The sequence below is a fragment of the Oncorhynchus mykiss genome, chromosome 13, assembly GCF_013265735.2.
Source record: "Oncorhynchus mykiss isolate Arlee chromosome 13, USDA_OmykA_1.1, whole genome shotgun sequence".
Lineage (NCBI taxonomy): Eukaryota > Metazoa > Chordata > Actinopteri > Salmoniformes > Salmonidae > Oncorhynchus > Oncorhynchus mykiss.
In genome coordinates, this window is record NC_048577.1 from 18,252,459 (window position 1) to 18,829,174 (window position 576,716).

The 576,716-nt window shown below is 44.0% G+C and overlaps 10 protein-coding genes across 27 annotated transcripts; 5 read left to right on the forward strand and 5 right to left on the reverse strand.

The window, feature by feature from the left end:
• Nucleotides 1–789: 789 nt before the first annotated feature.
• On the reverse strand, nucleotides 790–93,807 carry LOC110485800 (myosin-10). 14 transcript variants are annotated; one of them, XR_005035472.1, is made up of 45 exons: nucleotides 93,633–93,807; nucleotides 89,632–90,008; nucleotides 76,091–76,247; nucleotides 54,674–54,701; nucleotides 52,437–52,545; nucleotides 50,622–50,651; nucleotides 50,397–50,414; nucleotides 49,236–49,253; nucleotides 44,349–44,441; nucleotides 40,581–40,644; nucleotides 40,295–40,393; nucleotides 39,907–40,050; nucleotides 39,603–39,698; nucleotides 38,108–38,226; nucleotides 37,623–37,775; nucleotides 35,543–35,731; nucleotides 35,183–35,356; nucleotides 34,172–34,286; nucleotides 33,842–33,913; nucleotides 28,137–28,330; nucleotides 27,778–27,899; nucleotides 27,568–27,637; nucleotides 27,231–27,391; nucleotides 26,756–26,864; nucleotides 26,465–26,596; nucleotides 24,438–24,644; nucleotides 23,980–24,117; nucleotides 23,501–23,624; nucleotides 22,768–22,939; nucleotides 19,825–20,037; nucleotides 19,403–19,547; nucleotides 18,391–18,597; nucleotides 18,150–18,254; nucleotides 17,560–17,712; nucleotides 15,633–15,881; nucleotides 15,282–15,494; nucleotides 14,658–14,870; nucleotides 14,222–14,383; nucleotides 13,038–13,255; nucleotides 12,425–12,548; nucleotides 11,892–12,100; nucleotides 5,417–5,525; nucleotides 4,102–4,274; nucleotides 1,287–3,899; nucleotides 790–1,253 (listed from the first exon to the last, which is right to left on the reverse strand). XR_005035472.1 is itself a non-coding variant. In XM_036940455.1 (44 exons), exons 2-44 carry the CDS (start codon nucleotides 89,974–89,976, stop codon nucleotides 3,749–3,751), a joined length of 6,090 nt encoding a protein of 2,029 aa, XP_036796350.1. In that variant the 5' UTR covers nucleotides 89,977–90,008; nucleotides 93,633–93,807; the 3' UTR covers nucleotides 790–3,748. The 14 variants fall into 14 exon arrangements, 13 of the variants coding, with proteins under 13 accessions (XP_036796350.1, XP_036796351.1, XP_036796349.1 ...); XM_036940455.1 differs by having other exon boundaries at nucleotides 790–3,899; nucleotides 52,443–52,545; XM_036940456.1 differs by having other exon boundaries at nucleotides 790–3,899; nucleotides 35,558–35,731.
• Nucleotides 93,808–119,795: 25,988 nt separating this feature from the next.
• LOC110485803 (bMERB domain-containing protein 1) lies at nucleotides 119,796–158,921 on the reverse strand. The gene is made up of 6 exons (XM_036940468.1): nucleotides 158,035–158,921; nucleotides 146,824–146,944; nucleotides 126,908–126,981; nucleotides 121,843–121,957; nucleotides 121,472–121,542; nucleotides 119,796–120,948 (listed from the first exon to the last, which is right to left on the reverse strand). The coding sequence occupies exons 1-6, from the start codon at nucleotides 158,117–158,119 to the stop codon at nucleotides 120,833–120,835; spliced, it is 582 nt and encodes a 193-aa protein (XP_036796363.1). The 5' UTR covers nucleotides 158,120–158,921; the 3' UTR covers nucleotides 119,796–120,832.
• Nucleotides 158,922–159,060: 139 nt separating this feature from the next.
• On the reverse strand, nucleotides 159,061–176,911 carry LOC110485802 (phosphoinositide 3-kinase regulatory subunit 6). The gene is made up of 20 exons (XM_021556981.2): nucleotides 176,697–176,911; nucleotides 172,126–172,220; nucleotides 171,899–172,000; nucleotides 171,048–171,139; nucleotides 170,479–170,547; nucleotides 169,815–169,947; nucleotides 169,514–169,583; nucleotides 169,092–169,284; nucleotides 168,005–168,155; nucleotides 167,336–167,431; nucleotides 166,245–166,737; nucleotides 165,733–165,832; nucleotides 164,300–164,422; nucleotides 163,169–163,279; nucleotides 162,560–162,662; nucleotides 162,330–162,400; nucleotides 161,979–162,069; nucleotides 161,573–161,625; nucleotides 161,242–161,348; nucleotides 159,061–160,810 (listed from the first exon to the last, which is right to left on the reverse strand). Exons 2-20 carry the CDS (start codon nucleotides 172,136–172,138, stop codon nucleotides 160,651–160,653), a joined length of 2,331 nt encoding a protein of 776 aa, XP_021412656.2. The 5' UTR covers nucleotides 172,139–172,220; nucleotides 176,697–176,911; the 3' UTR covers nucleotides 159,061–160,650.
• A 10,118-nt stretch (nucleotides 176,912–187,029) lies between these two features.
• Nucleotides 187,030–215,625, reverse strand: LOC110485801 (phosphoinositide-3-kinase, regulatory subunit 5). 2 transcript variants are annotated; one of them, XM_036940469.1, is made up of 18 exons: nucleotides 215,594–215,625; nucleotides 202,331–202,443; nucleotides 200,923–201,038; nucleotides 200,612–200,680; nucleotides 200,380–200,518; nucleotides 196,677–196,746; nucleotides 194,606–194,780; nucleotides 194,241–194,409; nucleotides 194,040–194,108; nucleotides 192,944–193,839; nucleotides 191,506–191,631; nucleotides 191,275–191,406; nucleotides 191,036–191,129; nucleotides 190,575–190,651; nucleotides 190,352–190,445; nucleotides 190,087–190,172; nucleotides 189,448–189,563; nucleotides 187,030–189,064 (listed from the first exon to the last, which is right to left on the reverse strand). In XM_036940469.1, the coding sequence occupies exons 2-18, from the start codon at nucleotides 202,428–202,430 to the stop codon at nucleotides 188,917–188,919; spliced, it is 2,676 nt and encodes an 891-aa protein (XP_036796364.1). In that variant the 5' UTR covers nucleotides 202,431–202,443; nucleotides 215,594–215,625; the 3' UTR covers nucleotides 187,030–188,916. The 2 variants fall into 2 exon arrangements, with proteins under 2 accessions (XP_036796364.1, XP_021412654.2); XM_021556979.2 differs by lacking the exon at nucleotides 215,594–215,625 and adding an exon at nucleotides 213,677–213,950.
• A 3,773-nt stretch (nucleotides 215,626–219,398) lies between these two features.
• ntn1a (netrin 1a) lies at nucleotides 219,399–316,681 on the forward strand. Of its 2 annotated transcripts, XM_036940471.1 has the most exons (7): nucleotides 219,399–219,690; nucleotides 219,971–221,036; nucleotides 273,156–273,344; nucleotides 288,262–288,411; nucleotides 290,827–290,880; nucleotides 308,784–308,858; nucleotides 312,639–316,681. In XM_036940471.1, the coding sequence occupies exons 2-7, from the start codon at nucleotides 220,022–220,024 to the stop codon at nucleotides 312,965–312,967; spliced, it is 1,812 nt and encodes a 603-aa protein (XP_036796366.1). In that variant the 5' UTR covers nucleotides 219,399–219,690; nucleotides 219,971–220,021; the 3' UTR covers nucleotides 312,968–316,681. The 2 variants fall into 2 exon arrangements, with proteins under 2 accessions (XP_036796366.1, XP_036796367.1); XM_036940472.1 differs by lacking the exon at nucleotides 288,262–288,411.
• Nucleotides 316,682–317,041: 360 nt separating this feature from the next.
• Nucleotides 317,042–365,399, reverse strand: stx8 (syntaxin 8). Its single transcript, XM_021556986.2, has 8 exons — nucleotides 365,244–365,399; nucleotides 364,521–364,620; nucleotides 362,739–362,833; nucleotides 362,289–362,399; nucleotides 357,114–357,244; nucleotides 353,800–353,892; nucleotides 324,603–324,704; nucleotides 317,042–317,875 (listed from the first exon to the last, which is right to left on the reverse strand). The coding sequence occupies exons 1-8, from the start codon at nucleotides 365,258–365,260 to the stop codon at nucleotides 317,811–317,813; spliced, it is 714 nt and encodes a 237-aa protein (XP_021412661.1). The 5' UTR covers nucleotides 365,261–365,399; the 3' UTR covers nucleotides 317,042–317,810.
• Nucleotides 365,400–366,617: 1,218 nt separating this feature from the next.
• On the forward strand, nucleotides 366,618–371,464 carry LOC110485807 (TBC1 domain family member 24-like). 2 transcript variants are annotated; one of them, XM_036940475.1, is made up of 8 exons: nucleotides 366,618–367,139; nucleotides 367,382–367,757; nucleotides 367,926–368,582; nucleotides 368,916–369,071; nucleotides 370,133–370,196; nucleotides 370,291–370,389; nucleotides 370,600–370,921; nucleotides 371,046–371,464. In XM_036940475.1, the coding sequence occupies exons 1-8, from the start codon at nucleotides 366,710–366,712 to the stop codon at nucleotides 371,048–371,050; spliced, it is 2,109 nt and encodes a 702-aa protein (XP_036796370.1). In that variant the 5' UTR covers nucleotides 366,618–366,709; the 3' UTR covers nucleotides 371,051–371,464. The 2 variants fall into 2 exon arrangements, with proteins under 2 accessions (XP_036796370.1, XP_036796368.1); XM_036940473.1 differs by having other exon boundaries at nucleotides 370,600–371,464.
• An 8,129-nt stretch (nucleotides 371,465–379,593) lies between these two features.
• cfap52 (cilia and flagella associated protein 52) lies at nucleotides 379,594–392,970 on the forward strand. Its single transcript, XM_036940476.1, has 14 exons — nucleotides 379,594–379,802; nucleotides 380,230–380,429; nucleotides 380,619–380,755; nucleotides 380,981–381,109; nucleotides 381,276–381,375; nucleotides 381,847–381,963; nucleotides 382,069–382,169; nucleotides 383,266–383,436; nucleotides 383,813–383,961; nucleotides 386,240–386,385; nucleotides 386,660–386,811; nucleotides 387,205–387,307; nucleotides 392,179–392,290; nucleotides 392,564–392,970. Exons 1-14 carry the CDS (start codon nucleotides 379,742–379,744, stop codon nucleotides 392,743–392,745), a joined length of 1,860 nt encoding a protein of 619 aa, XP_036796371.1. The 5' UTR covers nucleotides 379,594–379,741; the 3' UTR covers nucleotides 392,746–392,970.
• Nucleotides 392,971–395,261: 2,291 nt separating this feature from the next.
• LOC110485810 (ubiquitin carboxyl-terminal hydrolase 43) lies at nucleotides 395,262–521,510 on the forward strand. The gene is made up of 16 exons (XM_036940477.1): nucleotides 395,262–396,297; nucleotides 415,003–415,155; nucleotides 456,255–456,361; nucleotides 470,280–470,372; nucleotides 471,715–471,850; nucleotides 478,708–478,852; nucleotides 493,461–493,623; nucleotides 496,603–496,714; nucleotides 502,711–502,814; nucleotides 509,485–509,562; nucleotides 509,763–509,892; nucleotides 510,710–510,829; nucleotides 510,986–511,244; nucleotides 513,134–513,292; nucleotides 513,686–513,892; nucleotides 518,374–521,510. Exons 1-16 carry the CDS (start codon nucleotides 395,662–395,664, stop codon nucleotides 519,594–519,596), a joined length of 3,825 nt encoding a protein of 1,274 aa, XP_036796372.1. The 5' UTR covers nucleotides 395,262–395,661; the 3' UTR covers nucleotides 519,597–521,510.
• A 17,895-nt stretch (nucleotides 521,511–539,405) lies between these two features.
• On the forward strand, nucleotides 539,406–570,830 carry grb2a (growth factor receptor-bound protein 2a). 2 transcript variants are annotated; one of them, XM_036940479.1, is made up of 6 exons: nucleotides 539,406–539,521; nucleotides 539,650–539,944; nucleotides 558,829–558,926; nucleotides 562,895–563,017; nucleotides 565,674–565,842; nucleotides 567,413–570,830. In XM_036940479.1, the coding sequence occupies exons 2-6, from the start codon at nucleotides 539,867–539,869 to the stop codon at nucleotides 567,596–567,598; spliced, it is 654 nt and encodes a 217-aa protein (XP_036796374.1). In that variant the 5' UTR covers nucleotides 539,406–539,521; nucleotides 539,650–539,866; the 3' UTR covers nucleotides 567,599–570,830. The 2 variants fall into 2 exon arrangements, with proteins under 2 accessions (XP_036796374.1, XP_021412668.1); XM_021556993.2 differs by lacking the exon at nucleotides 539,406–539,521 and having other exon boundaries at nucleotides 539,528–539,944.
• The last annotated feature ends 5,886 nt before the right edge of the window (nucleotides 570,831–576,716 follow it).

Below are 576,716 nucleotides of genomic sequence, written 5' to 3' on the forward strand. Positions count from 1 at the left end.
AAAAGAAATCTGCTCTTGTCAAATGTTCCAAACAGGACATAGTCTTTTTACCTAAATATGCAAATACCAACAGATAGAATTCATAGCAAGCAGTGCATTGGGTTAGTCAGATTTGATTAAATATAACAGAACAGATTACCTGGATTGACATTCACTCTCACTGGATGGGTTGCCAAAAAGAACTAACAAAGCCACACCCCAATAATCCATGAATATAACTGCATTGAGCCATTTGCCACTGTGCTTCTATTGCTATAATCACCATGCTACTGCCTATTTCATTTGTTCATTTAGCAAACAAGCCAACTCATAATCCAGTACCTTTATCAATCAACACCTATATTTTAGCTGTAATCCACTCTAAAAATGCAACATTTTCTCTCGGGCTCATGGCAAAATATGTACAATAGCATGAGATGAGCTATACAACAGCACATTTTCCTCTGCCCGATGGCAAAATTTCAGGAAGTTAGCTACCCAAATTGATGCAGGCCCACCTGACAAGTTTCTGGCTACGCCAATGATGTTGCCCCCCAGCTGGTGGCGAGTATAACATTTGGGTTGCCATCTGAAGCAGGTCCCTGGTTCAAATCACAGAGTAGCTTTTGTTTTCTAACTATTCTCAACCCCTTACTGAATTTAGATCACTTCCCTAAAACAACCCATCATATATGTCCATGCCCTTCAGGTGTAGCTACCCACTGTGCTCTCCAATTTGGGGAGAGAAACCTGCATGACTGAATTGAAAGTCTCTAGGGGCTCCTCCACTCAGAACAAACTGGAATCATATTATTTCTACAATGAATATGCTTTATTTTCTTTTACAAAAAAAATCACTGTAGTCTAGAAATACAGGAGGCAAACAAGAAATAAAATGGGGGTGGGGGTGTATTTGCAGTTGTAATGAAAGCCTGGTCGTCAACAGCCAGTCTGAGAATAATAATACAAACACAAGTAAAACTACATCATGGATGTTAAAGCTTTTAACCAAATGAAATCACATTCTGCTCTTGAAGGGGGAGCAAAAAGCTCCACATCTCACATAGTTAATAGTAACACTGATTTCTGACCCACACACACACACTACCTATGGAGACATTGCTACAGGTATATGAACGGGAGAGGAGGTGCACACTGGGTATGATATGAAACATCAGCAAAAATACACAAGACAAAGAAGAAGAAAAATAAGTGTTTGTTTTCCGTTCACCAGGTTTGCCTCGTTAGGTTTTTATGTAACACGTACAGCACACCTACACGTCTTTCTGTTTAATACAGGTGCACACCTACACGTCTTTCTGTTTAATACAGGTGTACACCTACACGTCTTTCTGTTTAATACAGGTGTACACCTACACGTCTTTCTGTTTAATACAGGTGCACACCTACACGTCTTTCTGTTTAATACAGGTGTACACCTACACGTCTTTCTGTTTAATACAGGTGTACACCTACACGTCTTTCTGTTTAATACAGGTGTACACCTACACGTCTTTCTGTTTAATACAGGTGTACACCTACACGTCTTTCTGTTTAATACAGGTGTACACCTACACGTCTTTCTGTTTAATACAGGTGTACACCTACACGTCTTTCTGTTTAATACAGGTGCACACCTACACGTCTTTCTGTTTAATACAGGTGTACACCTACACGTCTTTCTGTTTAATACAGGTGCACACCTACACGTCTTTCTGTTTAATACAGGTGCACACCTACACGTCTTTCTGTTTAATACAGGTGTACACCTACACGTCTTTCTGTTTAATACAGGTGCACACCTACACGTCTTTCTGTTTAATACAGGTGTACACCTACACGTCTTTCTGTTTAATACAGGTGCACACCTACACGTCTTTCTGTTTAATACAGGTGCACACCCACACGTCTTTCTGTTTAATACAGGTGTACACCTACACGTCTTTCTGTTTAATACAGGTGTACACCTACACGTCTTTCTGTTTAATACAGGTGCACACCCACACGTCTTTCTGTTTAATACAGGTGTACACCTACACGTCCTTCTGTTTAATACAGGTGTACACCTACACATCTTTCTGTTTAATACAGGTGCTCACCGTGCATTACCCACTAATGTTCTTATCTAGTGTCTAAGGCACTTTAAAGAAACATGTCATTACAGCTGAGCTAACATTGGCGTAAAAGTCAAATGAAAGTGGCAGTTTCCATACATTACCCTCTTTTATACTGAACAGAGATGCCAAAGGAACAATAGAGAGCGCTGATGGATATGGACCTTCTGGGACGCTAAGAGTGGCTTAATAGTTTTAGAGCTTTGAGATGCTATCCCCAATAGAAGGCTGTTATATCTAGGAATACTAAGTGCTTGGTAGTTGGTGTGTCAACGTATTATAAGAGAGAGTTGGGGGTCCTACTTTGCTACCAAACCATGGCACAAACAAAGTGAGATGGCAGTCTCCCTTGCTCTGAGAAGTAGGCTTTAGCTAGCCAAACACGTTCAATCGAAGCTCTCATCATTCGTGTTGGACTAAGAGGCTGTATTGTACATCTTGTGACCACTCATGAGAGAAGCTTGGGGTTTCCTGGCTCCAGTTACAGGGGCATATGAACACTCATTGTGCAGTTATGTGCAGTTTCCAGCGATTCTCTGTGATACTTACGCCAGCGACCATCTATCTAAGCATACCACACTTCACTGCCTTCAACCCTTCTTCCTGAACAACAGGAAAAATAGTGTTCCAATTAGTCAAAATACAACAACAAAAAACGTCAATCATGACCTATGCGATTCCTATAAGAAGTCAGTTACCAATTGTTTTTAAAGTGTTGTGACGAGATGCTGTGGCAAGTGGAGAAAAGCTGTTCACAGTTAAAACTTCCACTTTTTTCTTCCAGAACAGGTCAGACTGTGTGAATCCACCATCTGGTTTCATTGTAGTGTTTAGAAGCGGAACAATAGTCTGTACATCAGGAAGAGACTCATGCAATGAGGGAAGCGGAGGCAGTCCATTGACCTCTGACCTATTGTTGAATAGGACTATCATCGGAGAGGACAGAGTTTTGTTAGGCCTGCTTTAAGCCAGGGGAGAGATGATGGCTTTACATTTGGTGACACACTTGTATTACAAGACAATATTTTGTTTAATGTGGAAGGAGGATGACAAAAGTGAACGTTTCCTAGTTTCGCTCCTTTCCTTGCAGTTTGGCGTTCAGGGGCATACACATACCTTACATACTCACATGTGCACACACGCATAGTTCATAAGTAAAAATCACTTGTACATAAGTTTACATATTCATTTAAGTGGAACACATAATTCCACGCCTAGGGAGGACTATATTAAGATCGTTGGGACACTCGCCGGGCCGAGCAGCTAGCCAGAGTAGAGTAGGAATATTGTTAGAGTAACATTAGAGTAAGGCAGAGTAAGCCGCTCAAGTGGGAGTAATTGTTTCGTCATCCCTAGGAAGGGAGCATTTCTGGGGGGTGGGGTGGTCTAGGTCGTATTCATTACAACACACCGTAGCAAAACGTTTGAAAGCATCTTTCAACGGAAAATGAAAACGAGCTGTTCTTATTAGTCAAATCCAGGTAGTCCTTCCCTGTTTCGGACTGTTTTCTTCTGTTTTGGTTCCTAATGAACAAGACCCTGGTTCTCCCTGCTGTTGACTCGTGGACAGGGACAGATGGAGAGGCTGAGGTGTTGTAGTCACCATGCTGCCAGGCTGGCTAATCGATAGGGTTGGTAGGATTAGCAGGGAGCGTCTATTCGGTCTGGTTGGAGGCTTGCGTGTCGTTGTGGTCGCTGGCGCGGCTGTCGGCGTCATCGTCAGAATTGTCCACGGAGGTTCCGTCGATCTGGAGCTGCCGGCTGCGGCCTGAACGGCTAGACGAGAAGCTGATGGGGCCTCCACGCCTGAGGAGAACAGGCAAATACATACATGGTCATTTATCACACCCACAGATCTATGATAGCGTGTGTCCTGTTGCATCTATATGAGTGTTGATGAACATGTACGGGAAATGATAACAATGAATGTCTTCTTTGTTTTAAAGAAACTGGCAGAGGGAACGCTGATGGGCATAAATAACTATGTGAAGTGTATGAGAGGCTGTACCTGAGGCGGTTCTTGAGTGTGTTGACTTCGCGGGTCAGGCCCTCGCTGGCCTCGGTGGCGTCGTCCAGCTCCCTCTGTAGTTTCCTACGGGAGGCGTTGGCTCTGGTAGCCTCCTCCTCAGCCTCCTCCAGCTGACGCTTCAGCTGCTTCATACGAGAGTTGGCCTTCTCCATCTGACAGGGGGAGAATTTGAATTTCAACGCACAATTCAACGTATTTACATAGCAAATTCAAGGGCCAATTCAATATTAAAACACAGAGAGCGAGAGAGCAAGAAAGAGAGACAAAAGGTGGGATAGAAATTGGAAAAACAAGGATGGAAATTAAAGTTTGAAGACAAAGGTTTGGGACAGACAGAAGAATTGAGAGAGAACCAAAGCTACTGAAGAGAGTGGGTGGGAATAGGAGAGAGAGAACCAAAGCTACTGAATAGCGTGGGTGGGAATAGGGGAGAGAGAGAGAGAACCAAAGCTACAGAAGAGCGTGGGTGGGAATAGGGGAGAGAGAGAGAGAACCAAAGCTACAGAAGAGCGTGGGTGGGAATAGGAGAGAGAGAGAACCAAAGCTACAGAAGAGCGTGGGTGGGAATAGGAGAGAGAGAGAACCAAAGCTACTGAATAGCGTGGGTGGGAATAGGGGAGAGAGAGAGAGAACCAAAGCTACTGAATAGCGTGGATGGGAATAGGGGAGAGAGAGAGAGAACCAAAGCTACAGAAGAGCGTGGGTGGGAATAGGGGAGAGAGAGAGAGAACCAAAGCTACAGAAGAGGGTGGGTGGGAATAGGAGAGAGAGAGAACCAAAGCTACAGAAGAGCGTGGGTGGGAATAGGAGAGAGAGAGAGAGAGATCCAAAGCTACAGAAGAGCGTGGGTGGGAATAGGAGAGAGAGAGAGATCCAAAGCTACAGAAGAGCGTGGGTGGGAATAGGAGAGAGAGAGAGAACCAAAGCTACAGAAGAGCGTGGGTGGGAATAGGAGAGAGAGAGAACCAAAGCTACAGAAGAGCGTGGGTGGGAATAGGAGAGAGAGAGAGAGAACCAAAGCTACAGAAGAGCGTGGGTGGGAATAGGAGAGAGAGAGAACCAAAGCTACAGAAGAGAGTGGGTGGGAATAGGAGAGAGAGAAAGAACCAAAGCTACAGAAGAGCGTGGGTGGGAATAGGAGAGAAAGAGAGAGAGAGCTTCAGCACAGATGACACAGAGACACTGATTATAGTGAATTAGTAGCTAACCTGGCATCCATGGCCTTTAACTCACCCTTTCTAAATGTCAGAACAGACTGTTTCAAGTTCACTGTGGACCCAAAACGACCACTCACCTGTTCCTTGTACTGGTCGGCATGGCGACGCTCGTCCTCCACCTGAATCACCACCTCTTTCAGCTTCTTCTCTGTGCGTCGGACGATCTTATTGGCTGCTGCCCTCTCCCTGAGAGGAAAAAGAGTGATAACAGGAAAGTGTGTAAATAGTGTACTACTGACTCATATCTAATGGGGACATACATTTGCATCAGGATGTAGTAAAAGACTCCACATTAGGCAACCTCATACACTACCATTCAAAAGTTTGGGGATCACTTAGACATTTCCTTGTTTTAAAAAAAAAAAATTTGTCCATTAAATAACCTCAAATTGATCAGAAATACAGTGTAGACATTGTTCATGTTGTAAATGACTATTGTAGATGGAAACGGCAGATGTTTTATGGAATATCTACATAGGCGTACAGAGACCCATTATCAGCAACCATCACTCCTGTGTTCCAATGGCACGTTGTGTGAGCTAATCCAAGTTTATAATTTGAAAAGGCTAATTGATCATTAGAAAACCCTTTTGCAATTATGTTAGCACAGCTGAAAACTGTTGTGCTGATTAAAGAAGCAATAAAACTGGCCTTCTTTAATTGAGTACCTGGAGCATCAGTATTTGTGGGTTTGATTACAGCCTCAAAATGGCCAGAAACAAAGAACTTTCTTCTGAAACTCGCCAGTCTATTCTTGTTCTGAGAAACGAAGGCTGTTCCATGCAAGAAATTGCCAAGAAACTGAAGATCTCATACAATGCTGTGTACTATTCCCTTCACAGAACAGTGCAAACAGGCTCTAACCAAAATAGAAAGAGGAGTGGGAGGCCCTGGTGCACAACAGAGCAAGAGGACAAGTACATTAGAGTGTCTAGTTTGAGAAACAGATGACTCCCAAGTCCTCAACTGGCAGCTTCATTAAATAGTACCCACAAAACACCCATCTCAACGTCAACAGTGAAGAGTTGCAAAAAAAAAGCCATATCTCAGACTGGCCAATGAAAATAAAATATTAAGATGGGAAAAAGAAAACAGACACTGGACAGAGGAAGAGTGGAAAAAAGTGTTATGGACAGACAAATCTAAGTTTGAGAGGGAACAGTTTATGACTGGGGTGGCTGGGGTCTTTGACAATTTTTAGTGCCTTCCTCTGGCACCGCCTGGTGTAGAGGTCTTGGATGGCAGGCAGTTTAGCCCCAGTGATGTATTGGGCCGTACGCACCACCCTCTAGTGCAGGGGTGTCAAAGTCAAATGGACGGAGGGCCAAATAAAAAAATCAGCTACAAGACGAGGGCCGGACTGTTCGAATGTTCATTGAAAAATTTTTAAATGACGCATATAGTCTAGTGAACCTAATTGAACCTACTGAAAACCTAACAAATATATTACAATATGATCAGATAAATAAAGCAATATTTTCTTATGGCTCTGTCAGTAATCTTTAATTTTCAACAGACACAAAAGACAAATTTCCTTTATATAAATATCCCCATAACATGAACATTAAATGAAAGAAACCGGTATTCAAGGCACCATCAGTAGACTATATTTTCTATTTTAGCAAAAGTGGGCTAAATTTACTTCAAAGAAAAAACAATAATAGCAATTTTCTATCATCCACTCAACTGAAATATTTTTAAAATATAATTGGATTGAAATACAAAAAAATAAAGTGCAAAAATCTATTAATCAAAAACAACACTTTGTTTAAGGAGAAGTAACATGCAGTGAAAACAAATATAAAATTTTAACTTTTAAACTTGAACTGAGTAAAAACTCTAAATATGTGATTGCACAGTAATGTTCACTTGTTTGAGGTTGAGGGTGATACTTGGTGGTGTCCCATCTTTTCCACAAGTTCATCAATGTTCGGGGTAAGGCTCTGAGCTGAAGAAATCCTCAGAATTGAGTGGAGGTGTTCAGCAGTAAGTCGACTTCTGTGTGATGTTTTGTTCAGGTTCATCAAAGAAAACAGTTGTTCACACAGGTATGTGCTGCCAAACATAGACAACGTTTGAGCAGCCTGGATGCGCAGCTGGGGCATTGTGCCGGGGAGGAAACGGGCGAACTCCGCAGCACCCACTGCCGCATATTTTGCCCTCAGTGCATCATTGCATTGGAGGTCAATCAACTCCATTTGGAGGTTTGGTGGTGAGCTTTCCACGTCAACAGCAAATGGGTTACCGAGCAGTTCCAACCTGCTTTTTTGTGCTTCAAAGTCAGCAAATCGGCGTCGAAAGTCAGCGGCAAGCATACCTATTTTATCAGCCAACTGTGTGCTCGGGAACGCACTGGTAGAGAGCTTCTCTTTCATGGTCTGGCAGCTGGGAATGTGGCTCAAATTTTCTTTCCGCATCTGCGTCTCCCACAGAGTCAGTTTGGTTTTAAATGCCTTCACTGTACTGTACATATCAGAGATGACACGATCCCGACCCTGCAGCTGCAAGTTTATTGCATTCAGATGACTCGTAATGTCACACAGAAAAGCCATTTCACACAGAAACATTTCGTCTCGGAGTTGTGTTGTGTCTTTCCCTTTGCTGTCCAAGAACAGACAAATCTCCTCACGAAGCTCGAAACATCTTTGAAGCACCTTTCCCTGGCTTAGCCATCGCACCTCTGTGTGATAAGGCAAATCACCATGCTCCGTTTCTAACTCCGTCAGAAATGCCTTGAACTGGCGGTGATTCAAACCTTTGGCTCTGATAAAGTTAACTGTGCGCGTGATGATGCTCATTACATGCTCAATTTTCAAGGCTTTACCGCACAACGCTTCCTGGTGTATGATACAATGATAAGCTGTCAGCTCACCTGTCGCGTTTTCCTCTTGCATCTTTTCCCGTATCTTCGCCACCAGTCCGCTCCTGTGTCCACACATCGCAGGTGCTCCGTCGGTTGTCAAACCCACGAGTTTTTCCCAAGGCAGCTCCATCTCATTTACACATCTTGACACCTCTTCATACAAATCATGCCCCGTAGTTGTGCCATGCATAGGACGTAAAGCCAAAAACTCCTCTGTCACGCTTAGGTTGGAGTCCACTCCGCGGATGAAAATTGACAACTGGGCAATGTCAGAAATGTCGGTGCTCTCATCCACAGCCAAGGAATATGCAATAAAATCTTTTCCCTTTTTCACAAGCTGCTCTTTTAGATTGATGGACAACTGGTCTACTCTCTCGGCAATGGTGTTTCTGCTCAGACTCACATTTAAAAAGAGTTGCCTTTTTTCTGGGCAAACTTCGTCACAAACTTTAATCATGCAGTTTTTGATGAAATCCCCCTCCGTAAATGGCCGGGCTGATTTAGCGATCTCTTCTGCCAAAATAAAACTGGCCTTTTGTAGCCTTTGTTCCATGTCCATATTCTTGTTTTTGTCCGCGTGTTTCGTTTCATAATGTCGTCTCAGATTATACTCTTTCAGTACCGCCACACTTTCTCCACACAGAAGACACACAGGTTTTCCAGCTACCTTCGTGAACATATACTCCGACTCCCACCTTGTTTGAAACCCCCGGTTCTCAGTATCCACCTTCCGTTTTGCCATTTTTGATGGGTATCTGAAAGTTAATTTTACTGTGATGCTGACGACTGCTGTGCCAATAAATATTGAAATGAAGCAGCCTACTGCTCGGTGCGTCACCTTTGCATTGTGGGAAATGTAGTATTGGTGCGTGTAAAAGATCTGCGGGCTGCCGGCTTGCTGCGGGCCGGTTCTAATAATAAATCAAGATCATCCCAGGGGCCGTAAAAAACCTTCTTGCGGGCCGGATGTGGCCCGCGGGCCTTGACTCTGACATATGTGCTCTAGTGCCTAGCGGTAAGAGACCGAGCAATTGCCGTACAGGCAGTGATGCAACCGGTCAGGATGCTCTCGATGTTGCAGCTGTAGAACCTTTTGAGGATCTCAGGACCCATGCCAAATCTTTTTAGTTTCCTGAGGGGGAATAGGCTTTGTCGTGCCCTCTTCACGACTGTCTTGGTGTGTTTAGACCATTTTAGTTTGTTGTTGATGTGGACACCAAGGAACTTGACGCTCTCAACCTGCTCCACTATAGCCCCGTTGATGAGAATGGGGGCGTGCCCGGTCCTCCTTTTCCTGTAGTCCACAATCATCTCCTTAGTCTTGGTTACGATGAGGGATAGGTTGTTATTCTGGCACCACCCGGCCAGGTCTCTGACCTTGTCGCTATAGGCTGTCTCATCATTGTCGGTGATCACGCCACTGTGTTGTGTCGTCTGCAAACTTAATGATGGTGTTGGAGTTGTGCCTGGCCATGCAGTCGTGGGTGAACAGGGAGTACAGGAGGGGACTGAGCACGCACCCCTGGGGAGCTCCAGTGTTGAGGATCAGCGTGGCAGATGTGTTGCTATCTACCCTCACCACCTGGGGGCGGCCCGTCAGGAAGTCCAGGATCCAGTTGTAGAGGGAGGTGTTTAGTCCCAGGATCCTTAGCTTAATGATGAGCTTTGAGGGTACTATGGTGTTGAACGCTGAGCATTCTCACATAAGCGTTCCTTTTGTCCAGGTGGGAAAGGGCAGTGTGGAATGCAATAGAGATTGTATCATCTGTGGATCTGTTGGGGCGGTATGCAAATTGGAGTGGGTCTAGGGTTTCTGGGATAATGGTGTTGATGTGAGCCATTACCAGCCTTTCAAATTGTGAGTGAGTGCTACGGGTCTGTAGTCATTTAGGCAGGTTTCCTTTGTGTTCTTAGGCACAGAGACTATGGTGGTCTGCTTGAAACATGTTGGTATTACAGACTCAATCAGGGACATGTTGAAAATGTCAGTGAAGACACTTGCCAGTTGGTCAGCACATGCCCGGAGCACACGTCCTGGTAATCCGTCTGGCCCCGCAGCCTTTTGTATGTCAACCTGTTTAAAGGTCTTACTCACGTCGGCGTGATCACACAGTCGTCCGGAACAGCTGATGCTCTCATGCATGCCTCAGTGTTGCTTGCCTCAAAGCGAGCATAGAAGTGATTTAGCTCGTCTGGTAGGTCGTGTCACTGGGCAGCTCGCGGCTGTGCTTCCCTTTGTAGTCTGTAATAGTTTGCAAGCCCTGCCACATAAGACGAGCGTCGGAGCCGGTGTAGTATGATTCAATCTTAGCCCCGTATTTACGCTTTGCCTGTTTGATGGTTCGTCGCAGGACTTCTTGTAAGCTTCCGGGTTAGAGTCCCGCACCTTGGAAGCGGCAGCTCTACCCTTTAGCTCAGTGCGAATGTTGCCTGTAATCCATGGCTTCTGGTTGGGGTATGTACGTACAGTCACTGTGGGGACGATATCCTCGATGCACTTATTGATAAAGCCAGTGACTGATGTGGTGTACTCCTCAATGCCATCGGAAGAATCCTGGAACATGTTCCAGTCTGTGCTAGCAAAACAGTCCTGTAGTTTAACATCTGCTTCATCTGACCACATTTTTACAGACTGAGTCACTGGTACTTCCTGCTTTAATTTTTGCTTATAAGCAGGAATCAGGAGGATAGAGTTGTGGTCAGATTTACCAAATGGAGGGCTAGGGAGAGCTTTGTACGTGTCTCTGTGGAGTACAGGTGATCTTTATTTTTTTTCCCTCTGGTTGCACATTTAACATGTTGATAGAAATTTGGTAGAACTGATTTAAGTTTCACTGCATTAAAGTCTCCGGCCACTAGGAACGTCGCCTTTGGGTAAGTGGTTTTCTGTTTGCTTATTTCCTTATACAGCTGACTGAGTGCGGTCTTAGTGCCAGCATCTGTCTGTTGTGGTAAATAAACAGCCACCAAAAGTATAGCTGAAAACTCTCTAGGCAAGTAGTGTGTTTGAACGGTACTGTATGTTTTCAACCCCCTAATGTTAAAGGTCCAATGAAGTCATATATATCTCAATATCAGATCATTTCTGGGTAACAATGAAGTACCTTACTGTGATTATTTTCAATTAAAATGGTCAAAACAAAAACAAAATAGCTTCTTAGCAAAGAGCAATTTCTCAAGCAAGAATTTTGCTAGGACTGTCAGGGGAAAACTTTTTGTTGTTGTTGTTATTGGCAGAAAAGTTTGGTACTCTTTCTTATTGGTCTATTAACTAATTTACCATATGGTGATGACACTAGGCAGGCAAAAATCCATCCCACCAAAATGGGCTGAAACTTCAAGCTGTCTTTATACTAAAAGGGCATTATCATAATTTTCACAATTTCACAGTATTATTCCAACCTCCTAGTGTGGAAATATATATACACAACACAGGAAGATCACATTTTTGACTGCACTGGGCCTTTAAAGGTCCAGATTTGGAGTAGTTTGTAATCTGATTATAGAACTGTGGTTAGGTGAAACTCCTACCTCTAGCGGTCTATTGAGTATGGGTAAATCATTAGAATGAGTATATGAGCTAGAGTCCACCTATTGAAGCCTACATTGAATTCTAGGTAACCTCCCATCTTTAAACTCTGACCCCCATTATGATGTCTATTTAGTACAGTATATAGAAGGCTTCTTACTTGGCCTCCTGCTCCAGTTGCTCCTCCAGCTGCAGTATCTTGGCCTCCAGGGCGGTGATGGCAGCCTTGAACTTGGACTTGACTGCCCCCTCTAGCTCTCCCAGCTTGGCCTTCAGCTCCTTGTTCTGCCTCTCCATTCCTTGACGGGCGTTCTCACTCTTCTGGGCCGCACTGCGCTCCCCAGCCAGCTCAGTGTTCAGGATGTCCACCTTGGGATAGAAATGGGAATAAAGGGAGAGAGGGTCACTCTTTGTCTATCTCTATATAAAACCGTTAGTTGTGGGTCCCAGGAAGTAGTCTGGTGTGCTACTTGTTAGTGCAGTTTATTATAGGCTACTCTCCAGACCATAGAGAGACTACATTCTATGGTCCAAGAATCGTCTCTGTGTATGAATGAATTTCAAAAGTACTTTCCTCTTGTCCGATCTCCTCCTCAAAACATCAAGAGACAATGGTGGTTTAAGGAGAGTTTTACCTGTTCTGTACCTTCATGAGCTGTGTACGTGTTTGACAATGTCAGAGTTGTACTGTACCTGCATGGTGGTCTTGCGGAAGCGGTCATTAAGCAGCTCCATGTTGCTCTGTTCCTCCTCTAGTTCCTCCTCCAGCTGTGAGATGCGGGCCTCCAGCCTCCTCTTCTCATCTAGCAGGGTCGACCTGACACAAACAAATTCATGATTCGGTGATGTGGTCGGTACAGAACAGAGCATAGAAATCAGGGGGGGAAGGCTGCTGGTTCACTTAAAGCAGCAGTATGTAACTGTTTGGGTGACCTGACCAAATTCAGATAGGAATGCGAGTTATAGATCTGTCATTCTCATTGAAAGCAAGTCTAAGAAGCAGTAGATCTGTTCTATGTGTGCTATTTCTATGCTTCCCGTTCTTAAGTTTCGTTTTTACGTCTTTTACTTTCAGTTTTGTACACCAGCTTCAAACAGCTGAAAATACAATATTTTGGGTTATTGAAAATATATTTCATAGCGGTTTGGATGGTACAATGATACATTGCTTGTTTTGTTACAGAAACTGAAATTAGGTGAACTGTTACAATGTTAGCAACCAGCGATTTCTGAATATTGCACCATTAAATCTGTAAAAATATCATGCTTGAATTTGATCATTAATCAGCGAAATGTAGCTACTCACTTTCCAGAGGCGCTATTTGAGATCTCGTCGGCCAGCTCGTCTCTCTCCTGCTCAGCGTGTCTACGGGCCCTCTCTGAAGCCGCCAGGTCCTCCTGCAGCTGTAGGATCTCAGCTTCCAGGCCCTTTAGTTTCTTCTCGTTCTCTTTAGACTGTGCAAAGATCTCATCACGGGATGCTCTGGCCTCCTCCAGCTCCCTCTGGTAGTCCTTCATCTGGGCCTGCAGGGGGCAGCAGCAAGGCAAAGAGTAAGACTGGTCTGGGGCAACAGTACAGGGTTAGGGGTCAACTCCATTTCAAATGAGATTTTCCTCAATACTCCTCTATGGCAGCATTTACACAGGCAGCCCAATTCTGATATTGTTTGCCACTAATTGGTCTTTTGACCAATCAGATCAATCTGTTGCCCATAATTGGGCTGCCTGTGTAAATGCAGCCTATGAGAAAATGTTTGAAATTCAGTTTTTCTTCCCGAATTGAAATAGAACCGACCCCAACCCCGTAGCTATACTGAATATAATAGTGTAAGGCCAGCGGGGAAGCTACAAATGAGTTTAGAGCATCAGGGATGTCATCTAAATACAGACGTTGGTAGTCCTGGACATATTCTAATCTAGGATACATTAAAGCTGACTATACAGTGGACAGACAAGCACAGATACCATACCTGAAGAGGCTGCCAGTCCATTTTATTGATAAAAGGATACAGGTGTAAAAAATAATATTGCTGATTATCAGAGATCAGACAACCAGGAGTTCCTAATTAATCAGGCAAAAAATATTGACTTTGTAGGGTTGCAAAATTCTGCTAACTTTCCCAAAATTCCCAGAATTCCTGGTTGGAAGATTCTTGGAATTTTGGAAAAGTTACCAGAATTTTGCAACAATATTTATAATCTACAGTTGAAATTGGAAGTTTACATACACTTAGGTTGGAGTCATTAAAACTAGTTTTTCAACCACTCCACAAATGTCTTGTTAACAAACTATATTTTTGGCAAGTCGGTTAGGACATCTACTTTGTGAATTTTTACTCTGATTAAATGTCAGGAATTGTGAAAAACCGAGTTTAAATGTAGTTGGCTAAGGTGTATGTAAACTTCCGACTTCAACTGCATAATACTACATAATAGCTCAGCACAACTTGAGAATGAACAAGCAAACACAAATCCTGTATGAAGTCTAACCTGTAGTTTTCTGAGCTGTTTGATGGCTTCATCTCTGGCCTTGTTGGATGCTTCTATTTGCCCCTCCAGGTCCTTGAGGTCCATCTCCAGCTTCTTCTTAGCTGCCACAGCCAGGGCTCTCTGCTTCCTCTCATCCTCCAGCTCTGCCTCCATCTCACGAACCTTGGGTCAGACAACAAGATATTACAGAGGGTTGAAAACACCAAGTAAGTGATGAAACCTAGTGAAGTTTGGGTTCTAGCTTGCTCGGATGTAATAACAGTTAGGGTGAAGATGGATGGGAAGTACACAATGAGTCCATAAGTTAAAGTTTTTGACCATATAATAATATGGTGATTATTTTCTCCGAACTGTTGGCCTAGCTAAATCAGCTGAGTTTCTATTAGAGGTCTGACTGTTACTCCCTAAACAGGGTCCTCTCTGCTCGTCTCTGTACCTGTTTGACCAGTGTCCTCTTCTTCTCCTCGTTCTGTTCGTCTCTGGCCTGCAGGTCCCTGTCGAACTGGGCCTTCATGGCCTGCATGTTGACCTCCAGACGCAGCTTGCCGTCCTCCGTGGCCTGCAGCTCGTCCTCCAGCTCCTCCAGCTGTGTCCTCATCTCCTCCACCTGCTGCTCCAGGGTGCGCTTCGACTTCTCCAGCTCATGGACCTACACACAGGGGGACGTGGAGAGACTGTTAGCAGCAACATCTCTTTTCTGGGTCTTCCTATGGGAAGCCATCCCATAGGATTAGTCAAACAAATTCTCACTCAAAGCAAAAATCTGAGGTGGGTGGACAGCGTTATTTTAAAATTAAGTAATTTACAGAAGGCTTCTGGTAAGGTGTGTAAGGTCTCCAACAACATTTAGGAAACACTACCAGCTCCTGTAACACAGTCATTCTCACTCATTCTGTGGTGGGTGGATTGGTGGCCATATTGGAAGAAACATACGAAAACCTGTACATTTTGGTTCTATCAATCCTCATTGGATGAGCCTAGCCAAGTCAAGGCTTAGGACTGGGTTGTATAAGGTATTTGAGAACCTTCAGCTCCTGTACGGGGGGTTTAAACTACGTACGCTCTTGCCCACGTCGTCCTTGGAGCTCATCAGGTCCTCCATCTCAGTCCTCAGCTGCTTGTTGAGCCTCTCAAACTCCTCCTTGGCCTCCAGGGCCTCGTCCAGAGCCCGGGCCATAGACAGAGCCTTAGTCTCCTTCTCCCTGGCCTCAGCCTCGGCCTTGTCACGCTCCTCAGCATAGCGGGCAGAAATGGTCTTCTCCTCAGCCAGGAGCTAATATAGAGGGAGAAGATAGTGATTAAGATGGCAGATCTACTTTTATTTTGCAAAGAGGGAAGAAGGAGATAAGCAAAGGTGAGAGGAGGGAGAAAAGGAAGTGAGATAGAGGAAAAGATGGAGATGATATGATACCTGGTCAAACTTCTTCTGCTTCTTCTCCAGGTTGGAGACAATGGTCCTCTGGTGGTCCAGGTCCACCATGAGGTCGTCCAGCTCCTGCTGCAGGCGGGTCTTGGTTTTCTCCATCTTGTCAAAGGCGGAGGCTTTCTCCTCCAGCCGCTGGCTGGTCAGCTCCATGTCCTTCTGCAGCTTCCTCTTCACCTCCTCCAGAGACTCCAGGGTCCCCACGTCCTCATCCAGCTTCTTCCTAGACTCAAACAGCTAGATAGAGAAGACAATGGTGTTCATATTATATACTTTTTCTGTGGTTCTTACATGAGGAAATGAGGGTCACAGCTTTGTGAGTGAGCATTTGATATACAGAAAATGACAGTGGTCTTTAAAAAAAACACACATTACTGATCTTAGTGTTGGGGAAGCTACTATGAAAATATATTTTACCAAGCTACCAATTACTTCACATTGAAAGAAGCTAAGCTACGTTAAAGCTACCCTTAAGACAAATATAGTTTCCTTAACTAAAGTGACTTTAAAAAAGTACAGTGCCTTGCAAAAGTATTCACCCCCTCGGCGTTTTTCCTAATTTGTTGCATTACAACCTGTAATTCAAATGGATTTTTATTTGGAATTCATGTAATGGACATACACAAAATAGTCCAAATTGGTGAAGTGAAATATATATATATATTTTTTTTTTTAAACAACAGAAAAGTGGTGCTTGCATACTGTATGTATTCCCCCCTTCTGCTAAATTAGATCTGGTGCAACCAATTACCTTCAGAAGTCACATATTTAGTTAAATAAAGTCCAAACCTCAATCCAATTGAGAATCTGTGGTATGACTTAAAGATTGCTGTACACCAGCAGGAACCCATCCAACTTGAAGGAGCTGGAGCAGTTTTGCCTTGAAGAATGGGCAAAAATCCCAGTGGCTAGATGTGCCAAGCTTATAGAGACATATCCCAAGAGACTTGCAGCTGTAATTGCTGCAAAAGGTGGCTCTACAAAGTATTGACTTTGGGGGGGTTCTTAGTTATGCACGCTCAAGTTTTGTGTTTTTTGTCTTATTTCTTGTTTGTTTCACAATAAAAAATATGTTGCAACTTCAAAGTGGTAGGCATGTTGTGTTAATCAAATGATACAAACCCCCAAAATATATATTTTAATTCCAGGTTGTAAGGCAACAAAATAGGAAAAATGCCAAGGGGGTGAATACTTTCGCAAGGCACTGTAGTTCACTATGTGAAGGAACATTTTATGTTTGTGCTTTTCTAATAACCAATTTGACTGGGTTCATGCAAGTGACTGATTCATTGTGCCTGGGAGGAACCCTCACTATCAGTATATGCAATTTAGCAGTACGCCCAGAACATTGTTTTGAGAACGGAAAGGGATATCTCAGTTTCAAGGTCTCAGCTTGGAGAGAAGAAGCCTCGTGAGGTATTGGTCTGTCACATGCATAAATGATGAATTCATTATGAATAATCTAAATCATAACTTGTCTGTGTAAGCAGTATATAAGAGATCTAACGGGACTGCCCTGATAGAGCTCACTTCAGACCGGTAATTTAGTTTGACTGTGACCTATCCAGCTTGCTGTTAATATGATTCATTTAAGATTGAATTCAGGTGTCCCTGGTGGTAATTTCCATGACAACTACATCCAAACTACTTTTTGCAAGAATAGATCACTTTGGGGTCATATGCTAACAGAATGTGTTATTTAGCCTATTAAACAAATGATGTTCCAAGAGAGAATTAGGCAGGTCTGATGCTGAAAAATAAAACATTTATTACCTAACTACTGACAACACTACCTAGATGTGAATTTAGTTCAACTACCACCAAGCTACTACAAAATGTAGTTAAATTACTAGCAGAACTACATGTAGTTTACTTCCCCCCAACACTGTATTCAACTTATACCTGAGGTACATACCTGAGCCTGCAGCGTGGCCAGTTGTTTCTCCAGGTTCCTGCGGGCCTCCTCGTCCTCCTCCTGCTGCTCCTGCAGGGTACTCTTGTCCTCCTCCAGCTGACGGATACGAGAGCTCAGGTTCAGCTTCTGACGAGTCTCCTCCTGGAGCAGCTCCTACACACACACACACACACACACACACACACACACACACACACACACACACACACACACACACACACACACACACACACACACACACACACACACACACACACACACACACACACACACACAAGGTGGTAAAAAATAAAAAAAAGTTGTTTTTACAGTAGATTAGCATTATCAAAAAAAAAAAAAAAAAAAAATATATTTATATAGCCCTTCGTACATCAGCTGATATCTCAAAGTGCTGTACAGAAACCCAGCCTAAAACCCCAAACAGCAAGCAATGCAGGCAATTATCTACAAGTCTACAAGCAAAGCAAGCAATTATCTACAAGTGTCTCCAATAATGAATTGCTTCCAAAGCATATTACAATACCTCCAACTTCGATTTCAACTATTAGAGCATGTAATGGCTTGGTGACGTATAAGGAGTCTCTGCTCACCTGTGTGTCCTGTAACGCACTCTCCAGGCCTGCTGAATCCTTCGCCAACTTGATTCCCTTCTTCTCAGCATCCTCCAGCAGGGCGGAGACAGTGTCCAGTTCCGTCTACAGACAAAGGTCAATAAATATCTCTTCATATTCACATTAAAACATTTTCACTCCCATTTTGATAAACCAATGGACTTCAACACATAGTGATGACGACAGACAGACAGCGTGGTCCATTGACTTGCCCTCTAACCTGCAGTTTGTGTGTGCGGTCGGCCAGTTCTACTTTAGCCCTCTCTCCCTCGGTGGCTCGGGCCATGAACTCCTGCAGCTGAGCCTCCATCTTCTTCCTCTTGTGTTCTGACTCTGTCTTGGCCTGCTGAAGCCCCTTCACCTCGCTCACCAGCTCCTTGTTGTCACTCTCCAGAGTACACTTGTTCTTCTCCAGGTTGGACTTGAACTGCAGCGGAAAGAGGGGGGAGAGGGGTTGTGGTATACATTGGGGACATGAGAGAATTTTACAGAGGGTATGTTGGATAGGCCTGTCCTCTTGGCTTGCTTAGCAAATAAGTGATAGTGTAGTGCTAATACTGTATGAGATTACGTTATGTAGACAGATCTATTTTCTCAGGTGGCGACCAATGATTTATATGTACATTAGATGACTGATAGGGGTCGCTGTGTTGAAGCCACTGTGCCTCCATCTTGGGAGTGTAAAAAATATATTTTAGAAGCTATAGAAATGCATTTATTAATGTCTACATTCATTTTTTCCATGTGTATTATATTAGAAACACCTTAATGCATACAATTATATTATATTAAAAGATAAACATACGTTTTTTAATTAAAATAAAATATAAAAATACAGTTTACTTTTTAGAGAGTACTAATGTTACTGTCCCCATGACAACACTTAAATACATGTCAATTTGTCCTTGTCCCATTTCATTTAAATACTGTAGAATTCCACTCATTCCTATGGAGGACTGCTCCTACTGGGGAGTCCCAATATGGCCGACCAGTGGCTTCAAAGCCTCTCAATGGCCAATACATAGCATCAGCAATCTAGGGTTTATATACATCGTTGGAGGAGATCCACTCTCTTGACCTGCTAAACATGTGTGTTGCTACTACTGTCTAACGACGTTATGGTTGGCAGGTGCCATGTCTGATGGTGGACCTAGCCTCTAGGCCTGCTAAACATGTAATGAGACATGTTACTAGATGATTGACAGGTGTATTGTCTTTGATTATAGACCCACCCTCTTGGCCTGCTCCAAATTCTCAGACAGCTCCTCCAGGGCAGTGGAGTGTCTCTGTCTCATCTCCTGGACCTGAGACTCGTGGTTCTTGGTCTCCTCGTCGATGGCCTTCTTCAGCTCAGCCACCTCCTGCTCTCGCTTGGTCCTGAGAGGAAAGAAAGGAGAAGAGAGAGGGGTTAGAAAGGAAGGTAGACTCATAAAAGACACCTCACTGAGATGCTGTGTCTCTCCATAGCCCTCATGCAGTTACACACGCAGGTACTTTGCCAAACTATGACAGTGCCACTTTTTCAGTGCGACTCTACACCGGTTCTTTATCCATTTCTAAAAGCACCAAAAATAAACATATTGGGACTACAGTAAACATATAAGCGTATCAGCGCAGCAGAGAGCAGTACATCTGACAAGCAGTGTCCCAGTACCTGAGCTCCTGCTGGGCAGCGGTGGTATCCAGAGTGTCCTCCAGCTCAGTCTTCAGAGCCTCCAGCTCCTCACTGAGGTCCCTCTTGACTTTCTCCGCCTTGTTCCTGGACACCTTCTCTGACTCCAGGTCCTCCTGCAGCTCTGACAGCTGGGCCTGCAGCTCCCGCACAGCTTTTAGAGCGTTGTTCTTCTGGGCCGCCTCGTCATCACCCCTGGTACACACGCACACACAACAAACCAATCAATTCCAAAATCAATTCCAAACAGCAACATAGAAATCGTTAGATTAGCTGGCTAATGCCAGGATACATTCCATTTAAATTAAGAGGTGAGAAATCATGTTAACTGTGGGGAGTTCATCTGAGCAGTGCTTTTATAGTACCAGAGATGTCCAAATGTTAGGATCATTTTGGGTAAAACTATGGTACACAAAACTGGTACATGAAATCACTGCAGATTCTCTAAAATCCCCCAAAATTGCTGATCATTTCAAAATCATACAGGCCCTAGCAAGTGAGACTGCAGCGTGGTGACAAAATCCCAGTGAACACAGGGTGGCAGTGTGATCGACCTTACAGCGGGTGAGCTCATGGAGGACCTGTGGGTGTTAGTCAGCCTGCCGTGTTTGTTGTGTGTGTCTGAGCAGTGAGTTTCTTGACCGTGTCTGTCTGTGCCTTTCTCTGTCAGTAAAAATACCATTGCGAGCGAGGCCATAGTGAGATTGAATATGTGTTGTTGCTGGCAGTTAGGCTAGATTAAACTATTATTATTATTATGGATTCTGACACATACTCACTCTAACATATCCAACCCTGGATTGTTAATTAGACTCATTCTGTCATTTCTTGTTTTGATTATTCATTATTTGTGTATGTGTATTGTATTTGAGAGACATTCTACTGTACTGTTGGAGCTAGTAACAAAAGCATTTCACTGCACCTGCTATAACACCTGCAAATCTGTGTACCGACCAATAGACTTTGATTTGACTCCTGAGCCCTGCCTGCATTCCTTAAGACATTCCTGCTTTAGAGCTTCTGAAGAGGCCTGTCCCATTGCCAGGACCAAATAATGACTCCATGTTCAATTAGGTATTACACTGATGAAGCCATGGATAGCAATATAGCTACTAATGAGTCATTATAGTCAAATAGCAACTGTCTAGACTATGGTAATTCAATAGCCCTACAATTATAAACAGTCATAAAATTCCAACTGAAATACTGTAGCCTAAGTAACGGTTTAATCAACTAGCCTATGACCATGTGATGATTTCAGAAGGTCATTTAGGGGATACTGTTTTCACTACAGTCTACACCTGAATTCACTACAGTCTACACCTGAATTCACTACAGTCTACACCTGAATTCACTACAGTCTACACCTGAATTCACTACAGTCACCACCTGAATTAGCTACAGTCACCACCTGAATTCGCCACATCTAAATGATTGGACTTCCCCTTCATGCCAATGACATCTGTTGCACCCAGAGGAGGAGCTCATTAGTATGTGGTCTCAGTTTCCCTAATCAAAAGGGACTTAATTGAACGTGACACCAAATGCGTTGCTCATGAATATTCTCCACTAAATTAGGTCTGAATTGGCTTTGGATTACAAAGAATGTTAAATGAACAATCAAGCTAAATTGAGGTAATGCTTGGATGCAAGTTGACACTCATCTTCCAAGAGACAGGTCTTTTTCGAGACATATCTGGTAATGTTTTCCTTGAGTCCAGCAGCCCTATTCAGAAGCTATTAAAAATAAACGTCTGTGAAGTACAAACAGATTCCGTGACCAATTCCCTTTGAGGTGTGAGACGATCCGTCATGGCTGCCATGCCCAAGCTGAGATTCCTTTTCCTTTCCGTTGGAAAATGCAGTGAGAGACTTGGATGGAGCACATCATCAATCTCTATCAATCTGCCTCAGAGTGTGCGTGTATGTTAAATGACTCTAGTGAGGGTGATAGCCAGCATACCAGCACGCACTGCACTAAGGAAGGCATTAGTTTAGTTTAAAGTGAACCGATGCCACTGAACAACTAAGCAGCTGGACTGTGTGGCTGCTTTTAATATTTAGGTCAAAGCCAACATGAGGGTATGTGCCCATATGAAAAAATACTATAGTATACTATGGTTAAATAATATTGTATTCACTGTAGTTTTTTGCAGACTTTACTGTAGTGGAACTAGTAACATAAAAATGTTGCTGCACCTGCTATAACACCTGCAAATCTGTGTATATACCATAGTCATTACTGTAGGTTTTTTGTGGAGTGTAGTACTTTTGTGAACATGACTATAGTGTTTTTGTGGTCTGTAGTATACTGTAGTATTTACTATAGTATTCTATAGTATGCTATAACATTCTATAGTAAGTACTAAACATGATTGAGGTATACTACTGTGTAATATAGTATTCTACAGTATACTACACAATTCTATACTAAGTTCTACACACAATCGAGGGATTCTACAGTGTGTAATATAGTATTCTATAATATACTACACAATTCTATAGTAAACTGTGGTATTTTTTTAATGTATGTGTGTGTGTGTGTGTGTGTGCGCGCCCGCTGGGTCTCAACTGCTTGGGCCCTGTAGAGTGGACTGTTGCTATGGGGACAGGCGATGGAAGTGGGAGTATATGTGTGGGTGCACATTTAGCCGGTATGGTTTACTGGACCACAGTGGTGGCCGGGCAGGTTGGGCCGGTTGCCATAGGAACTGGCAACATGCACGGTACAGGCTTGCATGGTGGGCAAAGCTTATCTAGTCATCATCTATTCCCCTTATTGATCCAGGTAGCGTTCACATGGTACATCCTCCATTTCATTCGATTTCACCGTTTCAAAACATATTCTCTTGTATGGTGCAAACTGAACACAACCCATGAACGTTCCTGAGAATCCATTTTGGGGCTGGAGGGGGAGTATCTCACCTGGACAGAGCGGCCTGTAGCTCCTCCTCCTTCTTGGCCAGCTGGGTCTTGAGCTCCTCTATCTGGGCCTGCAGCTCAGCTATCTGGTCCTGGAGGTCCGTGGTCTCAGCGTCTAGCTTCCTCTTGGCCTTCTCCAGCTCCTGGCGAGTCTTCTCCTCCTTCTTCAGGCGCTCTGTTGACACACACACACACACACACACACACACACACACACACACACACACACACACACACACACACACACACACACACACACACACACACACACACACACACACACACACACACACACACACACACAAGGTGGTGGAAAATAGATGTAGGCCCAGTACTCAAAAGTTTCCACTCCAACATTCCACTTAAGCAGTAGTAACCAGATTCTTCCGCTTGGTAAACCATTAAGTCATTGTGGTGTCCGAACTGAAATGGAATTCCTATGCATACACAGAATCACACTACCAGAGAAGTCTTAATCTTATCCAGTCTGTAGTCTTATCTTAATGTTATTATATGCAGTTGAACGTCTGCCATGTTGAGGGAGTTCCACAACTAGTCTTTCCTGGATTTCTTGCATCATCAAAAGGCTTTGGAGAAGAATGCCTGACAGGAAGGACCTTGGACCTTCTCCTCCAATGAAGGCAGAGAAAGAGAGCAAGGAAGAAAGAGAGCAAGGAAGAAAGAGAGCAAGGAATCGAGGAGACCAATCGAGGAAAAGCCACAGTGAAGCCTTTACCTTCCAGGTCGACCATCATCACCTCCTGCTTGTTCTTGACCTTGCCCAGGTTCTTGGCCTTCTCCTCCTCCTCCGTCAGCTGGGAGGTCATCTCGGCCACACGGTCGTCCAGCAACTTCTTCTCCTGTTGGGTGGAGAGAGGAGAGGAGAGATGTTTTCTACAACAGGGATCTGCAATGTGTGGCTTCAGAGCCGCATGTGGTTCTTTAGCGTCCCTTTCATGGCATCTTCTAATAAATAATTTGTATCAGATTAAGATAATCTTAAACATCTCTACCAGGGCTCTATACAAGTCTAATCCCTAATTTATGTTTTCCGCTTCAATCAAACGCACAGGGTTCCGCATTCAGTGTTGGTGCAGACAGGAGGGGACATTCTATAATGCCTATTCTGGTTTTATTTGAGAGGACCTAGCAGATGGTTGGACGATGTGGAAGTAGAATGTATAAATTAGTCTTAAGTGAGCCCTCTTCTCTGACCTTGAGGAACTTGGAGTTCTGGTCCTCCAGCAGTAGAATGTCCTCCTCCATCTTCTTGATCTTGGCCTCGGCTGTCACCTTCTCCAGCTGAAGCTTCTGCCTGGCTGCCTCCTCTTCATCTAACTGCTCCTCTAGATCCTATGGATAGACAATGGACATACGTTCAACCAACAGAGACACTCAGTATCTTCAGCGCAAGGATATGTATTGCAATGCTGAAGTTACCAATAGTTTTAGTCAGAATGAATTCCATCTAAACCAACATTAACTCATCAACTGATTTTTTTTGTGTGTGTGTGTGTGTGTGTGTGTGTGTGTGTGTGTGTGTGTGTGTGTGTGTGTGTGTGTGTGTGTGTGTGTGTGTGTGTGTGTGTGTGTGTGTGTGTGTGTGTGTGTGTGTGTGTGCGTGCGTGTCCATGCTGCATCCATATGTGCATATATGGGTCTCTCTCTCTGACCTGGATGTGGGACTGCATCTTCTTCTTCTCGTTCTGCATGCTCTGGTTCCTCTCCTCTTCCTCCTCCACTCTGGACTCCAGGTCGTGGAGGATCTCCTCCAGCTCCTGCTTCTTAGCGGCCAGGCGGGCCCTCATCTCCTCTGCCTCGGCAAACAGCTCCGTCTCCGCCTGCAACTGCTCTGCAAGGATATTCTTCTCCTCTAAGAGCTGTGGGGGACACAGAAGATAGAGAGCAAAGTTTACCTACGCTTCTTTTCTAGATGTTATTCGATTAGAATGTCGAAAGGTCAAATCTCCTCAAGTCTACAAAAAAGGTGCTCTCTAGAACCAAAAAGGGTTCTTTGGCTGTCCCCATAGGAGAACCCTTTGAAGAACCCCTTTTGGTACAAGGTAAAAAGAACCCTTTTGGGTTCCATGTAGAACCCTTTCCACTAGAGGTCGACTGATTTTTCAACGCCGATTATTGGAGGACCAAAAACCGCCGATACCAATTAACCGGACGATTTTTATATATATATTTGGAATAATGACAATTACAACAATACTGACTGAACACTTTTATTTTAATTTAATATAATACATCAATAAAAATCTATTTAGTCTCAAATAAATAATGAAACATGTTCAATTTGGTTAAATAGTGCAAAAACACAGTGTTGGAGAAGAAAGTAAAAGTGCAATATGTGCCATGTAAAAAAGCTAACGTTTAAGTTCCTTGCTCAGAACATGAGAACATATGAAAGAAAGCTGGTGGTTCCTTTTAACATGAGTCTTCAATATTCCCAGTTAAGAAGTTTTAGGTTTTAGTTATTATTATAGGAATTATAGGACTATTTTTCTCTATACCATTTGTATTTCATATACCTTATAGGCACTATAGTATTGCCAGCCTAATCTTGGAAGTTGATAGGCTTGAAGTCATAAACAGCGCTGTGCTTCAAGCATTGCGAAGAACTGCTGGAATATGCAGGAAAGTGCTGTTTGAATGAATGCTTACGAGCCTGCTGCTGCCTACCACCGCTCAGTCAGACTGCTCTATCAAATATCAAATCATAGACTTAATTATAATATAATAAACACACAGAAATACGAGCCTTAGGTCATTAATATGGTCAAATCCGGAAACTATAATTTCGAAAACAAAATGTTTATTCTTTCAGTGAAATACGGAACCGTTCGGTATTTTATCTAACGGGTGGCATCCTTAAGTCTAAATATTCCTGTTACATTGCACAACCTTGAATGTTATGTCATAATAATGTAAAATTCTGGCAAATTAATTACAGTCTTTGTTAGGAAGAAATGGTCTTCACACAGTTCGCAACGAGCCAGGCGGCCCAAACTGCTGCATATACCCTGACTCTGCTTGCACAGAACGCAAGAGAAGTGACATAATTTCCCTAGTTAATAATGCCTGCTAACATTAATTTATTTTAACTTGCAGGTTTAAAAATATATACTTGTGTATTGATTTTAAGAAAGGCATTGATGTTTATGGTTAGGTACATGACAATGCTTTTTTGATTGATTGTTTTTTATAAAATAAGATTAATGCTAGCTAGCAACTTACCTTGGCTCCTTGCTGCACTAGCGTAACAGGTAGTCAGCCTGCCACGCAGTCTCCTCGTGGAGTGCAATGTAATCGGCGCCGACACAATGCCGATTACCGATTGTTATGAAAACTTGAAATCGGCCCCAATTAATCGGCCATGCCGATTAATCGGTCACCCTCTCCTTTCCACAGAGGGTTCTACATGGAACCCAAAATAGTTATACTTGGAACCAAAAATGGTTCTCCTATGGGGACAACAGCAGAACCCTTTTAAGAGTGTACTACTCAACTTTCAAACCCAGTGGCCGAACTAGTACTACACAGCATGAACTATGGAAGCCAACTACATTAACAATGACTGGAGTAAGTTCACATGTTGTTTTATCTTCGGCAGTGCATACTTCAGAAGAATAGCTAAATTGAGATGTAGAACCATGGTAAGGGGATCAGGTAGTAACTCCAGGTAGTAACTCACCTGTTGGTGTTTCCTCTCCATCTCCACCAGCTCTCCCTCCACCTTGCTCTGTCTCTCCTTCACCTTGACCAGCTCATCGTCTTTGGCCTGCATCTCCTCCTCCTGCCGGGTCACCTGGAGCAGAGGTTTCACCTGGAAGGGAAAAAGGAGGAGGGTCTCATCAAGGTCAGGGGAGGGAGGAAAGGAAGAAGGGAATAGGATAAGGTGTAGAGAAATGGTCATATGCATCCTGTTAACAGAGTGTGTAGATGTGGTCTCGCGGCACGCTCCATCAGTAAAACCCCCACTCACCTTGGTGAAGAGTCTCCACCACTGCCAGTGGCGCAGCTTGAGGTAAGCAGCACAGTTCCTCTGGAGGACCTTCAGAGCACTCAGCTGCTGCTGCTTCTTAGCAAACGCCCTGAGGAGAGACATAATTAAGAGACTGATATCACATACAGTTTTACTTTAGCTACTTAACTTGGCCACAACTGTATCCCAAAACATAACACATATCATTTTGACTTTATACAGTTTTAGCAACTTCATAACTTATCTGTACTTATGCCCCATTTTTGTGAGTTGCATTGAAATCAAAGGGCATGAACATGCCTCAGTAATGAGGTGGACATTTAAACCTACTTGACTGAGTGATAGGGGAGAGACAGTGGGGCTGCTGAGTCATGGTACTTACTATGTAAAGTGATTTGAAGTCTGGAAGTCTGGAAAGTCTGGCTATATAAATATGAATTAAGTTATGAATCAATAATTAATCCTAATGACTCACTTGCGTGCCAGGTAGCCGCGGCAGACAGACTGGAAGTAGATGATGATGTCAGTGATCTTCAGGTCTCTCTCCTCCTCCAGGTGGGCCAGGACTCCGGTCCTGAAGAAGATCTTACTCTGGCCGATACGGAACAGGTTGGGGTCCAGTTCCAACGCTCGGATCTGTTACCATACACAGGAGAAAATGAGAAAAGTCAGCATGCAAGTCAGATATTTTTTGTTTGTTATTTGTATAATTTTAAACAGGCTGGTGCATTGACACAACTCATATTTTCATGAGTTTCAACACTTTTGCTCATTGTGTTAGTTAATTAATAGATAACTTTGGAAGCCCTTACCATCCTCTCGCAGGCCTGTTTCCCGTCCATGAAGCCCTTGGGTATGGCATTAGGGGTCAGGATCTCGTACCTCAGATAAATAGAGAGGTTTTAGGAGTTAACACATGGGCATATACCCAGAGATCACTGTAAGTGAGGGCAGTCTAGTCTGCTCACAGTGAAGACAAAGAACACAAGCACAATAGTTACGTGTTCTGTTTCCGTGGTTACCTCTGTCTGAACTCCTGGAAGACGATGCGGTTGGGGAAGCCCTGTCTGCAGATACGGATTCCCTCCAGAACTCCATTACACCTCAGCTGGTCCAGAACCAGATGGGGCTCCAGCTTACCAGCCTGACAGTGATGAAGTGAAGTGTTATAAATAAATAATAAAAACTGGTACAGGTGTACAAGCAAAGACTATTACCTATTAACCTTGTGTCTACAGAAGGTCTAGCAATATATACTCAGAGAAAACCCTGAAGTTAAGAGATCAATTCAAGTCTCGCCCCTTCTGTGGGCTTTAGTATAGAACAGGTGGCCTGGTATAGTTAGACTGACATGTAAAGTATGACAGGATATACTACTCACCTTCTTCTCGTGGTTGGGGATAATACAGCGGACAAAGTTGGGGTTGGTGTTCCTCAAGGTGGCCATGAGCTTGGTGAGGGACTCCTTGTAGAGCTGGCCCACCGTGCGGAACATGCCCTTCTTGGTCTTGTAGGTGGCTCCGAACGTAGTCTCCGCCATGCCCGCCACCTGGTCCAAGCCCACGATGCGGTCCACTGGCGAGGAGAGAGAGTGAAGGAAAGGGGTTAGAAGAGGGGGGGGTCGGACTTGGAGACAGACAGACAGACAGACAGACAGACAGACAGACAGACAGGCAGACAGACAGGCAGGCATGCAGACAGACAGACAGGCATGCAGACAGACAGAGGAAGCTGGGAGTAGCAGCAGCCAGCAGCAATGTGTGTCAGCTGAAGGTGTAGACAGATGAGGACCTCAACACGCCAAGTAATCATCAAGCCCTCGATGAGTTGAATCAGGCATTTTTATCCGGGGCTACAACAACGATGTGTGCTGTTGGGGGTACTGGAAGACCGGAGTTGGGAACCACTGCTATACAGTATACATGCTTGGTTCCAGGGTCTGTATTCATAAACGTTCTTCAGGTACAGCTGATGAAGGGTGGGATGGTTGCTAGCGGTAAAAACAGGTATTCTTCAGCACTATGTTCCCACACTACTCCTTTCAGCAGTCATTCAAAGTGACAACCTTCTAGGATAACTACAAATTAAAGGCCTATTCTTTGGAATGAAACTAAAGGCATTTCACAGCCTGGGACCTTTCCTACACATTGTCTTTTTTTCATCATATTAGCATAATCTGACAGTCAGTCACACAGGGCCATTTCATACCCGTAACTTCAGATTCACAACATGCCTCGTTTCATTTTGGTGTGTCATTATTTCTGGGCTGGCGTGTTGACAAGTGTCATATTTCCAACACGTGGCATAAAATAGTTTTGATACGAGGCATGCTGATGAATTAACAATTGTTTATCCAAGTGTCCATACAGGTAATTCATCAAAATCAAACCTCCAACTGTGTTATTAGGCTTCTAGGGTTTTCAGGCAAACAGAACTCCAGGAATGTCCTACAAAGTTCCAGACTTTCCATTTTTAGTCTGTAGATATTGTACCACTGTCACACCTGCTGTGTATCAACGTCTATAGTACTGTAGAATCGGGCCAAGAGAAATGCCAAATACTACATGTGGTTCCAATTCTCTACTACTTTGAAAAAATAAAAGGGGGAAATGAATGCCATTAATCTTTCGTCAGTCAAGCCTCAATTCTTTAATTCCCTTTACGCTTAAATATATGCCTTGGAAAGGGAATAAAACTCAGAAAGGAGAATAGGCTTTGGTTTGGAATACTGAATAACCAGTGCTCTTAACCTTTCCACCATACTGTAAGGAAGCGGTCAAAATGTACACTATTGTTACCCTGAGGAAAATGGGGGAGGGGCATGCTTTTTCAATTTCAGTCAGGGGGCGGGTTTACAATTTAGTTTTATTTAGTCCAGGGGAGGGTCATGTCATTTGGAATTGATTCAACGTCATACACTCATAGAAAAAAAGTTGCTATCTAACCCTTTGAAGAACCCTTTTTGGTTCCAGGCAGAACCCTTTTGAGTTCAATGTAGAACCCTTTACACAGAGGGTTCTACAAGGAACCCAAAAGAGTTCTACCTGGAACCAAAAAGGGTTCTACCTGGAACCAAAAAGGTTTATTCTATGGGGACAGTCGAAGAACACTTTTTTCTAAGAGTGTATTGCTCAATGTTCGAGAATGAGTTTCTTATTATATCTGGATGTGTGCCTGATGATGCCCCTCATCCCTGATTCTCTGCTGGGCGCGCAATATCAAGTGCCACTACTGTAGTCTCAATAAAATGATCCATAGACTATAGGCCTAGGCTACATGAAGAGCACGCTTGGAAAAGCACAGGGCAACATCATATTTCGAAGAAAATGTACTTCCTTCCTAAGTTTATGCGCTGCTGGGATGGTGTAAAAATAGGCTACACTCTCAATCAATCAATCAATCAAATTGATTTATAAAGCCCTTTTTACGTCAGCAGATGTCACAAAATGCTTATACAGACACCCAGCATAAAACCCCAAAACAGCAAGCAATGCAGATGTAGAAGTACGATGGCTAGGAAAAAATCCCTAGAAAGGCAGGAACCGAGGAAGAAACCTAGAAAGGAACCAGGGGTGGCCAGTCCTCTTCTAGCTATGCTGTGTAGAGATTATAAAAGTACATGGCCATTAAGGCCAGATTGTTCTTCAAAATGTTCAAATGTTCATAGATGACCAGCAGGGTCATATAATAATAGTGGTTATAGAGGGTGCAACAGGTCAGCACCTCAGGTGTAAATGTCAGTTGGCTTTTCATAGCCGAGCATTCTTAGGTCGTGACAGCAGGTGCGATAGAGTGAGAGAGAGCGAGGGAGAGTTGAATTACACATTGCAATTGATAGGCTGTCCCAATCATGAGCCCTGCTCTTGTTGATGTAGGCCTATAGTATTTTGTGCAGCCTAACCAATGGTTGTGCTGTGTAAGGTGGCACTTCAGGAAGCAAGTCAAAGGCTTCGTCCCCAAAATGCTATATTTGTGTGTGCGCTGACCAGCCCTACTGATGTCCTGTTCAGTTTGAGAAGAAGAGCGTGAAGATGAGAATGAGGACCGGAGGTAAGCTTGCTACTGCTATAATTGATTTTAATAAAAAACAATGTTTCGTTGCCCATAATGAAGCTATTTATCAGAGTTACTAACCTCACAATAAGCCTTTTTCAAGTAATTTACATAGCTTACATTACAAAGAAGTGTCAGCTGTGGAGATTGACAGCGCATGGGTGCTGAAATGCTAATTCAAGAAGGCCTAATTACTTTAAACGATCTTCATTTTAATTTGACTTTAGGCTACTAACAACAAGAGGGCTTTGTGTTGGAGCCTTTTTCTTCCTATTCAAGATATAAGAAGTAGGCCTACCTGTTTGACAGATAAAATTATAGTCTATTATCCACAGACTGTCAGCCAAGTCCTTCAGTCACCATGCACTCCTTAAATATCTGTGTCAGTGAAGAGCTTAGTGTATTAAGTTAAAACCAGGGCTCGAATTGATGTGGCTTTTGTTAAAGAAAATGGCTAAAAGCATACGCCTACCCCTTGCTAGCTTAATATTTTCCTTTAAAAAAACACAACAAAAAAAACAGATTATATAAAGTGATCAATAACGCAATGTTTGTGCTAGAAACAAGTTGTAAAACGCGGGGGAAAGACGTGAGTACGATGCATATGGGATATCTTTGGTTTGTCTCTATGACATTCAGAGGCTATGCTACAACCACCTATAGGAGATTTAAAAAATGGACTTCGCTTGGGAAGTAATGTGTGATTCTGTCACTATTGTTGGATTCTAGCTTGAAATATACTTAGTCATGTTACCAGACTAGAACTTCTTGATTACTGTATATGTACAAAAAAATGTATATGTTGGGGTCAATGGAGGGTGGACAGGAACTAAGTTTATGGAAAGTTACTGACTGAGACAAGAGTGCAGAAAGTGTACATTCTGTCAAACATGTTATTGTTACATCTCATGGCTCCTAAGGAGGGAGGCAAAGGGCAACTGGTTTCAGTCACTGATGGTAGGATAGTCGTTAGGGAGGAGCGAGGAATTCGGCCAGAGATCAGGTCAGATGAAGTGAGAAGGAACAGTCCAATCCCACACACATATACTGCCATGCCCACAAAGATTCCAGCATCAGGCAGGGCCATGACTACACCAGTGAGAGGAGCCAATTCAGTTCCTGACTAGCAACAGAGGTGTAGTGGCTGTCAATATGTGCAAGGAGTTCACTCTGCTTCGTAGGAGGGTATAAATATATGTGCTTATATAAACATGTCTTTGTCTTTGCAGCTGTATGACCCAGTGGGTGAATAAACTTGGTTTGAGCTTCTGATGGTTCAGAACCTAACAGTTGGCGTTGTCGGCAGGATTCACCACGATTTACAGTCGAACTAAAGAGTCCGAATCAGTGAAAAAGGAGCCGGCACCAAAAACAAGGTAGACACAGTTCCTACACCTGTTACAACTCATTCTGACATCTTGGGGAGATGAGAGTCGTAGGCTGAATGAATTATTGGACACGGACCTAGAAAGCCTAAGTTTATTCAGTAGTCCCATCGTGTTACAACCAGTCGGAAAATATTGGGGGAGGGTAGGTTCCGTATGGATAGGTCCCAAGTGGGGGTGTTCCTCTGCAAGATCCATAAAAATATAGGGTTACGGGTAGGTTCCGTACGAATAGGTCCCGAGTAGGTCCCGAATTAGTTCCCTGCAAGTTCCATGCGTGACACTACAGTGTAGGGTAGGTTCCATGTAGGATAAGTCTCTAGTGGGGGGTGTTCCCCTGCAAGATCCGTAAGTGGGAAGAAAGTCCCAGCCGCAGTGGCCGTAGAGTGTGTGTATGGATAACGTGTCATACTTGAGTACTAGTACGGTATGGTTGGTTGTAGAGAAGTAGTCCATGGAGAAGGACAAAGGAGGAATGTGGATGGTGATAGAAGGTTGCCTATAAGTTCTGGAGTAGAGCCTCATTCACGGTTAGAAAAGCAAAAAGATATTCAAATGTTTTTTAACATGATTTGTGTGTATAAGCAATAGCAATAAGGAGAATGTTTGGTTTATGCCCTATTGGGGCGGGGAACCGTGACAGATTGTGCGGAAATAGGAAGATAACTGTGAATACTTTTGGTTGTGTGTGTTGTCAACAACAAGGATATATGAAGCGTGACACCTGTCTGTATAAGACATTAGGTCTCCCCTATTCTCAAGTAGTAAATTGGCAGACACTTCAGTAATAGATCTAATACAAAGTAGGTTCCGTGACCAAATGATTAGGTACCTATACCGTAATTACTCTCCGGAAAGTGGACTAAATTGCTCTGAAAAGCCCGTATTATTGTTTGTTGTATTTTCTTCATGGTATAATCATTACATAATTTGAATTGAACAAAACAATAATAAAGGCTTTTCAGACCAATTCAGTCTAAGTAGGCAGTATCTTATGCTAGCAGGAGTAGAGCATTACTGAAAGGTATTGCCATCCATTAGCCTAATGACTACTATACTAGTACTGAGACATTGGAGACGACCAACAATGACATGCAGCCTAGAAGCGACGGGAGCCTCTGTATGGAGGTAGTCTACACCATGCTACACTGCTAAGCCATGGATCTACATCAGTATGTCATAACATAAAACGTTATCTATCTATATGAGCAACACGATGCTGCGCTGGTAAGCCATGGATCTACATCAGCATGTACCAACATAAAACGTCATCTATCTCTATGGACAACACGATGCTGCGCTGGTAAGCCATGGATCTACATCAGCATGTACCAACATAAAACGTCATCTATCTCTATGGACAACACGATGCTGCGCTGGTAAGCCATGGATCTACATCAGCATGTACCAACATAAAACGTCATCTATCTCTATGGACAACACGATGCTGCGCTGGTAAGCCATGGATCTACATCAGCATGTACCAACATAAAACGTCATCTATCTCTATGGACAACACGATGCTGCGCTGGTAAGCCATGGATCTACATCAGCATGTACCAACATAAAACGTCATCTATCTCTATGGACAACACGATGCTGCGCTGGTAAGCATGGAACCTGCTACAGCTACAGTCATTACATTCACCTGGAGGCTCATCAAGACTAGTGACATTGTTCTGTATCTCTACGATACAGAGAGACAGGGGGATAAAAACACCTGACAGAAGAGAAAATAAAAACAGAAAAAGGTTGAAAACATAAACAGAGGTTAGAAGGCTGAAGTCCGACTGATTACTATTGGTACCATGTTAGCTAAATAAGCAGCAAACATTGTACATTGACAATCTCTAAAACAAATAGGCCTAAATTATGATGGATTAACCAATCTAACGAATAATAACTGTTAATCATCAAGCCAGTGCTAACACATTCCTTGTCTGTTAACCATGTGGACAGGACAGGGGCCATAACTTACCATCTTTCCAGAGCTCGGCCACAAACTTGTCAGTGGACTGGTTGAGCAGCGAGGCCACGTTGTCATTCAGGGGGTCCATGTTCTTCATCAGCCACTCATCTGCCTTGTAGTCCACCTGGGGAGGGGGGAGAAGGTCAGAACCATCCAGGCCTAGAGAGATATAAGCAATAATAGCCCTTCAGGGATGAATAAAGTTTATTGAATTGAACTGTCGGAGAGTGGTGATATACAACAAAATGACCGTTGAGGTTCCAAATTCATTTCACTAGGGGTGACATAAGACTCCAAATCATTCCAGGAAAGTGTGTTTAAAGACGACGTCGACATAATATTGAACAGATGTGGTTACGGTGTACCGCAGGACTGCCTGTATTGGAAAGGGCCCGGGTCTCTATTGCGCAACACTGACTGGACGCTAGAGCTACTAGCCAAACCTCCTCCCACGTATCTGATACATAAAACCAGGATGATACTCCTGCGGAATTTCAATACCACAGAGGAGAAGTTGTGCGTCAAGAGCGATACAGCAGCCAGAGGTTGATGGGAACAGGATAGGGGCTAGTGACGGAACAGACAATGCCTTATACATTATAACGGTGGCTTTCCAAAAGGACCTGGTGTGCCTCCAAGACCACTACAGGGGAAAGCCTCTGAGAAATCAGAAGATCTGGAAGTAAATCCCGCAGCTTGAAAGGACCTGGTGTGCCTCCAAGAACACAACAAACCAAAGGCTCTGGGGTCTACAAGTAGTGCAGATGACGTAAACCAAAGTAACTTGTAAGTGGATACATAAAAATAGCCCCAAACATTGCCTCAGCGGAAAAATCGGTCTATAATACATCCCAGTGCATTGTAAATGTTTAATCTTTGACTCGAGGAATGCGGCAGAGCCATACGTTTTTAAAGGGATAGTTTTCTGGATTTTTACACCAATCTTTGTCTTACAAATAAAAACCAAGCTATCCCTTAAACTATCCTCCACCACCTATATGTAATCTCACCGGTCCGTACCTTGCCAGCGTAGTGGATGATGCAGAAGTCAGCCTTGTCCTTTAGCTGTCTGGGCTTCTGGAACTTGGAGTGGGTGCCCTGCTCCTGGACCAGCTTGTCGATGAACGTCTTGTCTGTGGCCTTGGGGAACCAGCACTCCTCATCCAACAGAGCCAGCACACCAGGAGGGTTCGCCTGCAGGATGACAGCACATAGGGCCATGTTCAATAGCACACCAGGAAAAAAAGTGAATCAACGGAAAACAAATTGTTTTAGTTTACTTTGTTCCTTACTGATTCACTCTGTTTCAAAATGTTAGCTGCTCATTGAACATGACCCAAGTATTGACAACAGCACAGGAGGACACACACACACACTCACTAAACGGATACTGACCGGCCTCTCGATGAGGTCGATACAGGGCTGCAGATCCAGGCCGAAGTCGATGAAACTCCACTCGATGCCCTCTCTCTGGTACTCTTCCTGCTCCAGGACGAACATGGTGTGGTTGAACAGCTGCTGAAGCTTCTCGTTGGTGTAGTTGATGCACAGCTGCTCAAACGAGTTCAGCTACAGGAGAAAGGCATATAAATTGATTTGATCTTTTCAGAACTCAGAAACTCAAGGAACTTTGTCTCAAAAGTAAAGAAAGCAGTAAGATGGATTATTTCTTAATTCATCCCTAGGGGGAAATTGATTCGTAAGGAGTTTCAGATATGTAAAATCAACAAGACTACATTATTTTGTTTATGAAACACCAATGAATACCACTTCTAAGATGTCTTCAGCTCAAACTGGCACCTACTGCTTTTTACAGTTTACAAAACAATAACTGCAGCTGATTGAGTTTTGTTTGCTATGATTAAATTGATCCCAGGGATCGTGATTTATTTTCCTGTTCTTTTGGCTCAACATTACAACGCTGCAGCCAAGGCTCTTAGTGGGGGAATAAACAGCTGCCACAAACCAGAAGGGAAACAGACAGGTTGGAATTTCAGCACAAGATTTAGTGATCTTGAGATATTGAGTGTTCTAATCGACGACAAGGTTCATGTCAGCAATGTCTGAACCGTCTGAACTCGCCTCTTGTTGAACAAGCCTCGCATGATAACTATCGTCTATCAAGTGATAGATCAATTAATGACCCTGGTGTGAATGATATAAAACTAAATGAGGACGACACCAAAGTGCAATTGGTACACAGGATAAATGATCAGCTGTTTCCCAAAAATGTCAATCAGACCATTTCCCCACATAAAAATGTCCTTAGATCATTCATATGACCAGTTCCATAGACAGGATGAACTAAACCAAGTCCCCTCTCTCTTCTCTAGCTGTTTTCTCTGTATCTGGAAGAGATGGAGGGACCTAGTGGAAGCCTTATTTGCCATGTATTTACAGTTTTTCTCAATTGCTAAAACACAATTTCTGAAACCTTGCTCCATTTCCTGAAAACAGTAAACACAAAACCTCATCTTCAAGCACTATTTACATAACCTCTGACTCCTCTCGCAAAATGAAACATTCGCCTCAAAACAGTTTTACCTGTGTTCAAAATCAAACACTGCTCTCATAAACAAAGTGATCAAAATGATATACACTCTCAAGCAGTCAGTAAACAATCCCCCGAAAAATAGATAACACATTGTTCAAAACATACAATTCTCAGGAAGAAGTACATTTTTAATCTAAAAAAATATTCATATTTTTCCGGCATTGTCTTTTGATGAACGAAAACATGTTCTATCATAGTAGCTCAAAATTGATCAGAAATTACTACTCCGCTTTGCTCTTTGCAATTTTGTTTTTTGTTCTTCCTCCTCCTTGTACCCCTATTTTTACAGTACTGTACCCTACATCTCACAAACTTGTCCTTTGTCTCTGTGATACTGTAATTCTTGTTCTTTGTTGATATGAACCTACAACCAGTCAAAATCTATTGAGCAGTCAGTACTGTTAATAAATGGAAAGCTCAATGTTCAGGGCCATACAATTTGTCCATTGTACAGTATACAGCCTACAATGCACAGTACTACAGTATCCATTCTCAGACTTTCTCCTTCCCACCTTCAACAACCTGTTTGCTCTCTGAACTGGCTTATATTGGTTGTGTCACATCATTTGAAACAGGTTAAATCAATTTCGAGTGGTTGTGTTCAATCAATGACATGTGTTCTCTATTTGTATTTGATTGTTGCCACTTGTGTTTACCAGTATGGATGACATGTGCATTAGAATGCAGAATGTGTTTTGAGAATGAGAATGTGTTTAGAGTTTTGCTGAAAAGTGAGATCTGCAAATTGTGTTTTACCATGTGAAATGGTTTAAGGTATTGACAACAGACTGCATAATTAGCTAAATGAGTCCAGGCAACTGAGAACTTTGTTCAGCCAATGGGTTTTAGTGTTTTAGCAATTGAGAAAAACTGTAAGTACCTGTTGAGGACTACGCATTTAAGTACCTGGAAGATCTCAAAGCCAGCGATGTCCAGGATGCCGATGAAGGAGGCCCCCTGGCGTTTGGTACGGTCCAGGGCCTTGTTGATGCGGTGGACCAGCCAGCGGAACAGACGCTCGTATGTGGCCTTGGCCAGAGCCTCCACTGCAAAGTCAGCCTAGAGAGAGAGGTGGGGGAGAGGTAGAGAGGTAGAGAGAGAGAGAGAGAGAGAGAGAGAGAGAGAGAGAGAGAGAGAGAGAGAGAGAGAAATATGCATTACTTATTAGATTGTCTTTCAGTGGTATGACTTGGCAAGTAAGTCTGCCATTCTCAGCCTTGGGGTCTCACGGCTAGACCTCTCTGTTGTTATAAATCTAACACAGAGGTGGACAGGAACCACACCCCACAGTACTAACATTATCCTGATGCAGAGTCAGCAGTACAGTGAGTCCATAGAGGGGTGATGAGTGAAGCAAGGAAAGCTTCTGTGGCGTAGCATTTGTGTTTTACCTGTTCTTTGGTCTGGGCCTTCTGGACGTAGTCTCGTCCCACCTTGATCCTTGGAGACAGGATGGCCCGGGTGAACTCCATCACGTTCAGCCCCAACAGGTGGCACAACTTCTGGGCCGCTGGTAGAGGAGAGGAGGAAGAGGGAGATAAAGGAGTGAGTGAAAAAAGGGAAAACAGTAATAACATTAAACGTTCGTTCTCAAGATGTGATTACAGGCAACACAAATAACTTTACAATACTCAAATATCCCTTACATAGACTCAAAGCAGTAGCAGGGAATGAAGTAGCAACATTTGAGGAGTTAAACGTTATTGGGATATGATTTTATATATATATATATATATATATAGACCCGATGGATAATCCTATAATCCTCCAATTCCCATAAACCCCAGTGAGTGGGAAAACACAGTAAAAACCATATACTTTCCATCAGTGGGACCACCGCTTGAGACCACCAGAAAATACATACCACTGGCAGCAGGCCACAGCTCCCCATGGTCGGTAGCTAAGAATTACATTCTCCCCCTTCTGCCAGAAGTTGCTCACATTTGACCGTTAATGGTAAAGAATAACAAGTAAGAACTGAACTGAGTGACTGCCTCCCCATGCCAGTCCAGTAACTCTAAGGTATGCCTGGAGCAGACCTGGATCCAAATACTATTTGAAATATTTCAATTACTTTGAGCAGTTGCTCTAGTCTGTCTGGAGTGTCAGGTGAATGGGGTTTGCACTTTTGGGACTTTTGTATTGGTTCCATTGCAAAAGACAAGCTCAACCAACCACAGGTTAAGTATTTGAAATAACTTAAAATAGTACTTGAACCCAGGTCTGGACTAGAGCTCAGGGTAGGGGGTAGTTAAACACACAGCTGTTTAGAACACCCGTGGGTTAACACAGACTCGATTTAAGACGTGTCAAAGCGGCTTTTATGATATTTGTCTTTTGGAACTGGGAAGATGTTTGAATTTTAAATATTTGTCAAGGCGGGAGCTTCTGGAGAGGTAAGAATGATAAATCTGTATCATTTCCAGGGGTAGAGTTGCCAGCGCAGAGCCTGCTAAAAACATCTGCTTCTGCCCTAGATCTGTTTTCCACATTTGGTAATAAGTGTCTGGGCCACGGCATTGACACTCACTGATACCCTCTCCTCTTGAAATGCCAAGAATGCAGCAGTAACACACGGGGTTGAGGCAAAGTCTTCATTTGTTTTTCCTTCTAAGTAAAGTAGGGGAGTAAATCTGAATAATTCTGTTGTTTGAAGGTGGGTGACAGGGCCAGGAGAGATGGGAAGGTTAAATCGTTAGAGCTCTGACGTCTGACTCAGGCTGGTTAGCACAGGTCTGGGAGGAAGATGAGGAAGAGGAAGATAAGGTCTGAACGTGAGAATGTGAGGAGCTTCCTTGACATCAATACATGTGACAACAGACAGGTGTAACGGGGGTGTGAATGTTGCTATGTGTGCCGGGGGCACAGCGGGTCAATGTCGGCTACCTGTGTTCTCAGGCATAGAGGCCTGGTCTGAGTTCCTCTCCTTCTTGAAGACGATGTTCCCAAACTGAAGCACGGAGGAGACCACCTTCAGCATGGCTGCAAGAACAGAGAACGTTATCATAAACTTATCATGAAAGCCACACACTGCTCTGTGTTTGTTGGAATACATGGAACTGTTATGAACACGTAAAGTTATAATAATTACTGTAAAGCTGTAAAGTGTTGATGTAAAAAGGGCTTTAAAAAGTTGACAGACAGACAGACAGTCAGTCAGTCAGACAGATGAGAGTGAGGATGGTGGTACCCAGGATCTCGTCGTGGGAGAAGCTCATGATGTGCATGGCCTCCATGGTCTCCTGGAAGTTGTCTTTGTCCTGCTGACCAGGGACGGTAATGTTGCCGTTGGACAGGAAGCGGTAGCTGTTGAAGCCCTCCAGGAGCAGGTCCGCTACACAGAGGAACAGGAAATGATGTTGAGATAGCTGCTCCGAGGTCACAAAGGACAAAAGGCAAACATGCATTTTTGACAGTCTAGGTAGGTAGTGAACGACACAGAGTCTGAGTGTGTTTCAAGACACCTCTGGCCAACGGCTAGAGAAACAATGTTCTGCATGAGGGTGACTATTCTTTACAGAGGCCATATGGGTCCGGGTTGTTGACGTTATGCTGATGATACATATCAGACTACTTACACCTGAGATGTTCTCCCGCCCCACACAGCAGCTGGTAGAAGATGTGGAAGGTGCGCTCGTCTTTGGCTTGGCGAACAGCTCTTGATTTCTCCAGTAGATCTGTCCCATCACAGTCAAGGAAGGGCAGCCTTTATACAGTAAAGAAAGATATTAACCCCCTAGAGTAGATTTATGCGGATCTAATTAGCATAATACAACAATCCCCATCAAAATTTGTCAGTTTATGTAAATGATTAATATATCATAGCTTGCATGGAACATTTAAGCTAGCTGTTTGGAAGGATACAAGTTTCGATGTTGGCCCCAACGATGTATCCGGTGACATCAAAGTTGATCCGGATGAACTTTCCCTTGAGGGAGAGAGAAACGGAGGGTGAAAAAAGCAGACAAACCATTTCACTGCATCCACGTCTCCCTCAACCAGGTCTCACACTGTGCTGCAAGGCCTTCCCTTTTCTCCCTCTGAGTCACATCACAATAAGGCTACATTTGATTAGTTTGGTCCCAGAACTGTATGTGCTTTAGTCAACTACTATAGTCAGATGAGTTGGCACATACACAGATCTGAGACCAGTTTAGGCCATTGTATTTTATCCTCATTTGGCCACATTCCTATTGGTCTCTACTGTCCTGTGGTCTGGATTAGACTACATTCATCTTGGTCTCTACATTCCTGGGGTCTGGATTAGACTACATTCATCTTGGTCTCTACTGTCCTGGGGTCTGGATTAGACTACATTCATCTTGGTCTCTACTGTCCTGTGGTCTGGATTAGACTACATTCATCTTGGTCTCTACTGTCCTGTGGTCTGGATTAGACTACATTCATCTTGGTCTCTAATGTCATGGGGTCTGGATTAGACTACATTCATCTTGGTCTCTACTGTCCTGTGGTCTGGATTAGACTACATTCATCTTGGTCTCTACTGTCCTGGGGTCTGGATTAGACTACATTCATCTTGGTCTCTACTGTCATGGGGTCTGGATTAGACTACATTCATCTTGGTCTCTACTGTCCTGTGGTCTGGATTAGACTACATTAATCTTGGTCTCTACTGTCCTGTGGTCTGGATTAGACTACATTCATCTTGGTCTCTAATGTCCTGGGGGTCTGGATTAGACTACATTCATCTTGGTCTCTACTGTCCTGTGGTCTGGATTAGACTACATTCATCTTGGTCTCTACTGTCCTGGGGTCTGGATTAGACTACATTCATCTTGGTCTCTACATTCCTGGGGTCTGGATTAGACTACATTCATCTTGGTCTCTACATTCCTGGGGTATGGATTAGACTACATTCATCTTGGTCTCTACTGTCCTGTGGTCTGGATTAGACTACATTCATCTTGGTCTCTACTGTCATGGGGTCTGGATTAGACTACATTCATCTTGGTCTCTACTGTCCTGGGGTCTGGATTAGACTACATTCATCTTGGTCTCTACTGTCCTGTGGTCTGGATTAGACTACATTCATCTTGGTCTCTACTGTCCTGGGGTCTGGATTAGACTACATTCATCTTGGTCTCTACATTCCTGGGGTCTGGATTAGACTACATTCATCTTGGTCTCTACATTCCTGGGGTATGGATTAGACTACATTCATCTTGGTCTCTACTGTCCTGTGGTCTGGATTAGACTACATTCATCTTGGTCTCTACTGTCATGGGGTCTGGATTAGACTACATTCATCTTGGTCTCTACTGTCCTGTGGTCTGGATTAGACTACATTCATTTTGGTCTCTACTGTCCTGGGGTCTGGATTAGACTACATTCATATTGGTCTCTAATGTCCTGGGGGTCTGGATTAGACTACATTCATCTTGGTCTCTACATTCCTGGGGTATGGATTAGACTACATTCATCTTGGTCTCTACTGTCCTGTGGTCTGGATTAGACTACATTCATCTTGGTCTCTACTGTCCTGGGGTCTGGATTAGACTACATTCATCTTGGTATCTACTGTCCTGGGGTCTGGATTAGACTACATTCATCTTGGTCTCTACACTCCTGGGGTATGGATTAGACTACATTCATCTTGGTCTCTACTGTCCTGTGGTCTGGATTAGACTACATTCATCTTGGTCTCTACTGTCCTGGGGTCTGGATTAGACTACATTCATCTTGGTCTCTACTGTCCTGGGGTCTGGATTAGACTACATTCATCTTGGTCTCTACTGTCCTGGGGTCTGGATTAGACTACAGTCATCTTGGTCTCTACATTCCTGGGGTCTGGATTAGACTACATTCATCTTGGTCTCTACTGTCCTGGGGTCTGGATTAGACTACATTCATCTTGGTCTCTACATTCCTGGGGTCTGGATTACACTACATTCATCTTGGTCTCTACATTCCTGGGGTCTGGATTAGACTACATTCATCTTGGTCTCTACTGTCCTGTGGTCTGGATTAGACTACATTCATCTTGGTCTCCCCTGTGCATGAGGCAGTGATTTGACTGTGCTGAACAGAACAACCCTCTCTAATCTTAACTGGATCCAGAATCAAAGCAGTCATTAATGATTAGCAGAAATGTTTCTTGTCCTGCTGGAATGTTCCTGTGTAATAATAGGAAGACAATCAATTCCTCTCCATTGATTTATCTTCCTTATCATCAAAATATTCCAGGAAGTTTTGGAAAACTCCATCGGGTTAATACTATATAATAATATATAATAATAATAATTCTGTATACTTCTGGCCCTTCTTTGGACACTGTGTCAACCTCCAATTGCTCTTAAATACAAGTAAAACTAAATGCATGCTCTTCAACCGATCGCTACCTGCACCTGCCCGCCTGTCCAACATCACTACTCTGGATGGCTCTGACTTAGAATACGTGGACAACTACAAATACTTAGGTGTCTGGTTAGACTGTAAACTCTCCTTCCTGGCCCATATCAAACATCTCCAATCCAAAGTTAAATCTAGAATTGGCTTCCTATTTCACAACAAAGCATCCTTCACTCATGCTGCCAAACATACCCTTGTAAAACTGACCATCCTACCAATCCTCGACTTCGGCGATGTCATTTACAAAATAGCCTCCAATACCCTACTCAACAAATTGGATGCAGTCTATCATAGTGCAATCCGTTTTGTCACCAAAGCCCCATATACTACCCACCATTGCGACCTGTACGCTCTCGTTGGCTGGCCCTCGCTTCATACTCGTCACCAAACCCACTGGCTCCATGTCATCTACAAGACCCTGCTAGGTAAAGTCCCCCCTTATCTCAGCTCGCTGGTCACCATAGCATCTCCCACCTGTAGCACACGCTCCAGCAGGTATATCTCTCTAGTCACCCCCAAAACCAATTATTTCTTTGGCCGCCTCTCCTTCCAGTTCTCTGCTGCCAATGTCTGGAACGAACTACAAAAATCTCTGAAACTGGAAACACTTATCTCCCTCACTAGCTTTAAGCACCAACTGTCAGAGCAGCTCACAGATTACTGCACCTGTACATAGCCCACCTATAATTTAGCCCAAACAACTACCTCTTTCCCTACTGTATTTATTTTATTTATTTATTTGTTTTGCTCCTCTGCACCCCATTATTTTTATTTCTACTTTGCACATTATTCCACTGCAAATCTACCATTCCAGTGTTTTACTTGCTATACTGTATTTACTTTGCCACCATGGCCTTTTTTTGCCTTTACCTCCCTTATCTCACCTCATTTGCTCACATCGTATATAGACTTTTTTATACTGTATTATTGACTGTATGTTTGTTTTACTCCATGTGTAACTCTGTGTCGAACTGCTTTGCTTTATCTTGGCCAGGTCGCAATTGTAAATGAGAACTTGTTCTCAACTAGCCTACCTGGTTAAATAAAGGTGAAATAAAAAAATAAAAATAAAAAATACAACAAACACACATGCCAGCTAAATCTGTCTCAAGTGCCAGTTGTTAGAGCAAGAGATAGTGAGTGAGATGGCATGAGTGGCTTGAGGAACATACATTATAAACATAGGGAAGACTTCAAATGACGCTCGATACTGTCTCGCAAAAGGCATTCTTTTGGGGAAATATGTATACATTCTTTACTTACGAATCGTGACGAGTTGTCATTCTTCACTGTCTTGGCGTTGCCGAAGGACTCGAGGATGGGGTTGGCCTGTAAGAGTTGACGTTCCAATTCACCCTGAAAAAGAGGAGAGATGTTACAGCAAAGCACTGGGTCCAAGCACATATGCCCCCTTCCCCCAACTAAACCTTTCACAATTAACAAGCACATATGCCCCCTTCCCCCAACTAAACCTTTTACAAATAACTAGAACATATGCCCCCTTCCCCCAACTAAACATTTTACAAATAACAAGCACATATGCTCCCTTCCCCCAACTAAACCTTTGACAAATAACAAGCACATATGCCCCCTTCCCCCAACTAAACCTTTTACAAATAACAAGCACATATGCTCCCTTCCCCCAACTAAACCTTTGACAAATAACAAGCACATATGCCCCCTTCCCCCAACTAAACCTTTTACAAATAACAAGAACATATGCCCCCTTCCCCCAACTAAACCTTTTACAAATAACAAGTACATATGCCCCCTTCCCCCAACTAAACCTTTGACAAATAACAAGCACATATGCTCCCTTCCCCCAACTAAACCTTTTACAAATAACTAGAACATATGCCCCCTTCCCCCAACTAAACCTTTTACAAATAACAAGCACATATGCCCCCTTCCCCCAACTAAACCTTTTACAAATAACAAGCACAAAAACTTTTTGGCCCAGGAGAAACATTTTTCCAATACATACAATGACTGATCACCCTTCTAATGTTCGTCAATGTCAATCTAACAATCACATAGTATCACACAGACTATTGATCATGAAACATATGTAGGCGGACGGACACTGTTTCCCCAGTAATGTTCATGACCATAAAAACTAGTAGAAAAGAGAGTGAAACGACAGGTATTGCAACGCTGTAAAAGACAGATGTGATCAATGGAGCATGTTCAGGAAACCACTTTACAGTCTCTCTGCTCAATATCCTACAACAGTACGTCCAACTAAAACTAAAGAGATGGTAGGATAGGGAGAGAGAGGAGAGAATCTCATGTCTTTGAATAAATTGGGCCTGTTCTGTGCGTTAACGACACGTGCTTCCTGTTCTCTGGTCACTCAGTGTAGAACCTCTGGGTTTGGAATGGAACGGATTAGAACCTCAGTGGTGGAACCTCAGTGGTGGAACACAACACAACAGAACTGCAACGACTCTCTCCACACTGCATATGGTTCAGTTGAAGTGCAGCACATCCACAAGAGAATGTTCAAACCCATCTGGACTCTGGGTTTGCATTTCCTCTTTCTATTGTGAGACCAACATCAAAGGCATCAAATCAAATCAAATGTTATTGGTCGCATACACATATTTAGCAGACGTTATTGTGGGTGTAGCGAAATGCTTGTCAAATCACACAAAAAAGAAACAAAATACTGCAAAGTTGCTTAGGAGCTAGAAGCAGAGCTGCCATATCTGTCGGCGCCATCTTGATGATTGAAGCCATTGTCTAACCACCAAGCCTGCAAAACAACCTAATCAAATCAATCCGTTTACACAGTACGATCATAAAAAAGTACCAGTATATTTGTGCAACAGACAAACCAATAAATCTAGCCACAGATGTCTCATATATTCCATAGTACACAGCTGTGTTCCAGCGTGGTAGTTTAGGATGTGTGGACAGATAGCTGCTGTGAGCCAGGTGGATGGGTGGGTGCTGGATGAGTTGAGGCTAATGAGGCGACTCATAGAGGAAGGCCATATCTCTCCAGTTAGTGATTGAGATAGAGATCCTGAGGAAAAGGACTCACTCGTTTAGCACAGTGACAGATACTGGGGAAACAGACCTGTTTAACACACTGACACAAGCCAGAGACACTATATCCTATTGGCCAGAGACACACTCAATCCTATAAGGAAGAATTAGTCATCATTAGAGATCCCGTTAAGGGAGGGAGGGAACTGTGCTCTGTTCACTTCTCACACCTATCGTAGACCCTATCTGGCTGACTGCCAGGGCAGAAAAGAACGTTCAATAAGTATGAAATGGAACGAAACGCTCCAAAATGTAAAGGTGGAATCCAAACTTGTCCAATAAGAAACACTGGTTTTCATCTTCCGTTGCTACAGTATACCCTAATGGACATGACCCTGTGCAGATGTTTAGACAGGTGGCCCATTACGATCCCATCCAGAACCTCATTCTAGGCTTGGTCAGGCCCGAGGAATCCAAAATGGCCCACCAAAAAAAGAACATGGCCCGTACTTTGAGCTTTTTTTTCTGCAGCTAGGTGGGAATGGAATTTTCCCATTACGTCAAGCCCACCAGACACATTTTGATTGCTTAAGACTGTGGCGTTTTTCCAGGGATGTCTGTGGGATGAGTTAGGGGTTAGGAAATCAGCCTTGCGTTCAGACGTGAGACGCGTAATGTGATCTTTGGCTGCCAGAGCTGGGCCAGAGAGCCCGGCTGCTGTTTTCATTGAATTTTCGTGCTGCTGAAAATGAGGCAGGAATGAATTGAATAAGCCCGTTGCTGCCAGTGGCAGATTGCACAGACTGTAAATTATAGCACGGTTTCAGATCTGTTAGTGCAGTCTTACCATTTCCTATAGTCATTGTCACACGCTGTCTCTATAACGCAGTGCTATATGGCACAACTTGACAACACCAAACGCTTTAGAACAAACTAGAACAGAGGACATAATGGAGACTGTTTAATGTCCACAAGCTGCAAATCTCTGCCAAACTCAGTCTACAGACTGGGACCAGACTGGGGAGAGGGTAGGAACAAAGGGGTGAATACAAAACACCAGCAGGGGTCCACTTTAGGAGCATTACAAGCTGACCCACATTCCAGCGTTCCGGAGTGTGTTACTCTTGTTCTGACAGATTCCAGAAACCATCATTGTCATGTAAGGAGGCTAATCACTAGCCGTGCCAACAACTGACAGGCCTGGAAGACCTCCGGGACATGTATTGTACCACATAATCAGGTTTATGTGAGCAAGAAGACCATAAAATGACTGTTGATGGAATGCGTTACACTTATTCTGATGAACAGTGTCTGGGAACCATCATAGCCACGTTAAGAGGCTAATCACTACAGTGACAACAACTGGTGGGGGCCTGGAAGAACACAGGGATATATAGTTGTTGATAACAGAGCTGTTGTTGTTAGTGTGACTGTGGACAATGCTATCGTTTACCACTTAATATCCCGTTAACATTGACACGACTACGAAATGAATGTAATCTGTTGTGAAATAACTCCTCTCTATTCTCAATCTTCCCTCTGTAACTTGGGAAACATCCTTTGTAGCGTGTTCAACCTCACTTGTTATCAGTGTCAGGGCCTTTGGCAGTGCTTTGGCCCAGGTTGTGGAGACTGGAAAGCCAGAGGAACAGTAAAAACTGTCCCATTAAATCTTCAAGGAAGAGGCCAGGTAGGGTTGTGGGGTCACATCTGCTCCACAGACTAGAATCACTGCTGGACAGACATTACAAATCTCTCCAAGTCCACAAACAGAATCACTGCTGGACAGACATTCAAATCTTTCCAAGTCCACAAGCAGAGTCACTGCTTGACAGACATTACAAATCTATCCAAGTCTACAAACAGAATCACTGCTGGACAGACATTACAAATCTATCCAAGTCCACAACCAGAATCACTGCTGGACAGACATTACAAATCTATCCAAGTCCACAACCAGAATCACTGCTGGACAGACATTACAAATCTATCCAAGTCCACAAACAGAGTCACTGCTGGACAGACATTACAAGTCGTTTCAAGAGTTGCTCCAAGTCCACAAGCGGAATACCACTTCAGTGACTGTTGGGTGAGTGCGAATGACGCAGGCAACTGGACTTTGTTTGTGGTTTGGGGAACAAACAGGAACAAACCCACACTCCTCAAGGGGAGGTCAGAATAACTTTTTATCTGTGTAAACTCCTCCCCCATGGCAAAGCAGGGAGCAGATGAAAGACTTGCAAAGACAAGAAGAAGCAGTTCTAAGGGGATTCATTAGTGATCTAAGTAGCACTGCCACTGAGACACAAACGGCAAAATCCACAGTCAACACCCCGTGGTGAATTTAATAAGGTACGAAGACTAAAATCCCCATTATCGTCCCTGCTGGGCATTCTGTGGCTGGGTCTGAGTAGACTAAGCAGAGGGGAGGGTGTTGTAGGTCTTGGACCATGTCATGGTCCTCTCTCCCTGGGGGAGTCCGTTCAGCTGAGCTCTGGGCAGTGATCCTCTTGGCTCTCCCTCCCTAGCTGCTCTCCTCCAGAGTCCTACTCCAGCTCCAGCTAGCTGGAAGCCAACTGACTATTTAGTAAAGCATGCTATGGCTATTTGGCAGCACCAGCACCTCGCGAGTGAAAAGTTCTCCAGCAGGCTCACCGGAGCCAAATTGGACACGGGAGAGAAGTTTGTGACGAGGTCCTGACAGGAATTTTGCTAAATGTCGGCCAGTATAACAGTGGAACATATTACAAATGCACTGTTTATGACTTGTGGTGTATGATTGTTTCAAATGGGATATGGCAGTTAGGAAGTGGGAAACGTGTTTATTAGTATGTATTAAACCAGGAAGTCATGTTTATTTTCCCGAATCTGAGATATTTGAAAGAAGCAGTGCCAACTATAGGTAAGAACAGGGACACCACACAGAGCATGGAGTGGATTAAAACGAAACTAGTTTAGTGTCCCAAAGGTGATAAAAACAGAAACTGCTATTGGGACCCCATTGACACCCATAAAAGGGACAGATATACAGAATAGTACACAGCGACAATATCAGCCCCTTTACAGGATATTCTGCCCATTGTGTTTTGAGCTTGTCTAGTGAGTGGAGTACGTTGGGTGAGAGAGAGAGAGGTGAGGAACGGACAACATGCTACTCACATAGAACAGGGCTCCACTCTGTAGTCAATGGGTAGATTGTCAAATGTTACCATGGAAATAAACCGGAAGTGTTAATGATCATGGATACTAAACACACATACAGGATATACATACAGTACATACACACCAAGGAAGACAATTACAGGTAGTACTCAAAGACAATTTGGACTAGACTAAATAATACATAAAGGCAAACGGTTTAAGTGAAATCTACAGTAGTACATTAAAACAGGAAGCAGGGGAATGGACATGTTATTCTGAAAGGTCCTTTCCAAGAAGCTATCTCACTGACGGGTGCAATTCCTTATGTTTCTCACATTAGCCTTGTATTAGGGCAGTGTGCCATAGTGAGCATCACATCTTTATTCAGAACACTGCTCATCTGCCCTCATGTGCCGTTTCCATTATCTTAACAGTATCAACTGACCTACAGCAGCTGGTTGAAAAGAGAATACCTTGAGAGTAATATTAAGCTACTGAACTAACTACTGTAATGACAACCACAGCCAGACAGTCTGTTTTTCAGTAATGTCCATTAACTGACCCCGTGTGTGTGTGTTTGGTCTTGTTCTTCTAATCCTCGTGGGGAACTGAAATGTCCAAATGTCCCTCACAAGGATAGTAAAACGAGGAAAATTCTCCCTTGTGGAGACATTTCCCACGTCTCCATGAGGACAAAGGCTACTTTAAGCTTAGGGGTTAGGTTTAGGGTTACAATTAGAGTTAGGGGTTAGGTTTAGGGTTAGGCGTTAAGGTTAGGTTTAGGGGTTAGGGAAAATAGGATTTTGAATGGAAATACATTTTAGGTCCCCACGAGGATAGAAGGTGTGTGTGTGTGTGTGTGTGTGTGTGTGTGTGTGTGTGTGTGTTTCTCAGTTCTATCTTCAGACTCATCTCTATTCATCTCTATGTCAACGTCTTACTGCTCAACTTCTACTCTGCATTGTACAAAAATAGCTCACATAGTACGGCATGTCTGCCAAACGTTGACTGGTGGCGACCAAACACAACAAAGGCATGCATATGATTGTGTTTCATCTAGTGTGGAATAACAAAATTTGCAAGCACATTTTACGGTACAGTACAGTGCATTGACCCTCAGGTATACATGGAAAAGCTGGATACACATCAATATTCATGCCAGATTTAAAGTTAACTTACGACATGATTATTTTCCGCCTGATAGAAAGAGAATCTGGGTCAATACCCAAACTTTGTTTGTCTAATTTTTACGCAGATGTCAACATTACACATACATGCTTCACAGTGTGCAAGAAAATAACCAACCATTTCACAAAACAGGCTGAAGCCACAAAGAAATATATTAAATGACCACTAGGTTTACATAACAGTAACAGGTGTTGAGAAGAAAGTGTAAAGACTTGCCTGTAGTTTTACTGGTTTAGGCGACTCTGGCTGTTTGTTGCAAATAAACAAACGCAAATATGTTAGAGGATTGTGCACGCCTGCACAATCTATAGAGCCCACTATAGGTACTACTGTAGGATGTGTTCACTTTGACAACACACATCATGGGACAAGAGCTCGTGTATATGGATTCTTAACACATTTACAGGCATGTTATGCAAAAAAAAAACACCTATATATTGGCACATTTTATCAATGGGTTCATTTTTATAAACTGGGTGGTTTGAGGCCTGAATGATGATTGGCGAAAGGGTATGACAAAACTTTTACTGTTCTAATTACGTTGGTAACCAGTTTATAATAGCTCCGCGTTGCGTCGTGCCGAAGAACAGCCCTTAGCTGTGATATATTGGTCATATACCCCACCAACTCGTGCCTTATTGCTTAATGAGCCTATTTTTGACTGCCGTGGTAATGTACCAGCATCATATAACTACAGAAGGCTCTGACCCTTTGGTGACCTCATCACACAGCCCATGTCCAATGTCAAGACACTGTTGTCCTCTAATCATTATGCCCCCATTATCATACGGATCTATCTGATATGGATTAACTAGGATTGGAGTTAATCCACTGTACTGTAAATACCAGTGGATCAGACTGGCCTGGTATTAGGGGGACATTATGGATCTGACTGGCCTGGTATTAGGGGAACATTGTGGATCTGACTGGCCTGGTATTAGGGGAACATTGTGGATCTGACTGGCCTGGTATTAGGGGGACATTGTGGATCTGACTGGCCTGGTATTAGGGGGACATTGTGGATCTGACTGGCCTGGTATTAGGGGAACATTGTGGATCTGACTGGCCTGGTATTAGGGGGACATTGTGGATCTGACTGGCCTGGTATTAGGGGGACATTGTGGATCTGACTGGCCTGGTATTAGGGGAACATTGTGGATCTGACTGGCCTGGTATTAGGGGGACATTGTGGATCTGACTGGCCTGGTATTAGGGGGACATTGTGGATCAAACTGGCCTGGTATTAGGGGGACATTATGGATCTGACTGGCCTGGTATTAGGGGGACATTGTGGATCAGACTGGCCTGGTATTAGGGGGACATTGTGGATCAGACTGGCCTGGTATTAGGCGGACATTGTGGATCAGACTGGCCTGGTATTATGGAGGCATTGTGGATCAAACTGGCCTGGTATTAGGGGGATATTCTGGATCAAACTGGCCTGGTATTAGGGGGACATTGTGGATCAACCTGTCCTGGTATTAGGGGGATATTCTGGATCAAACTGGCCTGGTATTAGGGGGACATTGTGGATCAACCTGTCCTGGTATTAGAGGGACATTGTGGATCAACCTGTCCTGGTATTAGAGGGACATTGTGGATCAACCTGTCCTGGTATTAGGGGGAGATTGTGGATCAAACTTGTCCTGGTATTAGGGGGACAATGTGGATCAGACTGGCCTGATATTAGGGGGACAATGTGGATCTGACTGGCCTGGTATTGGGGGACATTGTGGATCAGACTGGCCTGGTATTAGGGAGACAATGTGGATCAGACTGGCCTGGTATTAGGGGACATTGTGGATCAGACTGGCCTGGTATTAGGGAGACAATGTGGATCAGACTGGCCTGGTATTAGGGGGACAATGTGGGCTGTACAAGTTGTTAACTCCTCTTTCATCAGTTACCCCTCAATAGAAAGACATACTGTAACTGTGGCCTTCAGAACATGGTTTAGGGGGAGAGCTAGAGGTGTGGTAGGGAGATAAACATGTCAGGGGGAATATAGAGAAAGAAAAGACAAAAACTTACACTTACAGGAATGCTGTGGTCTTTTTTTCCTTTATGGGAGGAAGCCACATGTGCAAGGTACTGGATGACCTTTTTAGTGTTTTCTGTCTTGCCAGCACCAGATTCACCTCTGAGAAGATAGAAAACATACAAGACAGATCAGATCCCTGGGTTAGTTGATGGAGAAGAATGACGTGTGTGTGTGTGTGTGTGTGTGTGTGTGTGTGTGTGTGTGTGTGTGTGTGTGTGTGTGTGTGTGTGTGTGTGTGTGTGTGTCAGAAATGTCTTTCTGACTGGCAGATGTTTTTGTGAGGAGATTATGGCACTTGGGAAACTCCATAAACAGTCTTGAGCTGGGGGTGAGAGAGCTAGCCAGGCTCTGCTCCCTGCAACTCCGCTAAACAACAAATGAATGAAAATAAACCACATTTGAGAGGTTTATCGGATGAGGCGGTGTGTAGCTGGGCTTTTGTGTATCTATATGTGCTGTTTATTTTCTTTGCGCTAGTTTAGTTCAGCGGCTGTGGTTGAGGGCGGGACTCACGGACCCACAGCGATGACAGCTTTAGAGCAAGGAAGTATGTTTTTGCAAGCTCTTCAAGCCATGCAGACAGAATCCTATCCCCAAGTACCACTTACTGTACAGTAACGTCAACACACAATGCATACCAGTGGTTTTACAATAGGTACTCATTCTACGTAATCACTGGTGGTTAACATTGAACTTTCTCCCCGATCTCAAGCTCAACGCTAGGTTATATCTAGTTGAGCAAAATCATCTGCAAAATAAAACTAACGACATGATGGTCTTCAAATAAATGACAAGGCCCCTGAATACTCACTGAGTGTAAAACCAATTACTATAACAAAGTCATGTGTTGTTTTCTCCTTTCAGGTTCCCCTTACCTGGTCATGTGGTGAAGTCCTATGGTAGTCTAGTCTAGTACTATGAATATGCTGTATGGCTGATGAGTTGTGTGTTTAGTGCTAAGCTCAATATCCACCGGGAGCAGAGGGTATTTCTGGCTGCGTCTGAAATGACGGGCTCTGGCCAAAAGTAGTGCACTATTTAGGCATTAGGGTGCTATTTTGGACACAGCCCGTGAGTGAGTAATTGCGTAAAATGTCCATGAGGTTGGCATTAAACTGGAAGTGTTAGATTCCTTAGGTTGGTTCGCCTTGCTGCAGAGGAGACGGCTCATATTCTCAGGGACTGACTTATAATCACATGGCATCTCTGTGCAGCGTTTACATTGCAATGACCACCGTCTCATACAGTGTGTGTGTGTGTGTGTGTGTGTGTGTGTGTGTGTGTGTGTGTCACAGTTGGCATATAAATGCATCATAGCAGATGTGAGATTTTATGATAGTGTTCAAGCCACACTTCCGACATCCATCCAAATTCTTCCATGCTCCCCCAGACTTAGTCATGTATGGTGAGAGGCTAGGAAAATATTTATTGACTGGTGGCTTGTAGCCCTGGGGGTTCCAGGGAAATATTGGGTGGTGGAGGATCGGGTTCAGACCAGCGCAGGGAGAGGACGCACACACACACACTTGGAGAAACTTTACCCTGTATACTCTTTCACACATCATCGGTGTAGGCCTGTCACAGAGGCTTACGATGAGATGCCACGCTGACATGTTTCTTGGCAGCATTAATGTCATCTGTAGATATTGGGCGCTAGACTGGAATACAGCCAACTAGTAGGGGTTGTGTGTGTGTGTGTACCAGAAATACCAAACATTTCCCAGCTTCCCTGCCCCAAGCCTAAGTCTCTCGTCCCGTAAGTGTCTGTCTCACTGTTCTGTGTTACTGAGTTGCTCATTTTAAAATAGCTATTGGGGCCTCTGGCTCTGTTCTAGTTCAATTCAATTGATTCCTCTTTCGACCTATAATCAGTGCTAAGTACATTCATGTCGGCTTCAATAAGCTACACTTCATTCATAGTTGAATAGAGCTTCTGCAGGAATGCAATGCAGCAGGTCATTTCCCCATTTCATTTTCGGGACTACTAAGTGAGGAAGAGACGCGCATAACTAAGATAATTGAATTGTGAATGTTATGCAATTAAGCTGGTGCTGCATGGCCTTTCTAAACCACCTGGTTCAAACCAGTGACGTGTGGTATGATACTATGCAGGCTTAGTGCAAGGAATCAAACTGAGAAGACACTGTAAATCCAGCAACCCATGCAACACAGAACACGGAAAGAGAGAAGAAAAGGGCTGAGCAGACATGGCTCAGAGGTTACTCACGTGCAGAGAATTGATTGGTCCTCTCGGTCTGGGAGGGAGAGAGAGAAAGAGGGAGGGGGTGGGTAGTGGGAGAGGGGGGGGGTAGTGGGAGAGAGAGAGAAATGGGGGAGAGAGATAAATGGGGAGAGAGAGAGAAATGGGGAGAGAAATTATTCACAGTGTCAGCATTTAGCATACTCATCGGCAATAGCCCATTCCCCAAAATCCCTCTTTCAAACTGAAATTAGGTCTTGTACCAAATGTATCACTGGCTGACTGATGTACACCAAAGTCATTTTTACAGAACATAGCCAACTTTACTGAGCTTGGTGAGTTTGCCATTAAATGAGATACTCCCTTCAAACAGGTTGAAGGTCATTGTCTGCACCAGGAGTGAAATGTAATTTCACTAAACATTTCAAAAGCCTCAGGATCCAGACATTTCACAGGCACACAAAATGGAGGAGGAATCGAGGAGTCTTTCAAATGAAAGCTTTGTAGTGCCAAACCTCTGCATTACAGAGATAAGGGCCGATAGTGTACCTTGTCGCTGAAAGCTACACTCTTAGAAAAAAAAGAGTTCCAAAAGGGTTCTTCTGCTGTTCCCATAGGATAACCCTTTTTGGTTCCAGGTAGAACTATTTTTTAAATTCCATGTAGAACCTTCTGTGGAAAGGGTTATGCATGGAACCCAAAAGGGTTCTACGTGGAACCAACAGGGTTTCCTTTTAAGGTCTAAATAACACCTTTTTTTCTAAGACTGTATGTCGGCTATGTCCATCATGTGCATGTGAAAACAGTTTACATGAAGTCATCAGACTCAGTCAGACCACGGTAGGCGTAATACTGCAACCAAAGGCCATCTTTCTCTGTATTTACAGTCTTGTTATTTTAGAGCCCTGTATCACTGAACTGGTGGGCTGATGACAGAAACACAGCTCTCTCGGAAGAAGGCAAAGCATCAATGTGATTTACAGTCAGCAGGAAAGAGAGGAGAGAGAGAAGAGAAAGAGAGAGAGAGAGAGATACTCTGGTTTAACAGCTAGAGAATTAGGAATAAGAAGGAGGGACCCATTTGAAGTGACAGCGAGGTTGGGACAGTTTGCAGACAACAAGCCAATCACTGAGCTCCTTCTCATCTAATTGACTGAGGTGAACGGGGGCACCAATGGGTTAACAGACAAGTTGCGTTTCGATCAAACAGTGATCCAGTGATTTAATTTTCTTAACTCGATTGGATTTGATTAATTGTAACCAGATTTGACATCGGGTTGCATAACTTCTTCAGATTACAGTAAATTACTGGAGAATCAAAACACCTCAACACGAAACTATTTAATTGATTTTTTTATTTTGCTCCTTTGCGCCCCATTATTTTTATTTCTACTTTGCACATTCTTCCATTGCAAAACTACCATTCCAGTGTTTTACTTGCTATATTGTATTTACTATGCCACCATGGGCTTTTTTGCCTTTACCTGCCTTCTCACCTCATTTGCTCACATTGTATATAGACTTGTTTATACTGTATTATTGACTGTATGTTTGTTTTACTCCATGTGTAACTCTGTGTCGTTGTATCTGTCGAACTGCTTTGCTTTATCTTGGCCAGGTCGCAATCGTAAATGAGAACTTGTTCTCAACTTGCCTACCTGGTTAAATAAAGGTAAAATAAAATAAAATAAATAAAAACACACACTGGTGGTTGATGCTACTGTACATGACTTAACATCTGTCACGGTTGCCTTGTACTCCAGTTAATAGGCTGTGATGGAAATATAAATATAAAACACACACACACGTCATTCTTCTCCATAAATATATGTAATCACATTTTTTTTAATTTTGTAATTTTTTCATTGGGGGGTACAGGTACAATATACAAATTGATATAATTTAATATTCAGTTCATATCATATTTACCTGTGGACTGCCACTCAAAAAAGAAAAATCATTATGATCATTTTACAGATTTGTAAAGTTATAATACATTTAGTATGTAAAGAATGATTGCTTGTAGTCATTACCACCAGAACATGTTTCTAAGACTTCATTCCTCACACTCGTATAACACCACATAAAGCACTCTCTACAGAACACCACTGTCTGCCACCAGACCAAGCTGTCTGCCTCCAGACCAAACTGTCTGCCTCCAGACCAAACTGTCTGCCACCAGACTAAACTGTCTGCCTCCAGACCAAACTGTCTGCCTCCAGACCAAACTGTCTGCCGCCAGACAGTTTAGTCTGCCGCCAGACCAAACTGTCTGCCGCCAGACCAAACTGTCTGCCGCCAGAACAAACTGTCTGCCGCCAGACCAAACTGTCTGCAGCCAGACCAAACTGTCTGCCGCCAGACCAAACTGATACAATGAGAGGCATCCGATCAGTCCCCGGAAGCAGTGGGCTCCAAATGAACCCAAGGTCGTGGCTGCCGGCCAGGCTAGCACCAGAGAGTGGCAGTAGAGGAGCGTAAGGGAGGTGGTGAGGTGTGAGGTCATGGGAACTAACTGTGGTTCGGCTGCCAGCATCAGCGCCTCCTCAGGCCTCTCAGCTGTGTCACATGCCTGGCAGAACTGGAGTACCACAGATAAGACAAAGGCCATCAGCTCCCTTCCCTTCTGCAGTGAGTCCCTTCCTCTGGGCTCCGGTGGCTCGCCACTGACGCCAGATAGACCTTTGTGGTCAGTTCTGGCTGTGAGTCTGACCAGGGCTGGGCTCTTGTCACCAAGGCAGAGCAAGGGGCTGATCCACAGTAAGAGGCAGAGCATGGGGCTGACCCACAGAGGCAGAGCATGGGGCTGACTCACAGTAAGAGGCAGAGCATGGGGTTGACCCACAGTAAGAGGCAGAGCATGGGGCTGACCCACAGTAAGATGGGGCTGACCCACAGTAAGAGGCAGAGCATGGGGCTGACCCACAGTAACAGGCAGAGCATGGGGCTGACCCACAGTAAGATGGGGCTGACCCACAGTAAGAGGCAGAGCATGGGGCTGACCCACAGTAAGAGGCAGAGAATGGGGCTGACACAGTAAGAGGTAGTGAATGGGGCTGACTCGCAGTAAGAGGCAGAGCATGGGGCTGACCCACAGTAAGAGACAGTGAATGGGGCTGACCCACAGTAAGAGGCAGTGAATGGGGCTGACTCGCAGTAAGAGGCAGAGCATGGGGCTGACCCACAGTAAGAGGCAGAGCATGGGGCTGACCCACAGTAAGAGGCAGAGCATGGGGCTGACTCACAGTAAGAGGCAGAGCATGGGGCTGACCCACAGTAAGAGGCAGAGCATGGGGCTGACCCACAGTAAGATGGGGCTGACCCACAGTAAGAGGCAGAGCATGGGGCTGACCCACAGTAAGAGGCAGAGCATGGGGCTGACCCACAGTAAGAGGCAGAGCATGAGGCTGACTCACAGTAAGAGGCAGAGCATGGGGCTGACCCACAGTAAGAGGCAGAGCATGGGGCTGACCCACAGTAAGACGCAGAGCATGGGGCTGACCCACAGTAAGAGACAGTGAATGGGCCTGACCCACAGTAAGAGGCAGTGAATGGGGCTGACACAGTAAGAGGTAGTGAATGGGGCTGACTCGCAGTAAGAGGCAGAGAATGGGGTTGACCCACAGAGGCAGAGCATGGGGCTGACCCACAGTAAGAGGCAGAGCATGGGGCTGACCCACAGTAAGAGGCAGAGCATGAAGCTGACCCACAGTAAGAGGCAGAGCATGGGGCTGACCCACAGAGGCAGAGCATGGGGCTGACCCACAGTAAGAGGCAGTGAATGGGGCTGACTCACAGTAAGAGGCAGTGAATGGGGCTGACCCACAGTAAGAGGCAGTGAATGGGGCTGACTCACAGTAAGAGGCAGTGAATGGGGCTGACTCACAGTTAGAGGCAGGAGAAAGAGAGAGAAAGACAGAGATAGAGATGCTCTGGTTAACAGCTAGAGAATCAGGAAGAAGCAGGCGGGAGCCATCTGAAGTGACAGCGAGGTTGAAAGAGGAATCAATTGAATTGAACTAGAACAGAGCCAGAGGCCTCTATAGCTATTTTAAAAGGAGCAACTCACAGTAAGAGGCAGAGCATGGGACTGACTTACAGTAAGAGGCAGGAGAAAGAGAGAGAGAGATGCTCTGGTTTAATGGCTAGAGAATCAGGAAGAAGAAGGAGGGACCCATTTGAAGTGACAGCAAGTTTGGGACAGTTTGCAGACAACAAGCCAATCACTGAGCTCCTTCTCATGTAATTGGCTGAGGTGAACGGGGGCAGAGTCCCAAGGCATGGGGCTGACCCACAGTAAGAGGCAGAGCATGGGGCTGACCCAAAGTAAAGGCCCAGAAGCACAGTTTGGGACTGTACCCATCGCATCTACTAGCAGTGAGCTAGTTTATAGAGGGAAAGGTGGGAACATAATTTACCAGATTTCCCATGTGAAGTTTCATAGCCTAAGTGCCATGTGCCGAGTTCTCAGACTGGACTATAATAGACCATGACCAATATAGCATAAGAGAGAGAGAGCTGCTCACACCGGCAATGACTCATCAGGAGCAGAACTCCATCGTAGCCCTGAAGACAGCCTTCAGTCCAATCTGTATCTCTACCGAGGAGGAGCACTTCTATGTTAGATGAGCTTTACCCCTGAAGACATCAATAACCCAATCGTTTCTGGGAATACACACCATAATAGGTTTAAAGAGTTTCCATTCAATCTGGGAGAGTCATGATGCGCAGTGGAAAGGTGGACGGAAAGGATTGTGATGCATTATTAGATTGACATGCATCAAAGCTGGGACCGAGAGACTGAAACAGCTATCTCAAGGCCATATGACTGCTAAACAGGCATCACTAACTCAGAGAGGCTGCTGCCTACATAGAGACTCAAATCATTGGCCACTTTAATAATTAGATCACTAGTCAGTTTAATAATGCCACTTTAATAATGTTTACATATCTTACATTACTCATCTCACATGTCTGCACCTTATACTATACCTTATACCATCTATTGCACCTTGCCTATGCCACTCGGCCATCGCTCATCCATATATTTATATGTACTTATTTGTGTGTATAAGGTAGTTGGTGGGGAATTGTTAGATTACTTGTTAGATATTACTTCACTGTCGGAACTAGAAGCACAAGCATTTCGCTACACTCGCATTAACATCTGCTAAACATGTGTATGTGACCAATAACATTTGATTTGAGCTAGTAACCAAAGTATTTAGCTGCACCTGCTTTAACATCAACTGTACGGGACCAATAAACATTGATTTGATTAGATTTCCTAATTATCTCCGGAATTTCACCCCGAGCTACGAGATGGCGAGATGGGTGCACTACAAAGCAATCCGATGAATTCATGTGAAATGTGGAATTGTTGCTGTGATGTAACAAGTGACGAATGTAACGTGTCGTGTTCAAATCTAGCTGGTCCTTCACCATTTCTTAGGAACAGAGAGAGAGGTGCTACTGGTTTCCATCTTTGTCTGACACTGAGTTTGGGTTGCTGCTGGGCATTCAAGTAGGTACTGTAAATCGCCTCTCCATTCATCCTCACTTAGCAGATGAAAAGGGTTGTGGAGAAAAGTCTTGATGTGTAATAAAAGCAGTAGTAGTGCTACAACCAATGTAGCAAAACAGGAATCTGTTAGCATGATGTTGCCATTTGTTGTGGGCAGCCGGTCATATTAAATGTTTTGCGTCGCAAATATTAATTATTTGACGTAAAAAATAATCATGTTTTTGACCACATCTGAGAAACTACATTGGAAACCGTTTGATATTAAACCAGACTCAGAAGCGGGACATGTTTCATTTGGGTTTTCCCCCTCTTCTTTCTGAGCTGAGGCCAACAGCCTTTCACCGTCTCCGCTACAGATTCTACAGATGGTGGCTGGCCACTGACATTTCCCATGACCTCTTCCTGAGTCACTGGAAGTGGAACTCTCTCTCTCTGTCTCTCGGATATTAAGGTCTTTCACACCCCTGGACACGGTAACGACACATGCCTGTGCAATAGACTAAGACCCTTTAAAAGCCATCAGAGGAAGGGATGATACCTGAATAGTTGCTCAATGTCCCTGAAGGTGAGGCTTTGTCTGGACCTGGCCTCCTGGAGGGAATGTTCGGATTAAATTTCTGTCCTGTCCTGGATGAGCTCATTTGCGATTCCAGCCCAGCACAGCTAACATGATATACATCAATAAAATAATACTTGTGGTGGAAGGAGGGCAATCATTCACCCATGAGACGCTGCACGCACAAACTCTTACAAAATGCTAATGTCCTTCGCTACAGTAGCCGTAACTATTCTAATTTGGCTCAGTAATGTCACAGAGAGAGGCAGTCCTGGCCAGGTATTCTGATGGAGGAAGAGAGCTGGTTTGAAAGAGTGAACTGGAGAGAGGAGAGAGGTCAGAGCTAGATGGGTTGTTCTGTAGGAAGGGATGCCAGGGTGGGGGGAGACTCAGGCACAGCTGGATGGCTCATCAGGGACAGTGCAGCTTCCTTGATTTGAGCAGGTTCTTCCTGGCTTTGATGACGTGCGGGGGGCCTGGCTTGACATTCTCACTGATGCACAAGGATTTACAGGCATTTCATGGTATGATGTCATCATCCGCTGCTCTACGCACGGCCGTACTGAGAAGCACGCACACACACCATTGTCTCATCCTTCTTGTGTCTCCCTTTACATTCAAAACCCCTATCTCTTTCAGACGCAAACACAGCCCAGACAGCAAGGCTGCTGTGGAAACATCTCTCCCTTTATCTGGCCAGCTGCAGACGCGGGAAGGATATAATCGATTCAAGAGGACGTTCTCGAATGCCAATGTATCATGCCAATGTATCGACCTCAACAACATCTCCAAGATCGTAAAACTCTGTTGACTATTTGAGGGGTAGAAGCCATGTTGGGCATAGATGGGGAACCAAGCAGAGCTGTTATTTCTGTAACAGTGTTTTATAGCCTAGTCATGAGAACCATTGTATGGGATTCACATGATTGGTAGTGTTCTTTCCAGCTTCACATGACTTGATTATTTTGGATGGCTTCAAGAGGCTTCTCCACAGAATAGGATAGGATTGGTTGTTAAAATATTAAAAACCTATTCAGTTGTACGGTGTTTGGCCAATTCTTTAGTAATGGACTGTCTCATGGGAGGGAAAAAGGCAGTACCAAAGTTTTGTTATTAATGCTCAAAATAATAGAATAATGACTTAATAATTTACAGCCTAATTAACAAGTTCACCACCAGGCTTGGATGGATGGCTCCACTTGAACTCCTCCACAGACCATAGACAACAAAAACAAAACACGTCACCATCTTTCAAACCTGTGACAAAGTGAAAAATTGGAGGACATTTTGGGGACAGTGGCTCTGCGTGTGGCATTTGCGACGGAGAGGAGACAAGGGAGGATAGGATGAGCGAGAGAAGAGCAGAGGGGGGCAGAGGGAGCTGATCCTCAGCCCACAGACAGTGAGCTCATTGTGAGCCTGTGGCCCGCTGGGCCTGGGCCAGCCTCCGCTATTGAAGGCTAATGCCGGCATTAAAGAGAGGCAATGGAGTGGAAACTCTCGCCTCAGAAAGCCCAGCTCCAGAGGTCACTTTTGCTGTTAACAAAGTGGCTTTGAAGGAGGAAGACCTCAGAAACCAGTTTGATATAAATAGAGGTACAACACATCCACTGGGCTGTGGTGGATAATGAAGACAAACTGGTGGTCTGTAGCTTTAATTGAGCATAGTCTAGTTTTCATAAGTTTAAGAAAAAAGAGAGAGGAAATGTCTCAAAATGAACTCTGAGCACTGATAACTTATAGCAGATGTACTCTGCAACAAATAAAGGCATCATCCAAGTGTTGTGTGGTGAGCAGTAAGTGGTATGTCAGTCAGCAGATGCCAGAGTCCAAACCAGAGCAAAATGAAGATCATTGTTGGTTGGCCTGGCTCCTCCAGAGGAAGTTCCAACCGGCCACAAGACAGGGGGGATAGGTCCTATCTCACACTGTGGACTGTGGGCAGACTGCTTCCACATTACCCCCTCCCCTTCACATCCCCCCCCGGCTGGATTAATGCAGTGACCAGACTCATTCCACACATTCCAATTCACATCCCTGCCAGCCACAAGCCTCAAGCTCAAATGTAACAAAAAGTGTGCTCATGCTGGAAATAGAATGCATACGAGTGAGAGAAAACAGAAAACAGCGCGTCAAATTAGCAGGGCAAGTCTATTTTTCTTGAGTCTACGCGGAGCAATTCTGGTAAAACAAGCACATAGAATGCAGATAGAATGCATTTGTAGAAAAGGATTAGGGAAGATCATTACAATTCCTCTATGCTAAGTAGACTAAAGATGTAGTTTATAATGTATTGGGCAGTAAGCTAAGGTCGCAGCCTACCTGTGTTGATTTCATAGGCATATAGCTTAGGCAGGCTATGGCTGAAAAACTTGAGGACCGCTTACGTAGAAGAACAAGAAAGACTTGGTTGTTTATAAACAACTCGGGTTTAGCACAGGTACGGTGGCTCCCGTAGGACATCTAAGGAACTCACAACAATAACTCTCAGGGGCTTCGTAGGGAACATAGATAACTGTTTATTATGGATTTTCATTGGCATACGCTATACTGTGTATGTGAATTGACGCTCGGTACTCTCGCACGCAAATTTTCACGCCGTTAACAGGCGTCTGTGATTTCGGCTTCACTCTAGACTCTAAGGCAGAAGGCAAGCCTCTCGTTAACATCTACTATATGGATGGACAACACCTGTACTGACCAAATATGGACAAATACCTGGCCATATACGAAGAACACCTGTACTGACCATGTATGGACTGCTCTATCCATTTGGCTGACTGAGGAACACTGGGTGTTTACAGCCTTTCCACAATAAAATGAGATGTGGGTTTTGGTGCCCTGGCCTGTACAGTCAGAAGGACCAGGTCCAACATCCTAAAACTTTGTTGACAGTTTGACTGTAATTCAGCAAGCAGGGGAGCAAGGAATTTTGCAGTCTACAATGTGTGGAGAGGTATGGAAAAGCTATCCCATTAAAGCATTAGAGTGGTCAGTTTGTTAGTATAACACCTCAGGAGCAGTTATTAGCCTGTTAATCGGGCAGGACTCCAGCAGTGCTTAAGGGTCTCGTCAGATTATACTGTATTTACACTGAATGTACAAAATATGACACTTTCCATGACATAGACTGACCAGGTGAATCCAGGTGAAAGCTATAATCCCTTATTGATGTCACCTGTTAAATCCACTTTAATCAGTGTAGATGAAGGGGAGGAGACAGGTTAAAGAAGGATTTTTAAGCCTTGAGACATAGATTGTGAATGTGTGCCATTCAGAGGGTGAATGGGCAAGACAAAAGATTTACATGTCTTTGAACTGGGTATGGTCGTAGGTGCCAGGTGCTCCGGTTTGAGTGTGTCAAGAACTGCAACTTTTTCCTGTGTGTATCAAGAATGGTCCACCACCCAAAGGATATCCAGCCAACTTGACACAACTGTGGGAAGCATTGGAGTCAATATGGACCAGCATCCTTGTGGAACGCTATCGACACCTTGTAGAGCCCATGCCCCAACGAATTGAGGCTGTTCTGATGGCAAAAGGGGGTGCAACTCAATATTAGGAAGATGTTTCTAATGTTTTGTATACTGTGTATGTTCTCTCTGACATAGCCTGCATGCACCAATCCTCTCCCCCTTTCTGTTACCATCTCATTATAAAACAGTTAATTCCGGCAAGGCATTATGATTGCTGATGATTGATGGCGTTCACAAGCTGCAAAGCTGTCTTTGACAGCAAACAGCTGGCAGGCGGTCAATAGGGGGTTTTGGACTGTTCCTCTGTGTCTGGTCCCTGTTAGCCGTCATCTGTGCTTAAAGCAGTCAAGATAACACTCACAAAAACAAACACTGTGGAGTGCCTGCTTGTGAATGGGGTCTAAGAGGCAAAGCCCCTGGCGCCTGAAACAGCCATTAAACAGCAGTGGCAGGGCTTCTGCTATGGGGCCATTACACTGCAGTGGCAGGGCTTCTGCTATGGGGCCATTAAACAGCAGTGGCAGGCCTTCTGCTGTGGGGCCATTACACTGCAGTGGCAGGGCTTCTGCTATGGGGCCATTAAACAGCAGCGGCAGGGCTTCTGCTATGGGGCCATTAAACAGCAGCGGCAGGGCTTCTGCTATGGGGCCATTAAACAGCAGTGGCAGGGCTTCTGCTATGGGGTCATTAAACAGCAGTGGCAGGCCTTCTGCTATGGGGCCATTACACTGCAGTGGCAGGGCTTCAGCTATGGGGCCATTAAACAGCAGTGGCAGGGCTTCTGCTATGGGGCCATTAAACAGCAGCGGCAGGGCTTCTGCCATGGGGCCATTAAACAGCAGTGGCAGGGCTTCTGCTATGGGGTCATTAAACAGCAGTAGCAGGCCTTCTGCTATGGGGCCATTACACTGCAGTGGCAGGGCTTCTGCTATGGGGCCATTAAACAGCAGTGGCAGGGCTTCTGCTATGGGCCATTAAACAGCAGCAGCAGGGCTTCTGCTATGGGGCCATTAAACAGCAGTGGCAGGGCTTCTGCTATGGGGCCATTAAACAGCAGTGGCAGGGCTTCTGCTATGGGGCCATTAAACAGCAGTGGCAGGGCTTCTGCTATGGGGCCATTAAACAGCAGTGGCAGGGCTTCTGCTATGGGGCCATTACACTGCAGTGGCAGGGCTTCTGATACGGGCAGAACCAGGAGTTAGTCCTCAGCCACCAACATCAACTTACAGATTACAGATGGGAAATAAAAGAAATAGACAGACCCAGCAAATCTAGTTTCCATTTCCAACGTGGATCTTTCCTGAGAAATGGGTCCTTAGAAGGGAAATGTGATAGGCTAGGCTAGATAGGCGGATTCATCATTTTGAGAAGTTAGACAGCCCCGGACATCTGGACATTTATTCAGTGTGTGTTGTTTACGTGACCCAGACCAAGGCACCTGGTACAGTACACGTTTAGGAAATCTGTGTTTAATATTTACCTCAGGAGTGAGATAAATTACAGGAGACAGGTTGTGTACTACTGGACTATAGCTGCCACAGCAAGGACAGAGGGAGTGACGGGGAGTGACAGAAAGTAAGGGAAGGGAATCACAATTAAGCCAGAACCTGAGGCCTTGTCCTACTTCAATATTTAGAATACTTAGATCATGGAGTATAATGCAAGGTAACACACACCTGCCATTCTGGTAAAGTATTAGGGACATTCAATATCTTTTCCCCTATCGTGAGACTGACCTGAGGGAAAAACCCAGCAGTTGAAAGTCTGATGACAAAAAAGTAGCCCATTATTAAGAGCTTACCAAGGCCCTGAGGACTTTCAACAGGGCTCATTTACTGTATGTTAGCTCTGCCAAAAGCCAATCCATGCTGGGTGACAACACAGAGAGGAATTCTCACTGTGAGTACGGCACATTGTGTATTTTTTTCAGATGAGTGGACAGCCAATGTGGCTCCGTCCTGGCTGAGAAACAGAACCAGCTGTCCCGAGACGGGCGACCAACCGCACCGCGCAGGAATTTGGCGGGTAGTGGTTTGAAGTAATTTTTCATTAGTCACACAAACTGAGGGACTGATTGTGATCTCATCTACAGCTTCAGAGGCCAGAGGCCAGGTCCAAACCAAGGCCAAAACAAAGGGGGGAACGTGGACCTGGGGCTCCTGATCTGAAGCCATTGTATTCCTGAGCCAAGATGTTCTAATAAATTCAATTCAAGACGAAACATGAAAGGTGTTTCAAAGGGAGAAGCACATGTAGAATACTGAACACTTTGGACACCATGGAACGTTGAGAGGGCTCTTGTGAACGTCACTTAGACAGAGATTACATTTCCCATCCCTTGTATCGTTCAATCCAGACCTGACCGAGGCTGAATTCCACGGGTGAGATCAAACGCATTCCTCAATGTTCTAACGTCATTCCTCTCTCGCTGTCCTCGAACTGTCACTACAGAACCAAAAAACAAAAACACAACAGAAAAGGGATGACTTGGCTATAGCTGCAGTCAGTCTCAGCCTGCCCCGGACAGAAAAGAAAACGGGTAATCTGCAGGTCTTGCCCTCTCAGTGTCCTGTTTGACATTGTTCCTCCCAGGCCCAGGGTCATTAGGAGTCCTCTTAGCCTCCTCCCGCCTCTGCAGACAATAATTTATTCTTTATTCACCCAGAGGATATACAGCAGCCCAATGGCCACTCCTGCATTCCTTGCCATTGAACTGTAATGGCCAGCAGAGAGGTTTGGTCACTGCAAGAAACAAGGGTAATGGATATTCTCTAGCTTCTTCAATGTGGTACAAAGTAGCGTTGGTATAATGATGGTGGAGCGTTGGCATAGTGATGGTGGAGCGTTGGCATAGTGATGGTGGAGCATTTGGCTCCACCGGCTTAATGCCAGCTGTTTTACAAACCCTAGAGGGGAAGAGCCATAGAAATGGATCATTGTCAGCATAATCCAGAACTTTATAGGTTTATGACATCAACCACGCTCATATTATATCTCTAGGGAAAATGGCTGTGTGCTGCAGTATTGCTGGGCCTGCCATGGATCTCAGGGGAGGCTAAAGAAACAGCTAGACCTCTGCTCTGTCTGGAGGGCACAGTCGTTTAGGTGCTCAGACTGCAGAGTGTCTCCAGGGACATCATTCCCATGTTTGGCAGCTGGAAACATCAGAGGAGTGCTGAATCTGCTGATATTCAGGGTAAAAATTCCCTGCAGGTTGAATGAGTTTAGGGCCACAAAGACTTGGAAATTGGGGGGGGAAATGGGACAAATGTTATCTCAATTCCATAACATATGTGAAAAGCAACAGAGCAGGCTAACTCAATTAAAGCTGTTCCAACTATTAGGCTAAAAAAATCCCATGGTACCATGGTACAATCCCATGGTACACTATCTAGAACCTAAAAGGGTTCCTTAGCTGTCCCCATAAGAGAACCCATTGAAGAACCCTTGTTGGTTCCAGGTAGAACAGCTTTGGGTTCCATGAAGAACCCTTTCCACAGACGATTCTACATGGAACCATAAATGGTTCTACCTGGAACCAAAAAGGTTTCTCCTATGGGGACAGCTAAAGAATCCTTTTGGAACCCTTTTTTTCTAAGAGCGTAGAGGAAATGAGGGATGAGGGATTGAATTTGATTAAACACATTAATCAGTACCGTAATTCATCAAGTACTTTCAGCATCCATAACTGCATCTGGTCACTGTTCTTCTGAACCAGGTAAAAGCAAGAGAACACTCACCAAAACAACAGATTGTCATTTTCTTGTGTTACTTTTTGACATTTTGTTTTTACTTTAGTTTATTTAGTAAATATTTTCTTAACTCTATTTCTTGAACTACATTGTTGGTTAAGGGCTTGTAAGTAAGCATTTCACGGTAAGGTCTACTACACCTGTTGTATTCGGCGCAAGTGACAAATAACATTTGATTTGATTCAGAAAATTTGATCAAGCCTGTGTTTTCTTGGCTCTACTTGGAATTCCTTAAAAAATGTAGCAGGTCTCTTTTTCACTAGACTAACAACAATCTCTGTGTGTACTCAGTGTGTTCTAGTACTCAAAGGATGGACGAGGCAGGCTAGGCACAAAGCCTTGGATTCTTTTCAAAAGAACTTTGGCCATAAAAACCATTACAGGTCTTATTGGTACAAAGTGGGTCATGGGATGCAGCGGGTCCCAGAGTGTACACACTAGGCCTACATTGTAATAACACACCCACAATCGCTTTGAGTCTAGACCGTACATTGCACATGAGGTCTCCATCCACGGAAATTTTCCTCCACACCATTTACTTAACATTTCGTTATCTTTGAGACTATTATCAAAGACATGAGTGTATTTAGTGACGGAGAGGGTTCCCATGAGACAAATGTAGGCTTATTGCTCAAAGCTTATGAGGCCAATATAGATCTGCCTTGAGTGGACGTAATGGCTTATCCAAACACAAGGGAGAGTCCTTACAGAGGCCATTCTCTTCAATCTCACAAAACCTTGCTGTTGGACAACTATGTTGGTTAGGGACAGTGTTGCCGTTGATGCGAGTACAGTCCACTCTTGAAATCCCGTGCTGACATGGGTGTTTCTTCTCTCAACCAACACATGGTTTCATTCAAGAGAACATCAGCGCTTTGCATTTCTTAACGACACGTTCCAGAATTGTTCAAATTAGCCCCTTGTAACTGACTGGACGCCATCAGTCCAGAGCAACGAGGGAAATTATGGAAAGAATCTGGAGAAGTAATTCATGGCAGATGTGTGGGTCTAGTTGTGGTGGGGGAGGCCTAGTTACACAACCAGGACTTTGTAACTTTACACCTCATTTAACCCTCCATCTGGCCATTGGCTGGCATCTCAGAAATGCTGGGATAATGACTAGCCCCTGGAAAGGTTTAGACATCTTTTAGCCAATAACTTGATTTGACTGTCTGGAAGTTGACTTCCTTGGATGAAGATGTGAGGCCTACAAACTGTGAAGATAACAAACTGCCCAGGGACGACAGATGATTTATCCGTCTGGCTAAATCTGGCACAGTTGCAGAAATGTTGACCAATGTGCATTCTTCATGTTAATGAATACTTAACCTAATACATGACATGAAGCAAATGCCTGTTCCTCGTGGCTAAATTTGAACTTCAATGTCCAAAGGAACATGTGATACTATCATCAGTATCACAACCTTTAGGGTTGAAATCATGGCACTGAGATAATGCCATGATGATATCCATAACACTATGCAGTGATCCAGCGACATTTTCATACAATCAGTACAGGGTACCAGCGCATAATCACTGAACTGAATCAGGTTATAGACCTGCTCAGGGCCAGAGTAGCAGCTGGCATCTGCTAATCTCCAACCTACAAACCGTTGGTTGGCTGGTTAGCCATGATGACTATCCTGGCGATGACTACCACTGTGACAAGCCTGCATAAAAGTGCATGGGAACTTCAGGTCCTGAGAGGTATCCTTTAATTTCTAAATTGGTTATTGGCAGAAACCGATGCCTCATTTAAATGGGTGAAATGAACAGAAAACAAAGAAGTAATTTGGATTTGAAATGGCACTTACTCCGAGTCCAAGTCTCCAGTCCCTGCACCCCACCCCTGCATCCATGCAGATGCTCAGGGTGTGAGAAAGCTGGTAGGTATGAAGGGAGTAATGAGAATAACTCACTGGGTCATGGGACAAATAGGGCTCATAACAAAAGTATGATTGGGGAAGCACTATGTATTTGCATGCACATGCAATATCCGACAGTGGAATTACCACTACATTACCAGTACATCCAACCAGTGTCTTTGAAGAGATTCTTCACAGAGGACACTACTTGAGGTGTCAATGCACACATTCTCCACACTGAGAGAGAAATTCCTCCTTGTCTAAACTGACACCAGGCAGGGCCTGGATGACGGGACTGCCCAACTCGTCACAACCGACCCCCACTGGACGGACAAGCCCTTGCCACAGAGACAAAAGGTCCCAATGTGCTGCCAAATGCAGGTCACCCTCTCTGTTCTCACTGGTCTGGTCCCAGTCACCACTCCCAGCCTGGCGTGCCTCCCAGCTATATCAGGCAGAGGGAAAGAGAGACATCTCTCAGACATCTCTCTATGATGTCTGTTGTTGTGACAGTCATGGGATGGTGCTCCATAATGTGCATCCACACCAATAGCACAGCCCTATGGACATCCAGAGTTTGTCCTGTGATAGTATCGCTGGGGAGCTGCCCCTCGCCCCAAAATCCAGAAAAATAATTAAGAGGTCAAGAAGAGCTGTGCAAACTAGAGGTCGACCGATTATGATTTCTCAACGCCGATAGCGATACGGATTATTGGAGGACCAAAAAAGCCGATACCGATTAATCGGCCGATTTAAAAAATATATACAGTGGGGCAAATAAGTATTTAGTCAGCCACCAATTATGCAAGTTCTCCCTTTTCAAAAGATGAGAGAGGCCTGTAATTTTCATCATAGGTACACTTCAACTATGACAGACAAAATGAGAAAAAAATTCCAGAAAATTACATTGTAGGATTTTTAATGAATTTATTTACAAATTATGGTGGAAAATAAGTATTTGGTCACCTACAAACAAGCAAGATTTCTGGCTCTCACAGACCTGTAACTTCTTCTTTAAGAGGCTCCTCTGTCCTCCACTCGTTACCTGTATTAATGGCACCTGTTTGAACTTGTTATCAGAATAAAAGACACCTGCCCACAACCTCAAACAGTCACACTCCAAACTCCACTATGGCCAAGACCAAAGAGCTGTCAAAGGACACCAGAAACAAAATTGTAGACCTGCACCAGGCTGGGAAGACTGAATCTGCAATAGGTAAGCAGCATTGTTTGAAGAAATCAACTGTGGGAGCAATTATTAGGAAATGGAAGACATACAAGACCACTGATAATCTCCCTCGATCTGGGGCTCCACGCAAGATCTCACCCCGTGGGGACAAAATGATCACAAGAACGGTGGGCAAAACTCCCAGAACCACACGGGAGGGCCTAGTGAATGACCTGCAGAGAGCTGGGACCAAAGTAACAAAGCCTACCATCAGTAACACACTACGCCGCCAGGGATCCCAGATCCTGCAGTGCCAGACGTGTCCCCCTGCTTAAGCCAGTACATGTCCAAGCCCGTCTGAAGTTTGCTAGAGAGTATTTGGATGATCCAGAAGAAGATTGGGAGAATGTCATATGGTCAGATGAAACCAAAATATAACTTTTTGGTAAAAACTCAACTCGTCGTGTTTGGAGGACAAAGAATGCTGAGTTGCATCCAAAGAACACCATACCTACTGTGAAGCATGGGGGTGGAAACATCATGCTTTGGGGCTGTTTTTCTGAAAAGGGACCAGGACGACTGATCCGTGTAAAGGAAAGAATGAATGGGGCCATGTATCGTGAGATTTTGAGTGAAAACCTCCTTCCATCAGCAAGCGCATTGAAGATGAAACGTGGCTGGGTCTTTCAGCATGACAATGATCCCAAACACACCGCCCGGGCAATGAAGGAGTGGCTTCATAAGAAGCATTTCAAGGTCCTGGAGTGGCCTAGCCAGTCTCCAGATCTCAACCCCATAGAAAATCTTTGGAGGGAGTTGAAAGTCCGTGTTGCCCAGCAACAGCCCCAAAACATCACTGCTCTAGAGTAGCTCTGCATGGAGGAATGGGCCAAAATACCAGCAACAGTGTGTGAAAACCTTGTGAAGACTTACAGAAAACGTTTGACCTCTGTCATTGCCAACAAAGGGTATATAACAAAGTATAGAGATAAACTTTTGTTATTGACCAAATACTTATTTTCCACCATAATTTGCAAATAAATTCATTAAAAATCCTACAATGTGATTTTCTGGATTTTTTTTTCAAATTTTGTCTGTCATAGTTGAAGTGTACCTATGATGAAAATGACAGGCCTCTCTCATCTTTTTAAGTGGGAGAACTTGCACAATTGGTGGCTGACTAAATACTTTTTTGCCCCACTGTATATATTTGTAATAATGACAATTACAACAATACTGAATTAACACTTATTTTAACTTAATATAAAATATCAATAAAATCAATTTAGCCTCAAATAAATAATGAAACATGTTCAATTTGGTTTAAATAATGCAAAAACAAAGTGTTGGAGAAGAAAGTAATATGTGTCATGTAAAAAATGTGCCATGTAAAAAATGTGCCATGTAAAAAAGCTAAAGTTTAAGTTCCTTGCTCAGAACATGAGAACATATGAAAGTTGGTGGTTCCTTTTAACATGAGACTTCAATATTCCAAGGTAAGAGGTTTTAGGTTGTAGTTAATATAGTATTTATAGGACTATTTCTCTCTATACCATTTGTATTTCATATACCTTTGACTATTGGATTTTCTTATAGATACTATAGTATTGCCAGTGTAACAGTATAACTTCCGTCCCTCTCCTCGCCCCTACCTGGGCTCGAACCAGGAACACATCGACAACAGCCAGAATCGAAGCATCGTTACCCATCGCTACACAAAAGCCGCGGCCCTTGCAGCGCAAGGGGAATAACTACTCCAAATCTAAAAGCGAATGACGTTTGAAACAGTATTAGCGCACACCCAGCTAACTAGCTAGCCATTTCACATTGGTTACACCAGCCATTAGGCTGATAGGCTTGAAGTCATAAACAGCGCTGTGCTTGCGAAGAGCTGCTGGCAAAACGACAAAAGTGCTGTTTGAATGATTACGGGCCTGCTGCTGCTCAGACTGCTCTATCAAATCAGACTTAAATATAACATAATAACACACAGAAATACGAGCCTTTGGTCATTAATATGATCGAATCCGGAAACTATCATTTCGTAAACAAAACGTTTATTATTTCAGTGAAATACGGAACCGTTCGGTATTTTATCTAACGGGTGGCATCCCTAAGTCTAAATATTCTTGTTACATTGCACAATCTTCAATGTATGTCATAATTACGTAAAATTCTGGCAAATTAGTTCGCAATGAGCCAGGCACCCCAAACTGTTGCATATACCCTGACAATTTCACCTGGTTAATATTGCCTGCTAAACCGGATTAGTAGTTATAACTAGTGATTATGATTGATTGTTTTTTATAAGATAAGTTTAATGCTAGCTAGCAATTTACCTTGGCTTCTACTGCATTTGCGTAACAGGCAGGCTACTTGTGGAGTGCAATGGTTAGAGCGTTGGACTAGTTAACTGTGCGGTTGCAAGATTGAAACCCCTGAGCTGACACGGTGAAAATCTGTCGTTCTGGCCCTGAACAAGGCAGTTAACCTCCAGTTCCTAGGCAGTCATTGAAAATAAGAATGTGTTCTTAACTGACTTGCCTAGTTAAATAAAAAGGAATAAAAATCAAATGTAAAAAAAATTAATATAAAACATTTTAAAAAATTGGCGCCCAAAAATACAGATTTCCGATTGTTATGAAAACTTGAAATTGTCCCTAATTAATCGGCCATTCCGATTAATCGGTCGACATCTAGTGCAAACACAAACACACGCTGGTGTAAACACTCTGGATAAATTAGAGTGGGAGATAAAGGGGGACTGGGAAGGATTGTTTGCTGCCTAGAATGATGTTGGTTTAGTCAGGTGTCTGGGACAGGACAGATAACGGGTATCTGTGACAGAACAGATAACAGGTGTCTGGGACAGGACAGATAATGTTGCTATTTCTACTTGGGAGTATAAGATACAAAAGACATGAAATAAACCAAATGTCAACAGACAAAAATGTGATTAATAAATTCCAAGAAAAAACAGAGCTGTTCAGAGAAAGCCAAGAACCTTGGCAATTAGAGGGTAAGGCCATGGAAAAAGATGGAGCATGTGGTTTGAAAGAAGCGATTGGTTACTGGCACTAGAATGATGGAGAGAGACAGAGAAATGGGTGCTTTCTTTAAGCAGCTCCTTGTAAATCAATTCTGCCCTTCACTATTTTTCCACTGACGTGAGGAATAGAAGGTCATGCAGGCTTCTGCTGCTGGGCAGAACCTATAGGCTAGTAGACGCTGCAAGAGATAAGTTCTCCCTCATCACGAACCCCTGGAAGATTTATGGTTGAGTAAAAACCAACCCAAACGGGATGAAGTCTATTACAAACTGGATTTAACATCACATACAGGATTGTGAATCTACTTGAGTCACATAGATTCACCCTCCTTGTGTTATGGAATCAGATGCAATTCTAATAAAGTGGTGTATGTTTTTCTTCACCCAACACTTGCGGTGCGTCAACATACTTTGACCATGCCAGAGACAAAGTCAAAGCCTCTGGCAATCTGAAGAGGTCTGAAGTGGATTCTCTCTGCAGTGACTAAAGGCTTTGGGTTCTCAAGCTGAGATTTAGACCCATTGGTGCTTGTAACCCATAGTGGTCCTGAGAAGTGCATAGTTCTGAGGTATCAGCACTTCATGGAAAAAACCCAGTCATCCTTCACTTCCCCTTTCCACTGTGCTCCCCACATTCCAGACATTGCTGGCAAAATTCATTTCTCTCTGGAGGTGGAAATATGAACAGAGAAATAAGACCAGCTCCTTTGGACTGTTTCCACGAGCTCTTTTTCCTCAATGCGTGCCATTTGATACCATAATGCTGGAGATGCTTGCATGAATTTAGGGCAACTACTACATAATACAGAGCTGGCCAGTGCACTACATCAAAATAATTGGGGGTGACTTTAGTATGCAACAAACCATGGTTTAGCTGATGGTTTCAATTAAGCCTTCTAGTGAAATGAATGGCCCTAAAGTTGTTGAAATTGAGTAATAATCCCGTAAATCACAGGGCGACTGTTAAACAACTTTTATGAGCGTTGGCGATGGCAACACGTGGCTTGTATTGGTTTGGTAACTTGAGAGCGAAAGCCTTGAGTATTGTAACAGTAGAGCTAATGGAGATGCCCTGACAAATGCAACATGGGGAAAGGTAACATTTTTATTTATTTTTCCGCCCCTTTTCTCCCCAATTTTGTTGTATCCAATTGTTAGTAGTTACTATCTTGTCTCATCGCTATGACTCCCTCGGGCTCGGGAGAGACGAAGGTCGAGAGCCATGCGTCCTACGAAACACAACCCAACCAAGCCGCACTGCTTCTTAACACAGCGCGCATCCAACCCGGAAGCCAACCACACCAATGTGTCGGGGGAAAAACAGTGCACCTGGCGACCTGGCCAGCGTGCACTGCGCCAGGCCCGCCACAGGAGTCGCTAGTGCGCGATGAGACAAGGATATCCCTACCGGCCTAACCCTCCCTAACCCTCCCGTCTAACCCGGACGACGCTAGGCCAGTTATGCGTCGCCCCACGGACCTCCCGGTCGCGGCTGGCTGCGACAGAGCATGGGCGCGAACCCAGAGTCTCTGGTGGCACAGCTAGCACTGCGATGCAGTGCCCTAGACCACTGCGCCACCCGGGAGGTGAAAGGTAACATTTTGACAATTTACAGAAGCCCCCGCCCCCAAACAAAACAACAAAACTAAAATGATGACATAAAGGCCCAATATCTGTTCATCCCCTAGCAACATTTTAAATTGAAACACAACAACATATAGCCCTATGGGAACTGACATTGTACAATTAACATGACAAATTATCCAAACAGACTCCAATTAACATCACAGACCTAGGAGATAAGTGCACCTGCCACTGTAGAGACAAGCCTGTCCTAATATCAGTATGTACTGTACCTACCGGTTGACTGCCTCTCAACAACAGCCTTAATCCCAAAACAACCGGTTAAGTTGGCTTTGACTTTCTGGTTCCAGTAGACTGAATCAGATCATTCATACAATTTCCCTGTGTAGCAAACATATGCGCATATTTTGTGCAGTGACATTGATGGTTGCAGTAAAGGGAGGGATAAACCATAACCAATTAAGACTTACCTTGGAGCATGCATCTGTACGCGGACTCTGAGATGGCGTAGATGTGAGGGGGCATCTCGTGTCTCTTCTTCCCCCTGTACATCTCTATGATGTTTTCCGAGTAGATGGGCAGGTACTTGTAGGGGTTTATCACCACACAGAAGAGGCCAGAGTATGTCTGCAGGAGAAAGAAGATCATGTCATTCAGTGTGAAACACGGGAATCTGAAGACACCATGATTTGATATCACGTTTTTTGTTTTTACATTTAATAATACAGGTTTGCCAGGTAAAGAGAAACCATCTGAAACAATTGTGGACCAGTCAGTTGTCATGTAATGAGAAAGAGCTTACAAATCCCTTCAGTGCCCCACAGGGAATCACTACTATCACTATTATTAACTAATGATGTTGAAGCAATCAGAAAGCAATTTCCCCTCTCGCTTGTGGGGTTGAAAAGGAGTGTGAACTGCTTAGTGGACAGTGACTAAGCACAAACAGAGTAATGGCCTGACATTGGCTTGTATGGTGGTGGAAGGACAGTGAAGATGTGAAAGGATACATACAGGTAGAGGGAATGAGAGAACAAAGATCATTGCTGGTCCGTATCAAAGTAGCCTAATGATAAGGTTGACCTTCAGTTTGCTGCTACAGGGACTGAGATTAAAACACTACCATCATAATGATTAGGCATCATAAAAAGACCGGTTGCCTCTGGTTCCAAGCCGGGATTTATTTTCCCTTTTCTCTCACTCTCCCCCTGACCCCCAAAAACTGATCATACAGAAACAGTCCCTGTGATATAGATGCTGCTAGGTGGATGGCTGCCAAAGTGCTGCACCATTTGAGATTCCTCCCACACAGCTTTCTCCTCCTCCTCCTCCACCTCATCGCATCCGGCTGAGAGGACGGCTCTTTATTCAGTGCAGTCCAATGCACTCAAGCCAGGGAATGAGTTACGCTGTGTGTGATGCATTGTAATAACCCAAAACAGAGAGCAATAAATCCCATCTCTTAAACACTAATGCAGATCTCTAAATGGGGGTCGTTGAAGTTGCGTACAAAACTGCCATATCATCCCTGCAGTGTCAGACTGGGGGGAGGGCAGGCCAGGAGAGGGTTAATCCCTGTCTACAGTCTGCCGGCTGGGATATTCCATTAAACCAGTAAGAGAAGGGGGACGGGTGATTATGCAGAAGGGTCCTTTTCCGATTCTGCCTTTAAAGGGTGTCCATGCACCCTTTATCTCCATCTCTCAGTCCCTCTCTTGGTCCGTCCAAGCTTGGCTGTAATTATGTTGTCTGTGTGTTGGGGCAGGGGAGGCAGAAGACAGGTGGCTGCAGAGGGGCCCAAGGTCGGCTAACCAAGTTGCTGAGCTAGAACAATGGCGGTGTGGCCAAGGCATGCTGGTGTGGGGTGGGGGTAGCCGCAGGGTCCTAGTCTAAAGACTCTTGCGGAGCAAAGCTCACTGCCACGGTTGTCGCCTGGCTGGAGCGGGAAGAGCGATTGTGAGTCACACACACTCCTCCTCTGGGAGACAAAACAAACATGTCCTCTCAGCTAGCTGCTGAGCTCGCTAGCTGCTACGCCTCTTATCTCAGTCTTTGGAACACAGGGGACTTTTACTGTACTCTATTTGGCTGCAGCATGACTGGGGCTTGTGGCATTATGTTATGTGGTATAAATAAATAATAAATAAATAATGCCAATATATTGAAGTTTGTGCTGAATGGAAATGAGACAATCACCATCACCATGCAGAATGTGATGAACGGTCACTTTGAGACGACACGTGGTCAGTGATATTGGGGGATATCATGGTGTGCATTAGGGGAGGGGTGAGTGGGTCACCAGATGGCCAGTCTTTCATATGTACACATACAGATCCCTCTGAAGGGCAGAGATATGCTCTAGCCTGGTCATAGGCAAGCCACAGCAACAACAAGCTCGGGAGGAAGCAGATATTTGTTGTTCAAACCAAAATCAAATCGAAGTGTATTGGTCGTGTACACAGTTTAGCAGGTGTTATAGCGGTGTGGCGAAACGCTTACGTTAATAGCTCCTAACAATGCAGTCAAATGTCAAAATCAAAATGTCAAAACGCCACAAAAGGAAGAAATCGAGAGCGGCGGGACGAATGTTCATGAGTCACAGTGGGGGACTAGGTAGCTTTTTGGGGAGAAAAGGGGTCACTAGCAGGGGGTATGTGGCTACACAGGGGTAACCAACATTCTAGTGCGATTCATCTTGGTGCACTGGTCGATGAGTATGTATGGAGTTATGGAAGAGATTCCTGCGGAATCCACAGATCCCACATATTTGCAAGCCTCCCCTTTAGCTGACAGCAAAGTAGGGCCAGTGGACACACCACACCACCTGTCGCCCCCCCCCCACAGTGGGCGCAGAGCCAGGCAGACGGATTAGCGCTCTGGCCGGCGCAGCCCAGACCCAGAGGCAGCAGCAGGATCGGGGAGAGATATGACTCAGCTGCCCAGCCTGGATGGCAGCCCCTGGGGAGTACATGGGGGATTAGTGGGGCTCTGGGTCTGCAGGCGGGGATGAGACGTGTAGGAGGTATATGAAGGGAAGGAGGCCTTGGTGAAGAACCTGTCCCTATCTCTCAATACAGTAGAGATCGGGGTGAGACGCCGGCCAAGAAAATATATATCTCACACAGCACTGTGCCTTAGGTGGAGGGAGGCATGGGCCAAGAACCTGTCTCTCAGTACAACAAAGTAGTGTACCCAGATAGCCAGGCTGTGGTTAACAACGGAGAACTCCGACACAGTTGACTAGGTTCCCAGTTCTCCGGAAATGTCCAAGTGGTCCCCCTTGCCAAGCCCAAGCTGAGCGTAGCTGAGCAACGGCAAGAGTTGAGGGCCTCTCCATGGAGAGAGTGGATGTTTTCATTCTCATTCTCAACATTGTTCCGTCTGCGAAGCTTAGCTCAGTGCCACTCCGTTTTGATTGTCATAGCATATTGAAAAGAGGCGATGATTATGGAGAACAGAATTTTCAAAGGGTTTAGAGAAAGAATGGTCTAATATCGTTCACTATGAGCACTGCTTCATTTCCAGTGCTCCAATAGCATTGGGGTCTGAGCGTGGGAGGAGACCAATGGCACACTAGAGCAGAGCAAGCAGTTTTGCTCCATCTACACAGTGTGTGTGTTTGTGTGTGCTGTGCTTGCATACTGATCTCTGCCTCATACTCATCCCGGCGGGCATGTGACCAGGCTGCGAGTCTGAGGCATCAGGCAGGAAAGCAGTGGTTTGGGGTCCCGTCTGTCTGCTTATGTGGACTTATAGAAAATATTCTCTTGATATATTTTATGGAAAAAACATAACTGACGCACTGGTTTCTATTGAGAACAGAGACACCCATGTTCTAGCGAAAGCCAGGCTTAGGGGAGACTGAAGAGGGGATGTCTGCAGATGAAGGTAACCAAACATCAACTCAAAGCTCCAGGCCTTGGGCCGTCTTCCCAGTCTGCACTGTTTCAGTACAAAGGATACAGCAGATACTGTTACTTAAAAGGTTACAGAAACACATGCATTTAATAACACATCACACATTCAGCCCAAAAGCTAGCCGTTTCCTGGAGCCATTGAGGATGGCCACAGACCACAAGGGGAAACGAGAATGCTATGCAGCTGACCAAAAACGAGTGCTGAGCAATTAGTGCTTTTTGAGGTCGGTTCAGTTTCGGTTCGATTATAAAAAACATATCACTGTTTCTATTACTTTTTTTAAAACATTAAATGCACAATGCATTATGTGGGTAGAATGCTGCAACATAGAATAAAACAATTAATAAAAGTCCCATGATGGTAGTGACTGCCCATTAACTGCTTATGAACCTTCATTCACATTACTTTACTCAAATATATCACTTGTGTTAATTAAATTGGTTTTATTTGATGACAGTTATTTAATTCCAAGTGATCATCTCATCTCTATAGAGCTGCTGTCTATACTGTCTGACAAACCCACTATTTTAGTAGTAAATAAGGTATACTTTTATGACTCCTGAAAAGCAACTAACAATCACGTAGATCACACATTTTCAGGTAGAGATACCTCGAGATACCTCGAGAAGCAACAGCTGCTCTCTATATCCTATTTGATCTCTTCTGCAGCAGGCGTAAAAGAAGCACAGACCAGACAAGTACAGTTAAAGTCCGAAGTTTACATACACTTAGGTTGGAGTCATTAAAACACATTTTTCAACCACTCCACAAATGTCTTGTTAACAAACTATAGTTTTGGCAAGTCGGTTAGGACATCTACATTGTGCATGACACAAGCAATTTTTCCAACAATTGTTTCAAGACAGATTATTCCACTTATAATTCACAATTCCAGTGGGTCAGAAGTGTATATACCCTAAGTTGACTGCCATTAAACAGCTTGGAAAATTCCATAAAATGATGTAATGGCTTTAGAAGCTTCTGATAGACTAATTGACATCATTTGAGTCAATTGGAGGTGTACCTGTAGATGTATTTCAAGGCCTACCTTCAAACTCAGTGCCTCTACGTTTGAAGGTAGGGGAAATTAGTACTCATGGGAAATTAGTACTCAAGTATAAACACCCTGGGACCACGTAGCCGTCATACCGCTCAGGAAGGAGACGCATTCTGTCTCCTAGAGATGAATGTACTTTGGTGCGAAAAGTGCAAATTAAGCAACATCTCAAGACATCAGTCAGGAAGTTAAGAAGTTTGGTCGTAAATGGGTCTTCCAAATGGACAATGGCCCCAAGCATTCTTCCAAAGTTGTGGCAAAATGGCTTAAGGACAACAAAGTCAAGGTATTGGAGTGGCTATCACAAAGCCCTGACCTCAACCCTATAGAATATTTGTGAGCAGAACTGAAAAAGCGTGTGAGAGCAAGGAGACCTTCAAACCTGACTCAGTTACACCAGCACTGTCAGGAGGAATGGGCCAAAATTCACCCAACTTATTGTGGGAAGCTTGTGGAAGGCTACTCAAAACGTTTGACTCAAGTTAAACAATTTAAAGGCAATGTTACCAAATACTAATTGAGTGTATGTAAACTTCTGACCCACTGGGAATGTGATGAAAGAAATAAAAGCTGAAACAAATCATTCTCTCTACTATTATTCTGTCATTTCACATTCTTAAAATAAAGAGGTGATCCTAACTGACCTAATACAGGGAATCTTTACAATGATTAAATGTCAGGAATTGTGAAAAACTGAGTTTAAATGTATTTGGCTTAGGTGTAGGTAAACTTCCAACTTCAACTGTAGATGCGCAATGGATTATGGCCATTGTAGTTCATTACCACATATTATGCGCTAAACTATGTAGAATATTGGCCCTGTTGGAAACTATAACTTCCTACTACATTGCACAGTTCAGGCTGTATCTGATTCATTTCTAGAGAAACTGTGCAATGTGTGCATTGATCTCACAGGGGAAAAAACGGTTTATTGCTCAGCACTACCAAAAACAGACATTTGGAGGCAAGTGTCCTTCCTTACCCCTCAACAGCCTCTGTTCAATACGCACATCAGCATTGTTGAGGATTGAGTCAGTGGCAGTTTCGAAGTGGGAATGTTCCCTATGAAATGTCCCTGGCCTCTACTGTATTGGATTGAAAGGAGGGGACCTTGACCTGGTCGTCACACGTCATGCTTATTAACCATTTTTGGTTCTGAGAGTCCTACAGTTCTCAGCCTATGACATTCTATCTCATTAGCATAGGGGGGTCAAGAACCTGTGGCCCCAGGAGAGTTTAGGATAGGCAGAGCTCCCTGTAAAGCTCGGTGTTGTTCTTTTATGAATGGGAGTGCATACAAAACCTATTTTACAAGAAAGAAACTGCACCCCCAGAGAAACAGAGGAGACAGTTTTTTTTACACTGTGACCTGAGAGTCATTAAAGTCACATGATCAAACATCAACCAAAACCTACAGTACTGTGCAAAAGTTTTAGGCAGGTGTGGAGAAATGCTGTAAAGTAAGAATGCTTTCAAAAATAGACATGTTAATAGTTTATATTTATCAATTAACAAAATGCAAAGTGAATGAACAGAAGAAAAATCTACATGAAATCAATATTTGATGTGACCACCCTTTTGAAGGAACTCGGCAGGTAGGTTGGCCCAAACATCTTGGAGAACTAACCACAGGTCTTCTGTGGATTTAGGCAGCCTCAGATGCTTCTCTCTCTTCATGTAATCCCAAACAGACTTGATGATGTTGAGATCAGGACTCTGTGGGGGCCATACCATCACTTCCAGGACTCCTTGTTATCCTTTACGCTGAAGATAGTTCTTAATGAATTTCGCTGTATGTTTGGGGTCGTTGTCATGCTGCAGAATACATTTGGGGCCAATCAGATGCCTCGCTGATGGTATTTCTTGATGGATAAGTTGCCTGTACTTCTCAGCATTGAGGAGACCATTCATTCTGACCAAATCCCCAACTCCATTTGCAGAAATGCAGCACCAAACTTGCAAGAAATCTCCACCATGCATCACTGTTGCCTGCAGACACTCATTCATGTACCGCTCTCCAGCCCTTCAGTGAACAAACTGCCTTCTGCTACAGCCAAATATTTCAAATGTTGACTCATCAGTCCAGAGCACCTGCTGACATTTTTATGCCCCCAGTTCCTGTGTTTTCGTGCATAATTGAGTCACTTGGCCTTGTTTCCACGTCGGAGGTATGGCTTTTTGCCCGCAAATCTTCCATGAAGGCCACTTCTGACCAGACTTCTCCGGACAGTAGATGGGTGTACCAGGGTCGCACTGCAGAAGCCAATTCTGAGCTGTTGGCACTGCTGGACATCTTCTGATTGCGAAGGGAAGTAAGCATGATGTGTCTTTCATCTGCTACAGTAAGTTTCCTTGGCCGACCACTGTGTCTATAACGTTGCCCGTTTCTTTGTGCTTCTTCAAAAGAGCTTTGACAGCACATCTGGAAACCCCTGTTTGACTTGAAATTCAAGCAGCTTTGTTTGATGCCTGATTCTAGCCTTGCTGAAGCACACGCTGGCTTGTAGGCCTCTCCAGGTCTCGCACCCACTGTGAAATTTGGTGGAGGATCAGTGATGAGCTGGAGGTGCTTCAGCGAGGCTGGAATCGGGCAGATGTGTCGTTGTGGAGGACGCATGAATCAAACCACGTACAAGGATTGTTTTTTCCAGCAGGACAATGCTCCATGCCACGCAGCCAGGTCAATCAAGATGTGGATGGAGGACCACCAAATCAAAACCCTGTCATGGCCAGCCCAATCTCTAGACCTGAGCCCCAATGAAAAACTCTGGAATGTGATCAAGAAGAAGATCACAAGCCAAGGTCACAAGCCATCAAACAAAGCCAAGCTGCTATTTTTATTTGGAAATTGGGAGAAATGTTGTCAGTAGTTTATATAATAAAAACAAATGTTAATCTTACCAAAATACATATAAATAGTTAAACCAGAGAAACTGATCATTTTGCATTGGTCTCATAATTTTTTCCATATATCATGTCCTTTATATAATATCATCTGTATAATATCTATATATACAGTGCATTCAGAAAGTATTCAGACCCCTTCCTTTTTCCACATTTGGTTACATTACAGCCTTTTTCTAAACATTTCTTTAATCATCAATCTACACACAATACCCCATAATGAACAAGAGAAAACAAGTTTTTAGAATTTTTTGCAAATGTATAAAAAAATTAAAACAGAAATAACTTATTTACACAAGTATTCAGACCCTTTGCTGTGAGACTCAAAATTGAGCTCAGGTGCATCCTGTTTCCATTGATCATCCTTGAGATGTTTCTACAACTTGGTTGGAGTCCACCTGTGGTATATTAAATTAATTAGACATGATTTGGAAAGGCACACACCTGTCTATATAAGGTCCCACAGTTGACAGTGCATGTCAGAGCAAAAACCAAGCCATGAGGTTGAAGGAATTGTCCGTAGAACTCAGAAACAGGATTATGTCGAGGCACAGATCTGGGGAAGGGTACCACAAAATGTCTGCAGCATTGAAGGTCCCCAAGAACGCAGTTGCCTACATCATTCTTAAATGAAAGAAGTTTGGAACCACCAAGACTCTTCCTAGAGCTAACCGCCCAGCCAAACCGAGCAAACAAGGGAAAAGGGCCTTCATCAGGGAGGTGACCAAGAACCCGATGGTCACTCTGACAGAGCTCTAGAGTTCCTGTGTGGAGAAGGGAGAACCTTCCAGATCTCTGCAGCACTCCACTAATCAGGCCTTTCATAGTAGAGTGGCCAGACGGAAGCCACTCCTCAGTAAAAAGCCCATGACAGCCTGCTTGGAATTTGCCAAAAGGCACCTAAAGGACTCTCAGACCATGAGAAACAAGATTCTCTGGTCCGATGAAACCAAGATTCAACTATGTGGCCTGAATACCAAGCATCATGTCTGGAAAACGCCTGGCACTATCCCTACGGTGAAGCATGGTGGTGGCAGCATCATGCTGTGGGGATGTTTTTCAGCGGCAGGGACTGTGAGACTAGTTAGGATTGAGGGAAAGATGAACAGAGCAAAGTACAGAGAAATCCGTGATTAAAACCTGCTCCAGAGTGCTCAGGACCTCAGACTGGGGCGAAGGTTCACCTTCCAACAAGACAATGACCCTAAGCACACAGCCAAGACAATGCAGGCGTGGCTACGGGACAAGTCTCTGAATGTCCTTGAGTGGCCCAGGCAGAGCCTGGACTTGAACCCGATCTAACATCTCTGGAAACCTGAAAATAGCTGTGCAGTGACGCTCCTTATCCAACTTGACAGAGCTTGAGAAGATCTGGACAGATGAATGGGAGAAACTCTGCAAATACAGGTGCCAAGTTTGTAGCATCAATACCAAGAATCGAGGCTGTAATCACTGTCAAAGGTGTTTCAACAAAGTACTGCGTAAAGGGTCTGAATACTTACGTAAATATGGCATTTTTATTTTTAATAAAATTCACACAAATTTCTATAAACCTGTTTTTGTTTTGTCATTATGGAGTATTGTGTGTAGATTGATGAGGGAAAAAACTACTTAATCCATTTTTGAATCAGGCTGTAACGAGATGTGGAAAAAGTCAAGTCATACTTTCCGAATGCACTGTATATATAATATAAAGCTCTCAGAATAAAATGAATATCTCTCCCTCCAAACTGTGTCAGGGTGTGATTGTCTAGATGGGATTCGTTTCGCCCTTCCCCGAGGGTACGACGGGACGGCTGCACGCTGCCAGGGTTTTCTATTGCAGCTAGATCAACCCTCGTCTCGTGCCGCTCAGGGAAAGCCCTGGAGTGGGCAAACACCGTGTGGGGAGAAGGAGATGCAGTGCAGGACCATTTAGAGGATTTCACCCGCCGTTTCCGGGCAGTCTTCTTCCATCTGAGGCAGGGGACGAGGAGCGCCAAGGAGTTCACCATGGACTTTCGGACCCTGGCCACCAGCGCGGGATGAAGTGACAGGGCACTGATCGACCACTATCGCTGCAGTTTGCCCGAGGACGTCCGTCGGGAGTTGGCCTGCACGGACACCACCCTCACCTTCGACCAGCTGGTGGACCTGTCCATTCGGTTGGATAACCTGCTGGCTACCCGCGGACGTCCATAGCGGGGTCTGTTGGTTCCATCCCCAGCACCACCACTCGTGAGGGTTTATGTTTCCTCCTGCTCGGTGTGCGCCCAGTGTAATGCTCCTAGCCACCTGCCCAGAGGTAAGCTACACCCCTTACCTATTTCACAACGGCCTTGGTCGCACCTGTCGGTGGATTTCCTTACCGATCTTCCTCTCTCACAGGGTAACACCACGATCCTGGTTGTTGTGGACCGTTTTTCTAAGTCCTGCTGTCTCCTCCCTCTGCCCGGTCTCCTTACAGCCCTACAGACTGCGGAGGCCTTGTTTACACACGTCTTCCGGCACTACGGGGTGCCTGAGGACATAGTGTCTGACCGGGGTCCCCAGTTCACTTCGAGGGTCTGGAGGGCGTTCATGGAACGTCTGGGGGTCTCGATCAGCCTTACCTCGGGTTTTCACCCCAGAGTAACAGACAGGTGGAGAGAGTTAACCAGGATGTGGGTAGGTTTCTGAGGTCTTATTGCCGGGATCAGCCCGGGGGAGTGGGCGGCATTCGTGCCCTGGGCAGAGATGGCCCAGAACTCGCTCCGCCACTCCTCCACTAACCTCTCCCCCTTCCAGTGCGTACTGGGGTATCAGCCGGTTCTGGCTCCTTGGCATCAGAGTCAGACCGAGGCTCCTGCGGTCGACGACTGGTTCCGGCGCGCGGAGGAGACATTGGACGCCGCTCATGTTCACCTTCAGCGCGTCGTGCTGCGCCAGAAAGCCAGCGCAGACCTTCACCGCAGTGAGACCCCGGTGTTCGCACAGGGGGACCGGGTCTGGCTCTCGACCCAAAACCTGCCCCTCCGCCTACCCTGCCGGAAGCTGGGTCCGCGGTTTGTGGGGCCATTTAAAGTCCTGAGGAGACTGAACGAGGTGAGGTACAGGTTACAGCTTCCCCCCGATTACCGTATTAACCCCTTGTTCCATGTGTCTCTCCTCAGGCCGGGGGTGGCTGGCCCGCTCCAGGAGTCTGGTTCCTCCGCCCCCTCTGGACATAGAGGGGGCCCCGGCAATCCATACTGGATTCAAGGCGTCGGGCGAGGGGCCTTCAGTACCTCGTGGACTGGGAGGGGTACGGTCCGGAGAAGAGATGCTGGGTTCTGGTGGAGGACGTGTTGGACCCTTCAATGCTGCGGGAGTTCCACCGTCTCCGTCCAGATCGCCCTGCACCTCGCCCTCCAGGTCGTCCCCGAGGCCGGTGTCGGCGTGCTGCTAGAGCCGTGCGTCAAGGGGGGGGGGGGGGGTACAGTCACGACTTCCACCGAAGTCGGTTCCTCTCCTTGTTCGGGCGGAGTTCGGCGGTCGGCGTCTTCTAGCCATCGTCAATCCACTTTTCATTTTCCATTTGTTTTGTCTTGTTTTCCTACACCCCTGTTTTTATTTCCCTCATTAATTGTTGTGTATTTAACCCTCTGTTCCCCCCATGCCTTTGTGTGGAATTGTTTGTTGTAAGTGCTTGTGCACATGTTTACTGATGCGCGTCTGGTTTTGTACCCATGTTTGTTATTTCTTTATGCCATTGGTTTTGCAATTAAACTGCTCCAGCTATTACCTAGTTATGCTCTCCTGCGTCTGACTTCCCTGCCACCAGTTACGCACCCTTTACAATTTGGAACAGTGTAAGCAACACTCAATAAACTATAAATGTACCATAGTCTGTTCCAACGGATTTTTAAAAATATATAAATCCTTTAATTGAGGAGGTGAGGAGGATTGTTTAAGATACTGTTTGAAGAGGAAGAGTTTCAGATGATAATGACATTACTTATTATAATGGTGTTCTTAATAATAATTGTAATAATAAAAATAAGAACAAGAAGATCAAGAAAAAGGAGGCTATAGGAGCGAGAGCTGTGTGCACATTATGTGTGTCTAACAGGAACTGTTAGATTACCATATAATTTTTCTGGTCGTTTGGAACAGCGTAAACAACAGTAAATAAATGAAAAGTAATACCAGAGTCTGTTCTATCAAAAAAATTGTTGCAAAGACTTTATTACAGCAGAGCAAAGATTAAAAACAGCCTATTTTGTGAAATTGCTTTATTCTACATTTTAAGGTTGCATGAGGCTTGGTGCTCACGGAATCAGTAGGCTATTAAACAAACACTCATTCTGGCAACAGAAGCAGGATCTGTCTTATTGGTTATATAATGTAGATATATATGGATGATTAATAAAGCCAGGCAAGTTTAACATTTAGGCTATTGATTATAGACCTAATTAAGTTGGTGTTTCCTCTCTCCTCAATTTTCTTAGACAATTAAGGCAAGGGCTGTTTCCTCGTTTCCTCCGCCACATTGTTCTCAACACCAATATGTTTTCACCATTATGCACATAGCAACATATAGAGAAAGGCGCCAATTCAACAGCGCCCTGAATATTACGTTTCAGAACCACGGACAGCGACCGCTATCCCTCACGGGAGAAAGCGCATTTGTTATAAAATAATATATTTATTAGTGTTGCAGTATATAACCATTTACACTTTCAGTAGCACATGTCATAAGAGTGATGGACTGTGCCATCTCCGTGGCCTCCGCAATGGATTAGTCCACTGAGACAGGTGAAAAATAGACAGGTTGTCTTGTGCACCATGAAAAACAAAATCTATTTATGACCAAACAATCGACCAGTCGACTAAATGTTGTCAGCCCTACTTGACAGGGAGTTATTTTTTAATCAAGTAGTGAGTTAGGTACAGTACTACTGAAGGTTGAAAATATGCCAGTTATTAGGGGCAGCTGTTGCTTATCTGCAGGGAGACAAAGAGCCCTGTGAAGGCGGTACAGTTAGTCTGTGTGAATGACTCAGCACGAGCCTCTTTCCCTGGCTGGCTGATTACTGCAGATCAGGCCCATTGGCAGGGAGCCATTACATTAGCACTACTAGCCACATGGATGGATGGAGCACTGACAGGGCCTCACTAAAGCCTGGTGCTCACCTAGCAATCCAGCCCCTGCCGGGGAGTGTGTTGGACGTTGCATAGGGTTTGGGTCGAGAGGCCTTCTTGTTTTGTAGCAAAAAGCTCAAACCGATAAAATATTCGACTAAAACATAATAATTTCAAACCTTGCTTACATTTCTATACGATCCCATGTTTCTCTCTATTATGTGTGGGAATACTTGAACAGATTTCCAAAATTAAAATCCTGTTTTTTTAACAGTATTTTAGCTATGACCAACAATAAAACAAATTTAAAAATTAAATAACAAAAAAAATGTTTTAATCGGGCCATGGGTCGCCAGTTGGTGAACCCTGCCCTAGAGCTTTGGAGCGTGATAATGTTTGATAATTGAGAGGGGTCAGGGTTAGATAGCTGAAAATGCAACCCATGGGAACTAATTACATATTCCCACATCAGCCAACAAGCCATTAACTAGGACCACTCCATAAGCCATAGAAACCTTTTAAAAAAGCATTAAATCCCTCATAGATTCTCTCATAAAACCTCTGCTTCATTAACATTCCAAAATGACCTCATCCCCTGAGCTGTCTTCTGCCTCTTATTGCAGCCACCTGGGGAGAGAACCACAGGAATAGCTGGTGCTGTGGAACTGTGGAGGCAATCACAGTTGTCCTCCCTTCTCTCTGGGTCTCAGGCGGCTAACTGACATTCCATCTATTCCAGGAATGCATGTCATGTCACTAAGTGGGCCGTAATCACAGGGGAAACCCTGGTTATCTGGGACATTGCTAATGCTATTGCCAACGTATTAGAACCCTGGGGTATGGTGGTGTATCTAAAGACACATGGTTTTGGGGGTCTTAGTGGGTTTGGTATTGGACAATGCTGATTGATGTGATGGGTAGTTGGGTATAATATACCAAAAAGGGAGAGGAAAGGGCTACCAGTCCACTTCAATAAGATACCAATGTAAGGTAAAGAAGCCTACACCTGGTTTTCTCAAGTCAGAAAAGCAGGATTTCTATCCTACTTACGTAGATGAGGCCAGAATAGTAGCGGTCCTTGAGGTTGTGCAGCACTGAGGCCTCGTTCAAACACGTGAGCTCAGCCATGTCCTCCACCTTACTGAACTTGGGAGGGTTCATCTTCTGGATATCGTCCTTGTTCACCATGGCCTTCTTGCTGTTCTCAGCCAGCTCCACCACCACCTCGTCGCCGTGCTCCTCGCGGATGCTGGCTGCCTCGAAGCCGTGTCGCTCCGATGGGATCCATACGAGCTTCTTGGCCGTCCAGTCGGCCTGCGTGGCCGGGTTGCAGACCACGGCGCGGTCCACGAACAGGTACCGCTCCGGGTCCTCCTGCCCGCTCCGCTGTGCCATCTCTGGGGTACAACCAGAACACACTAGGACACCTGGACGGGAGACACAAACAGTAAACGCATTGGTTGAGTTAAAACCATTATTTAAAAACTCAGGTCGATCCCTAGCCCCTACCGAAGATCTCCTGTAGATCTAATGATGAATGTGATGCCCAGGGGTAGTTTAGGATACAGAGTAGAGGTCGACCGATTATGATGGAGGACCAAAAAAAGACGATACCGATTAATCGGCCGATTAAAAAAAAAAATGTTTATAATAATGACAACTACAACAATACTGAATGAACACTTATTTTAACTTAATATAATACATCAATAAAATCAATTTAGCCTCAAATAAATAATGAAACATGTTCAATTTGTTTTAAATAATGCAAAAACAAAGTGTTGGAGAAGAAAGTAAAAGTGCAATATGTGCCATGTAAGAAAGCTAACATTGAAGTTCCTTGCTCAGAACATGAGAACATATGAAAGAAAGCTGGTGGTTCCTTTTAACATGAGTCTTCAATATTCCCAGGTAAGAAGTTTTAGGTTGTAGTTGTTATAGGAATTATTTCTCTCTATATGATTTGTATTTCATATACAGTACCTTTGACTATTGGATGTTCTTATAGGCACTTTAGTATTGCCAGTGTAACAGTATAGCTTCCGTCCCTCTCCTCGCCCCTACCTGGTCTCGAACCAGGAACACATCGACAACAGCCACCCTAAAAGCAACGTTACCCATGCAGAGCAAGGGGAACAACCACTCCAAGTCTCAGAGCGAGTGACGTTTGAAACGCTATTAACGCGCACCCCGCTAACTCGCCATTTCACATCGGTTACACCAGCCTAATCTCGGGAGTTGATAGGCTTGAAGTCATAAACAGCTCAAAGCTTGAAGCACAACGAAGAGCTGTTGGCAAAACACGCGAAAGTGCTGTTTGAATGAATGCTTACGAGCCTGCTGGTGCCTACCACCGCTCAGTCAGACTGCTCTATCAAATCATAGACTTAATTATAATATAATAACACACAGAAATACGAGCCTTAGGTCATTAATATGGTCAAATCCGGAAACTATCATCTCGAAAACAAGATGTTTATTCTTTCAGTGAAATACGGAACCGTTCCATCCCTAAGTCTAAATACTCCTGTTACATTGCACAACCTTCAATGTTATGTCATAATTATGTAAAATTCTAGCAAATTAGGCGGCCCAAACTGTTGCATATACACGGACTCTGCGTGCAATGAACGCAAGAGAAGTGACACAATTTCACCTGGTTAATATTGCCTGCTAGCCTGGATTTCTTTTAGCTAAATATGCAGGTTTAAAAATATATACTTCTGTGTATTGATTTTAAGAAATGCATTGATGTTTATGGTTAGGTACAGTCGTGCAACGATTGTGCTTTTTTCGCAAATGCGCTTTTGTTAAATCATCCCCCGTTTGGCGAAGTTGGCTGTGTATGTTAGGAAGAAATAGTCTTCACAGTTCGCAACGAGTTATGTTAGCAGGCAATATTAACTAAATATGCAGGTTCAAAAATGTATACTTGTGCATTGATTTTAAGAAAGGCATTGATGTTTATGGTTAGGTACACATTGGAGCAAGACAGACCTTTTTCGCGAATACGCACCGCATTGATTATATGCAACGCAGGACACACTAGATAAACTAGTAATATCATCAACCATGTGTAGTTAACTAGTGATTATGATTGATTAATTGTTTTTTATAAGATAAGTTTAATGTTAGCTAGCAATTTACCTTGGCTCCTTACTGCATTCGCGTAACAGGCAGTCTCCTCGTGGAGTGCAATGTAATCAGGTGGTTAGAGCATTGGACTAGTTAACTGTAAGGTTGTAAGATTGAATCCCCGAGCTGACAAGGTAAAAATCTGTCATTCTGCTCCTGAACAAGGAAGTTAACCCACCGTTCCTAGGCCGTCATTGAAAATAAGAATGTTCTTAACTGACTTACCTAGTTAAATAACGGATAAATAAAGGTGTAAAAAAATATATTTAAAAAATCGGCCAAATCGGTGTCCAAAAATACAGATTACCGATTGTTATGAAAACTTGAAATCGGCCTTAATTAATCAGCCATTACAATTAATCGTTTGACCCCTAACACATAGTACCGGTAAATCTGGATCTTAAATATCAGAACAACAGACAGCTGAGCTCTGAGGTTAGTCTCCTTGTAAATCAGACACTCTCCAACAGTAACACACTCCCTGTCCAAGTACAGTACCCTCAGTGTGTCCCTCTCACCAACTCCCTCAAAAAGAGACTTTCCTCAGACAGCACACATGACAATTATCACCCTGATGATGTCTGAGCCAAGCTATGTGTGGGTAGACTAGAGACTCTCCCTCTACAGAGATAGATTCACGGTCTGTCTTTCATACACTGCATATGCATGACTTCTTCAGTTCAGCTAGGCTAGGGATTGGAAGAGAGAGCTAAGAGGAAAGCTGACCCTAGATCAGTGTTTGGAGAATACTTCGGCCTCCTTCGCACCATGACTGCAGAAAAACAACATAATATATCCTCGCCTGAAGCATCCAGGGAGGAGTGGAGGAATTACAGTCTTCCAAGTAGCCCAGCCCTGCTGAAATGCTTCACAGACCACCACCGCCACCACTGACTAGACCAGAGTAAAATAGGAAGAAGCAACCAAACACACTTCCTAATCCAGGTAGTAGACAAGTGTGCCATGTAATTTCTTACTGTGATAAGAATGATTGGGATATGATATGATGTCATATGGCTCGAGTAAATTAGGCTATACTTGAGAATATTGACAGATAATCAAGAGATGTGTTAACGCCGGTCACACAACTGGGCAAGCCAGCTTCAGCTGATGATGGCTAGCAGGGTGTTTACAAGGTGTTGTTTCAACCCGAAACTGGGCCAGATCACTGGATAGAGGGATCACGGTGCTGCCAAGCGTACTGTCGTGCCACTGCATCCCCTCTCTGCGTCTCATAAAACCGATATCATGCTATGATATCATGCTGACCGCATGCCAAAGCAAGTCATTCAGCCAAGGCATTGCCAGCCCTTGTTGAAAATACCAAGCCCTTCGCTGATAAACACGAGTAAACGTGGTTAGAATAATATGCATTGCGTGGTAAGAATAACATGCAAACTGATTCTTGCTGTAATGTAAGCTATGTAACGTTAGCTAACATTGTCCGGCAAGCTCTGTATATAGCTGCATTGATGAGCATAGTTTGTACAATATTGAATTTCTAAATAAAAGTGAAATGTCTATTATCATAACCGAGCAGTACATGAATGTGTTAAAATACCATATGTTTAGCACGAACTAAAGCAATGAACATCAAAAGGAGTCATGAGTTCTGATGCAGTTGAGGCTCCTCGCGCTGCATGCACCATCACTAAAATGAAATACATTTTTGAAATGTTCCTATAATGAGCATATCAATTAGTTTGTTATTATGAAAACGATAACTTAATTCAATTGATTATTTTTTTATCTAGAAAATGCCATTGAAACAACTGGGCATGTTAGCTAGCTAGCTAGTTAAACGTCAACTAGCCAGCAAGGTTGAGGTCCTCCATCGTTGAAAAGTCATGGCAAAATAATCCGTTAGCCAGCTAGCCACCCCGGCATCCCTCAGAAAACGACTCTAATAAACTCACCTGGTGCAGATGATAATGAAAGTCAGACACTTTTATGAATATACTGATAGTAAGTAGAACAATGTAATATTCCTCAGTATTCTTTGAAATGTCTGCAAATATTCGCTTTTTTCGGACGCTTCTCATCAGTGGTACCTTCCACCATCCAACTTCTTCTCAACCAAACTCGCCATGCAGCACTTTTCTATTCCCGCCTCTAGAACCAGCCGTGCGGCACACCCACTATCCAAAGATCAAATATGATTGGATTCCACCGCCTAAAGTCTACAGGCGATTGGTTGAAATTCCTCCCATTTGAAAACCTTGATATAAATGATTATCCGCCCGAGCCATGACGTTTCACCTGCAGACCGGTGGATGCTGCCCTGAGAAACTTGCAATGAATACGTCGGATAATAATTGGATAATATCAAACGAAAAAGGCACAATCTTTGACATGTCCATCACACATCACATCCTCTGAATATGAATTCTCCATCCCATCAATTTTGTTTGCACCAAGTTAAGCTCAAGTTATTGTGATGAAGTGGTCAAGCATCTCCCACAACAAAATGCCTTTCAATTGATTATTACACCCAAATTACGATATTTTTCCGTGAACGGCAAGGTACATGTTTTTGTGGGATTTGTAGCCTATCAACTAATGTGATATGGACCCACAACTATGTCCCCATTTATTGTGTATACTTTATAACCCACTATATTAGACTAGTCTGGTCTGGATTAGCTAATAATTTAGCTAATACATTTGTATAAAACGATGAGAAAGCAACATCCCAAATCAGAAGTATTTTGTCCACTATACTATACTGAACAAAAATATGAACGCAACATACAACAAATGTTACAATTGTACGGGTACAGTTCATAATAGGAAATCAGCAGGGTTGGGGAGTAACTGTTTACATGTAAAGGATTACAAAACACGGTAACAGTAATCGGTTACAATACCAGCAACAATATTGCAATCAGATTACAGATTATTATTATTTTTTTAAATAGATGATTACTTCGAGGATTACTTTTAAACTCAGAAAGGATGTTTGCGATTTTGTTGTTGTTGACACTTCTTTTTTCTCAATGACATTCAAATCACCTTTGAAAAATGCGCAAATGTACATTTTTTCCACCTGAGCGAGTCTGACCACATTTCAGAGGCCACTATGATGACACACCAAATGTGTTTGATGGATCGCGGGAAAAGAGCAGGAATATATATATTTTTAGGCTACAGTCCAAGCTATTGTGCGACTGCTGTGGGCATCCGAAAATGATCAAATTTGTGGTTGTTGTGGATGGCTGTTCACAAATCGTTTTGAAACCAGTGGACAACCAGTGAAAAATGCGCTCTTGCAACAGCTGCATAGCGCGGATCCAAGCCTATATATATATACAGTACCAGTCAAAAGACACACCTACTCATTCAAGGGTTTTCCTCTATTTTTTAGATTTTCAACATTTTAGAACAATAGTGAAGACATCAAAAATATGAAATAACACATGTAATCATGTAGTAACCAAAAACGTGTTAAAGAAATAAATAAATACAATTATATTTTAGATTCTTCAAAGTTTCCACCCTTTGCCTTGATGACAGCTTTACACACTCTTGGCATTCTCTCAACCAGCTTCATGAGGTAGTCACCTGGAAAGCATTTCAATTAACATGTGAACCTTGTTAATGTGTTTGAGCCAATCAGTTGTGTTGTGACAAGGTAGGGGTGGTATACAGAAGATAGCCCTATTTGGTAAAAGAACAAGTCCATATTATGGCAAGAACAGCTGAAATAAGCAAAGAGAAACGACAGTCCATCATTACTTTAAGACATCAGGTCAGTCAATCCGGAACATTTCAAGAACATTGAACGTTTCTTCAAGTGCAGTCACAAAAACAATCAAGCACTATGATGAAACTGGCTCTCATGAGGAACGCCACAGGAAAGAATGACCCAGAGTTACCTCTGCTGCAGAGGATATGTTCATTAGAGTTACCAGCCCAAATTTTATCCCAATTAAATGGTTCACAGAGTTCAAGTAGCAGACACATCTCAATATCAGCTGTTCAGAGGAGACTGAGTGAATCAAACCTTCATGGTAGAAATGCTGCAAGTGTAACGGATGTGAAACGGCTAGCTTAGTTAGCGTGGGCGCTAAATAGCGTTTCAATCAGTGACGTCACTTGCTCTGAGACCTTGAAGTAGTAGTTCCCCTTGCTCTGCAAGGGCCGCGGCTTTTGTGGAGCGATGGGTAACGATGCTTCGAGGGTGACTGTTGATGTGTGCAGAAGGTCCCTAGTTCGCGCCCGGGTATGGGCGAGGGGACGGTCTAAATTTGTACTGTTACACAAATAAACCACTACTATAGGACACCAATAAAAAGAAACACAAGCAATTGGGCCAAGAAACACGAGCAATGGGCATTAGACCAGTGGAAATCTATCCATTGGTCTGATGAGTCCAAATGTTAGATTTTTGGTTCTAACCACCATGTCTTTGTGAGGGTAGGTGAATGGTGTCCTTTGTGAGGGTAGGTAAATGGTGAACGGATAAGGTGAACGGATGATCTTCGCATGTGTGGTTCCCACCGTGAATTATGGAGGAGGAGATGTGATGGTGTGGGGGTGATTTGCTGGTGGCACTGTCAGTGATTTATTTAGAATTCAAGGCACACTTAACCAGCATGGCTACCACAGCATTCTGCAGCGATATGCCATCCCATGTGGTTTGCACTTAGTGGGACTATCATTTGTTTTTCAACATGACAATTACCCAACACATCTCCAGGTTGTGTAAGGGCTATGTGACCAAAAAGGAGAGTGATGGAGTGCTGCATCAGATGACCTGCCTTCCTCAACCCAATTGAGATGGTTTGGGATGAGTTGGACCGCAGAGTGAAGGAAAAGCTGTAACGACGTTCGTCTGTAGAAGGAGAAGCGGACCAAAAAGCAGCGTGGTGGTTACTCATGTTCTTTAATGGAAAATGAACGATACATTAAATAACTTAAATCTACAAAACAACAAACGGAACGTGAAAAACCTATACAGCCTATCCTGTGACAACAAACACAGTGACAGGAACAATCACCCACAAACACACAGTGAAACCCAGGCTACCTAAGTATGATTCTCAATCAGAGACAACTAATGACACCTGCCTCTGATTGAGAACCATACTAGGCCGAAAACATAGAAATGCCCCAAAACATAGAAAAATAGACTGCCCACCCAACTCACGCCCTGACCATACTAAATAAATACAAAACAACGGAACATCAAGGTCAGAACGTGACAGTACCCCCCCCCCAAAAGTGCGGACTCCGGCCGCAAAACCTTGACCTATAGGGGAGGGTCTGAGTGGGCGTCTGTCCGCGGTGGCGGGACGCGGACTCCACTTCATCATTGTCTTAGTCCGCCTTATTGTCCGCCTCCATGGCTTTCTCACCATGGCCACCCCTCTCAATGACCCCACTGGACAGAGGGGCTGCTTGGGACAGAGGGGCAGCTCGGGACAGAGGTGAAACAGCTGCTCGGGACAGAGGGGCAGCTGCTCGGGACAGAGGGGCGGCAGCAGCTTGGGACAGAGGGGCGATAGCAGCTCGGGACAGAGGGGCGGCAGCTGCTCTGGACAGGGGGGCAGCTGCTCGGGCGGCCCCTGGCTGACTGGCGGCACTGGCGGCCCCTGGCTTACTGGCGGCCCCTGGCTGACTGGCGGCACTGACGGCCCCTGGCTTACTGGTGGCCCCTGGCTGACTGGCGACACTGGCGGCCCCTGGTTGACTGGCGGCACTGGCGGCCCCTGGCTGACTGGCGGCACTGGCGGCCCCTGGCTTACTGGCGGCCCCTGGCTGACTGGCGGCCCCTGGCTGACTGGCGGCACTGGCGGCACTGGCGGCCCCTGGCTGACTGGCGGCACTGGCGGCCCCTGGCTGACTGCCGGCACTGGCGGCCCCTGGCTGACTGGCGGCACTGGCGGCCCCTGGCTGACTGGCGGCACTGGCGGCCCCTGGCTGACTGGCGGCACTGGCGGCCCCTGGTTGACTGGCGGCACTGGCGGCCCCTGGCTGACTGGCGGCACTGGCGGCCCCTGGCTGACTGGCGGCACTGGTGGCCCCTGGCTGACGGGCGGCACTGGGGCTCCTGGCAGACGGGCAGCACTGGCGGCTCCTGGCAGACGGGCGGCACTGGCGGCGCTGGGCAGACGGGCGGCACTGGTGGCGCTGGGCAGACTGGCGGCGCTGGGCAGACGGGCGGCACTGGCGGCTCCTGGCAGACGGGCAGCACTGGCGGCGCTGGGCAGACGGGCGGCACTGGCGGCGCTGGGCTGACGAACGGCACTAGCGGCGCTGGAGAGGAGGAAGGCTCTGGAAGCGCCGGACTGAGTAGCTCTCGTAGCGCCGAACAGGCGGGAGACTCCGGCAGCGCTGGAGAGGAGGAAGCCCCTGTAAGGATGGGCCGGAGAGACAGCCTGGTACGGGGGGCTGCCACCGGAGGGCTGGTGCGTGGAGGTGGTGACGGATAGACCGGGCCGTGCAGGCGCACTGGAGCTCTTGAGCACCGAGCCTGCCCAACCTTACCCGGTTGAATGGTCCCGGTCGCCCTGCCAGTGCGGCGAGGTGGAATAGCCCGCACTGGGCTATGCAGGCGAACCGGGGACACCGTGCGCAAGGCTGGTGCCATGTAAGCCGGCCCAAGGAGACGCACTGGAGACCAGATGCGTAGAGCCGGCTTCATGGCACTTGGCTCGATGCCCACTCTAGCCCGGCCGATACGCGGAGCTGGAATGTACCGCACCGGGCTGTGCACCCGCACTGGGGACACCGTGCGCTCCACCGCATAGCACGGTGCCTGCCCGGTCTCTCTAGCCCCCCGGTAACCACAGGAAGTTGGCTCAGGTCTCCTACCTGGCGTAGCCATACTCCCTGTTAACCCCCCCCCAATACATTTTTGGGGCTGACTCTCGGGCTTCCATCCGCTCTGCCGTGCTAGTTCCTCATAATGCCGCCTCTCTGCTTTTGCTGCCTCCAGCTCGGCCTTGGGGCGGCAATATTCTCCTGGCTCTGCCTAGGGTCCTTTCCCGTCTAGAATCTCCTCCCAAGTCCATCTCTCCAAGTAGTGCAGCCTCTCCCACTGCTGCTTTTGCTGCTGCTGCTGTTGCTCCTCCTGCTGCTGCTTTTGCTGCTGCTGCTGTTGCTCCTGCTGCACCAGTCGCTTCTCCTGCTGCTGCTGTTGCTGCTGCCTCTGTTTACCACGCCGCTTGGTCCTTGGTTGGTGGGTGATTCTGTCACGGCCGTCCTCCTCTTCATCTGAAGAGGAGAAGCGAGATGGATCTGAGGACCAATACGCGGCGTGGTTTTGTATAGTGTTCAGTGTTCACTACTTTCTTTATTAAAGATTGACCATGGACACTTACCACGCCGCGTATTGGTCCTCAGATCCATCTCGCCTCTCCTCTTCAGATGAAGAGGAGGACGGCCGTGACAAAAGCAGCCAGTGCTCAGCATATGTGGGAACTCCATCAAGACTGTTGGAAACGCATTCCTCATGAAGCTGGTTGAGAGAATGCCAAGAATGTACAAAGCTGTCAACAAGGCAAAGGGTGGCAACTTTGAAGAATCTCAAATATAAAATATATTTGGATTTGTTTAACACTTATTTAACACTTATTTTGGTTACTACATGATTCCATATGTGTTATTTCATTATTTCACTATTATTCTACACTGTAGAAACCCCTTGAATGAGTACAGTGGCAAGTATGTATGTGAACCCTTTGGAGTTACCTGGATTTCTGCATAAATTGGTCATAAAATTTGATCTGATCTTCATCTAAGTCACAACAATAGACAAACATAGTGTGCTTGAACTAATAACACACAAATTATTATATTTGTCTTGTCTATATTGAATACATAATTTAAACATTCACAGTGTAGGTTGGAAAAAGTACCCCTAGGCTAATAACTTCTCCAAAAGCTAATTGGGGTCAGGAGTCAGCTAACCTGGAGTCAAATCAATGAGAAGAGATTGGAGATGTTGGTTAGCGCTGCCTGGCCATATAAAAAACACTCACAAAATTTGAATTCGCTATTCACAAGAAGCATTGCCTGATGTGAACCATGCCTCGAACAAAAGAGATCTCAGAAGACTTGTTGACTTGCATAAAGCTGGAAAGGGTTACAAAAGTATCTCTAAAAGCCTTGATGTTCATCAGTCCACGGTAAGACATATTGTCTATAAATGGAGAAAGTTTAGCACTGTAGCCACTCTCCCTAGAAGTGGCCGTCTTGCAAAGATGACTGCAAGAGCACAGCGCAGAATGCTCAATAAGGTTAAGTAGAATCCTAGAGTGTCAGCTAAAGACTTACAGAAATCTCTGGAACATGCTAACATCTCTGTTGACGAGTCTACGATACGTAAAACACTAAACAAGAATGGTGTTCATGGGAGGACACCGTGGAAGAAGCCACTGCTGTCCAAAAAAAAACATTGCTGCACGTCTGAAGTTTGCAGAAGTGCACCTGGATGTTCCACAGCACTACTGGCAAAATATTCTGTGCTATCATCGAAGGAAAAATGAATTCCCAAGTTTATCAAGACATTTTGCAGGAGAATGTTAGGCTGTCTGTCCTCCAATTGAAGCTCAACAGAAGTTGGGTAATGCAACAGGACAACGACCCAAAACACAGAAGTAAATCAACAACAGAATGGCTTCAACAGAAGAAAATACGCCTTCTAGAGTGGCCCAGTCAGAGTCCTGACCTCAACCCGATTGAGATGCTGTGGCATGACCTCAAGAGAGCAGTTCACACGGCCTCCAGAGTTGCGCAGTGGTCTAAGGGACTGCATCGCAGTTCTAGCTGTGCCACTAGAGATTCTGGGTTCGAGTCCAGGCTCTGTCGGCAGCCAGGTGACCTGGGACCTAGATGAAGATCAGATCAAATTTTATGACCAATTTATGCCGAAATCCAGGAATTTCCAAAGGGTTCCCATACTTTTTATTGCCACTGTACGTTTGTCCAAACTTTTGACTGGTACTGTGTATATATATATATATATATATATATATATTGATTCTTAAAGAATATAATTTATAAATGCCTCATGAGCTTAGTTCAACTGTCACCCCCAAAATATAAGCTTGTATTACAAGCACTGTATAGCCTCATAACATGGTTAAAACAATCATTTTATATCATGGATGGTCAGTCCTTGCATCTATCAATCTGAGAGTGGTTACATTTTTCCAGGTCCATCCCTCAGTTTTTTACCAAAACAGAGGCGGGGCGAACTTTTTGTTATTGTTTCATCTGTGTATTTTCCCTTTAAACAGCTGCATATTATCAATATATCAAAGTGTCACCAAAAAAAAAGGTAAAGAATAGGCCTATAGCAAATTCAGCATATGGAATTCATTTTTCACATGTAAATAGCACTTGTCAGTAGTGCTCAAATCATGCCATTGGATGAGGGCAGCATTTATTTTTCAACTTCAATCAATGAACCCAATCAGTTCTCCATGACACCAAAATCATAAACAACAGATTAGGGCTGGCTAATAAATCCTTAGTTTTGGGGTCGTGCTCAGGTAAAACAATTTGGCTAATCTATACTTCCATATTTCCAGGTCCTATTCTTGAAGATCAAGGAGCATAACATTAATTGGAATCACTGGAATTCTGATTGACTTTGGTTTTAAATGTAAAGATACAATTTAACCATATTATTATATGTAGTAGAAAGCGATGAGTTAGAAGAAGCCTACATAACCAACCTATAAAGTAACATTTAACATCCATATATGGCCAGCTATGTAAACTTTAACATTGATTTATCCTGCAATAGATGTTGTTCAATTGGTATCATACATGTGTGTCTTCTTCTAATGCCTCTTATGGGGAAAGTAATCTAAAAGTAGCTGAATGTAATCAGATTACGTTACTGAGTTTGGGTTATCCAAAAGTTACATTACTGATTACAATTTTGGACAGGTAACTAGTAACTTTAATGGATCACATTTAGAAAATAACCTACCCACTACTGGAAATCAGTCAGTTGAAATAAATCAAGTAGGCCCTAATCTATGAATTTCACATGATTTAACAATAGGTGGGCCGGGGAGGGCATAGGCCCACCCACTTGGGAGCCAGGCCCACCCACTTGGGAGCCAGGCCCACCCACTTGGGAGCCAGGCCCACCCACTTGGGAGCCAGGCCCACCCACTGGGGAGCAAGGCCCAGCCAATATGAATACATTTTCCCCCACAAAAAGGCTTTATTACAGACAGAAATACTCCTCAAATGATCCCGCAGGTGAAGAATCCAGATGTGGAGGTCCTTGGCTGGCGTGGTTACGCGTAATCGGAGGTTGTAAGGCCGGTTGGACGTACTGCCAAATTCTCTAAAACGACGTTGGAGGCAGTTTATGGTAGAGAAATTCAATTTCAATTCCCTGGCAACAGCTCTGGTGGACATTCCTGCAGTCAGCATGCCAAAACTTGAGACGTCTGTGGCATTGTTTTGTGTGACAAAACTGTATATTTTAGAGTGGTCGTTTATTGTCTCCAGCACAAGGTGCACCTGTGTGATGATCATGCTGTTTAATCAGCTTCTTCATATGACACACCTGTCAGGTGGATGGATTATCTTGTCAAAGGAGAAATACTCACTAACAGCGATGTAAACAAATTTATTCACAGAATTTTAGAGAAATAAGCTTTTTGTGCATAAGGAACATTTCTGGGATATTTTATTTCATCTCATAAAACATGGGGCCAACACTTTACATGTTGCATTTATATTTTTGTTGAGCATATGTTACCAGCCCAAGGCATGCAGTGAATGAATGAATGTTTGCCACCCTCTAGCGGAAAAAAGCTAAAACATACAGAGTTCTGTAAATGTTGGAAATAACCTGAGAACTGACATGACTTTACACTTTACTGTCAGTAGAGGTCAGAGTAACTTTAGAAATGTAGAGAGAAACAGCTTGAGACTCAGCGAGTATGATATGCAGAGATGAAGTTCTGGGAGGATGTTTGCATGTAAGGAATGGGACGGTTGCTAGACTTGGTAGGCTACTATTGTTTCCTATAATAAGTGACGCACAGGTCTACAGTGTCATTAGTGTTTTGCAACAAATGTAGATTTACCGGAGTTTGGTCGAAACCTGAATGAAACTGAATGAAACCTGAATGAAACCTGAAGCTGTTGCAGTCAGTCACTTACACACCTGCAGGCGTCAGTCAGTCAGTTGCTCAGTCACTTACACACCTCCCTAAGCACGGGTGTCTGTGTCTTGTCCATCTACGACTGTCTAATGAATACTAATTGGCAGGTGTTCAGGACAGACCATGTTGTACTAGTTCACAGGAGCCGGAAAGCAACACATGTATTAAACGCAGATGTCCCTTTGATCATAGGTCATTTCATACATTGTAGGCTATCAACTGTGTACTTACCTGCCTACTGTTGTTTAAGTCTCTGTCTCTCTCTGTCTCTCTGTCTCTCTCACTCTCTCTCTCTTCCATTCAGATGACGCAGATGGGTGGATGACTCACCATGGTCTCCCAGGAACAGATATTTTCTCGCTGTTTGTTCTTCCGTCCTCCTCCCTGCGTCACTACGCTCAAGCCCCAGCACTCATTGACAAATGCCATCCGTTAAGGCCACCAAATCCCCATCCCATCTCTCTCTCTCTCTCTCTCTCTCTCTCTCTCTCTCTCTCTCTCTCTCTCTCTCTCTCTCTCTCTCTCTCTCTCTCTCTCTCTACTCAGCATATCTAACAAGGTTCTATTGAAGCATTTCTGCTGGATTTGATTGTGGAAGGTATGGGGTCGTTCTTGAGCGTTGTATCCCACTGTAGCTTTGCAACTTTCTGAACAGTTCATTCTCAAACTCCCTCCCCTGATGTGCTGCAGTCTTGCTGGACTTGTTCGGTGTAGCGTAAGTCTGGGCAAACTTTGTGAAGTGGTCTACCAAAACCACAATGTATTCAATACCACAACTGCTTCTCCCCAGATATTTAAATGTTTTAATTTAACCTTTATTTAACTAGGCAAGTCAGTTAAGAACAAATTCTTATTTAAGATGAAGGTAGTCGATTGAGATCGTCCCAAATGGAGCAGAGGATTCGATGCTCTGCAATGGTGTTCTTGTGGTTCTGTTTGGTTTGTTTTGCTTCAGACAGTGGCGGACTCTTGTCACACACTGTTCCATTTCTTCTCTCATCTTCGGCCAAAAGAAGCGTTCTCTGGCTAGAGAAACCAAACAAGTGGTGTGCCAGAGCTGGTGTTCCAGGGATCGCCTAATAGCACGCCATTTTGCAAGAACTCTCTGCTGCGCGTTCCTGTTCAGTCAAAAACTCCTCTGACTTGACTCCACCCGACCCCACTTGAAGATAGTTTGTCCCTGGCTGGGCTGCTATAGACACAAAACCATATAGGCCTTGTTAATGAACATTCTGAAGAAGTACGTTCAGATTTTAAAAAACGTTTTACTTTTGACTGTCTCTCTCCACACGTCTTCCTCCACATTCAGTGTAAAAACAAAGCATGTGACATAGGTGAGATGTGAGATCATCACACTCGCTGTGACGGCAGAGAAAATGGGACGTTCTTTATTTGTGTCCATGAATTGGGAGCTGTAACTGCCAGCTGGTAAAAATGGCTTCTACCCTTTACTATCGTGCTATCACTGTGAGATGGAATTATACTACTAGAACGCCGCTGTTTTGTAGTACTGTAGTAAAAACGTAGGGAGCCTATGAAGAGTTCAAGTTTGCGAGAAGCTAAATGTATTACCATTTTTTATATATGCCTGGTTTTATCAAGTACATATATCACTCATAAATGTCGATCTCCTCCGAAATGTTAAACGATAGACCAAGGCAGAGAAAATGCAGAAAAATACACTGCTCAAAAAAATAAAGGGAACACTAAAATAACACATCCTAGATCTGAATGAATGAAATATTCTTATTAAATACTTTTTTCTTTACATAGTTGAATGTGCTGACAACAAAATCACACAAAAATTATCAATGGAAATCAAATTTATCAACCCATGGAGGTCTGGATTTGGAGTCACACTCAAAATCAAAGTGGAAAACCACACTACAGGCAGATCCAACTTTGATGTCATGTCCTTAAAACAAGTCAAAATGAGGCTCAGTAGTGTGTGTGGCCTCCACGTGCCTGTATGACCTCCCTACAACACCTGGGCATGCTCCTGATGAGGTGGCAGATGGTCTCCTGAGGTATCTCCTCCCAGACCTGGACTAAAGCATCCGCCAACTCCTGGACAGTCTGTGGTGCTGTCCAGGAGATGGTGGTGGATGGAGCGAGACAGATGTGCTCAATTGGATTCAGGTCTGGGGAACGGGCGTCCATAGCATCAATGCCTTCCTCTTGCAGGAACTGCTGACTCTAGTCACACAAGGGGTCTGAGGATCTCATCTCGGTACCTAATGGCAGTCAGGCTACCTCTGACAAGCACATGGAGGGCTGTGCGGCACCCCAAAGAAATGCCACCCAAACCGGTCATGCTGGAGGATGTTGCAGGCAGCAGAACATTCTCCACGGCCTCTCCAGACTCTGCCACGTCTGCCACATACTCAGTGTGAACCTGCTTTCATCTGTTTATTTATTCACCTTTATTTAACCAGGCAAGTCAGTTAAGAACAAATTCTTATTTTCAATGACGGCCTAGGAACAGTGGGTCTTCTGGTCTTCTGGTAACTGCCTGTTCAGTGGCAGAACGACAGATTTGTACCTTGTCAGCTCGGGGATTTGAACTTGCAACCTTCCGGTTACCAGCCCAATGCTCTAACCACTAGGCTACCCTGCCGCCCCCTCATCTGTGAAGAGCACAGGGCGCCAGTGGCGAATTTGCCAATCTTGGTGTTCTCTGGCAAATGCCAAACGTCCTGCACGGTGTTGGGCTGTAAGCACAACCCCCACCTGTGGACGTCGGGCCCTCATACCACCCTCATGGAGTCTGTTTCTGACCGTTTGAGCAGACACATGCACATTTGTGGCCTGCTGGAGGTCATTTTGCAGGGCTCTGGCAGTGCTCCTCCTTGCACAAAGGCGGAGGTAGCGGTCCTGCTGCTGGGTTGTTTCCCTCCTACGGCCTCCTCCACGTCTCCTGATGTACTGGCTTGTCTTCTGGTAGCGCCTCCATGCTCTGGACACTACGCTGACAGACACAGCAAACCTTCTTGCCACAACTCGCATTGATGTGCCATCCTGGATGAGCTGCACTACCTGAGCCTCTTGTAGACTCCGTCTCATGCTACCACTAGAGTGAAAGCACCGCCAGCATTCAAAAGTGACCAAAACATCAGCCAGGAAGCATAGGAACTGAGAAGTGGTCTGTGGTCCCCACCTGCAGAACCACTCCTTTATTGGGGGTGTCTTGCTAATTGCCTATAATTTCCACCTGTTGTCTATTCCATTTGCACAACAGCATGTGAAATTTATTGTCAATCAGTGTTGCTTCCTAAGTGGACAGTTTGATTTCACAGAAGTGTGATTGACTTGGAGTTACATTGTGTTGTTTAAGTGTTCCCTTTATTTTTTTGAGCAGTGTACATTCAACAGTCTGACCCTATCCTGAAAGAACAACACAATTGCAGATTTCCCCATCAGATTAATATCAGTTCATGTTCAATTTACCCTGAGCCACAGCTACGACTTAGTTTCCTTTGTTGCCACCAGAATTCATGAAACTGAATCAGTTTAATTACTAAGCCACAATGAGCCACGACAGGACAACGCCACCTTGCATCCAAATCCTCTTTTGTGCATTAGGACTTAAAAAAAACAAAAAAAACACTTGCTTTACTTGAACTCCCTTATAAAATAGATGAAAGGAAAGGGAAAGGGGGAGACATAGTCCGTTGTACAACTGAATGCATTCAACTGAAATGTGTCTTGCGCATTTAACCCAACCCCTCTGACAGAATACATTCTTAGGATCTTGATGAGAATCTCAACCTTAGTGTGGAAAGGTTCAAGTATGAGTGCCTTTTAGTTTCCACAAGTGTGTGTGACCTTTGAAACAAATTGAAAAAGCAAAAGGCATTAACCATAAACATAAAATAATGATCATTTCGGACTCCCGAGTGGCGCAGCGGTCTAAGGCACTGAATCGCAGTGCTTGAGACGTCACTACAAACCCGGGTTCGATCCCAGGCTGTGTCAAAACCGTCCATGACCGGGAGTCCCGTAAGGGAGGCGCACAATTGGCCAAGTGTCATCTGGGTTAGGGGAGGGTTTGGCTGGGGGGCTTTGCTAGGCTCATCGCGCTCTAGCGACTCCTTGTGGCGGGCCAGGCACCTGCAGGCTGACCTCGGTAGTCAGTTGAGTGGTGTTTCCTCCGACACATTGGTGCAGCTGGCTTCCGGGTTAAGTGAGCGGTTGTTAAGAAGGGCGGTTTCGGGGGTCATGTTTCGGAGGACGCATGGCTCGACCGTCGCCTCTCCCGAGCCCGTTGGGGAGTTGCAGGGATGAGACAAGATCGTAATTGGATCGCATTTGGATATCACAAAATTGGTGAGAAAAAGGGGGTAAAGTACAAAAAAACAAAAAAGAACTAATACAATTAATTTCAAACATGTGATTGCATACAACCAGTTGTGTGTGCTGTGGGCACACACAATACCATTGGACAAACAAACGTACCTCAAATCTGACTGACAGCTAAGACATCTCCATCAACTAAACCATGAATGACATGCAGGCAAGCCTATACATAGCAGCATCTTGTTCACTGATGGAAAATAATGACTTTCCCATATACATGTTAATGCTGCAGCTTGTTGGCGTGTTGCTAAGGAACAGTGGGGTGTAGGAGCTGGGTGTGAAGGTAGCTAATTGCAGAATACACATAAAGTAAGTACATGTTCCTAGAAGGTTAATGCCCCCCCCCCCCCCCCCCCCCCCCCCACGCATGTGTGTGGGAGAGAGAGAGGTCTCTCTAACCTTCCTCTTTAATAGGGGAAAAAGGATGCACTATGGTGTGAAAGTCAGTAATGTTATCTAAGTCCATTTGCTCTACTGTATTTTAAGACATGTAGGACAGTAAGAGGTTTTCTCTTCTTCCCTAAATAAATCTCGAGAATGAATGTATAGAGAATGTATACTAATGGTAACCTACGTATCTTCTTTCGAAAGAAAAGTATTTATCCCAAAAATCGATTGGATGAAAAATGCATACATTTTTAATGTCAGCTGATCAGAATCTTCTAACAAGATTCTGACTGAGGCACACAGAACAGAAGTCAAGCCAGTACCAAGGTCGGTAGCTGGAGGGAGGGAGGGAGGGGAGAGAGAGAGAGAGAGAGAGAGAGAGAGAGAGAGAGAGAAAGAAAGACAGAGAGAGAGAGAGAGAGAAAGAAAGAAAGAAAGACAGAGAGAGAGAGAGAGAGAGAGAGAGAGAGAGAGGGAGGGAGGGAGGGAGACAGAGAGAGAGAGAGAGAGAGAGAGAGAGAGAGAGAGAGAGAGAGAGAGAGGGAGAAACAATCAGATAGCTGAATTACCTAGCATGGTACCGAGGTTTGCATCGCTTTTTTACTCATGCAGCATAGCCAGATCACATAAGATTAGCCCCCAACAAAAGGAATTCTAAGATAATGCATCTGTGGTGCAACACGTGGTCAATTATATGCTTTTATCAGATAATTAAATTACTTAAAGTAGTAGAGGTATTCAACAGTTAGGAAAACTAACTCCAAAAGGGACTACAGGAATCAATAGCTGAAACAAGTGACTAATATACATGACGTGACTAACGTACATGTACACAGCAAGGGCTTGTGGGTCCTGGTACCCATGGCGATGCAAAGTGTGTTTGCCTGAGACCTGAGGATGAGTCATCCACCGTCTCTGCAATGCAGCACACTTCAGGAGAGACGCGTTGAGGAGTGTGTGTGTTTGTGTGTTTTGTGTGTGTGTGTGTGCGTGTGTGTGTGTAAGACAGAGTAAGCAGCCTCTGTGTGTGTGTGTGTGTGTGTGTGTGTGTGTGTGTGTGTGTGTGTGTGTGTGTGTGTGTGTGTGTGTGTGTGTGTGTGTGTGAGTGTGTGTGTGTGTGTGTGTGTGTGTGGCATGCCTTAGCACACCATATACACTCTATTCTCACGCTTGTTGTCATGACAATCATAGACACGGTCAGGACCCCAGGATACTATAGAGGTTTGGTCAAGGGTCAGATGGTAACACTTGATGGCCAATCACCATCAAGACTGTTCCCTGTAATTTGTTGGCATCTCCATTAGGCCACCCACATTGACACTGGTAACACAGATACATAACACATCTACGACTATCGTCTGGCTATGCATGGCCTCGTAAGCCATGATCCACGTAATACACTGATCAGTTGATGAGTTGTAAGAGAAACCCAGCATAGTGAACACCAACACTAGTCTAAAGGATCTAACTAGCTACTCTGGCTATGGAGGATATAACAGACTGGACCACACACACACAATACACACACACACACACACACACAATACACACACACACACAACACTGAAATCGTATTATTCAAGACACTTCATTCACAAAGACTCATCGCCCAATACCCTCCTGATTATATAAACTAAATTAATCTATATTATTCAAGGTGATATCCAGTGCATATCAGAGAGCTCAAATCAAATGTTATTTGTCACATGCGCCAAATATAATAGGTGTAGACCTTACAGTGAAATGCTTACTTACAAGCCCTTAACCAACAATGCAGTTGCGAGTGGTCTAATGATGACACCACTCATTGAATGATAATAGCGTATTCAATGATTAGAGCAGCCAAATGGCTCATTATAATTGTTGACTTCAATAGAAGATTCCCATAAATGACAAGGGAATAATACAAATAGGGAGATGAATGTAGAGTTATATATTTGCAAAAAAAGCAACAGTAGAGAGGCAGGCACGCGGCACACACACAGCACACACACACACACTTACATTTTACTTTTTAGTCATTTAGCAGATGCTCTTATCCAGAGTGACTTACAGTTAGTGCATTCATCTCATGAAAGCTTGGTGGGACAACCACATATCACAGTCATAGTAAGTACACTTTTCCTCATTAAAGTTCCTATCAGTTGGGGGGGGGGGGGGGGCTCTGCTTTCCTAGCTTCAGGGGGAAGCTGGTTCCACCATTGGGGTGCCAGGACAGAGGAGAGCTTGGACTGGGCTGAGCTGATTAGGAGCACACACACAATACACACACAACACTGAAATCCTGTTATTCAAGACACTTCATTCATGTAGACTCATCACTCAATACCCTCCTGCCTATATCAACGGAATGAATCTATATTATTCAAGGGACTACCTTCCCCTATAAATGACAGTCACATCTCTTAATGATCCAAGGTGATATCCAATGTCTACCATAAGTATTTCCCCCCTTGGGTTTCTTAAAAGGTACAACGTGGGATTCAGATGGATTTCATTGTTATGTTTTGTCAACGATCAACAAAAAAACACACTGTAATGTGAAAGCGGAAGACAATTTTATAACATTTTATAAAGATGAATTAAAAATATAACACTAATATAGCTTGATTAGATAAGTATTCACCCCCCCTGAGTCAATACATGTAGTGGCAGCAATTACAGCTGTGAGTCTTCTTGGGTAAGTCTCATAAGAGCTCTGCACACATGTATTGTGCAATATTTGCCTATGATTATTTTCTAAATTCTTCAAGCAAAGTGTTGGGGATCATGACTAGACAGCAATTTTCAAGTCTTGCCATAGATTTCCAAGCAGATTTAAGTCACAACTTGATCACTTAGGAATATTCACTGTCTTGGTAAGCCACTCCAGTGTAGGTTTGGCCTTTTGTTGTAAGATATTGTTCTGCCGAAGGGGGAATTCCTCCCCCACTGTCTGGTGGAAAGCAGACTGAAGCAGGTTTTCCTCTAGGATTTTGCCTGTGCTTAGCTCCATCCCGTTTCTTTTTGTCCTGAAATACCCCAGTCTTTGCCGATGTCAAGCATACTAATACCATGATGCAGCCACCACTGAGCTTGAAAATAAGGAGGCAGTCACTCAGTGATGTATGGTGTGTCACACCCTGATCTGTTTCACCTGTCCTTGTGATTGTCTCCTCCCCCCCAGGTGTCGCCCATCTTCCCCGTTATCCCTGTGTATTTTTACCTCTGTTCACTGTTAGTCCGTTGCCAGTTCACCTTGTTTGTCGAGTCAACCAACGTTTTTCTCAGCTCCTGCTTTTCCCCCGGTCTCTCCTTTTCTCTATTACGTAACCCACCAGGTCTCTCCATCAGTCCGAGTAACTCTTTATAGACAAACCCATCAGGGCATAGACTCCGTAAATCATGAAACAGTAAAGCCCAAGGTACTAATGCTCCAGCAATTAGCATCCTGATAGCGGCAGATGCCACTGTGCCGCTAATTAGCAACGTTAGCCAATACTGGCCCTGCTGAGATAAAATAACTCTCTAGGGCAGTGGTGCAGGGCAGGTCGAACTCTGAAGCTGAAGCAAATGGACACACATACGGAGCACAAGTTAGTAGGAATAAACAATATCTTCTTACCATTTTATTCTCCATATTTATTTTTCAATATACAGTATTTAAATCCATAGCTTGTGTTATTATGCTACACAATTTCATACGATTCCCAAATATTTGGCACAGATTATACATACACAATCTTTTAATATATCATCTTAGAATTACGCTTTGTCCGGTTCCACTTAGGTTCTTTGGACATTTTATTATTTCCCTGTTACGACACATATTTCAGTGAAGCAAAGATGATGAATGACTGGACATTCAATATACATAAATATAGTAAGCTACACGATTCAATTCAACGTTGCTACAATATGCACGCAGCAACAAATACAGCCGCCGAAGCATTGACTTTACACACTATTCTCAGGATAGACACACATCTAATAAAAACATACTGTACAATCAATGAACACAGAATAATGAAACCTTTCCAACAACAACAGGTCTGTCAAATACAAAAATACTCGTTTTTACTGGATTCTCCACTCTATGGAATAGCCAATGTCCTGATAATACATCATTCACACATACAAATTCCCCAAAACAAGAAAAAACAAAGCACAACACTGTTTTGGTTGACAGGTTTCATGAGAGGCCGTATGACTGTGGACCATTGGAGCTAAACTGACAGCAACACAGCATTAGACACATCCTGCTCCCTAACACCCAGAAAGAGAGACAGGAGAGAGAGAGAGAGAGAGAGGGAGAGAGATGAAGCGAGTGAGACATCAGGCTCCAGAGACCTCGTCAAAAGAGGGAGAGAAAGAGGGAGGGGGGGGGGGATAAGAGAGGGAAGGAGAGAAAATGACAAAAGAGGGGTATGTGTGGAGGAGGAGTAATAAAAGAGAATTGAATTGTCTCCATCATATCGCACTTTAAAGTAGGACCCGAGCACAAACACACACACAGTATATGCAGCAATACAAAGGAGAGACGAACTAGAGTGCATTCTGGAATCTTCAAGTAAGATAAACCCTTTGGGCTACACTCATCCTCCCATCAACATCGACTTGCTTAAAGTTAAAGTGTGCAACATCCTCTCAAACAATTTCAATTTCATCCTATAAACAGATGATAATAAGGGGGCACATATGTCCCTCAGTTTCAATGGGCATGATGCCTCTGGAGGGCACTGTTATGTGACTATACTGGCTTGACAGATTCGGATTAGGTGGGAGAGCAATGCAGAAGTATTGAGTTGAGGTTGACAGATTCGGATTAGGTGGAAGAGCAATGCAGAAGTATTGAGTTGAGGTTGACAGATTCAGATTAGGTGGGAGAGCAATGCAGAAGTATTGAGTTGAGGTTGACAGATTCGGATTAGGTGGGAGAGCAATGCAGAAGTATTGAGTTGAGGTTGACAGATTCGGATTAGGTGGAAGAGCAATGCAGAAGTATTGAGTTGAGGTTGACAGATTCGGATTAGGTGGAAGAGCAATGCAGAAGTATTGAGTTGAGGTTGACAGATTCAGATTAGGTGGGAGAGCAATGCAGAAGTATTGAGTTGAGGTTTACAGATTCGGATTAGGTGGGAGAGCAATGCAGAAGTATTGAGTTGAGGTTGACAGATTCAGATTAGGTGGGAGAGCAATGCAGAAGTATTGAGTTGAGGTTGACAGATTCGGATTAGGTGGAAGAGCAATGCAGAAGTATTGAGGTTGACAGATTCAGATTAGGTGGAAGAGCAATGCAGAAGTATTGAGTTGAGGTTGACAGATTCGGATTAGGTGGAAGAGCAATGCAGAAGTATTGAGGTTGACAGATTCAGATTAGGTGGAAGAGCAATGCAGAAGTATTGAGTTGAGGTTGACAGATTCGGATTAGGTGGAAGAGCAATGCAGAAGTATTGAGTTGAGGTTGACAGATTCGGATTAGGTGGAAGAGCAATGCAGAAGTATTGAGTTGAGGTTGACAGATTCGGATTAGGTGGGAGAGCAATGCAGAAGTATTGAGTTGAGGTTGACAGATTCGGATTAGGTGGAAGAGCAATGCAGAAGTATTGAGTTGAGGTTGACAGATTCGGATTAGGTGGGAGAGCAATGCAGAAGTATTGAGTTGAGGTTGACAGATTCAGATTAGGTGGGAGAGCAATGCAGAAGTATTGAGTTGAGGTTGACAGATTCGGATTAGGTGGAAGAGCAATGCAGAAGTATTGAGGTTGACAGATTCAGATTAGGTGGAAGAGCAATGCAGAAGTATTGAGTTGAGGTTGACAGATTCGGATTAGGTGGAAGAGCAATGCAGAAGTATTGAGTTGAGGTTTACAGATTCGGATTAGGTGGGAGAGCAATGCAGAAGTATTGAGTTGAGGTTGACAGATTCGGATTAGGTGGAAGAGCAATGCAGAAGTATTGAGGTTGACAGATTCAGATTAGGTGGAAGAGCAATGCAGAAGTATTGAGTTGAGGTTGACAGATTCGGATTAGGTGGAAGAGCAATGCAGAAGTATTGAGTTGAGGTTGACAGATTCGGATTAGGTGGAAGAGCAATGCAGAAGTATTGAGGTTGACAGATTCGGATTAGGTGGGAGAGCAATGCAGAAGTATTGAGTTGAGGTTGACAGATTCGGATTAGGTGGAAGAGCAATGCAGAAGTATTGAGTTGAGGTTGACAGATTCGGATTAGGTGGAAGAGCAATGCAGAAGTATTGAGTTGAGGTTGACAGATTCGGATTAGGTGGGAGAGCAATGCAGAAGTATTGAGTTGAGGTTGACAGATTCGGATTAGGTGGGAGAGCAATGCAGAAGTATTGAGTTGAGGTTGACAGATTCAGATTAGGTGGAAGAGCAATGCAGAAGTATTGAGTTGAGGTTGACAGATTCGGATTAGGTGGAAGAGCAATGCAGAAGTATTGAGTTGAGGTTGACAGATTCGGATTAGGTGGAAGAGCAATGCAGAAGTATTGAGTTGAGGTTGACAGATTCGGATTAGGTGGGAGAGCAATGCAGAAGTATTGAGTTGAGGTTGACAGATTCGGATTAGGTGGAAGAGCAATGCAGAAGTATTGAGTTGAGGTTGACAGATTCGGATTAGGTGGAAGAGCAATGCAGAAGTATTGAGTTGAGGTTGACAGATTCGGATTAGGTGGGAGAGCAATGCAGAAGTATTGAGTTGAGGTTGACAGATTCGGATTAGGTGGGAGAGCAATGCAGAAGTATTGAGTTGAGGTTGACAGATTCAGATTAGGTGGAAGAGCAATGCAGAAGTATTGAGTTGAGGTTGACAGATTCGGATTAGGTGGAAGAGCAATGCAGAAGTATTGAGTTGAGGTTGACAGATTCGGATTAGGTGGAAGAGCAATGCAGAAGTATTGAGTTGAGGTTGACAGATTCGGATTAGGTGGGAGAGCAATGCAGAAGTATTGAGTTGAGGTTGACAGATTCGGATTAGGTGGAAGAGCAATGCAGAAGTATTGAGTTGAGGTTGACAGATTCGGATTAGGTGGAAGAGCAATGCAGAAGTATTGAGTTGAGGTTGACAGATTCGGATTAGGTGGGAGAGCAATGCAGAAGTATTGAGTTGAGGTTGACAGATTCGGATTAGGTGGAAGAGCAATGCAGAAGTATTGAGTTGAGGTTGACAGATTCGGATTAGGTGGGAGAGCAATGCAGAAGTATTGAGTTGAGGTTGACAGATTCGGATTAGGTGGGAGAGCAATGCAGAAGTATTGAGTTGAGGTTGACAGATTCGGATTAGGTGGAAGAGCAATGCAGAAGTATTGAGTTGAGGTTGACAGATTCAGATTAGGTGGGAGAGCAATGCAGAAGTATTGAGTTGAGGTTTACAGATTCGGATTAGGTGGGAGAGCAATGCAGAAGTATTGAGTTCTTGACAACTAACACTTGAATCCAGCATTGTTGCTGTGATACAAGGAGAGAGAACCAACTCAGGGTTAGGTATGCTGCCAAAACAAGGGTGGTCATAGCAACCTTGTGATGACAGTTACATGTCACCCGCGTGTCACTTCCCCTGTGTCCCCCGCTCAGAGGAAAGCGTTGTGAGGTGCAGAGATAGAGCGTGGGGGTCACCGGATTATGCTTGCTGCTTGTTTGATTGACAAAACTAACCGTTCTGGCAGCTCACCAAGGACACTCGCGACAACAACAGGAACTTTGTCAAAGCTCTCTCCTCTCTCTACTACTGATGACTCACACTAGCTTATCCTTCCTCTCCTCCATCTCTCTTGGTCTGGTTAACACCAGCTTTCGAAGTCCTCAAAGTGGGTCACAGCTCTTCACTGTATAGTCATGTGGGTCGTGTCAGCCAGACTACCCCTCTCCTTCCCTCCCCTCGCTAACACAAAATGACCACCTTGTTCTATATGGGAATAAGGGATGAGCGTGGCAAATGGTGCATGATGAAATTGTGTTTTATAATTGAGTTGTGGTGATGGTACCAACATTCAATAGCATGTCCTAGGGGCTGCCTAGGAAAGAAAAGACCCTTGATTTCAGAGGAGACTTCAGAGGAACCCTGATTTCAGAGGAGACTTCAGAGGGACCCTGATTTCAGAGGAGACTTCAGAGGGACCCTGATTTCAGAGGAGACTACAGAGGAACCCTGATTTCAGAGGAGACTTCAGAGGAACCCTGATTTCAGAGGAGACTTCAGAGGAACCCTGCTTTCAGAGGAGACTTCAGAGGAATCCTGATTTCAGAGGAGACTTCAGAGGGACCCTGATTTCAGAGGAACCCTGATTTCAGAGGAGACTTCAGAGGAACCCTGCTTTCAGAGGAGACTTCAGAGGAACCCTGATTACAGAGGAGACTTCAGAGGGACCCTGATTTCAGAGGAACCCTGATTTCAGAGGAGACTTCAGAGGAACCCTGCTTTCAGAGGAGACTTCAGAGGAACCCTGATTTCAGAGGAGACTTCAGAGGAACCCTGCTTTCAGAGGAGACTTCAGAGGAACCCTGATTTCAGAGGAGACTTCAGAGGGACCCTGATTTCAGAGGAACCCTGATTTCAGAGGAGACTTCAGAGGGACCCTGATTTCAGAGAATACATTTTTAAAAAACACACCCAACAGAAACCAGCGTGTGTGTAATGTAGCGCTTTTTTCTTATTGTATACAGTATGTTCGGACTTCCTACGCTGTGGTTGCTAGGGCGACCACTGAAAAGTTATCATCTCCATTTCCAATGAGTAGCCATGGAGAGGCTTGACACTGAACTGTGGTTCCGTGCTGACACGGACTGCCCAGTAATTACTGACAATTACCGACACAGTTTACAGTAGACCTATACAGTTTTACACGTTGTCAGTAATAACAAGCTGTCAGTAATACAGTGCAACAATGTTAGCTGCAGTGAGCTGCAGTTCCACTCAAAATGACTGTTGTTAAGGTGGAAACCTTTTCTGCTGATCGGTATACTGTACACTAACCTCTAGTGTGTGTAAAGTCAGCAATGTGGAAGGACGAGTCATTTTGTAGTCCCATAAAATATATACTTTGAGTGTAGGTACTAAATAACAACAACAACAGGAAAGGAAGCGAGTGATGAGTCATCTGCTAAGCTAAGTTGTTCAGTATGTTCAGTCACTCCTAAAGGCCTCTTCATTGGACGTAGTTGTCAAGTCTGTGACTAATGACCTCTTTTTTTAATGAGTTGCTTAAAGTCTGACTGTCACGTTCTGACCTCTATTTCCTTTGTTTTGTATGTAGTTAGTATGGTCAGGGCGTGAGTTGGGTGGGCAGTCTATGTTTGTTTTTCTATGATTTGGGTATTTCTATGTTTCGGCCTAGTATGGTTCTCAATCAGAGGCAGGTGTCATTAGTTGTCTCTGATTGAGAATCATACTTAGGTAGCCTGGGTGTCACTGTGTGTTTGTGGGTGATTGTTCCTGTCGCTGTGTTTGTTGTCACAGGATAGGCTGTATAGGTTTTCACGTTCCGTTTGTTGTTTTGTAGATTTGAGTTATTTCATGTATCGTTCAGTTTTCCATTAAAGAACATGAATAACCACCACGCTGCTTTTTGGTCCGCTTCTCCTCCTACAGACGAACGTCGTTACAGAATCACCCACCGCAACAGGACCAAGCGGCGTGGTAACGGGCAACAGCGGCACAAGGAGGAATGGACTTGGGATGATGTGTTGGACGGCAAGGGTTGCTACACATGGGAGGAGATCCTGGCGGGAAAGGATCGCCTTCCATGGGAACAGGTGGAGGCAGCGAGGAGAGCAGAGGCAGCCGGAGAGAGGAGCCGGCGATATGAGGGAACACGGTTGGCAAGGAAGCCCGGGAGTCAGCCCCAAAAATTTCTTGGGGGGGGGGGGCTAACAGGGAGTATGGCTACGCCAGGTAGGAGACCTGAGCCAACTTCCTGTGGTTACCGGGGGGCTAGCGAGACCGGGCAGGCACCGTGTTATGCTGTGGAGCGCACGGTGTCCCCAGTGCGGGTGCACAGCCCGGTGCGGTACATTCCAGCTCCGCGTATCGGCCGGGCTAGAGTGGGCATCGAGCCAAGTGCCATGAAGCCGGCTCTACGCATCTGGTCTCCAGTGCGTCTCCTTGGGCCGGCTTACATGGTACCAGCCTTGCGCACGGTGTCCCCGGTTCGCCTGCATAGCCCAGTGCGGGCTATTCCACCTCGCCGCACTGGCAGGGCGACCGGGACCATTCAACCGGGTAAGGTTGGGCAGGCTCGGTGCTCAAGAGCTCCAGTGCGCCTGCACGGCCCGGTCTATCCGTCACCACCTCCACGCACCAGCCCTCCGGTGGCAGCCCCCCGTACCAGGCTGTCTCTCCGGCCCATCCTTACAGGGGCTCCCTCCTCTCCAGCGCTGCCGGAGTCTCCCGCCTCTCCGGCGCTACCAGAGCCTTCCTCCTGTCCAGCGCTGCCGGAGTCTCCCGCCTGTTCGGCGCTACGAGAGCTACTCAGTCCGGCGCTTCCAGAGCCTTCCTCCTCTCCAGCGCCGCCAGTGCCGCCCGTCTGCCCAGCGCCGCCCGTCTGCCCAGCGCCGCCAGTGCCGCCCGTCTGCCCAGCGCCGCCAGTGCCGCCCGTCTGCCCAGCGCCGCCAGTGCCGCCCGTCTGCCCAGTGCCGCCCGTCTGCCCAGCGCCGCCAGTGCCGCCCGTCTGCCCGGAGCCGCCAGTGCCGCCCGGAGCCGCCAGTGCCGCCCGTCTGCCCGGAGCCGCCAGTGCCGCCCGTCTGCCAGGAGCCGCCAGTGCCGCCCGTCTGCCAGGTGCCGCCCGTCTGCCCGGAGCCTCCAGTGCCGCCCGTCTGCCAGGAGCCGCCAGTGCCGCCCGTCTGCCAGGGGCCGCCAGTGCCGCCCGTCAGCCAGGGGCTGCCAGTGCCGCCCGTCAGCCAGGGGCCGCCAGTGCCGCCAGTCAGCCAGGGGCCGCCAGTCAGCCAGGGGCCGCCGGTGCCGCCAGTCAGCCAGGGGCCGCCAGTCAGCCAGGGGCCGCCGGTGCCGCCAGTCAGCCAGGGGCCGCCAGTAAGCCAGGGGCCGCCAGTGCCGCCAGTCAGCCAGGGGCCGCCAGTGCCGCCAGTCAGCCAGGGGCCGCCAGTGCCGCCAGTCAGCCAGGGGCCGCCAGTGCCACCAGTCAGCCAGGGGCTGCCCGAGCAGCTGCCCCTCTGTCCCGAGCTGCTATCGCCCCTCTGTCCCGAGCTGCTGCCGCCCCTCTGTCCCGAGCAGCTGCCGCCCCTCTGTCCCGAGCAGCTGCCGCCCCTCTGTCCCGAGCAGCTGCCGCCCCTCTGTCCCGAGCAGCTGCCGCCCCTCTGTCCCGAGCAGCTGCCGCCCCTCTGTCCCGAGCAGCTGCCGCCCCTCTGTCCCGAGCAGCTGCCGCCCCTCTGTCCCGAGCTGCTGCCGCCCCTCTGTCCCGAGCTGCTGCCGCCCCTCTGTCCCGAGCTGCTGCCGCCCCTCTGTCCCGAGCTGCTGCCGCCCCTCTGTCCCGAGCTGCTGCCGCCCCTCTGTCCCGAGCTGCTGCCGCCCCTCTGTCCCGAGCTGCTGCCGCCCCTCTGTCCCGAGCTGCTGCCGCCCCTCTGTCCCGAGCTGCTGCCGTCCCTCTGTCCCGAGCTGCTATCGCCCCTCTGTCCCGAGCAGTTGTCCCTCTGTCCCGAGCAGCTGCTTCACCTCTGTCCCGAGCTGCCCCTCTGTCCCAAGCAGCCCCTCTGTCCAGTTGGGGTCATTGAGAGGGGTGGCTATGGTGAGAAAGCCACAGAGGCGGACAATAAGGCGGACTAAGACAATGGTGAAGTGGGGTCCGCGTCCCGCGCCAGAGCCGCCACCGCGGACAGACGCCCACCCAGACCCTCCCCTATAGGTCAAGGTTTTGCGGCCGGAGTCCGCACCTTTGGGGGGGGGTACTGTCACGTTCTGACCTCTATTTCCTTTGTTTTGTATGTAGTTAGTATGGTCAGGGCGTGAGTTGGGTGGGCAGTCTATGTTTGTTTTTCTATGATTTGGGTATTTCTATGTTTCGGCCTAGTATGGTTCTCAATCAGAGGCAGGTGTCATTAGTTGTCTCTGATTGAGAATCATACTTAGGTAGCCTGGGTGTCACTGTGTGTTTGTGGGTGATTGTTCCTGTCACTGTGTTTGTTGTCACAGGATAGGCTGTATAGGTTTTCACGTTCCGTTTGTTGTTTTGTAGATTTGAGTTATTTCATGTATCGTTCAGTTTTCCATTAAAGAACATGAATAACCACCACGCTGCTTTTTGGTCCGCTTCTCCTCCTACAGACGAACGTCGTTACACTGACGTTAGTGTCACGTTATCACGAAACCATACTCTTATCACGAAACATCAATTAGCCCATCAGTTGCATGTCTGGCTAACGTTGACCTGGCAGCATGATTAGGCTGCCGTCAATTAACGCTGACTATGAATTAGTGAGCCAGTGGGAAGTCTGTTCAAAGGCAACTACAGCAATTTGAAAGGTAAAAGAGTTAAGGAGGCTAAACAGGGCTTAAAGAGATGTATGTCTGATGTTCCAATGAGAAAATACTGTACAGTACATCTTCACTGTTGGGTTTAGTCTCAGGCATCATAAATAATCATCTACACCGGGGCAGCAATATTTAACATCTGCCACTGGTAGACAAGCAGAGCTTTGTACATCATTTGATAGCAATATCTGACTCAAGCAAATTACGTTTACATCTAATTTCGATGAAGGGACAGGTTCTAGGTATAAAGGTGCCAATGAGATAGTCCAGAATGAACTGCTCTGAGAGCATTGGTGACACCATTGAGAGGTGGGGAGAGGCAGTAGGAGGGACTCTGACAATGATGAATGAGAATAGTCTGATACAGACGACGGAAGATCATTGCACAGCCTCATGGGGGATGAGCCTGATGCGGAGAGGGGACACTGGGTATAGAACCCAACTAGAAGTGCAGATAGGACTCGAGCCCTAACGAGAGAGAGAGAGAGGGGGAGGGAGGGAGAGAGAGGGGGAGGGTTGGAAAGGGAGAGAGACAGGGAGAGAGAGAGAAACAAAGGAGTGAAAGAGAAACACAGCCCAGACGGGATGCAGCATAGACTGGGAGATAAAACACCACTAATCTCATCCTGGCGACATACCCAACCTACTCCTACTTGTCTGTCCGTACTTCAAGTGTTACTCGGGTTGGAAAGCTGAAACTGTGATGCAACAGGGTTCTATTTTGGCTCCATGGTAGAGCCCCCGAGGGCCCGGCCTACATGATGGAGCAGGTGAAGCCACAGCACTCCTTCAGTAGGGACAGGCCTGTCTTGGTGAAGGGGGACGAGGTCTGCTGGGCCCTGGACGTTAGCCGTCTGGCTGGAATTTGACCTGGGGAAGAAGAGGTGGAGTCAGTCAGAGGATATGGGGATGTACCAGGTGGAGCACTGGTGATGCAGTAGTAGATCAGACATAATGACACACACATTCAGACTCACCCAGACACAAGGGTACGCAGACACATGCATGCACACACACGCCTTCAGATGATCTGATATGAGCAGAATACACGCTGATGAAAACTAATTTTGCTCGGTGGGGAGCCAGTTCAAAGATGTATGCATTTTTGTGGGTGAAAAACATTGTTTCAAAAATAAATGCTTCAGTAGGGAAGAAAGAATTTAACAAGAAAGAGGCGCAAAACTGTCCAAAGAAATCGTCATCAAATCAAGGCCACTGACTCTTACTGCCTCAAAGTGAATACTTGAAAATGTTGAGAAATACAATTGAGCATTTGAATGGAAAATAATAACTCACTATGACTACACACACACACACACACACACACACACACACACACACACACACACACACACACACACACACACACACACACACACACACACACACACACCTTTCTTCTTGGAGTTTCTGGGGAACTTGGACTGGAGGAAATCAGCCATTTCTTTGTCCTCCTCCCTTTCCCTGTAGAGGAGAGAAAAATGGATGAGTGTCTTCACATGCCTCAAAAACAATCAATTATTACCTCGTATTGTATTTGTATTTCGGGGGGGGGGGGGGGGGGGGGGACAAGGCAGATGGAACAGAGTTCTGTAACATAGGTGGTTCAGAACCACGCTCCCGTGATGACCTGGTTTGAGACCTGACGACATACTGTATGTACGTTGGGACCCCAAGGTAAAATGCCTAGGCTTTAGCTCAGAGAGCTAACAGTGTTCTGGTGAGCATGACACCTGGTTTCGAACCCCAGTCGGTCACACTTGCCTTAGCCTCTCAAACTCCACATCGTCAACAAGGAAATCTCTGGTCTCCACCAGCTTGTGGATCTGCTGGAGAAGATCCTCCTCTTTCTGTCTGTCCTCGTTGGACTTGTCATTGTCTGTAACAGAAAAAAATTTATGAGTTTGATCACTTTGGTCATGATAATGTATGATTACACAGTGTCTCATTCCCCAAGTCGATATTAACACATTGTAATCATTACTGACACATGACATACATTTTGTGCTTGGCGAAGGATTTAATGATCTCACTTACGACTGGATTCAGTCTGTGGTGCTGTAGAGCTGCGCTACAGGGTGATAGAAATGTAAAGGTAGTGTTTCCGTGTTAGATGAGACTGCATTCCCGGTAAACGCTGCATATGTCGGCTCAATGGGAAATGACCTTTACCTTTAAATTGCTCTAGAGCGCTGAACTTCAGCGATATGGATTGAATACAGCCTTAATCATTATTTTACAGCACTTACAACTCATGAAAAATCAGAAATCAGAAAATCCACAACAATTTACAACAAAGGTTTTATGAAGCACAAATTGTGTTAGGTCCCACATGCAGTGGATGCATTTTGACAAAAGAAACAGATCACCAGATGCAATTTTCTGCTTACATTCTTATCAAACTTAATGTGTCAATGCCATTATCTTCACAGAACCCACTAAATCTACCCCAAACCCAGGATAGAGGTGCTGAGGGAATGTGGTCTGGACTCTATGGAGGAGGGTCATTGAGACGCCATAGAAGGACAGAGTTCCTTCCTTGTGGTCCAGGTACACTCCTACTCTGGAAGAGCAGGGTACAGGGATATCAGTCTGTTTATCGTTGTGGTAGAAGGTGCAGCTATAGTCAGAACAGATTAAACACCAGGATTGATCATTCTTCCCAAACAAACTGCCTCTGTCTTTTCTGCTGATCCCTTGATATGAGACGGCTATACAAACTGACCCATCCCCGTCCCAGTGTACCTCCCAGTAGCAGGCTCCAGACAGACCCTCCCTACACGGCACCTGGGGGTAGAAGGTAAATCTGTCTGGATGGTCAGGATATTCCAACAACTGACACTGGTCCCATTTAACATCTCTGTTCCCCACCGACAGATACAGTTTGTTACGTGCTGTGTTGGGATCCAATGTGAGCTGATCATTTCCAGATATCTTGGCCACTTCCTCCTCCAATACATCCTCCAGTCGTTCTTTTAGTCCGGAGACTGATTTCTTCACATCTTCAAAGGAGACATGTTGGTCGACAGTGCTAGGTAAGGCTTCAGATGCAGGAGTGACACAGAGAGACTAGACAGTCTGGAGGAAATGGATGTGGTCCTCAGTTTCCTCCAGCTCATTGCCTCTCCTCCTCAGCTCAACCACCTCCTGCTCCAGTCGCACCAATCGCTCTTCAACATGAATCCCTATGATCAGCTTCTTCACCTCAGAGTGCCTTTTCTCAATGGAACAGATCATGCTAGTAAAGATACTTCCACTGTTCTTCACCGCACCCTATGTAGATCGCTTGAGTGACTTTATAGCCTTTCTTACTTTATTCTTCTCCTTCTTTATCCCTTGGATTCTCTGCTGGAATGTCTCCCCCAAATCACTCTGTTTCGCAATCCTTTCTGCTGCAACTGAGACTGTTTCATGGCCTTTATGTTCATCTAACAAACACTGATAACAGATAAACTGCTGATCGGACCAGCAGTAAACCTCTAGTAGTTTATCATGATGAGAGTAGATCTTCTCCTGTAGCTGTGTGGTGGCTTGGACCAAGTGGTGCTTCTTAAAGGTAGGAGATTCATAGTGAGGCTTGAGGTGAGACTCACAGCAAGAGGCCAGACACCACCAGACAGGACTTGACAGCTTTGAGTTTTCTCCCAGAACAAAAATCACACTCCATTTCTCAAAAATCAGCATAACAGTGAGCTGGAGGAGCAGGTTGGAGTCCTGTCTTCAGATTCAGAAGTCAGCCAACAGAGTGTTTTTCTTCAGAACAGGCCTTTGGATAAATCTTTCCATACACAGAGGGCAACTGTAGAAACCCTTGTGGTCATCCTGATCCCAGCTGCCCTCAATACAGCCCATACAGTAGCTGTATCCACAGGAAGTAGTCACTGGGTCTTTTAGTAGATCCAGACAAATTGAACAACTGATCGAGTATACTATCCCCTCGTGTACCTTAACTGGCAATATTGATATTGTGGCAGATTATAACCAATGCCAGCCATAGTTAACCATATAGGCTATAAAGTTATGGCTAAAGGTTAAATAATTTAAAGCTCAGATTTTCTCCCCATCATAACCATCAAGGGGGGTAAATAACAGTGGTTTCTTGAAAAAGGGAGAATTTATGCTTTCCCAAAGTATTACTTTAATCCTAATATTTAAATAGCATTAGTTTTCCCCTAATATTCAACCATTTGCATTAGTTTTTCCCCATAGGAAAAAAGCAACCTCAACACGCATTTGCAGACCGCTGCGCGAGAGCAGCAACACAGACGGATGAATAACAGCTCTCATGGGAAAATAGAGCTTCTGATGTGATCAAAGCAAAAATATCCTACACGAAAGTAAGAAAGAGAGTAAAGAGTAAACATTATTGTTTCTAGTTGAGGTCAATTACAAGACAAGTGTGGCACCTGACCTTGCATCAGTTCAAAAGATTGACGAGTGACTGAAGTCACCGCCTGGGAGTTGTGTGGGAGAGCCCGGCAACTGAAATACATTTTAAGAGGATTGGAAAGCAGATGAAAATGATATTTTCATCTGTTTTGTCCAATCCTAAGAATATGAACGCATGCAGAATATTTAATGTAATCCTCTCAATGGCAGAATTGACATCTTTCAGTTGCGATGTCTGATGGAGCTGATCTGCCCGGCTCTCCCACACAGTTCCCAGGGGGTCACTTCAGTCATTTGTCAATATTTTGAACTGATGCGAAGCCAGGTGCCTCAAAGAGAAACAAAGTTTACTCCCTCTCTTACATGCTGACCAAACCGCACGCGTGCATGCGTCCGCGATCTCTGAACCAATTAGATTAATTTGGGGACAGGTTGAAAAGCATTAAACATTTATGGAAACTTAGTTAGCTTGCTGTTGCTAGCAAATTTGTCCTGGTATATAAACATTGGGTTGTTATTTTACCTGAAATGCACAAGGTCCTCTACTCTGACAATTAATCCACCGATAAAAGGGTAAACCGAATTTGTTTCTCGTCAAAAAAAATTGTTTGTTGATGAGTATTTTTCTTGATATTTATTGTTGACGAAATGAACACGGGATAGGAGTTTGTTCTACCACCAATTTGACCCGTTGACAGTGGATATATTTCGGTAGAGGATTCCATGTTAATAGGGAAACATTGTTTAAAGGGGGGTTTGAGTTTGATCACTTCTATAATGACAATGTATACAGTATCTCTTCACAGGATTCTGCTGTGCTGAAGAATCATTTCAAGAATTAAGTAAAAATTATACAGTTATTACATTTTGTGGATGGTGAAGGGACTACTGACCTCACTTATTAATTATTTGGTAACATGTCACTGTATTTTTATTTTTTTATTTTATTTTATTTAACCTTTATTTAACTAGGCAAGTCAGTTAAGAACAAATTCTTATTTACAATGATAGCCTACACCTGCCAAACCCGGATGAACCTGGGTCAATTGTGCGAAATATATCCACTGTCAACAGGGGTTAAATCAGTGGTAGAACAAACTCAATATATGACAACAGGATGAACAGTCATTTTTTAAAATAATTATATCTGGTTTTATAACATCTCATGCTGTGAATCATGATTAATTAAAACTACTTAAGACAGCTTATAACAAATGTTATAATGTGTTTTATAAACTAGGTAGTTTGGCTCCTGGATGATGCTTGGCTGAAAGCTGTGGTTTATCAGACATTATAAACTGGGTGGTTTGAGTCCTGAATGCTGATTGGCGGCAGGGTAGCCTAGTGGTTAGAGTGTTGGACTAGTAACCGGAAGGTTGCAAGTTCCAACCCCCGAGCTGACAAGGTACAAATCTGTCGTTCTGCCCCTGAACAGGCAGTTAACCCACTGTTCCTAGGCCGTCATTGAAAATAAGAATTTGTTCTTAATTAACTGACTTGCCTAGTCAAATAAAGGTAAAATAAAAATAAATAAAAAAATTGGTTGAAAGTCATGGTATTTCAGATCGTGTACCATGGGTAGGACAAAACATGTATTTTAACTTCTCTAATTATGTTGGTAACCAGTTTATAATAGCAATAAGGCACCTCTGGGGTTTGTGATATGTGGCCAACATACCAGAACAGCCCTTATCCAGTGGAATATTGGCCATATACCACACCCCCCCAGGCCTTATTGCTTAAATATACCATGGGTATGACACAAAACTACTTGTTTACTCTTCTAATTATGTTGGTAACCAGTTCATAGCAGCAATAAGGCACTCCATGTTGCGTCGTGCATAAGAACAGCCCTTAGCCATGGTATATTGGCCATATACCACAACCCCTCTGGCCTTAATATAGCTGTTATAAGGCTTTATGAATGCATGCATAAGGACACCTACAGTAAAGTGTTACCAACTATTTTACAGCACAACAATTTACACATATCACAGGATACAAAGACAATGTCAGTTTCATTAAGCACAAATGAATTTATCCATACTCAGCCCCACATGGTCCCAGCTGAGTATGAAAGATGGGTATTGTTTGTTGAGAAGTGTTTATGCTTATGACACAACACCACTTCCTGATTCTGTGTGTACTCTGAACCTGTAGAGGGTGTGGTGTTGGACAGAGGTCAGGAAGAGATTGTCTGTCCAATCAGAGGCAATCTTTCCTGCCATTGACGGCAAGTTTTACAGTATGTCTGGAATTTAACCCTCTACAATCCATTGTACCTTAGTCTGCAGTTCAAGACCTCTCAGTAGTTGACCTCTCCATCCAAAACACTATTCTCATACTCATTGCCCTAACTAAAGTGAAGAAAACAATATAAAAAAGAATAATAATAATAAATAAATAATAGTTGGGCACACAATGTAAACATAGATTATACCTGGTATGGACACCAGTTTCTGGAGCTCCTTCTTGAGGCGAGTGATTTCCTTACACAGCTGAATGTCATCCATCCTAAAGACATAAACATTGAATGATTTAAAACCCCTGCATTATTCACAATCATTCAGCAAATGGTCCAATCGAAGTTTACATGTATTTATTCAAATGTTTTGTCATTTAGCAGACGCTCTTATCCAGAGCGACTTACAGTAGTGAGTGTATACATTTTTGATACCAGTAACCCAGTATCACAGCATCACAGAGCCTAGAGACATCCATTACTGTCAGCTAACTGAGAGGCTCACCTCCTCGACCTTTCTACTTGTCAGGTAGGATGAACAGGGATGGCGGTGGGCAAGGTGCAGAATCCCTCCCATGTGGCATCCCAAGCTCCAGAGAACAGCCACTAGACTCAACAGGATTCATCACACTTGGACTGTAATGTTGAACTCTAAAATCATTCCATGAGTTAGAGTTCTTTCAGGTGTGACATAAGACTTCTCTGGTATTCTCTACAGCGCCACATCCAATACCATTACTGTCTCTGAGCAGCCAGCCTCACATCTCCGATGTTATTTAACGTCAATGGTAGAAAGCCCCCCCCCCCCCCCCCCCCCCGCTCAGCCTGTACTCAGCTGCCTTTCTCTCTCCCACCACATTGTACTGAACCCACTGGCACAGCTTTAAACAGAATGCCTGACTTATTAGATATTTCAGATTCTAAACAGTGTCATCAAAGGCTAAAAACAAGATCCAATTATTAAATAAACACTGCTGGGCTTCCATACATTGCCTGTGCCAAAACCTCCCTCCTCCAATGAATGAGGAAAGGATTCTCTCGCTCTCTCTCTCGCTCCCTCCCTCCATGTAACACTTTCCAAGCATTACAATACAGGGAGTAGGACTAGGCGCTCTGCTCCATGTGATTAGACCAGGGATTCTTCAACTTTTTCAGCCTGGGACCCACATGAGAAATTCTGTGATTTCCTGGGACCCAAGCTTATGAAAACCTGCAACTATAGGTACATATCGGTACATTTAATTGCCCTTATGTTTAAAACAAATGCAATATAGACAAAAACACATGACAATGAAATGAAATACCCATATAAATAGCGATTCATGTTTATTTTTCCCCATTAAAAACACTCTTACATATCTGTCTAGGTTGGAATGGTTGGTGTTAAAATACAATAAATCATTTTCATTCCGAACTGGAATAAATTGATCATATCACACAGACGTAGACCAGAAAACAAACACGCAAGCGCACACACACACACACTCCTAATGAAAGGTGTGTGGCTGATTGAAGTTTTCATCAAGAATGTCTATTCTGGGCTCAGTTTTTGACAGTGCAACCCTAAGGTCATGCTCAGCATTGAGTCTGTTTCTGTACTTGTCTTTAGTTTGCTCCTTGGTCATGAGACCTAGTGACTTCAAACAAGGTTCAGAATGTCCACTCAGTGGCCCTACACATTGCACACCCTTTAGTTTGTCAATTTTCCTCTCATATGGTTTTACATTAATTTCAACCTCTCTTTCGTATCGTCTGAGATCCCCAAAGATTGGAAATCTGCCGCGGTCATCCCCCTCTTCAAAGTGGGAGACACTCTAGACCCAAACTGTTACAGACCTATATCCATCCTACCCTGCCTTTCTAAGGTCTTCAAAGCCAAGTTAACAAACAGATCACCGACCATTTCGAATCCCACTGTACCTTCTCCGCTATGCAATCAATCTGGTTTCCGAGCTGGTCATGGGTGCACCTCAGCGACGCTCAAGGTCCTAAACGATATCATAATCACCATCGACAAAAGACAATACCGTGCAGCCGTATCCATCGACCTGGCCAAGGCTTTCGACTGTCAATCACCGCATTCTTATCGGCAGACTCAACAGCCTTGGTTTCTCAAATGACTGCCTCGCCTGGTTCATCAACTACTTCTCAGATAGAGTTCAGTGTGTCAAATGGGAGGGCCTGTTGTCCGGACCTTTGCCAGTCTCTATGGGGGTGCCAAAGGGTTCAATTCTCAGGCCGACTCTCTTCTCTGTATACAGCAATGATGTCGCTCTTGCGGCTGGTGATTCTCTGATCCACCTCTACGCAGACGACACCATTCTGTATACTTCTGGCCCTTCTTTGGACACTGCGTTAACTAACCTCCAGACGAGCTTCAATGCCAAACAACTCTCCTTCCGTGGCCTCCAACTGCTCTTAAATGCAAGTAAAACTAAATGAATGCTCTTCAACCGATCGCTGCCCTCATCTGCCCACCCGCCTAGCATCACGACTCTGGACGGTTCTGACTTAGAATATGTGGACAACTACAAATAAACTCTGTAAACTCTCCTTCCAGACTCATATTAAGCATCTCCAATCCAAAATTACATCTAGATTCGGCTTCCTATTTCGCAACAAAGCATCCTTCACTCATGCTGCCAAAAAACCCTCGTAAAACTGACTATCCTACCGATCCTTGACTTCGGCGATGCCATTTACAAAATAGCCACCAACACTCTACTCAGCAAATTGGATGCAGTCTATCACAGTGCCATACGTTTTGTCACTAAAGCCCCATATACTACCCACCACTGCGACCTGTATGCTCTCGTTGGCTGGCTCTCGCTTCATATTCGTCACCAAACCCACTGGCTCCAGGTCATCTATAAGTCCTTGCTAGGTAAAGACCCGCCTTATCTCAGCTCACTGGTCATCATAGCAGCACCCACACGTAGCACGCCCTCCAGCAGGTATATTTCACTGGTCACCGCCAAAGCCAATTCCTCCTTAGGCTGCCTTTCCTTCCAGTTCTCTGCTGCCAATTACTGGAACGAATGGCAAAAATCACTGAAGCTGGAGACTCATATCTCCCTCACTATCTTTAAGCATCAGCTATCAGAGCAGCTTACAAATCATTGCACCTGTACATAGCCTATCTGTAAATAGCCCATCCAACTACCTCATCCCCATATTGTTATTTATTTTATTTTTTGCTCCTTTGCTGCACCACAGTATCTCTACTTGCACATTCATCTTCTGCACATCTCACTCCAGTGTTTATTTGCGAAATTGTAAATATTTCGCCACTACGGCCTATTTATTGCCTTACCTCCCTAATCATACTTCATTTGCACACACTGCATATAGACTTTTGTATTGTGTTATTGACTGTTTGTTTGTTTATTCCATGTGTAACTCCGTGTTGTTGTTTGTGTCACACTGCTTTGCTTTATCTTGGCCAGGTCGCAGTTGTAAATGAGAACTTGTTCTCAACTGGCTTACCTGGTTGAATAAAGGTGAAATAAAACATTCAAAAAATACTGTATGTGGGAATGTCTTATGTCCGTCCTACATGTAGTGTTGGTACATGGAATATTCCTCAACTGCATAGATCATAAATTGCTATTGCAAATAGAAGTATTATGTTCAACAACTGACATTTTCAGATATTATTTTGACAAACACACTTTGGTGCTTACAATTCATTCTCTATTGTCATAGATTTGGTGGGCACTGTGATCAAAGATCTGTGATCTTTGTGATATGACTTTCTTTAAGCACGTACATACTGATGAAACTGTCACTTAATATTTTTTTCTTAAAGTCTACAAACGCTCTACATTTATTCACTCTGTGATAGGCTTGGATCATATACACTACCTTTATTATTGTCCTGTAAATCATTTAGTGCCTATAATTTAGGCTGTGTGTGTAGAATGGGGCATAAAGGAAATTATGCATTATGTTTACATAAAACAGAGAATAATTCAAAATGAGAAGCTCCTGCCATGGAAAAGACAACTGGGTGGACAGGAAGTGTAAAGGAGGGGAAATAACTCAGAACATGCAGCAGGACACCTGCGGGTCTTTGTAATGCAGGTTTGATAGTTATATTTTCAATAATGAATGGTTAGCTGTTATGTGACAATTAGGTCAAAAACTCTATTTTATTTGTTGGTGTAGATGGCCAAGGAAGGTGCACAGAACTTCCCCAACATCCCAAATTCATATGGAACCTTCAAAAACACATGGAGCAACTGCGGAAAGAAATGGCTGAGGATATACTAAAAATGTCTGGTATGTAATGACATTTAATTCAAAGTAAATGTAAATTCTTTATTTTTATGTAGTTGTGTGGGACATGTTCAGTTCATGCCTATGATTTCAGAGTTCAACAAAGCCAACAACTGCTTCATGTGTGCCACTGATAAAGAACCTGGATGTGGCCCAAAGACTGACTGGGTTAGTAACTTCATTTAACATGTTTATAATCTTTTGACAACAGTAAGACAATTTATGATATCACACAATGGATGGCTAATTCGTCATTCGTCATACTGCATTGATATTTGATATTATTTATAACGTGTTACGCTTGGTTTTGCTTTGATCAAATGTTTTGCATGCCAACGGTGGTTCCATGTGCTGTGCCTAGGAATGAAGACAAAAGAGTAAAGAGTAAAGAACACAAACTGGAAGTGCTGTCTTTGTTGTTGAAAATGTATGCTATACCCCATCCACACTGAAGAGGCTCTGAAATGTACATCAACCAGGAATAAAGAGAAAGTTAACACTGTGAAATGTTTCATACTTAATTGAAGTTAAGTGTCTGTTGACATGTTGGAAAAGATTAAAGGTCTACAATTTCTGTTTAATTTGTCAATATTACATTTTTATTCATTGGTTTACTGGCCACCATTGCTGTGGTTACATGGTCAGTATATGTATTGACCAGCAAACCCACTGCAGCCTACCTCACAAGCTCACTCTCCATCCCTGCTTTGGACAATTTATAGCATGACTCTCATACTTTGCCCTTTTCCTTTATGGTTGATATTAACGACGAAAGGAGATATTTTCTGTCTCTCTCCTATTGTGTACCGCTGTTAAATACTGTGGAAAAAGAAAGAAACATGGAAAATAAGTACTTAGAACTACCAATTATTGTAGATAAATACTAAAGAAAATAATAAACACAACACTGGACTGAACCCCCTTAATTGTCAAACTAATATTAATGTACAACAATATAGAAGATACATGACTAGAGGTTATGCAATATGGGTGTATATCCACTGCATGCTTCTTAGGTGTGTAATTGACATGACCAAGGAGCTGTTGCAACTTTGAAACTATGAAAAATGTACGTTACACCGCGTGATTTTACAGTACACAAACAAGAGTGTGCAATACAGAAGGGTAGTCAGCGGACATTCGGTCACATGACCAAGGAGCTATTGAAATGTTACATTTAGAAAAATTATTGTAAAATCATGTGAGATGAAAATAGACAAACTGACATGCTGACCAGACCGGACACGTCGCGTGCGCGAGCGTCGCAAAATAAATGTTGAAATCCATGTTATTAAATTATTGCACCCACACTGCTCGCGTGCGCCAACGATCGTCTGCGACGCCAAGAGCTAAAAGAGAACTCATTCCTATTTCTGACGCAGATCACGCTGCAAGTCCTGCCTCTCCCATCTCCTCATTGGTTTATAGAAGCAGGTACCCACGTGCCATCTCCTCAATGGTTATACCCACGTGGGTGACTGAAAGACGAACTGTTTTGCCGGTAGTCGTGGTAATACAATGAAAGTTTAGATGCGATAACCATGTAAGTTAAACGATGAAAAAGTCTGGAAGGAGGAGAGATGACTAGAAACGATTCGGTTGTCCGTTTTATGTGTGGATTAATTGCTGGAGTATAGGTCCTTGTGCATTTCAGGTAAAATAACAACTCAATGTTTATATCCCAGGACAAATTAGCTAGCAACAGCAAGCTAGCGAAATCGGACAAATGAACGTTAGCTAGCAAGTGCAAGCTAACTAGCCAAATTGCCATACATGTTTAATGATTTTCGACCTGTCCCCAAATTAATGTCATTGGTTCAGAGTTTGTTTTGATATTTTAAACTGCGTGTCATGATCGCGTTTGGTGTGGGGGGGCAAAATAAATGTATGCACGATAGGGCACGATGGCACACGCGCCCAGCCGGTTTGGGTTCCGTGTGAAGGGTTTGCAATGTGTAGGGCCACGGAGTGGACATTCTGAATCTTATTTGAAGTCACTAGGTCACATGACCAAGGAGCTATTAAAATGTTGAAAAATGCAGGTAAAACCATGTGAGATGAAAATGGACAAACTAAAGGGTGTGCAATATAGAAGGGTAGTCAGTGGACATTCTGAACCTTGTTTGAAGTCACCAGGTCACATGACCAAGGAGCTGAAAATGGACAAACTAAAGGATGTGCAATGTGTGTCTATGCCATCGGGTTAGCTACAACCAGTTTTGAAAGTGTTAGGAGTAATGGTTAAAGAGCTATTGAAATGTGAACATTTTGATTTGTCACTTTGTTGACGGTCCCTAACTGCTGTTGGTGGACCTAAGGAAAACTACAGGCGAATATCCGTCGAATATCCAACCTGAAACTCTCTTTACCTCGGTCAATGCTAGCTGACTTACTTTTCCACTGTCGAAGCACTGTTTTCTGAAGCATTATGGAGCCGTAACGTTATACCCTGTCAGCGATTGTAAATGGAGCTTCGTAGTATTCATTACCCTGAACAAAGGTGAAGTATGAACCCACCCACACCCGTGTACAACTACTTATCACCTTGCACCTTATTCCCATCATTCTCCTGATCCGTAAACCAGAGCTCATTTGAGACAGATGTTTCTGCAGATTTTTTTAACCACAAAATTAGATTGTGATTCCAAAGACAGAGGATAGAGTCCTCTTATCCACGAGAGAAGTCTGTTCAGTGAAATACTGTTTCTTCAGTCAGATCCCTCATCTCCTTTGTTGTTGTAATTATGTTCATATTTATCATTTGAGAAGCCTTTGCTGCCAAACGGGAGGTTGCGTCAATTGAACTGACTTCAACAAACGTGGAGTGACTGCACGGATGCCCTTTGATGATCATTTAAGTCCGGATAAACTTGCTAAGGCAATAATTAAACGTTGGGCAATTGATGTTGTTCATAACCACTTTGTAGGTGTTCTGAAATAACTCCCTGGGTTTACCGTCATGCTGTGGATGTTTTGTCAGGACGTGTCATTTTAATTTGTTCGTTTTGAGCGACTCATTACTAAGCACTTCCCTGCACAAAACACATTGTGGGCGCTTCTGGTTATTTCTCAAAGTTTGTATGGAGCGAGTGAGAATGACAAGGCAGTGGCTGACAGCGCATCATCTGCTGCTGAACCACAGCCCTGCAGCGTGTGGGTCGCGAAGTGATCTTCAATAAAACTGCAGAAAAAAAGATCTCGTAAACAGCAAAGCACAAGGCATCTCCCTCCCACTCGCGCAGCTGGCAAATTGAGCAGAGACACAGCTGCTAAGCAGAGAGCGCACTGAACAGAGAGTGCAGTTGCATTTGGCAAAATCAGTTCCAGTATTGAATGAAATAATTATACATTTACTCTGACACGTCGTGACCCACCATTAGTGGTGGGCCCTTTAAAAAAAGCTGGGTTAGACAAACATCCAGGTCTCGTCAGAAGAGGACAAATACATAGTGCCGCTGCAGGGAGGAAGACAGAAAAGAGGAAACCACCAGAGATATTCAGTTAACTGGCTGTTAACAGGGTATCAGTGTTTACACATGCACTTACATGCACACCCGTAGAATGATGCCGGAGAGGATGGCTGATATTTTAAGTGCTCCTAACCAACTGTGCTATTTTAATAATGTATAGCTAAGCTAAGGGTAGTTTTTTCAAGCAGAAATGTGCATCCTGTTGCACAAACTCAAAACAGTTCTGGGACACTGTAAAGTCCATGGAGAATAGGAGCACCTCCTCCCAGCTGCCCACTGCAATGAGGCTAGGAAATACTGTCACCACCGATAAATCTACTACGATTGAGAATTTAAATAAGCCTTTTTCAATGTCTGGCCATGCTTTCCACCTGGTTACCCCTACCCTGAACAACAGCCATCCACCCCCCACAGCAACTCGCCAAAGCCTCCCCCATTTCTCCTTCGCCCAAATCCAGATAGTTGATGTTCTGAAAGAGCTGCAAAATCTGGACTCCTACAAATCAGCCGGGCTAGACAATCTGGACCCTATCTTTCTAAAATGATCTGCCGAAATTGTTGCAACCCCTATTACTAGCCTGTTCAACCTCTCTTTTGTATCGTCTGAGATTCCCAAAGATTGGAAAGCTGCCGTGGTCATCCCCCTCTTCAAAGGGGGTGACACTCTAGACCCAAACTGCTACAGACCTATATCTATCCTACCCTGCCTTTCTAAGGTCTTCGAAAGCCAAGTTAACAAACAGATTACCGACCATTTCGAATCCCACCGTACCTTCTCCGCTATGCAATCTGGTTTCAGAGCTGGTCAAGGGTGCACCTCAGCCATGCTCAAGGTCCTAAACGATATCATAACCGCCATCAATAAGAGACATTACTGTGCAGCCGTATTCATTGACCTGGCCAAGGCTTTCGACTCTGTCAATCACCACATTCTTATCGGCCGACTCAACAGCCTTGGTTTCTCAAATGATTGCCTCGCCTGGTTCACCAATTACTTCTCTGATAGAGTTCAGTGTGTCAAATCGGAGGGCCTGTTGTCCGGACCTCTGGCAGTCTCTACGGGGGTGCCACAGGGTTTGATTCTCGGGTCGACTCTCTTCTCTGTATACATCGATGATGTCACCCTTGCTGCTGGTGATTCTCTTATCCACCTCTACGCAGACGACACCATTCTGTATACTTCCAGCCCTTCTTTGGAAACTGTGTTAACCTCCAGACGAGCTTCAATGCCATACAACTCTCCTTCCGTGGTCTCCAACTGCTCTTAAATGCAAGTAAAACTAAATGCATGCTCTTCAACCGATCGCTGCCCACACCTGCCTGCTGTCCAGCATCACTACTCTGGACGGTTTTGACCTAGAATATGTGGACAACTAAAAATACCTAGGTGTCTGGTTAGACTGTAAACTCTCCTTCCAGACTCACATTAAGCATCTCCAATCCAAAATTAAATCTAGAATCGGCTTCCTATTTCGCAACAAAGCATCCTTCACTCATGCTGCCAAACATACCATTGTAAAACTGACCATCCTACCGATCCTTGATTTCGGCGATGTCATTTACAAAATAGCCTCCAACACTCTACTCAACAAATTGGATGCAGTCTATCACAGTGCCATCCGTTTTGTAACCAAAGCCCCATATACTACCCACCACTGCGACCTGTACACTCTCGTTGGCTGGCCCTCGCTTCATACTCGTCACCAAACCCACTGGTTCCAGGTCATCTACAAGTCTCTGCTAAGTAAAGCCCCGCCTTATCTCAGCTCACTGGTCACCATAGCGGCACCCACCCGTAGCACACGCTCGAGCAGGTATATCTCACTGGTCACCCCCAAAGCCAATTCTTCCTTTGGCCGCCTTTCCTTCCAGTTCTCTGCTGCCAATGACTGGAACGAACTGCAAAAATCACTGAAGCTAGGCTGGCTTCCGGGTTGGATGCACGCTGTGTTAAGAAGCAGTGCGGCTAGGTTGGGTTGTGTATCCCATACGGGAGTTGTAGCGATGCTATTCATTGACTACAGCTCAGCGTTCAACACCATAGCGCCCTCAAAGCTCATCACTAAGCTCAGGACCCTGGGGCTAAACACCTCCCTCTGCAACTGGATCCTGGACTTCTTGACGGGGCAGCCGCTAGGTAGTTTGGGTAGGTAACAACACATCCGCCATGCTGATCCTCAACACATTGGCCCCTCAAGGGTGCGTGGTCAGTCCCCTCCTGTACTCCCTGTTCACTCATGACTGCATGGCCAGCCACGACTCCAACACCATCATCAAGTTTGCCGATGACACAACAGTGGTAGGTCTGATCACCAACAACGAGGGGAGGGGAGCCTACAGCCTATAGGGAGGAGGTCAGAGACCTGGCCGTGTGGTGCCAGGACAACAATCTCTCCCTCAACGTGATCAAGACAAAGGAGATGATTGTGGCCTACAGGAAAAGGAGGACCGAGTACGCCCCCATTCTCATCGACGGGGCTGTAGTGGAGCAGGTTGAGAGCTTCAAGTTCCTTGGTGTCCACATCACCAACAAACTATCATGGTCCAAACACACTAAGACATGAAGAGTCGTGAAGAGGGCACGACAAAACCTATTCCCCCTCAGGAGACTCAAAAGGTTCTACAGCTGCACCATTGAGAGCATTCTGACTGGTTCCATCACTGCCTGGTATGGCAACTGCTCGGCCTTCGAGAGTAGTGCATACGGCCCAGTACATCACTGGGGCCAAGCTTCCTTCCATCCAGGACCTCTATGCTAAGCTGGTGTCAGAGGAAGGCCCTAAAAAATGTCAAAGACTCCAGCCACACTAGTCATAGACTGTTCTCTCTGCTACTGGAGCGCCAAGTCTAGGTCCAAAAGGCTTCTTAACAGCTTTTACACCCAAGCCATAAGACACCCAAACCAAAAAGTTTATTTTCTTTTCTTTGAATTTACTACAGAGACCTACTTTGATCTTCACCAATACAGCCAAGAGACTGCTTCTTAATAAAATACTAAGTCTTAATAAAGAGAGATGTACAAGAAGCTAATATTTTAAGAATTGGCTGAAGAACTTGTAAAGGTAGATTGCAAGAAAAATGTCTCCTAGACAGTTACTTCTCTCCTTGTGAACACATCAACGTTGTTTTAGTACGATCCTGAACCTACGTAGGAACACACTAGGAAGTAAAGTGACCCTGGCCTGTATCCACAAAGCGTCTCAGAGTAGGAGTGCAAATCTAGGATCAGTTTAGTGTTTTAGCTCATAATGAGTAACATTACATGGACAGAGGGGACCTGATCCTAGATCAGCACTCTGAGACGCTTTGTGAATAAGGGCCCAGGCAAGTATATATGTGCTCTCAACCAGCAGCCAATGTATCCATTGACAGAGGGTCATAAATCCATAACAGTAACATGTAGGAGCCTTGCTGCCTGTCCCAGTCTAGTTTATACACCATATTCCAGTCATTAGGTCCCAATAAATGATGGAAGTGCTGATGCTGAAGCCTTGTTTTCAGATCACAGTGCAATCTGTCAATCACTGATCTAACACTCCTTCACAGGCCAATCATGACGTCATCCCAACGCTGAAACACACAGGATGGGGGGAAATCCCAGAAGTGTGAAACCATGGTAAACACGGATCTCAACGTGCCAATCACCATGGAAACCACGGGTCTCAAAGTGCCAATCACTGAGGATATATCAGGCTGACCTCTGACACCTATCCTGGGAGGTTAACTCAAAGCAGCCTGGGTAAAGGCTGAAGCAGACTGAATATAAACGCAGACACATAGTCATTTCCTTACATGCCACACGTTGTCAGTAAGTGGTGGTCAAAATACTAACATTCCTCTAGAGCAGGGGTAGGCAACTCCAATCCTTGTGGGCCTGATTGGTGTCACATGTTTTCTCCATCCCTAGCAAACACAGCTGATTAATCAAACTGCATTCTAAACTGAAGATCATGATTAGGTGATTATTGGAATCAGGTGTGTTAACTGGGGCTGGGGCAAAACTGTGACCCCAATCAGGCCCTCGAGGACTGGAATTGCCCATCCCTGCTCTAGAGGCTGGAGAGTGGTGTCAGACAGACAGGGTACATCATCCATGACTAGGAGGATGAGACATTAGACCATAGTGAGTTCTGGTCTCCTGCCACATGACACATTTCCCTTCTGAGGAAGTGATGACTCATAGGTCAGTGTAGTGACGTACTGTAGAGCAGAACATTATTCATTCTGTAGTGTAGATAGAGCAGAACACCACTGCTGAGTGAGGGGGTCAGCTACAGTGTCATCATTAGTATGCTACATCATTGTTAATTCAGGACTAAGTGGCAGCGGTATAATTAGAATGTTGTGGACATGACTACTGAGTGAGGGGTCAGCCAGGTGACATCATTAAGAAGGGTCAGCACTAGCTACTGAGTGAGGGGTCAGACTAGTGACGTCATTATGAATGGACAGCACTAGCTACTGAGTAACGGTGCTTTTAAGACAACTGGGAAAGATGAAAAAAAACTAGCTCAAATCATGGCGTCCGTGATCTTCAGGTCGGAAAGTTGGATCCAAGTCGGATCTCGTTTTTTCAAAGTTCCTGGTTGTCTTGAACCACTGAAGTCTGAAGTCAGACATTTCCGAGTTCCCAGCCTAGTGACATCACTAGCTCCTGAGGGAGAAGGTCAGTTTAGTAGCATTATCAATAGGGAAGATAATAGGGAAAGTTGTTTTTCACTCCAGCTGAGAGGGACAATGCCCTAAGGTTTATGCACTCACTCACTGTTGTAAGTTGCTTTGGATAAAAGCATCTGCTAAACGGCATATATTATTTATTGTTATATTACATGCAGTAAACAGTTCATTGTCGGTTTACAGGTTGCCTAGATGAAGCTGAATCGTGACTTGTACAGTTTATAGTTTGAACCCATGCTACTCTATTCTTTATCTAAAACAAAGAGAATGGCAGGGCACTGTTCTTATGGTTCCCCCTGTCTGTAGGACAACTGTAGCCCTCCAGTAACCCAGTTTCACAGCATTACAGTTGGGTAGCTGAGCCTAGACATCCATCACTGTCAGCTAACTGAGAGCCTCACCTCATCTACCTCTCTACCTGTCAGACGGGATGAAGAGGGACCTGCGGTGGGCAAGGTGTAGAATACAGAAGATGTATGACCTGAAAGGAACCCCACTGTTCTATTTAAACAGATTATACTCCCTTCTATTCTATTATAATGAAATCGTTGAAGCAACTTTGCTTCTATTCTTTGTTATTATTGTTATGAGTGGTGTGTTGAATGGGTTTTCTATAAACTTGATTTGATCAAGTCATGATTTACTCATGTTCCCGAATTGGCAACATACAGGGATTATTATACTAACTACTTACACTTTATATGCTCCGTCATACTCAAGAAAAATAAAATAATTTGTGTGTTATTAGTTTAAGCAGAATGTTTTTGTCTATTGTTGTGACTTAAAGGAAGATCAGATACATTTTTTGACCAATTTATGTAGAAATGCAGGTCATTCCAAAGGGTTCACATACTTTTTCTTGCCGCTGTAGTATTTGAACTTAGATCTGATTAAGTGACATACAGTTGAAGTCGGAAGATTACATACACCTTAGCCAAATACACTGCTCAAAAAAATAAAGGGAACACTTAAACAACACAATGTAACTCCAAGTCAATCACACTTCTGTGAAATCAAACTGTCCACTTAGGAAGCAACACTGATTGACAGTAAATTTCACCTGCTGTTGTGCAAATGGAATAGACAACAGGTGGAAATTATAGGCAATTGGCAAGACATCCCCAATAAAAGAGTGGTTCTGCAGGTGGTGACCACAGACCACTTCTCAGTTCCTATGCTTCCTGGCTGATGTTTTGGTCACTTTTGAATGCTGGCGGTGCTTTCACTGTAGTGGTAGCACGAGACAGAGTCTACAACCCACACAAGTGGCTCAGGTAGTGCAGCTCATCCAGGATGGCACATCAATGCGAGCTGTGGCAAGAAGGTTTGCTATGTCTGTCAGCGTAGTGTCCAGAGCATGGAGGCGCTACCAGGAGACAGGCCAGTACATCAGGAGGCGTGGAGGAGGCCGTAGGAGGGCAACAACCCAGCAGCAGGACCGCTACCTCCGCCTTTGTGCAAGGAGGAGCAGGAAGAGCACTGCCAGAGCCCTGCAAAATGACCTCCAGCAGGCCACAAATGTGCATGTGTCTGCTCAAACGGTCAGAAACAGACTCCATGAGGGTGGTATGAGGGCCCAACGTCCACAGGTGGGGGTTGTGCTTACAGCCCAACACCGTGCCGGACGTTTGGCATTTGCCAGAGAACACCAAGATTGGCAAATTCGCCACTGGCGCCCTGTGCTCTTCACAGATGAAAGCAGGTTCACACTGAGCACATGTGACAGTCGTGACAGTCTGGAGATGCCGTGGAGAACGTTCTGCTGCCTGCAACATCCTCCAGCATGACCGGTTTGGAGGTGGGTCAGTCATGGTGTGGGGTGGAATTTCTTTGGGGGGCCGCACAGCCCTCCATGTGCTCGCCAGAGGTAGCCTGACTGCCATTAGGTACCGAGATGAGATCCTCAGACCCCTTGTGAGACCATATGCTGGTGCGGTTGGCCCTGGGTTCCTCCTAATGCAAGATAATGCTAGGCCTTATGTGACTGGAGTGTGTCAGCAGTTCCTGCAAGAGGAAGACATTGATGCTATGGACTGGCCCGCCCGTTCCCCAGACCTGAATCCAATTGAGCACATCTGGGACATCATGTCTCGCTCCATCCACCAACGCCACGTTGCACCACAGACTGTCCAGGAGTTGGCGGATGCTTTAGTCCAGGTCTGGGAGGAGATCCCTCAGGAGACCATCCGCCACCTCATCAGGAGCATGCCCAGGTGTTGCAGGGAGGTCATACAGGCACGTGGAGGCCACACACACTACTGAGCCTCATTTTGACTTGTTTTAAGGACATTACATCAAAGTTGGATCAGCCTGTAGTGTGGTTTTCCACTTTAATTTTGAGTGTGACTCCAAATCCAGACCTCCATGGGTTGATACATTTGATTTCCATTGATAATCTTTGTGTGATTTTGTTGTCAGCACATTCAACTATGTAAAGAAAAAAGTATTTAATAAGAATATTTCATTCATTCAGATCTAGGATGTGATATTTTAGTGTTCCCTTTATTTTTTTGAGCAGTGTACATTTAAACTCAGTTTTTCACAATTTCTGACATTTAATCCTATTCCCTGTTTTAGGTCAGTTAGGATCACCACTTCATTTTAAGAATGTGAAATGTCAGAATATAGTAGAGAGAATTATTTATTTCAGCTTTTATTTCTTTCATCACATTCCCAGTGGGTCAGAAGTTTACATACACTTGGTAGCATTGCCTTTAAATTGTTTAACTTAGGTCAAACTTTTTGGGTAGCCTCCCACAGGCTTACCACAATAAGTTGGGTGAATTTTAGCTCATTCCTCCTGACAGAGCTGGTGTAACTGAGTCAGGTTTGTAGGCCTCCTTGCTCGCACACGCTTTTTCAGTTCTGCACACAAATTTTCTATAGGATTGAGGTCAGGGCTTTGTGATGGCCACTCCAATACCTTGACTTTGTTGTCCTTAAGTTATTTTGCCACAGCTTTGGAAGAATGCTTGGGGTCATTGTCCATTTTCTTTAATAGTAGCCTCTCTAATATCAAACATGTAGGGTGTGGTGTACCACAGGGTAGCTCTCTAGGCCCTTTACTCTTTTCTATTTTTACCAATGACTCGTCACTGGCATTAAACAAAGCCTGTGTGTCCATGTATGCTGGTGATTGAACCATATACAGTGCCTTGCGAAAGTATTCGGCCCCCTTGAACTTTGCGACCTTTTGCCACATTTCAGGCTTCAAACATAAATATACAAAACTGTATGTGGGACACAATCATGAAGTGGAACGACATTTATTGGATATTTCAATTTTTTTAACAAATCAAAAACGGAAAAATTGGGCGTGCAAAATTATTCAGCCCCCTTAAGTTAATACTTTGTAGCGCCACCTTTTGCTGCGATTACAGCTGTAAGTCGCTTGGGGTATGTCTCTATCAGTTTTGCACATCGAGAGACTGAAATTTTTTCCCATTCCTCCTTGCAAAACAGCTCGAGCTCAGTGAGGTTGGATGGAGAGCATTTGTGAACAGCAGTTTTCAGTTCTTTCCACAGATTCTCGATTGGATTCAGGTCTGGACTTTGACTTGGCCATTCTAACACCTGGATATGTTTATTTTTGAACCATTCCATTGTAGATTTTGCTTTATGTTTTGGATCATTGTCTTGTTGGAAGACAAATCTCCGTCCCAGTCTCAGGTCTTTTGCAGACTCCATCAGGTTTTCTTCCAGAATGGTCCTGTATTTGGCTCCATCCATCTTCCCATCAATTTTAACCATCTTCCCTGTCCCTGCTGATGAGCTGTGTTGCTTTTACGCCAAACATAACATTTTGCATTGTTGCCAAAAAGTTCAATTTTGGTTTCATCTGACCAGAGCACCTTCTTCCACATGTTTGGTGTGTCTCCCAGGTGGCTTGTGGCAAACTTTAAACGACACTTTTTATGGATATCTTTAAGAAATGGCTTTCTTCTTGCCACTCTTCCATAAAGGCCAGATTTGCGCAATATACGACTGATTGTTGTCCTATGGACAGAGTCTCCCACCTCAGCTGTAGATCTCTGCAGTTCATCCAGAGTGATCATGGGCCTCTTGGCTGCATCTCTGATCAGTCTTCTCCTTGTATGAGCTGAAAGTTTAGAGGGACGGCCAGGTCTTGGTAGATTTGCAGTGGTCTGATACTCCTTCCATTTCAATATTATCGCTTGCACAGTGCTCCTTGGGATGTTTAAAGCTTGGGAAATCTTTTTGTATCTAAAACCGGCTTTAAACTTCTTCACAACAGTATCTCGGACCTGCCTGGTGTGTTCCTTGTTCTTCATGATGCTCGCTGCACTTTTAACGGACCTCTGAGACTATCACAGTGCAGGTGCATTTATACGGAGACTTGATTACACACAGGTGGATTGTATTTATCATCATTAGTCATTTAGGTCAACATTTGATCATTCAGAGATCCTCACTGAACTTCTGGAGAGAGTTTGCTGCACTGAAAGTAAAGGGGCTGAATAATTTTACACGCCCAATTTTTCAGCTTTTGATTTGTTAAAAAAGTTTGAAATATCCAATAAATGTCGTTCCACTTCATGATTGTGTCCCACTTGTTGTTGATTCTTCACAAAAAAATACAGTTTTATATCTTTATGTTTGAAGCCTGAAATGTGGCATAAGGTCGCAAAGTTCAAGGGGGCCGAATACTTTCGCAAGGCACTGTACGTGTCAGAAACCACAGCTAATGACGTCTCTAAAACCCTTAACAAGTTATCAGTATAAAAGACACCTGTCCACAACCTCAAACAGTCACACTCAAAACTCCACTATGGCCAAGACCAAAGAGCTGTCAAAGGACACCAGAAACAAAATTGTAGACCTGCACCAGGCTGGGAAGTCTGAATCTGCAATAGGTAAGCAGCTTGATTTGAAGAAATCAACTGTGGGAGCAATTATTAGGAAATGGAAGACATACAAGACCACTGATAATCTCCCTCGATCTGGGGCTCCACGCAAGATCTCACCCGTGGGATCAAAAGGATCACAAGAACGATGAGCAAAAATCCCAGAACCACACGGGGGGGACCTAGTGAATGACCTGCAGAGAGCTGGGACCAAAGTAACAAAGCCTACCATCAGTAACACACTACGCCGCCAGGGACTCAAATCCTGCAGTGCCAGACGTGTCCCCCTGCTTAAGCCAGTACATGTCCAGGCCCATCTGAAGTTTCTTAGAGAGCATTTGGATGATCCAGAAGAAGATTGGGAGAATGTCATATGGTCAGATGAAACCAAAATATAACTTTTTGGTAAAAACTCAACTCGTCGTGTTTGGAGGACAAAGAATGCTGAGTTGCATCCAAAGAACACCATACCTACTGAGAAGCATGGGGGTGGAAACATCATGCTTTGGGGCTGTTTTTCTGCAAAGGGACCAGGACGACTGATCCGTGTAAAGGAAAGAATGAATGGGGCCATGTATTGTGAGATTTTGAGTGAAAACCTTCTTCCATCAGCAAGGGCATTGAAGATGAAACGTGGCTGGGTCTTTCAGCATGACAATGATCCCAAACATACCGCCCGGGCAACGAAGGAGTGGCTTCGTAAGAAGCATTTCAAGGTCCTGGAGTGGCCTAGCAAGTCTCCAGATCTCAACCCCATAGAAAATCTTTGGAGGGAGTTGAAAGTCCGTGTTGCCCAGCAACAGCCCCAAAACATCACTGCTCTAGAGTAGCTCTGCATGGAGGAATGGGCCAAAATACCAGCAACAGTGTGTGAAAACCTTGTGAAGGTATATAACGTATATAACAAAGTATTGAGATAAACTTTTGTTATTGACCAAATACTTATTTTCCACCATAATTTGCAAATAAATTCATAAAAAAATCCTACAATGTGATTTTCTGGATTTTTTTCTCATTTTGTCTGTCATAGTTGAAGTGTACCTATGATGAAAATTACAGGCCTCTCTCATCTTTTTAAGTGGGAGAACTTGCACAATTGGTGGCTGACTAAATATTTTTTTGCCCCACTGTATGTTGTTCTGTCCTTCAGCTATTCTTGTCTATTAATGTTCTGTATTATGTCATGTTTCATGTTTTGTGTGGACCCCTGGAAGAGTAGCTGCTGCTTTTGCAACAGCTAATGGGAATCCAGATAAAATACCAAAAAAACAATTGTATCTTCCTCCCACCCACACACAAAGGTCCCAGCACAGACCCCCAGCAACCTCCCTATTCCCTCTTCTTCAGTGTCCTCCTTCTTGGCTATTTCTTCCTCCCACACTTCCAGCAAAAAGGCTTCCCTCTCTTTAGGGCTGTAGCGGTCATGAAATTTAATCAGCCAGTGATTGTCAAGCAAATAACTGTCAGTCTCACTGTAACTGACCATCAATTAACATAAACACATTTAGCATCTTCTGGCTTCCACACATAGTCTACAAGCCACTGATGCAGACCTTTGGAACATCTATATTTTAAAAAGTAAAATAAATACATGTAATATAGCCTACACCTTCACAATAAGTCCATTATTTATTTTAGACAGGTCTAAAGAAGCATGATATGAAGATAATGTAGTCTAGTTCAGATGAACAGAATAGCATACTCTGAGTTGTCCTTATGTTAGGTCCTGATGTGGCTATGCCAAATGGCTGTAGGCTAAACTAGTTAATTTAGCAGACAAGATTTGCTTGGAATTCCGTGGCATTATATTTTATATTATTTTATAGTATGAAGAATACAAACGATTTGAGGGTGTGCACACATGCAACTATTCTGTTTCTTATGCTGGGCAGTGATAGGCTAATATTGTCACCCATCAGACTATTCTTGATTTAATCTTGTCTTTACATATAGTAAATAATATATGTATGACATTTGTTTTGATTAAGAATGGACCATTATCATGCACCTGTCTCGAAACAGGGGCAGTGGGGGAAAAATACATGTCTGCGCACTTAAAGAGTGAATGGAGGATACTTTTCCTGTGGTTCATTTCCAGCCAGGCAGCCTATACTCCTGTTGTAAAGATAAACAATGTGCTTAATATTAGGAAAGTTGAGGAATAAATATAGTAGGCCTAGTCTATAGAAAGCTTAGGGGAATCTCCTCTTTTTAGTAGAGGCCATCACTCTTTTTTCTCGTACAATTGCATAGCCTATAAAAATGTGGTGGTAAATGAGCTCATGGGCTCTCATGAAGTGTTTGATTAGATTTTTAGTTACATTTGCGTTGATGTCAGAGTGATTTGAGGGACAATAGAGGGCTGAGTACCAGGCAGTTAGAAGGTTGATAGGCTACTAATGACCATCAGCAGCATCAGAGCTTGGAGAAGCCTAATTACCGTGACTAACCGGTCACATGGAATATGATGGCCTTCATGACTCGTGACCGCCGCTGTGGCGGTACTAAAGTCACCGTAACAGCCCTACCTCTCTCTCCCCCTCCTTCATTCCTTCCTCTCTTTCCACTCTCCCTCCTGTGTGGCATCCCAAGCTTTAGAGAACCACCACTAGATTGAACAGGATTCACCACACTTGAACTGTATTGTTACACACACACACACACACACACACACACACACACACACACACACACACACACACACACACACACACACACACACAAGCACACCACCCTGCTATTCAGAATAATACATGACAACACAGTAGCGATATCTAGATTAGAGATATCCAGATTAGAGATAACAGACATACAACATACTCACATGTATCGGAGTTCTGACTCTCTTCTGACCAGCACATCTCGAATCCTGTCAATCTTGAACAGCTCTCCCTCGATGTCATCTATGGTGATGGTGGAGTCTGCCATGGAGACGATGTCCTCTTCTGATCAGAGAGAAGGACAGACAAACGTTCTGTTTTTTCTATTAAACTCCTTTCCAGTTCTACATTTTGGAATGATATGGATATGGTAGAATAGGTAGGCAAACGTGTGCTCACGTGCAAACATGCTCTCACACACACACACACACACACACACAGTCGCACATGCACACGCACGCACACACACACAGTTGGATTGGCATAGCAAAGTAACATTGTGACAAGATAAAGCTTGCATATGCATAAATATGGCTGTATCACACATGTCCTACTGTAGCATAATGGATAAGGTAGCTTGGGACAAGATCATCATCTTTGTATGCTGCCCAGCAAAACATTGATTTTGTCTGGTTCAATGCAGGCTAAGGAATTCAATTAGGGTTTGTTCCAGGATTAATCAAATACATACAGTTGAAGTCGGAAGTTTAAATACACCGTAGCCAAATACATTTAAACTCAGTTTTTCACAATTCCTGACATTTAATCCTAGTAAAAAATCCCTGTCTTAGGTCAGTTAGGCTCACCACTGTTTAAGAATGTGAAATGTCAGAATAATAGTAGAGAGAATGATTATTTCAGATTTGATTTCTTTCATCACATTCCCAGTGGGTCAGAAGTTTACATACACTCAATTAGTATTTGGTAGCATTGCCTTCAAATCATTTAACTTGGATCAAATGTTTCAGGTAGCCTTCCACAAGCTTCCCACAATAAGTTGGGTGAATTTTGGCCCATTCCCCCTGACAGAGCTGGTGTAACTGAGTCAGGTTTGTAGGCCTCCTTGCTTGCACACACTTTTTCAGTTCTGCCCACACATTTTATATAGGATTGAGATCAGGGCTTTGTGAAGGCCACTCCAATACCTTGACTTTGTTGTCCTTAAGCCATTTTTCCACAACTTTTGAAGTATGCTTGGGGTCATTGTCCATTTAAAATACCGATTTGCGACCAAGTTTTAATTACTGATGTCTTGAGATGTTGCTTCAATATATCCACATACTTTTCCTCCCTCATAATGCCATCTATTTTGTGAAGTGCACCAGTCCCTCCTGCAGCAAAGCATCCCCACAACATGATGCTGCCACCCCCATGCTTCACAGTTGGGATGGTGTTCTTCGGCTTGCAAGCCGCCCCCTTTTTCCTCCAAACATAACAATGGTCATTATGGCCAAACAGTTCTATTTTTGTTTCATCAGACCAGAGGACATTTCTCCAACAAGTACGATCTTTGTCTCTATGTGCAGTCGCAAACCGTAGTCTAGATTTTTAATGGCGGTTTTGGAGATGTGGCTTCTTCCTTGCTGAGCAGCCTTTCCGGTTATGTCGATATAGGACTGATTTTACTGTGGATATAGATACTTTTGTACCTGTTTCCTCCAGCATCTTTACAAGGTCCTTTGCTGTTGTTCTGGGATTGATTTGCACTTTTCGCACCAAAGTACGTTCATCTCAAGGAGCCAGAACGCATCTCCTTCCTGAGCGGTATGATGGCTGCTTGGTCTTATGGTGTGTATACTTGCGTACTATTGTTTGTACAGATAAACGTGGTACCTTCAGGCGTTTGGAAATTGCTCCCAAGGATGAACCAGACCTGTGGAGGTCTTGGCTGATTTCTTTTGATTTTCCCATGATGTCAAGCAAAGAGGCACTGAGTTTGGAGGTAGGCCTTGAAATACATCCATAGGTACACCTCCAATTGACTCAAATTATGTCAATTAGCCTATCAGAAGCTTCTAAAGCCATGACATAATGTTCTGGAATTTTCCAAGCTATTTAAAGGCACAGTCAACTTAGTGTATAAACTTCTGACTGACTGGAATTGTTTTGATAATCTATCTGTAAACAATTGTTGGAAAAATTACTTGTGTCATGCACAAAGTGTCCTAACCGACTTGCCAAAACTATAGTTTGTTAACAAGAAATGTGTGGAGTGGTTGAAAAACGAGTTTTAATGACTCCAACCTAAGTGTATGTAAACTGCTGACTTCAACTGTACACAGCAAAAACTGAAAAACAGAGAGATATGCTTCTTAAAAAAATAAATCTAGCCGGTGCCTAGCACTTTATCTCTGATGAAAACAATTCATTTAGTCACAAAATCCACGCTTTGGCAGCAAGTTGGAGGCTACTTCCTCAGTCATTGTTATGAGAAACGTTGAAGGTAAAAAACCTTTCAGTCTTTGAGTACAAAGACTTTTTACCAATTTCCCAGCGTGTGAGAAGCAGAGGTAGAAGAACTGTGTTCCTTATAATTACTGTTGATGGTCTGAACCCATGGAGACTCTGGGGAACCATTTGAAAAAAGAGTTGACTGTCCGAGTGCTCTGGTGCAGACTGGCTCACACAGTGAGTGAGTTAGTGAGTAAATGAGAGAGACACTGAGCGAGAGAAAGAGAAGGTTTGCGCACGAGTGAGTCTGCCTATGTGTGTCCTACCTCCCTCACTCCCTTTGAGCGGAATATAAATCACCAAGAAAAATAAGTCTAAGTATGAACAGCTACTTATGTGGTTTTACAACGGCGGCCAGACATCAGCACAAGGAAATACCTAACAGAATGACATTATAATAAATACTTATGTTTATGTCAATGTGCATTTCTTGAATTTATGCAGGGCACACCTTGCCAGGCCATTTCTTTAAGTTGCTTTATAACATTTACTTGGCTTTATACTACTTTGGTAACCAAAGTGTAATTGCTACTGGTAGTTTACCATCCTTTACCTCTATTCCATCTAACCTGCTGTTACATAATGTGATCATAGACAACCTTTATAAGCTTCGTCACATCTCAGCCGCTACATCTCACTCATTTATCTGTCTGCCCCAAGCTGTTAACATCAAGCTTCGTTTTCCCTCAGTCCCAATAACTAGTGTGAGATGGAGCAAGTTCAAAGCATTTCAGCTTCAGACCCGGTGCAGAATTTCAATTGAGCTAAACACTCTGCCATGACATCAAACATTCCACTGCGTCCACCGCCCCAACTCCCTATTGCTTTCACAGATTTATGCCTACTTGTCGCACAAAAGAGAATTATACATTTATTTACCATCTGATCCTAGATCAGTATTTCTTGATCAAACGTTCAACTGCATCCATTCTCCACAACTGCCTATTTCTTTCGCAGATTTACACCTCCAAGTCACAGAAAAAAACTGATTATACATGGATTTAACTTTATTTATTGATCCTAGACCTGTCAGAAAGACCAGTAATTCCTTGTTGAAGGCGTATTGAGGTATGCTGATGAGTGTCCTGTGTGCCAAAAGACTGTGTTAGCCTGCTGAGCTAAAGGAAGTCAGAGGTTCAACAGTTCGGTCAGTCTGCCTTCTCTTCCTCCGAGTCTCTTCTGAGTCTCGTCTGCTGGTGTCTTGGTTCCCTAGCGGCTCTGCTAACTAACTCTTCCCCGCTGTTGAGCAGCTCTGTGTTGAGCCCGACTAACTGAGACACTAGCTGGGCTGGGGATTGAGAAACCTCACACCACCACCCCTGACTTACAGAGAATCTGATAGTCTCCTTCTTCCTCCTGAGGGATGAGACTGTCTACTTTGATACTCTTTACCATGGCAAATACATACAAGATGTGTGTTTTGTCTGAAAGTCAATTGAAAATAAAGCGGAGAGAGAAGGGTGGGGGAGAGCGAGAGAGAGATATCCTTTTCTCCTCCTCACACAGGCTTGCCCCAGGGATGGCAGGCTAGACTGGGCTTGATGTGCAGAATCAGATATAACATCCTTTGAGGGAGCTGAAAGGAAGAGAAGAGGTGTATTCTAACTAGCACCAGCGGTGCGTTGTTACATCTGCTCCTGCCACGCCCTCTACTGCTCATCCTGTGTCTCCTTGACCTGCCGCCACTCCCCCAGTGCTCTCTCCCTCCCTCTGTGTGATTGTGTGGGTGGAGACAGGTGTGCTGGAGTCAGAGCAGATCCCCACCAGCTGCATCCTGTTCCATAATCAAGCCCTCTACAAATACTCGGCCTGCCACTTCCACGCTGCCAGATCATAATCTTTAATCAGTCAGTCTACGCTTCTAGCTGTTTGGTACTGATAGATCTTGTTATCCTGTTGTGCCTGTTTTCCTGGCCTGATGCTGTTTTCCTCTCCGCTACATTTCCACCCACTCTGACTCTGGTCCCTGTCTCCAGTCCCACGTCTCATCATCCTGCTACTCTGTCCTGGATTCCCCTCCAGACCCGCTTACCCTGTCCCAACCCCTTTCACTCCAGCCTCAGCCTCAGCACCTGGTTTCCTGCAACCCGCCCAAGCTTCCCCTGACCTGCACTCCATCTTCCCCCTGTGTTTCAATAAATACCTTGATTACTTCATCCCAGTCTCCTCATCTGAGTCTGCTCTTGGGTTCCCCTGTTCCACTAACATGCGTGGGTAAAATCACTGGGGAAGCCAAGCCCCTGTCCACAAGCCCCATCCACAAAAAAAGTCATAATACAACCTATATAGCATGTACAGTAACAGACAGTTACATGTAAGCTAGTTAATGTTTCTGACATTTTCGGTCCACTAACTATTGATGTAGCACCACGGAGAGTCACCGCAAGTCACAAAGAAAACAGGAGCTGCCTCCACTATTCCGGCACCATTTCAACTTCAACATTTCAACATCATCAAATCACCTCTGCTGAGTCTAATACAGTGACAACTCAAAGATACCAAAAACAATTTAGTCCAATCAATGTAAGCTAAATATGATGTGGTTGTCCATGGTTCTGATTTCTGTGTGTGTGTGTGTGCATGTTTGTAGAGAAAAGCCAATGCCATCCTCCTCTCTTTGATGTTGACAAAACGTTCTATCACTCTGTCATACAGTACATTCTTTTCATTTTTGTTGTCCTAGGCTACTTGGCTAAAATGCTTGCTCGCTAGCCTAACTTCCATTCATGGCAAACTTTGGCTAGTTAACATTATCCTTCTACATCTAGCTACATATTGAACTTGTATCAAATCAAATTGTATTAGTCACATGCACTGAATACAACAGGTGTAGTAGACCTTACCGTGAAATGCTTACTTACAAGACCTTAACCAACAATGCAGTTTTAAGAAAAATACCCCCCAAAAAGTAAGAGATAAGAAAAACCAATAATTAAACAGCAGCAGTAAATAACAATAGCGGGGCTATATACAGGGGTTACCGGTACAAAGTCAATGTGTCAATGTGTGGGGGCACCAGTGTCGAGGTAATTGAGGTCATTGTGTACATGCAGGTAGGGTTATAAAAGTGGCGATGCATAGATAATAAGAGAGTAGCAGCAGTGTATGGTGGGGTGCAAATAGTCTGGGTAGCCATTTGATTAGCTGTTCAGGATTCTTATGGCTTGGGGGTAGAAGCTGTTTAGAAGCCTCTTGGACCTAGACTTGGTGCTCCGATACCGCTTGCCGTGAGGTAGCAGAGAGAACAGTCTATGACTAGGGTGGCTGGAGCCTTTGACAATTTTTAGGGCCTTCCTCTGACACAGCCTGGTATAGAGGTCCTGGATGGCAGGAAGCTTGGCCCTGGTGATGTACTGCGCCGTACGCACTACCCTTTGTAGTGCCTTGCGGTCGGAGGCCGAGCAGTTGCCATACCAGGCAGTGATGCAACCCGTCTCAGGTCAGGGGCACAACAATGTATGAATTAATGGTTGGATCAGAATTGCTGGCCTCCTCCTAGCGACTCCTGTGGCGGGCCGGGCGCAGTGCACGCTAATCAGGTCGCCAGGTGCACAGTGTTTCCTCCGACACATTGGTGCGGCTGGCTTCCGGGTTGGATGAGCGTTGTGTTAAGAAGCAGTGTGGCTTGGTTGGGCTGTGTTTCGGAGGACGCATGGCTTTCGACCTTTGTCTCTCCCGAGCCCGTACGGGAGTCGTAGCGATGAGACAAGATAGTAACTACTAACAATTGGATACCACGAAATTGGGGAGAAAAGGGGGTAAAATTTAAAATAATAAAAAAAAAAAAAAAATTGCCATTATAATCATTGACCAGTACGGAGAAAAAAGTAAAAGCACAAGTACAAATCCCTATCTCTATCCATGGCTAATTTAGAAAAGGGACCATTTCAGCTAGCTGGCTAACTAGCCAAAGGAGGACAACAAGACAACAAGATGCAGCAATTCAAGTTTTTCTATCAATGACGTATCAATGGGATTTGAGAGCATACTTTTTTTTGGTGCGCCAGGACCATTCACAGTTGAGCTCGCTCAGTTTAGCTCAACACTGATTGGGAGACCAGATGCTCGCTGGCTTACTTTGCATTCAATGCTACGGGTGGCAACAATGTCCTACTCATTTGGACCAGACAGCATCAGATAGATGGCCTACACACAGAGAGACAGCGGGGCACGAGTTACATTCAGCCTTTTGCGAATTGAAGGAAAATGATGAAACACAGAGAGACTAAAGATAAATTATTGTATGTTTTTTTTGTCATTTTTGGGGGGAAGTCTGGCTTCCCTTGGCATCCAGTGTATATTCACTCTTATCCCTTTGGCATCTGTCAGCATTGTATTGTGTACAAGCCTGAGACTCCCAAAGAGCCAAAGCAGTCAGCGTTCTCAGCCAGGCACAAAGGACGCATACTTAGCTATATGAATCTTCACAGAGACGCTCAGCTGTGTTACTACAGTATGACACACTTCCTGATGTGACCAGCTACGACAGCGCTTACGTCAAGACAGCCATGGCACTTTCACTCCGGAGGGAGGGGTGGTCTCATCATAAAGACTGATTAGTGGACTCTGGATCGTAAAAACTTGCCAATGTTTCGAACTCCATTCAAGTAAACCTGACAACACTCCCAACATCTCCTGAAGTTCAAACCTCTCTTTAACTCTATTGTCTTTAGTGTCTATTCCCATCCATCCTCTGACCTACACTTCCTCCCTGTTAAGGACAACACCAGTGGCACGTTGGGATTTCAAAATGCCACAACAGGTTTCCCAAAAGCCATCAGTGAGAGGTTCACTGTGTACCCAGCCTCCGGCACCCATTACCTTGACAGCCATCATCACGTCTGGGGCTGAGAGGTTGGTCGGGTCTGGTGTAACTAGGCGGCATGTTCACAACCCTGCACTAAGGGAAAGAGATCGGAGTAGGGCTGGAGGGGGGTCATCCCTGGAGCTAGAGCTAGGGTCACTGTGAGAGTGCATAGCAGAAGTGTGTGTGTAATAGTGTGTGTGTGTGTGTGTGTGTGTGTGTGTAATAATGTGTGTGAGTGTGTGTAGAGAGAGAAATTCATAATAGAGACACTGGAAGAACAGTGATTCAATTCCTCTGCAGAGCTTCTCATGTTGAGACAACTTCTGTGTTCCAAACTCAATTAAAAAGTATACTACTACCTGGTTTTCAACCTCGCTCTGCGGAACTAACTTTAAAAGCTCTAAGTCCATGTCTCTCACCCTCCCTAAGAGAATGTCTAGCACACTGTCACTGCCAATTGGAGGACACTGCTGGATCTGTTAGCCAACCATTACACGTTAGCATTCAGCATCCACATAGCATATGTAATGTAGCATAGAACAATGGATGTGACTCCTCTGAAGTCTAATTATTTTATGCTTCGAAGAGAGCTGTCACATCGCGATTTAAACAAGGCCTCAATTTGCTGTCTTTCTTCTCCCCTCCCCCTATCCCTTATTTTTTCCCTCTCCATCAGCCTGGGTGGTTTTCTTCTTAAAGAGGTAGATATCACGCAGTGACGGACTAACGGACAGTCTAAAGGCAGGGCAGAAGGGAGGAGGAAGTGTAGAAGGAGGGAGGAGAGAGAGAGGAGCGAGTGAGGATGGGAAGACATGAGGGAGGGAGAGAGAGAGAGAGAGAGAGAGAGAGAGAGAAAGAAAAAGAAAGAAAGAAAGAGAAAAGGAAAGAAAGAGAAAGAAAGAAAGGAGAGATTCAGATTCCTCATTTTGAGGAAGTGCAGTAATGGCCTACAGGTACTTTGATTGAAGAGAAATAGAAGATAATGACTAAAACAATAAAGTGTTTAGTTACAAAAAAATATATAAATTATTCTCAACAAACAAACAATTTCCTATTCCTTTTGTTGTTGAAACATGAAAGCAAAAGGAGAATGACTCTGAGAGAATTGTTGATGTAATGATATCAATAGTGTGGGAACAGTGTGTCCTCAGCCTTGCAAAACTGACACTCACAGTGTTCCATTCTCAACGTCCTGTTAAGTCTCATCAGCAGGCCATCATCTATAATTTGGGGTGCAATTTACTGACTATAATGGCGTACACCCTGTGACTGTACACATTATTCTAAAATGGACACACACGTTATTGAAAAAACTCACTTATGGCATTACATCACCTGCCATCACATGGTTGGAGAGTTACTTATTCAATAGAACCCAGAGAGTGTCCTTCAATGGAAGCTTCTCTAACGTCAGATATGTACAGTGTGGTATCCCTCAGGGCAGTTGCCTTGGGCCATTACTCTTCTCAATTTTTAAAAACGATTTGCCACTTGTCTTACAAGAAGCTACAGTCAGTTATAGTCAGTGTCAGAATGGGTCATTAACAATAAACTGGCCTTAAATACATCTAAAACCAAAAGTATTGCATTTGGTTCAAAGCATTCTCCTATACCTAAACCTCAAATGGAGTTGTGCATTAAGGGTGTGACCATTGAACAAGTGGAAGAAGCTGAACTCATGGTCAAGTCATATTGACACAGCTGTTGTAAAGATGGGGAGAGGTATGTCTGTTATAAAAAGATGTTCTGCGTTTTTGACAAAACTGTACTACTTCAGGCGCGGATCTTGATTACTGTCTGGTAATATGGTCAGGTGGAGCAAAGAAAGACCCATTAAAGCTGCAGCAGGCTCAAAATAAAGCAGCACACCGTGTCCTTAACCGCACACACAGAACTAACGTCAACAACATGCATAATAGTATTTCATGTTTGAGGGTTTAGGAGAAATTGACAACTTCTCTTGTAGTCTTTTTAAGAAACATTTGTGTGTTGAAAATGCCTAAACATTTGAATAATCAATTTGAATACACTTCAAACAGACATACACTGTACATGCCGCACCAGACACACCACTATGGGTTTCTTCACTGTACCCAAACTAAAAACAGATGTAATGCGTCACTCAGTTACAGTGCCTTCGGAAAGTATTCAGACCCCTTGACTTTGTCCACATTGTTACCTTACAGCCTTATTCTAAATTTGATTAAATAAAAACAATATCAGAAATCTACACACAATACCCCATAATGACAAAGTGAAAACAGGTTTTGGGATTTTTTTGCAAATGCATTAATAATAAAAAACAGAACCTTATTTACATAAGTATTCAGACCCATTCTTATGAGACTTGAAATTGAGCTCAGGTGCATCCTGTTTCCATTGATCATCGTTGAGATGTTTCTACAACTTGATTGGAGTCCACCTGTGGTAAATTCAATTGATTGGACATGATTTGGAAAGGCACACACCTGTCTACATAAGGTCCCACAGTTGTCAGAGCAAAAACCAAGCCATGAGGTCGAAAGAATTGTCCGTAGAGCTCCGAGACAGGATTGTGTTGAGACACAGATCTGGGGAAGGGTACCAAAAAAATTCTGGAGCATTGAAGGTCCCTAAGAACACAGCGGCCTCCATCATTCTTAAATGGAAGAAGTTTGGAACCACCAAGACTCTTCCTAGAGCTGGCCACCCGGCCAAACTGAGCAATCGGGGGAGAAGGGCCCTCTAGAGTTTCTCTGTGGAGATGGGAGAAACTTCCAGAAGGACAACCATCTCTGCAGCACTCCACCAATCGGTTATTTATGGTAGAGTGGCCAGACGGAAGCCACTCCTCAGTAAAAGGCACAGTCTGCTTGCAGTTTGCCAAAAGGCACCTAAAGACTCTCAGACCATGAGAAACAAGATTCTCTGGTCTGATGAAACCAAGATTGAACTCTTTGGCCTGAATGCTAAGCGTCACGTCTGGAGGAAACCTGGCACCATCCCTACGGTGAAGCATGGTGGTGGCAGCATCATGCTGTGGGGATGTTTTTCAGCGATAGGGACTGTGAGACTAGTTAGGATCGAGGCAAAGATGAATGGAGCAAAGTACAGAGAGATCCTTGATGAAAACCTGCTTCAGAGTGCTCAGGACCTCTGACTGGGGCAAAGGTTCACCATCTAACAGGACAACGACCCTATAAGCACACAGCCAAGACAACGCAGGACTGGCTTCGGGACAAGTCTCTGAATGTCCTTGAGTGGCCCAGCCAACCCGACAGAGCTTGAGAGGATCTGCAGAGAAGAATGAGAGAGACTCCCCAAATACAGGTGTGCCAAGCTTGTAGTGTCATACCCAAGAAGACTCAAGGCTGTAATCGCTGCCAAAGGTTCTTCAGCAAAGTACTGAGTAAAGGTTCTGAATACTTATGTGAATTTGATATTTAATTTGTATTTATTTTTTATTAGCAAACATTTCTAAAAAACTGTTTTTGCTTTGTCATTATGGGGTATTTTGTGTAGATTGATGATGGGGAAAAAAACTATTTAATCAATTTTAGAATAAAGCTGTAACCTAACAAAATGAGGAACTAGTCAAGGGGTCTGAATACTTTCCGAAGGCAGTGTATGTTTAGAGCCATGTCATCATGGAATGCTCTGCCACCAGAGGTTATTCAGGCAAAAGCAAGTTTAACTATTAAAAACGGATTTAAAAAAAAACATATTCTATCACAGCACCTCTCCACTTTCTAAAGATCAAATGTAACTGTACTGTATATGAATAGTGTGTCAATATAATTCGTATTGTTTCTTGGTGTCTTTCCAATATAGAACTCGTATATTCTTTTTTATTTTGAATTGCATGTCCTTGTCTATAACTGTTCTGTACTTTGTCATGTATTTGTACGTTTTATGTGGACCACAGGAAGAGTTAGCTGCTGCATGTGCAGTAGTTGACGGGATCCTAATGAACTCAAATAAGCCCTCTAGTTACAGCTGTTGACTGCCACCTGTAGACGTGCATTATGAAACAAACATCAACGTCTGCATGCAACTGCAAGCATTTCCCCTGTAATAAATACTATTGTCTTCACTTTTCAGGTCAATTATGCACACACAAACAGTTCCATGTATTTACCTGTTTTGGAATTGTCTGTATTCCATTTAGTGCATTCCAGAGAGCCGTACTGATGTGATGATCCGTGTTTATTTTCCTTTTCCATCTCTCAAACGTGGGTTCGATTCCAAACTGGTCAAGGATGCGCTGTCAAACAAGTACAATGCTGTGTCTTGGAAACCGAAGGAAAACTAACAAGAAAAGGCAACTGGAGCAGTCTATGCGCACAGTCTTTCATTAAGTACCAAGCTGCATGGCAGAGAATTGTGTAAAAACGCTTCCAGAACGTGCTGGTGTTGTCACGCTCTTGCGGTTATTTGAGTTTGCGGTGTTCAAGCCAAGGCTGATGATGTTTTCAATACCAACTGTAAACTCGAATATATACTTTTATATTAGACCATGGCGCCACCTTACGTTAATCGGTGGTACTACATACATGTTCCCCACAGTATCCCTTTCATTCAACATCACTGTACTTAAAGGGATAGTTCACCCAAATTACAAAATTACACGTTGGTTTCCTTACACTGCAACGCTGCGTTCAAGAAAACGCAGAAATTGGAAACTCTAAAATGTCCAACTTGGAAATTCGTAGAAAGATGAGGTCATAGTTTCCCACTTGGAAAGTATTAAAATCAACCAATAGGAGGCTCTACACAAAAAACTTACACAAATTTGAACTCTGAGGTTCGGAGTTTACGAGTTGTCTTGCTTTGTTTTTAACATTTGTGGCACAAATCCCATGCAAGTCATGGTACAGTCCAAATAATCTAAAAGTATCTCAAATGTATTGTGAAGCTCAACAAAGTCCCTTCTAGATGATTTGAATATGATGTGGAAAAATGCTAATATCAGTATATATATATATATATATAATTTGTGCCATAAATGCAAAAAAATAGCGGTAGAACAGTACCAGGGAAACCTTGTCCATAGACTTATTGCTTATAGGGTAAAGAAATCAATGTCATTTTGTAATTTGGGTGAACTATCCCTTTAAGAATAGAATAATCAGCTCATTCATATTTCATTTCAGAAAAAGTCAACAGATTCAAATCTCTTTTTACATAAAATATACAGTAATTATATAAAAAAATACATGTATTTACACTACTATTAAACAAGTAATTGCAATGACACCATACTCCAATGATTAGTCTTACATACATAACATTTAAAAAATAGACAAGTGTGCAAAAAGGTCTGTTGATGATTGATGATGCATTACAAACATACTAGCTGGCGATCAGAGCTCTTTAAGACCCTCGTTTCTTTCAATGGTATTATGACAGTGGCTTTTATAGATGTGGCCACTCAGTCATTCAGTCAGTCAGTGTCTTTCTCTCTCTGTCTCTCTGTCTCTCTGTCTCTCTGTCTGTATGTCTTTCTGTCATCTACATACTTTTTATGGGTGCATATATGATAACTAGTCCCCATCACCTCATGATTTATTGTAAACCAGCCAATGTCTGACAGCGGTGACTGTGTTCCATCACCTTCAAGTTAGGCGTGATAAATTCATTTGAAACAAGCAAAGGGCTCAGAGTTTAACTTTCATTTTAGCATAGGCCTCCTAGCATGGTAATAGTCAACCACACTGGGCTTTGCACCACTTGTTAGTATAGCATACAGAACAGTCCCCCCCCGAGTCAGTTTCCTGTCATGCAACATGTTCTTTAGGGATCTTAAAATAGGTGCCTGTTCTTTTGTGTCATGTTTTTACTGAAGGCTTGTGCACAGTGCATTCAAACTCTCAAGAACTTAGAAGAGCTCAGAGCAGACGTGGCCTGTAATAGACTATATGCCCCTTTAAATGGAACCTGTTTCTTAAAGAACGGGTTAATCCAAGAGCCTCTGTTGTTAGCTCACCAAGACATCAAACTATCTTTAAGTTGTTCTTCTGCCAAGCTTAGTAATGAAAATGACCCTGCCAGGGTGATTCAGTGTCAGAACTCAAAGAGCAGCAGGTAGTGTGTTTACATGGCAAGCAGGGTTGGGGTCAATTCCATTTAAATTCAGTCAATCCCTATGGGAATTTCAGTTTACTCCGTAACTTTACTGAATTGAAATGGAATTTGCCCCAACCCTGACGTCAAGGGATGGATGAGTCTTCCCTTAGGTTAGATGATTGGGAGGGTGGGCTACTCTTCTGATGGACCAGATCTTGAACCCAGGTTGTTTAAGTTAAGCTTTAGCTCAGAGGACTAACTTATCTAGGAGCTAATACCACCTCAGCTTCACTCTCATGCCTCATACACTCTCATAAAATTGTCAATTTTAGAGGCAATATTGTTCTTTGACTATGCTGTCAGTCAGAGATATGCCTATGGGAACAGTATATGATAAAACTGTCACAAGCAGAAGCTGGAACGAGATCCAATACCCATGGCAAATTAATTTCTTTGTTGACAAATCTAACACTTGTCAAACTCAACTGGTTTTCTTGTCAAGGTTACACCAGGTACATAACTGTGGGTTACCCTTAGCTGCCACCCAGGTTCTCTTTCCACATCCCTTCAAGGTACACTGAGGCGCTGTTGTGAGTACTAAGCGCGTCCCTGATCCTCATGCAATGTAGATGGTCTCAACGTTTCAGTCTCTGTACAGTGGAGTCCATCCAGATGGTTGTGGGATCAGTCAGTTGATAATACCAGCGAAGGTATTGATTGGTAGAGGAAGTCCTTTGTTCATGTACTTGCTGAGGCCAGCGTCCCTCTCCTCTTCCCCCAAACTGAACTTGGACCGCATGGTTTTCTGGACACAGTATCCAGGGTCAAGACAGGGGGCGATCTCTATGCTGGAAATGAATTCATTGATAGAGGACATGTCAAATTATGAGAGTTAGGTAAGTATGTTTGCCAGCTTTTTGGGGCTTTAGTGACAATGAACATTGAATGAGGATTATAATAGTACACTTTTTAAAAGCATATATGTGCATTTAGTTATTTACATACAACATATATACTGTAACATGACACAATATACAGTATATCCTGTAACACGGCACAATATATATAACATGTGCATATGTAACTAAACCACACTCAGTATGACTAGGGCTAATCAAATGAGGTTAGACCAACACGCTTCAGAAGACATTTCAACCAGCAACCTTCTGGTAACAAGATCATGTGTCTATCCACCAAACCACTCTCTGACCTGTTTTCATCTATTTCAAGTTTCCATGGTAGGCCAACCGTAGACAACAGCTACAGCAACAGCTCTCACCTCTGTATGTCTCTGAAGGTCCTCCTAGAGTCTTTGTCCAGGGTCACAGTGAAGGTTTTCATCTCCAGGGTCCTGATCTTAACGTTACAGGTACGGATCTTGGCCTCCTGTGGAATTAAGTCTGTGTGTTAGGTTTGGGTTCTAGGTTCGTGAGATCATAAAGCGATGTGGGCACCATGGCTTGGTCCAGCGAACCAGGCCTTTGTGACGTTACGAACAAGGCAGAGACCCAAGAATATCAAAGAGGATGAAGTAAATATGTTTTATGTCTCTGAATTTTAGAACAACCTTCGCTAATAGACATTTGTGTGTTAAAACGGTGTAAACCCACCATGGTGTTCTTGGGTTTAGTTTCGATGAAAGCGACTGTAAGACAGTTCAGATCTGAAGACGACAACAACAAAAACAAGAACATAGGCCAGGCTTCAACAGATATACAGAATAATATGGGAAAAGTAGTAGACATTTCAGAACTTATTTTTACATTCTCACAATTGTATCAATATACGACAGCATGAACATGCACTAATGTTTTACATTGTGACTTTGCCCACTGGGCACCCACTGGTTGAATCAACGTTGTTGCCACGTCATTTCAATGAAATGACGTTGAACCGACGTGGAATAGACCCATAGGGTGACAACTCAGCGACTACTGATCACAATACAGATGAATCTAGCAATTAATTACATGAATATAGTAAATATCATTGTGTGTGATATGTAGTGTTGTATACCTTCAGTTTCATGGGAGGGAATGGCACTAATCTGAACACCTGAGGTCCTCAATGACATACCCTTGTCTACGTCTCTACCACTCAACGACACCTGGAGGGGAGGACAGAGACACAGGTCGGAGGTCATAGAGAGAAACTAACAGCTAAACGTCAAATGCAGGTTATATGATCTCTCGTCAGGTCAGGCCACTCTCATGGTGCAGTTCAAAACTCTAAACAGAGAAAAAACAGACTTTGCATCAACAGTATCAATCCCAAAAACGATGAAAATGTTTATAGCCAGATGCATGCACTTTTACGTTGATGTATATTGATGAGGTAATGTTAAAAACACGGTTGAACTTCGCTGACCTTTTTGTAGTTGACAGAGACGACGGCACCACATACGTCTCCTGTGTTCTTCTTCTGCTTGATGGTTGAGGCTGAGAGTGGGAGGCCAGACGTGATCAGACCGGACGAGTGACATATGCACGTGCACACACCAATGCACGCACACACGTACACACACACACTTCAAATCAGTTTGAAACAAAACATCAGATGCAGAGAACGTTGATCGGCGTACACAGGCTAAATGTTACCTTTCAAAGTAGTTGGGGACTGTTTGAACTCAGGGAAGTCCAGCCCCAAGTGGGAGAGAAACACGTCCTCCACTGGGTCCTTGGTCAGGTTGGAGAAGCAGATCTAGAACATAGGCAGGAGGATGACAATCGTGGGTCAGTTGGTAGAGCAAGGCTCTTGTAATGCCAAGGAGGTTTGTTTCCCGCTGAGGCCAACCGTACGTAAAAATGTATGCATTCATGACTGTAAGTCGCGTTGGATAAAAGCATCTGCTAAATGGCATATATTATTGTTATAATATATGACCATTCAGATAATGTGCACTCTGGAATTTGGTGTTTTTTGGTCTATGATTGAGGACTGATAATCATGAACATGCTAGAGTGCTAACGATAAGCTATGCTCAGTCCATCGCCGCAGACTTACTGTCATTATGTCACACAATCAACAACAGACAGTGGTAGAGAGATTCGACAGTGTTTAGGCGATAACTAGACCTGTTTGTGAAGCATATGGCTACGGCTGTGTCACAAATGGCCCCCTAATCCCTATATTGTGCACTGCTTTTAACCAGGGCCCACAGGGCTCTGACTAGGGTACCATTTCAGATGCATCCTATGTCTCCTCACCTTGACAGAATAGATGGTGAAGTAAACAGGCTGCAGTCCGGTCCGCACGTAGTAGGAAATGACATCAGACAGGAAGGGGTTAGGCTCTGCCTGCTTGCTGCTGTTGGACTGCTGGAGAGAGATGGGAACATGTTAGTATGGAGCCTGGGGTTGACCAAGACAGATAGGGGTACACATAAAAGTAGCTTTTTAATACACTGAATGTTCATGTTTAGGAAGGAACTCTATTTCATTCATGTAGAGACACAGGAGAGGAGCGCTTCTTTGGTTTATAGTTCATCCACAAGGTGCTCTTTGATCATGGGATGAAATACTATAGAAAAGCCTTTGTGCAAACAAACTTCCAGAAGTAATCAAGGCAGTATCATGTAGTGGAACATTTTTAAAAGCCTTGATTGATTTCTGGCTGATGCATGGCAAGAATTTAAAAAACCACCTACGTGTTGTAAAAAAGGCTTTTTCATTATGCCACTACATGAGTGCATTGATTACTTCCGGAAGTTTGTGTGGTGCACAAAGGCTTTTTTTTAACGATGCAGCATCAACCTGACCCTGTGTCCCTGCTACGTTTCACAATCTTTTACCCCCGATACTTCTCTGTCTTTCCCTATACTGTGTCAAACAGTTTCTCTTCCCTCTATCCAGCTAAATGCTAAGATGACCCATAACAGCAAAACTATTTGCATACAGTACTCATAGGTTCCTAGTTTCGGTAAGAGCCCACAGATGTTTTTTTTGTTGCTTCCTGTAAGCAGGCAACTACTGTACAGTACTGTGCAACTCCCTTTTGTTTGCTAATCATTCAAAACACCTAGAAACATGCAACAGGTAATTTGTTGACTTTTTTATATGGTACAGACCGGTTGCAGAGCATAAACCACATTCAACGTAACCACAACTTTATCTACTGTAAATCAGACCTACTGTAGATTAGACTAGTATTGCGTTTCCTCTTAAAATCCTGAAAGCGACACTTGATTGAGCTTGCCAGGCTAATGAAATAGTCCCGAAAGTGCAAACCCTGTCAATCTAGCATTCCAGGCAGGCTCAATCAAAAGTATCAAAAGAGAACAGAAAATACTATTTGATGCTGTCATTTCAACATAACGTAGAAACAGTAGGTTATTGTACCATTCTGGCCAGCTTGGGGATCATGGAACCCAGACTGTTGATGTTGCAGTTGTACCATGGATCCACCATTCCCAAGTAGGAACCCAGGGCACAGGGGTTTTCCCGGGATGGGGAGAGGTTTTCCTGATAGAGAAGGAAGTACAACATGGTTTATTAAAGATCCACTACTGTACTAAACTGTTAGGGTTACTCAACCACAGCCAAGTTCAGTGTAAAACCAGAGAACGACATTAAGCCAGTTCAACTGACGACTGAATCCAAAAGTTACACGGTTGATTTTATGTGCATTTTATATTTACTGTACTTTTCGTCGCATTTGTTGATAAAAAAACCATCATAAATCATAAATCACAATCTGGGTCAGGTGGGCATCATTTGAAAGCTTGTTCTATTGCCAACATGACTAGCTAAGTTATAAAATATGATCTTACAGTGTTACGCTTTCACAGGGCAATTCAGAGAACATATCGTAATTTTGGTGCTCATAGAAAGGACTATTCAGGTGCATTCAGGTGCATTCAGGTGCATTCAGGTGCATTCAGGTGCATTCAGGTACGTGTTTCGCTGCAGATTTTCTTCATAATACACAAACATCCCACGGGGCACAGACGTCATTTCAACGTCTAGTTTTGATTTACATTTGGCTGAGTTGTCAACGTGAAATCAACCAAAAATATCACTGTCATTGGATTTAGGTTCAAAGTTGGGTGAAAAAAAACCCCACATTTCCACACGTCGATGACTTTTTTCAAATCCAGTCCGTTTCCACGTTGATTCAACATCATCGAATAGATGTCTTGTTGTTGAAATGACATGGAAACAACATTGATTCAAGCAGTTTTTGCCAAGTGAGATTCTGTTCAGGACAAACCAGGATATGACACGTTAAGATTCTGTGTAGCATTTCGTGACATCTGCTGATCTAAAAAGAGCTTGCGAAATAAATGTGATCGATTGATTGATGTCATTCTTGTAACTGTACATCAAACATAGTCATCATAAACGTTGACTGTAGATTACAGGAGTTTTATGATATGGAAATGTGAAGTGCACATTTGGACATCTCATCTTTCAAAATACATCATTTACAGCATTCCCCTCAATCAGACAACAACAAAATTCCAAACGTTGTCCGATCAGTGGGAGGGATGTGGGCAACTTCTTGTCGCGTGCGTTGCTCAAGTTCAGAACGGCTGTCAGTCAAAACCCACACAGCGTATTACTGTACAGCCACTGCGTTCCAATGCAGGTACTTATCAGTGTCCAAATCTGCCATTTCAACCCGCATATCATTCTTTTAACGTGATCATTTCACATACTGTGTGTGTGTATGTGGGTGTGTGTTCCCAAACTGAAACACTGAAATGAGTCATATCGTTGTCTCTTGACAGGTTGTAAACTGATAGGAGTGAAGTGTTAGTTTGTGGTCTTACTCTGACAGGACAGGTGGGACTGGGATCCTCACAGACAGGGATGTAGTAAAACTGGAAGTTGACTTTCATGGTCAGAAAGAGACGACGCGCTTCCCTTTTCCTGCAGAGTGAAACCAATGATTAACTAACCCTCAAACCATGCTACACAGCATACCAAAATGGGTGTAACAACCAGTCTTGAGTTAGTTAGGAATAATCCCATTGTATATTTCTGACGGAATTAACTATTAATGTGTCATGGTTTCCATTCAACTTCCTTCTTCCTGACTAGACCACGGAAATGGACAGTTAGTTTCCGATTCCATTTTTTGGACATTAAGAAATAAACCATTTTCAACAGCATAGGGCTAACCAAATTCAGATGTTGTAGGTGGAACTGTCACCAAAAAGTATACTGTGATCATTTCTAACAGAAATCGATTATATCCAGTATCCATTCTAATATATCCAATATCCATTACAAACTACATGCAGTCTCCCAGACTACATTACCCATGATCCTGGTCCCTCACCTGAGAAAGTAGAAGGCCTTAGCCAGCTTCCCCAGCACCCTGTCGTCCCCCATCACCACGATCCGGGCTGTGAAGTGCCTCTGCTGCTTGGAGAATGAGGGGGTCCCGCTGCACCCCGCCTTCCTATGAAGTGTCCCCCCTCCCCCGCCTCCCCCTCCCCCGGCCACACTCCCGCTCTCCTCCAGAGCGTCCTGCATCAGGGCCATATTGTCCGTGACTGACGGCCTCATCTTGATGCCTCCTCGTCGGGTTAACCTGGCCTCCCCCTCCTCCAAACCACCAGAGGGTTCCACCACTGGAGGCTCAACCCCAGGGGGAAGGTCCCTCTCGATGCCGCTGTCGGTGGACATCACGGAGTGGCGGGGCATGGCGGAGGAGGAAGTGAGGTCGGCGGGGAGGTCGGCGAGGTCAAAGTCGGTCTCTTGGTCCTGGCTGAGGCAGAAGTGTTCCGACGACATGGAGCTGGAGCGCACGCACTTGGCCAGCTCGCGCCCTGGTGGTAGAGGTGACATCAGAGAAATAGGAGCCAGAAGACATATATACTGTATCTCTATAACATGAATGTCAATACAGGTCAATGGGAACAGGAAGCAGCGAGACAAGAAAGAGCTATAATATTGGATGTTTGCATCGGGTGAGAACACAGTGTGTTAGAATAACACTCCTCATTATTCACGATTCATTCAGGATTATCCATAACCATGGTAGCATCCACATGAATGTGGAAGTGTTCAGAAACATATTCTATTCTTATTTACAATAAATGTGACTCCGAAATGTTTACTATTATTTATTTACTATTCATCTCTATTGGGCACAAAATAATCTGAAATACAACCAAAAACTAATTGCAAATGCAATCAAAAAGTTTGTAGAGTAACAAGTTGATGTAGTCAATGCGTACTAGGAATATGGGATCAAATTCTAAACTTTTGACTGCTATAGTTATAGGAATTTATAGGGGTGTCAATCATTTTGACCCCTACCTTTTTGAGAGAGAAAAAAAGTATACTTTTATTAAACAGAGAAACAGAGTTCATGTAACAGAGTTCTCTCATTGGTGTGTATAAACAACAGATTTCACCACTCACAGATCTCCTCATCCTCCCTCCACAGGTGGAAGCTCATCTCCGGATTGGGAAGCGGCATGTCACACAGGCATCCCCCACCACCGGAGGACAATGTGTCTAAACCAGGAAGAGCCCAAACTGTCACAATGACACCAAAAACAACACCCGCTTACTTCCTGGTCCCCATCCCCTACACTAAGTATATGGTCTCACAGTGTAGTGTCCATTTGAAAGATAGTTGTTATGATGAGAAGAATAAATATGTATTAAAAGGGAATTACAGTGTACATCCGTCCTGGGGGGGGGGGGGGGGGGGGGGGTTCTGACTCGACAGATTTAGACATGGAGGAATTCAATGGGAAAGATCAGCTGACCAATCACTGAGTCAGTGACTGCTGCACTGTACGGTATGTGTCAGCTTGAAGACACACTAACACAAAAAAAGGACAGAGTTGGCAGTATTTCTCTGAATACGCCCTAAATGAAAAATGTATAACTACTTATATACAAGTACCAGCTGTAATACCTTGAAGTGTCGTCTACATTAATGTTACCCCTCCATTTTCACTTGTAAACAGAAACCAAATGCTAGTCTAAAAGAAATGGGAGATAATGTCTGGATGTTTTTTTAGATCAGTTGGTTTTGGTTTCAAACAGTCAAAAGATGACCCCTCTATGATGATCCTGTACCTGATGTGTCAGTATGGGTGAGGATCTCTCTGTAGAGTTGTCCCAGTCTCCCCCTCAGCACCACCCCTTCCCCCTTGGTGCCCTCCTCCACACTCTGCTCCAGACTGGCCACCACTTCCTGGAAGTACGGCTCCACGTCCTGGCCAATTTTCTGCCACACACACGCGCGCACAAACGTGCAAACAAACAGACACACAGACACACAGACACACACACACACACACACACACACACACACACACACACACACACACACACACACACACACACACACACACACACACACACACACACACACACCGTCTATGAATAGAATACAGGTGAAAGGCCACCAGCGACCAGACAAACACATCTGGAAGTCTGACTTTGACACATCCTGTTGAGATGAGTGTTATATTAGGACCAGTGTGTGTAAGTGTGTGTTTTAATGGGAATGGTGCCAACCTCTGCTAGATCATGGAACTGCACAACTAAACAACACACTATTGAGTCATTATAGATCATTTGTGGTTAAGTGTGTTGCTGAATATGACTGAGATGGCATGTATGAGGCACTAGTAGAGACCTTTAGCTTTCTGAGCTTTGCTTTGGTGCAAATTGAAACTACTCAAACCACAAAGGGGTTTGTGCAATACATTGAAATAGAAACTAGTGTCAAACACAAAGTGGTATTGATTTAGATAACTTTGAACAAAACACGGCAACATTTGCAAAATGACACGACAAAACCAAAGTCAAGCTGAGATTAAACATCAAAGTAAATATCAAGACCATAAAACAAGTTTCTTTGCCCCTCGAACAGAAGTCAAACCCAAAAGGTTTTTTCACTGTGTAAAATGTGGCTAGAATGTACATGTAACAAAAACAATGTGGTAATAACGAAGTTACTTTTGTTCTCCGAAGTGGGATGGATGGACAAATAAATAAAGCCAAAAAAAAAGAAATGAAGTAAATTAAGGGTTTTACCAATAACTTTGACCCTGAAACCCATCATCACATACGCATTCGGAAAGACCAGACTTTAATAGAAGAAGACACGTCATAGTGAAACTCAATGTTAACACAACCACAGTGCAACCACACTGACCTTCAGTGCCTGTGCCAGTTTAGGACCGTGGCACAGCTCCCCTCCGAGAGCAGCCTGGATGGAGTGTTGGACCACGCTCCGCATGTGGTCAAGGGGATTCAGATACCCCCCTGACCCCGAGGCCTCGATGTCCCCCCTCAGCGCCTCACCGCGGGGGCCGTAGAAGACCGCTGGATCGGCGAACACAAACACCCTAGGAGACCGTAGGAGAGATTGAGTTATTGCCTTTGGTTATCCTTGATCAACCAGTACCCTAATTGTTTGGTCGGGCAGTTCACACGCAACCTGCTGTTATTACAAGCTACTTTATCTACAAACAGCATGTCATTCTATACCACGAGGGAAAATGGCTTCTACACTGTACTGTGCTTCTCGCTGTGTCACCGTGTTGCATACAACTGCAAGTTAGGTTGATCTCTCACCTCTCCTGAAAGGAATGGTAGTCATTCTTCAGGCTCTGCTCTGCGACCACCATCCTCTGATACAGCACTCCTGTGGGTCAAAAAGATGTACTATCCAATGTAAAACACGTGACATTCTCGTACTACGGCCCTCGAATGTGTTGAAACAAAAACCATCCCTCTTCATTATAAAGTGTGTTACAGTAAAACGATGATCACCTTTCGACGACAGTAAAGTCTACCAATAAAGTCTTGTCTAGCACGTAATAGAAAAACACATAACTCGACAGGTTGGTCGAAGGATGTACGTTGGTTTCAGTACCTGGTGTGTAGCGTTCTGTCTTCATGCGTCTGGTGTAGCTGAGGCCTACAGTACAGTAGGGCTGGGGGAGGGTAAGCAGCCTCTTGCAGAAGTCGTACACCCGCTTGTACAGGTCGTCAGGAAGGTAGGCTGACTGGAACGTACACAGATATACGCACAGTTAGCACTGTCAGTCAGTCACAGCTGTCCTCGGACTTACCTGAACCACCAAACACAATTGGTATGGTACATACACACAACCCTCAAATACAGTATAGTACCATTTCCCTCCATAAATACCTGCACAAACTTCCCAAAACGTCAATATACAACATATACTGTTTTCTATTGTTTTCCATCCCATTCTATTATATTCTACTATAAAGAGCCTATGGCTCTGGTAACAACAAGAACTGTCTCTTTAAGGAGACGCTAACAGATAAAGAAGAGATAAAGGTCTACGACAGTACAGAATCCTGACCTCGCCTGACCAGGAAGTGTAGGAGACGATTTACAGGAAATAAGACTGCATCAAATCGGAGGAGATCATCAAAACAGTGGCGGGAAATGATCCAATCCCCCAAATGAAAGCTTCTCCCCAGCCAACCCTGAGACAGGTCTGTAAAGATGCTGTTGTCATGTCTGACAGGTGTTTCCTTGTGTAACGTAAGCTCCCGGAACCTACCTGGATGACAGCATAGATGAGTGTGTGGAGCAGGGGGATGATGTGTGTCCGACAGTCTACCCTCTCAGCCTGCAGACAACAAGAGACAAGCACACAAACTACTGTGTTAGTCAGTTACTCACTAATACAAAGTTTGTCTGTAAAAGATAGCTTATCTGTTACCATCAGGGGCGGACTGGGACCAGAAATCGGCCCTGGCATTTCTAACACATTGGACAATGATTTTCCTTGAGGCCTCCACACCGGCCAATTAATAGCAAGTTAATTATAATTTTGTGTAAAAAAAACAACAAGTTTGACAGACCCACTGGGCTAAAAATAAACCATTCCATCTAGTGTTTGCCAGATGGCCAATCCGCCCGTTTCCCACTAGACATAACATTCATGTTTCACATTGTCGCACAATGTCCTTGACAGTCTCAGTGTTCTTTTCAAATGTATTTGGGTAGCAATCGTTGATTGTCTTATCTCTTGACACGACAGTGTAAACTAATAATGAATGGCCCAGAGACTTATATTTCTCCATATAAGGCCCCGGAATGGCCTAACGGAGCACATTGATGACATACCCTTTCCAGCTCCTTGACGACGACTCTCACCAGAATGAGACTGTTGGCAGGATTGTTCCGAACCTTCTTGTGCAGTGTCCATCTTAGCATCCCTTCGAATAGAAACACACACTCAGCACTTGCAAACATTTCCACAGATGGCAATAAACAGCACTCACACTCTCTGTTGTTTCCATAGACAAAGCGCTACACAAATAGCTGGTGTGACTCAGTGCCAATGCTTTGTTCCATTGCACAACGAACCCAAACTGTGGATAAAACTAATAGCTGACTCAGTGCAATTTTCCGATTATTGCCAGGCAGCGGTTATGTGTCATTCTCATGTGGTTTGGGCAGATTAATATGGAACATTAAAGAGGATCAACTCCTTCCGGACGGTGGAGCAGAGTGGCAAGTCAGGGACCTTCATTCCATTTTAAACCTAGATGCTTTGTATGTAAGCCATAGGCGGCTGGTGGTATTTTAATTGGGGAGGACAGGCTCAAAGTAATGGCTGTAATTGAATAAATGGAACGGTATCAACCACATCGTTTCCATGTGCTTGAAACCATTCCATTCACTTCCTTCTAGCCATTATTATGAGCAGTCCTCCCCTCACCAGCCTCCTGTGATATAAGGTACCCATATGCATCGTTATTGAGCTTTGGGTCAGTAATGTGGGGGTTACTTGATGAAGCTTGCTATGCATTTAGATAGCACTAACAGTTGAAGCTAGCCAGTTAGCTTCAACTGACCAAACCAGACTGGAAATGTGCAACAAAATCAGCCTGACTTGAAACGGAGCCATGCTCACTGGAAAGCAAGCCGGTTCACTACCTCTCAGCTCTGCTCAACTCAACAGTGTGGTTTACCTTTATTCAGCACAGAGGAGGGGTGCTGGCTCTCCAGCTCCCTGAGCACGGCCTGAACACTGCGGTAGATGTCCGACTCTGAGGCCAAGGGGGCGCAACTGCCTGGAGAGTCAGGGGTCAGAGGTTAAGAGTCAATATTAATAAAAGTCGTACAGCAAATGTTCCATTTTGGATCAAATGTACATGCATTCCACTCTTCAAATGACACCCTATTCCCCATATATTACCTATAGGCTCCATGCTGCTCGGGGGGCTGCTCGAGCTATCTCAGGCTGCCTTGTTGGTCATGTCTCACATGCATGGCGGGGCCACGGCCTGGTGTCTATAGGGACGGAACAGGGAGAAAGTCTAAGCTGTTAGCGGTACCCACCGGAGGCATGACAGGGGCTGTTATTCTTTATTTAACCAGGAAAAAGGCTTAAATGATGTACTGGACATTTCTTGTGGCACAGAGGTGTTAGGACTTGTGAGTCCCCAAGAGTAGAGCCAGTGAATTGACCACGAAACATACACACACACACACACACACACACACACACACACACACACACACACACACACACACACACACACACACACACACACACACACACACACACACACACACACACACACACACACACACACACACACACACACACACACACACAACACCGAGCTATAAGACTGGACATAATGAGTTTCAGCAGCAGGTGCCGCGGTCACAGTCACACCACTGTTCCAATAGAACAAGGCTGATCATTCTCATTGCCTCATAAACAACCTCTTTCTCTGCTTCTCTTTCTCAGTCTAGTTTATCGCAGCGCGAATAGAATTATACCCCGTTCCAAAGTGTTTTGTTTTTTTGGCTTTAGTTAGAGATCAGTCATCTACCCACCTGTTTCACACCATCCCCCATAACAAAGACTGAAATGACTGGGGATGTACGGAGGTCTATGGGACAGCTTCACACGTCAAGTATAAAACGAACAACCATGTCAAAATGAAAGTTCCCAACAGTGAGAGACGATGACTTCTTGATATTCAGATCTGTGATGAGTACACTTACAGTATAAAGTTGAAGTTGGAACCTTAGCCAAATACATTTAAACTCAGTTTTTCACAATTCCTGACATTTAATCCTAGTAAAAAAAATCCCTGTATTAGGTCAGTTAGGATCACCACTTTATTTTAAGAATGTAAAATGTCAGAATAATAGTAGAGAGAATTATTTATTTCAGCTTTTATTTCTTTCATCACATTCCCAGTGGGTCAGAAATTTACATACACTCAATTAGTATTTGGTAGCATTGCCTTTAAATTGTTTAACTTGGGTCAAACGTTTCGGGTAGCCTTCCACAAGCTTCCCACAATAAGTTGTGATGGCCACTCCAAAACCTTGACTTTGTTGTCCATCAGCCATTTTGCCACAACTTTGGGAGTATGCTTGGGGTCAGCTTTAACTTCCTGGCTGATGTCTTGAGATGTTGCTTCAATATATCCACATAATTTTCCTTCCTCATGCCATCTATTTTGTGAAGTGCCCCAGCCCCTCCTGCAGCAAAGCACCCCCACAACATGATGCTGCCACCCCCGTGCTTCACAGTTGGGATGGTGTTCTTCGGCTTGCAAGCCTCCCCCTTTTTCCTCCAAACATAACGATGGTCATTATGGCCAAAGAGTTCTATTTTTGTTTCATTAGACCAGAGGACATTTCTCCAACAAGTACGATCTTTGTCCCCATGTGCAGTGTCAAACTGTAGTCTGGCATTTTTTTTGCGGTTTTGGAGATGTCGATTCCTCCTTGCTGAGCAGCCTTTCAGGTTATGTCGATATAGGACTTGTTTTACTGTGGATATAGATACTTTTGTACCTGCTTCCTCCAGCATCTTCACAAGGTCCTTTGCTGTTGTTCTGGGATTGATATGCACTTTTCACACCAAAGTACGTTCATCTCTAGGAGACAGAGCGCATCTCCTTCCTGAGCGGTATGACGACTGCGTGGTCCCAAGGTGTTTATACTTGCATACTATTGTTTGTACAGATCAACGTGGGACCTTCAGGCATTTGGAAATTGCTCCCAAGGATGAACCAGACCTGTGGAGGTCTACAAATGTTTTTCTGAGGTCTTGGCTGATTTCTTTTGATTTTCCCATGATGTCAAGCATAAGGCACTACGTTTAAAGGTAGGCCTTGAAATACATCCACAGGTACACCTCCAATTGACTCAAGTGATGTCAATTAGCCTATCAGAAGCTACTAAAGCCATGATATCATTTTCTGGAATTTTCCAAGCTGTTTAAAGGCACAGTCAACTTAGTGTATGTAAACTTCTGACCCACTGGAAATGTGATAAGTGAAATAATCTGTCTGTAAACAATTGTTGGAAAAATGACTTGTGTCATGCACAAAGTCGATGTCCTAACCGACTTGCCAAAACTATAGTTTGTTAACAAGAAATTTGTGGAGTGGTTGAAAAACTAGTTTTAATGACTCCAACCTAAGTGTATGTAAACTGCTGACTTCAACTGTACATGCAGGACGCATCATCACAAGACAAGATAGAATCCAATCAAATGTTATTTGTCACATGCGCCGCATACAACAGGTGTAGTAGACCTTACCGTGAAATGATGAATACAACAGGTGTAGTAGACCTTACCGTGAAATGATGAATACAACAGGTGTAGTAGACCTTACCGTGAAATGATGAATACAACAGGTGTAGTAGACCTTACCGTGAAATGATGAATACAACAGGTGTAGTAGACCTTACCGTGAAATGATGAATACAACAGGTGTAGTAGACCTTACCGTGAAATGATGAATACAACAGGTGTAGTAGACCTTACCGTGAAATGATGAATACAACAGGTGTAGTAGACCTTACCGTGAAATGATGAATACAACAGGTGTAGTAGACCTTACCGTGAAATGATGAATACAACAGGTGTAGTAGACCTTACCGTGAAATGATGAATACAACAGGTGTAGTAGACCTTACCGTGAAATGATGAATACAACAGGTGTAGTAGACCTTACCGTGAAATGATGAATACAACAGGTGTAGTAGACCTCACCGTGAAATGATGAATACAACAGGTGTAGTAGACCTTACCGTGAAATGATGAATACAACAGGTGTAGTAGACCTTACCGTGAAATGATGAATACAACAGGTGTAGTAGACCTTACCGTGAAATGATGAATACAACAGGTGTAGTAGACCTTACCGTGAAATGATGAATACAACAGGTGTAGTAGACCTTACCGTGAAATGATGAATACAACAGGTGTAGTAGACCTTACAGTGAAATGATGAATACAACAGGTGTAGTAGACCTTACCGTGAAATGATGAATACAACAGGTGTAGTAGACCTTACCGTGAAATGCTGAATACAACAGGTGTAGTAGACCTTACCGTGAAATGATGAATACAACAGGTGTAGTAGACCTCACCGTGAAATGATGAATACAACAGGTGTAGTAGACCTTACCGTGAAATGATGAATACAACAGGTGTAGTAGACCTTACCGTGAAATGATGAATACAACAGGTGTGGTAGACCTTACCATGAAATGATGAATACAACAGGTGTGGTAGACCTCACCGTGAAATGATGAATACAACAGGTGTAGTAGACCTTACCATGAAATGATGAATACAACAGGTGTAGTAGACCTTACCGTGAAATGATGAATACAACAGGTGTAGTAGACCTTACCGTGAAATGATGAATACAACAGGTGTAGTAGACCTTACCGTGAAATGATGAATACAACAGGTGTAGTAGACCTTACCGTGAAATGATGAATACAACAGGTGTAGTAGACCTTACCGTGAAATGATGAATACAACAGGTGTAGTAGACCTTACCGTGAAATGATGAATACAACAGGTGTAGTAGACCTTACCGTGAAATGATGAATCCAACAGGTGTAGTAGACCTTACCGTGAAATGATGAATACAACAGGTGTAGTAGACCTTACCGTGAAATGATGAATCCAACAGGTGTAGTAGACCTTACCGCAAAACGCTTACTTACTAGCCCTTAAACCAACAGTGCAGTTCAAGAAATAGAGTTTAGAAAATATTTACAAAATAACTAAAGTAAAAAATCAAATAAAAAGTAAAAAATAGAACAACAACAACGAGGCTATATACAGGGGGTTACTGGTACCGAGTCAATGGGTTAATAGAGGTAGACGGTACTGAGTCAATGTGCGGGTTAATGGAGGTAGACGAACAGTGAACTAGTGAAACTGCTGTGGAGTTCTAAACATTACTGAGCATAAAGGTGTATTACTGTAGAGATAGAGGATATGGGAGTAAAATAAATTACAAGTATATTTCCATTTGAATTAAATTACCAAATAGAATATACTGCATTGTTTCTGCAACAACTTGACTTTCACGACATGCCTCAGCTAACAGCATACTAAGATGTTTTAAAAAAAGTGAAACATTCTCAGCATAAATAACTGTATCACTTCCTGAGTTTTGGATAACCTGACCCAAAATAACACAGCTGAATTGAATTGTCACCTTACTAGTCTATAAAGTGGACCCAAATGTTCTGTTGAGACATTTCCGATCCAGTCGAAACATGGAAAGAAATCTGACAAACCATGTAACGGTTCCCTAAGCCAGAGGCAGAGTGCATGCCAAAATGCCTCTCTCTCTCCGTGTTAGTTCTCATACCGAAAGTTCACAATTAGTTTACTGCTTCCAGTTCTATCCCAGACACATCCACCATCCAGTACCTACCGACCAAAGCACCCGAAACAGGTGAACCGCCAAAAACAAATCCCCCTACCTTTTCCCTCCCAGGAAGGTTCCTCTTTTCAGCGATACACAAAAGGTCCCCTTAATTTCCGTCACACTGGCCCAGTGTTCAACGTGCTGCTGCAGGGTCTGACAGAGAGAACAGTGAAGTGGAGTGAACTTCCTCTAACTGGGAGGTGGTGACGAGGTGGTGACAGAGAGAGTGGCAGTGTTCTGAGAGAGGGGGAGAGAGAAATAAGTAGCAGTGTTCTGAGAGAGGGGGAGAGAGAAAGAAGTAGCAGTGTTCTGAGAGAGGGGGAGAGAGAGGTAGAGGGGGAGGAGGAAAGTGAGGTGGAGGTTTGGGGGCAAGCTAACAGCAGCAACCTGTTTGAACTGTGTTTAATGTTGTATTCTCTCTCTGTCTCTCTCTCTGTCGCTCTCTCTCTCTCTCTCTGTCTCTCTCTCTCTGTCTCTCTCTCTCTCTCTCTCTCTCTGTCTCTCTCTCTGTCTCTGTCTCTCTCTATCTGTCTCTCTCTATCTGTCTCTCTCTATCTGTCTCTCTGTGTCTCTCTCTCTCCTCTCTCTCTCTGTCTCTCTCTCTCTCCTCTCTCTCTCTCTCCTCTCTCTCTCTCGCTCTCTCGGACTCTATTTTTGTCTTTCTGTTTTCTTGTATCTTTTTCTCAACTTTTCCCCCTCTCTTTCTCCCTCTCCCTCAGGCTGAGGCTACAGTAGAAAAATGGAGGTTAAGTTGGAGGGGATTTAACCTTGATCCCTGCAATAAAGCACGGCGCAGGGAATGACAGCAACAAGGATAACAGTGCTGCCTCAGCAACCCAGCAACTGCCTGGGTGACCACACGTTTCCTGTTCCTGATGCACCCCTCACTCACTCTCTTCCTTTCTCGCTCTCTCTCTCTCTGACTTGGTCTGTCTGTCTCTCTCTCACTCTCTCGCTTTCTACACGCTGTCCTTCACTACCTCGCCTTTCTCTCCATCCTCCCTCACTCTCTTTCCCCCTCACTCTCTCCAACACCCGTCTCTCACAGACACACTAACATATTGTTTTTTTTTAACACCTTACGTGCGGAGGGAGGACAGGACCTGAGACATTTCCTCTCTGTGTGAATGCGTAGGGTTGCACCACACTCAACAGGCTATATTTAGGTTGGAGTGTGTGTGTGTGTGTGTGTGTGTGTGTGTGTGCGCACGCATTAATATGTGTGAGTGTGTGTGCCCCAGAGGTTTCATTCATGCATTGCCTAAAAATAGCCGGTCAATTCAAAAATGTCAGTTTCTGCACTAAGTATTCATGTCCTTGCAAGCTGAGAGAGGAAAGTGTACGTGTCGCAACAATGAGTAGTGATCTGCAGACAATTCTAGGTCTGTATATCGTCTAGATTTGATATGGGTGTTGCAAGTGGCACACAACTAGATCTCTGCCTGTGGATGAGATTTGGAGCTTTTGATAAGAGTCGCCAAAACCAATGGTAAAAGCTCGTACTTCAAGAAAGAAGTACAAGACTGAAGTCCAAGTTTGCAGAGGGGAGTGCTCTACCACCACAAAACCCCAGGCTTCAAGTGGACATGAACACTCACAAACAATGTGCTACAATACAATCAAACATACCCTTATCAGACTGTATAATTGTACATGGTACATGGCTAAAAACAAATGTGATCCTCAAGGAGGATTATAAATATTTGTATGCAGTAATTCACTCTTTAAGGGCACTGCACTCACAATGACTTCCCATAACAAAGACAAAAGTAAAGCAAGTTATATAAATCTGATAGATACTGCAGGAGTGGAGTCACTCAGGGCTCAGTAATCCGACCCATCCAGTTTGATAATCTCTCTGCCTGGTTACAACCCTTTCCCGTTACTTCAGTCACACCTGTGTTTACCCAGATAACCACACCCCTTTCACATGATCACATACCTATATACACCCTACAGTATATGCAGGGTTACTCAGGTGATTAAGGTTTCATACACACGCACGCATGCATGAACGCACATGCACAAACGCACCCCATAAAAACTACTGTGCAGGACTATACAGGTGTAGAGTCCTTGGCTGAGATTTAATTTATGATCTGGGCAACTTTAGTCTAATAGCCCTAGGCATTGTAATCCGTCTAAGGGCAAAACGTTATGCAAACATGCAGATTGTAGAAGTGTCTTTTCCTGCTCCTTAATTAAAATCAAATCAATCAAATCTAAGTTTAGCAAAAGTCTAGCAAAAAAATCGAATTAAAAAAAAAGATTCTAAAACAAGAAATCAATTAACAATACAAGCAGATAAATTAGAGTGAGCAGTTTCAGAACCCTGAATAAATATAAATGATGTGGTGTGTATAGACAGTGTAACATTTGGAAAAGCAAATGGTATGTACAGGGGAGCAAGCGATGAGTGTTGGCAGACACGCCGGCGACTCTGTTGCTTCCTCGCAGCTAACCACCGGCCTTCTAGTTAGCTACCTTTTGCCTGGTTTAGAAACACAAGCTGCTTTACAAAATTAGCGATGTCTAGTGATGATTTTCTCTCGTTTGAGTATAGAAAAGTAGGCTGTCTATATGAATTTGTCGTCTCGCTCAACCCTCCCACTGCATTTCATAGCCAGGTTCTATAGCCAGTCAACCTCTTTTCCTTTAGAGAAAATGGCTTGAGAGACCACCGTCCAAACGATACTACATGACCCATAATACCGGTGCTTTTTACATAGCGTATCGCTGGCCGTTCTAAAACAAGGCTACTTGCGGAGCAGACCGCTAACCATTTGTTTAGGCTACACCGCGTCATGTTACCTCATTAGCTAGCTAGAGCTAACAACCTGCGGCGCAGGTCCTTCAGCAGGATGCAACGTTTTTGGAACATTCAGATAGAAATATGCTATGCTAGAATTTCTATGACTAAGACTTAGACTATATAAATAAAAAAAAGAGTGGCAAAATGAACACGGGTACAGTGGTAAATATCTTAGGATGTGCTACGAGAATACAGTATGTACTATGTATACTATACTATGTATACACAGTGAGTGGACAACAGTATATAAACAGCATTTGAAGTGACCAGTGTTCAATGTCTCTCTGTTCAATGTCTCTCTATTCATGCACCTTGGTTGGGCTGCAAGGTAGCGATGGAAGGTGTCAAATATTTTCTGCTTTGACTATGTTGGTTGGTTACATTCCCAATCAGGCAGTGGCAGTACCCAGTAAAGGAATGAACAGGGTTGGCTGGTATGCTCCTGCGGACGACAACAAGGACGCAGACATACCACAGCCTGGCAGTGTAAAGTAAACTAACTTCTTCCAGCCCCTGGAAGAAGAGAGAGTATAGTAATTGGTGGGGGGTGGGGGATGAGGGGTGTGTGTGTGTGTGTGTGTGTGTGGCTTGAGGCTTGAAATCCCAACGTTAGGACAGTGAGCAGCAAAACAATATATATACACTGTAGGCTCACATGTACCTGTACACAAAACCTAGGGAGATACCTTGAGAACTAGTCTCGTGTAGAGTCGATATTATGTCACAGTTGAAAAACCAGACAAGCACAGTGTCAAAATAGTCCGGTAGAACATTCCTTTCATGACATAAGCAAAGAAATTTCCCAGCTAAAGTAACTCTTAAATTGTGTTGCTACAGTATGTCGTTGAGCAATGCCTCACGTCACAAGCAAGTTGACGTTTATTGTCAAGAGTTCTGTCCTGGAGGCAGAACTGAGTGATTTCCCCTTAGACAGGCCAGCTGCAAAGTCAAACTTTGATATCTGCTACAAATTAATGAGAAAAAAAATTGCTTTATGGCTAAGGTTAGGGTTAGCAGTGTGGTTAAGGTCAGGGTTAAGTTTAAAATCAGACTTTATGACTTTGTGGCTGTGCCACCTAGTGACCACTCTCCAGAGCTGCCTCCAGAACTAGATTCATGACGAAAAACGCTAAAACCACACGTCACAAACTAACACTACAAAGGTTTTTTTTGTGTTGGAAACCAGTCCAGTAACAAATGGTGCAAATGTTGTTCATCGATCATTTCCATAAAAAACAAGGCACCATGTACAGAAAAAATTATCTAAAAGTGACACCATTGAAAACCAACAGTATTTCTCTCCATCAAACTAAGCAGTAATCTACATCCAACCCCTCTCACCCAAAACACCTTATGTAACAATAACCCATACAAGATAAACTGGTCAATGATTCTCCTCCACCAGTGGCAGAAGTGCCTGTGAGAAAATAAACATAGGCTATGTCCTAAAAGTAGTGCATTCTACATATAGGGAATAGGGTGGCATTTCAGATGCACCCTCTATGCTGCTGGTGTGAGGGGGGATATCAATCAAGGATATTTCCTGCATTCACAGCAGGAACAATGTGAGGAAGTGTTTGAAGACCACTGGACTCTCGCAACCCTCTGGCCCTCTACCATAAGTTCCCCCATCACATTTGCGTCAGACCCACGCATGAGCATGCACACACACATTCAGGAGGCAGGCACACGCACACACACACACACACACACAATTCTGACTGGACACATCGGGGCTAAGGGGAAGATTTATACCCCATGTGCTAAAACCATCACGCTGGATGGAGGAAGACCAGAGGAAGAGGGTGGGTAAAGAGGGGGTCCCCAGGGGGGTCTGTTGGTGTGAATTGGGTCAGCCCCTGTACAGAGGGTCACCTGAGGATGTCGCTCCTGGGGTGGTTGTTGTTTGGGCACCAGCACTCAGTGGCCAACTGTATTGTACAGTACTGTACACACACATGCATGCACAAATACACACATGCACGCATGTTCACACAAGCACGCACAATAAATACTGTAAACCTAACCAAAATAAATATGACACTTTATAGCCATGGCAACTATTCCACTTTCACAAAGACCTACAGTACAGAACGTTTGATCCTGGTTTATCCCGACTATGCTTTTTACAGCCATTTACAAAACATACTGTTCGAGGTTTTGAAATGATATCATTTGCACGATATCAAAAGTGTATGGCCTCCCTCTTATCAAAGTGATAAGAACGTTGCACTTAACGGTTTCCCATTCATTCCTTAAAGGGAAATATAATGCTTATCAAGCAAAAATCCAGGTTTGAAAACAAGGTTGTTACCATAGCTACAGTGTTGTACATTGCCTAAGCATAAATGTCATTTTTCCATTGAATGTCTTAAGGAATGGTTCTGTAGATTCTAGTAGGGCTGGTTTTGACATACAATCCTGCTGTACGTGGTCATTATAAAGCCATGTTATAATGACCACGTAAACATTTATCGAGGGAGGTTGTTTGGTGTCATGCAATCTATCCGCCACTGGGGCAGGATGCACGCAGGGCGTCAGACTAGACGTGGTCGCAACACACACACACTTGGCAGGGAGCATGTCGAGCCATTGTGGAGACAACCTCCCAGGAGGCTTTGCACACGACGATGCCAAAAGTGTGGCCTTTGTTTTTATATTCTTCTTTAGGAAAACAAACGGGTGGTGTGTTGTTGAAATAAAACTGAAGTGCGTCTGAGCTGAAGTGTGTCGGTGGTTTGCCTGTGACCTCAATGTGCTCATAGTGTCGGGCTTAGACCGTGAGTAAGGTAGCATTTCAATTTACAATTCTTCAGTTAAACAAGGAGGCAAAATCTTCATTTCTAATGCCAGACTCTTAGCCTGGGTGCCAGTCTGTTACTGCTCTCCATAAGGAAACCAGGCACAGTGGAACAGACTGGCACCAAGGCTACCATATTCCCAAGAGGGCCACTCTTGATTTATGTCAACATAGGCATGCCATAAGCCTAGAGCAGGGGTGTCAAAGTCAAATGGACGGAGGGCCAAATAAAAAAATCAGCTACAAGACGAGGGCCGGACTGTTCGAATGTTCATTGAAAAAATTTTAAATGACGCATATAGTCTAGTGAACCTAATTGAACCTACTGAAAACCTAACAAATATATTACAATATGATCAGATAAATAAAGCAATATTTTCTTATGGCTCTGTCAGTAATCTTTAATTTTCAACAGACACAAAAGACAAATTTCCTTTATATAAATATCCCCATAACATGAACATTAAATGAAAGAAACCGGTATTCAAGGCACCATCAGTAGACTATATTTTCTATTTTAGCAAAAGTGGGCTAAATTTACTTCAAAGAAAAAACAATAATAGCAATTTTCTATCATCCACTCAACTGAAATATTTTTTAAATATAATTGGATTGAAATACAAAAAAATAAAGTGCAAAAATCTATTAATCAAAAACAACACTTTGTTTAAGGAGAAGTAACATGCAGTGAAAACAAATATTAAATTTTAACTTTTAAACTTGAACTGAGTAAAAACTCTAAATATGTGATTGCACAGTAATGTTCACTTGTTTGAGGTTGAGGGTGATACTTGGTGGTGTCCCATCTTTTCCACAAGTTCATCAATGTTCGGGGTAAGGCTCTGAGCTGAAGAAATCCTCAGAATTGAGTGGAGGTGTTCAGCAGTAAGTCGACTTCTGTGTGATGTTTTGTTCAGGTTCATCAAAGAAAACAGTTGTTCACACAGGTATGTGCTGCCAAACATAGACAACGTTTGAGCAGCCTGGATGCGCAGCTGGGGCATTGTGCCGGGGAGGAAACGGGCGAACTCCGCAGCACCCACTGCCGCATATTTTGCCCTCAGTGCATCATTGCATTGGAGGTCAATCAACTCCATTTGGAGGTTTGGTGGTGAGCTTTCCACGTCAACAGCAAATGGGTTACCGAGCAGTTCCAACCTGCTTTTTTGTGCTTCAAAGTCAGCAAATCGGCGTCGAAAGTCAGCGGCAAGCATACCTATTTTATCAGCCAACTGTGTGCTCGGGAACGCACTGGTAGAGAGCTTCTCTTTCATGGTCTGGCAGCTGGGAAAGTGGCTCAAATTTTCTTTCCGCATCTGCGTCTCCCACAGAGTCAGTTTGGTTTTAAATGCCTTCACTGTACTGTACATATCAGAGATGACACGATCCCGACCCTGCAGCTGCAAGTTTATTGCATTCAGATGACTCGTAATGTCACACAGAAAAGCCATTTCACACAGAAACATTTCGTCTCGGAGTTGTGTTGTGTCTTTCCCTTTGCTGTCCAAGAACAGACAAATCTCCTCACGAAGCTCGAAACATCTTTGAAGCACCTTTCCCTGGCTTAGCCATCGCACCTCTGTGTGATAAGGCAAATCACCATGCTCCGTTTCTAACTCCGTCAGAAATGCCTTGAACTGGCGGTGATTCAAACCTTTGGCTCTGATAAAGTTAACTGTGCGCGTGATGATGCTCATTACATGCTCCATTTTCAAGGCTTTACCGCACAACGCTTCCTGGTGTATGATACAATGATAAGCTGTCAGCTCACCTGTCGCGTTTTCCTCTTGCATCTTTTCCCGTATCTTCGCCACCAGTCCGCTCCTGTGTCCACACATCGCAGGTGCTCCGTCGGTTGTCAAACCCACGAGTTTTTCCCAAGGCAGCTCCATCTCATTTACACATCTTGACACCTCTTCATACAAATCATGCCCCGTAGTTGTGCCATGCATAGGACGTAAAGCCAAAAACTCCTCTGTCACGCTTAGGTTGGAGTCCACTCCGCGGATGAAAATTGACAACTGGGCAATGTCAGAAATGTCGGTGCTCTCATCCACAGCCAAGGAATATGCAATAAAATCTTTTCCCTTTTTCACAAGCTGCTCTTTTAGATTGATGGACAACTGGTCTACTCTCTCGGCAATGGTGTTTCTGCTCAGACTCACATTTAAAAAGAGTTGCCTTTTTTCTGGGCAAACTTCGTCACAAACTTTAATCATGCAGTTTTTGATGAAATCCCCCTCCGTAAATGGCCGGGCTGATTTAGCGATCTCTTCTGCCAAAATAAAACTGGCCTTTTGTAGCCTTTGTTCCATGTCCATATTCTTGTTTTTGTCCGCGTGTTTCGTTTCATAATGTCGTCTCAGATTATACTCTTTCAGTACCGCCACACTTTCTCCACACAGAAGACACACAGGTTTTCCAGCTACCTTCGTGAACATATACTCCGACTCCCACCTTGTTTGAAACCCCCGGTTCTCAGTATCCACCTTCCGTTTTGCCATTTTTGATGGGTATCTGAAAGTTAATTTTACTGTGATGCTGACGACTGCTGTGCCAATAAATATTGAAATGAAGCAGCCTACTGCTCGGTGCGTCACCTTTGCATTGTGGGAAATGTAGTATTGGTGCGTGTAAAAGATCTGCGGGCTGCCGGCTTGCTGCGGGCCGGTTCTAATAATAAATCAAGATCATCCCAGGGGCCGTAAAAAACCTTCTTGCGGGCCGGATGTGGCCCGCGGGCCTTGACTCTGACATATGTGGCCTAGAGTGTTTGGATCCAGTGACTCATGTGTTGCTACTTTATAACCCCATTGAGACAGAGGGCTTTACCTATAATTACATTGCCTAAGCTCTCCTCAGCTATGTACACTACCAGCATCCCATACAGAAGACCCAAGCCAATAGGTAATGTCATTGAGGGTCCATATTCAGGGGTGGCCAGGGTTTATGGGCACTCCCATAACAAATCAGAGCACCGCTATAAAGCACTTAAAATATAAACTTGAGAACCCACATAAGTTCACGAAATATGAACATTGATCCAGCAATTAACACTTTACCCATACATTAAATCTGCAATATGTAACCTTTTGGGTCGACCTAACAAAATGAACATAGAAATGTGAGTTATAGATCTGTCATTCGCATTGAAAGCAAGTCCAAGAAGCGGTAGATTTGTTCTGCGTGCACTATTTCTATACCCCCTGTTCTTAAGTTTCATTTTGGCTCTTTTACTTTAGGTTTTGTACACCAGCTTGGATATGGAAAATATATCTCACAGTGGTTTAGATGGTACAATGATTCACTACAATATACTTGCTTGTTTTGTCACATAAACTGAAATTAGGGGAACAATTCAATTTAATCCATGTTGGTGCATCCCACCCTTAGAATTTTAGCAACCAAGAAATGGCAGAGCGATTCCTGTATAGTGCATCTTTAAGTTGCTCTTAGTAACACAGTAATTAAATAGCTGGAAATGGGCACCAACACCCGATGAGTAATTCGAACCCTGCCCAAACAACATCACCAACAACCAATCACGCATCTAGCCTGGTCCCAGATCTGTTTGTGCTGTCTTGTTGACTGTTGACCATACGAGTTGGCAAGACAGCATAAAAAGATCTGGGACCAGACCACCACTCATCCCAAAGCTACCCAGAATGACCAGGAAACCTGAATCTAAAACAAGGACCCTGGACAGCTGTGTTTTAGACTCACCAATACAAAACGCCCTGGACAGCTGTGCTTTAGACTCACCAATACAAAACACACATCGCCCACAGAGCCAGAGCTTCAATCAGGCATTGTGTTATAAAACTGTTGTCATTATCTCAGGAGATAAAAAAAACTGTTGTTGTGCTTTGTGTATTCCAGTTGGGGCGTAGTGTGTTTGAAAAGGCATGATGGCAAAAATAGAACAACCTCTTCCCATGTCTACTCTGTTGATCTGGTTAGGTTACAGTGTGGCAGATTCTGAACACTCAGTTACCTTATCTAAGTGTAGTACCACACTACCACATAGATAAAGAATGAACCCGATTCTCATTCACTGGAAAACTTAAACAGCAACAGTAAAAGATTGGAACCAAACAAAATATGCAGTAATCTTGTAATGAGATAGGACGCTCTTGAAAAAAAGAGATTTCAAATCTCAATGAGCCCTTCCTGGTTAAATACAGGTTACAGAAAAATATCAGAAAAAGAGTTTAACAGTGTAACATTATTGCATTGTATTTAGGTTACAAAACTGTGCAACTTGAACATAAAACGTGAATCATGCAATGGTCCAAGAGCAATTATCTTACTATAAAACCATTCAAAATTAACAAAACAAAAACGCCATACATTTAATAAGAGAGCTTATTTCTGTTGATAAAATCACTATTTACCTGCTGTTCGGTTCAGCAAAGAAATCCATAAACTTTCTATGAGGGTGATTGAACTCTGCTCGGGAAGTACAACTTCACACGTTGCTACAGTTGCAGCTGTGACAGCAGCACGCGGGGCAGTACAGTATGACCACGCCCACCGAGGATTTATTCAACCAATACGATGTCTCAAATGTTTCCCTGGCGATCTAGATTGGCTAAATCCTATCAAATAGGCCTACAACATATACTTTACTTGTATGTCGTGCCAGTTGAGGTTTCTCATCTTCGAATCGATTTTTAACACAGTTGATATTCTGTTTAAGTCAGCCTACTGTTACTTACTTTATGTTCAAAGACACCCAGAGAAACAAGTTGTTTTTAAATGTAGCCTCTCATTTTATCTTCTTTCATCATTATTTATTTATTGTAGGATTTCTCATATAATACACACAATTTATAGAACATTTATAAGACAAAATAAAGACTAACGTTAAAATTGGTACCATATGGAGAGAACAGAAGTGCCAGACAACACTATTTTGTTATATGTTGTTACATGTACAGTACCTTTCATTTCTGTTTATTTTACATCTGTTTATTGAAGTTAGCTATATAGCAATATACACTGAATGTACAAAACATTAGAAATACCTGCTTTTTCCATGACATACTGTAGACTGCACTGTTGGTTAAGGGCTTGTAAGTAAGCGTTTCACGGTAAGGTCTACACTTGCTGCATTCAGCGCATGTGACAAATAAAGTTTGATTTGAATCCAGGTGAAAGCTATGATCAGTTATTGATGTCACATAAGGAGACATGTTAAAGAAGGATTTGTTGTGTGTGTGTGCCATTCAGGCGATGGGCAAGACAAAAGATTTAAGTGCCTTTGAACAGGGTAAGATAGAAGGTGCCGGTTTGCATGCAACGCTGCTGGGTTTTTCACACACAACAGTTTCCAGTGTGTATCAATAATGGTTCACCACCCAAAAGACATTCAGCCAACTTGACACAACTGTGGGAAGCATTGGAGTCAACATGGGCCAGTGTTCCTGTGGAAGTGCTTTCAACACTTTGTAGAGTCCATGCCCTAATGAACTGAGGCCGTTGTGAGGGCGAAAGAGGGTGTAACTCAATATTAGGAATGTGTTGTTAATGTTTTGAAGACTCGGTGTACTTGTGTAATCTATTAATCTGTTGTGTTTTCCTGACAACATAGGGTAACTGGTTAGGTCACAGTCAGGATAAACCCAGAGCCCTACCCATGTTTAACACAACGATTTCTAAAATACCAACCTCAACCTTTAAGCAATTTTACTGTGCATTTTATTCTGCTATATGATTGATCTTTTGATATTCGGTTATATATTTTCTGCAGTGCAAAGCTGTAGACAACAATACATTAGACAACTGATTAACAAAAGGACTGGATGAGTATATTCTGTAGCACCATAGACTGGTCTATGACACCATGTCAATCTACCCTGGAATATCGATGTTGTCTCTGCGTCCCTGCGGTCATCAGTATCAGCTAAATAAAAATATATATCTTATGTCAAATACAGTGTCAAGTAAACATTACAGGGTGCTACTTAGTATGATACATCTTATACTATGTACAATGGAATGTCAAAAATGGGATTATTTAATACAATGTCAAATATATACATTCAAATGTAAAAACGACATTGAACATAACTGGTATTGGATGAGTCTGTGGAGTCCTGAGAAAGGCTGTTTTTCCTACCTCATTATCCTGACATACGTGACTCTCGTGTGGGAAAGTGAACACAATAGACTCCCCTGCTGGTCTAAAGAAGTCACTGTGATATTTCAGAAATGTCCCCTTTCAGGAAACCGTTGCTCATTGCAGTGCCGGAAGAGAGGACTTGCACCAATGCTAGCGTAGCTACAGTGTAATGATGAAGTTATTTTGAGGGAAGAAATACATAGTATACAAATGTACATCATTTACATAATCCATAGTGTCCATTTCAGCAACTGGGTATTGAACCCGGGTCTCCTGAACGTCACAAGACTGTGTTAGCCCAACGGAAGTCTGTAGGTCTCAGGCAACGTTAGTCATCACAGGAGGATGGTTCGCTGAACCATCCAGCAGCCATAATGTCCCTTGGATCCAAAAAGAGTCTCATCCCTTCATTTTAGTCTGGTCCACAGACTCCAGGCTTTTCACCTACACTTTCTAGTCTTCCCCTCTGTTACCAGCTGTCTACAAAATAGTCAGAAATACATTCAAGTATATATATGTTTAAGGCTGGTCTTCCACTCTCAGGGCTGTGCCCCACTGAAGGTGGCTATGGGCAGGCAGAGGAGTGAGCAGAAGGTGGGGTGGAGAGGGTGGATCTGGGCGGACAGGCCCTGGCCTAACCTCCAGTCTGTAGAGCTGTCAGGCTTGTAGCATACAGACACCTCACACCTGGGAGAGGAAGAGGAAGGGAAATAGACACTGTGGTCAGATAGTGTGTGTCTGTACGTGTGCATGTTTAACTTTACTTGTGGGGACTGTGTGGATGTGTTTAACTAAGAATAGTAAACAAATAAAAATGTAACCAACTGGGGACATTTTGTTGGCCCCCAAAAGGTAAAATGCTATTTCTAGGGGGTTTAGGGTTAGGATTAGGTTAAGGGTTAGTTTTAAGATTTGGAGCTAGGGTTAGGTTTAGGGTACAGGTTAGGTTTAGGGGTTAGAGAAAATGGGACTGAATTGTGTGTCCCCACAAGGTTAGTTGTACAAGACTGACAAGACTGTGTGTGTGTGTGTGTGTGTGTGTGTGTGTGTGTGTGTGTGTATGCCTGTACCTGGTGACACCCTGGAAGATCTTCTTCTCATCCTGGTCCAGACACACAGCGAAGGTGGTGTTACCAGTCCCACTGACCTGCACCTTGTCCACCTTCACCTCAGTAACGCTCAGTTGCTGTCAAGTAGAAACTGACCATTAGAGGCATAACAAGTATATTTTGGGACTCCAAGGGTGGCTTTTCCACACACAGACTAAGCATAGTCCTGGATCAAAAACAAGAACAAAGGACAATCTCCACTGAAAGCGTTCAGGACTAGGCTTAATCTGTGTCTTGGAAACCAGCCCTAATGACATAGAGAAAATAATTATTAGTGGCATCAGTATTTGTCTGAGCTACAGGATGCAGTGTGTCACATTAACGTAAGATCAAGTGAACAGGAAAAGGGTTGGACAACAACCACAACAAAAAAAGTCAAGTGAGAGTCGTGCTCTGTTAAGGTAGAAACTGAGACGTGTCTGTGAAAGTGTACATCGGGTTTCCTATCGGGTTGATCTAGAAAGAAGCTCGTTCTCGGGATACGAGAGATGTTGCTCCACTTATAGAGTCCTTATAGAGCACTGTGGTTTACGTAAAGTTGTTGATGTACGCCGTCTAACCGCAAGTCGCACCGACTCGATCGGACAACATCCTGCTCACCTGATTGTAGCCTTTCTTAGATTTGTTTGAGTTCTGCCTTTTCAGTACTTCTGTCATTGTCAACTGCAAGCACTCCATCTTTGAATCTGAAACCGTGGGGGAAGGAAGGGATCAAAACAGGATGTCTGCGTTGACGAAACAAACTTTCAAACGTACAACTGATTTGGCTGCTCCCTAACATGCGTGAGCCCAAAAATGTCCAACTCATGAATGAACCCAGAACATTATATTACTGTAGTTCGTTGTATTGCTGTAGTTATATCACCTAGTTCCTCTGGATTCTTGCAGGCTTTGGTCAGGTTGATGGAGGTGCAAACTTTGTCTTTCTTCGTCCATTGACTTCTCCCACTGATGACCACCTGAGAGAGGAAAAAGAAGGAGAGAGAGAGCGATACATCAGAAATGCATCAGACAACGCTGATTCTTTATGCAGCTGACACGGTCAGTATGTTCCTAGTGGGATGAAGAGCTGCTGAACACCATCTTACCCTGTTGTAAACCACCTCTAACATCAGAGGGACTGCCTCCCGGTCGCCATCGATCCCAAACCTCTTGCTCGCGGCACCTACAAAAAGGACAAACACAGAGCTTCCCTATTAGGATACAGCCATAGAGCTGAACATGGTGCTGAAGATGAATAATCAATCATTGATGATGGTGAATACGAAGAATGATGATTTATACGTTTAGTGTCACTTCGTTTTTTAAGACACAAAAAGCGGTGGAAGAGATTGTCATGTAACATGGAAGAAACGACATGGAACAACGAGACAAACTGAGTTTCTGAATCATAGATTGAAACAGCAGATGTTCCCACAGCCATAATCCATCCAGACCTCGGACTCCCGGCTGAAGTCAAGACGCATATTTTCTGTTTGGAAAATCTTACCTGCCTGTTGTTTGTTATGGGGAGGTTGCTAAGAGACGGTGCTGAGGCAGATGTACGTACCCATAGCCTTGATGGCTCGTGTACCCGCGGTGTGGCCCAGCTCTAGGGAGTGAATGAAAACCTCTGTCCTCCTCTCGCCTCCAGCTAACGTCATCTACAACCCCAAGGACATCAAACACTCAACACACACATTTATAACATGGAGGTTGAGTATAGGAGATGTGCAGTGTGTGTGTGTGAGAGAGAGAAAGAGAGAGCAGGACAGAGAAAAAGGACAGAAAAGAGAATCCAGGCTTCACCTCAGCTTGGTAGAGCTGCATCAGTGCAGGCCTGGTGGCATGGCGACAGTAGTACAACACCAAGTCAGCCAGGATGGGCAGACGATCCTCATAGGAACTATCATACAAATCGGACTCAATCTTAGAGGTTTGCTGCAAGACACAGGGAACACCATTGACTGTGTGTGAGACAACACATCCATTTTTCAATCATGTTCATCATTTGATATGTCACACAAAGTGTGGTCTTACCTGACACACCACGCTGGCTGGTAGACTGAGCAGGCTCAAGGTGTTGCGTTCGTACCAGGGGTCCAGCATACCAATGAAACGGGCTATGTCGTTAGTGCTGTCTTCTGTGCCCAGATTGTTGAGCTCCTAAAAGAACAATACGTCAGTCTCTCTTCGTTTTAGCTGCAGAGTAGTAATAGTATTGTATGGCCACAGAAACATTGCCTGACGACTCATCCTGAATTTAATGCCGCTGCTCTATCGCAGGGTTTGCCAAACTCAGTCCTGAGGGAAACAGTCTCCTGAACAGCTATCAACCCATGATCTAGAATTGACGTTAAGCTTTAGAGATGATGTTTCTTATGGTGCACCAGAAACTGTAACATGGTTTGGGTCAACCTCATCAGGAAGTGAATGGAAGTTCAATTTATAAATTGAAAAAACAAATATTATAAATCCAATGTCAATTATCTCCCCAATTGACTTGAATTGAAATAGAATTGACCCAAACTCTGACAGGGCCACTTAAAAACAGCCACTATACTATTAACCTAACTAATGATGTCACTGAAGCCCTTGACAAAAAAACAGCACTGTGACTCACTTTTTATTGATCCCTCTAAGGCTTTTGATACAATTGATCATGCTATACTGAGACAGAGATTGTTGAGTGTAGGTCTTTCGGAGCATGCAGTTGCATGGTTTGCTAACTATCTGTCTGATAGTGCACTCAAGTTGATGCGCTCATGTCTGTTAAATTGTCTGTCTGTAATGGTGTGCCCCAGGGCTCTGTACTTGGTCCCCTCTTATTCACTATTTATATAAATAATTTAGACAAAATTGTGCAACTTCGCTTTTATGCTAATGATACTGTTACTTGTTGTGCCTCGTCTCTCACAAAAGCTTTCCAGAACTTGCAAACTGTTTTTTATACTGTTCAACATACCTTGTGTCAATTGAAGCTTATCCTCAATACTGACAAAACTAAACAGAAGGAGGCTAGTATCAGCTATATTTATGCCTTTACTAGACTATGGGGATATTTTATGTATGCTTCAGCTCAGTGTTTGAGATCAATCGACACCCTTTACCATGGCACTCTGCGCCATCGGCTTGGAACGCCTTACATAATACTTTTAAACTGTAAGAACTTGTCCCGATTGGTGTTTTTAAATCACTGATGAAGGATTTTGAGGCTGATTCCCTGACCTGTTAATGTTTTTAATTTGCTGTTTTATGATTTTGTTGAATTCTATGGCCTTTACTAGATTACTTGTGGTTTTTCATGTTGTCTGTCTGTAATTGTGTAATGACTTGGTGCTGCCTATCTTGACCAGGACGCTCTTGAAAAAGAGATTTCAAATCTCAATGAGCCCTTCCTGGTGAAATAAAGGTGAAATAAAACAAATCTGATAGGGCCACTTAATAAGAGCCACTACACTATAACAGTTGTACTCACTGTACTTCCTCTCCGTGGGCTAGCCGACTGGCCTCCGGGGCTAGGGCACCTCACAACACCATCCCTCTTCACGGGCACAAAGAAGAACTGCAGCCGGAAGGCTCTGCTGAGGCTCGGGCAAGCGTTCTCTCTCTGGCGTAGGTTACTATAGGCTCTCGCCACCTTGCCCGCCACGTGGTCAGCCCCGAATACTACCACCCTCAGGGTGGTGGAATTACCGTTACCCTCCTCGTCACTGCTCAGGATGGGCCTCCGGCGGAAGCACACGTGCTTGAGGGCCTGGGGGGTACAGGGGGTCTGGAACAAGGAGTCTGGGCTGACTAGGTGCACCTGCTGCGGGAGCGAGTTGGAGCGCTTTGAACGAACCGCGACCAAGTCCTTAGCATCTGGGCTGCCGAGGCTCTTGGCTCTGGTCAGGGACTGCGTCTTTGTCTTGAAGAAACGGGAGAAGTGCTGGCTCAGACGAGCCGAAGCTTTGGTTGACTTGCCGGATGATGGGCTCCGTTCCAAAGGGGAGGGGCTGGAGGTGGCGTCCTCAGGGTCTTCGTAGAAGTCGCTGTCGATGCCGGAAGTGACTGAGAGAACGGAGGGGGCGTAGGATCCGGAGGCCAAGGACAAGGTGGAGTACATGGAGTCTTTAGAGGCAGTGGAGAGTGAGGAGACGGTGGAGAAGGTAGAGGCTCGGTGGTCCACACTGCAGCAGTTGTACATAGACATGGCGGAGACAAACTCCTCCTCTCCTTCTTCCTTCTCTCCCTCTTCCTCCTCCAGGTCGAACTCTGCCCCTTCCTCCTCCTCCTCCTCCTCCTCCTCATCATCTTCGCCGTCACCCTGACCACTGGAGGTCTGGAAGCCGGTTAGGTCATGCTCGTTCTCCAGGATGGTGTTGAGGATATCTGAAAATCACAAAGACACAGTCCATCAGTTGCATGTACTGTAAAGCACAGTATACAAATGAATTTATCACAATCCAAGTCGAATCCATCAAACAGAAAGGAAAGTCAACCTAGGTAGGAGAAACTTAAAGAGGAACCAGACTCAAGGGGGATCCCATGACAAGTCATTTCATGAGAGAGTGAAGACCAAAGTCCTTTACCAAAGTTGTCCTTGTCCCAGTGAAACATGTAGCACTTGGCTGTGGGCAGTGGTAGAGTTTGCAACATTCCTAAAAACAGAATAAATACAACGAAACAACATTTACACATACTGTATGGAAATGTTTCGCATTAGCTTCATTTTGACAAATCAATAGAATAGGTAAGGATAGGTTAGAATAGGTTAGGCTCCTCCCTCTCACCGTCAGACTTCCTGCCATTGGACGCTGGGACGCCCATCCTCTCCCTCAGCCCCTCCAGGCCCTGGGTCACATGATCACGGCCTTTCGCCGGGTCGTCCATGGCAGCGGCCGTCTCCAGGACGTCGGTTACCATGGAGAAGATCTCCGCCAGCTCCTCTAGACTCTTGACCTGTGGAGAGAGTGTCATGTTGTGTTACTGTACAGAAGATGGGTACTAACAAACTACTAAACATTGATTTTGACTATGATGGAAAACTAAACAGATTACACAGCCATCAAGACTAACAAAATCTTAACTAAAAAAATATATATATTTCTATCGGTATCTGTACAGCGTTCCAGTGGTATATTGCGTCGTCCAGTACCTGCAGGGCTTTGTGGATGCTGGCCAGGGTGTACTTGGTGCCCAGGGTAGCCTGGTAGGCATGTTTGACCAGGTTGACGTATGTCTCTCTCTGGGACCGTTGGATACTACTCAGTTGGTCTGCTACAGACAGGAACTCAGGAGGCACCTCACTAGGGTTCATCAACAGAACCGTCCTATAGGGATCAGATGACATAGGGTTGACATGGTGGAAAACACAGGGGTGATAGAGGTCTGCACTCTAAAAACGAGTCAATATTATTATTCCTTGTTACATGAATTGTAGAACAAGAAGATACAAATGCCTTTGTCTCTCGGCACACATACAAAAACGTGTATATACAGTTGAAGTCGGAAGTTCACATACACCTCGGCCAAATACATTTAAACTCAGTTTTTCACAATTCCTGACATTTAATCCTAGTAAAAATTCCCTGTCTTAGGTCAGTTAGGATCACCGCTTTATTTTAAGAATGTGAAATTTAAGAATGTGCCTTTAAATTGTTTAATTTGGGTCAAACGTTTCAGGTAGCCTTACTCAAGCTTCCCACAATAAGTTGGGTGAATGTTGGCCCATTCCTCCTGACAAAGCTGGTGTAACTGAGTCAGTAGGCCTCCTTGCTCGCACACACGTTTTCAGTTCTGCCCACAACTTTTTTATAGGGTTGAGGTCAGGGCTTTGTGATGGCCACTCCAATACCTTGACTTTGTTGTCCTTAAGCCATTTTGCCACAACTTTGGAAGTGTGCTTGGGGTCATTGTCCATTTGGAAGACCCATTTGTGACCAAGCTTTAACTTCCTGGCTGATGTCTTGAGATGTTGCTTCAATATATCCACATCATTTTCCTTCCTCATGCCATCTATTTTGTGAAGTGCACCAGTCCCTCCTGCAGAAAAGCACCCCCACAACATGATGCTGCCACCCCCGTGCTTCAAGGTTGGGATGATGTTCTTCAGCTTGCAAGCTTTTCCTCCAAACATAACGGTGGTCATTATGGCCAAACACTTCTATTTTTGTTTCATCAAACCAGATGACATTTCTCCAACAAGTACGATCTTTGTCCCCATGTGCAGTGTCAAACCGTAGTCTGGCATTTTTATTGCAGTTTTGGAGATGTGGCTTCCTCCTTGCTGAGCAGCCTTTCAGGTTATGTCGATATAGGACTTGTTTTACTGTGGATATAGATACTTTTGCACCCGTTTCCTCCAGCATCTTCACAAGGTCCTTTGCTGTTGTTCTGGGATTGAGTTGCACTTTTCACACCAAAGTACATTAATCTCTAGGAAACAGAACACGTCTCCTTCCTGAGCGGTATGATGGCTGCTTGGTCCTATGGTGTGTATACTTGCGTACTATTGTTTATACAGATAAACGTGGTACCTTCAGGCATTTGGAAATTGCTCCCAAGGAAGAACCAGACCTGTGGAGGTCTACAATTTTTTTTCTGAGGTCTTGGCTGATTTCTTTTGATTTTCCCATGATGTCAAGCAAAGAGGCACTGAGTTTGAAGGTAGGCCTTGAAATACATCCACAGGTACACCTCCAATTGACTCAAATGATGTCAATTAGCCTATCAGAAGCTTCTAAAGCCATGACATAATGTTCTGGAATTTACCAAGCTATTTAAAGGCACAGTCAACTTAGTGTATGTAAACTTCTGACCCCCTGGAAATGTGATACAGTGACTTATATGTGAAATAAACAGTTTGTAAACAATTGTTGGAAAAATTACTTAACCAACTTGCCAAAACTATAGTTCGTTAACAATAAATTTGTGGAGTGGTTGAAAAACTAGTTTTGATGACTCCAACCTAAGTGTATGTAAACTTCCAACTTCAACTGTAAATACACATGCAGTTACACAGAAACAGAACAAGGGGAACGCTAACAGAAGAAAAACCAACACGAGACTGAAAAGGAAGGAGTGACATATTGGGCAGGGAAGGGGTGGGGAGAACCAATAACTGAAGAGGAGTTCCAGACGTGTGGTTTACGTGTGCATGACAAGATTGCACAATCATTCATAATAATAAGTAGTAAAATATAGCCGTTAAACTGTTGACAACCTACATTGTTTTTGAGCGATGTTTTGAAGTGGCCAGGCCTTGCTCTTCTCTCACCAGTCTGTGATAGGAAATGCCTGTGAAGTGAACACACGCTGAATAAGTTGATTGTTCTTGACTAAAGTATTGTACTGCACACAATTATATATTTTCACCTCACAACATCACAAAATAGTGATCCCCATTCACACCACTGCAAGCTCATTCATTCATTGGCCTGTACCTGACGTGACTTTCTCAGATTTCAGCAGTATTCTTTTATCTTATCTGTCATTATCCTCTTCCAGGTAGTTGACAGGTTGTTATAGTTCTGCTTTTTTTCCCTTTTGTGAATTGAAATATCACACATCCGCTTTCAAAGAACAGGCTACCACAGAACCGTCAAGCACTTCTCCATTATCACTGGCACATGTTTGCGCAGACAGGTTTACCTAACTTAAACAATGAGGTGATCAGGTTCATACAATCGTATGAATGTTATATCTGCAGTGCCTTCAAGTATTCCTACCCCTTGACTTATTCCACATATAGCAGTGCACCAGCCAAATTCAAAATTGATCTGAATTGTAAAAAAAAAAAAACTAACATATTGTTTTTGTAAATGTATGGAAATTGAAATACAGAAATATCTCATTTAAATAAGTATTCACACCTCTGAGTCAATAATTGTTGAAGCACCTTTGGCAGCAATAACAGCTGTAAGTCTTTCTGGGTAAGTCTCTAAGAGCTTTCCACAACTGGATTATACAACATTATTCTTCACAAATTTCTTCAAGCTATATCAAATTGGTTGTTGATCATTGCTAGACAACCATTTTCAGGACTTGCCATAGATTTTCAAGTAGATTTAAGTCATAACTGTAACTCAGCCATATTCACTGTCTTCTTGGTAAGTAACTCCAGTGTAGATTTGGCCTTGTGTTTTAGGTTATTGTCCTGCTGAAAGGTGAATTAATCTCCCAGTGACTGGTGGAAAGCAGACTGAACCATGTTTTCCTCTAGGAATTTGCCTGTTCTTAGCTCCATTCTGTTTATTTTTTTTATCCTGAAAAACTCCCCAGTCCTTAACGATTACAAGCATACCCATAACATGATGCAGCCACCACTATGCTTGAAAATATGGAGACTGGTACTCAGTAATGTGCAGGGTTGGGTAGATTACTTTCTAAATGTAATCAGTTACAGTTACCTGTCCAAAATTGTAATCAGTAACGTAAAGTATGTATTATCCAAACTCAGCAACATCATTTGATTACATTCCATTACTTTTAGATTACTTTCCCCGTAAGAGACATTAGAAGACAAAAATGTATGTTACCAATTGAACAACATCTATTGCAGCATAAATCCATGTTATAGTTTACATAGCTAGGCCTCCCGAGTGGCGCAGTAGTCTAGCTAGCTGTGCCACTAGAGATCCTAGTTCGAGTCCAGGCTCTGTCGCAGAGAAATATGGAAGTATAGATTAGCCAAATAGTTTTGGGGTCATGCTCAGCGCAAACTAAGGACTTATTAGCAAGCCCTAATCTGTTGTTAATGATTTTGTAGTCATGGAGGACTCATTTATTCGAGCTGAAAAATAAAATGTTGCGCTCATGGAATGGCATGCTTTGCCAAGAGTGTGCAAAGCTGTCATCAAGGCAAAGGGTGGCTACTTTGAAGAATCTAAAATATATTTTGTTTAACACTTTTTTGGTTACTACATGATTCCTTATGTGTTACATAGTTTTGATGCCTTCAGTATTATTCTACAATGTAGAAAATAATAAAAATGAGTAGGGGTGTCCAAAGTTTTATATATAATTTACAAGTCCAAAAATGGATATAGCAACTACAGATTGCCCCTTCAAGTCTATCAAAAGGGTGCAAGTTTGAGCATGTGTCCAACAGGCCTATGGATTTATTTTTATCAGCATTAATTAGATTGCGCATTAAAAGACCCACTTTTATTCCATAGACTTGGATCTGCACTATGCAGCTGCAAGAGCACATTTTTCACTGGCTGTCCACTGGTTTCAAAAACAATGATTGATAGGAAGTTTATATTTCTTGTATTCAACCATTATTGGGTTCAAATACACATTTAGACTTGTGAACAGTCATCCACAACAACCACAATCCGTATGGCGCAAATAGCTAAATGTCATGGCTTTAGAAGCCTCTGATAAAATTCACTTACTGTGGGACGATTGGGATTTTTACTAGGATTAAATGTCAGGAATGGTGAAAAACTGAGTTTAAATGTATTTAGCTAAGGTGTATGTAAACGTCCGACTTCAACTGTATGTAGATATCAATAATAAATGATATCCCCGTAGACTACACCACTGCTGTCATTCTTACCGCCAAGCGTTTATTCAAGTTGGATAATCTCTGGATGCCGACAGCAGTCGCACCATTGGAAGACATAGCTTGGACTGTGGCCTACAAAAGCCTATTCCTGCTCTTTTCCCACGATCCATCAAACACATTTGGTGTGTCATCATAGTGGTCTCGGACTTCTGGTCAGACTCTCTCAGGTGGAACAAACTTAAAATGTGCCCCTTTTTTCAAAGCCAATTCGAATGTCCTTGAAAAGTGTCAAATATTTTTTTACGCAAACATCCTTTCTGAATTTAAAAGTAGTCCTTGAAGGAACCATCTAGTTTTTCAAAAGTAATCTGTACTCTGATTACAATATTTTTGCTGGTAATGTAACGGTTTAGTTTTTTTTGTAATCCCTTACATGTAACTAACTACATGTAATCCGTTACTCCCCAACCCAGGTAATGTGTTGTATTGGATGTGCCCCAAACATAACAATTTATATTCATGACAAAAAGTGAATTGCTTTGCCACATTTTTTGTTGCAAACAGGATGCATGATTTTGAATATTTATATTCTGTACAGGCTTCATTTTTTCTCCCCACTCTGTCAACAATGTTGTCCATGTAACTTATTCTGTGATTTGCTAAGCACATGTTTACTCCTGAACTTATTTAGGCTTGCTATAAATAAGGGGTTGAATACTTAACGACTCAAGACATTTCAGCTTTTCATTTTTTATTAATTAGTAACATTTCTAAGAACATAATCCCACTTTGACGTTATGGGGTATTGTGTGTTGGCCAGTGATAAAATAAATCTCCATTTAATTCATTTTAAATTCAGACTAACACAACAAAATGTGGAAAAAGTCAAGGGGTGTGAATTCTTTCTGAAGGCACTGTATTTGTGCGTTTCATCTTACTGTTTTATCTGTTTGTGTCACTAGGGGGCAGTCACTGATCATGGGTGACTGAGCCACAGTACATGACATGGGGTGTATTCATTACGGAAAAAATGTTTACCGTTTAAGAATCAAACGGAATTAACCAGAGCAAACGGAACGAAACGGGGAGGGACCCACCTGAATTTGTTCAATAGAAACTCTTGTTTGCGTTTTCTGCGTTTGGAGTAAACAGTTTATTGCAAAACGTTTTGCAACAGAATCGGCGTAATGATTACACCCCTGAGCAACTATGGCTCGGACCATCGAGAGAGAAGTCAACCTAAGCAGTTGTTGCCTCGCAAAAAAAGGAAGGCTGTCTTACACACGTCTGTTTTTGACCTCGTATTAATTCACAGTCCACATCATGATCATCAATGAAGTAAATGAATAGTTCAAAACCCCCATAGAAGCATTGGGTAGATATAAAACCTAGAGTAGCCCACGTCTTTCCATGTTTACCTGGGGCCTTGAGCTCCTGGTGTAAGGTGGAGAGCAGTCCTTTACACACGCTGCAGTAAGGCTCTGGCCAAGTCAGGAAACAGCCAAACACCTCACAGGCCTCCTCCAGCAGCTCCGTGGCAGGGGGACAGAAGGGGGTCTGCAACCAGAAAAACACCTAGTTACAGGTAACTACGGTTGGGGTTCTTGTGTTTGGTTTATTCATTGATTGATTGATTGATTGATTGATTACCTGTAACAGAGTGGAGGAGAACATGATAGCGAGGGGAGCCACAAGCTCATACTGACACTGATCCTGGACCTGCACACACATACAGAGATCCAAAAGTTCATTCACATGTCCACACTTCACAGTTTCAGTTCTCAATTCCCACCACAAGGTGCCATACTGCTCCTAATCACATACTGTAGATCCCACCTACATTCTGTAGAGGCGTGGGGTCATCATGACATGTGACCATAAGAATCTAGGTCATAGCAGCATCCTAAGTAGAGGAGTTATGATGGCCTCTGCCCTTTCAGTAACGACCTGTGACCCCTCACCTCTCGGGTCTTCCTGAGGACCTGCTGCAGGAGGATGAGGAAGTTCTCTGGGTCTCTCTTCACCAATTCCTCCAGACTCCAGCGGTTCATCGACTGGCCCGCCGAGCACATCAGGACTGAAACCCACACACACACACGTCACATCAGAGGCCACATTGTGCAACATGTTATGAATATAGAACGTGCAGCTTCCCTGAAGGGTACACAGTGTACTTTGAACAAATTAATAACGTAATTTCAACACCGTATGTGGCAACAAGGTACCTCCTGAAAATGTGATGTATAAAACCACAGTGTGTATGTAGGTGTATGATATCTGACACAGTTGGTGTTGCTACGCTCTGCTACACAAACCGATCCTACCCCCCTCACACTACCTCATACTTCCAGGCACACTGTGGTCTATGTCACCACGGTCTCTCTCTCTGTGTGTGTGTGTGTGTACGCGCGCGCACACACCACTTCCGCCACAGCCATAGTGTCAACGTTGATACTTCCTCTAGCGCGTAATTACACTCCACTGACAGTTTTCAACAACAGACAGACTCACTAGGCCTACTGGGCTTCAGATATACCGGTCACCACGAACAGTTCTGGTGTTCAGAAGTTGAGAAAGAACAATTTACGGTCAGTGTGGTCTGACTGATGACGGAGGAAGATTTTCCAGCGGAGGTGTTAACATGTGGCTGGACACTTGAAATGTGAAACGTCTCAGGCTTTTTGATATCGTGTCGACTTTCTGTGACACCACACGTAGAAAATGTCCCAACAGTTTGGAACAATACTATGACATGAACTACATGCAACGGTGACAATGAACAGGCCTGCTGTCCATATCATGTGAACAACCATATTATGCCTTTCTTAAAGAAATAAAGCACTGTATGTCTCAAGTGAAATACACTGGGAATCAAATTCCCTGAGCATGAACACCAAGTCACCAGAGAAGAGATGAAATACACTGGGAATCAAATTCCCTGAGCATGAATACCAAGTCACCAGCGAAGAGATGAAATACACTGGGAATCAAATTCCCTGAGCATGAATACCAAGTCACCAGAGAAGAGATGAAATACACTGGGAATCAAATTCCCTGAGCATGAACACCAAGTCACCAGAGAAGAGATGAAATACACTGGGAATCAAATTCCCTGAGCATGAATACCAAGTCACCAGAGAAGAGATGAAATACACTGGGAATCAAATTCCCTGAGCATGAATACCAAGTCACCAGAGAAGAGATGAAATACACTGGGAATCAAATTCCCTGAGCATGAATACCAAGTCACCAGAGAAGAGATGAAATACACTGGGAATCAAATTCCCTGAGCATGAATACCAAGTCACCAGAGAAGAGATGAAATACACCCGCCCACGTCCGACCCTGCTCAGCCCAGATGAGGCTTACCGTTCCAGGGTTGTGGTGCCGTGGGGCTGGGTCTGAGCCCATCCAGACATCGGTCCAGAGCATGCTGGATCCGGTCCTCAGTACACGACGTGTGCTGCATGTCTTCTCACGGCCTGGAGTAGAAGAGAGGGATAAGAAGATAAACATCACACCTCTCTCCAGTCATCCCTCCCTTTCCGTGAATGCATATTAGACTGTCATCAGATCAAGGAAGTAAACACCGGTTCAGTTTTGCATCTTGGCATACATCGCAGGGGACATATGAAAATGCCCTCATGAGTTCCGTGGAAAAGCCACAGGACAGGAGGGAATTTCAGGGGGATGGAGAGATAAACAAACAGTTATTCTATTTTCTCTTCCTGCCCTTCTTATAGTTTATTACATTTCTATGGCCCTTCATAGGCATCGCCCTCATCTGTGTTCCTGGGAATCATATAGGACCTGGGGCTTCCTGATGTTAGGACGCACAACAGGGGCATGTTCAGTAGAAACCAAACGATTTGAACATGTTTTGAAACAGAGAACATGAACTGGTATATTTAAAAAAATCTCATTTTTCGGCTTAAAAATGTTTCTGTTTCACGCCTGTTTCGACCCAGGTGTTAGGATCTATGGTTGGGCTTTGTTTCAGTCGTGTTGTAATTGTGTTGAATCTCCTGTTATGCATGACAGGATGAGGGTGTTGATTTATAACAGGCAATTTCACTCTCAATCACAGGAGTTTCATGTTTCTGTAATCCAGTCTCTGCATCAACGTAATAATATTCAATAACAGTCACATTAATAAAATGTACATCATCTCCTCAAAACTACTGGAGGCGGATTCATTTTCTGTCTATTACCATAATAACTGGTAATCATTTGTTAATAATCATGTAATTGAACTAAAATGTCTAATCGTTTTTCACAACAATCTTCAAGTAACGTCGGTGACATGTGACTACCTCACCACTTGATAACGTACAGTGATAAGTACAGTAGCCTACTGTATGAACGTGTTGACCGCACATTGATCAACAGCCGGACGTTTTTTGGTCATGACACAATCTGCAGATGTCTCAAGAAAGGCCTGTGGAAATGACTGTCAAAGTCATCGGTGTGTTGTTGACCCGCTACAGTAATGTAGGATCCTGGACATTCACAATAGAAGCAGCTATTCTATTAGCCCGGGTGCCAATCTATTTGTGCCATCATGCCCAACTTCGTATCACCCATTGTCATACCTTTATCCTGACAATCACAGCAGTAGGAGTTGGCAAGAGCACGAACAGATCTGGGACCAGGCTAGGAGTGTATGAATTGACTGTACACATTCTAAGATTCCAATATAGAGACATATCCAAAAGGTACTGTCCTCGGCGGCAGCCGCACTACGTATTGTCCTTTCTTGCCCCACTGGGGAACTTCACCATGGGTTAGAGCCCAGGGTTGGGGTTTCCGACGTGGACAGTGGAGCTTCCTTTGTTGAGTGAAAACAAAAGTTTTTTTCCATAAGACAAGACACTTCAATCCCTCCCACCAACTACAAGTGTTTGTATCCAATAACAGGCTCAAAAACTCCCCATTGAGACAGAGAAATCCCCTATAACCCACTATAACCCACATGTGAGTGATAATGTGTGCCAGATAGCACCGCGCTGCATGTGAATCTGTGCCCATGAATGACTCACACAAATGCACAAAAGAAAAGGTCAGAGGTGTGATCGCCATGGTGATTAGGGATAATATCTCACCAAATTACGGTGAACGAAAAACCACCAGACACCTGCTCTGAGTGGAATTATGCTGATTCTGACCAACCGATGCGCATCTGGGAGTGTTCCTCAATGGCCTTACGGCGATACAGCGATACGAGTCTGTTTTTATGTTTCAGCTTTGAGTCAAAACAAGCACCACCTCATTTGAAGCCTTTCAAATCTAGGAGCAGGCTTCATTTGGGTCCTGGAAACTCAGCTTTTAAAGTAATGTTACAGGGGCCAGACCAAGCTTTCTCAACTGGGTCATGCAGCTGCTGTTGAGAGGCAATGATGTAAATGCTCACGGTGAGAAGTATCCCTATTTGTAGGTCTTGTGGGGGACTTTTCACAGTATTGACCACAGGACATGAAACTGGCATTGTGTACAGATGAGCCTGGGGGGGCCACACACACACACACACATACATACATACATACATACATACAAATACCACAGGAGGTTGGTGGCACCTTAATTGAGGAGGACGGGGCTCGTGGTAATGGCTGGAGCGGAATCAGTGGCACGGCATCAAATACACCAACACATGGTTTCCATGCCATTCCATTCACTCCGTTCTGGCCGTTAATATGATCTATCCTTCCCTCAGCAGCCTCCTGTGACACACACACACACACACACACAGCTGGGCCAGAGAGCGCGAGTCAGACGGATGGGGGAAAAGAAAAAGAAACGAGGGTTACCCCCCGGCTCCAGAAGCTAACCGGCGGGGCGCCCCCACCATATTATTAAGGCCCCTCCTAAGGAACCATGAGAGGAAGAGCATGTGACCAAAGGCCAGGGGGGGGTCAGAATAATTCAACCATGATTTTCCAGCACCACTACTGTTAACAACAATATGGTGAACCCTGACAATAACAATAGAAGTTACATAAACATAAACACTTTCCATACAGCCTAGTTCTCAGCCCCCCCGTCACCCACGCTAAAAGGTGTATTGTATCCCCAGACGTGTCATAGTCTGGTCCGAGATCTGTTTGGGCCGTCTTGCCATTGTTTGAGTTGACAGTGACCATAGGAGTTGGCAGGACAACACAAACAGGTCTGGGACCAGGCAAGACGTGTTACGAGCGGCACGGTCAGCAGGTGTAGGAAAGTTACTGTTTGATACTAACCGGTAAATGACCCACCCGGTCATTGTGGAACTATACTGTGTTGGACACCGGCCAGGTGGACTGGGAAGGAACTAATAAGTCACATAAGTTCTGATGGCTGTATCCAGTCTAGGGTCAGATGTTGACTCTGAGTATAATAAAGCAACTCTTATGATCTCATTTACACAGTAGGACATTCAAGAGTGAGTCATCCACTGCCATATAAGGGCTGAATGTCGATGATGAACTTATTTAAATGCTTATGTAGTGGTGTGAATGCATTAAGTATGGATTGTGAATGTGTAGTAGAGTCCTTCAAACAAAAGTGCTAAACATTTTCTAAACATCAGTGACAGTTGGATTTGTTCCACACTGTCGATGGAACACTAAGCATAGATTAAAAACGGGCTGTTCTACACTAAATTCTATTCAGGTATTGAATCATTCTGTTTACATGGCAACTACTGAAATTATATGAAACTGTGGGCTTTCATAAGAGGATGTATGAATGTCCTCTCAAACGTCAACAAGGTCACTTCCACATTTTCAGCTGTTGCAACAGAGGTTAAGGAAAGCTGACTAAAAGTCACATGTCTGTCTCTAGGTGCCATGTCCCCGGTCTCTCCTTTGTCCTACATTTTGGAGTACGTTACACTCTTAGGAAAAAAAAGAAAAAAGAAAGTTGAACCCCAAAAATTGTTTGTTGACAGTCCCCATGGGAGAGCACTTTGAAGAACCTTTTTTGGTTCCTGGTAGAACCCTTTTGGGTTCCATCTAGAACCCTTTCCACACAGGGTTCTACATAGGTTCTACCTGGATCCAAAAAGGGTTCAACCTGGATCCAAAAATGGTTCTCCTATGGGGACGGCCGGAGAACTCTTTGGGAACCCTTTTTTTCCTAAAAGTGTAGCGTCTGCAGGTTTTCCACTAATCTCAACCCAAGGTACTAGCATGACACAGCCGACCTCAACCAATTAGGTTCAGTTAGATCAACACAAACATTTGGGTCCCCGTATAAACCAAAATACTTGGGAGTGCCACGATCAAGCCAACAAGTGAGTCATATGAGCCTGACCGAACACAACCTTACTATTTAGTCTTATTGTCAGCAGATTTATAGGTCAAGCCTGAATGTGACTCAACCCTGGTGGAGCACCCTTGCACACAGCTGCAGCATGATGAAGGCCCTCAAGTAACCTCAAGTCAACAGTAACAAGATCTTCAGCTTGCCGCTAGCCGGGTTGCCAGATCTGTGTATGCTTTAGCCAACTCTCCAATACAATGAACAACAGAAGAGTCAGCACAAGCAGATCTGGCAACCAGAGTAGCTTCCCACTCTGCCTGTACCCCCCACAGAGATCCTATTAAATGACTATGTAATTCTATGGTACCCTTCCCTCAAAAACAGTGTTACGGCCATGACAACGAGCAACAGATCTGGCAACCAGGTTAGCCCTCAAATTTCTTCTCTGCCTCTATAATGCTCTACCCTCAGACACAGTGTGAGACTCTTCCTTCTTCCCAAGTCTTTCCTTTCCTCTGGCCCAGCCTGATCACATTTCCAACAGCTTCCAAACAGGAAGATAGCTCCCCAGCCCTGGAAGGGAAGCAGGTGCCTGTCCATTGTTGTGGTGTGATCAGCCTCTCAGATAGACTCCCACAGACCAGGGAGGCGGTGGTGGTGGTGGGGGGGGGGGGGGGGGGGGGGGGGGGGGGGGTCGTCTCATTGTACTTTAATTGATAGTCCCATATCCCCATCCAATCTTCCTCTGTTGGGTTTAAAACACTAAAGACCCCCTCCCTGTATCACCTTACCCTCCTTTCTCTCGCTCTCCACTGGACAACTGCATGAGAACCAGCCTCTTATGGTTTTAGGAAATAACAAAAGTTGAACAATAATACGATAATGCTCCGCTGTAAAATGCTTCCTCTTTTGTTCAATGCAACTACCGGCGAGCAGGCGTCTTTCGCACGTACAGGCCCAACCAGGTACAGTGGGATGCAGTGGCAGGGTATCGATGATGGTAAAGTTCATTAGACTCTATGGTGGAAGTATTGTAGCAGCCACATCTGCAGTTACTGAACACTTTCAAATCGGACCAAAAACATATTTTTCTCCCCGCATTAGAGTCCTTAGTGTACACCCTACACATATTTTATGATCAGATTCAGGACACATTCAGACAGGAGACAATAGATCCACAAGGTGTCATTATACACGGACTTTGATCCTCACGTCCCCAGTAAAAATACATTTTTAGAGGGAGTGGACAATTATGCAAATATGGTCTGAATTGCATGATGTTGTTGTTGTTGCACTGGATGTTATGGACTACGAGCCAGGCCTGATGTAAGACACGGCTACCAAACATCCACACTGTTTTATGTATATCCACATTTACAGCTAGACTGTCAGATAGAATATCTTGAGCACATGATATGTAAATAAGGAAAATCAGTAAGGTGTATAATATTTGACTGCTCTTAACCCAAGCATTTGTGTATAATGTGCAATGTAGATATAGTATATGCAATGTGGAAGACCTGGGGGCGTGTTCAGGTGACATTTGGATAGAAATATGTTTAACAAAATATGTAGAACCAAACATGCCTCTCCGACATGTGGAATAAGGAATCATGTCAGCTCTATTCACTACATTTCTATCTGCCGCGTTCCACGTTTGCCTCCTGAGCGTACCCCTGGGTGAGTGAGGTGTATATCATGTGGGAAAGTTCTGTGAAAACATAGATTCTGTAGATAAGACTGGTAAAGAGGTAAACAGGAAGATAGGTGGTGCAGACCGTACTGCATGGCGTTTTGATGTGAGTGCTAACCAAACGATCTTGTCTGCTAAAAATGGGTGTTGCCGCTTTCACTAGTGCTTGGAGATAGATATAGGGAGGTAGGTGACTTCCAATCATACGCTGAAGAGCGGCAGGTAGCCTAGCGGTTAGGAGCTTTGAGCCAGTAACCTTAAGGTGTATGGTTCGAATCCCCGAGCTGACTCCGTGAAAAAAAAAAAAAATCAGTCGATGTGCCCTTTAGCATGGTACTTAACCATAGTTGCTCTGGGTAATAATGTTTGAGAAATGACTTTGGTTAATAGTTTGCTAAGGTTACAAATATTCTCAGTGCTCTCAATAGACTGAAACCTAAAACAGAAACACACTTGCACATCAAGAGCAGGTTGTTAGAAAGTGCATTTGGAGATATGAAATAAAGTATTCTGTTTCATTCTGCCTTCGCCATAAACCAGTGGATCCACGCTGATGATTGGGATATGGATTAAATAGTTCCTTACTAGAATTATTTGATAAACTGCAACACCCAACTGCAGAGGCCATTTCCCAATCTTTGACTAATCTTTGAGCAAAACACCGAGCAGAAATATGTATGACTGTGACAGACTTCCACTTACCCATCTACAGTGCCCTCGGAAAGTATTCACTTACCCATCTACAGTGCACTCGGAAAGTATTCACTTACCCATCTACAGTGCACTCTGAAAGTATTCACTTACCCATCTACAGTGCACTCGGAATGTATTCACTTACCCATCTACAGTGCACTCTGAAAGTATTCACTTACCCATCTACAGTGCACTCGGAATGTATTCACTTACCCATCTACAGTGCACTCTGAAAGTATTCACTTACCCATCTACAGTGCACTCTGAAAGTATTCACTTACCCATCTACAGTGCACTCTGAAAGTATTCACTTATCCATCTACAGTGCACTCGGAAAGTATTCACTTACCCATCTACAGTGCACTCGGAAAGTATTCACTTACCCATCTACAGTGCACTCGGAAAGTATTCACTTACCCATCTACAGTGCACTCGGAAAGTATTCACTTACCCATCTACAGTGCACTCGGAAAGTATTCACTTACCCATCTACAGTGCACTCGGAAAGTATTCAGACCGTTACAGCCTTCATCTAAAATGGATTAAATGCCATTTTCCCCCCTCATCAATCTACACACAATACCACATAATGACAAGAGCAAAAACAGTTTTGACATTTTTGCAAATGTATTAAAAATACTTTATTGACATAAGTATTCAGACCCTTTGGCATAAGACTCCGGTGCATCCTGTTTCCATTGATCGTCCTTGAGATGTTCCTACAACTTGATTGGAGTCCACCTATGGTAAATTCAATTGATTGGACATGATTTGGAAAGACACACACCTGTGATATATATAAGGTTCCACTATTGACGATGCAAGTCAGAGCAAAAACCAAGCCATGAGGTCGAAGGAATTGTCAGTAGAACTCTGAAACAGGATTGTGTCGAGGCACAGATCTGGGGAAGGGTACAAAAGAAATGTCTGCAGCATTGAAGGTCCCCAAGAACACAATGGCCTGCATCATTCTCAAATGGAAGAAGTTTGGAACCATCAAGACTCTTCCCAGAGCTGGCCGCCCGGCCAAACTCAGCAATCATTGGGGGAGGAGGGCCTTGGTCAGAGAGGTGACCAAAAACCCGACACTCTGACCGAGTTCCAGTGTTCCTCTGTGGAGATGGGAGAACTTTTCAAAAGGACAACTTTCTCTGCAGCACTCCACCAATCAGGCCTTTATGTTAGAGTGGCCAGACAGAAGCCACTCCTCAGTAAAAGGTACATGACAGCCCGCTTGGAGTTTGCCAAAAGACACCTAAAGGACTCTCAGACCTTGAGAAACAAGGCCTGAATGCCTGAATGGCCTGAATGCCAAGTGTCACGTCTGGAGGAAACCTGGCACCATCTCTATGGTGAAGCATGGTGGTGGCAGCAAGTGGGGATGTTTTTCAGCGGCAGAGACTGGGACATTAGTCAGGATCGAGGAAAGATGAGCGGAGCAAAGTACAGAGAGATCCGTGATGAAAACCTGCTTTTCAGAGTGCTCAGGACCTCAGACTGGGGCAAAGGTTCACCTAACAGGACAACAACCCTAAGCATACAGCCAAGACAATGCAGGAGTGGCTTCGGGACAAGTCTCAATGTCCTTGAGTGGCCCAGCCAGAGCCCGGAATTGAACCGGATCCAACATCTCTGGAGAGACTTGAAAATAGCTGTGCACCAACTCTCCCCATCCAACCTGACAGAGCTTGAGAGGATCTGCAGAGAAGAATGGGAGAAACTCCCCAAATACAGGTATGCCAAGCTTATAGTGTCATACCCAAGAAGACTCAAGGCTGTTTCTGCTGCCAAAGGTGCTTCAACAAAGTACTGAGTAAAGGTTCTGAATACTTTCATATTTTTTATTTTTCATAAATTTGCACAAAAATCTATAAACCTGCTTTTGCTTTGTCATTATGGCGTGTTGGTGTGGAGATTGATGAGGGGGAAAAAACGATTTAATCAACTTTAGAATAAGCCTGTAAAGTAACAAAATGTGGAAAAAGTCAAGGGGTCTGAATACTTTGCAAATGCACTCTAAAACCTTTAGATTACTGTAAGTGGTGCATCAAATCAACACATAGTTATACTGTAGGTGACAGGTGGGGTATTAGAGTATTATAACTGTGGTCCTCTGTGGCTTGGTTGGTAGATCACGGCGTTTGCAATGCCAGGATTGAAGGTTTGATTCCTGTGAACACTCGTTTGAAGAATGTATGCATGCTAGACTAAGTCGATTTGGATAAAAGCATCTGCTTAATGATATACAGTGAGGAGAACAAGTATTTGATAACCTGCTAAATCGGCAGTGTTTCCTACTTACAAAGCATGTAGAGGTTTGTAATTTTTATCATAGGTACACTTCAACTGTGAGAGACAGAATCTAAAACAAAAATCCAGAAAATCACATTGTATGATTTTTAAGTAATTACTTTGCATTTTATTGTATGACATAAGTATTTGATCACCTACCAACCAGTAAGAATTCCAGCTCTCACAGACCTGTTAGTTTTTCTTTAAGAAGCCCTCCTGTTCTCCACTCATTACCTGTATTAACTGCACCTTGTTTGAACTCGTTATCTGTATAAAAGACACCTGTCCACACACTCAATCAAACAGACTCCAACCTCTCCACAATGGCCAAGACCAGAGAGCTGTATAAGGACATTGGGGATCAAATTGTAGACCTTCACAAGGCTGGGATGGGCTACTGGACAATAGGCAAGCAGCTTGGTGAGAAGGCAACAACTGTTGGCGCAATTATTTGAAAATGGAAGAAGTTCAAGATGACGGTCAATCACCCTTGGTCTGGGGCTCCATGCAAGATCTCACCTCGTGGGGCATCAATGATCATGAGGAAGGTGAGGGATCAGCCCAGAACTACACGGCAGGACCTAGTCAATGACCTGAAGAGAGCTGGGACCACAGTCTCAAAGAAAACCATTAGTAACACACTACGCCGTCATGGATTAAAATCCTGCAGCGCACGCAAGGTCCCCCTGCTCAAGCCAGCGCATGTCCAGGCCCATCTGAAGTTTGCCAATGACCATCTGGATGATCCAGAGGAGAAATGGGACAAGGTCATGTGGTCTGATGAGACAAAAATAGAGCTTTTTGGTCTAAACTCCACTCGCCGTGTTTGGAGGAAGAAGAATGATGAGTACAACCCCAAGAATACCATCCCAACTGTGAAGCATGGAGGTGGAAACATCATTTTTGGGGATGCTTTTCTGCAAAGGGGACAGGACGACTGCACCGTATTGAGGGGATGGATGGGGCCATGTATCGCGAGATCTTGGCCAACAACCTCCTTCCCTCAGTAAGAGCATTGAAGATGGGTCGTGGCTGGGTCTTCCAGCATGACAACGACCCGACACACACAGCCAGGCCAACTGAGGAGTGGCTCAGTAAAAAGCATCTCAAGGTCCTGGAGTGGCCTAGCCAGTCTCCTGACCTGAACCCAATAGAAAATCTTAGGGGGGAGCTGAAAGTCCGTATTGCCCAGCGACAGCCCCGAAACCTGAAGGATCTGGAGAAGGTCTGTATGGAGGAGTGGGCCAAAATCCCTGCTGCAGTGTGTGCAAACCTGGTCAAGAACTACAGGAAACGTATGATCTCTGTAATTGCAAACAAAGGTTTCTGTACCAAATATTAAGTTCTGCTTTTCTGATGTATCAAATACTTATGTCATGCAATAAAATGCAAATAAATTACTTACAAATCATACAATGTGATTTTCTGGACTTTTGTTTTAGATTCCGTCTCACAGTTGAAGTGTACCTATGATAAAAATTAGACATGCTTTGTAAGTAGGAAAACCTGCAAAATCCGCAGTGTATCAAATACGTGTTCTCCCCACTGTATATATAAAAATCGTTTGCATGCATACTGTATCCATGCAACCAACACATGCTTATTCATCAACTTCCTCATTGTGTATTAGAATAATGACAGTACAATCACAGGGTGTCTAAAAATAAGCCACCAAAATGCTGCTTGGTGGGGGTCTGCAAGTTTACTTCCTTGTGTGTCAGTGACATTATTTTGACAGCCCCTTAGCCTTTCCCATCACTTTAACATAATCTACCACAAACTCAAGCAGTTTAATAAGCCCAGTTGGGTTTATCTGTGTTGTTTCTGATAGTCAGTCACATTTTAATTGATCCATTTGTGGAATTTGCAAGTAAAATAACTATCAGTTTAATGGATAATGACCTCAACTATCCAGAATACCCCATCACCAGAAATTGTAACTATCCTTATTTCGATTTATTTATTTTGTTTAACTAGGCAAGTCAGTTAAGAACAAATTCTTATTTACAATGACGGCCTTCCCCGGCCAAACTAACCTGGATGGGCTAATTGTGCGCCGCCCTATCACGGCCGGTACAGTCTGGAATCAAACCAGGGTCTGTAGTGATGCCTCTGAGATGCAGTGCCTTAGACCGCTGCGCCACTCAGCAGACCCATAATACCCTTTTCTTACACCCCTGGACCAACCGCCAGCCACAAACTCAGAAACACAAGCATTGAGGAAATGATATGACACTTGGGCATTGGTTAGGTTTATTCGATTGGCGAGTCTACTCCCAGGATTAGTGCAAATACAAAATGTTCCCTTCTCAGATGTATGGAACCAGTATTTTCTCCATTTGCAGTTGTGGGCGCAATGGCAACAATAAGGCATCGTCCACAGATGAAGACAACTGACAATACTAACTCATATCCAAGGTCAAATGTCTTAATTTGAATATAATTTAATTTTTAATGTCTGAGTCTGGAGTCAGACACTTCAGTACTTTACAAATTGTCCAGACGTTACACTTCTGAAACTTTTCTATTGCCTATTATTCTGGATTTAGGCTCCAGTAATTTAGATGCCGCGTGTGAGTTCGGACCTCTTGGCAGTTGCTGGACCTGGGTTCGAGTCCCAGTCGGGGCTACCACGTCCCTTAACCGTCAACCTTCTGGCCCGAAGCCCAGCGCACCATCGACTGTGCAACAAAAGCATGCATTGTGAAAAGACAATAGCCTTGCAGGCTTACAACCACAGACAACGCACCAGATCCCCTTTAGGAGATAGCCCACTAGTCCTCCACACGGCTTACCTGCTGTTATCGTCCAGTAACATCCATAGCCTTTCGGCGTTAGTTTGTGCGAAAGCCCCTCAGGTCCAATGACACCAATCCCACTGCCATTCATTCACAAGAGAGAAGAGGGGGAGCGCAGATGAGCCACTAGTGCTGTGTAGGGCTCCAGAGAAACAACAGCTGTAGACTACCACCAGTCACAGTAGCCACAGTAGTAGTAGTAGTAGTAGTAGTGGAGATATAGTCCCTGTACACGCAGAGGGCTTGTGTCAAACAGGAAGTGAATGAGAGAGGTGCATGTAAGCACAATGAGGAAGGCAGAGTGTGGGTGTCTGTTGGCCTCCCTAAAGGAAGTAATTTGTCTCGTTTGTTTGTTTCCCTGCTATTTTCATGACTAAAAATGTGTTACATTGTTTTGAATGTTGGGCTTTGATGTTTCAATTTCTAGTTTTGACTGGCTGGGTCATTGATTTAATAGGATTGACCATATTTATTACTAATCCCAATAGCATTTTGCCCCGTCTTTGCAAAGGTAGGTTTCACATCTCTCTACCCGATACGCTTGAGAGAAAACACACCTGAGAGTTTGTCCAAGTTCAAGTTGATTCACATGTCAACTGAACTCTGAATTGTGTGATGAATAATAAATGGATACTAATAGAAACAAAACAACTACTTTTAGTTTTACACTGACTTTCTAAATGGTTAATATCTACATAACAACAAGCCTATTTTGAAATGAAAAAATGGATCTGGGCTCATTGGAACAGCCACTGTTCCAGGTCCAATTCAGCAGTTCTGTCATTTTCTCTGCCAACTGTTTTCTTCTCACTCAGGGCAGCACTATTGGTCTCCCTACTTCCCCTGATGCCACTTTGACTGTGATTTGCATTTCATGTGTTACGGTAAATCCCTCCCCCTCCCCTCTCTCTCCCCCTCTCTCTCCCCCTCTCTGAGAGGGAACAGGACGCGATGCATTAGCTAAAAACAATGGCAGTAAATAAACAGTAACTTCATGAGGTTCACAATGAAGGGGAATGTGAGTAGTTCCTGTATTACTCTGGGGTTGGGATGGATTACTTTATTCCTATCACTTTTTTTTATATAGGCCCTACTCTGGAAGTCTGAAGTCCATGATTACTATAATAGCTCTAGAAAGGTCAAAGGTGAAAATGATATCATTTAAACTGACTTTAAATGTGCATTTGAGTTATTGGGAGAAGAGGCTCAGTCTAATAATAAAGATGGTTCTCCACTTGCAGTTCAACCAGTGAAGGCCACTATTACACAGATGCCATCATGCCAATGAGATTGAATAGACCCCACAAAGTACAGTAGCCAGCCCAGTTAGCCAACCTACAACAACAGTGGTGAACTACTGCCACCTCCTGTTATGAAGTCATTAGACTACAGCAGTGGTGAGGACATGGACGTGGGTTATCACGAAACTTCCCTAGTTCTTTGACTACTGCACAGAATATCAAAAAGGTGCCAGATTAATATTGGTCAATGTTGGATAAACAGCACTACATTGTCTCAACGTTTGGAACAAACGTACCAAGTTCCATTCTGTTCCCATAAGATGGCGCTCTTTCCACAGCCTCGGGATATTAAACGTGCTACAGGTGCTTGACAAACAATGCAGAACATCAACTTCCCACTCCACAGCCATCTGAAGAGATAAATGGAATACGCAATAAAAATAAATGCTGCTGACATCATTGTTCTGACAACCTAGATATACGTTCCTGACAGCCACTCTAGCATAGGTGTTAGCAAATGTCCATTAACGCGTGCCAAACAAACCATTTTCCAGACGGGATCTTTGGTGGAGTCTCTTGCCCTTTTATTAGCAGCGAAGCAAATATAAAAAACCATACCATATGCGAAATCATCGTTCCAATGTATAAACGGTCAAATGTATGCTCTCCATACCTGTGCATTCCCACTTCCTGGTCAACTATGTGCCTACACACGTGACCCATGACCCAAGATATAGAGCCCCATAGAGATGTCATAATACCCATAAAACCTAGCAGTCAAACAGGGAAATGATTCCAATTGTTTTTCCATCACTCATTTTTCCCATATGAAATTTTAGAAACACTTAAAATAAGGACTGTGTTTCGTGTAGGCTCACCCTGGCGTGACGTTTTGATAACCATGTAATTGTCTCTTGGACAAGGTAACTTTTATCAATATATTCGGCTCTATTTACTCTCAGATTTGAAAATATAATTTGCATCTAAGTAGACATCATGCAAGACTACAAATCGCTGGAAGCTCCTGCACGTGGCTGCAACCTGGTCTCAGAGAATTTGTATTATTCTGTATGTAAATCTAAGACACTCCATTTAGTATGGTATGTATTAATGTGTGAATGTCCATCACCCATTTCATATGATGTGTTACAATTTACAATGTGTACTATATTTTACAAAGTTGCAAAGTGTACAATATGTTATGAATTACAATTCATATTATATGTTATGAATTTGCAAATGTATAATATGTTACGGAGTTGCAAAATGCACAATATGTTACATATTTGCAAAACGTATGATACAATATGTTACAAATTCTAGCTAGGTGGCTAACGTAAGCTAGCTTGCTAATGTTAGCTAGGCTAGGGGTTAGGTGTTAAGGTTAAGTTTAGCAGTTAGGTTAAAGGGTTAAAGTTAGGGGAAGGGTTAGCTAACATGCTAAGTAGTTGCAAATTAGCTAAAAAGGAGTAAGTAGTTTGTTTCTAATTAGCTAAAATGCTAAAGTTGCACATGATGAAACAACTTTGGGTTACTAGACATTCGCAGTATACACCTACCCATCCACCCTGACCAACCCACACTACTTTTGTTTTTGCCTTACGTAACTATCTGTCTTATGTAAACATACCAAACGTAACATATCATACTAATTTGAGTATCCCAGACTTACATTTACTATGTTACATCTAGCCTCTGAGACCAGGCTACTAGCTGACACATTTGCTAACAGGTATTGTGTCAATTTAAAACACAAGACCGTTCACAAAATGTTACATTTAAAGAAATGTAGGCCATTTATTCATTAATAAATTTAGCTAACATTAGTTTATCCAGAGATTCTTACCTTTTCCTCGATTCGGCAGTCTTTTCCAGATCATTATGGCATTTGTAGTTCTTTATGATAGCCATTAGCAGCTAATTGGCATTTCATTTTTTGGGGGTAAATACAGGCAAATATATTGGTAAAAGTCACCTTGTCCTAGAGAGATTTACATGGTTACCTAAACGTCACACCAGGATAAGCCTACACAAAACACAGGCCTTATTTTAAGTGTTTCTACAATCCCCTATGGGAAAAATGAATGGTGGAAAACCTAGAGTGTTGTTTGAACTGGTATAAAACCAAGATTTGTGATTTATTGCCACCTGCAGTTGTGGAATGTTTGCTAACAAGTATAATTCATTGGCTGATCCCTCCCGATGACCAGGATGGAATAATGTGATCCTTCCTTAACCCATAGGAAGTCCCAACAAGTAGACTACTTCAAAATGGTGAAAGTTCTTAATGGCGCTGCCCATGCTAAAACAGGATTTTGGGCCCTAAGGTCCACTATCTATCTCTATGGCCAAGTCTTATGGGAGAGCCACCCAGATGCTCCAAAGGTTTTACATAATTTCAGCCAGTAGTTTTGAAAGTCGTGCTCAGCAGCCAAAACGGGTCGTGGAAAATATAGTATGATATGAATTCCAATTCATACAATACATGTATGTTACAAATTTGTTACTGGTTATAATCCCTGACTGCATCTAAGTATACCGGAAATATGACATTATTTTCCAATGGTAAACGGCCTTGATGGGATATCTTCATTTATCCATCATCTTAGAGCCTAGTATAAGAAAATGAAGTATGTATGTGTGTGTATATATATATATATATTAGTAGGCCAAAATGGCTCCTAGGGTTATAACAGATTTATCAAGCTCTTGAACTCAATTTACAACAGAGAATTTGCTGATTTGAACACACTATTCTAGCAATAGAGCAGGCCTACACTGCAGGGCCTATTTGTAGTCCTTCCACACCGATCTCGACAAACCCTTTCTGTATGGACCTCACTTTGTGCACAGGGACATTGTCATGCTGAAAGAGGAAAGGGCCTTCCCCAAACTGTTGCCACAAAGGTGGAAGCACAGAATAGAATGTAATACATTCTAGAATGTAATTGTATGCTGTAGCCTTAAGATTTCCCTTTACTGGTACTAAGGGGCCTAGCCCGAACCATGAAAAACAGCCCCAGACCATTATTCCTCCTCCACCAAACTTCACAGTTGGTACTATGCATTTGGGCAGGTAGCATTCTTCTGACATCTGCCTAACCCAGATTCGTCTGTCAGACTGTCAGATGGTGAAGCGTGATTCATCATTCCAGAGAACAAGTTTACACTGCTCCAGAGTCCAAGGGCGGCAAGCTTTACACCACTCCAGCCGACACTTGGCATTGCGCATGGTGATCTTAGGCTTGTGTGCAGCTGCTTGGCCATGGAAACCCATTTCATGAAGCACCCAATGAACAGTTATCGTGCTGACGTTGCTTTCAGAGGCCGTTTGGATCTTGGTAGTGAGTGTTACAACCCAGGAAAGATGAATTTTTTTACGTGCTACGCGTTTCAGCACTTGGCGGTTTCATTACGTGAGTTTGTGTGGCCTACCTCTTCGCGGCTGAGCCGTTGTTGCTCCTAGAGGTTTCCACTTCACAATAACTGAACTTACAGATGACAGGCCAGCTCTAGCAGGGCAGACATTTGAGGAACTGACTTGTTGACAAGGTTGCATCCTATGACAGCCCCACATTGAAAGTCACTGAGCTCTTCTGTAAGTCCATTCTACTGCCAATGTTTGACTATGGAGATTGCATGGCTGTGTGCTCGATCGTATACACCTGGTACCAAGGGGTGTGGCTGAAATAGCCGAATTCATCATTTGAGGGCGTGTCCCCATACTTTTGTATATATAGTGTATTATAGGCGTAATCCCCAATGAAAAGGCTATGGAAGCATTACGAGAGATATAATAAGCATAGTATTCACTGCATTTATTTTCTTCAACAATTGTGAAGTCAGAAATATCGAAAAAGTCATATTTTTATAGTGGTCTTGAGCAGTTTATAATATATGCACAGAAGTCTTATCATATTATAGAATAGGACAAACTTTTTCGTTATTTGCACTTGGTTTCCATGAAGGTTTGATTATTTAAACTTTTGGAAAACTGATAGGCTTACCGAATGGGAAGAAAAAAACCATTAGGCATGCGTATAATATGCTTAATAACTCTTAACTGGCTCACAGTCTAAATTATGAAATACAAATGCACCATAATACCCTAGAAATAACAATAATAATAGTACTACTACTACTACTAATAATAAATAGATTAAAAAGCATATATTTTAACCTAATAAAAGGCTCATGTGACAAAGTCAATATTCATGATGAAATATAAACTTCAATTTCGTTTAGCAATATAGAAACGGTTTTATATGGAAGCCTTGGATTATGTAATCTACGTGATATAATCTACGTGATAATCAGATAAACTTGATCAGTTTGTTGTTCCTTCGCGTGGCACTTAATTACCCGTATCTATCTTGTTATCGATAAACTACCAGTGGATGTCGTTGTTCACTCTTTTTACGCGGGAGTGTCACTCCTCAAGATGACCTCAAACTCTGCAGACGCTCCAATCGTCCTTCACTTTCTCTACGGTCAGTGCGGCAGACAGAGATAGAGGGATAGAGGAAGGGAGTGAGTGAATGAGAAAGACGGGCACACAGGGAGTGAAACAGACAGAGCGAGAGTAGCGGCTCTTACATCTAGACGCGTGTAGATATTTTACTCCCGGAGATTCAAAATAAAACAAACAAGAACACAACAGATCGCGCTTGTGACAGGACAGGCACCCGACCGAAATATTTGAATGACTTTTCTGCCTAGCTGAATTATTATTCCGAGGAATAGTGTCATATGAGGAGATTTCTTAACCTCGTAAGCCCATTTATTTCACTTAATAGGTGCATTATGAAAGGCTAATGTTATAAGTACATTTCTTCTGACAGTGTGTTCATATTAATAACGGTTCAAATTTTATTTGATGTAGGCTTTTCATGTGATGGTAATCTATATGAAAATGTTATTCGATCTATGTGCATGGTAAATTCAAATATCTATTGAGGTGTTGCTTTTCTATTTTAAATCATAGCTTTACATCTGCCGTGCTCTTTTGGACATCTTGCAAAAGTGTCTTATTTATTATCTCTCTTTTCAGGGAACGGCTGGCGTTTTTCAGCGCACGAGACACTGAAGAACAAGGACTACAATGCTAAGGATTTTGGATACCGTGGTCACTGTCGTGACCATTTCCTTTGTGGTAGAGGGGGTGCTCGGTGGCTATGGGGCGAGCATGTTCGCCGCGCAAACATCCCCCCCGGACCCTTGCTACGACGAGAACGGTAACCCGAGGAGATGCATCCCCGATTTTGTGAACTCTGCTTTCGGAAAGGAAGTCCGCACTTCCAGCACCTGTGGTAAAACCCCGGGTAGGTACTGTTTGGTAACAGAGAAGGGCGATGAGAGAAATAGGAACTGCCATACTTGCGATGCCTCGGACCCCAAAAAGTATCACCCACCGACATATCTAACGGATCTCAACAACCCCCATAATCTCACATGTTGGCAATCGGAAAATTACATCCAATACCCCCAAAACGTCACCATAACACTGTCACTGGGCAAGAAATTCGAAGTCACCTACGTAAGCCTGCAGTTCTGCTCACCTCGACCCGAATCTATGGCTATCTTCAAGTCTATGGACTACGGCAAATCTTGGGTACCTTTCCAATACTATTCGGCCCAGTGCAGGAAAATGTACACCAAACCGAGCAAGGCCACCATTACCAAACAGAACGAACAAGAGGCGATATGCACGGACTCCCACACGGACATGCACCCTCTATCCGGCGGTCTCATTGCCTTCAGCACTCTGGACGGCAGACCGTCGGCGCACGACTTCGACAACTCGCCGGTGCTCCAGGACTGGGTCACCGCCACGGATATCAAGGTGACGTTCAGCCGATTGCACACTTTCGGTGATGAGAACGAGGATGACTCGGAGCTAGCCCGGGACTCTTATTTCTATGCGGTGTCCGATCTGCAAGTTGGCGGTCGATGCAAATGCAATGGCCACGCTTCGCGGTGCGTAAAAGACAGGGATGGAAACCTTGTTTGTGAGTGCAAACATAATACCGCGGGACCGGAGTGCGACAGGTGCAAGCCTTTCCATTATGATCGGCCGTGGCAACGCGCAACAGCTAGAGAAGCCAACGAATGTGTCGGTAAGTCAAAACAGTACAATCTCCAAAAACCATCCAAATTATCTTTAAAGCACTGCAGCAGTTTCCTTTCCACACAATGCCTGTATCACAAGCGAAAATACATTTGGCGTAAATTATATTATTGTTTGACTCTTGTTTGTACAGTCATGGGAGATTTGACTGTTTTTAAGTTTGGTAATGTTGGTATTGGTTGGTTGAGTTAATTGCTAAGGTGGGCACTGCGCATTTGTCAGTTCTGTTGAAAAACAAAGATTCAGATAGGCGTATTTTCTCTGGATGAAAGTTGTCGAAATACTACAAGAGTTATTTGTATTGTCATGAATTAAAAATGGGATTATAGCACATCATATTACGCACCAACAAGTACACACAAGTTTTACAAAACCTGTGTAATTTAGGTTTCCAACTCCAACTCTAAGGCTCGAGGAAAAATGGCCTATCCTTTGTTGTAGTTTATATAGTTCTGGAAAACAATTTAAAATCCTTATTAGTATTAAAATGTAATAATAATAATAATACATTTTTATTATTATTTTGTCTCTAAATTCATTTTTATAGTTTTAAGCATTTTATTAGGCTATGTCAATTTTAGTCTGATCAGCCCACGCTGTATTAATAGACCATGCCTTCATTAAAACATGATACTGATGTGATTTGAAAATGTAGGCCATCAAAAAGAAGGCTTGTATGGTTGTTAAAGAGGTCTGAATTAAGGATAAACCAAAATAACTGTTCGGCACGGCACAAAATGCACTCTTTCAATGAAATGATGTCGCGCGTCCATGCACATAAAAAGTCACATCTCAATTTGAAAACCTAAAAGCCCATTACCGCCATAGCTCAAATGGAGGTTTATAACAACCACCCACTTCAGAAAGACCGCCACATCACAATGTCTAATCATTCACCGCGTTGAAATGTTTCTCATGGGGAAAACTGATGTACAGTTCCAACTTTATCGCTACAATAAAGCGACGCACTGTCATTTATTTCAAGCGCATTTAAACTGCACCACCACAGTAATTGAACAGACTTCTCTGCCCGTTTAATTATCGTTTGAATCAAAGTGAATTATAGGTCTAAATTACGTTAATTTATGTATCATAAAACTATTATTTAAAAAAAAAAGTATATAAAAAAAATCATTATTTCATCCCGAAACTTTTATTATAATGGTTATTGTTGTTGTTATTATATCAAAAGAAATTGCCTTTTTTTTATTTATTTTTTAAACATTACAATATGATTTTTTCTTAATTGGAAACAATCTGCTAATTGTTAATCCACCTATTAAGCCTAATACTCAAATACATGTGATATTATTAGGCAATCATTATTAATTACAACCATAACACGTTATCATTACTATTGTAATCATTCTAAATATTATTAATAGGCTACTTATTAGTATTCATATGAGCCGCTTTGTATTATGTGCTGCTCTTCAACGATATCATCGGACATAGTTAATTCGTGTGAATTGCTTTAGGCCTACAAGAAGAAAAGGAACCGGAATCCATATCTACTCCGATCTTCAATGAACCGGCCCATTTAGATTTATGCTTCCCCGTCTGCCCCCATGAAGACTAATAAAGCACATAGAGGAAGTTATCACATCGTGCCTTTCAACACACTGTTTCCAACAGCGAGGCTCAATCAGCTGCTATAGAGATGGAGACAATGCCGCAGCAGAATCAAAGATATGGTAGTTGCTTTTATTGCCAGACATGCCTAAGACCCACTTAAAGATAGTATGTATTCATGCTTAGATGAGGAGAGAGAGGGAGCGTGCATGAGAATGTGAGTGCTACTGGTTTAGATAAAGGAGAATGAATTATTGGAAAATTGTAGTCGGATATTGACTTGGCTGTTGACTGTTGGTGTTGTATACGATTTTATCATGATGAGTGTGGTTAAAAGTTGTGATTATGGGTTGTTGATGTAAGCGAAGGGAATTGATTCCTTGTGAAATATCTCACCCTTTATAAGCCAAGTAACTGCCCGATACATGCATGCTATCAAGGTTAAGATGAGAGGTAGGCCTAGTGGGGTGTGGTTCCCTGACCGTAGTACCTAAACGACTTCATCAACCGCATTGCTGCATAATGTATGTGTCAGTACTCTATATCAACTCTGAAAATGTGCAGTATTTCATTGGCATTGTATACCAAACATTGATAATAATAGTTCAAGACTTATTAGGGCTGTGTGTCTCGAGACATTGCTGATGGAAAAGATGATGATGATGACGAAATTGGGGAGAAAAAGGGCTAAAAAAAAAAAGGAGACTCCTCGTTACCCAACAGTAAAGTGAACTGACTCAAACTCCAACTTTGTCTCGGTATTTCTATATTTTTTTTTATATATTTTTTTTCGCCCCCTTTTCTCCCCAATTTCGTGGTATCCAATTGTTTAGTAGCTACTATCTTGTCTCATTGCTACAACTCCCGTACGGGGCAAGAGACAAAGGTTGAAAGTCATGCGTCCTCCGATACACAACCCACAGCGCGCATCCAACCCGGAAGCCAGCCGCAACAATGTGTTGGAGGAAACACCAACCTTGGTTAGCGTGCACTGCGCCCGACCCGCCACAGGAGTCGCTGGTGCGCGATGAGTCAAGGATATCCCTACTGGCCAAGCCCTCCCTAACCCGGACGACGCTGGGCCAATTGTGCGTCGCCCCACGGACCTCCCGGTCGCGGCCGGTTGCGACAGAGCCTGGGCGTGAACCCAGAGTCTCTGGTGGCACAGCTGGCGCTGCAGTACAGCGCCCTTAACCCCTGTGACAAATGAATACAAATGAATAAGTGATTGTCAGTGGCGGTTTCTGTGAGGAGGAAAGGAAGGCTGTGCCTCCCTCCTTGGGTCGCCAGGGCTCCCATCCTGGAAAAGCAAACAGACTTGTTTAGACACAACCACTCCGCTATAGGAATGAAGAATGAATTGTTCCCCCCTATCCCCAGTATCCTTGACACTTTATTTTTTTACCGGAACAGCATGTGTGTGTGTGTGTCGTGTGTGTGTGTGGTGTGTCTCGCATGGGGCCACAAAGGAGCATCACTCATTGTATCAATCATGTTGTCAACACACACACACACACACACACACACACACACACACACCCTGTAGCAATACATTCCTCTGCGCTGTTTGTGCTGCGGGCCGCCTGCTCCGTTAGACAAGGCGTGCAGAGCGGGGTGCGGAGGGGTGCTGTGGTCGCACACCCTCTGCTAAAACAAACACCGCCTCAGGGAGAAGAATAGTCTGCCTGACACCTCTCTGGGTTTTTGAGAGGGTGAGGTGGAGTTGGGGTGGTAGTGTGTGGCATAGTGCTGTTGTCTGTTACCACCTGTAAAAGCAATTAGTCACAGGAGGTTGGTGGAACCTTAAATGTGGAGGACGGGCTTGTGTGAATGGCTGGAGCGGAATAAAGGGAATGGTATCAAATACATTGTTTCCATGTGTTTGATGCCATTCCATTAACTCCATTCCAGCCATTATTATGTGCCGTCCTCCCCTCAGCAGCCTCCACTGCAATCAGTAATTGTAGCATAAAGATATGGCTAGGACAGAACACTGTGTGTACTATAAGCTTCAGTAACAGAGAAGTGATGTCAGAACGAGATGTACTGTACTATACGATAAGCTTTGCTATGAGCTGCTTGGTTGGATGTGCTGAAATATTGAACGCTTCCAGCACTATTTGACAGTCAGTAAATTGAAAGACTCTCTCTGGATCCTCTGCAGTCATAACAGGTTCTCAGTTACAGAGTTTATCTAGTGTAGAATTCGAAAGTGATGCGGAGTGGGGACAGTCAGAGTAAATGAGAAAGGAAGCGCCAGGTGGGGAAAGGAAACGTCATCAAGACCAGCATCTTTTTCTACGGTGTGTGAAACACAACATAGGGATAGGTACTTCTATTTTATTATAGAGATAATGATAGGCACTTGTTTTTGTCATGGTCCAAAGAGCCAATCCAATGGCTGAGAATAAGAAATGTGTACAGCCTATTAGTCTGTCAGGATCTCTCTCCAGATGATGATCGTTGTCCAAGTCCTTGAATCTTGCTACTTGCTGTCATTGACTGAACCTGGATATTGGTTATCATATATATATATATATATATATATATATATATATATATATATATATATATATATATATATATATATATATATATATATATATATATATATATATATATATATATATACTGCTCAAAAAAAATAAAGGGAACACTTAAACAACACAATGCAACTCCAAGTCAATCACACTTCTGTGAAATCAAACTGTCCACTTAGGAAGCAACACTGATTGACAATACATTTCACATGCTGTTGTGCAAATGGAATAGACAACAGGTGGAAATTATAGACAATTAGCAAGACACCCCCAATAAAGGAATGGTTCTGCAGGTGATAACCACAGACCACTTCTCAGGTCCTATGCTTCCTGGCTGATGTTTTGGTCACTTTTGAATGCTGGCGGTGCTTTCACTCTAGTGGTAGCATGAGATGGAGTCTACAACCCACACAAGTGGCTCAGGTAGTGAAGCTCATCCAGGATGGCACATCAATGCGAGCTGTGGCAAGAAGGTTTGCTGTGTCTGTCAGCGTAGTGTCCAGAGCATGGAGGCGCTACCAGGAGACAGGCCAGTACATCAGGAGACGTGGAGGAGGCCGTAGGAGGGCAACAACCCAGCAGCAGGACCGCTACCCCCGCCTTTGTGCAAGGAGGAGCAGGAGGAGCACTGCCAGAGCCCTGCAAAATGACCTCCAGCAGGCCACAGATGTGCATGTGTCTGCTCAAACGGTCAGAAACAGACTCCATGAGGGTGGTATGAGGGACCGACGTCCACAGGTGGGGGTTGTGCTTACAGCCCAACACCGTGCAGGACGTTTGGCATTTGCCAGAGAACACCAAGATTGGCAAATTCGCCACTGGCGCCCTGTGCTCTTCACAGATGAAAGCAGGTTCACACTGAGCACATGTGACAGACGTGTGTTGCTGCCTGCAACATCCTCCAGCATGACCGGTTTGGCGGTGGGTCAGTCATGGTGTGGGGTGGCATTTCTTTGGGGGGCCGCACAGCCCTCCATGTGCTCGCCAGAGGTAGCCTGACTGCCATTAGCTACTGAGATGAGATCCTCAGACCCCTTGTGAGACCATATGCTGGTGCGGTTGGCCCTGGGTTCCTCCTAATGCAAGACAATGCTAGACCTCATGTGGCTGGAATGTGTCAGCAGTTCCTTCAAGAGGAAGGCATTGATGCTATGGACTGGCCCGCCCGTTCCCCAGACCTGAATCCAATTAAGCACATCTGGGACATCATGTCTCGCTCCATCCACCACAGACTGTTCAGGAGTTGGCGGATGCTTTAGTCCAGGTCTGGGAGGAGATCCCTCAGGAGACCTTCCGCCACCTCATCAGTAGCATGCCCAGGCATTGTAGGGAGGTCACACAGGCACGTGGAGGCCACACATACTACTGAGCCTCATTTTGACTTGTTTTAAGGACATTACATCAAAGTTGGATCAGCCTGTAGTGTGGTTTTCCACTTTAATTTTGAGTGTGACTCCAAATCCAGAGCTCCATGGATTGATACATTTGATTTCCATTGATTATTTTTGTGTGATTTTGTTGTCTGCACATTCAACTATGTAAAGAAAAAACTATTTAATAAGAATATTTCATTCATTCAGATCTAGGATGTGTTATTTTAGTGTTCCCTTTATTTTTTTGAGCAGTGTATATATATATATATATATATAAGGCCTAGACATTCCACTACAAATAGCTTTGCATTTGTGGAGTGATTTGAATGCAGTTGGTCTTACAAAACAAAACCCATTGAAACAGGTTGCAAGTCACCTTCCCTCCTTGATGTGCACTTTGCTGATTAGTTCGTCTGAATCTTAGAGGACCTTCATGCACTTCCAGGTCCATTTGGGATATTGATTCTCACAGGCCACGCGGGAGACCGTCTTTGTAATCTAATGCATTTAGGAATGGAGGCATGGAGGAGGAAGAATCGTGGGTTCAATATAAATTCAGGTGTGACCAGTCTCGGCCTGACAGACATGGCTGGATGGATAGACTCTCTCATCACGACTGTCTCGTCATGTTGAATTCGGTCGGCGTCAGCAAGGATGCTCAACTACCTGTAAGTAAGCACGCAAGTGTCTCAATTGAATCAACTAGATTCTCTTGCTTTAGAACTCTATCCACTCAGAGTGACACTACAGCATCTGAAGGAGAATGAAGGAGACGCCAATTCAGCTAATTGTGATGAGGAAGACAATCACTTTAGGAGGAAAGTCTTTCAGATACAGAAAATTAAATGCAATGCTGTTCCACTGCATTATCTGCCTGAGTTTGTCCTGTTTTATTAGCTTCAGGTTCCATAGCTTGAAAGTGTTGAGGGAAGGGGTCTTGAATAATTCAGAGAGATTAAGAAGAATGCTTGGAGGCATACACAATATGAGAGAGAGAGAGACTTTTTGGATGAAACAGGCTTTATCTTTTTTTGAGAACCACTTCACGGTAGTTTTTCTACTTGTTCATAGAGTGGGTGGAGAGGGCGGGGCAGAGGAGGGGGAGGGCCCTTCTCTCAGCTCTAGAACTTTGTCGGCGCATAGAAAGCATACAGTGCCTTGCGAAAGTATTCGGCCCCCTTGAACTTTGCGACCTTTTGAACTTTGCGACACAATCATGAAGTGGAACGACATTTATTGGATATTTCAAACTTTTTTAACAAATCAAAAACTGAAAAATTGGGCGTGCAAAATTATTCAGCCCCTTGACTTTCAGTGCAGCAAACTCTCTCCAGAAGTTCAGTGAGGATCTCTGAATGATCCAATGTTGACCTAAATGACTAATGATGATAAATACAATCCACCTGTGTGTAATCAAGTCTCCGTATAAATGCACCTGCACTGTGATAGTCTCAGAGGTCCGTTAAAAGCGCAGAGAGCATCATGAAGAACAAGGAACACACCAGGCAGGTCCGAGATACTGTTGTGAAGAAGTTTAAACCCGGATTTGGATACAAAAATATTTCCCAAGCTTCAAAAGTCCCAAGGAGCACTGTGCAAGCGATAATATTGAAATGGAAGGAGTATCAGACCACTGCAAATCTACCAAGACCTGGCCGTCCCTCTAAACTTTCAGCTCATACAAGGAGAAGACTGATCAGAGATGCAGCCAAGAGGCCCATGATCACTCTGGATGAACTACAGAGATCTACAGCTGAGGTGGGAGACTCTGTCCATAGGACAACAATCAGTCGTATATTGCACAAATCTGGCCTTTATGGAAGAGTGGCAAGAAGAAAGCCATTTCTTAAAGATATCCATAAAAAGTGTTGTTTAAAGTTTGCCACAAGCCACCTGGGAGACACACCAAACATGTGGAAGAAGGTGCTCTGGTCAGATGAAACCAAAATGGAACTTTTTGGCAACAATGCAAAACGTTATGTTTGGCGTAAAAGCAACACAGCTCATCACCCTGAACACACCATCCCCACTGTCAAACATGGTGGTGGCAGCATCATGGTTTGGGCCTGCTTTTCTTCAGCAGGGACATGGAAGATGGTTAAAATTGATGGGAAGATGGATGGAGCCAAATACAGGACCATTCTGGAAGAAAACCTGATGGAGTCTGCAAAAGACCTGAGACTGGGACGGAGATTTGTTTTCCAACAAGACAATGATCCAAAACATAAAGCAAAATCTACAATGGAATGGTTCAAAAATAAACATATCCAGGTGTTAGAATGGCCAAGTCAAAGTCCAGACCTGAATCCAATCGAGAATCTGTGGAAAGAGCTGAAAACTGCTGTTCACAAATGCTCTCCATCCGACCTCACTGAGCTCGAGCTGTTTTGCAAGGAGGAATGGGAAAAATGTTCAGTCTTTCGATGTGCAAAACTGATAGAGACATATCCCAAGCGACTTACAGCTGTAATCGCAGCAAAAGGTGGCGCTACAAAGTATTAACTTAAGGGGGCTGAATAATTTTGCACGCCCAATTTTTCAGTTTTTGATTTGTTAAAAAAGTTTGAAATATCCAATAAATGTCGTTCCACTTCATGATTGTGTCCCACTTGTTGTTGATTCTTCACAAAAAAATACAGTTTTATATCTTTATGTTTGAAGCCTGAAATGTGGCAAAAGGTCGCAAAGTTCAAGGGGGCCGAATACTTTCGCAAGGCACTCAATCAGTGACTTGGCACAGACATCGCTTCAAGCCCGTCCAAATCTCAATGGATCCCCCTCATCCTCCCGAGAAACACCCCCACCCCCCCCCCCCCCCCCCCCCCCCCCCCCCCCCCCGTAGATAACTTCACTTATCCAGCCTCAAACCGCAACATCATCTGGCCGATTTGAGCAGACCTGCTGGTTTTCTCGCCTGATTACATTAAATAAATACGCTCCCAGGTGTTATTTTCAATCAACAGTTTGATTGACATGGGGAAGATGACTTGTGGTGGTGGATTGACATTGAGATTTGGCTCCCCTTCAGATAATTGGGCTTAAATGCTCTAACCACTTGCTTAGAGGAAACAGTGTTTTGCTGAGATGTCTTTTTGATAGAATCTTCCCTAGTTCCATTGAAGGAAGAAAGATCAACATTGACATGATGATATGTCAGTAATTAAAACGTTCTCACCTGAAATAACTAATTCAAGTTTTTGGAAATGGAGAAGGGGGAACTACAATGAAGACAATCATTTTGAGAATGTCGGTTAGATTGTCAAAATGTAAAGACTAGTATTTACATTCATATGGTCTCCTGCAGATTTAATGAAAAAACAAAGCAACCCTTCACAAGAAAGTATACTGTATAGTGTTGTCCTTTCACACCTTTCATTTCATGTAGGATCCCCTACAACTGAATACAACAGCAATATTCATTAACAATGATACCATGATGAGGCATGATGACCGAGCTGTGGTTTGGTTAATGTTTGAGCTGCCACCAAGGATCACCATTCATTTATGAACCTCCGTATCCTTCATCTTCAAAGGGCGACCGCCGCCCGCCAAACGCATCGACCATCCTGACACTCACCTGCCCGACAACGCCTGGCAAACAAACGGAGTGAGAAACAGAGGTGTGAAAAGAGTGTCCGAGTAGTTTGCACTTTGCACTGTGGCGTATTCCCCCCCCCCCCCCCCCCCCCCCCCCCCGAAGAATCGCGACACCAGTGCCGGTAGTTCAAAGGGGTGAATGGCCTCCCTCACGCAAAGATGACCTCCTTCCTACAAAGTGTTATCACTGTTTTACGACTTGTTTTTTAAACCATTGCATAATGGTTTATTCAGAGTCTGGATTTGGACGCACTCTAAGGACTTCTACTTTTGGTTAACTGTGCTCTATACAGCCTTGCAACTTGCTCAGCCCCTGTTTAAGTTTAGCATATGCGTGCACTCACATACGGGCATGCATGCCTGCAACGTCACACACACCCACAGAGCCAGTCCAACTCACAGATACATAACTGTGACCGTAACTTTGATTCTGGGCTCACTGAAACCAGCCACAGAAGCAGACAGCCAAAACAGACAGCCAAACAGACAACTGTAATTTGTGAAACCTCCTCCACAGTGAGAAGCCACATGTTAGGTTTCTGAGGAGGCCCAGACCTCCCTCCTGCGTCTGTACTGGCCAGGGGCCACCAAGGATTCTGTTGCATTGGTGGCAGAGACGGGAAAAGAGGGGTGGGCCAGGCCTGTTTCCAGCATGCCTCCACGCCACAGTGCAAAGTGCAAACTACTCGGACACTCTTTTCACACCTCTGTTTCTCACTCCGTTTGTTTGCCAGGCGTTGTCGGGCAGGTGAGTGTCAGGATGGTCGATGCGTTTGGCGGGCGGCGGTCGCCCTTTGAAGATGAAGGATACGGAGGTTCATAAATGCTGTTTCCTGAAGTCCACGTTCATCTCCTTCATTTTGATGACGTTGAGGGAGAGGTATTTTTTCTGGCACTACTCCTCCAGGGCCCTCACCTCCTCCCTGTAGGCTCTCGTCATTTTTGGTAATCAGGCCTACAACTGTTATGTCGTCTGCAAACTTGATGATTAAGTTGGAGGCACGCGTGGCCACACAGTCATGGGTGAACAGGGAGTACAGGAGGGGGCTGAGCACGCACCCTTTTGGGGCCCCTGTGTTGAGGATCAGTGAAGTGGAGGTGTTGTTTCCTACCTTCCCCACCTGGGGGTGGCCTGTCAGGAATTCCAAGACGCAGTTGCACAGGGCCCCGGCTTAATGATGAGCTTGGAGGGTACTAGGGTGTTGAAGGCTGAGCTGTAGTCAATGAACAGCATTCTTGCATAGGTTTTCCTCTTGTCCAGATGGGATAGGGCAGTGTGCAGTGCGATGGCAATTGCATCATCTGTGGATCTATTGGGGCGGAATGCAAATAGAAGTGGGTCTAGTGTGTCAGATAAGGTGGAGGTGATATGATCCTTAACTAGCCTTTCAAAGCACTTCATGATGACAGAAGTGAGTGCTACAAGGGGATAGACATTTAGTTCAGTTACCTCTGCCTTCTTGGGTACAGGAACAATGGTGGCCATCTTGAAGCAAGTGGGAACAGCAGACTGGGATAGAGCGAGATTGAATATGTCCGTAAACACTCCAGCCAGCTGGTCTGTGCATGCCCTGAGGACGTGGCTAGTGATGCCATCTGGTCCAGCAGCCTTGTGAGGGTTAACACGTTTAAATGTCTTACCCACATCGGCCACGGAGAACGAGAGCCCACAGTCCTTGGGAGTGGGCCGTAGCATTGGCACTGTGTTATCCTCAAAGCGGGCGAAGAAGGTGTTTACCTTGTCATTGTCCGCAACGTGGCTGCTTTTCTCTTTGTAATCCGTGATTGTCTGTAGACCCTTCCACAAACGTCTCGTGTCTGAGCCGTTGAATAGTGACTCAACTATGTCTCTGTACTGACGTTTTGCCTGTTTGATTGCTTTACGTAGGGAATAACTACACTGTTTGTATTCAACCATATTCCCAGTCACCTTGCCATGGTTAAATGTGAGGGTTTGCGCTTTCAGTTTTGAAACAAATTCTGCAATCTATCCACGGTTTCTGATTTGGGTAGGTTTTAATAATCACGGTGGGAACAACATCCGCTATACACTTCCTGATGAACTCAGTCACCGTGTCAGTGTATACGTCAATGTTATTCTGAGGCTACCCGGAACATGTCTATGTCTGCATGATCAAAACCATCTTGAAGCATGGATTCCGATTGGTCAGACCAGCGTTGAATAGCCTTAGCACGGGTACTTCCTGTTTGAGTTTCTGTCTATAGGGAAGGGATGAGCAAAATGGAGTCATGTTCTGATTTGCCGAAAGGAGGGCGGGGGAGGGCCTTGAAGGCATCTGGAAGTTGGAGTAGCAGTGGTCGAGTGTTTCAGCAGCGCGAGTACTACAGTCAATGTGCTGATAGAACTTTGATAGCATTTTCCTCAAATGATATAGATTGCAAAGGGGGTTGCTACAGATTGTAAAGGGGGTTGCTACAGATTGCAATGGGGGTGGATACAGATTGCAAAGGGGGTGGATACAGATTGATTGCAGAGGGGGTGGATACAGATTGCAGAGGGGGTGGATACAGATTGCAGAGGGGGTGGATACAGATTGCAAAGGGGGTGGATACAGATTGCAAAGGGGGTGGATACAGATTGCAAAGGGGGTGGATACAGATTGCAAAGGGGGTGGATACAGATTGCAAAGGGGGTGGATACAGATTGCAAAGGGGGTTGATACAGATTGCGATACAGATTGCAAAGGGGGTTGATACAGATTGCTTTGAGTTTGAGGCATCTCTTTTGATCATCGTAGTCTTTAGACAAAATTAATTCCGTGGTCTGTGACAGTGTCAGTCCCAGATGAGTTACAGTAATCCACTAAATCAGTTTGACAATTCTCATAACTTTCCACCAGGACAGTGTTCCTCACAGAAAGATGCTGTGAGAGACAGCACGCTGTTGTTTTTTAGCATGTAAGGGATTCCGTACAGTAGCTAACTGTACCGCGTCAGTCACTTTGACAATAAGATCATAATGGCATTTTACATTGGTACCAAAGACAGACACATTGAAACTTAATGGTTTCTTGGACCTTTAGAGGATCCATACTTCACTGTATTGTAAGGGCCACATTTACAGCTGTCCAGGACGGTCATACTGTAGGACCTTGAATGCATGGACTGTACATACAAAAATAAATACATAGTAAAAATATCCCCAAAGACAGTGACCCCCCCTGGGCCATCTTCCCCCAGTAAGGTCAACACATGAGCAGGTCAATCTGTGCTAGTCAGAGCCCCCTGTGTTGGATCTCTCCGTCTCTTTCTCGCTTTCTTTGACAACAAGATGAGGAACTATCGTTTTTTGACGATTCACACAGAGACAATTCTGGTTAACTTCCCAAAGACTGCGCTCATATGAACTGCAGTGACTCTACTCACAAAACCTAGTGAAATTTAGACATATTAAGAATGATATTCTATTGTTATCTTGAAAAACTGAAAATCTTGAAGTCTATTTTGTCCGGACGTCTTTTAAAAGGGGAATTTTGAGCAGGATGATGTAAAGTGAAAGGGCTGTTTTAAGACCAATTTCGCTTTGACGGAATTCCAGCTTTACCCAGATAACAGATTTTGGAAGCGTATTTCAAATGGTAACACCTTATATATGGAGGAGAATGTCAAATGAGGAGAATAGATGCCGGGGCTGGCAACACAGAAAACAGTCATTTGAGCGGGAGGGTGTGTGTGTTTGTGCGTGAAAACACCATTTTAAACATGTACATGATACTGCAACAACATTTTCCCCCTCGGGGACAATAAAGTCAGTAAATTAAAGAGGGAGCGAATCTCTACATCACGTACTATGATTACAGTATGGGAAATCTATACCATCTCCTGTGGAAACACATTGTTGCTACAATACATTCCCTGACCTTCGGCAACGCTCACTCCATAACATTGAGGGCTTGTGGGACGTGTTTGATTGACAGAATAGCAAAAATGCATTCAGTCAAAGCTTTTTGTGGAATTTCAGGCTTCCTCTGGCTTTTGTTTTGTTTTGCGAGTTAGGGTTAAATGCATAATGCAACCCAGATACCACCGATGGTGTGTGTAGCTTGCTTGAGTACACGTTTCTGCTTTTACTCTCCTAGAGACTGAACCTTGAACCTGTTTAGAGAGGTGGTTTGGTGGGAAGCCATATCGTTGTGTGGAAGGAGAATATTGCATTACCACCTTGGCTCTGTGTTTGCTTCCACTCATCGGTAGTAAGTTCGTCCACTGTCACTGGTTTCTTACATGGTCCACCATCACCGTGTGTGATGTCATCCCCTCACGGCCTCCAGAACGGGTTGGCGGTTGGTCGGCATGGGACACGTGTTTCTGCTCTGATCATTTGGGTGCGTTAAAACAGCACCATCTTAATGTGAAGCAGACTCCCACGCTTTCTCATTCAGCACTCTCACAACAGCTGGAGCTAATTGGGTCGGAGGATGATGGGACTTTGCGTTAACCAGCAAGGCCTTCTCTTCTGTTTCTTCTTCTCTTCTCTCTCCCTATTGGCCTGAGTGTTGAGCGACTCAACAGTGAGTCTAAGTGAGTACGGCATACCAAAACACTGCAGGCGTAGACGCGGGAGACGAGGTGGGGTCCTGGTGAAAGTGAGGCGAAGAGAACACCGAACGGCGCTCCTGTTACGATCTACTAGGTGTGGTGGGTGGAATCAGGCGCAGAGAGCAGGGTTCAGTCGTTTTCCTCAGATTTATTCCCCAGCGCAACAAAAACAGTCACGCCAACACACAGGGCGTAAATACGTTGCTAGTCCAAAACAACAACAGGACTAAACAGTCCGGAGAATAAATACAATAATAAATCACACCAACAAAACACAGAGTAACAAAAACAAGCCCGCACAAATACCCAGCGGGCCTAGTGCCCTTAAATACCCTACAAACAAATCCTAATACAAAACAGGTGTACCCAATTAACCAATAACCCAAAACAAACGGAAAGGGAATCGATGGCAGCTAATAGGCCGGCGACGACGACCGCCGAGCACCGCCCGAACAGGAAGAGGCACCAACCTCGTCGAGGTTCGTGACAGTACCCCCCCCCTGACGCGCGGCTCCCGCAGCGCGCCGACCCCGGCCTCGAGGACGACCCGGAGGACGAGGCGCAGGGCGATCCGGGTGGAGGCGATGGAAATCCCTCAAGAGGGAAGGATCTAAAATGTCCCTCCCCGGTACCCAGCACCTCTCCTCCGGACCGTACCCCTCCCAGTCCACGAGGTACTGCAGGCCCCTCACCCGGCGTCTCGAGTCCAGAATAGCTCGTACTGTGTACGCCGGGGACCCCTCGATGTCCAGAGGGGGTGGAGGGACCTCCGGTACCTCACTGTCTTGTAGGGGACCAGCTACCACCGGCCTGAGGAGAGACACATGAAACGAGGGGTTAATACGATAATAAGAGGGAAGTTGCAATCTATAACACACCTCGTTTATCCTCCTCAGGACTTTAAATGGCCCCACACACTGCGGCCCCAGCTTCCGGCAGGGCAGGCGGAGGGACAGGTTTCGGGTCGAGAGCCAGACCCTGTCCCCTGGTGCGAACACCGGGGCCTCACTGCGGTGGCGGTCAGCGTCTCTCTTCTGCCGTTCACTGGCCTGCCTGAGAGAATCCTGGACTGCCCGCCAGGTCTCTCTAGAGCGCTGTACCCACTCCTCCACCGCAGGAGCCTCGGTCTGACTCTGATGCCACGGAGCCAGGACCGGCTGGTAACCCAGTACACATTCGAATGGCGACATATTCGTGGACGAATGCCGAAGAGAATTCTGGGCTAACTCTGCCCATGGGACGTACCTTGCCCATTCTCCTGGCCGGTCCTGGCAATACGACCTCAGAAACCTGCCCACTTCCTGGTTTACTCTCTCCACCTGCCCATTACTTTCGGGGTGATAACCAGAGGTAAGGCTGACCGAGATCCCCAGACGCTCCATAAACGCCTTCCAAACCCGAGATGTGAACTGGGGACCCCGATCGGAGACGATATCCTCTGGGACCCCATAGTGCCGGAAGACGTGGGTAAAAAGAGCCTCTGCAGTCTGTAGGGCCGTAGGGAGACCAGGCAATGGAAGGAGACGGCAGGACTTAGAGAACCGATCCACAACGACCAGAACGGTAGTGTTCCCCTGAGAAGGGGGGAGATCAGTAAGGAAATCTACCGAGAGATGGGACCATGGCCGTTGTGGAATCGGGAGGGGCTGTAACTTCCCTCTAGGAAGGTGCCTAGGAGCCTTACTCTGGGCGCATACCGAACAGGAAGAGACATAGAGCCTCACATCCCTAGCTAAGGTGGGCCACCAGTATTTCCCTCTAAGACCCCGCACTGTCCTATCGATCCCCGGATGACCCGCAGACGGTAGTGTGTGAGCCCACCGAATCAACTTATCACGAACACCAAGCGGTACGTAACTTCTGCCAGTCGGACACTGTGCAGGCGCAGGTTCAACCCTCAACGCCCGCTCGATGTCCGCGTCCACCTCCCATACCACTGGGGCCACCAGCCGAGAAGCAGGAAGGATGGGAGTGGGTTCGATAGACCGGTCCTCAGTGTCATAGAGACGGGACAGCGCGTCGGCCTTAGTGTTGAGGGAACCTGGTCTGTAAGAGATCGTAAATCTAAAACGTGTAAAGAACATGGCCCACCTAGCCTGGCGCGGATTCAGTCTCCTCGCTGCACGAATATACTCCAGATTACGGTGATCAGTCCAGATGAGAAAAGGGTGTTTAGCCCCCTCTAGCCAGTGTCTCCACACCTTCAGGGCCTTTACCATAGCTAGTAACTCCCGGTCCCCCACATCATAGTTCCGCTCTGCCGGACCCAGCTTCTTAGAAAAGAAAGCGCAGGGACGGAGCTTCGGTGGCGTACCCGAGCGCTGAGACAGCACGGCTCCAACCCCAGCCTCGGACGCATCCACCTCCACTATGAATGCTAACGAAGGGTCCGGATGCGCCAACACGGGAGCCCCAGTGAACAGTGCCTTCAACTGGTTGAAGGCTCCATCAGCCTCTGCTGACCACCGCAAACGCACCGGCCCTCCCTTCAGCAGTGAGGTAATGGGCGCCGCTACTTGGCCAAAACCCCGGATAAACCTCCGGTAGTAATTGGCAAACCCTAAAAACCGCTGCACCTCCTTTACCGTGGTCGGAGTCGGCCAATTACGCACGGCATTAACGCGGTCACACTCCATCATCATCCCCGAGCTGGAAATGCGATAACCCAGGAAGGAAACGGCTGGTTTGGAAAACACACATTTCTCAGCCTTGACGTATAGGTCATGCTCCAGCAGTCGCCCAAGAACCTTGCGCACCAGGGAAACATGCGCGGCGCGTGTGGCAGAATAAATCAAGATGTCATCAATATAGACTACCACACCCTGCCCGTGCAAGTCCCTGAGAATCTCATCTACAAAGGATTGAAAGACGGCTGGAGCATTTTTCAACCCATACGGCATGACGAGGTACTCATAGTGGCCTGATGTGGTACTAAACGCTGTTTTCCACTCGTCTCCTCCCCGAATACGCACCAGATTATACGCGCTCCTGAGGTCCAGTTTTGTGAAGAAACGCGCTCCGTGGAATGATTCCACCGCCGTAGCGATGAGAGGTAGCGGATAACTAAAACCCACTGTGATCGAATTGAGACCTCGATAATCAATGCACGGACGCAGACCTCCCTCCTTTTTCCTCACAAAAAAGAAACTCGAGGAGACGGGTGACATGGAGGGCCGAATGTACCCCTGTCTCAGAGCTTCCGTGACATATGTTTCCATAGCCAGCGTCTCCTCCTGTGACAGTGGGTACACATGACTCCGGGGAAGTGCAGCGTTCTCCAGGAGGTTTATCACGCAATCCCACCGTCGATGGGGTGGTAATTTGGTCGCTTTCCTCTTACTAAAAGCGATAGCCAAATCGGCATATTCTGGGGGAATGCGCACGGTGGAAACCTGGTCTGGACTCTCCACCGTCGTGGCACCGATGGAAACTCCTAAACACCTCTCTGAACACTCGTCTGACCACCCCTTAAGAGCCCCCTGTTTCCAGGAAATAAGGGGATTGTGAATAGCCAGCCAGGGAACCCCCAACACCACCGGAAACCCAGGTGAATCAATAAGGTAGAAACTGATCCTCTCCCTATGATTCCCCTGCGTTACCATGTCCAGCGGAATCGTGGCCTCCCTGACCAGCCCTGACCCTAGCGGTCGGCTATCTAAGGAGTGCACGGGGACAGGTGGGTCTATCTGCACTAACGGAATACCCAATTTACGGGCGAGTCCACGATCCATAAAGCTCACAGCTGCGCCTGAATCGACTAGAGCCTTATGCTGAAGAGAGGGGAAAAATGCAGGGAAAAAAATTAACAAAAACATGTGACCAACAGGGAGCTCTGGGTGAGTTTGGTGCTTACTCACCTGGGGTGGCCGAGGAGCGCTCTGCCGACCATCTCGACTCCCAGAGGGACTCCTCCAACACCGGTCCGAAGTGTGTCCTCTCCGTCCACAATAGGAGCAGGAGGAGCCCCCTCTGATCCCCCTAGATGCAGCTCCTCCCAACTCCATCGGAGTGGGAGTGGGAGAGCTGGACGGTGGAATTAACAGGACCCCTTCTGAACGCCCGCGGGCAGCTAGCAGGTTGTCCAATCGAATAGACATGTCTATTAGTTCATCCAGGGAGAGAGTTGTGTCCCTGCAAGCCAGCTCCCGGCGGACGTCCTCCCGGAGACTACACCGGTAATGGTCCATCAGGGCCCTGTCATTCCACCCAGCACCAGCAGCTAGGGTCCTAAACTCCAACGCGAAGTCCTGCGCGCTCCTCGTCTCCTGTCTGAGGTGGAACAGTCGCTCACCCGCCGCTTTACCCTCTGGTGGATGATCGAACACTGCTCGGAAACGGCGAGTGAATTCCAGGTAGTTGTCCCGAGCTGAGTCTGGACTGTTCCAGACTGCGTTAGCCCAGTCCAGGGCCCTGCCCGTTAAACAGGAGACGAGGAGGCTCACACTCTCCTCACCCGAGGGAGCCGGACGCACGGTAGCCAGGTAGAGCTCCAACTGGAGCAAAAATCCCTGGCACCCAGCAGCCGCTCCATCGTACTCCCTCGGGGGGGAGAGACGTAGTGCGCCGGACCCAGAGGACGATGTAGGTGGAGTAGGTGGTGTCGGGAGTGGGGGAGCTGGGGTAGATGTCGGGAGACCACTCCGCTCCCATCGTTCCATCCTCTCCATCATCTGGTCCATCGCGGTACCAATCCGATGGAGGACAGCTGTATGATGATGAACGCGCTCCTCCATAGTGGGGAGAGGAGTGGTCGCTGCTCCTGCTGACTCCATTTCAGGTGGTGCGGGCTTCTGTTACGATCTACTAGGTGTGGTGGGTGGAATCAGGCGCAGAGAGCAGGGTTCAGTCGTTTTCCTCAGATTTATTCCCCAGCGCAACAAAAACAGTCACGCCAACACACAGGGCGTAAATACGTTGCTAGTCCAAAACAACAACAGGACTAAACAGTCCGGAGAATAAATACAATAATAAATCACACCAACAAAACACAGAGTAACAAAAACAAGCCCGCACAAATACCCAGCGGGCCTAGTGCCCTTAAATACCCTACAAACAAATCCTAATACAAAACAGGTGTACCCAATTAACCAATAACCCAAAACAAACGGAAAGGGAATCGATGGCAGCTAATAGGCCGGCGACGACGACCGCCGAGCACCGCCCGAACAGGAAGAGGCACCAACCTCGTCGAGGTTCGTGACAGCTCCCCTCCGCTCTATTGGCAAACGTCCGGTCACTCGATAATAAGGTGGATGAGCTTCATTCGAGAGTCTCTTATCAGAGAGACTTGAAAAGCTGCAGTATTACACGTCTTACAGGAACGTGGCTGGATGATGACGCTGTGCACGTAGTACTCAGTGGATTCTCTATGCAGTGGCAGGATGATGGCACTGTGCACGTAGTGTGAAGTGTGAAGGACATATCAAGCTTTTGTTCACCTGCTATAGAATAACTCACGGTAAGCTGCAGACCATTGTATCTACCAAGAGAGTTCTCAGACGTAATTGTCATGGCTGCCTACATCCCTCCCCAAGCCAACACTACTCTGGCACTCAATGAACTGTATGGGGCCATAAACATAAACAAGCCAGAAAACGGTGGGCGGAGACTTTAACACGGGGAGACTTAAAACCGTCCTACCTCACTTCTACCAACACGTCTCCTGTGCCTCTAGGGGCGCGTAAATTCTAGACCACTTTTATTCTACCCACAGAAATGCATACAAGGCCCTCCCTCGTCCTCCCTTCTGCAAATCTGACCATGACTCCATTCTCCTGCTTTTTGTTTACAAACAAAAGCTCAAACAGGAAGTACCAGTGATACGCTCAATGTGAAAGTGGTCGGATGAAGCAGACTATTAGACTGTTTTGCTAGACCGGGATATGTTCCAGGATTCATCCGATAGCATTGAGTTTACCACAACAGTCACTGGCTTCATCAATAAGTGCATAGAGGATGTCATCCCCAAAGTGACTATAAGAATGTATCCAAACCATGGATAACAGGCAATATCCGCGCTGGGCTACAGGTTAGAGCTACCGCTTTCAAGGAACGGGACATGAACATGGATGCATACAAGAAGGCCCGCTGCGACCTCCGGCGAGACATCAAACATGCGAAAGGACAATATAGGAGGAAGGTGGAATCCTAATACACCAGCTCCGACACTCGACGTATGTGGCAGGGCTTGCAGGGGATAATGGATTACAAAAGTAAACCCAGCCATGAGTTGCCCAGTGATGCAGAACTCCTAAACTAGCTAAATGGTTTTTATTTTCACTTTGAGGAGTGTAACACTGTGCCGTTCATGAAAGCCCCTGTTTTTACAGATGACTGTGTGATCTCGCTCTCTGTGGCCGATGTGAGCAAAACGTTTAAATGGGTTGACAATCACAAGACGCGATACCAGAGCGCGTTCTCAAAGTATGCGCAGACCAGCTGCCAAGTGTCTTCACAGACATTTTCAATCTATACTAGTCCCAGTCTGTAATCCCAACATGTTTCAAGATGACCACCATTGTCCTTGTTCCCAAGAGCTCCAAGGTAACCTTCCTAAATGACTATCAGGGCAATAGATAGCACTTACATCTGTAATTATGACGTGCTTGAAAGGCTGGTATTGACACACATCAACACCATCATTCCAGACACCCTGGACCCATTCCAATTCGCATAAAGCCCCAGCAGATCCGCAGATGATGACAATCGCGATTGCACGTCACACTGTCCTCTCCCACCTGGACAAGAGGGGAAATAACTATGTAAGAATGGTGTTCATAGACTACAGCTCAGCGTTCAACACCATAGTCTCTCCTCATCACCTAGCTAGGGACCCTGGGACTAAACACCTCCTTCTACAACTGGATCCTGGACTTCCTGATGGGCCGGCCTCAGGTGGTGAGGGTAGGCAACAACACCTCCGCCATGCTGACCCTCAACACGTGTGTGTGCTTAGTCCCCTCCTATACTCCCTGTTCAAACACAACTGCGTGGCCACACACAACTCCAACACCATCATCAAATTTGCTGACGACACTACGGTGGTGGGCCTGATCATTAGACCGCTAAATAGCCAGAATGCTAAATAGTCAATTAATGGTACCCAAACTATATGCACTGACTCTATTTTGCACTGACTCTACGCAAACTCACTACACTTTGTAGACACACCATATACACACTCACTAGACTTTATATACACACCATATACACACTCACTAGACTTTATATACACATTCACTAGACTTTATATACACACTCACTAGACTTTATATACACACTCACTAGACACCATATACACACCATATACACACTCACTAGATTATATAAACCACATACAGTGCCTTGCGAAAGTATTCGGCCCCCTTGAACTTTGCGACCTTTTGCCACATTTCAGGCTTCAAACATAAAGATATAAAACTGTATTTTTTTTGTGAAGAATCAACAACAAGTGGGACACAATCATGAAGTGGAACGACATTTATTGGATATTTCAAACTTTTTTAACAAATCAAAAACTGAAAAATTGGGCGTGCAAAATTATTCAGCCTCCTTAAGTTAATACTTTGTAGCGCCACCTTTTGCTGCGATTACAGCTGTAAGTCGCTTGGGGTATGTCTCTATCAGTTTTGCACATCGAGAGACTGACATTTTTTCCCATTCCTCCTTGCAAAACAGCTCGAGCTCAGTGAGGTTGGATGGAGAGCATTTGTGAACAGCAGTTTTCAGTTCTTTCCACATATTCTTGATTGGATTCAGGTCTGGACTTTGACTTGGCCATTCTAACACCTGGATATGTTTATTTTTGAACCATTCCATTGTAGATTTTGCTTTATGTTTTGGATCATTGTCTTGCTGGAAGACAAATCTCCGTCCCAGTCTCAGGTCTTTTGCAGACTCCATCAGGTTTTCTTCCAGAATGGTCCTGTATTTGGCTCCATCCATCTTCCCATCAATTTTAACCATCTTCCCTGTCCCTGCTGAAAAAAAGCAGGCCCAAACCATGATGCTGCCACCACCATGTTTGACAGTGGGGATGGTGTGTTCAGCTGTGTTGCTTTTACGCCAAACATATCGTTTTGCATTGTTGCCAAAAAGTTCAATTTTGGTTTCATCTGACCAGATCAAAAAAATACAGTTTTATATCTTTATGTTTGAAGCCTGAAATGTGGCAAAAGGTCGCAAAGTTCAAGGGGGCCGAATACTTTCGCAAGGCACTGTATCTATCCTGATGCCTAGTCACTTTACCCTGCCTTCATGTACATATCTACCTCAAATACCTTATTATTATCTATCCTGATGCCTAGTCACTTTACCCTGCCTTCATGTACATATCTACCTCAAATACCTTATTATTATCTATCCTGATGCCTAGTCACTTTACCCTGCCTTCATGTACATATCTACCTCAAATACCTTATTATTATCTATCCTGATGCCTAGTCACTTTACCCTGCCTTCATGTACATATCTACCTCAAATACCTTATTATTATCTATCCTGATGCCTAGTCACTTTACCCTGCCTTCATGTACATATCTACCTCAAATACCTTATTATTATCTATCCTGATGTCTAGTCACTTTACCCTGCCTTCATGTACATATCTACCTCAAATACCTTATTATTATCTATCCTGATGCCTAGTCACTTTACCCTGCCTTCATGTACATATCTACCTCAAATACCTTATTATTATCTATCCTGATGTCTAGTCACTTTACCCTGCCTTCATGTACATATCTACCTCAAATACCTTATTATTATCTATCCTGATGTCTAGTCACTTTACCCTGCCTTCATGTACATATCTACCTCAAATACCTCGTACCTCTGCACAGTGATCTGGTACTCCCTGTATATAGCGCCATTCTTGTGTACTTTATTTTCTTCCACGTGTTCCTATTTTATTTTTCAACTCTGCCTTGTTGGTTAAGGGCTCATAAACGAGCGTTTCCGGGTAAAGTCTACACCTGTTGTATTCAGTGCGTTTGACAAATCACACTTGAATTGATTTGAGTGTCAGTGCTCAGTGCTCCTCAGGCTGTCTGTCTACCTGACTCAGACTGTCCATTCACACCCAACATCTCTTCACTCAACACCTCCCACCTTTGGCACTGAACACACAACCCGCTCCAGACAGCCGCGTTTAGCTGTTTGGATGAGTCCTTGTCGGTACCTGTCTCACTCATCTCATCTGCCAACAGCTGTTTACAGTACAGAGATGTATTGTAGGAGGGTTGTTTCTAGCAATTCCCTGGCCCTCGGGGCGAGTTCAGCTAATGAATTAATGGAGGGCCGTTGATGCCGTAGTGAAAGCTATGTGTCTCTGTGTCGGGCGGTGTTTCAGAGCAGTGGTTTTGGAGCGAGATGGAGGGATGAGGGAGGGAGGACCGAGTGAGAAGGTGTGGAGGGATGAGAGAGAGAGAGAGAGAGAGAGAGAACAAGAGGGAGATGAAACAGAGAGAGCTTGTCCTGATGGAGATTTTGGTTTTGGAGCAAGACGGGGTGGGATGAGAGAAAGAGGGATGGAGAGACGGAGGGAGAGAGATTTAATGGAAAGTTTGGGTGGTTTGGTAGACTGAGCAGCTAGCAGACGATTAGGAGCAATTAAAGCCAACGCCAGACGACATCGATGTGTTATTCCCACGTTAGACAGTGTAATGTTTCAGGACCCAGTCACACGGGTCTGAATCACTCTGTTTATCAATGACACTCTGACCACAGAATGAGCACACCGTCTGCACGATCAAACAGCAATTAAGTAGTACATTATATGCTCTTTGGTTTGATATTATGTTGTTGCGATTTACCCCAAAGAATGGCAACAATGTGCAGACTATTCCAAAAGAGCTGTATCTTAACAACCAATTAATTGGCTATAAATCACGATAGCCTACTTTCCATGTCCCAGGTTGTTGAAACACTGGCATTGATGTACGGCAGAGCCCGTGTGAGATGTACTTCAGAGCCCGTGTGAGATGTACTTCAGAGCCCGTGTGAGATGTACTTCAGAGCCCGTGTGAGATGTACTTCAGAGCCCGTGTGTTATGTACTTCAGAGCCCGTGTGTTATGTACTTCAGAGCCCGTGTGAGATGTACTTCAGAGCCCGTGTGAGATGTACTTCAGAGCCTGTGTGAGATGTACTTCAGAGCCCGTGTGAGATGTACTGCAGAGCCCGTGTGAGATGTACTACAGAGGCCCGGCTGTAGTGCCAGATACCATGCACCTCCAGGGAGTAGACAGACAAAACCCACAGACATCACAGTGCCTCAACAGTACCCAGACATGTTCCTTTAATGGCTCCAGAAAGAAGTATGTGGACTGGAGAGATCTGCTGCTGCTGTTCTACGGTCGTCCCATCCAGGATGAGCTTCCCCCTGCGGCATCGTCCCATCCAGGATGAGCTTCCCCCTGCGGCATCGCCCCGTTTCCCATCCCTATCACGTTCCATTACTTAGTAGTGTTTAACTGTATGTCTTTCCTTAACCCTCAACCTCCTCATAATTGTGTACTTTACCCGACCTTCAAGGGCTTATTTCGGGCATTTCTGTGAACTGTGAAGTCATCAGGTTTTCTCCCTGTGTGGCAACAGGTCCTTGTTGAACTGTTTCTGATTCATTACAGTAATAGACAGGGCTGAGTTGTCTAGCTCTTTAAAGTGTCACTGGATTTTTAACAGAAGTCGTAAAGAGAACAGTAAACAGGGTAGACAAATACATGGGGGTGTGTGTGTGTGTGGCGTAGTAGCTCCATTCAGCAGTGTGTGTGACCTGCTCCTGAGGCCAGGGGTACTGTGGAGGATCACACATGATGACCTCAGCACCTCTGTGTGGTGGTTACCAGGTGGTTACCGGGCTGTGGGCAAGTGTTAGGAGCCAAGGCAAATATACAACAATTAGAGAGGGGGGAGAGAGGACTAGAGAAAGAGAGAGAGGTATTGAGTCTTCACTGGTCAGCTAATTCAGTACCCTGTGGTTCATGCTGTGTATTATATGACAGTACATAAGGTAGAGGTCAGTAAAAGGCTTTAAGTGTATTGTTATTTCCCTGGGTCAGAGTCATAGTGTATCTGTATGTTCTAGCCTATTGGGGAAGGCAATGCACTGAGCACCAACAAGCACTAAAGCCCCGTGTTCTTCTAGCGACACTACAGTATCCAAGTCTGTGAAAATTGAAAACGGGAAACTTGGCAAGGCCAATTACAACTCACATCAACTCTTTTTATTCTAGAGCGTTGGGCTGTTACAGCAACAACAGCAGCAATAAAACGCAGACACAGAGCAAAATGTGTGTGTGTGTGTGTGTGCGCTTCGAGTGGTTCAAGGTGAGACCCTTGGTGTAGCAACGCAGCTGGCTCGAGTCCCCCTCCGCTCGTCGACAGGACCACCTAGAGTGAGAATGAGCACATTGGACCCAAAGCGGGGTCCAGTCTATAGTTATGTATGATTAATGTGTGCATGAAGTTATTACATGTACCAAATCCCCCTGCAGTGTAGGACATGTTGGACAGAGCGCCCCCCTCTGTCTCCCTCCGGTACTGCTGCTGATGTCTGAGGGGATTGCAAATATTGGAGCAGTTTAAAGTTGTCCCTAATGGATATATTTTTCATCCTTCTAAGTGTTCAAGTTAGCATTTGAGCCGGGGTAATCTGATCCTAGATCTGTGGTAAGCGAAAACGTCTGGGCACAGGCCGAGTAAAGCAGAACACCTGCGGTCAGATCAAACGAGACAGTCAAACAGTGACAGTTAGTCAAACATGCGATGGCTAAAAATAATGTATCCCTGGAATTGGTGTAGGATGAGTAAAGTGGGTGAAGGTGATTTATCTTTGTCTTTCCCATATATGTCAGGAACAGGGAGGTTGGACGGTGGGTGGCCACAAGCATTGGATTGAATCACTGTATCACCATGGACGCAGGTCACAAAGAGTGGTGTGTGTGTGTGTGTGTGTTTAGGCAGCAGAGGTCTCACGGTCAGGTTGTGATAGGACTAAAAATAATAAATGCATGACTGTCAGACTTCCAATTTCTATCCTTGTTTTCTAGAGACGTTACAAGTCTATTTGTTCTAGTTCTATGGTAAATAAAGCAGGTATGAAGATGGAGAGAGATTGACATCAATCACTGTGACTCTTATATAATAACATAGCAGCAGACTGGGTTTCACCTTGGGCATACTGTGCAACCGGACCATACTATTCAGTGTGTGTGTGTGTGTGTGTGTGTGTGTGTGTGTGCGTGTGTGTGTGCGCGAGAGATGAGAGAAAGAGAAGATGAACGTGTGTTTGCGGGAGTGTTTGCAAGTATGTGTATTTGCGGGAGTGCGTGTGTTTGGGTGTGTTGGAGACCAGTGTGCGTTGGAGACCAGTGTGTGTGGGATGGAATGCGTACTGCTGGGAAGGCTCCCGGGGAAAGTTTGCGAGGTCATCTCAATTTGCCAGGGGTGATCCATGGGTTAATCCATCACCCATTAGGTCTCACAAGACAGATAGGAGGTCGGGGAGAGGAGCCCATATCTCTCTCATCTCATCCCCCGCAAACACACACCATTATTAAGAAAGAGAGGGAGAGCAAGTCGAGAGAGAGAAATGGAGAGAGAACCAGCCGGTAAGAAGAAACGGAGAGAGAACCAGCCGGTAAGAATAAGCTCCACATCCTTGTCAGCCTGACACTCCCCCTTCCCCATTAACCCCTTCCCTCTCGTTGTTGCCTCCATCGATTTTAATTAGGCTTGGTTTCCAGCCTGCTTACTCAGCCCTGATGGTCTGTTATGGGCCCTTTATAGAGAGAGCTGCTGGGCTCTTGACTCAGCAAGTTACCAGTAAGAGCTTTAAATAGCTTCCTCTTCTCACATCGCCACTGCTGTCTGGGGGTCTGACAGAAATGTGTATGTGAGAAAGAGAGAGACTGTGTGTGTGTGTGTGTGCAGCGGTGTGAGTCATTCATATTCATCCCCATCTGAAAAGGCCATTAGGTTCCTGCATGGGTCCCTTCCTGCTTCTAATAACAAAGGTTCTATCTAGCACTGGAACATGGCAAAGCCAACAAATGGGCCCTAATTATGAGGGCGATAAGGAAATGGCGTCATTACTGCTAATATTAGTTTCATGAGAGGATACTGCGTCAAGTGGCCCAAGAGAGAAGGGTCTCTGGGTCTCTAGTGGAAATCTATTTCCAATGGGGGCCCCCGTTCCCTTCAGGAGGATTGGTTATTATCTTAGAACTATGAACCCCTGGACCTGGGGATGGAAAAAAAAAAGATGAAAAAGACCAAAAATGACAGACAGACAGAGAGAGTTGGGCCGGGATTCAAACCGACGCAGATTAACGGCCTACGCACGGCGATTGATTTGTAAAAGCAATTTTCCCAGACGTTCGAGACGGAGATCCCGTAAATGCTGCGGATGTCACATTTAAAAGTCAATCGGAGCGCACAGGTCTTTAATCCGTGTTGGTTTGAATCTTGGCCTTGGTCTCAATCATGGTCCTCCCCCTCTACATGAATCTCGATCAATGATCGATCAATCAATCAATCATGAATCTCTTAACAATCAAGAATCTCGATCAATCAACTCAAATCTTATTGGTCACATACACATGGTTAGCAGATGTTAATGCGAATGTAGCGAAATGCTTGTGCTTCTAGTTCCGACAGGGCAGTAATATCTAACAAGTAATCTTACAAATCCCTCCTTCCGCTACATATCCAGTGGATATCCAGAGGTAGGCTACATATCCAGTGGACATCCAGAGGTAGGCTACATATCCAGTGGATATCCAGAGGAAGGCTACATATCCAGTGGACATCCAGAGGTAGGCTACATATCCAGTGGATATCCAGAGGAAGGCTACATATCCAGTGGATATCCAGAGGAAGGCTACATATCCAGTGGACATCCAGAGGTAGGCCACATATCCAGTGGACATCCAGAGGTAGGCCACATATCCAGTGGACATCCAGAGGTAGGCCACATATCCAGTGGACATCCAGAGGTAGGCCACATATCCAGTGGACATCCAGAGGTAGGCCACATATCCAGTGGACATCCAGAGGTAGGCCACATATCCAGTGGACATCCAGAGGTAGGCCACATATCCAGTGGATATCCAGAGGTAGGCCACATATCCAGTGGATATCCAGAGGTAGGCCACATATCCAGTGGATATCCAGAGGTAGGCCACATATCCAGTGGATATCCAGAGGTAGGCCACATATCCAGTGGATATCCAGAGGTAGGCCACATATCCAGTGGATATCCAGAGGTAGGCCACATATCCAGTGGACATCCAGAGGTAGGCTACATATCCAGTGGACATCCAGAGGTAGGCCACAAATCCAGTGGATATCCAGAGGTAGGCCACATATCCAGTGGATATCCAGAGGTAGGCTACATATCCAGTGGACATCCAGAGGTAGGCTACATATCCAGTGGACATCCAGAGGTAGGCTACATATCCAGTGGATATCCAGAGGTAGGCTACATATCCAGTGGATATCCAGAGGTAGGCTACATATCCAGTGGATATCCAGAGGTAGGCTACATATCCAGTGGATATCCAGAGGTAGGCTACATATCCAGTGGTAGGCTACATATCCAGTGGATATCCAGAGGTAGGCTACATATCCAGTGGATATCCAGAGGTAGGCTACATATCCAGTGGATATCCAGAGGTAGGCTACATATCCAGTGGATATCCAGAGGTAGGCTACATATCCAGTGGACATCCAGAGGTAGGCTACATATCCAGTGGACATCCAGAGGTAGGCCACATATCCAGTGGATATCCAGAGGTAGGCCACATATCCAGTGGACATCCAGAGGTAGGTCACATATCCAGTGGACATCCAGAGGTAGGCCACATATCCAGTGGACATCCAGAGGTAGGCCACATATCCAGTGGACATCCAGAGGTAGGCTACATATCCAGTGGACATCCAGAGGTAGGCTACATATCCAGTGGACATCCAGAGGTAGGCTACATATCCAGTGGATATCCAGAGGTAGGTCACATATCCAGTGGACATCCAGAGGTAGGCCACATATCCAGTGGACATCCAGAGGTAGGCCACATATCCAGTGGACATCCAGAGGTAGGCTACATCTAAAGCAGCAGGAACAGGAGGAATAACCTCCCTTCTTTCCGCCTCTAAGATCCTTGGGATTCGGGAATGTTTCCCTCTCTTTTTTCATTTTTCCAAGGACTCCTCGTATTTTCTCCCGGAGGCTGCTAGGAGGACAGGGCGCTGGCCGGAGATAAAAGCCAGGGTAGGGATGAGAGATGATCCGTAAGAGCCTGTGTTCCTGTCTCCCGTCGTCTCTGAGGAGAGAGAGAGAGGGATGGAGCCGGGCCGGTCGTATAGCAGTGGGTGGGTGGATGGGCGGCTCACTCCCAACCCAGAACTCCTTTTTAAAATGTTTTAAAGCTCATGTGGTAGAGACATATAGGAGCTGCAACAGTAGCCATTCTGACCTTGACCGTGGCCCTGACAGTACAGGGGCCTTAACTCCCTCCCGTCTTGCCCTGCCCTCTTGGGGTGTTATATTGAGATATTGAAGTACAGGGTACATGTGGTCATTGTTAGGTGTCAAAGAGAGAGAGAGGGAGGGTGCTTGAGAAGGATTGTGACACCATCCCTTGATATTTCGGCCCTGTGGCATCAGGGGCTCCACGTTGACGACCGTTTATTTATCTGGGAAGGAAGCGAGACGCGTTTCCACGAGATACATTATCTGGTTTCCCGCGAAGTGGAGGTGTTGTCAAGGCGACGGGCGGGAAATTGAAGTGAGCTCAGAGCCCCAATAACAAACAGTGACAGAGACAGAATGGAGTTGGATTAAGAAATAGAATAACAGTGGAGGTAAGTGTTTGGGCTGCACCTCTGCACCGTGGCTCTTTGACCTTAGTCGGAAATTACACTTTTTTTCTGGCCTGTTCAGATTGGTCACTCTCCCTGTATGACAATAGACAAATGTTGACAGGAGACTGATCCTGGAACAGTGAAAATGATGAAAGTTGGTTGATGGCACACGCACAATGATGGCCAAGCGAAAAGACAACAGTGTGCTGGATTTTTTTGGGATTGACACGCATATCTAAAATGCATCTTTGTTTTTTTTATACCAAATAGCCTAGATGGGTTAATGCAGGCCTAGTTTTCAGTGCTCAGTATATCAGCTGCACATTTTTGAGACAAAAACACCTTTCCACCCCAGAATGTCAGAGAATTAATCCAAAGTCATTTTCAATAGATTATGTTTAAGTGGTCCATTGACAATAATTATGGTTCATTTTCCTGGCCCACCGAACACAATCGCTTTCAAACCGCGAGTCCCCTGCCAGAGCAAATAAAACCGCATATCTACAGAATCAATAGAACATTTAAGGTAATATTATTATTTTCATAAATTACACAACCACTTTCATTTTGTTGGATGGCTCTGAACTAGTGCTCAGCAGCCAAACAGGCCACAGGAGTGGTATCAGGGAGCCAATAGAAATCCTATAGGTAGAATCTGGGGCATGTCATAGGCTATCTGATAGGAACAGGAAGTTTTTGGAGTTCCGTTGTGTTTTCTGATACTGTTAATATTTTATCATTTGAGAGATTCTATCCACTCTGTCACTTCCTTGTTCTGTCCTGGTCAAAGAAGCACATTTCACCTCAGATCATTTCCTTCAGATACTCTGTATAAGAAAGGACAGAAACATACCGTTATGATCCGCACATCCATTGGCTTTGAGCAGGTGCCAAACATCAAATTTTCCCAATGATGACCTAAGAGTTGAATCACACCTGGGATCGCAGTGTGCGTACTGCAGAGACTTCCTGTTGATGAACCATTACTCAGTCGCCATTCCAACTTTCGACCAGATTCAATACAGTACTTCAGCACTCATTTTTTGTTGGGGAAAAACATTTGATCACAGTGTAGCCGCTCTGTGGCCTCTGTATCCTCTGTGGCCTCTGTAGCCTACATTGTTCATCAGCTCCCTTCGACAGGAAAAGCCTTCCACCACAAAGGTTGTCATCAGAGATGAACTTTTACCCCAGCCTTGTCTTTCATCTGAATAAATCAGACTTGGAAATGAGACATTAAAAATAACGAGATGTTTCCCCCACTCTTCTGATCTGGGGGACCAAAATCCTCAAATCATTACCTCCTGACTCCTCAGCATTTCCACTCAAACAATGCAGCAATTACTTCTAGAACCGTTTGCTTTTCTTTCCACAAAGTTGGACATTTTTTGGAAACTTGGGCCTTTTTTGTGTGTGCACAAGGCCACCTCAGGTTCCAAACGGTTCTGTTTCAGCAATTAGAGAACCTTGCTGAGCTTGTAATCATTATTTAGTGGTAATGTAGAACTTCCTACATTGTGACATTACCATTTGTGAATCTGGACCTTGTTGCGCAACACTTCGAAAAACAAACTCTCAGCGTCTCCGCAAACTCTGCTCTGCAAATCCCAGCCCAGGTTCCCTAATTGACCCACTCCTGATGAGTTAATTACAACAAGGTTTGGGGTTTCTGGGTTTCAGGATTTGAGGGGCTATTTATACCCCTCATCTCAACGCCCCCCTGTATCCTTCCTCCGCAAGTCAGAAGTGTCAGAATCGGTTACGGAGACCTGAAGCTGTAATTTCGTTTAAAATAACGTTTGGGGGGAAAAAACTCCAGGAACTTCTGTTCCATAGCGGCAATTAGAGTTAGAGGGATCCAATGGTTGGTGTGTGCTGTGGGTTTCCCAGAATTCCAGTGGGGCGAGGGGTAGGGGGTGGGTGCTGTGCAAGAGGCATTATGACATGGCAGTGTTCTGTGGTAACTGCGGTTCTGGGAGCCGGTTCAGAAACAACCTTTCAGCTCCATCAGTGTCAGAAGCAATCTGCCTGGACAGAACCAGCTGGTGTGGTTACACTTGAACAAAGAATATAACCATCCATTGTTGTCATTGGATATGGATATCTGCTGGTTTCCATTTTTAGCATAATAATAAGCAACCCCTCAGAAATATGTCTTAAGTCATTGTTCTTCTCGCTTTTTCATTCGGAGTGCTTGTGCAAATACTTGTAGAGTAACGAGGCATTGTGTTTCTCCTCCAGTGTTGCAGTAAGTGACTTGTTCTTCTATAGCTTGAGTGTTAGTCTACACAGGCCCTGGAAAGACCTCTTCCTGGTCCTAGCAAAGTATGATATGTTGTTTTTTTATCAGGCCCTGAAAAGACCTCTTCCTGGTCCTAGCAAAGTATGATATGTTGTTTTTTATCAGGCCCTGAAAAGACCTCTTCCTGGTCCTAGCAAGCTTTTTTTAAATCTGGGTTTTGGCAGATGTATTGATTGATGTACCATGATTTATTATAAGAATCATCCAGCAGACATATTCATGAAATATGTACTGTAGATGTTGTAAAGAACCCAAAATATGCTACTGTAATAAGGTCTGTGTATGCCCATTTGTGGAGGGGTCCAGGCCCATTTACAAAATCATTATGACCATCCCTTCTCCCTCTCACTTAAACAGTGGAACAGCAGCATCATCATCATCATCATTTCATCACTGTATTTGACTCTAGAACATTGCCGTTCCGTATTAGTGTCCTGATGTGAGTTTCTCTGGCTAGCTGGCCTAGACCTGGCAGAGTGTCTCAGTGTGAGCTCATCTTCCACACTGTGCTCTCTCTCTCCGCTGCCGCGTCCAAGAACAACGCCTGAGCCGGGGCAGAAGCGCTGGCTTCACACCCTATTAGCCGCCCGAAGCATCCACGCTGAGGCTTTGAAGGCTTCAAACAGGGATGGAGAAAGACGGGCCATGGTGGGAAGTGAATTCCTCCACACACACAGTCGTACTGTGGAGAGACACACACACGGTCGTACTGTGGAGAGACACACACACGGTCGTACTGTGGAGAGACACACACACGGTCGTACTGTGGAGAGACACACACACGGTCGTACTGTGGAGAGACACACACACGGTCGTACTGTGGAGAGACACACACACGGTCGTACTGTGGAGAGACACACACACGGTCGTACTGTGGAGAGACACACACACGGTCGTACTGTGGAGAGACACACACACGGTCGTACTGTGGAGAGACACACACGGTCGTACTGTGGAGACACACACACACGGTCGTACTGTGGAGAGACACACACGGTCGTACTGTGGAGAGACACACACGGTCGTACTGTGGAGAGAGACACACACGGTCGTACTGTGGAGAGACACACACACGGTCGTACTGTGGAGAGACACACACACGGTCGTACTGTGGAGAGACACACACGGTCGTACTGTGGAGAGACACACACACGGTCGTACTGTGGAGAGACACACACACGGTCGTACTGTGGAGAGACACACACACGGTCGTACTGTGGAGAGAGACACACACGGTCGTACTGTGGAGAGAGACACACACGGTCGTACTGTGGAGAGACACACACACGGTCGTACTGTGGAGACACACACGGTCGTACTGTGGAGACACACACGGTCGTACTGTGGAGAGACACACACACGGTCGTACTGTGGAGAGACACACACACGGTCGTACTGCGGAGAGACACACACACGGTCGTACTGTGGAGAGAGACACACACGGTCGTACTGTGGAGAGACACACACACGGTCGTACTGTGGAGAGAGACACACACGGTCGTACTGTGGAGAGACACACACACGGTCGTACTGTGGAGAGACACACACACGGTCGTACTGTGGAGAGACACACACACGGTCGTACTGTGGAGAGACACACACACGGTCGTACTGTGGAGAGACACACACACGGTCGTACTGTGGAGAGACACACACACGGTCGTACTGTGGAGAGACACACACACGGTCGTACTGTGGAGAGAGACACACACGGTCGTACTGTGGAGAGACACACACGGTCGTACTGTGGAGAGACACACACACGGTTGTACTGTGGAGACACACACGGTTGTACTGTGGAGAGACACACACACGGTCGTACTGTGGAGAGACACACACACGGTCGTACTGTGGAGAGACACACACACGGTCGTACTGTGGAGAGAGACACACACGGTCGTACTGTGGAGAGACACACACGGTCGTACTGTGGAGAGACACACACACGGTCGTACTGTGGAGAGACACACACACGGTCGTACTGTGGAGAGACACACACACAATTGAAAAAACACAAACCCGAAAAAAATGTACGACGTTGTGGAATTCGGGCGAGAGTGGCGTCATTCTACAAATGAGAGAGGAACGAGAGAGAGGTGGGGAGAAAAGAACAATAAACGTGTCCAAGGGAAGGCTGAGGAGCGCCGCAGGTTCCTAATTTATGGTTTCGCCGCTTCCTGCTAGGTCCCACTTCTCAATAGGAGAGACTGCACTAGATGTGTGGCAGGGAGTCAAATACGCTCCTCTCCTCCTGCAACCTTCTCCCCCCCCTCCCTCATCCCTCATTTCAATGAGCGAAGAAGTCGGCCCAGGAGAACAGGCTCACAGAACAGGCTCAATGTTTAGTAGCTACAGGTTGGGTTTTTATCTTACAAAGTATCTGAGCTGAGACAGTGCAAATGCCTCCCCGACCGCAGCTCTCTGACAGCCCCAGTCTCTCTATTTACACTGAGTCCAGACGCTCTGAGCACAGTTCTACACACACAGAACCTATAAATCATGAGGTGTGTGTGTGTGTGTGTGTGTGAGAGAAAGAGAGCTGGAGATGTATCTTTTGACAAATCTCATGTAGGCCAGTTTACAGAGGGATGTTGATGTAATATCAGTATATTGTTGTTATGAAAGTAGTTGTTCCTAACTCAATTAGGAATCTACAGTTTGTAGGCATTCGTGTGATTCAAATGACTGGAAAAACAGGCATGGTTTAACGGCTGAATCAGGGGGTTGAGAACTTTGGCACAAGTCATTTCAATGAAATCGAATTTCCTCCTAAACACATTTATGTTCATTGAATGCTTCCCAAGTTAGGTTACCATCGAGAGCCAGCCAATAATAAATACCTTAAATAAGTACCAAGCTGCGACTCTTCTGCTCACAGCCACCATCCAGGGTCATTGAGTTGTTTTAACCATGTACTTTCATTGCACCCTGTGCTGCGATCAGCCCCCCGAGACACTTTGCACTAATTGACTGATTGTTAAAAGAGCTAGAAAAGATCAGGCAAGTTAAATATCCCAGACCTGAATGCTCTGTGAAAGAGAGGTAACTTAACACACACTCAGTGGGAGAGGGAAAGGACAAGTGTTTAGTTTGCAGGGAGAGAGAAAGCAGTCAGCCTGCACAGCATAGCCTATAGCAGAGAATCTAGATTCTACACCCCTTCTCTCCACCTTTCCTCCCCCTCTTTATCTGGCACTTCTCTTCTTCTTCTCCACCACACCACCACCTCTCCTCTCTTCCCCTTTTGCCCAAACTAATGCCTTTTTATAAAAAAATAAAAAAATCAGTTGCGGTGGACTTGCGTTCTAATAAAGCAGCGTGAAAACTTGTTAAGGCCAGAGCGTGGACGGCGGTAAATCGTCGAGAGGTGACACATGCTAACGACATCTACAGCAGGCAGGGAAGGAAAGCCCCCGGTTCTCCTCGGTCCCCCGAGAAGTGTCACGCCACATTTCTGCGGTGGTAGAAGACCCAGCGGGTCGTGGTTGGGGGTAGCGCGAAAAGGTTCAAGTTCACGCACCTGGTGACAATGGGCCCTAGTGCTATAATCACTAATGAGGCTAGGAGAGAAGTGGAGCTGGTTTATTGAATAGAGCAGAGAGATTAGACTAGCGAGGGTTTTACCAGATTACTTTACTCCTACACTCTTAGAAAAAAGGGTTATTCGGCTGTCCCCATAGGAGAACCCTTTTTGGTTCCAGGTAGAACCCTTTTTGGTTCCAGGTCGAACCCTTTTGTGTTCCATGTAGAACCCACTGGGGAGAGGATTCTACATGGAACCCAATAGGCTTCTACCCGGAATCAAAAAGGGCTTTTCAAAGGGTTCCTATGGGGCCAGCCGAAAACCCCTTTTTAGGTTCTAGATAGAAAAAAAATATGCTAAGAGTGTATACATTCATTCATTCCCCCCCATTCACTTCCTCTTGGCCGTGATCATACAGTAATGATATTATCGTGCATGCTTGTTCTAGGTCCCTGATCGCTAAAGAAGTCCCTCATTGTCAATTAATCGTACATTCAAGTCAGGATTTACGATATACGTGACATCACTCTGGGCCAGATAGTGAGAAACAAGGCAATTATTTGACATGCTGTGTGTTATGATTAATGGATCTGAAAACTCCCAAGGAGGCCATTGGAAGGGGTTGCTTTACTTGATTAAACTGAACAGTCCTATAGTTATACATGCATTACCTCAAAAGAGGTGATTTGTAGACTCAAGACTTTGGGGACCTTCTGTTACTAACCTACAGTATTTGCATCACTTGTTAGTGATTTTGCATAACACTCCAAACCAGAGTGACTCACACAACAAGTGCGTTTTACGACCCCATAAAACCAAGCAAAACCCAATTAGCCAACCAAAAAGACATTACTAGCCGTCTCTCATCCATGGTTCGTCTGCTGACGAGGATTTTTTTTCTCTCCCAAAAGTCCAATATGCGAAGAGCCAGCCTCAGCGAATGACAAACCCCTCTCCACCGTTTTTCAACATATGAACAAATAATAACGTGTCACAGAGATGGTGTTAGAGGGGATATCCCCTCATGTCTGTCTCTTCCCGTCAGCATCAGAGGAGACAAGACAGGAAACGTACCCTACCTTTCCCTGCCTGAAGGGCCTTGCTAACACTAACCCCATTCATCTTCAAACACTGTTTTATTTGATCTTTTCCCTCCAAATCCAGCCAGTCATCTCTGTAACAGAAACTGCCTGTCACCTCTGTTTTGTGACTAATATGACAGGTTAATATCTTCATTTGGAGACGCAGGCCTTGTGTGTGTGTGTGTGTGTGTGTGTGTGTGTGTGTGTGTGTGTGTGTGTGTGTGTGTGTGTGTGTGTGTGTAGGCCCGCCTTAATTGCAGACTCGGCTGGATTAGTGTAAACCGCAGTTATGATAAGTGTTGGTTTAGTTAGCATAGAGCCGTACGCCCGCCGTCTCAGTGTCTTAGTCGACAACTTGGCCTTCTCAGCCAGGCCCTCAGGCAAGGGGAAAAGAGCCTGCCAAAATATGTGAGATCAGAAAATCCCTTTTTGAATCGGTCTCATAGAAACCAAAGCAACGCAGCCCAAATAGACAGCAGGTGATATTTGACAAGAGAAGGGAGATGGGAGGGAGCCGTTGTTTACAGAGATCCGTCTCACATCTTTCTGATCAGTGTTGGGTCAGTGTAGTCCAAGAGCCGTTTGTTGATGTCCATTGCTGGGCTAGTTGGAGAAGACACACTGTTAAGTAATACGGCTGGTTGTCCAGTGCTGGGCTAGTTGGAGAAGACACACTGTTAAGTAATACGGCTGGTTGTCCAGTGCTGGGCTAGGTGGAGAAGACACACTGTTAAGTAATATGGCTGGTTGTCCATTGCTGGGCTAGGTGGAGAAGACACACTGTTAAGTAATACGGCTGGTTGTCCAGTGCTGGGCTAGGTGGAGAAGACACACTGTTAAGTAATACGGCTGGTTGTCCAGTGCTGGGCTAGGTGGAGAAGACACACTGTTAAGTAATACGGCTGGTTGTTCAGTGCTGGGCTAGGTGGAGAAGACGCACTGTTAAGTAATATGGCTGGTTGTCCAGTGCTGGGCTAGGTGGAGAAGACACACAGTTAAGTAATATGGCTGGTTGTCCAGTGCTGGGCTAGGTGGAGAAGACACACTGTTAAGTAATACGGCTGGTTGTCCAGTGCTGGGCTAGTTGGAGAAGACACACTGTTAAGTAATACGGCTGGTTGTCCAGTGCTGGGCTAGGTGGAGAAGACACACTGTTAAGTAATACGGCTGGTTGTCCAGTGCTGGGCTAGGTGGAGAAGACACACTGTTAAGTAATACGGCTGGTTGTCCAGTGCTGGGCTAGGTGGAGAAGACACACTGTTAAGTAATACGGCTGGTTGTCCAGTGCTGGGCTAGGTGGAGAAGACACACTGTTAAGTAATACGGCTGGTTGTCCAGTGCTGGGCTAGGTGGAGAAGACACACTGTTAAGTAATACGGCTGGTTGTCCAGTGCTGGGCTAGGTGGAGAAGACACACTGTTAAGTAATACGGCTGGTTGTCCAACTGTGGAAAACAGAGTGGAACAGTATTATCATTGGTTTTGAAGGTCGTGTTGACGCCGGGACTTGCGCCGGGGTTTCGCGAAGGGTTGAGCAATTGTTTTACACAGTTTGGTTCCCGACTTCCCGTCGATGTGATGAGGTCTTGGTTCATTTTGATCAGGATCAGATAGAGGGCAGGATTTATCCAAAGATTTACCACAGTACCCATCGGATGAACTTTGGTCTGGCAAAAGGAAGCACGAAGCTCAGCACAACGATTCGGTCTGGAATTGACTGTGAAAAAGGAAACACTGCTCCAATGCTCCAACAGTTAAATAAAATCCATTTCTAGTCCCCAATGCTCCCCTCTCTTACCGTTCAATAAAATAAAACCCAACCGCTTCATAAGTGAAAGCAGAGATTTTGGTTTGCCCTCACTGAAAGCTATAAATCCAGACATCCTCAATCTGTATTGTGTTCAACACACTTCCCTGTGCCATTGACCAATCAGATTCATTTATTTGTGGAGCTCTCGGCTACAGTAACCGACCACTAGCCTGGTTACTCGTGGAGTTTTTGGCCACAATATCCCAAGTTTAACTCATGGTGAATACAGCGCTCAGTCTGGTTAAACCAGGCTTTGCGGATCCCACTGCTGACACCAGTGGGAGAGTTGAGGGCGATAGTGTCAGTGGATGCTCCAGCACTGTGTCCTCATGCTGTCTACCAATCAAATTCACCCATGGGAGTTCTTAGCTACAGGAACCTAATCGGATCCCACCCTTGACACAGTTGTCGGAGTTGTGACTGACAGTGCAAGTGGATGGATGCTCCTCCAGTCCAGCACTGCGTCCCCAATGGGTATCAGTCCCTCACGCTATTAAGACGGCTGGGTCTTTGTGGGTATTGTTTGGTGGGGGTCTATGGGAGGCCTGACAGCCCCTATTGTATTCTTTATTCACCCCTAAAGGGCTTTCACTGCCACGGCCTGAATGGGGCCTGTCCATGTCAGATTGCCCCCATGGCATTTTCAGGGCTTAGTTCACACACAACGCACCATCAGGATCAACAGCCTCAAGCCTTTAGTGTTCCCTGTGTGTTGGTATGTCGTTGTTTTACTGAAGAAGTGGAGGGAAGATCTTTTCCAGGCAACGGCGGCTTTATTTAGCAATTACTCATCCAAACACACGATTGAGAATAGACACAGAAACACTAACACTCACAGATGCTTAGATACTGTACACACACACACACACACACACACACACACACACACACACACACACACACAAAATCTCTCTCCACACACAACCAGACAATAGAAGCCTTGCTTACTCAGCAAATTGAAGCACCTCAGATCAGAAGCCGGGCCCTTTACAAACTAGCCCTATTACAGGCTCCCAGCGTGAGGTGGAAGTGCCAGAGTGGCCCCGGGCCCCTACACACCCTCCAGGCCCCCGGGGCCACACCAGGGCTCCCTAACGAGAGGGCAGGCCGGACGTTAAATGGGCGCTAATGCGGAGAAAGAGGAGGCCATTGGGGCCCCTTTGTTGTTGGCCCCTGAGTGTGGCAAGATCAACAGGCCTGATTAGTCCCCATGCTGTGGGACTATCTGCCCCCATGGAGGCTTCCTTATCTGGGCTGCTTTAGGGTGAGTGATTTCTGCTACTGCAGGTTGCTGACGATGAAATGGTGGTGGAAGTGTGACCCATGAGAAACATATAGGGACTGGTAAGAGTCATAAAGGGTGGAGAGGACACATATGGGAAACGTTGTTTACATCCTGGAGCATACAGTACACCCGTGGGATAAAGTTACTCCTGAACACTGACCGAAGGAAGATTTCACATCTGTAACTTCTACCCAGAGCTACAGTACAGTATACAGTATAGTACCATTAGATATTTCAAACTGTACTCTACAGTCACCATGGGCCCTCAGTCTTCAGAAAGAACATTGTTTGCAGTACAACTGTCAAATTGAAAGTTGGATTATCTTCATTTTGGACCCATAGGCAATCCACTAGACTAGACATTCCACCTGGTTGAAACAGTGATGGAGAATCCTGCTCTGCAGTTAATGTTCATTCTCCTCCAGTCCCAAATCCTCTCTGCTTAGCATTAACCTTAGCCTTAGAACCCCGGCTTCATTAGGATTCCCCCTGCAGCAGAGCACCCCGCTTTCTCACAGCTCTTAATTGCGGCGGAATATGTTTTATTAGCCAACTGACAGAACAGAACAGAAACACAGGAGCTCAGGCTATTCCTGTCTGTCTGCGAGGGGAATTGACTAATTTGAAGGAGGAAAATGAACGATATGAGAATGCAAATGTGTAAGAAACATCCAGAGCCAGCGGCTGCCAGAGTTAAATTCTGAAATTAGACACAAACCCATAACAGCTTGACTGATATAAAAAAGGTTACACAGTTGGGGAAAGCCTGTTTTGGTTCGTAAAAAATCCTGCCCATTTGAAAACAGTTAAATTCAGATTTCAGTCCCACAGCTAGACCAGTACATATTTCATCACAACCACAGGAGGCTTAAAACACTGATGAAAATACAGCCCAGAACTCAATTGCACAAGGCTACGTCCCAAATGGCACCCTGTTCCCCATATAGTGTACTACTTTTGACCAGAGCCCTATGGTCCTTGGTAAAAAGTAGTGCACTGAATAGGAAAAAGGGGGCCTTTTGCACACAACCCACATCTCTTTAATTAAGTGGAGCCTGAGATTTAACAAGCAACAGACTGATAAAAATCATATTTTATGTGCCAGAGACGAGTCATTAAAATGTGTGCATGTGAGACATGCCGAGAGAGAGAGAGAGAGAGAGAGAGAGAGAGAGAGAGAGCTAATTAGCAGTGATAAAGGAATTACATTTGCCTGATAGAATCTCAGCAGGCTGTCAGCACCTCTCCCTCTCTGTCCTCTCCCTCTCTGTCCTCTCCATCCCTGGGAAGTTTCAGGGAGGTCCTGCGCTGCCGCTCTGGCAGAGTGACCCCTCCACACCCACAAACTGACCCCCTCTTCCTCTGCCTCACACCTCCAGAAATCAGGCCCATGCCTCTCCCTTTCCTCCTACGCTCCCTGATTGTCTTTTATGCTTCTGGTTTAAATTTGTGGGCTTAAGTAGTTTCCTTGAGGTTGATATAAAGTATGGAAGTCACATAGATCTACAACCCTAGAAAGATCTACAACCCTAGACAGATCTACAACTCTAGACAGACCTACAACTCTAGACAGATCTACAACTCTAGACAGATCTACAACTCTAGACAGATCTACAACTCTAGACAGATCTACAACTCTAGACAGATCTACAACCCTAGACAGATCTACAACCCTAGAAAGACCTACAACTCTAGACAGATCTACAACTCTAGACAGATCTACAACTCTAGACAGATCTACAACCCTAGACAGACCTACAACTCTAGACAGATCTACAACTCTAGACAGATCTACAACTCTAGACAGATCTACAACTCTAGACAGATCTACAACTCTAGACAGATCTACAACTCTAGAATACACTTGGAGGATGGACCTGAAACAGGTCTGAAGGGGAAACTGTTACAAACTTGCCATGACGATCTTGTGCTGATGATTGCCAATTAAAGGAACATCAGGTACACATTTTTCAGTCAGATGGCTCTAAATGAATATTTCATGAAAATATGGAATAACATTGCCGGGACATGATTTCACATTGTGTCACACATGTAAGAATGGAACAACTTATGCAAAGCGCATTTGTTTGTTTTGACTGAGCCTCCACTGTAACCTCTGTAGAGAGAGTGGCCATGGAGTCGACGGGGTCCTGTTTGACAATACAGACAGTTGTCTTTAATTAAATACGGAGCGTTTACGTTCTTACACATCGATACAGATACAGGTGTTTGTCTGAACGGGAATGACCTAAATCCTTCTCTTCCGGGCCATGCATTCAGACAAACGAAGGCCGCCGCTATGTTAAATGTGTGTTTCATTAGCAGCATATCGCTGACTCCATTCCCTTCATTCCCCACCTGGAAACTGATCTGAAATCAGAGTTTGTTATTGTGGGGCCTTGTCCACTCTGGTTAAGATGATCAAAGAACCGTCATCTTAATACGTTCCTTCCTGGTACGCTTTCTCTCTCTAATCTTTTATTTGTTTGTGTCACGCCAAGGTGATACTGTAGTTTCACATCAGACCTTTTTTCTTTTTCCAATTAAAAAAAGTTTAGATTTCCGTCAAACCATCAAAGCAATCCTGGAACATTCCGGTAACTTGTAAAATGAATCATCACCGTCTCCGTGGCTCCAACCCAAGACGTTGTGTTCTCTTCCCTTCCCGTCCAAAATAACAGCTGGCTTTGTGCAAAATATTACAAAATGTTTGACGCACGCCGGATGATATTGAAACGGTCTGGACAGGAGAGGAAGGCAAAAGGAGAATAGCTGGAGTTTTCTTTAATGAGAGAGACATGAATTGAATGGACGACTTAAAAGGAATGCGTCTCCCTAACCGCTCCAGCTGTATATGTAAGGGGTGTACAGCTTTTAAATACAGGGGCACGGTTTGACACTTGACCTGTGATTTCATATTTCTATTTTATGTTGACACTGTTCACTAAGGGTCCGATTCCGACTTAGGAAATATACGCTTTTCCTAGGCACATCTTTCCTACACACGCCTTTCCTACGCCAAGGGCGAAAGTGTGGTGTCAGATGTAATTTTTAAAAAAAAATTAAAATGCATTTCCTGCAATTCTACAGAGTTTGACATGACTTATTATGCCTCTCTTGAGGGATATTTTGAGGGGTATTTTGAAAACACAGTATAAGTGGAAGGATAAGTAGAGCTGGCCAATCAGCGGTCTACTCATTACATTTTTTTTATGATTGGTATACGCCCACACCATTTTGTCATTGAGGTAAGCCCACACCATTCCAACACAGAAAATATGCTTTTTTAACATACCTAATTACAATTTTTTGGGAAGGAAAACAATTGAACTCATATTGTAATTAATTACAGGTAATATTGAATTGAATCCTGAAAACACTGGGCAGTTACTTTAAGCGTAAAAATAACGACTTTAAACTGTATAACTTTTCAATGCGCCGTCATACCAGATAATTTAATGCATAAAACTCCAAACACCAAAACACCTTTTAGGTTTGGGAAAGTATGTATAAATCATGAAAAAAAAAATGGTTTGGAGAGCCTTTACGCACCAAATATATTGATGAATAAAAAATACTGTGGTTTGATTCATCCTGAAAGTTGCCATATTCAAGTTCAATCTGTGAAATACAGGAAGGTTGACCATTCTTTTCAATAAGGGTTCAACAATAGTCCTATAAATCTACCCTAATCCTTACTAATCATGGAACTGTAATGACAACGGGTCCAGTCGTTGTGAACCGTGCTCCAGCTTTATCCTGTGTGGTCCATAATGACTCAAATAGGCTACATGTCCCCAAAAAATCATCTAAAACTATTGCTATGTGTAATTACAATCCCCTTCACCAAGCTGATTACTCATTTACTTAGCTCTTATCAATGTATAATTTACAGTGCATGGAGAATGATGTTATTTCTATCGGGGGAAAAGAAAGTAGATGCTTTTTCCACTCCGTCGGAGTTGTAACTACGTTGGAGCTGTCAAATTGGTGAGCGGCTGCTCTTGATCACTGTCAGGAAGCCACTAAACCGATCCGCTCGCGTAGAAGTTCAGAACAACAAAATGTAGTTGTAGAAATAATAAAGATCCAATTTAAACGAATTCAACGAAATAATGAGGATTTCTGTCAGCCTAATCGAGGTGTAGATTACATCTCACATTCCAGTGTTCGAACTTGTAAATAAGGCTGCATGGGATTTGTCCTAACGCGACTCCGTGCAGCCAATGGCAATGTCCGCTTTATGTATACAGCGCTAACGCAGTTCCACCTCCAACACCGCCAAAAACCACCGTTAATGCGGATGTTGGCTAAAGTGGATATGATTTGAATAGAGCATTTAATCTGATTCAATAAAGCTCCCTCATTCGATCGAAGGTAAAACAGAATGTCAGCTATGACATTTTTGTTGCTGTTGAATTGACTGGCAGTTATTAGATGTGTACTAAACAACACCAGACTGCTCTTTCATCTGTATATTATGGCATCATTTGAAGTTGTCAGGACCGTCTAATCATATTGACTTGATGCTATAACTTGTTCCAAAGGGACCGTCTCAAAACATGCATTGTCAGGCCTATAAGTGTGACGTCACCCATTAAACTCTCTGAATACATTTGATTTATTTGGGAATTCCCAGCTCCGGAATGACCTAATGCCCAGCTTTTACCATGGCAGTGTCTGAATCAACAAATAAACCAGACAACAAAAACTATATTGTTCCAATGTAAAAGGAAAAATAACACACCACGAATAAACCACTGCGGTAACATGAAGCAATTGATGTAATTGTTGTCATGAAGTTTAATGCGTCAGATTTATTAGTTGATATCTGAGTGAGTATGATACATACGACATAGCTGCAGCGCCAGCGTAAATATTTCCCCTCTCTCTCTCTCTCAGATCACTTGAGGCTTTGTGTGTGTGTGTGTGTGTGTGTGTGTGTGTGTTTGAGTGTTCCTGCTGTTTTTATGGGCTTTGAGAAAGTGAGATGCTGTCGGGTTGTTGAGCAAAAAAACAGTCATTTTGTTCGCGAGAAACTATTATTTCTTTATAAGGGAGAGTAGAATTCCAGGACATGTGAATTATACACATACTACAGCATCGGTGTGGTCCTCAGTCCTGATATATTCAATATTGTCCTGGCTACAAGAGCTGTGGGAAGTGGGCCTAGCTGACTGTCATAAACGCCACATTTAAAAAAAATAAAATAAATCATAGCCAAGGAAAGTGTCAACATTGAGTGAATCTGGCTGTCTGCCAATAGCCTAAGAGGCTGCTGTCAGTTGCGGATGTGTGAATCAAAATGATTGTTTGTGACTGGCGCACTTTAACTACAACGCAAGGCCTTACGGCTGAAGTCAGAGAAAGATGGGAAAGATTTAAAAATCACAGACGATATCATTATACCCCCTACGTAAGGCTTTAAATTGTGCAAGGAATCTAAAGCAGTAGTGTGTGTGTGTGTGTGTGCGAGCGTACATTAGAGTGTGTGTGCGTGCGTGTTGGTCTGGCACGGCTGAAGGTGTACCATAGAGTGCAGTCATATGTGTCCGTTTTTTCCAATCAGAATTTTATACCCACTTGTAGAGTGGATTAAAGTGGATTAGATCTCTAGCATGAATCTAGTCTGAGGTGGGATCTCCTGGCTGTACGTCAATTATGTGATCTTCTTACTTTCGGCTGTATGGAGCACAACTCCCTCTCAACTACTGCGGGTGCGTGTCTAATGTAATGTTTCCTTCAGTCTCCAGATATAGACCAGTCCTAAGCATGCTGTCTATAGGTTAGCAGGGTAGAGGGCATTGAACTGTTGACCCTAATAGTGCACTTCTTTGTGACCAGAGGGGCTCTGGTTAAAAGTCATACAATGTCATTTTGAGACACATTTGGTGCTCAGTGTTGCGTCATGCCTTGCATTCTAAAAATGTCTGTAATGTGCTGTAATACCGGGCCATTCTGCTGCTGATGTAACAAGCAGAATTCATCAACCCCTCCACACATGGACAACATAAACACACACACACCTCCCTTCTCCCCTTCGCCGCCGAAACCGCTCGAAAACCAAAACAATCGCCGAAGTAGAGACACACAATATTTTCTCATTTTGTCTTCAGGGGCTTTCTGGGTCTAATCTGATTACTTTCAGGGGCGCCCGTAGGATTAAAAGTAAACTGCGTGTCGGGGCTTCCCCGCCTGTCTGTTTTAAACCTAGGGGCAGAATAGCAAGAGCCTCCTGCTCCCTACCCCTGCTCCTTACCCCTGCTCGCTGCTCCCTACCCCTGCTCCCTACTCCTGCTCCCTACCCCTGCTCCCTGCTCCCTACCCCTGCTCCCTACCCCTGCTGCCTACCCCTGCTCCCTACTCCTGCTCCCTACCCCTGCTCCCTGCTCCCTACCCCTGCTGCCTACCCCTGCTCCCTGCTCCCTACGCCTGCTCCCTACCCCTGCTCCCTACTCCTGCTCCTTACCCCTGCTCCCTACTCCTGCTCCCTACCCCTGCTCCCTACTCCTGTTCCCTGCTCCCTACTCCTGCTCCCTACCCATGCTCCCTACCCCTGCTCCCTACTCCTGCTCCCTTTTCTCATCTCCTGCTCCCTGCTCCCTAATCCTGCTCCCTACCCCTACTCCCTACCCCTGCTCCCTAACCCTGCTCCCTACCCATGTTCCCTATCCCTGCTCCCTACTCCTGCTCCCTACCCCTGCTCCCTACTCATGCTCTCTACTCCTGCTTCCTACCCCTGCCTCCTGCTCCCTACCCCTGTTCCCTACTCCCGTTCCCTGCTCCCTACCCCCTGCTCCCTACCCCCTGCTCCCTGCTCCCTGCTCCCTACTCCTGCTCCCTACTCCTGCTCCCTAACCCTGCTCCCTACCCTTGCTCCCTACCCTTGCTCCCTAACCCTGCTCCCTAACCCTGCTCCTGCTCCCTACTCCTACTGCTGCTCCCTACCCCTGCTCCCTACTCCCTACCCCTGCTCCCTACCCCTGCTCCCTACACCTGCTCCCTACCCCTGCTCCCTATTCCTGCTCCCTACCCCTGCTCCCTACTCCTGCTCCCTACCCCTGCTCCCTACTCCTGCTCTGACACTCTGGTGTTGGGTGTTGCTATTGCGTCTGGTTTAGGGGGATAGTGAAGGGTTGAGGCGACTGGGAGACGGAATTCGTGGTGTTTGTGGAATAACGATGACAGGACTCAGGTCAGTCTGTGACCCCTGAATGTTACAACGGATGGACGGGCGGTTGGGCAGACGGACAGTGAGATGAACATTTTTGAAAATGTCTTGCAGAGTGGGTGGTCAGGCTCTAATGAAGGTTTTATATGGCTCCAATTAAGTTTAGACGTATATAAATGTATTCAGTAACGAAGTTCTTCATAGCAGTCAATTTCCTGAACAAATCCATCTCTATATGAAACTAGACCAACAGTTGTCGAGTGGAACATACCTCAACTTGAGCTTGACTCCAAGGGTCAAACTTTCTCGTTAATTAGGAAAATGAGGAAGCAGGGCTGTGTGTTAGTGATAGCAATGGGGTCAGTCCGAGAGCCTGGGGACCGTTCGGAGCGAACATCTGCCAATTTTGCAACACACACACAAACACACTCTCTTTAGATCCAACTCTCTCTGGTGGTCCAATGTGGGGTGTTTCTCAGGATGTGCGAGAAACAGTAACAACTGATAGATCTAGGCCTCATTTTATATTCCCCATAAATACCACAGTATTTTTCTTTCTATTTTTTCTTAGGCGTTATAATTCAAATAACTTAAAAAAATGTTTTTATTTTATTAATGAATTTTTTTAAGAAACGTATTTGGGGGATTGATTAATGGTCCTCTTTACAGTAGGTGTGAGTGTCATTAGGAGGACTCAGCTTAGCTTGATCCAGCGAACTCAATTATATGTGCTTAAAGGGATCAGTAAACACATTTTACTACCTGTGGGTCATTAACTAGTGGTGGGTTGCCGCGGTAACCCAACCTGAAGGGTTAGAGTTGATAGCCCCGTGAGGTTTGAAAATTACCACACTTTTTCTTCCTGGTCTAATTTTTTACTTCCAGATTCAATTTTACATGAAATGTACAGTATGTTCCAAACAAAACAAGTAGAAATTGCACTACAAATAACTGTGTCATGTCTCTTCGTTGAATATTTTCAGTTATCACCTTGCTTTCGTAATAGTAGATAATGTGTTCTCATGCCCTGAAGACAAAATGTGTATTTTATTCATTTATTTAACTAGGCAAGTCAGTTAAGAACAAATTCTTCATCTACAATGACGGGCTGTACAGTTGGTAAATGGGAGAGAGAGAATGCACTTCAAAACACACAGTACGTGCCAGGCATTCCTATGTGTGTGTGTTGAGGTGCATTGGAGTCTCATGGTCGTATAGGTAGGTGTGTGTGCTGAAAGGTCTGGCAGGAGCGAGGCGCCTGCAGCTTTTGTGTGTTTCTCTATTGAAGGGCAGTCACCCTGAATCCTGCCTGGCCCACGGAGCAGGTGTGACTAGCTTATTTCTGTTTGTGTGCGTCTGTGTTGAAAGTAGCGGAAAACACAATTGTTCTCTTTCTCTCATTTGGCTGGGGTCTCATCACAGGAATCCCACCGTAGAAGTGTGTGTTTGCATATGTTTGAGCGGTGTGTGTGTGTTTAACAGCACCAGCGGGGGTTGCTCTCCAGCCTCCTCTAGTTCCTCTGCGACTGTGAAGGTGTCTCAACTTCAGACGAGGCCTGTCAGGAAGAGCTGCGGCTGTGAAACCTCAGCACAGAGAATGTCCCAGGTCAATGCAGGTGTTAAAACAACATGGGCCTTGTCTTCAGAGCTCTGAAATATAGAAAAAACCCACAAGTATAACAGGTATTCAATGGCGAGCGGCTGTATCGCCATAGTTACCACCAAGACAAAGCAAGATGATTATTTGGTTGAACTCATGAAAGGGGGGGGGGGGCGGCTCCACATGAATGAATGGATAAGGGTTGAATGAAGCCTGAATGACATCACAACATTGCAGGAAACGCGATAAGCCAATACCAGACAAGCAAGCGGCACATCAGCTTTTATCTTCAATTGTTTTTCATTAAGTCTAGCAGAGAAGGAAACTACCAGAATGATGTAATCGTTAAAGCAGTTTGTACTCAAACACTTTGATATTCGTATGTTACTCAGTTAAATGTCATGTGGCATTTCTTTCTCAGTGCATTGAGAGCACGGTGCAATGCATTGCTGGAACCCCTCTCAAGCCCAGGAGGATTTGACTGAAGACAAGAGGTCTGACTCTGTACGGGCTACTGTGATGCAGGTCTATCACTTTTTAAGGTTCTAAGAACCAGAAGCTTAGATAAAGTGTGTTTTGCTCTTTCCTATTGGTCGCAATTGGAACCAGTTACTGTAGCTTGAAGCGTATTACACCTTTGCATCCCAGTTGCATACTGTATAATAGCCAACACGCCCTGTAGCATAGCTCTGTTCTTGTAAAGATGGAGAGAATGGATATTGCCCAGCTGTTGTAATCCCTGCTCCCACCATTAGACAGGAAGTGAAGGAGTCTGGGTAGTGTAACTATAGAGCTGCCTGGAGCAGTCTGAGCAGTGATCCGGCAGCCTGAGGGAGTGGACACACCACACTGAGTGTCCATCTGCCGTTCATTCGCGGTTCGTTCGGGTGCTTTTTTAACAAATCAAAAACTGAAAAATTGGGCGTGCAAAATTATTCAGCCCCTTAAGTTAATACTTTGTAGCGCCACCTTTTGCTGCGATTACAGCTGTAAGTCGCTTGGGGTATGTCTCTATCAGTTTTGCACATCGAGAGACTGAAATTTTTCCCCATTCCTCCTTACAAAACAGCTCGAGCTCAGTGAGGTTGGATGGAGAGCATTTGTGAACAGCAGTTTTCAGTTCTTTCCACAGATTCTCGATTGGATTCAGGTCTGGACTTTGACTTGGCCATTCTAACACCTGGATATGTTTATTTTTGAACCATTCCATTGTAGATTTTGCTTTATGTTTTGGATCATTGTCTTGTTGGAAGACAAATCTCCGTCCCAGTCTCAGGTCTTTTGCAGACTCCATCAGGTTTTCTTCCAGAATGGTCCTGTATTTGGCTCCATCCATCTTCCCATAAATTTTAACCATCTTCCCTGTCCCTGCTGAAGAAAAGCAGGCCCAAACTGCCTGATGCTGCCACCACCATGTTTGACAGTGGGGATGGTGTGTTCAGCTGTGTTGCTTTTACGCCAAACATAACGTTTTGCATTGTTGCCAAAAAGTTCAATTTTGGTTTCATCTGACCAGAGCACCTTCTTCCACATGTTTGGTGTGTCTCCCAGGTGGCTTGTGGCAAACTTTAAACAACACTTTTTATGGATATCCTTAAGAAATGGCTTTCTTCTTGCGACTCTTCCATAAAGGCCAGATTTGTGCAATATACATATATATATATATATATATATATATATATAGGATTGTTGTCCTATGGACAGAGTCTCCCACCTCAGCTGTAGATCTCTGCAGTTCATCCAGAGTGATCATGGGCCTCTTGGCTGCATCTGTGATCAGTCTTCTCCTTGTATGAGCTGAAAGTTTAGAGGGACAGCCAGGTCTTGGTAGATTTGCAGTGGTCTGATACTCCTTCCATTTCAATATTATCGCTTGCACAGTGCTCCTTGGGATGTTTAAAGCTTGGGAAATCTTTTTGTATCCAAATCTGGCTTTAAACTTCTTCACAACAGTATCTCGGACCTGCCTGGTGTGTTCCTTGTTCTTCATGATGCTCTCTGCGCTTTTAACGGACCTCTGAGACTATCACAGTGCAGGTGCATTTATACGGAGACTTGATTACACACAGGTGGATTGTATTTATCATCATTAGTCATTTAGGTCAACATTGGATCATTCAGAGATCCTCACTAAACTTCTGGAGAGAGTTTGCTGCACTGAAAGTAAAGGGGCTGAATAATTTTGCACGCCCAATTTTTCAGTTTTTGATTTGTTAAAAAAGTTTGAAATATCCAATAAATGTCGTTCCACTTCATGATTGTGTCCCACTTGTTGTTGATTCTTCACAAAAAAATACAGTTTTATATCTTTATGTTTGAAGCCTGAAATGTGGCAAAAGGTCGCAAAGTTCAAGGGGGCCGAATACTTTCGCAAGGCACTCTCTGCCGGTAAATGCTACCGGTGTGTCCGTTCCTTAACTCTCTCTGCCAGCAATCCCTAAACCTCCGGGCCACCAGGCAAGAGGGTTAAGGGAAGGATAGGTTTCCTATGCGATGCCCCCAAGGCAGATGGGTAGTTTTCCACCGTGATGCCTCTAAGGAAGTGAGAGGTGAGGGGGCTAAAGCCCAGTGTGAGCCCAGGCAACTAAAAATCAACAGTCCCAGAGCGGGAAGAAAACAAGCAAAAGAGGATAGCCCTAATTAAGGACCCCTGGTGTCCGGTAGAGAGCTGGGAAACCAGACCCTTCAGATAAGGGACTGAGCTGTGTGTGGACCCCCTGAGACTCCTCTCCAGTCTCTAACATAACTTGTGTGAAGGAGCTAATTACAGTGTCTGGACTAAAACACCACAGCCCTTCAATGGATCGTTGTTTTAACTGGTGCAAGCTAAGAAGCGACTCTATTCCATAGATTGTGATGGGCACATGGTAACAGGAAGTAGCCTACTTGAGTGTGTGTGTTTTGGGAGGGAGTGGGCTGAAAAACATGGGCAGATGTTACAGGGTGTAGCCCTATCCACATGTTCCCTCCCTCCCCCCTCCTGTGGCATTGTGATGCAGTATTTGGTGCTGTACATTGTAGTGGAACTATTGTATCCTGTGGTAAATCATTGACAAGGAAGGGAGACCCAGACGGGACATGTGTGTGTGTGTGTGTGTGTGTGTGTGTGTGTGTGTGTGTGTGTGTGTGTGTGTGTGTGTGTGTGTAGTCAGACGGGGGGTTTAATGAAGTTAAGCCAAACGACGAGTCATGAATAAACATCAGCTGGCTAATTAAACTTGGCCGTAGCAACTTTATTCATTAGTAAAACAGCAGCAAACACGACCGGGGATTTGGTGTGGAATGATAATACTGTACTGAAACCTTGTCTGCTAGGAGGAGAGAATAACCTTGAGAGAGAGGGGAGGGCAGAGTGTGAGAGAGAGAGAGAGAAATAGATAGAGAGAGAGAGAACAAGAGAGAGCGAAAACAACTCGACTCAGCTCAGTGCTTGACCTCATTATCAGGGAAGTTAACTCTCACAGTATCTTACCTTGGGGGAGGGGGGGCGGGGGGCGGCTGATCTGCTGAGGCCCAGGTGTCAAGTAGGATTTGTATATCTGGTAAACATACACATAGAGAATACTGTAATTATTCACAACGCTTTACCGGTTGTCAGGCACCAGACTGATAAGTGAGGTGTAGGCATCCAGAAGTGGTGTAGATACACTGCAGTAATCTATAGAGTTTGTAATTCAATTGAAGAATGTATATATATATATATATATATATATATATATATATATATATATATATATATATATATATATATATATATATATATATATATATATATATATATTGTTCCCCTTTGTTCTTCCCCTGATTCTCCCTTCCTTTCTGTCTCTGCAGCCTGTAACTGTAACCTGCATGCCAGGCGATGCCGTTTCAACATGGAGCTGTACAAGTTGTCTGGGAGGAAGAGCGGAGGAGTCTGTCTCAACTGTCGCCACAACACGGCCGGACGCCACTGTCACTACTGCAAGGAGGGTTACTACAGAGACCTGTCCAAAACCATCTCTCACAGGAAAGCCTGCAAAGGTACGAGGGGTCTGGTGAGGGCTTCTGTCCCGGTCTGACTGTTAACTCTGGGGCTCTCTTGTCGCTATAGTGACATGATATGATACACAACTGTTATCCAAAGTTACACTTTATGTCATAAATTGAGTACATTTAGAAATTCTCCTCATCTGAAAACATCATGTTGTAATATTTATTTATTTAATAACCCAGCTAGTCATGGTGACTGGTGAATAATTAACCACTAAGCTATGTGGGAGGGACATCTCCTATGTAAAAGTTAAGAGCAGAATCAGGAGAATTTGAAAAAAACAGGGATCCATACATTCCTGGCCTGTCTTACCCCCATCCAGCTCTGTCAGTGGAGATGGGTCAGTGGGAGTCTGTGGTGAGGTAGGGGTTTGGGGGGTCTCCTCACTGACACAGAGTTATTTGGCTTCATTTGGGGCGAGGGATGGGGGGGATGACAGGGCAAGCAAAACAAACAGGAGAGGTGTGAAGTGATCCCCGGGCGAGGCGCAGGTCAGATGAGTGAGAGGAATGGGTAGGAGGCGACAGGAGGGGGGGACGCACTTCTACACCACGTGTGCTCATCAGGGTTCATCAGGCAGTGGGAGGGTGTAAAGGGCGCCACAATTTCCTGACGTTTTTGACCTTCACCTCGGGAGAGAAGAGGGTAAAAAGAAAGAGAGGGAGAAGAAAGATTAAGTTTTCAAACCTCCTATAGCTGAAGGGGACGATAACAGGGAGCTAAAGTTCTGTTCAAACAAGGCCCCGGTAACACTGTGAACGTGCCCCGCATTTTCTCTCACACACACACACACACACTCTCTCTCTCTCTATAGAGTGCTTCCTTCCAAGGGCGGACTAAAGGGAAATATTACACCCCATGTTTTCCCACATTATTCATGGAGGAAGTAAATAAACAAACAAATCAATCAGTTTGACAGAGAGGCTTTATTGTCTGTCTGAGAAAAAAGTGCATCTGTTCACTCAACCCATAGACAAGCCATAGACAAGCCATAGACAAGCCATAGACACTATTCACAGGAGGAGGGATGCCTAAGTCGATGTATTTCAACTGTTATGTTGTTTTCTTCATTTATCCACACCTGACATCAACACTACAGTATGAATGGGGAATAAGTGTCTATTTCCTGTATTGTTTGTGATTATTTGTTTGTGTCTGTTCAATGTCATATTTTCACATAACTGCAAAACATGAATTTTCTATAAAGTTAAATTTCTAAAAGATTTGACAGAAAGAGAGAGAGAGATTGAGAGTAAACCATCCGATTTATCCAAACACCACATCCAGCATGATTCATTCTTCTGCATGAAAAAAAGTCCTAATAACAAGTCATGGAACAAGTCATGGAACCTAACCCAAACATCCATCCATCCCATTATTGCAGTGTTCCCAACTGACATGAACACTTCGGGAATGTCGATTCGGAATGCAAACAGACATCCATCACGAGAGGCTGTGTATCATTAACCCCCATACTATATACCCTCCCCATCTCTATGAGGCTGTGTATCATTAACCCCCATACTATATACCCTCCCCATCTCTATGAGGCTGTGTATCATTAACCCCCATACTATATACCCTCCCCATCTCTATGAGGCTGTGTATCATTAACCCCCATACTATATACCCTACCCATCTCTATGAGGCTGTGTCTCATTAACCCCCATACTATATACCCTCCCCATCTCTATGAGGCTGTGTATCATTAACCCCCATACTATATACCCTCCCCATCTCTATGAGGCTGTGTATCATTAACCCCCATACTATATACCCTCCCCATCTCTATGAGGCTGTGTATCATTAACCCCCATACTATATACCCTACCCATCTCTATGAGGCTGTGTCTCATTAACCCCCATACTATATACCCTCCCCATCTCTATGAGGCTGTGTATCATTAACCCCCATACTATATACCCTCCCCATCTCTATGAGGCTGTGTCTCATTAACCCCCATACTATATACCCTCCCCATCTCTATGAGGCTGTGTATCATTAACCCCCATACTATATACCCTCCCCATCTCTATGAGGCTGTGTATCATTAACCCCCATACTATATACCCTCCCCATCTCTATGAGGCTGTGTATCATTAACCCCCATACTATATACCCTACCCATCTCTATGAGGCTGTGTATCATTAACCCCCATACTATATACCCTCCCCATCTCTATGAGGCTGTGTATCATTAACCCCCATACTATATACCCTCCCCATCTCTATGAGGCTGTGTATCATTAACCCCCATACTATATACCCTCCCCATCTCTATGAGGCTGTGTATCATTAACCCCCATACTATATACCCTCCCCATCTCTATGAGGCTGTGTATCATTAACCCCCATACTATATACCCTCCCCATCTCTATGAGGCTGTGTATCATTAACCCCCATACTATATACCCTCCCCATCTCTATGAGGCTGTCTAATTGTTGGGGATTTAACCTCTGTTACTCAAATCCATCCCTTTTTCATGTGGACAAGACTTGATTGTTTCAGCACCATAACTCACCCTCACGGTGGACTTCCCTGTGATTCCTTAAAGTCTACTGATGCATTTTATCACCGTGTTGATTTTAGATAATCATATTTAATTCAATTAACATTTGAATTCAATGACATTTATTCATCAATTATATTTATTCATTTATATTTATGCCGCAGTGCTCCCCGATATGTGTGCGAAGCTCCACTATCAAAAGACTACTGCTCGTCTTTTACCCCTATTTTCAGAACCGTAGAAGATTTTAATAAGGACCAAAATGAATAATCCATCTTACTCCCAGGTGAACCCTTTTACTCTGGCTTTTTATTAAATATGATTTGCTTTACTTGGAGAGCTAATGAAGACCTCTGGTTCTGAGTCAGAGGCCACAGAGGATTTGTGTGTGTGTGTGTGTGTGTGTGTGTGTGTGTGTGTGTGTGTGTGTGTGTGTGTGTGTGTGTGTGTGTGTGTGTGTGTGTGTGTGTGTGTGTGTGTGTGTGTGTGTGTGTGTGTGTGTGTGTGTGTGTGTGTGTGTGTGTGTGTGTGTGTGTGTGTGTGTGTGTGTGTGTGTCAGAGGCCACGGAGGATTTCTCAGACGTAGCTGAATTAGGGTCAACAAACTAGCAGGAATTCGCTAATGGATTCACTGCAGCTTTGAGTAGTTAGTTAAGCCAAAGTTGAAATGCCACTCAAAACCCTCAATATGCACAATGAGTGTTTGGGTCTATAGCTACTGCAGAGCCTAGAGTACCAACTTTATTTCTGTTGAGACTTTGCAAGTCTAGTTTCCTAGTTAAAATTTTTTTTTTTAGGATTTACTGTAAATTATTAATTCAACATTATGTCCATTATTTAATGGCAGGAGACTGATGCCTTAAATATTATGTCATAACAACTTGTCAAAAAGCTGTGAAAAATGCATCAGTGTGGACCTCTAGGCATCAAATTCTGAACGTGTGTATCCGGGACATGTGGGGCTGGCTCTGAACGTCTCTTGACTCCTTTGATTGTACCAACTGCCAACACTACCGACATGGAAAACCGAGAACTCTCTGTGCCTCCTTCATCATCTCAATGTCTTCTTTTCTCCAGGCTGGTCTTCATCTTTTTGACTCATGCTCGTAACTGCATGATTCTCTCCCTCTTCGCTGCTGCCAACTTGATGGCCAAACTGTACACATCTCTCCTGTTACTTTATATGTGATGTTTTTAACATAGGTTGTGGAATATGACGTGGTTCCAGTTTTTAATTCTAGGAATGGAGTCTACATCTGTGTTTTTTTGGGGGGGGAATCTAGTGAGGATTGAGTCAAGCTTCTTGCTTATGTTCTCGAGAACTTTTACAAACCTTAGGGCTCAATAGCATTTGCTGGCCGAGAGTACTTAACACCTCTGAACGTAATTTGCGAACCGAGTGAAAGAGCGCACTGAACGATCTGCGGACGAATGCTAGATCGACATTCGGTGTGATGTGTGAGAGCTGGGCAGATACAGTATGTAGAGGCACACAGGCTCTGTCTCTCTGTCTCTCTGTCTCTGTGTCTCTCTGTCTCTCTGTCTCTGTGTTAATAAAGTTACCACATACAGTGCTTTACCTATTATATATCAACTCCTATGAACCATCTCGTGCTTAGCTTGTAAAATGATTTAAAGTCTGCCATATCATAACTCAAGATAATTCAATGAAAACTAAAACCGTGTAACTAATGTGTGTTCGCTCCAGCAGTGACATAAATACACACCATGCAGCTACACTAAAGTGACAGCAATTAAGGCCCTCGGTCATTTATTGTTCAACGGGAACCTTTGCTGGGTAGCTCTTGGGCAGAATAAGTCCTTTAGCAATACAAGAGGGTAGAAGAGTATAGAGTCTTGATTTTATATGAGAAACTCAATCACTTCAAATGACTCCCATGTGAGACCATTGCGAAGGAAACTGAGAGCAACCGGCCATTTTGGCCCCGAAAGAACAGTGCCCAGAGCCTAGATTTATGGCTTCACCCCTCATTGACTAGAGCGTAAACACAGAATGCATTTTGATTGAGGGCCTGGGCCCTAAGTGACTACTTTTGGAAGGTGCATCTTGTTCGTTTCTCCAACACCTTTGTTGGCAGAGCTATAATAATATCCCATTTTGGCACAGTGTTCGGGCGTGGCCCAAGGCCCACCATGCTTACAGTTTATTGGATAGGGAACCTATTGTTGATACCACACAGGAGGTTGGGCCTAAATCCCATGCAAGTATAGATAGTTAATTAACATGGTATGATAGCCAAGGTGGGCAAAAAGGTAGAAGCTCTCTGGGTGGTCTGGTTACGAATCGAACAAACTCCGCACTGCAAATATTAGTTGAGTTGATGAAGAGTTTGATACGCTGGCTACCATGGCACCCCTTTTAGGAGGTTTGTGGCCAAGTAATACTCAGATGCTTTGATAACGGTAAAGAAACTAAATCATTGACACCAGCCTTGGATCTTTGGTTATGATGCTTTAAAAATCTGACGATGAAAGGAGAGTGTCTGAAAGTTATTCTACTGAGAGAAATCCCAAGCTTAGTGCAGCGGGGCACCGTATTAGTGCCATTACTTTAATCGTAATTCACACCGTAACGTCAGCCAGTGTGTAATTACTTCAGTGAGCTGAACCATGAGGAACAAGTTTAACAAACAGAACAAAAATGTGTCTTTGTCAAAGGAAACTCTTACTTTCAGTTAGAATAACATGTAGAAGTTATTACGTTTCTCCTCTCCATATGTCTCGCACTGTAGAACTGTTTTAACCATAAATAACATTGTTAGAGATTTTTAAAAAAAAATAGTGTTTCTGGAAACTAAAAATAAATTACTTTATGTTGCTGTTGTCAATTATAATGACTTACATGTATTGTGTTGCATGTAAAATGGCAACTATATAGGAATAATATTGTCTGTATGCCCATAGGCTCTTGCCTTGGCCAAAAGTGTGACATCCCTAAGGTTTCCCCCCCAAAAATGTATCAATAAAATACCAAAACTTATGAAAAACCAAATTGAGATAGACATTCCCTGTATCAGATAAACATGTAATTGAAAAAAGGCCTGAGTCATGTAACACTATTTAATCTCTCCTCTCCACACATTTTTTTGCGGACCAGTAGAAACCTAATTATAATAGAACACAGACATGGCTCGGGTTGGGCCTTATCCAACAGCCAACAAATTATTCTTATAGGCACCGAACGCACAAACCCAAACTGAGGGGGAGCTTTGCAGTTCAAACTTCAAATGCTTTATGGTAAACGATTGGCAGAGTTAAAACATTCTCACATTGAGCAATGATCGTCTCCTATGAAGAGCGAGCTCCTTTGAAATGCCTTCCATCACCCTCCCTGTTAACCAAGAACATTTTTCACTCTTTTATGTGCAACTCCCTCCTCAAAGTGTGTGTGTGTGTTACACTAGTAGGGAACGCAATCATAGCTCCATCTGAGCCTCTTCAAGGTCTTCATATAGAGGAACGAAACATTTATAAACAGGACCAAGTCCCTCAACCTTCAGAGCCTAAAAAGGCCTATTCTCTCCAACTGCTCCTTTAACTAGCTCATCTTGAGGACCAAGAGAAGCACTTTCTCCCCACTTCAAGTGTGTGTCAGAGGTTGGAAGGAGCTAGCCTTTTGCTAGCCTAGCTAGCCCCTGTAACTAGCTCATCATGAGGGGCTCATTAGCACTTTCTCTGCCCTCTACAAGTGTGTGTGAATGAGGCCTGGAGGATGGAAGGAGTTAGCCTTTTTCGCTAGCTAGTGTCCCTATCTTGCCCAGCCATCTGGAGTAGCTGTGAGGAAGGATAGCAGGATAACGTAGCTACTTAAGTGCTAAGTGGACACACACTTAAAGCTTAAACTCTCACCAGGTGGGCCCCCAGCAGGCTGTTGCAGTCAGCAAGGGCAGGAGGAGAGAGACACCATTGTAAATACAACCCATATTTATGTTTATTTATTTTCCTTTTTGTACTTTAACTATATGCCCATCGTTGCAACACTGTATATAGCTATAATATGACATGAAATGTCTCTATTCCTTTGGAACTTTTGTGAGTAATGTTTACTGTTCATTTTATATTCTTTATTTCACTTTTGTTTATTATCTATTTCACTTGCTTTGGAAATGTAAACATGTGTTTCCCATGCTAATAAAGGCCTTTGAACTGAATTGAAATTGAGAGCGAGAGAGAGAGAGAGAGAGAGAGAGCATGAGCGAATGAGAGCGATAGAGTGAGAGAACAAGAGAGTCAGAATGAGAGAGAAAACGAGAGAACAAGCGAAAAAGAGCGGCCCACCTGCAGACCATGTGCGGAGCAACTTGATTTACTGGCAGGCTTAAGCTGTGGTTAGTGGGGCAGACGCTCTTAAAAACACAGTGCTAGCTCTCAGAAGCTCTGAAGAGGGCCGCACTTTGCCCTCCCTAACGCCCCCCCCCCCCCCATACCCCACTCCCCTCCGCCCCACTGACAGGCTCTTAAATTTACGTGCCTGAAGACCTGCCCGATTGGCCTCGACACTTGTTTATAGGTTGTGTAAGCCCCTCCTTTTTTTCTTTGTCTCTCTCTCTCTGTTTTCTAGCCCACCTCTCCCAGACAAAATGAGGCAATGAAACCTGGTGACAGATTGGCCTGAAAGTGGTAATCGTTACACTCGCTTTAAAGCCCGCCGGCCTGATAAGGGGAGAGGGCTACGGATTCCCCCTTCGTTGTCTGATTAAGATAAGCGAGAGTAGCAGCAACAGCTACTGACTCACATAATACAGACAAAGAGAGAGAGAGAGAGAGAGAGAGGTCATGATCAGATGAGCTCCTGCATTTTTCAGCATGTTCTTTAAAAAAAAGATAGATTTAGTGTTAGATAAACTTGGATTTTTTTGTCAGGAACATATACAGGATGCTACCCTCTACAACATAACCTTCACTCCAAATCAAAATGCAAAACCTACAACCTGAATTTGGACGCAATTACGGAATCACCTGGAAGGCTTACAACTACCAAAGATTATTATTCCAACACTATACAGCAAATTCTATGGAAAACAACAGAAACCTGAAAACACCATCCAACATGGAACTGAGTGAGTAATGTTTAGTCTGAAGCTATATTTTATTTCCAAAAACCAAGAAGAAAAATAGAAATACATGACATTACTTTATAAGGACTGAATGCTAAAGGAATGCTGCCAAGCTTGATAACACTTCAATTAGCACTGATGTGTCAAGTGAGAGGTGTCAAAGCCCTTTAGCCCAACAATGGCAGGAGAGTCGCACAGTCGACTCCAACCAAATTGAGAGGCCTTAGAAGCTGCATCCTGCTGTTCAGAGGTAATTAAAATGCAGAACTCTGTGTATGTAAAGAATGATAAGGCAAGAAAAGATCACCAAATGAAGCTCCTTATGGAAAATCAAGAGATACTTTTTGCTGACTATTATAAAAATGTGAACATCAGCAACCTCATCTTCCACACAAACCATCCCCTGGCATGGCACAGTGCTATATTAACATACTGTTAAGGGGGGGTGTGTTAACGAGGGGTGGAAACTCAGGATACTAGACAACAAGGACTCGGAGTCAGATAATATAAATCTCTATAAGTCTGGAACAGTATTGATACAGGGCAAACTGTTTCAGCTGGACGTCCACCTAATCAAAGAATTAGCCCAGCAGGAGAATCTCTCCCTTGAGAAAGATACCCCCACCCCGAGCGGGTCAGACCAGACCTCTTCATTATATAACCCCACAGACGAGCAACACCAAGTGGAAAGTCAACCTCCCAGCACAGAGTACAACCCCCTCTTTGAAATGAAGGATACATTTACCCAGCTGGATGTATGGCAGGTGGAGCTGGAACAGCAGGCGATTACACTCCAGTCAGCACAGACCCAGACAACAGTCCAGCACAACAACACCCCCTTAACCAGACCCGGAGAGCTGGAGGTGGAGAGAGACATCTGCACTCTGGACTGTGGTGAGACAACTTCAACGATATAAAAAGCAAGAGCAGGAGAAGAACAGAGCACTAGAGGAGAGGATCAGACTGCTGGAGGAGAGGGTGAGGGGGATGGCGTGTGACAGAGAACAACCCACTAGAGAGGTGGCCACCCCCGCAGAGAAGCCAGCAGCACAGCCCACCTCAGCTCCCAACAAAAGTCTTCGACACCACAGCAGAACAGTCCACACCAGACCCTGACCATAGAGTCGACATCACAGCAGAACAGACAAATGAAGAACCCCAAGCCCAGGGGCTCTCACCCCCCCCTGAGCCCCCCCCCCCCCCCCCCCCCCCCCCTCCTGACAACCCCCCCACACCCACTGAGGGCATACACAAGACACAGATTGTACTCCTTATGGACTCAAATGGGAAATATATACAAGAAAAAACTAACTTTTTCCCAAACACTCTGGTGTCCAAACACCCAGCGCGCCCTACACCTTCTGTCTGAGGACCAAGAGCTGGTAGTCCCACAAGAGCTGGTAGTCCCATTCACCAAACTATTAGGTGATAAACAGGTAAGGGACTCAGGGGTATATGCTAATTTGGTTAAGAGCAGACCTAACTCACTCCATTATATTAATCAAATCAGGAACATTTTACATTTGGCTAGAAAATCAATGATCTTAACAGAGAAACATGTCCACCTGTGTGCTACCTATCCCCCCACTAGAATCCCCATACTTTAATGAAGACAGCTTCTCCATCTTGGAGGGGGAAATCAATCATTTCCAGGCCCAGGGACATGTACTAGTCTGTGGCGACCTAAATGGCAGAACTGGACAAGAACCTGACACCCTCAGCACACAGGGGGACAAACACCTGCCTGGAGGTGACAGCATTCCCTCCTCCATATGCCCCCCTAGGCACAACATAACCAACAAAATTGGGTCACAACTCCTGCAGCTCTGTCGCAAGCTGGGTATGTACATAGTCAATGATAGGCTTCGAGGGGACTCCTATGGTAGGTACACCTATAGCTCATCGCTTGGCAGTAGTACTGTAGACTACTTTATCACTGACCTCAACCCAGAGTCTCTCAGAGCGTTCACAGTCAGCCCACTGACACCTCTATCAGACCACAGCAAAATCACACATCAAAGCCAAAGGAACTGAGTAATATTAAGAAATGCTATAGATAGAAGGAATGTAGTTTGGAAACCTACCAAAAAACAATTAGGCAACAACAAATTCAATCCATTTTAGACAACTTCCTGGACAAAACGTTCTACTGTAGTAGCGAAGGTGTAAACTTGGCAGTAGAAAATCTTAACTGTATATCTGACCTCTCAGCTTCCCTATTAAATCTAAAAATCTCAAATAGAAAACTGAAGAAAATGAACAACAATGACAAATGGTTTGATGAAGAATGCAAAAATCTAAGAAAGAAATTGAGAAACATGTCCAACCAAAAACATAGAGACCCGGAAAACCTGAGTCTACGCCTTCACTATGGTGAATCACTAAAACAATACAGAAATTCACTACGGAAAAAGAAGGAACAGCACGTCAGAAATCAGCTCAATGTAATTGAAGAATCCATAGACTCTAATCCCTTCTGGGAAAATTGGAAAACACTAAACAAACAACAACACAAATAATTATCCATCCAAAATTGAGATGTATGGGTAAACCACTTCTCCAATCTTTTTGGCTCTATAACAAAGAACAAACAGCAAAAACATATACATGATCAAATACAAATCTTAGAATCATCTATGAAAGACTACCAGAACCCACTGGATTCTCCAATTACCTTGAATGAACTACAGGACAAAATAAAAATCCTCCAACCCAAAAAGGCCTGTGGTGTTGATGGTATCCTCAATGAAATGATAAAAAATATAAACAACAAATTCCAATTGACTATACAAAACCTCTTTAACATCATCCTTAGCTTTGGCATCTTCCCCAATATTTGGACTGATCACCCCAATCCACAAAAGTGGAGACAAATTTGACCCCAATAAATATCGTGGGATATGCGTCAACAGCAACCTTGGGGAAATCCTCTGCATTATCATTAATAGCAGACTCCTACATTTCCTCAGTGAAAACAATGTACTGAGTAAATGTCAAATTGGCTTTTTACCAAATTATCGTACGACAGACCATGTATTGACCCTGCACACCCTAATTAACACACAAACAAACAAACCAAAACAAAGGCAAAGTCTTCTCATGCTTTGTTGATTTCAAAAAAGCCTTTGACTCAATTTGGCATGAGGGTCTGCTATACAAATTGATGGAAAGTGGTGTTGGGGGAAAAACATACATAAAGTGGTGTTGGGGGAAAAACATTATAAAATCCATGTACACAAACAACAAGTGTGTGGTTAAAATAGGCAGAAAACACACACAGTTCTTCCCACAGGGCCGTGGAGTGAGACAGGGATGCAGCTTAAGCCCCACCCTCTTCAACATATATATCAACGAAATGGCGAGGGCACTAGAAAAGTCTGCAGCACCCAGCCTCACCCTACTAGAATCTGAAGTCAAATGTCTACTTTTTGTTGATGATCTGGTGCTTCTGTCACCAACCAAGGAGGGCCTACAGCAGCACCTACAGTGCCTTGCGAAAGTATTCGGCCCCCTTGAACTTTGCGACCTTTTGCCACATTTCAGGCTTCAAACATAAAGATATAAAACTGTATTTTTTTGTGAAGAATCAACAACAAGTGGGACACAATCATGAAGTGGAACAACATTTATTGGATATTTCAAACGTTTTTAACAAATCAAAAACTGAAAAATTGGGCGTGCAAAATTATTCAGCCCCTTTACTTTCAGTGCAGCAAACTCTCTCCAGAAGTTCAGTGAGGATCTCTGAATGATCCAATGTTGACCTAAATGACTAATGAGGATAAATACAATCCACCTGTGTGTAATCAAGTCTCCGTATAAATGCACCTGCACTGTGATAGTCTCAGAGGTCCGTTAAAAGCGTAGAGAGCATCATGAAGAACAAGGAACACACCAGGCAGGTCCGAGATACTGTTGTGAAGAAGTTTAAAGCCGGATTTGGATACAAAAAGATTTCCCAAGCTTTAAACATCCCAAGGAGCACTGTGCAAGCGATAATATTGAAATGGAAGGAGTATCAGACCACTGCAAATCTACCAAGACCTGGCCGTCCCTCTAAACTTTCAGCTCATACAAGGAGAAGACTGATCAGAGATGCAGCCAAGAGGACCATGATCACTCTGGATGAACTGCAGAGATCTACAGCTGAGGTGGGAGACTCTGTCCATAGGACAACAATCAGTCGTATATTGCACAAATCTGGCCTTTATGGAAGAGTGGCAAGAAGAAAGCCATTGCTTAAAGATATCCATAAAAAGTGTTGTTTAAAGTTTGCCACAAGCCACCTGGGAGACACACCAAACATGTGGAAGAAGGTGCTCTGGTCAGATGAAACCAAAATTGAACTTTTTGGCAACAATGCAAAACGTTATGTTTGTCGTAAAAGCAACACAGCTGAACACTCCATCCCCACTGTCAAACATGGTGGTGGCAGCATCATGGTTTGGGCCTGCTTTTCTTCAGCAGGGACAGGAAGATGGTTAAAATTGATGGGAAGATGGATGGAGCCAAATACAGGACCATTTTGGAAGAAAACCTGATGGAGTCTGCAAAAGACCTGAGACTGGGACGGAGATTTGTCTTCCAACAAGACAATGATCCAAAACATAAAGCAAAATCTACAATGGAATGGTTCAAAAATAAACATATCCAGGTGTTAGAATGGCCAAGTCAAAGTCCAGACCTGAATCCAATCGAGAATCTGTGGAAAGAACTGAAAACTGCTGTTCACAAATGATCTCCATCCAACTCACTGAGCTCGAGCTGTTTTGCAAGGAGGAATGGGAAAAAATTTCAGTCTCTCGATGTGCAAAACTGATAGAGACATACCCCAAGCGACTTACAGCTGTAATCGCAGCAAAAGGTGGCGCTACAAAGTATTAACTTAAGGGGGCTGAATAATTTTGCACGCTCAATTTTTCAGTTTTTGATTTGTTAAAAAAGTTTGAAATATCCAATAAATGTCGTTCCACTTCATGATTGTGTCCCACTTGTTGTTGATTCTTCACAAAAAAATACAGTTTTATATCTTTATGTTTGAAGCCTGAAATGTGGCAAAAGGTCGCAAAGTTCAAGGGGGCCGAATACTTTCGCAAGGCACTGTAGATCTTCTGCACAGATTCTGCCAGACCTGGGCCCTGACAGTAAGTCTCAGTAAGACCAAAATAATGGTGTTTCAAAAAAGGTCCAGTCGCCAGGACCACAAATACAAATTCCATCTAGACACCATTGCCCTAGAGCACACAAAAAAACTATACATACCTTGACATAAACATCAGCACCACAGGTAACTTCCACAAAGCTGTGAACAATCTTAGAGACAAGGCAAGAATGGCCTTCTATGCCATCAAAAGTGACTGACCCAAACTTAAGGAAAGCTTTGACTATGTACAGACTCAGTGAGCATAGCCTTGCTATTGAGAAAGGCTGCGTGGCTCTTAAGAGAAGACAGGCTATGTGCACATTGCTCACAAAATGAGGTGGAAACTGAGCTGCACTTCCCATCCTCCTGCCCAATGTATGACCGTATTAGAGACACATTTCCCTCAGATTACACAGATCCACAAAGAATTCAAAAACGAACCCGATTTTGATAAACTCACAAATCTACTGGGTGAAACATCACAGTGTGCCATCACAGCAGCAATATTTGTGACCTGTTGCCACAAGAAGAGGTCGACCAGTGAAGAACAAACACCATTGCAAATACAACCCATATTTATTTTCCCTTTTGTACTTTAACCATTTGTACATCGTTATAACACTGTATATAGACATAATATGACATATGTAATGTCTTTATTCTTTCGGAACGTCTGTGAGTGTAATGTTTACTGTTCATTTTTATTGATTATTTCACTTTTGTATATTATCTACTTCACTTGCTTTGGCAATGTTAACATGTGTTTCCCATGCTAATAAAGCCCTTTGAACTGAATTGAAATTGAAAGAGAGAGAGACTGGCTCATAGCCTGTATGAATCAACCAAAAAACAAAAGCTTCTCATAAAATCTTGTACCTAATCTCAACACTCTCTCTGGTCATTAGATCCAGTCATTTAGTAGAGTTCCAGTTAAAAGCAGAGGCTAAGCAACATTCACATAACATTCCCACCACGGGGAACGAGAATGCACATTGTGGTCTGTAACACTAGTGTAACCGCTCATACCCACAAAACCTCAAATTGCATAGCTCAAACTGAGACCTTTGATGATTCTCATAGTGAGAAGTGACACTAGAGAGATGTAGGGAGGGGTCATTCTGAAGGACAATACGCCCACAGGCTAAAACCCGACATCACTGGCTGAATCCAAAAGTCATTTTCTGAAACCTGACATCACTGGCTGAAAACCAGAAATTTGCTGAAACCCCGACATCGTTGGTTGTTCTGTAGGACATACTCTAAACATTCAACACGGAACACAGCCCATGGGATGCACACAACCAGACCCAAGTCACATAGTCCTGCTACCCTGGCAACAACGTCTCATGGAGTTTAGGGGCTTGGTGACTAGAGGAAAGATTATTAGAGAAGTTCTGGTATTGATTAGAATATAGGATTTGTGTCATGTGTGACATATCGTTATGGTAACCACGCCATGCCTGGATATGACAGTACAAACAAACACAAGGAAAAACTTTGCCTATAGTTTACCATTATATATTATCACTGTTTATCTGTTATTGCACACTTTATCAAACTTGATATAGTGAGTTTAGTTGGCAAGATAGACCAACTGTGGGTTTAGTTGAAAATAAAGGCAGGGGGTTAGCCTAGTGCAGGCAAAAAATGTTGCATTCCTGAAGCATATGTCTTAGATAGACTCCCCAGGCAGAGAGGAAATCTGACAGCCATTTTGGTTCCAAACCACTGATTAATAAAAAACAGCCAATCAGGATTATCACTCTGATTTAATCATCTAGTAAACACAGTCGCCTGCTCTAGTCTCCTTCTTTCCCACAAAGAAAGAGCTAACGATTCCCAGCAGTCAATGTCAACTAGTACTGTATGCCAGTTTGAATATGATGAGTGTATGCTGTTCGTGTGTTCTTGCAGCGATGGCACTGCAAGTCAAGCTTGTCGTGTTGTGGACCCAAGTAAGTCCTGTCACTCTTCCTGCAGCAAGCCTCACAAGCTTCACTGTCTCTTCTGTCCTCGACGCTCACGTTTCCAACCCTGTTGTTACCACCGCCACTGCTGTTGTTGTTGTTTTGTACTGTATCTGTGCTCTCTCTGTATATGGGTGTTACGTGTTTTTGTGTCCCCACCCACACCAAACGTGTGTTCTCTTACCTCTTCTCTTCTGTTCCTCACAGCATGTGATTGCCATCCCGTGGGTGCTGCTGGCAAAACCTGTAACCAAACCACAGGTCAATGTCCCTGTAAAGACGGCGTGACTGGTATCACGTGCAACCGCTGCGCTAAAGGCTACCAGCAGAGCCGCTCGCCCATTGCCCCCTGCATAAGTACGTGGAACCCAGCCTTTCCTAGTTGCCTGAACTTGTCTCACCAGCCACATATGACTTTTGTCCATTCCATCTCTATGCTTAAACATTCATGCACACCTCCACAAAGAAAATTGACAACTTACAAAAAGGAACAAACTCACTCAACCAACCAACCACCAACCCTCCCTCCCTCCCAACCAACCAACCACCCCCCCACTCTATCCTGGCTTGAAAAACACACACTACATGACACAGAATCCTACTTTTCCTCTTTCTCTCTTCCATTGGTTTCCTCAGACAAGCGTTTAGCCACAGTGTTCTGACCAACCGGTAAATCTGAAAGCTAAAATAAACAAATCATCCCCCAGAATCCTCTGTGAAGCCTCAACCTCCCCATGTTGACAGTCCCCATAAATCCAACAGTGCCAAGTCCAGAGCCGAGTTAACGAACACCAACTTTAGGATCCACCAGTGTCCCTCATTGGCTAAAAAGGGAAAAGGGCCAATGACCAAGGGCAATCGGCATCTCCAAAAATAAATATCTGAATTTTTTGGCATTTGTTTTCAGACCCCAAAACAATACATTTTAATTGCTGCTTTTAGTCAATAAAATTATGATTCGGAGGTTAAACAAAAGCTCTTATGAAATTAATTATTCCGAAGGGATATTTTTGGCCAATGTCCAAGCCAAGGGGATAATTAAACTTACAAACTCCATTGGAATCTGATATCTTCCATTTTCCTGGGAAAGTCGATCCACTCAGTCGGAGGTGTGAAACTTGGAGATGCTGAGGTCCCAGCGATCGGATCAACACAAATATTTAGTTTCTTCAATAATTGCTAAATAATCTTTTTAAAAGCCCTTCCCATTAACATTTAGCGATACTGAAACCTCTTGCCAATTTCAGTTTTAACAGGGAGGGATAAAATGTCATATCTCTGACTTCATATACTTTCCAATGTGGAGGGCCATAAATCAGACCATACGAGTTGATTATGAGAAACGGGCTCATTATTATTATTATGTGATCTGGCACGCGTGGCTGAATCCTGATCGGCTATCAGGGCTTGGCAGGTCGATTAGCAGTGACAGAGTAATCAGTAGGGAGTAAAAACCACATGGCCTCTGGCAGCAATTATTTTTCTTGTCACAAGACAGACGCTTCGATTCTTAATGAGAAAATAACAAATTAAGCCTGTATAAATTAAACAATTAAGGGAAAGGGGATACCTAATCAGTTCTACAACTGAATGCATTCAACTTAAATATGTCTTCCGAATTTAACCCAACCCCTCTGAATCAAAGAGGTACGGGGGGCTGCCTTAATCGATGTCCACCGGCGCCCGGGGAGCAGTTGTTGTTGAGGGTTAACTGCCTTGCTCAAAGGCAGTACGGGAGCGACCTTTTGGTTACTGGCCCAACACTCTTAACCACTACGTTACCTGCCGCCCCTATGATGAGTAAACTTTTAGATTCCTAATGTTTATATACAGTATACAGTATTGTATACTATACTGCCTGATTTGATTAGTTTGCAGGACTTATCCCAATCAGAGGTGTTGATCAAAAGACTCGATTCTTTCTTCCTTTACCACACAGAATCTTCATCTATGCATGACGGTACACTGCTATTGTACTCCTTTCCTGTGTATCTTATCTAGCTTGCCACCCTTTCCTTTGATCTATGTGTTCTTATACAGCGGTATCTGTGCTTGTCTGTCCTTGCTTCCCCTCACTGCTTACTCACCTGTTTCGGTGGTTTTATATCCCTTTTGCCGCCAGTGTAACAAAATGCATTATGTTTTATATCTACATCTAATGTTACCATCCTGCTCCTTTGGAGATAATAGGAGCTCTCTTTATGCATGGCTTACTTCAAACGTCAACTTCCTGCCTCTGTGAATAGCCGACACGAGAGGGTGAAGTAGAGCTGAGAGAATGAAGTCTTGGATGCAAAACCGCAGAGACCTCGTCGTGGGGGCGAATAGAGGCGTGAGGGGAGAGACGTTACAGATTTCACACCCCTCCCTGATATCTCCCCTCCAGATCTTAAGATTGCATCTCGCTGTTCCCCTTTGATCTGATCTGCCAGGTAGCTCCACCTGTACGGCATTCATATTAGGAAGTCCTCCGTTCTCAAGACTTCCTAATATGGATGCTGTACAGCTGAGAGAGTAAGTCTCTACAAGTGAAACCTAACCAGTAACCATCCCTTCGTACGGTTACCCCACACGGCACGTCTACATCTACTGAAAAACTGTAGGTTGTACACTAATGCTAAAGCTTGTCTGCTGGAAAATAAACACTCTTATTGTATACTCGTCTTATTTTACATAACTCATTCATCAAAATAACAGTTGTCTTTAATCCTATGGCGAATGTATTAAAACATAATGAAGCTAACTTTTGTCTGTGTTTTTACCTGGAAACAGAGATTCCCGTTGTTCCCCCGACAACCACAGCCAGCAGTACAGAGAAGCCAGCAGGTGAGTGGCTCGTCTCAGTCCTTATCTCTCTGCTTGTGTGATCCTAAAATTGCTTGTGTGATCCTAATTCCTCTGCAAGGTGGGATTATCAGAACATGTTCTTGAGACTTATTTGTTGATATCAAACTGTTTAAATGCCACTGGCTACCCATAATGCCTGTAGCTAGGATTTGGTTTACAGTGTGTATTTAGGCTGAACAGAAAACAGAAAGAACCGCTCTCCCTCTCTTCCATCCACACCCCTTCTAACTAAACATTTCCTTCACGTGAAATGTTAGTTAGAACGAGTACAGTTTAAATTGGATCCCCATTGCCTACCCCCTCGCTCGAAGTTCATAAATATTAAATCAATTAGCCATTGCCTTGGGATGTAGCTCCTTTAATCTTACACTCTTCATCCAATTAACTGTGTAACTGGAACACAGTGGGGTGTAACAGGAACGCAGTGGGGTGTTGGCACGGCAACGCGCTGGGCCATGATATTGTTGATCTGTTGATTTTGTCTCTCTCTAAGAGGAAAAGAGAGGGAATATGGTAGAGAGAGGAAAATAAAGTTATTTGGGGTTCTGGCGCTAATCAGGGAAGCCAGCTCTTTCTCGAATTCAGGAGAGAGGATACAGTAGCTTGTTCAGAGGAAAATTCTTCCAAATGATACAGCGTACATCACTCTCCCACCAGCTACTGTCAAAACACAGCAGTACTCTGTATATATAATTCACTACTTCCTTAGTTAAATCTTGTTAATCAACATGGGGAGATGAAATGGAATTTGAAGGCACTTTTATATAAACATCTGTTAAACTTGAAAATTAAGCCAGAGACATGGTATGTGATATAAACTATTCAGGAAAGAATGTTAAGAACCGCATTACAAATGAGCAAAGATGACAATGAAGATTTGCCACGAGTTAAGTCAACACAAGAACCTGTCAGGGGGCAACGCAGGCCACAGACTTATTCTTTGCCCCTAGCTTGTGGAAAAGTGTAGTCATAGTGGTGTTCCTCTCTCAGACAGCGAGAGGAATCGTAGCGTGCGAGAACGCCTGGCAGCTGCTCTCATTTCTCTACCGCTGCTCTGACAGATCAGATTGACAGGGAAGTGAGGGTACTGCTGGTGTCGGAGAGTAAAGCCCCCCCCCTCCTTTTTCCCCCTCTTTCTCCCACTTCTCTTCTCTCCCCGTTTCACACTTTGTTTTGTAATATCACCAAATCAATACAACAGGTGTTGACCTTACCGTGAAATGCTTACTTACAAGCCCTTAACCAACTATACAGTTTAAAAAAAAGAGAGTTAAGAAAATATCGACTAAATAAAACTAAAGTAATAATGTAACACAATAAAATAACAATAATAAGGCTATATACAGGGGGTACCTCAACCAAGTCAATGTGCGGGGGTACAGGTTAATCGAGGTAATTTGTACATGTAGGTAGAGGTAAAGGGACTATGCATAGATAATAAACAGCGAGTAGCAGCAGTTCGGGTGGCCATTTGATTAATTGTTCAGCAGTCTTATGGCTTGGGGGTAGAAGCTGTTAAGGAGCCTTTTGGTCCTAGACTTGGCGCTTGCCATGCGGTAGCAGAGAGAACAGTCTATGACATGGGTAACTGGAGTCTTTGACAATTATTCTGGCCTTCCCTGGACACCGCCTAGTGGGGGCACCTAGTGGAGCCGGTGTTGAGGATCAGTGTGGCAGATGTGTTGTTGCCAACCACTGGATGGCTCAGTACGTGGACAAATGGGATCTCATCCAATACATGATTGGTGACAGATGTGGTTGTTCTTATCAGGGCTACCTCACTACCAGTCCCCCAAATGAGTGCCTATGTCTCCCAAATGAGTGCCTATGTCTTTAGTGAAGCATATATATATATACACACACATACTGAAGAAATATATAACATGCAACAATTTCAAAGATTTTACTGAGTTACAGCTCATATAACAAAATCACTGAATTGAAATAAATTAATTGGGCCCTAATCTATGGATTTCACATGACTGGGAATACAGATATGCATCTGCTGGTCACAGACACCTTAAAAAAAAGGCAGGGGCGTGGATCAGAAAACCAGTCCGTAGCTGGTTCATGCAGCACCACACATCTCCTTCTCATCGAGTTGACCAGGCTGTTGATGGTGGCCTTTTGATTGTTGTCCCACTCCTCTTCAACGGCTGTGTGAAGTTTCTGGATATTGCAGGAAACTGTAACGCATTGTCGTACACGTCAATCCATAGCATCCCAAACATGCTCAATGGGTGACATGTCTGGTGAGTATGCAGGCCATGGAAGAACTGGGACATTTACAGTTTTAAGGAATTGTGTACAGACCCTTGCGACATGGAGCCGTGCATTATCATGCTGAAACACGAGGTGATGGGGGCGGATGAATGGCACGTCAATGGGCCTCAGGATCTCAGACGATGCCGCAGGTGAAGTAGCCGAATGTTACATATGGTCTGCAGTTGTGAGGCCGGTTGGAAGTATTACCAAATTTTCTAAAATGACGTTGGAGGCAGCTTATGGTAGAGAAATGAACATTAAATTCTCTGGCAACAGCTCTGGTGGACATTCCTGCACTCAGCATGCCAATTGCACGCTCTCTCAAAACTTGAGACATCTGCGGCATTGTGTTGTGTGACAAAACTGAGCGGCCTTTTATTTTAGAGTGGCCTTTTATTGTCCCCAGCACCTGTGTAAGGATCATGCTGCTTAATCAGCTTCTTGATATGCCACACCTGTCAGGTGGATGGATTATCTTGGCAAAGGAGAAATTCTCACTGACAGGAATGTAAAGAAATGTGTGCACACAATTTGAGACAGATAAGCTTTTTGTGCAATGGAACATTTCTGAAATATTTTATTTCAGCTCATGAAACCAACACTTTACATGTTGTGTTTATATTTTTGTTCAGTAGAGGGAAAGAGAGAGCGATATGCAGATATATATACATTGTTTTATCTAGATAGAGAGACTAAGTGATGAGTCATGACCTTATTGCTACTTTGGTTTGTAAGGTTGGACTAAAGGAAAAGAAACCGGTATGCTTGGGGTGGGCTGATTATAGGCGAGGCTGGACAGATGTGCAGCAGGTGCCTCCCCCCTACCTCAACCCCATCGGACTCGGTTGAGGGAAGTGGGGGGGGGGGCTATTCATTTGTCTCCAGCGACGTGTTCTGGGTTCCCCACCTCCCCGAGCACATGGAGGGGTGGAATGCATGGCGAATACCTCGGAAGGCAAGGCCCAGACAAAACACATATTGTGCGGTTAGGTCACGGATAGTGTGAGTAGTCACTCCCCCTTGGTCCTCGCCTGACAGAGATGTCTGTAGAGCAACGGAATGTGAAGGAGATTATAACAGCTGAGCTGACCACCATGATACCAACCAGTGACGTGGTATTCATTAGGCACAAAATGGAAGAAAACAGTCAGAACCGTTATAAAACGGGGAGTTACTGTCGAAAGACGTCCAATGAGAAGAGCTCGTTTTCAGTTACAAAACGTTTCGGGACAGTGTGCCCTTATGAACATGATCCAAGATAATGGGCCACGATGATGATGATGATGAAAATGATGATGGCTGGAAGGGTTCAGGATTTGCGGTGAGACCCTCCCTGGATATTTGGGACATGAGTCTCTCTCTGGGTCCACTCTACACACCCTGTGTCACGTCCTGACCTTAGCTCCTTTTTTATGTCTCTGTTATAGTTTAGTCAGGGCGTGAGTTGGGGTGGGCATTCTATGTTTTGTAGTCTAGGTTTTGTATTTCTATGTGTTTGGCCTGGTATGGCCCCCAATCAGAGGCAGCTGGCAATCGTTGTCTCTGATTGAGAAACATACTTAGGTAGCCTGTTCCCACCTGTGTTTGTGGGTAGTTGTTTTCTGTCTCTGTGTCTGCACCAGACAGAACTGTTTCGTGTTGGTCTATTTTTGTTATTTTGATCGTAGTGTTCTGAGTTCAAATAAATATACATCATGAAAACGTACCACGCTGCACTTTGGTCCTCTTCACCTTCTTCAACCCACGACAGCCATTACACCCTGTTAATACTCTCTGCTGCCTCACTGGGCTTTAGTGTTGTGTCATGGGATGTTATTACCTGCTCCAAGTTTAATATGGGAGAGAGAGAGAAATGGTGACCCGAGAGTGAGGGAGAGAAAGAGAACGGGAAGAAAATAGCATCGTAATAGCATTGTATCAGCGTGTCCATCATCATCATCATCATCATCGATGCTAAACTCACAATATGATTTATGGCTTGGCAATCTCAGCCTGGCTCTCACAACATGAACACATTGGCATCAGCCTCTCTCACTCTCGTCTGTTGTCTGCATGTTGGGATGGAGCCAGCATCATTGCCCACTGACTCCACTGAAACTCAATTGCAGTAATAGGGATGACCACACTCTTGTTTTCAGATTGGTTCCACAGAACATGCCGCCCAAAACAAACAACCCACAAAAGCATCATGTCATGAATCATAAATAGATGCTTTCGCTCTCTGTTGTTTCCCAGCTGTCACTCACTGGGATCGAAAACACAACTTTTCCCTTACTTCAGGATGATAGAATGAATGAAAGAGAGAGAGAGAGAGAGAGGCTGTGTCCGAAATCTGTCTTGCCTACTATTTACTAAAAGTGCATACTGTGTCCTAACCATACCACATACTATTTACTAAAAGTGCATACTGTGTCCTAACCATACCACATACTATTTACTAAAAGTGCATACTGTGTCCTAACCATACCACATACTATTTAGTAAAACTGCATACTGTGTCCTAACCATACCACATACTATTTAGTAAAACTGCATACTGTGTCCTAACCATACCACATACTATTTAGTAAAACTGCATACTGTGTCCTAACCATACCACATACTATTTAGTAAAACTGCATACTGTGTCCTAACCATACCACATACTATTTAGTAAAAGTGCATACTGTGTCCTAACCATACCACATACTATTTAGCAAAACTGCATACTGTGTCCTAACCATACCACATACTATTTACTAAAAGTGCATACTGTGTCCTAACCATACTACATACTATTTAGTAAAACTGCATACTGTGTCCTAACCATACCACATACTATTTAGTAAAAGTGCATACTGTGTCCTAACCATACCACATACTATTTACTAAAAGTGCATACTGTGTCCTAACCATACCACATACTATTTAGAACCTTCTGTTCAGTCAAAATGTATTCAATAGGCAACAGATATCACCATACTAGACTCACCCTTACTGAGAATACGTCATCTGATGTGAAACTGCACCGTTTCCCTCCATTCTATCATTATGGTGCAGCAGGTCTCACTATCAGCTGCTGTCAAACACGCCTGGATCTGAAAAGAGGATTCTCTTCCTCAATAGCAGGCAGCGAAATTGTAGTAGATGAAAAGCCAAAATGATTATGACATGACTTTTAAAGCATACCATTTTTTTTTAACATACCAAAAATGCCTACTGTTATGGGTGTTATGGGTGTTGGACACGGCCAGTGTTGTGTTTGAGAACATCTAAAGTGAGACCGATTCAAGACCAAGACCGGAGCAAATCGAGACCGATTCAAGACCAAGTCAAGACCTAGGCCAGACAAATGCTAGTCCAATTCAACACCATGATTGTAAGTGTGTCATATCACCAACGATAAGAGTTCCAAATGTTCTGTGTTCATATTTCAGAGGAACAGTTTGTTCTTCCTTACACAGAGACAAGACCGAGACACTCAATATTTGGTCTCGAGACTGGTCTCAAGTACTACAACAACACTGGACACGGCCAGAGAGAAGAAAGAAATGAAGAAACAAAGAAAGAAAGAAAACAATGAAGAAAACGCCCTCTTTTTGGACAGGGTCCAGCCCTACTGCTATGGTTCCAGCAGCCCAACAGCCCCGGCACTGTGGCTATAATCTAATTACATGCTTTATTTGCCACAATTTGTTTCTCAATCAGTCTTGTTCACGGAGAAGAAAGACGTAGGGAGGAGAAAGGCCTCCCCCATGCCCCTATTTACACCTCTTTGTTCCAGCTAAGCAGGTCCCTGTCACTGGGTCCTGTCTAGGTCTTTGCGCTACTTTTATCCACATAGATAAAAGTCTGAAAAATGTGCCTAGGATTTAAAAGACTGTAAACGTCTGTGTGGAGGGTGTCAATCAATCTCTCCCACTGCTAAAGAAGCCCTGACACGTCCAGGCGGCAAAAGAGTGTCTCTCAGCGCTTCTCCTTCCTCGCTCAAACAACCGAGAAACAACGGGAACGACACCTCCCAGTAAGAGAGCGTAGAGAGGGGATGGAGAGAGGAGGCGCGGAGGGGAGGTGCACAGAGCTCAGCGCCACTGGACTCATTCCACTTCCCCTGACTAGAGTGTCCCACACAAAGGGTACATTTGTCCTCGCGGTGGGGGACTGCCTGGTCCTGTATGGGGATCTGGGGGTGCTCGTCTCAGGAGTACACTAATGGCCAACGAGCGCTATCAAAGGAAAGTATCATGATGCCATCAAGGGGGTTTATGGGAAAACAAAAGCAGCCTTTTCCACAGGTCCGGGTCATCATTTACATGGAAATCAGGCGCCGCTCTGCCTAGTATAGACTCAATTTCATCTACTGTGCCATTCCCCCCCCCCCCCCCTCACAACTACCTTCTCCAACCCCATCAGCTGAGACGATTTTAGGTTTACTTGAATCCCCTCACCCCGCCAACCAACTTCGTCCTCTTCTAGTGTCCCCCCAGCCACTCTCCCGCCCTCCTCTACTTTGGGTGCATTTTTCCTCAATTCAGCGTTACCCAGGCAACCTCATTCACCCAGAATATAAAGGGAAGTATAAGGCAGGCATGGAGCAAGGACCTGGTCGCAACAATGAAGTTTGTTCATATTCAGGCTGGCTGAAAGGTCTTATCCTTCCTCCTACCAGCCCAATCACCCCCTCCTCTACTCATCCTTCCCTCTCACTCCCTCTCTCTCTCTTTCCCTTCATCTCTCACTTTGTGAAAAGATAACACTATTAAAGCTTTTTCAGAGAGTTGAGGGAACTGTGCCGGTAGAGTACTCTGGATCCGATGTGTGTCAGTTAGAGAGGGAAAGAAGAAAAATGTGGGGTGAATAAAGGGGAACAAATCATTTTAATTTCTATGTTTGGCCTCGCGTCATACACTCTTTACTGAAGGTGACTGGCTGTGTGACAGCACAGCGTGGGGCAATCAGGAAAGCCATGGCACCTTTTCTGTCAAGGTTAACTCAGAGAAATGGGCTGTGTGGATACACACTTAAAGTCCCAGTAATTCATCACAAACATGTTACCTTTTCACATTACCTAACCGACCCGAGTTAAAGCAAGCAGTACTAGGCTGGCCTGATGCATCTACCATAGTTGCTGAAACTGTGGTGGAATAAACTAAATGTCTGAGCCAGCACAGTACAGTTCAGAGGCCTCATTTATAAATGTTGTGTACATATAAAATATACCCCTAAAACATGCATGCGCCCATTTTTCGCCCATATTGTATTGCAAAACATGCAAGTATTGTGTGCAAAATTGGGGATATGACATGACATGATTTTTCCCCAAAACCCCCACAAAAAAAACTGGAAAACATAACAACAATATGCTGCCATTAGCCATTAGCGATAAGAGTGAAAATCAATGTATTTTATTTTTGGAATCTAAAATAATTTGACATACAGTACCAGAAAGTGGTCATAGCCCTTGACTTATTCCATATTTGTTGTGTTAAAAGTTCAAAATGGATTAAATACATGTTTTAAAAAATCAACCATCTACACACAATACACCATGATTACACAGTGAAAACATGTTTTAGAATTTCTTGCAAATGTATTGAAAATGAAATACAGAAATAACTAAATTACTTAAGTATTCACACCCCTGAGTCAATACATGTTAGAATCACCTTTGGCAGTGATTACAGCTGAGTCTTTCTGGGTAAGAGCTTTCCACACCTGGATTGTACAATATTTGCCTATTATTATTTTAAAAAATGTCAAAGTTGGTTGTAGATCATTGCTAGACAGCCATTTTAAAGTCTTGCCATAGATTTTCAAGCCGATTTAAGTCAAAACTGTAACTAGGCCACTCAGGAATATTTAATGTTGTCTTGGTAAGCAATTGTTTTATTTTATTGTCATTCTGAAAGGTGAATTTGTCTCCCAGTGTCTGTTGAATAGCAGACTGAACCAGGTATTCCATTAGGATTTTGCCTGTGCTTAGCTCTATTCCGTTTCTTTTAATCCTAAAAAAAAACCTCTAGTCCTTGCCGATAACAAGCATACCCATAACATGATGCAGCAACCACCATGCTTGAAAATATGAAGAGTGGTACTCAGTGATGTGTTGGAAATGTCCCAAACATAACGATTTGTATTCAGGACAAAAAGTGAATTTCATTTTTGCTGCATTACTTTTGTGACTTGTTGCATACAGGATTCATGTTTTGTAATATTTGAATTCTCTACAGGCTTCCTTCTTTTCACTCTGTCATTTAGATTAGTATTGTGGAGTGACTACATCCTCCGTTTTCTCCTATCACAGCCATTGAACTTTGTAGCTGTTTTGAAGTCATGGTGAAATCCTTGAGCGATTTCCTTCCTCTCCGGTAAATGAGTTAGGAAGGATGCTTGTATCTTTGTAGTGTCTGGGTGTATTGATACACCATCCAAAGTGTAATTAAGAACTTCACCACGCTCAAAGGGATATTCAATGTCTGTTCATTGTATTTGTTTACTCATCTACCAATGCGAGCCCTTCTTTGCAAGGCATTGGAAAACCTCCCTGGTCTTTGTGGTTGAATCTGCGTATGAAATGTACTATTTGACTGAGGGACCTTATAGATAATTGTATGTGTGGGGTACAAAGATGAAGTAGTCATTCAAAAATCCTGTTAAACATTATTATTGGACACAGAGTGAGTCCATGCAACTTATTATGTGACTTGTTAATCACATTTTCACTCCTGAACTTTTGTAGGCTTGCCGTAACAAAGGGCTTGAATCCTTATTGACATTTCAGCTTTTCATTTTTTATTCATTTATAAACATTTCTAAAAACACAATTCCACTTTGACATGTAGGCGTGTAGGCCATAGAATATCAAGTAACTACATTTTAAATTCAGGCTGTAACACAAAATGCGAACAAATTCAAGGGGTGTGAAAACCTTCTTCAGGCACTTTAGGAATCGATTTCCTGTTTATTTTATTTTCATAACCGCTGCAGAATAAATTCCTCCTATTTGTAGCCATGATTGGGTCATTTTCCCGAAGTAGCCATACAACAAACAACGATGCATCTCTCATTTAATTGGGCCTAGTAGCCTAAATAGATCATCAGTTTTTTTTCAAGCTAAACTTGCTTTTTGCCTGACTAACCTCTGGCGGCAGAGCATTCCATGATGACATGGCTCTATACATACTGCACAGTACCTAGCCTAAATAGATAGGCCTTGACTTTTTAAACATTTTGTTACGTTACAGCCTTATTTTTAAATTGTATTCAATTGTTTTCCCCCCCTCATCAATCTACACACAATACCCCATAATGACAAAGCAAAAACATGTTTTGCTCATTTATAAAACTTTAAAAACTGAAATATCACATTTACATAAGTATTCAGACCTTTACTCAGCACTTTGTCAAAGCACCTTTGGCAGCGATTACAGCATCGAGTCTTCTTGGGTATGACGCTACAAGCTTGGCACAACTGTATTTGGGGAGTTTCTCACATTCTTCTCTGCAGATCTTCTCAAGCTCTGTCAGGTTGGATGGGGAGCGTTGCTGCACAGCTATTTTCAGGCTTCTCCAGAGATGTTCGATCGGGTTCAAGTCCAGGCTCTTGCTGGACCACTCAAGGACATTCAGAGACTGTCCCGAAGCCACTCCTGCGTTGTCTTGGCTGTGTGCTTAGGGTCGTTGTCCTGTTGGAAGGTGAACCTTCACCCCAGTCTAAGTCTGAGCAGGTTCTCATCAAGGATTTAACTGTACTTTGCTTCAATCCTGACTAGTCTCCCAGTCCCTGCTGCTGAAAAACATCCCCACAGCATGATGCTGCCACCACCATGCTTCACCGTAGGAATTGTGCCAGGTTTCCTCCAGAAGTGACGATTGGCATTCAGGCCAAAGAGTTCAATCTTGGTTTTATCAGACCAGAGAATCTTGTTTCTCAAGGTCTGAGAGTCTTTAGGTGCCTTTTGGCAAACTCCTAGCGGGCTGTCATGTGCCTTTTACTGAGGAGTGGCTTCCATCTGGCCACTACCATAAAGGCCTGATCGTTGGAGTACTGCAGAGATGGTTGTCCTTCTGGAAGGTTCGCCCATCTCCACAGAGGAACTCTAGAGCTCTGTCAGAGTGACCATTAGGTTCTTGGTCACCTCCCTGACCAAGGCCCTTCACCTCCGATTGCTCAGTTTGGCCGGGCGGCCAGCTCTAGGAAGAGTCTTGGTGGTTCCAAACATTTTCCATTTAAGAATGATGGCGGACACTGTGTTCTTGGGCACCTTCAATGCTGCAGAAATATTGTGGTACCCTTTCCCAGATCTGTGCGGACAATTCCTTTGACCCTCATAGCTTGGTTTTTGTTCTGACATGCACTGTCAACTGTGGGACCTTATATAGACAGGTGTGTGCCTTTCCAAATCATGTCCAATCAATTGAATTTCCCACAGGTGGACTACAATCAAGTTATAGAAACATATCAAGGATGATCAATGGAAACAGGATGCGCCTGAGCTACATTTCGAGTCTCATAGCAAAGGGCCTGAATACTTATTTACATAAGGTATCTGTTTTTTATTTTTAATACATTTGCAAACATTTCTAAAAACGTGTTTTCACTTTGTCATTAGGGGGTTATTGTGTGTAGATTGCTTAGGATTTTTGTGTATTTAATCCATTTTTACTATAACAACAAAGCTAACGTGTCTGAATACTTTCTGAAGGCACTGTATTTCTAGTTTTGCTGTAGCCGATGTGATCCTATAAGGCAGCGCAGATTATAACATACAGTCGAATTTCACAGGTGAACAGACAGTTGATCTTTTACATTGAAGTATGCATGTACAGTAGCCTACTGTAATAAAAAGACAATGGTACAGAATTCACGACAGTCCGGAATATTTGGGGAAAAAGTCAATGCAAAACATTGTTGAATTCAAACTTCTGCTGACAGGTCCAAATAAATGTTCCATTGTTTCTTCTTTCAGAAACTGTCACAATCATTTGAAAAAAATACAGAATAAATTACTGCAAAAGATGAAAACATTCTGGCAACACCTCCATAAACATTTGATAACATTTATTGTTGAAACTGCCGTGGCCTAATTCTAATAGTTCCAGGTTATACAGTAAATAAATGAGTTTATTGTAACCATGAAAGGTGAATGCAGGGTGCTTCCAGGCGGAGTTATAATGCACAGTTTTACAATGGGCTGATTTATAATGGGAAACATGCATATGTATGGCGTGCGCCAAGTCTATAAATATACATTTTTTTAGACATACGTATTATTTTCAGAAATTGCACATGCAGATATTTAGTCTGAAATGTACGCAATGGTTATAAATGAGGCCCATGGCGGGGCCCTAGCTGTGTCAGGTATTTATTTGTTCACTGTGGAGGAGTGGACACCTGAAAGGGCTTTGGCTAACGCTTCATGGGCCGCTAATTTCCTTCCTAACCTCTCTTTGTCGTGGCTATGACCCCCTACCTCCCCTCCTCCCACCCATCACCGGGACCACCACCCCTAGGTTCCCCTATTGCAATAAATGCCAAAGCTTGACACGGCCCGGGGGGGGGTCTCGAAGGGTGGATTTGGGGGGCGAGTTGAAAAGGAATGGGAGCTGGGGTAAGTCGGTGGGGGCCTAGGGGGTGTATAGGTCTGGAAAGTGGGGTTTGGAGGGACATAGTGGTTGAGCTGACAAGAGAAAATGTTGCACCCTGAAATCAAAACATCTTCCCGTGGCTATGCCAACTCCTTTATCTTATTATATATATATAATATAATTGTATTTGCATAGTGGCATACGTTGAGTAGAGCCACATGGGATTTTTTTAGTATAGGTTTGGACTTTTTGTTGTTGCCTAATGTCATTTACAGTGCCTTGCGAAAGTATTCGGCCCCCTTGAACTTTGCGACCTTTTGCCACATTTCAGGCTTCAAACATAAAGATATAAAACTGTATTTTTTTGTGAAGAATCAACAACAAGTGGGACACAATCATGAAGTGGAACGACATTTATTGGATATTTCAAACTTTTTTAACAAATCAAAAACGGAAAAATTGGGCGTGCAAAATTATTCAGCCCCCTTAAGTTAATACTTTGTAGCGCCACCTTTTGCTGCGATTACAGCTGTAAGTCGCTTGGGGTATGTCTCTATCAGTTTTGCACATCAAGAGACTGACATTTTTTCCCATTTCCTCCTTGCAAAACAGCTCGAGCTCAGTGAAGTTGGATGGAGAGCATTTGTGAACAGCAGTTTTCAGTTCTTTCCACAGATTCTCGATTGGATTCAGGTCTGGACTTTGACTTGGCCATTCTAACACCTGGATATGTTTATTTTTGAACCATTCCATTGTAGATTTTGCTTTATGTTTTGGATCATTGTCTTGTTGGAAGACAAATCTCCGTCCCAGTCTCAGGTCTTTTGCAGACTCCATCAGGTTCTCTTCCAGAATGGTCCTGTATTTGGCTCCATCCATCTTCCCATCAATTTTAACCATCTTCCCTGTCCCTGCTGAAGAAAAGCAGGCCCAAACCATGATGCTGCCACCACCATGTTTGACAGTGGGGATGGTGTGTTCAGCTGTGTTGCTTTTACGCCAAACATAACGTTTTGCATTGTTGCCAAAAAGTTCAATTTTGGTTTCATCTGACCAGAGCACCTTCTTCCACATGTTTGGTGTGTCTCCCAGGTGGCTTGTGGCAAACTTTAAACAACACTTTTTATGGATATCCCTAAGAAATGGCTTTCTTCTTGCCACTCTTCCATAAAGGCCAGATTTGTGCAATATACGACTGATTGTTGTCCTATGGACAGAGTCTCCCACCTCAGCTGTAGATCTCTGCAGTTCATCCAGAGTGATCATGGGCCTCTTGGCTGCATCTCTGATCAGTCTTCTCCTTGTATGAGCTGAAAGTTTAGAGGGACGGCCAGGTCTTGGTAGATTTGCAGTGGTCTGATACTCCTTCCATTTCAATATTATCGCTTGCACAGTGCTCCTTGGGATGTTTAAAGCTTGGGAAATCTTTTTGTATCCAAATCCGGCTTTAAACTTCTTCACAACAGTATCTCGGACCTGCCTGGTGTGTTCCTTGTTCTTCATGATGCTCTCTGCGCTTTTAACAGACCTCTGAGACTATCACAGTGCAGGTGCATTTATACGGAGACTTGATTACACACAGGTGGATTGTATTTATCATCATTAGTCATTTAGGTCAACATTGGATCATTCAGAGATCCTCACTGAACTTCTGGAGAGAGTTTGCTGCTCTGAAAGTAAAGGGGCTGAATAATTTTGCACGTCCAATTTTTCAGTTTTTGATTTGTTAAAAAAGTTTGAAATATCCAATAAATGTCGTTCCACTTCATGATTGTGTCCCACTTGTTGTTGATTCTTCACAAAAAAATACAGTTTTATATCTTTATGTTTGAAGCCTGAAATGTGGCAAAAGGTCGCAAAGTTCAAGGGGGCCGAATACTTTCGCAAGGCACTGTATATGATCAAAAACATTAGCAGAATCTTTTTTAATACCACACCGAAATGACCAGCTACTCTAACACTGACAAACTGAGAGCAATAACAATTATCTGGTCTTGAATGCGAACAATAACCCAGGCCAATGAAGAGACATTTCTACAATATTAGGAGGAATATATATACACACAGATTGTACATTATTAGGGGGAATATATATATATATATATATATATATACAGTGGGGAGAACAAGTATTTGATAACCTGCAAAATCGGCAAGTGTTTCCTACTTACAAAGCATGTAGAGGCCTGTCATTTTTTTTAATCATAGGTACACTTCAACTGTGAGAAACAAAAATCCAGAAAATCACATTGTATGATTAAGTAATTAATTTGCATTTTATTGCATGACATAAGTATTTGATACATCAGAAAAGCAGAACTTAATATTTGGTACAGAAACCTTTGTTTGGAATTACAGAGATCATACGTTTCCTGTAGTTCTTGACCAGGTTTGCACACACTACTGGATTTTTGTTTTAGATTCCGTCTCTCACAGTTGAAGTGTACCTGTGATACAAATGACAGACCTCTACATGCTTTGTAAGTAGGAAAACCTGCAAAATTGGCAATGTATCAAATACTTGTTCTCCCCACTGTATATTATACCACAACATTGTTGAGTACTCATTTCTGATTGGTTTGAAGGGCATTCTAGAATGGACATTAAAACCAGATAACGGGACAGTTGGAAAAGATATCGGGACACCTTGCAATCATTACGCAATATTCGTCTACACATGCAGACTGTACTTGCTACAAAGTTACAAAAAGCTAAACCAAAAACCACACAAACCGAAATTGTATACAATGTAAATGCAGGTTCAACAAGGGAAAGGTTCTAGCGACAGTAGCATTGATTTGTTTTTGCAGAGACCTTTTGGGAAGCATCTGATGACCTAACGTGGTGAGTGATGAGCATACATTTTCCCGGTCCCTACTGTTGCAGTCATGATACACGTGGCGCTATGCTGTCAAATCCTACCTGATGTTTCTGGTTTGACCAGCTGTTTTCAGCAACGGGTATTTTTGAATTCGGTTGTCATTGCCAGGTTCGCTAGCAACAAACTACACTGATCAAAAATATAAATGCAACATATAAAGTGTTGGTCCCTTGTTTCATAAGCTGAAATAAAAAATCCCAGAAATGTTCCATACGCACAAAAGCTTACTTCTTTCAAAAAAAATGTGCGCACAAATTTGTTTACATCCCTGTCACGCCTGCTTCCACTCCCCCTCGCTGGCTCTAGCGGTTACCAGGCTGCTTATCATTACGCGCACCTGTCACCATCGTTACGCATATCAGCGCTTCATCAGACTCACCTGGACTCCATCACATTATTATTATCACCCTTCTATATCGGTCACTTCCTCAGTTTCTTTCCCGAGTCAGCATTAATGTTATGTGTCCCTTATCAAGATGCTGTTCATGTTTTGTTTCCTGTCTGTGTCTTCATTAAATATTAACTCCCTGTACTTGCTTCTCCTCTCCCGTTTGTCCTTACAATCCCTGTTAGTGAGCATTTCTCCTTTGCCAAGTTAATCCATCCACCTGACAGGTGTGGCATATCAAAAAGCTGATTTAAACATCATGATCATTACACAGGTGCACCTTGTGCTGGGGACAATAAAAGGCCACTCTAAAATTAGCCGTTTTGTTATACCACACAATGCCACAGATGTCATGTTTTGAGAGAGTGTGCAATTGGCATGCTAACTGCAGGAATGTCCACCAGAGAATCAAATGTTTATTTCTCTACCATAAACTGCCTCCAACGTCGTTTTAGAGGATTTACCACGTGTAACCACGCCAGCACAGGACCTCCACATCCGGCTTCTTCACCTGGGGGGTCGTCTAAGACCAGCCACCTGGACAGCTGATGAAAGAATTTCCACCACCAAAGAATTTCTGCACAAATTGTCAGAAACCGTCTCAGGGAAGCTCAGCTGTGTGCTCGTGTAACAGTATAATTTTAGACCGTCCCCTCGCCCATACCCGGGCGCGAACTAGGGACCTTCTGCACACATCAACAGTCACCCTCGAAGCATCGTTACCCATCGCTCCACAAAAGCCGCGGCCCTTGCAGAGCAAGGGGAACTACTACTTCAAGGTCTCAGAGCAAGTGACGTCACTGATTGAAACGCTATTTAGAGCCCACGCTAACTAAACTAGCCGTTTCACATCTGTTACACTTACAGTTTCAACTGTATCGGGAAGATGGCGTCGTGTGGGAGAGCGGTTTGCTGATGTTAACATTGTGAACAGAGTGCCCCATGGTGGCGGTGGGGTCACGGTATGGGCAGGCATAAGCTAAGGAACAGAATTGCATTTTATCGATGGCAATTTGATACAGATACCGTGACGAGATCCTGAGGCCCATTGTTGTTCCATTCATCCGCCACCATCGCCTCATGTTTCAGCATTATAATGCACGGCCCCATGTCGCAAGGATCTGTACACAATTCCTGGAAGCTGAAAATGTCCCAGTTCTTCCATGGCCTGCATACTCACCAGACATGTCACCCATTGAGCATGTTTGGGTGCACTCTATCAACATGTACGACAGCGTTTTCCAGTTCCTGCCAACATCCAACTTTACGCAGCCATTGAAGAGGAGTGGGACACCATTCCTCAGGCCACAATCAACAGCCTGATCAACTCTATGCGAAGGATATGTGTTGCGATGCATGAGTCAAATGGTGGTCACGCCAGGCAAAATCGTTATGGATGTATCCAAATGAATGTCAATAGAAAACAGCTTTAAAAAATGCAAATGCGGCTACTTTGCTGTTATTCTGGCTGCAGAGGTCGTGACTGTGCTAGCTAGAAAGGAAGATGGAGGTTGTCAGCGAACATGGCAACGGAACATATAGAACGAACGACTGGGTCTCGTCCATAAATATCGAACTAATCGAACGAACGACTGGCAACCAACATTTTATTTCCAAGGTAATGTACAGATTGTCGGCGTTTATCCCTTACATTTTGGCTACAGTAGGTTACTAAATAGACTTTTCAGTGGCACTACCCAATGATGAAGATGAAGCCTAGGCTACTCACCGGTGATGGCCCAATAGCCTATCTCAAGATGAGCTACTTTTGAAAAACGGTGCTGTTTGCTCAGAATCACTGAAGTCAAAATGGCTCAAAAATCGAGTTTAAAAAAAAAGATTCTACAGACAGATTAGTCTTCTCTTTTCAGAAGTAGGCATTTGCTTTCCTAACTATATGTTTTTATCCCGATTGTATTTGGAAAAAGGCAAATTGACAGCCGCAACCAACCATATATATATAATCCATAGATGGCAGCTCCCATTTAAATCAGGGCTGGCATCCATTGCTAGTGTACCCATGAGTTTAATAGTCAAACTGTCAGTGTTAGAGGTTCTAAAACCCTTCTATTGATTATATGTCCATGGCCACAACGCAACAAGCTGTTCTATATTTGGCGAGAGTGCTTTCCTGACTGTAAGTGATAATTTAATCCACAGCAATTTTTTTTTTTTAAAGAAGCTATTGAGATTCTGCTGCTAAATTATGCTCTTTGGTGTAGTATATGGGCATGAATTTTTCAGCCAAGAGTACTATAATTTTAGGCAAAATTATTTCAATTTATCAGGAGGCAATGCAGCATCTCCAGCACCCCTACTTCCCATGGCTCTGGGTGTTGGGGGGCTTGGGGGTGCTTCTACAGGCATTAATCTGTCCCAAACTGGCACTTTGACAGGGGGGTGTTGGGTGGCGGTCGGCGTGGGGATTGTGGGGGTTAATTTGAGTGGTTTTCTGACGCGGTGGCCTGGTTGGTGGCACAATAAACAGCAGTCCAGAGGTCCTCCCATCAGAGCTATAGGGCCGGGGCGGACGCCTGCATCCACAGGACCCTTTTTGCCTGGTCTCATTTCTATTGGCCACCACTCCTCTCAATGCACCATAAGCCCTATTAGAGGAAGACACAATTGAACCTGGCAGATGTGTATCGGTAGTAAGTGCAGGGAATCTTGAAGGAGATGTGATGTGGTCTCACTTTTGCCTTTTTTTCACAGTTTGTGTTGCTCCCTCTAGTTGTTTTAACCTAGTGTGCATCTTATTCTCTCTCTCTCTCCTACATGCAGACTGCGACTCCTATTGCAAGGCGTCGAAAGGCAAACTGAAGATCAACATGAAGAAATACTGCAAGAAAGATTACGGTGAGTTGAGTTCCATCCTCTGTGCAGTACAGTCCACAATCCTACAGTAGAAGCTCACGCTGCCTCCTGAGCCCCGGTGGACTGGTAGCTAGCTACATCTTTATTTACAACACCCAGCACCAAGCCCAGGCATCCCCCCCAGGACAACCCTACAGCTCCTGGGCATTCTAGTGACGGCTTACTCCAGCTTTTCAAGAAAGAAAGTCAAAGGATCAAACAAAGGAGGGGGACAAGCCATCAGAGAGAAGAGCTTAGGGTGTGAGGATCGAGAGGGTGCGAAGGGTGGGGGGGGGGGGTGATGGACAGCCCAGCAGGTATTTAAGGGCAAGGCGGATAATGTATAAAGCAAAGTCGGTGTGACGGACAGTTGGGGTGCGCGTCTAAAGGTCCTCATTAAGGGGAACTTAAGGGATGGGCCTTTTCAGACAGGCATTCCTGTGGCCATCCCATCCGGCTGCCCTGGTCATTGAAAAGGTTGAAAAGGTGCTTTAGGTGGTTAAGACCCTGGTGAAGGTTGTGGAGGTTTGACCCTGACCTGATTGAAGCCAGTCTGTTAAATCAGTCAACCAAGAAGGGGCATCCTGCCTGAAAATACCTTGGCAGATTGAATGAATGACAGCCCAGGCATTGTTCCTGATTTTTTTTTGTTGAGGGGTTGGATCCAGGCATGGTGTCAGGAGGAATCCCCTGTGCCACAAATAAAAAGTGGCATAAATTATTTCTCTTTGCAGCTCTTTAAGAGGCAATTGCTAAAAAAAAAAGATGGCCGATTATAGATGTGAAAATACTCTGCCGTGTGGTGTTTGGGGGGGGGGGGGAAGAAGAAGAAAAAAAGAAGCTTGCCATGCATATGCAAATAAAGAAAAGCTCTGCACCACAGTAACTAGTTTGTGGCCATTTGTAGGCGAGCAGGTTTAATGAGTGGTAAAAAACAAAAGCTCTGTGGATCATTGATCCCCGGCAGCGGAGCTCATGTGTGAAGGAGGTGTAGCAGTTAGGGTCTCCAGTGAGTCAGGCATTAGGAGCCCTCGGTGGAGGATTTGGAACATGCACCTCCAATGGAGTGTAACGGGGCCATGTTTCACCTCTCAGGCCCACGCAAGAGTCAATAGACCCCCCCCGTAGGGAGACGCACTCTGTCCTGGGGAAGCCCAGTGATGTGTTGTGGTCTTCAGCTGTACAAACTCTTAACCCTTATACACTGAAAATAAGTCTGTCTATAAGTCAGAGCTTGTCAGTGCCCACTGAAGACCCATAGGGGAGAGGAGATGGGGAGTGAGGTGGGACCCTACCCAGGTGCACCCCAGGTGCATGTCATCAAGACATCATGCTGTAGCTCAGACTCAGCAGTGTTGAGAGCGCTGCTCAACAACACAGGGAGTGTCCTCTACCCCCATCCTAGTCTCTCATAGGCAGGCAGGTCTGGCAGGCACCGGAGGAGGAGTGTGTAGACGGGACCTGCTGGTATTGATGAGTGATCCCAACACCACCCCAGCATGCCTCAGGGAAGGCTGTGACTACATGTTTTGTGTGTGTGTGTGTAATGGTCCACAGTGGGGTTAGGGTACACGCTCCTCTGCTTCAGAGCAGGCTACAGTAAGGGAACCCCCACTGTTTCACTCTGACTGTTCTCCTCAATGACCAATCACAGGCCATTTCCTCTGCTTCCCCCTCTGGCCGTCTCCAACATTACCCAAGCCCTACGCAGCCCTCCCTAACCCGCCCTGGGTCCAGCCTCCCTGCCAAGGCCTGGGTTTAATCCACTTTCTCCCTGCCTCACCATACCTCAGGGGGGCTTTGTACTGGTCCTGTACAGGGATAAGACTTGCCTCGCGCTTTACACTTCAGGAAGGTTTACTGGAGGGTCCCGTTGTGGCGGAGAGCATTAGGAGTGCAGTGTCTCGCTGTGCCTCGGGCCTATGCTGGATAACATGCAGACACACTCCAACCCCCATAGAGAACCACAGGGTGCTTGGATACAGCAATGTTTCCATACAAAAGGGCTGAAATGACAGTGGAACAGGGCTTCACAATAGGTTGAGTTATTTACAGTTTGGTCTCTCAGGGTTTCACCCTGTGTTGTTGTGCAAACACAAACAGAGAGCGCCTTCCAGTGGTGACACCAGGGAAGGACAGGGTGACAGAGGGCACCAATAGGGTTCGCCACCAGGTCAACAGCCAGTTCAACCAATGCCCATGCTAATATTACTATTAAAGACACCAGGAATGCTAATGCTAGCAGAAAAGGACACCAGGGCCCTGTTTGATAACCCTGTGATCTACCATGCATGGCGTAAAATCTGCAGTGCAGTGCAGGATATGTCTCATTTAGAGCCATTTAGAGAGCCATGACATTCACGCTCAGGGATAGTCAGCCTGTGTGTATAGGAGGTTAAGCTAATGACCCCTGGTTTAACGACTGCTGTTCCATTTTAAGGTGATCTATGCTGCTTTTGAGAGCTGTCGGTGCTCTCTCTCCTTGATCCTCTCCGTAATAAATCATACTATCACAGAGCCGCTCCCCCAAAAACCCATCTCCTCACAGCCCATCCCTGCCTCTTAATCACGTCCCAAATCAAATCCCCTGACATCTATAATGGACGTGGAGCTGGATCTGCTCCCGGACGACGTTTGTCTTGACAGCACTTCCCTTGGAGGATACAAGCCTCTGATGGGCGTCTGGTTAGGTTAGAGGTCCAGTCTCCTGTCCACTGGGGCCGGCTGAGTAGGTAGTTGCCGATGACTCCACTAGAATCAGCGCCAAATGGAGAAGCCAACCTCACTTTATTTTTTATAAAAAAATAATTTAAATAAAGAGAATAGGACAGAACCCTGCCCTTGAGGCTTTGTCAGTTATGGTGTTTTCAGTGTCCCGTAATGCCGCTTGGACAGTGGAGATCACAGCGTCTCATGGCGCTAGTCTGTGGAGCTAGTAGCACTGACTGGAGACGCACATGGACCAGTGGACACAGAGGACTAAGAGCTAGAGGATTCAGCTACAGACAGCAGGCTACCCGGCGTCAGTACCGCCTGCTTCACGGTCTGTCTGATACCCTTTTTGGCTGCTGGATGGTACTAGACACGGTGTAGCATACTAGACTTACAGATGTAGGATCTTAATATGAGCTAGTCTCCTACAGCAGGAAAATAATCCTGCAGCAACGGGAAATGTAAATTAGTATGTGGATTATAATGACTGGATATTTTTGTCTGAAAGTCTGAAATTACAAAGTGGAAATTAGAAACCTTTTTAAAACTCAAAAGACGCTACACTTCTTAAATGTCCTACGTTGCAGGAAACTTCACTTGCAACAGGGTGATTTAATTAAGATCCTACATCTGTAGTGGGAGACACTAGCACTTTTCCCTCTCTCCTGTCATACTGAATGGCCAGAGAGAGAGAGATGTCTAGGCAAAGCTTATGCAAGAAGGAAAAGGGATTCCATGGGAAATGTCCGACTCGGTCAAACTGAATTATTTTGTCCCCGGGTGCCATAGTAACTGTTGCTGGGATCATGGCGTGTGGGTCTAGAGAAGAGCAGGGTCACAGCAGGTCAGGATAGCAGGAATGGAGCAGACGATACGGACCGGGTTGCTCTCCTGTGCCAAGAGGACATGGATGGGGTTTTAATTGAAGTCTGTGATACAGACACGAACCCCGGTGATAGAGATAAGAATAACAGCACTGTCACGTGTATCCCTTTGAGCAGGAAATTCTAATGCTAGAATTCAGTCAGACACAAAGACATAACAAAAATAGTCTCTCTCCCCCCTCCCCAGCTGTCCAGGTGCACATTCTGAAGGCGGACAAGGCGGGCGAGTGGTGGAAGTTCACCGTCAACATCATCTCTGTCTACAAGCAGGGCGAGAGCCGCATCCGCCGTGGCGACCAGTTCCTGTGGGTCAGGGCCAAGGATGTGGCGTGCAAGTGTCCAAAGATCAAGACCGGGAAGAAGTACCTGCTCCTGGGTAACAATGAGGATTCTCCAGGGCAGTCTGGAGTGGTGGCCGATAAGGGCTCCCTGGTCATCCAGTGGAGAGACACATGGGCCCGTCGGCTGAGGAAGTTCCAGCAACGTGAGAAGAAAGGCAAGTGCAAGAAGGCATAGGCGGAAAGGACGGCCGACGCCTGGAGCGAGGGAATGGAACGCGGGACAGGAGAACGGACGAGTGGGTGTTGAAAAAGGACGAGAGGAGAGCGAGGGAGACTGAGGAAGGAGAGAAAGGGACTGTGCGTTGTCGCTACTTTTTCGAGTAGAAGCATGAAGAGAATATTATTGAGCAGATTTTTTTTCTAGTGGACTTTTGTGAAGGAGCTCACGCTGCAGGTGTCATTGCTTCGTTGTTTTTTCCTTTGAGATTTGTCTCTGTGGATTTGCCAAGTTTGCACCTATTACCAGTATATATAAAGTTATTTGTGTTTTCATTTTTTTTCGTATTAATATTTCATAGCCCTATTTTATGAGTATTATGTGCTGGTGCGAAGACACCACCAATCAAGCCACTGCATTATCACAAGCTCTGTTTTCTGTCGTTTTTAGGGTTAGCTAATAATATCACTGACAAACCAGCCTGCATCGTCAAACGTCCTCACTTCAACTTTTTTGTTGTTGAAATTGTTTATCCTATTGGCAGTGCAGCAAAAAGTGCCATAAAATAACATTGGTTCTTCGGCGCCTTGGAAATGCACGTTTCATGTATTATCAAATAGGTTGCCTTTCGCTTCACCCGGTCGTATGTAACCTAAAACGCACAGTGACTAGCTACGTTTTTTATTATATCACGGGTGTGACATATTGGACATTTGATTGAATGTTGGCCCCTAGATGAAGACAGTGAAATGGCAAGAAAGAAAATTCATGTCCATTCTTAAAGGTGTACAATATATTTGACTCCAGCATTGTTAACTACGCTTAATTAAGGATATTATTTTAAATCTACACATTTTTCTTTGTCCGGTTTCAGTATTCAGAAATGAATGCATGTTCACTGTGAATTGTGGTGAAGAACACACTCTTGTACAGTTTCAAACTGCATGTCAACCTGTCTCCAGAAAGGATGGTTCTTATGTCAAATACATGGCGTCCATATTAGGACAGCGTCAGATGAGTTGATGTCCTAATATGGACACTGTATCCTTACTCTCTTTTTGACTGGTGCTGCTGCCTAATTTCATGGTTAGTGTTTTTAATAATAATTTTGCAGGATTCCCAAGAAGACAAAATGTCTGGGATTTCAAAGACTCCTGCTATTAGAACAATAACAACCAGATTTCAATTTAGGATCACTTGCTTTAATATTTTATTAACGTTTGGTTCAATTATACTGAACAAACATAAGTGCAACATGCAAAAATGAACGATTTTACTGAGTTACAATTCAATATAAGGAAATGAGTCAATTGAAATAAATGATTTAGACCCTAATCTATGGATTTCACATGACTGGGCAGTGGCCCACCAACTGGGGAGCCAGGCCGTGCCAATCAGAATGACTTTTCCCTCACAAAAGTGCTTTATTACAGACAGACTCCTCAGTTTCATCAGCTGTACGTACGGGTGGCTGATCTCAGACGATCCCGCATGTGAAAAAGCTGGATGTGGCAGAGAGATATGGTAGAGAAATGAACATTAAATTCTCTGGCAACAGCTCTGGTGGACATTCCTGCAGTCAGCATGCCAATTGCATGCTCCCTCAAAACTTGAGACATCTGTGGCATTGTGTTGTGTGACAAAACTGCACATTTTAGAGTGGCCTTTTATTGTTGCCAGCACGAGGTGCACCTGTGTAATGATCATGCTGTTTAATCAGCTTCTTGATATGCCACACCGGTCAGGTGGATGGATTATCTTGGCAAAGAAGAAATGCTCACTAACAAGGAGGTAAACGAATGTGTGCACAAAACTGGAGAGAAATAAGCTTTTTGTGCGTATAGAACATTTCTGGAATCTTTTATTTCAGCTCATAAAACACTTTACATGTTGCGTTTATATTTGTGTTCAGTATATATTTAATGATCAAGTGATTTAGGAGCCAGTCCTTCTAAGAGACAGAAAGCAGTGTGGTTCTTCCCCATGTTGCCCAGATTTAGAATATAGATGTTTTTTAATTTTGAAGGTGTACATTTCTGAAATATGAATTGACATTACTATTATTATACAGTACACATGCTTTATACAAAAGGAAGCATTTGCAATGATGTGAATAAAAAAAAAACCTTATCATACCTAAGGTTTCAAATAGACTAGCTACAACACAAATCTGATTGTTTTCAGAGAACGTTAACCAGGCAGTGAGATATTGGTACATATTGAATTGAAAGTGTTACATATTTATATGACCTCTCCCTAGGAACAATATTTCCTAATACTGTAGGCTATTCACCAATTGGCACAGAATCTTTCTGTGTAGTATTAAATATCACCCTATTTTGGATGCAATTATTATTATTTTTAATCACAATGTGTAAAGCATTTGTAATTGAAACAAGCCTCTTCCCCAAGGTACTAAACAAAGGCCTTGGCAGCCAACAATTAAACATCTGAATAGGTAGTATTTTTATGTGAAAACTCTCAATAATATAACTATTATTAACTTCCAATTTATTGATTGTAGATTTTAGCAAAGAGAATGGACAGAGTGCACCCCTAAGAACAGCATGTATTTTCTTGGTTGTATTGAGGCAACAGAAATGGAAGAGTGCAGTTTACCTCCTTGACTGACAGTGAACTGTTCCAAACATTATTACACAAGCATTATTAGTCAGCTCTCTAAACTCTTGCTTCACCCCCCACCACTTAACTGTCCATAGACCTCACCCTTGTGCATAAGATATACATGTTACATGCTGACTGTCACTCTAGAGTTCTTGAAAATTCTGTCTTGAGTGTGGTACGGCATCCATATTAGCAAGTTGTCCGATTTCAGGCAAAACTGTCAGTGGTCTTCCTAACATGGAATTCCTAATATGGATGCCGTAGCGGCAGCTATTCAACAGCTGCAGACATTATTCAATGTCTCTTACAAGGCTGTCAAATGAATTAAGTTCAGGGCGAAACGAGGACTAAGAGGAAAAATCATGTAATTCAATCACCCCAAATGAATTAAAACCACATATTTCTCTTATTTCAAACCAATTAGATGTACATTGAGGGTCTGATTGCCAGCATCTGTGTTCCGTACCGTTTTTCTCTGTGTACATATCAGTCATACATACACATGCTTTGTGCTGGTGTATTGAAATATACAGATGACATATTACACGTATTTATACATACATTTTTCATGTTACTTCCTTTTATCGTTATATCCATACTCGTGACATTAAATGTAAATGTATTTCTGTTTGGCACATAATATATAATCAAACCTCAATCGTTCCCCCCCCCCCCCCCCCCCCATTTATGTCTCTGTATCCCCATGATGTAAATACATTTTAGATCAGTTTTCCAGGCAATGGATTGACAATGACCTCCTCTTTGATGAAATATGACTTCCGCAGACCTGTCAAAACGTTGCTTTTGTTCATACTTTTTAAATTGTAAATGTTGTTTAGCTGTGTTGGCCATTGCGAAACCTTTTTTTTGCGATGTTTGTTTTACGATGTGTACTAATATATGGTTATTATATATGGATATATTTAATGACACGAGACATTGTGGGTTTTATTCTGTCTTTTTTCCTTTTAATTTTATGTTGATGTTTTACTTGTTTGTTGTTGTTGTTTAGATGGTTGTGATTTTAAGAAGGAAACAATAACTACTGAACACCAAGCTGGTAGAACTAAATCCAGAATTCAGTCAAAATAAACTCTGTTAAGTCGCCACTGATGTGACTCTTTCTTTTTCTCTTCTGCCTCTCTTTCTCTATCGTCTTAAAATCATTCAATGTCTGCTTTAGATCTCTGAAGCCGGAGTCCTGGGCGTAACATACACACTTCTATCAACAGCTCCACGTGTGACGTTGGGCAGTACAGTAGAGGGCGAAGCATGCTGGGTGTAGATCCAAGCTATACTGTTAGCTATACTGTTCACACGGACGCAAACAAGCATCTCCCAGGCTTTTAAATTGACATAGTGGAAGAACGCAGAGTATGCTATAGATACAGTACATTATCCTTAGTAGATTACCAATATGATATAAACACTATACTCTTTACACCAAGGAGTCCATGGATCGTGCTGTTAACTGTAAATGTTGTTTATTAGAAATGACAAGGTTGCATTGAGCTAAACTGATTCACCTTCATGTTAAAAAGTGACACAGTCATACGTGTTATTTGTTTTGGCTGGCATTATCCTACAAACATGATCAAATCCCAAGACAAATGATACCATTAGAACCGCTAGTGGGTAAATATAATAATTATTATAATAATAGATGTGTGTGAGTGAATTGCTAAGCTAGCAGAATTAGCGACCCGGAACCCAGGACCTCTCAGCCCACAGACAGAATTATGAAAGAAAAAGGGGGTCAGTGCTACCCTTTACCCAACCAACACCCACGTAAGAAAATAAAACAATGTTTCTGGTTCCTCATAAGTCAGGGCTCAACTCTCCAAGTGTCGAGGTACAGTAGAGAACTACAATACACTCAGTTTTCATACAAGGGGAAAGGAGAGGGGAAATATATTGGGAGGGAGAAGAGAGGGGGGTGGAAGAGTCTGTGTGTCATTATTAGTGTATGTGTGTGTTTAACAGGGCACAGGGGTGGTGTGTCAGGTATGTATCAAGCGTCTCAGTGTAGGAGTGCTGGTCTAGAATCAGGTCTGCCTTGTCTATGTCAATTTCATTCATTGGGATATAAAAGGCAAACCTGGTCCTAAATCAGCACGCTTGATACATACCTGCATAAGTGCCTCTGCACCTCGTCTCCCCTGTAGGCTCTCTACGCAGTCTCAGTGGTCATCCCACGGACGGTGCGACGTCCAAAACGCTCCCCTCAGCCTCTTCCTTATGTGGGCCACACAGCAACCACCACTATAGCAATGAGCAGGAGCACGATCACCACCAGCATCCCTGAAACAAGAATAGAAACACAAACAGAAGGATAAGTCGGGGGGGGGGGGCAACTCGATAGAAATTCAAACAATCAACAACAAAAAATGACACTGTACAAAGTGTACCTAATACAGAGTAGTTACAGCACATAGACAGGTACAGTACATAACAGTTACATGTACCAGGTACAGTACATAAGTTACATAGACAGGTACAGTACATAAGTCACATAGACAGGTACAGTACATAACAGTTACATGTACCAGGTACAGTACATAAGTCACATAGACAGGTACAGTACATAACAGTTACATAGACAGGTACAGTACATAACAGTTACATAGACAGGTACAGTACATAACAGTTACATGTACCAGGTACAGTACATAAGTTACATAGACAGGTACAGTACATAAGTCACATAGACAGGTACAGTACATAACAGTTACATGTACCAGGTACAGTACATAAGTCACATAGACAGGTACAGTACATAAGTTACATAGACAGGTACAGTACATAAGTTACATAGACAGGTACAGTACATAACAGTTACATAGACAGGTACAGTACATAACAGTTACATAGACAGGTACAGTACATAACAGTTACATAGACAGGTACAGTACATAACAGTTACATAGACAGGTACAGTACATAAGTTACATAGACAGGTACAGTACATAAGTCACATAGACAGGTACAGTACATAACAGTTACATGTACCAGGTACAGTACATAAGTCACATAGACAGGTACAGTACATAACAGTTACATAGACAGGTACAGTACATAAGTTACATAGACAGGTACAGTACATAACAGTTACATAGACAGGTACAGTACATAAGTTACATAGACAGGTACAGTACATAACAGTTACATAGACAGGTACAGTACATAACAGTTACATAGACAGGTACAGTACATAAGTTACATAGACAGGTACAGTACATAACAGTTACATAGACAGGTACAGTACATAACAGTTACATAGACAGGTACAGTACATAACAGTTACATAGACAGGGAATTCTACACATTGCCTAAATTCTTCTGATCAGGCTAAGCTGGACAGCCACAGACCAAAGGAACAGGTGGTGGAAAAGCAACCAATCAGTAAACTTGAAAAAGGTAGGCCTAGGCCTTTATCTAGTTAGCTCAGACCTTTGGCCCTAGACAATTTTCTAAATCCCCGCTGCACCCCAGTGATTAGGCCACTACCCTCATATTACCTGCACATTTTCACCAAGATGACATAATACACATATTTACATGCAATCTAGAATTGTGACAGGTTTATTGGCACAGATCATACTGCAGTCGGCATGTGTTTCGGATCTGACTTCACTGGAGAGCGAGGGTAATCAATGTTTCTCCACCAAAGCTGTGGAGACAGAGGAGCCCCGAAAGATCATACTGTAGCTACCTCACACTTAAATCACAAGCTTTTTACCCCACAGGACCTCAAAATGATCCAGACACAAGGCTTTCCACAGATCACGTTTGAATTTCAATCAAGGCCAAGACATTATAGAAAAAGCATTAAAAAGTTAAAGACCAACATTTATTATCAAGACCGTAAAATGGATAGTTATTCTGTGTTTGCATATTGGCTTGTTTTATATGGGTTTGAATATTAGATGTCTAGCCGACAACCAGCGTTCAATAGGTTTTCCAGTTGTCTCGGCTAGTCCCATTGTCATCTAAGCTACAGCTGTTTCAAATCCTGAAACCTTTCTAAGGTGTTGGTAAGAATAAAAGGACTGGTGGATGGCTGGTGTCAAGTGTCATGCCTCTCAACCGTGGTGAGCTTTCAGCTAGGGGGATTTCTCTCCCAACTCCATGCCACACATTACAGTTGATATGGAAAACTATCTCCAAGGACACATTTAAGCCACATTTTCCTCTCGCTCGCTCTCTGGTGTTTCTCCTTGAACGGCATCACCATCGGGGGTGAAGATTTCAAACAACTGCATCCTGGAGAATCTGATGGCTTGATGGCTGTCGACAGTCTCTGGCTGACTCAAGTTGTCCGTGGTCGTTTCGCATGCGAGGTGGTATTTCCCCTCCCGGACTTTTCACTTTTGGTTTACATTTCTTTCATACTTTGGCTTTCTCGTCGTGCATTCTACTCTGCAGCGTAATTGCAGTCTGGTCCACAGGGAGAGATAGGGGGAAGATGAACTCAAGCTGAACTAATTGCCTGGGTTGTAGTCAGAGTAGAACTCCTAATCTAGGATCAGCCCCCCCCCCCCCCCCTCCCGCCAGTCCCCCATCCCCCCGTGGAATCTGGTTCATTTTGTTCTAAAAGGCAAACCTGATCCTAGATCAGGTGTTCTTATGAGACATAGGACTTGGCTAGGAAGCTTGGATGTGGCAGCAGCGAGTCCAAAGGTCTGGATGCCTCGTTAGCTTGGTTGGTTGCGACACTTTCTCCTACTTTTAGGATTTCTTCATTGATTACAGTAAACTGAGGGAAAGATCCCTCTGAGGGAAATCTCTCTGAGTTGAGTGAAGGAGATGCTGGCACAACTTAGTGGCACCATACTCTACATGCAACCAATTAGTCCTATTTCCCCCTGTGTATGATTTTTATTTCAAACTTTCAATCAAACCACTGTCTGAAGCCTAGCACGCTAGTTGCCGACCTCTCAGAATGATCATTGGTCGAGACAGGACCTCCCCACTTGATAACTTACACATGTGAGCAGAGCCGCCCGCAACAATGTAAATGTCAAGTGGGAACATTCTTCCCAACAGCCCTCATGATGGCCTTTTAAACACCTCACACTTATATACACACACACACACACACACACACACACACACACACACACACACACACACACACACACACACAATTAACTACGCTTCAGTGTGAAGGATATTAAACCAGGATAGTAGACTGTCATCTTTACATTCAGCTCGACTTGACGGAGGGCAGATAAACATTCTGAAGTCAAATTACGTTAGACGTTCATGTACATCGTTGGATAATAAAGTCATCATCTTCTTCGATATGTTCCCTACCACCCAGTCACCTCAGGCCCCAGACACCCTACCAACACTCCTTCCCCTTCTCTTTGGGACTGTCCCCATCTCGCTAAGTAACCAAATAAGTTACTCCTGACCCAGTCTCGACGACAGTAATGACAACAATCACATTTGCAGGCCAAATAGATGAGACAACGCTTTGTCATTGAAGCCAGGAGGTCTGCAGTGCAATCGAACTGACCCCCCAAGATTTTTAGAGACGAGCAGAGTAAGAAGGATTGGGGAACACCCCTTTTTTTTTAAGCATTTCTGACATATCAGTGAGACAAATCTTAATTGGTGGAGAAAAGGGAGGCGGGTGGAGGTTGTACTTCTGTCTCTGCGCATACGCACACACACACACCTCCCCCGCTCTTGCCCTTTGCCTGTCTTCCAGCAACTCCATTGCAATATGAATATATCGATTCAGAACACATTGATAAACATCATATTGAAGTAATATACAGTCAAATGAAAAGCGTTCGCAGAGGAATAACACATTTCATAGGGGCTGATCAGATCTGTCGGATGTTTATGGAGTTTGAAAAAGAAGCAGTAAAGCGACTGCGGTTTCAGATCTTTTGTTTTACAGCCATCCAATGTTCCACTCTTGCCAGCCAAAAACAAGTGGTAAAGGTGAGGTAAGCATTTGTAAACGTGACTAACCATGACACGTCGGGACCTGTTACACCTCTAGGTCATGGGTTCAACACCGCCACACGTGCAACAACCTTGGATTTTTTTTGTTTTTGTTTTAGTACAACCCTAGATTTGAACGGTTTGTTTCAGTATTATGGGGGGAAATGAATGCTAGGGCATGGGAGACTGGTAAACACGATCATATCGGCATTGGTCAAAGTACATCAAAGTAATCCAAATTGGCCCTCAAAAGTATTCAAGGTTTACTTTAACAGGCTTGATGGGATTCAGTGAAATGAAGTTACAATCACCCTTTACCTACCCTCAAAGACAACCCCTCGAAAGCCCTAACATTTCAGGCCTATTTGAGATGTAAGCCACCTGCGGGATTCGAGTCTGTGAGTCTGTATGTGGGTGTGGGGTTTCCCTCCAGTCTCCGCAGGCCCATGGGATTAGTCCTTTTGGAGAGGTCTGCCCCCACGTTGCCTGATGAGTCACTTAAGCCCTGGGAAACTCACACCACCCTCCTAGGGCCCTTTGACGCTAAGGAGTAATCTGCCTTTCTAATGCCACCTACCCCCCTCAAAACCTGTTCACTACCCATTTCCGATAGGGTCCTAACATTGAAAAGTAGGCTTTACTTTATTGCATTGTTTTACTGGGCAGCCTCAACTTTCTCATTTCGCTCAATGCTTAAAACACTGTTTAAAAAGGCTAACCCCAAATTAACTTTAAAAGCTTGGAACGTTTTTTTCTTGTCACCCATATATATATCCTGGTGAAATCCACGACCGTGTTGTGGTCTGATTGTGGCTCTTCCCCAGTAAACCTCAGCACCGTGAGACTGATGGCTGGAGGACTTGTAATGTGCTCGTGTCTCGACTCTCTATATTGTCTCAACAAGACCCAGGATGTTTCACAAGCCTGCCCTGAGATCCAGTCATGCACCCGTTGCTGCAGGAAGGATCCATGGCGGTATGTTATACTATGTGGGTCCTTCCTCCCTTCAGCGGACAGATGACCCCTAACCATGTTCAGCCCGTGCTCGTCCAGCCTTCTGCTTGCCAACTAAACACAAAGGTAGGATGGATTTTCCACAGCGTCCTCAGTCACTCATCTCTCTCTCCTTGTTTTTATCTCTGGCAGAAGGTCTAAGAGGTTGATTAAAGATTGACACAACTGCAAACAAAACCCTCTGGTTCCATCAGTACACATATAAGAAGATGTGAATTTGCTGCAGGTAACGCATCTAAATGCTGCAACTCCTAACAGCTCAAATCCTAACAACGGCAGCATCTTATGTTAAATCCTCAATTTAAACACACATCTTAAGTCAGGATTCTGCCCCCACTGTGCATAATCTGGGAAGTTTCTTCTCTTATGAGAGAAAGTATGTCAAGTATGCCCGTCTCCTTGTCAAAGCCAGTCTTTCCCACCCATAGGAGAACAGAAGGAAGACATAACACTCAAGTCTGGGCTTTGGACGAGCTGGGTTCCAAAAACAAATAAAGCCCAGGCTCAGGAATCATCAACACACACCCAAGAACAAGAGGAGAAACACTCCAAAAGATGTGTGGCGTGTTCTAGTTTTAATTATTTCTTTGCACGAGACCAAGACAAGTGTCAAACAAACCAGGAGAAGAGAGGATGGAAAAAGGAGGAATGGAGCGGGTGGGGTCACCCAAACTACCCCCCCCCCCCCCCCCCCACTACACAGAATTGTTAAGCATTGTCACTCTAAAGAAGAGAAGGGATAGGGAGAGAAGGAGACAACAATGAGAGAGAACACAGACAGATAAAAGACAGAGATAGAGACAGAGAGACAGAGACAGAGAGAGAGAGAGAGAGAGAGAGAGAGAGAGAGAGAGAGAGAGAGAGAGGAGACTCCTGGGTTAGCACAATGTGCCCAGTGACTATAGTTCTGAGATCCTCAAACAAACCTTCTCTGGGTGTCATGGTGACTGGGCAGAAATGACATCAACTGTTATATTAGCTGATCCTTCATCGCATCCCCAGATCTTACTGTTGTATCCCCGTGCCACTGTTCGCCTGTTAGTGGGGGCTCCTGGTGCAACAATGCGACCATCTCCAAGGTGACGCAGACTGGCGTTTACAAGGCAAACCTAGCTTGACTACGCCAACAAGCTTTGTCGCACATTCCCATTCTCGCTGTACGGTAGCTAGCCTAGCTACCTCCCCTTTCTGGCATATATTTTTCCCAGCAGAGAGAAAGAAGCAGGGTGGCCATTGAGAGAGGGAAGCCGGGCTTTGTAAGGGCTAGACCAAAGAGCCGAGTTAAACAAATTAAAGGGGGGGGGGGGGTAATTGTGAGGGAGGGCCCCATTGACACAGCATCACAACTCCTCTTTAGCTCTGTAAACCACTGATCTCCATCAAAGACTGGTACCAATAGAGGGTGGTGCTGACTTATTACACTACAGACTGGCTCCTGGGAGTCCTTTGAAAGTGGTATCAAGAAAGGCTTTTTGACTTACTACAGAGTCTGTACTACAGCCTGGCTCTTGGAAGCCCCTTTCAGAGAGTAAGGGACTGGCGATTGGATAGGGGGACATATGTGGCTGTTTTCTATAGCGGAGAGTAGTAGATGTGATAGAGACAATCCCCACGCCACTGTGTGGTGTTTCGGCGCCATCAATGTTGTTGTTTCTGATCAATTAAGCAGCATCGAGTCTGCTTCCGGGAGGCACAGCAATGATATCGCTGAATGGACAACGATGGATTGAGCTATTCTGGGAGAACCCATCTTTAGAGGGTTCTGATAGGAGCTCTTTAACCATCATGAATGACTTACCTGGAGAATAAATATTATAGGACCGAGACTTAATATAACACATAACTGAGCGCATTTAGAGTTTGGGTCTGGCTTTCCCATTACTGAAGGTCTATGCTCCCTTTACTAGTCCATTCACAGCACCCTGAACTGTACTGAGAGCTGCAGAAAGAGAAAAAGGAGATGGGACCGATGCTTGTAAATCTGGATGAGAGACAAACTTATTACAGTTGGGTTAGGAACACCGAGCAGATCAAATGAGAAGGAAGATGGGCTCACCGCAGGAAGCTGACTTAGTCTCCACCAGCTTAACCCTTCTTGTCTCGTTGCGGATCCGGTCATCCGTCTTGTCCACCAGGTGGGTGAGGTCATCTATGATTTCTAAGAGGGAAAGAGAGAAGGGACAAAGTTAGTTGGAACGATGCTTCAGTTCAATATCAGTTAAAGTACATCTCAAAGACCACAAAAGGAACACCTATGTGAGAATGCTATTCATTGACTACAGCTCAGCGTTCAACACCATAGTGCCCTCAAAGCTCATCACTAAGCTAAGGCTCCTGGGACGACTGCATGGCCAGGCACGACTCCAACACCATCATTAAGTTTGCAGACGACACACAGCGGTAGGTAGGCCTGATCACCGACAACGACGACACAGCCTATAGGGAGGAGGTCAGAGACCTGGCCGGGTGGTGCCAGAATAACAACCTATCCCTCAATGTAACCAAGACTAAGGAGATGATTGTGGACTACAGGAAAATAAGGAGCGAGCACGCCCCCATTCTCATCGACAGGGCTGTAGTGGAGCTGGTTGAGAGCTTCAAGTTCCTTGGTGTCCACATCACCAACAAACTAGAATGGTCCAAACACACCAAGACAGTCGTGAAGAGGGCACGACAGAGCCTATTCCCCCTCAGGAAACTAAAAAGATTTGGCATGGGTCCTGAGATCCTCAAAAGGTTCTACAGCTGCAACAGCGAGAGCACTGGTTGCATCACTACCTGGTACGGCAATTGCTCGGCCGCAAGGCCGCAAGGCACTACAGAGGGTAGTGCGTATGGCCCAGTACATCACCGGGGCTAAACTGCCTGCCATCCAGGACCTCTACACCAGGCGGTGTCAGAGGAAGGCCCTAAAAATTGTCAAAGACCCCAGCCACCCCAGTCATAGACTGTTCTCTCTACTACCACATGGCAAGCGATACCGGAGTGACAAGTCTAGGACAAAAAGGTTTCTCAACAGTTTTTACCCCCAAGCCATAAGACTTCTGAACAGGTAATCAAATGGCTACCTGGACTATTTGCATTGTGTGCCCCCCCAACCCCTCTTTTACGCTGCTGCTACTCTCTGTTTATCATATATGCATAGTCACTTTAACTATACATTCATGTACATACTACCTCAATCAGCCTGACTAACCTTTGTCTGTATGTAGCCTCACTTTTATAGCCTTGCTGCTGTAATTTTTCACTGTCTATTTACTGTTGTTTTTATTTCTTTACTTACCTTTTGTTCACCTAATACCTTTTTTGCACTATTGGTTAGAGCTTGTAAGGAAACAGAGCCTATATAGGGGCTGTCGGCAGCCTCAAACAGCCCTCGAGACAAAAGACAAGAGCGATAGGGTGGGGGGGAATGTGTGAAAGCACTCTTTTCCCTTTCAAAATCGTTCAGTACTTCCTGAATCAATGCTGGCTTTAATCAGTGACTCTACTGTGATTTAATGGCTGCTCGTGGAACAGACGTCGGCCGGGCGCTGCTGCAATACAGTAGGACTTCCTGTCTTGAAGGCCGTCCAGCTGGAGGCCTGTGATTCATAACGACGAGTTGCTGTGGTGACACAACAGCCACAGTAGTCCACAACTGCTGGAGACCACCCGACACCACGACTTAGGTCACTGCCATCCAACACAACAGCTCAGCAAAATCCCAGCAGGCAAAAGTGGTTGACATGACGTCATAATAAATGTAAAACTGGTCATTTAAAAAAAAAAAAAACAGTTTTAACCAGTTTTGCTCCCTGGGAAATGCACTCGCTGAAATGCACTCGCTGCAAGAGCCTGTTTTTGTATGACATTGAGTAAACTGTGTTTCAGCGACGAGAGCCTTTGAAAATGTTTCAGCGACGAGAGCCTTTGAAAATGTTTCAGCGACGAGAGCCTTTGAAAATGTTTCAGCGACGAGAGCCTTTGAAAATGTTTCTGCGGCGAGAGCCTTTGAAAATGTTTCAGCGGCGAGAGCCTTTGAAAATGTTTCTGCGGCGAGAGCCTTTGAAAATGTTTCAGCGGCGAGAGCCTTTGAAAATGTTTCTGCGGCGAGAGCCTTTGAAAATGTTTCAGCGGCGAGAGCCTTTGAAAATGTTTCTGCGGCGAGAGCCTTTGAAAATGTTTCTGCGGCGAGAGCCTTTGAAAATGTTTACACTGCTGTACTTGCCATTCAACTCATAGGCGGAGTAAAGCAATTACTCAACAATGAAACACAAACATGAAGAAATATCTGAAGAAATATGAGCGAAAAAAAAGTGTAAAAATGGCTCATTGCTCGAGTTCTACATTAAATTATGTATTGCTAAACAGAATCTAAATGATCCATTTCGTCTTTAGAGTTTGGGGGTACGTCTGTAGATCGAGCTGTGTGGCACTGGCTCGTCGTTTGTTCGATTCAAAGCCTCGATGATAGGTCCTCTCCAGTCTCCAGCAAACCTTTGACAGAATTAAAAATGCTAGGGCCACGAACAGTGACGTGTTGTGGACTGACATTTTTTTTTTTAAACAAACTGAGCCTGAGGAGAAAAACACCAACTGAAAGGACAGAAACTCTGTTCACATATTACCCATTTTGGCAAGTTGGAGTTTTTTTTCAGGAAAGGAAAGCAAGTCTTTCGCCTACAGGTCCTCCTTTGGCTGCCAACTCAAACAAGCTGCTTTCTTATTTCCAGGAAACTACCTGTTTTCTGATGTCTGAGACAGACATACATGGCTAAGAGAGGGTTTTCTAGCAGGTTACAAAATTACTCCAATACAATTCACATCCGTCCTGTGTAACATCAACTAGGATAAATTATGAAATTCCCACGAGTGAGTTCGAAGGTCATAATCAGACTATTCTTATCTCTAGTTAAGTTGTCTTTCCTAGTTTCGAGACGCCCCTTTGCCAGTGAGAAAACATGCTTCGGTAAGTGGAGTCATCAGTGGATGACAAGGGAACCTGCTTTCAGCCCAACTCAGATAATTAAGTTGGGGATAATTTGGGTGAGACGGGTCAGGCAGCGTCAGCTCTAAAGGGGCAAAGTGCGGAGGAGAGGGGCGACGGAGAGACGTGAGAGGGCAATGTGTGAAACATCTCCTGGGACATCCACCTCATCCTAGCATGAGGCAACAATTTATGAGTGGTGAAAGAGAGAGAAAGACACCAAGAGACGGTCTTACAAGTTCGACCAGCGACCCCTTGGGACACACACAAAAAAAAAACAACGAACCAACTCGCTTTTCCTCTTCGCATGCCGCGCTCCAGAGATACAGTTCCCAATTTCCTAATGTAGCACGTTGCGCCGATACATGACAGCTGCTCTCCCTGGCTCGGACCAGGCCTATCAGCCACACCACAAATACATGGCATGTTCCAAAACGAAGGTTGTTTATTTTAAATGCTATTACACTGGATAAACCTCCAAACCCACAGTGTGGGAGAGAGCACAGAGTCATAGGCTCATACTTACACAGCGATGTCATTCGCTCACTTTGAGAATTCAGGAGCAACATGCCAGAGACAGAAAACACACAAGTCACACATTCTCACACAGAAGCTTCTTAACTTAAATGAGGAGAAAGTTGGCGGGACACAGCTGTTTGTGTCTAGTTTACTATTCAGTGCACAGCACATCAACAAGTTGAATGAATGGATTTCTCCACCCACACATCCCCACAGACACAAACCAATGTGAAAGCCCAATCTAAAACAGCAATCTAAAACTGACGAAAAAACTCCAAGCAAAGACTTTAAAAAATGCCGATAAATGGGCAACGAGCCCTCAATATTCCACCTTTTTTAAACGAAGGGACAAGTGATTGCAAGTCAGAGGACGAGTACATTGGTAAAAACAAACAAGAGTAGTTTTCTTCACTATTAAGACAACTTCGATGTTCTTCCTTCCCTGAGGAAAGAGACATGAATCTATCAGCGTCATACTATACACTCAAGAAACTAACTACACTTTTCTTAATTAATCTACGCAAAGATATTTATGTCCTTGTTCCAACATTCCTCTAGAAAATGTAGGGGGCAATTAGCAAGTTCTTAATGGATACCGACTGTTCCCATTGTCACCTCATTTGTTTAGCTAGAAAGACAATTAAAAACTCCAGGCGCAGTCGATTGGGGGAAAGACCGGGTGGGTGGGTGGTTGTTTGGCAGCCAAAAGACAGAGACAGCAGTGCTGTTGAGATTACGCGGATGTGTCAACTGACAGACCAAGTTCACAGCTCTGAAAAAAAAAGAAGAGACTTTCCTTCCCAAACAGTAAAATAAACAGCGCAATCCTGTCTCTTCCAGAAGAGTACACGCCATTGTCACCTTGCTTTCCTCTCTTTCTCTCTCAACTATATGCAAAGAAGGGAAAGCACCCTCGCATGAGATTGATTTTGTTTTCAGGTTGCATCATCTTCCTAGTTGTCTCTGTCTTTGTCCTTATAACAGTACAGGTTGCAGAGGAGGAAAGGTGTAAGCGTGGCCACGAGTGACGTCATTTGACACAGCAATTCCCCGACCACACCGGTGCACCGTAGGACGACGGTCCCGTTCTTCTGAGGAAACATGGCGCCGCCGAAGACTTAGGACACAGATGTTGTTCTGCGATGACGTCACCCACACCTTTACTTTCTCGTCTGCGGCCGACTACACTGCGCCCTCTCAGAGTCCCATCATGTCCCGTCCAAGACAATTACACTGCTTCTCTAAACAATGTTTCTGATTGCCTTCAGATCCAATGCCAGCTTCCTGTCTCAAGACACAATAGTTAACAGGTTCATGTCCATCCCTGGTGGATGGTCATCTGGACGGAGAGGCTGAGAGACTTCCTCTCCTCTGCACATAGGGAACAGTGAGTTCTAGGATGAACGCCTTAGTTTCAGTACTGGACGGCCAATTGTTCTGGGAGACCAAAGAAGCAGAAATCCCTTTGAGGAATAGTGAGGAATAGGGTTTGTCGTGGACAATGTTCTACTTCCGTGTCCGATCACTGGCTCTGACCATGAGATTTTCCTCTCAGACGACACAGAGCAGAAAACTCGCATCATTCTCCATTTCCTTGTCTGGCATCTCAAATCATGTCTCACACTGGCAAACAAACATTGGAGGATATGACCTCAAGGTCCAACATTACCCATTCTTGCTCATCCAGATCCAACTTCATTACACAACTGTAAGCAGAGCAATACTTATGGTCCGGTACGAACATACAGTGGGGAGAACAAGTATTTAATACACTGCCGATTTAGCAGGTTTTCCTACTTACAAAGCATGTAGAGGTCTGTCATTTGTATCATAGGTACACTTCAACTGTGAGAGACGGAATCTAAAACAAAAATCCAAAAAAACACATTGTATGATTTTTAAGTAATTAATTTGCATTTTATTGCATGACATAAGTATTTGATCACCTACCAACCAGTAAGAATTCCCCCTCTCACAGACCTGTTAGTTTTTCTTTAAGAAGCACTCCTGTTCTCCATTCATTACCTGTATTAACTGCACCTGTTTGAACTCGTTACCTGTATAAAAGACACCTGTCCACACACTCAATCAAACAGACTCCAACCTCTCCACAATGACCAAGACCAGAGAGCTGTGTAAGGACATCAGGGATACAATTGTAGACCTGCACAAGGCTGGGATGGGCTACAGGACAATAGGCAAGCAGCTTGGTGAGAAGGCAACAACTGTTGGTGCAATTATTAGAAAATGGAAGAAGTTCAAGATGACGGTCAAAGACCCTTGGTCTGGGGCTCCATGCAAGATCTCACCTCGTGGGGCATCAATGATCATGAGGAAGGTGAGGGATCAGCCCAGAAATACACGGCAGGACCTGGTCAATGACCTGAAGAGAACTGGGCCCACAGAAAGAAAAGAAAACCATTAGTAACACACTACGCCGTCATGGATTAAAATCCTGCAGCACATGCAAGATCCCCTGCTCAAGTCAGCACATGTCCAGGCCCATTTGAAGTTTGCCAATGACCATCTGGATGATCCAGAGGAGGAATGGGAGAAGGTCATGTGGTATGATGAGACAAAAACAGAGCTTTTTGGTCTAAACTCCACTCGCCGTGTTTGGAGGAAGAAGAAGGATGAGTACAACCCCAAGAACACCATCTCAACCATGAAGAATGGAGGTGGAAACATTATTCTTTGGGGATGCTTTTCTGCAAAGGGGACAGGACGACTGCACCGTATTGAGGGGAGGATGGATGGGGCCTTGTATCGCGAGATCTTGGCCAACAACCTCCTTCCCTCAGTAAGAGTATTGAAGATGGGTCGTGGCTGGGTCTTCCAGCATGACAACGACCCGAAACACACAGCCAGGGCAACTAAGGAGTGGCTCCGTAAGAAGCATCTCAAGGTCCTGGAGTGGCCTAGCCACTCTCCAGACCTGAACCCAATATAAAATCTTTGGAGGGAGCTGAAAGTCCGTATTGCCCAGCAACAGCCCCGAAACCTGAAGGATCTGGAGAAGGTCTGCATGGAGGAGTGGGCCAAAATCCCTGCTGCAGTGTGTGCAAACCTGGTGAAGATCTACAGGAAACGTATGATCTCTGTAATTGCAAACAAAGGTATCTGTACAAAATATTAAGTTCTGCTTTTCTGATGTATCCACATGAGTGGATAAATAAAATGCTAATTAATTACTTAAAAATCATACAATGTGATTTTCTAGTTTTTTTTTTAGATTCCGTCTCTGACAGTTGAAGTGTACATATGATAAAAATTACAGACCTCTACATGCTTTGTAAGTAGGAAAACCTGCTAAATCGGCAGTGTATCAAATACCCACTGTAAGTAAGGAGGCCATTCGGGACCATTGGAGCAGAGCTGTGGCCTTGGCGCCAGTTACAAAATGGAGTGGAGTTCATCAAGGGGCAGGAAGTGCAACTGAGTGAAGCAATGGTTCAGGTATTGGGGTCTGTCAATGCAGTGTCCTGGGAGGGATTTCCCAGTCTCATTCCCCACAGGATGTGGTGTTGGGCCACAGGCCAATAGGCATCCAGTACCACCAACAGGAGCTGTCACGGCAGAGTCTGTAGAAGAAGCAAAGCAGCAGTCCTAGGCCTCGAGTGTGTGTGTGTCTCTGTCTGTCTCTCTCACCCCCCCCACCCCCCCAACCATGTCTCTTGTAGGCTATTACAACAGGGCTCAGACAACTAACATCAGCCCTAAACAAAACAAAGGGCAATGTCGCTCCTCGAGATGAATGAGAGGGGACTCAGTCCCTCCCCAACCTCCTTCATATCCCTCCAAACACCCAAGTTGCTGACTCATTTGTACTGGATTTGCTGTTGCGGCTTTGGGGCACCATTCTAAACAGTGACACCCCACTGGCTCCAGGACACGCTGTATTAACTGTGTGTGTTATTGTAGGATGCCTTCCCAATCCGATGGCCCGGGCACAGAGAGAGAGAGCGAGAGAGCGAGAGCGCTGCTTGTTTTTTACAAACACAAAACGACTCGGCAGGCGCTCATTTTGTTGCACTTACCCGAGTGATTTCTCCTGAGGATATGACAGGCAGAGAGCTCCACTTTACACTCTGAATCCTGGGCCCCTGTCGCTAGTTACCCACCACAACTGTTACCAAGTGGTCCCAATTGTAGAGAGGAGAGGTCCCTGGTTGCCAAGCAAAACACAACACACTGTCGTTACTGATTACACTATTTACAAGAATTTGCGCCTTTCCGTCAAAGTTTGTCTTCTTCTTTTTCTTCTTAAGACTTTTCCCCCCACCTCGATGAGCATGGTAAACAAACGCACCCGAGTGGCTGCTGAGTGAGGATTAGTAAGGGCTGCACTCACAGCTCTGAGCTTTCGGACTTTATAAACTGACAGCGAAGCCCGGAGAGAGCAACGCTGAGCTGGGTCCAATAATGTGGAGAGAAAAAAACTAACTAAAAGGAGCCATTTCGATCTCAATAAGAAGGACTTGGGTAAAGAAACAGTGCAGAACATGTGTTTTGGCCAGTCTGACATGTGGGAAGTAGAAGAAATAAACAACGCCACTTTCTTCTCCTAACAACCATCGAGCGTAGCTAGTAAAAAAAAAAAAAAAGAGCTGTCCGTTTATTTGTTCATAATGGCGTGTCTGTTGAGGTTTACAAGACCACTTGCTGATGGGAAGTTAATGCCTTGATTTCTGAAGTCGATCCAAAACCAACAACATGCCTCAAGACATGTTGATTCATGATGAAAAAATGTGACCACAAAAATAACAAAATCAACAATAATAAAAAATAAACACTACATTTGGCCCTGTTAGCATTGCTTGTCCAATGAATCTGATTTATACAAGGTTTGTAAAGCCTCAAAGGCTCTTAGAAGCTGAAAAGTATGTGTGGAATGGACTGCTTTTACGAGAGGGGATCGATAGGCCTCGACCAAGGCAGTGACAAATGGCACCTTGGGCCACCAGAAAATAGCCTTGCCATGAGGTCGAAGATGTGTGTGAGTGTGTGTCCGTGTGTCTCTTCCTCCTGTGTGTGTCAGTCATTATCTGTAAGCAATAACACACTCGCCAGGAGCTTTTTGGAGCTGAAGCATCTCCATGCGTTTCCTCCCAGCATCTGGTCTTCTGAAGTGCCTCAGCACATGTGCATAGATTAGTCTCACCACAGGGTTGGAATTGCCCCTGCCTCCATGAATCCACAGCCCTCCACCGAGCACGACGGGGTCCCGTACCATTTACCCCAAATATTCGCCGTCAGTCGTCACACGGACACCCAAAATGGAGGTCGGGTTGACGGATGACTCTGTTTAAGGTGGAACCTCCACTAGAAAGAATGCACTTGAAAGAGAAGCCATAGACATCCCCACCACTGAGCCTTTCACTGTGACGAGTGCAGTCCTATCCCGCCGCTGTGCCCTTGCTTTGACAAAATACAGTCGATTTGGGTCCGACTGGTGTTAGCGAAACAGGAAGTCGGGTGAATTACGGCAGTGGTTCTCAAATCTCTCCTCGGGGTCCCTCAGACGTTTCACAATTTTTGCTGTAGCCCTGAATTAGCTCACCTAACTCACTTAGTCAAGAGCTTGATGAATAGTCAACAAGTTGAATCAGGTGTTCTAGTTCTGGAAGAGATGAAATACATGGAACGGCTGGGGGGTCTCCGAGGAGAGGTTTGAGAACCACTAGATTAGGGAGTCCAGCTCGGAGCAGTAGATAGGACTGCCTGGATTAACCACATTGTAGAAGGACAAGGTGGGGGGCTTATGACCACTTGGAAAGACTGCGTCTGTCATGTTGTACGATCATGTCATTCTGCTGGGTTTCTCTGGGGGGGGGTGTGCAAATCCGAACCATTTCGAGAGTGAAAATGCATTGAGCATTTCTTCAGGTAAACGTCAACCCTCCTGTGCCGATCGTCGATGTTCTGGGAAATCATCTCAGGGGACAAAAAAATGAAAATGATGCCTCTTTTAAAAGAGCAGAAACCCACAGCGCAGGTCGGGCACACCGCGGAACGTGGTATACTGGTCGGTTGCCAGATTCTCAGAACCAAACCTAGGTCTTTCATACCCACCAGGCCGCAGCCATTCAGGATATTGCTTCAGAGGGTTGCCAGATTCCAGATTGATCCAGCAGCTTCCGATCATGGCCAGGTGCCACTGAACAATGGGAGAGTGATGAGCACGGGACTCAGGACAGGGGAACCATCGTGGGCACGGACCCACAAATCACACTTCCTTACCAAGACCTTGGAGGAGGAGGTAACACATTGAAACGGGGGAAGATTTCACTTGTGCCGCCACTGGCTCAGTTTAGAGTATGGTGGTAGCAACACCAAAGGTGTGGGTGTTCCGCAAGGGACACATCAACTAAGAATTGGTTGACAGTTCTGTAAATCGTTTTGCATACAAGTGTCGGCTAAATGACCATGCTGTTATCATTATTAGGGAAAAGTGGAACAGTGCAACAGGAAACACAAACTCTGGACGGATTACAGAGGGCACAGACGCAGTAAAGTATTAGGTCGTTTCCAAGGATCTAGCATCGTCTCACTGGCCTGGCACAGCAGTACTGTAGAAACACCCTGTAGGTATTGTCAATGTGAGTGTGCTGTGTAAACACCACCCACAGAGACTATATGTTTCTCACCAACAAAACAAATCTGGACTAAGTTATACTGCACCCCTGTGGAGCTGAGCTGAGCTTCCCGGCAGTACACGGAGTGTGTCTGAATGCCTGCTAAGGGTTGTAGTGGGACTTTGATGTGCAGACAGGGCCCGTTTAACACACACACATTCTGCCAGGACCCTTGTCTGGGTCCAGAGTGACGATTCACCATCCATAATAACGCCAAGTCCCTCACTGTCCATTGACAGTGGAGAAGAAGTCCAGAGGAAAGATGTGTCTCAAACAGGAAACTCTGATGGAGACGTTTTATTATGGAAAACCGATTCCACCGCCAGCTGTTGTTTAGCCACTCAGAGTACAGGAATGTGTAACAAGAGACAGTTTTGGTACTGAGTATTGAAAATAAAATAAAAAGTATCACGATAATTTGACAAATCGGAGAATGACTCATGTGAAGAGAGACTGAAGTCAGTGACATCTATGAGCTGAGTAAGACATTAGGGGGCAAAAGGGTAAGGCCAACAGGATGTACTTCCAAGCGGGCCAATCTGGTTGAAAAGACGTCACTGTAACCAGTTTACAACCAGAATCCCAGCGTTGTTTTGCATGCTGGGTTGCCTTTAGCATGACTGCCCTTTCGAATGGTTCCTTACATGTCACAGGGCTCCAAGTTCCAGTACGTTACCACAGTGCACCTGAAGTCTGCTGCTGATCTATGCTGTGACCTGGGTTCAAAGTTTTGATTGGATCAGAATAACTCCGTAACACCTCTGATAGGGGTGATATCATTGGCTTGTAAAAATTCCACAGCACTTCATACAAAGACTAAAATAACAGCAAGTAGGTGAAATAATTAAGTCACCTTCAAACATACACAACATGTTATTTTCCCTTCTGAAAACTTCCCTGGAGCTGTTTTTATTTATGTTATGTTATTTTAATTTATGATACCATTATAAACTGTGGGTTAGAGAGAGACAGAAAGAGACAGAGAGAGACAGAGAGAGACAGAGAGAGAGGGACAGAAAGAGACCGAGAGATTGTGTGTGTGTGAGGGAGACAGACAGACAGACAAACACAGACACACAGGCAGACAGACAGAGAGAGAGAGCGAGAGAGAGGGACAGACAGAGAGAGAGAGCGAGAGAGAGGGACAGACAGAGAGAGAGAGCGAGAGAAAGAGAAAGGTGGGGATACTATTGTGGTAAAAGTCCCTCTATTAAAATGTTTAAAACCCACAAACTTGGGCCGTGGCAGGGCTATGTGCTGTTGTAGCTCACGCCAGAATAAATGTTTAGGCACAGTGTTACTGAAAAAACATCCATACAGGAAAAATACCCCCCCCCCCCATGTAGCTTCTGGACACCAAGGAAGGTATTTCACCACCAAAACACACACCGAAACATGCTGCAAGCGTGCACACGCGCAAACGGATTCACGCACACACACAAACGGATTCACGCACACACACAAACGGATTCACGCACACACACAAACGGATTCACGCACACACACAAACGGATTCACGCACATACACAAACGGATTCACGCACACACAAGGCGTACACACACTCACACAATCATGTACTGAACATACACAAGCGCAACCTATCTAAATGCCATCACATAACGTACATAGGAAAACTAAGGGAAAAGAAGAGGCTTTTAGGGGAATACTATGCAGCAATCGTCTCCACAGCTGCGAGTGCAGATGCTGTATAATTACAGAGAGCCCTCACCGCTGATGAGGAACATGAGTAGGTGGTGATCGCTTACAGACAGGGAAACCTCTTCTGAGGTACAAAACAAATTAACAAACCTTAATTGATATTTTACGACTTTCCCTCCTCCCAAAACCTCCCCTTAAATCCACAAATCCCGGCAAAACCTCCCCTTTCATCATCAGAACAGTCTCAGCTGTCGTCTCCTTTACTGCCCACTGGTGGCGAGGTAGCTGAATTACAGCGCACTGTACCGCACAGGGCAGCAGCCAACCAGCACACTGACCAGACAGTCAGCGTCCTCCTCGTGTTCTTGTCATTGTGTTCAAGACACCTCTGTATAGATAACCATACGGTTATGTTGTGACTGAAAGGTCAAAAAGGGTAGTGTGTACAAGGCTGATGTTCCTTCCTATATGGCCTTGGCTGGCAGAGAGCCATAGAAACAGAAGCTGCCATAGGGAGGGAGCGGTAAGATGAAACAGCGGCATGCCCTGTGATGTCGAGATCTGTATCTGTCTGGACTCTGTCCTCCAGCCAGTATCAGCTCCCATCCACACGCCAGTCAGTGCACGAACCCCCTGGGAAGACTATCCTAGATCATTCACCTTGTGTCTACTCTACTTCACCCTGACAACAGGTAGGTACAGTAACACCTTGTGTCTACTCTACTTCACCCTGACAACAGGTAGGTACAGTAACAACTTGTGTCTACTCTACTTCACCCTGACAACAGGTAGGTACAGTAACAACTTGTGTCTACTCTACTTCACCCTGACAACAGGTAGGTACAGTAACACCTTGTGTCTACTCTACTTCACCTTGACAACAGGTAGGTACAGTAACACCTTTGCTCTTCCGCAACATTTCACTCTGTATCTTTTAACACAAACACTTTGCTGTCGTGGATCCTGGCACAATATACACGGAGTGTATGAAACATGAGGAACACCTTCCACAGGGGATGCTGGCCCATGTTGACTCCAATGCTTCCCACAGTTGTGTCAAGTTGGCTGGATGTCCTTTGGGCGGTGGGCCATTCGTGATACACACCCAGCGGCGATGCAGTGCTCGACACAAACCGGTGCGCCTGGCAGCTACGACCGTACATAGACACTTAAATATTCAGTTTGCCCATTCAACCTCTGAATGGCACACATACACAATCCGTGTCTCAATCGTCTCAGGGCTTAAAAATCCTTCTTTAACCCGTCTCCTCCCCTTCATCTACACTGATTGAAGTGGTTTTAACAAGTGACATCAATAAGGGGTCATAGCTTTCACCTGGATTCACCTGGTCAGTCTATGTCATGGAAAAAGCAGGTGTTCCTAATATTTTGTACACTCAGTGCATTATTCCTGTTTACATTGTGGGAATTCTTCCTTTTTCTCAGGACGCAGGCCTCCATAAAAAAAATATATTTTTACAGCGCCTGGTTGGGAAACGGAACAGCAGAGACCGAGAATCAAACGGCAACAGTATTAAGCCAAAACCATAACAGAGGAGAAAAATAAGACGCCGGACTAGATCAAAAGGACTTGGTTGTTCATCCGAGCGTAGGCGGTCGGAGAGACACAACACAGAGAGCGCTCCTCAACCTTTAACAAAACGAGGCTAAAAAGAGCTCATTTGTGAGGGCAAACTGCTTTTGAAGCTCGCTGTACGATTGCAGGGAGGGAGCCGTGAAGACGATGCCTTTTATCAAACCCTCCACTCCATGTGTTTGTCTTGTGGATTTCACACATGGGACAATAGATCAAATGGAGTGGACAGAAACAGGATGTCCTCTTTTGAAGCATGTCAAAAAGCCTTATCTTGGAAACAAAGTCGGATAAGCGATACTCATCCGCCGCGGGTTTCAAATAATCATATGATTAAAGCCTTTGACCTGCTCTTTGAGTCTTTGATTGGGATTGGTTGCGAGTCTCTGCGAAGACTTGAGGGTTTTACACGATAGCCATTGGTCACATGATGGCGGTAACTCAGATGAGTAATCTTCACAGGTGATGTCAGACACTTGTGGCAAAGGGCTGGAACAGAAGACGGGACTCACACGACCACAATGTTCCAGGATTACAGCACGGAAATATCAGATGGATTTCATTTTCATGCAATATCTAATACTTCATGGAAGCCCCCCAAAATGTACGATGGGACCAACTTCAAATCAAACGTAATAAGTAGGCTACAACTTGGCAATGACACTCCCCTGACTTGAATTGACAATTAGACAAATTCCATTTAAAAATGTGCTAAGTAAGGTGTCTTTACAGACGAATAAACAATTCCACCATCCCCACCAATTCCACCGTAAAACATGTGTGCGCCGCATTTTCAACAGCCTAAAGAGGCGTGCGTTCCCATCGCCGAGAGACTGTGAACAAGCCTGGCGTCTGGAGTCCCCCCCCCCCATCACATCCTCCACATTTTCACTTATGGAACGACGCCCTTCAAAAGCTCACCAAAGACTTTGAGACGCTAATGAAGCATTACCTAATTCAAACATGAAGCCTCCCTCTCTTTTCCTAGCTCCGTCTCACCGTTTCTCTGCATCGGCTGTGATGAATGACTTCTAATGAGTCCCTGCTGTGTGGTTCAACTGGCTGCTTCTTCCAAAAGCACCCCCCTCCCATCTCTCTCACACCCACTCTTTCTCTCCATGGATGAAATCATTGGAAAATGACCCGTCTCTAGGCTGCCTTGCTTCAATGCCATTGCACAGTGTATTTCTAAGCCCATGCTTAACACCGAGTTCGATTTGACTGTGTAACATTTTACCCAACCCCAACCCTCTACAGGTAGCTTGAGCCTCCCCTCAGCCACCCTGTCACACTCGTACGAACCTATCCTATTCACTAATCACAACCTGAGCGAGAACACATGCCCCGTATATTCCATATGTGTGGCATGTTAAAAAGTAACCGTGGTGAATATTCTCTCTATTAAAAAGGGAGAGTAGATGAAGGTCTCTGCTCTTTAGCCCTGCCGAAATGGGAACCACCTGCTGGACTGAGGTGGTGGGTAAGTCTAAGCCCTTCCACTCGTTATATGGGGTGACCCACTTTACCTCCAGACGAGTGGCGAAGAAGAGGCGGTACTTTAAATAAATTTACTCCACCGAGACCCCGGCGGGTTCCAAACCGTTGGATGTGGCTTCCAAACCCGGAGTGGTTAGCGATTAAGTAAACAGAGTGGGAGATTTGTTCTCGCTGTCACTCACGTTAGCCAACGAGGCCCGGCTGAGCCAAGCGAGAGCCGAGCCAGGGACAAAGTAGCATTAAATTGCAGGGAATCCTTTGCCCTCCACCAAAAGGGAAAGTGCCAGCTGAAATTGCAACCTCACCACATGGCAAATGCACTTTCCCTTCCCCATGGGGCAATCTGCGATGAAGCCCTCCTGGGGGATATTACAGAGCGATATTAAGACGTTAAGGCCAGTTTGGCGTTAAATCGAACACATACCACTGTGGTGAGGTAACGCTCCTTGAAAAGTAATAGCGGTGACACGGGTATGTGAACGAAGGTACGGTATTCATAGTTAACCCCTTGGCTTCTGAGGAGGAGCTAGTGAGGTCGGTGCTGTCAAGGCACCTGAAGAGAAGTTCTGGGTCAAACGCAGGGAGGTCGATCGATGCTGGAATTCAGTCGAACCCACACTATGGCAAACACACACAACGGTGAAAAGGCAAGCTTTAAGTGAAGAAGAAGTGACAAAAGATTGTTTTATCTCAGTGTAAGAACAATGTCATTTTTTAAAACACATTTAGAGTTTGATTGAAGTCCCTCCTTGACCTTGATAGGCAACAGGACACAACCATCTGATTGATGTGTGTTGCGCAGTCTAACAAGAAGCCATTTTAAAACCTTAACGCCAGCTAAGACCATTTAATGTCATCTAAGACACTCTAAAAAGAGGCAGATTACTCAAAGACACGGTAATGAGAACGACTTGAACCAAACGTTTCCAAGCATTGTCTCATTCTAAAACAACCAACTAGTTAAGATGGGGGGGGGGGGTGAGCCTGCTGGTGAAATCATAGTTTACTTTCCTTACATGGAGTTTTTACTGCTAATTACTGCTTATTTTTACTGCTTATTACTGCTTATTAGTTTGTGGTTTTCCAAGGGATTAAATACACAATTGATAGTTTGCGAATGAGCGTGTCACTGCCAGGCAATCTGGATGTGGTTGTTGTGAGTGGAGGACCGAGGAGCCTCTCCCACTGACTCTCTGGGCCCAGCACAGGGCTCTGAGCTAGGGGACATCTGGAGGTGATCTGGGGCCCCGCTGAGAAACAGACGTGGTGCAGATGAGCTGGAGCTGGGCGACACCTCGGTCTCTGACGCCCTGCCCTGGGCTGCTGCTGTGGGGTGGTGAGTTGTCTCCATCAGAGAGAAACAGTGTGTGTGTGTGTGTGTGTGTGTGTGTGTGTTGAGTGCGCCCGCCTGCGTGTGTGTCAGACCAACGTGTTGGACCAGAGAGCTTCTTCCTCAGTCTCCACTTTCACCCACGCCAAAAGTAGGGACGGGTGGTCGGCTGCAACTGGTTGATGAGTAACTCGATGAGTAACTCTTTATACTGGAGTATGAGACGGAGAGGCAGCCAGCTAATCTTCACATCCCCTGGAAATCATTCAAAGACGATCATCAAACACACTCATCCCTTTAAGACCAATAACATCCCCACAGTGAGGACAGTTGTCAGCTAGCAGTCTTTTTAATTGCTGACAAAAGTGTCAGGAGGAAAGTTGGCACTTGTAATGGTTTATTCGAGGATGCTGTGGATGTGTTACTGCAAAGGCTGTGCTTAATGGGCGATATACGCATATATATATGCTATTCCAAGCACAATTAGCCGTGGAAAGGCTTTGCCTCTCCCTTTAAAAGCAGACTCAGGGTCATTCGATCCCTTAGCCAATGAGAACAGATGATCAACAAAATGGGAAAAGAAAGAAAGAAGTACATGAACAAGGGCTTTTTATTCCGCCTCTTCTTTCAAAGCTGTTTCCTCTCTGGTGGTGAAGCGAGCTAAACAAGGCCACATTTTAAATCGAGCTAATTGTGTTAAAAGGGTAAATGATCATTAAAGTTCAATTAGGGTTAACCGCATTGCAATGCATTCCCATTCCTCAGTGTGTTTTGAAAACAGCTCGCTTTTAATCTGTCATCTCGTTCATATTCCGCTGCAAATGATTGTTAATTACACTTCTTTATACACATATGCCTCTATCGCGCATGTTTGTGAATGTGCCAGAACCTGCGATATACATTTACATTGCCCTTGTTGTACTGACATTATTGGTGCAAAAGAGAGAGAGAAAAAAGACTGGGTTGGGAAAAAAAAAAGGACTTTCCTAAATAATTCTATTTACTTTCCGTACAGTTGTCCTAACATGACAAAGAATGTGTGAAGAGGTGTAAAATGTCCCTCTCCGGGTCGTGCTTCGCCCCCTCTCCGTCACATAGTTTGCACACCCATAGATCACTCCTCTTTTCCGGCGTCTGGGAATTCCTGCCAGTTGCCTTTTAATGTGGGTCTCATTTCTGCTGCTAGTGTGTGTGTGTGTGTGTGTGTGTGTGTGTGTGTGTGTGTGTCTGTGTGTTGCTAACGACTGTCACGAGTGGAGCGCCACATTCGTTCCAGATGTACAGCAGCTAATCAAAGCCAAGATCCTCCGAGCAAGACAGCGGCCTGGACCGACGGCGGGAATACCTCCTACATGCTTTATGGCATCTATAAAAACAAAACATTTAAAATACAAGAAATCTGAGAATTCTCTCTCGCTCTCTCGCTCACTCCTCTTTCTCGCTCTCAGACAAAAACTACAGCTTTTATCGAGGTCTCTGAGCTGCGACAGTATTTAAATGGTTAACAGTAGACTGCCATTTGCGCAGGGAAAACAAGTTGTTTAGCCTCGACCGCAATACAGATCTACACAGAGATCGTCTGTGTATTCTTGGTCTGCTGTTTCAGAGCCCAAACTGCATATGAATCATGGGACGTGCCTGAGATGAGAGGAACGGCAATTACTGTGTCACCCAAAACACAAACTATTCCAACGTGTATAACACGTGGGAAAGCCCCGACCGATGCCAGGTATGACCCCTTTTTCCCCAGTGTCGCTATATAATACTGTTGAATGTGTGACTGGAGAATCAGCCTACTGGCACTTCTCCAGTTCAGCCACATAAATAAACATTAGACACTCATTTAGGTATGTGGTCTTTCTTCACAAACTACCATTGGCAGAGGAGTCCATGCATTGGGATAACATCTCTTTAAATCACTCGATGGTTGAGGCAGTACTACACTAGCCTGGTCCCAGAACTGTCTGTGCTGTCATGTGGGGTCGCGCCAATGACCACAGGAGTTGGCAAGACGGCACAAACAGATCTGGGACCAAGCTAAGGTGCTACGACACAACCTGAAGAAGTTCCAGAGTTCCAAAGCTTGGACTTCCATGAAAAGGATATGACTTCATCAATCCTGACGGTTGCGTTGAATTGTACTCTTTAATACATGAATGGCAGTTTGCCGCATAGCTCTCTCCTCCAGCTGGACTGTCTTTGTGATTCCATCCTGACCACCTCATGTTTGTCACAAACCCCTTCTGGGAAAAAAAAAAAAAAAAAGATTGGAGAAACCGAACAAACGCCTCACTAGCCATTTGTGAGACAGTGCAAGACAAGCAAATGGAACCTCACACAAGAGGTCATTGGGACGTGAAAATAGGGAAACCATTTGCAAAATCAGGGACATGGCACATGCAAGGCCAGCAAATGGAATGTCAAAGAAGACGAAGCTGTACGAAGAAGTGAAAAAGAGTGAATCAATCTCACAGGGAAAACTTAAGTAGACGTTTGAATGATGAAGCTACCTTCTCCAGAAACCCTTTGAGTTCCCACATACTAATTTGCTAGCGGTCGCAAACAGAAGATCATTCATCACCATGCTGTCGCGGTCGCTTGCCCTTGCCTGAATCCCCTTCAACGCCTCATTGTTACTTTGTCCCCTTCCACTCTGCCATAGTGACACTGTGCCCCAGACAGAGACGGATGCAACTACCATCGCATGGGACAAGGAGATGGCATATGATCGATCGCGTCCAGGTCAGGATTTGTCAAACAGGAGGCCCGTCTAGCATTTTCCCGCCTTGGCTATTTTTTGTCACTCGATCACAGAGCAGTGTCATTATGAATGGGGTGGGCAGTGAATTCACATTCCTACAGCAGCGCTAGTCTGCACAGTAGACATTCCCAGATAATGTAGACATTATCCTGGATAATGACGTGGTTTTAACCAGCTTCTCCCGCTGGATTGGTTGTTCCCAGATCTTGCTCAATTACAACTTGATCACATTCGTCAGATGATCTCTATGAGAAAGAAGCAGGAGGGAAGCGTAACTGCTGTGAGATATTCAGAATACGTCATTTCAAATGTCCTTTCCCCCAAAGGCTATTAAAATGACTGCATATGGAAAGACCTGTGCTGCCCACCACCTTCTCGCCCAGAGTTCTGTCCACAAACCTCTGGCAAGTTCCCAGGCCTTTCAGAAAATATTTTCCATCTGAGTCAGAAGTTTAGAGAGTCACAGTCACCAAGTGGGCATGAACCCGGTTTTAAAAGCTGAGGCAGACCCGAGGTACTGATTTAGGGTCAGCTTACCCTCCCCAAATCCTAACCATAATCAAAAGGAAAGAAAATGTTAAACTGACCTTAGATCAGTGTCCCTACTCTGACCTATAAAACACCAGACTCAGAGGAAGTGACTAAATATGTACATGCTCTGAGACTGTTACAGAAAGGAGGGCTTCCACAGGACACCTTCGGAGAAGAGAGAGATTTGTGGAAAATAACAGTAGTGTGACTCAAGTCAAATTAGGCTATTCTTCAATGAGAGAGGGTACAACACGGCAGCCAGCAGTAGCACTTGACACGTTCAGCGTTCCAAAGCACCATAACACTGAACCTTAGAACTGTCCATGAACCACCAACAGACTTGTTTCAAGGTGTTAGGATTGAAGGTATACAAGGTGTATTTTCTTATATCTAGTACATGAAGAATCCTTTCTCTTTCCAACTATGTGGGGCTGAGTCGTGTCAAACTCCAACCACCAAGTCAGTTGGTCATATCCACCCTCTGTAACTGCTACTCAAAGCTCAGTGACACCAGACAAGAGTTGGGCGTGTCTTCATGCATGACGACGACACCCATTTTCGTGACACAAACACCAGCCCACCCCTCCTTCTTCCTCCCCACGCCCTACTACGGTGTTACCTGACCACCCTACCCTTGGCTTGCAGCTGGAGCAAAGAGGACGGGCGTTAAATCAATCGCCGACTTCGCCCCGGCAACCCGGCTCCGCCTCAACGGCGAGCGCCGCCATTAGCGTACGTTTATTGGTTCGCGGGACTGTTTCTCTGAAGAGTGTGACCAAGAGCTCTGTTCTCCACAGCCAGGGTTGACCACCCCACTGGTGAGGTCACTGGTCCTCCAGCAGTTCTAACAAACGGTCCAGAATCTTCCCGGGTTCCACTATTTATTTGGACCTCATTAGAGTTCCCCGGCCGTGACTCTAATGATGCAGCAGTGGGAACTAACAGACTAATGCTATATCATAGAATCATATTTCCTCTCCCCCCCCAGCATAAAGACCACTTTACAAAGAGCGAGGGTGGTAGTCGGTGCTAACTATTGAGGGCTAGAGATAGCCTGGTCGCAGATCTGTGTGCCATCTTGCCAGGTCCTATATACGGTATGGTCATTGTCATGCCAAACATTTCCCAAAACAACCATAAGAGTTGGCTATACCGCACAAACAGATCTGGGTACCAGGCTAGCCCATAGGCCCATCCTCAACACTGACAATAGACTCCTATTACGATAGAATCCTATTATGATCACTTACTCATACAGAAATGGATACACCAATCTTAGGAAGTGTCAGACGTAACAATCCTGGATGTTTAGGTCACGTGCATTATTCGCTGTTCCAAGGCGTTCTTCCTTCTGGATCTGTCCGTCATCTTCCACCGGCAGATCTTAATCTAAATTAAGTTTTGTTTCTCTCTCTCTCTCTGTTCCGAATGAGCTCACTTCTGTACAAAAATACAGCCCTCTAACAGAAAGACATGGACATCGTGTTGCCTAGCGATGGTGAAATCCACTCAGTGTTATTAGCAAATCAGAAAAAAAGAAAGACAAAAAGAGCCAGGCAGGAGTACCCAGAGGTCCCGGCTGGACATTTGGGGGAGTCGTCGCGGGACCACAGTCTAGTTATTAAAGTGGAGAAGAGGTGGAGGAATGAGAAAGGAAAGAAAATGGAACAAACAGCAGTGGCTGATTCCTCTGAAAGGTTTGTGTGTGTGGGGGGGGGGGGTTGAAGGGGCTCGGTTGAGCGGGAAACTTTGTTGATCAAATAGCATCAAACAGTGTGTGGAAAATAAATGGGCCGATCAAATAGCATCAAACAGTGTATGGAAAATAAATGGGCTGATCAAATAGCATCAAACAGTGTGTGGAAAATAAATGGGCTGATCAAATAGCATCAAACAGTGTGTGGAAAATAAATGGGCCGATCAAATAGCATCAAACAGTGTGTGGAAAATAAATGGGCCGATCAAATAGCATCAAACAGTGTGTGGAAAATAAATGGGCCGATCAAATAGCATCAAACAGTGTGTGGAAAATAAATGGGCCGATCAAATAGCATCAAACAGTGTGTGGAAAATAAATGGGCTGATCAAATAGCATCAAACAGTGTGTGGAAAATAAATGGGCCGATCAAATAGCATCAAACAGTGTGTGGAAAATAAATGGGCCGATCAAATAGCATCAAACAGTGTGTGGAAAATAAATGGGCCGATCAAATAGCATCAAACAGTGTGTGGAAAATAAATGGGCCGATCAAATAGCATCAAACAGTGTGTGGAAAATAAATTAACTCATCCATCCATTTGATCAGCCCATGTCGACTATGTTGGATTTTTAAAAAGGCTTGTAATCGGGAAGAGAGACAAACCCTGGAATGAAAGGGTGTGTGTGTGTGTGTGTGTGTGTGTGTGTGTGTGTGTGTGTATGCACAAACGCTTAACCACACACCCCCATTTCCCTGGTTATTCCAAGCAAAGTGAGGGTGTATTGTGGAAAACTAGTCTCTAAAGCTGGAACCCTCCACAGCCCCGCGAAAATACCCACTTTTACAAGACTGCTTGTCACTCATAATCACAGACCACTGTGACACGGGCTGATGTCATTGTTCCAGACCCGAATCAGAGAAATATCAACACCAATAAAGTCAAACAATGTTGATTCTAGCAGCAAAAAATTATAATTTTGTTGATATAGAACATTTAGTGAGACGCACAGGCACATTTTCTACCACATTGAACTTGGAAAGAAGAAAATATGGTTGATTTCTGCCCACATCGTGTCGGGAAATGTGAATACGCCTGGTGATGATACACATCATAAATAATCTTCACACCCAAAAATGTAAGATTCACTTTTTATTTGTATAGGTATTGCAGAAAATAAAGATCTAAATTATTTATTGTCTTCACAGTTCACACCTGCAAAGCTTGGGGATTGAAATTGTTACTACTTTGCACAACTCTTCCTCACCATTTCATTATGATGTTTTAAGACGGGGCTGGAAGAGAAACCCGAGGGCCTCGGGTTCATTTCTTACACTCATAACAGGTCACCTTCACAGATGACCCTGGCTTCAAGCTCTTTCCCAAAAAGGAGCCGACTGCAACCTCCACTGCACTCAGGTCAGAGGCTAGCTCCGAGCACAGAGCTTAATCTATTTACAGGGAAACACTGCAACAGGACTGAGATCAGGAGAAAAACAGAACCCCTAAAAAGACGGAGAGAGGGAACACTCAAACTGTCAGAGTCTAGGCTTTTTAAATGAAAAACATTTTCTCTGCCTCTCCATAAGCATTATGCTATCCTGTTACTTTTTACGTTGTCGATTTTGTCATTTAATACAAGTAAGAAATGCAGCACCTACAAAGCTGTAGGACGCAATAATACGGGTCAGTTAAGTACAACTCGGCAAGAAAAACATTCCAAACGCTTATTCACACGAAGTATGCAGAAAACATTAATCGAACCTCTGTGTCTCATATAAGGGCATATAAAGCATTAACTGTTCTGTTAGGTGTGTGTGTGTGTTCCCTGAGTGTGTGCGTGCCTGCAGGCCCGCATTCCATCATGCATTTGTGTATATAGCCCTATAGCTTAAAGACCTTTTTAAAACACCAGCCCATTCTTAATTGTACCATCAAATACCGTATGCCCATCAGAACCTGGGTGGTATGATGTCTTCAGGGTGGCATGGCTTGATTTGGTGTGGATCCAAGTCACCCACCAGTTTCTCCAGCCTGCAGCCACAGCTTCCTCTCCCCCAGCACCCGCAAGGCCTGTGGGGCCCTATGCAGACTGTTCAGACCCTAAATCAAGAATGGGAACTCCCAGGACAATAAAAATCAGTATGCCTGGCTGTTTGAAGTCCTTCCCTGGCCTCCCCTGCTCACCACGCTGTGTGATATATCCTATTTTTCCACCTGTCCCACACCTCTTCTGGGACCATGACATCTCGGCCATAACTCACACAGAGGGGAGAGAGAGAAGAAGGAGTGGAGAGAGATGAGGTAGAGAGAGGGGTAGGTAGAGAGAGGGATAGGTGGAGAGAGGGGTAGGTGGAGAGAGGGGTAGGTGGAGAGAGGGGTAGGTGGAGAGAGGGGTAGGTGGAGAGAAGGGTAGGTGGAGAGAAGGGTAGGTGGAGAGAAGGGTAGGTGGAGAGAAGGGTAGGTGGAGAGAGGGGTAGGTGGAGAGAGGGGTAGGTGGAGAGAGAGGAGGGAGAGAGAGGGGTAGGTGGAGAGAGGGGTAGGTGGAGAGAGGGGAGGTGGAGAGAGGGGTAGGTGGAGAGAGGGGTAGGTAGAGAGAGGGGTAGGTAGAGAGAGAGGAGGGAGAGAGAGGGGTAGGTGGAGAGAGAGGAGGGAGAGAGAGGGGTAGGTGGAGAGAGAGGAGGGAGAGAGAGGGGTAGGTGGAGAGAGGAGGGAGAGAGAGGGCTAGGTGGAGAGAGGGTTAGGTGGAGAGAGGGTTAGGTGGAAAGAGGGTTAGGTGGAAAGAGAGGGGTAGGTGGAGAGAGGAGGGAGAGAGGGGGGTAGGTGGAGAGAGAGGAGGGAGAGAGGGGGGTAGGTTGAGAGAAAGGAGGTAGAGAGAGGGGTAGGTGGAGAGAGGAGGGAGAGAGAGGGGTAGGTGGAGAGAGGGGTAGGTGGAGAGAGGAGGGAGAGAGGGGGGTAGGTGGAGAGAGAGGAGGTAGAGAGAGGGGTAGGTGGAGAGAGGGGTAGGTAGGGAGAGGGGTAGGTAGGGAGAGGGGTAGGTAGAGAAAGAGGAGGGAGAGAGAGGGGTAGGTGGAGAGAGAGGGGTAGGTGGAGAAAGGGGTAGGTGGAGAGAGGGGTAGGTGGAGAGAGGGGAGGTGGAGAGAGGTGAGGTGGAGAGAGGGGTAGGTGGAGAGAGGGGTAGGTGGAGAGAGGGGTAGGTAGAGAGAGGGGTAGGTGGAGAGAGAGGAGGGAGAGAGAGGGGTAGGTGGAGAGAGAGGGGTAGGTGGAGAAAGGGGTAGGTGGAGAGAGGGGTAGGTGGAGAGAGGGGAGGTGGAGAGAGGGGTAGGTGGAGAGAGGGGTAGGTGGAGAGAGGGGTAGGTAGAGAGAGGGGTAGGTGGAGAGAGTGGAGGGAGAGAGAGGGGTAGGTGGAGAGAGAGGAGGGAGAGAGAGGGGTAGGTGGAGAGAGGAGGGAGAGAGAGGGCTAGGTGGAGAGAGGGTTAGGTGGAGAGAGGGTTAGGTGGAAAGAGGGTTAGGTGGAAAGAGGGTTAGGTGGAAAGAGAGGGGTAGGTGGAGAGAGGAGGGAGAGAGGGGGGTAGGTGGAGAGAGAGGAGGGAGAGAGGGGGGTAGGTTGAGAGAGGGGTAGGTGGAGAGAGGAGGTAGAGAGAGGGGTAGGTGGAGAGAGGAGGGAGAGAGAGGGGTAGGTGGAGAGAGGGGTAGGTGGAGAGAGGAGGGAGAGAGGGGGGTAGGTGGAGAGAGAGGAGGTAGAGAGAGGGGTAGGTGGAGAGAGGGGTAGGTAGGGAGAGGGGTAGGTAGGGAGAGGGGTAGGTAGAGAGAGAAGAGGTAGAGAGAGGGGTAGGTAGAGAGAGGGGTAGGTGGAGAGAGAGGAGGGAGAGAGAGGGGTAGGGAGAGAGAGAGGAGGGAGAGAGAGGGGTAGGTGGAGAGAGAGGAGGTAGAGAGAGGGGTAGGTGGAGAGAGGGGTAGGTAGGGAGAGGGGTAGGTAGGGAGAGGGGTAGGTAGGGAGAGGGGTAGGTGGAGAGAGAGGAGGGAGAGAGAGGGGTAGGTGGAGAGAGAGGAGGTAGAGAGAGGGGTAGGTGGAGAGGGGGGTAGGTAGGGAGAGGGGTAGGTAGGGAGAGGGGTAGGTGGAGAGAGGGGTAGGTGGAGAGAGAAGAGGTAGAGAGAGGGGTAGGTAGAGAGAGGGGTAGGTAGAGAGATGAGGTAGAGAGAGGGGTAGGTGGAGAGAGAGGAGGGAGAGAGAGGGGTAGGTGGAGAGAGGAGTGAGAGAGAGGGGTAGGTGGAGAGAGGAGGGAGAGAGAGGGGTAGGTGGAGAGAGAGGAGGTAGAGAGAGGGGTAGGTGAGAGAGAGGAGGTAGAGAGGGGTAGGTGGAGAGAGAGGAGAGAGAGAGGGGTAGGTGGAGAGAGAGGAGGTAGAGAGAGGGTAGGTGGAGAGAGAGGAGAGAGAGGGGGGTAGGTGGAGAGAGAGGCGGTAGAGAGAGGGTAGGTGGAGAGAGAGGAGAGAGAGAGGGGTAGGTGGAGAGAGAGGAGAGAGAGGGGTAGGTGGAGAGAGAGGAGGTAGAGAGAGGGTAGGTGGAGAGAGAGGAGAGAGAGGGGGGTAGGTGGAGAGAGAGGCGGTAGAGAGAGGGTAGGTGGAGAGAGAGGAGAGAGAGAGGGGTAGGTGGAGAGAGGAGGTAGAGAGAGGGGTAGGTGGAGAGAGAGGAGAGAGAGAGGGGTAGGTGGAGAGAGAGGCGGTAGAGAGAGGGGTAGGTGGACGGGGCAGAGGAGGTAAAGAGGAGGCAGAGAGTAAGAGGGAAAAGTAGGGAGAGAGAAAGATAGAGAGGAAAGAGAGGGTAAGAGAGGTTAATGCCTCGATCACACCCATAGCGTTATTGCGCAAAAATGGTACGCGGCATCCTCGGGATGTGTGTGCAACAAAAGTTCAACATCCATCTTCTGCTACCATTTCTGCCAAGCCGTCTACGTTCGAGAAATCCAACGTCTGCATCACACAGAACACACTGCAATGCAATGCTGTAAGGCAAACGCAGCGCACAGTTGGAAACTAATGACCTTCTGGTTTACCAAAATGCAACGACACTGTCGGTGGGATCGAGGCGTAAGGGGAGAAAATACAGAGAAGGGAGAGGAGAAGGGCAGAGGTAACGAGGGGAGGAAGAGAGAAAGCGAGGGAAGCCTGAAGGCTCCAGAGCCCTGAGGGCCTATGTGTGAGACTGGGTGAGTTATAGTCAGTTGGTCTCGTGAACTCTGAGCCCCACTGTAAATTCAGATGGGAAGCTGGTGGAGACTGCAAGATGTTTGACTGATCCACTATTGGAGTCCCTCTGTTTATCACCTCTAAGTAATACCCCCGGGGACAGGCATACAGGTGGGCCGGTGCGTGTGACCAGGCTGGCCTTCTAACACTCTCATTTGCCGGGTTTGGTTTCCATTTCAACCAGGCGGACCTGGTTAGAGGTTCGAACATACACAGGGGACTAGGCAGCGTTTGGAGAAGCAGTCGGTCGTGATCGAAAATATGGAAAGAGTGAAAGAGAGAGAGCCGTTATCAAAATCTTTGGACAAAGTGCACTTTAGGGGAATGTGGACTACCTCGCTAAAATATGAAAGCCACTTTGTATCAGGGCTGAAGTTTTCATTTGCCTGCTCCGCTCGCTTGCTGCGGGGGCATCGGGTCCGGACTCTCAGTTCCACTTACAGCCGCCGCGTCGGACGTTTTTCCCGCCCCGAGGTCTCTTGTTATTGGAAACACTGCGACGCCACGCACTTAAAAAAGAAAGCCGAAAAGAGGGGGGAAAAACGCGCTGGTTCGGACTCTGAGGATTAAAAGGGAACCAATGATTCCTCCCTAGCTCAATAAGGTAAGAGGAGAGCAGGCTGAAACAATCAAGCCGTTAGCTACCCTCTCTCTGACTCGGGGAGGATCGCAGGCCAAACGTCTACTGTTTGTTCCCAGCAGCAGAAGGGAAACTCGTTTGTTTCCATCTCAAAAGGTCATTCGATTACGCATCCCTGTGGGATCGGAGTACAGCCTCAGAAAAGGACCATACAAAGTCATCTGACCTAACTTGGAACTGGCCGTCTCAAACAAACACACTATAAATAAATAGAAATATGCATTGAATATTCATCGGTGTCCACCAAAACGGCTGAAGAATATAAACAAAGTGGTGTGATTTTGGGGCTATGGCTTCATCCGCTCCTCTCCGTTATGACTATAGATAGCTAAAACAAGATAACTAAGAAGCTGGTTAACATTATTGGGATATAGCCTACATTTACAATGTCCCAGAGGAAGGGGTCTGGGCTCTTTAGGGAGAGAACATCAATCATGTCATCACATTGTGCTCATGGCGGAGGAAAGAAAAGCACCATTTAGTCCAACGGCCCACTAATTGTCTGGCCCCCGGGGTTGTGGCGTTGTGGTGCGGCCCGGGAACACGCCAAGAACAGCAAGCAGGAACTAATGAACTCAGTGTAACATTCCTCTATCAGACCACTAAGCCCACTCACTCTATACGCTCTACAGTCAATATAGAGTGACACCAAGCATCTTCCTCTGCCTCCTATGGGCTTTGGGTGTCCTCCACACATCACGAGGGCCCTAACCTATTCTGTCCTCAGAAAACATCGCTTTGAATGTAGACAAAAGGTCAAAAGTGGCAAGTGATCGTTTTTTGGGGGGGGGCCTTTAAAAACAAAAAAAAAAGTGCAGTCAAAAAAGATTTTCCTGTGTTTTATATATATTTCCACACTAGGATGGAATAACACTGTGAAAATGATGGTAAAGCCCTTTTAGTGTAAGTGCTGTTTGAAAAGGCAGCCTGAAATGTCTGCCTGTTTGGACTGCCTGGTGACAACACCAGATGGTAAATGAGTTAATACACCAATAAGAAACAGAGTCCCAAACCACTATGCCAATAACAGCAAGTTTTCCGTTTTCCCCTCCCCACTCAGACCACTCCCAGACAGTCCGAGCAAAATTGTTGCTGAAGAAATTGTTCTTCGCTACAAAAGCTATTTTTGTTCATTTTAGATTGAAAACAATCCCAGTATGTTACTTAAATGTTACCCAGAAATGATTTGATATTGAGAAAAAAATGGCTGACATGGACATTTAAAACGAATAATCAGGCGACACTGGAGTCTCTTGTGGTTACAACTAAGAAATGTATAGTTGAGATGTAGAGTGTACAGTTGAGGAAACAATGAGATCTAATGGTCCTGCGAGAGGCGGATGATGACTATCTGGCATCCTACAACCTTTTCTCAAGTGCCTCCATCTGTAGACGAACCGGAGCGATATGCTCAGACCTGCCTTCTGCCCGCCGCCTGCCTCCTATGACAGAGCTATTTACAGCAACACAGACATTACCTCAAAGCGGATCTGATTCCAGGACAGCACTTGACTCTCTCGGCAAACGCATTAAAACAGTGCGTCAGGAAGCTCACATTCCTCCTAACCAGACCATACAGCCTGACACAGTCACAGATCCACCCCCAGCAGAGCGCTTCTCCAAGGACGGCTAGACGTTTTCTGAGAGCTCACCGTGAGGTCACTTTAACCATAGACATACATCGTCTCCGTCCCAAATGACACCCTATTCCCTATACGGCGCACTATTTTTGACCAGGATCTGGGCAAACGTAGTGCACTTTGTAGGTAACCGGGTGCCATTTGGGATGAACACTTCACTTAATTCTGTGACTCTGACCAAGGTGGTTTGGAGCACCAGTAAAGGGTACTGACCCCTGTTCCATGACTGAACTAATAGCGTGTCTGATTGATTTCACACAGTGGTTTGGAGTGGGGTGTGGCTGGTAGAACTATGCATGAACTATATACACCCTCCCCTTGTTAGGGAGAGACACACACATAATATGATAAAGAGCTTGTGTCTTACTCTAGGGCTGAAAGGTGGGGTGGACTTATCTGATTGACGCAGAGTAGGTTGCAGAAGCAATAGTAGATGTACCACACACACACACACACACAGACACACACACACACACACACAGACAGACACACACACACACACAGACAGACACACACACACACCCCTACTTACCATTCTGCTCGTCCAGCTCGTTGCCTATATCCTGACCCATCAGCTTCTGTCGGCTGATGACGGCGGCTAACGCGTCCAACCCAGCATCCTGAACTGTTCAGAGAGAGGGAGAGAGAGAAAGGGGTTAACTCATCCCTGTTCAGCATGATAGAGAGACAGACAAATAGAGAAAGGCTCCATAAGAGAGAGACCTAAACATTATACCAGGGTTCCCCAACTGGTGGTTCGTGGTCCCAAGGGTGATTTTATTTGGCCCTCCAACTTTTCTGAGCAAAGAAATACAAATCCTGCCAAGGTAAGCGTTGATACTATGATGACAACCTGCTAAACTACACATTTGTTTCCTCAAAAGTATATATCTACAGTGTCTGTTTTTTGGCCACTGGCCTACACACAACACCCCTTTTTTTATTATCATTTTTTTTACATTTTATGTTAACAATTTAATTAAAAATGAAAACTGAAATGTCTTGAGTCAAGTATTCAACACCTTTGTTATGGCGAGGCCAAATTAGTTCAGGAGTAAAAATGTGCTTAACTAGTCACATAATACGTTGCTTGGACTCACTCGGTGTGCAATAATAGTGTTTAACATGATTTTTGAATGACTACCTCCTCTCTGTACCCGACACATACAAGTATCTGTAAGCTCCCTCAGTCAAATTTCAAACACAATTTCGAACACAGATTCAACCACAAAGACCAGGGAGGTTTTCCAAAGCCTTGCAAAGAAGGGCACTTTAAAAAATAAAAATAAAATGAATTAAAAAAAAACAGACAATGAATATCCCTTTGAGCATGGTGAAGTTATTAATTACACTTTGGATGGTATATCAATACACCCAGTCACTACAAAGATACAGGTGTCCTTCCTAACTCAGTTGCCGGAGAGGAAGGAAACTGCTCCAGGACTTCACCATGAGGCCAATGGTGACTTTATAACAGTTCCAGAGTTTAATGGCTGTGATGGGAGAACACTGAGGATGATCAATAACATTGTAGTTAATTCATAATGCTGTGAAAAGAAAGAAGCCTGTACAGAATACAAATATTCCAAAACATGTATCCTGTTTGCAACAAGGCACTAAAGTAAAATAAATTAACTTTATGTCCTGAATACAAAGAATTATGTTTGGGGCAAATCAAACAACGCATCATACTCCTCATATTTTCAAGCGTGGTGGCTTCATCATGTAATGGGTATACTTGTCATCAGCATGGACTACAGATTGTTTAAGGATAAAAATAAACGGAATAGAGCTAGGCACAGGCAAAATCCTAGAGGAAAACCTGGTTCAGACGGGGAGAGAAATTCACCTTTCAGCAGGACAATAACCTAAAACACAAGGCCAAATATACACTGGAGTTGCTTATCAAGACATTGAATGTTCCTGAGTGGCCTAGTTACAGTTTTGACTTAAATCTACTTGAAAATCTTTGGCAGGACTTGAAAATGGCAATGATCTACAACCAGCTTGACAAAGCTTGAAGAATAATGTACAATTGTTGTATAATCCAGGTGTGCAAAGCTTATCCAGAAATAATCACAGCTGTAATCGCTGCCAAAAGGTGATTGTAACATGTATCGATGAACACTTACCTAATCAAGATATATTCGTGTTTAATTTCTCTTGCTTCTTTTGCAAATGTTGGACTCTTTTTCCCACTTTGACAGAGTAATATGTGTAGATCATTGACCAAAAAAAAAAAAAGGGCACTTAAATTCATTTTAATCCCACCTCGTTGCACATCAAAATGTGGAAAAGGTCAAGGGGTGTGAATACTTTCTGAAGGCCATGTATATATTTGTATTTGTTGTAGTTGTTGTACATCTGACGGTAAAAACACCAAATCAGCTCTAAGGGATCTTCATTTAGGAAATCTGTTCCAAAGTATTCACACTCATTATAGAGAGAGATACGTGATCGCATACAAATGTAAGCAAGGTTTGAAAATATTATGTTTTAGTGAAATACATCTGTTTGGGCTTCTTTGCGGTCAATTTGCTGTCTACAAATGATTTGTAATTGCGTTCCGTCCCCCTGACCATCCCCTCAAGAAGAAACAAAAATGGTCCCATGGCTGAATCTAGTTGATGATTCCTGCATTATACAGTTCATCAATAAACAACCCATAATAAGGAATACCCCATTCAACTACCATACAAATACTCTAGAGCACATTACGCATCCACACAAAAATGTGTCAAATATAGCAGCGGAGAAGTGGTAAAAACTATAAAGACATGCCGAAATTCTTCTTTAATGACCCAGTGGTAGAGAGGGAGAAAGGTTGTGCACTGCTTTCACAGGGCAACCCTTTGGTGAGTAGGAATGACGCGATTGGGGTTCAGCACTGGGGAACAAGACTAGGGGGCAGCGTGCCCCAGCTGACTCACTAGCACTTAAAACGCACACACATGCACTTATGCACAAACAAACACGAATACACGCGCACGCACACACACCTCAGCCTGACTTCTGTTATTCTAACTGTACAGGGTGAAAAAGGAGAGAGGGGCAGCTGAACAGTGACTTTGTGACAGAGACAGATACATAACTTGTGGGAAACTATCATTCTCTATCACAATTTTACAGAGTGGTGTTACACTGAGTTTGACCAGGTTTTAGTATGTGCTTCATGGGGGTTCAGGAAATTGGTGAGGAGAGAAGGCCCCTTGTCTCTGTATTTGACACTGACACCACCACAGGAATCTAGGCGACCACAGATTTGGTTGCTCACTATAGGCCCTAAACTTCCATCTGGAAATCCCAATGGGGGCTCAAAACCTTGATGCGGTTTCACTGTATCCCCACAATACTGACAAACTGACAATAGCCAGATCGCAGCCAGAACCGTAATGGAGACATAACAGGAGAGTCATGTTGAGTCAGGTGAACTGTACTAGGATCAGCCTGGATGTTGTCGTTTACAGTCCATGTGGAAAAGATTTAGGAACTGGGAGAGGCAGGGAAAACGAATCTGCCGAATGTGAGTTACTGTGTTCACCTCATCCTGTGACAGTGTGGATTTAGTTATCAAGGTGTAGCCTCGAGGAGGACCGCCACCTCTGTGTTTCCTACTAGAGGCACTGATCACAGGTCAGTTTTGCATCCCACTCCTTTAATGGGTAAAGTTAGGACTCTGAAGGTACAAGCTAATCCTAGATCTGATCAGGGGTCTATTCAGAATCAGTGATGTGAAACGTTCTGACCGTTGCAGATAGATATACAATGAATAGAGCTGACGACACCCCCTAGTCCACCTGACAGTTCTACAGCATGCGCTTCGATCTGAAAGTGGTGTAACCTTACCTTCGATGATGTGCTGCTGCTGCTGTTTGATGGCGGAGAAGCCCAGGCCCCTGGTCTCCTCTGGCTCGTGGACTAGCCAGGGGTTGACCGCAGCCCCCCCTTCTGCCCCCGCCCCAGCCATCAGGGTCGACCTGGGGAATGTCACACAACAACATGATCAGCATGCCAAGGGTGTAGCGAACGCACTCGCTGCGCCTGTCAATCACCTGACCGGGACACGCGTCCGAACAACTGACACGCGCCGTCAACCCTCGGCTCCGCAAACAAACACGGTACAACGGATACGTGTGCAACCTCTGTAGCAAGCAGTTACATCTGTAACACTCATGTTACTCATCTGATGTTGCCTTTTGTAACATGTCCTTCCCTTCAGAACCCTTCAGATGAGACGAGGCTTATTTATTTTCCTGTTTGGTTTTTACGTTCTGAACAAGGAAGCAGATATGTTTTTGTTGCTTTAAAAAAAAAAAAAAAAAAACTAGGACCGGCTTGTTCGACATGTAAACACTGCATGCTAATCATACACAGCCACAGGCCCTCAAGTTTCCAGTCGAGTTTCACTATGACTGACACACACACAAACAGACCAGAGTGCTCTTGTTGTGTTGTGTAGCGCTTTACACTGTTGTGTGGTTTCGAGCTATTTTTCTGGTAATGGGAAAAAGCTGTCTGAGGCTGCCTCAGACCCAGAGGATGTGTTGCGGTGAAGTGTCAAGGTCTCTGTTAGATCAATCCCGTCCGTCAAGACAGTGTCACCTACTGGTCAGACCCAGGTCCAGCAATTCCCCTTAGACAGAGCAAACTGGACAGACTGGAGGACTGGCATTGGGTGTCAGGGGACCTTGGGGGACAGCCATGTTCTGTCAGGGAAATTAGGATTGTGGCCATTGGCTGTCAGAAGTAGGCACTTAAAAAAAAATTCCTCCACTTCCTTTAACAAAGCCCATTTACTACAATATCATACAGCTCATCAAATCCTTGTGGTACAAGAATGAAAAAAATATGTAATTGTAGATGTGATTCCAGGCTCATAACAAACCACAATGTCACCAGGTAAAGTAATAGTGTGATCAGAAACCTCAAATAGGTATACTTGTGGACGTTGTGAAGTTCCTCTCCTCCAGCTGGTATTGGACAGGACAGGTTGTCCAAACTTGGCACTCAAAGTTGGTTGTGATGTGTGTCAAGCATGGCGCCATGACGCCACCTCCTTTCTTCCTCTTTCCGGGGCGAGTGTGAAATTTGAAGCACCACAAACTCCCTCTCTTTACTCCTTGGCCCAGCTTACTTAGCAGCGGCGGCCGGGGCGAGACAAGGAGACCGGCAGCCAGCGCTAAGCTAATCTTTCTGACATGTTTGGTAACTATCCTACCGCGTGGCGGATCTCCACTTCCTCCCGACTGTGTGAAGATTAAAGCTTATCCAATTAACCGCCCACTGGGGCCCGCCAACTTAATCAGGCATCTCTGGGCAGCCCGTATCACACTCCACCGCCGCCGAGGACCCGATAGACAGACAGGCCTCTGAGGCTCTAACTCGGACAGGGCCGATTTAACAAATTTTGACTTGTTGCAGGAGTGATCAAATATAAAGTCTCTTCATGTAGACTTGTGGTGTCTCTCTTGTTGTGATGTGTGTTATGTCCTATTTATTTGTACAAATGTTATCCCAGCCCCCGTCCCCTTCAGGAGGCCTTTTGCCTTTTGGTAGGCCGACATTGTAAATAAGAATTTGTTCTAAACTGACTTGCCTAGTTAAATAAAGGTTAAAAACATGAAATATAAGGAGAGATTGATGAAGGGAAAAGGAGCGGTAAGGGGCTGGGGGGTGTTTCAAAGGGGTCAGGGGTGCAGTGAGCCTTCAAAATGGAGGTGCCGTGTCCCTTCTTTGCTTGATTAGAGGCTAATCTCTCTCTCTAATGTATTGTTTCACAAATAAAATAAGCCCCCTTATCCCGGACCAACCCCTCTCCTCGAAAAAAATCGAACAGCTTAGGTTATCCAAGCGAGGCTAATACCCACCCACCCAAAAGACCACCCACCAAGTGCCAGGCCTACCTACCCACTACCCACCTCCTCTCAAATCATCCACCCACCCCACATCAGCATCAAAGTACAGAATACACTGTACATCAAAATACAGTACCAGTCAAAAGTTTAGACACACCTACTCATTCAAGGGTTTCTTTATTTGTACTATTTTCTACATTGTAGAATAACAGTGAAAGACATCAAAACTATGAAATAACACATACGGAATCATGTAGTAACCCAAAAAGTGTTACATTATGTTTTTTAAGCAAAACATATTTTATATTTGAAATTCTTCAAAGTAGCCACCATTTGCCTTGATGACAGCTTTACACACTCTTGGCATCCTCTCAACCAGCTTCACCTGGAATGCTTTTCCAACAGTCTTGAAGGAGTTCCCACATATGCTGAGCACTTGTTGTCTGCTTTTCCTTCACTCTGCAGTCCAACTCATCCCAAACCATCTCAATTGGGTTGAGGTCGGGTGATTGTGGAGGCCAGGTCATCTGATGCAGCACTCCATCACTCTCCTTCATGGTCAAATAGCCCTTACACAGTCTGGAGGTGTTTTGGGTCAATGTCCTGTTGAAAAACAAATGATAGTCCCACTAAGCGCAAACCAGATGGGATGGCGTAGAGCTGCAGAATGTTGTGGTAGACATGCTGGTTAAGTATGCCTTGAATTCTAAATAAATCACAGACAGTGTCACCAGCAAAGCACCCCCACACCATCACACCTCCTCCTCCATGCTTCACGGTGGGAACCACACATGCGGAGATCCTCTGTTCACCTTCTCTGCGTCTCACAAAGACACTGTGGTTGGAACCACAAATCTAAAATTTGGACTCATCAGACCAAAGGACAGATTTCCACCTGTCTAATGTCCATTGCTCGTGTTTCTTGGCCCAAGGAAGTCTCTTCTTTTTATTGGTGTCCTTTAGTAGTGGTTTCTTGCAGCAATTCGACCATGAAGGCCTGATTCACGCAGTCTCATGTGAACAGTTGATATTGAGATGTGACTGTTACTTGAACTCTGTGAAGCATTTATTTGTGTTGCAATTTCTGAGGCTGGTAACTAATGAACTTGTCCTCTACTGCAGAGGTAACTGAGTCTTCCTTTCCTGTGACGGTCCTCATGAGAGAAAGTTTCATCATAGCACTTGATGGTTTTTGCAACTGCACTTGAAGAAACTTTAAAAGTTATTGAAGTTTTCCGGATTGACTGACCTTCATGTCTTAAAGTAAAGTTGGACTGTCGTTTCTTTTTTCTTATTTGAGCTGTTCTTGCCATAATATGGACTTGGTCTTTTACCAAATAGGGCTATCTTCTGTATACCACCCCTACCTTGTCATAACACAACTGATTGGCTCAAAAGCATTAAGGAAAGAAAAGCATTCCAGGTGAAGCTGGTTGAGAGAATGCCAAGAGTGTGCAAAGCTGTCATTTTTTTCATTGAACCTTTATTTAGGCAAGTCAGTTAAGAACAAATTCTTATTTACAATGACAGCCTAGGAACAGTGGGTAAACTGCCTTGTTCAGGGGCAGAATGACAGATTTTTATCTTGTCAGCTCGGGGATTTGATCGAGCAACCTTTCGGTTACTGGCCCAACGTTCTAACCACTAGGCTACCTGCAGTCATCAAGGTGGCTACTTTGAAGAAGAAAAAATATCAAATATATTTTTATTTTTTTTAACACTTTTTGGGTTACTACATGATTCCATATGTGTTATTTTTTTTTATTTTTATCTCTTTCGCTATTATTCCACAATGTAAAAAATAGTAAAAATAAAGAAAAACCCTGGAATGAGTAGGTGTGTCCAAACGTTTGACTGGTACTGTATATTTTCCCGGGGAAACTTGAAACGGTAAGATCACAAGAGTAAGATCAACTGTGTAATTCCATTGGTTGCCATTTGATTTAGTTATGGGCCACCAATGTTCGTAATTGGCTGTGGGATCTATAAAAAGGCTAAAAGCAAGTGTTCCCATCCCTCCCTGCTTTCAGCCCCTAAGTGGATTAATCCAAACAAGAAAGTCCGTAAAACACGTATAAACGGAGCAGTCTCAGATCAGACTGATAAGAAAATAGTTAATGTTTCTAAAGTCTGCTCATTTGATCAATCGATGACTGATCCTGAGTTTTACCTCACTTTTACCACACACGGCCATTCCACTATTCCTTGAAGATAAATTGAAAACCTCTGTATTATCCCTGTAGCGTGTGCGTTATTAAAAGAACACGATCCAGTCCAATGAATGGAGTTTGACCCTCATTTAATTTCATACAAAACATACTCAAACCCTGACAGTGGAAGTCCATGCCGTTACCACTGAGTGAGCGTCATTCATTTCACCTCCTGGCTGTCCAAATATATGTCACCCGGGATGGAGCAGGTCATGCCGGTAATGACCATTTTCCAAAGTGTTTTCCTAAGCTCCTGTACAGAGCTGTCACTACAATTAAGAATAATATGAGAATACAGGATATAGCCGGTGGCGTCCACTGCTTTGATTGGTCCACTGGCAGATGAGGATGACAGGATGAGGATATGAGCTCAGCGGAGAGTGATAAACTATAAACTCGAAAAGCTTGGGTTGCACATCCGACCCCTTTAATTTTTTCACTGAGCCTCAGTGTACCAGTGTCGGGAAGTGCCAAGCGTGTGATCACCAGTGCAAGGCAAGCAAAGCCTCTTGATGAATGAGAAACTGAGCGGTGTAGAAGTCAACTGCCCTGCGCCGGGCCCCAATATGGCAGACAAGACTTCATAAGGCGTCCAATGGGCTCAGGCAAAAGGTCGTACGGAAGTCCAAAGACAAAGTCAGTGGCCGTGGATCCGTTAGACCCTTTAGACACATCTGGGCTGAGACAAAGTCAAGACTGGGATTAATTGGCAGCACTAGCAGATAGAAAGAGATAGTTCTCCGCAGGCAGGATGGGCTTTGGTGCATCACCAATTGCCTATGACTGCTGTTCAGGTTCTGGTCCATTTACATTCACTTACAATGAGTGGCGTATGCTGAAAGGAGACTTAATGAGCTGTGTGTGTTTGTGTGTGTGTGTGTGTAAATGACTTATACTTAACGAGCTGTGTGTGTGTAAATGACTTATACTTAATGAACTGTAAGAGGGAGAAATACCTCGAGGGCTCTGGCTGTGTAACGTCACCCTTGAACGTGGCATTTAGCTGCTTGTCCCTGGTAACCAGGTCGTCAACAAGGTTCTGTCTCCGATCGGCTTCCGACTGCATTCTGGAAGGGCGGTTGTATTAAGGTCGAGATTATGGTAAAAAAAATACATAATTTAGACCCCAGAACATGATTAACAAGAAAATGTACTATTATTTTACTAACATTCATCTATAAAGTAACAGACAATGCAAATCACAGATTTTCATTGCAGAAAGTGAAGGATTGATGCAATTTCTTACAAAACACTGCCCTCTACAGGACCTTTACATACAGGACCTTCACATACAACTACTATGCGGTGTCATGAATGTGAAACCAAACCGGTTTGGGGCACTGTGCTGCGTGTCATCAGTCACATGACCAGGAGGACCAGTGATCATGTGGTGAAAGGTAGGATACATTCGCCGGGAGGACGAGACTCGGAGCAAACTCTCTCTGAGCTGGTTGATGTTCTGTTTCAGCTTCTGTAGCGACGCTCGCAGTGTCATGTTCATCTGGACAGACAAATAAACACTTCTACAGTCAATTCCTAAGCATGAAATACAGTAGCTACAGTGCCTTTAGAAAGTATTCACACTCCTTTACTTTTTCCACATTTTGTTGTGTTACAGCCTGAATTTAAAATGGATGAAATTGAGATTTTGTGTCACTGATCTACACACAATACCCCACAATGTCAATGTGGAATTTTGTTTGTAGAAAATGTTAGCAATTAATACACAATGAAAAGCTGAAATGTCTTTAGTCAACAAGTATTCAACGCCTTTGTAATAGCAAGCCTAAATATGTTCAGGAGTAGAAATGTGCTTAACAAATCGCAGAATAAGTTGCATGTACTATTTCACTGTTCAATAAAAGTGGTTAACATGATTTTTTTTATAACTACCTCATCTCTGTACCCCACACATACAATTACCTGTAAGGTCCCTCAATCAAGTAGTGAATTTGAAGCACAGATTTAACCACATAGACCAGGGAGGTTTTTCAATGCCTCGCAAAGAAAGGTACCAATTGGTAGATGTGTACAACTTTAAAAAGTAGACGCTGAATATCCCTTTGAGTGTGTTGAAGTGGTTAATTAGGCTTTGGATGGTGTATCAATACACGAGTCACTACAAAGATCCTGGTGTCCTTCCTAACTCAGTTGCCGGAGAGGAAGGAAACCATTCAGGGATTTCACCATGAGGCCAATGTTGATTTTAAAACAGTTAGAGTTTAATATGGTTGTGATATGAGAAAACTGAGGATGCATCAACATTGTAGTTACTCCACAATACTGACATAAATTACAGAGTGAAAAAGGGAAGCCTGCAAAGAATAAGAATATTCCAAATAAGGCATCCTGTTTGCAACAAGGCACTTAATACTGCAAAAAAATGTGCCAAAGAAATGAACTTTTTGTCCTGAATAGAAAGCATTTATGTTTGGGGAAAATCCAACACAACACATCACTGAGTACCACTCTTGGCTGCATCATGTTATGGGTATGCTTGTCATCGGCAGGGACTAAAGGATAAAAAGAAACGGAATACAGCTATAATCACAGGCAAAATCCTATAGATAAACCTGGGTCAGTCTGCTTTCCACCAGACACTGGGAGATGAATTCACCTTTCAGCAGGACAATAACCTAAAACACAAGGCCAAATATACACTGGAGTTGCTTACCAAGACCACATTGAATGTTCCTGGTTGGCCTAGTTACAGTTTTGAGATAAATCGTCTTGAAAATCTATGGCAAGACTTAAAAATGTCTGTCTAGCAATAATCAACATTCAACTTGACAGAGCTTGAAGAATGTTTAAAAGAATAATGGGCAAATATTGTACAATCCAGGTGTGCAAAGATCTTAGAGACTTTTCAAAAAAGACTGCAAACGGTGCTTCTACAAAGTATTGTATCAGGGGTTTGAAAACATACGTAAATTATATATTTCTGTATTTCATTAAAAAAAATGTGCCAACATTTCTAAAAACATGTTTTCACTGTCATTATGAGGTATTGTGTGTATGGTAGATGATTGAGGAAAAAAATATATTCAATACATTTTGAATTCAGGCTGCAACACAACAAAATGTGGAATACGTCAAGGGGTATGAATACTTTCTGAAGGCACTGCTATATACTTTTGAGGAAACAAATGTGTAGTTTAGCAGTTTGTCATCATAGTATCAACGCTTACCTTTGCAGGATTCCCTCTTGTCCTCTGTTGTCTGTTTCTTTCATGAATGTTCTCTGCAATTTCTTGAACAAGGCGGCAAGTGGCATCATAATTCTGTAACCTACAAAACCAGGTTGGTATAAAATGATCTTGAGTATAGTTGTTTATGTGGTTAAAATATTTTGTGTATGAACCACTATAATAAAGCCAGTTCCAAAGACGATGCTGCAAATCTTCAAGGTATAATAATAATAACAACAAACAAAACAATTGTAGACAAATTCATTTGGGCTGATTATTGAGTGTGGCCAGCTTTGTCTCAAGTTTAGACTAACTGTCATTCAGCACTGGAGCTGTGTCATTTGAGTTCTTGTTGGTACTCAATCTAAATCACAAGATCTTTCTGCTTGAGCTCACGCTTGAGATGTCATCATGTGACGACAATTTGTTCCTCATCATAGCTACATTAACCCTGCATACAGTATATTGTTTTCAGCGAAAGTGCATTGTAATTAATTTCGTGTGAACTATCAATGGGAATAATAATATAACTTATCGAGTCAAGTTGTAGCTAGCTATTTCTTTTTAAAAGTAGCTGTTTAAAGTGACACGAGTTACTGTTACTGTAGCTAACGTTAACTATCTAGCTAATAACACAAATATATAGGTTTGAAAACGTATTTCTATATTTTATCCAATGCCATCTTAAATATACTCATAATGTCCACCTTAAAAGCTGCTTACCAGGGATCCTGAGACATGTTAACCACTTATAATGAATGAATTTGTCGATTTTTACTCCATAAATTGTCTGATAAGCAGGGAGCACTTCTTGTTTGTGTGTGACGTCAGGATGGTGTCCTGTGAGTAACAAACTTTCAGCCGTGATTCGTTTACTGTAACCTCGATGTTGCTTTGATGAGAAGCTGATCAAATGAATCCAAATCAAATAAATTGTAATGTTGCTCTCTGACAGAGCTGCTGGTGTCCCCGAAGTTCCACACCAGACTCACTGTAGCCTGCAAACCAAATGTTAATTCACAGTTTACAAATCTTCCATCCAGTCTCTGTCACTGTGTTGATGTGTAACTACCCTCTTAGGCTCTGTCATCCATTCATAAAATAAAAAAATAAAAAAGACAACATTACCAGACATTGCCCCCTGTTTGTCTAGTGATATGGAAGTCCTTATTGTAACATTATGTTAGGATTATGACCACTACTAGTATAAACATACTGTAGGCTACTACTCCTTCAATCATCAAGATAGGCACTGAGTTTGTTTTTCCTCAACATGTATGCCCCCATTTAAATTGATCTATTTACAGAGGTTTCTTTGTTTCATAGCAAAACAATGTGTGTTTTGATCAAAACAATATCTGTTGTGTGAAATGATGACCTTTGCTAATTCTAGGAATAGAGGCGCTCATTTGGCACGCCCATGTTTTCCTATAAAAAAGTTTCATAGAGCTACTGTATGTTCCTCCAGGAAAAGGGAAGGGAAAGGAAAATGCATTCAACTGAGATGGGTCTTCCGCATTTAACCCAACCCCTCTGAAAAGACTTAGAAAGTAAAATAATCTTTAATGTTTTTTGCTAAATGCTGCCATAAACATGTAAATTAACAAGAAAAGATCAACCCATGCAAACCCAGATACCAGATACAATACCAGATAAACCATAGGAAGATACCCTGGTTAAAAGTAGGATACATGCTTTGTGAGAACACTCAAGTCTGTATCGTCATGATTTTCATACATATTTTGATATGTCTAAGTGTGTATAAAATAATAGCATAGCCATTCACTGCCCATATATGGCAGTACAGACTGTCCTTTACACAGTAGCCTATTATCAAATGAAACAATAATCTGCCACTTCAGTGATGTTTTGATTTCATTGCCCTAGTTCATTCGTTGCTGTCCGCTGGTGTTGGAAGTCGAAGAAAGGAGGCATTCCTTGTCAACCACAGTAATGGAACTTAAGTCAGAGGAATTTTCCACTCAGAATACACAAAAACACTGTAAACAAACCCATATCACGTTCTGTGCTGGTCACCTGACCAACTGACAACTGTGTCTGAAACCTACATCCACAAGGCACTCAGATGAAAAACATGACAAGGGAAGTATACCGCCACTGGAGACTGTCTTGTCATTGATGTAGAGGAGAACCAGACATTTGCAGAGGAAAATACTGTACCAGACAGCATGATCCATGTTTCAAGAACGCCCAAGTTCTCCACTTGTGGGACTATACATTTAGACCCGTCTCCTATGGAAACAACCGCTGACCAGGACCAGATCTTGAGCTCAGCAGCCAGACACAGAAGACCCAGGTCCCATTCCTACTACAGCCCAGAGGACGCCAAATGGTATGGCGTTGAGACGGCGACAGATGAGAACTTTGTCAGGCCACGATCCAGGTCATTCTATAGTTACGAGACGTCTGAGCTCTACAGAGAGGGGAACTTTACCAGGTCCAACGACATGAGGCCGAGATCCAACTCCCTGGAGAAGAGTGGGGACGGGAAGAAGGAGAAGAGTAGTGCGGATGGGAATCAGGGGATCCTACCTCGGCTCAACTCCAAGAGATCCAAGTCCAACACCAACAAACACTTGCCATGCAGAGATCTCAATGGTATGCAAATTACAGGATGTTTAAAAGTGTCCAATGTATGTTAATTTGACAAATTATGTTTAAAAAATATATATTTTGCGATATGCCTGGTGTTATATGAAGAACAGAGGGGGAGAAATGCAGAATATGCACAAACACAGTGTTCTTCATCCAAAACAGAAATGTTACTGTGGATGAACACAGATTTATAATATTTTCTGAAATAATCCATTTATTAATTTCTTCCTTCCTCTCTCCAATAGGCAGAAGAGGCAGTCTAAAGGGTGTCCCCATGATGACCATCTCTGAATCAGAGAACTGGGAGATCAGCTCCTGCTCTGGCATGAAATATGGCCAGTTTGTGGACTGGGAGAAGATCGACCCTGAAGCTTCAGAGCGCTACCAGAGGATCCTGAATGCGGATCACCAGGAGCTGAAGACCATGGGTCGATCAGGGTTCTGGGTCATGCCCCATACACTAAGGGCCAAGGCCTATTATCATATAATTCATGGTATCAACTGCAGGTCCATCAAACCGGATCGAGATCATTACCAGGATGTGGCCAAGAAGCTCTTCGGAGAGCAGAAGATGAGCACACACCCGTTCCCTGAGTACATGGATGATGGCGTGATCCCTAGGTACTGGCTATGAAGCTATCAGAGAAAAACGGTTCAGATGATCAAGTCATGATCAAATAATTTTTGTCAATTAAGTTTGATAGGAAAATTGGAAGTTTATCATGCTTTTTTCCAATATTGCATGTACGTCATGTTATGCTCACGTTATGTTCTTCTTCCCACCCCCAGGTACTGCCTCAACAAAGCTGGTCTCAATTCTGTAAAAAAGGTCCTCCTCTGCATTGGCAAGCACCTCCCGGACATCAACTTCTGCCCAATCCTCCCAGCCTTGGTGGCTCTCCTCCTGCATTTCAGCGAAGACGAAGCAGAGTGCTTCCACAGCGTCTGCCGCCTTATTGCCTACAATGACCCCAACAAGCGCTACATCGATCAAACATTCCTCACCTACCGGGCCTCCTGCATGACCTTCGGCGACCTGGCCAACAAGTACTGCCGCGGCATCCGCAAGCTCATCGCCAGCTCCCACCAGAACCTCTTTGAGTTCTACTCCGATTGGATCATGTGGATATTTGCCGACCTCCCCTTCACATACGCTATGAGGGTCCTGGATGTCTATCTTCTGGAGGGTTACAAGGTTCTCTACAGGGTGGCTCTGGCTCTTCTCAGCTTATACAAGGTCTCGGTTTCGTCTTGTGTCGCCGACGTGGAGGACTTCAGGCGAGACATGAAGAGCTTTGTGGAGAACGTGGTACGTCACTGTACGGTGGAGAAGCTGCTGGAGAGGGCCTTCAGTATCCAACTGGCCACGCGGAGGGAGCTCAACCTACTGTTCAGCGCTAACAAGGACTCGCTCATGCAGAAGGGCATCGGTATCCACCAGAAAAGGTGAGGCTGTTGGTCAAGGGAGTTCTTCCAGAAAATGTTTCTACTCTTGTTGAACATCTAATTGGTCCACTCTCTGTTAATGGAAACCAAAAGATAGCAAGCCATCACCAAGTCAGCCCTACTCCTCATAGGATTATTATGACAGATTACTTCCAGCTCAGTTTGTTATAGAGATGCTACAGTCGTTCTACTAAACCATTCCTAGATACCTTTTGAACTATAAACCGTTTACAAATCTTTACTTTCTGAGTTCCTTTACATTAATCTGTAATCTGAAGATACGCTTCAAAATAAATATTTACATTCTCAAACTGTTTCTGTTCCTCCATAAAGGCAGTCATGCCAGGTAGTGGATTTTGACAGCTTCAGCTCCAGCGTTGTTACGGTGACAGAGATGAGGATTGTCTGGGCCTGGATCCCTGAACGCTTTGCCCTCTTCAATCCCAAAAAGCTGTTCAGCACCAACGAACATGGCCGAAGCCTGGCCTCGTAAGTGACTTTTATTCACTGTTTTACCTTAGTAGTGGATCAAGTAGTGAAGACATGTACATTCAGCAGCCCAGAACTGTCTACAGTAAATACAACAGCCCAGAACTGTCTACAGTAAATACAACAGCCCAGAACTGTCTATAGTAAATACAACAGCCCAGAACTGTCTACAGTAAATACAACAGCCCAGAACTGTCTACAGTAAATACAACAGCCAAGAACTGTCTACAGTAAATACAACAGCCCAGAACTGTCTACAGTAAATACAACAGCCCAGAACTGTCTACAGTAAATACAACAGCCCAGAACTGTCTACAGTAAATACAACAGCCCAGAACTGTCTACAGTAAATACAACAGCCCAGAACTGTCTACAGTAAATTCAACAGCCCAGAGCTGTATAAACTCACCTTATGGTTCAGTTACATAATAGTGAAATGCTGTGTTGTTAGTATCAACAACATTATTGCCTTAAGGTGCATGACCAAGTGTCCTTCAGTTTGTTGGCTGGAACAGTTATCGGTTAACACCAGTTATTCATGTCTTTGGAAGTGTTCTGTTGGTCTGTCAGGAGAAAATGTTGAAGGTAATATTAATCAGCACTTGCAAATCCGTTTAGAAATGCTCTGAATACCTATGTCACAATTACTGGCTGTTGTCTCATCCTAGAGCTAGTCAAAACGTTGAGACGCCAATAGTTATTTTTCTACTCTATGAGAAATCTCTATGCATGTTGACTCTGATGTCCTTCAAAGAGTTTGATTGGAATTCTCTGACTTTCCCTTGTCACTGCGCTGACACGTACCTGCCTCAGTAGACATGCTTTTAAATTGGTTCTAGCCATACACAGGGTGGTCTTGACAGGATGTGATGACCCCAATTAAAAGTCTGACCCTGACCAGGACGTGACCCATCCAGTGAACTTTGAACTTTCACCCCCATAAAGACATTCCAAGGGGCTGGGATTGTTGAATAACCGTTGTCTAAAAACATTACAAGTTGCATTGCCATTGTTCACTGTGAGTGCTTAAAGTAGTTAAAGTTTTTTTTTCTCATTTAAAGATTTTATTCCCGTGTTGAGGGGCATGAGCCAGCCGTCTTGCTTCTGAAAACTGTGGATGAAGAGGTGAGTTTAGAGTAGCAGACAACCTTTTTTTTGTCTATTTTTTGACACTCTACTAGATTCTATGCAGACTTCTTACCCCTGTGTCACTCCACAGGTCTGTGGTGCCTTCCTGTCGACAGATTTGATTCAACGGAAAAAGTATGATTCAGAAGAACCTGCGTATTTTGGGACTGGGGAGAGCTTTGTTTTCACGGTGAGAGAAATGACGATCTACAGATCTGAAATAGCTGATTTTGCAAATGTTTTTTCCTTTGATTCTGAACAATTGTGTTAGTGTAAAAAATACTGGTTGAAATCTTTACGGATCATGCCGTAGAAGAACACAGGCTCCATTCCTTTCCCATGTCAATCAGTCAATTCAGGAACTTAATTGTTCATTGTTCTTAATTCGTTGTTCTTTCAGCTTCGTCCAGGCATGGAGCGCTACCAACGGGCTGTGGTTCACATTACAGCCAAGAGACAACCTTCTCCAGACCTTCGAGCTGCTAGGGTCTGTGTATACACTTCCTCTGGTAAAGAGGACGCCTCCTCTACCCCAGTCTCCACCACCTCTACGACCAACCACACCACCCTGACCTGTCCAGCCGGGACCCTCCAGGACCCCAACTACATGACCATTCCCTTCACCTCCTCCTCCCCCGGACCTCTCTCCCCCTCACCCAAAAGGGCCAAGGAACAAGGGGCCTTCATGTTCATCGCCGGAGACCACGAGAGGCTAGTCATTGGTAAGCTGCTCATATGTATGCTAAAGTGTTTGCTGTTCAGAGTCATTGGTAGAGTGTCACAAAGAGTGATCAACAACCTTCTGAAACCTGAATAGGCCTGATGGCCTACGCTCTTTGCCTCCAGGCTGATCTGGAGGGGGGCTACACGGAGCAATGTGACACCTTTGAGAGCGCCGCTCTCTGCAAGAGACACTTCAAGATCCGGTCATTGGAAGTGTGGGGAATTCCGAACTCCACCTCGTTCTCACACTACTTCTCTTACTGTCATTAAAAGAGGAAGCTGACATGTGTTTCCACCTCTTACATGAACTGGTTTCTCCTAATTCTGTTGTCCATTTGATTAGACTATATTTTTCTTCATGTTTATAATGAAATATTTTCTGCTCACACAATTCAAAGTAGTTATGTGTGTGGATGACAATGGGCTAAACTAAATAGGGTTTTTACAGTGCATTCGGAAAGTATTCACACCCCTTGACTTTTTCCATATTTTGTTACGTTACAGCCTTATTCTAAAATGTATTAAATAGTTTTTTCCCCTCATCAATTAACACACAATAACCCATAATGACAAAGCAAAAACAGGTTTAGACATTTCTGCAAGTTTATTCAAAATAAAAAACTGAAATATCACATATACATAAGTATTCAGACCCCCAGAGTACTTTGTTGAAGAACCTTTGGCAGCAATTACAGCATCGAGTCTTCTTGGGTATGACGCTACAAGCATGGCACGCCTGTATTTGGGGAATTTCCCCCATTCTTCTCTGCACATCCTCTCAAGTTCTGTCAGGTTGGATGGGGAGTGTGTAAGGGCGTTCGTCTGTAGGAGGAAGAGAAGCGGACCAAAGCGCAGCGTGGTGGTTATTCATGTTTTAATAAATCGCTACACATGAACAAACTAACAAAAACAAGAAATGTGAAAACGCAAAACAGTCCTATCCTGTGACACCAAACACAGTGACAGGAACAATCACCCACAAACACACAGTGAAACCCAGGCTACCTAAGTATGATTCTCAATCAGAGACAACTAATGACACCTGCCTCTGATTGAGAACCATACTAGGCCGAAAACATAGAAATGCCCCAAAACATAGAAAAACAAACATAGACTGCCCACCCAACTCACGCCCTGACCATACTAAATAAATACAAAACAACAGAAATAGAGGTCAGAACGTGACAGTACCCCCCCCCCCAAAGGTGCGGACTCCGGCCGCAAAACCTTGACCTATAGGGGAGGGTCTGGGTGGGCGTCTGTCCGCGGTGGCGGCTCTGGCGCGGGACGCGGACCCCACTTCACCATTGTCTTAGTCCACCTTATTGTCCGCCTCCCTGGCTTACTCACCATGACCACCCCTCTCAATGACCCCACTGGACAGAGGGGCTGCTCGGGACAGAGGGGCAGCTCGGGACAGAGGTGAAGCAGCTGCTCGGGACAGAGGGACAACTGCTCGGGACAGAGGGACAACTGCTCGGGACAGAGGGGCGATAGCAGCTCGGGACAGAGGGGCGATAGCAGCTCGGGACAGAGGGGCGATAGCAGCTCGGGACAGAGGGGCGGCAGCAGCTTGGGACAGAGGGGCGACAGCTGCTCTGGACAGAGGGGCAGCTGCTCGGGCGGCCCCTGGCTGACTGACGGCACTGGCGGCCCCTGGCTTACTTGCGGCCCCTGGCTGACTGGCGGCCCCTGGCTTACTGGCGGCACTGGCGGCCCCTGGCTGACTGGCGGCACTGGCGGCCCCTGGCTGACTGGCGGCACTGGCGGCCCCTGGCTGACTGGCGGCACTGGCGGTCCCTGGCTGACTGGCGGCACTGGCGGCCCCTGGCTGACTGGCGGCACTGGCGGCCCCTGGCTGACTGGCGGCACTGGCGGCCCCTGGCTGACTGGCGGCACTGGCGGCCCCTGGCTGACTGGCGTCACTGGCGGCCCCTGGCTGACGGGCGGCACTGGCGGCCCCTGGCTGACGGGCGGCGCTGGCGGCCCCTGGCTGACGGGCGGCGCTGGCGGCGCTGGGCAGACGGGCGGCGCTGGGCAGACGGGCGGCGCTGGCGGCGCTGGGCAGACGGGCGGCGCTGGCGGCGCTGGGCAGACGGGCGGCGTTGGCGGCGCTGGGCAGACGGACGGCGTTGGCGGCGCTGGGCAGACGGGAGGCTCAGCTGGCGCTGGGCAGACGGGAAGCTCAGCTGGCGCTGGGCAGACGGGAAGCTCAGCTGGCGCTGGGCAGACGGGAAGCTCAGCTGGCGCTGGGCAGACGGGAAGCTCAGCTGGCGCTGGGCAGACGGGAAGCTCAGCTGGCGCTGGGCAGACGGGAAGCTCAGACGGCGCTGGGCAGACGGGAAGCTCCGATGGCGCCGGACAGGCGGGAGGCTCCGGCAGTGCTGGACAGGCGAGGCGCACTGTAGGCCTGATGCGTGGTGCTGGCACTGGTGGTACTGGGCCGAGGACACGCACAGGAAGCCTTGTGCGGGGAGCTGCTACCGGAGGGCTGGGGTGTGGAGGTGGTGACGGATAGACCGGGCCGTGAAGGCGTACTGGAGATCTTGAAAGCAGGGCTGGCACCAACCGCCCTGGCTGGATCTTCACCCTAGCCCGGCAGATGTGGGGAGCTGGGATGTAGCGCACCGGGCTAAGCACGCGTACTGGGGACACCGTGCGCACAACTGCATAACACGGTGCCTGACCAGCACCACGCCCGCCACAGTTAGCACTGCTAGGAGCACTGTAGTGCTGAGATGGCACAGGACGTGCAAGGCTAGGGAGATGCACAGGAGGCCTGGTGCGTGAGGCTGGCACAGTCTTCACCAGACCCCTCGCACGCACCTCAGGATGAGTATGGAGAGCTGACCCCGGTGCCATTAAATCCCTGACACGCTCCGTCGGGCGAATGTCGTGCCTCATGCACCAAACCAGCAAGTCCCTCATATCACTCTCCTCCAATTCCCCCATTAACTCCTTCACAGTCTCTGCTTCGCTCACCTCCAACACCAGCTCTGGTTCTGAGCTCCTCCTTGGCTCCTCACGATAAACGGGGAGAGTTGGCTCAGGTCTGACTCCTGACTCTGCCACACTCCCCCTGTGCCCCCCCCCAAGAAATTTTTGGGGGTGACTCTCGGGCTTCCGTCCGCGCCGCCGTGCTTGCTTCTCAGAATGCCGCCTCTCTGCTTTTGCTGCCTCCAGCTCGGCCTTGGGGCGGCAATATTCTCCTGGCTTAGCCCAGGGTCCTTTCCCGTCGAGGATTTCCTCCCATGTCCAGAATTCCTTACTACGTATCTCCTGCAGCCGCTGTTGCTTCTCCTGCTGCTCCTGCCTGTTGACACGCTGCTTGGTCCTGTTGTGGTGGGTGATTCTGTAAGGGCGTTCGTCTGTAGGAGGAAGAGAAGCGGACCAAAGCGCAGCGTGGTGGTTATTCATGTTTTAATAAATCGCTACACATGAACAAACTAACAAAAACAAGAAATGTGAAAACGCAAAACAGTCCTATCCTGTGACACCAAACACAGTGACAGGAACAATCACCCACAAACACACAGTGAAACCCAGGCTACCTAAGTATGATTCTCAATCAGAGACAACTAATGACACCTGCCTCTGATGAGAACCATACTAGGCCGAAAACATAGAAATGCCCCAAAACATAGAAAAACAAACATAGACTGCCCACCCAACTCACGCCCTGACCATACTAAATAAATACAAAACAACAGAAATAGAGGTCAGAACGTGACAGAGTGTCGATGTACAGCTCTTTTCAGGTCTCTCCGGAGGTGTTCGATCGGGTTCAAGTCCAGGCTCTGGCTGGGCCACTCAAGGACCTTCAGAGACTTGTCCTGTAGCCACTCCTGCATTGTCTTGGCTGTGTGCTTAGGATTGTTGTCCAGTTGGAAGGTGAACGTTTTCCCCAGTCTGAGGTCCTGAGCGCTTTGGAGCAGGTTTTCATCAAGGATCTGTCTGACTAGTCTCCCAGTCCCTGCCGCTTAAAAAAATCCCACAGCATGATACTGCCTCCACCATGCTTTACCGTAGGGATGGTGGCAGGTTTCCTCCAGAAAGGATGCTTGGCATTCAGGCCAAAGAGTTCAATCTTTCATCAGACCAGAGAATCTTGTTTCTCATAGTCTGAGATTCCTTTAGGTGGCTTTTGGCAAACTCCAAGTGTGCTGTCATGTGTCTTTTACTGGCTTCAACTGGCCACTCTACCATAAAGGCCTGATTGGTGGAGTGCTGCAGAGATGGTTGTCCTTCTGGAAGGTTCTCCCATCTCCACAGAGGAACTCTGGATCTCTGTCAGAGTGACCATCTGGTTCTTGGTCACCTCCCTGACCAAGGCCCTTCTCCCCCGATTGCTCAGTTTGGCCGGGTGGCCAAACTTCTTCTTCCAAACTTCTTCCATTTAAGAATGATGGAGACCACTGTGTTCTTGGGGACCTTCAATGCTGCAGAAATTTGGTACCCTTCTCCGGATCTGTACCTCGACACAATCCTGTCTCGGAGCTCTGCGGACAATTCCTTTGACCTCATGGCTTGGTTTTTACTCTTACATGCACTGTCAACTGTGAAACCTTATAGACAGGTGTGTCCAAATCATGTTCAATCAATTTAATTTACCCCAAGTGGACTCCCATCAAGGGGTAGAAACATCTCAAGGATGATCAATGGAAACAGGATGCACAACATACTGACTCAACTCCAGCCACTTTAATAATCGAAATTGATGGAAATTGATGTAAAAATGTATCACTAGACACTTTAAACAATGCCACTTAATATAATGTTTACATACCCTACATTACTCATCTCATATGTATATACTGTACTCTATACCATCTACTGCATCTTGCCTATGCCGTTCTGTACCATCACTCATTCATATATCTTTATGTACATATTCTTTATCCCTTTAAACTTGTGTGTATAAGGTAGATGTTGTGGAATTGTTAGGTTAGATTACTCGTTGGTTATTACTGCATTGTTGGAACAAGAAGCACAAGCATTTCGCTACACTCGCATTGACATCTGCTAACCATGTGTATGTGACAAATACATTTGATTTGATTTGATTTGACGTGAGCTCAATTTTGATTGAATCTCATAGCAAAGGGTCTGAATACTTGTGTAAATAAGGTTCCTGTTATTTAAATTTTTAATACATTTGCAAAAAAAATCTACACACCTGTTTTTGCTTTGTCATTATTTGGTATTGTGTGTAGATTGATGAAGGGAAAAATGATCTAATCAATTTTAGAATAAGGCTGTAACATAACAAAATGTGTAAAAGGTTTAGGGCTATTTGAATTGTGTGCTATATTTGTTTGTTGATTATTCATCTACTTATCAATGAGAATGTATATTTGTGCATATGTTAATAGGGTTGCAAAGGGAGGATATACATGGCCTTCAGAAAGTATTCACACCCCTTGACTTTTTCCACATGTTGTTGTGTTACAAAGTGTGATTCAAATTGATTTAATTGACATTTTTTGTAAAATATCTACACAAAATACTCTGTATGTCAAAGTGAAAAAAAGTTATTATTATTATTGGAAAATAAAACAGTACTATATTTGATTAGATCAGTATTCAACCCCATGAGTCAATACTTGTTACAATCACCTTTAGCAGCTATTACAGCTGTGAGTCTTTCTGGGTAAGTCTCTAAGAGCTTTCCACACATGGATTGTACAATATTTGACCATTATTCTTTAAAAAATGTGTCAAGCTCTGTCAAGTTGGTTGTTGATCATTGCTAGACAGCCATTTTCAAGTCTTGCCATGGATTTTCAAGACGATTTAAGCCAAAACTGTAACTAGGCCACTCAGAAACCTTCAATGTCATCTTGGTAAGTAACTCCAGTGTGTATGTGGCCTTGTGTTTTAGGTTATTTTCCTGCTGAAAGTGAATTTGTCTCCCAGTGTCTGTTGGAAAGCAGACTGAACCAGGTTTTTCTCTAGGATTTTGCCTGTGCTTAGCTCTATTATGTTTATTTTTATCCTAAAAAAAGACTCCTTAGTTCATGCTGATGACAAGCATACCCATAACATGATGCAGCACCACCATGTTTGAAAATATGAAGAGTGGTACTCAGGGATGTGTTGTGTTGGATTTGCCCCAAACATAATTTTCAGGACATAAAGTTCATTTCTTTGCTACATTTTTTTGCAGTATTACTTTACTGCCTTGTTGCAAACATGATGCATGTTTAATAAAAAAAAAAAAATCTGTACAAGCTTCCTTCTTTTTACTCTGTAGTTTATGTTGGTATTGTGGATTTTTGTTTGTGTTGGTGATCCATCCTCAGTTTTTTCCTATCACAGCCATTAAACTGTTTTAAAATCACCATTGACTGGGTGTATTGATACACCATCCAAAGTGCTAAATTAATAACTGCACCCTGCTCAAAAGGGATATTCATGTCCGTTGATGCCCAATAGGTTCCCTTCTTTGCGAACGATCGGAAAACCTCTGGTCTTTGTGGTTAAATCTGTACTCAAAATTCACTGCTCGACTGAGGGACCTTACAGAAATGGGGGATTGCACACGGAGTGAGTCCATGCAACTTATTGTGACTTGTACAATTTTTACTCCTCAACTTATTGTGGCTTGTCATAACATGTTGAATACTAATTAACTCAAGACATCTCAGCTTTTCATTTTTTATTCATTTGGAAACATTTCTAAACCTGGCTCCGTGTAAGGATCGATGTTGGAGATGAGAAGCAGGTACAGGGAGTGAACATTTAATAACCACGGACAGGAACAGGACAGAGACAGAATACGGACAGGAACAGGACAGAGACAGAATACGGACAGGAACAGGACAGAGAATACGGACAGACAGAATACGGACAGGAACAGGACAGAGACAGAATACGGACAGGAACAGGACAGAGACAGAATACGGACAGGAACAGGACAGAGACAGAATACGGACAGGCGTCTAGACAGGGGAAACGGAAACCGCAATAATGTTGACACAGGGATGAAACAGACAGATATAGGGAAGACAATCAAAATGTGAAGGAATCCAGGTGAGTCCAATGAGCGTTGATGTGCGTAATGATGGTGACAGGTGTGCGTAATGATGGTGACAGGTGCGCGTAATGAAGGGGGGGGGGGGGGGGGGGGGGGGGGCAAGAGTGGACTCAGAAGAGGAAGCCGGGATGAATGCACAAAAAGGTTTGAGCACAGAGAAATGGGGAGTGCAGAACCGGGGTAGCTCAGATGAGTTGCAAAAAACAGGAGTGTAGAGTGAGGTTGGAGTTAACTGAATAGAACAGGGGAACAGGTCCAGAGGGGAATCCAAGGTAATGGTGGTGAGTGATATCCAGAGCAAGGTGGTTGGTGGTGAGATGTGGAACAGGAGACAGGAGCCAGAGAGGTAACTGCAAGGAGAGGACAAAAATGGTGTAAGGCAGGAAAATGAGTGCAGCACAGCAGAGCAACAGGATCTTGAGCATAGCCAAAAGGCTAGCGTGATAACGGACTGAGCAGATATTACGATCTGGCAGAATGGAGGTGGCAGGGATGAGAATATGTAGAGGTCTTGATTTATGGGACGATTTGCAGCTGGTAGGGATCTGCTCTGACTCCAGCACACCTGTCTCCAACCACACAATCACACCAAGAGAGAGAGAGAGTGTATACAGGGGGAGAACAGAAGGTTATGACGACACCGGATGAACACCAGAGGGCGTAGTGGACGCAAATGTGACACCTAGTTCCCTGGCAGTGACCAATCCACAGAAATAGGAATCAGAATGCTAGAATGGGCATGAACCTTCTTATGATGTTAATATAAAGTATCAGACATTTTGGTAAGGGAGTTGGTCAACCATGGGTTGCCAATGCTCTGATAAGAGTGTAAAACAATGAATTTATATATTATCTGCGCTGTATGTTTGTTAACTAACCAGACAGTTTTTAGAGGAGTGATCCCATAAATGTTTCGTACTAACTGCCAATATGCCAACATTCCGTTCAAACAATCAGTTGAGGATAGGACTTAGACAAGTTGTAATTGCAACAAGTACTGATATTGTATCATATAATTACACTTTTGAATGAAATACAAATTTAGACATTTATTATGGTCTATTTACGTTTATGTTATAGGCTATTTCTACAGAAAATGTGTATAAAACCTGTCCATTGTCCATCAACTGTATTTATAATTATATGATAATGGTTTAGGTTGACAATACTTATATTACATCATTTCTGATATATCATATGCCTTACTTTTTGTTTTCCTGCGTAAGTAAAAGCAAGAAATGCATCACCTATGCCTTTACTGTATATTCATTCCAGACTGGTTTGGATTTCTCCCTGACCACAATAGCTTCCATTTTCACTCCATTCTGGAACTTTGAGGGTTTCAAATTTAATAAGATCTCTAGCCATGTCTAGATGGAATACAACTTCTTTCAAATTGACTTCAAAAGTTGTTTTGTTTTTGCATTACAGCTAACCCTTACCATAACCCTTTTCCTAGCCTGCTACGTTAATTCACCTAACCTGCTATGCAAGTTTTCTTAAACCTGCTACGAAAAGTCAATTTTGACAAAAGCTGTAACCCCTCTAGACGAAACCGCTCTCTATGGACCAATCACACTCCAAAGACGCACCCAAATGCATTACAAAACTACTACATCACCATAGAAACTGATCCCAAACAAATTGTTAAGTTGCTAGGCAACGTTTGTTTGTCGGGATGGCAAATGAGCGAAAGGTAGCTGACGCTCGATAGGATTTTACAAGCTTGAAGACTTGCTGTAAACACCTTCAAAGTAAAAAAGAGGTGCAATTGTGTTGAATCATGGCTGGAGATGCGCAAGATATTCCACGGCTTGAGCTGGAGGCTGTAATTGGGTTCAATGGTAATGTAAAATATCCTGCCAGCCTATTTAGCTAGCTAGCTAACATATTCAGCTGAGCTAACCAAGTTATCTGGTAACAAGTAATACTAACGTTAGCTAACGTTCGTTATTTGTTGCCCTGGGTGATATGGTTGTTGTCACTAGGATCAGGGCATGCTATGGTAGCTAGCTACCTGTACCAGCTACTACTGTTGCTTGTCGCTAGTGGGGTTTTCAGCTGGTTTGTCATCTTTTCAATGTGTCTGAAGATAACTAAATAATTTGTCATGCGCTGTTTAGTTTATGGAAAGTATTTAGAAGTTTCCTTCAAAACTCTAATCTATCCATCATGTTTGTTTACCTTGATGAGTCCTTCAGACGAGTTAGGTTCAATCATAATCATATCCTCATCTTTAGTTCTGGTCTAAAGCATTTTTTTTTTTGACAGGACACGTATTTTCTGGCCTCAGAGTGCACCCAGACAGAGAACACTTCATCTATCCTCTTGGTTGCACTGTTATTTTGAAGAGCCTGAAAGACGGCAAACAGGAGTTCCTCCATGGACACACCAACAACGTCTCCTGTGTCACTGTTTCCAAAAGCGGACGCTACATCGCTTCTGGACAGGTCACCTTCATGGGCTTCAAGGTAAACTAAAGACAGTGAAACGTTCTAGTATTAAGAGAGCAGTCATGTTTCGCCTCTTGATATCAGAGAGAGGCAGACAGACAGAGACACAGTTGGATGGAGGCACAGAGGGAGAGGCTACAGATGAATGTTGAACGTGGGAAACACATGAATGGCAGTAGATCACATAGTTAATCTGTGTTGTTCCAGGCTGATCTGATCATCTGGGATTATGAGAAGAGAGCGATCCACGCCAGACTACAGCTCCACAAAGCGAAGGTGGAGGGACTTGCCTTCTCCCCCAATGACAAGTACCTTGTCTCCCTGGGTGGACAGGATGATGGAAGGTACGAGGTAGTTTAATGTATTGAGCATTTTGTTCCAGTCCTGCTATAACACACCTTATCCTACTAATCAGCTGGTCCTCAGACCTTTGATTAGATTGGTTAGATACAACAGGCTTTGGATGATTGTGTCACTTTAAAAACTACTTTCACATTGGAATAATTTCAACAGTAATTTGTAGGTTATACTACAGTCTAGCTGTAAATGTGAGTGGTTTGTGTTTTCAGCATTGTGGTGTGGAACCTTGAGAGCAAAGAAGCGATCTGTGGGAGCCCGGCCTCTGCCCACAGTGCAGGCCACTGCCTCACCATCGAGTACACCAACCACAGTGACAACATCTTCATCTCCGCCGGCAAGTGAGTGACTTACAGAGACTCTGGGTTGCTGTTAGAAGAGAGCATTACTTTGTCAATCAGAACGGATCTTTATTGGACTTGAACACGACCGAGAATTATTAAATAAATACAGTTTATTATTAATACTTTCGAATTAACACACTTGTAATATGTTGTTTCCCTGTAGTGGCACAATGCGTGTTTGGGAGCTAGACCTTCCAAATAGGAAGATCCGGCCTACGGAATGCCAGACAGGACAGCTGAAGAGGATTGTCAAATGCATTGAGGTGAGCTAAACCATAGAAAGCAGACACGGCTCAAAGTAATAGTGGTACTGACTGAGTACCCACTGGGCACAGATGTCAATTAGTCTATTCCACGGTGGTTCTTAACGGTGGTTCATAATTTAGTTAAAATTATGTGTAAACAACATTAATTCAACCAGTTAGTAAATTGCACAATGGTGCCAAATGCCCCCCAAAATGATTTTGTACGACCCATTCTTAACCACTCGAAGTACGTTTTGAGACCAAGCAAAGATAAACTATTCATCAATACTTGTTATGGTTTATTAATGAGGAAATCTGTAAACACACAAGTTCAGGTTCCTGTTATTTTATTCACATGGCAATTGTTCTCTGAGGTCGATTGATCTCTGAATTAAGATAAAGAATTTCCCTGCATATCAAGCAGCCTCTCAAAGTAGTACAGGTGGAGACGGAAAGCTTATTTCTTAAGGTGACCCCGTTGCATCCCAGATCCCAGACGACGACCTTTTCTTTTACTGCGGAACCACCAGTGGTGACATCCTGAAGGTCAACCTGAAGACTCGCCTCCTCAACAGCTGTGGGCCACGAAAACAGAAATTCAGCAAGGTGGGTTTATTCAGTGTCCTGAGTGACCTCCATGTGTTCATATCTCTGAGATCCTACTGCAGTTGAGATTTGGTACAGCTGTCCTTCTTTGTCTTTTTGGTGCAGGGTGTGAACACACTGAAGGTGCTGAAGTCTGGGGACATCCTGGTGGGCTCTGGGGATGGCATGTTCACTTTGTGCTCGGGACCTAACTTCAAAACCATCAAGTAAGTAAGTGCTGCAGGTTGACAGACAAGATATCAAGTTGTCTATATCAAAATCAAATGAAAGTTTATTGGTTGCACAGATTTGCTGGTGCAGTGAAATGCTTATGTTACTAGCTCCAGCAGTGCAGTAGAATGCCTCTCAAATACAATACTAATACACAAATAATCAAAACAAGAAGTCAAGAAAGAACAATCCAGGGGTAAATATATTAGAGTGAGCATGCGTGAGAATTCAAAATATATACTGAACAAAAATATAAACGCAACATGCTACAATTTCAACAATTTTACTGAGTCACAGTTCATATAAGGAAATCAGTCAATTGAAATAAATGAATTAGGCCCTATCTATGGATTTCTCATGACTGGTGGGCACTGACAGATTGTATCGGTCATGTCATATTCCTGAGGTCCGGCGGGATGACCCTTTCTTCCAGTTCAGTGTATATTGGGCAAGCGAACAACATTCACAACTTTTTCATTGTCAATTTAATCCATATTGCTCATATTCTTGATGAAGAATGTTGGCAAGCTCACTTGTTTGAGACCACAAAATGAACCAAATCTGCTGAATAGCGCAGCTAATAACTCTATATATAAATACTGTGATCGAATAAAAACTACAATAAAAAAATTAGGAGAATAAATTATTTAAAAATAATGTATGTTGATTAGAATTTATACACACTTTCTACCTGGTATTAGTAGTTTCAATTTAGAGCCAAGTATTTTTTTGCGTCCCATTCAAAACCTCCCACGACCCAAATTCGGGCTGCGACCCACCAGTTGAGAACCACTGGTTTATATCATCTATCTAAAACTGTCATATTGCATCCATACTGTAGCTTAGCCTATACATTAGAGTGGTTACATTTCTTCAGCCCGTCAGGGTCATGGCTTCTAGGGAGTTTTTCCTAGCCATCGTGCTTGTACACCTGCATTGCTTGCTGTTTGGGGTTTTAGGCTGGGCTTCTGGACAGCACTTTGAGATATCAGCTGATGTAAGAAGGGCTTTATAACTACATTTGATGGCAAACCAAGAAATACATAATGTACTCAATGCGGCATTCTGCCATTCATCATCTAACCCCCATAGGAAGGTTCAGTTGGAGGGGGGAGTGACGTCCATCGCTGTGAGAGGCGAGGGCCACCAGTTCTTTGCAGGAACGGAGGCGGCTCAGATCTACCGTTTTGGCTACACAGACTTCAAAGAGGAGCTGATCGCCACCAGTCACAACAGTGCAGTCAACGACGTGGCCTTCCCATTGTGAGTGACACCCTTCAAAATACAGGCACCCATTTAGAGACAAGATTACATACTGTACGTGATTCACTCTTTTCCCCCCACAATATTGTTTTACAGCACACATTCTATTATCACTACTACCTGATTGCCTCAAATATATAGCTGTCTTTACGTATCTGCACCTCAAACGTAGTCTATGCTGTCAAGAGAGACTGCCTAAAACAACATTGCTTTCGTCCTCCTTCAATGCTTTGCCGTCATTGCCCATTTACTCCCACTAGAGGGCGATATGAGCATGTTTAAAGCATAAACATGTATTGTAGCCTGTGGCTCCAGTATAAAGTGCAGAATGACTGGTCACAAACTTATTCCAGCGACGTTTCTGATTCTCTCCCAGTGGCTCGTCGGAGCTGTTTGCCACGTGTTCCCAGGATGACATCAGAGTGTGGCACGCCGAGACCTCCAAGGAGCTGCTGCGGATCTCCGTCCCCAACATGACCTGCAACGCCCTGGACTTCATGATCGACGGACACAGCATCATCAGCGGTAGGCAGGAACCATTAGGAGTTCTGTTTGGCAATGGGGTCATTCAAAAAATTAACACACAACTAAGTGCACACACACACACACACACACAGTATACAGTGCATTGCGAAAGTATTCGGCCCCCTTGAACCTTGCGACCTTTTGCCACATTTCAGGCTTCAAACATAAAGATATAAAACTGTATTTTTTTGTGAAGAATCAACAACAAGTGGGACACAATCATGAAGTGGAACGACATTTATTGGATATTTCAAACGTTTTTAACAAATCAAAAACTGAAAAATTGGGCGTGCAAAATTATTCAGCCCCCTTAAGTTAATACTTTGTAGCGCCACCTTTTGCTGCGATTACAGCTGTAAGTCGTTTGGGGTATGTCTCTATCAGTTTTGCACATCGAGAGACTGAACATTTTTCCCATTCCTCCTTGCAAAACAGCTCGAGCTCAGTGAGGTTGGATGGAGAGCATTTGTGAACAGCAGTTTTCAGTTCTTTCCACAAATTCTCGATTGGATTCAGGTCTGGACTTTGACTTGGCCATTCTAACACCTGGATATGTTTATTTTTGAACCATTCCATTGTAGATTTTGCTTTATGTTTTGGATCATTGTCTTGTTGGAAGACAAATCTCCGTCCCAGTCTCAGGTCTTTTGCAGACTCCATCAGGTTTTCTTCCAGAATGGTCCTGTATTTGGCTCCATCCATCTTCCCATCAATTTTAACCATCTTCCCTGTCCCTGCTGAAGAAAAGCAGGCCCAAACCATGATGCTGCCACCACCATGTTTGATAGTGGGGATGGTGTGTTCAGGGTGATGAGCTGTGTTTCTTTTACGCCAAACATAACGTCTTGCATTGTTGCCAAAAAGTTCCATTTTGGTTTCATCTGACCAGAGCACCTTCTTCCACATGTTTGGTGTGTCTCCCAGGTGGCTTGTGGCAAACTTTAAACAACACTTTTTATGGATATCTTTAAGAAATGGCTTTCTTCTTGCCACTCTTCCATAAAGGCCAGATTTGTGCAATATACGACTGATTGTTGTCCTATGGACAGAGTCTCCCACCTCAACTGTAGATCTCTGCAGTTCATCCAGAGTGATCATGGGCCTCTTGGCTGCATCTCTGATCAGTCTTCTCCTTGTATGAGCTGAAAGTTTAGAGGGACGGCCAGGTCTTGGTAGATTTGCAGTGGTCTGATACTCCTTCCATTTCAATATTATCGCTTGCACAGTGCTCCTTGGGATGTTTAAAGCTTGGGAAATCTTTTTGTATCCAAATCCGGCTTTAAACTTCTTCACAACAGTATCTCGGACCTGCCTGGTGTGTTCCTTGTTCTTCATGATGCTCTGCGCTTTTAACGGACCTCTGAGGCTATCACAGTGCAGGTGCATTTATACGGAGACTTGATTACACACAGGTGGATTGTATTTATCATCATTAGTCATTTAGGTCAACATTGGATCATTCAGAGATCCTCACTGAACTTCTGGAGAGAGTTTGCAGCACTGAAAGTAAAGGGGCTGAATAATTTTGCACGCCCAATTTTTCAGTTTTTGAGTTGTTAAAAAAGTTTGAAATATCCAATAAATGTCGTTCCACTTCATGATTGTGTCCCACTTGTTGTTGATTCTTCACAAAAAAATACAGTTTTATATCTTTATGTTTGAAGCCTGAAATGTGGCAATAGGTCGCAAAGTTCAAGGGGGCCGAATACTTTCGCAATGCACTGTATGTGGTCCATGCGGGAATCAAAACCACAACCCTGATGTGGCTAGCACTACACTAGGGAGGGATGGTACGTCATCATTGCAGCGTATGGCATTTCCTTAAGTTATAACGATGATGGACTCGCGTCAAATATTATGGAGCACACTAGCCTGTACGATAATGACAGTATTTTTAATGCGAGGGTGTGAATGTGCCTGATATTCCTTCTCAATGTTGGAGCCTTGAATGTTTAGTCATGATAATAATAAATGGTTTGATCCTCGACTGTACATTTTCATTCCAGCCATTTACAGTTAATGTACTACACTAGGGAGGGACTGAGCACACAATCTTCACAGTAGCCTGGATACCAGTCTGTTTGGGCCATCATGCCACTCCTTGTCATGCCAAAGACTGCCGAATGGCCACAGTGTTTGGCATGATAGCACAAATAGATCTGCTTCCAGGCTATCATCACAACACATTATGGCACAATCTCAGTGAAGAAATACTTAGGAATGTCATGTATCGACTATTCCCATCTAATATATTTTTCTTGTTCCAATTGTTTTACAGCCTGGAACGATGGGAAGATCCGTGTGTTTGCCCCAGAGACTGGCAGAGCCATGCTGGTCATCCACAATGCCCACAGCATGGGCGTGACTGCCATCGCTGGCACCAGGGACTGCAAGAGGATTGTTAGTGGAGGAGGAGAGGGACAGGTCAGATGAAAAGTCACCCTGGCATGTCACAGGACACCTTTTAGTCTATATTTAAATAGAGAGCATAGATTAAGAACCACCAGTATTAATGAACCACCTCTTGAATGTGACATCTGTACAAATATTTTAAGCTCTTCCTTTCCCCCCATCCTTCCCACAAAAAAACTCCCAAAAAACACATACTATTACATACATATTTAATACAATGTTTTAGTGGTGTTCCTCAACAGCATCATTGTATTGAGTCCTAGTGCCAGTCTCTGGCCTGTTACAGGTACGTGTGTGGGAGATTCTGCAGGGCTGTCACCGGCTCATTGAGACCATGAAGGAGCACAAAGCCACCGTCACCAGCATCAAGATCAAGAGCAACGACAAGGAGTGTGTCACCGCCAGCTCGGATGGGGCCTGCATCATCTGGGACTTGGTGTGAGTTCAAATGCACATTCTCGTGTATACACACACACAGTACACACACACACGCATGGATGTATGCATGCTCAAATCCAATCCATAAACACATGTAGATGTGCAAGCACACACACACACACACACACACACACACAGACACTTCTTTACCCCATGCCCTTAATCCTTTATCCTTCTGTCTGATTGCTTTGGCTTCCCACTGTGAGGGGCGTTCAACACACATAATTACTACCACTACCATTAATACTACTCCTCCATTCATGTGTTTCCTGTATTCAACATTCATTTCAAGTCTCATCTCACCCCCCCCACCCCTCTCTCTCCCTGGTACCTGCTTCTCCTCTCTGTCTTCCCCTCTCCCTTCAACTCCCTCTCTCCTCCTCCCGACTGCAGGCGATTTGTGAGGAATCAGATGGTCCTGGCCAACACTCTGTTCAGAAGTGTGTGTTACCACCCTGAGGAGTACCAGATCATCACCAGTGGCACCGACAGAAAGGTTTGGAATTAGAAAAGACTCACAGCACAGCACACTGTAGCTGTGCAGCGTGTGGTCCCCAGTCGCGGGAAAGTCAGAGAAGGCTGTTCTCCGTATCGAGGCATCCTTGTTAGCCTTCATCTCATCTCCAGATGTTAGATGTTCGAGATGAGCTCTGTTAGAGAGACGAGTATTGGTGTGCTGTAGAAAGGCCATGCCGAGCTTGTTCACAAGCCCACGTCAGCTGTGTCGTGTTTCGAAATGTTTCCAACCTTTTTTTTTTTTTACCAGTTATAAGCCACGACGTAGCAGTCACGTGGCCAGGTGTATGTAACACCTCTTTACGTCTTGATTACCTAGAATAAAAACCGAGTTGCATAAGGTGCGAACCGAGGTTCACAGTAGCCCCTCTTCAATATGCACCTTAATATCCACTCATCGCAAGCTCTACAGACTAATAAGGCCCGTATTGTTGGCTCAACACCACGCTGTGAGGTGAGGACAAGCTATACTGATTAGCGAGCACTGTGAATGCGCTGAGACTGAGAAAATGAGGAGAGGGGGAAAAAAAGAGAGAGACTAGAAAGAGAGTGCTCTGGCTCTCGGCGCCTTCCTGCGGATGCGATTCCTGCCTATGCCATCCAAGTGCCCGTGTGCCAGATACGCCATCTGCTCGCTCCAGGACACAGGCGCTCTGTCTGGGGTGAGCAAACAGTAACACACACAGATACACACGCACACTTTGAGTGAGACGGGGGGGGGGGGGGGGGAGACAGAGGGATTGGATGCAGCAGCTCCTTGGCTCAGAGTTCAGTCAGTGGTAGAGGGTCTTTGGGGACAGCTTCACACTCTCCAGTCTGTCGGATGGACGGAGGCAACAGAACGGATTACTGCTGCTGGTGGTTCTGTGGTGGGGTCAGCCAGAAGCCTCTTGTGATGATGACCCAACACTCCTGGGTGTTGGTTCCAGTTTGGTCTGATTGTGATGTAGGGCCATCAGGGTCTTGGGATTGATCCTGTATTCTATTGTGGCATGTCAGTTATCAGACGCATGGTATATAGGCTTCTGTGGCCTTCCCATTGTCCAGCACTGATAGGACAATAAAGACCTTCTGAAGTATTCCGTTTAAAAGAGAAGCGAGCTCTTGATCGTCCTATAACTTCTTTGTTTGACGGATGTCCTTGAGATGCCCAATTAAAAGAGGGGGATTATACTTTGTTGGCGAGAGGTACTGTATGTGTAAATGGATTAGCATGGTCAAATACATGGCTGAGCGTCGGGATAAATGGAAGCCCACACAGTAGCTAAGAAGGCTTTATCGGTGTACAGCCCTTCGTAAGTGGGTTACTGTCCTCAGTGATGTATTGCCTCAACATGTAGGTGGAATTACACAACACTCTACACACAACAGAGTGAAAATGTAGACTAATCTTGGCACAGCATGCATTCATGTTTTCATCATACTGGTATTGAAATTACACAACACATACTGTACCATAAGATTTCACAAAAGACTAGACATGTAATCTCGATTCGGCACAGTGGTGTAGCTTTCAATGCATTGTAATGATTGTAGGAACTATGGCTGAAGTTATCCTTGCTAGGCAATTAGTATTTAAAGTTCCAATGCAGACGTTTTTATCTAAGTATCAATCATTTCTGGGTAACAACAAGCACTTTACTGTGAATGTTTTAAATTTAAATGGTCAAAAATAATAAATAATTGCTTCTTAGCAAAGAGCAATTTCTCAAGCAAGAATTTTGCTAGGACTGTCTGGGAGTGGTCTGAGTCAGTGGCATAGTTGGACAAGCCTAATTGGAGGGATATGTAACCTGAGAACTAGCTGTTATTGGCAGAGAGGTTTGAAATTATCTTTGTTATTGGTCTATTAACTTAAACTGCCTGGCCAAAACTCCATCCCAACAAAACAGGCAGAAATGTCAAGCAATCTTTTCAAACAGCTCTTACACTAAAAGGGCATTATTATCATTTTCACAATTTTACAGTATTATTCAGACCTCATGGTGTGTAAATGCATATATATATATATGTTTTTGACTGCACTGTGCCTTTAAAGCAAGAGTCATTCCATGTCATTTCAGCAAGCCATGACACCCACCATCTCAGATTGTTCTGAAATTGTTTCTGTCGTTAGAAACAGGTAAGATTAGCATTCCTGAAACATTATTTTGCTGAAATGAAATGTTATATCTGAGAAATTAAGCTATTTTGTCCATTTTAATTGATAGGATTCAGATAATATTCAATAAATATAGTACCCAACATTCAATTTGGACCAAACCTCTTCTTACTAATGAGAAAAATTAGGTATCCCAAATAATAGTAAAAAGACACCCACGGGCCCCACACACCTCATGTCAATCCCACCCCAACAACCATTATACAGTATCAGTTCTCTGTTTGACAACTAGAATGAAGCTGTGGCTTGGAGTACTGCTTCTACATACTGTAATGTATTCCCTGTGAATCTGGTGATGTTTTTCCCCCTGTTCAGAGAAATGAATCATTGAAGTCACTTGCATTATTTACCATAAAGAAGTGTGAAAGTACCATATTTTGACCACTAGATGCTGCTATAGTTCCTGCTATACCGCCACACTCTTTTGTCAATTTTGCTGGTCTCTTGTGTTTATTAAATAGATTTCCTTTGCCACTTTGGGTAGAAATCCAATAGATTTGGCTCATTATGAAAATAAATTGTGTGGTCATCCTCACAATTCAAGCCAGTCAATTCAGTGTGTCCTTCTCTCAGCAACCTAATGCTTCAACCTAACTCTCCTTGAATAGGAGAGTTAGTTTGCATTGAAGGCTAAAGCAATGCTAGCAGTAGGCACATGCTAGCCTTGGATGTAATTAATTTCTGGTGGATGTTGCCGTGGATGGCAGCCAGGTTCCACAGGAGAAGGGAGGGAACACAGATGGGTGAGGGTGACTCGGCCACTCTCACACAGGTGCTGCTCTCAAATAAGCCCTCCATGACACCAGGAGAGGGGAGAGAGGTCGTGACTAGAGAATCAAACTGGATTTGAACCCATTCCCTATATGACACAACACAAACTATACTGGAGAGAGGGAGCGTTGTGTCTGCTACTGGGCTAACTCTTCTCTCTCTCACTTTTTTGGCTGTGTCCTATCTCACCTCATATGATAGCCAGTGATTTGATTAAGATTCAAGTCATGTGGGGCGGCAGGGTAGCCTAGTGGTTAGAGCATTGGACTAGTAACCGAAAGGTTGCAAGTTCAAATCCCCCTGAACAAGGCAGTTAACCCACTGATCCTAGGCTGTCATTGTAAATAAGAATTTGTTCTTAACTGACTTGCCTAGTTAAATAAAATAAAAAATGTAAGCTAGTTGCTGCTGGTATTGAGGGGTTTTTCTTTCTTTCATTATGCTGACCAAAAATGTTATTTCATGAAAATGAAAGTTAATTCGAATGCACGCCAAGAACTTTGCATTTTTTCATTTAATTTCAATCATATTGAAAAAAAGATAATCTATGCATAAATTATGGTTGTTGGTCATTATGTTGACCAAATGTTTTCACAATGAATGATGCATGCAAAGAACCTTGAGCCTTTCCATTTGAATTGAATTACACTGAAGAACGGCCCTGACTGTTGTGTATTTCTCAATAATGTCTAAGAAATGTGTTTTCCAGTCAGTAAGCTTTTCCATCGAATGTGAATGATATTGAGGTACAAAAGTGTTTTTTTTACCATCCCTCAGAAATGTCTCTCTTTAGGCTGCCCCTGTGCTTTAAGTGCCGTTTTTCATTCTTAAAACTATAAATACCTTGTTGTTTTTTTGCCATTTGTTTCTCTTCAATCCCATTATTACAAACTGTATTTGATATGTCTTTGTGAGATTACATTTCCTCAGTCCCATAATGCATTATGTTTGTGGTTTTACTAAGAGATGAAATCCAGTCCGAGAAGCTATTCTCGTAAATGCTTTTCTGAGCTCTCTCCCATGTAACATTACTTGTTTCATTGCATACAACTGGAGTTTTTTTTTTTCTCTGATAGGCCTACTACGCCTTTCTGATGAATCCTCTGAACTGGTTCATTCAGATATACTAGGCATTTTCTCACTTCTGTATGAGGAGATTGTGTTGGGTATTGTAATATTCACTCTATAGCCGAAACATTGACTCGTTGATGATTCGATTTTCAGTTAATAAAGCAAGTTGTGCATATAAATAAATAATTTGTTTCCAGGTACAATCAGTTTGGCCAGTTCCAATACTTAAAAACCACAAATGGTTTAGTTCTGTGCTGCCAGACAGTTAAGCTGCAAGTCTCCTCTTCCTTGACACCTGAAGAAGCACTCACATGCTGCATTTTAATGTCCTCTCATATGCGTCAGATAGTTTGTAGTTGTAATTAGCTTTGTCATAAAAATAACAAGAAAGGACCTTGTGTGTGTGTGTGTGTGTGTGTGCGTGTGGAGATTGTGGCATTACTGTGCGGCTGTAAATAAACTTCAAATAACAATTGAGCCTTTGAGAGGCGCAAGTCTTTGACAGCTGCAAACCCTTGGGACGATTAACTCTCATTTAGAGTCACAAACATGTTGTTTTAACGGTGGCGGGCGCACGGAAACTTGATAGACTCTCTCCGGCCTCATTTACATATAGTGGAATAATGAAGAGATAATTCAGTGAGGCAGAATTACTATACTATGAACGAACAACAGAAGACACACGAGGAGTGGCGTTCATACTTACTATAATCACTGTGATACATGGTCATTTTCGTAATTTCTTGTAATTTTACATAGAATATGTCAAATAAACTAATCTGACAAGTCTTATGTACAAGCTCTCTCATTTATATTCCATATACCTGAATGGCCTTCTTCTTTCCCAGATTGGTTATTGGGAGGTGTATGATGGCTCAGCCATCAGAGAACTGGAGGGCTCCCTGTCAGGAGCCATCAATGGCATGCACATCTCACAGAGCGGACAGCACTTTGTCACTGGTACAGTACCCTTTACATTGGTTTTGTTGACATTGACATAGGAGTTGGCACAGCTCCAACAGATCTAGGACTAGGCTACTGTTGACTACCATCAATCAACGACAGCCCATGGTCTGTCCATTAAATATCCCTGTATCGACTCTCAATAGCTCGGGACTATCGTGAAGAGCACTTGGTTGAGCGTGACTTCACCCAGCATTCGGTTGGATCAATGTTTGTAGGCTTTGCAGTAGAAATAAACATGGTATATGTGTCTCTGCTGGCCCACTTCAGGTGGAGACGAGAAGCTGGTGAAGGTGTGGGACTACTCGGAGGGCGAGGTGACCCACGTGGGCGTCGGCCACAGCGGCAGCATCACCAGCGTCACAATCTCCTCCGACAACGGGAGCATGGTGAGCACCAGTGCCGACGGGGCCGTGCTCAGGTGGAGGTACCCCCACCCCTCCTCTCCCTAGAGTGCCTCTCGGATGCCAGGAGAACAGAGGTTAAAAAAAAACATGACCCTATGACCTTTGACCCACCTACCCTACAAACTTTTGACCTTGACCCTGACCAGTCCCAATACACACCTGTCCTCACACCAAACAACTCCGAAGAAGTTATGAACACTGCCAGTAATGCCATTATAGAGCAAATGTTTTATTCATTCATGAAAATAAATTGATATAATTTTGATTGTGCGATATTGACTGAAGTATGCATTACTAGCTACATTTTGCTTGTTGAAGGTAATTGCATAGTTTTTGTGTGGTATTCGCCATATTCTAATAATGTACTGCAACAACAAACTTGGCAGACACACATGTTCTAATATGCATGGAATTAACCTAATCATTTGATTTAGGGACTCTTAACCTCATCAATGCAAAGCTGGATATTGTAGTCACATAAAGATACTCATCTGCTCATCATAACCTTGAATAGCATTCTCCCTGATTTTCTATGGGAAGAACAGAAGTGATTGTGTCATCCTCCTTTTCCCCATTAATAGGCAGTGAGTGTAAAAAGGCAGGCTACACAGTACATTAAATGCATATTTCATACAGACATGACTGTCTTATATGCGTGTCGTGTGGTAAAGAAGAGAAAGAGAGACGACGAAGCCCAGATTCACAGGCACTATAGCACACCGCTACTGTCAGCTAATCTATCACTGGAGATTCCCCAGAGACTTCGGTAAGGTGTAGGTGTGTATGTGTGTGCGCGCGCGCGCTCAAGTGTGTGTGTGTGTGTGTGTGTGTGTGTGTGTGTGTAACCAGCGAGCCTCTTCGAATGCCTCCATCTTCCCAAACGCATTCCCCTCTCGACTGCTCAGAAGCTCAAAACGCAATAATTAATAGCTACCCCACTAGTCCACTACCCACAAAAAGAGAGAGCAAACCTGCAGTACGCTATGGACGGACAAAGTCAGCAAAACATAACCTACACCCCAAGCTCTGTAAAATAGGGCATCCCATCCAACTGCCCATGCACGCACGCACACACACTGAATACTCAGGAGGCCATGCTAGAAGATCAGAGTAATGTATAGCCCTATATGGAAGCGTTTGAGTTTCTGACTCATTGCAGAAGTTTGGAAGCGGGTGCTGCAGAGTGCAGACTCCTCAGAAATACAAGGTTTCCGATTGCACTGCAATAATACGTGAGCTTATAAAAATATTGCAAGAGAAATATGAATATTATACATCTGCTTGAGTAAATCAGCACATATGGCTCACTAAATCCAATCTATGGTCTTGGCGAGCTGTGAAATTAAAACCGAAACTGATTGAGAATATCAGCAGTGTATGTCCTCTGCGGTACAAAACATGCCCTACCAAGTAGCATTAAGACCATTTATTCTCTGTGTCTTTCCCGTCATTTGATTCCTCCACGTGTGTGTCTCCAGATCGCAGTGAGGCAGGGGGATATGCCAGCCTGCCAAAATTATTTTTAGGACATTTGTGTGATAGTCGCGATGAATAATCCAATCAAAGTTGATTGGTCGTGTCCACAGATTTGCAGACGTAATCGCAGGTGCAGAAAAAAATGCTTATGTTTCTAGCACCAACAGTGCAGTAATATATCCAACAGTGCAGTAATATCTCCTAACAGTGCAGTAAAATCTCCAACGGTGCATTATTAGATGAGGCGTTCCATCAGAGGATAGAATAGTGCAGGTGCAGTCTATTAGTGTCCTATCACCAGGATGCAGAACAATCTCTGCCTAAAACAGTAGGGGGCTCCTACACACCTCAAAAATATCATTATTTTTTCCGTTGGGACCATGCACCGTAGCCTACTCGCATCATGCCAATATAGATAATAGTAAAAACGGAAAGAACGCGTACTGTACAGTGCAGACCTTGAATTGCTGATACAAAATAGGTTCAGTATTTGTTAATATGGGCCTACAGAACGCTTGCAATAGTTTTGATTCAACTATACACAATTGTCCTTATCGTGCATCTAATTATAAGGGAAGCTTATAAGCCTGTTACTAAATGAGTGTCAGCAAGCTTGTTTAAGTTGCCTATAAGCCTAATATCCATCAGTTTCTGAGTCCTGTCACTACGTGCGCCACCTTCAATGTGGAACACTTTAATAAATGGAACACTAGTCACGTTAATGATGTCACTTTAATAGTGTTTACATATTTTGCATTACTCATCTCATATGTATAGACTGCCTTCTATACTTTTCTACTGTATCTTACTCTATGCCGCTCTGACATAGCTTGTCCATATATTTATATATTATTAATTCTATCCCTTTACTTAGATTTGTGTGTATTGGGTATATGTTGTTAAATTGATAGATATTACTTGTTAGATATTGCTGCACTGTCGGAACTAGAAGCACAAGCATTTCGCTACACCCCCAATAACATCCGCTAAACATTGGATGTGACCAATACAATTTGATTTGATTTAATATAGTCTAAAATTGTAGGAGGGCGGGAATAACGCGCACTATCCACCAAACAGAAAACCACTCCAGCAGCGCTCGGAGTGGCGAGGGAGGGAGAGAGAAAGACCGCCAGCTGCATGTGCCTAGTAAACGACGAGGAAGTACTGAGACTCACTACGACCGAGGACCATGGAGTTGAAGACAACTCACCTACACAGTGGTTACTGGTTACAGGTGCCCGCTGCTTCACCATTTTACCAGCGAAACAGTATGACAAGGGCGCGCCGAGACCTGGCGGGAATTACCGGAATGTCTGAGGGACATTGTTTAGTCATGTGCTTAAACCTCGGTATTGTCTATTAGCAGAGACCGGAGTGGTTTCGAGAGGAGGAGGGGTAGGGCAGACAGGTAGGAGTCTATTGCTTCAGTAGTTGTTTCGTTTTCACTTCTTGTTAACGTTACCAGGTAAATAACCAACCACCATGGATAACCATAAGGAGAATAAGATAAGGAAACAGTCCATGAAAACCAAATCTACAAAACGCAAAGAGAAGAAATACAAAGCCGGGAAGCTTTTCAGAAGGAAATCGTTGAAGTCAGTTGGGAATTTTATGAGCAGGATACTGAAAACTTTGGGAACTTTGGCACACTTCGGCGACGTCGAGCCACCTGACGGTGAGGATGATGATGGCGGGTTCAGAGACAGCGCCGCGTGCACGTTGAGTGCCAACTCAGGGAATTTGAATAAAGAAGAACTTCAGGTCTCGAGGGAGATTAAGGTGAAGAAGAGCGCCTCAACTTTGTCTTCTCATGGATCTATAAAAGACAGACTGTCGTGGTGCTATGGCGACAAAACTCCCGGAGTCCTTGGGCTGAAGAATCATGGAAACACTTGTTTCATGAATGCGGTGGTTCAGTGCCTCAGTAATACGGACCTGCTGGCCGAGTACCTTGGTTTGGAACAATATAAGTCTGATTTGTGTCAGGGGAGAGTAAACGGAATTGTAAAAAACGAGGACGCGCAACTTGCCAGGGGTGAGGTGACCACACAGTTGGCATCCTTGGTGCGGGCGCTTTGGACCCTTGAGTATACCCCTCAACTGTCCGTGGAATTCAAGGTGAGTCGCTTGTGTAAAAACACTTCAAACACAACTCATGTTTGAGGCTTAATTGGTTCATTTCCATAACAGTACCCGCTCTTGTTCACCTATAGACCTATTTACTGCTTCAGTGCGACTCTGATCATGACAAATGTTCAAAGCTCGGAGCAATCGCGTGCCCACCGAGTCGGCTACAGTTTCCAGCACAGCATTTCATTCTACAAGGATAGGAATTTGCGAATGATTCAAAAACAAAATAAATATTTAACTAAAGAGAACAAACACATCGTTCCTTTCACATGAGGGTTTGTCATAGTAATAACAGTAGGCCTATGTGTGGGCGGCAATATCAACGGTCAGACTCAACAGGTTTCCACTGGGCACAAGCTGGTTGAATCAACGTTGTTTCAACATAATTTGTCGACGTATTGTGACGTGGAATCTACGTGGAAATACATTGGATTTGAAAAAAATCATCAATGTTGTTTTGATGGTGAATTTGGGGTGAAATTTCAACCACAGGATTATGTCATCATTGTAACCAATTTTCAACATAGGCATACCTTGTATGTGCTAAAATATGTTGAATTTGTAACAATGTCAGATCTTCAATGTTATATCCACAATTAGCAAAATACAATAAGCTGGAGAGTTGAGTTGAAGTCTAGCTTTAATATTTGTCACTGTCTACTATCACTGACTATTACTTATCGTAGGAATGATTATTGAGAGATCTCCTAATAGCTAAATATATTTGCTGTTGCTATCGAAGTCATTCCAATGGGTAGGTTTAACAAAGTAAATTAAATGTAAACATACTTCATAAGTCATACACTGTATCATCAATTATACTATTTAGGCCTATATAGCATTTTTCAATTCAACCCAGGGTTCAACTAAAAATAGATAATACATAGATTTGGTAGATTTCAAATGTAATCTTCAAGTTAATCATAAATATGTTAGATTTACCTCTATCTCAATGAAAAATTGAAGTTAAAGAATAGGATTAAGTCAAACTTTATTTAAAGTGCATTTAAAGTTAGATTAGATTTAGTCTTATTCTTTAACTTACATTTTGGGTTGAGATGGAGACGTGAATACAACATATCAATTATTAGTTTATAGACAAACTGGATATTGAATAGTGTGGTTGGCAACACAACCAAATATCAACATTTGAATGAGATCTGCCTGGATAGTTCCATCCAAACACAATTCAATATGACTTTTGTTATACAGTAAATAGCCTAAAGTCAAGGCTCTTACAAATGAAACAACATTTATTCAACCTTAAAATGAGTCACACATCAATGGTGACATTTTGAGGTTAGCCTACTGTAACAGAAATGTTCTTCTTATGTAATCATAGAAAGTGTGCATGTTTTACGATAACATGCAGAGGTCGCATGACTCTGGAGATCTTCACAAGTGCTATAATAATCTGTGCACAATATCAAACAGCATTGATCACTTGCTCTATCCATTTTTAATGTAATCTCAACTGCAATCCAGGTCATTGGATTCAAAAAAATTTGAACTAGGAATAGATATAGTCCTTGGTTCACGCCAGACCTGTCTGCCCTTGACCAGCACAAAAACATTCTGTGGCATTCTGCATTAGCATCGAATAGCCCCCCAATATGCAACTTTTCAGGGAAGTTAGGAACAAATATACACAGGCAGTTAGAAAGGCTAAGGCAAGCTTTTTCAAACAGAAATTTGCATCATGTAGTACTAACTCAAAAAAGTTTTGGGACACTGTTAAGTCCATGGAGAATAAGAGCACCTCCTCCCAGCTGCCCACTGCTCTGAGGCTAGGAAACATTGTCACCACCGATAAATCCACTATAATTGAGAATTTCAATAAACATTTCTCTACGGCTGGCCATGCTTTCCACATGGCTACCCCTACCCCGGTCAACTGCCCGGCACCCTCCACAGCAACCCGCCAAAGCCCCCACCACTTCTCCTTTACCCAAATCCAGATAGCCGATGTTCTGAAAGAGCTGCAAAATCTAGACCCCTACAAATCAGCCGGGCTAGACAATCTGGACCCTCTTTTTCTAAAATTATCTGCCGAAAAGGTTGCAACCCCTATTACTAGCCTGTTCAACCTCTCTTTCGTATCGTCTGAGATTCCCAAAGATTGGAAAGCTGCCGCGGTCATCCCCCTCTTCAAAGGGGGTGACACTCTAGACCCAAACTGCTACAGACCTATATCAATCCTACCCTGTCTTTCGAAGGTCTTCGAAAGCCAAGTTAATTAACAGATTACTGACCATTTCGAATCCCACCATACCTTCTCCGCTATGCAATCTGGTTTCAGAGCTGGTCATGGGTGCACCTCAGCCACGCTCAAGGTTCTAAACGACATCATAACCGCCATCGATAAGAGACATTACTGTGCAGCCGTATTCATCGACCTGGCCAAGGCTTTCGACTCTGTCAATCACCACATTCTTATTGGCAGACTCGACAGCCTTGGTTTCTCAAATGATTGCCTCGCCTGGTTTAATAACTACTTCTCTGATAGAGTACAGTGTGTCAAATCGGAGGGCCTGTTGTCTGGACCTCTGACAGTCTCTATGGGTGTGCCACAGGGTTCAATTCTCGGGCCGACTCTCATTTCTGTATACATCAATGATGTTGCTCTTGCTGCTGGTGATTCTCTGATCCACCTCTACGCAGACGACACCATTCTGTATACTTCTGGCCCCTCCTTGGACACTGTGTTAACTAACCTGCAGAGGAGCTTCAATGCCATACAACTCTCCTTCCGTGGCCTCCAACTGCTCTTAAACGCAAGTAAAACTAAATGCATGCTTTTCAATCGATCGCTGCCCGCACCTGCTCGCCCGTCCAGCATCACTACTCTGGACGGCTCTGACATAAAATACGTGGACAACTACAAATACCTGGGTGTCTGGTTAGACTGTAAACTCTCCTTCCAGACTCACATTAAGCATCTCCAATCCAAAATTAAATCTAGAATCAGATTCCTATATCGCAACAAAGCATCCTTCATTCATGCTGCCAAACATACCCTCGTAAAACTGACCATCCCCGATCCTCGACTTCGGTGATGTCATCTATAAAATAGCCTCCAACACTCTACCCAACAAACTCAATGCAGTCTATCACAGTGCCATCCGTTTTGTCACCAAAGCCCCATACTCTACCCACCATTGCGACCTGTACGCTCTCGTTGGTTGGCCCTCGCTTCATACTCGTCGCCAAACCCACTGGCTACAGGTTATCTACAAGTCTCTGCTAGGTAAAGCCCCACCTTATCTCAGCTCACTGGTCACCATAGCAGCACCCACTCGTAGCACGCTCTCCAGCAGGTATATCTCACTGGTCACCCCCAAAGCCAATTCCTCCTTTGGTCGTCTTTCCTTCCAGTTTTCTGCTGCCCATGACTGGAACGAATTGCAAAAATCTCTGAAGCTGGAGACTCACATCTCCCTCACTAGCTTTAAGCACCAGCTGTCAGAGCAGTTTACAGATCACTGCACCTGTACTTAGCTTTTCTGTAAACAGCCCATCTAATTACCTACCTCATCCCCATACTGGTATTTATTTTGCTCCTTTGCACCCCAGTATCTCTACCTGCACATTCATCTTCTGCCGATCTACCATTCCAGTGTTTAATTGCTATATTGTAATTACTTCGCCACCATGGCCTAATTATTTCCTTAACTTACCTCATTTGCACTCACTGTATATAGACTTTTTGTTTTCTTTTGTTCTACTGTATTATTGACTGTATGTTTTGTTTATTCCATGTGTAACTCTGTGTTGTTGTATGTGTCGAATTGCTACGCTTTATTTTGGCCAGGTCGCAGTTGCAAATGAGAACTTGTTCTCAAATAGCCTACCTGGTTAAATAAAGGTGAAAAAAATAAAATCAAAAATAATAAATTGGTTTGTGGTTTTAGATTAAGCACAGTAATAACACATTAAGTTGTTGTATGAATCCAAAATATCTGACATGGTATTCCCATTTGAACTTTGTTGTGCTTTTACAGTGCCTTGCGAAAGTATTCGGCCCCCTTGAACTTTGCAACCTTTTGCCACATTTCAGGCTTCAAACATAAATATATAAAACTGTATTTTTTTGTGAAGAATCAACAACAAGTGGGACACAATCACGAAGTGGAACGACATTTATTGGATATTTCAAACTTTTTTAACAAATCAAAAACTGAAAAATTGGGCGTGCAAAATTATTCAGCCCCCTTAAGTTAATACTTTGTGGCGCCACCTTTTGCTGCGATTACAGCTGTAAGTCGCTTGGGGTATGTCTCTATCAGTTTTGCACATCGAGAGACTGACATTTTTTCCCATTCCTCCTTGCAAAACAGCTCGAGCTCAGTGAGGTTGGATGGAGAGCATTTGTGAACAGCAGTTTTCAGTTCTTTCCACAGATTCTCGATTGGATTCAGGTCTGGACTTTGACTTGGCCATTCTAACACCTGGATATGTTTATTTTTGAACCATTCCATTGTAGATTTTGCTTTATGTTTTGGATCATTGTCTTGTTGGAAGACAAATCTCCGTCCCAGTCTCAGGTCTTTTGCAGACTCCATCAGGTTTTCTTCCAGAATGGTCCTGTATTTGGCTCCATCCATCTTCCCATCAATTTTAACCATCTTCCCTGTCCCTGCTGAAGAAAAGCAGGCCCAAACCATGATGCTGCCACCACCATGTTTGACAGTGGGGATGGTGTGTTCACGGTGATGAGCTGTGTTGCTTTTACGCCAAACATAACGTTTTGCATTGTTGCCAAAAAGTTCAATCTGACCAGAGCACCTTCTTCCACATGTTTGGTGTGTCTCCCAGGTGGCTTGTGGCAAACTTTAAACGACACTTTTTATGGATATCTTTAAGAAATGGCTTTCACCTTGCCACTCTTCCATAAAGGCCAGATTTGTGCAAAATACGACTGATTGTTGTCCTATGGACAGAGTCTCCCACCTCAGCTGTAGATCTCTGCAGTTCATCCAGAGTGATCATGGGCCTCTTGGCTGCATCTCTGATCAGTCTTCTCCTTGTATGAGCTGAAAGTTTAGAGGGACGGCCAGGTCTTGGTAGATTTGCAGTGGTCTGATACTCCTTCCATTTCAATATTATCGCTTGCACAGTGCTCCTTGGGATGTTTAAAGCTTGGGAAATATTTTTGCATCTAAATCCAGCTTTAAACTTCTTCACAACAGTATCTCGGACCTGCCTGGTGTGTTCCTTGTTCTTCATGATGCTCTCTGCGCTTTTAACGGACCTCTGAGACTATCTCAGTGCAGGTGCATTTATACGGAGACTTGATTACACACAGGTGGATTGTATTTATCATCATTAGTCTTTTAGGTCAACATTGGATCATTCAGAGATCCTCACTGAACTTCTGGAGAGAGTTTGCTGCACTGAAAGTAAAGTGGCTGAATAATTTTGCACGCCCAATTTTTCAGTTTTTGATTTGTTAAAAAAGTTTGAAATATCCAATAAATGTCGTTCCACTTCATGATTGTGTCCCACTTGTTGTTGATTCTTCACAGAAAAATACAGTTTTATATCTTTATGTTTGAAGCCTGAAATGTGGCAAAAGTTCGCAAAGTTCAAGGGGGCCGAATACTTTCGCAAGGCACTGTAAATGCTTGAAAGCAGCAGCGATAACACATTTAAATGACAACTATAAACCAAAAATAAAGACATTGTTTTTCCAATGGAATTTGGTTGTGCTTTTAGATGGCTGAAAGCATAGTGATAACACATTTTGAATTCAACAAACTTCTGGCTGTTTTTATGAGTGAGTGAATAAAAGTTGAACTTTTATTGATCAACCTCTCAACCAAGTTTTACCCACATTTCCACACTGAAATGACGTGGTGTGCCTAGTGGGTTGTGACTGGAGGGAGTACAGCTAAGATCGGAGGCATTTTAACTAATCCTACGCCGAAACCGTTTCCTAACCTTAACGTACAGTAAGTCTCCTAACCTGCCACGTTAATTATCTTAATTAACCTGCTGCGTAAATTCTCTTAACCTGCTACGAAAAAGTCATTTCCGGTCGTATCTGTATTCCCTCTAGTCAGAACCGACTCAACAGTTCTCACGTCCTATTTCAGTGTAAGCAGACAGGTAGCATTTCAGGGTAGGACCCTGTGGCAACGGTCAAAACAGGTGAGACATGTACATGTAATGTCCTTACTGGTTAGAAGGGAGCGGTACTTCACATGTAGGGGTGGTGCACTGAGTTTACCAAATGCTGATGAGAGTGAGCCAGACCAAGTCAACACAGTGGTCAGGGACTGCCAGGATACCAGACGGCTGAGTCTGCGCAGGTGTCTGTCTGGCCTGATGATGTATGAATATTTACAGTTGAAGTCGGAAGTTTGCATACACCTTAGCCAAATACATTTAAACTCAGTTTTTCACAATTCCTGACATTTAATACTAGTAAAAATTTGTCTTAGGTCAGTTAGGATCACCACTTTATTTTAAGAATGTGAAATGTCAGAATAATGTCTTTCATCACATTCCCAGTGGGTCAGAAGTTTACGTACACTCAATTAGTATTTGGTAGCATTGCCTTTAAATTGTTTAACATGGGTCAAACGGTTCGGGTAGCCTTCCACATGCTTCCCACAATAAGTTGGGTGAATTTTGTCCCATTCCTCCTGACAGAGCTGGTGTAACTGAGTCAGGTTTGTAGGCCTCCTTGCTTGCACACGCTTATTTAGTTTCTGCCCACAAATTGTCTATGGGATTGAGGTCAGGGCTTTGTGATGCCACTCTAATACCTTGACTTTGTTGTCCTTAAGCTGTTTTGCCACAACTTTGGAAGTATGCTTGGGGTCATTGTCCATTTGGAAGACCCATTTGCGACCAAGCTTTAACTTCCTGACTGATGTCTTGTGATGTTGCTTCAATATATCCACAAAATGTTCCTTCCTCGTGATTAGAGGTTGACCGATTATGATTTTTCAAAGCCGATACCGATTATTGGAGGACCAAATAAAGCCGATACCGATCAATCGGCCGATTTTTATATATATATTTGTATTAATGACAATTACAACAATACTGAATGAACAATGAACACTTTTATTTTAACTTAGTATAATACATCAATAAAATAAATTTAGTCTCAAATAAATAATGAAACATGTTCAATTTGGTTTAAATAATGCAAACAAAGTGTTGGAGAAGAAAGTAAAAGTGCAATATGTGCCATGTAAAAAAGCTAATGTTGAAGTTCCTTGCTCAGAACATGAGAACATATGAAAGCTGGTGGTTCCTTTTAACATGAGTCTTCAATATTCCCAGGTAAGAAGTTTTAGGATGTAGTTGTTATAGGACTATTTTAAAAAAAAAAAAATTATTTTACCTTTATTTAACCAGGCAAGTCAGTTAAGAACAAATTCTTATTTTCAATGACGGCCTGGGAACAGTGGGTTAACTGCCTGTTCAGGGGCAGAACGACAGACCTTGTCAGCTCGGGGGTTTGAACTCGCAACCTTCCGGTTACTAGTCCAACGCTCTAACCACTAGGCTACCCTGTCGCCCCATTTCTCTCTATACCATTTGTATTTCATATTTCACCTTTAACTATTGGATGTTCAAATAGGTACTTTAGTATTGCCAGCCTAATCTCGGGAGTTGATAGGCTTGAAGTCATAAACAGCGCAATGCTTGAAGCATTGCAAAGAGCTGCTAGCAAACGCAGGAAAGTGCTGTGAAATATACAAAACCGAAACAGTACCATGTGGCCAAAACACTCACATGGAAACAAACACCCACAAACCAAAAGTGAAACCCAGGCTAGCTAAGTAGGATTCTCAATCAGAGACAACTAACGACACCTGCCTCTGATTGAGAACCATACTAGGCCGAACACAAAAACCAACATAGAAAAACAAGCATAGACTGCCTACCCCAACTCACACCCTGACCATACTAAAACAAAGAATAAACTAACAGAACTATGGTCAGAATGTGACAACGACAGTGCTTTTTTCCTGAATGCGCTTGTTAAATCACTCGTTTGGCGAAGTAGGCTGTGAGTCAATGATAAATTAACAGGCAACGCATCAATTATATGCAACGCAGGGCAGGCTATATTAACTAGTAATATCATCAACCATGTGTAGTTAACTAGTGATTATGTTAAGATTGATTGTTTTTTATAAGATACGTTTAATGCTAGCTAGCACCTTACCTTGGCTCCTTGCTGCACTCGCATAACAGGTAGTCAGCCTGCCACGCAGTCTCCTCGTGGAGTGCAATGTAACTGGCCATAATCGGTGTCCAAAAATGCAGATTACTGACTGTTATGAAAACTTGAAATCGGCCCCAATTAATCAGCCATTCCGATTAATCGGTCGACCTCTACTCGTGATGCCATTTATTTTGTGAAGTGCACCAGTCCCTCCTGCAGCAAACCACCCCCACAACATGATGCTGCCACACCCGTGCTTCACGGTTGGGATGGTGTTGTTCGGCTTGCAAGCCTCCGTCTTTTTCCTCCAAACATAACGATGGTCATTATGGCCAAACAGTTCTATTTTTGTTTCATCAGACCAGAGGACATTTCTCCAAAAAGTATGATCTTTGTCCCCATGTGGAGTTGCAAACCGTAGTCTGGCTTTTTTATGGCGGTTTTGGAGCAGTGGCTTCTTCCTTGCTGAGCGGCCTTTCAGGTTATGTCAAAATAGGACTTGTTTTACTGTGGATACAGATACTTTTGTACCTGTTTCCTCCAGCATCTTCACAAGGTCCTTTGCTGTTGTTCTGGGATTGATTTGCACTTTTCGCACCAAAGTATGTTCATCTCTAGGAGACAGAACATGTCTCCTTCCTGAGCGGTATGACGGCTGCGTGGTCCCATGGTGTTTATACTTGTGTACATTGTTTGTACAGATGAATGTGGTACCTTCAGGCACAAAAAAAATGATGTGGTCTTGGCTGATTTCTTTAGATTTTCCCATGATGTCAAGCAAAGAGGCACTGAGTTTGAAGGTAGGCCTTGAAATACATCCATAGGTATGTCATCAATTGACTCAAATGATGTCAATTAGCCTATCAGATGCTTCTAAAGCCATGACATAATCTTCTGGAATTTTCCAAGCTGTTTAAAGGCCCAGTCAACTTAGTGTATGTAAACTTCTGACCCACTGGAATTGTGATACAGTGAATTATAAGTGAAATAATCTGTCTGTAAACAATTGTTGGAAAAATGACTTGTGTCATGCACAGAGTAGATGTCCTGACTGACTTGCCAAAACTATAGTTTGTTAACATGAAATTTATGGAGTGATTGCAAAACAAGTTTTAATGACTCCAACCTACGTGTATGTAAACTTCCGACTTCAACTGTATGTCTATGGTCTGGCCCCACAGGGACACCTGTGGCTGGTCCTCCAGGGGCACGGTGCCCAAAGCTAATACCCCAGGGCCTGGATGAATGACATTGCTCACTCTCATTTGCTGGAACCTTTGGACCTATCCTGCAAATATAGATGGTACCAGAATTCTGTATTAGGACATTTTGATTTGGTTCGGCTAATAGGCTTTAAGCTAATTATGCTTCCAGCAGTAATTTGTGGAAATCGAACTGCGATGCAAAGATAGAGTACTTTGAGGTGAAGGATTTCATAACCTTCAGAACAGGTAGGGCCAAGTGAGATACTTTTTGAAGTTTATATGTTAAGTTTTGTGTGCATTCTCTCGAAATTAGTACTCAGATCTATTGAATAATCAATTGCCCTTGGGTATAGGTATTCCCTCATTCATTCTCATTCATTCCCTCCTCTCACTGCAGTTGATTTGAGGTGCTTATGTCTTAAATTGTCTGACTTGAATGGTGTGCCCCAAGGCTCTGTACTTGGTCCTCTCTCATTCACTATTTATATAAATTATTTAGACAAAAATATCCACTTCATTTTTATGCTGATGATACTGTTATTTACTGTTGTGCCTCGTCTCTTACAAAAGCTTTCCAGAACATGCAAACTGCTTTTTATACTGTTCAACATACCTTGTGTCAATTGAAGCTTATCCTCAATACTGACAAAACTAAACTAATGGTGTTTTCTAATGCAAGAAATAGACCTCTGAAACTTTCACCTATTACTACCTGTCACGGCAAGGAGATGGAGGTTGTAACCTCATATAAATATCTTGTAATTTTAATTGATGACGGCCTCTCTTTTAAATTGCATATTCAACAACTTACAAAACATTTTTTGAGATCAATTGACACTCTTTACCATGGCACTTTGAGATTTATTTTAAACTACAAAACCCTTACGCACCACTGCACTTTGTACACCAGGGTTGCTGGCCTTCTCTAGTCACTCGAAGGCTCAGTCACTGGTATACTTTTATTTACAAAGCCATTTTGGGTTTACTACCTTTTTATTTGTGCATTTTTATTGTTCAGAAATGTGGTGGGTACTCTGTTCGTTCGCTGGACTTTATCCTGCTAACTGTTCCAAATGTCCGAACTGAATTTGGTAAAAGGGCTTTTATGTACTCTGCGCCATCGTCTTGGAACACCTTACAAAATACTTTTAAACTGTAAGAACTTGTCCCGATTGGTGTTTTTAAATCACTGATGAAGGATTTTGAGGCTGATTCCCTGACCTGTCAATGTTTTTAATTTGCTGTTTTATACTCTTGTGAATTCAATGGTTTTTACTAGATTACTTGTAGTTTTTCATGTTGTCTGTCTGTAATTTTTTTGTAATGGCTTGGTGCTGCCTATCTCGGCCAGGGCGCTCTTGAAAAATAGTTTTGAATCTCATTGAGCCTTTCCTGGTTAAATAAAGGTTAAAAAATAAAAAAGTTGTACGGATGGCTTTGACTTGAACAATACACTGATTTCTATCTGTTGGTCCTCTATGGGTGAGATGAGGATGTTTACTGCTGTAGCAGTGCAGCCCAGTGCATTTAGCCTGGGAAAGGTGGAGACCCCCTACTGCGCAAGCTCCACTGGTGCGTATGGAGAGTGCAGCAGTGAGCTCCAAAACAAACAAGAAAAGTGTTGGTGAAAGACAGGAGAACACCCACCCATCCATTTACTCCTGTCCCCTGTATGAATGGTACTAGTTTGTGATGAGGAAGGATTCTGCACAGTGGTTCTTTGACAGCTAATTGTTTTTGTCAATGTCAGTGTGCTTTTAAAGAGCACTAGTCAGAGGCATTGGCCTGGTAAACAAGTTCAACAGTGACTGTGTGAGGATAAAAATTGGCTCTGCAAGCTTTTCCCTTCCCTCACTATCCTTGCTGAGTCTGGAGGTGGTGGTTGTATCATGTTCCTCCATGACTCCTGTGTAGGCGGTGGTGGGTGTGAGTGGGTGTCATGTTGGTTGTTTTGGAGCACAGGCAGAGATGCAGTGTTTGTGTTTTCCTCTCTCTGCTTTCTTTCAAGAGCTACGGTACTCACACACACAGTCTCTCTCTCTCTCTCTCTCTCTCTCTCTCTCTACTCAGAAATTGTCATGGCATTACTACTTCATTTTACCCGAAAAGCTCTGACAAAACAATATAATGAAAAACACAGTGAGAAATATGTCTGTGATATGGCAATGTAAGTACTGCAATTTGAGCAAATTTCTGATGGATGTATTCAACACCATGATTAATGGTCTAGGTTCAATTTCAACTACGCTAGGCTGTAAGACCACCCAATCACGTAGAAGGTGGCTGGAACGACATTACTCCCCACTTTATCATAATGAAGAGAATGGCACAGAAACCGTTAAAGGAGCAATCTGCAATATTTACAGCTGTTCAGTGGTCATTTTAATTAATGATATACAGAACACCCATTGATTCTTGAAGAATACAACACAAATGCCTCATGAGCTTAGTAGAACTGTCTTACCCTGCCATATCCCAAATGATGAGGTTATTTTACTCCATTGTTCAGCTTTATTGTAAATTACGTGGTAGGGCTGCTGTTTGGCCACCCCAAATATGTACTAGTGATTGTGCCATTAGGATACAGTAACAGCTCAGACCCTCGTTCTTCCCAAACAATTGCACATTTACTGCCTCCACTGTAAGTTGTAGAGTGTGCGTCCCAAATGGCACCCTATTACCTACAAAGTGCACTTTTTTTTTATACCAGAGCCCTATGGACCCTGTTCAAAAGTAGTGCACTTTATAGGAAGTACGGTACCATTTGGGATGCAACTATAGGAGTTTAAACTTCTCCATTACAGTAGTGTTAACAGAGAGCCTTTCCCAGGCTGTAAACCACTCAAAGATGATTATGACCAATCGCAATTCATCCTTTGTTTCCTTCTCTATTCTTGATGGTAGTAAATCCCACATTAGGGTCGTCGTCACGGCGACAAGGCAAAGGCTTTGGGCTTTACTCTCTCAACACACTGGCAACATATCTGGAGGAGGATTTCATGTTATGTTACCGAGAATATTGAGGAAATGAAATCTTGGAGAGCCTTGCATCCAAAATCTTATATTGTCTTGCCATAATAAATAGTGGTTTTCATTCTTTTGGAGGTGAATACATGAAGTCTAGCATCCAAACTAGTACGTCTGCCATCATATATATTTTTTGGGGTGAATTCAGATACAGTATAACTCAGATTAATCAGGAGAGTTTTAGGCTTAAAAAACTCAGACGGGGGCACCTAGCGTGGGGAGCCAGGAGACAGGCAAGAGCATTTGCTTGGTGGCCGGGACTGCGGTGGGCCGAGGTTTGTGTTTCTCTCCAGGGGAGAAACGGGGGGAGGCTGGGTCGTCTGGAGCTCAGCTGAGATTGATGAGTGGAAAGAATGGCGAAAATGAGAGAGGGAACGAGGGAGGTAGAGTATGGGGAAAAAGAGGGAGCAGAAGGGGGAGGCTTTATTGAGTGGAGGGAATGGAAGGAGAGGCAGGGCAGGAGAGGAATTAAGTGATGACACGTCAGGCTGCTGTAGAAAAATGTAAAAGGAATGGAGGTGCCAGAAATTATGGTGATGGATACCATCCAGCCTCATTCCCACTTTGCAGCAACATCTACTCTTGTGTGTGTGTGTGCCCAAGCTCTTGCTTGTGTGGGTCAACATCACAACCTCTAAAGCTTATGTAATGTCATAATTCCTCATAGTTCTCCCTCCCAGACTGTCATTGTGGAATCTAACAAGGTCCATTTGACAGGCCAGATTGGGGTGAGGTGAGTTGGGGTGACCCTGTAGATGTGTTTTTGAAGGAGAGGAGTAATTTTGTTAATGTATGGCACATTCCTAGTCCCGATGGAGCTCTCCTTATACCTAGCTGTTTACGCCGAAGGTGATGTGGGGTACTTGTGAGACCAACGCTAAAGAGGGGAAAGTCAAACACTCTCCAGCTCACTGTCTTGGATGCCAGGGCAGGCGTGGTGTGTGTGTGAGTGTGTATGTGTGGTGTGATGTTATTGCCTGAGTGTGGGGGTCTCAACCTCTTCTTAGATGTGAGAGGGTGAGAGAGGGCGACTTTGTCAACTGCCCCTGGAGACTGTGCAGGTTAATGGTGTACCTGTGTTTATTTAAGAGGTTAGGTCACCCTCAACTGTATTTTGAGTGTTTGCAATCATTTCTATCTCTCTATCTGTCTCTAGTCTCACCCTACAGCAAATGTTTGCCTCACCTCTCTAGTAAAAAGTAACTTGCAAGGCACCATGACATGGCGGTAGGAGAGTGCACTGTAGGACCGTGTAGTCTGCCTATGTTTACAGTGGTTATGGAATAAGATGCATCTTCACCCTGGAGACCAGCAGTGCCCTAAATACAGCTGAGGAGTACAAACAGCTTTTAAAGAGGGGAGCAAATATGGTCTGGCATCTTCAGCTGTCACACAGTGACACACAAAGTCATAAATCATTCAATCCAACAAACTATGTGTAAAACACATTTGACATTTCTACTTCTTGACATAGTAATCTGATTCAAAATGTCCCAACCAACACATTTTACACCCAGGCTCTCTCAAATCCCTTCAATGATTACCAAATAGCCTGGATTATTATTCCCATGCTCCCCGTGGGGACAGAAACACAGTATATCATGTTTGTTTTGGCACCTTCATGGCCAGTCATTAAATGTTAGTGTCAGGTGTCTGAGCTGTCTGTCTGTGATTTGGTTGGTTATGATGATGGTGATAAATGGAGGCTGATGCAGGCTTACTGAAACAGGCCTCAACATGTTGGAGAATGTTATTCGTACTACTTTGGTGGGATTACGCCTCTATCTCCTCTCAGGCATAGGGTGGGTGTGAAAAGTAAAGACTATGTTGATATGTCTATGCAGATATCAAGGGGAATTCCTTTGAACAAGAAGTGCAATCTGTTTTTGAAGGATGGGATGGGGTCCTTACTTTCTTAGCAACAGTGCTGCTGTGCAGACCCATTAACATGCCATAGTAGCAGGATCACCTCTGGACGTCAACGCAACAAAATGTGTGCACACAGCAGAACATAACCCCTCTCTCCAAGCCCTCCTTCTCTCAACCCCCTGTCCTAATGAAGCCATCACAGCTCTGTGATGTCATCAGGTTTCTGCTTTCCAGACACAGCGGGCCCACGGTAACCTTGGACACATCGGTTGCTGTCCCCACCACTCTCTCCGCCACCTCCGTTTCTGTTTCCCCCTTTCCCTTTTACCCTTCTGGGGTAGCAACATAACATAACATAACTGCACTGTCCTTTGATAGGCAGAGAGAGTGACTAGGATTAGTGAAAAGGGTTGTGTCCAAAATGCCACGCTATTCCCTATATAGTGCACTACTTTTGACCAGAACCCTTGTCAAAAGTAGTGCACTACATAGGGAATAGGATGCCATTTCAGATACAGACACAGTCAACATGCCTACTCCCTCGGAGGGCCCCCTTCATAATGATTAAGCTCATTAGTGGTCCATCTCAGGTAGTAGGGAGGTAGGGGGCCTCACATCCTGTCCCATGTTTATATTTAGAACACTGGTGGTGTGATGCAGCAATTTTTTATGAAGCGTGGAGGAGCGTCTGGGATCGGGCTCTGTTACTCAGAGGGTGGAGGGAAGAATGGAGAGAGTGGATGGGCGGAGAAGAGAGAAGGAGAGAGGGAGAGAGAGATGGCTGGTGGGAATGGAAAGTAGCCACCTGGATGTCATGATGGTGTTGTTATTAGCTACGCCCGTCACTGTCTCAAGGAGAGCCAGGGTTGGGTAGATTACTTTCTAAATATCACAGTTACTAGTTACTCATCTAAAATGGTAATCAGTAACGTAACTTAGCGTAATCTGATTACTTTCTGTTACTTTTGGATTACTTTACCCTTAAGAACTCTTGTGAAGAACTCTTGTGAAGAACTCTTGCGACTCTGGTGATTCTCTAATCCACCTCTACGCAGACGACACCATTCTGTATACTTCTGGCCTTTCTTTGGACACTGTGTTAACTAACCTCCAGACGAGCTTCAATGCCATACAACTCTCCTTCCGTGGCCTCCAACTGCTCTTAAACGCAAATAAAACTAAATGCATGCTATTCAACCGATCATTGCCCGCACCTGCCTGCCCATCCAGCATCACTACTCTGGACGGCTCTGACTTAGAATACGTGGATAACTACAAATACCTAGGTGTCTGGCTAGACTGTAAACTCTCCTTCCAGACTCACATTAAGCATCTCCAATCAAAAATCAAATCTAGAATCGGCTTCCTATTTCGCAACAAAGCTTCCTTCACTCATGCTGCCAAACATACCCTCGTAAAACTGACCATCCTACCGATCCTTGACTTCGGCGATGTCATCTATAAAATAGCCTCCAACACTCTACTCAGCAAACTGGATGTAGCCTATCACAGTGCCATCCGTTTTGTCACCAAAGCCACATATACTGCCCACCACTGCGACCTGTACGCTCTCGTTGGTTGGCCATCGCTTCATACTCGTCGCCAAACCCACTGGCTACAGGTTATCTACAAGTCTCTGCTAGGTAAAGCCCCACCCTATCTTAGCTCGCTGGTCACCATAGCAGCACCCACTCGTAGCACACGCTCCAGCAGGTATATCTCACTGGTCGCCCCCCAAAGCCAATTCCTCCTTTGGTCGCCTTTCCTTCCAGTTCTCTGCTGCCACTGACTGGAACGAACTGCCAAAATCACTGAAGCTGGAGATTCCCATCTCCCTCACTAGCTTTAAGAACCAGCTGTCAAAGCAGCTCACAGATCACTGCACCTGTTCATAGCCCATCTGTATACAGCCCATCTATCTACCTCATTCCCATACTGTATTTATTTATTTTGCTCCTTTTGCACCACAGTATCTCTACTTGCACATCCATCTTTTGCACATCTACCATTCCAGTGTTTAATTGCCATATTGTAATTACTTCGCGACCGTGGCCTATTTATTGCCTTAACTCCCTTATTTGACCTTATTTGCACTCACTGTATATAGAGTTTTTGTTTTCTTTTGTTCTACTGTGTTATTGACTGTATGTTTTGTTCATTCCATGTGTAACTCTGTTGTTGTATGTGTCAAACTGCTATGCTTTATCTTGGCCAGGTCGCAGTTGCAAATGAGAACTTGTTCTCAACTAGCCTACCTGGTTAAATAAAGGTGAAATATATATATATATATATATATAAAAAAAGAGGCATTAGAACAAGACAACAATTATCAATCAAACGCATTTGGTGTGTCATCTTAGACATAGTGGTCTCTGACTCTGGTCAGACTCGCTCAGGTGAAACAAACTTTAACTTTCCAAATTTTCAATGCAAAATGTTATGTCATTGAGAAAACAGAAAGTTGTCATAATATATACTAACATCTCATTCTGAAATCATGGGCATTAATGGGCATTAATATGGAGTCGGGCCCCCCTGTTCTGCTGTAACAGCCTCCATTCTTCTGAGTAAGCTTTCCACTAGATGTTGGAACATTGCTGCGGGGACTTGCTTCCATTCAGCCTCAAGAGCATTAGTGAGGTTGGGCACTGATGTTGGGTGATTAGGCCTGGCTCGCAGTAGGAATTTCAATTCATCCCATAGGTGTTTGATGGGTTTAGGTCAGGGCTCTGTGCAGGCCAGTCAAGTTCTTCCACACCGATCTCGACAAACCATTTCTGTATGGACCTCGCTTTGAAACAGGAAAGGGCCTTCCCCAAACTGTTGCCGCAAAGTTGGAAACACATAATCTTTTAGAATGTCATTGTATGCTGTAGCGTTAAGATTTCCCTTCACTGGAACTAAGGGGACAAGAAAAAAATGAAAAACAGCCCCAGACCATTATTCCTCCTCCACCAAGCTTTACACTTGGCACTATACATTCGGGCAGGTAGCGTTCTCCTGGCATCTGCCAAACCCAGATTCCTCCATCGGACTGCCAGATGGAGAAGCTTTACTCATCACTCTAGAGAATGCATTTGCTCTGCTCCAGAGTCCAATGGTGGCAAGCTTTACACCACTCCAGTCGACACTTGGCATTGCGCATTGTGATCTTATGCTTGTGTGCGGCTGCCCGGCCATGGAAACCCATTTCATGAAGCTCCCTACGAACCCTTCTTGTGCTGACGTTGCTTCCAGAGGCAGTTTGGAACTCGGTAGTGAGTGTTGCAACCGAGGGCAGACCATTTTTACAAGCTACGAGCTTCAGCACTCAGAGGTCCCATTCTGTGAGCTTGTGTGGCCTACCACTTCGCGGCTGAGCCGCTGTTGCTCCTAGACATTTCCACGTCACAATACAGCACTTACAGTTGATCAGGGCAGCTCTAGCAGGGCAGACATTTGACAAACTGACTTGTTGGAAAGGTGGCATCCTATGACGGTGTCACTTTGAAAGTCACTGAGCTCTTCAGTAAAGGCCATTCTACTGCCAATGTTTGTCTATGGAGATTGCATGGTTGTGTGCTTGATTTTGTACACACAAACATACTTTCTGAATTTAAAAGTAATCCAAGAAGTATCTGTAATCTGATGACAATATTTTTTCTGGTAACGTAACTCAGTGGTGCGTGCCCGGGGGGAGGAAGTTGTTTAGAAAAATATATTTTTAAGGAACTCTGTCTGGCTTTCAACTTACTCCTGAAAGTTGTAATAGGTGCAATTTAGAAATTGGGTAGTGCATCATCAGTTTTCTTCTGTTCATGTTAGTCTTTGCATACCTTAGAGAGCTATTTATAACTTGTCAGAAATGTCCAGGTCAACTAGCCCATGTCAGCTAATGTTTTTCTAGCTTGGTTTTTTAGCCTATAGATTTTGTGGTAATGGGGGGCCTGTGTGAAAAAGTTTAAGAACCCCTGACATTTTTCTGTTATCAAATAACATGTAACTGATTACAGGTTATCAGTTACTCCCCGAGCCTAAGGGGAGCTGATTGAATACACTGTCGAAAGACGCTGTTAACTTACCACCAGACAACGTTTCCTAAAAATAAATACTCTGAACAGTAGTTTCTTTGAAACTCTCAGCTCATGTATTTTGTCAGAAGATTTAAAGGACTTTGCTGGAAACCTAACTGATATTTATTTTCTTGTCCGTATCTAATCTCTTCCTCCCGGTCTTTCCTCAGAGTATTTAGCCAACAGACTACATAGCCTACATCATTTTTTGACCATGTTCGATATTCCCTGTTTGGTTGACCGGTCAGCCTGTAGGTTAATATCTTTGAGCTTCTACTGTAGTTTGTTGGAAAGTCGTTTTATGTCGTTTGTAATGTCCTCATCTGATTTCCTCCTCCCTGTCTGTCCCCAGAGTATTGTGTCCAAGTACGGCTCTCAGTTCAGGGGGAACTCTCAGCACGATGCCCTGGAGTTCCTGCTCTGGCTCCTGGACCGCGTCCATGAGGATGCCAACCCCACCACCAACAACAACCACAGCAGCAGCAAGACCAAAGCCAACGGAAAGGTAGGAGCAGACCAAACACTGTCACAAAGTTTAGATGTGTTTATCTGTCATGAGACCCAAAGACATTCAGGTATCATAGACATTGTCTTGTGTTGACATCTCAACATAAGAACACCTGTCACCAAACTGAAACATCTTGAAAAATAATGATCACTATTGTGATCGATCAGTCCTGACTCATGACACATTATAGATATACTGTAGCCAACAACTTAGCTGAGGTAAGGCTTTTGGTTGATGGTAGTACTATGTTATCCAACTGTACATGCAATCCAAAATTGCAAAGAGCTCTCTGCATTCTACAGTAGCAGCGCCGTCAGCCTCAGCTGTGTGAGAGCAGAGGTACAGTTGCAGAGGCCGATAATAGCTCCTTATTCAGGTGGAAGAGTTGCAGAGGCTTGAGTCATCATATCACCTGTGTCCCACTCATGAGCACACACGTCTTGCCTTGCTCATCGACCAACTTACTTTAGAGCGGGACACGTACACACACACGTGCATAGTGTAGGGTGGGGCCGTTGGGATGAGAGATTGCTACCGCTAGGGCCACCGCTGGGCCACCTTTGCTAAATGAATATAGGAGAAACACTGGACTAATAAGCAAACTTGAGATTGAACTTGGTTAGCATGTATCAACATGTATTTTTGGATTTGCTCATGACCTAACCAGGTTACTCCTAGTGCAGTAGAGCAAAACAGCTCTGAGGTTCCAGTGAGTGCATATTTCTCTTCTCAAGAGATACAATAGAGACTCAATATGAAGAGCTTGTCTCAATGACAGCAAAGCAAATTCCTGGTCCTTTCATGTGTCCGACACCGGCCAAGATGACTATTAAATATCTTTATATATATATAAATGTGTATATATATATTCATATATATATATATATATATATATATATATATATACATATACACACAGTGCATTCTGAAAGTATTCAGGCCCCTTGATTTTTTTCCACATTCAAAAACAAATTGTCTCATCAATCTACACACAATACCCCATATTGACAAAGCGAAAACATGTTTTTAGACATTTTTGCATATTTATTAAAAATACAACTGAAATACCTGTTTTACACAAGTATTCAGACCCTTTGCTATGAGACTCGAAATTGAGCTCAGGTGCATCCTGTTTCCATTGATCATCCTTGAGATGTTTCTACAACTTGATTGGAGTCCACCTGGGGTAAATTCAATTGATTTGACATAATTTGGAAAGGCACGTGTCTATATAAGGTCCCACAGTTGACAGTGCATGTCAGAGCAAGAACCAAGCCATGAGGTCGAAGGAATTGTCCGTAGAACTCTGAGACAGGATTGTGTTGAGGCACAGATCATGGTAGAGTTCATGGTAGAGTGGCCAGTCGGAAGCCACTCTTCAGTAAAAGGCACATGACAGCCCGCTTGGAGTTTGCCAAAAGGCACCTAAAGGACTCTCAGACCATGAGAAACAAGATTATCTGGTCTGAATAAACCAAGATTGAACTCTTTGGCCTGAATGCCAAGCGTCACGTCTGGAGGAAACCTGGCACCACGGTGAATCATGGTGGTGGCAGCATCATGCCGTGAGGATTATTTTTAAGCGGCAGGGACTGAGAGATTAGTCAGAATCGAGGGAAACATGAACGGAGCAAAGTACAGAGAGATCCTTGATGAAAACTTGCTCTAGAGCCTTCAGGACCTCAGACTGGGGCAAAGATTCACCTTCCAACAGTACAACAACCCTAAGCGCAAAGCCAAGCCAAGGCAAGGCAGGAGTGGCTTCGGGACAAGTCTCTAAATGTCCTTGAGTGGTCCAGCCAGAGCCCAGACTTGAACCCGATCGAACATCTCTGGAGAGACCTGAAAATAGCTGTGCAGTGACGCTCCCCATCCAACCTGACAGAGCTTGAGAGGATCTGCAGAGAAGAATGGGAGAAACTCACCAAATACAGGTGTGCCAAGCTTGTAGCGTCATACCCAAAATGACTCGAAGCTGTAATTGCTGCCAAAGGTGCTTCAACAAAGTACTGAGTAAAGGGTCGGAATTCTTATGTAAATGTGTTATTTCAGTTTTTATATTTAATACATTTGCAAAAATTTCTAAAAAACAGTTTTTGCTTTGTCATTATGGGCTATTGTGTGTAGCTTGAAGAAGAAACATTTTTTTAATCATTTTTAGAATAAGGCTGTAGCGTAACAACATTTTGAAAAAGTCAAGGGGTCTGAATACTTTCCGAAGGCACTGTATATGTGTGTGTATATACAGTGGGGAGAACAAGTATTTGATACACTGCCGATTTTGCAGGTTTTCCTACTTACAAAGCATGTAGAGGTCTGTAATTTCTTTATCATAGGTACACTTCAACTGTGAGAGACGGAATCTAAAACAAAAATCCAGAATATCACATTGTATGATTTTTAAGTAATTGATTTGCATTTTATTGCATGACATAAGTATTTGATCACCTACCAACCAGTAAGAGTTGCGGCTCTCACAGACCTGTTAGTTTTTCTTTAAGAAGCCCTCCTGTTCTCCACTCATTACCTGTATTAACTGCACCTGTTTGAACTCGTTATCTGTATAAAAGACACCTGTTCACACACTCAATCAAACAGACTCAAACCTCTCCACAATGGCCAAGACCAGAGAGCTGTGTAAGGACATCAGGGATACAATTGTAGACCTGCACAAGGCTGGGATGGGCTACAGGACAATAGGCAAGTAGCTTGGTGAGAAGGCAACAACTGTTGGCGCAATTATTAGAAAATGGAAGAAGTTCAAGATGACGGTCAATCACCCTCGGTCTGGGGCTCCATGCAAGATCTCACCTTGTGAGGCATCAATGATCATGAGGAAGGTGAGGGATCAGCTCAGAACTACACGGCAGGACCTGGTCAATGACCTGGAGAGAGCTGGGACCACAGTCTCAAAGAAAACCATTAGTAACACACTACGCCTTCATGGATTAAAATCCTGCAGCGCACGCAAGGTCCCCCTGCTCAAACCAGTGCATGGCCGTCTGAAGTTTGCCAATGACCATCTGGATGATCCAGAGGGGGAATGGAAGAATGTCATGTGGTCTGATGAGACAAACTCAGAGCTTTTTGGTCTGAACTCCACTCGCCGTGTTTGGAGGAAGAAAAATGATGAGTACAACCCCAAGAACACCATCCCAACCGTGAAGCATGGAGGTGGAAACATCATTCTTTGGGGATGCTTTTCTGCAAAGGGGACAGGACGACTGCACTGTATTGAGGGGAGGATGGATGGGGCCATGTATCGCGAGATCTTGGCCAACAACGTCCTTCCCTCAGTAAGAGCATTGAAGGTGGGTCGTGGCTGGGTCTTCCAGCATGACAACGACCCGAAACACACAGCCAGGGCAACTAAGGAGTGGCTTCGTAAGAAGCATCTCAAGGTCCTGGAGTGGCCTAGCCAGTCTCCAGACCTGAACCCAGTAGAAAATCTTTGGAGGGAGCTGAAAGTCCGTATTGCCCAGCGACAGCCCCGAAACCTGAAGGATCTGGAGAAGGTCTGTATGGACTAGTGGGCCAAAATCCCTGCTGCAGTGTGTGCAAACCTGGTCAAGAACTACAGGAAACGTATGATCTCTGTAATTGCCAACAAAGGTTTCTGTACCAAATATTAAGTTCTGCTTTTCTGATGTATCAAATACTTATGTCATGCAATAAAATGCAAATTAATTACTTAAAAATCATACAATGTGATTTTCTGGATTTTTGTTTTAGATTCCGTCTCTCACAGTTGAAGTGTACCTATGATAAACATTACAGACCTCTACATGCTTTATAAGTAGGAAAACCTGCAAAATCGTCAGTGTATCAAATACTTGTTCTCCCAACTGTGTATATATATATATATACATATATATATATATATATATATATATTTCTAGTGTTAAACAAATCAAAATATATTTTATATTCTTCAAAGTAGCCACCTTTGCCATGACAGTTTTGCATACTCTTGACATTCTCACAACCAGCTTCATGAGGTAGTCACCTGGAAAATGCATTTCAATTAACAGGTGTGCCTTGTTTAAAGTTCATTTGTGGAATTCCTTTCCTTCTTAATAATGCGTTTGAGCCAATCAGTTGTGCTGTGACAAGGTAGGGGTGGTATACAGAAGATAGCCCTATTTGCCAAGAATAGCTCAAATAAGCAAAGAGAAGCGACAGTCCATCTTTACTTTAAGACATGAAGGTCAGTCAATCCGGAAAATTTCAAGAACTTTGAAAGTTTCTTCAAGTGCAGTCGCAAAAAGAATCAAGCACTATGATGAAACTGGAGAGCCCTGGACCATCACAGAAAAGGAACACCCAGAGTTACCTCTGCTGCAGAGGGTAAGTTCATTAAAGTTAACTGCACCTCAGATTGCAGCCCAAATATTGGTTCATAGAGTTTAAGTAACAGACATATCTAAACATGAGCTGTTCAGAGGAGACTGTGTGAATCAGGCCTTTGTGGTCTAATTTCTCCAAAGAAACAACTACTAAAGGACACCAATAAGAAGACGAGACTTGCTTGGGCCAAGAAACATGAGCAATGGACATTAGACCAGTGGAAATCTGTCCTTTGGTCTGATGAGTCCAAATTTGAGATTTTTGGTTCCAACCGCTGTGTCTTTGTGAGACGCAGAGTAGGTGAACTGATGATCTCCGCATGTGTGATTCCCACCATGAAGCATGGAGGAGGAGGTGTGATGGTGTGGGGGTGCTTTGCTGGTGACACTGTCTGTGATTTATTTAGAATTCAAGGCACACTTAACCAGCATGGCTGCACAGCATTCTGCAGTGATATACGCCATCCCATCTGGTTCGCGCTTAGTGGGATTTATTTTTTTCAACTTCACACCTCCAGGTTGTGTAAGAGCTATTTGACCATGAAGGAGAGTGATGGAGTGCTGCATCAGATGACCTGACCTCCACAATCACCTGACTTCAACCCAATTGAGATGGTTTGGGATGAGTTGGACTGCAGAGTGAAGGAAAAGCAGCCATAAGTGCTCAGCATATGTGGAAAATCCTTCAAGGTGAAGCTGGTTGAGAGAATGCCAAGAGTGTGCAAAGCTGTTATCAAGGTAAAGGGTGGCTCTTTTAAAGAATCTAAAATATATTTGTTATTTGTTTAACACTTTTTGGTTACTACATGATTCCATATGTGTTATTTCATAGTTTTGATGTCTTCACTATCATTCTACAATGTAGAAAATAGTAAATATAAAGAAAAATCCTTTAAGTGGTAGGTGTGTCCAACTGTTTGACTGGTATTGTGTATATATATATATATATGTATTAGAATAAACAAACATAGTCAAAAACAATAGACAACATAACTGACAATTAACTTTCTTGATGAGAGGCAGGTCATCAGCTTAATGAGCAGGCCAGCTCGTTAGAAGAGTCGACCAATAGCACAGGCCGCAGGCTAAGGAATGAAGGCCCCACCGTGGGCCCTCTCCTCAGCTCCTCTTGCGTTTCCTGAAGAGAATAGTACAAAAGCACTGTACTTGTTATATTCACCCAGCCAGGTCACAGAAATCAATTAATGCATTTGAGGAAAAAGAGACACGGAATGTGTGATATGAGGCCGCTTTAGAATCCCATTGCCTTGACGACCCTGGTCCCTTTCTCAATGGGAATGATGAGTCTAGCCACTGCGGCGTCTGAGTGTTGTGTCACTCATGACTGTATTACTATTTACCCGCCGGGGCCTCTGAAACGGGCCATTGTGTGTGTGTGTGTTTGTGTGTAGCAGGAGATGTTGTTGAATTGGCAGCCTGCTGTGTGATGCCCCCTCTCATTCTCTCTCTTTCCATCCCTCTCCTCTCTCCTCTGGCTGCTGCTGCAGAGGGGAAGGGATCAGAGGAGGGTGTACCACATTGGCAGAGAAAGCACGGCATACTATGACTTATAATGTGATCTCTAATAAATTAAATTTAAATACACATTGCCCCTTTAGGGTGTGCGATGGTTACAATGATGCCTCGCTTCATTGCTTTTCATATCCGCGTCCTCTTTGGCTTTTGCTCATCTCCGTCCGCTATTATTAGCCAATGAAGTCCTTATTCTCATTGACTGCCATCGCGACGCCTCCTAACAGCTAATGCCTTTCTCTGCGGCTACGCTATAGAGGAGGCCCTTTATGCCACGTCAACAGCTCAGGGCTCTGGTTGTCATTAGCCGCCGCTGAATCATGGCTCCATAAAGCCGCTTTGCCGCCGACGCCTCGGCCCGAGAAAGAAGAAGCTATTTCAGAGAACGCTGTGTGTATGTGTGTGTGATCCATTTCCAATTATTTTCTGTAATTTAATTAATTCTCCGTTTGTTTATAGCTCCATCTTTCTCACCTCCCTCGTCTCCTCTGCTCTCCTTTCCTCCTCCGTCCTACTCTCTCTCTCCATTGGCTGGTGTTAGAGCACTGATTGTGTGCATCGCGGCGTAGAGCGTACACACAGGTAGCAAATGGACAGAACAGATTGATAGAGGGATGGGTGTATGGATTGATGGGCTGAGAGAGAGTGAGAGCAGAGCAGGGTGACACCTCCATCGTCAGAGCCTGTGAAACTGGCGTTTCATGTGAGAGCAAAGAAGACCCAGATCAATCTGCTGACCTTACAGAAACCCGAGGAGACACATTCTGACCCTGCCTGCCTCTTTCACTGAGTGAATGGTACCTTTCTTATACAGTGAGCTCCAAAAGTATTGGGACAGTGACACATCTTTTATTCTGGCTCTGTACTCCCAGCACTTTGGATTTTAAATGATACAATGGCTATGAGGTTAAAGTGGAGACTATCCGCTTTCATTTGAGGGGTTTTTCCATCCATATTGGGTGAACCATTTAGAAATGACAGCACTTTTTGTACGTAGTCCCTCCATTTTAGGGAACCAAAAGTATTGGGACAGATTCACCTGTGCGTATTAAAGTAGTAAAAAGTATTTGATCCCATATATCTATCATGCAATGACTTCATAAAGGTTGTGACTACACATTTATTGGATGCATTTGTTTTGGTTGTGCTTCAGATTATTTTGTGCCATATAGAAATTAATGGTAAATGGAGTCACTTTTATTGTAAATGAAAAAATAATATGTTTCTGAACACTTCTACATTAAATCTTCTACTGCAAATCTACCAAGACCTGGCCGTCCCTCTAAACTATCAGCTCATACAAGGAGAAGACTGATCAGAGATGCAGCCAAGAGGCCCATGATCACTCTGGATGAACTGCAGAGATCTACAGCTGAGGTGGGAGACTCTGTCCATAGGACAACAATCAGTCGTATATTGCACAAATCTGGCCTTTATGGAAGAGTGGCAAGAAGAAAACCATTTCTTAAAGATATCCATAAAAAGTGTCGTTTAAAGTTTGCCACAAGCCACCTGGGAGACACACCAAACATGTGGAAGAAGGTGCTCTGGTCAGATGAAACCAAAATTGAACTTTTTGGCAACAATGCAAAACGTTATGTTTGGCGTAAAAGCAACACAGCTTAACACACCATCCCCACTGTCAAACATGGTGGTGGCAGCATCATGGTTTGGGCCTGCTTTTCTTCAGCAGGGACAGGGAAGATGGTTAAAATTGATGGGAAGATGGATGGAGCCAAATACAGGACCATTCTGGAAGAAAACCTGATGGAGTCTGCAAAAGACCTGAGACTGGGACGGAGATTTGTCTACTAACAAGACAATGATCCAAAACATAAAGCAAAATCTACAATGGAATGGTTCAAAAATAAACATATCCAGGTGTTAGAATGGCCAAGTCAAAGTCCAGACCTGAATCCAATCGAGAATCTGTGGAAAGAACTGAAAACTGCTGTTCACAAATGCTCTCCATCCAACCTCACTGAGCTCGAGCTGTTTTGCAAGGAGGAATGGGAAAAAATGTCAGTCTCTCGATGTGCAAAACTGATAGAGACATACCCCAAGCGACTTACAGCTGTAATCGCAGCAAAAGGTGGCGCTACAAAGTATTAACTTAAGGGGGCTGAATAATTTTGCACGCCCAATTTTTCAGTTTTTGATTTGTTAAAAAAGTTTGAAATATCCAATAAACGTCGTTCCACTTCATGATTGTGTCCCACTTGTTGTTGATTCTTCACAAAAAAATACAGTTTTATATCTTTATGTTTGAAGCCTGAAATGTGGCAAAAGGTCGCAAAGTTCAAGGGGGCCGAATACTTTCGCAAGGCACTGTATAAGTGAATTTGTCCCTATACTTTTGGTGTGTCTATGTACAAAAAGTGCTGTAATTTCTAAACGATTCACCCAATATAGATGGAAATACCCTCAAATTAAAGCTGACAATCTGCACTTTAACCTCCTCGTCATTGTATCATTTCAAAGTGCTGGAGTACAGAGCAAAAATGTCGCTTTTGTAGCTCACTGTATCTCCTCCTCTACAGTACATTTCCTTACAACTCTATAACTGCTTAGTTTCAACATCCTTACACATCCACTTTCTACTCCAATTCTTCTCCAACCTTACACCCCACTTTTACTGTCACCTTTGCAAAACTAAAGACAAATCACACCGGCCTGCAAGGCCCATAGAACAGAGCAGAAACCAAACCTCAAAGCTAATGCACCTGCAGTCCTCCATTTTAAGATCACTCCTCTGTTATTGGTGTATGGGTTCAGGTAGGGCTGGGCGATATGGCAAATAAATTATCACGATATCTATATATTTTTTTATTCAATAATGATAATTATCACAATATTAATCAAATCATGTTTAAAAGGTGCATATCTGCTTCAGGCACAAGGATGCCTAATGTCTGAACAAACCACTAGGCAGTTGGGCCAGTAACCAGCAGGTAGCCTAGTGGTTAGAGCGTTGGGCCAGTAACCAGCAGGTAGCCTAGTGGTTAGAGCGTTGGGCCAGTAACCAGCAGGTAGCCTAGTGGTTAGAGCTTTGGGCCAGTAACCAGCAGGTAGCCTAGTGGTTAGAGCTTTGGGCCAGTAACCAGCAGGTAGCCTAGTGGTTAGAGCGTTGGGCCAGTAACCAGCAGGTAGCCTAGTGGTTAGAGCTTTGGGCCAGTAACCAGCAGGTAGCCTAGTGGTTAGAGCGTTGGGCCAGTAACCAGCAGGTAGCCTAGTGGTTAGAACGTTGGGCCAGTAACCAGCAGGTAGCCTAGTGGTTAGAGCGTTCTGCCAGTAACCAGCAGGTAGCCTAGTGGTTAGAGCTTTGAGCCAGTAACCAAAAGGTTGCTAGATTGAATCCCCAAGCTGAGTAAAAATCTGTCGTTCTACCCCTGAACAAGGCAGTTAACACACTGTTCCCCGATAGGCCGTCATTGTAAATAAGAAGTTGTTCTTAACTGACTTGCCTAGTTAAATAAAGGTTACATTAATATAATAAAATTATGTGAGCTACCCATACAATTATACTTTAAGGAAAATTGTTCCATGTTTGCGGCCAGGGAACACGTACCTGGGGTCAATTAAATTGATAAGCCTCTTGAAACCTTCCTTTTCAACTGTGCTAATTGGCAGCATGTCCTTAGCAATGCAATGCAATGCATAATAGCATTTGTGATGTCTTTGTCTTTTCGATGTTTGCTTGTTGGGCATAAACACTATCAGTGTTGACTGCTTCGGGCAAACATCCCTAGATTGGCTGGTGCTTGAGGGGCGTTTATCAATACCGTTGCGCAAACTCAAACTTCCTACATGTTCCAAAGAGTGATTTTGCTTCAGATGTTGAAAAAGGTTTGTCGTATTACCAGACTTCGTAGCCACCTGTCTACGGCACAATTTGCACCGAACGTTGTTCTGCTCTTTGTCAGACTTCAAAAAGCCAAACCACTTCCAAATTACTGAAACAGTTGAACCCTTTTTATCAATCATTTCTTCGTTGGAAGCTGCTCCTTCTCCATGGCTATCACTGCCACTGTTTTCACCTACATGACTAATTTGTCGTGGTTAATAGTGGCGACTCCATCACTCGAGGTGCTAAGTGGTTTTTAGTGGGCGTTTACCTCTCCACATGCATATTGTCACTTCTCTGCACGTTCCTGCTGCGTCACAGAGGTGAAATGGACTGCTGGACCTAATTATTCTATATCGACATTATCGAAAATGAATCCAAACGTTTTTATATCGTTATTGAGGGAAGTAATTACCTCTATAATTATTGATATTGATTTATCGCCCAGCGCTAGGTTCAGTAGCAGGGACCTACTTTATCTGTATTGGTTCAGTAACCGGGACCTACTATAACCTGTGGTCCAGCATACCTACAACCAGCCATGTGACATGCTGAGCCGGCTCACTTTCCTCAGCCAGTGGAAGGTTACGTAAGGAAGTCAGTCAACAGAGGCAGCTCAGTAAACGGATGTTTGCTGAAGGAAGCCAAGTCTCCTTGAACCAGAATCGTAGTAGACGGGGATTAAAGGGCCAGTGTGAAATAATGCGTGTGTCGCCTTCGTCCAACCTCTCAGGCTTGACAACAGTATTTCTCATAATATGAAAGTATCAGGCCTATCGAAACCGGTTTGCACAATATTTCTCTGGTGTCGGAATGAAAATAAATCAGACAAACTCACTTTGTATCATCAAAGTGCGGCACAAACGTGGCATAAATTTCCCTCTGCGTTTAGAATAGTTACATCTGGACGTCTTGGCCTCCCATCCAGTGGGCATGCCTGCCTGAGTGAGTGGTTTAAAAGCGGATCTCTCTCTCTCTCTCTCTCTCTCTCTCTCTCCTCCTCCCCCCTACTGACAGTAGTGGTAAACGATGCCAAGCACCCCAACACCGCTGCTAACTCACAGAGGCACGATCTATGTATTATTCCATTTTAAATGTCGATAATAGATGGCTTCTCGCTCTGCGCCCGGAGAGAGTTGACAGAGTGAGTGGATGGAGGGAAAGAAAGAAAATAAAAAACAGCCCTGGATAGATGGAAGTAAACTGCTTAGACTTGGAAATTTGGTCTCTGGACGTTGTGGCATCCGGCGAGGCGGAGATAGAACATATTATTGACAGACGGATTTCCATTTGACATTTACGGATGTGAGGGTTAAGAGGCCCTGTTCTCCAGAGAAATGTGTTTGTTTATGATACAGATCAGACGTCGATGACAGGTAGACAGGTATGGGTTGATGGATGCTGTATCGGATGTCTCCTGTCAGTTTTGCCCATTGGGATGTTAAAGCTCTGATACTCCTCATTCAGTTGTGCCATCAGACTTGACACTGGCAGTCCGTCATATAGAGAGAATGTATCTACCATTGGACATCTCTGTGATCCATCTACTGCTCTGGAGGTAAATGAAGTCAGCTTTACTCTCTTGTCTGTTTGCACATTAGTATTATATATTGATTAGACATTGGGGTTCACAGGTCGCTTATCTTTCCTTTGCTTCCTCTCTCACTCGCTCCCTTTTTCTCCCATGCTCACAGTCTCCACTCTGCTTCTCCCTCTCTCTCTTTCTCTCTGCTTTTCTCTATCTCCTCTGACTCATCTCTCCACATGTCTGTCTGGCCTAGCTGTCTAAGCTGTTGCCAGACGTCAGCTACAGCTGCCCTGCCCAGCGCAGCCAGAGTGTTAAGATCAGGGCGGAGGGGTTGACGGGGCAGACGGCCACAGACTCTCTCTCCTTCTGCTCCGGCGATCCCGCTCAACCTCGCAGGTTACTTCAAACGACACCTCTCCCGCCAGCCCCGCCGAAGCCCAGCCACAATCCCATTAGAACACCAGTGACATTTCTCAGATGCTTCAAATTCCACACGGCATAGAGAGAGAGAGTGGGGGAGAGAGGGAGGGAGAAAAGGAGATGGGGAGAGACGTTTGTTGGTGGATTTGCCCCTGTCTGTTTGACTGCATGATGATCTCCTTTTCCTTTTACAGATGTCTATTTTGTGTGAAATTGAGCAGCTGGAGAGGAAGGAAATTGAAGCAAAACTCCTTATTTGCGGCTTCCTGTCATGGAACAGTAACATCAATATCACCACTAATACCCCTTTTTTTGCTACACTACTGTATAAAGAAGAACACAGTGGAGAGGGCCATTGTAGTAGTATTGTAGTAGTGGCAGTGTGGTGTATATTTTTATCACTGAAAACATGTATCCCACCACTACGCTACACTACACTACACTACATTACACTACACCACACACACACACACACACACACACACACACACACATACATACATATACACATACACACTACCTCACCTTATAATAGGATTCACAACACCAACAAAAAAAAACGCTTAAAAAATCTCTGCTTTATAAAATATTTCTCGACGTGCCTCCTTTTTTTTTCAACGTTGGATTCTTCATCCATTATTCACCCTGAGCCGTTTCCGTGTCTTTTTAAAGCCTCCTTCCTCCTAACGTGGCTCCATCTACTATTCACCTATTGAAAGATAAATGATTGAGCAGGGCCAATTTGCGTACCTCCTCCCCTCCCTCCTTCCCTGACTCATTTCAAAATGCTTCTAAGGGATAAAAGAAAGAAAAGGTTTCAGGTGAGCTTTTGGAATGGCATGGTATCGAGAGAGAAAAATAGAAAGTTGTTGACACCAGCAGCTCTCAGCTTCAGGAATTCACCTAACTGAGCAGATAGCTGCTTTGTGTTCTTTTGTCAAACCTGCTGAATTGGGCCGCCTAGGTATCAACGCCTCTCTGTCTAGGTTTGTCTGATCAGTTAGCGCTTCTGAAAGAGCTCGAAGCCTTTTTGGAGACTGAGGTGTTATGTGTCTTCCACTTGGCCTTACTTTGCAAAAGATGATGCCCTGTAAACCTCTCCTCCGGTTTGCCTGCTTTTCTTCCGTCAGTAATTCATTGATGGCCAAAGATGGAGATAGATACTAAGAGAGTGGTACTGAGTGGTTTGGCTAGAACCATGACTGTGGATCAGGTGCCCTAATCAGTCACCAGCAGCCCGTCATCCTGCTTGCCTGGTTCGCTAAGATGAAAGCTAGTCCAGCAGCCAGTCCAGACCAGGACAAACAACTGTCTCGCACCACACTGAAGCTTTCCAGGGATTTGAGCTGATCCCTGATCCCTGCTGGCCCTCCTTCCCCCCAGACAGGAAGTGTGGTAGTAGACTAACAGGTATGGTTACAGCACAGTGCACACCAGAGGGACAGAGTCACATGGGGAGACAGAGGAAGGAGAGAAAAGTTGAAGCGCTGTTGGACATCATCTGTGAGGTCATAATGGGGTCAGAGAAGGAGTCTATCGTCGTGCTCGTGCCACAGAGTGATGAAGATAAAGGAGGAGGAAGAGGGTGTGTGTGTGTGCATGCGTCTGCTTGCTGCCCAAGCCAATTACCGCTCCCACAGGGGCATCAGAGAGCCACAGTCACAACATGGTGCAGAGTCAGGACTCAGCGTCCCCTTCAGGAGTCAACCCAGAGTCTATTATCATCCCAATGTGCCCTGGCTTTTCCACAGAGCCTCCAGAGAGAGCACTCTAGCTCAGGGACCCTACCCAAGGACCCCCTATCTAACTGTGGACATCCAGGCTCGTTGTGGGGTAGCTAGGCCTCTCAGAGTATTGCCTGTGCCTGAAGCCCCACAGGGGGCTAATGAAATGGAATCTCCCTGGGGGTCGGGAGAGAAGCTCAAAGTCGGAGGAAGAGCGCCGGCCGCCGCTCCATTAATGAACATTATCCCCGGGATCGATCTGCTGAGAGGGCAGAAGGCAACATCCGGACTGGCTGGCCTTCTCTAGCGCTACTACCTCATGTGGGGGGAGGGGCAGGATGTGTGTGTGTGTGTGTGTGTGTGTGTGTGTGTGTGTGTGTGTGCGTGCATGTAGGTGAGACTGAGTGCTGTGTGTGGTGGAGCGCTAACAGTGCGGGCTGAAGGGGTCTAGGACACACACAGTGGGCTTTCTAAGGGCACTCAGCCTCAGTTCCTCTCACACACAAACACAGACGGAGTACATATGGCTTCCAAACACACTCATATTTATACATACTACTTCTCTCTCTCTCTCTTTTTTCCATTTCCTTTCTACTATGTCTCAATCCTCCGGGGAGGTAAGTAATGCGACTGTCCCACTTCTCCACTTTCACAGACCACCCATCTTCTATACACACACGCACACACACACGTTACACACACACACAGACACAGACACACACACACACACACACACACGCACACACACACACAGGTAGGGTACCTCAGAGTTGCCACACAGAGACGACTGACTGCCATGGGTTGCCATTTTAAAGGCCTTTAATGGATCACACACACCTGCCTGAAATATTGAATACTTTTCTTTGCTAACATTTGATTAAATCCATGAATATTTCAAAAGATGCCCAGACCCCCTAAATAGTTCAGGAATAGTTAAAATATTCAGCGGCATCAACACATTTTTTTTCTCCTTTGAGAGAGAAAAAGGACGCTCATTACTAAGTTGAGGGTGAGCCTGGTGTGTATAGCATTTTTGTTGGTGGAAGGTTGAGTTGTGTTAGTGCTGAGGAATTGAGATCTCTTTCTCTCTGGGTGTAAAATCAGAGCTGGGCTCAGCCAGGGAGAGAAGCACCACTCAAGCCTTTGATGAACACCAACACATGGTTTGAATGTTAAAGAGCTATACACTATCATTTCATTCTCCTCCTAATTTATCATATTCAAAAATATATCTCCTTATGTGCCTGGCGGATTTCTCCATGACTGCTTTATTAGAGTTAAAAGGCAAATGCGCGCACACACACACACACACACACACACACACACACACACACACACACACACACACACACACACACACACACGAGTAATATGAGCAAAACACCTGTGTAAATGCATACTGATTATTTTTTATTTGAAGCATAATTTGAGTAAAGCTGGATGGATTTGTAAGTTGTGAGCTTCCCTGGGCTGAAGGTAATAATGATCCCCATGGATGAGGCTGACCCCCTGTTAGTCTCTGAGGCTACTGCTCCCGCTGCTGGGACTGTTCTGTACGATGCTGTTGTGTTCCTCATTTAGGCTGGCTTACTACGCCAGTGGCAGACACAGACCAAGGGAAGAGAAAGGTGGAGCAACAAGGTGCATTTGCCGCAAGGACATTGTCCCGATTAAAGTTCACTCTCGCTAATGTGCTGATACTACTTGGTCAAAAGTAGTGCACTACATTGGAGGAAAGTCTGCAATGGAGAAGTGCACTGTCTGTGACTTTATTGTGTGAGACCCACCTCTTCAACTGTACTCCACAGGCCTTGAGGACTTGTCATTCTCCTTACCTCACTATTTCACGCTCCTATTGTCTCGCTTTGTCGCTGTAGTCTCTGTGTGTAATGCCAACCTGTTCTGCTCGTGTGGAAAATGCGTTGAAAGAATACAACTGAATACAGTGGTGCCTTTTGTTTGACAATAATACAAGTTCACAATGTCTGGCCTTGAGGCCCATTGTCTTGTGTCATCATATCCCACACCCATCTTTATTGTCATCGCTCCCATATAAGGTAATACCTTCCTGGCACTCTGAAGCTGTATAACTGGAGTGGTGGCTATAATGTAGTTTTACCTGTTCCTAGGAACACAGACGTTCTCTTCCACACCCTTTGGCTTGTGGCCTGACAAGAATATTTGCATTCTGTTCTCCCCTCCTCTGACCGAACACCTGACCGGACTAGCGTCCCTTTTGTTTACAGACCTTCAGCAAATGTTATTTTTGAACCCCGAGGGGCAGAAAGGTCACGGTCCTGAGTTTGTTTTTGGCTGCGTTCCACTTCACAGAGGAACAGGAGCCTGTTTTGTAACACCGCAACAGGTGTGTTTTGGTTCACCGTCTCTTGTCCGTTTTTTTCTGTTTCTCTGTCTTATAAGTGGATTTTGTTTACTTCGTAGTTCGTACTCTGTCTCCTGTTCAGTTTAACTGGATGTTTGGCCCTTTCAGTGTCCTCTTTCCTGGTCACTTTAAAAGAATGGTTGTGGATTCTTTTACTTGGTGAGATTGCCACTTAACCCTTTGAACTCTAGTCTGGTAGACACTCAACTTGGCGACAAAGACACTCAAGGTTTGATTCTACAACGAAATCCCACCATAAAACCAACCCAGACCAGATTTTATAACCCAATTTGATGCGAAAGTGATATGAGAAGGTTTTTTAATGGGTGTTGTACTTTGTAACTTTTCAGAGAGAGCGAAAGAGAGATAACGAGAGAGTGAGAAAACAAATCCTCTGCTTTTTCCACATTTCACGTTAAAAAGGAATTTGCACTGAAGGGAGCTTTGTAGGAGATATCTTACACATGGGCACTCTTGTGGAATGTGGTTTTATCTTAGAGCATCACTTTTTACCAAAATGAAAAACCGCTGACCTCTACGACCCGTTCCTCTTCACAAAATAATAGATTTTCTCTCCTTCCTCTTTCCGCTCTTAGTTGGAGGTCGCATAATTTATTTCTGAAATTAATATTTGCCTGTGAACATAGCCAGTGTGCAAATGAGAGACCGCTCTCCTCTCACCCCTGTCTGGTCTTTGCCAAGTCAGATTTGGCTCTGAAGGAGCTGCCAAGAGCTCTTGTCTGTGGCCTCTTGTTTTCTGTTTTGGTCTTTGTGTGTGTGTGTGTGCTCGCGCGTTGCGTGCGTCTGTGCATGTAGGTTCAGCGAGCTTCTCCATAGAAACTGCTAGAGGGCAGAGAGTTTGGCTGCACCCCATGCCATCGGAGAGTATACACCCAGTTCCAGCACTCTTTGGACAAATTATTAAAGGACCTAGGATCAGTGTTAGAAGGCTTGGTTGGCAAGTTTCACTGGGTTTTTAGTAAGGCCGGGGCGCAATATTTTTTTCATGGAAAACATGATAACACGAAGCAGTCCAAACTACTTGGTCCTTTAAAAACCAGCTGTATGTAAAATATTGTGTACCAGCTTGGAAAATAAATACATGTGACTCTGGATGACAACATAATGTCTGTTTCCATCATTAGAACTGTTGTCTTAAATAAGTGAAATACACTTTGTGATTTGTTTCCTTGCCATAATAGTAGTGACTATACTGGTATCGTCCCTGCCCTAGTTTTTAGGCACACGCTTGCCCATATGTGCTCAGTGGGCCTGTTTTGGCCAAATTGGAAAGGAGTGGCCTCTCTCTCTGTGTCTGATGGTATGATAACCAACAGTGAAGAGAGAAACCATTACATATATTTACTGCTCTCCACTTCAACAGTTGTTATGTATTCCTCTAATAGGAATATAGTGGTGACCTTCATCTAGATTCTGGACAGATAGAAAGAGGTGACGTTAAGTGGGCAATGATATCATAACTGATAGAGAGAGGTGACATACAGTGGGCAATGATATCATAACTGACAGAGAGAAGGGACAGAAGCAGAGAGACAGGGATGGATGGTCTACATGTGTGAGGAGGGAGGGATGGTCTACATGTGTGAGGAGGGAGGGAGTGAGGGAGGGAGAGAGGGAAGGAAGGAAGGAGAGAGGAAGGGAGGGAAGGAAGGGAGGGGAGTTATAGAATGCCTGTGGTTTCCCCTCTTATCAACCAGACGGCCACATTACCGTAAGCCTGCACTGAATAGACTCGAATTAGCAGCAGCTCTCCGCTGCTAAAATAATAGGAGTGAGTCAGCCCCTTTACTGCAGGGCAAGCATTTCAGACCCCCTCCCTCTTTTCTCTCTCTCTCTCTCTCTCTCTCTCTCTCTCTCTCTCTCTCTCTCTCTCTCTCTCTCTCTCTGTTCCTGCTGACCTCTTCCCTTTCTTTTCAACTCCTGCCGTCCATGCTGCCATGTCGCCCTGTTCTCACTGTTTGGTTTTTAATCCCCCCTTTAATCGGAACAGAACATGATGCTGGGACAGAAGTTGGAAACAAGGTTGGGTGAGGGAAGAACTCACTAGGGAGCTGGATAGAGACCAGGGGTTGGGGGTCAACTCCATTTCAATTCATTCAATTCAGGAAGTAAACGGAATGCATGTCAATGAGGAAAATAATCATTGGAATTAGAATTTCAGTTTACCTCAGGAATTGACTTACTTCAATTGGAATTGACCTCAGCCCTGCTAGACCCATTACTTTCCTTCCCTGTTGTGTTCTATGAAGCTTCAGAGCGTGCTGATGACACGGTTGCGCTATTCCTTCCATCTGAATCCGCTCACGCCGTCCAAACTCTGGAAAGGAACGACAGGAGGCGGTGAGCTCTTCTATAAACGTGAAAACAGCCGGCTGTGTCAATATTGGCTTGTCTCATCCGCACGCGCAGCGGGACAGATGTCATCTCGCACAGCACAGAGAACCACTGAGCTGCCGGCTTACAGCATGTGCTTCTGTGGGGTGTCTGTGGAACATATCCAAAGAAAGTTTTTTGTACACACACACACGCATGCACACACACACACACACACACACACACACACACACACACACATACACACACACACATACGCATGCAAACACACACACACACATACGCATGCAAACACACACAAACGTGCGCACGCACGCACACACACGCAAACACACACACACACACACACATATACGCAGTCTTCTGAGACTCCATACAGTTCCCACACACACATCCCATTCAGTGTGTGTGGGAGGAAAAAGATCCAAGTACAGAAACCATCACAGGGGACCAAATTCTGTCCTGTCAAAGCCTCTTCCCATGTCTCTATGCTCTGGATTCTTGACCACAAGAGCATGTTGCTACCCACTGGGCACACACTGGTTGAATCAACGTTGTTTCCACATTTCAATGAAATTATGTTGAACCATCGTGGAATAGACGTTGAATTGACGTCTGTGCCTAGTGGGTATTAAGATTCAGCTCGAATCAATGACTGTTGAGCTTCGGGAGCTGCAGGTATTGACTCATAGACACTATAGGAAGCACAGGTGATAGTGTTAAGCTCAAGAGTCCAACTATTTGAAATAATCAGAGACCGGTTTGATTCCTGCTGAAATTAGTCAAAACCACTATAGGTGGTAGGAAGCACAGGGGATGTAGAAGCAAATGAACATAGATCAAACACAGAATTACACAGAACATACTCAAATTCAGGCACTTCGTCCCAATGTCATTAAGCTGTAGTCCTACGTTTGATGAAAACATTTGTTTTGAAATGATCACTTAATCTGGGTCTCAGAAGTAATCACTGGCTCTGGGACTGGTTTTATGCCTGTGGTTTGATGACTGTGGTTTTATGAATGTAGTTTTATGCCTGTGGTTTGATGACTGTGGTTTGATGACTGTAGTTTGATGACTGTGGTTTGATGACTGTAGTTTGATGACTGTGGTTTGATGACTGTGGTTTGATGACTGTAGTTTGATGACTGTAGTTTAATGACTGGTTTGATGATTGTAGTTTAATGACTGTGGTTTGATGACTGTAGTTTGATGACTGTAGTTTGATGACTGTAGTTTGACTGTAGTTTGATGACTGTAGTTTGATGACTGTAGTTTGATGGCTGTAGTTTGACTGTAGTTTGATGACTGTAGTTTGATGACTGTAGTTTGATGGCTGTAGTTTGACTGTAGTTTGATGACTGTGGTTTGATGACTGTGGTTTGATGACTGTAGTTTGATGAATGTAGTTTGATGACTGTAGTTTGATGACTGTGAATTGATGACTGTAGTTTGATGACTGTGGTTTGATGACTGTAGTTTGATGACTGTGGTTTGATGACTGTAGTTTGATGACTGTAGTTTGATGACTGTAGTTTGAGGACTGTGGTTTGATGACTGTAGTTTGATGACTGTGGTTTGATGACTGTAGTTTTACAACTGTGGTTTGATGACTGTGGTTTAATGACTGTAGTTTGACTGTAGTTTGATGACTGTAGTTTGATGACTGTGGTTTGATGACTGTGGTTTGATGACTGCGGTTTGATGACTGTAGTTTGATGACTGTAGTTTGATGACTGTAGTTTGATGACTGTGGATTGATGACTGTGGTTTGATGACTGTGGTTTGATGACTGTAGTTTGATGACTGTAGTTTGACTGTAGTTTGATGACTGTAGTTTGATGACTGTAGTTTGATGACTGTGGTTTGATGACTGTAGTTTGATGACTGTAGTTTGATGGCTGTAGTTTGACTGTAGTTTGATGACTGTGGTTTGATGACTGTGGTTTGATGACTGTAGTTTGATGACTGTAGTTTGACTGTAGTTTGATGACTGTAGTTTGATGACTGTAGTTTGATGACTGTAGTTTGATGACTGGTTTGATGACTGTGGTTTGATGACTGTAGTTTGATGACTGTAGTTTGATGACTGTGGTTTGATGACTGTAGTTTGATGACTGTAGTTTGATGACTGGTTTGATGACTGTGGTTTGATGACTGTAGTTTGATGACTGTAGTTTGATGACTGTAGTTTGATGACTGTAGTTTTACATTTAGTGGTTAGTAGTCTAATGCAGTTTAAACGTTGACTAAAGATTCACTGTGGCGTTTGTCATTTACAAAAACGCAGTCGCTGACTTTGCATTCAAACATTTGTAGTATTTTTTAGGTCTGGGATTGCCAGGGACCTCACGATATCATATTGTCACGATACTTAGGTGCCGATACGATATGTATTGCGATTTGATGTTCCAAACTCACTATGTCTGCTGCAGAGTGACAAAAAGATGAGAGAACTAGTTTTGATCAGTTATGGAAAATAAAAGTGCTGAAAACATGTTGACTCGGATAACAAGCTATAGGATGAAAAATAGCTGCGTTTTGGTGCAGGTTAAGCCGACTAGCGCTAGCTACAGTAGCAGCTACAGTAGCAGGTACAAATTGATACTTTCAGTCAAGAATAATATTGCAATATGTAACTGTATCAATTTCCCCCCCCATCACTAGCATCTTTAGCTGTCATCCAAAACCCACACACCTTCACCAAATCCATACACTGACTCGCATACACTCACTCACTCACTCACTCACTCACTCACACACACACACACACACACACACACACACACACACACACTCACTCACTTACTCACACTCCAAATCGACACAGCCACTCATCCTTCAGTTCACAGGATTATCTAAGCGACTTCTCTCATGAGTACGCACACACACACCCATAGCCACCTGATACATTAAAATAATTTTGCCAAAAATGATATTACCCCTGTCTAAATTTACAAATAAAATAATTCAAAGTACTACACCAGAGAGCTTCTAAAAAATAGCCGTGGATGATGTTTTATCACAAGCACTTACAGTCCAAAAGACCGCAATTTATATAGAACATGTTACGGTGCGTGAATGAGGACCCAAAAGCGAATTAACGTAAACAGAACTTCTTTAATAACAAAACATAGGTAGGCTCAGATGGACCGGCAGATTCCGACAGGACAGGACAAGGTTGCAGCAAACATGACGATAGTCTGGTTCAGGCATGAAAAACACAAACAAGAATCCGACAAAGACAGGAACAAAAACAGAGAGAGATATAGAGGACTAATCAGAGGGAAAAAGGGAACAGGTGGGAAAAGGGGTGACGAGGTAGTTAGGAGGAGACAAGGAACAGCTGGGGGAAAGAGGGGGAGAAAAGGTAACCTAATAACGACCAGCAGAGGGAGACAGGGTGAAGGGAAAGGACAGAAACAAGACACAACATGACAATACATGACAGTACCCTCCCACTCACCGAGCGCCTCCTGGCGCACTCGAGGAGGAAACCTGGCGGCAACGGAGGAAATCATCGATCAGCGCACGGTCCAGCACGTCCCGAGAGGGAACCCAACTCCTCTCCTCAGGACCGTACCCCTCCCAATCTACTAGGTACTGATGACCACGGCCCCGAGGACGCATGTCCAAAATCCTACGGACCCTGTAGATGGGTGCGCCCTCGACAAGGATGGGGGGGGGGGGGAGACGAGCGGGGGCGCGAAGAACGGGCTTGACACAGGAGACATGGAAGACCGGGTGGACGCGACGAAGATATCGCGGAAGAAGAAGTCGCACTGCGACAGGATTAATGATCCGAGAAATACGGAACGGACCAATGAACCGCGGGGTCAACTTGCGAGAAGCGGTCTTAAGGGGAAGGTTCTGAGTGGAGAGCCAAACTCTCTGACCGCGACAATATCTAGGACTCTTAGTTCTACGCTTATTAGCAGCTCTCACAGTCTGCGCCCTATAACGGCAAAGTGCAGACCTGACCCTCTTCCAGGTGCGCTCGCAACGTTGGACAAAAGCCTGAGCGGAGGGGACGCTGGACTCGGCGAACTGAGATGAGAACAGCGGAGGCTGGTACCCGAGGCTACTCTGAAAAGGAGATAGCCCGGTCGCAGACGAAGGAAGCGAGTTGTGGGCGTATTCTGCCCAGGGGAGCTGTTCTGACCAAGACGCAGGGTTGCGAAAAGAAAGACTGCGTAAGATGCGACCAATAGTCTGATTGGCCCGTTCTGCTTGACCGTTAGACTGGGGGTGAAAGCCGGAAGAGAGACTGACGGAAGCCCCAATCAAACGGCAAAACTCCCTCCAAAATTGAGACGTGAATTGCGGACCTCTGTCCGAAACGACGTCTGGCGGAAGGCCATGAATTCTGAAAACATTCTCGATGATGATTTGTGCCGTCTCTTTAGCAGAAGGAAGCTTAGCAAGGGGAATAAAATGAGCCGCCTTAGAGAACCTGTCGACAACCGTAAGAATAACAGTCTTCCCCGCTGACGAAGGCAGTCCGGTGACAAAATCTAAGGCGATGTGAGACCACGGTCGAGAGGGAATGGGAAGCGGCCTGAGACGGCCGGCAGGAGGGGAGTTACCGGACTTAGTCTGCGCGCAGACCGAACAAGCAGCCACGAAGCGACGCTTGTCATGCTCCCGGGTGGGCCACCAAAAACGCTGGCGAATGGAAGCAAGCGTACCCCGAACGCCAGGATGGCCGGCTAACTTGGCAGAGTGAGCCCACTGAAGAACGGCCAGACGAGTAGGAACGGGAACGAAAAGAAGGTTCCTAGGACAAGCGCGCGGCGACGGAGTTTGAGTGAGTGCTTGCTTTACCTGCCTCTCAATTCCCCAGACAGTCAACCCGACAACACGCCCCTCAGGGAGAATCCCCTCGGGGTCAGTGGAGGCTACTGAAGAACTGAAGAGACGAGATAAAGCATCAGGCTTGGTGTTCTTAGAGCCCGGACGATAAGAAATCACGAACTCGAAACGAGCGAAAAACAGCGCCTGACGCGCATTAAGTCGTTTGGCAGAACGGATGTACTCAAGGTTCCTATGGTCAGTCCAAACGACAAAAGGAACGGTCGCCCCCTCCAACCACTGTCGCCATTCGCCTAGGGCTAAGCGGATGGCGAGCAGTTCGCGGTTTCCCACATCATAGTTACGTTCCGACGGCGACAGGCGATGAGAAAAATACGCGCAAGGGTGGACCTTGTCGTCAGAGAGGGAGCGCTGAGAAAGAATGGCTCCCACGCCCACCTCTGACGCGTCAACCTCGACAACGAACTGTCTAGTGACGTCAGGTGTAACAAGGATAGGTGCGGATGTAAAACGATTCTTGAGGAGATCAAAAGCTCCCTGGGCGGAAACGGACCACTTAAAGCACGTCTTGACAGAAGTAAGGGCTGTGAGAGGAGCTGCCACCTGACCGAAATTACGGATGAAACGACGATAGAAGTTCGCGAAGCCGAGAAAGCGCTGCAGCTCGACGCGTGACTTAGGGACGGGCCAATCAATGACAGCTTGGACCTTAGCGGGATCCATCTTAATGCCTTCAGCGGAAATAACAGAACCGAGAAATGTGACGGAGGAGGCATGAAAAGAGCACTTCTCAGCCTTCACAAAAAGACAATTCTCTAAAAGGCGCTGGAGGGCACGTCGAACGTGCTGAACATGAATCTGGAGTGACGGTGAAAAAATCAGGATATCGTCAAGGTAAACGAAAACAAAGATGTTCAGCATGTCTCTCAGGACATCATTGACTAATGCCTGAAAGACAGCTGGAGCGTTAGCGAGGCCGAAAGGAAGAACCCGGTATTCAAAGTGCCCTAACGGAGTGTTGAACGCCGTCTTCCACTCGTCCCCCTCCCTGATGCGCACGAGATGGTAAGCGTTACGAAGGTCCAACTTAGTGAAAAACCTGGCTCCCTGCAGGATCTCGAAGGCTGAAGACATAAGAGGAAGCGGGTAACGATTCTTCACTGTTATGTCATTCAGCCCTCGATAATCTATGCAGGGGCGCAGGGACCCGTCCTTCTTCTTAACAAAAAAAAACCCCGCTCCGGCAGGAGAGGAGGAGGGGACTATGGTACCGGCGGCAAGAGATACAGACAAATAATCTTCGAGAGCCTTACGTTCGGGAGCCGACAGAGAGTATAGTCTACCCCGGGGGGGAGTGGTTCCCGGAAGGAGATCAATACTACAATCATACGACCGGTGTGGGGGAAGAGAGGTGGCCCTGGACCGACTGAACACCGTGCGCAGATCGTGATATTCCTCCGGCACCCCTGTCAAATCACCAGGCTCCTCCTGTGAAGAAGAGACAGAGGAAACAGGAGGGATAGCAGACATTAAACATTTCACATGACAAGAGACGTTCCAGGAGAGGATAGAATTACTAGACCAATTAATGGAAGGATTATGACAAACTAGCCAGGGATGGCCCAAAACAACAGGTGTAAAAGGTGAACGAAAAATTAAAAAAGAAATGGTTTCGCTATGATTACCAGAAACAGTGAGGGTTAAAGGTAGCGTCTCACGCTGAATCCTGGGGAGAGGACTACCATCCAGGGCGAACAAGGCCGTGGACTCCCTTAACTGTCTGAGAGGAATGTCATGTTCCCGAGCCCAGGTCTCGTCCATAAAACAGCCCTCCGCCCCAGAGTCTATTAAGGCACTGCAGGAAGCTGACGAACCGGTCCAGCGTAGATGGACCGACAAGGTAGTGCAGGATCTTGAAGGAGAGACAGGAGTAGTAGCGCTCACCAGTAGCCCTCCGCTTACTGATGAGCTCTGGCTTTTACTGGACATGAAGTGACAAAATGACCAGCAGAACCGCAATAGAGACAGAGGCGGTTGGTGATTCTCCGTTCCCTCTCCTTAGTCGAGATGCGGATACCTCCCAGCTGCATAGGCTCAGCACCCGAGCCGGCAGAGGAAGATGGTAGTGATGCGGAGAGGGGGGCAACGGAGAACGCGAGCCCCTTTCCACGAGCTCGGTGACGAAGATCAACCCGTCGCTCAATGCGAATAGCGAGTTCAATCAAGGAATCCACGCTGGAAGGAACCTCCCGGGAGAGAATCTCATCCTTTACCTCTGCGCGGAGACCCTCCAGAAAACGAGCGAGCAAAGCCGGCTCGTTCCAGCCACTGGAGGCAGCAAGAGTGCGAAACTCAATAGAGTAGTCTGTTATGGATCGATTACCTTGACATAGGGAAGACAGGGCCCTGGAAGCCTCCTCCCCAAAAACAGATCGATCAAAAACCCGTATCATCTCCTCCTTAAAGTCCTGATACTGGTTAGTACACTCAGCCCTTGCCTCCCAGATTGCCGTGCCCCACTCACGAGCCCGTCCAGTAAGGAGAGATATGACGTAGGCGACACGAGCAGTGCTCCTGGAGTAAGTGTTGGGCTGGAGAGAAAACACAATATCACACTGGGTGAGGAACGAGCGGCATTCAGTGGGCTCCCCAGAGTAACACGGCGGGTTATTGATTCTGGGCTCCGGAGATTCGAAAGCCCTGGAAGTGGCCGGTGGATCGAGGCGGAGATGGTGAACCTGTTCTGTGAGGTTGGAGACTTGGGTGGCCAGGGTCTCAACGGCATGTCGAGCAGCAGACAATTCCTGCTCGTGTCTGCCTAGCATCGCTCCCTGGATCTCGACGGCTGAGTGGAGAGGATCCGAAGTCGCTGGGTCCATTCTTGGTCGGATTCTTCTGTTACGGTGCGTGAATGAGGACCCAAAAGCGAATTAACGTAAACAGAACTTCTTTAATAACAAAACATAGGTAGGCTCAGATGGACCGGCAGATTCCGACAGGACAGGACAAGGTTGCAGCAAACATGACGATAGTCTGGTTCAGGCATGAAAAACACAAACAAGAATCCGACAAAGACAGGAACAAAAACAGAGAGAGATATAGAGGACTAATCAGAGGGAAAAAGGGAACAGGTGGGAAAAGGGGTGACGAGGTAGTTAGGAGGAGACAAGGAACAGCTGGGGGAAAGAGGGGGAGAAAAGGTAACCTAATAACGACCAGCAGAGGGAGACAGGGTGAAGGGAAAGGACAGAAACAAGACACAACATGACAATACATGACAGAACAGCTGGTTTTGTTGTGGCATATACGGTGCTTTCAGAAAGTATTCATACCCATAGACTTATTCCACATTGTGTTGTGTTTACAGCCTGATTTCAAAATAGGTTAAAAATAAATACAAATTCTCATCCATCTACACACAATACCACCATAATGACAAAGTAAAACATGTTTTTAGACATTTTGCAAATATTGTCACGATCGTTTAGAGATGGATTGGACCAGGGTGCAGTGTGGTAGGCGTACATTTTACTTTTATTTTAAATGACACCGGAAAAAATACAAAATACTAAAACGAACGTAAAGCTACATGCAGTGCAGAAAGCAACTACACACAAACAAGATCCCACAAATTAAAGGTAGAAAAAAGGCTGCCTAAGTATGATCCCCAATCAGAGACAACGATAGACAGCTGCCTCTGATTGGGAACCATACCCGGCCAACAAGGAAATAGAAAAACTAGAATGCCCACCCAAATCACACCCCGACCTAACCAAATAGAGAAATTAAAAGGATTAAATACAGAAGTCTCTTATTTACATAGGTATTCACAGCCCTGAGTCAATACATGTTAGAATCACCATTGGCAGTGATTACAGCTGTGAGTCTTTCAGGGTAAGTCTCTAAGAGCTTTGCACACCTGGATTGTACAATATTTGCACATGATTCTTAGTCAGGACATTAAGTTTTCTTTGCCACATTTTGTTCAGTTTTACTTTAGTTTCTTACTGCAAACAGTATGCATGTTTTGGAATGTTATTATTCTGTACAGGCTTCTAACTTTTCACTCTGTCCTTTAGGTTATTATTGTGGAGTAACTACAATGTTGTTGATCAATCCACTGTTTTCTCCTATTACAGCCATTAACCTGTCTGGGAACGTTCCGCTAGCGGAACCCCAGCCAATGAAATTGCAGGGCGCCAAATACAAATCAACAGAAATCTCAAATCAAATTTCTCAAACATACAAGTATTAGGCACATTTTAAAGATAAAATTACCGTTAATCCAGCCACAGTGTCTGATTTCAAAAAATGCTCTACAGTGAAAGCTCCACAAACGATTATGTTAGGTCACCACCAAGTCACAGAAAAACCCTGCCATTTTTCCAGCCAAAGAGTCACAAAAAGCACAAATAGAGATAAAATGAATCACTAACCTTTGATGATCTTCTTCAGATGACACTCATATGACTTCATGTTACACAATACATGTATGTTTTGTTCGATAAAGTGCATATTTATATCCAAAAATCTAATTTTACATTGGTGTGTTATGTTCAGTATTTCCAAAACATGCGGTGATTTTGAAAAGCCACATCAATTTACAGAAATACTCATTCTAAATGTTGATGAAAATACAAGTGTTATGCATGGAACTTTAGATAAACTTCTCCTTAATGCAACCGCTGTGTCAGATTTTTTTTTTTACTTTACGGAAAAAGCATACCATGCAATAATCTGAGTACGGAGCTCAGAGCCCAAACTGGCCAAAATAAATATCCGACATGTTGCGCAGTCAAAATTAGTCAGAAATAGCATTATAAACATTCACTTACCTTTGATGATCTTCATCAGAATGCACTCCCATGAATCCCAGTTCCACAATAAATGTTTGATTTGTTTGATAAAGTTAATAATTTATGTCCATATACCTTTATGTCCCTACCTTTTGTTTGGGCGTTTGGTAAACAAATCGAAACACGCAGCGGACTTCCAACGTGCAACTTCCAGTGGAAAGGTCGAACGAAAATTCAAAAAAGTTATATTACTGGTCGTAGAAACATATCAAACGATGCATGGAATCAATCTTTAGGATGTTTTTATCATAAATGTTCAATAATGTTCCAACCGGAGAATTCCATTGTCTGTAGAAAAGCAATGGAACAGGAGCTACCTCTCATGTGAATGCGCGTGACTGAGCTCATGGCTGCTGGCAGACCTCTGATTCATTCCCCTCTCATTCAGCTCCCCTTCATAGTAGAAGCATCAAACAAACCTCAGATTTCCCACTTCCTGGTTGGATCTTTTCTCAGGTTTTCGCCTGCCGTATGAGTTCTGTTATACTCACAGACATCATTCAAACAGTTTTAGAAACTTCAGAGTGTTTTCTATCCAATACTACTAATAATATGCATATATTAGCATCTGAGACTGAGTAGCAGGCAGTTTACTCTGGGCACGCTTTTCATCCAAAAATGAAAATGCCGTCCCCTATCCCAATAAAGTCACCATTGGCCTCATGGTGAAGTCCCTGAACGGTTTCCTTCCTCTCCGGCAAATGAGTTAGGACGGACGCCTGTATCTTTTCAGTGACTGGGTGTATTGATAGACCATCCAAAGTGTAATTAATAACTTCACCTTGCTCAAAGGGATATTCAATGTCTGCTTTTTTATATTTACCCATCTACCAATAGATGCTGTTCTTTGCAAGGCATTGAAAAGCCTCCCTGGTCTTTGTGGTTGAATCTGTGTTTGAAATTCACTGCTCGACTGAGGGACCTTACAGATAATTGTATGTGTGGGGTACAGAGAGTAGGTAATCATTCAAATACCATGTTAACAGAGTGAGTCCATGTAACTTATTATGTGACTTGTTAAGCACATTTTTTACTCCTGAACTTAACAAAGGGGTTGAATACTTATTGACTCAGTTTTAAATTAACTTGTAAACATAACTCCGCTTTGACATTATGGAGTATTGTATGTACAGTAGGCCGGTGACACAACATCTCAATCTAAAATCCTAGTTTTGCAAAAAGCAAAGGGTGTGAATACTTTCTGAAGGCACTGTTGCCCATAGAGGGGTTTTGGAACCTCTAACCCTGGTAATTTGACTGTTAAACTAATGACTGCATTAGCAATGGCTGCCAGTCCTGACTTGAATTGGAACTGCCATCTATGGGTTATATATCTACAGTTGATTGCAGCTGTCAGTTTAACCTTTTGCAAATTTCAAAATGCAACTGTGAGAAAAACGTACAGGAAAGCAATTGCCTACTGCTGAAAAGAGAAGACTTGTCTGTCTGTAAGAAGCTAACAATTTATTTCAACAACTTTTGAGCGATTCTGAGTTTACGGCACTGTTTTTGAAAGTAGCTTTGTCATTGTGTGATAGACTTATGGATAGACTTATGGCACGAGTGCATGGGCCATCACCGGTGAGCAGCCTAGGCTTCATCTTCATCATTGGGTTAGTCAGTGTGGCTCTGGAAAGTGTATTTAGTAGCTTACTGTAGCCTATAATACATATATATATATATATATTTATTATAGGCTACTGAGAGCAATAAAACTGACCTGGTCTTGAAACCAAACAATAGCCCAGCCCAATGTAAAAACACACAGGATGTACAATACTAGGAGGAATATATTATCACTGTCAGAGTAGCCACTCATTTCGATCATTTGTTTGGTGTTAAAATTATTTTTCTAATGTAATCTATCATGTAAATTCAGCCCCCCCCCCCCCCCCCCCCCCATGTGTGGAAATCCTAAAAACACCTCTGCTCAACCTCTGCCCAGCACCCCCAACTCCAAACATTCTCCCTGCGGCTATGCGCACACACCGTGGTGCATAAATACACACACTGCGGTACACCGTGAAACAGGGGTAGGAAAACAACATGTGTTTCTATGTTCTGGAGGGCTGCTGCATTATGAAAACCTCAGAAGAAGCAACCAGGGACGTCTCTGCCACTACATGGATCACAGAGCACAGGACCATGGAGAGTCCTATGTGAGCTGCTGCTTCTGTCTGTTTCTCTCAGATATCACAAGACCTGAACAGAATAAATTAGGCCTCAGACTGTGACTGTTGTGAGTGTGAGTTGAATTGTACAGGAGCCCTGTTGGGACAAACAGAACCTGTTTGCTTTGGGACCTGTAAGGTTACCTCTGCATACCCAGCGGTATAGTCACAGGCTAGCTTCAGGGACCCCAGAGAGCTTGGGCTCCTACTATACAGAAGTACCTCAATCTCTTATAGAGAGTCCCAGACAGGAGGGAGAGTACGGCCCAGGATGCAACAGCCCAGGAACAGTGTTTTTAGGTCAGCACTGAGCATATGGTGGTACAGTGAGCAACACCTCACAACGTCTCTCATGCTCCTGCAGATGGTGTGCTAGGTCCGTGGGTCCTGGCAGGGGAAGACAACGGCTTGCCTCCCCGCCAGCAGAGCTCTATTTTTGGGCTAAACTCAGCGGTAGTCTCCTCCCTGCCCAGTCCTGCCGTAGCCCTACAGCTGGCATACACGGCCTCACTTACGAAAAAGTGAGTGGTCCAGTTTTTTGGGGGCAGTTGCTCGGCATCGTGAGAAGATGTCATTCGGTCACTGCTTCGTATAAGAGACTTATTACTCTTCAACACTGCATTTTTACATTGAGCCGAATCCAGAAGTGACAGTGGTCATCATCCATCCAGCTTGTATCCATGTCGCCGACTAGATTGGCAGGATCACGCAATGTCTGTGTCAAAAACACAGCCACACACCCCCTGCGTGAGGATGTCCCCCGGTATGTCCAGCAAAGACGGACACGTAGGAGACGTCTGTCTGGGACTTATGAAAGAGTCCTATTGATACTTGTGTCCTCTGATGAGATCATCACACAGTCGAGACAGACACGTACTGTAGCGGACATGGCTGTGACGTATTGAGCTGTTCCAGTCCGCATGAGCGGACCGGACCGTCCTATTGATACCTCGTGTTACGGAAGAGAGGGCGTGTCCTTGAGCTTCGTCTCAAATGGGAATCTATTCCCTTTGTAATGGAATACTGTTGACCAAGGCCCGTAGGAAACACTATAATCTGGGAATAGAGTGCCATTTGGGATTCAGCCCTTGAGTCTACGAGTCGTGCGTTTGCAAAAATGTGATGTTCTGATACCCAATACCCATGAGTATACCCTTGTGTGTGCCTCCCTGCGACGCTTCCTTAGTTCTGCTGATTGCAGCGATATGTATCTGTTTGACGTCATGGCAAAAGCAACAGCGGAAAAGGATCGTGGGTCTTCTTAGGGAGAAAAGGCATAGGTTATTTTCATGCCTGTGTTCAATACATGCTCTAGGGCAGAAATGTTCAGTGCAAGCATTGTGAGAAACCAGACGTAGAATGAAAATAAATGTATTGTTTATGTAATCGCCTAGCAATACACACAATGGATGGATGTACACAGTGCATGATCATACACATGATCACTTGACTTCCCATGTCTGAAGTTCTGTAAGCTTTATTTCTCACCTAACTTTAGGGAAACCCATTCCGCAAGCTATCAGTATATATAATAACCTTACCAAAGACACATCACACTTTCTGTCTGCTTGGGAATAGATTCCCCTTTGATACAAGATTCCCATAGCCAGTGTATATTGTATATATATATATATATATATATATATATATATATATATAATATATCTGCTTTAGCTGTGGAATAACCTCTGAAATCCTGCTCTGCTCCTTTCATCTAAATCCTGGAAATCAATTTCACAGCCTGGAGGGGTTTGGACGCCACTGCTAATATTCTCCTCTGAGCAACAGGGGCCCCAGAAAATGGATCTGGATCTGTTAGCTGTTAGCATTCAGTGCTTTTGGATTACACAATTTAACATTTGAGCACTTTTTGGATATTAGCATCTCTCATGTTACGCTAGCTCCCGCTTCGCATGTAGTTTTGGCAGGCCCCGCCTACCTTGGCAGACAATGGCAGAGCAAGGAAACATACCATAGGGGTATTTATTCATCACTGGTTCCCAGATATAAGAAAATGTTAGTGCACGCACACACCCACTTTTAGAGAAATCACAGTTGAATGGAGGCATCTGTTGTTTGTTCTAAGGTCCAGCTAAGTGCCTGTTGACCTACTTGTGGGGAAGGTGCCTGTTCTAGTGTGCAGCGAAGCCCACCAGTGCTTTGGATTTGTTATGAATAGAGAATTAAGTAGCCCGAGCCTTCGCTGCAGTTCCTGGCAACACATGCCTTGGGTCGCCTGGTATTCCCCACTATACACTCCTGCTGCTACTACTGCAGCGTCCGCCCGGGGCCTCTCTTTAACAGCCACTCACTCTCACAGAATGACACACCCCAGGACAGTGTGTCTATCTACTTATGTAAAGCCTTACATATTACCTTAACCTGTTAGTGGCATTATAAACAATTGGATGGGTAAAAGCACATTCCGTAGTGCAGAGTTGCGAAACTGTGAACCTCTTACAATAACACATTCTTGAGAACTAAATAAAGCACTTCTTATTCTACGAGATCAAGATCAGCTAGTTCCTCCCTGTTTGTCTGTTTTTCCCCATTTGGTACCTAAGCAATAGAACCCAGGTTAAGCCCGCTAGCTTCCCTCCCTCTCTATTAGGAAAAGAGAATAAACACAACTCTGCAATATGCAACTGTTAAAAGGCATGTTGAGGTATTTGATGAATTGCTGCGGGGAGAGTTTGTGCTTCGTGGTTTTAAGCTCACAACTCATTTCCAAGGAGATGCTGTGTTTAATGAAAAATGTCTTCCTCAGTACACATTTTGATGGGAAAGGAACCCAATGTTTCCATGGTGATTTGTGTAAGTACTGGGACCAGGCTACTTAGCTGAGGATTCTGTACTATGCTAGTATACTATACTATCTCTGACTATGGTTTAGTTCTGTCTCTGTGTGTAGTTGTGTTGATTCTTCCATCTACTCAAGCTATTGGTCTCGGTTTTTACTGTCAGCTATTAGCATATCCTGTGGTTTTGTCCACATTTTGACTGAAAGGAAGGTCACATTTGAGTTAGCTAACCTGAAGGACTGTACCTATTAGCATATCCTGTGTTTTTGTCCACATTTTGAAAGAAAGGAAGGTCACATTTGAGTTAGCTGACCAGCAGCGCTGTACATATCTGTGTCAGCTTCCAACCTTACCGGGTACACAACTTTGCTAACAAGACAAAACCAAGAGACTCAAATTCACCTTTCTAATGGCGCAACTTCTGCACTGTGTTGTAGAATTTGCAGAATCCCTAGATGTAATATTTTCTAGTGCTTTCTCTCGCTCTCTCTCTCTAGCTCGCTCTCCCTCACAAGTGTGCTAATAGCTCCAATAAACCATTATTCCCCAACACGTCTCAGGCCATCCATGTCTGTATTTAATCTTTAATTGTGTTAGCGACGGAAAAAATTGCTTTGGGGATTCGACGGCTTGAAAGAGACATCTTGTTCATTTGGCTCATCATTATCAGTGGAATAGCTTCTTGGTTGAAAAGACTTAATAAGAGACAAAACAATATTATTACTAGCTAGTTTGGAGTTTGCTGTGCATCATAATGTTCTTTTGTGTGTGTGTTTTTATTTTTTTACATTGTATGACAAGCTATTATGGAGGCTATTATGCAACTATTTTTAATGGTTGTTGTAAAATGTTGTCATGGTTTTGCTCCTCACTTTCATAATGTAATAACGCGTAAGACTATTTCTAATTGGTGTACCCTCGTCCTTAGCTCTTGCTAAACGTTGTTCTAATGTACTTTGTCAGAAGAAAGCACGTCCATTATGAGTCTGACTCAAACCTATTGAGACTATTGAGATAGTTTCTTACTAACACTTAGATGCCTCACACACTTTCAGACCACTATAGTTTCATACTAACACTTAGATGCCTCACACACTTTCAGACAACTATAGTTTCTTACTAACACTTAGATGCCTCACACACTTTCAGACAACTATAGTTTCTTACTAACACTTACTGTAGATGCATCACACACTCTACTGCTGCTATTCCTAAAGTAGGTGAGTGCTCTTCTGAAGAGAGTGTTTCTAGTGGCTCGATGAGATTGTCCTGCCTTTGGGGAGGCTAGGAAAGTGTACCACACACATCTTCTTCACAGGAAGCATATTGAACTTTCTTACCTTTCTTTAAGAACATGGTGACACATTTAGGATGCGAAGAGGGGAGGAGAGGTATAAATAACAGTGAGGCCTTTTGCTGTTGACACAGAAGTGTGTCAAATAATTGATGACATCACAGATGTTGACGAAACAAAGCTGACAGATATTCTCCAGGGTTATGTTGTCAATCTTGGTTGTACAGTACTAATGTTTTATTCATACACATTTGGATGCAATATCACAACATAAGATATTGATATTGTATGTGTGTATGTGACCTTGCTGTAAATGTGTCCTAAATTAGTTTGAGGTAATTAGAGATTTTTAGACAGGCACAAACTTCAGGGCGGAACTTTCACCCCGAAAACGGAAATTGACGTCGACTTCAAAATCGCCTCCGACCCTTAGCTCTGGTCCCCAGGTGACCATTTTCAATCTCACTACCTCACGCAGGGCATCTAAATTGTCCAGTACCATCCAGGTCGGCAACAGCTACTAAAGTGATGTTTAGGGGCAGAGCCACTCAAATAGCTCCTTCATCTTATTCACACATTGCTCAATTTCTTTACCGTCAACTGTACTGTTCTCACTGAAAACAGTCAGTATAGACTTACATATACTATGTAATGTTTCATGGGGTTACGCACTACTTTGGCCCCATGTCCAGTCAGTATAGGTTTACCTATACTATGTAATGTTTCATGGGGTTACGCACTACTTTGGCCCCATGTCCAGTCAGTATAGGCTTACATATACTATGTAATGTTTCATGGGGTTACGCACTACTTTGGCCCCATGTCCAGTCAGTATAGGTTTACCTATACTATGTAATGTTTCATGGGGTTACGCACTACTTTGGCCCCATGTCCAGTCAGTATAGGCTTACATATACTATGTAATGTTTCATGGGGTTACGCACTACTTTGGCCCCATGTCCAGTCAGTATAGGCTTACATATACTATGTAATGTTTCATGGGGTTACACACTACTTTGGCCCCATGTCCAGTCAGTATAGGCTTACATATACTATGTAATGTTTCATGGGGTTACACAAGACTTTGGCCCCATGTCCAGTCAGTATAGGCTTACATATACTATGTAATGTTTCATGGGGTTACGCACTACTTTGGCCCCATGTCCAGTCAGTATAGGCTTACATATACTATGTAATGTTTCATGGGGTTACGCACTACTTTGGCCCCATGTCCAGTCAGTATAGGCTTACATATACTATGTAATGTTTCATGGGGTTACGCACTACTTTGGCCCCATGTCCAGTCAGTATAGGCTTACATATACTATGTAATGTTTCATGGGGTTACGCACTACTTTGGCCCCATGTCCAGTCAGTATAGGCTTACATATACTATGTAATGTTTCATGGGGTTACGCACTACTTTGGCCCCATGTCCAGTCAGTATAGGCTTACATATACTATGTAATGTTTCATGGGGTTACGCACTACCTTGGCCCCATGTCCAGTCAGTATAGGCTTACGTATACTATGTAATGTATCATGTGGCTTACGCACTACTTTGGCCCCATGTCCAGTCAGTATAGACTTACGTATACTATGTAATGTATCATGTGGCTTACGCACTACTTTGACCCACGGCCCAAAAGCTCTCAAAGGGTTCTCTACAAGGTTTCAACTGAATGAGTTAGATTGCAATTAAATCAGTTGTAACCCCATAAAAGCTTGGATATGTCACTGTCACCCCTTTGTTTGCTGAGGCTATCTAACTTTTGCATAGCAACTAATTGAAGGCCTCTCTCGTAGGCTATTCACAGAAAGAGTAATAGTATGGAAGTATGTAGCTTCATACAACACTCCAAACTAGAGGTCGTCCGATTATGATTTTTCAACGTAGATACCGATACCGATTATTGGAGGGCCAAAAAAAAAAACGGAACCGATTAATCGGACAATTTTTATTTATTTATTTGTAATAATGACAATTACAATAACACTGAATGAACACTTATTTTAACTTAATATAATACATCAATAAAATCAGTTTAGTCTCAAATAAATAATGAAACATGTTCAATTTGGTTTAAATAATTTAAAAACAAAGTGTTGGAGAAGAAAGTAAAAGTACAATATGTGCCATGTAAAGAAGCTAATGTTGAAGTTCCTTGCTCAGAACATGAGAACATATGAAAGCTGGTGGTTCCTTTTAATATGAGTCTACAATATTCCCAGTTAAGAAGTTTTAGGTTTTAGTTATTATAGGAATTATAGGACTATTTCTCTCTATACCATTTGTTTTTCATATACCTTTGACTATTGGATGTTCTTATAGGCACTATAGTATTGCCAGCCTAATCTTGGGAGTTGATAGGCTTGAAGTCATAAACAGCGCTGTGCTTCAAGCATTGCAAAGAGCTGCTGGCAAATGCAGGAAAGTGCTGTTTGAGTGAATGCTTACGAGCCTGCTGCTGCCTACCACCACTCAGTCAGACTGCTCTATCAAATCATAGGCTTAATTATAATATTATAGCACACAGAAATATGAGCCTTAGGTCATTAGTATGGTCAAATCCAGAAACTATAATTTCGAAAACAAAACGTTTATTCTTTCAGTGAAATACGGAACCGTTCCGTATTTGATCTAACAGGTGGCATCCCTAAGTCTAAATATTGCTGTTACATTGCACAACCTTCAATGTTATGTCATAATTATGTACAATTCTGGTAAATTAATTACGATCTTTGTTAGGAAGAAATGGTCTTCACACAGTTTGCAACGAGCCAGGTGGCCCAAACTGCTGCATATACCCTGACTCTGCTTGAACAGAACGCAAGAGAAGTGACACAATTTCCCTAGTTAATAGAAATTCATGTTAGCAGGCAATATTAACTAAATATGCAGGTTTAAAAAGACATACTTGTGTATTGATTTTAATAAAGGTATTGATGTTCATGGTTAGGTACACATTGGTGCAACGACAGTGCTTTTGTCGCGAATGCGCTTGTTAAATCACCCGTTTGGCGAAGTAGGCTGTGATTCAATGATAAATTAACAGGCACAGCATTGATGATATGCAACGCAGGACAAGCTAGATTGACTAGTAATATCATCAACCATGTGTTGTGATTATGTTAAGATTGATTGTTTTTTATAAGATATGTTTAATGCTAGCTAACACCTTACCTTGGCTCCTTGCTGCACTCACATAACAGGTAGTCAGCCTGCCACGCAGTCTCCTCGTGGAGTGCGATGTAATGGCCATGATCGGTGTCCAAAAATGACGATTACCAAGTGTTATGAAAAGTTGAAATCGGCCCTAATTAATCGGCCATAAGCTCTATAAACTCCATAATCCAGTGGATCTGTCTCTTTCAGTTTAGCAGGAAGTGATTAGTATGGTTATGATGACTAAGAATGTCTTTTTAAAGGCACTCCAAAACACAACACACCTGAGTCTAGAAGCTCTTGTGGAAAATATATCAGTGTGCTGCTCTTTGATTACATCAAGCAGGCACTGTTCAGGTAATTATGTGATTCACAGTGATTCACTCTCTCCTTCGTTTGATTTCGCTGTCCACTGAACAGAGCTCAAAACACCAACTACCAAAGCACTTTAATAAATTATAGTTGTGGGTGAATGCAGTTTCTCTCACCCCGTCAGGTAAACTAGAACTATGGTTAGACATGCTCCGGAACTTTGGCCACGAATAAACTTTCTTTAAACCTTCCACTTTGGGCCGGATGTGTCAATGTGTAGTTCATACATGCAAAATCTATGAGCAGAATTACTTTCTTACCTCTATTATCTACAAAATCCATAATTTGAAAGCAACTGTCCAGTGCCATTTTCCCTACACTTTCTAACACATGGGCCAGCCCCATAGCAATTCGAGTTCCAGTCAATGAGCTTCAGCCCTTCTCCATTTGAGTGACAGCTATCAGGCAGCATACACAGCAGATTTTCAGGAACCACTTTTGGCTCATGAGCGCTACTTTCAAAACTACAGGCTAACAAGTAGAGGCAGATCTCTTCAAATCAGCCTGTTGAAAGACCCCCCCCCCCCCCCTAATAATACGTTTTTTTCCCTATTGTGTCATTTAGACTGACACACTACTGTCATGCCACTCAGTCACATAAGTGTCTGGAGAATAAACTAATGCCTGGTAGCTCCACTTATCCATCATATATATGGTGGCAATGTGTGTGCGCTTGCCCGTGTGTGGAAAACATTTCTTCAAAGACCCATTCGTTCCCCGGGAGCGAAAATAATCGATCTTATGATTTCTGGGAATGATTTTGTAAGAAAGCCAGAAGATGATGACTGGCTGTGGTAAAAAGGAAATATATCCCGCAGGTTGATGACACGTTATGCCAAATGCCATTTTTTCCTCTGTGAAAGCCGTCAATTCATACACCAGCGGTTTGTGACTGATTTCAGTATGGATTTCAGGTCCGTCCGTGCCACAGTCTGGTTCCCTCTCAAAAAGTGACTCACGGGTTCAGTTATGACCCGCTCTATACTTTATGCTTGTATGATCAATATGTTTATTTACCTGTCTATCTGGGTAATAACACAGTCTTTAGCTGTGATATATCTACTGTTGGAGAGAGATTTGGAATTGTCAGGGTTCTAGACGTTCTTTCAGTGGCTCATGCAAACCTCTATTTACTGTATCACATCTTACAATAACTCAAACCTCCTTAATTTTCCTTTAGTTTTCTTCTCTAACTGTTAGCCTCTCACTGTCTGTGGTTCAGTACAGGGACCTTGGTTTGGTCCACACTGTGAAACCGAGTGAATAGATAAAAATAAATACAGTTGAAGTCGGAAGTTTACATACACTTAGGTTGAAGTCATTAAAACTCATGTTTCAACCACTCCACACATTTCTTGTTAACAAACTATAGTTTTGGTAAGTTGGTTAGGACATCTACTTTATGCATGACACAAGTAATTTTCCAACATTTTCCAATTTTCAATTTCCAATTTTCCAACAATTGTTTACAGACAGATTATTTCACTTATATCACAATTCCAGTGGGTCAGAAGTTTACATACACTAAGTTTACTGTGCCTTTAAACAGCTTGGAAAATTCCAGAAAATCATGTCATGGCTTTAGAAGCATCTGAATTTGAGTCAATTAGAGGTGTACCTGTGGATGTATTTCAAGGCCTACCTTCAAACTCAGTGCTTCTTTGCTTGACATCATGGAAAATCAAAAGAAATCAGCCAAAACCGCGTAAAAAAAAGCCAGACTATGGTTTGAAACTGCACATAGGGACAAAGATTGTACTTTTTGGAGAAATGTCCTCTGGTCCATAATGACCATCATTGTGTTTGGTGGTAAAAGGGGGAGGCTTGCAAGCCGAAGAACACCATCCCAACCGTGAAGCACGGGGGTGGCAGCATCATGTTGTGGGGGTGCTTTGCTATAGGAGGGACTGGTGAACTTCACAAAATAGATGGCATCATGAGGTAGGGAAATTATGTGGATATATTGAAGCAACATCTCAAGACATCAGTCAGGAAGTTAATGCTTGATCGCAAATGGGTCTTCCAAATGGACAATGACCCCAAGGATACTTCCAAAGTTGTGTCAAAATGGCTTAAGGACAACAAAGTCAAGGTATTGGAGTGGCCATCACAAAGCCCTGACCTCAATCCCATAGAAAATTTGTGGGCAGAACGTTTGACCCAAGTTAAACAATTTAAAGGCAATGTGTCATGACTTTAACCGAAGGTTGTTCCTCTCCCTGTTCGGGCGGTGCTTGGCGGTCGGCGTCGCCGGTCTACTAGCCATCACGATCCCTTTTTCCTTTTCTGTTTGTTTTGTCTTTGGTTCTTTTTCACACCTGGTTTCATTTGCGTTCATTTCTGTGTGTATAATTGTAACCTGTTGCCTGCCTAAGTTTGTGCGGGATTAGTCGTTGATTGTGAGGTGCTCGGTTAAGTATTACCGTTATTTGTTTTCACGGGTTCTGAAGTATATGAGTGTTGGAACTTTGTTTGTTCCTCCGTACGTTTGTACGGGTTTTCTGTGGTCGAGGGCGTTGTACCTTTTGATTGTGCCATTCCTGTGTTGGTGGACTTTCCTATCAAAACACGCTTCTCAGACATCCCTGCTCTCCTGCGCCTGACTCCTACACCTCTCACCTAGACGCACGCTATCACACAATGCTACCAAATACTAATTGAGTGTATGTAAGCTTCTGACCCACTGGGAATGTGATGAAAGAAATAAAAGCTGAAATAAATCAATTTCTCTACTATTATTCTGACATTTCACATTCTTAAAATAAAGTGGTGATCCTAACTGACCTAAAACAGGGAATTTATACTCGGATTAAATTAAAAAACTGAGTTTAAATATATTTGGCTAAGGTGTATGTAAACTTCCAACTTCAACTGTATATGGAATCAGGAATATCAACACTTTGTATTTCTTAAGTAAACAAAAATGAACTACATTATGGTTGGTGTCTCATTTTCCCGCTGTACTGAAACTGAACCGAACCGTAACCCCAAAATCGCAATACGTACCACCGAACCATGGATTTGGTGAACCTTTACAGCCCTAGTGGGCAGCCGGACCGACTTGTTTTGATTCAACCCAGATTTAGTATATTCACTTTAATGTGTTTACCTACCTACTGCTCTCCCTTTTACCCAACTCTCATCGACCTCCCTCCAAGCCAAGGTCAGCAATGCTGAGAGGAAAGTGAATTACATGGGAACGCAAACACACACACGTAATGACAGTCACGAGGTAAGATCTGGCTGTTTGCGTTCTCTCTCATCGCCAGCGAAGCTGAACACTATAAAAACGTACAAGAGTGTGTTAACGTGCATTAGCACCTCATTTAGCACCTGTCCTATTGTAGTGCCCCTGTTTACATCTGCTCTGAAACACCTTGTTACCCTGCTGGTGTCCAGCTCTAGCCTCAGTGTTGACGTTTTCACACACACACACACCTATACATACAGGTCATTCACACATTCACGCTTTCTCTCTCACTCTGTTCCAGGGCCCGCTGGGTGGAGGGGAGGAGAGCCCTGTCTCCGGCCCAGCAGCAGCACAACAGCCTGGGACGCGGCACAGCTTCGTCCAGGACCACTTTCAGGCACAGTACAGGTACGAGTCATAGACAATATCATACAGGTGCTTTAGTAGTCACAGACGATAAGAGGTGAGAGTCACATTCAATTAGTACAGGTCAAGTAATAACGCATACTTATGTTATGCAGCAATTCAATAGCGATTTCTCACGCCATGAGGCTTCATGGAGTACCCAAACACCTAAACTTCTCATCCCAAGGCTTTTGTAATGTCTGTGTGCATAGTTAGTTGTCTCTCCCCAGAATCTATAGCATGCCGTTATATATAGTATAGGTATTCAGAACAGGTGAGCATGCACTTTCCCTCCTGTGGTTAAGAACCGCTAGCCTGCTAAAGTAGGTCACGTTGAGCTAGCTGTGAACACTTTCTGGGATTAGTCTGTATCTTGTTTGGCTCTTTTCCTCCTGGTCTGCGGTACACACACACACACACACACACACACACACACACACAAAGTAGTAGCAGCAGGATCCCTGCGTAGCCAGTCTAATAAAAATGCAGTGACCCTCTGCTAGCCTTGTCATGATGTTCTCCAGCTCCTTTCCTCCCCATCCACCTCTTCTTAGATCAATCTGTTGAAACGTTCCACTTGTTGATTTGTGATACCAATGACTGATCTGTATACCACATGGATTGACTGAGCAGGCTAATGGATGATTAGACTTTGACACATTGTATATTGTATAGAGAATGAGATTAGACCTGAAATTTACAGAATCTGCTGGGAGTCGATTGCAGCCAACAGGCAGCTCTTCTTTCTATAACAAAGGACTCCAGTTGTATCGGGCTTAGTATTGGATTTAACACCATGCTGGCAGATTAGTGTGAGTCTATCAATATAGGGTTAACCCCAGACAGTTAGACTGTATTGATGCCGACGCGGGGGTTAACCACCCAGTCAATCACGAGATTATGATTCCCACTCCCTCATCACAGGATTATGGATTATACACTTATCTAAACCCACTGTATCCCTGTGGAGACTGATCTCTCCAGGCTGCTAATTGGAAATTGCTCTCCGAATCCATTCTCCCTTATGGAAAAATGTGTGTCTAAAATGGAATATCGGAATGTTGAGGCAGAATATCGGAATTCCGAGATGGAATATTGGAATTCCAGTTGTTCCCTTGAATGTGATGATGATCCCTCCTGCTATTCAAAGTAAAGTGTCTTCTTTAACATCCAACCCCCTTGGCTGTTGGCTATGATGTGTTTACGTCCTATTATCAGATTAGCCGTTAATTCATTAGCAGATAAGAGTAGCGACACTAGGGGAAATCTGAGACCTTCAAGACACTCAAAATGCATCCCTAAACAGCTTAGTAAAGAATGCTAATGCAATAGCTCCTCTCATCAACAATTTTGTCTCTTGTCTCAAATGGCACCATATTCCCTTCATAGTGCACTACTTAGACAAACAGTTTTGGCTGACAGCTGTGAAGTGTCTGGACTCACCATCCTTCCACCCCAGGTGGATGGATATACAGATGTAGGATCTTAATTTAATCCCACTTTTGTTGCTCAGAATGTTCCTGCAAAGCAGGAAATGTAAACTTCTAGTGCATTTTAGTTTTCAAAAGGCTTCTAAAGTTTGTAGTTTAAATTTTGACATTTCAGAATTGATTTGCCATAACGAACAATGTATCCATCCCTACAAACATTTTCATTCATTATAATCCACATAATTATTTTAATGTTTCCCATTGCTGCGGTGTTATTTTCCTGCTGTAGCAAACTAGCTCGAATTAAGATCCTACATTTGTACGCCCAAGGTGTACACTCTTAGAAGAAAAGGGTTCCAAAGGGGGTTTTCGGCTGTCCCCATAGGAGGACCCTTTTTGGTTCCAGGTAGAACTTATTTGGGTTCCATGTAGAACCCACTCTGGAAATGGTTCTACATGGAACTCAACAAGGTTCTACCTGGAACTAAAAAAGGGTTATTCAAAGGGTTCTCCAATGGGGACAGCTAAAGAAAAGAGTGTAGACTGTAGTGTGTTGTGTTTAGTCAGGGATTACAAAACAACACTTAAAGCACCAGTAATTAGTACTTTGATGGTCTGCTCCCTAAGGATACGTCTCAGTGTTGAGTACATGTTGTTGTCACATTATGCAGTCTACTGTAAAGTGATTACAGAACTACTCCAAACTCTGTTGTTTCTCCCGCAACGCACCTTGTCATTTTCTGCCTGGCTCCACCTCAGTAGCTTGAAATGTTAGAGAGTAGCAGGGTTACACTGTAATTGCAATTCCAGAGTTTTGGACACAGACCCAGGTAGCAGGATAACGGCTGTCTGGTTTGGCTGGAGGGTGGTGGGGGGAGGTACAGATGGAGGGGGCAGATGGCTGAAGGGCTTGTTTACAGATGACCTTGCAGGTTGAGCCTGGGCGAGGTAGAGCCTGCCTGGCTGTTCCCCACCCCTGCCTGGCCTGGCATTCCATGGGACCATCTTTAAAGTTGATTTTGTATGTGCCGTTAATGCACTGTGCCTGCCTATAACTGTGCTTCTGTTCATGCAAGTGCATTTGAGTATGAATACAGATCAACACAAGTAATGTATCCTATCCACTGCACTCAAACTGTTGTGTTACATTGGGCTCCGTTCCAACATTCTAACTCAACGTTGCAGTATTGACTGTGTTCTAACTTCCAGACTTCTAAAGACACAAGACAGGTAGTGTAGTAGTGTGACTGAGATAAAAAAAATTAAAAAATGCATACTACCGTGCTCCGAGTATCCAAATTGGAGCACGGGGGGGTCGGAGTATGAGTCCAAATCAAAGTAGCCGAAGCGGAGCACGGAGGGAACTTCTCGAATATGAAATGCTGCTTATTCACATGTAAAATGTTGCCTGACTAGAATATTTTATGTTGATATGTTAATAAATACATGCTGTGTAAATTTTAATATGTTCACCTGCCTACGTACCATAGAACACAAGCCCATAATAGGTCAATAGGGCTAACTGGCTAGCTACAACTGTTCGCTAGCTAGCCAGATAGCCACAAAGAAATAGAAAAGGACCATGTGAAGATGCTGGTACAAAAGAAACAGGTACAAAAGTATCTATATCCACAGTAAAACAAGTCTTATATTGAGATAACTTGAAAGCCGTTCAGCAAGGAAGAAGCCACTGCTCCAAAACCGCCATAAAAAAAGCCAGACTACGGTTTGCAACTGCACATGGGGAGAAGATCGTACTTTTTGGAGAAATGTACTCTGGTCTGATGAAACAGAAATAGAACTGTTTGGCCATAATGACCATTGTTATGTTTGGAGGGAAAAGGGGGGGGCTTGCAAGCCGAAGAACACCATCCCAACCGTGAAGCACGGGGGTGGCAGCATCATGGTGTGGGGGTGCTTTGAGGCAGGAGGGCCTGGTGCACTTCACAAAATAGATGGCATCATGAGGTAGGAAAATTAGGTGAATATGTTGAAGCAACATCTCAAGACATCAGTCAGGAAGTTAAAGCTTGGTCGCAAATGGGTCATCCAAATTGACAATGAGCCCAAGCATTTTTCCAAAGTTGTGGCAAAATGGCTTACGGACAACAAAGTCAAGGTATTGGAGTGGACATCACAAAGCCCTGACCTCAATCCTATAGAAAATTTGTGGGCAGAACTGAAAAAGTGTGTGCGAGCAAGGAGGCCTACAAACCTGACTCAGTTACACCAGCTATGTCAGGAGGAATGGCCCAAAATGTACCCAACTTATTGTGGGAAGCTTGTGGAAGGCGGCCTGAAATGTTTAACCCAAGTTAAACAATTTAAAGGCAATGCTACCAAATACTAATTGAGTGTATGTAAACTTCTGACCCACTGGGAATGTGATGAAAGAAATAAAAGCTGAAATAAATCAATTTCTCTACTATTATTCTGACATTTCACATTCTTAAAATAAAGTGCTGATCCTAACTGACCTAAAACAGGGAATTTATACTCGGAAGGTGTATGTAAACTTCTGACCCACTGGGAATGTGATGAAAGAAATAAAAGCTGAAATAAATCCATTTCTCTACTATTATTCTGACATTTCACATTCTTAAAATAAAGTGGTGATCCTAACTGACCTAAAACAGGGAATTTATACTCGGATTAAATTAAAAAACTGAGTTTAAATGTATTTGGCTAAGGTGTATGTAAACTTCCAACTTCAACTGTATATGGAATCAGGAATATCAACACTTTGTATTTCTTAAGTAAACAAAAATGAACTACATTATGGTTGGTGTCTCATTTTCCCGCTGTACTGAAACTGAACCGAACCGTAACCCCAAAACCGCAATACGTACCACCGAACCGTGGATTTGGTGAACCTTTACAGCCCTAGTGGGCAGCCGGACCGACTTGTTTTGATTCAACCCAGATTTAGTATATTCACTTTAATGTGTTTACCTACCTACTGCTCTCCCTTTTACCCAACTCTCATCGACCTCCCTCCAAGCCAAGGTCAGCAACACTGAGAGGAAAGTGAATTACATGGGAACGCAAACACACACACACACGTAATGACAGTCACGAGGTAAGATCTGGCTGTTTGCGTTCTCTCTAAGCTGAACACTATAAAACGTGCAGGAGTACCAAATACTAATTGGGTGTATGTAAACTTCTGACCCACTGGGAATGTCATGAAAGAAATAAATGCTTAAATAAATCAATTTCTCTAGTATTGTTCTGACATTTCACTTTCTTAAAATAAAGTGGTGATCCTAACTGACCTAAAACAGGGAATTTATACTCGGATTAAAAGTCAGGAATTGTGAAAAACTGAGTTTAAATGTATTTGGCTAAGGTGTATGTAAACTTCAACTCTACCTTGTTTAACATTAGTTTTAGGTCATTTTTGCCTGTTTAACTAGCTGGCAAGTTAGATTATTACGATTCAAACATCTAGCTGATAATTATGAAATAAAACTTTTGCTTTGTGTATATCTTGTTTTGTCTATCGTTGCCATTGTCCTGCAGTGTGAGATAAAACAGTAGGGGAAGTGCTTCTCAAATCTAATGTTTTATGCATTCTCCACACTCTCGTCCTCACAAGAACGTAATCAAGAGAACGTCATTGGAGCATGAGAGTGTGGAGCATGGTAGTACACATATCGAGAAACACCCATTGGCACTGATGAGTTTGGGTTCTGTGACTCGTCCTCCACACTTTCTCCTTATGTTATTGTCCTTCTATAATTGCGGTTGCCATGGCGCTCATTTCTAATAGCAAGACTAAACAAAATAATATACACTCTTAGTTTGTTTCGCTCTCTCTCAATTAAATTTCAATCTAAGGGATTTATCTCTCTGAATCTGTCAGTCTCATTGTCTTTCTTTCATTCTCTTTCTGAATCAATCATCCTTTCTCAGTCTCTCTCTCTCTCTCTCTCGCTCTCTCTCTCTCCCTCTCTGCCAGTCTTTTTATATCTGTGATACTCCTCAGGGGCATTCTGATCTGAATAAATGTTTGCGATTAGAGTGGAGGCTGTCTGGTGGTTTAGGCTGCAGAGACGAGAGAGACAAGCGACAGTCACTTTCCAGCCTCAAATGAGTCTTGGTCTACACCCTCAGTCTGTCATGTTGAGTTTGGAACGTTGGTTTTCTTAGTGTCAACGGTAGCATCCCAAATGGCACCCTATTGCTTTTAAAGTAGGCTACACAACTTCAATGGGCCCTGGTTAAACGTTGTGCACTATAAAGGGAATAGCATGCCATTTGGGAGGCACCCAAAGGACTGAGGAAATAGATATTGTCTTTCTATTCGTACTCTCCCCTGTGTCTTCAGTTCAACACAGCTGCCCAAGATGGCGGTGCAGATTTCTGTAGCCAAACCTTTTAAAGCAGATTATCCAGAGTTCACAGTCACTCCTCATTCAACCTCTCCTTTGATTTTATTACCATGATGACCCACTTACACCCCTTCTTCATCGGGGAGGCCTCCTGGGCTGCCATCTTCCCCCTTCCACCATGACCTTACCTGGGGCGTCTCTGAGCTGATCCCATCCCAGGCTGGATGCTTTGAAGTGGGGGTTAGAGAGTTGTTGAAGTGGAGGGTTGCTTTGATCTCTCCACTGGTTTTTTTTTGTGAACGTACAGAGCGTAGAGACTCTGCCAAGCCCTGCTTCCTCTTTCTGACCCGACACCTTCTAACTATCATCAACTAACACTTTCTCTCTCTCGCTCTCACACGCATGCACGCACGCACACACACACACACACACACACACACACACACACACACTGTTCGCACATACACAGGTCTGCCAATTACCCCACTAATACAGTAGTTCAGTTTACTCTGTTTACTTACCCTTCAGGGCCCCTCTCTGCCAAGCAAACACCAATACAATTGTATTGACCCAGTACTGTCAGAGTTGATGCACTTTATTACTCTCTGTGAAACTATTTACACTCTTTCATGATGCGATTGACTCTAGTGGTTGAGGACGGTGGAGTAATTGTGAGGACTGCCAATATGTTTTCCCTCCTCCTTGTTGAAGCCAAAGTAACAACTGAGGTAATAAAAAGAGAAATTGCGTACTTAAGCTGAGAGAGGAGCTGAGAGTTCTCAGATGTGCGTGCCCCACTCACAATGTACCTTTGATTTTTATGGAGTTGGATCTGTACTGTAGGAGCCTACAGAGTAAGTGGTTGCAGTTGGAGCTTGCCAGAGATGATAGCCCAGTGCCGTTGTTTGTTTAGAAAATGAGTTCACCAACTGGTGTCCGGGTCCCCAATGCTCCGGTGACGTGGAGGAGGAGGCTGTCAACGGCCTGGATCGAGACCAGAGAGACAGAGGGACGTTTAGAGCCTCGTCTAGCCTCATATCTCCACACTGCAGATGGGGACCAGAGCGCGTCGCCCCTCTCAGTATGCAAGCAGGATATGCACACACAGGCACGGATGCAGATACCCTTCTCTGAGTGGATAGAGGCAGTAACCGTACGCATATTCATGAGCTCTCTGACATGAACACACTGGAACTGTAAAGGCCACTCTCTGAGATAGTACTCATCATCAACAGAGGAAATACTAGAGCAGGATGATGAGGATGGTCAACCTTAAACTTCATCAACACTGTGAGATGAAGGTCACAACAACTATTTTGGGGGGGGGGGGGGGTTCAACTCAAAGTTTTTAAACAAATGAACATCCTTTTTGGCTTAGTGCTGCCTCCAATATCACAAATGTCACACTCAATCTCTTGACGTTGAAGACAATGTCCCAGCACAGGAAGCATTCAACAGACCAATCAGCTTGTCTCCTAACCCACGTTGCATTAGCTCCCAGAATTCATCTTCCAACTCGTCACACCCCTCAGAGAGAGGCAGCCGAAAACAATTGTCTCCCCCCTCCCCTCCCCCATTTGAGGCGTAGCCCTCTGTTAATTTCCCATGGCGTGGGCCCTTTGTTTAAAGGTCTCTAATGGAGAAGCAGATAGAGGCAGATCAGCCTCAGTGCACTCATCCAACCCAACACAAACACCAGCAACCCAGACTGACTGACAGGGGAATTTGGACCTGGCTACAGAAGACCTCCCCGTTTCACCAGAGGAATTGAGGTAGAGAGGAAATGAGGTAGAGAGGAAATGAGGAAGAGGGGAAATGAGGTAGAGAGGAAATGAGGTAGAGAGGAAATGAGGAAGAGAGGAAACAAGGTAGCGAGGAAATGAGGAAGAGAGGAAAGGAGGGAGCAGAGGAGGAACTGTCTGCTGACCTGTAGAGTAAAAGTCTGGAAGGACTTGCCATGTGTTCCACTTTAGACGTTATGCTAATTACAGGGCAGAAGACGCTATACTGTAGACTTTTCTCTGTGGATTGATTGGTTAGTCGAACGACTGAGGGGATACTCGAGCCTGTGCCTTTGTCCTGGAGTGGCACTGGGCTGAAATGGCATCACGACCTCTGTGCCGGCCTGTATCCATCAGTGTCTGGGATTGGGGTCCTTGCATTTCTGTTCATCATCATTCGCCACCCCAGCCATTACCAATGTGTTTCTCTACCTCTTCGCTTTTAGCCACATTTGTGGAAAATGCAAATCACCAATGGCGCGATATTGAATCTCAAATGGGCTTTTCACATGGGTATTTATGAGACCCGGCTGACTCCAACCCCTGGGGAAGTTATATCTCGCATTTGTCCTCTCAATTTTTGGATAAAATCGACTGTGAATCCATTGAAATACGTTATTCAAGCAGAGAGAGGTTTTTAGCTGGTGAAACTGAAAGGAAAAGGGGATTGATTCACCGTGGGTTCAAATGTATTCACCAAGAAGGTCTGTGTTGTGTGTTTGATACAGTATCTTCATTCTGTCTCATTCTGTCTCATGTGGGTTCAGGGTAATGCCCGGTATGAGCTGTTTGCTACGAGTGCTGCGTTCAAGAAAGCTCTTGGACCGATTTACTGGTCAGACCTTCTCTAAAAGCACTATGTCTGTGTCATGATGTTTGAATTCTGTCTCATGTATGTTGATGCGTAGCATGTGCTATATGTAGGCCTATGACACGAGAGCTGCATTCCAATAGGGTGAGGCTTGCAAGTTCAGTCATGCTGTTTGGATTATTATCTCGTAATTCAGTGGTCTTGAGCGATATAGATGCTGCGTTCAAGGAAGGTGATATGAGGCTACGTGTTTAGTAATGCTGGTCACGTACTATTTATTTAGGTAGTGCAGAGAGGCTGTTCAAAACCTCATCTGTATAAATGATGAATAATGGTTTTTGGTAGACCGTCGGTCGCTAGGACTGCTAACTCGTTGCTGTGGGCTAGAGGCCAGGGGATTGGTGCTGTGAGAGTCAGCCAAATGCAGAGTGGATGGTGGTGCGAGGATAGGTTTGACACACACACACTGACACACACACTCTTCTCACAGACACACACACACACTGACAGACTCTCTGTCATGTTCTGACCTTAGTTCCTTTATTTTGTCTTTGTGTTAGTTTGGTCAGGGCGTGAGTTGGGGTGGGTAGTCTATGTTATTTTTTCTATGTTGTACTTCTGTGTTTGGCCTGATATGGTTCTCAATCAGAGGCAGCTGTCGATTGTTGTCTCTGATTGAGAATCATACTTAGTTAGCCCGTTTTCCCCATTTTAATTGTGGTTGATTATTTTCTGTTTAGTGTATGTCACCTTACAGAACTGTTTAGTTTAGTTTCATTATCTTTGTTATTTTGTTTAGTGTTCTGAGTTTAAATAAATATGAACATGGACACTTACCACGCTGCGCATTGGTCCGATATTTCATACTCCTCGTCAGAGGAAGACGGATTACGTTACACTCTCCTCACAGACACTAACAGGCTTTCTCTTCACAGACACACACACACACACTGACAGACTCTCTCCTCACAGACACACACACACACACTGACAGACTTTCTCTTCACAGACACACACACACACTGACAGACTCTCTCCTCACAGACACACACACACACGCCCCAGACTGGAAACGCTGTCAGCCTCCACATACAGAGTTTTAAGCTGTGTGTGTGTGTGTGTGTGTGTGTGTGTGTGTGTGTGTGTGTGTGTGTGTGTGTGCGTGCGCGTCAGACTCCATGGAGAGCATTCTAAGTGATGTTGTAACGTGTAAGCCCCACTAATGCTGTGACTGTCACTTTCCCAAACAGAGTAAATACAGGAATCATTTTAACCAACTCTCAGAATGTGTGATAGATCCATAGAAATAGAATGACTAGATCCATAGAAATAGATTGACTAGATTCATAGAAATAGAATAACTAAGTAATACTTTTGAAATAGTAATGCTATTTCTATTATATCTGGGACAATATCTACAAAACCTCTCAGAGTAGGAGTGCTTATCTAGGATTAGTTTAGCCTTTTAGATCCAAAGGAATAAGATTATAAGGACAGGTGGGGGACCTGATCCTAGATCAGCGCTCCTACTCTGAGACTCTTTGTGGATATACGCCCTGTGTTGTAACAACTCTTGTTGCAGACCTTTACCAACTATACTTGAGTGCATCACTGTCCTGGAGGGACTCAGCAGAACACCTGATAACCTGGACTCATTCAGCTGAGAACAACCAGGAGGAAAAGAGAGAGCAGAGAGAGCAGAGAGAGGAGCAGTCAGATGTATCAGCACGGTGGTGCTCCACACAATATGTTCTACACAAGCTAATGGCTGCCTCTCTCTCTCCAACCAATCTCTACCACAACCACCATCCTTCCGTCTCTCTACCACCAGCATCCTTCCTTCTCTCCTCTGCCTCCATCTTTCTCTCTACATCCGCCTTTCCCTTCTCCGTCTCTCACCCCCTCCCCCTGGGGATGCTGCTGACACAGTCCTCTTGGCTGTCCTCCATGTTTCTGTGCTTAACCCCCAGGCTCATCCCCTGCTGATCCCCCTGTAGGGCTGATCACCTCTGTGGCTCTGCTGTCCCACACCACTACTAAATCCCCCTGGGTGTACTCTGGCTGGGCCACTGGCCAGGGAGGTATTCATGTTGGAGTTATTATTGTGTTGGTTGACACTGGTAGTGGATGCCCTGCATGACACGGGAGGATGAGACGGGGTAGTGAATCTTTTGCATTGGGATGATGTTGCAGATGATGTTGCAGTCCCTGTTAATCTGGATGTCCTTGCTTCTCAGTTGACTTGGTGCTCTCTCTTCTGTTTCCGTCTGCACTTCTCTTTTTCTAATAACCACATCTACTTAGGGATAGACGTTTCGGTCAATTTTGCTGCCGACTAACTGATCATCAACAAACTGTAAAAAAAAAAAAAAAGATTTTTAAAAAATGACGTGATCGACACATCAGAGCAATGGGAGTCGTCCAAAGACTGGAAGGCAACAAGCTTAGGCCCAAAATAAGTCCATAGAAACTAGGGATGCACAATATATCTGTAAGCATATCGGAATCGGCCGATATTAGCTAAAAATGCCAACATCGGCGTCGACCCGATGTCTAGTTTAACGCCAATGTGCAACACCGATGTCTAAGCTGACGTGCATACCTATATAACGTAGGTAGATGATGTAATGACGCCACAAAAAATATAGCTCTACACAGCATTCCTAACCTAGCCCACAATGTCTGCTGTGTGGATCGAGCAGTCAACAAGTCGAGCCGTCATTTGAAAGAGTATGAAAATTTCAACGAGACAACTCAAAGGCAAAATCCATTCAAGCCAAGATAATGTAATTCATTGCCCTTGACAATCAACCGTTCTCTATCGTGGGTGATGTTGGATTTCGCCGACTGGTCGAGCACCGGTACACACAACCAAGTAGGTGCTATTTTTCAGATGTTTCCCTACCGGAGTTACACAGTATTGTTGAAACTCACATCCCTGAGCTACTTGCTATGGACGTCACTGCTATTAGCTTCGCTACTGACATTTGGATCAGCGATGTCAACCTCATGAGCATGCTGAGTCTGACAGCACAGTGGGTCGACGTGGATTTTCTACTGAGGAAAGTCGTATTGCATGCTCAAGAATGTGCTGGTTCTTATACCGCTGTTACCATTTCAATGGCATTTGAGAACATGTTTGAAACATGAACACACTCCTAGCGCCATTCGAACAACTGACTGGAGAAATAAGCTCATCAACTGTGTCTGCAGAAGACGTGATACCCTCTGTCATGGCATTGAAAAGCTGCTCAACAAAACCACCGACACAGACCGTTGGGGTTAAAACTTGTAAAGGTACTGTACAAGAGGCTGTGAACCAGAGATTCCGTGGTATTCTCTCTGTGTCACCACCATGCTCTATGCTAGGTACAAGGACCGCTACTTCGATGCAGACAAGAAACAGGGTTTATGTGAAATGTTACAGACACAGCTGGACAAGATGGAAACGGACACAGTGACAGTGCGCATTAGAAGAGAGGTCACGGACAGACAGCTGAAACGTCACTTCTTGACATGTATGATGAAATCCTGGTTAAGACTGAACAAATGAACAACGAAACGGCACAGCAAGTAGGCCTAACTGAAGTAAATTGGTATTGATTATGTTTTACTGGTAATGGGGACATACGTAAATGCCAACAAAATCACTTTTTGGTCAGTGTGTGTGTGTGTGTGTGTGTGTGTGTGTGTGTTTCAACTATTTAACTGAACTAGAATGCTGAAAAGGCCACAATAAATGTAAATATCGGTTATCGGGATCGTTTTTCTTTTGACAAGGAAAATATTGGATATCGGTATCGGCCAAAAATGTAATGTCAGTGCATCCCTAATAGAAACGCATTGGACTTATTTTGGCGAGAGTGAAACCTCTCGTTTCACCTCTTCCTCTCTAATACTATGCATGCATACAAGGACCAGACATTTTTCATTTTAATACATTTTTATCATGGAACAAAGCAAGCCTATCGTCTTACAGTCAAAAGGCTGTAGCCTATTATTTAACATGCAACTCCTGTAATGAAGCAGCTAATAAACATTTACCCAAAATGCAATTGGTGGAAAACCCAGTTCTAAACTGTGCAGCTAATGGAGCAGTTCCATTTGACAGAGATGACATCTCAATTAGAAACTTAGAAAGAGGGGGAATCTAATAGCAACTACTATGATGGGTTGCTAATGTGATTAGGATTGTGCCTTTGGCTGCTGGACAATGAAAGAAAGTTGATATGAAAATCAATAGAACAGGAGAGAAATGCTGGTTAATGGCATGAGGAAGTCTTTATAAAATAATTGCCTCCACGTTTCTATGGAGGTATTTTGGCTACGTAACACATGCCTCATTATTTGAAGTGACGTAAACGTTCAAGTTTCAAACAATTATACTGCCTCTAGCTCACATTGTAAAATGGTGGGTGGCGCGCTGATAGTCAACGGTAGGTAGGCTATAGCGTATGCATCCGAGTGCCGAATGGGAGGCGCGCTTTACGAGTTGATATTGAGAAATAAAAATAACTCCTTTTTAATCATGGACACCAATGTTTTTAACAAGCGATTGCATTTAGAATTGTTATTTGTTGCTCAGTGATTGGGCTTCCGAAAGCAGTTTTCACTGCAGTAAGTAGGCTATACCTCTCCTCAAACTAAGCTCTGCATGCTGTGCACGTGTGACGAATAAGATGCATGACGACTAACGAAATACAAGCGTGCCAATTTAATCCTACAAAATTATGAAAATGAACCTAAGCATTACCGGTCAAATTAATTTAAGGTGGCTAAGCGATGTAGCGGTTAACCTCCCTACATCTACTTCATTTCTGCTGTGTGACTCTTTTTCTTTCTTAGCTTTTTTCGTTCCCACATTCCTCTCTTCCCACCACGGTTTTTGAACACCTGCTGAAATATTGAAATAAAACCACATTATTTCTCTCCTTTCTTGTGAATATTTCAGTCTATTCCGGTGTGTTTCCTAACTGGGGATGTGAGGCTCCAGGTGTAGTGTTGTCTCTCGTGGAGCTAAATGTACTTTCTCTGTTCTGCCCACCTACTCTGTAATACGCCATGCATAACGTTACACATATAGAGAAGCCCTGCCAGGTGAGGTTAGATCTCTACTTCTCCACTCAACCTAAACACACACACACACACACACCACACACCACACACACGGTGCCCAAGATCATGTGTCTATGTACCACACCATCCCACCTCACGTGAGAGGAGCTGGTTGGAAAATGGATTTGACCAGGTTGCCCCTCGATTAGATCTGGCTTACTCATCCTAACGTATCAAAACATTTGTTGTGTGACATAGATGATTTGGACATGAAGCACAAAAATGCAAATATAGTTAGCATTGACTTGCATTGGATTTGTGCCACAAACAAATGCTTAAAAGGTAGCATTTGATACAGTGTCCAGGTAAACAAAACTAAAGCGTGGATTGCTGTCTTACCTTGTCCATAAACTGCTTACAGGGTAAGGAAACCAATATGTCATTTAGTAATTGGGGTGAAATATCCCTTTAACCCAACCCCCTCTCTCCCTCTCTCTGTTGTGTCTGTAGGTCCTCCCTGACATGTCCGCATTGCCTTAAACAGAGCAACACCTTTGACCCCTTCCTCTGCATCTCACTGCCCATTCCCCTACGGCAAACCAGGTAAGCCACACCAGTCATAAAGCCACTGCACGTGTGTTTGTGTGTGTGTGTGACATGTACACTTTTTCATGTTACCAGTTCTCCCTTTTTGTGACAAGACAAAGTGGAATATGATCAAGTACTAAGCAGGGTGGGCGTTTCTGATAGATACACAACAGCTTACTGGAATAGAGTATATATCACATTGTCCCTCTCTATCTCACAGACAGTCTATCCACAGGGCCGGTATATACTGATGCTATTAACATGCTAGTTTGGTAGTAGACACTCGTATCCGATGCAACTTTCCGCATTTGTATTAAGGTATAACTCTTGTATAGCTCTTGCATATCCAGTATATGACCTTAAAACCAAGAGACTGACTTCATGAATCCTCATCAGTTCAAGTGAGACCCACACAGTTAGTGATTTTGGGACTCCGTTGTGCCTCCCCCCCTTTGGGAGGGATGTAATTCTCTCATCTCATTGTCCTCACTTACCGATGGCATATTCCCCTTATCGCCCCGCTGTCTCCAACTGAAATCTCAGTGAGATCTCAATAATGGTTGTGTCTTCTTACATCAGCAGGGGGTTAACTAACATCACCGGCTCTTACTTTGTACACCGCATCTCCGCCTCTCATCCAGTCTCGTCTCATCTCAGCGTGTCTAACAACATCAACAAACCAGCGCTCACATCCTCCCCGTGTCTCTGCTCTTTGAGCACTCTGTTAGCGACGACGACGACACTTCCTGAATAATGCATGATGGGAAAGCAGGAAGCTGGGGCGTCATCAGAGCTCCTGTCTCTCTACCAGACTTTCCTCTATCCATCCCTCCATCTCTCTATCTCTCCACCCCTTCTTCCCTCAACTGGGGCGGCAGGGTAGCCTTGTGGTTAGAGCATTGGACTAGTAACCGGAAGGTTGCAAGTTCAAACCCCCGAGCTGACAAGGTACAAATCTGTAGTTAACCCACTGTTCCTAGGCCGTCATTGAAAATAGGAATTTGTTCTTAACTGACTTGCCTAGTTCAATAAAGGTAAAATAAATAAAAAATAAATAAAAAACTGAGTCGTACCTCAAACCCGTGGCCTCAAATAGCGTTGAGTGCTCATCCCTCCATCCTTCCATTGCTCCACCTGTCATGCCCACATCTTCTGCAGTAGCTAGCTCCTGTTGATTGTAGATAGGCATGCCTCAGCAGACACACTCCCTGTGGTGCTAATGCTAACACGTTAGCATCGCCTTGCAGTCAGGCATGCCCAGACAGACACTGTGGAGGGGATAAGAGACCAGCACAGCAAGTCTAGATGCCGCTTGTGAAGAACTGTCTAGAACAAGATTCTCTTTCTCCCTCTCCAGGTGTATGCGTGTGACCCTGGTGTTCAGTACTAAGGGTCAGAGGTATCTACGTGTCGGTCTGGCTGTGCCTCTCATCGGCTCCATCTCCTGCCTGCGTGCCATGGTTGCTGAGGAGGGCAAGACCACGCCAGACCAGGTAAGGGTCGCACACACACATGGTCAGTGGGCCAGACTTGTTAGCCTCCTGCTCTATCCTATGTCTAATTCATTATTCCACTCTGTAACACTGTAACATTCCACACTGTAACATTCTCGTGGTGAGTACGTCCGTTAATTACCATACCTCCCAGACAGAGGCTTTTTACCCGTTGTAACAGGATCATCATGGAAAGGCCTGCTGCTGACTGACAGAAAAAGGAAAACCAGGCAGATAAAGAGAGGGGGCTAGACGGACAGAGAAAGGGAGAGGGGCTAGACGGACAGAGAAAGGGAGAGGGGGCTAGACGGACAGAGAAAGGGAGAGGGGCTAGACGGACAGAGAAAGGGAGAGGGGCTAGACGGACAGAGAAAGGGAGAGGGACTAGACAGACAGAGAAAGGGAGAGGGGCTAGACGGACAGAGAAAGGGAGAGGGGGCTAGACGGACAGAGAAAGGGAGAGGGGCTAGACGGACAGAGAAAGGGAGAGGGGCTAGACGGACAGAGAAAGGGAGAGGGACTAGACAGAGAGAGAAAGGGAGAAGGACTAGACGGACAGAGAAAGGGAGAGGGGGCTAGACCGACAGAGAAAGGGAGAGGGGGCTAGACGGACAGAGAAAGGGAGAGGGGCTAGACAGAGAGAGGAAGGGAGAGGGGCTAGATAGAGAGAGAGACTAGAGCACACCAGACACATAGAATGACAGAGACTGGAGCACACCAGCCACGTAGAATGACAGAGACTAGAGCACACCAGACACGTAGAATGACAGAGACCGGAGCACACCAGACACATAGAATGACAGAGACCGGAGCACACCAGACACATAGAATGACAGAGACTGGAGCACACCAGCCACGTAGAATGACAGAGACTAGAGCACACCAGACACGTAGAATGACAGAGACTAGAGCACACCAGACACATAGAATGACAGAGACTGGAGCACACCAGCCACGTAGAATGACAGAGACTAGAGCACACTAGACACATAGAATGACAGAGACTGGAGCACACCAGACACATAGAATGACAGAGACTGGAGCACACCAGACACATAGAATGACAGAGACCGGAGCACACCAGACACATAGAATGACAGAGACCGGAGCACACCAGACACATAGAATGACAGAGACCGGAGCACACCAGACACATAGAATGACAGAGACCGGAGCACACCAGACACATAGAATGACAGAGACCGGAGCACACCAGACACATAGAATGACAGAGACTGGAGCACACCAGACACATAGAATGACAGAGACCGGAGCACACCAGACACATATAATGACAGAGACCGGAGCACACCAGACACATAGAATGACAGAGACTGGAGCACACCAGACACATAGAATGACAGAGACCGGAGCACACCAGACACATAGAATGACAGAGACTGGAGCACACCAGACACATAGAATGACAGAGACCGGAGCACACCAGACACATAGAATGACAGAGACCGGAGCACACCAGACACATAGAATGACAGAGACTGGAGCACACCAGACACATAGAATGACAGAGACCGGAGCACACCAGACACATAGAATGACAGAGACCGGAGCACACCAGACACATAGAATGACAGAGACCGGAGCACACCAGACACATAGAATGACAGAGACCGGAGCACACCAGACACATAGAATGACAGAGACCGGAGCACACCAGACACATAGAATGACAGAGACCGGAGCACACCAGACACATAGAATGACAGAGACCGGAGCACACCAGACACATAGAATGACAGAGACTGGAGCACACCAGACACATAGAATGACAGAGACCGGAGCACACCAGACACATATAATGACAGAGACCGGAGCACACCAGACACATAGAATGACAGAGACTAGAGCACACCAGACACATAGAATGACAGAGACCGGAGCACACCAGACACATAGAATGACAGAGACTGGAGCACACCAGACACATAGAATGACAGAGACCGGAGCACACCAGACACATAGAATGACAGAGACCGGAGCACACCAGACACATAGAATGACAGAGACCGGAGCACACCAGACACATAGAATGACAGACCGGAGCACACCAGACACATAGAATGACAGAGACCGGAGCACACCAGACACATAGAATGACAGAGACCGGAGCACACCAGACACATAGAATGACAGAGACTGGAGCACACCAGACACATAGAATGACAGAGACCGGAGCACACCAGACACATAGAATGACAGAGACCGGAGCACACCAGACACATAGAATGACAGAGACCGGAGCACACCAGACACATAGAATGACAGAGACCGGAGCACACCAGACACATAGAATGACAGAGACCGGAGCACACCAGACACATAGAATGACAGAGACTGGAGCACACCAGACACATAGAATGACAGAGACCGGAGCACACCAGACACATATAATGACAGAGACCGGAGCACACCAGACACATAGAATGACAGAGACTGGAGCACGCCAGACACATAGAATGACAGAGACCGGAGCACACCAGACACATAGAATGACAGAGACTGGAGCACACCAGACACATAGAATGACAGAGACCGGAGCACACCAGACACATAGAATGACAGAGACCGGAGCACACCAGACACATATAATGACAGAGACTGGAGCACACCAGACACATAGAATGACAGAGACTGGAGCACACCAGACACATAGAATGACAGAGACTGGAGCACACCAGACACATAGAATGACAGAGACCGGAGCACACCAGACACATAGAATGACAGAGACCGGAGCACACCAGACACATAGAATGACAGAGACCGGAGCACACCAGACACATAGAATGACAGAGACCGGAGCACACCAGACACATAGAATGACAGAGACCGGAGCACACCAGACACATAGAATGACAGAGACTGGAGCACACCAGACACATAGAATGACAGAGACCGGAGCACACCAGACACATATAATGACAGAGACCGGAGCACACCAGACACATAGAATGACAGAGACTGGAGCACACCAGACACATAGAATGACAGAGACCGGAGCACACCAGACACATAGAATGACAGAGACTGGAGCACACCAGACACATAGAATGACAGAGACCGGAGCACACCAGACACATAGAATGACAGAGACCGGAGCACACCAGACACATAGAATGACAGAGACCGGAGCACACCAGACACATAGAATGACAGACCGGAGCACACCAGACACATAGAATGACAGAGACCGGAGCACACCAGACACATAGAATGACAGAGACCGGAGCACACCAGACACATAGAATGACAGAGACTGGAGCACACCAGACACATAGAATGACAGAGACCGGAGCACACCAGACACATAGAATGACAGAGATGAAGAGAGGGAACAGATAGACAGAGAAAGTTAGGAATATTTCAGACAGAGACACTCTGCTGTCAGTCCCACAGCTGGGCCTAATGTCTCGTCATGGTATGTGAGAAGGAGCAGGATGGGACATCACTGTCTGTCTGTCTGTTTGTTTGTTTGTGATTTGATAAAAGCCTTCTCAGAAAACAGATGTGAGGAGAGAGTAAGGAATCCTTAAAGGTCCAATGCAGCCATTTTTATCTCAATATCAAATCCTTTCTGGGTGACAATTAAGCGTCTTGCTGTGATTGTTTTCAATTCAAATTGTCAGAAAAGAAACAAAAAAAGCTTCTTAGCAAAAAGCAATTTCTCAAGCAAGTTTCATGACTGACCACGAGAATCAGGTTTGCAATGAATAACTTCAATCAGACCCCCTTACACCCATAGAGGGGGAAGGAAAGAACTAGTTGTGATTAACAACTCACGTCCGGTCGTAAATCAAGGGAGAAGATAAAATGGCACCGGAGCAGAAGGCAGACGTTTTATGTGCCCCCAACTGATTGAGTTTTTTGGTTCGTTTATCTGCGTTGTTTGTAACTTGTTTTTTTTTACTCATTTTGTACATAATGTTGCCGCTACCGTCTATTATGACCGAAAATAACTTCTAGACATCAGGACTGCGATTTCTCACCACGGACTAGCAGAATCCTTTTTCTTCTTTTACGACTCTGACGAGCCCGAGGTGGAGGATATGGCTCTCTCAGGAACAGGCCCCGAGCCCAGTAATCTGCGTGAAAAGGAGGCGGAGAAAGAGAGGCCGGAGAGGGGGCTGCCTGCTGAGAAGTCGTAGGTGATCGAATAAACCCCCACTTCCCTCAATTCTGATAGCAAATGTGCAGTCTTTGGACAATAAAATTTACGAGTTACGCTTAAGATTAAACTGAACGACGACAACATCAGCATACAGCTGGATGGTTATACGATGTACCAGCAGGATAGAACATTGGCGTCTGGTAAGACAAGGGTCGCCGGTCTATGTATTTTTGTAAACAACAGCTGGTGCTCTATATCTAAGGAAATCTCGAGCTATTGCTCACCTGAGGTAGAGTTTCTCATGATAAGCTCTAGACCACACTACCTACCTAGAGAGTTTTCATCTGTATTCTTTGTAGCTGTTTACATACCACCACAGTCAGAGGCTGGCACTAAGATAGCATTGAATAAGCTGTATTCTGCAATAAGCAAACAAGAAAACGCTCACCCAGAGACGGCGCTCCTAGTAGCCGTAGACTTTAATGCAGGGAAACTTAAATCAGTTTTACCAAATTACTATCAGCATGTTAAATGTGCAACCAGGAAGAAAATAACTCTGGATCACCTATATTCCACACACAGAGACACATACAAAGCTCTCCCTCACCCTCCATTAGGCAAATCTGACCATAATTCCTTCCTCCTGATTCCTGCTTTCAGATGCTAAGCTACAGGACTGTTCTTCTAGCACAGACTGGAATATGTTCCGGGATTCTTCCTAAGGCATTGAGGAGTACACCACATCTGTCATTGACTTCATCAATAAGTGCATCGATGACATCATCCCCACCTCCTCAACATGAGGTGGAGATGATAAAATCACCTCCTGGACAATCACTGATACGGCAGATTAGCTGTCCTAAGTAAAGTATCTTCAAAAGCAAATTTAAGTAGGACCATCCTGTTACTCTGCTCAAACCATTACGCCACTCTCATCACCCCACTGGGGAAACATCGAACCATCTTCAAAGAAGCATCTTCAATAGTAAATGGAAGGCAAAAATCAACTCTGTAGTTCTGTTCAGGACTACACGACAAGTCACCGGATACCGGACAACTATGAAGAAGGATATCAGTAGAAGAATTGTTGGAACATTTCGGACAATCAGAGCCTTACACATGTGCCACAAAAAGGCCCAACCCCCTTTCCAAGGCTGCCCTGTTCACCGAGAGATCCCCGGTGAACCCAGACATTTCACGTAAATACATTCATGATTTCTTGCTCAAAGCGGGCGGAGGTTCGTGTGGAAAGTATATGATTATTGTAGGTGAGAGTAGTTTGTGAATGTGGCAATGTTATCCATGTTGTCATTCTGCTTGGGATCTGTTTTCAGCGTATTACGTCTCCAATATCAGTGTAGAATGCATGTTTATCCTGTGTTCCCATTTAATTAGCTAGTAAATAAATAATTAAACCAATTTGTGTAGTACAGAATCAATCAGAATCAAGTAAAGCTCGGGTTTTTGCAGATGCAAAAGGTTATGACTGTTCAGAATGGTGATATGATACGAGGTTATTTATTATTATTTTTATTTCACCTTTATTTAACCAGGTAGGCTAGTTGAGAACAAGTTCTCATTTGCAACTGCGACCTGGCCAAGATAAAGCAAAGCAGTTTGACACATACAACAACACAGAGTTACACATGGAATAAACAAACACACAGTCAATAATACAGTAGAAAAGTCTAAATACAGCATGTACAAATGAGGTAGGATAAGGGAGGTAAGGCAATAAATAGGCCATGGTGGCGAAGTAATTACAATATAGCAATTAAACACTGGAATGGTAGAATGTGCAGAAGATGAATGTGCAAATAGAGAAACTGGGGTTCAAAGGAGCAAGATAAATAAATAAATACAGTATGGGGATGAGGTAGATTGGATGGGCTATTTACAGATGAGCTATGTACAAGTCCAGTGAGCTGCTCTGACAGCTGGTGCTTAAAGCTAGTGAGGGAGGTAAGAGTCTCCAGCTTTAGTGATTTTTGTTACGATTAATAAGTTGTGTGTTTATGGATGTGATAGGTAAAGAACTTTTAGAGTTTAATTCAGGAGATGGTAACTCTTTAAGCAACCACTCTTGTGATGCCCCAAATCCTAATGAGTTAATTGTTACATTATTACATTTGGTCAGGCAACAATTAAACATAGTTAGTTAAATAGATAAATAACAAATCTTCAGATTAATATTATCGTCAAATCAACGGCACAAGAGTTTTGCCAGGACTGTCAGACAGTAGTCTGAGTGGGGAGGGGTGATGTCACCAGGCAGTCCAAAACTCCATCCCACCAAAACAGGCAGACATTTCAGGCAATCTTTTCTAACAGCTCTTACAGCTCTTACACTATCATCATTTTTTTTTAAATATCAGTTTTATTCCAACCCTATAGTGTGGAAATCACATTTTCGACTGCACTGGGCCTTTAATATGTGTTTACTTTAGAAGGATCTTGAACAGACTTATAATGCAAATATAGCATGTCTGCTCTGTTTGCTTTGCCACATATATTCCCTGTTTGTCCTCTATAGCTTGTCTGTCTACAATTTGTAGCCTGTGTATGTGTATGTTTGACCACCATGCTAAGCCACTTAGCCATGTCCATGGCTGTTTATACATAAAGTCTGTTTCCGTGCTAAGTGTCTGTATTAAGCAATGTACATCTATTTTAACAAATCTCCTCCTCGCTCTCTCTCTCCTTCCAAAACCCCCCGGCCCCCATCCAGGTGGTCCTGTCAGAGCTCTATGCCACCGGCTTCCAGCGTTCGTTCTCTGACGACGACGATCTGACCAGCATTGCCGAGAGCGATGTGGTCTATGCCTTCCAGGCTCCGCCCCTCCACACACGGGGAGGCTCCACAAGAATCTCGGGTAACCATGGCTGCATCCACAGCCCCAAGTGTGTGTGTGTGTGTGTGTGTGTGTGTGTGTTTTTCTCTCTCTCTCTCTCTCTCTCTCTCTCTCTCTCTCTCTCTCTCTCTCAGGCTAGCCTGAAGCTATTTGGCTTCAGCACAATGGATTTGTTGAACACTATAGTGCAGTTCTTAGCTGTTTCAATTTCATGGACAGGTACTGTATTTCTGTCTAGGTTATTACATTCTCTCAGACAGTGTCCCTGACGGTCTCATATCTAGCTCAGGGCTTGATGTACTGAGGTAAAGGCTCGCTCTCACCCATACACACACGACACACATACACTCACTCTCTCACATACTTGAATCGTGAACGTGGATGAGATGGAGCCAGCCTTGCATCACCTCCCTTTGAAATCAGCCCCAGGTTTGCCAGGCGCCGTCAAATTAACTATTGATATGGCGAGTGCACATGCACGCATGTACGCACACACACACATGCACAGACACACTTTTTTTCACCTGTTGACTCCTATCTAGTTGACCCGTTTCCAAAAGGAGGGTGTCTTAACTCTTATCCCTGGGGGACGCCCGACCGGAAGGCTACGTTCAGAGCAACACACCGCTAAATGAAACCCTTACTGTGTTTTTCCAACGTTCTTTAACTCCTGAAAAGGGCCACATCAATAATTCAATAATGTGCTCAAAGGGGTCATGAAAAATGTACGATCCTCAATCTCTCTCCGGGAACGATAGAATGATATCTTTATCACCTGGAGACAGAGGAGAGAAAATAATGTCCCAGCGCTAATGGAGGTGATCAGACTAAGGGTAGAGGAGAGAAAATAATGTCCCAGCGCTAATGGAGGTGATCAGACTAAGGGTAGAGGAGAGAAAATAATGTCCCAGCCCTAATGGAGGTGATCAGACTAAGGGTAGAGGAGAGAAAATAATGTCCCAGCCCTAATGGAGGTGATCAGACTAAGGGTAGAGGAGAGAAAATAATGATAATGTCCCAGCGCTAATGGAGGTGGTCAGGCTAAGGGTAGAGGAGAGAAAATAATGTCCCAGCCCTAATGGAGGTGATCAGACTAAGGGTAGAGGAGAGAAAATAATGTCCCAGCGCTATTGGAGGTGATCAGACTAAGGGTAGAGGAGAGAAAATAATGTCCCAGCCCTAATGGAGGTGATCAGACTAAGGGTAGAGGAGAGAAAATAATGTCCCAGCGCTATTGGAGGTGATCAGACTAAGGGTAGAGGAGAGAGGAAGAGGCACACACACACACCGACACACTCATTAGCACACATGCATTATGCACATGTATACAATAACTATCTATTTTTTATACACACTCTACTGTGAATGATGAATGAACTCCTATTACCAATGTAATGATTCAAAACCTGAGCTGAGCTGATTAGACTCAACATAACATGCATTCAGTTACTGCAAGCGTCATTACTGTTTCTGACAGCTCCCTGCCATCTTAACTACCCCACTGTCTCCATAACAATGGCGGGTCATTTCACAACAGCTAAACGCTCGTAACAGGTTTATTGAATAGGGTCTTCATTGCTTTAATGGAATAGATTGAATAGAAGCCTGAGTAACATTGTGTGTTTGTGTGTGCGTGTGTGTGTGTGTGTGTGTGTGAGTGCGCACGCGCACTGTTAGCTTTACAGAGTTGTGGAGAGGACGTGATGAGATATTGTTACATTCTATTGTTGTCTAATTGGATCGTGTGCTCCTTATTGTGCTGGTTAAGTAGCCAATTACTGTAATCATCTGTAATCATCACTCAATCAGAACCCCTGGGTGATGTGGATGTAATCAAATGAGCCATTGAAATATGCATTATTATATGCACTATAACGCTGTGGGTTCAGCATACGGTACCGCATTTACCCACTTTGTTTTATCCAACAGCTATAGAAATGTAATACTGAACAATGGGGCTGGGTTGATAATATATTTTAGGATGTAGGCTAGGCTGTAATGATATTTTTATGCCGAGCCACAATTAATAAGGAAATTGTCTTAATTAAGAATTCATTGGTGTGACGGCTCTGTCTGCTGAGTCTGTCACAAACAAGACCCAGACATTCCTACCTCTTGTGGCCACAGAAAGATGATGTGGAACCTTGGCAGACTGTTAGAGCCTCATTTCAATGGGGCCATGCTAGAATGCGACATCCTGTCAGTAAACCGCTGTCATCGTCGGAAATAAACAACGGACCCTTACGTATATGTATATGGGCGAGCATTCAAACCACTGCTGTCACCACCCATATTGACTGTATTAAGCTTGTAGTACCTCGCTCCCTCTCTTCCGCTGTAGAAATATGTATAATTATGGACACCGTTGGCTCTTTAAACCTGTGACCAGACAGGCCCTCATTTGGCGGTACAAATCAGCCAGTCACGACCCACCCTCTCTCTCTCACTCTCTCTCTCTCTCTCTCTCACACATGTACACACGTCCCAGCCCCTCCTTTGGCTGGTACATGTGTGCCTTAGCCTATGCGTCACTCCCCCCTTGGGCTACAGACAGACGGTCACACAGTTGACCCCCAGCGTGGTCCAGTCTCCTCACCATGATTAATGGCCCTGTGTGTGTAATCTCATTTCACGTGAGTGTGTGTGTGTGTGTATGCGTGCAGGCATGTCTGCCTGTCTGTCTATCTCTGTGTCGTGTGTGTGTGTGCCTCATAACTCTCTCTACAACATCGGCACAATCTGAGCCCCAGCGGGCACAGCAGAGGCACAAAGCCAATCTGCTCACCGGCTAATAAAAGTCCCAAATTGAAACGGGGAATTTGGTTAGCGAAGGAAAGGTTTCGATTTCTCATGTCGGATAAGAGGAAGTAGCTCAGCGGGGGACTGGGAATCAGGCCCATTGCCTCCTGGTGGGGAGTCAAAATTAGCAGAGCCTAAGAAATCTGTTGAAAACATTAGGAGAGAGAGAGAGAGAGAGAGAGAGAGCGAGAGAGAGAGGTATAAAATACACACTGGCTGGTAGAACAATGGCATGTGTTTGTGTTGCACTGGCAGAAGAGAAAGACAAATATAACTTTAGGTGAGATGTTTTTAGGCGGAAGTCATAGTCTATTTTAAGAGACGGATTTTATGGATGGTTGTTTTGCTCTGGAGGAATCGTCTCCACCGTTTCATGGTTCTGAATTTCTGTTGAGTTTTCATATTAGAAGTTATTGGAAACCACAGGAAGACATTCTTAGGGATATTGGATCAACCCTTCTCCTTCATATACTGTAGTAATGAGATGTGTTATTTGGGGAAACAGTGTGGTATGGCTAGCCATGGAGTCAAGCGCTCATGATAGAAAACACTCAAAAAATCAAGGAAACTTTATACAGATATGACAATATCCTATTTCATCTCTCAACAGAACAGATATGTCAGTTGTCTATTACAGTACATAAAACCTTCCGTTTGAGGAAATCTTTGAAACTTTCCTACCAAGTTTTGTAGACATTCTTACTTTACAAAAGGCCTGTTGTCCCTGAGGTAATCAAAGAGTCTATCAAGCTCTAAAGACAGAGTTGTCTTTTTGGCGAGGTCAGAGAACCAGGGCTGAGAGAGGGTTTGTGTGAAAGAAGAAGTGCCCTCTGGGAAAAGTGGCAAAGCAGGGACATATCCACCCAGATAAAGAAATCTGTCAATGGACACAGACACACAGACACACACAAGCAGACACGCACACACACTCTCACTCTTTCTCCACCATTGTATTCAGTATTCATCTCCCTTCACAATGGACAGAGGAGTTCTATGGAAAGTCCTCAGGTAGAATCTCAGTGCGAGTTTCCTTTCATCCTATCAAAATGCTAAAAGCTATTGACTGGAGACATGGTTGGGGTTGAATGTTGTGTAGCTCTGGGGTGTTTGTCTGAGCAGTGGAGGATGCATTGGCACTTACACAGAGCCCATTAGCTCTGCCCTTAGTGAGCACATTTTATTATTATATATATATTTACACACTCAAGGCAAGCATCTTTAAACCAACACAGACACACACACACACACACACACACACAGGTTGTGGATGTATCTGCTAATGGGTGGTGAAGAGAATGCTGAGAAAAAGGCCCAGCTGTGCTCAATGGCTCAGCCCACATATCTCCATCTGCTTTTACAAGGCAGTTTTTCAATGATTGATGATGAGCTGTTTAAACCCATCATCAGAAGTACTTGGGATAGAAATACTGTAGTTTGAAAGTTGAATGGGAACCATTTGACAAATATTAACTTTGTTCGATCAGATTTGTTGAATGTGCGCCAATCTGGTCGAACTGTGTTCGATTGACTCCTTTAACGCATCTATTGGGATAGCCGAAGAACCCCTTTGGAGACCTTTATTGTAAGAGTACAGTTGAAGTTGGAAGTTTACAAAAACTATATACACTACATACAGTGGGGCAAAAAAGTATTTAGTCAGCCACCAATTGTGCAAGTTCTCCCACTTAAAAAGATGAGAGAGGCCTGTAATTTTCATCATAGGTACACTTCAACTATCACAGACAAAATGAGAAAAACAAATCCAGAAAATCACATTGTAGGATTTTTTATGAATTTATTTGCAAATTATGGTGGAAAATAACTATTTGGTCAATAACAAAAGTTTATCTCAATACTTTGTTATATACCCTTTGTTGGCAATGACAGAGGTCAAACGTTTTCTGTAAGTCTTCACAAGGTTTTCACACACTGTTGCTGGTATTTTGGCCCATTCCTCCATGCAGATCTCCTCTAGAGCAGTGATGTTTTGGGGCTGTTGCTGGACAACACAGACTTTCAACTCCCTCCAAAGATTTTCTATGGGGTTGAGATCTGGAGACTGGCTAGGCCACTCCAGGACCTTGAAATGCTTCTTACGAAGCCACTCCTTCGTTGCCTGGGCGGTGTGTTTGGGATCATTGTCATGCTGAAAGACCCAGCCACGTTTCATCTTCAATGCCCTTGCTGATGGAAGGAGGTTTTCACTCAAAATCTCACAATACATGGCCCCATTCATTCTTTCCTTTACACGGATCAGTCGTCCTGGTCCCTTTGCAGAAAAACAGCCCCAAAGCATGATGTTTCCACCCCCATGCTTCACAGTAGGTATGGTGTTCTTTGGATGCAACTCAGCATTCAGCACAACGAGTTGAGTTTTTACCAAAAAGTTATATTTTGGTTTCATCTGACCATATGACATTCTCCCAATCTTCTTCTGGATCATCCAAATGCTCTCTAGCAAACTTCAGACGGGCCTGGACATGTACTGGCTTAAGCAGGGGGGCACGTCTGGCACTGCAGGATTTGAGTCCCTGGCGGCGTAGTGTGTTACTGATGGTAGGCTTTGTTACTTTGGTCCCAGCTCTCTGCAGGTCATTCACTAGGTCCCCCCGTGTGGTTCTGGGATTTTTGCTCACCGTTCTTGTAATCATTTTGAACCCACGGGGTGAGATCTTGCGTGGAGCCCCAGATCGAGGGAGATTATCAGCGGTCTTGTATGTCTTCCATTTCCTAATAATTGCTCCCACAGTTGATTTCTTCAAACCAAGCTGCTTACCTATTGCAGATTCAGTCTTCCCAGCCTGGTGCAGGTCTACAATGTTGCTTCTGACAGCTCTTTGGTCTTGACCATAGTGGAGTTTGTAGTGTGACTGTTTGAGGTTGTGGACAGGTGTCTTTTATACTGATAACAAGTTCAAACAGGTGCCATTAATACAGGTAACGAGTAGAGGACAGAGGAGCCTCTTAAAGAAGAAATTACAGGTCTGTGAGAGCCAGAAATCTTGCTTGTTTGTAGGTGACCAAATACTTATTTTCCACCATAATTTGCAAATAAATTCATTAAAAATCCTACAATGTGATTTTCTGTATTTTTTTTTCTCATTTTGTCTGTCATAGTTGAAGTGTACCTATGATGAAAATTACAGGCCTCTCTCATCTTTTTAAGTGGGAGAACTTGCACAATTGGTGTCTGATTAAATACCTTTTTGCCCCACTGTATACTTGTTTTTCAACCACTCCACAAATGTATTTTTAACAAACTATAGTTTTGGCAAGTCGGTTAGGACATCTACTTTGTGCATGACACAAGTAATTTTTCCAACAATTGTTTACAGACAGATTATTTCACTTATAATTCACTGTATCACAATTCCAGTGGGTCAGAAGTTTACATACACTACTTTGAGGCAGGAAAATGATATGGATATATTGAAGCAACATCTCAAGACATCAGTCAGGAAGTTAAAGTTTGGTCGCAAATGGGTCTTCCAAATGGACAATGACCCCAAGCATACTTCCAAAGTTGTGACAAAATGGCTTAAAGACAACAAAGTCAAGGTATTGGAGTGGCCATCACAAAGCCCTGACCTCATTCCCATAGAAAATGTGTGGGCAGAACTGAAAAAGCGTGTGCGAGCAAGGTCTACAAACCTGACTCAGTTACACCAGCTCTGTCAGGGGGAAAGGGCTAAAATTCACCCAACTTATTGTGGGAAGGTTGTGGAAGGCTACCGAAACGTTTTTTACCCAAGTTAAACAATTTAAAGGCAATGCTACAAAATACTAATTGTATGTAAACTTCTGACCCACTGGGAATGTGATGAAAGATATAAAATCTGAAATAATCATTCTCTCTACTATTATTCTGACATTTCACATTCTTAAAATAAAGTGGTGATCCTAACTGACCAAAGACAGGGAATTTTTACTAGGATTAAATGTCAGGAATTGTGAAAAACTGAGTTTAAATGTATTTGGCTGAGGTGTATGTAAACTTCCGACTTCCACTGTATGTTGAACGACAGTCTTTTAGCTGTTAGCAGCATGGCCGTGGTGTTTCATCTCTGTCACTGATATACTGTTACGTCAACATAATTGCTTCAGAAACATGAGTTAATTGATTTCCTCATCGTTATTGTTTACTTCTGAGTAAACATCCGGAGTAGTGTCATGGCATATTTTCCACAATCCAATCAGAGATAGGCAGGATGGGGCGATAGCCATTCAGAAAGAGGGAGGGCACAGGTCTAAAGTCAGTAAAGAATGCCATACATGTGAATAGAACAGTTGTCTAGTTGTGATTTTAGACTCTAGTTATACACCCACAGAGGATGCATCAGCCTGATCACAATCACAACCACATACCAACATTCCATCAGTGAGCCAGCTCTTCCCCTGCTTGTCTTACAGCCTCTATAATCTCTGACTGTCTGTGTCATATAATTTACTGGATTTTAGACCCAAGACTCTATTTCCTTTTTTTACTAATTCACTATAGATAGTACAGATAGATACTTTATCAAGATATATGTTGCCGAGATACCGGGAGGCAACCGTGGAATCAATCATAGGGGTCGGAGGTCTTTGGGGACCTGGTGTGGCGGTGATGAGATGCAGGTTTGGGATCCGGCAAGGGGGAGCAGGTGTGGCAGGTTTATACAGTGCCTCTCTCTCGCTCTCTCTCTCTCTCTCTCTCTGCTGTCTTCCTCCATCTGTCATTTATTCAAGCAGCAGACAACACAGGTGTCCTCTGGTCACCTGTGGTGACGGCAACCAGACATAGGAAATGTTGCGACGTCTGTCTCGTCTAGAGCTACCCCCTGGGTATTTTGAGCACAGAGTGTGGACAGAATTGACAGGGGTCACTCGTCTAGGTGACAAACCAAAGACGGCTAAGCTTGTAGGACCAGAAAAGCATTTGAAAAGCATGATTTTGTGATATTTACTAGTATACAGTAATAATTGATTTTGGTTGAGCATTCAATTCAGCAGTCACAGGCACAACATCCAGCTGGAATGTTATGGTCAGACTAAACTGAAGCAGCTCTGTATGTGCTGAAGCCTGCAGGCTCGCCAGATAACAACAGCTTTATGCCTATGACCTATATTCACAAATAGGTTGTAAACCCACTTTTATTTTTCTACTGACATCTCAAAAGTATTATGTTTTAATCCCCCTGTCATAGAAGAGACTAGTATGTCAAGTCATCATCAATGAGCCAGTATTCATATATTCTCACTATCTTGTCAGACAGAGATAATCGAGTCGTCATCCGGCATGATGGTACTTCAGGGAACACAGTTTTAAATAAGGCTCTGTTATTAAAACTAGCTTAAAGGAGTGAAGCAAAAAAAAAGTAGGCCTTAGTAACTGCGGTGAAGAAGTCGATCCCTGGGGGTTACTGTTAAAAAAAAAAATATATATATATATATATATATATTAGAGCCGTAGTTATTTTGGTGTTCATTACAATACGTATCCCTCCTCCTATGTGAATGTGAGACAGGTGCTGCGGGTGCTCTGGTGCAGTGTGCTACAGTGTTCCAAGGTCCTCGTGCGACCACCCTGCATCCCTACATCTTCTATACTGAGCAAATATATAAACCAAACATGCAATAATTTCAATGATTTTACAGTTCATGTAAGGAAATCAATCTATTGAGAAAAAAAAATCATTAGGGCCTGATCTATAGATTTCACTTGACTGGGCAGGGGCGCAGCCATAGGAGGGGCGAGGAGGACATACCCACTGGGGAGCCAGGCCAAGCCAATCAGAATGAGTTTTTCTCCACAAAAGGGCTTAATTACAGACAGAAATATTCCTCCGTTTCATCAGCTGTCCTGGTGGCTGTTTTCAGACGATACCGTAGCTGAGGAATCCGGATGTGGAGGTCCTGGGCTGATATGGTAGGGTGTGAGGCCGGTAGGGTGTACAGCCGTATTCTCTAAAATGGTGTTGGAGGTAGTTTATGGTAGAGAAATTAACATTAAATTCTCTGGCAACAGCTTTAGTGGACATTCCTGCAGTCAGCATGCCAATTGCACACTCCCTCAAAACTTGAGACATCTGAAGAATTGTGTTGTGTGATAAAACTACACATTTTAGAGTGGCATTTCATTGTCCCCAGCACAAGGTGCTCCTGTGTAATGCGCATGCTTTTTAATCAGCTTCTTGATATGCCCCACCTGTCAGATGGATGTATTATATTGGCAAATGAGAAATGCTCACTAACAGGGATATAAACAAATATATGCACAACATTTGAGAGAAATAAGCTTTTTGTGTGTATGGAACATGTCTTGGATCATTTATTTTAAGGCCATGAAACATGGGACCAACACTTTACATGTTGGGTTTATATTTTTGGTCAGTATACACTACCGTTCAAATGTTTGGGGTCACTTAGAAATGTCCATGTTTTTGAAAGAAAAGCAAATTTTTTGGGCCATTAAAATAACATCAAATTGATCAGAAATACAGTGTAGACGTTATTGTTGTAAATGACTATTGAAGCATGAAACGGTAGATTTTTTATGGAATATCTACATAGGCGTACAGAGGGCCATTATCAGCAACCATCACTCCTGTGTTCCAATGGCACGTTGTGTTAACTAATCCAAATGTGTAATTTAATTAGGCTAATTGATCATTAGAAAACCCTTTTGCAATTATGTTAGCACAGCTGAAAACTGTTGTGCTGATGAAAGAAAAACACCAGTCTCAACGTCAACAGTGAAGAGGCGACTCCAGGATGCTGGCCTTCTAGGCAGAGTTCCTCTGTCCAGTGTCGGTGTTCTTTTGCCCATCTTAATCTTTTCTTTTTATTGGCCAGTCTGAGACATGGCTTTTTCTTTGCAACTCTGCCTAGAAGGCCAGCATCCCGGAGTTTCCCCTTCACTGTTGACTTTGAGACTGGTGTTTTGTGGGTACTATTTAATGCCGCTGCCAGTTGAGGACTTGTGAGGCTTCTGTTTCTCAAGCTAAACACTTTAATGTACAGTGCCTTGCGAAAGTATTCGGCCCCCTTGAACTTTGCGACCTTTTGCCACATTTCAGGCTTCAAACATAAAGATATAAAACTGTATTTTTTTGTGAAGAATCAACAACAAGTGGGACACAATCATGAAGTGGAACAACATTTATTGGATATTTCAAACTTTTTTAACAAATCAAAAACTGAAAAATTGGGCGTGCAAAATTATTCAGCCCCTTTACTTTCAGTGCAGCAAACTCTCTCCAGAAGTTCAGTGAGGATCTCTGAATGATCCAATGTTGACCTAAATGACTAATGATGGTAAATACAATCCACCTGTGTGTAATCAAGTCTCCGTATAAATGCACCTGCACTGTGATAGTCTCAGAGGTCCGTTAAAAGCGCAGAGAGCATCATGAAGAACAAGGAACACACCAGGCAGGTCCGAGATACTGTTGTGAAGAAGTTTAAAGCCGGATTTGGATACAAAAAGATTTCCCAAGCTTTAAACATCCCAAGGAGCACTGTGCAAGCGATAATATTGAAATGGAAGGAGTATCAGACCACTGCAAATCTACCAAGACCTGGCCGTCCCTCTAAACTTTCAGCTCATACAAGGAGAAGACTGATCAGAGATGCAGCCAAGAGGCCCATGATCACTCTGGATGAACTGCAGAGATCTACAGCTGAGGTGGGAGACTCTGTCCATAGGACAACAATCAGTCGTATATTGCACAAATCTGGCCTTTATGGAAGAGTGGCAAGAAGAAAGCCATTTCTTAAGGATATCCATAAAAAGTGTCGTTTAAAGTTTGCCACAAGCCACCTGGGAGACACACCAAACATGTGGAAGAAGGTGCTCTGGTCAGATGAAACCAAAATGGAACTTTTTGGCAACAATGCAAAACGTTATGTTTGGCGTAAAAGCAACACAGCTGAACACACCATCCCCACTGTCAAACATGGTGGTGGCAGCATCATGGTTTGGGCCTGCTTTTCTTCAGCAGGGACAGGGAAGATGGTTAAAATTGATGGGAAGATGGATGGAGCCAAATACAGGACCATTCTGGAAGAAAACCTGATGGAGTCTGCAAAAGACCTGAGACTGGGACGGAGATTTGTCTTCCAACAAGACAATGATCCAAAACATAAAGCAAAATCTACAATGGAATGGTTCAAAAATAAACATATCCAGGTGTTAGAATGGCCAAGTCAAAGTCCAGACCTGAATCCAATCGAGAATCTGTGGAAAGAACTGAAAACTGCTGTTCACAAATGCTCTCCATCCAACCTCACTGAGCTCGAGCTGTTTTGCAAGGAGGAATGGGAAAAAATGTCAGTCTCTCGATGTGCAAAACTGATAGAGACATACCCCAAGCGACTTACAGCTGTAATCGCAGCAAAAGGTGGCGCTACAAAGTATTAACTTAAGGGGGCTGAATAATTTTGCACGCCCAATTTTTCAGTTTTTGATTTGTTAAAAAAGTTTGAAATATCCAATAAATGCCGTTCCACTTCATGATTGTGTCCCACTTGTTGTTGATTCTTCACAAAAAAATACAGTTTTATATCTTTATGTTTGAAGCCTGAAATGTGGCAAAAGGTCGCAAAGTTCAAGGGGGCCGAATACTTTCGCAAGGCACTGTACTTGTCCTCTTGCTCAGTTGTGCACCGGGGCCTCCCACTCCTCTTTCAATTCTGGTTAGAGCCAGGGAGTAGTACACAGCGTTGTACGAGATCTTCAGTTTCTTGGCAATTTCTTGCATGGAATAGCCTTTGTTTCTCAGAACAAGAACAGACTGACGAGTTTCAGAAGAAAGTGCTTTGTTTCTGGCCATTTTGAGGCTGTAATCAAACCCACAAATGATGATGCTCCAGACACTCAACTAGTCTAAAGAAGGCCAGTTTTATTGCTTCTTTAATCAGAACAACAGTTTTCAGCTGTGCTAACATAATTGCAAAAGGGTTTTCTAATGATCAATTAGCCTTTTAAAATGATCAACTTGGATCAACTTGGGGCGGCAGGGTAGCCTAGTGGTTAGAGCGTTGGACTAGTAACCGAAAGGTTGCAAGTTCATATCCCCGAGCTGACAGGGTACAAATCTGTCGTTCTGCCCCTGAACAGGCAGTTAACCCACTAGGCCGTCATTGAAAAAAAGGAATTTGTTCTTAACTGACTTGCCTAGTTAAGTAAAGGTAAAATAAAAAAATTAGTTAACACAATGTGCCATTGGAACACAGGAGTGATGGTTGCTGATAATGGACCTCTGTACACCTATGTACTGTAGATATTCCATAAAAATCAGCTGTTTCTAGCTACAATAGTAATTTACAACATTAACCATGTCTGCACTGTATTTCTGATCAATTTGATGTTTCTTTCAAAAACAAGGAAATGTCTAAGTGACCCCAAACTTTTTAACGGTAGTGTATATCAACTCTAGGCACTGATTTTGTTCACTGCAGTATTGATACAATGAAGTTAATTAGGTAAGCCCCAAAGCAGCAATGGAATATTGGAGTAGGTAAGCCCCAAAGCATCAATGGAATATTGGAGTAGGTAAGCCCCAAAGCATCAATGGAATATTGGAGTAGGTAAGCCCCAAAGCATCAATGGAATATTGGAGTAGGTAAGCCCCAAAGCAGCAATGGAATATTGGAGTAGGTAAGCCCCAAAGCATCAATGGAATATTGGAGTAGGTAAGCCCCAAAGCAGCAATGGAATATTGGAGTAGGTAAGCCCCAAAGCAGCAATGGAATATTGGAGTAGGTAAGCCCCAAAGCAGCAATGGAATATTGGAGTAGGTAAGCCCCAAAGCATCAATGGAATATTGGAGTAGGTAAGCCCCAAAGCAGCAATGGAATATTGGAGTAGGTAAGCCCCAAAGCATCAATGGAATATTGGAGTAGGTAAGCCCCAAAGCATCAATGGAATATTGGAGTAGGTAAGCCCCAAAGCAGCAATGGAATATTGGAGTAGGAAAGCCCCAAAGCAGCAATGGAATATTGAAGTAGGTAAGCCCCAAAGCAGCAATGGAATATTGGAGTAGGTTAGCCCCAAAGCATCAATGGAATATTGGAGTAGGTAAGCCCCAAAGCAGCAATGGAATATTGGAGTAGGTAAGCCCCAAAGCATCAATGGAATATTGGAGTAGGTAAGCCCCAAAGCATCAATGGAATATTGGAGTAGGTAAGCCCCAAAGCAGCAATGGAATATTGAAGTAGGTAAGCCCCAAAGCAGCAATGGAATATTGGAGTAGGTAAGCCCCAAAGCAGCAATGGAATATTGGAGTAGGTAAGCCCCAAAGCAGCAATGGAATATTGGAGTAGGTAAGCCCCAAAGCAGCAATGGAATATTGGAGTAGGTAAGCCCCAAAGCAGCAATGGAATATTGGAGTAGGTAAGCCTCAAAGCAGCAATGGAATATTGGAGTAGGTAAGCCCCAAAGCAGCAATGGAATATTGGAGTAGGTAAGCCCCAAAGCATCAATGGAATAGCTAAAGAGAGAGAGATAGAGAGATAATTGTAGTGTTTGTGTCTGCGTGTGGAAAAAGTATAGTGTAATAGTAGGTCTAAAAAGAGAGGGGGGCGGAGAAAGAGAGCAGTAGAGAGACAGAAGTAGGGAGGGAGATGGAGATGAAGAGCTGTGGGAGTGTGACAATTGTAATTAAACAGCTCAGTCCCTGAAGAGACACTTCAGCGACACTCCCCTTCTACTAGCACTGCCCTCCTACTCTCTCCTCCTTGTCTCTCTCTCTCTCACTCTATATATCCCTCTTTCCTGGCTGGCTGAGAAAGAAGGAATGAGGGCGAGGTTGTGAGAATGGGAGTCTGGCATGGGGTTCTCCCCTCAGACCCTGTCTGGAAGATACAGCAGCCAGACAGACAGACCCACCCACACTCCTCACAGACTCAGCTATCCCAACAGAGCACTGTCATTTTAGGACATAGAAGTGTAGGTTTTGTATATGTTTAAAATAGCATACTGGTATCGTCTTGTGGGAGAAGTAAGCTTTTGTGTCCTTAGTATTTAATTATTTGCTTATGCTCCCTATTGTTGTGGTAACAGGCTAGCCTTTCTGTGTGGATTGAAATGGAGCTGACTTTGACCTTTCAGTGCCTTTTACCTTCCCATTGGGGAATTCAATAACAGAGAGGGGGACGAGTCTGGCATGGGGGGGTACTTGATTAAAATGGAATACTTGATTATTCATTCACTTAGTCTTACTCACCAAAGGCCAGGCACTGGTGAATACATCCGTTGATACTCAAGTGGTGGCCTTTTCTCTGCCAGCTTCTATATCTGAGTTGACATGATACGATGTTACAGTACACTTCCTGTGCTCCTGAATGATTAGAGTCTCTCAGTACATGCACCGCTGTGTGTGTGTGTGTACTTGTTTATGTGTGTGTGTGTGTGTGTGGGACACATTTCTACAGCGACAGTGATTAATTGCTCGGCGGCGTTGAACAAGTGTGTTTAATTAAAACCTCAGATAATGTCAACATTTACAATGTGTACGTTGCCCGGGAGACAGAGGTTCAGCCTCCTACACACTCCCCCTGTAGCTATTACCTACGATTAATGTGTACATGTCGTAAGAGATGTCAATTTTACAATGCCACCCTTTGGGTAAATCACAATCGTTGCTCCATTGTATAATGATTTTCACTTGATACAGTTTGTTTTCACAGTTGTGGGTGGTTTCATTTTGAGTCATTGAGACCTGATAGAACCCCTCTTGAGCACACTCTGGCACAAGCTACCCCCGTTATGTATACGACCTTGTGTCTGAGCTCAACTTTGACCTCTCTCGACCCGTGTCTAACCTTTAACCTCTCTCTCCTCTCTCAGGCTTCCACCACAGCCTCCCATCCTCGCCGTACACCTCTGGGCCAGAGGGTAAAAGGATACCCCCATCGACCACTCTGTCCTCAGAGTTTCTGAACCACGGTGGTTCCACCAAGGTCCTCCTCGTAATCTGCAACACGGCAGGCTCTGGCCAGCAGGCCGTCAGGTGAGTCAGGTTTGGTTGATTGGGTGGGTGGGAGTCTGGATTGGTTGATTGGGTGGGTGGGTGGGAGTCTGGATTGGTTGATTGGGTGGGTGGGAGTCTGGATTGGTTGATTGGGTTGGAATCTGGATTGGTTGGGATGGAGAGAGGTCATTTTGAAAATATGAGGTTAGGTGTGAATCAAACAAGCCTTTTTAGTTTATAGCGAAACAGTATCTCATGGGTGAGCAGAGGAGTTATGATAAACGATATGCACCAACAGTTTGAACAGAGTGTATTTTATCAGGGCAAAAGCTCTGCTCTCTCTTTACTAGTTCCAGCTGTAACGAGTACCCACTGGGCCCCAGAGGACGTGCTCCGAGTTCCATTTTCCAGTTCACATTACACAGGTTGCGTTTACACAGGGAGAACAATTCTGATATTTTTCCACTAATTGGTAATATAGGTCATCATCATTTTTGGACATATTTTTAAAACATGTATTTTTTCCTACTGAGAATCAAAGGGAGCATCGCTCCTGAGAGAAACCAAATACTGTAAATCCCAGTAAACAGCTTTGAATTATTCAATGTCTGAGAGAGAGAGAGAAAGAGAGAGAGAGAGACTGCATGTAGAATTCTGCAAGAATATCGTCTGCGTACCTCGTAAAACACTATTAGGCCGACACCCGCTAATTATCAAAACCTAAACCTACAGAGAGATGAACCTGGAGAAGAGTCTCCTAAGCATGCTGGTCCTGGCTCTGTTCACAAACACACCCCACAGAGCCCCAGGACATCAACACAATTAGACCCAACCAAATCATGAGAAAACAAAAAGATAATTACTTTACACATTGGAAAGAATTAACAAAAAAACTGCGCAAACTAGAATGCTATTTGGCCTTAAACAGAGAGTACACAGTGGCAAAATACCTGAACACTGTGACTGACCCAAACTTAAGGAAAACTTTGACGCTGTACAGACTCAGTGAGCATAGCCTTGCTATTGAGAAAGGCCGCCGTAGGCAGACCTGGCTCTCAAGAGAAGACCGGCTACTGTATGTGCACACTGCCCACAAAATGAGGTGGAAACTGAGCTGCACTTTCTAACCTCCTGCCAAATGTATTACCATATTAGAGACACATTTCCCTCAGATTACACAGATCCACAAAGAATTCGAAAACAAACCCAATTTTGATAAAGTCCCATATCTACTGGTTGAAATACCACAGTGTGCCATCACATCAGCAATATTTGTGACCTGTTGCCACAAGAAAAGGGCAACCAGTGAGGAACAAACACTATTTGTAAATTCAATCCATATTTATGCTTATTTATTTTCACTTTTGTATTTTAACTATTTGCACATCATTATAACACTGTATATAGACATAATATGACATTTGAAATGTCTTTATTATTTTGGAACTGCTGGGAGTGTAATGTTCACTGTTAATTTGTATTGTTTATTTCCCTTTTGTTTATTATCTACTTCACTTGCTTTGGGGATGTTAACATATGTTTCCCATGCTAATAAAGGCCCTTGAATTGAGAGAGAGAGAGAGAGAGAGAGAGAGAGAGAGAGAGAGAGAGAGAGAGAGAGAGAGAAAATAACACTCACTCCAGCCAGCTGCCCACTATTGGCCCATGCTTGTCAATCAAAAGTCATTTTGAGTTTTGTTTGCTGTCTGCTCCCTCCTCCACATACTCCTCTTGAGTGTGTATGCTCGTGTGTGTGTGTACGGGGAACCAGGGGAGGGATATTCCCACGGTCAGCCTGTTAATGTCAGGAGGATATTTGAGTACCTGTGGAGGCCCCATCTTAGCCCTGTGTGTTTATGTTTCGCCCCATGGGGAGACCGGTGGTCTGTGTATGCCCCCTGACTGGCACATGTTAACTGTGTTTGTCCCAGATTGCTGCCGGTTTGACAGAAACCCCCCCCTCTACAACAGAGGAAAAACCTACTGCTCATAACCACATGCTGGTGTTAATACGCTGCTGTGGTTGATATTGGTCCCGTTTCACAGACACAGATTAAGCTCAGTCCTGGACTAAAATACAATAGAGATTCTCCAGGAATGTGTCCAGGTAACCAGTCCATTGAGTTGTTACATCCTGGTCATCATTTGAGGATTTTCACCCTGGGCTCACCTTGTGTCTAACAGAACATTTGAATGGATGGTGATCATAGATCTTTGAGGTAGAGTTTGGGCCAATGGCTTACCTGCTCACTCGAATAAACCGCTTTGAGGGACGGAATGGCGCTGGTCGCGAGGACAGACTATGTTTCACACAGACACACCAGGTGCGCATGTGTGCACACAAACACACACACACACACACACACACACACACACTGAAGTCTCAAAACAGGCTCCTCTGGTTTTATGAGAAAACCAATCTAAGCAGTAGATGGAAAATATGTTCAATTCATTGAATGAAAGTGCTTTCTTCTAGGTTTTCTCATTCGGATCACTGACTAGTTCTCTCTCAAATCCACACAATGCTATTGGAAATGTAAATCCATCATTTTAAAAACGACGTTCTCAGCCAAAATGTTCTCATGCCTGAAATATGCTTACAATGCCGCATTGAAAATACTGGCTTTCTCTTCACTTGTAGTCCTGTGGTCATTAAATACATGTTGAGTTGAGAGACCTGCTTAACTACGTTTCACATTCAAAAGGCCACAGGGTTGTAATGTACTCTACTTTGTGCAAATCCAAACATATGTTTGCCTCTCTCAAACAACTGCGGAATAACATCATATTTTTTTATCCCGTTCTGTCTCCCTCTCTCTCTTTTCCCCCCTCTCTCTTATCTCGCTACCTCTTCTTCTCCCTCTCCCTTACTCCATCTTCCTCTCCTTCACTCCTCTCTGTCCCTCTCCTCCTCCCTCCCTCTCATTCTCCCTCTCTCTCTCTCCTCTCCTCCTTCTCCCTCTCTCCATCCTTCTCTCTCTCTCTCTCTCTCCCTCCCTCTCCTTCACCCCCCTCCAGGTTCGGCCCTCCCTTCCTCATGAGAGAGGAGCGTACCATGTCCTGGGACCAGCTCCAGCAGAGTATCCTCAGCAAGCTCTATTACCTGATGCTGAACGGATCACAGGCTCAGGTCAGTTAACACTGGCACCACTGGTCACTACCATTCATTTACTACTACTGGTTCCTACTCTACTTCCTGAAACAGTATTACATTCCTACCTAGTGCTACTACCACCAGAAATAACATTCAGCCTACCATTATGCACTAATGGAGAGTGGTGGAGATCCTAATGATCTAGTGAGTCTCTCATACACATACACACACACACACACACACACATACACATCCGGGAGTAGCACACACACACACACACACACACACACACACACATACACACACACATCCGGGAGTAGCACACACACACACACACACATAATGACATATGCAGACACTCTTAAGACACAAGCCACCGTGTGTGTGCATGTGTGTCCTCAACAACTTCCTGGATGAAATAACCCCATCGTGAGAGGGAATTGGCGTTACAATTAACCGGAGTGGCCTGAGACACAAGGAGCAGTCCTGAGACACAGGACAGCCCCATTGTTCTCTCACCATAGATAATGTAGCGGCCAGGACAGCCCCATTGTTCTCTCACCATAGATAATGTAGTGGCCAGAACAGCCCCATTGTTGTCTCACCATAGATAATGTAGCGGCCAGGACAGCCCCATTGTTCTCTCACCATAGATAATGTAGCGGCCAGGACAGCCCCATTGTTCTCTCACCATAGATAATGTAGCGGCCAGGACAGCCCCATTGTTCTCTCACCATCGATGATGTAGCGGCCAGGACAGCCCCATTGTTCTCTCACCATAGATAATGTAGAGGCCAGGACAGCCCCATTGTTCTCTCACCATAGCAATTAACTCTAGATGCACTGAGCAAAGTGGGGTCAGCATCCATACATCACACTGTGGCTTCTGCCCTGATAACACACAAATTTGATCCAGGATACAGGGAGTGACTAAAGACAAGACCGCTGTTATGTAGACCGGTATGTCCTCAGTTTGTTACAGTGGATCCACGATAGACATTATAAGTACTGTAAGCAATGAGCCCCTTTCCCTGACCATCCTGCATTCACTATACACTGTAGAGATACTCTATACACACATTAAGCAGGAACCATGGTTTGGGACACATGCATTATTTATTCTATAGACCCGGGGTCACCAACCTTCTTTGAGTTGAGATCACTTTCAGAGTCAAAATGGAAGCCGAGATCTACCGTTACATTTTGTTGGGGACGTGACTTTAAAACGTAAGCCTATGTCACATTAACCTGTTAAAAACGGTACTGTAGTAGTGAGGCTTGTGCAGTAGGCTATAGGCCCAAAACATTATCTCTGTATATTGCCCTGCCAATCCATTGTTGTTCTTCTCAGACCATTTTTATTTCATATTTCAACATTTGAGGTAGGCTATATGATCACGCCGGTAATAGATCATTTGTTTTATTACTTGTGAGGCACAGCTGAGTGAGCTGACGTTTATAACATTAGCTTTTTCTTATTTTACTGGCCTGACGGAGCCTGCATCTGATGGTCAGTCTCAGTGGAGGGAGAGAGCAGCAGACTGAGGGTCCGCCTCTCAACGTCCCTCCGCTCTTCCTTTCCTCCGCTGACACTGACCAAAAAGGGACATCGTCTTCCAGCTGATGGCGAATGTTGCCTTGGACCCCATTAGTTCTATGTAATGCACAGAGAAAGTGAAATATTCCTCGCTATTAAAAGAGACACAAGCCGCTAATAACAACAACGCAAGCCTACAGATACACTTTCCTACTCATTCATTGCAGCTGCAGTGCTGGTTGTAGCGCTAGTGGAAGTAGGGAGAATGAACATTTCATGGCTTATCAAAGTGTTGATAGTGCTGAGTAAAAACTTCAACATGAACTCAGTCATACAAAAGGTAGCTGTTTGCTGTATTCATTGACAGTCTCTCTCTAGTCATGGTTTTAAACGTTTAGAAATCTCACAGTCTCAACTTTGCTATTGCTTTCTTTTACGCCTTCTATGTTACTGCAGACATCCGATCTGAGTGCACTTGATTTGCTCCAACCGGGCCTGCCGGGAAGGCAGTGTTTGTACCTCCAGACATATGAAATGGTTCAAAATGGGAACTAATTGCCTACCTGGCGCGCAGGGCAGCTGAATCGGGTGCACCTGCCGCCAACAGCGTGAGACAAATGTAAAAAATATTAACGGAAGTCTTTATCGTTGTTGTTTTTGTACATAAATGGTGGGCGATCAACTAGGAATGCCTTGGAGATCAACCAGCCGGGGACCACTGCTGTAGACAAGGGAGTTCAACACTGCCACAATGACCCCCTCACTTCACCTTGACCATTCCTTTTTATACACACAACACACAACTCTCCTCAGCTCCTAAGGCGGGCTGCCCTGTCGCTATGGGAGACACCATGGTGATGTGCAGTGTTTGACAAGGAGGCCTTATCCAGAGCAAACAGCCCTGGGCTCAAAGTCTCAGGTAGTTCTAAGGCTGATAAGCCCCAGACAAGGTCCTACCTCAACAGAGACGGAACTATTTCTTTACACCTAGTGTTGACACACTGATCTGTATCTCCACGGCAACAAGCTCCTTGTCAAGTTAACTCTGTCAAGCTGTGTGACCATCAACTGCACTGTCTGGTTCCCTTTACTTCTCATTCATAGCAAAACTGTATGCAGACTGAATTCATAGTTAAGTTTCAGGACATAATTATTGTTTGGTATTTGAGGTGTTTGTTTGACTCCCTGGGGGATTTTTCACTTCAAAGTGTAGTTTGTCCGGCTTTCTTATGTCATTCATATTTGTTTTGTGGTAGAGGAAATTCATAAAATGTTATTCAGCCGCCTGTAGGTTTCTCAACAACATACAGTGCTTTCAGAAAGTATTCATACCCCTTGACACATTTTGTTGTATTACAGCCTGAATTCAAAATGGATTAAATTGATCTACAGACTATACTCCATAATTAAAAAGTTTTTAGAAGAAAAAAAATGTTGTATTGAAATAAAATACAGAAATATATAATTTACATAAATTGTCACACCCCTGAGTCAATACTTTGTAGAAGCACCTTTGGCAGAAATTACAGCTGTGAATCTAAAAGCTTTCCACACCTGGATTGTACAACATTTGTCCATTATTCTTTTCAAAATTGTTCAAGCTCAATCAAATTGGTTGTTGATCATTCCCAGACAGCCATTTTCAGGTCTTGCCATAGATTTTCAAGGATTTAAGTCAAAACTGTAACTTGGCCACTCAGGAACATTCATTGTTTTCTTGGTAAGCAACTTCAGTGTAGATTGGGCCTTGTGTTTTAGGTTATTGTCCTTCTGAAAGGGGAATTAATCTCCCAGTATCTGGTGAAAAGCAGACTAAACCAGGTTTTCCTCTAGGATTTTGCCTGTGCTTAGCTCCATTCCATTTCTTTTTATTCAGAAAAACTCCCCAGTCCTTAAAGATTACAAGCATACCCATAACATAATGCAGCCAACACTATAAAATATGTGTTGTGTTGGATTTGCCCCCAAAATAATTACACTCTGACATTATGGAGTATTGTGTGTAATTGTCTATTTAATCATGTTAATTCAATTTCATTTATGCAACTTATTATGTGATTTGTTATGCACGTTTTTACTCCTGAACTTATTTAGGCTTGCCATAACAAGGGGGTTGAATACTTATTGACTCGAGACATTTCAGCTTTAGTTTTTTATAAATATATATACAATTTTCTGCAACCAAAATTCCACGTTGACGTTATGGGGTATTGTTTTTAGATCAATAACAAACCATCTCAATTTAATCCATTTTACATTTAGGCTGTAACACAACGACATTTGGAAAAAATGAAAGGTGTGTGAATACTTTCTGAAGGCACTGTAACAAGTGATGTTTTGAGCACTATATACTACCCCGTATCACCACCAAAACTGTCCTCTAGCAGGGAAGAGGAAGGAAGAGATTGCTTTAAAGATTCGTAATTTACAGGCAATACACCAGTGAAATGAGAACATGCGAGGAGAAGTGTCTGTTATGATTTGGTAAGTTCCTCGCCACACCATGTGTTGTAGAGGTCAGATCTTGCACTCGTTAGATCCCACACTACATAAAAGCTTTAGTACCCACCTACATATGAGTCATTCCAGCATTGTGTCAACTTTAGACAAAGGGAGATGATTGTGGAATACAGGAAAATGGGGGCGTACTCAGTCCTCTTTCTCATCGAAGGGGGTGTAGTGGAGCAGGTTGAGAGCTTCAAGTTCCTTGGTGTCCACATCACCAACAAACTAACATGGTCCAAGCACACCAAGACAGTCGTGAAGAGGGCACGACAAAACCTATTCCCCCTCAGGAGACTGAAAATATTTGGCATGGGTCCTCAGATCCTCAAAATGTTCTACAGCTGCACCATCACTGCCTGGTATGGCAACTGCTCGGCCTCCGACCGCAAGGCACTACAGACGGTAGTGCGTACGGCCAGTACATTACCTGTACCGGTACCCCCCTGTATATAGTCTCGCTATTGTTATTTTACTGCTGCTCTTTAATTACTTGTTACTTTTATTTCTTATTCATAGTTTGGGGGGGAACTGCATTGTTGGTTAGGGGCTCGTAAGTAAGCATTTCACTGTATGGTCTACACCTGTTGTATTCGGCGCATGTGACAAATCCGATTTGGTTGCAGTATGCTGATAACTGTTAGATCAAATCTACAAGACAGATAATAATGTACAAGACATATTACTTTGAGGCTCAGAGAGGATGTGTCTCTTTGAAAAAGATCCTATGTGTGTTGTGCACTATATAGAAGTAGTTCAGAAGTAGTGCACTTTATAGGGAATAGGGTGCCATTTTAGACACAGACCTGTGATTTTATCCAGGCTTGGTGTATTTTCTGCACCATACAGTTTGTTGTTCTCGCGAGCTGTGTTTTTTGATCATTTGTGTCTGTACCCAACAAATACACAAACATTTGCTGAAAAGGAAGATAAGGATTTTCTCTCCTCAAGGCTTTGTCGGTTTAATATTTAATCCCACTTGATTTGTCCCTAATCCAGACAGATTAAACGTATTACAGATATCCTCCAGAAATACAGTGGTATGACAGGAAATCTTCACAGGCATTAAATAAACAGGTGTTTATCTATTCTTCAACATGCACACAAACACACACACACACCTCCTCCACTCACTTTCACTCCACTCTCCCTCATCCAAAGAAGTTCCCTCGAGTTCCAAACTTCCCTCAAACTTCCCCAAACTCACTTATAAACTCAGCCTAATTGCTCATCAACGCAGAGTTGTTCATTATGGTCTTACGAAAGATAACCCCACACCCGCATATGTATGGTCCACTCCCCCAAACAAAATACTTCTTTGCCGTTTTCATTTGGTGGTCACGGTCTTATTAACTAGGATGCATTCCAAATGTCACCCTATTCCCTACACAGTGCACTACTTTTGACCAGAGCCCTATGGCTCTAGTAGTGCCCTGTGTAGGGAATAGGTTGCCGTTTGGGACGCATGGTTACTCATTTATTCCTCTGTATGCTTGGCTGCGGCTCTATTCTCCAGCGGCCTTCATTCCAAATGAGACCATTAGGTTTAATTTGCGACGTGATTCTCCTCTCTACCTTCTAATAACTTAGCCCCTCTTGTCTAATTCATCTCCTAATGCACCTTGTTCAGTCAAGGGTGGAGCTGTGGAGCTAGAGACACCGCTAACAAACCTGTTGTTATGCGTGGAACCTATGTCCGTTTGTGATACATTTTTATTTTAGCCAAAGAAAGATACCATACTGCTTGCTCCCGCAGTGTTCTTACAGTATTACAATGCACTGGTACGATAGAAGCAGTTTGAACATTTTCGACCACCTCTGTTGTGGTGACCAGGCAGCTTTCAGATGCATAGCAAGTTTCACTGCAAATGTACGATATCTCGTCTCGTGTCGTCTTGCCTTGTCTCGTCTTATCTCATGGCGTCTTATCTTACCTCTTCTCGTCTTATCCCGTGTCTCACTTATCCCGTTGAATGTCTGTGTTTCCCTGCAGAATGCAGGGTCGCTGTTCAAGATCAGAGTGGTGGGAGGGTCTGCCTCCTACAGCTACCTGTCCCCACAAGATGGACGCCCTCTCTTCCACCCTGCCGTGGACAGGTAAGACCACCAGCGCCTGCATTATCCATCTCTCTCACTCACACTCTCTTTCTCTCTCTCTCACACTCTGTATCTCTCTCTCTCTCACTGTATCTCTCTCTCACACTCTGTATCTCTCTCTGTCAGTCAGTCTAAAATACCTGAACTAAGGTACTGTTCGTACATAAAGCCCACTGAAATGCCTGTCATTGAGTAGCTTTTCCAGTCTACTGAACTGCCACTGTCAGTCATAAAATGGTAAATCATGGTGTCTCTGAACACTTGCCTATTCTGTGCAAACAGTGCCTTTGAGAAGCCAAAGGCACTGTTTACTGTAAAAAAAGGTAGAGGAATCAAGTCGCAGTGAAGATAAGACAAAAGCCTTTATTCTCCCTCCTGTAGAGTGGGTTCAGCTGTCGTAGGAGCCACAGGGAGCTCCATCTAAAGCTGTGCTGTTGTTGTGATGTGACGGTATAGTGCAGTAGTTCTATTGAGGAGGTGGGACATGGGGTCAGAAGCTCGGTAAAAGTAAACTTGTCTCAGGGTGGGTGAGTTCGGGGAAGAGGGCTTGTAGATATAGATTGATCAGAAAACCGTCTCGATCTGGATCATCTTTGAGTTGTCCCTTCAGGATACTGAATTGACCAGAATGAACAAGTGGTATCTGTTACGGTTTTCTTCTGGTGAAAGAGAGGAGGACCAAAATGCAGCGTGGTTATCTTTATACATCTTTAATGAAAGATGAAAAATGAACAATATACAAAAACAAGAACCGTGAAAAACCGAAACAGCCCTATCTGGTGCAACAAACACAGAGACAGGAACAATCACCCACGAAATACCCAAAGAATATGGCTGCCTAAATATGGTTCCCAATCAGAGACAACGATAAACACCTGCCTCTGATTGAGAACCACTCTAGGCAACCATAGACTTACCTAGAATACTACACTGAACACAACCCCATCAATCTACAAAACCCCTAGACAAGACAAACACATAATCACCCATGTCACACCCTGGCTTAACCAAAATAATAAAGAAAACACAGAATACTAAGGCCAGGGCGTGACAGTATCCTATCTGACTATCCGTTATCCTTTGCTCTGGCAATTCATCTCACTCATGATCATGGCCATTCAGTTCCCAAGGTCCTTGAATTACGATGCGGTTATAAACGAAAACATGGTACCGTTACTATTTCAATTGTGTTCTTCCCTAAAGCTGGAGAGGAGCCGCCCTGTCTGGCCTTTATATTTAAAAACGTGTATTTTCATCATAACACAGTATTACTGTATTCCTCTTACAATGTAATTGCACCAACTCATTTTTCATAAACGAGCAGGCAAGGAGACTTGGGATATTGACCTCTATACAGCGTTGGCTTTACAAACATGTCATATGGAAGTTATTTCATCAAATGTTCCCTGGCCAATGTCGAACATGATGTTCCTCAGAAACAGTACATAGCCTGAGGCAACCATTTCAGGTATGAACAAGATTCGATTAAAGAGTAGGAGTCTTTAGGAAAGAACCACATTGGGGATTTGTATGGTCAGGTAGGTATTCTGCTAGAGGCAGAGGGGAAGGTGAGCCACAAACACAGACAGACAGGGAGACAGGAGACTTTCTCCTCAGATCAAGTATACAGACAGGAGGAGAGAGAGTGACAGAGGGAATAGCAGCTGACTGACAAGTAGCTGGTTGGCTGAGGACTGAGTAGGTGGACAGCTCTGTACAGCAGGGGGACATGGTATCATCATCAGCCACTCTTCAAGGGTTCTGAGCTTCGCTCTCCCATGAATGAGTGATCCTCTGAAGGTCAAAGATGAGGCCCTTGGGCACTGGAAAAGGGCACGAGGAAAGGTCAAGGGCACTGAGAAAGGGCTCAACAGGCTTCCTACCACCCACCACCCTCTCTGGGAGTGTGTGCATGCATGTGTACGTCTCTCTGTCTCTCGCTCTTTCCCCTGGTGCTAATTTCAACCGCTCCTTCAGGGTATTAGAAGGTCTGGTATTCTAAAATGAAGTGGTATTGATCAGCAGGGAAAGGAAAGGTGAAGAGGAGGGGGAGGTTTGAGAAGTAGGACTGTTCTCAAGGGAATTAGAATGGCGTGTGACGGACAGGGGATGAGACACAGGCATGGCTTTTGAAGGAGCGTGTGTGTGTGTGTGTGACAAGTATACATGTGGATAAAAGAGCCATTGGAACCCCAATAGTGCTTTGAATCAGAGTGCATTGTTGGTCTGAGTGTATTGAGGCTGAATGGGGTGCTTCTACACCTGCAATGCTTGCTGTTTGGGGTTTTAGGCTGGGCTGGTTTCTGTACAGCACTTTGAGATATCAGCTGATGTAAGAAGGGCTATATAAATACAGTTGATTTGAATTCCAAGTCAGAGTACATATGACAAAGATCCAATGTAAAGAATGTTGACACCAGTGCCTCTTGACGCGGTCATCCTGTACTGAAGATAACCTCGTCCCCCCCTGACTGTATCTTCCTTGATTTCCTTTTGTAGGATTAGCATTTTTATCCAGTCAATAGAATAACAGTGACATCATACTCTCTCTCTCCTCATCTCTGTAACTCTTTTTTAATCTCTTCCATGACAGAGAGACAAAAACAAATCCTATAAGCAGCTCTGCTATAGTGCCTAAGTGCCTGCTCTTTGCCCCCCAGTTAGTAAAGTCATAAGCAGGCATTTAAAACGTTGGGTTCAGACCGTGGCAGACTTTTCAGCTCTGAATTACACAGTCAGATTCATTTTGACAAGCAGCCTCTCTTCCTTAATTGCAATTGTTTCTGCGTGGATTTGAAGGCGGGTTGGAATAATGCGTGAACGTGAAAGGAATTAATGGGGCCGCGGTCGTCTGTGGAGGGAAGCTGGCTGTTAATTCTGAGGTGATATTGATGAACACAATACACATGCATCCAGACATGATTGCATGCACACGCACACACACACACACACACACACACACACACACACACACACACACACAAACAACACATCCTTTACAGATTCAGCTCATACAGTATGTGTGCACACACCAGTCCATGCTAACAAGTTATCAGTTTCACTTTGAAATTTGAGGTTTGTCCATGTTTTTCAAAACGTCTATGTGTGAAGTCATGGTAAACGTTGGTTTTTGATGTTTTAAGTTGAGACACTGTTACCTATCTCCTCACAAGTTAAATTACAAACACTTGCGTCAGGCTGGGGGTTTCACTTCTCAGTTAAGTTAAGAGTTCAAGTTTAGGAAAGGCTTAAAAAAAACTATTTTTACACGCAACCCTCAGCGCCAGAGCTCAACTTTTACACCCATCCACCATCCCTGTCCACAATGCCCTATAGCAAGCCAACAGCCTACTTAAAAGTAGTAGCACTCACCGTTCCCCCTAGTGGCCGGTTTTTGAAGGCAATTCTATTCACGTTCTTGGGACCTGGATGGATGTCTCTCCTTTGACTTCAAACTAAAGTGATCTCCCTGGTCCATGAACACACACACACACACACACACACACACACACAACAGAGAGAGAGCGAAGTCAGACGACATCCACTATTGAAGCAGTGTCCTTTAGGTCCCAGTGTCCTGCTGGTAGAGGAAGTGTTAGATCTATCTCAGTGTGTATTCATCACTCATCACTGTCTGTCTGTCTGGGACTGTGACCTTCGGTTGAGTCCAAGGCAGACAGCAGCACACACCGTCACACAACCGAGGACTAACCTACCTTTACAACGTACACTTTCAAGGACACAAACAAACACACGCTCACACACCAAATGAATCCTCTCACAACTGTTTTTCTGACAGCAGTGCTTCAGACACTAAGTTGATTCCCCAGATGGATTTCTCCGTCTGTGTTTCTACCTCAGAACTCCCTGTTTCCTGGAGAGGGATTGTTGAAGAGAGAGACGTTGAAGGTTGCCTTCTATACCACCCCTTTGTGTCAGTGAGACCAAAAGGGAGAGGAATGATCCTTGTCACACGACAGTATCGTGTCTATTGTGGCAGCTGCTCGGCAGCAGTTGAAAGTCACAAAGAAAAGTCAAAAAGCACTCCGTTTACAGTTCCAACAGAGAGCAGTCTCTTTCATTAAATCTATTTATTTTCAGTCACTTTCATTTCGTGCTGTTTTGGTAATCAACACTGTGATCAAGATGGTTTGATTTTGCTCTTGGCGTCAATACCTTATGGAAGCCTGACACCTAGTGGTGCATTTCAGAGCTTCCCACTGAGCCCACTAACTGGTGCCCATTGTATTTCACTCTGTCAGCACTTCTTATCATCAATCAGACTCACTTACAAAGACTACCTGTACGTTTGAGTCAGGAATGTTTTACCATGATGGAAGTCTCAGGTAAACAATGGCTTGACTTAGAATACTGATGTTTGTTTGCATCCACACACACACACACAACCACACATACACCATAACTAACAGGGAAAGGTTAGCAGGGACGTGATGGCATCTCAAAACAATATCTGACACTTTTGGATTCCGAAGGCTTGACGACTGTGCTTACAAACTGATACAAAAGTATCATGCTGCAGAATACTGATGTGTATTACAGTGTCAGTTACAGATGGACTTCAATAAATGCAGTTTAATACCACATGTAATACAACTCCCATCATAATGGCATTTTAAAACAGTAGTGAGACTCAAACCTTTGTCTAATTGAAAAAATGACTGTATGGGACACCTAAGGCTCGCTCTATCCCAGTGGTAGTCTGGTAGACATTGTACCCAGTGGTAGTCTGGTAGACATTGTACCCAGTGGTAGTCTGGTAGACACTGCACCCAGTGGTAGTCTGGTAGACATTGTATCCAGTGGTAGTCTGGTAGATATTGTATCCAGTGGTAGTCAGGTAGACATTGTATCCAGTGGTAGTCTGGTAGACATTGTATCCAGTGGTAGTCTGGTAGACATTGTATCCAGTGGTAGTCAGGTAGACATTGTATCCAGTGGTAGTCTGGTAGATATTGTATCCAGTGGTAGTCAGGTAGACATTGTATCCAGTGGTAGTCTGGTAGACATTGTATCCAGTGGTAGTCTGGTAGACATTGTATCCAGTGGTAGTCTGGTAGATATTGTATCCAGTGGTAGTCAGTTAAACATTGTACCCAGTGGTAGTCTAGTAGACATTGTACCCAGTGGTAGTCTGGTAGACATTGTATCCAATGGTAGTCAGGTAGACATTGTATCCAGTGGTAGTCAGGTAGACATTGTATCCAGTGGTAGTCTGGGAGACCTTGAATCCAGTGGTAGTCTGGTAGACATTGTATCCAGTGGTAGTCTGGAAGACATTGTATCCAGTGGTAGTCTGGTTGACATTGTATCCAATGGTAGTCTGGTAGACATTGTATCCAGTGGTAGTCAGGTAAACATTGTACCCACTGGTAGTCTAGTAGACATTGTACCCACTGGTAGTCTAGTATACATTGTATCCAGTGGTAGTCAGATAGACATTGTATCCAGTGGTAGTCTGGTAGACATTGTATCCAGTGGTAGTCTGGTAGATATTGTATCCAGTGGTAGTCTGGTAGACATTGTATCCAGTGGTAGTCTGGTAGACATTGTATCCAGTGGTAGTCTGGTAGACATTGTATCCAGTGGTAGTCTGGTAGACATTGTATCCAGTGGTAGTCTGGTAGACATTGTATCCAGTGGTAGTCTGGTAGACATTGTATCCAGTGGTAGTCTGGTAGATATTGTATCCAGTGGTAGTCAGGTAGACATTGTACCCAGTGGTAGTCTGGTAGATATTGTATCCAGTGGTAGTCAGTTAAACATTGTACCCAGTGGTAGTCTAGTAGACATTGTACCCAGTGGTAGTCTGGTAGACATTGTATCCAATGGTAGTCAGGTAGACATTGTATCCAGTGGTAGTCAGGTAGACATTGTATCCAGTGGTAGTCTGGGAGACCTTGAATCCAGTGGTAGTCTGGTAGACATTGTATCCAGTGGTAGTCTGGAAGACATTGTATCCAGTGGTAGTCTGGTTGACATTGTATCCAATGGTAGTCTGGTAGACATTGTATCCAGTGGTAGTCAGGTAAACATTGTACCCAGTGGTAGTCTAGTAGACATTGTACCCACTGGTAGTCTAGTATACATTGTATCCAGTGGTAGTCAGGTAGACATTGTATCCAGTGGTAGTCTGGTAGACATTGTATCCAGTGGTAGTCAGGTAGACATTGTATCCAGTGGTAGTCAGGTAGACATTGTATCCAGTGGTAGTCAGGTAGACATTGTATCCAGTGGTAGTCTGGTAGACATTGTATCCAGTGGTAGTCTGGTAGACATTGTATCCAGTGGTAGTCTGGTAGATATTGTATCCAGTGGTAGTCTGGTAGACATTGTATCCAGTGGTAGTCAGGTAGACATTGTATCCAGTGGTAGTCAGGTAGACATTGTATCCAGTGGTAGTCAGGTAGACATTGTATCCAGTGGTAGTCAGGTAGACATTGTATCCAGTGGTAGTCTGGTAGACATTGTATCCAGTGGTAGTCTGGTAGACATTGTATCCAGTGGTAGTCTGGTAGACATTGTATCCAGTGGTAGTCAGGTAGACATTGTATCCAGTGGTAGTCAGGTAGACATTGTATCCAGTGGTAGTCAGGTAGACATTGTACCCAGAATATAGTGTGTATTCATTATGTAATATCATTTTTTCCAGAGCCCTGAAGTTATGTGGCCCGGGAGGACCTCCCCACGTGAAGCTGGTGATTGAGTGGGAACACAAGATCAAAGAATGGTGAGCACTGGACATACACATGTACACACACCACATCATTTGACTCAGAAACACACACACACACACTTTCATTATTTATTGTATAGAAGGGTTCACTATGTCTTTATCTTTCTCCCTCTCACAAACACACACACTCATACCCCCCAACTTTCTGTGTGTGTGTGTGTGTGTGTGTGTGTGTGTGTGTGTGTGTCTGTCAGTCTGTTTGGTAACATCCAGGAGGAGGTGGTAAAGGACTCAGAGAGTGTGAGAGTCCAGCAGCAGCAGCACCTGCAGCAGCACAGCTGTACCCTGGACGAGTGCTTTCAGCTCTACACCAAAGAGGAACAGGTAACATGGACTATACAATACCCTCCAATGCAACTGGTCTTAACCTGCCCCTGGGGTACTGAACATTAAAGATGCACTATGCAGAATTGTACCTCCTTTCAATGAGAATGACAGAACTATTACACACAATTCTATGTGAATTGGGTCCAGTCGACCAAAAAGTTACAGTACATATTGCAGCTTTAATATTGCATTAGTTGATTCATATGTTGATTTACCTCTCCCTCTCTCTCTCTCTCTCTCTCTACTTTTCTCTCTCCCTTTCTCTCTCTCTCCTTCTCGCTCTCTCCTTTTTTTCTCTCTCTCTTTCTCTCTCTCTCTCTCTCTCTCTTTTTTCTCTCTCTTTCTCTCTCCTTTTTTTTCTCTCTCTCTCTCCTTTTTCTCTCTCTCTCTCCTTTTTCTCTCTCTCTCTCTCTCTTTCCCTCTCCCTCTCTCCTTTTCTCTCTCTCTCTCTCTCTCTCTCTCTCTCTCTCCCCCCCCCTCTCTCTCTCTCTCCTTTTTTCTCTCAATTCAATTGACTTTATTGACATGTTCTTTATTACTTACTTTGTCAAAGTATACATATCGAAAAAATAAAATAAAAATCTATATATATATATATAGTGGACCAGTGTCAACATGACTGAGAAGACACATGACCTGGTAGTAGACCAGTGTCAACATGACCGGGAAGACTCTTTTTTTCTCTCTCTCTCTCTCTCTCTCTCTCATATTTCCACTCCCTGTGTATTTTTATATGGCTTTGGACAAACGGAATGTATGGAGAATATAACTTTACCTGAGACTTCCCAACTGACCGTGCATTTTATCTCTCCAGCTGGCCCCAGACGACGCATGGAAGTGTCCCCACTGTAAGCAGCTCCAGCAGGGCATGGTGAAGATGTCCCTGTGGACCCTCCCCGACATCCTCATCCTCCACCTCAAACGCTTCCGACAGGTAACTGGAGCCGATCACATGTAGCGGATTGCCATTCTTCCCTTGCCTGTCTATTCTTCCTTAAAGGACCACAATGGAAATAAGTCATTTATTGTGTTAACCTTTGATAGTTGATTAAACGGCAGTACTGGTCTTTTGAAAAATTCAATGAATCAGGTGGGCGAGCGGCGCAACAAGCTGTCCACCCAGGTGCGCTTCCCCCTGGCCGGGTTGGACATGGCCCCCCACGTGGTGAAAAGGTCCCAGAGCATGAGGAACCTGGGGGACCTGGGACCCTGGCCCCCCACATGGAAACAGCCTGAAGGCAGCAGTCATCATATTAGTCACCCAGACATGGCCCTGCCTCCTGACTTCCTCTATGACCTCTATGCAGTGTGTAACCACCATGGTGGGATGCACGGTGGACATTACACAGGTACTGGTTGGCCATTGTTATACAGTGCCTTGCGAAAGTATTCGGCCCCCTTGAACTTTGCGACCTTTTGCCACATTTCAGGCTTCAAACATAAAGATATAAAACTGTATTTTTTTGTGAAGAATCAACAACAAGTGGGACACAATCATGAAGTGGAACGACATTTATTGGATATTTCAAACGTTTTTAACAAATCAAAAACTGAAAAATTGGGCGTGCAAAATTATTCAGCCCCCTTAAGTTAATACTTTGTAGCGCCACCTTTTGCTGCGATTACAGCTGTAAGTCGCTTGGGGTATGTCTCTATCAGTTTTGCACATCGAGAGACGGAAATTTTTTCCCATTCCTCCTTGCAAAACAGCTCGAGCTCAGTGAGGTTGGATGGAGAGCATTTGTGATCAGCAGTTTTCAGTTCTTTCCACAGATTCTCGATTGGATTCAGGTCTGGACTTTGACTTGGCCATTCTAACACCATGTTTATTTTTGAACCGTTCCATTGTAGATTTTGCTTTATGTTTTGGATCATTGTCTTGTTGGAAGACAAATCTCCGTCCCAGTCTCAGGTCTTTTGCAGACTCCATTAGGTTTTCTTCCAGAATGGTCCTGTATTTGGCTCCATCCATCTTCCCATCAATTTTAACCATCTTCCCTGTCCCTGCTGAAGAAAAGCAGGCCCAAACCATGATGCTGCCACCACCATGTTTGACAGTGGGGATGGTGTGTTCAGGGTGATGAGCTGTGTTGCTTTTACGCCAAACATAACGTTTTGCATTGTTGACAAAAAGTTCCATTTTGGTTTCATCTGACCTGAGCACCTTCTCCCACATGTTTGGTGTGTCTCCCAGGTGGCTTGTGGCAAACTTTAAACAACACTTTTTATGGATATCTTTAAGAAATGGCTTTCTTCTTGCCACTCTTCCATAAAGGCCAGATTTGTGCAATATACAACTGATTGTTGTCCTATGGACAGAGTCTCCCACCTCAGCTGTAGATCTCTGCAGTTCATCCAGAGTGATCATGGGCCTCTTGGCTGCATCTCTGATCAGTCTTCTCCTTGTATGAGCTGAAAGTTTAGAGGGACGGCCAGGTCTTGGTAGATTTGCAGTGGTCTGATACTCCTTCCATTTCAATATTATCGCTTGCACAGTGCTCCTTGGGATGTTTAAAGCTTGGGAAATCTTTTTGTATCCAAATCCGGCTTTAAACTTCTTCACAACAGTATCTCGGACCTGCCTGGTGTGTTCCTTGTTCTTCATGATGCTCTCTGCGCTTTTAACGGACCTCTGAGACTATCACAGTGCAGGTGCATTTATACGGAGACTTGATTACACACAGGTGGATTGTATTTACCATCATTAGTCATTTAGGTCAACATTGGATCATTCAGAGATCCTCACTGAACTTCTGGAGAGAGTCTGCTGCACTGAAAGTAAAGGGGCTGAATAATTTTGCACGCCCAATTTTTCAGTTTTTGATTTGTTAAAAAAGTTTGAAATATCCAATAAATGTCGTTCCACTTCATGATTGTGTCCCACTTGTTGTTGATTCTTCACAAAAAAATACAGTTTTATATCTTTATGTTTGAAGCCTGAAATGTGGCAAAAGGTCGCAAAGTTCAAGGGGGCCGAATACTTTCGCAAGGCACTGTACCATTGGTATAGGAGACGTGATGTTGATGAGAGAGGTATACTGACTGGCTGCTGATCGAGAAGTGAGGAGAGAATATTGTTAGTGAGAGAGATGCCTACTGCCAAATAACGATGATTCATAGAACATGCATAACAATACAGTGCCCTCCTCTATAGTGGTCACATCAACTTACATTACTATACCCAGGACATAAGGATTGTGGTGCAGCCTGTCTCTACAGTCCTGTGTGCGTTTTGCAGCGTACTGCAGGAACTCAGTGGATGGCCAGTGGTACAGCTATGACGACAGCAGTGTGGACCTGGTGCCTGAGGAGGAGGTGTGTACCAGGGGGGCCTACATACTGTTCTACCAGAGACGTAACGTCATCCCCCCCTGGTCCGCCAGCAGCTCAATCAGAGGTGGGTAGTGTACCACACACACACACACACAGGCATGGACACACACACACACATCACAGGAGAGAGTTCACTCAGGGTTCCATTCCATTACAGCTGTACTCCGTACAGAGATAGTCTTAGATACAACAAGACCATTCAGCCTTTATCCACTAAAGGTTAACTCATAACTGCAGGGTTCACTCATGTCTGCAATGTATGGTGTTCCAAGCACCATGCTCAACTACCTGAACCAGCAAAACCACAATGTGATATTTCTATTGCTGAATGCTATATAGTATATAGGAATTATCTGTGTAGTTGTTCTGTGTTTTCTGTATTGACTGGAATGGAACTGGCAGGTGTCTTTCTGGTCCAGTGCCCATAGTCACAGAAACATCTCTCTCCCCTCTGTAGGCTCCACCAGTTCCTCCATGTCGGACCACTGGCTGGTCCGTCTGAATGGGGACAGTAAGAGGGGTAGTCTGGTGTCCCGCTCCTCCACCACCTGCCCCTCCTCTGTCCCCGACTCCCCAGAGTCCCCCGTCTTCCTTGATGACCCGCCCAGAGAGGAGGAAGGTGAGGGGCCTGGGAAACATGAGATGCATGGTAAACCAAAGAAAGGTAAAAAAAACAACAACATAGGTCTTCATTCCATTGGTGGTGGAAGGGTGATGGGTGGTGGTGGTGAGTTTTCCCGTTACTACAGTAGGGGATAGTGGGGTAATGTGACTCCATCAAGGGAAATATAGTATTCTTTCTAACAAAGATATTTACATACACTGAGTATACTAAACATTAGGAACAGCTTCCTAATCTTCAGTTCCCCCTTTTTGCCCTCAGAACAGCCTCAATTCGCCGGGGCATGGACTCTACAAGGTGTCGAAAGCGTTCCACAGGAACACTGGCCCATGTTGACTCTAATGCTTCCCACAGTTACGTCAAGTTGGCTGGATGTCCTTTGGGTGGTGAACTATTCTTGACACACACAGGAAACTGTTGAGGCCCTGTTGTTACCTCATATCCCAGCGATAATGCCTTTCATTACACCTGGGAAGAAAACACATACATTTGCTCAACTTACCCCAAGGCAAACATTTTGACTATATTAGCCCACACAGCTACAAGGATGCACTTTCCTGCTAGGTTTAGGACCTCATATTGAAGCTTATAGAGACCCAAACTCATGTATAGAACAATCCTAAAATGATCTACTTTGGTTTAGACACAAGCATCATAAAAATACACAATACATTAATTTGACTTTGTGAAAATCCATTTTTTTGGACCTAACTTGCTTACCACTTTTTCCATGTGGTTTCTTCCTTCACAGACTCCAGAAAGGATGACCTTTTCCTAAATATTTGGTCAAATGATTATTGTGTATGGTTTCCTAGAAACAAGGGTGGCTCAACTTACCCCTTTGGCTCAACTTACCCCACTCTACCCTATTTAAATCACGTTGAGCATCTGGAAAATGCTACATCTAATCAATGGTTATTATTATTCCATGTTGCTGCAAATACGCCACACGTGAGCATTGAGTGCATCACCTCTTTAATGTTTAGCTGAACACATTCTACTCTAACTGTGGATGTGCATTTACGTAATCACTTCCTATACATGCACAGTCCATGCCTAAATACAGTTGAAGTCGGAAGTTTACATATACTTAGGTTGGAGTCATTAAAACTCGTTTATCAACCACTCTACAAATTTCTTGTTAACAAACTATAGTTTTGGCAAGTCGGTTAGGACATCGACTATAAATCACTGTATCACAATTCCAAAGGGTCAGAAGTTTACATTCACTAAGTTGACTGTGCCTTTAAATAGCTTGTGAAATTCCAGAAAATTATGTCATTGCTTTAGAAGCTTCTGATAGGCTAATTGACATAATTTGAGTCTATTGGAGGTGTACATGTGGATGTATTTCAAGGCCTACCTTCAAACTCAGTGCCTCTTTGCTTGACATCATAGGAAAATCAAAAGAAATCAGCCAAGACCTCAGAAAAACAATTGTAGACCTCCACAAGTCTGGTTCATCCTTGGGAGCAATTTCCAAATGCCTGAAGGTACCACGTTCATCTGTACAAACAACCGTACTCAAGTATAAACACCACGGGACCACGCAGCCGTCATACCGCTCAGGAAGGAGATGCGTTCTGTTTCCTAGAGATGAATGTACTTTGGTGCGAAAAGTGAGAATCAATCCCGAACAACAGCAAAGGACCTTGTGAAGATGCTGGAGGAAACAGGTACAAAAGTATCTATATCCACAGTAAAACAAACTATATCAACATAACCTGAAAGGCTGCTCAGCAAGGAAGAAGTCACTGCTCCAAAACCGCCATAGAAAAGTCAGACTACGGTTTGCAACTGCACATGGGGACAAAGATTGTACTTTTTGGAGAAATGTCCTCTGGTCTGATGAAACAAAAATAGAACTGTTTGGCCATAATGGCCATTGTTATGTTTGGAGGAAAAAGGGGGAGGCTTGCAAGCCAAAGAACACCATCCCAACCGTGAAGCACGGGGGTGGCAGCATCATGTTTGTGGGGGTGCTTTGCTGCAAGAGAGACTGGTGCCCTTCACAAAATAGATGGCATCATGAAGAGGGAAAATATTGTGGATATATTAAAGCAACATCTCAAGACATCAGTCAGGAAGTTAAAGCTTGGTCGCAAATGGGTCTTCCAAATGGACAATGATTGAGGTCAAGCATACTTTGACCCCAAGCATACTTCCAAAGTTGTGGCAAAATGGCTTAAGGACAACAAAGTCAGGGTATTAGAGTGGCCATCACAAAGCCCTGATCTCAAACCTATAGAACATTTGTGGGCAGAACAGAAAAGGCATGTGTGAGCAAGGAAGCCTACAAACCTGCCTCAGTTACACCAGCTCTGTCAAGCGAAATGGGGCTAAATGCACCCAACTTATTGTGGGAAGATTGTGGAAGGCTACTCGAAACGTTTGACCCAAGTTAAACAATTTAAAGGCAATGCTACCAAATACTAATTGAGTGTATGTAAACTTCTCACCCACTGGGAATGTGATGAAAGAAATAAAACCTGAAATAAATAATTCTCTACTATTATTCTGACATTTCACATTCTTAATGTCACGATCGTTATAATGATTGGAGGAGCAGTGTGCGTAGAGTTCCACATATTTTAATAAATCGAAACTCACCAAACAAAACAATAAAGCACAAACGAAACGTGTAGCTAACAGTGCTACTAGGCAACTATACATAGTCAAGATCCCACAAAGCACAATGAGGAAATGGCTTCCTAAATATGATCCCCAATCAGAGACAACGAATAAACAGCTGTCTCTGATTGGGAACCATACCAGGCCAACATAAATCATTAATCACCTAGATGACCCACCCTAGTCACTATCACGCCCCAACCAACATAGAGAATAAACAGCTCTCTATGGTCAGGGCGTGACAGTACCCCACCCCCCACAAAGGTGCGGACTCCAACCGCAAAACCTGACTCAATAGAGGAGGATGACACAGGGCGTCGGGGCGGCTCCGGTGCGGGGCGAAGTACCCACTCCGCTCGCAGATACGTCATCCTCCATGGCGACTCTGGTGCGGGGATCGTCGCCGGAAGTTCCGGACCGTGGGTCGTGGGTCGCGGATCGCAGACCGTCTCAGGAGGTTTTGGACCGCAGACCGTCTCAGGAGGTTCCGGACCGTAGACCGCCTCAGGAGGGATTTTGTCCCACTCCTCTTAAGGTCTGGTGACTGGCTAGACCACTCCAGGACCTTAATGTGCTTCTTCTTGAGCCACTCCTTTGTTGCCTTGGCCGTGTATTTTGGGTCATTGTCATGCTGAAATACCCATCCATGACCCATTTTCAATGCCCTGGCTGAGGGAAGGAGGTTCTCACCCAAGATTTGACGGTACATGACCCCGTCCATCGTCCCTTTGATACGGTGAAGTTGTCCTGTCCCCTTAGCAGAAAAACACCCCCAAAGCATAATGTTTCCACCTCCATGTTTGAGGGTGGGGATGGTGTTCTTGGGGTCATAGGCAGCATTCCTCCTCCCCCAAACACGGCGGGTTGAGTTGATGCCAAAGAGCTCCATTTTGGTCTCATCTGACAACAACACTTTCACCCAGTTGTCCTCTGAATCATTCAGATGTTCATTGGCAAATTTCAGACGGGCATGTATATGTGCTTTCTTGAGCAGGGGGACCTTGCGGGCGCTGCAGGATTTCAGTCATTCATGGCGTAGTGTGTTACCAATTGTTTTCTTGGTGACTATGGTCCCAGCTGCCTTGAGATCATTGACAAGATCCTCCCATGTAGTTCTGGGCTGATTCCTCACTGTTCTAAGGATCATTGCAACTCCACGAGGTGAGATCTTGCATGGAGCCCCAGGCCGAGGGAGATTGACAGTTCTTTTGTGTTTCTTCCATTTGCGAATAATCGCACCAACTGTTGTCACCTTCTCACCAAGCTGCTTGGCGATGGTCTTGTAGCACATTCCAGCCTTGTGTAGGTCTACAATCTTGTCCCTGACATCCTTGGAGAGCTCTTTGGTCTTGGCCATGGTGGAGAGTTTGGAATCTGATTGATTGATTGCTTCTGTGGATAGGTGTATTTTATACAGGCAACAAACTGAGATTAGGAGCACTCTCTTTAAGAGTGGGCTCCTATTCTCAGCTTGTTACCTGTATAAAAGACCTGGGAGCCAGAAATCTTTTTGATTGAGATGGGGTCAAATACTTATTTCCTTCCATTAAAATGCAAATCAATTTATAACATTTTTGACATGCGTTTTTCTGGATTTTTTTGTTGTTATTCTGTCTCTCACTGTTCAAATAAACCTACCATTAAAATTATGGACTGATAATTTCTCGTTGTCAGTGGGCAAACGTACAAAATCAGCAGGGGATCAATACTTTTTTCTCTCACTGTAAACTTCCGACTTCAACTGTATAATGTTTCCGGGAGAAAAGCTAATATTCATCACTGTGCTTGTTATTTGCAATTGAATAAAAGGGGTTTGAAAATGAAAGTTGGTACTAGTGTCAGAGACACTATGGTAAAGTGTTATTTTCTCTCTCTCTCTCTTTCACCCCTAGGTGGTTTTGAGACCAGGCCGTTTGTACGGGGAATCCAGGGTCGTAGCGTCAGCATGAGGACCCCCACTAAGAACAAAGAAACACTGAACAAGGTCCTCCCCCTACGCTGGTCGTTCGGCTCCAAGGACCGCCGAAAAACCGCAGCCGAGGCCGCCCCTGCTCCCATCCCCACCCCTGCACCTGTGGAACTGGTGGAGTACCTAGAGTCTGGAAGAAGACCTCGCTGCACCAAAGAGTCTATAGTCAATTTAATGACGGGCTCTGAGAGCCGGAAGGGTCCTGCCATCAGCTCCCCCAGTGTGGGAAGCAGCCTGAACTGCATGGGACAACCAGAGTCTCCGCAGATGCCAGAGGGCCAGAGAAGACCAGTCACAGACAAGACAGGGAGTCTGAGACGAAGTAGCAAAGGGTCCCATCAGCAGCAGAGAGACCAGGGGGACCAGAGAGACCAGAGGGACGAGGGTAGGATGGGCAGTAGTAGTAGTACTAACACTCTGACCAGAAGGAATACCAAGAAGAATAAGGAGAAGGACCAGGGAAAGCCCCAAGAGGCCCCATCTAGGAGGGGGTCTAGTGCAGGCGTCCAGTCCAGCTCCAGCACCCACAGCCTCAAGGACAGAGACTGGGAAGGCACCCTGAGGAGAGGGGCCAAGGGCCTCCAGGGCCCACCACCACGGGACCATCTGGTACCACCCGAGGGAGAAAAGACCAGGAAAGGTGAGAAGGTAGAGGAGGACTCCAAGAGCCACGAGGGGCTGCTGTCTTTCTTAAAGAGCAACTTCAAGAAGAAGGACAAGGAGTTGTCATCTTCTCGCAAGTCCGACTCTGGAAAAGTTGGCGACGTCGGCAGGTTCAGCACCTCTCGGCTGTCCCTGTCCAGTGGAGCCCCAGGAGGGGCCACGAAGATGGGGGAGGGGAAATCCAATGGAGCCCCCCGCAACGGGGGTGCCAATCGTCTCGGAGACGAGCTGCCCAACGGTAAAGCCAGACGCGCCGCTGCCGCCGATATCAAACGCTCTCAGAGCTCATCCAACATCCCAAGCAAGGAGGAGTCTAGCATGCGAAGGACCGCCTCTTTACACCGTAAAGGGCTGTCCCATGACGTGGCTCCGCCCCCTCGCAGCCTCTCAGCCGAGAAGCCCTCCTACGGTACCCTGCAGAAGACTCGCTATAGTACCAACTCACTGGGACGCAAGAGGGCGGTCCCCGAGTCCAGCTTTTAGCTGACACGCACACACCCCCTGACACACACACACCAGGGTCGTTTTCACTAGGCACCAAACAGAAGAAAATGGACTGAAACAGGGAGGGACTAGCTTCATTTGTCCAGTAAGAAATGTTTGTTTTTGTTTTCCATTGTAAAACGTTTACTAGATTTTGCTACGGTGACTTTGTGCACTAATCAATCTGACCCTGATCAAAGCAATGGAGCTCAGCTGGAAGGATACACCTGTAGGTACACACAGAAGCACAGGCATGTGTATATAACACAAGGTGGCTCCCTCCGGGGTTGTGGAGGGGTATAGCGTCAGTGAAAGAGCAAGTCACAGGGCCAAGGAGAACATTTAGGAAAGGTGACACATGAAGTACGCCTGCTAACATAAACAAAATGTCATATCAGAATGAATATTTTCTTATTCCAGTTTTGTTTTTATTTATTTTTATTTGTAAAAAATGATTGTGACTTAACAAGTGCCTCAGTAACTGATATGCAGATTTAAACCAATGTGTTTGTGGTCATCACCGGAAGCACATGTTGTATTCACACTCACATACACGCACACACACACACAGGCATGCACACGCACACATTATCTACACTCGTGTCTTAAAATCATAGTAAATGAATGGCATTCATCACTTTATCTTCCTCAGTCGGTTTGTCCAATAGTGGCACCTAAAGGAATGTTATGACAGTGTCATGACAATACGTTTTGTTGTTATGTCTGTACGCTCTAGATGATTTGGACTAAAACATTGATTCATTGGAAGTCTACATCAGAGCTTTAATAGGTGATTTCCTCCTAGATTGAACTATGAATGATTTAACTGGTTGTACGTGCTGCTTGCACTGCAAACTGGCTGCTATATAGATTCGCACATTGCAAATGAAGGTTATGATATTGCACTTTCTACAATGCCAATGGTACCGAACTCTCCCTTTCATGCAGTAAGAAAGATTCCCTCCCGACAATATAACTTGGCCTACGCAACACGTCCCCCTTTATTCTTAAACTCGTGGAAATATGCAGTTTGACCACACAATCCATTATTATAAATTCAAGTACATTTTTTATGGAAATTTGACATTTTTAGTACTAAAGTCTGGTTTTATGATTCTAATGAAATGACTGTGTTTTAAATGAATAAAAAATGACCTCAGATTGATCTATTCTTGCTACCGGTAGGTAATTGAACTTACTGATGCTGATACATTGACAGTCTGGTATGTAGGTCTATGTGGTACTGTATTAGAGAGGCAAGCGGTGTCGATGGATTGCATTACTGTGCAGTTCTCAATGAAGGATTATGCACTGTAACAGTAAGGTCACTGTAACAGTAAGGTCATTATTTTAATCATTTGAATCATCAGACTGTAGATGCACTGGTCCGACCACCCCTGAATGTCACAAACATGTTATTTATCAACTGTGATGAGCTCTTTGCCCCCCCCCCCCCCCATCCAGTCTTACTTCTCATCCTCTCTCTCTTCGATCCGTCTTATCTTATCTTTGTCTCTCATCAAGTCTCTCTGGCCACTGACTAAAGGTCACCTCTCCTCCAATCTGCAGAGCTCTCGCCTGGCGTTAACGACGGCGTAGGCGTTTGATTGAAACACCCCTCGCTCTCACTGCGGGTTGAAATTAACGGTGTAATTGGGTCGAATCTCTACGGTACAATTTCCCTTCTTAAGAGTCGTTAAGGTACCCCGTGGGAAGAGGCTGTAGATACTGGCAGAGACACGTAATGTCTGAGTCTCTGAGAAGCTTTTTCATTTTTTAAGCTGTTAGTCATCCATTTTCCTTCCTGAAAGCTACAGTATATGTACAGCTACAGTATATGTACAGCTGCAGTATATGTACAGCTGCAGTATATGTACAGCTGCAGTATATGTACAGCTACAGTATATGTACAGCTACAGTAGATGTACAGCTACAGTATATGTACAGCTGCAGTATATGTACAGCTGCAGTATAAGTACAGCTACAGTATACAGTGGGGCAAAACAGTATTTAGTCAGCCACCAATTGTGCAAATTCTCCCACTTAAAAAGATGAGAGGCCTGTAATTTGCATCATAGGTACACTTCAACTATGACAGACAAAATAAGAAAACAAAATCCAGAAAATTACATTGTAGGATTTTTAATGAATTTATTTGCAAATTATGGTGGAAAATAAGTATTTGGTCACCTACAAACAAGCAAGATTTCTGGCTCTCACAGACCTGTAACTTCTTATTTAAGAGGCTCCTCTGTCCTCCACTCGTTACCTGTATTAATGGCACCTGTTTGAACTTGTTATCAGTATAAAAGACACCTGTCCACAACCTCAAAGGGTCACACTCCAAACTCCACTATAGCCAAGACCAAAGAGCTGTCAAAGGACACCAGAACCAAAATTGTAGACCTGCACCAGGCTGGGAAGACTGAATCTGCAATAGGTAAGCAGCTTGGTTTGATGAAATCAACTGTGGGAGCAATTATTAGGAAATAGAAGACATACAAGACCACTGATAATCTCCCTCGATCTGGGGCTCCACACAAGATCTCAACCCATGGGGTCAAAATGATCACAAGAACGGTGAGCAAAAATCCCAGAACCACACGGGGGGACCTAGTGAATGACCTGCAGAGAGCTGGGACCAAAGTAACAAAGCCTACCATCAGTAACACACTACGCCGCCAGGGACTCTAATCCTGCAGTGCCAGACGTGTCCCCCTGCTTAAGCCAGTACATGTCCAGGCCCGTCTGAAGTTTGCTAGAGAGCATTTGGATGATCCAGAAGAAGATTGGGAGAATGTCATATGGTCAGATGAAACCAAAATATAACTTTTTGGTAAAAACTCAACTCGTCGTGTTTGGAGGACAAAGAATGCTGAGTTGCATCAAAGAACACCATACCTACTGTGAAGCATGGGGGTGGAAACATCATGCTTTGGGGCTGTTTTTCTGCAAAGGGACCAGGACGACTGATCCGTGTAAAGGAAAGAATGAATGGGGCCATGTAACGTGAGATTTTGAGTGAAAACATCCTTCCATCAGCAAGGGCATTGAAGATGAAGGAGGAGGAGTGGCTTCGTAAGAAGCATTTCAAGGTCCTGGAGTGGCCTAGCCAGTCTCCAGATCTCAACCCCATAGAAAATCTTTGGAGGGAGTTGAAAGTCCGTGTTGCCCAGCAACAGCCCCAAAACATCACTGCTCTAGTGGAGATCTGCATGGAGGAATGGGCCAAAATACCAGCAACTGTGTGTGAAAACTTTGTGAAGACTTCTAGAAAACATTTGACCTCTGTCATTGCCAACAAAGGGTATATAACAAAGTATTGAGATAAACTTTTGTTATAGACCAAATACTTATTTTCCACCATAATTTGCAAATAAATTCATTAAAAATCATACAATGTGATTTTCTGGACTTTTTTTCTAATTTTGTCTGTCATAGTTGAAGTGTACCTATGATGAAAATTACAGGCCTCTCTCATCTTTTTAAGTGGGAGAACTTGCACAATTGGTGGCTGACTAAATACTTTTTTGCCCCACTGTATGTACAGCTACAGTACATGTACAGCTGCAGTATATGTACAGCTACAGTATATGTAGCTTTCAGTTGATACTTTTAATGGACCTAGCATTGCCGCACTTTATCGTAGGGGGTGAGAATGACACTTCAACACCCCACACCAGTTAGTCCATGAAACTAATTAACTCATCACACTTAGCGTCTGCCTGTGCCACTCAGGCACAGTTCTAAGCAATAAAGATTGAATGAATATCTGGTCACGTCGTGTCCATGTTTTGCACATAGAATGTACTGCTGAAGTGTAAGTTGAAGGAAGCATTGTAGGCAGCAATTCAACAGCTTGTCATTGGTACGCCAAGCAGGGATAACAATAAGGTACCAAATCCTAATAGGCAGTTTTCAGCTGATGTCTTTAACACATTTTTCCTTTGTTAGTATAGCCAGTTTTCACTCACAATAATTAGTGGACCAAGCCAAAGCATTGGTATTATCCTGGAGCAATTTTTTACAATATTAAACTCACCAGTCACTATTGACTCTGTTGGGAAGATGGAGGATCACATCAGTTTCATGTTAAATAAATAGTTCACAAATAAATCATACTATTACAATCCTGAATTGTGACATTTGTTATTTGTCTTTGCAGCTTGAATTCCTGGGGGACAGAGGGGTGTTGAGTTTGAGTTGCTACAGTACTTCCCAGTCAACCGTCTGAAAACTGTAGCCCGTAGGTCTTTTCTGTGACAGAGCTATGCTTGGTGATAGATAGCATGTCTTATCTATAGACAACATGGTCTCATTAAAATATGTCGAAATAGTGCCATATTAGCCATTGTAGTTATACTCTATGTCACCAAAACGAGCACTTGTATTTAAAATGAAGACTATAAATGAAGGATTTTTTTTTTCCAATTCTTTTGTGAAATGTGGGATAAAGATGTTTTATATGCAACTTTTCTACATTTTATAAAGGTTTTGTAAATGAATGAATACACATTGCTCTATATAATGTATGTAAAGGGAGACATGATGTAGCATAGCCTTGTATAAATCGCGGGACTATGAGGTTAAGGCTGATGCACAAGTATAGGCTACAACTGTGGTGTGTACTGTTCTTCTATGCACAAGAGTACGACAAGGTATATGCTATTACTGTAAAACTATTACTGTAAAACTAAAACAAGGGTTTGTATCTGCCTAATATGTCTCTGTAATGATATCCAATTACATTTTTTTTATACTGCAAATAAAACACATTGTTTATCACAATTGGGCTTGTGTGCAGTTATTATGTATTCACTCACTTGGCTGCATGTGTATTGTATATTATAAGCGGAGTGGTTCGAGCCCCGAATGTTGATTGGCTGACAGCCGTGGTATATCAGACCGTATACCACGGGTATGACAAAACATTACTTTTTACTGGTCTAATTACGTTGGCAACCAGTTTATAATGGCAATAATGGCCATAAACAACACCCCCCTCAGGCCTTATTGCTTAGTGTTCTTAATGTTTTGTACACTCAGTGTATAGTATAGTATACATGGGTATAGTATGGTGCTGGTTCCATTGTTGGAGCTGTCTTCATACTCTTCAAGCGTCTACATAAAGCACACCTATAAACATCATCTCTCCCACCACCCATGCCAGTATTTATTTGAAAGGTTCACATTGTTGCACTTCAGCGCTGGGTTCAATTCGAATTGAAGGCATTCAATTCAGGAGGTGATTTAAAAAATATATGATATGGAATCACTTTTGAAATAAATAGCTTCTACTACTCAGTTTATTGAGAAGTCATTGAAAATAGATGCAATTTTTTTTAAATTAAGTTTACTTTCTGAATTAACTGCCTCCAATTCGAATTGGTCTCTAGTACTTTTATACGTCAACAGTGTTAGAGCAAGAGGCTTTTATCTTGAAGGGATGTGCTCATTATCCCTATACAGTGCAATACTCTGACTAGAGCCTAACAGGGTGTTGTTTTGGATGCACATAGAGAGTGGGGCTTTTATGGGACATTCTGTCATTCACTTGATCACTATGATGCATCATACGTTCATCACCCTAATGCCAGTATTTAGGTAAGTCAGACAAGTCAGTTTCACATGGTTGGCAATAATTGCTCAGTAGATGGCACTATTGCAGTTGGTATGGTTGTGTCTAGTGGTTGAGTGCAAATTATATCGTTTGATCATATCGGGTTTAGTTCCAACGTTCATCACATTCTAATTCTGTTTGGAAAAGTAAACCTGCCCTGAGTCATAGATTGAAGGCAATGAGACCAGACAAATTCATATTAGTTTGTCTTAATGTAATTTATGCTTAATGTACATCTTGAGAAATGTAATTGTGTACAAATGAAATTGTGTATATTAACCTTCCATTTGATTTCATACCAGTGAATCATGGGATACATGGTGAGCCATCAGGTAGAACATTCAACACTCCTTTGCCCTGACACCTGAGGGTCAGTAGAGATGCCGATACAATTAGCTCCTTAGTTCCTATGGAGAAACAGACCAGTCTGGCTCGGAGCCATTTACAGACATGTACAGATGTGACTTGTTATCTTTAGTCACACTGAGACAGAGATCCACAGTGTGTGAACTAAAGGAGAAGGGATGAATGAATAGGGTAAAGGTATCCTGTGGCGTCTTCACAAAGATGGCACCCATTTAGACTGAAATTAACAGGCTCTCTCTATTGTAGTCTCATTGATACATCTGATGCATTTAATTTGAATGACTACGTCTGAAAAAACACACGCCATGCCTCCTGCCTTGCATTGACGACATTGAGCGGTTACAGCTAGTTTTATCTGTTTTCTGTGGCAGTGATTTTTGACCAATGTGAGGAGACGTCCCAAATGGCATCCTATTCCCTATGTAGTGCACTATAAAGGCAATATAGTGTAATTCTGATTAAACGTAGTGCACTATAAAGGGAATAGGGTGTAATTCTGGTTAAACGTAGTGCACTATAAAGGGAATATGGTGTAATTCTGATTAAACGTAGTGCACTATAAAGGGAATATGGTGTAATTCTGGTTAAACGTAGTGCACTATAAAGGGAATATGGTGTAATTCTGGTTAAACGTAGTGCACTATAAAGGGAATATGGTGTAATTCTGGTTAAACGTAGTGCACTATAAAGGGAATATGCTGTAATTCTGGTTAAACGTAGTGCACTATAAAGGGAATATGGTGTAATTCTGGTTAAACGTAGTGCACTATAAAGGGAATATGGTGTAATTCTGGTTAAACGTAGTGCACTATAAAGGGAATATGGTGTAATTCTGGTTAAACGTAGTGCACTATAAAGGGAATATGGTGTAATTCTGGTTAAACGTAGTGCACTATAAAGGGAATATGGTGTAATTCTGGTTAAACGTAGTGCACTATAAAGGGAATATGGTGTAATTCTGGTTAAACGTAGTGCACTATAAAGGGAATATGGTGTAATTCTGGTTAAACGTAGTGCACTATAAAGGGAATATGGTGTAATTCTGGTTAAACGTAGTGCACTATAAAGGGAATATGGTGTAATTCTGGTTAAACGTAGTGCACTATAAAGGGAATATGGTGTAATTCTGGTTAAACGTAGTGCACTATAAAGGGAATATGGTGTAATTCTGGTTAAACGTAGTGCACTATAAAGGGAATATGGTGTAATTCTGGTTAAACGTAGTGCACTATAAAGGGAATATGGTGTAATTCTGGTTAAACGTAGTGCACTATAAAGGGAATATGGTGTAATTCTGGTTAAACGTAGTGCACTATAAAGGGAATATGGTGTAATTCTGGTTAAACGTAGTGCACTATAAAGGGAATATGGTGTAATTCTGGTTAAACGTAGTGCACTATAAAGGGAATATGGTGTAATTCTGGTTAAACGTAGTGCACTATAAAGGGAATATGGTGTAATTCTGGTTAAATGTAGTGCACTATAAAGGGAATAGGGTGTAATTTGGGACGCAAACCAGTTTGTTCTTATATGTGATCATGTTGGCTTGATTTATGGCTGTGTTCTGGTCTGGAGAGTGGACTGTCAGACTCAGTAGAATGAATGGAATTAAATTAGATAATGACCACTATACAGAACAAAGATAATAGACACAATGGACAGAACATTACCCTGTTCTTGGAAACGAGAAAGAACAGCATCCTAAGCTTCGCCAATGAGGTGAAGGGACATTGGGTTTGTTTGAGTTGACTTTGTCATTAACTCGCAGTGCTATACTTTCCATATTACCCTCATTCTAAGGGTTTACTTAAAGTTCTTGAGTTCTTGGTAACCTTTCAGATTTTTAAATGAAGAAGGCTCAACTTCAGTCCCTAGGTGACTAATGTAATAATATAATTACTTCTGATGCCCTTTAATAGCCACTCTTGTTTGCTCAATTAAAAATCAAAGTGGAAAGAAAATCAGCCCACTATGGAGCTTTAATGACTATGGGGCTTTAATGACTATGGAGCTTTAATGACTATGGAGCTTTAATGACTATGGAGCTTTAATGACTATGGGGCTTTAATGACTATGGAGCTTTAATGACTATGGAGCTTTAATGACTATGGAGCTTTAATGACTATGGGGCTTTAATGACTATGGAGCTTTAATGACTATGGGGCTTTAATGACTATGGGGCTTTAATGACTATGGGGCTTTAATGACTATGGGGCTTTAATGACTATGGGGCTTTAATGACTATGGAGCTTTAATGACTATGGGGCTTTAATGACTATGGAGCTTTAATGACTATAGGGCTTTAATGACTATGGAGCTTTAATGACTATGGAGCTTTAATGACTATGGAGCTTTAATGACAATGGAGCTTTAATGACTATGGGGCTTTAATGACTATGGAGCTTTAATGACCATGGGGCTTTAATGACTATGGTGCCTATGGAGCTTTAATGACTATGGGGCTTTAATGACTATGGGGCTTTAATGACTATGGAGCTTTAATGACTATGGGGCTTTAATGACCATGGGGCTTTAATGACTATGGAGCTTTAATGACTATGGAGCTTTAATGACTATGGTGACTATGGAGCTTTAATAACTATGGTGACTATGGAGCTTTAATGACTATGGAGCTTTAATGACTATGGAGCTTTAATGACTATGGTGACTATGGAGCTTTAATAACTATGGTGACTATGGTGCTTTAATGACTATGGAGCTTTAATGACTATGGTGACTATGGAGCTTTAATGACTATGGTGACTATGGTGACTATGGAGCTTTAATAACTATGGTGACTATGGTGTTTTAATGACTATGGAGCTTTAATGACTATGGTGACTATGGAGCTTTAATGACTATGGTGACTATGGAGCTTTAATGACTATGGTGACTATGGAGCTTTAATAACTATGGTGACTATGGAGCTTTAATGACTATGGAGCTTTAATAACTATGGTGACTATGGAGCTTTAATAACTATGGTGACTATGGAGCTTTAATGACTATGGAGCTTTAATAACTATGGTGACAATGGAGCTCTAATGACTATTGAGCTTTAAGGACTATGGAGCTTTTCTCCTAATCCAACTCTCAGCGAGCGCCTCCAGGCTTCAGGTGATGACGTCATTTAAAGGAAACTTAATAAAAAATCACATGCTGACAGTCATTAGGCCCTATAAGTTAAAGCTATGGCTCTTAATAGAATCAGTACTATTCGTTGTATTTTCAGTTAATCACACACAGTCATTTAATACTGAATCGTTCCTGGGGCAAGCTGAGACATCAAGTACGATGTTGATGTTGCAGCTGAATCAGGACATCAGATCTGTGTGACTGTGAGGTACGCTCATCACACAGACACACACACACCTCCCACCCATGCAGTATTAAACTGACTGACCTGCCATTCTCAGAATCTACACTATAAAAAAGATGATGCCCTCCAGAGAGAGGTCATGTGTGTGTTCTTTCCTGTAGTGTGTCTGCTCTGGGTTAGCTTCTGAAGGCTCCTTTTCTCTAAATGCCAAGCACATTTTCATTTCAGCCCACTAAGGTAAAAATAGAACTTTGTTTGATTTCTGAGTATTTTTTAAGGAAATTAATTCCTTGAAGACCCTACTAAATATTATATATTCATAAACATATTTCCAGTATGAATTCACCGTCTGTTTTATTTTGTCTAGAAACATAAGTACACAGCATTTGTCAATGCAACCCAGAATATATACTCCCTAATTATAACCAGAAACAAACATTATGCTTGGGAAAAATTGCATGTGTGTCACGCCCTGACCGTAGAGAGCGTTTTATGTCTCTATTTTGGTTTCGTCAGGGTGTGATTTGGGTGGGCAGTCTATGTTCTATGATTTTCTATTTCTATGTGTTTGGCCAGGTATGGTTCTCAATCAGAGGCAGCTGTCTATCGTTGTCTCTGAGAACCATACTTAGGTACCCTTTTCCCCCACCTGTTTTGTGGGAAGTTAACTTTGTCTTTGTTCAGGGCACATAGCACAAAGCTTCACGGTTTGGTTTTTGTTCTTCGTTTTGTCGCCATCATTTTTTAATAAAGAGAAAATCCAGAACATAGATCTGGCTCAATACGTCCAGGCTGGATGCCCATTCTAGCCCGGCAAATGCGAGGAGCTGGAATAGAGCGCTCCACTTTCGCTGCATCTAACTCCTCCTTAGAATGGCGATACTCCCCCAGCTGTGTCCAGGGTCCTGCTCCATCTAATATCTCCTCCAAGGTCCATTTCCCCATTAAGCGCTGTTCCTCCTTTTCACGCTGCTTGGTCCTGGTTTGGTGGGTTATTCTGTTGTATTGATGAGACCAAGGAGCAGCGTGATATGAATACATTCTTCTTTATTAAATGAAGAACACTAAACAAAATAACAACACGAACGTGAAGCTATACACAGTGGGTCAAAAAAGTATTTAGTCAGCCACCAATTGTGCAAATTCTCCCACTTAAAAAGATGAGAGAGGCCTGTAATTTTCATCATAAGTACACTTCAACTATGACAGACAAAATAAGAAAACAAAATCCAGAAAATCATATTGTAGGATTTTTAATGAATTTATTTGCAAATTATGGTGGAAAATAAGTATTTGGTCAATAACAAAAGTTTATCTCAATACTTTGTTATATACCCTTTGTTGGCAATGACAGAGGTCAAACGTTTTCTGTAAGTCTTCACAAGGTTTTCATACACTGTTGCTGGTATTTTGTCCCATTCCTCCATGTAGATCTCCTCTAGAGCAGTGATGTTTTGGGGCTGTTGCTGGGCAACACGGACTTTCAACTCCCAATGGAAAATTAAAAATGGATCAATGATGGCTAGAAGACCTGTGACGTCGACCGCCGAGCACCGCCCGAACAAGGAGAGGCATCGACTTCTGCAGAAGTCGTGACAGTATCCTCCCCCCCTTGACACGCGGCTCCAGCTGCGCGTCGACACTGGCCTCGGGGACGACCCGGAGGACAAGGCCCAGGGAGATCCGGACGGACTCTCGCAGCAGGGAAGGATCTAACACGTCCTCCACCGGAACCCAGCATCTCTCCTCTGGACCATACCCCTCCCAGTCCACGAGATCCTGAAGGCACCTCGCCCGACGTCTCGAATCCAGGATGGATCAAACGGAGTACTCGTGGAGGAACCTCCCGCAACTCAGCTTCCTGGAGCGGGCCAGGCTCTTGAGCAACTCATACACCTCTGTTAACCTCATTGAAGCAACAAAACTGTCCGTGTTCAACTTTAACATGTGATGATAATACAACAGAACAGACGAAGAGGAATGACATTTACTTTAATGGGTGGTCGAAAATAGATCTAACTTAAAGCCACACCCCTACTTAGCCACACCTCCATGGTTCCTCCAGGAACCCGTAGGTACATTGAACCCTTAAAGGTTCCTCCAAGAACTAAAAAAAAACGAAGGTGCAAATATGAACCATTGACTAGCAATGGTTCCCTGAGGAACTCCGGGGTTCCTTGAGTCACTACTAATTCTAAGAGTGTACAGAACCAGGAAGAGCTGTGTTTCACTGGTCTAGACAGGAGGAAGCATTGATTTGTTCTCTTAAATATAATATTTTTTCCTGGGGGGGGTTGAGACCTAGCTTTATACAGTGTATTCACACCTAGGGCTGTGGCGGTCACAACATTTTCGCCAGCCGGTGATTGATAAGCAAATAACTGCGGATGTCCCGGTAATTGATTAACAAAGACATTTAACATCTCCTGGCTTTGGAACATCTACATTTTAAAAAGTCTAAGAAATCCATGTAATACAGCCTAAAGCTTCACAATAAATCCATGACTTATTTTAGACAGGTCTAAAGAAATATGATATGAAGAAAATGTAGTCTATTTCAGAAGAACACAATAGTAGTCCTTATGTTCGGTCCTGATCTGTCTATGCCAAATGGCTGTGGGCTACACTAGTACATTTAGCAGACAAGATTTGCTTAGAATTCCGTGGCATTATTTTATATTATTTTATAATATTAAGAATACAATTGAACATAGCTGAATAAAATAGAGAGGATATTTTCTCCAAACGATTTGAGGGAGTGCGCACATGCGGCTATTCTATGTTGAGCGGTTAACAAAGAAATAGGTCCTCCTATATGCTTCAATTAGAGTTATTGATGTAACTTTAGTTGTTCTACAAACGTTGGGCTATATGTTTAGATTTTTTATACATTGTAAGACTGCATGATGCGACTAATGATTTGATGGTTTGAAAAAAGTCGCTTGAAAGGCATGAGCTCTGCTTTATTTATTGCGCAGGCTGTTCACACTTCATCAGTCTCTCATTCACAATTTGACAAGCACTTGGTAATGCCTCATATTTCCCAGCGGCATCCCCTCTATGCACTTAAATAGTGAATGGAGGACGCTTTTCCTGTGGTTCATATTCATGCCAGCCAGGTCGGCTATACTCCTGTTGTAATATTAGGAAAGTTCAGAAATAAATATAGTAGGCCTAGCCTATAGAATGCTGATCAATCAATCAAATGTATTTATAAATCCCTTTTTACATCAGCCGATGTCACAAAGTGCTGTACAGAAACCCAGCCTGATCGGATCCTCCTCTTTTTAATAAGGGCCATCACTTTGTTTACTCCCCCAATTGCATAGCCTATAGAAATGTTGCGCAACATGAGCTCTCATGAAGTGTTTGATTAGATTTTTGATTACATTTGCATTTATGTCAGAGTGATTAGAGGGACAATAGACTGCTGAGTACCAGGCAGTTAGCAAGTTTGGTAGGTTACTAATGACCATCAGCAGCGTCAGAGCTTGGAGAATTTTTGAATGACTACCTCATCTCCATACCCCACACATCATTTTATCTGTAAGGTCCCTCAGTGTAATTATCTGTAAGGTCCCTCAGTCGAGCAGTGAATTTCAAACAGATTCAACCACAAAAACCAGGGAGGTTTTCCAATGCCTCGCAAAGAATGGCAGCTATTGGATATCCCTTTGAGCATGGTGAAGTTATTAAATACACTTTGGATGGTCACTACAAAGATACAGGTGTCCTTCCTAACTCCGTTGCCAGAGAGGAAGGACACTGCTCAGGGATTTCACCATGAGGCCGAGAAAACTGAGGATGGATCAACATTGTAGTTACTCCACAATACATTTCCTAATTGACAGAGTGAAAAGAAAGAAGCCTGTACAGAATAAAAAAATACTCCAAAACATGCATCCTGTTTGCAACAAGACACTAAAGTAATACTGCAAAAAATGTGGCTTGTCTTGAATACAAAGTGTTATGTTTGGGGCAATTCTAATACTACAGATTACTGAGTACCGCTCTCCACATTTCCAAGCATAGTGGTGGCTGCATCATGTTATGGGTATGCTTGTAATCGTTAAGGAATGGGGAGTTTTTCAGGATAAAAAAAAATGAATTGCTAAGAACAGGCAAAATCCTAGAGGAAAACCTGGTTCAGTCTGCTTTCCACCAGACACTGGGAGATGAACCCACCTTTCAGCAGGACAATAACCTAAAACACAAAGCCAAATCTACACTGGAGTTGCTACCAAGAACACAGTAAATGTTCATGAGGGGCCGAGTTACAGTTTTGACTTAAATCTGCTTGAAAATCTATGGCAAGACCTGAAAATGGTTGTCTAGCAATGATCAACAACCAGAAAGAGCTTGAAGAATTTTGAAAAAAATAATGAGCAAATCTTACACAATCCAGGTGTGGAAGGCTCTTAGAGACTTACCCAGAAAGACTCACAGCTGTAATTGCTGCCAAGGGTGATTCTAATATGTATTGACTCAGGGGGTTGAATACTTCTGTTTTTCTTCCACGTTTACATAAGAGTGTTATGTTTTACATAACAGAGTCAAGTGTTTTGAATACTTTCTGAAGGCACTGTGTTGCTATACCACATTCATGTCAGCTCGCGGGATCAGGCGTCTTGTTGAGATCTCTCACTGTTTGGATTTGAAAACAGCCCCCCTCAGCCTCCCAATTTACTAACAGCAGAGGAGCATTGTAATAAATCATGATATACAGTATAGTAGACTAAGGCTATCCATAAACCAAACCTGTGAAGATATTTCAGTGCCCAGTAATATATATCTCAGTGCCCTTGGTATGTGCTATATACAGTATCTTTGACAAAAAAAACAATAACATAGCTGCTAAAAGTTCACAGGAATTTTCATTGCTCTTTTGAGATTAAGGTAGAGTATGAGCCCTTCTGACGAAAAACTAGTCACTCAAAAAGGAAAAGGTTGACACTAGCTGTGCCTTCAGGAAGCTACTAGACAGATTTTCATTTCCCTCTGAATAACAAGTTTTACACAGAGCAGTGAAGGAAACCAACCATTTAACATCTTCAAGGAAAAACAAATGAAAACAAAAAGAAGATGACTGTAGCTTTCATTATAGCCGACATTATGTGTGCCATAATAAGATAATGTGAAATCATTGTAGGCTATGAGTCATTTTAAAAACCCGCAAAAATGTCCTCCAGTGCAGTGACCATTACACGTTTCTACAATCTGGTTATTTAATTGCTATACTGAATAGCCTACTGTAAAAATACTTTAAATCATGATAAATGCTTACCTGTTGAAGCTTCAGATGAGTTCACTGCAACCGGTGAGGTGTTATCAAGACCGACATTACAGAAATCCATTGATAACTTCCGATGTAACCTCAATAAAAGCTGGGTAAAGAAAAAAAGATAGTGTTAATGCTCAGGGAAAATTCTCAAGCAGTTAATAATGCAACTGTCTTGCTGTTTTTTCTAGTAGTATTAAATACACTGCTCAAAAAAATAAAGGGAACACTAAAATAACACATCCTAGATCTGAAAGAATGAAATATTCTTATTAAATACTTTTTTCTTTACATAGTTGAATGTGCTGACAACAAAATCACACATAAATTATCAATGGAAATCAAATTTATCAACCCATGGAGGTCTGGATTTGGAGTCACACTCAAAATTAAAGTGGGAAACCACACTACAGGCTGATCCAACTTTGATGTAATGTCCTTAAAACAAGTCAAAATTAGGCTCAGTAGTGTGTGTGGCCTCCACGTGCCTGTATGACCTCCCTACAACGCCTGGGCATGCTCCTGATGAGGTGGCAGATGGTCTCCTGAGGGATCTTCTCCCAGACCTGGACTAAAGCATCCGCCAACTCCTGGACAGTTTGTGGTGCAACGTGGCGTTGGTGGATGGAGCAAGACGTGATGTCCCAGATGTGCTCAATCGGATTCAGGTCTGGGGAACGGGCGGGCCAGTCCATTGCATCAATGCCTTCCTCTTGCAGGAACTGCTGACACACTCCAGCCACATGAGGTCTAGCACTGTCTTGCATTAGGAGGAACCCAGGGCATAATCGTTTTTAATTCTGCGTTTCAAAAAACTGGTAATTAGGAGTTGGGAAAGTCTCCGACTTCAGTGTGTTCAAGACAACTGAGAAATCGGGGAAAAACAAGTTCCCGACTGGGAATATTAGTTTAACGGTCATCCAACTCAAAATTATAGTCCTAAAAATGCTTCCTAGTTCCACTGACTCACCCAATGAGTCTTGCTGGTGATGGCATATGAGCTCATGGAAAAGCCTTCCTGTCTCTTGCGCTCTCATTTTACTTTGTAAAACAACATTTGGAAGTTGATCTGATTGCTGATGGCAATGCTGGACGCCCGATGTCTATAGTGTTGCAGGGCAGTAAGCATGATGGGATGTTAATTGCTTAATTCACTCGGGAACCACACCTGTGTGGAAGCACCTGCATTCAATATATTTTGTATCCCTAATTTATTAAAGTGTTAAATCCATTTTTGGGGGCAATTACCTGTATGTAGCCTATCCAATTATATGCATATTTTTTCTCCTGTATCATTTTACAATTTATTCTAATTTTGTACCACTAGATGGCCAAGTAATCCCTGCTATGGAGTCAATGGTTGGAATTGCACACCTATTAGGCCTACATGTACCCTACACCTTATGACACGTCTACAACAGGTGAGGTCTAGAGCCAAACTAAATGTTGTCTTCTACTCTTCACACATGTATATTCATGCAAAAGTGTGTGTTTGTGTGTGTGAGAGAGAGAGAGATCATTAGAAAATGAAAAGATAATTACTTGTCACATTGGAAAGAACTAACCAAAAAAACAGAACTGAATTTGGCCCTAAATAGAGAGTAGTACACAGTGGCAGTATACCTAAACACTGTGGCTGATCCAAAATTAAGGAATGCTCAGTTTCCACAAAATGAGGTGGAAACTGAGATGCACTTTCTAACCTCCTGCCAAATGTACAGTGCCTTGCGAAAGTATTCGGCCCCCTTGAACTTTGCGACCTTTTGCCACATTTCAGGCTTCAAACATAAAGATATAAAACTGTATTTTTTTGTGAAGAATCAACAACAAGTGGGACACAATCATGAAGTGGAACAACATTTATTGGATATTTCAAACTTTTTTAACAAATCAATAACTGAAAAATTGGGCGTGCAAAATTATTCAGCCCCTTTACTTTCAGTACAGCAAACTCTCTCCAGAAGTTCAGTGAGGATCTCTGAATGATCCAATGTTGACCTAAATGACTAATGATGATAAATACAATCCACCTGTGTGTAATCAAGTCTCCGTATAAATGCACCTGCACTGTGATAGTCTCAGAGGTCCGTTAAAAGCACAGAGAGCATCATGAAGAACAAGGAACACACCAGGCAGGTCCGAGATACTGTTGTGAAGAAGTTTAAAGCCGGATTTGGATACAAAAATATTTCCCAAGCTTTAAACATCCCAAGGAGCACTGTGCAAGCGATAATATTGAAATGGAAGGAGTATCAGACCACTGCAAATCTACCAAGACCTGGCTGTCCCTCTAAACTTTCAGCTCATACAAGGAGAAGACTGATCAGAGATGCAGCCAAGAGGCCCATGATCACTCTGGATGAACTGCAGAGATCTACAGCTGAGGTGGGAGACTCTGTCCATAGGACAACAATCAGTCGTATATTGCACAAATCTGGCCTTTATGGAAGAGTGGCAAGAAGAAAGCCATTTCTTAAAGATATCCATAAAAAGTGTTGTTTAAAGTTTGCCACAAGCCACCTGGGAGACACACCAAACATGTGGAAGAAGGTGCTCTGGTCAGATGAAACCAAAATTGAACTTTTTGGCAACAATGCAAAACGTTGTGTTTGGCGTAAAAGCAACACAGCTGAACACACCATTCCCACTGTCAAACATGGTGGTGGCAGCATCATGGTTTGGGCCTGCTTTTCTTCAGCAGGGACAGGGAAGATGGTTAAAATTGATGGGAAGATGGATGGAGCCAAATACAGGACCATTCTGGAAGAAAACCTGATGGAGTCTGCAAAAGACCTGAGACTGGGACGGAGATTTGTCTTCCAACAAGACAATGATCGAAAACATAAAGCAAAATCTACAATGGAATGGTTCAAAAATAAACATATCCAGGTGTTAGAATGGCCAAGTCAAAGTCCAGACCTGAATCCAATCGAGAATCTGTGGAAAGAACTGAAAACTGCTGTTCACAAATGCTCTCCTTCCAACCTCACTGAGCTCGAGCTGTTTTGCAAGGAGGAATGGGAAAAAATGTCAGTCTCTCGATGTGCAAAACTGATAGAGACAAACCCCAAGCGACTTACAGCTGTAATCGCAGCAAAAGGTGGCTACAAAGTATTAACTTAAGGGGGCTGAATAATTTTGCACGCCCAATTTTTCAGTTTTTGATTTGTTAAAAAAGTTTGAAATATCCAATAAATGTCGTTCCACTTCATGATTGTGTCCCACTTGTTGTTGATTCTTCACAAAAAAATACAGTTTTATATCTTTATGTTTGAAGCCTGAAATGTGGCAAAAGTTCGCAAAGTTCAAGGGGGCCGAATACTTTCGCAAGGCACTGTATAACTGATTTTTTTTAAAACTTATCCTTTATTTAACTAGGAAATTCAGTTAAGAACACATTTGTAATTACAATGACGGCCTACCAAAAGGCAGGGACGGAGGCTGGAATTAAAAATACAAATAAATTAAATAAAAATATAGGACAAAATACATATCACAACAAGAGAGACAACACAACACTACATAAAGAGATACCTAAGACAACATGGCATGGCAGCAACACAACATGACAACATGGAAGCAACACAACATGGTAGCAGCACAAAACAGGGTGCAAACATTATTGGGCACAGACAACAACACAAAGGGCAAGAAGGTAGAGACAACAGTACATCACGCAAAGCAGCCTTAACTGTCAGTACGAGTGTCCATGATTGAGTCTTTGAATGAAGAGATTGAGATAAAACGGTCCAGTTTGAGTGTGCGTTGCAGCTCGTTCCAGTCTCGAGCTGAAGCGAATTAAAAGACGAGCAAGCCAGGGATGTGTGCGCTTTGTGGACCTTTAACAGAATGTGGCTGGCAGACGGGTGTTTTATGTGGAGGATGAGGGATGCAGTAGATATCTCAGATAGGGGAGGGGGAGTGAGGCCTAAGAGGGTTTGATAAATAAGCATCAACCAGTGGGTCTTGCGACGGGTACACAGAGATGACCAGTTTACAGAGGAGTATAGAGTGCAGTGATGTGTCCATATACAAAGGAACACCATGGTCACTCTGCCAATTAGAGACACATATTTCCCTCAGATTACACTGTCCCACAAAGAATTTGAAAACAAATCCAATTTTGATGAACTCCATTATCTATTAGGTTAAATACCACAGTGTGCCATCACAGCAGCAAGATTTGTGACCTGCTGCCACAAAAGGGCAACCAGTGAAGCAAAACATCCATTTAAAAAATAAACTATATTCATCTGTCTAATTATTTTCGCTTTTTTACTTTTCACATTGTTACAACACTGCGCATAGCCAGAAGTATAACATTTAAAATGTCTCTATTCTTTAAGAAACTTTTGAGAGTTTAATGTTTACTGTTAATTTATGATTGTTTATTTCACTTTTGTTTATTTTCTACTCCACTTCCATTGGCAATCTAAACATGTTACCCCTGCCAATAAAGCCCTTTGAAATGCAAAGAAAGAGAGAGGGCGGAGCAGTGGAACAGGGGAGTGGGCAAATTTCTGTGCAGATTTAAGTAATCCCAAAATGTCGCGATAGGAAGCTTCTTATATACAGAGCTCACGTTAGGAAGTGGATAGCCTACTAATAACACGTTTTTTGTATAATTCCAAGGGATAGCAAGTAGAAAACAAGGTAACATTAAATGAGTGTAGGTGGACAAGGCTACTTCGGAGACCTTAACAGTTTCACTTCAAGCAAGACCTGGTGTGCCATCGATCACTTTTTTGAAATGATTTAGCCTATCTTCTTGTTTAATTAACCTACATTGTAGGACTAGCACAACAATAGCCTAATAGTCGTATCTTCGTAATCTTTCTTCTGTTGGAGCTAAAGTAGGCCTACAAGTCTCATTTCGTAGTTTTAGCAATTGTGACAACTAGGTTACTTTTAACTTTGTAACAAACTGTTGCTTGTCAAATTTGGAAACAATAAATTGTAACAATGCAATAAATATTACAGCTCTTTGTTTTTACTCCACAATGTTTCACTCAAATTAGCTGGAAAGGTATACAAAAGAAGGACTTGGCAAGGAAAGAGGTCACAAAATATTGTACGCGACATAAAACGATTTTGAGTCGAAACTAGACATTCTACATTTAGCTCGAGGTTTGAGTCATCAACCACATCTGCCTGTCAAAAATCTTCTACAAAGCGTGTAAATTAGCAATCCCATTGGTTTTGCACAGCTACAGAACACCTATTGGATATGACAGTATTCTCACATCCGATTGGTCAATTGTGGAGATGATGTGCTTTAGTTGGCCTGAGGAGACGTCAATCAGATTATATATTTTCTCTCCTGATTGCGCGAGCGTCAGAATGTTAGTATTGTCTATGGGCGCGGCATCACATCACAAACTATCATATTAGTCCATTGTTTTTCGTTGTTGGTTAATGTTCATTTGCTGCTACATAGTCTCTGGTTCTCTATCTGCGTTCTTGTTCACAGGTTTGTAGCGGCGTGCAGCGAGTGAGGGTATTTGTGCTACTCGGAGTGACTGGTCAGACCAGGGGGAAAACGGGACCGGAGCTGTTCTGTTTTTTTTTCTTCTGACATTGTTCATAATTTTCATCATTCCTTTGAGGAATAAACTCAATTGAAAGACTTCAGAAGGGTACTTGTGCGTTCATCAACACGGCATACAGGTGTTCCAACAATCCTCACCATGGAGGCCATTGCCAAATACGATTTCAAAGCCACTGCAGATGATGAGTTGAGTTTTAAACGTGGAGAAACGTTGAAGGTAAGCAGCCCATTGCTTCACTATTTACAGTCTTAAATGTGTCAGATATTTTTCCTTTGTAGTTATTATGTCTAGTTATTACACTATTTACAATAGCCTGTTACCTTTTTTGTTGTAGGGCATTTTGTGTCTTAATTTTAGACACTCCTGTAACTGGTAACTGGTTTTAAGGACATTATCTAAAAACTTGTAACCAGTAAGTCCCTTAATTCACTTGAATTGGTCGATATTCAAAGTACTTTGTAAGATATTTGACCTTGTCTTTTCAGAGGTCTATTTATTATGATAGGCCTACAGAATGAGAGGGAATATAATATAAATGAAAAACATGTTGCAGGGGTGTTGTCCTTTGGTTCCAACACATTTGAATGAGGGGCAGCTAATGTCTTTGTCAATAGCAAGTCATATGGTAATCGGTGTCATGTTTTCAAGGAAAAGTTCAGCGATTGTTTCCGTACAGATATGAACAAGGATAGCACTGGTAGTCTTTGGCAGGACACAATTCTGTCTTTCTCGCATCCTATAACAAGCATCCTATACTGTACGCCACATTTTACATGCAGTCGTCATTTTGTGTGGAGAACCAGAATGAGCAACCCCAAAATTAGTCTTTGTAGCCTATATGACAATTTTGTTTTTAGTCAAAGAAATGCTACAAGAGGAGAAATAATAAGTAAGTAACCCGCCCCCCAGTTTGTTAAAAACTACACTTAATAAGCTCTTCCATTGAATCCTTTCATTATCCTCAGTAGTTCAGCAATATTGGACTTCTTCTGTGGTTAAGTAGACTATGATAATGCTGAAACAGGAAGTCTCCAGTATCATCCTTGGCTTCTATACATTTTCCCTCACTCAGTCAGAAACGGAGAAGGAAGGAGAGCTAAAGAGAGAGGATGAGCTGGCAGTATGTTTACAACCACACCCCTTCCCTTGCTGGGATTATGACAGCTCCTTCATTTCAGTGTCAGAACAGTACTTTAACAGCTCTGCTTCAAGACATGTTATAATGGTTATAAAAGCTCTATTATAGCTGAGCTTTTTGTGTCATAACTGCATGCTGACTGCCTGCACTGCATTCATAATACTGGTGTCAGTTCAGGTTAAAACCATATGCAAAAAAAAATAGTAATAAAAACAATATGCAGTAAAGAGAAGATTGAGAGTGAAGTGTGTGTGTCTGAAATAAACGTCTGGTTGTGTGCAGTCTTGTCTTCTTTCCAGTTCCCTCTTTCAGCTGGTGTTTTGAGAACAGTCTGGCCCTGTGCTCTGTTCTCCTCTACTCTGGCAATGTACCCCGGCAACGCCACGGTCAGAGGCAGAAACAGATCCGGCGAACCAGGACAGGAATACGCATTCATATCTCCTCAAAAGAAACATCAGTTAAAGATGTTCACACTAGAAACAGGAACAAATCTGATCATGAGGCCTTAAAAGGAATATGGCCGCGAGCTGTGAAAACGGTGAACAAAGTTATCAGTCAATTTGTTGCCTGAGTCAACCTCAGTTCATCATGCAGCGGCTTTCATACTTCAAAGAGAAGCAGTGTTCGTCGCGCCGTTTCTGGCTGCATCTACCGACTCAACAAGTCTGTGATTGCCCAAGAGGAGCATCTGAAGGACAATTGGTGCGATTGCTGATCGGTGATAGGAGGCATGTGAGTGCAAGCTATATTGCATACAGTATACACTAGTCTAAGTAACTTTTACTATCCGTATAGTACATTCTGTCAGCCAAACCAATGTCCCTCCTGTATTAGCCAAGCTTTTAGCCGGCGTGACAATGACCATAGCATTTGGCAAGACGGCACAAACACATCTGGGTGCGGGCTATATTCTAAAAGCCAAATCAATAGATTTCTTTCTTGTGTTACCTGATTTGTTCACAGAAATGAAGCTCAATGGAGAGTGAACATTCTTTATCTCAGCACTGTAGAAGTTGATGGGGAGTATGCCAGGCAGCTGTCTCCATCCCCTGGGCTTTAGGCTTCGCTCGCTCGGCGGGCGCCACATAAATATTAATCGTCCAAGAGTGTGGTGTGGTGTGTGGCAACAACTTGCCGGTAAAAATGCTACTACACCCGAGGCTATTCTCTTTTTTTTTTCTTTTTTTTTTCTTCTCCCTGCTCGGTTCTTCCTGCGTAGCGAAGCATGCATGCACAAACTCCGCCCGGAGTTGCGAAAGGGTTCTGTCGAGTTCCGTTTTTGCAACTTCCCGGGAACGCTCTGCTGACGCAGTCTTGGCTTTTCTGAGTTCATAGAGGAAGAATCTGGAGGGGATTCAGGAACGTCGGCAGTGATCTTATGCCTCCTTTCCAAATTAAATTTTGTCCGTGGCGGGAGGATGGCTGGAGAACGGGGCTCTTTGACACAATTCTCGGGACCCATAGGTGTCCTCTTCTTAACCACACACTTCAAAGCTTCTGGCCTGGCACTGTGTCAATACCCCAGTTCTGTTCCAGCATGTACTATAACACAAGTGTTACATGATGTTCAGTCAAGTGGCTGTTTTGAAATAGGTGTACTCTCTTGATGAATTGAGCTCTTATGGAATAAGCCTACTGTCTTGGTAAATTGCTGAGAATTAGAATACAGCCAATGCGTAACGTGCCATGTCCATGATCGATTTAGCTCGGTTCTTGAGATCCCCTTACAATACAGGGGACATTAATTTCTCATGGATATTTTTAGAGATCTGTGAAGATGAGAGATTATTTCCTCCTAATATGTAGGGTAACTCCCCCATCCCCCCACTGTACAAAGGGTGGAGGAGTTTATTCTCTGCAATTGAGTTGTCAGGAAGAGAAGGTCAGAAATAAATAACGCTTACTGCCAGAAGTCTTGTCTTGAGTAACACAAACATCTCGGTTTTTATCATGCATTTAGAAGGGCACGAGAGGAGACCTCAGTTTTTATTTACAGAGTTTTTTTGATGCAGGACAGACATTCAATGGCTCTGGGGCATGCAACGTCTCTGTTTCTCTCTCTCCCTTTTATTTTTTCTGTCAACTGAGGCCGCAGCACAAAAGCCGGGCAGCATCAGGTCTAAATTTAGCCTGCAAGCAAGGAGTGGAAAGAAGAACCATCTGAGACAGGAACCTGGTCAAGGTCTGTGTGTGTGACAGATAAGTCCAAAGAGAATGGAGCATCACATCTGGTCAAACAAAGGAGAAGGAGGAACCACAAACAGCTTTGGTCTCAAGTCACCTGATTGTGTCTGGCTAAATAGTTTTTAGGGAATTAGCAGCACCTTAGCCTGGTCCCAGATTCGTTTTTGCTGCTTAGCCAAATCCTATGGCCATTGTCAGTGCCATTTGGCTAAGGCTATACAGCACAGATCTCAGACCTGCCTGGTCTCACTTTGGGTCTTTGGCTTTTTGGTGTGAACCCAGGGACGTCAGCAGTCTGTTTTCTGAGCTGGCAGTCAGGCACAGAAGGATAAAGAGAGGGAGAGAAAGAAAAAAGCACTCCACACCACTCTCCCATAATGCCAGAGGCAGCGGGAGCTAAAACGGGATGTACTGTCAATGTACAGTAAAGTACAGGCAGCGTCTGTCAACACGAGCTAGTGAACTGAACTCATTCCCATGGCGGATGTTAACCTGGCTAGGTTTCTTAGGACCTTATACACCAGAAGCTGCGTCCTATGGGTCACTTATGTCGTGCATAGTAGGTTCTTCTGCCATTTGACCATAGCATTTCTGTGTATACTTATGAGTGTGTATGGGTGCGTGTGCACCTGCGTGTGGGTGACACTGACTCCTTTGACAGGGCGAATGTACAATATATCAACGCTCCCATTACAAGGTGGAATCACCACTCTATCCAGATGAGTGTCAAGACAAGGGCGATGCAAGGAAAGACAATAATAGACACACATTGATTGTCCCCATTGAGAGAAGAACAGAACAATCATTAATCCATCTGCCCTTCTCTGTCACAGCTCTTGTCCTTATCTTTGTCCTCCAGAAGGAGGAAATGAAGGTGAGCGATGCGGCTGGCTGCACTCCTCCGTCTTTCCATTTCTCTCCTCTGCTCCCTTCATCCCTCGTTCTCTTCATCCTGCAGACTGAAGCACTGTTGATAGAGAGAACGAGGCCCTGTTTATTTATTTCCCCTGGCAGAAAGAGAGTGAGTGAAAGACCTAAACAAACTAGCAGGTCCCATGTCAGAGCATGTGACCTGCTAGAGGTGCTAAAGAAGACCGAGGGAGAACAGGCCTAAAGTAAACCCACATTCCTGTGCCAGGCGCTCTCTCGTCACCACCCATCACTGTGTGTACGGAGTTACAGTATATAAAGTGTTCAATTACAGTGCAGAAAAACAAAGCATGACGAAGAAAGAGGGTGGCATGGCAGACGGAGAGGTAGACTAGTGTTGAGGAACCTTCTTGATGAGATTAGTGGCTCTGAATCCCAAGACATATCGTGTTGCCTTACTACACGATGGACACAACTTTAAAAACCAAAAAAACAGACCTAAATTGATAGAACAAGGGTATTTTTAAGCATAAAGCCATCATGTATCAGGTTAGGTTTGTGAACTAATGTCCGGGTGTTGACAAATCGTGCACTCCCCCTAGGTTAAGTTAGGATGTTCCAACAAATCGTGCACTCCCCTCTACAATGGCAGGGTGTTAAAAAGATTTTTGCACCCTCGTCCTCCTGCGGCTACTGCAGCATAGATGATGCTTATTACCCTTGGAAGTGAATCTGACCTAATTGCAGTATGAGATTGTCTGACTGGAGGGTTGGCAGTGCACACATGCACAGAGAGAGATATACGTTTACTGCTACTGTCTGACCCATTCGTAATGCCAAAGGCTGCTCTTATTACCCCTGTGTTCAGGGACCTTCGCTTTGAAGCCATCCTGGAGCCTTGCTTCCTTGTTTTCCTGCTTGTCCTCCTGTGTGGTTTGGGATGGGTAGATGCCGAGTTCGCTCCATTTCTGTTGGGAATGTCCTGAGATTTGACAACATCAAAGGAACGAGGGATTTTAACATTTCAGGAGAAAATAGTGACTATCTTTTCAGGTGCGCTCAGAAATTTCCAGACCTCACAACTTGCCAGTTTCATTTTGCATGGGTTGACTTCACCCAGTCTTAATTCTCTCCAGGGCTACAGTAGTTGAGGCTCACCACAACACACTCCCTACTGCTCTTTAGCTAGGAGTGTGATCATGGGCCCGACAGTGTGAAAAGCAAGACATGTTTTCCTGTCACAGCTAATGCTTCTCTTGACTCTCAGCCTCACAAAAAGCATGCAAGCAGATGCATACATACATACATACACACACACACACACACACAACTGTGTCAAGTCCACCCTAGAAAACACACGCATGCACACACACACACTAAACTAATCCGCAGTGGGACTAGTGGGCTCTTCAACATGATGTTTTTCCTCAAAGCGTGCAATCCCCAACACCGCTCTGTCTAATACCTTGGAAACAACCCTCTCCTCTCCCACACCTCTCTCTCACCACACACAGCCTCTCACCCTCTCTACAGTGCTCTTTCAAAGATCTATCTCTAAGCCCAGTCAAATGCTTTAACCATTGATTAAACCTAAACCGGCCTTCTCCCATGTGGACCAACCATACAGTACAATACCTAGGCCTGTTAGCTCTATACGGATGGCTTTCTAACTAGAAGCTTTGTTTTCCCTCCCTCCCCTGAGCTTTTAAATGTTTTTTTTATTTTTTATCACAACACCCTGAAATGGCTCCCTATTCCCTATATAGTACACTACTTTTGACCAGTCTTATGGGCCCAATCAAAAGTCGTGCACTATATATGAAAATAGGGTTCCATTGTGGATGCACAGGTTGCCTTCTCACACCTCATTTGTCTTTACTGTGATGTCAATAGAGCCACTTCCTGATATTGATCGTTCTCACTCTATTTGTATACTTCAGGGGACTGGAGGGAACAGGCTAAATGCTCACTGCAAGATTATTTACTGGTTTGCTTCCATTCCAGGAAAGCGTAATTGTTTCAGGGACCGTGTGTGTGAGATAAATGAAGCAATTTCTTCTTTCCCGTCCTGTAATTTAGCTGTCGTGATGGAACACAATCCCATCAACATAATGTGCATGAAAACACCCATTACTTTTGCTTATGTGGTTCCCAAAGTGGCATTTTTTAAATTTTATTTACATATATACACTGCTCAAAAAAATAAAGGGAACACTAAAATAACACATCCTAGATCTGAATGAATGAAATATTCTTATTAAATACTTTTTTCTTTACATAGTTGAATGTGCTGACAACAAAATCACACAAATTATCAATGGAAATCAAATTTATCAACCCATGGAGGTCTGGATTTGGAGTCACATTCAAAATTAAAGTGGAAAACCACACTACAGGCTGATCCAACTTTGGCCTGAGATATAAACATTGAGGTGTTATTTTACCTGAAATGCACAAGGTCCTTTACTCCGACAATTAATCCACACACAAAACGGTCAACTGAATCGTTTCTAGTCATCTCTCCTCCTTCCAGGCGTTTTCTTCTTTGGACATTATATGGCGATTGGCAACTAACTTTCATAATAAGGTGTATTACCGACCTCCGTTCATCTTTCAATCACCCACGTGGGTATAACCAATGAGGCGATGGCACGTGGGTATATGCTTCTATAAACCAATGAGGAGATGAATGCACCGCATTCAGCATCACAAATAGAACTGACTTCTATTTTAGCACTTGGCAACGCAGATGCTCGTTGGCGCACACGGGCAGTGTGGGTGCAATGATTGATTAACATGTATGTGTACATTTTATTTCAGATTCAGATTATTAAGAAGCAGCCTACCTGTTGGCTCTCGGGGGTTGTAGCTTGTCCTTCTCATTTAACTTTTAGTTCTGTCATTTTAATTTCATCTTCCATTGATTAGCCTAGATATCTGCCACACGGAGCCTCTATCTATGACTGTAGCCTAGTGCCGGTTTGATGACTTCAGAACAGTACTTCCACTGGTAGTGACAGAGTGAAGGAAATACGATGGTTACATGTCAAACTGCTATGGAATGAAGGTCCAGCTTCAGTACTCCTCCACTTTGAACCACAACCAGAGGATGGGTATGTTACGGGCATATTGTTGTTCTGCTGTTCTCATTTGTTGCTCATATGGTAAGTACGTATTTGTTGTACGAGAAATATAAGGAAAGGTATTACTGCCACCAGTACAGGCATTGTGAAAAACAAGGCTCGTCGTCAAGGAATTGAGTGGTATCCGTTGACAGTTTTTGATGTGCGCAACTGATGTAGTGATGTCCCATTCCCTAGGCCTAATTTAGCTCTCCCTACCACTAGTTGCTCCATTTGAGTACCACTCCTCCACCAAGCGACCCTCTAAAATGAGGGGGGGGGTATTTGGAGCCTTCCTCTCTGGTTTAACCTAGTCCTTGAGTACCAACATACAGAACAGGACTCTCAACCGTAGTCTTTTTTTTTAAATTATTATAATTTTTTTAACCTTTTATTTAACCAGGCAAGTCAGTTAAGAACAAATTCTTATTTTCAATCACGGCATAGGAACAGTGGGTTAACTGCCTGTTCAGGGGCAGAATGACAGATTTGTACCTCGTCAGCTCGGGGGTTTGAACTTGCAACCTTCCGGTTACTAGTCCAACGCCCTAACCACTAGGCTACCCTGCCATCCTTGAGTACCAACATACAGTACAGGACTCTCAACCCTAGTCCTGGAGTACCAACATACAGTACAGGACTCTCAACCCTAGTCCTGGAGTACCAACATACAGTACAGGACTCTCAACCCTAGTCCTTGCGTGCCAACATACAGTACAGGACTCTCAACACTAGTCCTTGCGTGCCGACATACAGTACAGGACTCTCAACCCTAGTCCTTGCGTGCCAACATACAGTACAGGACTCTCAACCCTAGTCCTTGCGTGCCAACATACAGTACAGGACTCTCAACCCTAGTCCTTGCGTGCCAACATACAGTACAGGACTCTCAACCCTAGTCCTTGAGTGCCATGTTTTTGATTGAACTGACCTGGAAGACCAGCTGTGTTAAATTCAATCACTGAACTGATCAATTAGCTCAGTTGGTTAGGTTTGTTGCCTAGTTGGGACAAAAAATATGATGGACTATGTAGACCCTCTGTTGCCTCAAGCTGACTCATCCCCAGCTGGTCTCATCACCGTGGGTGAGTCAGTTGGCATTAGAGTACTAACATGCTAGGCAGGCACCCCGACATACAGGACTCGTTTTCTGCTGGTCTTCCTGATTAGACTGACTCATTCCTCTAAGTTACCCCTGCGCTCCTTCACACTAAACAACAGCAGCATACAGTGTTTTCCACAAGCACATGGAGTAGCCAGCCAAATCGAAAAAGTAGCCAGCCAGGGTCGGGTACATTCTAATACTGGATAGTTTCTGGCTGAAAATACAATCGGGATATAACACTGATCAAATATTTTCACACTTTTACATTGTTAGTTTCATCAGCTGTTGTGCAATATGATATAAAACATAGGAACAACTTAATTTTGACTGCACTGGGCCTTTAATGCATCCTGTGAGAGTCTGACTTCCACATGCTTCGGGTATGATTGAAGAATGAAGCAGGTGTTAAACATGGGCTTTGCCACACAGGAAGCAGCATTGTCAAAATGTTCATTAAATCAGTAGACCGACAGTATATCCATCTTTTGAAAATAAGTATAATTGGCTCTTAAAACAATTCAAAGCCTACCAGTATGCAAATTAGAGAGCCAAATAAACTGTTTTCTTAATGATGCGACTCGGTAGACTACTGACGACGAGTCACTCACTTTAACTCACTATAACATCATTGTCTGGCGAGTACTAACGGACTTCATATCGAAAATACAAACGAGATCTTTACTTGTCCTGATGCGACACCATGGACATATACAGTAACTACGTTGTATGATTTTATGAATGGCAAGGATATGAGATTGACTTAACTACAGTAAGTTCCACACCTTTTATAAACAAGTCAAGCTTGCTGTTCGTCAATCAAAGCACAGTAAAGAGCCTATGCGCCACCACTCCGTGCTGTTTATGAAACACTCCAATGTTAGCTTTTTTTCTCACTGGTAAAAATCATCCAGTTAACATTGGAACCTGGCAGAAATCTACTGGCCCGTGTAGTTCTTAAAGGGATAATTCAGTATTTTGCAATGAATGTTTGAAGGAAGTTGCTAACTAGCATTAGCGCAATTGCTAACTAGCATTAACACAATGGCTGGAAGTCTATGGTAACTGCTAGCATGCTAGTAGGTACCTAGCATTAGCTTGCGAAAACTAACTCCGACTTCCTTCATTGCCAAAACCCAGAAGTATCCCTTTAAATGCACTGGGGTCATGCAGGGCCTATAGGTTGGCATGCTTTCTCTCTATATTCAGCTATTAAGAGGCTACATTTGGTTATTATATGTATTAAAAAGCTGTGTAATATAATTTGGCAATGTAAGTCATTACGCTGTTCTTTAGAATTGTATTAATTGCATACATTTTTGTTTCTAAAGTAGTATGTCATTTTGAGAAGATTTGAAAATAGGACACTGCCTCTTTAGGAGTCCAAAGGACATATCGACATGGCTACAGTAGGCTAGCCAATACTAATACTAATACCAATACTAAAGCCTGCATATTGCTAGTATGTTTACTTTTTGTAATTCACTTTCACTAAAAGAAGACCATAGGCTAAGTGGATTTCAAGTCATCGCTAGCACTTTATATAGGACGTTCAAATTCATGCTCCATCCCTCCGTGTAAAGAAATTTGATTGCAACCACAGAACACACAACACACGCACACCCAAGTACCGAGAGACGGGACAGACAGCAGACTGTCAAACCAGCGGTGTTCTCTGTCATCACTCACTTTGTAAAGCATAACCTCTTTCAATAGTTCTCCTCAAAATAGGATCAGTTGCAGTTGCCTCTGTAGCATCTGCTCGTCTGTCACCTGGGGTGAGTCAGTTAGCATTACCACGCTAACTTGTTTATGCTAGTGCTAATGTGCCCAGGCCCGGCTGCCTGCTGTGTCTCCTGTGAGGCGAGAGACATAGTTCGCATTAGAGATACACCAGGGACACTCATCTTCTCTTCATCTTCCCAGCCAGAGTATCAGAGTGACTCATTCCTCCCCTAAGTAACTCCTGCGCTCCTTCACAAGTGGTACATGTCATACCACTCACTACACCTGTCAGTGGAGCAGGGTAGAGGGGTTAGCTTGTGTTTGTGTGTGTGTATGCTTTCTTCTCCTGCATTAAAAGCTCATGTCGATTCTGCTTTCGCTCTCAATTCAATTTAAGGCATGGGAAACATATGTTTACATTGCCAAAGCAAGTGAAATAGATAAAACAAAAGGTATCGCTCTCTCTGTCTCTGTGATGACCCTGAAACTCTACTGTTGTTGACAGTTTGTAAACATCGATAGAAAGCCCTCCCAGGGGGAGAGAGTGTCTGCGAGGGGCCATCTGGGCAGACTAGATCCTCAGAGACCTGTCCCCTACACTGAACCTCTCTCTAGTCTGAGTGGGCTATGTTGTGACTGTCTGTCTAAACCTAATAGGCCTGCTCTTTCACACTGTCGCTCTTTCTCTCTCTGTCTCTCTCTCTCTTTGTAATCCAGACAGCCCCAATCTGGGATCTCGTTAAAAGTGTCCCAGTGCTGTAGCTGGATTAGCGGTTTAGCTGTCGCTCCTCAACCTTTATCCCCTCCTCCGACACAAGATAAATAGACCTCCTCATGGATTAGCCCCAAAACAGAGTCTGGGACCGGGGCCAACCGGGCAGAACCAGGACAGGGGGTAGAGAGGGACACATCACACAGCTCTCCAGGAAAGCAAGGCTCCAGCTGCTACAGGCTAGGCTCTTGGAACTATCCAAAATCCCAGAAAACTAGAAGGTTGCGTAATGAACCTCAATTACCACTGATTTTATCCAAGTGAAGGCTTGGATGTGTGGCAACTGGCAATATAAGATTCATTCCAACTAGAGGATTGTGTGATGTTGTGCTACTATACTATGCATCAATGTTTTAGTGTTGCTATTTACATAAAGCAGTAGTTTGGATGATGTTGTAGACACGCTAGGTACCATGTTACTATGCAAAGTATGCATCAATGCTTAATGTTGCTATTTTCATAAAGTAGTGGGTTGGAAAATGTTAGACATGCCATAGTTGTTTGTTTTCAGAGATCTAAACGGATGCAAATCACTGTGCTGTACATGGAAATGCACCTCGTTGTTCACTGTACCAATTCCCACAGTATGCTTCTATAAATCGCTGCTTAAAGCACTATTTGTACGTTTTTGTGGAGACAAAGCAGATTCTTGTGAGTTTATGTAGAGCCTCTTCGTGGAAATAAATATACTGACCAAAAATGTAAATGCAACATGTAAAGTGTCGACCCCATGTTTCATGAGCTAAAATAAAAGATCCCAGAAATGTTCCATATGCACAAAAATATTATTTCTCTAAAATGCAGAAATGTGTTTACGTCCTTGTTAGTGAGCATTTCTCCTATGCCAAGAGAATCAATCCATCTGACAGGTGTGGCATATCAATAAGCTGATTAAACAGCATGATGGGTCACCTTAAAAGGCCACTCTAACATGTGCAGTATTGTCACCCGACACAATGCCAAGTTGTCTCAAGTTTTGAGAGAGCGTGCAAGTGGAATGCTGACTGCAGGAATGTCCACCAGAGCTGTTGCCACAGAATTGAAAGTTAATTGCTCTACCATAAGCCGCCTCTGTTGTTTTAGAGAATTTGGCACTACGTCCAACTGGCCTCAACTGCAAACCACGTGTAGTTACGCCAGCCCAGGACCTCCACATCTCGTCTGAGACCAGCCACCCAGACAGCTGATAAAACTGGGGGTTTGCACAACCAAAGAATTTCTACACAAACTGGCAGAAACCTTCTCACGGAAGCTCATCTGCGTGTGTCCTCCTCACCAGGGTCTTGATCTGACTGCATTTCGCCATAGTAACAGACTTCAATAGGCAAATGTTCACCTTCGACGGCCACTGGCACGCTGGAGAAGTGTGCTCTTCACGGATTAATCTTGGTTTCAGCTGTGCCGGGCAGGTGGTGTCGCGTGAGCGAGTGGTTTGCGGATGTCAACGTTGTGAACCGAGTGCCCCATGGTGGCAGTAGGGTTGTGATATGGGCAGGCAAGAGCTACGGACAACAAACACAATTGCATTTTATCAATGGCAATTTGAATGCATAGAGATACCGTGATGAGATCCTGAGGCTCATTGTCGTGCCGTTCATCCGCCGCCATCACCTCATGTTTCAGCATGATAATGCACAGCCCCATGTCGCAAGGATCTGTACACAATTCCTGGAAGAGAATATCCCAGTTCTTCCATAGCTTACATACTCACCAGACATGTCACCCGTTGAGCATGTTTGGGATGCTCTGGATCGACGTGTACGACAGCGGGTTCCAGTTCCTGCCAATATCCAGCAACTTTACAAGCCATTGAAGGGGACTAGGACACCATTCCACAGGCCACAATCGACAGCCTGGACAACTCTATGCGAAGGAGATCTGTCGTGCTGCATGAGGCAAATGGTGTTCACCAGATACTGGCTTTCGGATCCACGCCCCTACCTTCTTTTTTTTTTTTACGGTACCTATCTGTGACCAACCGATGCATATCTGTATTCCCAGTCATGTGAAATCCATAGATTAGGGCCTAATGAATTTATTTCAATTGACTGATTCCCTCATATGAGCTGTAACTCAGTAAAATCTTTGAAATTGTTGCGTTTTATATTTTTGTTCAGTGTAGATATACATTTTTATTTTGCACATTCCCCCCCCCTGCAGTTGATCCATTTCCTTGTCTGCTCTGATTCCCAATGTGCGCACACACACTCTGATTCCCATCACATAGTTCATTAAGTTTTCTGTCAGGTATCGCCCGTCTGTTTCTCCACGCGCCTCCACAGACACCTTGGCTGTTTATCTCTGGGAGAAAGATAAGCTTGCCTCCTGTGTAAGTGTGTGTGTTTCTCTGTATTTCTCTTTCTCTGTCTCGCTTGCTCTCTGAATTTCTGTGTCTCTGTCTCGCTCTCTCTTTCATTATGCTCAATTTTTCTCTCTCCTTCCTTCTCGTCTACCATCTCATGTATATTCATGACGCACCAGAAAACAGTATTCACCCTGAATGCCTTGTTCCCTGGCTGGTTGTGGATACAGAACAGGCTCACACACATGCATACACTGAAACACATAAATACATACACACACATTCCCCCCACTCAAACACCACACAGAAGTCTCTTGTCGGAGGAGAGGAACCCCCTGTGGATATGTTTTACATTTAAGAGCATGGTGTCTGCTGAGTTGTTGTCCCGATTTTGAATTCACATCCCTGGTTATAATCCTGTAGTTTGATTCCTTCCCAATCCTCTCTGGACTACACTCTGCAGTGGCAAAATACCCCTCTCTTCCACATCCCTCTCCCCCTCTTTCACCTCTCTTCCATCCTTCTCTTCATTTTACTCCTCGTCCATCATGCTCTTTTTCTGAGACCTTATTTTATTTAAGTATGAGAGAACATGGTGCAGTAGCGTTGGCGTCCTATATTTAGATGTGGATAGGCATGCAAGGTGTGTGTGTGTGTGTGTGTGTGTGAGAGAGACAATGCAAAGCCATGCGTGGGCATGCCTGTGGATGTGTGCTTGTGTGTTAGTTAGTATGCGTCCATGCATGTGGTTTTGCCACCCACCGCTATTGACAGGCGTGTTCCACTCCCATGGGGAAGCGTGTTAACCGGAACCTTCCTCCCAGGTCACTATCTCATGTCACGTACAGCCCTGTCTGGTGTCCGTTCCTCCTGGAAAAACTACAGTGGTTCTTCGCACACAAACTGTAACACTTGGTTCCTCGGGGCACAGCGGCTGCAGCAGTAATGGGGCCATCACCAGACTTATCACGTCTGGTTTAGGAGATGACAGGATGAGGATTTGGGATGATCAGGATGGTGTGTGTGGCAGCTGGGAATGAGATTACTCCGGGATCTTGTAAATGGAACCGCATCAACGCCCTTAGAGGTTTACAACAAGGCAACGAGATCTGTCCAGGGGACTGTGCCTCAGCCACGACCAGTAACACTCTGTGAGAATATTTGCCATACTGAGATACATCATTCACTACAGCCACTGTCTATGGTTCTGCCTGCTGAATGGGAAGCAGGCGCTTATAGCTTCACCCTCCGTTAGCACGGTGGTTGCTGATGACAGCCTATACTTATCATAGTGTCATTGTGCTTCGGTATAGAAAATACAGAGAATTGGAGACAGAATGGGGGGGGGGGGAGATAGATTGCGATGAAGCTGGACACAGAGAGGTATCAAGAAAATGGAGACGGCGAGAGAGAAAGAATGCATCACTGTGTGCGACAGGAAGAAAGAGCTAGGAGAGACAGATGTGTGTGCATGTCATTGCCCCAGCCAGTCAGCCAATTGTGACAGCTAGGCTACCTCTGTTTCTGTCCCTAGGCCTGATTCGATCAAACTAGCAGATGGTATTATAGCACTGAGTGGTGTGGTCTCATTTCATGAAGTCGACAGACAGTTTTTTGTTTTTCCAGCTTTAAAACCCATTACCGGTCTCTGTTATGGGAAGTCCTAACTGAATTAGACAGCCACTGATGAAACGATGTATTGTACAACAAAATCTACTTGCAAATGGTAGCCAGAAAAAAGACATTGACTGAAACGGTCTTCATTGGCGTGTCGGATGGGTTTTTCTAGTCTGTTTTGTTTCTCATTCTTTGAAGTGCGCTTGTCTTTATTTGGCTTTAACAAATCCCTGGCTAAAATTCACTTTGCCAATTGCCTTTTTCAGAACATCTCAAAGTCTTTATAGGAATTAAAAACAATGGGATAACAAAGTTATATCCTTCCAAACCATGGATTAGACGTGTTTTAAGAGAAACTCTCTCTCTTACGTCTTACTCTTGTGATTGTGTTGGAAGGGTTAATGTGAAGGGGGTGCCTCTTACTAGTCAGAAAGCAAGGTGGAGAGTGTCCACATTGCTTCCAGTATAGAGTCCAGTACCCTTCTGTTGTTCCACCTGTTATGACCCCCATACCACACACACTCACATACAGGACGCAGCCTCTACTTCTGTGTACTTCTTCTCCCTCTACGTTCTCTCTCTCTCTCCGTCAGAGCACTAGCTCCTCGTTTCCTAGCATTGGTGTAATTAGTTTTATCAGCAGCCGGAGCTCCTGCCTCGCTCATGGGAGGGAGAGGACTGTCATTATATCCCTCATTTCCTTCCCTCCAGTGCACACGCACAGACACACTGTTGCACATTTCCACACAGACATGGGATTGCGCAGGCACACACACATGGATGTACTCACCCACCCACACACACACACACACACACACACACACTGGCACAGAGACATTAGCTCATCCTCTCCCTCAGAGATTCATGTATGTGCAGTATTCAGTCATACTAGAGGCCCTACATGTGTCTGTCAGGACTGGATTGGCTCTGACTCTTCACAAGGTTACAGCACCGCTCCTCTCTTCATCACTAGCAGTAGCTATCACTTTAGAATCCTGCTCAGGCCAACACAGCCCCCAGGGTACAGACTGGGTGAGTCACCAGTACTGAGCAGCTGGGCGTGTGTGCCTGGTGGGGGTGGGGGGGGGGGGGTGTAACTGTGTGTCACACTGTGTCTTTCTCTCTCCCCTCCCCTCTCGCTCTCTCTGTGTATGTTTATCTCCTGCATTCTCAACCTGTGTGAGTATTTATTACCGTGTTTTGGAGTGTGGGGTCATGCGGAGTTTAGAGGGACAGCCGGCCAGTGTTAGAAAGAGGCATGGGCCAAACACACACTGCGCTGGTCGTGCTATGGGAGGTGCTGACTGTGTGTGATTGGCAGATTGGGAAGCAGTCAGAGGCCAGCAGTAGACCCACCCCAGCATCCCTCAGAACAAAAAAGGGTATCCACCCCCTCATCTGTCACTTTCTCTCTCTCTGTGTGTGTGTGTGTGTGTGTGTGTGTGTGTATGCTTGCTTATCAGTCTTAAACCCCTCATCTCTGCCAATGGGGGATTTGAATTCAATAGAACAGAAATTGGGGCAGATTTTGCATATATTCAGATTTCTCTCCACAGGAAAAGGAGGTCAGCTAGTACATCACTGGTTCCTTGTTATAGTTATTTTTGGAACAAATATCTATGGTAAACAGTGGGGCAATTCCACAGTAACAGAATGATGCTGAGACTCCCAATTTTTCACTTTAAAAGGATGACATTTAACAATTTCCACAGAACATTTTACAAAAAACAATATACTTAAAGAACAGTGCAGATTCAAAGTTTGGTGACAGAATGATGGCACAAACCGTAATTCTGTTACCAAGCTGTGCATCTGCACAGGCCATGTAAATGTGTTTTTGTAACATTTTCAGTAGAAATTGTTAGAAGTCGTCCTTGTGCGTGGAGTTGTATGGTTTAACTTGAATCATTGTTTTTAGTTTGACGTGCATTTTAAAGTGAAACATCTGACTCTCAGCCTCATTCTGTTATCGTCAAATTGCTCAGTAGTAGAGTTGGGGAAGATCATGGTACAACAGAAAGCATTTTAGGAATCACTAGCACGGTTAAAATTGGCCCGTATGTGACATCACAACTGCCTATACATTCCTATACATTCTAACCCACTATTATTTACATTAGGAAGCCTAAAATATAACCCATGTCTTTTTGTTTCCTGCTTGGTGCACATTGTTTCCTGTCCTCTGTTTACAGTGGCAGTCCATTTCACTTGTGGCCTGGTAAGAGTGGCGCCATAGCCCCATGGCAGAGACAGCGAGAGAAAGCTAAGATTAATGGGTGTTTACTGAGACCAGCAAAGGCTAAGAGACTGAGCCTGGCCATTTCTCTGCACTAAGATGACTGGGTCATCCACCGTAGAGTGTGAAGACACTGGGAGACGATGCAGGCCCCACTCCCCAGTCACATCAGTGTTCTGTATGATGGTCTTGCTTGTGGGAGACAATGCAGTCCCATGCTGAAACTGAGTTGGTTTGACATCAGACAGGGACAGGGTAATAGAGAGTGGAGGTGTAAGGCCTTATGTTTGAAATAATCTGTCTAGGTAGAAGTTGCCTTTTATAGACCAACAAGCAATTTTTCACTCAAACAAACTCATCCAGAAAGCTCAATTCCACCAAGACTCATACTACTCCTTCTCACACCTAAAATCCAATGTGTGTTCTATCAACCGGAATCCTCCTCCATCCAACCCTAAAAACCCATCTAACTCCAGAGTGTTTTGGTCATTGTCTCTCAGAGACCTATCTGGCCTTGTTACAGAGTGTTTGGTCATTGTCTCTCAGAGACCTATCTGGCCTGGTTACAGACTGTTTGGTCGTTGTCTCTCAGAGACCTATCTGGCCTGGTTACAGAGTGTTTGGTCGTTGTCTCTGAGAGCTCTCTGGCCTGGTTACAGAGTGTTTTGGTCATTGTCTCAGAGCTCTCTGGCCTGGTTACAGAGTGTTTGGTCATTGTCTCAGAGCTCTCTGGCCTGGTTACAGAGTGTTTGGTCGTTGTCTCTGAGAGCTCTCTGGCCTGGTTACAGAGTGTTTGGTCGTTATCTCAGAGCTCTCTGGCCTGGTTACAGAGTGTTTGGTCGTTGTCTCTGAGAGCTCTCTGGCCTGGTTACAGAGTGTTTGGTCGTTGTCTCTGAGAGCTCTCTGGCCCGGTTACAGAGTGTTTGGTCGTTGTCTCTGAGAGCTCTCTGGCCTGGTTACAGAGTGTTTGGTCGTTGTCTCTCAGAGAGCTCTCTGGCCCGGTTACAGAGTGTTTGTGTCAGCCATCGACGCTGATGGATCTGTGGCCGGAGTGGTTGTGACAGATGGTGTCTCTGTAGGGACAGGAGGGGGTGTGGTGGCAGTCTGGTCAGGTCCCACTGTCAAGCCTCCAGATGATGACTAGGACACCTGGGTGCAGGGATGGGGGCAGTCTGTCTGGAATGTCATTTCACCTGGCTAGGCTTGTGAATGGACGTATGGGAGGTTAGGGGGGAAATATGTACAGTATATGGCAGTTATGGGATGAATGGTGTATTCTAAGCAGTATTCTCCTACATTGCAATGTTCTGCTTTTTGTCTATGCGTCTGGGAGCATATGGGGGAAATGCACTGTGTACAAAACATTAGGAACACCTTCCCAATATTGAGTTGCACCCCCTTTTGCCCTGGGAACAGCTTCAATTTGTCGGGGCCTGGACTCTACAAGGTGTCGAAAGCGTTCCACAGTGATGCTGGCCCATGTAGACTCCAATGCTTCCTACAGTTGTGTCAAGTTGGCTGGATGTCCTTTGGGTGGCGGACCATTCTTGATACCCACGGGAAACTGTTGAGTGTGATAAACCCAGTAGTATTGCAGTTCTTGACACGCTCAATCCGGTGCGCCTGGCACCTATTACCATACCCTGTTCAATAGTACTTTTGTCTTACACAATTCATGTCTTAAGGCTTAAAAATCCTTCTTTAACCTGTCTCCTCCCCTTCATTTACACTGATTTTGAAATGGATTTAACAAGTGACATCAATCAGGGGTCATAGTCTGACCAGGTGAATCTAGCTGAAAACTATCATGGAAAGAGCAGTTCCTAATGTTTTGTACACTCGGTGTATGTACATGACAATACATGAATAGAGAGGATCTGCATGATATTTCCTTAAAAAATATTTGTTGACTTTCATGTACCCACTCTGTCAGTGGGTTTTTATAGTGTGGTCTTAATGTTTGTCACGACCATGCTTATAACCATTTCTGACTCTTTAACCCAACTCTCTTCCCTCTGTTTTGTGTCTTCAGGTTTTGAATGAAGAATGCGACCAGAACTGGTACAAGGCAGAGCTGAATGGGAAGGAAGGCTTCATCCCCAAGAACTACATTGAAATGAAGGGACACCCGTAAGTATGAGCCAACCTTCGATACCAGTGGCCCTATCTGAGTCTGCCACAAGTCCACATGAAACTGGAGAGCCAAAATGGCAGCGTTCACCTCCCCCAAATGACTTCATGTTTAACCTGGAGCTCAAAATGAGGGTATCAAACGTGAGGTTCTAATGTTGGTTCCAGTACTAGTTTGTCAAATGTCTTTTTTCCAGAGGGCATTTATTTGTGTTACATATTGGAAGAAAAGTAACTTCATAGACAGTTGTACTTCTCTAGTTCCCATGGTTAGAACCATTCAGAAGACACTGGAACCAGATTCTAGCAAACTCCTGTGGCTAGGATAAATGCTCCTCTGGTCTGAAGATAAGGGGGATAAAGGTCTCCTCATATTGCTGCTGTGGTCTGGAAGCGACCCTGCTTTCTAGATCTGATTTGTGGGTTACAGGCCTCTGAGATCCATGTGGTCGCAGGGTTGTCGGTTTGGCAACTCCGAATCCCTCATCATGTGGCGTCGTCAGTCCTGATTCCAGAGTCTGTTTCTGCTGCGTCAGACCTATTAGGTTTTCCCCCACAATCGCCCTCTGGCCCAATATAGCCTATGTGGATCTTTCTACATACAGTGCATTAGGAAAGTATTCAGACTCCTTTACTTTTTCCACATTTTGTTACGTTACAGCCTTATTCTAAAATTGATTAAATAGTAGTTTTTTTTCACTCAATCTACACACAATACCCCATAATGAAAAAGCAAAAGTTGTTTTTTAGAAATTTTGGCAAATGTATAGAGAGGGGAAAAAAAATATCAAGTATTTAGACCTTTTACTCAGTACTTTGTTGAAGCACCTTTTGGCAGCGATTACAGCCTCAAGTTTTCTTGGGTATGACGCTACAAGCTTTGCACACCTGTATTTGGGGAGTTTCTTCCATTCTTCTCTGTAGATCCTCTCAAGCTCGGTTAGGTTGGATGGGGAGCGTTGCTGCACAGCTGATTGATGGAGTGCTGCAGAGATGGTTGTCCTTCGGGAAGGTTCTCCCATCTCCACAGAGGAATTCTAGAGCTCTGTCAGAGTGACCATCAGAGTCTTGGTCACCTCCCTGACCAAGGCCCTTCTCCCCCGATTGCTCAGTTTGGCTGGGCGGCCAGCTCTAGGAAGAGTCTTGGTGGTTCCAAACTTCTTCCATTTAAGAATGATGGAGGCCACTGCATTGTTGGGGATCTTCAATGCTGCAGACATTTTTTGGTACCCTTCCCAAGATCTGTGCCTCAAAACAATACGGTCTGCCTTTTCAGGTGTGCCCTTTCAAAATCATGTCCAATCAATTGAATTTACCACAGGCGGACTCCAATCAAGTTGTAGAAACATCTCAAGGATGATCAATGGAAACAGGATGCACCTGACCTCAATTTTGAGTGTCACAGCAAAGAGTCTGAATACTTATGTAAATAAGGTTTTTCTGGTTTTTTAAATATTTTTAATACATTTGCAAAAACAAATCTTTACCCCATCATGACAAACCGAAAACAGTAATGTGTGTAGATTGAGGAAAAAAATATCATTTAATCAATTTTAGAATAAGGCTGTAATGTAACAAGGTGAAGGGGTCTGAATACTTTCCGTGTGCACTGTAGGCCCCATATTGTTTCAATATGGGGCACCGTTTCTAACATGCTATATTTAGTGAAGAATATGACTTCAGCTGAGCAACAGGGCTTTTGTGTAACTGTCAGATAGGAGATGGATTGTACTGTAACTGTCAGATAGGAGATGGATTGTACTGTAACTGTCCTACAGAAGCCCTTTCTACATAAACTTAAAGGTCACTAAATGGATCCTATTCTGAGGTAGCCACTAAATAGAGATGGATTGTACTTTATATTCTACAGACGCACACAGTAGCAAAGAGGGGCTCTGTCCTGTATAGTTGTCAGCTGTGTGAGAACGCTTTCCCCACCACCGCCACCTGCTCTCAGGGCTGTGAGGGCTCACACCGCAACCAATCAGATACAGAGAGCCCTATTATAGCAGTCAGGAAGAGACTGTCCATTAGCTTTAAGGATCCTATGACTGATTGGTCAGCTGGGCCTAAATACAGGAGGGAGGGAATCACCTGCTGTATAGAGGAGCAGCTGGCGGAGGAGGAGGGTCCAGGATAGCAGGCAGGCAGATGGTGGGGCTGGATATGAAAAAAAAAAAAAAAAACAGTACTCACTTCACTATTGGGCTGGCCTTGGCCTGGTTACATCCACCATGGTTGCTGTTACCATGCTGGAAAGGATCATGTGAGGAGAAGATGGCCAAGTCACAACAGTTTGGTTCTGCTCGATGGTGTGTAAAGGGCTTTGACTCCCTTATGGAAGCCTGGTAGCCGTGGATGTCAGTGCACCACATCAAAGAGCAGCACTCCACCACAAAGCAGGAAGGACCAGGATAATAGGAGGATATCCACATTATCTCTCTACACACAGTGTTACTGATACCTCAGGGTGTTACCTCAGGGAGATCAGAGCACTGTGGATGAGGGGGTTGGAGTTCTGTCATCCCTTAAGCTTGTTTGAGTGTGAACACCAGGCACAAAGAATAGCATTGCTAAAGACTTGTGGGTTGAAACCAATGGCCCAGAGGTCAATGTGTGTGTACGCATGTGATGGACTGATAACTTGTGCTACTCGTAGCTGTCATCTTTACCCAGCAGGCAAAATTAGCCGGTGGGTATGTGGCTATCGACTTGTGACACTGTTTGAGGACTCTGCCCTGATGATGATACTGTATGTGAAACCTGTCTGGATTATCATTCCCTCATGAGGAACAGCTGGAGTTGATCAGGTCCTCTGGCTTTGTCATGTTGTCTGAGCTCACAAACGAACAAGCTAAGCGGCTTAGCGCTAGCACTCACCTGCATTGACATGATCTACTGCAGAGGCTGTGGCCATTGGCTAAGTCAAGGGTATGCTATCGCTAAGATAAGCTACAGTATATGGTAAGGCTAAGCTATATGGCTAAATTAAGCTATATAGATAGATATAGCTCAGGGTTTGTATGCTTTCACTGGAGATAGAGGCAAACATCGTGTGTTGCAACACTTTTGTTGGCACATTGTGACATAACACCTTTATCTAGACAGTAAAATTCCACACCTGACGAGTCACAGAAGGAAAGGGCAAACACACACACATGCGCAAACACACACACACACACACACACACACACACACACACAGTGACACACACTGTGTATGGCGTATCCATGGGTGTTGGTGACTGACCGCTGGTGTTGTGCACCAGTAAGAGCCAGACAGTCAGAGCCAGAGGAGTAGGTAGCAGGTGTGGTTGGCATGGCAGCACACAGTTGTCATTGTCTCGGCCCAAGGCTCCACCAGCTCTTTTATCAGACCAGGAACCTCCCTGTAATTACAACCTACTAGGACAAATGCAAAAATACAAAATTAAATGGCCCACCGGTGCTCACTTGATTTCAGTCTATTTGGCATGCAAAATAGATGCGATATTCTGATTTTGACATCATTGTTTAGTAGTGTTATTGGTCGCTATGCACTTCACTCACTCCTCCCCCACAGACACAACAACCACTACAACTGTCAATAACAGTGGTCAGGTTTGAGGTCAAGCTCTGCTTAAGGCCATGTTTCCATGACATTGAGTCACGCCTATGACCCTACGCTTTGATGTTACTCAAAAGGTCAACGTTAACTAGCTACCCGTCACAACCACACCACAATCAAATTCTGGTAAGTGCTGCTTTTCCTACAAATGAAGGAAAAACCACCCAGCTTGGTAGGGCAGGTTGAAACAACGTCATTACAACCATGTAATAACGTCATTACAACCAGTTTTGCCAGCACTATTTTTCTTCTTCTTAATTTGCAGTAAAACAGCACTTGTCACTGTTACTTACAACTTGTTTTTATATCATTTTTAATGAGTTCTAAGTGTTTTTTTGTTCTGATTTGTTGTTGTGTCCCAGGTGGTTCTATGGTAAGATCCCCCGGGCGAAGGCAGAGGAGATGCTGAACAAACAAAGGCATGATGGGGCCTTCCTCATCCGAGAGTCGGAGAGCGCACCGGGCGACTTCTCCCTCTCTGTCAAGTATGTCACACGCACGCACGCACACACTCAGTTTTATTGAACCTTTATTTCAGTTCAATCATTATAAAACTCATCAACCGATCATATCCCTTTTTTATTCCTTTCAAATATTCACTTTTCTCCAATATCAGTCCTTCGTTCAATTATTTTTCTAACTCTGTGCAAAGTGCTTTCTTTCTTTAAGCACAGCTCCCATCTTGGTTTGCGAGGGTGGCGTCTAGCCAGCTTGACCTGACAAGTGCTGACTGTTCTAAGTCAGTGACTGACCACCCTGTTTCCGCTCTAGTCTTTATGTAAAGTCGCTGTGCAGATCTACAGATCCATATCAAGTTAATTGGCTGTGTCATCTCTGACTCACCTGGGGCTAACCAACAGTTATCTGCTTCTAAAGCACTTTGGTCTCTGTCAGATAGCTCCGGTGTGGGCGCTGCTGCCTGTTATCAAAGCTTTGCAAGCTGGCACTTTCCCTAGTCCCAGGCTGTGTCTGCAGTAAGTAAGTGTGTGTGTGAGAAATGGAACCTTATTCCCTTTGTCCAGGCCAAAAGTTGTACACTCTATAGAGAATAGGGTGCCATTGTGGACACAGACTCCAGTTCAGCACTTACAGTAGGTGATAGTATATTATTCTTGTCGCTACTGCTACAGTTGCACTGTCCTAGTGTCACAGCTGTGTACCAAACAACTGTCCCTGTATAATGCAATCTAATGAAGTATATCTTCTGTGTCAAAATCCCAAACTCATGGTATCACGCGGGGAGAAGGAAACTGGGCCATCTGGGCTTAAATCATTCATGAAAGCGCTGACACAGATGGTTATGAAACGATGGCCCACGTGATGTAGACTTAACAGTGTTTTGACTGCTGTTCTCAGTTGGTTACCACAGTAAATGTCAACACTCACTTTCTGTTTTATTCTATACTTACAGTGCCTTGAGAAAGTATTCGGCCCCCTTGAACTTTGCGACCTTTTGCCACATTTCAGGCTTCAAACATAAAGATATAAAACTGTATTTTTTTGTGAAGAATCAACAACAAGTGGGACACAATCACGAAGTGGAACGACATTTATTGGATATTTCAAACCTTTTTAACAAATCAAAAACTGAAAAATTGGGCGTGCAAAATTATTCAGCCCCTTTACTTTCAGTGCAGCAAACTCTCTCCAGAAGTTCAGTGAGGATCTCTGAATGATCCAATGTTGACCTAAATGACTAATGATGATAAATACAATCCACCTGTGTGTAATCAAGTCTCCGTATAAATGCACCTGCACTGTGATAGTCTCAGAGGTCCGTTAAAAGCGCAGAGAGCATCATGAAGAACAAGGAACACACCAGGCAGGTCCAAGATACTGTTGTGAAGAAGTTTAAAGCCGGATTTGGATACCAAAAGATTTCCAAGGAGCACTGTGCAAGCGATAATATTGAAATGGAAGGAGTATCAGACCACTGCAAATCTACCAAGACCTGGCCGTCCCTCTAAACTTTCAGCTTATACAAGGAGAAGACTGATCAGAGATGCAGCCAAGAGGCCCATGATCACTCTGGATGAACTGCAGAGATCTACAGCTGAGGTGGGAGACTCTGTCCATAGGACAACAATCAGTCGTATATTGCACAAATCTGGCCTTTATGGAAGAGTGGCAAGAAGAAAGCTTTTTCTTAAAGATATCCATAAAAAGTGTTGTTTAAAGTTTGCCACAAGCCACCTGGGAGACACACCAAACATGTGGAAGAAGGTGCTCTGGTCAGATGAAACCAAAATTGAACTTTTTGGCAACAATGCAAAACGTTATGTTTGGCGTAAAAGCAACACAGCTGAACACACCATCCCCACTGTCAAACATGGTGGTGGCAGCATCATGGTTTGGGCCTGCTTTTCTTCAGCAGGGACAGGGAAGATAGTTAAAATTGATGGGAAGATGGATGGAGCCAAATACAGGACCATTCTGGAAGAAAACCTGATGGAGTCTGCAAAAGACCTGAGACTGGGACGGAGATTTGTCTTCCAACAAGACAATGATCCAAAACATAAAGCAAAATCTACAATGGAATGGTTAAAAAATAAACATATCCAGGTGTTAGAATGGCCAAGTCAAAGTCCAGACCTGAATCTAATCGAGAATCTTTGGAAAGAACTGAAAACTGCTGTTTACAAATGCTCTCCATCCAACTTCACTGAGCTCGAGCTGTTTTGCAAGGAGGAATGGGAAAACATTTCAGTCTCTCGATGTACAAAACTGATAGAGACATACCCCAAGCGACTTACAGCTGTAATCGCAGCAAAAGGTGGCACTACAAAGTATTAACTTAAGGGGGCTGAATAATTTTGCACGCCCAATTTTTCAGTTTTTGATTTGTTAAAGTTTGAAATATCCAATAAATGTTGTTCCACTTCATGATTGTGTCCCACTTGTTGTTGATTCTTCACAAAAAAATACAGTTTTATATCTTTATGTTTGAAGCCTGAAATGTGGCAAAAGGTCGCAAAGTTCAAGGGGGCCGAATACTTTCGCAAGGCACTGTATCTCCCTCTTCTCCTCCACCACAGGTTTGGTCATCACAGATCTGAAACGGTTGGACTGATGGAAGTAGTAGGACGGTCACCTTGTTTAATCTTAACCAGTCACTTCTAGATCTATGCTACCTCTCCCCAGGTTTGGTAATGACGTGCAGCACTTCAAGGTCCTGCGTGACGGGGCTGGGAAGTACTTCCTGTGGGTGGTCAAGTTCAACTCTCTCAACTCCCTGGTGGACTACCACCGTTCCACCTCTGTGTCCCGCAACCAGCCCATCTTCCTCAGGGACATCGAGCAGGTCCCACAGGTGAGGGGACACACACACACACACACACACACACACACACACACAGGGGACCCTCATCGATCATATCCGTTTTCCCTTTTTTATTACTTTTGAAAAGCCACTTTTCTCCTAAATCACTCCTCCTTTTACCTTATCAGTAATCACAAATGTTCTGTTTATTCTGTCCTTGTCTCCCTCTTCTGCTGCTTCTCATCCTCGTCGTTCTGCCCCCTGCCCCCAATACACACACACAAATACATGTACGTACACACACACACGTACAGTGCCTTCAGAAAGTACTCACACCCCTTGACTTATTCCACATTTTGGTAGAGCCTGAATTAAAAAGTGTATTACATTTATTTTTTTCCTCACTCATCTACACACAATACCCCATCTTGACAAAGCGAAAACATGTTTTTAGAAATGTTTGCAAATGTGTTCAAAATGAAGGACAGAAATATCTCGTTTACATAGGTATTGACACCCCTGAGTCAATACTTTGTAGAAGCACTTTTGACAGCGATGACAGCTGGAAGTCTTTCTGGGTAAGTCTCTAAAGAGCTTTTCACACCTGGATTGTGCAACATTTGCCAATTATTGTTTTCAAAATTCTTCAAGATCTCGGTGGTGGTTGGTCATTGCTAGGCAACCATTTTCAGGTTTTGTCATAGATTTAAGTGAATACTGTAACTTGGCCAATCTTTAAATAGATACCCTTTGCAGGGCATAGGAAAACCTCCCCGGTCTTTGTGGTTGAATCTGTGTTTGAAATTCACTACTTGACTGAGGAACCTAGTCATAAAACAAAACACAATTATTGCACCCAGAGTGAGTACATGTGACTTGTTAAGCAAATGTTTACTCGTGAACCTATTTAGGCTTGCCGTAACAAAGGGGTTGAATACTTATTGACTCAAGACATTTTAGCTTTTCATTTTTTTTAATTAATTTGTAAAAATGTCCAAAAACACAATTCCACTTAACATTATGGGGTATTGTGTGGACAAAAAAACCATCTCAATTTAATCTATATTAAATTGAGGCTGTAACACAACAAAATATGGAGAAAGTCGAGGGGTGTGAATACTTTCTGATGGTAATGTATGTATACACAGCGCTGCACATCATACGGAATACCAGGGAAATCCTCATCTCTGACAATCATTTAATGAGATTGCGTCACGTAATCTCATCTAAGCAATCATGCAAAACACAGCTTAGACGATTAACAGTGAACTACAGTTCACCAAGCAAATTTGCAGGCAAATCGCTTAATTCACTATGGTCTCCATGTTGGTTATGAGACAAATATACAAGTAGAAGTACAATAGGTAGTTGGAAAAAAGGGTCATGTTCATTAGGCACCAAACAGAAGAAAACTGACTTTAACAGAGGGTCTACTACACAGACCAAAACTAAACACTTAATTTCCTATTCTGTTGCAAAACGTTTTAAAACATTATCTGTTGCGTGCCCTAATGAACATGATCCATGACTATGTCTTGGCTAACCTGCCCGACTACCCTCATCACGTATTCTACCCTCATCACGTATTCTAACCCATGTGTTTCTCCTCTCGTCTCTCCAGCATTCAACGTACGTACAGGCGCTGTTTGACTTTGACCCTCAGGAGGACGGCGAGCTGGGCTTCCGACGCGGCGACTTCATCCAGGTCCTGGACAACTCCGACCCCAACTGGTGGAAAGGCGCTTGCCACGGCCAGACGGGCATGTTCCCGCGCAACTACGTCACGCCAGTCAACCAAAACATGTGATCATGTCACGTCCGTCAACCAAAACATTTGACTGGCTAAATGAATAATGACATGGTCCCCCCCATTGGCCCATTTACACCCCCTCAGGACTTTGAGGGACACTTCAGAAACACAGACCTAAATGAGGAATGGAAGAATGGGAAGTGGAGCAAAAACCCTGCAAAGACCGAGCGAGAGGCAGATTTCATTACTCAGACTCTACAGTTGACTGTGGATTCTTTGATGCAATGAGGGAGACACACGGAACAGAGATGCATTGCAAAGTAACCTAAGTTGGAGTAAAAAAACAAACACAAGGGATCCGGCTATAGCTCGACTCCGGCGTCGGCCTCCCTTCCTATACCTTCTTTGTTTTCTTTCTTTACGCATGACATCACCATTCTATGTTTCAGTCTATTAGACAAAGACAATGAAGAAGATGTCAGAGACCAAAGACTCTTGTCTTGTGTGTTATTCATATCAACCCAGCTTTGGGCTCTCCGAGAAGGACCATGGACTGGAGAGAAATTCTATTGTTATCGATGTGTATGTATATCTATAAATATTTGTAGTTTGAGCCTGTTTTAGTGTGGGGGTTTTTCCATTAATTTACTTGATTTCTTCCCTATTTGTAGGCCTACATATTGTCGTTTTCTAGGATCATATTAATTTGGTACCAAATGGAAGGAAACAGATCCAAACAGAGATTGAACTACCTGAACGGAATAAGAAACACTAATTGTAGTTTTTCGTAGCAAAACGTTTTGTTACGTTTTGAAACTGTGTGCACTAATTAATATGACCCAGATCATGCACAGAGTCTCTGAGACAAGAAGCTAAATGTTTTTTATGTGATCGGGAGTTATTCAATACAGGACTAAATTTAAGGTGGAAATCTAATTTGGAAAATGATTTCTACTTTGTTCTGGTATGAAAGCGGAAGCGCGGCTATCAGCTGGAACAAATTGTGTCCTTTTTTACCCGTTTAGACATGTAGGCGCTTTCTGCATTCTTAAATGTAGCCATCTTTCTCAATCAAATCAGAGACAATGGTATAGAGTTTTTTTATGTCCATCCGCAATCAATAGACTTAACTGATGATGGGGCTGATTCGATATGACCTAAATGTAGCTAAATTGGGTTGAACGGGTTCTTTATGGAGATTGCTAGTGGTTGACTGGGTTGAAACGGCAGTATCCTTATCATTAGTTCTATGAAAGAAGGTGTTGAATAGTGTACAGATGAGCGCGCTACACTCACTGATTTCACCCTGCGTTTGTGGAAGTTGGGTAGTGCCTTTTCCATCTCTGGTGTTTTTTGTCTCTCCAGATTGACCAATGAGTGCTTTTTAAGCAGCAGATCGCAGAGATACGGTGACCAATACAATGTCTCCATTCTCCACACATGCCGGCAATTGGTTAGGAGCTACCTTATGGAAACCCCAGTCTGAATCTCTAAACCCGTCTCAGCTTTGCAGTCTCTTCTGTCTCACTTTCAAGTATGAAAATTCGATGAAAGAGAAACATGTTTTGTGCCAGAGGGTGTTATGTAGTGTTTCCCTTGAGACATGACTAAATGGTTTGATGTAAATGTGCAGTGTGGATCTATGTTTAACAGAAGGACATGCGTATGACAGTCTTGTTTTGTCTGATTATGGGACGTATCAAAAGGGCTTTTGGAATTCTATGCGATTAGATGCAAACACATGATCTGTCGGTTTGGTTGTGTCTAAAGGGGGACATTTTTGCTAGCGGGCGAAAAGAAGTCACAGAAAAGGTAGTTTAGCATTTCCTGAAAGAGGGGACATAAAGTGCTTGATCTGGGCAACATCTTCAGTATCTATCCTTCAGTCAGTGTCTGCATGTGACAGAGGCAGAATGGAATCCTCCATCTTGATAAAAAGATTAAAGGACCAATGATGCTGACAAACTGACTGTAGATCAGGACGACAAGCGCAACGGGTGGGGTCATTGACCTCTATTGAGCTTTGTGTCCACAACTCTCTACTTTGGACCTTTTTGAGAATCTTGAGGAGGACCTCAAATGCAAGGAATTTCATATTATCTTTCCTCCACTCTGCTTGTTATTCCCTATCTACACTCATTGATTTGAAAAACTACTCGAATATGCTTTATGGTTTGTTGAAGTAAAATGGCTGAAATACACAGAGGCAGGTCTGAAGGGAATATGCAGGGAGTGGACCATGCAAGTTTTTTCAATTGTATTTCTAGCCTGCAATGAACTGCAATGAGCCATTCCAATGACCTGATACTACGATTGACTTGCAGGTGTTTGAAAAAGCCCCCCCCCCCCATTCAAAGTTCAATATGTCACATTATGTAAAAAAACAAAAAAATTAAAAAACAAGTGTGACGCGTGTGTGTATTTACTTCTTCAGGTGTGTCTGTATTCTCAGCCAATCATATGACATGTATGACCCTGAAGTTTTCCTGACCATCTGATCTGGAGTATTTCCAAGTCGTGTCATGTGTTCAGGGAAAATTCCTGGACGTAGACCTTATGCGATTGCAAGGGTCAATGTTTCTGCAGGTTTTAGAGTTGAGACTGGTATCCTATTGGTTGACTCTTAGCCTGGTTGAACCAGATTGAACGCTGTGTTCAGCATTCAGTCTGTTCTACCAGGTTAGTTGACACTACCAGACGGTGGATTTCGCTGCTCTCAAGGGGCCTGATAAATAGTCCAAAATGTTGATGTCTAATTACGCTGTCTCTAGGTTCCTGGACAGCCTTGCACTCTCCTGTGGTCAATATTTAAACTCTCCTCAGTCAATCAGCCATTCATTAGTGTGAAGGTCGCTGGCAAGTGTACCATTCATTAGGCCGAGTTAAATAAGACACCGCTGCACTCAGCACTCACTATTGTTTCACTTCGGTGACAATAGTCTCCAGTCTGCTACCAGTATCCTTCTATGGTTTATTTCCTCGTTCACTCAATTGCAGCCGTCTGACTCGCGTTATTCCAGAGTGGTATCATACAGTGGTAGACAGACACCTAAGACGATGTGATTGTTTACATTATGCTGGAAAGTCTTTGTATGTCTATCTGACATGGTTGCTTTTATGTCATTTCATGATGTGCACGTCTTAAACATATTTTTTTTTTTTTTTTTTTACATTTCCGTTTTCAAACTGGAGGATGATGATGTCCCCTGATGTCTGTCACAGCATTTGATTTCCTTTGAACGTAGATAGACGACGACTGAATAATAAAACTATCACTATGAAGAAGCTACTGTTGTGACGTTGGTTACTTCTTGCTGTCGTGCGTACTGTATGTTTCAGATTAGAACAATCCACATTTTCATATGAGGAAGTTTTACGCATAGAAATGAGAACATTTATGAGCCATTCAAAACTGTTTTTTTCAATGTAGATTCTCCATTTGAGAATGCTTTTAAATCCAGGACTAGGCTTCATCTGGGGAAACTGGCCCTGTATCTCTCTGGTTACTCCACTATTTCACCACTTGAGCACAACAGGGATAGTTCCTACAGAGAGCATGGAGGAGCAATGTAGCAGATTGGATGTGGGCTCTTATCATGGGTCATGTTTGGTTACACTCAACACCAAAAACTGTGACACAATGTTTCAAAAGAGAAAGATGCTGATTAACTGGGTGACATAAGTAGTCAGAAAATATGCCCAAGTCCTGATCTAAGATCAGTTTGACCTGTACCCACTAATGGTTACTATTAGAACTAGTCTAAGTTGTCTTATCCTAGATATGTGTTCACAGCCCAGACAGTCTGATATAGGGTCAGTATAGCCTTTTAGATATGATCAAATGGACAGTGGGGGGGGGGGGGGGGGGGGGGGGGGCTGATCCTAGATCAGCACTCCAACGCTGAGAAGCTTTATAAATACGGGCCCATAGGCTCCCTCTACCCAGTAGCGTTGTGTGGATAAAATCACCGGGGAAGCCAAGCCAGTTAAAAAAAATAATAATAATGGTTCTGTGATAATCGCGTTGTTTGTTCTATAACCTGTTAGGCCTACAGATCAATGTCAAGGCATATGAACTAAGGCTGAGACCGTAAGAAGACATAGTGGCAGAATAGATTCAACCACACCTTTTATTTCCTTACAAAACCGGAGAGAAACATCTGTCCTGTGAAGTCCACAAACCATTTTGCATGTTGCAAACCGTTACATGACTTACAGCAAGGTAATGTTTCCAACATTTTCAGACTACTAAACAACTATTGATTTAGAACCACAGAGTTACCGCAATTCGCAAGGAAAACAGGAGCTGCCTTCACTATTCCAGAACCATTTCAACATCACCTATGCTTAGTCTAATCGAGTGGCAACTAAAAGATACCAAAAACCTTTTAGTCCAATCAACGTAAGCTAAATATGTGGCTGTCCATGGTATTGATTTGTGTGTGTTTGGTATGTGTGTGTGTGCGTGCAAGTAGAAGAAACATGTTGACTCACCCTACTTCCGCCATCTTCTTAATTGTTGCCTCAACAGTCTATGACACTGGCTTCCCTTGACACTTTATTTTGGTGCACCAGGACCAATCACAGCTGAGCTCACTCAGTTTAGCTCAACACTGATTTGGCTATTCTTTTTTTATTTTTTATTATCAAGGGAGGCCAAATGGTCGTTGGCTTCCCTTGCATTCAATGCTACTGGCGGCAACAATGTCACTCTTTTTGACCAGACAGCATCATATAGATACGTTTGGACGCTTTCTCCAGTGAGATACATTCAGCCTCTTGCGACTTGAAGGAAATTGATGAAACACGGGGAGACGAAAGATACAAAACAATGTATGTTTTTATTCTTGGCACATTTTTGGCGGGAAGCCTGGCTTCCCTTGGCATCCATGAATACACGCCACTGCCTCTACCTGGAGTGTATGTAATAGAGATTGTCTCTCTCTGGTTTGGGAGGGGTTGTCTCACCCATCCTGCTGTCAGTCATACGTATGACCCATCTCCAGATCAAAGTCAGTGTTTCGGGTGGAGGAGCCACTTCTCCCTGACATGAACTTCCTGTCTGAAACGCATGCAAAACGCCTTCCGTTGCCTCACACTGGTTTCTTTGTCTGCTCTAATCTAATCTGAGGTTTTGATCTGTGTCTGTTAGACTGTGCTGTTCTTTCACACATTGGCACACCCCCGCTCAGTGTGTTCACAGGGAGGAGGATCCGTGGGAAGTTACTCACCTAGACAGGAGAGAAGTGAATGTTGAAGAAGAGGTTAACTGGTGTAACTATAGTGTAAATGTGACATGCGGTCTATCTATGATGTACATGCATTTGCATCATGGTACCCATACCCTACTTGTATAATGAATGACCCAATGGCCCTATATAGCGTTTTGCTCTTGTGAGGCTTTGGTACTCTGGCTCTTTCTAGTAAGGCCGGCAGGTGGTCATAGATTATATACTGTGTTATTAGCGACATCTGCTGGCAATACAACAATTACAGTACAAAAACACCAACCACAGCGACAACAAAAAAGATTTAACTGGTAACTAATTAAGTGAAGCCTATTCTAAAAACTGTAAAAAGATAATATATTATGAATCTTGTGTTTTTGTGCACCCCCTGCCAAAAAAACATTACACCCTATCTCGCAAGAGGACACACCGCATGTCACCAGCATCAATCTGCAGGAAGAAGGGGTGCTGAGGGTGCAGCTGGAAAATCTGAATAAAACACATATATACAGTATGAAATAGGGTGCAGGCCAGGCAGCAGGCTGTTAGCCAGCCTGCCAGCATAGTGGAGTCTGCCACTAGCACAGTCAGTGTAGTCAGCTCAGCTATCACCATTGAGACCGTGTCTGTGCCTCGACCTAGGTTGGGCAAAACTAAACATGGCGGTGTTCGCCTTAGCAATCTCACTAGGATAAAGACCACCTCCATTCCTGTCATTATTGAAAGAGATCATGATACCTCACATCTCAAAATAGGGCTACTTAATGTTAGATCCCTTACTTCAAAGGCAATTATAGTCAATGAACTAATCACTGATCATAATCTTGATGTGATTGGCCTGACTGAAACATGGCTTGAGCCTGATGAATTTACTGTGTTAAATGAGGCCTCACCTCCTGGCTACACTAGTGACCATATGCCCCGTGCATCCCGCAAAGGTGGAGGTGTTGCTAACATTTACGATAGCAAATTTCAATTTACAACAACAAAAAAAATACGTTTTCGTCTTTTGAGCTTCTAGTCATGAAATCTATGCAGCCTACTCAATCACTTTTTATAGCTACTGTTTACAGGCCTCCTGGGCCATATACAGCGTTCCTCATTGAGTTCCCTGAATTCCTATCGGACCTTGTAGTCATAGCAGATAATATTCTAATCTTGGGTGACTTTAATATTCACATGGAAAAGTCCACAGACCCACTCCAAAAGGCTTTCGGAGCCATCATCGACTCAGTGGGTTTTGTCCAACATGTCTCTGGACCCACTCACTGTCACAGTCATACGCTGGACCTAGTTTTGTCCCATGGAATAAATGTTGTGGATCTTAATGTTTTTCCTCATAATCCTGGACTATCGGACCACCATTTTATTACGTTTGCAATTGCAACAAATAATCTGCTCAGACCCCAACCAAGGAACATCAAAAGTCGTGCTATAAATTCACAGACAACACAAAGATTCCTTGATGTCCTTCCAGATTCCCTCTGTCTACCCAAGGACGCCAGAGGACAAAAATCAGTTAACCACCTAACTGAGGAACTCAATTTAACCTTGTGCAATACCCTAGATGCAGTTGCACCCCTAAAAACTAAAAACATTTCTCATAAGAAACTAGCTCCCTGGTACACAGAAAATACCCGAGCTCTGAAGCAAGCTTCCAGAAAATTGGAACGGAAATGGCGCCACACAAACTGGAAGTCTTCCGACTAGCTTGGAAAGACAGTACTGTGCAGTACCGAAGAGCCCTCCCTTACTGCTGCTCGATCATCCGATTTTTCTAACTTAATTGAGGAAAATAAGAACAATCCGAAATTCCTTTTTGATACTGTCGCAAAGCTAACTAAAAAGCAGCATTCCCCAAGAGAGGATGACTTTCACTTTAGCAGTGATAAATTCATGAACTTCTTTGAGGAAAAGATTATGACTATTAGAAAGCAAATTACGGACTCCTCTTTAAATCTGCGTATTCCTTCAAAGCTCAGTTGTCCTGAGTCTGCACAACTCTGCCAGGACCTAGGATCAAGAGAGACGCTCAAGTGTTTTAGTACTATACCTCTTGACACAATGATGAAAATAATCATGGCCTCTAAACCTTCAAGCTGCATACTGGACCCTATTCCAACTAAACTACTGAAAGAGCTGCTTCCTGAGCTTGGCCCTCCTATGTTGAACATAATAAACGGCTCTCTATCCACTGGATGTGTACCAAACTCACTAAAAGTGGCAGTAATAAAGCCTCTCTTGAAAAAGCCAAACCTTGACCCAGAAAATATAAAAAACTATCGGCCTATATCGAATCTTCCATTCCTCTCAAAAATTTTAGAAAAGGCTGTTGCGCAGCAACTCACTGCCTTCCTGAAGACAAACAATGTATACGAAATGCTTCAGTCTGGTTTTAGACCCCATCATAGCACTGAGACGGCACTTGTGAAGGTGGTAAATGACATTTTAATGGCATCGGACCGAGGTTCTGCATCTGTCCTCGTGCTCCTAGACCTTAGTGCTGCTTTTGATACCATCGATCTTTTGGAGAGATTGGAAACCCAAATTGGTCTACACGGACAAGTTCTGGCCTGGTTTAGATCTTATCTGTCGGAAAGATATCAGTTTGTCTCTGTGAATGGTTTGTCCTCTGACAAATCAACTGTAAATTTCAGTGTTCCTCAAGGTTCCGTTTTAGGACCACTATTGTTTTCACTATATATTTTACCTCTTGGGGATGTTATTCGAAAACATAATGTTAATGTTAACTTTCACTGCTATGCGGATGACACACAGCTGTACATTTCAATGAAACATGGTGAAGCCCCAAAATTGCCCTTGCTAGAAGCATGTGTTTCAGACATAAGGAAGTGGATGGCTGCAAACTTTCTACTTTTAAACTCGGACAAAACAGAGATGCTTGTTCTAGGTCCCAAGAAACAAAGAGATCTTCTGTTGAATCTGACAATTAATCTTAATGGTTGTACAGTCGTCTCAAATAAAACTGTGAAGGACCTCGGCGTTACTCTGGACCCTGATCTCTCTTTTGAAGAACATATCAAGACCATTTCAAGGACAGCTTTTTTCCATCTACGTAACATTGCAAAAATCAGACACTTTCTGTCCAAAACTGATGCAGAAAAATTAATCCATGCTTTTGTCATTTCTAGGTTAGACTACTGCAATGCTCTACTTTCCGGCTACCCGGATAAATCACTAAATAAACTTCAGTTAGTGCTAAATACGGCTGCTAGAATCCTGACTAGAACCAAAATATTTGATCATATTACTCCAGTGCTAGCCTCTCTACACTGGCTTCCTGTCAAAGCAAGGGCTGATTTCAAGGTTTTACTGCTAACCTACAAAGCATTTCATGGGCTTGCTCCTACCTATCTCTCTGATTTGGTTCTGCCGTACATACCTACACGTACGCTACGGTCACAAGACGCAGGCCTCCTAATTGTCCCTAGAATTTCTAAGCAAACAGCTGGAGGCAGGGCTTTCTCCTATAGAGCTCCATTTTTATGGAACGTTCTGCCTACCCATGTCAGAGACGCAAACTCGGTCTCAACCTTTAAGTCTTTACTGAAGACTCATCTCTTCAGTGGGTCATATGATTGAGTGTAGTCTGGCCCAGGAGTGGTAAGGTGAACGGAAAGGCTCTGGAGCAACGAACCACCCTTGCTGTCTTTCCACTGGGATTCTCTGCCTCTAACCCTATTACAGGGGCTGAGTCACTGGCTTACTGGGGCTCTCTCATGCCGTCCCTGGAGGGTCACCTGAGTGGGTTGATTCACTGATGTGGTCATCCTGTCTGGGTTGGCGCCCCCCCCCCCCCACCCCCCCTTGGGTTGTGCCGTGGCGGAGGTCTTTGTGGGCTATACTCAGCCTTGTCTCAGGATGGTAAGTTGGTGGTTGAAGATATCCCTCTAGTGGTGTGGGGGCTGTGCTTTGGCAAAGTGGGT

What these genes read in the sequence shown, in the direction of transcription:
- LOC110485807 (XM_036940473.1), top strand. Translation starts at nt 366,710, where the DNA reads ATGATCCATGTTTCAAGAACGCCCAAGTTCTCCACTTGTGGGACTATA. An exon ending in GATGATGGCGTGATCCCTAG is followed by an intron (nt 367,758 to 367,925) that starts GTACTGGCTATG and finishes TCCCACCCCCAG; the next exon opens with GTACTGCCTCAACAAAGCTG. An exon ending in TGAAAACTGTGGATGAAGAG is followed by an intron (nt 370,197 to 370,290) that starts GTGAGTTTAGAG and finishes GTCACTCCACAG; the next exon opens with GTCTGTGGTGCCTTCCTGTC.
- stx8 (XM_021556986.2), bottom strand. An exon ending in ACACAGCCAGAGCCCTCGAG is followed by an intron (nt 357,245 to 362,288) that starts GTATTTCTCCCT and finishes GACATTCCCCAG; the next exon opens with GTCGACCCTGATGGCTGGGG. An exon ending in GACTAAGTCAGCTTCCTGCG is followed by an intron (nt 317,876 to 324,602) that starts GTGAGCCCATCT and finishes TTCTTGTTTCAG; the next exon opens with GGATGCTGGTGGTGATCGTG.
- cfap52 (XM_036940476.1), top strand. Translation starts at nt 379,742, where the DNA reads ATGGCTGGAGATGCGCAAGATATTCCACGGCTTGAGCTGGAGGCTGTA. An exon ending in GAAAACAGAAATTCAGCAAG is followed by an intron (nt 381,964 to 382,068) that starts GTGGGTTTATTC and finishes TTTTTGGTGCAG; the next exon opens with GGTGTGAACACACTGAAGGT. An exon ending in TGCATCATCTGGGACTTGGT is followed by an intron (nt 386,812 to 387,204) that starts GTGAGTTCAAAT and finishes TCCCGACTGCAG; the next exon opens with GCGATTTGTGAGGAATCAGA.
- LOC110485803 (XM_036940468.1), bottom strand. Translation starts at nt 158,119, where the DNA reads ATGGAAAAGGAAAATAAACACGGATCATCACATCAGTACGGCTCTCTG. An exon ending in GAGTCAGAACTCCGATACAT is followed by an intron (nt 126,982 to 146,823) that starts GTGAGTATGTTG and finishes TTATGTCTTTAG; the next exon opens with GATGGATGACATTCAGCTGT. An exon ending in GAAACTGGTGTCCATACCAG is followed by an intron (nt 121,958 to 126,907) that starts GTATAATCTATG and finishes TTTCTGTTACAG; the next exon opens with ACAATGACAAGTCCAACGAG.
- LOC110485802 (XM_021556981.2), bottom strand. An exon ending in GTCCCACCTGTCCTGTCAGA is followed by an intron (nt 164,423 to 165,732) that starts GTAAGACCACAA and finishes CTTCTCTATCAG; the next exon opens with GAAAACCTCTCCCCATCCCG. An exon ending in TCCCTCCCATGAAACTGAAG is followed by an intron (nt 161,626 to 161,978) that starts GTATACAACACT and finishes TGTCGTCTTCAG; the next exon opens with ATCTGAACTGTCTTACAGTC.
- LOC110485800 (XM_036940454.1), bottom strand. Translation starts at nt 89,976, where the DNA reads ATGGCACAGCGGAGCGGGCAGGAGGACCCGGAGCGGTACCTGTTCGTG. An exon ending in CGCGGCTACCTGGCACGCAA is followed by an intron (nt 26,865 to 27,230) that starts GTGAGTCATTAG and finishes GTCTCTCCTCAG; the next exon opens with GGCGTTTGCTAAGAAGCAGC. An exon ending in CTACAGGCCGCTCTGTCCAG is followed by an intron (nt 20,038 to 22,767) that starts GTGAGATACTCC and finishes CGTGTGTACCAG; the next exon opens with GGGTGATGACGAGGCGGCCC.
- ntn1a (XM_036940471.1), top strand. Translation starts at nt 220,022, where the DNA reads ATGCTAAGGATTTTGGATACCGTGGTCACTGTCGTGACCATTTCCTTT. An exon ending in TCACAGGAAAGCCTGCAAAG is followed by an intron (nt 273,345 to 288,261) that starts GTACGAGGGGTC and finishes TGTTCCTCACAG; the next exon opens with CATGTGATTGCCATCCCGTG. An exon ending in CAGTACAGAGAAGCCAGCAG is followed by an intron (nt 290,881 to 308,783) that starts GTGAGTGGCTCG and finishes TCCTACATGCAG; the next exon opens with ACTGCGACTCCTATTGCAAG.
- grb2a (XM_036940479.1), top strand. Translation starts at nt 539,867, where the DNA reads ATGGAGGCCATTGCCAAATACGATTTCAAAGCCACTGCAGATGATGAG. An exon ending in ATTGAAATGAAGGGACACCC is followed by an intron (nt 558,927 to 562,894) that starts GTAAGTATGAGC and finishes GTTGTGTCCCAG; the next exon opens with GTGGTTCTATGGTAAGATCC. An exon ending in ACATCGAGCAGGTCCCACAG is followed by an intron (nt 565,843 to 567,412) that starts GTGAGGGGACAC and finishes TCGTCTCTCCAG; the next exon opens with CATTCAACGTACGTACAGGC.
- LOC110485810 (XM_036940477.1), top strand. Translation starts at nt 395,662, where the DNA reads ATGGATAACCATAAGGAGAATAAGATAAGGAAACAGTCCATGAAAACC. An exon ending in AACTGTCCGTGGAATTCAAG is followed by an intron (nt 396,298 to 415,002) that starts GTGAGTCGCTTG and finishes GTCTGTCCCCAG; the next exon opens with AGTATTGTGTCCAAGTACGG. An exon ending in CGCCAGCAGCTCAATCAGAG is followed by an intron (nt 513,293 to 513,685) that starts GTGGGTAGTGTA and finishes TCCCCTCTGTAG; the next exon opens with GCTCCACCAGTTCCTCCATG.
- LOC110485801 (XM_036940469.1), bottom strand. Translation starts at nt 202,430, where the DNA reads ATGCAGCACACGTCGTGTACTGAGGACCGGATCCAGCATGCTCTGGAC. An exon ending in CTGGGACAAGGACAACTTTG is followed by an intron (nt 193,840 to 194,039) that starts GTAAAGGACTTT and finishes TGTGATTTTCAG; the next exon opens with ATATCCTCAACACCATCCTG. An exon ending in ACGAGCCATCAAGGCTATGG is followed by an intron (nt 190,652 to 191,035) that starts GTACGTACATCT and finishes TCCTTTTTGTAG; the next exon opens with GTGCCGCGAGCAAGAGGTTT.